Genomic DNA, 576,716 nt, shown 5'->3' with positions numbered 1-576,716 from the left:
CATAGCTAGTTATGGACTAGCTGGTGGAAGAATCGTTAGCAAACATTGAGACATTTCTTGGGGTGGACAGATCATCGATTGGAGGCAGGCTATGCGTGTGTTCAATAGATCGCCAAGGAGAGGCAATTGAAACTGGTAGTCAAATCGTCGAGTTGAGGCAGTTCACGGAAGTGGAAGGAGAGATGTCGTCGAGGAGGACAAACCCTCGGAGGGTAGAGAAGATGATGGAAGACTTCAAGAATTAAGTAAGGAATTAAATTTGAAATGCTTTACCTGGTTTGTGGAGAAACCTTGATTTTGAGGATGAATATGAGGAAGTCGGTGGAGCTTGAGGAAGTTGAAGGACTAGAAGATGAAAGTGGCGAAAGATTCCTGAGAGTAGTGGCATAAGTGAGTAAAGTTCATAAAGTTGAGGTTTCCAACTTTTCCGAAACGCTGAACTCGAAGGATCTGATCGATTGGATCAAAGAGTTGGAGGACTACTTTGAGTTTGAGGATGTCAAGGACCCCCAGAGACTCTGATTGGCACATACCAAGTTGAAAGGGCATGTTGCCTTGTGGTGGAAAGAATCGCAGAAAGACAATGGAGAATGGTGAATTGAAGATCACTCGGTGGAGACAAATGGTTGCAAGATTGAAGGCCAAGTTCATACCAAGAGACTATGAATTGGAATAGTTCAAGAAGTTGCAGAACGTGAAATAGAGAAACATGACTGTGAAGGAATATACTAAGGAATTCTACAAGGTGGTGATTAGATCTAGACATAGAGAGATGGGCAGAGAAAAGGTGGTGAGGTACATCAATGGACTTGCTTTTAACATTCAAGATGAGATGAGTATGTTGAAAGTTTCCACAGTTGAAGAAGCTTACTAGTATGCTTTGAAGGCTGAGGAGAAGGTGAGAAGAAGACAACCGAATAAGGGAAAGGAGAAATTCAAGATGAGTGATAGTATGAAGAAACCGATTGAAGAAGAGGAGTGAAAACCTAAGTGGAGTAAAGAACTGGAATAGAAGACATCGAGGAAAGGTAGCAGCAACACCAGTAGAGAATTTTCTGGCAAATGTTTCAAGTGTGGAGAAACCGAACATAGATTCTATGAATGTAAGTAGGGAATGGCAAGAAGTTGTGTGGCAAGTGAGGAACCGGAAGGTGATGGTACCTGATCTGACTGTGCACCGAAGCAAGGAGAATCCTTTATGTTTAGAAGAAAGGATACTGGATCTACTCAGGGAAGAGTCTTTTCCGGACTGTGTGCAAATCAGGTGGTAAGTGTTGTAAGGTCATTGTAGATAGTGGAAGTACTGATAATTAAGTATCTTAGGAGATGGTTGTGAAGCTTGGGTTGAAGAGGCTTAAGCATCCTTGTCCTTATGAGGTGAGTTGGTTACAAGATGATCAAAGATAGAGATAAAGGAGCAGTGTTTGGTGAGTTTCAATATTGGGCCTTTCAGAGATGAAGTTTTATGTGATGTTGTGTCTATGAGTGTTTGCCATGTCTTGTTGGGAAAACCTTGGCAGTATGATAGAGGAGCTATTTATGACTGTAGAAGAAACCTAGTTACTATTGAAAAGGATGGGCAGAAGTTCACATTGATTTCTTTGAAGGAGAAAGAGAAGGGGGTGAAGAATATGAGTTCTGAGAGAAGTTACAACACTGAGAAACCGATGGCAAAGGTTATACCGGAAGGTTTGATAGAACCGATTGCAGAGGTAATACTGGAGCTTTTGAAGAAAGATCTAATAGAACCAATTGCAAAGGTTATACCGGAGGATGACATGAGTTTGCAGAAGGATCTGACAAATGAACCTAATGGACAAATGGAACCAGTTGATAGAGGGTTGATGAAGTCTTGTGGTAGAACCAAATTAGAGTTGCAAAAATAGACACAATGTGTAGATCTGAAGCAAAAGAAGAGAAACAGAGAGAGTCAGAAGTTAGAGAAGCCGGTTGAGGCATCGAAAGAGCTAAAACAGAGGTTGGCAAATAAGGAAGATGTTTGGATTAGAAATGAGCATGGGATCTTCATTCTGAATCCTTTTAGATGTTCATGAGTTGCCTCTCATGGAACATCTTTTTCAACTTGGGTTGTTTGATGCAGGAGCATCCCCGGTCAATGAGCAATCTTTCATCAACCAAAAATATTTCCTTTCTGTTTTGTTCTTGTTTAGTTCTTTGTGCAGTTTTTTGTATTCTTATCGGTATGTATAGGTAATTGCTTGTTCTTCATGGCAGATCTTATTTTCGATTTCCAGACAGTTTCATGTGCTTGATTCCAAATTTCCAATTCATTTGGGTTCTTTACCGGTCACTTATCGCTTCTGGATGACTGTTTCTGGGTTCCTAGATAGTTCTTGTGCTTACCGGTTGGTTTTCCTTCATTTCCAGTGTGATTCTTGGCATATGGATCTATCTTGGGTCATGTTCGATGTTCTTTGGCATGTGGCCAATCTTTCTGCTAAACCACATCACTTGGTTGTTATTTTCCAGAAAGATTTATCTAATTCTTAGGGCTGACCTAATTACACGTTTCATTGTCCTGCACTGGTGAATGTAGTCTTATGAGGCCGACCCAAATATGTTCAGGTGGGTGTAAATGTGTTATTATGTATTCATTGGTGGAAGCAGAGAAAGTAGAACTTAGAATAAGGATTGAGATTTGCATGTTGTGATCTGGTTGATTCTTAGAGTCCCGATTGGATTGTATCTAACTTGAAGCCTGCATGTAATTGGTTAACTACCGAATGTTCTTTGATGATAATATGATGATTGTCGAAAGTTCTAAGGCTTTAATATGATCTATTTATGTGAACTTGTTATGTTTTCTTGTTGCTTTCGTTGTGTCTCTCTTGATGCATAAGCTGGTTGACTCTTTTGAGCGTTCTTATCGGTTATGGTTGCATAACTTGGTGAGGTTCATAAGTCGGGCATGCAAACTCTCCTCGTCTCCCAACTGATTATCAACAACAATCCGAAGGCTTGGTACGGTGTACTCCGCTGGTACCATTGCCTCCTGGTCGTACATGAGCTGAAACAATGTATGGCCCATGGTCACCTTGTATATGGTATGGTATGCCCATAGTACTACTGGCAGACGTTACTCCCAGTCCTCTTGTTCCACTCCATAGGATTTATAAATGATAGACACAAGCACCTTATTTGTGGCTTCCGCCTAGGCATTTGCTCGGGGGTAGTAGGGGCTTGAGAGATTGTGAAAAATTCTAAACTCGGTCGTCATTGTCCAGATGACCTAGTTAACAAAGTGGACCCCCCTATCACTTGTGATCTGAATTGGGATCCCAAACCTGGTTACAATTTGTTTGTATAGTAACCTTGTTGTAATTATGGCAGTGTTGTCCGGTAGAGCTCGAGCCTCGGCCCACTTTGTCAGGTACTCCATGGCTACCACAATATACCGACATCTATGCATATTGCTCACCTTGAGAGGTCCTATGAAATCCAATCCCCATCTTTCAAATAGTTCCTATGGCTGGGAGGGAAACAAGTGGGTATCTACAATAAATGCCCATGAAACCCATATACAATTAATGTTTAAATGCCCAAAGTGGCATCCATTTGTGCATTAAATGCACCACTTTCATCAAATTCACCCATATGCAATGAACATCCCCCATGCAAAAATCGTCCATGATGCTTTAAATGTTCCACCATCTTTACTCGCAACAACTACATGCAAAGGAATCTGCCATAATGTCATAGATGTGGTGGCTACATGCAAAAGATGCTCCATTAATTCTGCATCCGTTGACCCGACCGCCACTTGGTCAAAACATTCCAACAATAAGTACACCACTATGTCATTCAGTCAAAAGATCCTTGTCCAAAAATGGATGACCACTATCTTGCTCATTTATGGCATACACAATGAATTTGGCGATGACGGCTTCTAATTCTCCTATAGAGACACTTGGCACACTTTCTATCTGAAACTCCATCAAAGTAATTTCTTCTTCACTCTTGGATAGAAAACTTTCCCATTCTTCTACCATTTCCTATGTTCTCTACATAGTGCTGGAAAAGGAAGAAACATTTTCAAAGTGGGCCTTGGAAAACAATCCCACAAAGAACTCATGTAATTGAGTCCTTAGGAAATTCACAGTCACTCCGCCCTCATCCAGCCTTTTTGCAAACAGGGCCTCAACTAGGCTGATGATTTCCTCTGGCACCCTCCTAATTGAGTCTTTTAAAGATAAAGAATCCATGTTGAATTTCTCAAAGGCTTTCCTTCCGGTGTAGATGACACAAAACCACTGCGGGAAATCATAAATTTCATTTTCCTAAATCACCTTCCCATCAATCAGTGTCTACTTTGGAACTTTCATTAGGGCTCTGAGTCGAAGAATGCTCAAATCCTGATAAATGTGAACATCTTCCCATAGACCATTTGTGACTTCTATCCTGTTCATAAGGGCAACAAGTCTGGAATGGAGATGAGCTAAGTCCTCAATAAATTTCTCGGTTGCAGCAAAGACATCTCCCACCCATTCCTTGGCATCTTGGGCTACTTTCTTGATTGTTTCAACATTAGCAATGAACTCTTTAGGGAGAGGAGGAACAAATGATGGATCTACTTCCCTGAGCGGATGTTTGAAGCTTTTGACATACTCGCACAAGGCCCTATTTTCACTTTTTAGCCTTCTACATTTTTCCTTCATTTTTTGCATCTTCTCTCTCATAGCCAAGGAAGATCCCTCGAAATCTTCCACAACCTGCGTTGTGGAAGTGCGCCCCAAATCAATTTCTCTGATCACATAATCACTTGGTGCAATTTCATTCCTATCCTTGTTTGTCACGGGCTCAGCTAAATGTAGAGTCCTAGATCCGGACTCATCTCTCGTGATTCTGGAAAACTTCCGGGCAACTTTCTTCTTTGCTGGCAGATCCATTCTTTTCAGAAGTTCTTCCAATTCCTGTGCTGGATCAATTTCATTTTCTGGTTCCTTCCTCAACCTATCCTTTAGCCAATCAGGAGTGGTAATTGATTGATCTTGAATTTCCATCTGTGCATGCTCATGTAAGATTTCCTCCAACCCTTTAAGGATTGTTTCTATGAAACTATCTTGGCGTGGCTATTCCGAACAGAGAGGAATTTCTTGCCTTTGAACTCTTGGTCGATCGAGCTTCTGTGAAGCGCTCATACTAAGAACATCTTGTGCTAGAGTGCTGTTAGGAAGATTGTCCCATGGCGGATTTGCTGGATTTTCTTGTGTAAACATTTCCACCTCCTGCACACTAGAAGAGCTAGCCAGTGATTGAATCCCTTCCATTCTTGCCCTTTTTTGCAGTGGTTCTTCATGCTGGACTCCCTGCTGAATTTCCAACTGGGTTTCTTTTTTCTTTATTGTTCTTGGCCTCTTCGGAGCACTCTTTCCTTTACTAGGCTCAGCTTCCCCTTCCTCGGTTTGGGCTTGTGAAGATCCCCTTGTGGCCTCACTGTGGGAATCCAGACTTCCCATTAACTGCTAGCTCAAGTGGACATTTTTCTTCTTCAAAGCCTTCATATGTCGATCAACCCACTACTTGGTGAACTTTAGAACTGGCCTGGCTAAAATGTCTAAGTCATCTACCTTGGGTTTTGACTAATCTGGAAACTGGATGGGTTGGTCCTTGACCTTTCCAAACTCCGACTGCACTACGTTTGTATCCTCTTTCACCTAATCTGAAACTTGTATTATTTCACCAATCCTAATTATGTTGAGGGGCAATCTGCAAAACATTTTCTTTCGGACCTCAAGATCGTCCTTGGCACCTACCCAATAATCTTCCAAGTGAAACTTGTGGACATTTTAATCTAGCAACCTTCCCCGATTTTACGATATGGATCATAGTGGGATCTGGAGGTGTAGTATGCCAAGTAGTAGAATGCCAATTCCTCTACTGCTTATTTAGTTTCTCCCAGGTTCAAGCACACTTCCACATAATCATTGAGGACAACAAGAAATTCAATAGACAACTTTCTTTTCTTCTTCTGAATTTAGCCATAGGCCGTCAATTGTCTCATAAGCTCCAGCAACACTAGTTTATCAGATGGATACCTCGGTAATTTATATGGTTGGTATGAGAATCCTTGCCTCCTGATATAAGTGAACTTTTGAAACTATAGGAACATGGCCCCAAATTTATGTACCAAAGCCATGGCTTCTGGTGACACTCTCTTGTGAACATCATTCTACATAAATCTGGTTAGGTACATAGTGAAAGTGTCATTTACCAGTTTGAAAGAACAAGTGTTGTATAGGTGTAGCTGAGGATAGCATTCATAAAATTTCAACTGTGTTGGCCCACATCCCATGGGTCCTTTTCTCGACAAGCCATCAAAGCCACCCATCCTTGCAAGTGAATAAATCATGTAAGAACTCATATAGAAGGATTGGGTCTTCTCCTTCAAATCCTTCAGTTGCTCATGCACATAATGGCTGATTAACCTGGCCCAGTCCACTATTCCATTGGCATTCATGACTTCACTAATGTAGAAAAACATCCATGATTCAAAATTTATGGCATGTGGACACCCCATTATCCTGCTTAACATTATTATCAAATCCACATACTCCTGCTTGAATTCAAAAATGGTGAGCATCTTAGGCATTTTGGAGATGTGAGACCTAGGCTTCTGCAACCAACTCTTGATGATTTCCACACAACTGTCAAGACCTGCATCGTATACTACCTTAGCTCCATTCATAGTCCTATAGGTCATGGAGAATGATGTGATGGAATCCCAAAGATTTCACCAATAGCCTCCAGAGTCTTGGCCAAAAGCTTGCCACTTGTTAAAATAACCCTTCTCTCTAGATTGTAGTGTTTTGCACATTCCAAGATCAACTCCAAACATTGAATAGATGGAGGAAAACCTATTGCCGCAACAATTTCGCTTTTGACAATCCTTGCAGTGGTAGGTGATGGATTATGTCCTGTTGTCCCAAACATCCTGATCCTGACAGTAGCCAAGTTGAATGTCCCTAGATTTGTGTCACTGATTTCTTTCCACCTGGACATCATCTTGGATTTTAGAAGGAATCCCTTCATTTTTGCTTTTATCTGTGCCTGCCTGGTGATAGTTGTTGCTTTGCTTGATTCAGCCATTTCTCTGCGAACTAAGCTTCTTGAAAATATTCTCCAAATCTGACTTTTGCACTTTCTCTGCAACTTAGCACATGAGAAATGAATTATACTTGCACGTTTATATAGAATTTCTCCAACATGCTACTAAGTTGGCAAAGGTCAATTTGGGTAGTTGTTTTAATGATGAGTCATAGTTTCCTTTCCAACACGCCACGCAAATAGGCTCCATCATCGTAGTTGAGTTCCAAAATGGAATTTTTCTCTGACTCAAGTTGTGCACCATAATTTGGAATATTCTTTCTTCTTGTGTCGCCAACTTTCCATTTTTTGAATTTCGGAGGGATTTTTGAAAGATAGACATGATTCTCATTATCCATCCACTTAGCAAAAAACCCTACGAGAGTGAAACTTTGACTCGGGAAGAATTTTGTTGAAGTTTTTGAACTTCCTTGCTCTGGAGAAGATTTTGAATGATTTTTCAACATCTCCTATTTTTAAGGAACTTTCCCAAATTAGGGTTCCAGGTTACAAGAGAGAATTCTCTCACGAATCCAAATCTAAAAGAATTTTGAAACTTGGATGTGATTTGATGCCTAAAATGGATTTTTAAAAACTTTTCACGAGGGGATTTTTCTCGTTCAATTCATCCTTGACCTTGAATTTCCATGCCTTAGAAAAATTTCTCTTATCCTTGACTTGGGCATAGAATTCACCATGTGAAGGAATTTTGATTTCTTGTGGATTTTCCTTGACTCCTTGGAATTAGTGCCCATCTCTTGACTTGGATGCTATTTGCACATCATTGAGGAATTTCAACTTTGGCGAGTTTTCCTTGACCTCTTCAATTTGGCGCTTTCTCCTTGTCCTGAGCGCTATTTTCACATTGTAGAGGAATCTTCCATTCCTTCCATTTTCCACACCTTTCCCATTTTGGCGCCCTCGAGCCATCTTGGGTATTATTTTTCCTTAGAGGAGGAATTCCATCTCTTTTGACTTGTCCATAGCAACATGAATTTGGCGACCTTCTCCTAACTAGGGCGCCATTTTTCTTTGAGGAAGGAATTTTGATGCTTGAGACTTTTCCATGCTTAACTTGTTTTAGCGCCAAACTCTTGACTAGGGCATTGTTTCCACTTGGCCAAGGAATTTTCACTTTTGAGCATTTTCCTTGCCTTATACATTTTGGCGCCCATCTCCTAGCATGGGGGTTGTTTTCACTTCATAAAGGAATTTTGTGATCTTTGAAATTTCCATGGATAACCCATTTTGGCGCCTTGCCTGGCCTTTGGGTGCCAATTCCTCCTTGTTAAGGAATTTGCGCATTTTTCAATTTTCCATGAAGACCTTGATTTGGCGCCCTACTTGGGACATGGGTGCCAAAATCAATTTGTCAAGGAATTTTACCTTTTTCAATCTTCCCTGACTTAGCCAATTTAGAATATTACTAGATTGAAATGCCATTTTGGGGAATTGAAGTGAATTTTGCTAGACTTAGAAGATTTTCACGCTTTACGCTTCTGGAATGGATGCTCACACTTAGCCATTTTTTATCAATTTAGCCTGCTTTTTGACTTTCCAAATTTGGGAGTGTTCAAGAATGCTCAGTCTTCAGTGTTTCCCTGCGAAGAACCTGTCACAAATGGACTTTCCAAAAATAGAAAGTGTTTTATAACTTTAGGACTGGGGCAAAACGGGACATAGGGACACTTACTAAAAATAGACATTACTAAAAATAGTAAGTTTGATTTTTGTCGAAATGAAGACAATCCAGGAGGCAATGGAATCCCTAAAAAATAGGAACTTTGCTAAATTTCACTAGGAGGTTCTTCAAAGGATCTTGATTCCAATGCAATGCTCGGTTTTTCCAAAACTCTAAAGGAAATGCCTCAAATTCAAGTCTGAAGGTCAAAACCCTAAAACAGACCAAACACACTCCAAACTTAGCCAAATTGCTCAAACGAGCTATAGACTTGATCAAATTGACCCCTAAACACTAGCAAACAAAGAGGACCAACGAGACGGTTACAAAAAGACCCAAAAACCAAAACCAAAAGATCGAGAGGGCCTAAAAAGTAGGGGTCCCCATTTGGAATGGGGTGATGTGTGATTAGGTCATAACACTACTCTACTCTAACTATTTTCTACTCTATTCAATATTCACTATTCACTATTAACTATTACTATTGAAGAAATGAGGCCTTATATAGTGCTCTTATTACAATTCAGTGGCTTAGATCAATTTGAGATCAATAGCCAAGATCAAAAGATAGAAACCCTAATTAGGGTTTGTTGAAACCATTACAAAGCATTTAGTGCTTGACCAATGATACAAGTACATTTGATGGGATGCATGTCCTCCTTTGAAAATTTAACCAATAGATGACAGTGGTAGGTACATCGAACTTTGTGCCCATGTGGTAATTATCTTCTTTGTAGATGAGTTAGGTACATTGAATCTAGACGCCTTATCATGAAATGATATGATCGGATGAATGATAACTAGGGGCCACCTCATCTCGCTCTTTGTAACTCATCACAAGTGTAATTGAATGAATGAGGCATATCTCTTGATATTCAACATTATCCAAGCTCGATCAATGAATGGCTTTGCTTGAGTTGATTTTCTAACTTTGATTAACTCTTCTAAAACTATCTCTTGTCTTGATAACTTGCATTTTAGAGCTTTCATCTGACTGTACTGGCAATGATTTTTGGATTTCCAAAGGAAATTCAAGATTGTGAAAATTTCCTCCTTGAACACTTGATGTTGATGCTATCCTTTGCCTTGATTGCTTGCAAGTTGACGATCACATCCGCTGCCTTGTAGAGACTTGCGACTTGAAGCATTGAGGTGTACCAACATGTTCCTTACATTCGCTGCCATCCTTCAGCTGTGTGAGTTCTTTAAGTTAGTTTTGTATAATGGCAATTTGCTTGCAAATACAAATTGATCTCCCAAGGTAAGAAATTCTAATTCTTAAAACCCTAGGCTACCTCTCTAACCCATGATTGAACTTAATTTCTTACAAAGCCCCTAAGATATTCAAAATATAATAAAAAACCCTCTCAATCAAAATCACATAACATGGATGGATAAAGCTAGATCAATTTTGAACACATTATTTTATACAAGCTACCAACTAGACTCCACTTCAAACCTTTGAAAGTGCCTTATGACAAACTAAAGTTTGCTGTGCAGGTCTGAATTTGATCAAATCGCTGCCAAGATAGTGTAATTCACTGTGATGTCCAGATTGCCACCTTGCTTTGAAAGAATTTGCTGTGTCAATTCTAATTTGAATGTAATTCTGATCGATTTTGAAAATAATGATGTTTGCTGAATATCCAAATCCAATAGGTCTTCATCATATCACTGAATATTGCCACATTACCCAAATCGCTTGACAATATCACAGCTAGTAAGTAGTGATACACTGTTCGCTATTCCCTCTAATCTAAAATCGCAATTGTACTCTTGCAATCAGATCTCCAGTTGTCAACTTCAAAGTCATGGCGCCATCATTCTGTTGAATAGATGTGAATTGCTGATCAGAGGTTTGGGATCACTATCTCAAAATACAATCGCCAAAAATGAAGGTATATTCACTGCCAAACAGTGATCCAATATTACTGGAAATGAAGGCAAATTGGAGTCGCAACATATGTAGGAGTGAATTAATCACTATTCAAAAGTGTGAATTAAGGAATTAAGGGATTTCCTTTGATCACTGAAATGTGCAACATAAGCATAGTGTGATTTCCTTTGCTGGGCCAACTCAGCGACACAAGAGATGAGTCGTTTCTTTTGCCAATGGGGAAGAGCAATTTAACATTGTGCCATTTCCTTTGCCTCTTAAAAAGTACGAACTGGCTGGGATTTATTTCCTTTGCCCCATCATATCCGCTAACCATTTTGAATGACTTCCTTTGGGGTCTTAAAAGCCCGATCTTCCTTGATATCATTGCCTTTGCCCATCAAAAAACCCGAACTTCTTTTGTAACACTTCCTTTGACCCCCCAAAAGCCCGATCCACCATTTCCTTTGGGATCCAAAATCCACGATCTGTCTTTGATACATTTCCTTTGCCATGCTAAAAGCCCGATCAGCTTTCACTTCCAGCAAGTGGACTGTCAAAAGTCAAACCTGCTCATTGGCACTGACAATGCCACCTGAGAAGTCCATTCTGCTCATGCTAACTAAGTTACTTCCAAATCTATGATTATTAGCAGATCCCAGACCTGAAACCAGTGAAAATTAAGGCATGTACACGATCTAAAGTCAATAAAATCAGACACAAAAGTGGAGTCTCAGAAATCAGACCTGAGATTGATAAAAAATCAGACATAAAATCAGATCTTGGAGATGATAATCAGAAATCAAACAAAGGGAAAATCATTTATAAATTTAAAGAATGAAATGGTTCTCTTTTATATATTGATTAAGGATTCTGTGTTTTTCAGGTTATCGAGGCTAAGGAAGTATATGCAACGTGAGGATGTGTTGTGATCAAATCACACATCGCTCCATTGCAAATGGGGACTCCCACTTTTTTCTGCTGTCTAGGGTAATTGTTGAGTCTTTTAGCTATCAGCCTTGCATTTTGAAAGAAGTGTAGTATCTCAGGTGGCTAAGATACAATCAGGACAAGTCTCTCTCTCTAGGATGAAGTCAAGCACAACACTTCCTTTGCCCTCCAAGCTGCTGACCTACCTCTCTCAGCCTTGCGAGAGGGTGCCTGTTGGTGTACATTTTATCATATACCAAACATTAGAATAAAATATCCAAGGATACTCTATCCTCTCCTGAACAAAATCACTACTTGTGCCAAGATTGTGAGAAAGACCACAAGGCGACTCCAAGATCTATATGTGCAAACGAGCGACTTTATGTGGATAGCTTATTGGGTAGTTGTTGTGACGTATTCACACATCGCCCCATTGCAAATGGGGACCCCTACTTTTTTTTTCTTTCTGGGGTTTGCTTTCTAGGTGTTTAGGGTTTGTCTGTTAGCCTTTGCATTTTGAGTGTCGCCAGAGGATCAATAGGATGGTAGGCTGTGCTTGAGCCAGGGGAGTCAGCAGGTGCTCCAGGTTAGGGTTTCTTTGAGAGTCTTCCTTAGGGCCTGGTTTTGCTCTTGTTGCTAATTGTGTCTTGCTTTGTGAGTGGGTATCATTCTTGAAGGTCCGAGCTAGGTCAAGTTGGTGAGTGACGAAGTCTGGAATGTCATCCTGATCTTCAAATGCCCTGAAATTTGGCTATCTGGAGTGTCCTGATCCTGAAATTTGGTTGTCTGGAATGTCCTGATCCTGAAATTTGACTAAGTCTGGAAAATTGAAGAATCCTCCAAAAACTAGATTTTGCAATATAACCCCTGGAGGTCCGAAACCACTCTCAAACATCCTGGAAGTATGGTGACATTTCTCTTATACTTAAATGTTATATTCCATAAAATGATCCTGATGGAGAGACCAAAATGTCAAATTTCGCTCCTGACCCTTCCAAAGGGTCCAAAGCGAATTTCGCTCCTGACCCTTCCAAAGGGTCCAGAGCGAAATTCTCCATAAGACATTCTCCTTTGACCAAAACCTAGAACTAACGCATTCCCAGGCTTGAATGAAGGTAAAAACGCTTGTTTGAATGAAGAAATGTGAAAATGAAGTCAGGATCTTGGCCAAGAATAGGGATTTCGCTCCTGACCCTTCCAAAGGGTCCAGAGCGAAAATCCTTGAAGACCTCAAATTATCACTTATCAAGGACAAATTTCTAGTTCCTAAGGCATGTTTGAAGGTATTTTTGAATGTTCTAGCCTTGTCAAGATTGAAAGATGAAGGATTTTAGTCAAGAAGATGAATTTCACTCTTGACCCTTCCAAAGGGTCCAGAGCGAAATTCATCATAAACTTCATTTGCCACCTTGTTTGAGCTTGAAACCTTGTCCCTTAGGTGGAAAATGATCTAAGTTTGCTTCTTGAGATGGTTTGAAGTTGGAAAAGTGAGTGATCAAGCCTAGAATGAGATTTTCGCTCTTGACCCTTCCAAAGGGTCCAGAGCGAAAATCTTCCTAAAGCTCATTTCCTCCCTAGTTTGACCAAATTTTGATTTGCAGAGCATCTTGAAAGGAAGGATGGACGTGTTTGGACTTTGGAAATGTGTGAAAGCTTTGAAAAAATGAAGGATTCTAGCCAAGAAGGTGAATTTTGCTCCTGACCCTTCCAAAGGGTCCAGAGTGAAATTCCTTGCAAGCCTATTCTTTTGACCTTGTTTTGGCTTAAGACCTTATCCCTTGGGTGAAGAATGATGTCTAGTTTCTTCTAGAGTGGATTGGAGTTGAAGAAATGGAGAATCAAGCCAAGAATGAGATTTTCACTCCTGACCCTTCCAAAGGGTCCAGAGCGAAAATCCTCCTAGACCTCATTTCCTTCCCTATTTGACCAAATTGTGATGTCCAAAGCATGTTCAAAGGGAAAATGGACATGATCTTGCCTTTGAGAGTGCTTGATAGCATTGAGGAATGAGGGTTTTAGCTAAGAAAGGAATTTTCGCTCCTAACCCTTCCAAAGGGTCCAGGGCGAAATTCCTTACAAGTCTACTTTTTGACCTTTCTTAGGCTTAAAACCTTGTTCCTAGGGCGAAGAGAGATGAGATTTTACCTTGCAATGAAGTTTCAAGTTGAAAGAATGATGATTTTTGGTCAAGAATGAGATTTTCGCTCTTGATACTTCCAAAGGGTCCAGAGCGAATTTTCTCAAAACCTATCTTTTCCCTCAAATTTATGCCAAGTTTAGTGTGGGTCAAGATTAGAGGTGTCTTTAGGCATGTCCTTGAATGGTCAATAATTATCAAGTTTGAAGGAATCAAACCAAATGATGAAAATCGCTCCTGACCCTTCCAAAGGGTCAAGGGTGAAAATTCTTCAAACACCTATTTTCCCTTGCAAAATCAAGTGAAACTTGGGTTGGACGTGAGAGGAGAAGTGTTTTCTAGGCTTTTGAGGTGAATGCAACTTGAAATGATGGAGGAATAAGCCTAAATTAAGAAATTCGCTCTTGACCCTTCCAAAGGGTCCAGAGCGAATTTTCTCTAAATCACCTTTTTTCCCAATTTTGTGCCAAGCCAAGTGTTTACTAGGGCGAGTTTTGATGGGAGAGGCCCTTAGAAATAACTTTGACTTCTCAATGATTATCAAATGTGAAGGAATTGAGCCTAAAAAGTGATTTTCGCTCCTAACCCTTCCAAAGGGTCCAGGGCGAAATCCTTTGAAACTACTATTTTTCACCTTGTTTGGGCCAGGCGAGGAGTTGGTTGTGAGGTAACGTTGAAAAGAGGTCCAAGTTGGCTAGGAATGCTAATTTCCCTCCTGACCCTTCCAGAGGGTCCGGGGTGAAATTCTTATAGGGCCTGTCCTTGGAAAGAGTCTTGAACTAACTTCATTTTAATATCTTTTGTTGATGATTTAAGGTGTGAAATACTATGTTGAAATGAATTTATTATGTCCTTAATCATCTTTTGATTTGTTTTTGTAGATGAAAGAAGATCAAGGATGACCTTCTCTAGTCCAGCATCAACAAGGATAACCTTCTCCAGTCCAGCATCAACAAGGACGGCCTTTTCCGGTCCAGCATCATCAGGGACGACCTCTTCCAGTCCAGCATTTGAAGGAAAGGTACACCATCCATCCTGCACATCAAAGACAAAAGAGGTTAAAGCAAGGGTTCATTGAAGAAGCAGACAGTTCCAGAAGAGTTAACTAAAGTTAGCTTCTCAGCATCATCAAATTGAATATCTACCAAGTTGCAAGTGTCAGACAAGGTGGCATCCGAGTCATCACTCCTCCAGTCGGATTGGTCCACCTCAGCATGTCCAGATTCAATGCACCTGACTCATCAAAGATGGCACAAACTTTGATGTACCTACCCCAGTTCTCTATTGGTCGAATATTCCAGAGAAGACATGTGTCCAAACAATACAATTGTTTCATTGGCCAGAATTAAGTTTGTTGTAACAAACCCTAATTAGGGTTTTCATTGTAAGATCTCGGCCATTGATTTCAAGTTGATCTGAGCCATTGATTTGTATTGAGGGCGCTATATAAGCCCTGGCTCCTCATTTGTAAAGGCTAATAGTTAGTCATTAATAGTTAGAAGGTGAATAGTTAGTTCATAGAGGTTAGAATAGCTAATGATTAATAGCAAATAGTATAGCAATTAAAGTAGAATAGAAAGAGAAGGCAAAGATTGTTGCCAAGATGTTGTTGTAAAAGGCTTGTAAAACTTCATTGAAGAAATGGTGAAATCTATGGGTCGATTCAACAATTTGCATGGTCTCTATACTTCTCAGATTTGATTTCATGTTATTAGATGAGTGGAAGAAATGTGTTTGATTGATGGTGAAATTTGTATATCCATACTACTAGCAGTTTGTTGATTGCAGACTTGCCTTGTGTAGTCAACTGGAATCATTCAGCTTAAGCTTAACTTCAATTGTCACTTCTTCACTGATATGCATCAGCCTGATGGTGTCTATGCCTGTAGCGATGATCTGAACATCATAAAGCTTTCCTCCGAAGATCACACTAATCTTGTGAAGATGGTCCTGGGATGTCAAAACAAGACTTAGTTAGAATTTCATTAAAGATCATTCATTGCTCCTACATTCTTAGTATCACAATTAGATCCTTCCCTCTCCCTCATCCTTTTTCCTTTTTTCAAAAATCTAGGCTAGTGAAATCCTGTGATTCTAGCAAATCAGACGTTTAGGTCGTCAAGTGTAAGTCCCCTTATGATTCTAGCAAAATCACATCATACCACAAAGAGCTTATCCACACGTAGAGATCCTACATAATAGAACCTTGGAGTTACTCTGACTGATCCTTTAGTGAGATCTTCAGCTGTCAGGAGCTTTATTCAAGAGAGGATAAGGTACCTGTAGCATCGTAAATTGTACGCACTTGCTAAAGCAGTAGAATTTCACACCTAGTTTAGCACCCGCCTTGGCGCAATTTGCATTTTGCATTACATTTCCCCTTTAGCACTTAATTAATCAAATTAATTAGGTCTAAGGTCCTATTTCATCATCCTTCACATCATAAAGTCGGGCCCTTTCATTAAAGTGTGCCCCTTTTCATGTTATTCCTCCAATACATCATCTAATCAAAAACCCTAATTAAGTCCTATTTTGAACTTGGGGGCTTGATTTCGGGGGCCAAAACATCTCGAAATCACCTGTAACTTCGGGATTCTCTCTAAAATCATCATATCTGACGGCCCTGAAAATTTGGTGAAAAGTTGTCGGGACCATGGTGCCCGGAGTGCACACGGTCCCGGACATTTTTCCCAAAATTTTAGGAGCACGATCCAATCATAAAATAAAGCTTAACCCCAAGAAATTGGCGGGAATTCAATCTCTAGGTCGGCCAAAAGGCGAAATTGCGACCTAGGGTTTCATACATAAGAGCTCTCTTTCTTCATTTGAAGGGATCCGAATTTTGTTTTCAGGAACCTCATATGCAGCGAAAGAGCAGATCTTTGAAGACTTCAACAACTTTCAACATCCCTCTATCAAGCATTTATCAAATCCATTCATTCATTTAGGGCTTGGAAGACATTGAAGAACAATAGGAGATTACCGACTGAAGATTGGCTTGTACCTCTCCCTTGGGGGTTGGGTATGATTTCATATTGTTTTCATGTCTTTGCATAAGCTTCAATATCTCATTTATTCATGCTTTAGATCACTTTGCATCTTGATTTAGAGCATTTACATTATCATTGACAAGCAATTAGGGTTTACTTTCTAGGTTGCTCTAGTTCGCTTACTTGCATTTTAGATCTTGCACACACACAAGGTCTGCACACACATTACTTTTACAATACAACTTGGCTATTCGTGGAGGTGGAAATCACCGAAGCGGGGGTTTGACTAAGGCAAAACCCTATATAGCCGCCCAAACACCTTTTTTAGATACAAGTGCAGGTTTCGAGACTCGGACGACGCCGCAGGTTGCAGATCTGGAAAAAGCAAGTCGAGACAGCACCCCACATCAAATTGCAGAGCAGAATACCAGGACAGGGGCATGGGGCGCCCTGGTCCTGCCAGGACAGGGGCACTGGGCACCCTGGTCCCTGGGACAGAGGCGCTGGGCGCCCTGGTCCTCCTGACAGACAGCATTTTAGACAGTTTCCCAGAGTGCAAAACAACAGTTTTAGGTGCAGTTCTGGGACAGAATCAGGACAGTGGTGCCCGCGCCCCCGTCCCGAACATTTTCAGTCAAATTTTGACTTCGGGTATGCATCTGCATTCTTGTTTTATCCTTGTGTTTACAGCTTTCCATTGTTTAAGTTCAATTCTGCAATCTTGTTGTTAGCTCATAGTTGCATTTTAGGGTTAGGAATTGAACTTGCATAATCTTAGCTTTCAAATACAACAAAGGAATAGAAATCCTTGTAGGTAGCTCGTGGCTCTCTCTTTCACAAAAATAAGTAGCCAATTGTGTGATACCTCTAGGCTCTTTCGTATTTCGTAATGTGTGTCAAAAGGTAGGATTAGGGCATGATAACCTAGTCTCGCTTTTTCTCCCACACATTTTGGTGAACCCGACGTGAATCTATCATTGCTTCTTCTTGCATTGCATTTGTTAGATCTAGATCTAGATTTAGTGTGTTTTCATTTCATTTTCATTAAAAAAAAAAAAAAAAAAAAGATTGTGTTTCTTTGCATTGTGTGTTTAATTTTCATGCAACTTTCATTTCAAAATGTCAGACTTTTATTTGCAAAATGTTCATGCTTATGATGATTATTATGAGTATAGCCAAGATGAATTAGATGAAGCTTTATATGAGTTTTTGAACCCTAAAGATGCCAAACCTTCATTTTACCAAAAACTCATAAACCTTGTTACTATGCCATTTCGTTGTGATGAGAAAGATAAGTTGAATGATTCCTCTCAAGGGTACATTCCTATCAACTCTTCCACTAAATCTAGTAACATGGTTGTTTTCAACAATCCCCTCTATGAAGAGATATCTCCTTTCGAACCAAAAGATAAACCTTTTGATGATCATACTTTGTTGGATGATGCTCTTGATGACTTTGTGGCTTTATCAAAATCTTTAAACAAGAACAAGACTTCTAAATTGGTTAACATGATAAACTTGAATGAGCATAAAAAGCCTCTCTTTGAAGTCCAAGGTGCTTATCCTTCTCCCACCTTTCAAGTTCCTAAATCACCTCTCCTTACTGTCCAAGGAGGGTATGCTCATGATTCCTTTCGTACTCCGAATAAACCAATCATCACTGTGCAAGGAAGAAAACCTATAAGTCCTTATAGTTATGCCAAGCAAATAACTAGAGAGAGTTATCATGCGGTTGCCCATACTTATCATACCAGAAATAATAGGAAGCCTAGTCCTCCTCCTGTTATTCCAGTTTCTCTTCCGAATCCTCAACCAATTCTTCCGCAAGCTCCACGTATTTCACAAGTTCTTAGTAAGGAATATGATCTCATAGAACAACTTAAAGTTACCCCTGCTAAGATATCCCTTTGGGATTTGATTCAAACTTCTTCCGCTCATCATGGAATGTTACAAGATGCCTTGAAAGATTTGAATGTTCCTCCACCGAATACATCTAGTAATATAGCATCTTTGGTTAACTCTGTGATGAATCCTAAAGCTCAAATTGTGTTTACCCAAGATGAGTTGCCTACTAGTGAAATTCAACATCAATATGATCCCTTGATGATTGTGGTTATCATGAAAGACACTGCTATAAGACGAACACTAGTAGATAATGGCTCTGGTCTTAATGTGTGTAGCATTAATCTTTTGCATAAGATGAATGTGGATACATCCCTAATTGAGCCAGTCTCTCGTCCTATTCGAGGCTTTGATAATGTGGCTAAAACTTCATTAGGTACTATTACCTTACCCATCACAGTGGGGCCTGTTACTTTGCCTACTCCTATCCATGTTATGTCGGGAAATCTAACATACAACTTGTTATTAGGGAGACCTTGGATTCACAGTATGCAAGTTGTCCCCTCTACATTGCACAGACAAGTTAAGTTTATCTACAACAATAAGACATATACCTTGATAGGTGATACTAATTTCCAAGCTTGTTTACAAACATCTACTTCCAAAGGGGGTTCTTCTAAGCCGTCTTCATCTAGTGATGACTCTTTAAACAAGATACCTATCGATGAATCCTCGCTCTCTGATGATCAAAATTCTTTGGATGAGTCTGGAGCTCCTGAAGAAGACTCTTCTCGACCTAAAACCTCACATAAGAAGGATTTTGATCCTGAGAAGGTTCTCGCAGACGACGATTGGGGATCCCTTGATTTTAATCCCACCTTTGTAGGTGAATATAAGGTTCCTTCTAGAGAGCTTAAAATTGAAAAGAAGGAAGAAGCTAAAAATCAATCAACATTACCTGAGCCTATGAGTAATAATTTTGTGGCCGCTTCTCAAACTTCTTCTCCTCACACCTCTAATTCTGAAGAGTTTGATTCTTTGTCTTATGAAAAACCGCCTTCTCTTTCTGAAATGGCTGATCGTTATGGTCGTGATTTTCGCATTTTTGCTAAGCATGGGTATCATGGAAATGGTTGTGGCACTCACGAACAAGGGATAAAAGTTCCTCTAGAGAATAATCTTCACAATTATGCCTTTGGACTTGGCTATAATCCCTGCAAGCGTACTAAAGCTTCTAAGAGACCATGTATTAGTGTTAATGCTATTTCTACATCTCTATCAATGCAACACCCTGAGTACATTGATGAGGATCCTTCGTGTGCTTGTGATTTTGATGTTTTCCCTACCGATGATGCTTTAGTTGAGTTTTTAGGAGCATATGATACTCTTCCTCGTTATCATCACAATAGGGGACTCCCTTATTGTTTGAACACTGAAGCCTATTTTGGAAAAGAGATTGATAATGATGAGATTGTGAAAGAATTCCCTCAGTTAAAGGATACTCCTCAACAAAGTAATCTTCTCATAAGTGACACCACTAATGTTAAGATGGATCCTTGCAATGAAGAAAAAGTTATTAAAATTGGAAAATGTTTGGATGAAGAGGAGCAAAAACAATATGAAGATTTATTGCATGAATTCCCCGAGATCTTTGCTTGGACATATTCTGACATGCCTGGTATAGATCCTAAGATTGTCACTCATAATATTATCTTAGTTCCTGATGCTAAGCCTGTGAAACAAAAGATTCAAAAAATGAATCCTAAGGTGGCTCTGCTTGTTAAGGCTGAGATTGAAAAATTATTGGAGGCTGGATTTATCCGCCCTATTGATTATTCCCCGTGGATTTCAAATATTGTCGCTGTGGCTAAACCAGATAATAAAATAAGAATGTGTACTGATTTCCGAGATTTAAATAAGGCTTCTTTAAAAGATGATTTCCCTCTTCCAAACATTTACATGATAGTTGATTCTACGACAGGACATGCCTTGTTATCCTTCATGGATGGTTTTTCAGGATACAATCAAATTTACATTAACCCTCAAGATCAATTCAAAACTACTTTCACCACTCCTTGGGGTACGTTTTGTTGGATAATGATTCCTTTTGGACTTAAAAATGCCGGTGCAACTTATCAACGAGCGATGACCGTTATCTTTCATGATTACATGCATAAGATTTTAGAAGATTATGTTGATGATATTTTGCCCAAATCCATTCTCCGCATAGATCATGTTAAAATCCTTCATCAAATCTTTGAAAGAATTCGTAAATATCACATGCGGTTGAATCCCCGAAAATGTGTTTTTGGTGTGGATAGTGGAAAACTATTAGGATTCATAGTTTTGCACCATGGGATTGAGGTGGATACTAAGAAAATAGATTCTATTGTCAACATGCCACCTCCTAGAAATGTGTCTCAACTCAAAAGCTTACAAGGAAAGATTCAAGCTATTCGTAGGTTTGTATCTCAACTTGCGGATCGCACTTTTCCTTTTACTCAGCTTCTCAAAAAGAATATCACTTTTCAATGGAATGAAGATTGTCAGCAAGCATTTGAAGATTTAAAAATGTATCTGGCTAATCCTCCTATCCTTCGACTGGCTGAACCTTCTCAACCCTTCCTTCTTTATACAGCTGCTTCCACTCATGCTCTTGCAGCATTATTGGCACAACATGATAAAGACAGTAAGGAGTGTCCGGTTTATTATATAAGTCATACCTTACTCGATTATGAGACCCAATATTCTGTGATAGAAAGACAATGCTTGGCCTTGGTGTTTGCGACTCAGAAATTGAGACATTATCTCTTAAATTCAGAAGTCCACATCATGGTAAAGTTTGATCCTTTGAAGCATCTTTTCTCTAAAACTGATTTATCAGGACGCCTAGCTAAGTGGGTTATGATGTTAACTGAATTTGACCTTAAATTTGTTTCACAAAGAGCAATTAAAGGGCAAGGGTTGATCGATCACCTAGCTGAGGCCCCTTCACCTTTCTCCTTCCCTAACTCTGAGTCTTTTCCTGACGACTTCATCCTTTGTATAGAGAAAGATGAAACTTGGGAGTTATACTTTGATGGCTCTAAGTGTCGTACAGGATCGGGGGCAGGTGTTGTTCTGATTTCTCCTACAAAGAAGTCTATTCCCTTATCTTATCGTCTCAATTTCCTATGTACCAATAACATTGCTGAGTATGAGGCTCTTATAGCAGGAATAAAGGCAGCCTTAGCTTTGAATATAAAACACGTACATATTTTTGGAGATTCTCAACTGATTATAAGACAAGTAACAGGACTATATCAAGCGAAACAAGACAAATTATCACAATATAAAGACCTTGCTATCTCTTTGTTACAAAAATTTGATTCTTACACCATGGAACCTGTTCCTTGAAAAGATAATTGACATGCAGACGCAATGGCATGTGTGGCTTCTTTGGTATCTTTAGAGGACCCTATGGTTGATCTTAAATTTGTTATTCACAAGCTTATTTCTCCAGCTATTGTAGATGATTCTAGCTTGGTGACATGTTGTGACTTTGTAGATTCAGATGAATGGTATTCACATATCGTAAGATACTTGACTGATGGTACCTTTCTTGATTCCGCTAATAGGAACACTAGGGCTAGAGTTCGCAAGCTGTCCGCTAGATATATCATTCTTTCTAATATTCTATACCGAAGGGGTTATAACGGTCTTCTCCTTCGTTGTCTTAATAAATCGGAAATCCCTATTGCTCTTGAAGAGGCACACTCAGGTGCCTGTGGGGGGCATTTTGGAGGCAAATCCTTGGTTCAAAGGTTGCTTCGTATGGGATATTATTGGCAAACTATGCAGCAGGATTCTTTTTCATTTGTTAAGAAATGTCATCAATGTCAACAACACAATAATTTGATTCATGCTCCTGCCCAAGAACTTCGTTCTCATGTAGCTACTTGGCCTTTCTCCGCATGGGGACTGGATCTTATTGGTAAAATCTCTCCTCCTTCATCTCAAGGACATACTTTCATTATAACCGCAACAGATTACTTTACAAAGTGGGTAGAAGCCGTTCCCCTTCGCTCTACTACTACTGAAGTGATTTGTCGATTTCTTCTAGAAAACATTATTTCTCGATTTGGGATACCTTCCACTATAATCTTTGATAATGAGACATCATTTAAGAACAAGGACATGAAGAAATTCCTCGAGAAGTATCATATCAAACATCGATTTTCTACACCATACAATCCTCAATCAAATGGTCAAGCCGAATCATCGAATAAGGTAATTGAACAAATTCTTCGTAAAACCATGAATAAGCATGGTAAGGATTGGAGTACTCAGCTAATCTATGCTCTTTGGGCCTACCGAACGAGTGTACGAATTGCTACCGGAACTACACCTTATAATCCTTTTTATGGTGCTGATGCTATTATGCCTTTAGAATTAGAGATTCCGTCACTCAGAGTTTCTCTCAGAGGTATAGTAGATGATGACGCTTATAGAGAACAAAGACTTCAACAGCTTCAGATGCTTGATGAACAACGTATAAATGCTCTTGAGCATATTCAAGCGTATCACAAAACTCTACAACGAAGCTATAATGATAGGGTTATTCAACGTTCCTTCTCAGTGGGTGACTTAGTGCTCTATGAGAATCAGCGCAATGTGAATGCCTTACCTGAAGAAAAGGGAAAATTTAGTCCTAATTGGCTTGGACCGTACATTGTTATTGAAGATTATGGATCAGGTGCTTACAAAATAGCGGGTGTAGACGGTACGTCTCTTAAGGACCCTATAAACGCTATGCACTTGCGTAGATACTACGCTTAATTCCTCATTCCTTATCATTCATCTATTTCCTTTCTCACTTCTTCAAAATTGGATAATATGTTAGCATATCTTTGTTAGAGCAATTAGATGATGTTTTGTTTAATCTATATTGCTTCGTTCTTGACAAGCGTGCTTCTTTACTTTATGGTTTGTCTTGAATTCATTTTATGTAAAGTGCAAAAGATTTACATTTTTTATGTTGACATATTATACAATATCTTTATGTGTTAAGTTGAATCATGTCATGTTGTGTTTAAATTCAAATTAAATCACATTAGTTATATGATTCCCAGGCTTAACACATATTTTTCTTCCCTATCATCAATGAAGTACTTGATTAAATATTTTAATTAAGTCACACATGTATCAATTTAATCATGGAGCATTGAGAAATCAATCACATGGAAATTAAATTCAGAACATACATGTACATCTACCAAATGTATTAACTTTAATCAAAATACACATTGTTTTTAGACATTAAAGATAACACGTTTGAGACAAAGAAGCATGCATATATATATATGTGTGGATCAATATACAAAGGTAGGTCACTACACATCCAAAATGTGACCTACCCTACATCATAAGATCATCTCCTATCCCTAGGGCTGGTGGCTGGAGAGTGACGACTAGAAGCTCCCTCCTGATCCGGCCGTGCAGGTGGACCCATAGGGGTATACAGTGATATAGATCGTGAATGGCTCCGAGAGGAACTCCTACGATCCCTATCCATAAGGATCACGCGATACGAGGTAGCCTCGGCCTGAGCTGCTGCTAGATCACGCTGTGCCCGCTGAAGGTCCTCTGATAGAGCTCGCTCTCTCTCCCTCCATATCTCTACCTGTACTCGGAATGGAGAAAACAAATCATCATGCCGACCCGCGTTCCCTTGAGGTCTATAAGCAACCTGTGAGGAACTAGGGATCTGCACCGTCGTGGAGATATCTGTCACTGCTTGCTGGATCAGAGAATGCCACTCCTGCACATTAGCTGTAGTAGTAGAACAGATCATGTATTAGTACCATTTTTATATCATCAAACATCAATCAATCAATTTAAGCCTACTATACCTGGATCTCCCTCATGCCAGTAGGGATCGTGATATGGTAGCATCTGTGACTAGGAACTACTAGGCTCCCCATGCTCGAACAATCTGTGCACAATGGATGTAGGCTGGCCCGTACTAGAAACAAGTCTCCATATCGCCTCATGTTCCCCCTTTTGGGGAATAAGAGGAGGATCCAGGGCTATAGTATCATCTCCTGAATGGTGGGGAGCGGCATCTGACCCCTCCTCATAATCTCTATCCTCATCCTCATCCTCATCCTCGTCCGCATCCTCACCTGCATCCTCGTTCTCCTCATCTATATCTGTGTCATCATCCTCCTCCTCCTCGGCACTAGGCTGATCCTCTGTGGGTGGATCAGGATCTCCTGCCTCCTCATGACCCTCTCCCTCCTCCGACCTGGATCCCTGATCCTCATCTCGATCTCCAAGTCTCCATGGGCCTGGATGGCCTGTCGGATGATCTGGTGGAAAGATAGGCCCTGGGTATGATCTCATAAACCATGAGAGATACCTGCGTTGTGCCCCGAGATCTGTAGCATAATCAGTGACCACATCCTGGTCGGACCCCTCTATATCTATGATCTCGATATCATCTAGCATAGGTCTCGCTACTGCTCTGGGTTTGGGAAGGACTCGTGAGTGTCGAGTGTAGATGGGCACATCGGCTGGAACACACTGCTCTAGTCCAAACTGCCTCCATACTCGGTCAAAGTAGAATGGGACTATGATGTGTGGATATCGCCCTCTCAGTAGGCGGTTCCTCTGTAAACATGCTAACTGTCTCTCCATCCCATCCCATCTGTGCATCCGCAGATATGGTCTCCACACAGTCACCTCAGCTGTCAATCTGTCAAATGTCACTCTCCAATACAATAGATCTCTAAATCTCCACTCGCTGGTAAATGGATAAGCAAATACCCTAGGTCGCTCGCTAGCTGCACTCATCGGATAGTCGACAAGCCTGGTGCATGTAAAGTGCTCAAATATCCACACTTGCAGAAGTGTGCATGTCATCAAACTGCAACCCTGACCGAAAACATACTCCTCGAGGTCGTGGTAGAGATGTGCAAGCATACTCCGACCCCAAGCATATACTCTCCTATGTCTCTCCATAGCCCTGATGCACCATGTGAGACCCCCATGCATGTGCATACCTCGCCCATTAGGGCAGACAGCTAGTGCAATGATGGCTATCATAAGACGTCTCATGAGGGGCACCTCTCCTGTAGGATGTAAGAGCCAGCTGACCATGATACGACCTCTCATCTCACTCGGCATGACTCTCCCTATGCAATATACCTGCTCCCTCTAATGATCCTCTACTGACCGATCGGTCGCATATGTCACGGTAGCTCCTCTGATCGGTAAGCGAAGAATGTGGTACACATCCTCAAGTGTCACCGTCATCTCCCCTACTGGAAGCTGGAATGTGCATGTGTCAGGATCCCATTGTTCCATGAGGGCCATCAACATCGTGGGATGAAATTGAATGGCCGACATAAGAATCATAGACCACAAACCTACTATAGACAATGTATCTCTCTCTGCCTGAGTAAGCCGGGGAATCTGATCTCGCAAACTACGAAGAATCTGCCCCACCGTATGCTCTCTCATATATGGGAGACCCTGCAACACAAAAAAATAACTGTAATATGTACTCAATCATCAAAATCATTCAGGCAAACTGTCGAACATCGTATGCTAACCCTGGTATCTCTCGCCAAGTCCTGATTGGGACCATGGCGCCCTGTTAGGGACCATGGCGCCCTGAAGGGACCATGGCGCCCCGTCAGGGACCATGGCGCCCTGAAGGGACCATGGCGCCCTATGTGGGACCCACGATCAGATTCCAGGGCCCGCAAATGATCATAGAAAGTCAAATGCAGAAAATCAAAAGTCAACGTTCAGTCAACTCACCTCGTCCAGTGGCTCATCGTCGATCACGGCCTGTCGCAGGATCTCAATCCTCGTGGGACGCTCCAGTCATCGTGAAGGCATGATGATGGCTATGTGGGCTCCACTGCAATAGACAATACTCAGAATCAACAAAGTGACAAATGCAAATGTCACTTTCAAAGGTATATACTTTCATTCTTTTACATTTACTTTCAAAACCCTAATTTTCCTCTATCACTCATTTCATCATAACTTGAGTTTGGGAGATGCGATTTTCAAACCGTTTGTTGCGTGGGAATCGTATTTTCATTCCCCTACTCTCGGGATGTTCCAAAAAGTGCTTTGATGAAGCCTTTTTAGTGAACACCCCTCATCAATACTCTATTACACAATTTGTCGTAAGTAAACATGCTACCTTGTTTCACCTCCCTAATAAGCAAGTGGAAACAGGGGGGGCATATAGCTACTCACAAATTTCATCACCTTCCTTAGTAAGCATTAGGTGATTTTGTGATCTAATGTGTGTTTTGTAGGGTGCGGTTCCTAACTGTGTACTGCAGATACCGTTGGGGGCTTCGTCCGACAACTTATGGATATATCATTTTTCAAATGATGTTTACTTTCTGTACTTTAGCTTGCATATGCACGTAGTACTCATATGACCGCTAAAGTGGGGGCTAAATGTAGCGTCGTAAATTGTACGCACTTGCTAAAGCAGTACAATTTCACACCTAGTTTAGCACCCGCCTTGGCGCAATTTGCATTTTGCATTACATTTCCCCTTTAGCACTTAATTAATCAAATTAATTAGGTCTAAGGTCCTATTTCATCATCCTTTGCATCATAAAGTCGGGCCCTTTCATTAAAGTGTGCCCCTTTTCATGTTATTCCTCCAATACATCATCTAATCAAAAACCCTAATTAAGTCCTATTTTGAACTTGGGGGCTTGATTTCGGGGGCCAAAACATCTCGAAATCACCTGTAACTTCGAGATTCTCTCTAAAATCATCATATCTGACGGCCTTGAAAATTTGGTGAAAAGTTGCTGGGACCATGGCGCCCGAAGTGAACATGGTCCCGGACATTTTTCCCAAAATTTTAGGAGCACGATCCAATCATAAAATAAAGCTTAACCCCAAGAAATTGGCGGGATATTCAATCTCTAGGTCGGCCAAAAGACGAAATTGCGACCTAGGGTTTCATACATAAGAGCTCTCTTTCTTCATTTGAAGGGATCCGAATTTTGTTTTCAGGAACCTCATATGCAGCGAAAGAGCAGATCTTTGAAGACTTCAACAACTTTCAACATCCCTCTATCAAGCATTTATCAAATCCATTCATTCATTTAGGGCTTGGAAGACATTGAAGAACAATAGGAGATTACAGACTGAAGATTGGCTTGTACCTCTCCCTTGGGGGTTGGGTATGATTTCATATTATTTTCATGTCTTTGCATAAGCTTCAATATCTCATTTATTCATGCTTTAGATCACTTTGCATCTTGATTTAGAGCATTTACATTATCATTGACAAGCAATTAGGGTTTACTTTCTAGGTTGCTCTAGTTTGCTTACTTGCATTTTAGATCTTGCACACACACAAGGTCTGCACACACATTACTTTTACAATACAACTTGGCTATTCGTGGAGGTGGAAATCACCGAAGCGGGGGTTTGACTAAGGCAAAACCCTATATAGCCGCCCAAACACCTTTTTTAGATACAAGTGCAGGTTTCGAGACTCGGACGACGCCATAGGTTGCAGATCCGGAAAAAGCAGGTCAAGACAGCACCCCACATCAAATTGCAGATCAGAATACCAGGACAGGGGCGTGGGGCACCCTGGTCCTGCCAGGACAGGGGCACTGGGTGCCCTGGTCCCTGGGACAGAGGCGCTGGGCGCCCTGGTCCTCCTGACAGACAACATTTCAGACAGTTTCCTAGAGTGCAAAACAACAGTTTCAGGTGCAGTTCCAGGACAGAATCAGGACAGTGGTGCCCGCGCCCCCGTCCCGAACATTTTCAGTCAAATTTTGACTCCGGGTACGCATCTGCATTCTTGTTTTATCCTTGTGTTTACAGCTTTCCATTGTTTAAGTTCAATTCTGCAATCTTGTTGTTAGCTCATACTTGCATTTTAGGGTTAGGAATTGAACTTGCATAATCTTACCTTTCAAATACAACAAAGGAATAGAAATCCTAATAGGTAGCCCGTGGTTCTCTCTTTCACAAAAAGAAGTAGCCAATTGTGTGATACCTCTAGGCTCTTTCGTATTCTGTAATGTGTGTCAAAAGGTAGGATTAGGGCATGATAACCTAGTCTCTCTTTTTCTCCCACACAGTACCTTTATGTATTTTATTCTGTGTTTGGTTGTGTACAAAAGACACCTCAATAGTAGTGTGTGCTGAAATACAAGGGTGACTTATGTTTGACATCTGGTATCATTCACAAGCTAGACTTAGGCAAATTTATCAATAAATGCTCTTTGTTTTTGGATTTTCTAATTTGGGTTTTCAAAAAAAAGGATAAAAAGAATAAGGGTTTAGGAATCTAACTGCTTCTAAGCTATTCCTATGAACTCAAGAGATGGTGTAGACTGTGTGAAACTGGTAACGAGACTTTGTTTCGCCACAATTGGACAACTATGCAAAGTGGGTGCAATCTTCTAGGACTGTGCTTAAGATTTTCACACTTATGAATACTACCAACAATTGAACAATATTACTCAAAGTAGAAGTTAAGCATCCGCATCAAAAGCTCACATTGAATGAAAATCAACCATCCAACAAAAGTATGAGCAAAATTTCACTAATCTAAACTATCAATCCTTCATTCATCTAACAAGTTCAAAGCAAATTACTTAAAGCGAATCTATTCTAAGCGTTGAAGAAAATATGCAACTATGCAACCACTTGACAACAAAAAAGACTTCAAAACAATATTGATAATGAACTTTCTATTATCCAAGTAGCTCTACGCAACAATTTCATAAATCTCTCCACATTGAAATGAAATGAGAGAATGAGTTTATATAGAGTTTTTGAAAGCAGAATGAACAATCGAGATCAATCTAATATCAACAATTGAGATTAAGACAACCTAACCCTAATTAGTGTTTCCCAAAATAAAATCAATATCCAATGCACGCAAGACAAATGTCACAAGGTGCTATTTTTTAGGATTGCACCCCCTTCTCCTATTGAGAGGTAGAAAGTTCAATGAACTTCGACACACTTTGATCAACCTCTTCCATTGTGACATGTGGCAACTTGTTGACCCTGAATTCAAGTCCTCCCAAATTATCTGCACACATAGCGAAGGTGATCTCCCAATCTAGCTCCTACTTCTGGAAAGCATCTCTGATTGACAGGAGGTTCGATGCCTTAGCTAGATTCTTCTTCAGGACTGGTCCAGTAGAGAAGATTTCTTGTGTCTTGGTCTTTAGATTTTCCAACTTCACATCCTTGTCTCGGATAGTTTCTTTCTCAAGCACCTCTAAAGCTACAAGGTAAACCTTGTCTTGAATCTCCTTTATATACTTCTCAACTCTGTCAGCATCTTCCTTCACTTTCTCCAACAGTTCACTACACGCAATCAATGTCCAATGCCAACTGTTGAAATCATATGCTACTCCTGCTTCAATTATGTTTCCATCAAGCAATTCCTATTTTGAAACTCCTCTCAATGTTCTTAGGTAGGGGATAATTCTTTCTTGGATATCCTAAAGATCAGCCCATGCTTCTATCATGTCTGCAATCCTGGAGACTAAAGAGGAGGTTTGTCCATATGTCAATGATAACCCTTCCACAAATGTGGCTGCCTCTTTACTTATGTTTTCCATCCATTCTTTAGTTTCTCTGGTTGTCACTACTTCTTCTTCGAAACCTCTGACTACCTACTGCGAAGTCAAAAGTGAAAGAGCCTCTAGATTGGCTTGATTTAGCGTGTTGAATGTATGCCCTCAAGAGGCGCTCAACTTCTTTCTTATATTCCTTCTTCTTTTCTACTTCCTTGTCCACTCTTGCCTTCATAGAAGCAACTGAATTATCCAAGTCTTCAGCTTCTTGCTTCTTAGTGGTTGGTGCTAAACTGATCGTAGTGACTACGTATTCATGCAGACCAATATCTCCCTTTGCCTTATCTACTTTTGGTACGACAATCTGTACTGTCCTGCATCCTGTTTCATCTCTTTGGATGGTGAACTTTTTGGCTGGCTTCTTCATAGAAGTTTGCTCTAAGCTGGCCAAGAAATCAGCCATGTCATCTTCTTCTTGTTCTTCTACTACTTGTCTTTATTTTCAACCTCTCTTTCAGCCAATCAAGAACTGTGGGCTGCTCAATGCCTTCTACTTTTTGGTTGCCTTCTTCACATGCAATACCCCGAAGAGAGGAAATCATTCCTTCTTGAAATTCACCTTCTTCAACATCCATTTCATTATCCGACTCTAGTATTTTTGTGTTAGTAGGAGATGAGGGCTGCTCATCCTCTTGATGTACTGACTCTGCATTTTCTTCATGAACCGGGGAAGGAATTTCCATCTCTGCCAATATATCTATGTTTGTTGATGCAGCGGAATGAGATGGTTCCAACCTTTGCTTCTTCTGAGCAGGTCCTTCAATCACAATTGCCTTCCCTTTTGCTTTTGTACTTTCAATTGGTTTGGCACTCTAGGATGCCTCAACATTTGAAGAACATTCTTCTGTCTTACCCATCATGTTATATGTCAACGTTAAGTTTCTCCTTCTTAGCTTATGAACTTGTTGATCAACCCACCAACGGGAATAGTTCTCAACTGGCCACATCAAGGTGGTCAAGTCAGCATGCTCTGGCTCTGACCACTTGATAAGGAGGAAGAGGTGCATCTTTGTCAAAGCGTGGCTGAGTGTATTCTTCATTTTCTTCCACTTGATCGAGCACAAGGAAAGTTCAGTTATCCTGATCAAGCATACCGACAGTCTAGACCACATTCTCTTCTTGATGGCAAATTCATCTGCAACATTTGCCCAATGATCTTCTATGTCCATTCTGTGTCTGAATCTTTCTCCATTCACTAATCCAATATTACCATGAGGGTCATAGTTAGTTCTGGCCTGATAGAATGTGAAAGGATACAACTGCATCTCCAGCCTGGCACTTTTAGCTGCCTGTGTTGTCAGACAAGACTCCTCCATGTTTCCAATAAAGAATGGGAAAGTGATTGCCAACTTTTGTCTTATTCTTTTGAAGCTCTGGTATGTCTCTAGCTATCTAAGAACTTCAAGTAGGATCATCTTGTTGGTTGGGTAGTTCAGAAGTTGATAAGGACGACCGTCAAAACCTTGAATTCTAATGTACGTGAATTTTGGAAATTGGATGAACCACGATCCATACTTGCTAACTAAACTTTTGGATTCAAATGACAGTCTCTAATGAGTTCCTCTTTGTAATGTTCTTGTGATGTACACTAGGAATGCATCATTCACCCATTTAAAATGGCTTTTCTCTTTGAGCTGTAGCTGAGGGTAACAGTCATAAGACCGGAATTAATTCTCACTACTTCCAACTGTGCCTCTGTAGATCAGTCTGGAATATCTATAACTTTCTGCCAACAGGTAGATAATGTAGGAGCTCATGTAGAATGACTATCTTCTCCAAATTTGTCAATTGCTCATGAAGGTTATCACTGATCATGCGGGACCAATTGAACATCTTGACTCCCGAGGGGATTTCATCAATTAAGTAATACATCCATGTCTTGAATGGTGCACCTTGAGGGCTGCCCATCATTTTATTCAGTAGTAGGATGATATCACCATATTCTTCCTTGAAGTATGGGCGCACCAAAATCTTTGGCACTTTCCCTTGGGGTCTTTTCTTTTCCAACCAAGACTTGTTAATATTCGCTACATAGAGTTCAGACTGGCTGCCATAAACCCTTTTGGTTTGTTCTTTAGTCTTATGGGAGGTTTTATTGTAGTTTGGAATTCCAAACGTCTCTAGAATGGACAACTCTGAAAGATTAGCTAAAACCCTTCTGTCTAGTGCGATGATTTCTCTTGACTGTGCACTGTAGTGTAAAGCACACTCAACTATCAGATTGACACACTCCTTAGCTGGTGGAAATCCAGCTATCTGGACAATGCCATTTCGCATCATCTTGCGAGCAATGGGTGTTGGTATGTGTCCATTGTGCTCGTACATTCTCTTTCTGAATTCTTCCATATCTACATGTCCAAGATCAATGTTTGTGATATTTTTCCATTTGGATTTGATCTTGGATTTTGGCTATACTCCTTTGTTGGCGAACTTTATTGATTCTTTTCTGGAAGGTGTTGCCTTGGTGGTCATCAACCAGCAAAACACATGAAAACTTAATATTATTTTCAAGATTTTAAGTCTGATTTTATACCCTTTTATCTGAAAATTCACTTTCAGCTTGTTTAAAGGTTAAACTTCTGTGAAAAAGCAGACTGAAAGTGAAGGGTTTGGCCAAGAAATTGATAAAATTGAGAGAAATAAGACAAAATAATAGAAGCACTTAGTCAAAAATTGGATTTTGAGTCTTAAAAATTGATCTTTGTGACTGAAATTCACCTTCAATTCTGAAAATCTATCTTGAAATTAGAAAAAGCACTCAATTTCTTGACTTCTAACACTTAGAAGAATTTCACTTCTTGAAAATCAACTTTTATAAGATTTTGAGAGAAAACTTCTTCTCAACTGCTCTCCAAATTCTCAACCTGAATGATGAATTGTGAAAGTGGCTTGGTTGAAAATATAGAGTCTAGGAATTTTAAACTTAGAAGTTTTAATTTGTTTTAATTTGTTTTTTAATTTTTTTATTAGTTTTTTGTGTTTTTATGTTTTAAATCTTTCCAAAATGGAAAGTTTTATTTTTCTCTCAAAAGCAAAGAATCTTATAGAATCTTCCAAGATTCTTGAATTTCTTGAATTTTCTGAAAATTTTCTAAGTGTCGAAAATAATCTTAATTTTTTTTTGGAAAATAATTAAAAATTTATTTCATGTGTCAAATTAATCTTACAACTTGTTTGACTGATTTCATGTGCAATTTATCAAAATTTGTCTTCTTTTGGTATGGCAAATTGATTGTCTTCATGTTTAATCAATGGGTAAATTTTATGTCCTTGGTCAGGCATCTTCACATATTCCATTTATGCCTGGATAAATCAATTTGTGTTCGTGTTTGATCAAACTTTTTCATGTCTTGATTATGGATATGTCTTGGGTTTTATTTGCCAATTCATGTTTTGGATCGGAGTTGGAAGGTGTTTGGACATCTTTCTTTATGTCTTGGCGGGGTTGGAAGGAGTTTGGACAAGTTTGTTTCAATCCTTATGCCTTGCTTTGTTTATCATATCAAGTCTTGAAGAGGGTGAACTTTATGTCTTTCAATCTTTGCTTTATTTGTTTTGCTTCCTTCTTTGACCCTAATTGTACGTTGGAGTTTAATTAACTCTTTCCACACACTTTGAAACTGCAGGTAGGAGTTTGCAATTGGTTGGACATCCTTCCTTGATGCATCTTGTGCCATGTCAAGTAATCTCTTGCAACCTTGCTGTCTTTGTCTTCATGGATCTGATTTGGAAATCTGATCGCCATGTTCTAATCATACTTCTCTTTATGCTGGCGGAATGTGATGTTCATTTTGCCAAAAAAAAAAAATCTTTCTCCTCTTGCAACTTTGGCGAAGTTGGACAACCTCTCTCCAAATTTTATCTTGCTTTATCATCAAGGGCGGATTTGATAATCTCTTGGGTAGGACGAAGTTGGCTGAAGGCTTTGCTAATTTATGCTTCTCTTCCTTGGACAAGGCTTTGGCTTGAGAGGGCGGAGTTGGAAGACTCTTTGCCATCTTTGTTTTTGCTTGCAACTTTCATGCCTTGTTGAATTCATATGTGCTTAGGGGCTGCTTGCTTTATACTCTCTTTGGAAAGTTTCGCTCTAATCTTTGCTGCTGACTTAAACCCTAGGTGCAAATTTCACTAACCCATGCCACCTTCATTAACTGCAGATCGGAGTTTATCAGTGTTTGGACAATCCTTGACATGGCTTAGGTGGAGTTTGAAGTTTGATTGCCTTCCTTGATCTAGCATAGGCAGACTTGGAATGTGGTTTATCATCCTTTCTCAAAGCTTGGCGGACTTGAAATACCATGTGTCGTGATTTTTTCTTGGCTTTCATCTTAAGCGAATTTGGATTGCCTTCTTGACATTGTTTCCTTCATCTCTTTGAACCTTCAGTTTGCCATCTTCTAACTTGCTTTGATTGATGTTTGCTCTATATCCTCACATGTTTGCTTTGCTTGATTTATCTCTTCTTTATCTCCTTTACCTTAGCTTTATTTGCTTTCTTGGCGGATGTGGAAGCTTCCATGCTCCATTTCTTTGTTTTCTTTATCAAGACTTCAGCTTTGCAAGCTTTATTCATTTTCTTAACCTCCTTGTATCTTTGGTGAACTTTGGCATGCTTTATGCCTACTTGATTTAGGCGAAGTTGGAAACTAAGTTGCTTTATTTCTTTGTTTGCTTTATTAGCCTTGCAATTTTAGCGAACTTGATCTCTTTCATCTTTGCTTTCAAGTGCCATGTCATCATACCTTAATCCCAACTTGCTTTACATGTCATTGCCAACTTGGTAATTCTCACGCCATCTTTACCTTATGTCATGCTTTAATGTTAACCTTTGCTAGGCTGATTTTGCTTTCCTCTAGACAAGGCGAAATTGACTCTTGCCATGTCTTGGCAGACTTGGCAAAGGCCTTGCCAACCTTGACATATGCTAGGTGAACTTTGGAACTTCCTGTGCCAGTTTTCTCTTTCTTTACTTCCCACGCCTAAGTTTATTTCTCTCCTTCCATCTTGGTCTAACCTCAAGTAGGAGTTTGAGTGACTCTTGCCATGAGTTGGTTAATTGATGGTAGGAGTTTAACAAGTGTTTGCCAATTTTGCTTGGTCATGAGGCAGACTTGGAAAATCATTAGCCATTTTTCCTTAACATACTTGGGCGGACTTGAAACTTCCTATGCCAATTTCACTTGTCTTCACCATGGCGGACTTGGAAGAAGTCATGCCATGTCTTTGAGGTTCCATGTTTGACTCCAATTTGAGCGAACTTCTCGCCTGAACAGCCATGTGCCACTTCCATGCTTGACTTTATACTTGATCAATCATGTTCATGTCATATTGATTCTTCTGGAATGAAACCCTAATTAGGGTTTCAACCTTTCTTTTTGCACTTGGAGACCTAATTTTCAAATCCCTGAGAACATGGGCATTGATCATATGACTGATCTTCTGGAACAAAACCCTAATTAGGGTTTCTATCTTGCTTTTTACCCTTGGAAATTTAATTTTCAAATTCTGAGAACATGGGTAGCAATGATATGGCCTGAATATCAAAACCCCAATTCAAGAAAAAAGTGAGAAAAACAAAGCCCTTCTTTTTATACTTAGAGACAAGATTTTCAAATTCTGACAACATGAGCACTGACCAAATGATTTGAGGGACAAAACCCAAGTTTTACTTTCAAAAAAACAAAAAGCAAAAATTCCTAAAAATAGAAAGTTATCAAAAATGACCCAAAGCAATTGCATTCCTTGTACTCCAAACCTTCTAAGCACTTTGACAACATTCAAATGCAACAAGACTTCTCAACTTGGCTCAGGATGACTTCAGAAACTCTTACTCAAAACTCTCCAAAAAAAAACTTATGAAATTGCAGAGCGAGGACAAAACCCTAAAAAGAAAAAATAGAGGGTCGGCATCTGTGATGGGGCGATGTGTGAAATAGGTCACAATAGTGCCCAAGCCCGATCGCTTCCCATCCATCTCCGCTTTTCATTCCACCTCACTTTTTCCCATTCTCCATCCATCCTACATTTCATACTTTCCATTCCTACATCTTCTACCCCTTCTTTCATATAACCTCTTCCATTTCCTTCCTACCCTTCTCTACCTTCACTTATCATTATCATCCTACCTACCTATCCTCTATTCACCCTACCTTCCCTTTAGCCTACTTCTCATATCATCTCATATCTCACACCTTTTTCTCCTTAACCTTCTTATCCTCCATCTACATCCACCCTACCTTCTACCTCTATCATATCCTAATTGACCTTCCTTGCTAACCTATCATAACCCCTATCCTATCCTATCCTATCCTATCCTACCCATCCATTACCCACACCCCCTTACTCCCCTAAGCTTACCTATCCTAACCCCATCCTAACCTATCCATCACCCCTTTAACCACTTCCCCTGCCTTTCTACCAGTCACTATCACCCTTTCCTCACTCCTTATAACTACCATCACAACACTTCTTATAACTCCCTCCTACCTATTTTACCCCCATAGCTTTTCCTAACCCTTTACCACCCTCCTTACCTCTCTCACTCCCTGTGGCTTTCCCTTAAACTCCCCTTTCTTCACCTTATCTTCCCCTACCTTTCTACCAGTCACTATCACCCTTTCCTTACTCCTTATAACTACCATCGCAACACTTCTTATAACTCCCTCCTACCTATTTTACCCCCGTAGCTTTTCCTAACCCCTTTACCACCCTCCTTACCTCTCTCACTCCCTATGGCTTTCCCTTAAACTCCCCTTTCTTCACCATATCTCCCCCCCTAACTCATTACCTTAACTCCCCATTCTCCTCATTACCACGTAGCATACTTGGGCCCCATCTTGGACTTTAAACATGGAGAGTTAAAAAGTTTTTTTTAAGAAATTTTTTTGCTGGCCCACCAAACTTTAAAGCTAGAAATTGAAATGTTTGTTTTAAGGCAAACTCATTGCCTTTGACCCCTTCCTCACCACCGTAGCATGCTGGCCCCACAAGGTATTCTGGAAGAAATTGAAAATATTTTTTAAGGAATTGATAATGCCACGTCAACATAGAGTAAGAGTAATTTTAAAAATTCAAAATTCAAAAAAAACTCAAAAATTAAAAAATCCAAAAATTTGGCTAAGGCATGGAAAATTTGAGGCAATCTAAAGCCAAGGACTTCGTCCTTTGAATGGACCCTTCACCCTTTGAACGGAAGCCTTGTCCTTTAGATGGAAGCCTCATCCTTTGAACAAACCCCTCATCCTCTGAACACGAGCCTCATCCTTTGAACATGACCCTTGTCCTTCAAACAAGAACTCCGTCCTTTGACCAAGAAGCCAGTCCTTTGACTTTGATGTTGTTACTAATAAATTTTCATGAGCGAGTACAAGTTCAAACTGATGAGTAGAAGGGTGTGATGCCTTGATCAACATGATGAATGCCATTCAATGAACGTGGCAAATGAGCAAAAAAGTACGTGCAATGCTTAGACAATTGACGATGATATCTCAAGATTGGGAGTTTCACAATATTGCATTCAAAGATAAATTTAATAAAAAAACTCAAGGAAGAGCATCAAGTGCAAAATTCAAATACGAATACAAGGCATTCAATTAAATGGTTTTGAGTTTGATGTCAAATTGTAAATGGATGATTGCAACACATTTAGTGATGAACATTGGCTTTCATGAGATAATTGCAAGGCAATTATAATTGGACAACTAGGAGCAAACTCGATACCTTTTACTAATGGTTAAGGCAGCACCAAGTTATAAGACTCGAAGGTTTGCATTGATATTATTGAATTGCATTTGATAAGAAGCATTCACTTATGAAATGATTGCAAAGTGTTTGAGATTCAGAAGGCAAAGTTCGAAGCTTTGATATAATGCATTTAATAGATGTGATCTTGCCTCAAAAATGGAGAAGAAACTTTGAATTTCCAAAGCACCATGATTTGGAGTATCAAGGTTGTCATTTAAAATTCATGAGGGTGGTCGAAGTGTTTGTCATTGCTTTTGGCTTATGTGATCGATTATTTATTTGCAAAGAAAATGCCATTTCTTGAAACTAATTTGAACAACTCTTACAGGATGAAGGAGACGACATCCATCCAAGACAAGAACGAGATCCAACTAAGACAAGGACTAAGGAAGACATTGCATCATGTCAAGTCATTGCATCATGTCAAGTCTCAAGCTCATACAAGGCAAGGATATGAGTCATACATGTCAAGAGGAGTACAAGAAGACTCCAGGCATCCAAGAACAAGGTGTCCTAGCCAATGACATGGTCTGATGCAAACAATCATCATGAGAAGTGATGGAAAAGCAACATCAAGGCAAAGGATAGCATCAACATCAAGCACTCCAAGCATAAATTTTACAATCTTGAATTTCCTTCGGAAGCCCAAGAATCATTGCCAGTATAGCCAGATGAAAGCTCAAGCATGCAAGCAATCAAGACAAGAGATAGTTTCAGAAGAGTCAATCAAAGTTAGAAGATCAATTTGAGCAAAGTCATCATCACATCAAAAGGCTTGGACATGTTGAGTATCAAGCGATATGCCTCATTCATTCACAACTTGTGATGAGAACCAAAGTCAAGCAAGTTAAGGTGGTGCCTTCTAAGTCATCATTTATCCAATCACACATCTCATGATAAGGCATCCAGATTCAATGAACTTGACTCATCTTGCAAAGAGATAACTACCACATGGGCACAAAGTTCAATGTACCTACTATCACCATCTATTGGTCAAATTTTCAAGGAGGACACGTGTCCCATCAAATGTAATTATATCATTGGTCAAACATTAAATGTTTTGCAATGGGTGTAACAAACCCTAATTAGGGTTTCTATCTTTCAATCTTGGCCATTGATTGTGAATCGATCTGAGCCACTGAATTGTAATTAGAGCACTTTATAAGACCTCACTTCTTCATTTGTAAATTTAATAGTGAATAGACATTAGAAAGTAAGCAATTAGAGTACAGTAGGAAGAGAAGGCAAAGATTGTTGCCAAGATATTGTTGTAAAGACATGTAAACTTCATTGAAGATATGGTGAATTCTATATGTTGATTCAACAATTTGCATGGTCTCTACTTCTCAATTTGATTTTCATGCTATTTAGATGAATGGAAGACTTTGTGCATGATCAATGGTGAAATTCGTATATCCATACTACTAACACCTTGCCGATGGTAAAGTGCCCTACGTAGTCAACTGGAATCATTCAGCTAAATCTTAGCTTCGATTATCCCTTCTTCATTGATATGCATCAACTTGATGGTGTCTATGCTTGTGGTGGTGATTTGAAAATCATAAAGCTATCCTTAGAAGATCGCACTAGCCTTGTGGAGATGTTCATAGCATGTCAAAGCAAGACTTAGTTTGAATTTCACCAAAGATTGTAGATTGTGGAGTTCAGTATAAGAGTTTACTTAGTTGGGCAATGTGCTCTTGCGTGGAGTTTGTTTTCTTGCTATCGCCATGTTTTTGGGACAAGTCATCTTCTAGTTGCACTATCTCTGGACATTTGTGTTCTGTGTCTCATGTTTTTGTCTCTCCTGTAGAAGACTTCATTTCTGCTGTTGTCTCTGAAGTGCATTATCTCTGTAGATTCTGAGATTCTTCTATTGTGGTGTCATTCTATGCCTCAGGTCATTTTTCTTTATGTAGCGAAATCTACAAACCTGAAGGATGTTATCTGTACATTCTTTAGAGTCACAAGTAAACAGTTTTTGAAATATATGATGCATCTTTTTAAAGAAAAATTACAATTCGCAGAGGCTTAATGTAAGAATAATATTCTTTTGCTTGGGGCAGTTGGTAGCAAAAAGGATATACACATTTTCGTATATGTGTGGTATTGGGTGAAGATCCATATTTGTTGGAAGAAGCATAACTGAATTTTATGTTTGATGCATTCTTTTTTGTTCTCTTCTAACGTCAGAGATGGTATCTTTCAGTCCATTCTCAAATTAGTTTTTTTTTGGTTTAGCAAAAATGCAATATATGGGAGTTTTAAAAAATTATTGAAGTGTGTGTTATGGCTGCATTGGAGGATATATAAGTTTTTTTTAAAAAAGTGAATATAAGGTTGGAGCAATTTTCCTAATGAGAAGTAACCTCTGCTTCTATGGTGAATGTATTCCAAGTCTAGATATTGCTAAGTTTTCTTGTTGATTATCACAATCGAGCTGTGAGACTTTTTTAGCATTTTTCAAGCTAAATGGGTGTGTGTTGACGTGTATTTTGTACACAGCCAAACACAAAATAAAATACCCAAATGGTACCTTATCCTCTCTTGATTAAAGCCTTTGAATGCTGAAGATATCATGAAAAGGATCAATCAGGATGACTTCAAGGTTCTTCGTTCTAGGATCTCTACGTGTGGATAAGCACCAGTGGTCGTTGTAAATGGTGTTTTTTCAAGGGGTCTTACGTACTTTCTGAGAAAGCTTGTCCATGTCACTCTCTTTTGATTGCAGGAACATGATTTTCCTAATACTAACAGATTCTCAAAAATAGAAAAAGACAAGGGTTTCAAAAGATGAATTCTAATCTAATCCTAAGAACGACTTAATGTAGGCTAGACTTGGTAAGATTCTACCAATTTCAGTATTGCCAAGAAATTACAACTCTACTAGAATTGATGCGATCTTCTAAGGTGATTCAGTGATTTTCAAATCATCAAGGATATAGATACTATCATAAAGATACATATCAATATTTCAACAATGATTGAATGTTTAAGCAATCTCAATATCTCCAGTTGACCACACAAGGCATCCTTACAACCAGTAAGAAGCTAGTGGTTTAGAACATGAATCTCACCAAAGATCAGGCACAACACTTAGTCCTTCAAACTTAAACTTAAATACTACTCTGACTGAGAATGATTCAAGAAAATAAACAACCATGAAGATAGCCACAATTATTGCAATAAAACACCATAACTTCAATATTTTATTGATCTCAAAGCCAAATAGACAACAATTGTTCAAAATTCTTTCTTCACTACTCAATCTTGCTACATAATAACTTTCTTCTCTCTAAGCTCTCTCTCTTCTCTAACTTCTAACTATTATCTATCATCTATTATTAAAATTAAAATGAGTGAGGGTATATATAGCATCCTCAAATACAATGAATGGCCCAGATCGAAAGAAGATCAAATGGCTGAGATTCTGACACCTAAACCCTAATTAGGGTTTGTTACAAAAAAAATCCCTATTTAGATAAACATTATTAAATGCATAGCTAATATTCAATTGGCACAAATGTCGAGGAAACATAGACCAATAGGAATTAAGCTGCCACATCATCCTTTAACAACTTTTCATCTAGAATTTTGTTCCCTTTCCTATGCTCTTTCTTAGCATATCCAGTGAATCTGGACACAATTCCTTCAATCTTAGCAATGAGAATCTTAGGAAGATTCTTCATTCATTCTTCCAAGTGAATGACCTGATCAAAAGCAGTGAGAAGAGCCGTTTCCCATCTAGGTTCAAGTTCTTTGATCTTCTCAATCAGGAGCATGGTAGTGAACATCAGATCTCGTTGCTCATCTGTGATGACATTCTCCTCTTTGCAAAATATGACCTTGACTCTCTCCTCCAACTCTTAGATGTCCACATTTGTCTTAATCTTGATCTGCCTGCCAAGAATGGTACACAATACTTCAAACACTCTATCTTGAATTGGATGGATGATACCTTCAACTTGACTGCATTTGGTGCTGATGTCTTCAAAAAGGCCCTCTTTCATCTGGAGTAGAGCTGACCACTGCAGGAAGTTATGAGTTCCTCCATCCATTACCTTTTCTTATGCCAGGATCCATCTTGGTGTTTTCTTCTTTACTTGTAGGACAGGAATGATAACATCTCTAGTGTGAGTGAAAGTGGCTACAATTATCATTAGATTATGGATAATCTCAAGGACCTGGATAGCTCAATGAATTGTCTTCATCATTCTTGTTTCAAATTCAATGGCTACCGAGTGGGATTTATCAATCCAAGAGCTCATAAGCTGAACCAAGCTCTTGACCCTTTCTGCTTCACCAACTGATTCAAGAGGAAGTGCTTGTAAAGGAGATACTGTTGGATCTTGACGTCTCAAGGGCTGATTGAGATGACTAAAATAGCCTCTCCAAGCACCTCTCTCTCTCTCAAGTTTCCTATTCTTTTCTATTTCTTCCTTAAGTTTGTCTTTAAGTGCTCCAAATGAATCGGTTTCTTCTTCCATTGCTTGTTTGGTAGTGAGTGGACCAAGCTCAAATGTTTCTAAGTCATACTCATCTGCAAGAATCTCACCTTCATACTTGTCTACTACTAGTGTAGCTATTTGCAATTTCTTGGATCCTGTCTCATCCCTTATCACCTTGGACATCTTTGTGGCCTTCTTCTTTTCCATTACCTCTTGATAATTTCCTATAAGGCTTTCTAAATCAAATACATCTTCTTCCTCTTCAACCACAATCACCCTTGTCAGTCTCTCTTTGAACCAATCTGGGATAGCAGATCTTGTTTCTCTTACTTGTATTTCTTTAGGTAGTGGTTCATCTTCTCGGAGAGGAGATGCCACTTCATCATCATTCTTCTCTTCATTTAGCTCATTAGCATCAACTTGGGGAGATTTACTTGATGAATGTTGAGGCGTCTGTCCCTTCTCTGGCTTGTCATTTTGTACCATAGATTCCATAGATTCATCAGCTTTAGGTACCATCTTCTCTTGACCTTCCCCTTGGCTTGCCTTCTTTTCATGTCGAGAAGATGTGCTTGATGGGTGATCTCAATTGTCCTCTTACTTCTTCTTGGAAGATTCCCTTTTCTCAGGTCTTCCTTTCCTCTTTGCACCTCTAGGATGAGAAGTGTTCTCACTCATGCTTGCTTCTCCTTCTTCTGGTCTTGCCTCTAGAGTAAAAGTCATTGATACATTCTGCTCCCTCAACTTCTGATGTTGTACATCCACCCATCTGCGAGTACATGATAAAATAGGAGCCATCAAAGCTCTCAAGTCTAAAACCTCGGGCTCATTCCAATCTATCTTCACTCTTTTATCTTCTTTGTCATAGGACACATGGAGGTATCTGCCATTATCTTGGGCTTGATCAGCTACTCTATAAACTTTGCATTTCCTGATGAAATCTAAAGGTAGCCTGGAATGCATCTTTCTTTTAACCTCTAAATTACTTGAGAGATTCATCCAAAAGTCCTCCACCTGAAACTCATGTTTGTACTTCTTACCGACTGTCTCCTCCATATAACCGTAAGGATCAAAACTCTCCCGCAAGGCAAAGGATGTGAATGAATATAAAGATAATTCCTTCTCTACATCTTCTGAGGCTTGAGTGTTAGGACATACCTCAACTGAATTCCCCAATATGATGGGCCCGAGAATTCCATTTCCATGCTTGTGTCTGGATGCCTTCGCATAAGCTGCCAACTATCTGGTCACCTCAAGTAGCACTATCCTGTCTATCGGATACCTCGGCAACATGTAGGGAGGTGAAGGACAGCCTTGAACTCTGATGTATATAAACTTTTGGAACTGGATGAACCATGCACCATACTTCTTCACAAGTTCTTGTGCATCTAGAGATAGTTGATTATGAATCCCACCTTGCAATATCCTGGTAATGTTCATCATGAAGGTATCATTGACTAAATTGTAGTCACTTCTAGGCGGATGATGCAAATGAACATAAGAGTCACAAACTCTCACTTCTCTAGGTCCTCTTTCGATCACTCCTCTGTGAGGTAGCCCTGCATACTCGAAACTCCTGATCAAGGCATATATAACATATGAGCTCATGTGGAATGATTTGGCAGGTCTCAGCCTTCTCAACTGCACATCCATACTATTGCTAATAATTCTGGCCCAATGAAGTATTCCTTTTCCTTGGACTATCACTTGAATGAAGAACATCCACTTTTCGAAGTAGAAGGCTTGAGGAGCCCCTGTAACTCGATTGAGAAAAGTTATCAAATCTCTGTACTCCTCCTGGAAGTCGATCCTATGCGGTGTGTTGGGAATCTTGTTCAGACGAGGTCGACTTTTGAGCAACCAATTCTTATTGATGAGATTCAGACAAGTGTCAGGATCATCTTCCTACATTGACTTGGCTCCTTCTAAGATTTTGTAAATCATATCTTTATGCTCTGGAAGATGAAGAGCTTCACTTATAGCTTCCTTTGAAAGGTAAGCTAAGGTGTTCCCTTCCTTGGATATGATCGACCTTGATTGTGAGTCATAGTGGCGGGCACACTCGATCATCAGCTCATGACACTTGACTGTTGGAGGGAAACCTATAGCCTTGATGATGCCACTTTCAATTATCTTCTTCACAATAGGTGATGGCTTGCCAATGTAGGGGACCTCTCAAAACTTATTCACATTGAACTTTCCCAAGTTGGTGTCTCCGATATTACTCTATTTGGACACGATCCTGGTCTCCAATTTGTCATTCTTCTGATCTTCCTTGATGTGAGCCGAGCGACTAGTAGATGTTCCTGCCTTTGGAGTCACCATCTTGACACATACACAACATTTCAAAATTAGTCCTTGAGCATTAAAGGGTAGAAAATAAGACTCAAAAGGAAGATTCAAGATATTTATTAGGAAACTTCATGATAAATCTAGAGTTATCATTTCCTAATTAACTAGTCAACACTTAGACTTTAAAAAAAAGTGTCCAAAAATCAAGTCTTGAACAAGGATGTTAGGACTATTTCGCCATACCTCCTCTTGAGTACTAAACTCTAAGACCTTTGAAAATGATGCAAGAAAAATGGATTTTGCTAGGCAAGGTTTAAATCATAGCCCTCTCTGGGATGAATTACGCCTCCTTAATCTTCAAAAAAGAATAAGTTCCACCCTCCTTAGTATCCACACTTAGAAGAAATTTGCTCCAAACAAGCCATATTTCGCTCCTCCGATTTGCTCTTCAATTTCACACTTAGAAGGGATGATTGAATGATTTGAAATGTGAAGCAACACTCCTCCAATATATAGAGCACTCACCCTACTCCCTTCAAGGCCGAGTTGGCAAAAAAAAGGGGTAAAAATAAATAAAATCTCCAAAAAAGGGTGGCCGACTTGCAAAATAAAGGCAAAATAATGCCTTGAGTGCTTTATTAATAAATTTTAAATTAATTTTAGATGCCTCCAAGGTAAAATTTTGAATTTTTTTTTTAAGGCTTAAAATTAATTTATTAAATGCAAAATGCTTTTAAATTAATGCGAATTTAATTTTAATTTTCCAAATGTCTCAAATTTAGCAATTTGGTTGCTTAGTGCGAATTGGAGAACATCAATTTTTAAATTAAGGTCTTAATGAAGCTTGCAAATAATTTCGCCCTGGACCCTCTCCAAGGGTCAGGAGCGATTTTCCAAATTTAGCCTTGAATATTTCATACCTTGACTCTAAAATCTCCTGGAGGGTGAATTCATATCCAGTTAAGGTCTTGTATTTCAAATTTTGACATTCTGCAGGAGGAATTTAGGTGGAAGTGTGGATTTCGCCCTGGACCCTCTCCAAGGGTCAGGAGCAATTTTTTCATTTTAGGTTGTAATCCACCTTAGCTTCGATTGTTGAACTCTCAATGCAATTTCCAAGATCCATTTCCTTGCGCCACAAGTTACTTCATAAAAAATCTTGAAGGAAATAATGCTTTTAGAGGAATTTTGCCCTGGACCCTCTCTAAGGGTCAGGAGCGATTTTCATAATTTGGCTCAAAATTGGCATTTTTCAAAGTTCAAAATCTCTTCAAGACATCTCAAATAGGTCTTCTCACTAGAATCCAGACTTAGCTCTATCCAACTTAGGAGAAAAAGTGTATTTTTGGTGTTTTTCGCCCTAGACCCTCAGCAAGGGTTAGGAGCGATTTTTTCAATTTTGACTAAAAATCCTCATTTCCTTATCAAAAAACTTCTTCACCAAGCAAGATTATGTTTATGCTTCCAAACCAAGCAAGAAAATCTTCTTTCCAAGTTTTTTGCCCTGGACCCTCTCCAAGGGTCAGGAGCGATTTTGCAAATTAAGACCCAATCCATCATCATTTTTCGTTGAAACTTCATTCACCACTAGGTAACGTCTTCCCTTATCCACTCCATCCAAATTTGTCTTGTTTCTGCAAGGTAAAATAAGAGGTTTTCAAATTTTCGCCCTGGACCCTTTCCAAGGGTCAGGAGCGACTTTTGAATTTTAGGCATATTCCTTCGGTCTTTAGGCTTCAAATCACCTCTAAGGCATAACACATCATGTCCTTCACCTATCCAAGCAAGATTTTGTCTTAATTCCACAAAAAAAAGGAGAGATCTTTGGAAATTTGCTCTGGACCCTCTCCAAGGGTCAGGAGCGATTTTGATAATTGCCTTCAAAACTTTCACTCTCAACAATCCTTCTTCACTTCAAGGCAATTCAAACATCATTTCAAACTCATGCCTAGGCTTTGCTTTGTTCAAACTTGGAGGAAAAGGTCCAACTTTAAGTTTTTTGCCCTGGGCCCTCTCGAAGGGTCAGGAGCAATTTTCCCTATTTATCTTGATTGTCTCTTTGTTGGTCATCCAAATTATCTTCAATGGGTAAACCATGCTTTTTCACATCCATTCCAACCATAAAAATCATTTTGACTTTTGCAAGAAAATGTGTTTTTGAGAATTTCGCTCTGGGCCTTCAGAGAGGGTCAGGAGCGAATTTTGCAATTGTGACCAAAATGCTTCACTTTTCATCCTAAAGCCTCTTTGCCAAGGAAGATGTCATCTTGTATTGTGCTATGAATAGGTTCTCATGCTCCAGAAAGGTCAAAAAATGTGTTTATAAAGCATTTTGCTATGGACCCTCAGCAAGGGTCAGGAGCGATTTTCTCTTTCCTGGGCAAAACTCCTTCATCTCTTCATCTTCAAACAAGTTTGGAGGCTTCATCATGCTCACTTCACCGTTTATCATGCCTTTGATATCTCAATTTGACCAAACAAGGCCAGAAATGACTCCAATAGGATTTTTCGCCCTGGACCCTCAGCAAGGGTCAGGAGCGAAATTTAGGTTTTCAATGAAGTCCTCCATCATTTCAAGTTAAAACTTTTTCAGGCGGGTAAAGGGAGATGCTCATTTACCATTCATGTTCAAAACTTGGTCCTTTTTCACTGCAAAATGAGGAAAAATTAAAATTTCGCCCTGGGCCTTCAGAGAAGGTTAGGAGCGATTTTACCTTTGTTGCCCAAAATTCATCATTTTTCATGCTTTCAAACCTTCAAATGCATCAAGTGACATCCAATCTTCCTCCCAGGAGACCTTGCACAAAACAAGTTAGCCAAAATTAGTACCAAATAAGCTTAAACAACATTTTCGCCCTGGGCCCTCAACAAGGGTCAGGAGCGAAATCCTCATTTTAGGCTAAACTACTCAAAATTTAAGTTCAAAACCTCTTCACAAGGCAAAGTCAAGTCATTTTCAAGGCCAAGAACCAGTTAGCAAGTCCTCTCAAAACAAGAAATTGTGTTTAGAATGAAGTTCACCCTGGACCCTCAGTAAGGGTCAGGAGCGATTTTGATATTTCAGGCATCATCTTGCTCTCAAAAAATAGATCAAAACCTCTCCAGGCAAGAACACACAAATTCCTCTTCAAACATGTTAACACTTAGTCAAAATTGCGAAGGAAATCCAGTCTACAAGGAATTTTGCCTTGGACCCTCAGCAAGGGTCAGGAGCGAATTTGACGTTATTAGGCTCTTGATCCATTTTGTTCCCTATTTAACTTAGCCCACTAGACTCACTTTCTTCACTGACCTTGCCTAACTAACCCAGATTTGGAAATAAACTGGACTTTGCCCTAAAAACCTTCATTCAATCAAGAGCTAACCTGAGACCCATTTGACTCCTCTGAAAGGTATACCTTATTCTGACAATCTCAATTCCTCAGGGAGACATTTAACAATTTTCCAAAATTTGACTGGACTTAGCCTGAATGATACCAAAAAAGAACCCTTAAGGTTTAGCCCTAGCCCAGACAGACAACCACTCACTCAAAACCCTAAAGGCAGAGAGAAAAAACAAGCAGAGAGAAAGCAAAACAAAAGTGAAAAGAGGGGGTCCCCATTCTAATGGGGTGATGTGTGAAATGGTCACAACAGTGTGGCACGTTGAAGAACAATTAGTTAGTGCAGACTATAATTTCATAAAATGAGAGATGCTTGAAATATAACATGATGCCGTAATTTTTAATACAGTGAGGAGTTGTAAATCTTCAAGATTATGTTGACTTTTGAAGGTGTATACAGAGAAGAGACTCTCGATTCCAGAAAAGTATGCTAGATGTAACACAGATAGTAATATCTCTGTATTATGTCTTAAGAGTTTTACTTCAGTCAGAGTAAAAGATAGAGCTTACAATTTCTATCAAATCTTTAAATTTGATATCAGTAGTCTGTGAGTGGGTGCTCAGTAAATTTTTGTATGACTGTAATGAGTTGGTGCTCATAAAGTGAGTTGGAGCTCACTCTTGTAAAAGGGGTTGTTGCCCATTTCTTATGATGATATTGTTGTTATGCACTGTGGTTTTTTACCCAGTTGGGTTTTCCATGAGATATATCTTGTGTTCCTTTTTGTCTATGGTTTCAACTCTTTTATAATTTCTTTTTAAAAAATTTGTGTTTCTAAAAGTTTGTGAAATACTGATTCACCTCCCCCTCTCAGTATTTCCGTTTTGGGTTTCGGATTAGATCCCTCTCTGTGAAAATCAGATTCACAGGTAAAATATCTTAGTTCATATTAACTGGTAAAGATTACAATTTATAGAAATACAAAACACTGTATAAATTAATGATATTACCTACCTCTATCTACCTAATACTATAGATACATTAATGAAATCTAACAACCTAAGTTGACCATTAACAATATAAGAAATTATTATTCTAACACCCTCCCTTAATGGTCAATCTATCAAAAACACCAAGTTGCCCCCTGAATTTTACAAACTTATCCAGGCTCAAGACTTGGTGAGAATATCCGTTGTCAGAACATATTGCAACCGAACTAATCCGTCTTCTACTAGCTGGCGGATGTAGTGACAATGAAGTTCGACATGCTTGGTACGATCATGGAAGATTGGATTTTTGGCCAGTTTGAGCACCCCTTATTATCAATATACAGGGGAGAAGGACTTACTTGCAGCATCTGCATGTCAGAAAGCATCCTTCCAAGCCAAACTACCTCACATGCGGCCTTGACTATTCCCCGGTATTCAGCTTCGGTCGAGGAAAGAGCCACAACCTGTTGCTTCTTGCTGCTCCAAGTGACGACACCAGTACCCAAACTGAATATGTACCTAGAAGTGGATTTTCTGTCATCCACTGATCCTCCCCAATCTGAGTTACTATAACCAATCAGCTTTGGATCGTTCCACCTACTATATCAAATGCCATAGTTGAAAGTGCCTTTAACATATCACAGCACTCGCTTCGCTGCAATCCAATGATCAGCTTTTGGAGCTGTCATGAAGCGAGAGATGTAGTTGACAGCGAAATTGATGTCAAGTCTAGTGGCAGTGAGATAGATGAGGCTACCTACTAGTTGTCTAAATTTTGTTTCATCTACTACAGGTGAATCAGACTTGGCTGATAACTTCAACCTTTTCTCCAAAGGTGTGGAAGCAAGTTTACAATCTTGCATTCGAAACTTATCCAGCAAACTGCGGGCATACTTGGACTGTGAAATAAAGATACTATAATTAGTCTGCCACACTTCAACACCTAAGCAATAATGGAGAAGCCCCAAATCTGTCATGTCAAAAGCTTGGCACAAGTCCTGTTTGATTGCGGCAATCAAATGTGTTGAATTTCCAGTAATGATCAAGTCATCCACATAGACAACAAGAAAAAGGATCTCATCACCAGAAAGTTTGACGTATAGATTAGTGTCAGAGGGACTGCGTTGAAAACCATGTTCAACCAAATACTAATCAATCTTGAAGTACCAAGCCCGAGGGGCTTGCTTCAGGCCAAAGAGGGCTTTTACCAATCTGCAAACCTGATGTTCCTTACCAGGAACCTTGAAGCCAGGGGGTTGAGTCATATAAACTTCTTCCCGCAACTCACCATTGAGGAATGCACTCTTAAAATCCATTTGGTGAAGTTTCCATCCAAACTGAGCTGCAATGACGAGAAGAAGACGAATGGTACTCATCTTGACAATAGGAGCAAAATTCTCCTTGTAGTCAATGCCCTCCCACTGTGTAAAACCCTCAGCAACCAATTTAGCCTTGTACTTATCTAAAGTACCATCTGCATGATACTTAACTTTGTAAACCCATTTACAGCTGATAGGTTTCTTCCCAGGAGGCAAATTAGAAAGAACCCAAGTGTTATTCTTCAGAAGACTATGGTATTTTGTCTGCATAGCCTTTTCCCACTCAGGAATGCCTTTAGCCTCAGAATACATTTGGGGCTCATGGATGTTGTGGATGTTGGCCATAAGTGCAAAGTTGACTGTATTTTGTTGATTTCTCTTTCTGCGAGCAGATCTGCCCTCAATAAGCTCATCATCATGAAGATCTTTGATAGTCTTGGCCCACCATTTAGGTCAGAGGGTAGAAGTACCAACATCTAGCATTGGAGGAATAACATCCCCTGGAGTTTCTGGAACAAAGTCATCTGGATGCAAATCCTTTGAAAAAACAGGTGGTGTTGGATCAGTAGATTCCTCATCTTCAGAGTCAACATGCTCTAAAACCCTCCCATCTTGGGAACCAAGAGAAGACGAACACCAACATCAGGAGTCTACATAGACAGAGTCGTAGGACTAGGACTAGTAGGAGGCATGAATGGACCAATAGTCTCATCAACCAAAACATCATGACTGAAAATGAGATGATCTATCTCCACATCAATCAACTTGTAAGCCTTGTGGTTGTCGCTGTAACTAGTAAACATAAGTGTTTGGGTCTTTGAATCCAGCTTAGCATGTTTGGCATCTAGAATCCATACATGAACGATAAATCGAAGACTTTCAAATGGCCCACTTTAGGCTTGCGTCCTAACCAGGCTTCTTCAGGAGTCATCTTCTTGACGACATGTGTAGCTGAGCGTTTTAGAAGGTAGACTACAATGTAAACTGCTTTAGCCCAGTATTTCTTACAAAGATTTTGATGCTCTATCATAGAACGAGCCATTTCAGTAATGGTGTGATTCCTACATTCAACGACACCATTCTGTTGAGGGGTGCATGGTGTGGTGGGTTGGCGCTTAATGCCATGTGTAGCACAAAATGTAGAGAAGTCATTGGAACAAAACTCCCCCCCCCCCATTATCTAACCTTAGAGTGACAATCTGAGAACCGGATTCTTTATCGACTAAGGCCTTAAATTGCTGAAATGTACTGAACACATCTGATTTATTTTTTAGAAAATACACCCACATTTTACAACTAAAATCGTCAACAAATAACAAGAAGTACCTGCAACCAGTAACAGATGGAGTGTTCATTGGCGCACATACATCAGCGTGAACCAATTGAAGGACCTTGGAGGCTCACCAAGAATCACCATCCGAGAATGGTGTCCAATGTTGCTTACCAGCTTGACAGGCTCCACAAACTCCATGATTTTGGGGTTGGATCTCAGGTAGACCAGTAACCAAACCCTCCCAATATTGCTAAGAGAGATAGTGCACATTTAAGTGCCCATAACGTTGATGCCAAAGTGTTCTGATGGATGTACTCCTAGCAACCAAAGCGTGATCCTAAGAATCACCGGAATCAACAAGTCTATACAAACCATGATCTTCAAGTCCCATAGCGATTGTAGTACGAGTCTCCCTATCAATGATGTTGCAGATGGACGAACTGAAAACAACATCTAATTGAGGATAATGCCTCATGATTTGACTGACGAAGAGGAGTTTATGTTCCATGCCTGGAAGATAGTAGACATCAAGAAAAATTAAATTTCTACCTCCTGAGTGAATCTGGATAGTGCCCTTACTAGCAACTGTGTACTCTTCTCCTCCGAAGATCATTGAATTCAAAAATGGTTCAAATTTCGTGAACCAATCTCGACGATGAGTAAAATGCCACGAAGCTCCTGAATCAATATACCAGGCATAAGAGTGTACTAGATTTGTTGTTCTCTTGGCCATAAAAGCATAGAAAACAGATTCTTTCTACTCAAAGTGTTCGACGACATTTGCTTTTTGTTGAGACCCTCCCTGCTTCTTTTGTTCAGAAGCCAATCGAATTCGACACTCGACCTTCATGTGACCAAACTTGTGACAATAATTGCACTGAACGTTCTTCTTCTTGCTATCCTGTGAAGAACCAGAGCCTTTCGGCTGAGAAGATTGAGCCTTCCCTTTGTTCTTAGCAGAAGATTTTGCAGAGAATCCTTCCTCAGTGGAGGGAGAACTGGTACTACTTCCAAACTGTTGTCGCCACTGATCTTGTTGTAAAAGCTTGTTACAAAGATCGGAAAACTTCAAATTGACGTCAATGGAAGTGATATTGAGTATCTCGATGAAATGCTCATACGAGCATGGGAGACTCTTCAAAGTAATGACCACCATATCTTCTTCCTCCATTTTTTGACCAATAGCTTCTAGTTGGTCGCAAATATCCTTGATTTTTGTTAGATGCTCCTGAAGAGATGTTTTCTCATCCACCATGATCGTGAAGAGCATATTCTTAAGAAAGAATGCTTTGATCTTGTCAGAGGTTTCATGAAGACTCTTCAAATGATCCCATATTTCCTTCGCAATTTTGTCGAACAGTACCTGAGGTAGCTGCTCATCGGTAATAGAGAGTTTGATGAGCATGACGGCTTCTCGGTTGTGGTCATCCCATTTGTCCTGATCTTTTCCGGTAGTGTCTGGACGTTGAGACGTGCCTAGAACAATTGCATCAAGACATCGGTACTCAAAAATCATCAACATACACTGCTTCCAAGTGTTGTTGCGGCCATTGAACTTCTGGCTATTTTCCAGCATAATGTTCGTCAACGATGCCATCACGTACCACAAGGTCGAACTAGTGAGGACACGAATGCACGAAAATTAGAGGATGAAAACAAAGGGTTTTTAGAAACAAATTCTGCAATTCGGATTCAGAAGCAAAAACTGAAACCTTGACACAATTTTTGAGGCAATAATTTTTTAGAAGACCCAGAAAAATCAGATGACAACCTAAATCAAATATCAAAAAACCCATAAATATTCTGCAAATAAAAAAATTTCTAACTTGAAATGAAGGAGATAATCTCAAAACCCTAGCACAATTTTCAAGGTAAAATTTTCAACTGACCCAGAAAAATCTGACAAAGACCCAGAAATCCTTGCGAAAAACCCAAAAAGAATCTGCAATCAGAATATTTTTGCTAAAAATGAAGGGTCAAATCTGCGGGCTCAAAAAATGAGGCACGAAAAACAATGCACCCAAAAAAATCCGATGACAACCCAATTGAGCTCTCGAAAGACCCACAACAATTCTACATCCGGGAAAAAATTCTGCTTTGAAACAGAGGGTCAAAACCCTAAGTGAAGTTGTAGAAACCTTAGGCGAAAAAAAATCTACAGACCCAAAAAAATCTGATGGTGACCCAATTGAGGTTTTGAAAAACCCACCAAGAATCTGCAATCAGAATAAAATTTTGACTTGAACTGAAGGGTCAAAACCCTAGTCGAATGTGCAGAAACCCTAAGCAAAAAAAATCTGCAGACCCAGAAAAATCAAACCCTAGTCAAATGTACAGAACCCTAAGCAAAAAAAAATTTGCAGACCCAAAAAAATCTGACAGTGACCTAATTGAGGTTTTGAAAAACCCACCAAGAATTTGCGATCGAAAAAAAAAATAGCCTTGAAATAGAGGGTCAAAACCCTAGGCGAAGTTGCAGAAACCCCAGGTTGTTAAAAAATGTGCAGATTTTATGAGAAAAACAGGTTTCGTGCCCTAGCTCTGATACCATGTGAAAATTAGATTCACTGGATAAATATCTTAGTTCATATTAACTAATAAAGATTACAATTTATAGAAATACAAAACACTGTAGAAATTAATGATATTACCTACTTCTATCTACCTAATACTGTAGATACATTAATGAAATCGAACAACCTAAGTTGACCATTAACAATATAAGAAATTATTATTCTAACACTCTTAACCCTTATCCTTTTTCCTTTTTTTGATCAAGCAAAATCCCACGTTCCAGCATCATTCGAGCATTCAAGTATTCAACGTAAATCCACCTTGTGATACCAACAAAATTACACCATACACCATTGAAGCTATCCAACAAGTCAAGACCTAGCATAAAAGAACCTTAAAGTCATCTCAAGTGATCCTTATGTGAATCTTCAGCATTTGAGAGTCTTTACTCAAGAGAGGATAGAGTATTCAATACTTTATTCTATGGTCAATAGTGCCTCATGAAGAAAGAGATTTCACCACACAAAATTTTCACAATCTTGAATTTCCTCCGGAAATCCAAGAATCAATGCCAAGTACATCAAGCCAGGAGATAATTTTAGAAGAGTTAAACAAAATTAGAAGATAATTCAAATTGGGAATATCTCCTACCTTCATCTCATTCACAATTGAGCTTGGATAATGTTGAGTATCAAGAGTTATGCCTCATTTATCCACACACCTATGATGAATTACAAAAATCAAGCAAGATGAGGTGGCGCCTTGTCATCACTTATCCAATCATATTATTTCAAGCTAAGGCATCCAAATTCAATGTACCTAATTCATCCATCAAGGAGGATAACTACCATGAGGGCACAAAGTCCGTTGCACCTACCGTCATCATCTATTGGTCAATTATTCAAGGAAGGACATGTGTCTATGTATTTGTAAATTTATCATTGGTCAAGCATTAAATGCTTTGCAATGGGTGTAACAAACCCTAATTAGGGTTTCTATCTTTCGATCTTGGCCATTGATTCTGATTCAATCCTGGCCCTTCATTGTAACAAGAGCACTATATAAGGCTCCACTCTTTCATTTGTAAAGGTTAATAGTTGATAGTTAGATAGCAAGCAATTAGAGTAGAGTAGGAGGAGAAGGCAAAAATTGTTGCCAAGTTTGTAAATAAACATCATTTTCATTGAAGATATGGTGGAGAGTGTTGTTTCTTCTACAATTGCACGATTTCTTGTTGGATCCTCATGTTAGATAATGATATTAGATGAATGAAAGAACTTTGTGCATGATCAATGGTGAAATTCGTATATCCATACTACTAGCAGTTTGCGGGTTGTAGACTTGCCTTGCATAGACAATTGGATCCATCTAAGCCAAGCTTCACTTCAGTTGCTATTTCCTCATTGATATGCATCGTCTTGATGGTGTCTATGTAGTTGGTAGTGATTTGAACATCTTATGCTTACCTTAGGAGATTGCACTAGCTTCGTGCAGATGTTGCTTGCATGTCAAAGCCTAGCTTATTTGAGTTTCACCAAAGATCATCCATAGTTTTGTACATTCCTAGGATTAGATTAACTGTCTCAACCCTTCATCCTTTTTCTCTTTTTTATTCAAATCAAGTAGAATTCCAAATTCCACATTCAACATTCAACGTAAGTCCCCTTGTGATTCCAGCAATATCACATCAAACAACTATGTCTATCCAAGAGAACGTCAAGACCCAACATTCAAAACCTTGGAGTCATCCCATTTGATCACATAGTTTAGCACTTGGGAAGATTTTGTTCAAGAGAGGATAGAATACTTAGTGATGCTCTACAAAAAGGATTAGAAAATCTGTTTGATGGCAACACACACACAAGAGCACAAGAAACAAACGTTAGTGTTAGCAACAAAAGATTATCCTAAACAGGCATATCAAGAGAGATATTAAGCATGAAATAGAAAGCATATAAACATAAAATGAAATAGCTAATCAAGATGCTCATAGTTGCTCCTCCCTTGTTCCTCTCCTCTCCAAGTCCCAAATGAATGTAGCTCTCAGCTTTTAGCACTAGCCATGGATGCCATATGGAGATTCAAGATGGTTGAATATGATAAGCAAATACTATGCAAGAGTAGATAGTGATGCTATGAAAAAGCTCTATGCTAATGCCAGTATAACAACAATACTCTAAAATGCTTCCTCTTTTGCTTGAGGAGAAGGGTTCTATTTATAGAAGAAATAGGGAAATGAAGGGTTAAGATTGAGCAATCTTAACAAGGGTTAGGATTGAAAGTTGGGGATCCATGTGCACAATTGGCACCAATAAAATGGTGACAAGTGTCAACATAGGATTGGGTTGAGAGAAGAGGTTGGAGGCATTAAAGGCCTGAGAAGACCTCATGGTTATCTAGAAGGTAAGGGTCAAGTCTAAATTAAGATTACCCATTGGATTAGGAGTTAATGCAAGGATAAACCTTTGTGCAAATGATTAAGAGATAATCATGGTCAAAGCATTAAAGGCTTGATGAGACCCTTGGGTTGGGTAGAGGTTGAGTCAAAACAAATGTTTTAACCATGTGGGAGGGTTGAATTAACCATTAATGGTTATTGGAGACTTTGGGGATTAAGTGGTTGAAGGTTGGAAGCCTTCAATGGTTTTCAAAGACTTTGAGCCATTTAGTGGTTGAAGGTTGAAAGCTTTCAAAGGTTATCCAAGACTTTGAGGGTTAATTTGTTGAACACACAAAGCATTAATTGCTTTTCAAAGACTTTGGAGTCTTTGAGAAGTGACTCCAATTTGCTTAGGAATGTGACAATATTTAGGGGATGGATTAGGCTAATTAGGAAGGGTTTAGAAGAATCTAGAAGGGGTTTAGGCATACAAGTGGATTTTGTAGGAAAATGCAAGTGGGAGAAATTTTGGTATTTTCAATTAAAATAAAATCATTTATTTCAATTAAATGGTGTAATTTGCATTTGGATAAATATTCAAATAAATATTAATTTATTTAAATGAGAAAAATGAAGATAAAGCATTAAAATGCTTGAAGACTTTGAGGGAAACCATTAAAGGCTTGAAGACTTTAAGGAAAACCATTAAAGTCTTAAGAAGACTATAGAAGGAAGCCATCAAGTTTGAAGACTTTAAAGCCATCAAGTTTGACTACTTTAAGGGAAACCATTAAAGGTTTCAAGTGGGTGAGGATAAATAGGATTTTAAATAAATAATTTATTTAAAATAGTTGTGCAACTTGCTTTTGTAGGAAAATACAAGTGGGTGGAGGATAAAGGTGATTTAAATAAATTATTTATTTAAAATAATTGTGCAACTTGTATTTGTAGGAAAATGCAAGTGGGTGGAGGATAAAGGTGATTTAAATAAATGTTAATTTATTTAAATGTGAGAGGTGGGATTTTGGGGGATTTAAATAAATATTAATTTATTTAAATGTGAGAGGTGGGATTTTGGGGGATTTAAATAAATATTAATTTATTTAAATGTGAGAGAAGATTTAATTAAACAAATATGATTTATTTATTTAATTAATGGTCTGAATTTGGTTAAGTGAATTAAATCAAATAAATTGAATAATTTATTTAATTAATAGGAGAATAGGGTTAAGATGAATTAATTAAATATTAATTTAATTAATTATTAATTGATGGTTAAATAATCAAATAAATACTAAGTATTCATTTAATTAAGTGGACAAATTTATGTGACTACATTTGCCCCTCTTTGAGACGGTGCGGTTTATCGCGTCGTTTCAAAGACAGAAAAATAGGTGTGAAGAAATGCCCCATAAAATGTAAATTTAATGGGTGGTATGCCCCCTCGAGAGATGGGCCGAATGTTTTTTTTTTTTTTTTTTTTTAAAATCGGGCGATCTCTCGAAAAAGAATGAAAAGTGGAGGGGAGGTAGAATAGAAGAAATTAGAACTAATGATGAAAGAATGGGAGAAAATGGAGTGAATATGAAGAAACAACAAGCCAGCGAGTACCCTGAGGTCATGCAAGAGATACATAGCAGATGTAGTGTGGGGTTTTGATTGATGCTATACAATTGATCAAAATTGGTTGGACAATCTGGTGCAATCGGTTGAATTGCCCCGGTCAAGTCAAAGCGTGACAGTTGATGTCAGTTGGTCACTTGGACATGATAAAGTCTGAGTAAGTGAATCAAAGTGACTTGATGGTGACTTAGACAATTGATGTAATTGCCCGATGAAGTCAAGGTATATGAAGCAAAATACTCATTGAGACGTAGACAATTGATGTAATTGTCCATTGGATTGTGTTTGATTGGTTGATCAATTGATAGTGTGTGCGTGTGATGGATGGTTGTGGGGGAATCATGGCAGCCCCGTTGAGACTAGGTCATTATGATAAATGCCTGATGTAGTCTAGGATTACCATAATCGATTACCTGTTGAGACCCGAAGATACTTGATCAGAGTATCTGTTGATAGTCTAGGTGTGTGTGAGTCGATGTATCTGTGCAGATAGAGTAACTTGTTTGGCTTATTGGATGACTTAGCATAGGAAACACAATCCCTCCTATTTAGAGATGGATGGTGATGAACATGGCTTGATTAAGTTGATTAGGACACGATGTAGGGTATGTGATGGTGATGATCAAGATAAGGAGGGTGAGGGGGGATTTGATGTTAGATAGAAGAAATGGAGGACTAGGACCGAGTCCTATGGAAGAAGATGAGTAAAATAGAGTATGCATTATTATGACTATGTATGCATGATATGCAGCTATTATGAATGTATGGATGGGTGGAATGCAACGAAATGCAATATATACTTACCCAAGGTTTTACGAGTGGCGCCTGTTTGCCAGGTTTTCACCATCGCACTTACCCAAGGTGCCACCGGAGTGGTTGTTCACCGTTTGGATGCATGATTTTTCTTTACTTTTTTGAATGTTTTTGTATTTTCTTCAGGACATTTTCTGAATGTTTTTGATTATTGAGATGGGGAGGGTGGGGGGGGGTTCAATGTTAAATAGAAGAAATGGAGGACCTATTACATTCCTATGGAAGAAGAGGAAAATAGAGTATCCATTGTCATTACTATGTATGAATGATATGCAGCTATTTATGAATGTATGGATGGATGGAATGCAACGAAATGCAATATATATAGATGAGATGGAATGACGATCCATGGTACTTTATTTTTCATCATTGAGCTTTAAAATGTTGTAAGAAAATACAAGCAACTTGACATAAAGATTCAAGATGACCAGAGTATTTCTTACATGGATTGTGATATAGCAAGTTAATACAAGCAACTTGATATAATGGATCAAGTTGACCTGAGTATTGCTTGCAGAATAGACAAGGATTATCTCCGTTCATGCATGACTTGGATCGTCCTCCTTGATCTTAGGCTGATCATATCCTGAGACAAGTGCATACCGTACTAAGAAATAAAAACCTTTATCCAAATTGGATGAGGAGGAACCAAAGAATGAGCATTGTACCTGTAAACAAATAGTATATACATAAAGAATAAAAGAATATGAATCCTTGGTAATGGTTCATGCTCATATGGTCGAGGTATACGCTGTAGTCAGCAAGCCGTAGTGATCTATGATTGCATTTGGCATAAGATCACGTAGCCTAGTGAACTTCCCACGTAGACACCATTAGCACATGCCCCAGAAATTCATCGGAAATAATGCACAAACGATACAAAACAATGTTGAAAAGATCCCGATACAGATAAACAAATGAATTACTCACAAATCAACCAAGTATTTGACAGCCTAACAGAATTTTCTTGTCAAAGAAAACATCATCTTGTCTTTGTTTTGGTAAGGAAGGATGCATCCTTGTTTTAAAGACAGTTTTGGATTGTTGATGTGGATTGTGTGGTTGTTTGGTAAATGGTCATTGTGTGAGTAGTTTGTCGCAATGTTTGTTTTGGTATCTGCATGGATGAGTATGTACAAGGTGTTGCCATGTTTTTGTGTGATTTTTCAATGGTTTTGTCGATGTTTTTGGATTTTGAATTGTTTTGAATGTTTTTGGTATTTTTGCGAGATATTTTTGAATGTTTTTGGATTTTTGATGATTGTTTGAATGAAGAACTTAATGAATCATAAGACAATGTAGAATCCACTTCCATCAATAGGTTAAAGGCATTGCCCCCAGTTTTAGACATGACTATGAAAAAGCGGGATGCAAGATGTATGGAGTACTATCATAATTGCAGAGGAATAACAAGCCATGGTTGATGGATGGATGGATGTATGTATGAAGTAGATGTGATCGCCACAAGTCTGAAAGATAATGGAGCCATAGCCTTTACGAGTGGCGCCTGTTTGCCAGGTTTTCACCATCGTTCTTACCCAAGGTGCCACCGGAGTGGTTGTTCACCGTTTGGATGCATGATTTTTCTTTACTTTTTTGAATGTTTTTATATTTTCTTCAGGACATTTTTCTGAATGTTTTTTTGGTATTTTCTGATAGGCAGGGGAGCCTGATGCTCTGTACAGCTTATGTGTAAAACCGTTTGAGGTGCATGCTATTGATTGGATCTGCGAGCGGTTCTCCGTCTGATGTAGCCAACTGATATGCCCCGGACCTGAATACAGCAGTGACAACATATGGGCCCAACCAGTTTGATTCAAACTTGCCTTGATGTTCTCTGTTTGGTTGGTTGCGAGGATTCTCTCGAAGAACAAGATCACCTACCTCAAATGTACGAGGTCTAACTCGGTGATTGTAGCTTCTACTCATGCGCTGCTGATAGGCTTTGAGATGGTTGTATGCAGCTTGTCGCTTCTCATCAAGTAGCTCCAAGTCCTGAAGGCGTGAGACTCTGTATGCGTCATCATCAATGAGATTGTGCAAGGAAACCCTTAATGATGGTATCTCGACCTCAATAGGCAAGATAGCTTCTGCACCATAGACCAATGAATAAGGAGTTGCACCTGTAGGGGTTCGAATGCTAGTTCGATATGCCCATAGCGCTGGATTCAATTGAACATGCCAATCACGACCGGCATCATTGACTGTCTTCTTTAGGATTCTCAATATGTTTTTATTGGATGCTTCGGCCTGACCATTGCCTTGTGGGTAATAGGGAGTGGAAAAGCGGTGTTGGATATGAAATTTCTCACAAAGTTCATGGACATCCTGATTTTTGAAAGGAAGACCGTTATCTGTGACAATGGACATGGGCACACCATACCGACAGATGATGTAATTGAGGATGAATGAGGCGATCTGCTTGCCGGTGACTTGGGTAAGTGGAACAGCTTCAATCCACTTGGTGAAATATTCGGTGGCGGTAATAATGAATTTATGGCCATTGGATGAAGATGGATGGATTTTACCCACAAGGTCAAGGCCCCATTGACAAAAAGGCCATGGTGTTGTGATTGGTTGCAGTTCTTGAGCTGGTGCATGTATTAGGTCGCCATGAACTTGACATTTTTTGCACTTCCTGACAAAGTAGTAGGAATCCTTTTCCATAGATGGCCAATAGTATCCAGCTCGCATGATCTTCTTGGCTAGTGATGGACCACTTGAGTGAGTCCCGCAAATTCCTTCATGTACCTCTTCCAAAGCCTTTGTTATCTCACCTTGTTCTAGACATCGAAGGAGAGTACCATCAAGACTGCGTCGGTATAGGGTTTCGGCAATAATGGTATATCGAGCAGTTTGGCGAATGAAGGTTTTACGTTGGTTATTTGATTGGTTGGGAGGAAGGGTGTGATCGCGGAGATAGGTGTAGAACTCACCGTACCATGGGGATTCAGAACCAACAAGGCAACATATCATTTCAGATTCAGGGATATCATAAGCGGGGATCCAAAGCTGTTCTACCAAGAACTCGTAGCGTGTTGAATTCTGTGGAAGATCTAGTAGAGATGCGATGGTAGCCATGGCATCAGCAGCTCGATTCTGATCTCTTGGTATCTGCTCAAAAGTGATAGTAGTAAATGATGTCTTTAGAGTGTCCACCATTTGCTTATATGGCATGAGTTTATCATCTTTGGTCTGATATTCATCTGTTGCTTGTCGAATGACTAGTTGGGAATCGCCATATACTTGTAGTTCTTGTAATTTCCATTGTACGGCTAACCTGAGTCCTGTGATCAAGGCCTCATACTCTGCTATGTTGTTTGTGCATGGAAATGTGAGCCTGTAAGACTTCGGGATGCTATCACCTTGAGGTGTGATAAACAGAATGCCTGCCCCCGAGCTGTGCCTAGTGTATGAACCATCAAAATATAGTTTCCATGGTTGTACTTCTGTGATCATAAATATCTCTTCATCTGGAAAATTGGAAATGAGGGGATGATCACCTATGAGTGGTGCATCGGCCAACTGATCTGCAATGACCTGCCCTTTGATAGCTTTACGGTCCACATACTCAATGTCAAATTCACTTAGAATCATTACCCATTTGGCCAAGCGACCTGTCAATGCTGCTTTGCTGAGTAAGTACTTGAGTGGATCAATCTTTGCGATGAGTTGCACCTTGTGTGTTAACAGATAGTGCCTCAGTTTAGTGGCTGCCAAGATTACTGCTAGGCAAGCTTGCTCAATAGGTGTGTAATTGAGTTCATAGCCCACCAGTGTGCGAGAGATGTAGTAAATAGCACACTCTTTTCCTTTTGCATTATGTTGTGCCAATAGTACACCCAATGCTGTACTTGTTGCTGAGATATAAAGTAACAACGGTCTACTTGGATCTGGTGGCATCAACAATGGTGGATTTATGAGATAGTCTTTAAGTGCCTGAAATGCTTGCTGGCATCTATCATCCCATTGAAAGCGTATGTTCTTGTGTAGCAGGTGTGTGAAGGGGTGACACTTATCAGCCAATTGTGCAATGAATCTGCGGATGGATTGAAGCCGTCCTTGTAGTGTCCTTAGCTGACTGATATTCCTTGGAGGTGGCATGTCCATGATTGCCTTAACCTTTGCTGGATCGACCTCAATACCTTTGCTTGAGACAATGTATCCTAGAAGCTTCCCGGAGGTCACTCCGAAGACACATTTCTTTGGGTTGAGTCGAACATGGTATTGTTCCAGTCTATCAAAGATTTTATCTAAGATGTGAAGATGTCCTTCTCTAGTAAGTGATTTTGCTAGTAAATCATCCACATAATCTTCCATCATAGTATGCATCATGTCATGGAAGATGGTGGTCATTGCTCTTTGATAGGTCGCTCCTGCATTCTTTAGATCAAAAGGCATTACATTCCAGCAGTATGTGCCCCATGGACATGTGAAGGCTGTCTTATGTTGGTCCTCTGGTGCGATCTTTATTTGATTGTATCCTGAAAAGCCATCCATGAGTGAAAGCATGGCATGTCCTGCTGTCAAATCTACTATGATGTCAATATTTGGTAGAGGGAAGTCATCCTTAGGACATGCTTTATTTAGATCTCTGAAGTCTGTACAAATGCGGATGCCCCCTTTTGGTTTGCCAACTGGCACAATATTGGAGATCCATTCTGCATAATCAATTGGTCTAATGAAACCAACATCCAGGAGTTTCTTGAGTTCTGTTTTGACTAGCACGGCAATCTGAGGATGCATCTTACGAAGCTTCTGCTTGACAGGTTTGGCTCCTTTTGCTACTGTGAGATGATGCATGACTAAATCAGGATCAAGCCCAGGCATGTCTGCATATGACCATGCAAAGTTGATCTGACGCTGTTGGAAGAACTCTATAAATTGAGGTTGTTCCTCTGGAGTGAGAAGAGATGCCGGATGTATGATATGAGGGTTTTCAGGAGTCCCCACATTGTATTCTTTAGTCTCCTCAATGAGAATCGTCGATCGTTCCTGTTGTGTACTAGCAGGGAGAATGTCAAACCCTTCATCCTCCGGCGCCTCAGAGAGGTTTTCACCGTTGGATACGCTCTTTCTTTTTACTTTTGTTGGATCAAACAGTGCCACAGTGTGGTTTTCACTGGAAGATCCATGTTTTAATGTTATATTTTTGCAGCTGAAGGGTTTGGCATCCACTCCGAAGTATGCTGTGCTATTAAGTTCAATGGCGAATCCAGCTTTGTGATCCCCGCTTGGTAGATTATCCCTTAATTCCAAAAAGTCAATGATAGCCTCATCGTTTTGGAAGAGGTCAAGACATGGGGGATTTGGTTGGTTCCATTCAATGAGTTCAGGGTGGACAATGGGCATTACGTCATCGATTAGGTTAAGTGCGGGAGATGTATCAGTGAGGGTTAAGACAGTGTGGTGAAGGTAGTTGATGGTACTTTCCCTGTCAGAATCAGGCGTAGGATGAGACGTAGGGTCTGTGGAAGATGTTTCCAGCTCAGGTACCCAAGTGGTCTTTATCTGTGCTTCTCTGTAAACAGGAATGTCTTTGCGTGGCGGAGGTGGTGATGTGTCTTCCTCATCTGAAGTGTTAAGTTGCACTGAATCGAATTCCCACTCATGTGAGTCGGTCTCTGAATCACTTTCCAGCATCCGATTGCTATACCATACTGGGATGTCTTTGGAGTTAAATACTGCAGGCGTGATTGGTTTATGTACTTTTGTGGTGATCAATGCTGCAGGAACCGTGATGGGGTTTAAAGGATTTGTTACTGGAAGTATTGGTAATGGTGACTCAGTGGCTTCTGCTAGAACTACTGGCGCCATAGATGTTGCTGCAGGTTCTGATACAGTTGCTGCTGCTATTGGTGTTATTGACGGGATTACTGGTTCGATTGGTGGTATGTTTGGCACTGGTGATGGTGGAGTTGTGAGCCTTGAGGGGGCAGTGGGGATAGTGCTTGATGGTGCTTTGATTATGAAAGGTGTCCTCTTTACAGTAGGTGGGCAAAATGGTTTGCTGGGTTTTCCTTTGAATCTGAGTTTAGGAAGGATCTCTTTTTCAAAACCTAGGCCTGTATTACCTTTGGGCTTGAATTCTGGCAGCAGAGGTTCGTGTCGTCCTTGTTTGCAGTATCCCAAAGCACTCTGACCATCATATCCCATTCTTTGCATAATGAGGAGGCCTTTGCCATATTGTTCCGTAGGAAGTGTAACTTGCGGTTTGTCAGTGGTGATGGGATCTTTGTAGATCCAGTCCGCTAGGTCCTCATCTTGTGTCTCTTCCTCTTGACTCTTTCCAAGGATGAAAGGCGTGAAGGCACATGCAGGCATGTTTAGTGGTTGCTGGAGTAACTGCTGTGGTTTACCATGTGTTCTAGGAGAAGTAGGCATTTGTCCCACACAAAAGAGCTGACTCAAGTTGTATTCTCCAGGACCTTCCTCTGCGACTTTCATCTTAAGCTTTTCTTGCTTGGGTATAGGAGTGTTTGAACTGGCAAGAGAGGCGGGATTTACATATGATGTGGAGGAAATGGCTTCCCTATTATTAGGAACAGTAATCTCTGGTTGATGGCTGATATTATGGCAAAATGCAAAGGGATTTGCGTCGCCCAGGATTGTGATCTCTGCACCGTTATGTGGGAACTTGATACATTGATGGTAGGTAGATGGAACGGCTTGCATGGCATGTATCCAAGGTCTCCCTAATAATAGATTATATGGCAGAGGAAGGTCCAGAACCTGACAAATTATGTGTTTTACCACAGGGCCCACTCGGATTGGTAGTACCACAGCTCCTTTGGATGAACGCTCTGCATCATCATAGGCTTTGATGGTGATCTTCTTACGAGGATCCACTGATTCTATTGCATATCCCAATGCTGTGACCAACTGTAGTGTACAAATGTTTAGGCCTGCTCCATTATCGATCAAGACTCGCTTGATCCTGTGTTGGTTGACAAAGCCTTCAATGTGGAGTGAGGCGTTATGAGGTTGTTGGAACGAAGAGTTGTCACTTTCGGAAAAAGTGAGACAAGGTGATGACTTTAGATTTCCAACCATGGCTTGAAATTGGTCTGTATTCAAGTTTGCAGGGACTGACGCCTCTTGGAGTGCTTGATCCAAGATAGTTTTATGAGATGGTGACAGGCGTAATAGCTCTAAAATGGATATAAGCACAGGCGTTTTGTCTAATTGTTCCACAAGATTGTACTGCTTTGGGATGGAGGTGGTGCCTTGTGGAGCTGCCTTGATGGTAACTTTGCCGCGACGCGTAACAACATTGCAATTTGAGGTGGGATTTTTGAAGGTGATAGTTGCAATTTGTTCACTGGCATCATACAGGTGATTGACAGTGTAATTATACGCAGCCTGCGTATAATCAGTGGTATCAGGACCTCGTCTGGAAGTGGAAGGACCCCTTTGATCTTGTGATGGAAGTGGATTCTTGAACATCTGATGATCATTATTGGTTGTTTTTGGGTCATGTCCTTCAATTTCAATTTCTCCTCGGTCAATAAGATCCTGAATGAGATCTTTCAATCGATGACAATTACTTGTCTTATGTCCTCTTCCTTGATGGAACTCACAATGTTCAGTATCTCTCCACCATGCCGGTTTGACTTGAGGCTCATAATTTGATAACTTAGGTAAAGTGATCAAATTCTGAGAAATGAGTTGTCGCATCACTGTTTCAATGGGTTCCCCTAAGGGAGTGTATGTGCGTTTTTGTTTTTTGTGGACGAGGTCTTGGTTCATCATGAGATGTGATGCGACCTTGATTAAGAGGAACATTTGTGTTATTTTGAGGTGGAGGATTTTGTCCTGCAAACCGAACCACAGGTTGTGCATTTTGGACAGTCCGAGCATCCACAACTCTATCGTTAACGATATTCTTATTCTTGTTCCAGAAGTTCGGTTTATCGCTATTGAAGCGCGGGCGAGGACCATCTTTGGGTTCATTAAAGATTTTGATGAGTCCTTTTTTGATGAGTGCCCTTTCACATTTTATACCTTTGGTGATCATATCGTTAAAAGAATCTGTGTCTTTGACATCCAGGTGAAATTCCATTTCTTCTTTTAAGTTGGAAATGAAAATTTCCACTAGTTCTCGTTCAGGTAACTGAAGAGAACGTCTGCTAGACATTTGGCGCCATCGTTGCAGGAATACTGAGAATAATTCACCTGGTTTTTGTTTGGTGTTGCATAGATCAGCCATGGTGATGTCGCGTTCAATATTATAAGAGTAATGAGATAGGAACTTCTGGATGAGTTCCTCAAATGTTCTTATGCCACCTGGTAGTCGGGAAAACCATGATGTGGTTGTTCCTCCCAAGCTTTGGGGAAAAAGGCGCATTAGGTATGTGTCCTCATAAGCTACTTCAAGACAAGCAGAATGAAATTCGCGGACATGATCACGGGGATCCCCCTTTCCTCTATATTTTTCAAATTTGGGTGTTTCAAACCCGCGTGGAAAGGGTGGCATATAAAGATTCCTATCAAACGGATAGGGACAGATGTCGTTAAGTGAAAATTGATTGGTCTTAACACCACTATGAAGTTGTTGGGCGAGATTCTCGACCTGTTGCCGCAACATCTCCATTTCATTAGGAGGAGGAGGTGGTGGGTTACCTCGAGGGATGTTATATCTGATGGGATCTCTACGCCTTTCTTCCTCATGGCGACTTTGTCTTTCTGATGCTTGTCTTAATTGGGCAAGATCAAAGTCTGAGGGGAGTTTGGCTCCTTCTTGAGCGAGTTTTAAGAAGTGAGCATCTGCGTTGCTCCTTAGTATTTCATCAAATAATCTGTTAAAATGAGGATTATGCTGAACCCTTTCGATTGTTGAAGGAGTGGGTGTACCTGGGTTTTCATCATTCCCATTTCCTCCAAGTGCTTCTTGAAATTCATTGAGGTTGTCCTCTTCTTCCTCAATTTCTATTTCTCGTTGCCTTGATCGCGATCGGGTTTGAGCCATTTTGTTTGCAAGTTTGTTTTGAAGTTGATTGAAGATGATGATGAGTGGTGATGAAATGAAAGATTGATTGGTTGGTGATTTGTGTTGTATGGGGATCTCTAGCACTTTAAGATAGATGTAACCGAAATTCCTTTTTTGAATTGCTTGCTTGTTTTGATAAGTTTTGATGTGATAAGGTGCAGAGAAATCTGAGATGTGTTACAGATTTAACTACCTAGCAATGAGAGGATTCACTCATGAACTAGTTTTAACCTGCGTAGATGTGTCTCTTAGGATGAGCTTATCCTAGATGTAGAAACAATCTAAAAAGTGATGTGATGTGTTTTGATTTCAAGCAATATCTAAAAGGGAATCTTGGGACAAGAACCTCTTAATGTTTTGAGAGTTTTGGGATGGATTGATGATGGAGTGATGATGTATGAGTGAGATGATGGATGAAAATGTTTTTCAACTTCAATAAAAACTTTGTGTTACAAATGGGACAAACTCTATCTCTTCCCTTTCAGGCGTTGGTGGCACTTCTCGAGCTGTGTTGTAGGTGATACAGATGTTTGGGAAGAAGTTGGGATCTATCTTTCCTCCTTGATTTTTATGATAACTCAGAGCTCTATATTGCATAAAAGCTCTGCGGTTCAATGATTCTGAATCAAACTCGTTTGTTTTACCTTGAAGGTATAGACGCATGCGATGTAGAAAGACTCTATGGGAGACAAAGATTTGTCGATTGATATAGAAGAATTTCCTCCTTTTGATTAAAGCCTTTGAGCTTAGTGGTCTCCTTTTCAAGGTGATACTCTGATGACACTTCTTCTTTCGCAAGATGTGAAGAATGGTCATAAAAGTTGTGACTTTGTGTTGTTTGCACTTTGTTTTTGGTATTTTTGGTTGTGTTGACAGATGGTGGATGAATACTTTGTTTTTGGGATTGATTTTCTGATTTTTCTTTGACAAGAAAACAAAGCAAGCACACAAACACAAGAATGTCGCCTCAAAGGCACAAATGAGTATGGGTCTAGATCAACCCAATCCTTGGACTTGTTTTTGACCCTTCCTTTAGATGTATTTTAAGGTGTATTTCCAAAGCTTGAAGTCGGCTCAATTTGCACTTGGTCTTTAAAACGAACACACTTCAAACACTTTTTATCCCTAAGGTCAAATGGCCAGTTGTGATAAATTTAGCCCACATCTTGATATTTCTTCGACTTTGGTACTACATACCTTATGAATCCCGCCTTGGCAGGTAAGGATGTGATATACTAAGTCTTGCACGAGCATAACAAATAGATGATCCCTATGATGGGGGAGTCACCACTTTTATCAAGCCACAAGTGACTTTTCAAAAAGCTATGTTTCTACTCAAGGAAATATGTATGGTGAGTATCTTGGGAGCAAAACCATCTATGCTCTTGCACTAAATTATATCGCAAATATCCTCAATCAATAGAACGGGTGGGCTACTACTTAAAGGTGTTTAGTCATGTTCGATGTTTTTGGACATAAGTTCATTCTGCAGTGACTCACTTAAGAGCCTTGTAACTGGTGGTGGGGCCCATTTGTCCTTTCGGCCAGCTACACTGTAGGAACAGCTATACCCAAGGCTACAGCTTTCGCTCACACCTGATTTCTATAGCGGCTCGAAGGATTTACCGCTCAAGGTTGTTCCCAAGAGTGATGTGTCTCTTGGCAGGCCTCTCTTAAAAAGATAAAATTTTGAGTGTTACTAACACTTTTCTCTTGCACCTAGGACCACGAAAGCCAAGGGAGAGGATAGTGTGTGTTAGAAGTAGGACCACTCGACCAACTCTTTGCACAAGTGTGCCAAGCACGAAAAACACTTGTTCTTTTTAATCTATCATTGCAATGTGATCTAACTATTTGGAGATGTTGCTCCAACAATCATGGTGTTCTTTTTAATTTTCAAAGGCAATTGTTTGAGTAAACTAGAATTTGAAATCCTGGTCAACTTAATGAAAAACACGTTTGCATGAAGTAAAATTGCTTTGAAAATGAGACAAGTTGATTGTGAATTTTATTTGCACCAAAAATGGAAGTGTGGATTGTGAGTTTTATCTTGATGCAAGAAATAAAATTTGCCTTGTTGATTTTAAGCACCAAAACGAAGTTTGTTTCCTAACTTGCAAAAAAAATAAAGTTGTTTTTGTATAAGTTTGTGGTTCTTTTTACCTTTGAACAATGAAATTCTTTTTAAGAGCCCCAAACAAATGTGTGATTCTTTTTTAAAAGCCCAAACTTGAAATGTGAAGTTAATTTTAAACCGAAATAAAAAGTGAATTCATTTTTAAAACCAACTTCAAAAACAAGTTAGTAAAAAATATAAATCTACTCTTTAATCTAATTTAAATCTGCACAAAAGAGAAAAATAGTTAGTAAAATCCGCCTATTTGGTGGGCTTCTACAAGCTTAAATTTTTTTATTTTTTTTTTGGTTTTTTTATTTTTTTTGGTTACAAAGTGATTTGTACAACGTTTTGTTACAATAGCGCTAGTCTGCGTTTGAACAGAGGCACTATTTAACACAAACGTATTAAAAGAAAGGGAAAGACAGAGAAGGGAAAAGCACTGAAACAGGGGGAATAGCGCCAAAATAATGCCAAACGCACCAAAACAGTGTCAAAATCGCAACCTGTGTGACATTTTCAACATTCAAACATGTTATTGGTTAAAAAAAAAAATTGATCTTTTTGGTGTTTGGATTCACGTCGGGTTCACCAAATGATGTCATGGAAATGGGGACAAGGCAACAACAAAGTTCAATGTTAATAAGTTAGTTTCAACCATAAAAAAAAAACAAAGAACTAAAAACCATTCCAAACATATCAAGAGAGATATCAAAAAGCATGAAAGAAGTTTAACAAAATAAAAGAAAGGAGAAGAGCCTCCCTAAGATGCTTCCATGATGCCTTTTGATGCTTCTCCCTTGTTTCTCTCCTCTCCAAGTCCCAAATGAGTGTAGCTCTCAGCTTTTAGCACTATGGATGCTTATGGAGGATTGAGATTTAATACTAAGCTTCAAATATGAAATGAAAAGCTAAATACTATGCTAGAGTAGATAGTGATGCTATGAAAAAGCTCTATGCTAATGCCAGTATAACAACAATACTCTAAAATGCTTCCTCTTTTGCTTGAGGAGAAGGGTTCTATTTATAGAAGAAATAGGGAAATGAAGGGTTAAGATTGAGCAATCTTAACAAGGGTTAGGATTGAAAGTTGGGGATCCATGTGCACAATTGGCACCAATAAAATGGTGACAAGTGTCAACATAGGATTGGGTTGAGAGAAGAGGTTGGAGGCATTAAAGGCCTGAGAAGACCTCATGGTTATCTAGAAGGTAAGGGTCAAGTCTAAATTAAGATTACCCATTGGATTAGGAGTTAATGCAAGGATAAACCTTTGTGCAAATGATTAAGAGATAATCATGGTCAAAGCATTAAAGGCTTGATGAGACCCTTGGGTTGGGTAGAGGTTGAGTCAAAACAAATGTTTTAACCATGTGGGAGGGTTGAATTAACCATTAATGGTTATTGGAGACTTTGGGGATTAAGTGGTTGAAGGTTGGAAGCCTTCAATGGTTTTCAAAGACTTTGAGCCATTTAGTGGTTGAAGGTTGAAAGCTTTCAAAGGTTATCCAAGACTTTGAGGGTTAATTTGTTGAACACACAAAGCATTAATTGCTTTTCAAAGACTTTGGAGTCTTTGAGAAGTGACTCCAATTTGCTTAGGAATGTGACAATATTTAGGGGATGGATTAGGCTAATTAGGAAGGGTTTAGAAGAATCTAGAAGGGGTTTAGGCATACAAGTGGATTTTGTAGGAAAATGCAAGTGGGAGAAATTTTGGTATTTTCAATTAAAATAAAATCATTTATTTCAATTAAATGGTGTAATTTGCATTTGGATAAATATTCAAATAAATATTAATTTATTTAAATGAGAAAAATGAAGATAAAGCATTAAAATGCTTGAAGACTTTGAGGGAAACCATTAAAGGCTTGAAGACTTTAAGGAAAACCATTAAAGTCTTAAGAAGACTATAGAAGGAAGCCATCAAGTTTGAAGACTTTAAAGCCATCAAGTTTGACTACTTTAAGGGAAACCATTAAAGGTTTCAAGTGGGTGAGGATAAATAGGATTTTAAATAAATAATTTATTTAAAATAGTTGTGCAACTTGCTTTTGTAGGAAAATACAAGTGGGTGGAGGATAAAGGTGATTTAAATAAATTATTTATTTAAAATAATTGTGCAACTTGTATTTGTAGGAAAATGCAAGTGGGTGGAGGATAAAGGTGATTTAAATAAATGTTAATTTATTTAAATGTGAGAGGTGGGATTTTGGGGGATTTAAATAAATATTAATTTATTTAAATGTGAGAGGTGGGATTTTGGGGGATTTAAATAAATATTAATTTATTTAAATGTGAGAGAAGATTTAATTAAACAAATATGATTTATTTATTTAATTAATGGTCTGAATTTGGTTAAGTGAATTAAATCAAATAAATTGAATAATTTATTTAATTAATAGGAGAATAGGGTTAAGATGAATTAATTAAATATTAATTTAATTAATTATTAATTGATGGTTAAATAATCAAATAAATACTAAGTATTCATTTAATTAAGTGGACAAATTTATGTGACTACACTTAGTATTTTATTATGCGTTGCATAGTGCATAAAAACACCATCAACAATACCTTGCAATGAGGATGTTTACCAAAACTAAGGCCAAACTCTGAAATTGTTATCTCTGCATACAAGAAACATTTCAATACAAATCAAGTCATCTATTATTCTGAATAACAAAATTGGACAATATTGCATTGGGGATATTACACAAGCCTTTGTTGAGTGGTCATCTAATCATCTTCTCAAGGGTATCCACTCAAGTCAAGGGAGGAATTCACTAGCAATGACTTATCCACATATCCAAAAGAATATGGATAAAACAACTAACCATTGCATGTATGCCTAAACAAAATGGTGTTGAAAAGAAGCACCATCATAGCATCAAGGAAATAGTGTGGTGTAGGCCAAAGAATATAGATTTGGTTCCTATACTATAGGCAAAAGCAATTCATACAACAGTGTATCTATCAAACAAAGCACACAAATGTGCTTGATGACATCACTTCTAAAGAAGCATGGACCAAGAAAGTCCTTCAATCTCACATTTAAAGGTGTTTGGATATACAACTTTCATGCACATCCTCAAGGTGAAAATGTTCTTGAAATGCATTTTCTTGGATAAAATTTAAAGTCAAAAGGATGTCGGCTTCCAAATAGAGCTACAAAAAAATTGCACATCAGGAGAATTGCAGTACATCTTCCTCACCATCTACTCCACAAATCAAACACCAAAAATATTTGAGAGGAAAGAAGATGAATTTGAGGACATTCCACATGAAGAAGTAGGTGATGAAGGTTTTTTTCCAACAAAACAACCTCCACCTTCATTCTCATCTACTATGCACAAAATATCTAAGTGGTATTTTATCACCATGAAGGATGCTAAGTTAGATATAATGTCTAATGCATCTATTCAGGACCCAGAACTTGTTGGCTTGATGATGATTGTAATGAATGATTTCATATGTTGTCATTGACGGAACATGTACACACACACATATGTTTGTCTACCGATATTACTTCTAAAGAAAACTTGTATTCAAACCGGTATTGAAAGCTTATGATGGTGTCAAACCGGTACATGGAGACAACTAGTATATATAGGAATGACCCGACACCAACTTGAAGATCCAGCAGAGATTATCATAGAAGCAATGGAGGACAATCGGTTTATATGTTGACAAAGGTTAACTCTAACCAGCATAGGTGTTCCAACTGGTATTCATTGATTGTGTGATGAGTTATCACTGGTCGTGATGAGTTACCCTAACTGACAAGTTTTGGCTGTAATTTGTGATGAGTTATGTTTGATTGTCCATATACACTACACCTAGGAAATTGTGATATAATTTCTAAGGCCGACATGAAATCTAAATGTCTATATAATGACATTATGATGAACTATTTTATATATGATGAGACATGATATGAGATGATTTGATGCGAAGTTAAGTTGTTGAAGACATTGAAAAATATGTTGGTGATGCAGTTTTGAGTGCATAGAAGAGGATCTATTCAAGCAAGTTGTTCTACTTCTAGATCACACCACCTATTATTTTCTAATCACTACAATGGTCAAATTCCCTAATCGGGTAAGCTCTAACAAGATTTATTGTACAAATCCTTTAACAAGGTGATCCATTAGTTTGGATTCAAAAATCCTCTACCGAGGTTACTCCTAACAGGGTACTACCTTTAACAGGGTATAGCTCCTAACAGAGCTTTGGGATCTTTAACAAGATTCGCTCCTAGCAAAGCACTTTTGTAGATCTTAACTGGTCAGTTACCTATTACTATAGATAGTTAGCTTGTGAGTCTCATCTCACTGTGGTTTTTCCCATTTGGGTTTTCCATGTATAAACACTTGTGTTATGGTGGATGTTTTACTTATTGTGGATGCTCTAATATCATTTTGGATTGCATGCATAGTGTTTAACAAACTTGATAAGTATATTTACTGGTCAATGTTTAAAGTAGTATTATTTTTGGTGTCACTGATTCACCCCCCTCCCTCTCAGTGCTTTATAAGTCTATCAAAACTTGCAACAAGGCTCGTGAGGATGTAAAGCTCGATCTAATGTGTACAACATTATGAGCCAAGAACAATGAAGTCAGCATTTGAGTCACAATCTTGGAAGAATGCCATAAGTGGAAAGTATCATGCATTGATGAAAATCCATACTTGGGAACTTTTGATATTTTATTAGGGAAGAAGTCTATACGATGCAAATGGGTGTTTAAAATCAAATACAATGCAAATGATAGCATTGACAAGTACATGATCCTACTTGTGGCTAAGGAGGGCATTGACTACAAGGAAACCTTTTCCCCCACTACAAAGATCAAGACCATCAAGATAATTTTAGCAATAACAACACAGTTTGGGTGGCAAGTTCATTAAATGGATGTTAAAAATGCTTTCTTGAATGTACATCTCAAGGAAGAAATCTATATGACTCAACCCTAGGGATAGACTACACCTAATCAAGAGCAAAAAGCATACGCACTTGTGAAATCTCTTTTTGGTCTAAAACAAGCTCCTAGAGCATGGCATATCAAGACCAATGAGCATCTTCTGAGTCATAGATTCACTAGGAATCCATGTGATCCCAATCTCCAACTCAAAGAGAAAGGAGGGGGTGATTGTGATTTTGAATAGTGTATGTTGACAATCTAGTTATCACTATGAGTTCTCAAAATATGACTAAAGCAATGAAAAACGATCTTAAACAATCATTTGACATGATAGACCTCCAACTAATGCATTATTGTCTTGGAGTAAAAATATTGCAAAGAAACAAAAAAAATCTTAACTCAAATGAAATATGCCAAGACATTCTTCGTGAAATTCCTATTGGAAGATTACAACTTTCACAAAATGATCCGTCACCATAGGCCAATGCAACTATTTCCAATGCAACTATTTTACATCAATTAATTGAGAATAGGCCAAATACCAGCTATGTTGTTAGTTGTCTTTTGAGATTCATAAAGGAACTTAAGATATGTCTTTGTGAAGTAGCAGAGCAAGTGTTGAAATATGTTCGTGGTATAGTGGAACATGGCCTAGAATATAAGACAAATAATCAACTTGTTTTGATTGGATACATGAATGCAAACTATGGACGATCCTTATATGTTTTTGGGATTTCATTTAATGTATTGGGGGACTAAATAGTAAACCAATATTGCTTGCTCTTCTACAAGAGAAAAATATAGTACCACAAGTGGAGCTACTTGTAAAGCAATACAGTTGTGCCACATCTTGACAAGATTGGGCATACTAGGGTCACAACCTATGGTCCTAGTTTGCAACGGTCATGGTATGTTGAAGCTTGTTCATGATTCTATCTTTCATCATGCACTATACAAAATGAGGTTCAATGACACTACATTTAAGAACAAGTTCAACAACATAGTATTCAACTCCTATATTATCCAACTTAGGAGCAATGTGCAACCATTTTTACCAAATCTTTTTCAACAATGGAGTTTGAAGTTTTTCAACACTTCCTAACTTATGCTCTTGAGAAATGATGTAATTAGAGGGAGATGATTAGAATAAAAATTATAATCTGACATCATAATAACACTCCTTTTGTAATAACCACCTTTGGTTACAACCAGTTTCATTTTAAACCAATTTCTTTACACTCTTAGTACCATCTTAGTTGACCAAGCAACTTCCATCCATTTTATAAGACCTAGTTTGATGACCTTACCAAACCACAACAAGGTAGTAGCTCTATATGGCATAAATACTATCTTGGACTACAAAGGAAAAAACTCATACCACAACCAATCCCTAGACCTCAAACCTATTCCTTGAGGGTTTATTCTAACTCCAAATGGACCTGCCTACCTATTTATTTCTAGAAATCAGAGGCATCATAGTTTACATACCAAAAAAGAAGACTTTCCAGTCATAGCCATTATTTGATCTTATGTTTCCAGAAGTCCATATATAGTAGTATGATAGCAAATGCATTTCAATCAAATGTTAGTTCATTGCCAACATCAGTGTACAAACAAACACACAAACCACAAAGTGATCAACTTGTACATACCTTACATGTATACACTAGTGATTAACTCATGCATAGAGCACATCTACACAATGTGACTAGCCGGGACATACATCACTACATGCAACGCGACTACTGCATGCATACATCACATATACACAATGTGATTAACTCGTGCATACACCTCTTATATAGAATGTGAATAACTTAAACAACCTCACATGTACGCTCAATGACTAGTTGGCAAAAAGGAAGTGGTTGCAACTTTATTGCAAGTATATTCCCCTTTATCTAGTTCACTTACACTTAAGTCCTTAAGCACATCTCGAGAAGAGGAATGCCAATGCATCCCATACTAAATTGTGGGTCTTGCCCTTTTTCCCAATTCACTTGCAAGTTGTGATGACAAAAAAAGTATCCCATTGCTGCAAGTTGTGATTACAAGACAAGCATCCCATACTACTTGTGTCATCATTGACAAGAGCATAAGGGTAACAACATACAACATGAACAGTTATTAATAATATTTCCATAGCCTACTAAGCAACTGAGTCATCTTAGAACCAAATAAGTTACATAATCAAGATGTCTTATGGTTTTACCCCACCTAAGAATAGTGCATGTACTATCTATTAGAACAAATTAATTAATTAATTATACAAGCAGGTCTGTCAGCACAGACCAGTCACCTAATGCCACCTACAAGCATCCACACCATTCATTGCCACCCATCCATAATAAACTTCTGAATTAACTGTATGCTACAGTGTTTGTAGAATTTATGATATATTTGTTGATAAATTATAAGTTATCAGTTTGGGTTTCGTCAAATTTAATGGGGGGGTTGGGTTTGTTTTGGGTTCGTCGATACAAAAACATATAAAAATCAGAAATATATACATATTTGCAGTAGTAATTAAGTTTGAAATACACCACCATATTAACAGTCAAATATTAGTCAAACTCGAATGCCATGATATATATTAAACTTTAAAGATAAAAATAATAATGTCAAGTGTCAACAATCAGCCATCATTGATCAAATATCATATAGGTCATCAAAAATATCATCATCACCATCCATATTAGATGACTATCTTCCTGTAGGTCATTTAACTTGGGTTTACTTGACATGACAATTCGTTTGTGATTATGAGCTCTATACTCTATAGACTGTAGTCTCAATAGACTATGAATGACATTTCCTAGATAACAACTTGATGACTATCATATCCATGGCTCTTCATAGAACATTGTGATACATAGGATACATTTCATATAACACTATGATCTCTCTTTTGATACCATTGTCATTTAAAATTTACTATTGTATATGGTGAAAATGGATAACAACAACAACGATATTGAAAGGCTAAATGAATTCAACCACAAAACCCTAACCTAACAACACCAAAGATCCACCATAACATATGAAGATTACCTAAGACAATGCAAATCAAATAAAATCACAAAGATTATACCATCACATGTCCAATAGGGTTTGGATCTCCATTCTTCCTATCTCCATTGATCTTGCTTGATATATTTGCTCTCAGATTTTATGTGCACAAGAGCTCAACAAAGAACGGAATGTGGTTGCAAGTAGGATCTTAGTGTAGTCCAGTCATTAAGATCATTGATTAGAATGATTGATTAGGGTTTGATAATGAAGGAAGCATCTCCTTATATAGAATACACTATAAGAAATGGAGGGATAAGATTGAGAGGTGTAAAAGGAGGTCGGCTAAGATAAGAGGGTAGGTAAAAGAAATAATAAAATAATGAAAGAGGTAGGTAGTGTATGAATTAAGAGATGAATGACATGTGTCATGGGTAGAAAAGGTTAATGAATTAATTAAATAAATAAAGATTTATTTAATTAATAGAAGAAGTGGGATCAATTAAATAAATAAGATATTTATTTAATTTAGGAAAAAGATAATTTAAATAAATAAATGTATTTATTTAAATGAGAAATAAGGCTAGAAGAGGATAAATGAATTAATTAAATAAATAAAGATTTATTTAATTAATAGAAGAATTAAGCTTAGATAATTAAATAAATAAAATATTTATTTAATTAGACTGGACAATTTTGGGTGTCTACATTTTGCCCCTCTTTGAGACAATGCGGCTTGTCACGTTGTTTCAAAGAAGATAAGATGAACTGATACAGAGTTGCCCCAAGATGGGAATGATATGCCCGCTCAAGAGATTGGATGAAAATGTCTGAAAAGATTGCAGACAATCTCTCGATAAGAAAGAGAGACTAGAATGGACTGATCGGAGAAAGTGACAGAGTCACGGGATAATACATCCTCATTGTCATCTACACATCCATGAGAGCAGAGTGCAGAGTGAAAATAGAGCAGCAGTAGTCAGCAGCGATGGCCTTCGTTCATAGATTCGACTGCGTTCGCCAATTTCAGAGACCAGTAGAGGTAGGAGAGGCAGTAAGTACCGCGAAACCTCCTCGTACTTTGATGCATTTATTATTGTCATTAATGCATGGTAGATAGGGCAATAAATGTGCTTAGAATAGGGTCCAAAAAATGTCCAAAACGTCTAGGCGCATCTGCGTTGGTGCCAGGCGCGTCTATGCTCACAAGGTGCGTCTATGTTTAAAACCGCGTTTGTGTCAAATGCGGCCGCGTTTGTGATGTGTAGACGTGTCTGTACTAAGAAGGCATGTTTATGTCGCCCAGGCACGTCTATGCAGAGCATAGGCACGTCTGTGTTGGTCAGGCGCGTTTGTGTTTTTCAGGCACATCTGTGCAGTCTTTAAGTGCGTTTATGTCAGGTAAGCACTTTTATGTCAGGTAAGTGCGTTTGTGTCAAAAAAATATGAATTTTTGTCTTTTAGGTCAAATCGACAGTTCTGTGATGAACATACGCTGTCGATTGGATAAGCTGCTGAGAGGATACACTCAAGCAGGTCCTCTAGGGAAGACTAGGATAGATCAAGGCACTTTGTGATAAACAGTGAGTACCAAGATATAGTACTTTGTGATGAACAGGGAGTACTAAAATATGAGCAGCACTTTGTGATGAATAGTGAGTGCAAATGTGAGTAACACTTTGTGATGAACAGGGAGTGCCACACACGTAGTAGTTTGTGATGATCAGGGGGTACCACTAGGATAGAAGCAACACTTTGTGATGAAGTGAGTGTCACTAGGATAGAATACCATATGCACTTTATATAAACAATAGCATTTTGTGATGAACAGTGAATGCCACTATGACTGACATGATTGATTTGCTTGACTGCAGGAGTATTTGCCTATGCTGGAGTCACAGGAGAGATTCCCATCAACTCAGAGATTGCGACCTGAGCTGACAGCCAAGGAGCGAGCTACTATCGAGGCTATGGGATTGAGACATGTTCTATATGTGCCTGAGTTTCGGGTGAACATGAGACTGTTGACTGCGCTGGCAGAGAGATGGCACTTCGAGACATGTACGTTTCATTTGCTGATGGGTGAGATGACAGTCACCCTCAAGGATGTATACAAGATTCTATGGATACTGATCGATGGGGAGCTGATCCCATATGATCGAGATGGAGATAGGGAGGCCCTGAGACGAGTGTTCTAGGACCCAGGACTAGAGATGAGGGCTGTACATGTGGCATGGGACACGATGACAGCTACAGGGCTAGCACTGCCAGCAGTGGTAGGAGGAGCGATCAATGGGTTCCTGTGTCTGGATAGGGCAACATGGGGGTTGGCTGTAGGCTGGGGAGGAGCACTGGAGACACAACACACCAGATATGCTTGGGGACCATGTGTGCTGACACACCTCTACTATGAGCTGCATCAGTTTGTATATCACGAATCAGTGGGATTGGGCTACCGGGTGACATTGCTATAGGTGTGGGCTGATGAGCATCTGCCAGTGACGAGGCTGATACACTTCAGAGGCAGAGGTGATGGACGCAGTTTTGTGCACTTATATGACATGATCACGTCATAGCCACGGATTGGCAGGTTAGAGCATTGGCGGTGAGTGATTGATGACATTGACATGGTCATATGGAGACCATACCTAGGATGCGAGAAGTGGGAGGATGATGCAGTTGAGCTTCCCTACACCTTCCGGAGCAAGTATCTAATTGGGCGGACACCCTATGTGCTGGAGAGGCAGCTAGTGGACAGGGTTGGTAGGCAGTTTGGTAGGATCCAGAGGATGCCACGGGGCTCAGGCATCTATGCACGAACTGTGAGAGATCAGGCACAGTTTGGGCCCCTGTTATCATATGATCAGGCGGTTACGCAGCTGGTAGAGATGATGCCCCTACCCTAGGACATGTGGCTAGAGATTGAGGATGCTGACATGGATGCCGAGTACACAACATACTAGGCGGAGCATCCATTCCCACACCTGACGGATCCGGGAGAGCCATTAGATGGAGATGGTGGTGGGGATGATGATGATGGTGGAGGTGATGGGGGCAGAGGCCGACAGAGGAGGAGGGGAGCAGTTGGAGAGAGGAGGGTTGCACCACAGAGGGAGGGTGGAGAGGAGAGGTAGGCTCGGGTGGTGAGGGGTCACGGTGGATTGCCGCTATAGGTGCCAGCAGCACAGGGTCCCAGATAGGTATAGGTACAGGGACATGGATAGATATAGGGATAGGTACTAGTATAGGCACCTATATAGGTACAGGCACGGGCACAGGGGTAGGCACCCATACAGGGGGAGCCACAGGCAGATGAGATCCAGGAGTTGGAGAGGGAGAGGGATCAGCTCAGGAGGAGGCTCAGAGATACTGAGCGGGAGCAGGATCAGGATATTTAGCGTTATACAGAGGCTGAGACAGCACTGAGGGCTAGGAGATAGGCAGTGGAGGACACAGGGGCCGAATATGCCTATGTCCAGTGGGCAGGGGAGGAGATTGCCTACTGGCGGGATCTCTATTATGGTGCAGTGCCAGTGGATCAGCGGGCGAGGAGCTTCCATAGACCATCGCGTACAATGATAGCTACGAGAGGGAGCCAAAGGAGACAGGCATCGAGTGGTGGGGTTATGGGTCCTCCACCACCACTAGATAGAGGGGGCAGGAGGGATGATCCTGGGGTGGGTCCTTCAGGGGCTCAGATTCCATCAAGGGTAGGCGGCTTCGAGGGACGGAGTTCATCATAGCCATAGAGGGCTCCCTATGTATCAGTATTGTACCTTTTTTGTATGATGATGTAGACACCCGCGGGTGCTTTGTAGCCATATGATTTTGACATCATTGTATCATGACACTTTAGGATTATATATATGAGATGATTCATCTTTGCGACAGCTATATGCATGTGTACTTATATGATGAGATGTTCTTATGTGATGTTTGTTTTATGTTATGGATGCAAATATTTATATGATGTAATGCAATATTTTTGTTCTTTTATGTTTTTATATGTGTATGTATGATGCAAATGTGAATGTATGTAATGTAGATGAATATGATAATGCAAATGTAAAATGTGCTAATATGTGTTGTGTGCAAGATGTGATGCAATTGTGATATCTATATGTATGTATGAAATGCTTATATGTGGTAATGCAGGTGCAACTATATGAAATGCAAATATTTTTGGTGTGTCATTATACTCAGTCATGTGATAGTAGGCTATGCAGACTCGAGAAGGACGATGGAAGTCAATCAAGAAAGGGGATGGAAGATAGAAGATATGAAAGTGAAAGAGCTTCTTGTGCATTATCATCATTGAGCTTTTTTATGGCAAGGAGGTTATGACAATCGAGGCATATGTTCGACCCAGAAAGTCATTGTACATGTTTACATGGAGATAAGACAGTCACAAACAAGGAATGCCCCAGTTCATACTAGACTCACAATGTCCTCATATCCTTGGACAAGTCATAGCATTACTAAGAGACAATCCACAGACAACAAATACAAATAGGTGATGATACCCCATCCTCGCCTTTCTAGTCAAAGACATCCTGGAGATAGAATCTCTAGTCAAAGACATCCCGGAAAAATTAAAAGACATGTCACCAAAAGATAAAATCAAAAGAAAACCAAGACTCGACACCAACATCCACTATAGTCCTCAAGTTTAGTGTCTCTTGTCACTTGTATAAAGTCGTATTTGATTATGGTCACAATGTTTACTTTCACAAAGAGGATAGATAGCATTGAACCATAATGTTGTTCAAGTCTGTTGAAAGATTTGATTTGTTGAAGCCCATTGTTGCTATTGTGTCTCATCTGAAATTGACTGAATCCATGAAACTGATACTTTATTACGGAGAAGATGGAACTTTATTGTGGATTGGCGATGCAAATGTTGCTTTATTGCATATTGTGCGCGGATAGACTGAAGGAAGCTGGAAGAAACTGTACTCCTCGAAACATGTGATGTTCTCAGTTCCACACCCATCACTAGACGTAGGATTTGCCTTAGCCACAGATAGGATTTGATTTATTATGGATGGAAAGGGAGGGAAAAGGGAGGTTTATTATGAATAGCTAACCAATCTTAGGTAGATCAATAACAAGCCATGATGGGAATGGGTAAGTTTATTATGAACGAATAGGTTGTGAGTGTGTACAAAGTGAAAGGATGAAAGTGAATCTTGAAGGAGGGAGGAGCAATGTCTCTACGCATGGCACTAGTGACCTAGTTTTCACCATGGTACTTGCCCAGGGCGCCACTGAAGTGGTTTTCACCGTTGGACGAAATTATTTCTCTTTACTTTTTTTTTTTTTTCGATTTTTCAATGTTTTTTGTGTCACAAGGCACCTGTTTACCAGGTTTTCACCAAGTAATGATTTTTTTTGTTCTATGATTTTTTTGTATTTTTGAATTTTTTTGTATTTTTTAAATTTTTGATTTTTTTTTGTATTTTTTAATTAGGATATTCTGAAGAGCTATGTGTAAAACCTGTGAAGGTGCATGTTGTTGATAGGATCCTCCAAAGGTTCACCTTCTGTAGTTGAGAGCTGATATGCCCCAGATCCATATGCTGCTGTAATGATGTAAGGACCAAGCCAATTTGGTTCAAACTTTCCCTTCTTCTCTCTGTCTTGCTGATTTTTGGGATTTTCTCTAAGGACCAAATCACCTACCTCAAATGTACGAGGCTTGACCTTATGATTGTAGCTGCGACTCATTCGTTGTTGGTAAGCTTTGAGATGATTAAAAGTAGTTTGTCTTCGTTCATCCAATAGTTCCAGTTCTTGTAAGCGAGAAACCCTATAGTCTTCATCACTGATGATGTTTTGCAAAGAGACCCATAAAGAGGGTAGCTCGACCTCAATAGGAAAGATGGCTTCAGCACCGTAGACAAGTGAATAGGGTGTAGCTCCTATAGGTGTGCGGACACTCGTGCGGTAAGCCCAAAGTGCAGGATTAAGTTGGATATGCCAATTACAGCCAGCGTCGTTGACTATCTTCTTTAGGATTTTAAGGATTGTTTTATTAGACGCCTCAGCTTGACCATTACCTTGGGGATAATATGGCATGGAGAAATGATGGGAAATATGGAAGCGGTCACAGAGTTCACGAACAGCCTAAGTTTTGAAAGGACGCCCGTTATCAGTGATAATGGAAACAGGAATACTGTATCGACAAATGATATAGTTGAGGATGAACATAGAAATTTGTTTTCCAGTGACTTGTGTGAGAGGCACAACTTCAATCCATTTTGTAAAATACTCTGTGGTAGTGATAATGAATTTGTGACCATTGGATGAAGGAGGGTGAATCTTGCCTATGAGATCGAGTCCCCACTGACAAAAGGGCCAAGGAGATGCAATTGGTTGAAGTTCCTGTGCTGGTGCATGTATGAGGTCTCCATGAATTTGGCATTGCTTACATTTCTTGACAAACTAATATGAGTCTTTTTCCATATTGGGCCAGTAATATCCAGTCCTAATGAGTTTCTTGGCCAAGGTAGGACCACTAGCATGTGGACCACATATCCCTTCATGCACTTCACGTAACGCAATCTGAGCCTCAACGCTTTCTAAACATCTAAGAAGAGTGCCATCTAGACCTTGTCGGTATAGAATATCAGCTAAAATGACATATCGAGAGGATTGGCGAATGAAAGTGCGACGTTGGTTATTTGATAGATTAGGAGGTAGGATATTGTCACGAAGGTATGTGAAAATGGAACCATATAATTGGGACTCAGGACCGACGACACATATTATCTCAGTAGGCATGATCTCATATGAAGGAACCAAAAGGTTATCCACCAAGAACTCAAACCTGTCTCATTTGGAGGTAAATCAATCAGTGAAGCAATTGTAGCCATGGCATCCATGGCGCGATTCTGCTCTCTTGGTATCTGCTCAAAGTCTATCTTTGTGAAGTGTTGTTTCAGGTCATCCACCATTTTTTTATAAGGCATTAATTTTTCATCTTTTGTTTGGTAATCATCAGTTGCTTGACGGATGACAAGTTAGGAGTCCCCAAAAACACGAAGTTCCTGGATCTTCCATTGAATTGCAATTCGTAATCCTATTGTTAATGCCTCATATTCCGCTATATTGTTAGTACAAGGAAATGATAAGCAGTATGATTTTGGTATAGAATCCCCTTGAGGATTTATAAAGAGGATGCCGGCCCCTGCCCCATGCTGTGTGTATGAGCCGTCGAAGTACAGTTGCCATGGCTTTGCATGTGACATTGTCAAAATAAATTCATTTGGAAATTTTGAACTTAGAGGAACATCATCTATCATGGGAGCATCTGCTAATAAATCTGTGATGGCTTGTCCTTTTATTGCTTTTCTATCCACATACTCGACGTCGAATTCACTCAGGATCATTACCCATTTGGATAGTCGCCCAGTAAGTGTTGCTTTATTGAGAAGGTATTTCAATGGGTCTATCCTTGCAACCAACTTGGTCTTATGAGTGAGCATGTAATGTCATAATTTTTGCGAAGCAAAGACCACGGCGAGACATGCACGCTCAATTGGTGTGTAATTTAGCTCATATCCTACCAATGTGCGATTGATATAGTATATTGCTTTTTCTTTGCCCTCAGCAATTTGTTGTGCTAAGAGTGCCCCCAATGCTATTGAAGTAGTTGAGATGTATAGTAACAGAGGTTGATCAGGAACTGGTGGCATCAAAACTGGTGGATTTAGAAGATAATCTTTGAGCGTCTGGAAAGCCTGTTGACAGTTATCATCCCATTTGAATTTGATGTTTTTATGTAGTAGGTGCTGAAAATGATTACACTTATCTGCATGTTGCGCTATGAATCTTCGTATGGACTGGAGTCTGCCTTGTAAAGACCAAAGTTGACTGATATTTCTTGGTGGTTGCATCTCCAAGATGGCCTTGACTTTTGCTGGATCATCTTCAATTCCTCTTTTGGATACGATGAATCCTAGGAGCTTCCCAGAGGTTACTCCAAAGACACATTTCTTGGGGTTTAATCTTACTTTGTATTTTTCCAACCGATCAAAGATGACTGAAAGTATGTCCAAATGTGTATTTCTGTCTATTGATTTTCCCAAGAGGTCATTGACATAATCTTCCATAGTTACGTGCATGAGATCATGAAAGATAGTAGTCAGGGCTCTTTGATATGTAGCACCTACATTCTTTAGCCCGAAGGGCATGACATTCTAGCAGAAAGTTCCCCACGAACAAGTGAATGATGTTTTGTGTTGATCCTCGGGCCCAATCCTTATTTGATTATAACCAGAGAATCCATCCATTAATGATAACATTTCATGACCTGCTATGAGATCAACAATCAAGTCAATATTTGGTAATGGGAAGTCATCCTTTGGACAAGCTTTGTTGATGTCTCTGAAATCTGTACATATTTTGATGCTACGATCTGGTTTACTGACAGGCACTAAGTTGGAGATCCATTCAGGAGAATCAATTAGGCGTATGAATCCAACGTCCAATAATTTCTCAAGTTCTTCTTTGACCAGTAATGCCACTTGTGGATGCATTTTTCTTAATTTCTATTTCACTGGTTTTGCCCTCGGTTTAATTGTCAAATGATGCATTACCAAATCTGGATCTAATCCAGGCATATCAGCGTATGACCAGACAAAGTTGATTTGTCGTTCTTTGATGAAACTTATGAATTTTGACCTTTCGGACTCTGTCAATGATTGAGCCAAGAATATGTTGTGTGGAACCTCTTCTGTACCAATGTTTGTTTTAATAGTCTCCTCTACCAACATGGATGACTTTTCCTCATATGATGCTAGGAGAATGTCGAGCCTTCCATCTTCGGGTGCCTCAGAGAGGTTTTCGCCCTCAGATACATCCTTTCTTTTTACTTTTTTGGGGTCAGACAACGCCACAGTGTGGTTTTCGCCATAAGGCCCTTGATTTGTTCTTATTTTCACATTTTTGCGACTCGAAGGTCCGACACCCTCACCAAAATATGCTACGCTGTTGAGTTCTATAGTGTATCCCGCCTTATGGTCCCCAGGAGGAAGATCATCTTGTATGCCCAGATAGTCAATAAAAGCTTCATCATTTTGGAATGTGTCAAACTATGCAGGTCCTTCATGATCCCAGTCAATGAGTTGGTGGTGAACAAGGGGAAGGCTGTTAATGTCTTCAAAGTTAGCGGGGCTAAGAGTGAAGATGCAGTTATATTTGGGTATGTCAAGGTAATTATCGAGGTCATCGATGGAACTCTCCTCATCAATCTCGATCGCGAACGAATCCAAATTATCATCACTAGTAGCGCATTTTGGGACAGGCGTTCTCATCCTATGTGATTTCAACCTAGAACCTTGAGACAAGGACTGTGTGGAATCCTCATGGGTTGTTTCTTGACCAACTCTGAACTTGTTATAAAATTCCTCTTCTTCTGTGGGTTCTTCTGGCTCTCTGAATATCTCGGTGAGGTCATAGTCACTGGAAGACTTGTCTGAACCCCATTCCCATTTGGGAATCTGTGGAATAGCAATCCTCTTGTTGAATTTTGGCAGCTTTGATTTGTAAGGCTTCTTCTATCTTTTGGGTGTGGACCTTGGAAGTTAAGAAACCAAGTCCTTTCGAGCATTCCTTTTTGAAAGTCAATTCAGGTTGTAAAGGTTCAATGATGCCTTCCTTTCGTAACCCAAGAGGGCTTTTTCCATCATATCCGAATTTTTGTAGGATTTTGAAGCCTTTGCCATATTTCTCACATGGTAGACTAATGTGATCTTGTGTGTCATCTTCAATGTCTTTGTAGAGCATTTTCTATAGATCTTCCTCTTCCAGTTCACCCCATCTCTGAAAGGTAGTAGGGTCCCATTTGAGTATCATGATGGATACTTGTTTGTTAGGATGTGGTCTTCCATATTCTTTTGGGGAACTCATGACTTGTCGTAAGTACACGGTCTGATTTAAAGTGTATTCCCCCATGCCTTTGTCTTGAAACTTTCCTTTAAGCTCACCTTGTTTTGATGTTGAGGGTTTTAATGACTCAGGATCAATGTATGCTGAAGAAGGAACAACTTCACGATTACTGGGAATGATGGTCTCAGTCTTTGATCTCAGGTTATTGCAGTATATGAATGGATTAGGATCGCTGTTAACTGTTACTTCCAGTCCATTATGAGGAAACTTAATGCATTGGTGATATGTGGATGGGACTGCCCTCATTTCATGAATCCAAGGACGTCCTAGTAATATGTTATAAGTGAGATCTAGATCCAAGACTTGACAAACCACATCCTTTGTAATTGGCCCAACTCTGAGAGGTAAGGTGACTATGCCCTTGGATGAACGCTCTTCATCATCATATGCCTTAATGGTAATTTGATTTGTAGAATTCACAACTTTATCAGAATATCCCAATTGTTTAATAGTGCTCAATGTGCAAATGTTTAGACCTGCTCCTCCATCTATTAGGACTCTTTTTATTCGATGTTTGTGTATGAAGGCTTCAACATGTAACGGTGCATTATGTGGTTGACTTATGGAGGCGTCATTGGCTTCCATGAAAGTAAGGGAATGTGGAACGGAAAGGTATCCCACCATGGCTTGAAACTGGTCCACGTTCAGATCAGTAGCAACGACAGTGTCTCTCAAGATTTTGTCAAGAATGGCTTTATGTGCAGGGGATATGCGTAAGAGCTCAAGAATAGAGATGAGTGTGGGTGTCTTCCCTAACTTTTCTACAAGGTCATACTCAGGTTTGGTTGATGAGGAAGCAGTGTTCTTGGCTGGAGCACCTTGCAAAGTGATTTTACCTCGACGGGTTGTAACATGACATTCAGAGGTAGGTTCGGAAGAAGATCCAACACCTTTTAGGACAATCCTGGGTCTCCGGGTAGAATTCTCAGACGTTTTGTCCTTGATGATAATGGTAGAGACATAATTGTCCATCGAGATGTGATTGATAGTTGAATCATAGTTGTAGGATGCTCTGGTATAATTGGTTTGGTCCTCTGTGGCTTTAGCTTTTCCCTTGTCATGCTTTGGGAATGGTTCCTTAAACATCTCATGTTCTTGATTGGATGAGTGTCCCTCAATCTCAATATCACCCCTATCAATGAGATCTTGTATGATGTTCTTCAGTTGATGACAATTTCCTGTCTTATGACCTTTGCTCTTATGAAATTCACAATACTCATCATCATTCCACCAATTTGGTTTGACCTTTGGTTCATATGGAGTAAAATCTGGAACTGTGATTACCTTGTTTGCCACTAGCTTTTTGAAGACTGAATCAAGTGGTTCTCCCAATGGGGTGTACTTCCTTCGTGATCTGGAAGTTGCTTGAGTATTCACTTGATTGTTTGTAGAACTTGATCTTGAAAAGATGAATTTGGGTCGCACTGTGTTGGCGTCAACAACACCATCATTGACTGTGTTCTTGTTTTTATTCCAAAATCTCAGCTTGTCTTTTCCTTTAAAGTCATCTTTGTTTTCCTTGAATATCTTAATGACTCCTTGTTCAATTAGGACCTTCTTTGTTGCTAAGCCTTTTTCAATGACATCCTTGAAGGTGGACAAACAAGCTTTCCTTAAGTCATAACCAATCTCTTTGTTAACATTTTGGGTGAACATTTCTACCATTTGTTTTTGTGGAATTTCACAAGAGCATCTACTGGCTAGATTTCTCCATCTTTGTAAAAATGATGCAAAAGACTCTCCCTCTTTTTGCTTAGTATTGCACAAAGTAGTGATTGATATGTCTGTCTCTATGTTGTAGGAGAAATGTTGGATAAATGCCTCTACTAGATCACCCCATGACTTAATACTAGGTGGGAGTTGGGAGAACCATTCCATAGCTTGATCACCTAGGCTTTGTGGGAATAATCTCATCAAATATGTCTCTTCTACTGCTACCTCAATGCAAGCTGTGAAAAACTATCTTATGTGTGCCTTAGGATCCCCTTTTCCTCTATACTTATCAAATTTAGGCGTCACAAAGTGTGTAGGAAATGGAGGCATTGGAATGATCTTGTCAAATGGATAAGGACATATGTCTCTCATTGTGTATGTTGGCTTTGGTATATTTATGTCCTCCATTTTCTTTTGTAAGTCCCTGATTTGTTGCTCCAAATTGCTCTTAGGTGGAGACCGACTTCTTGGACCATATCCCATGATTGAGGCACCAATTGGAGGAGAAGCATGTTGCATATATGGATGATATTGATCATACACATGCTCATATGGAGGAGGTCTATAGTGATGCTGCGTATATGGACCACTTGGTATAGATTCATGTTGAGGAACACCATATCTATTTTGTGCATGTATACCATACTCTACAGGCATGTCATGTTCTAATGTGTTGCCCCCAAATTTGACACGGGGTTTCCTTGTGTCCAAATTTTGAGCATGCCTTTGAATATCCAATTGCTTTGGTGGTTGATCCTTAGCATTGGTATGTGATTGAGCATATCTTTTTGCATAAGACTTCCATAATGGTCTGTGAAGGTGAGTATCATATGCTTGACCATGTGTATGTGGGACCTTTGGTTTTTGAAATAGAGATGATGGTGATTCAGGTACCATATGTGGTCCTCTATTACCTCCACTATTAGGCCTTCCTTGATCCATGTTAGAGTGAGTTTGTTGCAAAGGTCGATTTTCCATTATTTGAGACATGTCAAAATCATGAGGTATCTTGGCCCCACTTTGTGCCATCATTTGTAAGAAGTATTGTCTATCCCTCCTCATTATTTCCTCAAACAATCGATTGAAATAGGGATTCATAATGGATTCTTCCACATCTGCTGAATGTACTGAAAATTTGTCCACATCATCATTGTTGTTTGTAGTGTCCATGTTCTCAACATTTGGAATGTTTCTATAGGCATCCATGTTAGGTAATGTAGTATGATCAGAATTGAAAAAGATATCATTATCATACTCATAAGAACTCATGTTTGCGGACTCTTGAGCCTCTTTAGTTTCTCTCCTAGATTTTTGAAGACGGGTTTCAACCATGAACTAGGTATTGACCGAGATGTGTTAGACTAGATGAAAATGGAAAAAGTATGGAAGACCAAGGGTTGGATGGAATGCAAATGAATCTGAGGTGTACTTGCAATGTCGAAAGTGTAAGACCAAGTATGTATGTAGTAGAGTAGGCGTGACTTCCAAAGAGAGGATAGTTTCTCTTGATGAGGTAAGTTGACCTTGACTCTAAGTAAGACCAAATGTGACCCAAAGGTAAGAAACCTTGATGAGGGACCACTTAGCAAAGTGTTGTTGTATGTAGTGTGTTGAGAAAGTATGATGAGGACAAGCAAGTGACCTTTTGACTCAAGTTTAGACAAATGTGAATGAAATGTAAGGTGTAAAGCAATGATAGACTTTGTGAGACCCCAAGACAGGTTGAATGCTAAATAAAACCTTGGAGAAATGACCTAGGAAGCTCAAGAATTCTGAAACTGACTGTGTTTGTTTGCTGGATTGTAACAGTTTTTTTTTTCAATTCTGAACACAAACACGGTTTCCTGACACAGACGTGGCTCTGTTCAACACAGATGCGTCTCTGAGATTTTGTGCAAAGTGTAATGTTGATTCTGCGAACACAGACGCGTTTCTGCCCTTCACAGACGTGGTTATACAACATAGACACTGTTATGTCAGACATAGACACTGTTATGTCAGACACAGACGCGTTTCTGTAAAATTTGTGCAAATTTTTTTTTCCAATCTGTGAAGTTGTTTTGTTGTGACCAAATCTGACTGTTTGACTATTTTTCATGACAAGAGGACACAGTGTTGATGAAGACCCAATGTTTGCAAGTGTCTAGACTCAAAATGATTCCAAGAAAAGTGTGTTGTTTGATGTAAAAACATTTTGCATACACTTGAAGACAGAAAAGACACAATGTTTTGCTGTTTGGTCTTGAATGTTTAAAATAAGTCAAGCACAATTCTTATGGTTGGCCAAGACAATAGTTGTTGATCCCACATGGGCTTTTGCCCCCGAGGCTACGCTATTCAGAGCGGATACTTAGATCCTTGACCTCACTGGCTCCACCCTCGGCACTCACTTCTCAGGTCAGCCAAGCATCAGTCCCCATGAAAACTCCTCGTGGTAAACTTTGTATCTCTACTAAGAACCATATGTGTGTGGGCCGCTACTAGAGGTCCGACCTCCTGCCCCAACAACTAGAAGGATTTGGGCTTCTAAAACAAAAAGGTGCTAGTAAGGGCATCCGCTCGTGTGGCCATACATGCGGCACTTTCAGCTCTATAAATACAGAAGGCTCCCAGCCGGTAGGGGTTACGCCCTACAACTGATCAAATAAATTTGATCAAATGGGTTTATGGGGAGACATAGTGTCGGTATGAACTAATCAGCACATGTTATCCATAGTTTTCACCATGAATACAGTTGTTTATAGTGGTTCGGAAGAGGTGGGTTTTCCTCGCTACCACTTGGGTCATTCTCTTCTCACTAGTAGTCCTAATGACCACACGGGAAGACAAGCCCTCTAAAGATTAAACAAAAAGAGCCTATTGCTCAAGACACAAAAGACAATGATTCAATTTTAGTGCACCAATTGAAGTGTTTGCTAGTCTATGAAAACAAGGCACACAATAAAAATCCAAAAACCCTTGCCAAGGACCTGCAACAAAGAGTTGTTAGTAGTTTGGATTGTTTCAAATAATCACCCCTTCCTGCAAGCACACAAGTTAGGTAGATTTTAAACCAAATGATTTTGCTTTCAAGACAAGCTGCACCAATTTCGTTAGCTAGATCTAAAAATGTTAGCTCAAAATAAACCAGATCTGAAACCCTAAATGCAAAATCCCAAAACTGAATCAATAAACCCAAAATTTGAAACTAGTGAACACAAACGCGATTACCTTCAACACAGATGCGACTTCGTGACACAGACGTGGTTCTGTGAGACACAGACACGGCTACAGAATGCAGACGCGACTTCTGGACACAAATGCGGCTAAAAACACCACAGACGCGACTTAATAACACAAACGCGCTTTCTCGGAACCAATAAAATACTGCCAGTAACACAGACGCAATTCCAGATGTCGCAGACACGCCAGAAAAACAAAAACGTGATCTGAAAGTGCGCAGACGCAGGAATATCAAAATGCTGCCGAAAACGTTAGATCTGCAACTTCAAAACACAAAATCTGCAACAAGGATGTTAAATGCAAAAGGGACAAGAGTCCCACCGGGCGTGCCAAAATGTATATGGTGAAAATGGATAACAACAACAACGATATTGAAAGGCTAAATGAATTCAACCACAAAACCCTAACCTAATAACAACAAAGATCCACCATAACATATGAAGATTACCTAAGACAATGCAAATCAAATGAAATCACAAAGATTATACCATCACATGTCCAATAGGGTTTGGATCTCCATTCTTCCTATCTCCATTGATCTTGCTTGATATATTTGCTCTCAGATTTTATGTGCACAAGAGCTCAACAAAGAATGGAATGTGGTTGCAAGTAGGATCTTAGTGTAGTCCAGTCATTAAGATCATTGATTAGAATGATTGATTAGGGTTTGATAATGAAGGAAGCATCTCCTTATATAGAAGAGACTATAAGAAATGGAGGGATAAGATTGAGAGGTGTAAAAGGAGGTCGGCTAAGATTAGAGGGTAGGTAAAAGAAATAATAAAATAATGAAAGAGGTAGGTAGTGTATGAATTAAGAGATGAATGACATGTGTCATGGGTAGAAAAGGTTAATGAATTAATTAAATAAATAAAGATTTATTTAATTAATAGAAGAAGTGGGATCAATTAAATAAATAAGATATTTATTTAATTTAGGAAAAGGATAATTTAAATAAATAAATGTATTTATTTAAATGAGAAATAAGGCTAGAAGAGGATAAATGAATGAATTAAATAAATAAAGATTTATTTAATTAATAGAAGAATTAAGCTTAGATAAATAAATAAATAAAATATTTATTTAATTAGACTGGACAATTTTGGGTGTCTACAACTATCACTCTCATGATGGCTTCCCTGTACACTATCTTTGTTTGGTGTTGCATCACAAGGTCTTTACACACATTAATATTGCTTCTTTTTGAGTTTATAGGACCTTGAAGTGTGTAACGAATTTGTATAAGGCTTAAGGTATCCTTAAAGTAATGAACTGGCCCTAAGGTTTTAACATGGTTCTAAGCCTTGCTCACTATTATCTACAGATCACTGCCCCTACACACTTCATAGAGTGTTGAAGGTAATCATTTGATACTCTTGATGACACAATCCATTGTCCTTAACAATAATAAACATGATTCATCCATTGTTATAAATTTGATACCATTAGAGATTGAGAATTGAATATGCAAAGGTTTATGATTTATCAGAAGATTTGTAAAAGAGTCCAAACTTAATGATGTACAATTTTGAATAAAACTTGAGTATAAGAAATACTATATCTGAAATCTAGTATTGCCAAACTAAGAACCTCATGCTTAGGCAGAATAAAGAAATGGAACCTTGTGCTTAGAAAGATTGGCAAGGCTTGATTTGTCACAAACTTTGTGGCAGAGTTAAAGAGCCGTGAACTTAAAAAAAATTGTGTATGCTAAAATTGGAACTTGATGCTTAGAAAATTGTCAAGTGTTCATTCATCAAAAGCTTTCTCCAAGGATCAAATATAAATACGGTATAAATTTGAACATTATTTATAAAGTTCCCTTTTCTCCAACAAGGAGGTTTCATCTGACCTAAAGATTGGCCGGGCTAAAAATTACTTATCTTACTCCACAAAGTGACATCTAAGCCAAAGAACGGATTTCATGACAAACTTTGTCAAGGGCTTGAAACCTAAAGAATTTGGACAATATAAATAAACAGAGTTAATATTATGTTCTCTTGCTCTCAAGGAGCGAGCATCATACACGAAGACATGCTCGCTATGTTATAACCTAAAAGTTCATTTTGTGCCTATAGTGACACCTAATTCAAGGGCTTAATTATCAAAAGCTCTGTCAAAGCATCAAAACCAAAAGAGATACAAATTTGAATAATGGTAATGAATAGAGTTACCTTGGCCCGGCAAGGAGTTTAATAAGCGCGCGCGGAGTAAATGTTTTCCCTACATCGTGTTATCCCTATCTTGGCATCCAAATTACCTAACATCATGTTATCCCCTATAGTGACATCTAAGTGGAAAGTTCCTTAAAAATTAATAATCGAAAACAAAATACCAGTCACATTCCTTGATTTGTCATATGAAGGCTCGAAAGGCGGTCAAACAAAGAAATTGTTCATGTAAAATAAACTATGAAATAGCTCCATAGAACGAAGAAATAATTAGAATTAAACTAACAGGCCAGACAAATATATTTAAATGCTTTCATTCTTCAGCTTTTGCGAAACCTAAGTAAAGCCCTAAAAGCTCCACTTAAGTTAAAAAAGATAGGCATAAAAAAAATTCAAATACAAGAAGAGTGTAAAAGGCGATGTGAACTGTACAAAATAACATCATTAGAAGGCCAAACAGACACATGAAAATGTTTTCCTTTTATCAGCTTCAGTAAATCCAATGTAAAACCCTACACTCTGGAGAAATTACTAAAACTTGAACTAAATAAATCAATAGATAGAGTGTAAAAAGAAATTTGAATTGTACCAGTACGGGATTTAATAATTTCACGGATCTTCAGAGGCAACACGATGACACTCATTTGGTGCATCATGTCACCAGAGAGCCTGAATATATTCATTGTGTATACGCTTTATCTGATATTAGCTGTGAGTGTATGGGAAAACAAAAATTGCCAGAAGTATAGCCGTATCAACGAAGAAAGTCCACGGCAATAATCTTGAGTCGTTATAAGATGCTGATGAAAAAATTGAAAAAAACATTAATATAGGTAGATATTCAAATTCATTTGCAACGGTTACGCAGGAACTGTGTTATTTATTATGTTTTTAAGGTATCTATAATCACATCAAAATGTTCATAAACAAAATTTATTTTTGAAAAAATTAGATATGCAAATAACAGGTAAATGCATGAAATATGTCATGTATCAGCTTTTGTGGAGGTGTTATTTTATTAGAACCCTCACCACTTGTCTCTAGCTAGATTCATAGCTAGCTTTTTGCATGCAGGATTTCAATGGCGGGCAACCTTGCCTATCATATGCATTTTTTTATGACGGTTTAGTCATTTTAATGTCTTTCATTTTACGTTTTAAGAAAAATATGAATTGTCAATTTTTTTTAAATTTGTGAATAGTTTAATATAAATTCTTTTATATTTAAACATTTTTATCAATTTGATCAATAATACATATCGAATATGAAAAATATATTTTATTATTAATAAATTAATTTGGGAATCTAAAGAGCAAAATGGATTGGAAAATGGCTATGAGCTCTACATATCGGCATTCGCTCCTCGGCGATCATCATTCTCACCAGGGCAAGGGTTGCAACATTGTTGGTAGGCCTCCATCCGGCAGGGAACCGTCTTCACAAAACCATCAGTGGCAAGTGGTAAAGGGCAGAAGAGTTGCTAGGGCAGAAAAGAGGGAGGCTAGAGTTCCTCTGGAATGGTCAAATGTGTGGGCAATCCCCATCACCTCGCGAATCCCTGGTTGCCCCGCTAATGCAAATCGCATACCATTGGGATTTTGAGCATATGCTCCTGGTCCTGGCCATCCCCTTCAAAAGCCACAACATATATCTTACCCACATACCTATCGTGCGGAGGGTTATAGAGGACCTGCCATGGATGGAGGAAGGGCAACGCCATATCATGGCCCTAATTTAGTTAATTCAAAGCCGGATTTGAAGTTGGGGAACTCGCTCCACCATGAAAGCAAGAATGTTATCAAAGCGACAAGGAGCGAGGGTGCCCTAGCATTGATAAATCTTGACCCGGATTGCATCAAGATTTCGAATCCCAGGGAAGCCACGGAATTAAGTAACTACTGCAGAGGTCACGGGTTCTTTGCAAAATGGGGAGGGAATAATCAACCTTTTGCTGGAATAGTTGAATGGTGGAAAACAACATTCCACGGGCAGGTAAGTATCACTACCCTAGCTAATAATTTTATGTACATTGAATGCTACAAAAAGTCTTTGAAAGCCAAACTATTGCATGAAGAATATGTGTTTTTACAAAGGTGCAAATTTCAATTTTATTGAATGGCAACCTAAATTCGATGCTAATAGATATGAATTCAAAACAGTATCAAAATGGGTAGTGTATGCGGGAAAAGCGGGTCAATAGAACTCAATATGTGAAAAATGGAGTTCTATAGAGCCTTGCTCACACACTCACAGGACTTCTTGGTGCAAGCTATGGAGTAATGAAGTATCACTCAGCTTTCCAAGGTTGGTCCCATGGTTCTCTATCTTACACGGTCCCTCAAACCAATGTTTTTTCTCTCAGATCACTGAGCAAAATAGTTTAGGGATGGCAAATGCAAGAACAAGGGATGTTTTTGTTGATTTTAATATGAGATGCATCCTAAGCTATGCATGATTCTAGAAATGCAATAAACTAACTATAAGATGACAAGGTTAGTAAACAAACTATCCTAGCATACTATATTAGTTCAATGATTTAAACTAAATGATAAGGAACATACTCTAAAATTGCATATTTAGATTAATTCCTATTTAAAAGAGAGGCTAAATGATGAGCATAAAATGAGATATGAAAGCTTGAATGTATTTGAGCATAAGTATGATACTACAAACTTGGATCCTTAAAATGGAGGGATGAGAGCTCTATTTATAGCAAAAATAGGGCAATGGATGGTCAGGATTGAAAGAGTTAATCAAGGGTTGAGTTTGAAAGTTGGGAATCCATGTTTGCAATTTGCACCAATGAAATGGTGACAAATGTCAACATTAGACTGATTGAGAAAAGGGGTTGGAGACATTAAATGCCTGAGAAGACCTCATGGTTATCTAGAGGGTAAGGGTCAAGCTTAAGTTAAGATTACCCATTGGATTAAGTTTTAATCCAAGGATAAACTCTTGTGCAAATGATTAAGGGATAACCATGGTCAAAGCAATGAATGCTTGATGAGTCCCTTGGGTTACATGGAGGTTGAGTTTAGAGAAAGTCTCTAATCATGCTAGAGGGTTGAGTTAACCATTAATGGTTTGGGAGACTTTTGAAAATTAAGTGGTTGAAGACTTGAAGCCTTTAATGGTTATCAAAGACTTTAAGGGTTTGAGAAGTGACTTCCCTTTGTTTAGGGATGTGACAAAGTTTAGAAGATGGGTTAGGTTAATTTAGAAGTGATTAGAAGGGTCTAGAAGAAATTAGGAATAGGTTTTAGAATGCAAGTGGGAGATGTAGGAAAATGCAAGTGGATGGAGGGATAATAGGATTTAATTGAAATAAAGTTAATTTAATTCAATTTGGTTGCAATCAAATAAATTAGATTTATTCAATTTAGGATAAACTTTTTAATTAAATTTGAATTTAATTAAAAGTGAATAGAAGGGATTTAATTGAATAAAATGATTTATTCATTAAATGGTAAAAAGAAGTCTAGTGAATTTAATTTAAATAAATTGAGTAATTTACTTAATTTAAACAAAAGAATGTGGGTAATTTAATTAAATTGGATTTAATTAAATAAAGAAATGAACATAAAATATTCATTTAGGAATATGGTCATTTGTATACGTCTACATTTTGCACCTCTTTGAAGTGACGTGTGTGCACATGTTATTTCAAAGAAAATGATGTGTTATCGTGATTTATGATCAAATGAAATTTTTTGTTTTCAAGTCGTGCCCGAGATTTGATTTGATGTGTGATGCCCCAGATTCGATATTTGATGGTGATGCCCCCTTGGGAGATGAATCAATATTTTGAAAATTTTGATTTGATTTGGTGATTTGTGTTTGGTGTGTATGATTTTGTCTATGTCAAATGTTTAAATTGATTCATCTCTCGATAATTTATAGATTTTAGGGTATAAGGGAGACCGCGAGCAAATTACATGGCCAGTTCCCTAACCCTAATTTTCATTTTTCTCCTATAAAAGGGGAAAAGTGCTTTGATTTGATTCATTTGTGCATAGTTGACTTTGGAGAAAGAGAATTTGGAGAGAAGTCAAAATGCCTATTCCGTATTCCAGGCATCGTTTTGAGCACGTTCGGAGGTATCGGAGACCTGCCACGTATGGACCACCAGTAAGTCAACACTTTTGACCCTTTTTTGATTTTTGATTTTGTCGTTTTTGGTCAGTTTTTTATTTTTGAAATTCGGTTTTATCGGTTTAGTGCGTCAAAGCCATAATTTAGCACATACGAAAATTTAGGTAACGCATAAAGTTTGATTTTAGGGCTGCGTCCGAAACAAATAGTGTAGCGCATAGAAGTTCTAGGTTAGCGCATGGCGGGAAAGTAGTGCATGTTGAACATAGGATAGCGCATCAAGTTAATAGGGTAGTGCGTGAGCAAGACCTAGCATAGGGGTCACAGGGGTTCGCATGGGTAAGGGGTTTTAGCGCGTAAGGTAGACCTAGCGCATAGGGTCAAATAGGTAGCGTTAGCAAGGTATAGGTTAGCGCATTAATAGATTTTAGGGCGTAGGGTAGGTTGGGTGGCGCATTGGGGAAAAATGATAGCGCATAGAGGCAGTCTAGCGCATAGGGTAAATGGATTAGCATGTGGGGAAAATAGCTTAGCGCATGGGTGTATTCTAGCGCGGGGAGAATCTATTTTAGCGCATCAAGAAAAATGTTGTGAGATGGGGTGATGTGTGAATTTGTTGTGTTTTGTTGTCATAGTTTTTTTATTGATTTGTCCAATATGAGTGTTGATATAACTTGTATTGATTTGCGATATTTCAAGTTATGCATAGATATTAATGTGTTGTTTTGATCAAAGCATGATTTATGTTTGCACTTTGTTTCAAGTTCAATGTGTGAAGCCTAATTTGTGTTACAAGCTGATATGGGTTGGAAACTTGAGTTGTTTTACAAGCTGATATGGGTGGGAAACTTGAGTTGTTTTACAAGTTTATGTGATTTGGAGACTTGAGTTGTTTTACAAGTTTTCATATGATTTTTGATAAGTTGAGTTGTGTTACAAGTTGATATGAAATGATAGGATGTTGAACTTGATGTAGATGAGCAAATTGTTTCATGTTGTTGATGTGAGTTTGATTTTGATATCTTTGTTTTGAGTGGGAAACTGATATTGGACTTGTTTTGCTGGTTGACAGGAGCAATTGGGCGTGGTTCAATCGTGTGAGCGATTTCCTAGTTCTTGGAATTTGATACCACAATTGACACAGACCGACCTGGATATTATCGAGAGATGCGGTCTGACGTCCCTTTTGGATATGTCTCGGTTCACTGTGAATCGGGGGTTACTTACAGCGCTCGCAGAGAGGTGGCACAATGACACAAACACCTTCCACTTTGCCACGGGTGAGATGACAGTCACGCCAGAGGACTGTTACAGGATCTTATGCATACCAGTAGTAGGTTCACTACTACCTTATGAGAAGTCGGAGGAGGGTGGCACAGAGGCACTTCGCCGTATATTTCATGATGAGACAGTATGCGGATATGAGATTCCTTGGCAGGAGTTCCTGGACTTGGATTATGCACCGCTTCCTTCAGTACTGGTAGGGTTTATAGGTGGCTTTCTATGTCCCAACCGCAGGTCAAAGGGACTATCTGTGGGATGGGGGCTGGTGTTAGAGGACATGGTTACACAGGGCTGCAGGTTTGCATGGGGATCGACTATGCTAGCCCATCTGTACAGGGACTTGCACGAGGTGGTATACCTAGGTTACAACAGTTTGTCAGCTGGCGTGACGCTCTTACAGGTATGGTGCTAGGAGCACATTCCGGCCGCCAAGCCATTAGCAGACAAAGATAGGCCCGTTGGACGTGCCCATGCCTATGGGTACAGGGTTCTAGTTGTCCAACGGAAGCTGGGCAAACTAGAGCATTGGAGGAGAGTGTTGGATGACATTGATATGGTCACTTGGCGACCGTATACAGGGTGCGAGGTATGGGCGGAGGACGGGCTGGAGATGCCCTATGTTTTTATGACAAGATACCTGATCGGGAGAACCCCATTCGTGATTGAGAGATTTGTGGTCACCCGAGTTTTGTGACAGTTTGGTCGACAACAGGGGATGCCTCAGGGGGGCTGCTTGTATGCATGACAAAGGTAGGACATACCAGATTGGGGTCCGATAATTGATAGTGTGATGGCCATGGAGGAGTTTGTCGGTTTGGCAAGCCAGATATGGGATTATGCCCCGAAGATTTTGGATGCGGGCATGACAGATGAGTTTGCCAGATTGTTTGCCACGCGGGCAGTGGCGAGGATATCGGATCCAGAGGAGATGCGGTCATCATTTGATGATGATGATGATGATGATGATGATGAGGGAGGTGGAGACGATGAGGATGATGGAGATGGTGGGGGAGGACGACGAGGGAGAGGAGATCAAGGGAGGAGGGGAGATAGAGGTTTGGAGAGAGTAGTGAGATGGGTGGTGAGAGATAGAGGGAGAGGGGGGTTGGCCCTTGGAGCAGGTGGAGAGGGGAGGGTGGGAGAGGTATTAGCTGTAGTGGGGGGGACGGATGAGGCGACACGACCAGTGCAGAGGAGGAGGACAGATGTGCTACCACCTCCTGCACCGAGGATAGGCAAAGTTAGAGGAGATGCCCCAGCACAGGTATCGCTACGAGTTCGGATCCCCACTCATGTTGAGGATGCACAGATTAGGACCCTACAGGTGACTATACAGCAGCTACAGGCACAAGTATTGACATATCAGCGGCAGATTGCGCAGTTGACCACTGAGCGAGACACGGAGATAGAGTGGTGGGGTCGAGCGGAGGAGCTTGCAGCGAGCGTGCAGAGGGAAGCGGCGGGTGGTCCGATGAGAGACACCCTGAGAGAGCTATCTTTGAGAGCTCAGGAGGTGGAGTACTACCGTCGGCATTATGAGGCTGCGGTACCCAGGGATCACCAAGTACAGAGCTTTACATAGTCGAGATCTAGTTGATCTCGAGATACTAGGTCACGGTCAGAGAGCCGAGGGGTGACAGGGCCATCGAGACATGATCCCCCTGGAGATCCAGGGGTGGGGACATCTAGAGCCAGACCATCTCCGTCAGGGGATAGCCATACTTGAGAGATGTGGTCTCTATTGTATTTTTTATCATTGTATTCTTTGTACTGGACACAGAGATGATAGATTTTGTACATTTTGATCATTTTTGAGATATATATAGATGGCATCATTGTCTTTGATCATGTTGTGTGTTATATGGATGTATGTGTTTATGTGTTCTTTGCTTTACTTTATGATGATGCAATGCTTAAATATATGATATAATGTATGATGCAGGATGTGTGCGTTGATATGTTTGTGAGATGTATCTTGAAAATGAGATGTATGATAATGATATGCTGTGAGATGTATCTTGAAAATGAGATGTATGATAATGATATGCTATGAGATGTATCTTGAAAATGAGATGTATGATAATGATATGCTGTGAGATGTATCTTGAAAATGAGATGTATGATAATGATATGTAACTAATTGTAAAATGAGATGCAGCTAATTGTAAAATGAGATGCAACTAATTGTTTTTTGGTAGCATCCTCATTCTGTATTTGCCATCCTGATACAACCATATGTTGTTTGCTTTCTTTGTAGGTATCATCATTGAGCATTGATTTGTTTAGGATATGTTGAAAATTTATACAAGCACAATGGTATAATTGAACCATAATGACTTGAGAAAAATTTACATGATATTTGATTTTGCAAGATAGCACAAGTGTCAAGGTATAATTGAACCAGGACGACCTGAGTGTGGATTGCGTAAATAGACAAGATTAAATCATTTGTATGCATGAAGTGGAATCATGCCTTCAGTGATATTTGATGTATCACGTCCCGAGGCAAGTATTCATATAGTACAAATGATCGCCTCCCAGACAGAAGACTAAGAAAATATTGGAGGTTCCCCATGATCTCTAGCTTTGGAGCATTTAGTGAGAAAATGGAGAGAATCAAATAATTTTAAAAAGTTCAAAATGCAAAAATAGTCAAGATTTTTATGTGATAATGCAACATTCAGTACTTCAGAAAATCATCCATCCTTGGTATTTCTGTGATTCTGTGTTTTGTTTTGCGATGAAGCATAGTTTTGGTTGTTGGATGCAAATGCTTCTGAGTTTTGTAAATAGTTTTGATGTCTTGAATGTTTGCAAGTTTTGACGATTTATTGCCCCTAGCTGAGTGTGCCTCTTGATGTGAATATGTACAGTGATTTCCAAGCCATGGTGGAATGTGGTAAGAGGATATATATGGATAAACCAGGATAGCGACTATGCTAAGTATGTCTTGAATGGATATGTGCTAAGTGTCGGGCGATGGCCAATAGTGTTTGATAAAATGGTATGGATATAGATAAAGGAGTCATTCTTTCAATAGCGCCTGTTACCAGGTTTTCACTAGTTGCTTTTATTGTACCTTGTTATTTGCTTTTTCTGGATTTTTTTTTTTTTTTTTGGCTTTTTCCGTGCATTAGGCTACTTAAGTGTAGTACTTCTTCAGATGGATGCTGTTAGTTGGTTCTTTGAGCACATCTCCTTCTGAAGTTGTTAGCTGATAGGCACCTGATCCATAGACTGATATGATGACATAGGGACCCAACCAGTTAGGTTCAAACTTCCCTTTCTTTTCTCGATCTTGCTGATTTCTTGGATTTTCTTTGAGGACTAGGTCACCAACTTTGAAGTTGCGAGGGATGAACTTGTGATTGTAGCTCCTGTACATGCGTTGTTGATATACTTTGAGATGAGTGTAAGCATGCTGACGCCATTCATCTAATAGTTCAAGTTCTTGCAGTCGGTTAACTCGATACTCTTCATCTAGGATTAAACCTTTCAAAGAGACTCTGAGAGATGGGATTTCTACCTCCAGGGGTAAAATGGCTTCTGATCCATATACCAATGAGTATGGTGTTGCTCCTGTAGGTGTATGGATGCTGATTCAGTATGCCCAAAGTGCTGGATTGAGTTGGACATGCCAATCTTTGCCTGCATCATTCACTATTTTCTTTAGGATCTTTAGTATTGTCTTGTTAGATGCTTCTGCTTGGCCATTCCCCTGTGGGTAGTATGGTGTAGAGAAACGATATTGGATTTTGATTTTTTCACATAATTCTTTGACATCTTGGTTTTTGAAAGGTCGTCCATTATCTGTGATGATTGAACTTGGAATACCATATCTGCATATCAGATAATAAAAGAGGTAATTTGTTTCCCAGTTACTGTGGTCATGGGAACTGCTTCTATCCACTTGGTAAAGTATTCTGTTGCAGTTATAATGAACTTGTGTCCATTTGAAGATGAGGGATGAATTTTGCCAACTAAGTCTAGTCCCCACTGACAAAAGGGCCAGGATGTTGTAAATGGCTATAGTTCCTGTGCCGGTGCATGTATCAGATTGCCATGGATCTGGCATTTAGGACATTTCTTGGCGAAGTGATATGAATCTTTCTCCATTGTAGGCCAGTAGTATCCCATCCTTAGAAGATTTTTAGCAAGAGTAGTCCCACTTGAATGTGTTCCACAAATACCTTCGTGAAGCTCATGTAAAGTGGAATCAAAATCATTACGATCAAGGCAATGAAGAAGAGTACCATCTAGACCTCAACGATACAAAGTATCAGCGGTAAGGGTATAATGGGCAGCTTGCCAGATAAAATTACATTTCTAGTTATGGGATTGGTCAATGGGTAAGATATTGTTCTTGAGGTAGTCGTATATTGGTTCATATAACGGAGAATCTGAACCAGTCAAGGCATAGATAACATGGGATTTAGAGTGGTCATAAGTTGGGGAGAACAGTTGCTCTACCAGGAACTCGTAACAACTCTGTTGCTCTAGAATTTGTAGTAATGAAGTGATAGTAGCCATTGCATCGGCTGCTTTGTTGTTCAACCTTGGTATTTGCTCGAAGGTGATGTGCACAAAATACTATTTGAAGTCATCCACCATTCGCTTGTAGGGTAGCAGCTTGTCATCTTTTGTCTGATAGTCATTGTTGATTTTATTGGCGACTAGTTGTGAGTCGCCGTAGACCTTTAACTCTGTGATTTTCCATTCGACAGCCATTTTGATGCCTATAACCAATGCCTCATATTCAGCCACATTATTTGTGCATGGGAACATAAGCCTATATGATCTTGGTATAGTGTGTCCTTCAGGAGTGATGAATAAAATGCCAACACCTGAACCATGTTATGTGTAGGATCCGTCAAAGTATAGGGTCCATTGTTTGGTAGAAATAGCAAGAACGTCCCTGTCCGAAAATTCAATCTCCATAGTTTGTTTTCCTGGTAGCGGTGCTTCAGCCAGCTGATCTGCAATTGCTTGTCCTTTGATGGTTCATCTTTCTATGTATTGGATGTCGAATTCACTGAGAATCATGACCCATTTAGCCAATCTACCTGTAAGAGCTGCCTTGTTGAGTAGATATTTGAGAGGATCAATTTTTTCCACTAGCTTAATTGTGTGTGCTAGCATATAATGTTAGAACTTATGAGATGCGAAGACCACTGTTAGGCAAGCCTTTTCAATGAATGTATAGTTGAGCTCATAGCCATTCAATGTCCTACTGATATAGTATATGGCTCGTTCCTTTCCTTGTGGATCTTCTTGTGCCAATAGTGCCCCTAGCGATATATCTGTTGTTGAGATATATAGGATAAGTGGCTTTCCTGCGACTGGTGGTACCAGAACTGGTGGATTCATCAGGTACTGTTTGATTTGGTAAAAACATTTGGCACACTTGGTCTCCCATCTGAATGGTACATTTTTATGTAACAAATGGTTAAATGGTAGACTTTTATCAGCTAATTGAGCGATGAATCACCTGATTGATTGAAGTCATCCTTGTAGAGATATGAGCTGACTGATATTCTTTGGTGGTGGCATTTCCATAATGGCTTGTACCTTTGCTGGATCTACTTCAATACCTTTAGCTGAGACTATGTAGCCTAGTAACTTGCCTGATGTAACTCCGAAGACACACTTCTTAGGGTTGAGCCTGACTTGGAATTTCTCCAATCAATCAAAGATCTTTGTTAGGATGCTGAGATGTTCCGCTCTAGTGAAGGATTTAGCTATTAAATCATCCACGTAATCTTCCATAAATGTGTGCATCATGTCATGAAAGATTGTTGTCATTGCTCTTTGATAAGTGGCCCCTGCATTCTTTAAGCCAAAAGGCATAACATTCCAACAGTACGTTCCCCAAGGACAGGTGAACGTTGTTTTATCTTGATCTTCTGGAGCTATTTTGATTTGATTATACCCTGAGAAACCGTCCATTAGTGAGAGCATTGCATGTTTTGCTGTGAGGTCTACAATTATGTCGATACTGGGCAGAGGAAAGTCATCTTTTGGACAAGATTTGTTGACATCTCTGAAGTCAGTGCATATTCTAATACTACCATCTGGTTTTGATACTGGAACGATGTTGGAAATTCATTATGCATAGTCAATGGGTCAGATGAATCTGACATCTAATAGTTTTTTAGTTCAGTTTTGACCATGAGTGCCACCTGTGGATTCATCTTTCGTAGTTTTTGCTTGACTGGTTTAACTCCTGAAGAGATGGACAAGTGATGCATGATCAAGTGTGGATCTACTCCGGACATATCAGCATATGACCAAGCAAAGTTAATTTGCTGTTCTTTAAAGAAAATGATGAATGTTAATCTTTCCTCCTTTGTCAGAGATTCTGCAAGGTGTATGTTTTTTACTGCTTTTATGGTACCAATGTTGATTGATTGAGTGGGCTCAATCAATATGGGTGATCACTCATGAAAGTGCTCAGGAAGAGTGTCAAGTCTCCCATCGTTAGGTGCCTTAAAAAGGTTTTCACCCTCAGATGCGTCCTTTATTTTTACTTTTTTGTGATCTAGAGCTACCATTGACTGGTTTTCAACATCAGATCTTTTATTTGGTTTATTTTTGCGACTGAGAGACTTGGTACTCCCTGATTGGCAGACATTGTTACTTTGTTCACTGGTAGAGCCTGTTTCTGGATTTACGGTACATAGGTAGTGGATAATAGATTCATCATATGGGAAAATTGGTATATCATGGATTTCAGGTTCATCCCAATCGATGAGGTTAGGAAAGACAAGCGGTAAGGAATCATTTGGTGGATTAAGGTCTGCTACTGTAAGTGTTAAGATAGAGTTTTCATCGTGATTGTTCTTGGTTGTAAAGAAGTTCAGGATTTCATCGAGGTCTTCGATGGTATTATCTTCCATATAGACTTGTTCATAATGCTTATGTTCGCTTTCCTTGGCGTCATAGATGTTCTGTGGTCCAAATTCAAGAGGTCTATCTTCTGCGTTATGCTTTTCTTGAGAAAGGGGTATGGTGTCAGTATCATTAGGGATGTCTGCAGTAGCATTTGAGCAGGTACCCAATTCATATTCATTGGAATCAGTCTCTAAGGCATCATCCTAGATTCTATCAGTGCTGTAAACAGGTATGTTGTATGGTGAAAACAAATTTTTGATGATGGATACCATTTTGATAGTTTTTGTTGACTAGGTATCAGATCCTGCTTCTACATTATGTATTTGTTCATAGACTGTGCCTCCTTGGGGAGAAATAATGGTATCCTGAGATGATCTTATTTGTTCTTGACATAGTGGATTTTGAATATGGGCTACTGCTGCAGATATGGCCTTCTTGTGGCTTAGAAGCTTTTCCTGATGTAGCTTCTGTTCTTGACGTTCTCGTGCCTTGCGGATTGTCTCTGCTGACTCAAATAGTGCTTCTTGCTAGGATTCTTCTTTGTACTTTTTCTTTACTTTCCATTGAGGTTTTGTAGTTATGCGTGGTGGCTTTTTTAATAGGAAAGTGAGCTTACAACCCAATCCTGTTTTATCTCTACTGGGCTATAAAGGAAGATCTATGGGTTCAGTGACTCCTTCTTTGCATTTCCCAATAGGTCCTTTACCATCATATCCCATTTGCTGCATGATTAAGTATCCTTTTCCGTATAGGTGTGTAGGCAGAACAATGTCCAGAGCAGCTGCTTTGTTATCTTCTTCCTCATCTTTGTATAACCAACTAAGAATATCCTTGTCTTCTCATTCATGTGCTAGAGTGCCCAATTGGATGAAGGTACCATCAAATTTGGTGATGGGCTGAGTTATCAGATGCGTTGATGTAGTAGGTAACCCATGAGATTTGGGTGATGTCGGTAATTTTGCCAAACATAGGGACTCCAAAGAGTATTCTCCCATACCTTGGTCTTTGATCTGTATTTGCTGCTTGAAATCTCTAGATAATGAGTTGGGCTTCGCTGTTTGTAGATCTGATGTTGAAGATCGCTGCTTTTCTCTATTATGAGGAACCAAACTGTCCTGGGCTGCCCCCATTGCGTTGCAATGTTGAAATGGATTGTGATCAACAGATATGGAGATTTCTTGTACGTCATAAAGAAATTTGACACATTGGTAATATGTAGAGGGCACTGCTTGCATTTCATGTATCCAGGGTTGCCCTAACAAAATATTGTAGGTGAGATCTATGTCTAAGACCTAACACATAGTATCCTTTTGCACTGGTCCCACTTGAATAGGTAACATCATGGTTCTTTTAGAGGACTTTTCCTCATCATCATATGCCTTTATGGTAATCTTTTTGCAGGGATCAATAGACTCTTCTGAGAAGCCTAATGCATGGATAAGCTTTAAAGTACATATATTAAGTCCGGCTCCTCCATCTATTAAGACTCTTTTTAATTGGTGTTTGCAAACAGTGACTTCGATATGGAGAGGAGTGTTATGTGGATGACTCAAGGAAGCATTGTCATTCTCTAAGAAGGTGAGGTTATGAGGTCTTGTCATATGGGTGACCATGGCTTGAAATCTACCCGTATTCAGATTTTGAGGTACATTGGTTTCCAATAGCGCTTGTTCCAATATGTCTTTGTGCTTAGGTGATAGTTTCAACAATTCTAGTATAGATATGTGAGCTGAAGTTTTGTGTAGCTGGTTAACCAAGTCATATTGGATTTTTGGTGTAGTAGTTGTAGGTGCAGTATGTCCTTTTAAGACATATTTCTGAGTTCGGGTTGTTACATTGATAGATTCATGGTCACACTGATCTCGGATGGTGATGACATTTACTTGATGTTCTTCAGCTGATATGTGATTTATGGTGTTGTTGTAGATATGGTTGATACGAGCTCCACATGTATCACTTGAGGTTGAAGCTCCATCTTTGTTGTAATTTGGAAGAGGATTTTTAAAGGCTCCGTGATCACCATTTGTTTTGAGACCATCTACCGTTAAGTCACCTCGATCAATCATGTCTTGCACAATGTTTTTCAATCTCATGCAGTCGTTCATTCGATGACCCTTGTTACGATGGAAATCACAATAGTGTGAATCATTCCACCAAGGTGGTTTGATTTGGGGTTCAAAGTTGTTGATTGCAGGCAAGGAAAGAATTTTGTTTGCCAGAAGTTCTCTGAATGCCGATTCTAGTGATTGCCCCAGTGGTGTGAAGACACGCTTTTGGAAATTGTTCGTGCTGTTGCATGAATTGTTGTTAGGTCCTGGATTCATGTTTTTTCTTTGAGTATCGTTGGTGTTGTTTGTGTTGAGTTGTCCTTGATCTGTGTTTGGTGCATATGTGTTAGCATTTGGATTAACATTTTTAGGGTTTTTCGTATTTTGAGGATTCCCAGATAATGCAAGCACTGGTTGCTTAGATTTGGGATCATGTGATTCATTGTTGCCTTCATTTTTGTTTCGAGTCCAAAATTGAGATTTGTCTAAGTGGTTGTTGTTCTGGTTATTGTAGTTTGATGAGTTTGTTCCTTCCTTGTAGAATTTGAGTGTTCCCTTTTTGACACACGCTTCCTCTACTTGAATGCCATTTTCAATCAATTTAGCGAAAGATGGTATGCATTGGAGTTTTAGCCTGTAACTCATTTCACCATTCAAATTGTTAATGAAGATTTCCATTTTCTTCTTTTCAGGAATATCTCGAGGATATCGTGATACCATACGTTGCCAGCGTTGAAGGAATATCATGAATGTTTCGTTGTTCTTTTGTTTGGTGTTGCAGATGTCCAACATGGTTATGGTGTGTTGAATGTTATAGGAGTATTGGGTTATGAACTTGTTAACCAATTCATCAAACGATCTGACAGGTGGTGTAATTTTGGATGACCATTCCATTGTTTGTCCTCCCAAGCTTCTTGGGAATAACCTCATTAGATGTCATCATGAGCAAACTCAAGACTCATGGTACAGAATTCTCTGACATGATCACGGGGATCACTTTTTCCATCATACTTGTCAAATTTAGGAACGTCTGAGTTTGGAGGAAAAGGGATCATGTGCAATCTTCTGTCAAAAGGATAAGGATAGATCTCGTTTAAAGAGTACCGTACTGTTGTCCCTTGTTGCATATCCTGCATTTGCCTTTGTAACATTTGCATTTGTTGAGTAAGGGCAGCCAAAGGTACATTGTTTTGCTGAGGGAAAAGTTCTTCCCTTGTATTGATCCTGGGTTGAAACGGTGTTTGGAACGGTATATTTTGCCCGGGAAGGTATTGTCTTGGTGTATGTTGTTCCGGTATGTCTTGATCCAGGATGTTTTGCATTGGTGTATGTTGTTCTGGTATGTTCGGATCCGGGATGTTTTGTTCAGGGTCTTGGATTTCCCTTTCTCGTTGTCGTTCTTGATATTCGTACTGCTGAGGTTGTGTCCTAAACATGTCTGCGTCAAGGTTGTCAGGGATTTTTACTCCTTTACTTGTGAGCATGAGCAAATATTTTTCTTTGTCATTTTCCATAAGCCTTTCTACAAGTTTTTGGAATGAAGCGTTTTCCTGACATTCCTGAAGAAGCGCTTCAGAAATTTTAGTCTCCTCTAGGTGTGGACCTTCAAAAGGATTTGACAACCTTCGATTCATACTAGACTCTGTGTGTGTCTCGCTTTGTTGGTTTCTTTGAGAGCGAGTAATAAGCATTTTAGTAGAAACTTTCAGTGATGAAGGGGACAAAATCCTCGTTGATATGTTTCTCAGGGGTGGGTGGTTCTGGTCGAGGTGTGTTATAAGTGATACACTCATCGGGCAAGAATGTCGGATTGATCCTTCCTCCACGGTTTATGATTTGATTAAAAGCGGACTTTTGACAATATGCTCTTGTTTTTAAAGGCTCTTTGTCAAATTCATTGGATTTGTTTTGGATATAACGTTTGACATGATGAAGGAATACCCGATGAGATTTGAAGAGTTGACGATTGATGTATAAAAACTTATTTCTCTTGATGAATTTGGAAAAACTAGGTTGTTGTTTCTTCAACGTGATGTTACGATAAAGGTTATTTCTTCTTAGAATATGGGGATTAGTCATGCATGAGTGATCAATGGTTTCCTTTGATTTGTTTGGATTCAGTTGATCTTGTTTTGAAAATTTCAAGTCTTACTTTATCAAAATGAAGATTTAGATGCCCCTTCATGACAAAGTGCGTCAAATGATATGGGATAAAAGCCTCCCGATATGGAGACTTGATTTGACAACCTGAAATTGTTTTAAACAAGTGCTTTTGAGATGAAATCCGTGAGATGGTAAAGGATTTTGTTGATACTTATGATGAGGTTTCCGGATTATGATAAGATAGACATGTTTTATCATGCAATCAGTTTCGGATTTTTACAATGTTTGTTTTGGTACAAACTTAGCTCAAGAAATAGCTTTTAATGGTTCATTTTCGCTACTCCGCTTTGATGAAAAATGTTGTTGATGAAAAGAGGCTTCTGAAAATGTTTTCAAAAATTTTCAAATTCCTCACTGTTTTGCCTCCTGTCTATATGTTTTTGGTCATGCACTAAAACAGAGACAAAATGCGCTACCAAAATTACTCCACGCGTTAAAAGAATGACCACACATGCTAGGCTGCACCCAGACACACGCTAAAGATTTGACTATTCAAAAATTTGTTTTCTGTCTATTTAAAAAGCTACACGCTAACCTGGGTCTGTGACACGCTAACTTTTAAACCTGATGCGTTAATGTTTGGTTGCTACGCGCTAAGCTGATGCTTCCACGTGCTAGACTGTTTTTGTGATGCGCTAAATGTTTTAACACTGGTTTGATTTTGGGATAAAACGCTACTGTTTGGAACAAACGCGCTAACTGGATGGTTTGATGCACTAACTGAAGTACTCTACACGCTAAGGAGTTGTCCCGACGCGCTAATCTGCCTTGCTTTTTTTTTTCTTTAGTTGGTTTTTCTGCAAATTTTTGGTTTTGATCGCGAGTTTTTCAGTCTAGATGGATGATTTTCTGAAGTAATAAATGTAAGCATAGCACAAAAAGTACAACCATTTTGCCTAATCTAACAAAAAGTGTATGTTCTGCGAGGATGTCTTCAAATCCCCAATGTTTCAATAGGTTTGGATATGAATAATACACTTCAGAAAGACTCTTTATTCAAAGGTCATAAATAACATCATAGCCCACTAGTCTTGATACTCTATCAACTCAAACAATCGTGTCACCCCCTAGAGGGCACCCATTTTTTTGCCTTTTGCCAGAAATTAACTCAAAGTGAATCGCTTCACAGTTGAGTAGTTATCTTGGGAGATATATGGTGAGTAATCTTGGGGGCGGATTCTTCCCCACCCTTGCACTATGATGTTATAAATGTTTGGTTACTGACTCGGTTCAAAGTTTCTATTTCTATGGCTCATAATCAGGCTTCCTATTCGACTATCAGTGATAAACTCCCTTAGGAGGCATCCCAACCTTTAGAACAAAGGCTTTACGTATCTCAAGGAAATTGGGGGAAGGCTAATCGTTGTGTGCAACCGTTGAAAAGGACTTTCATCACTTTTCACTTTTGATTATAGTGGGTTGGAATACTTGGCATCAAAGTCGTTCCCTACTTAGGCCATTCCCTTCGCACCGGCCATAAAAAGCTTTAAGAGTTGATTTAAACTCCTCAGGAAGGTAGGCCTGCTAAAGGATGTAAATGCTTTTGAAGGAAAAAAAGCTTTTTAAGAGAGGTCTGGTTTTTTGGATCACCCAGTTAAGGGGAGAGCATATACCTTCCTCTTTCGATTCAAGGCAATCAAAAATTCCTTTTAAACCTTCAATTCAGTGATTTTCTAACCTCTTTTGGGAGATGTTGCTCCAAGAAAAGCATGGTGTTCCTTTTAGTTCCTCAAAGAAATGATTTTTTTAATCTAGTGAAATAACCGAGTCAACAAAGCAAAAGGTTTGATTTGGTCAACAAAGAAAAATCGGTAAACAAAAGGAGAATAATTTCCCTCTTTAATTGCAACAAAGCTTTTGAGGTGAGGTTCTTTCATTTGTACCAAAATTGAAGATGAATCCTTTTATACACCAAAGGATGGTGAGGTTCTTTTTATAGCTCTATTTTTGCAAAAAAAGAAATTTTTGTTTTGTTCTTTTTAGAGCCCAAAAAATAGGTTTTCTCCTATGAAAGCAAGAAATGTTCGGTTTAGTGATTCTTTTTATAGCCCAAAGGAAATAAGTGAGTTCAATTCTTTTAAGAATAGAAGAAGTTTAAAAATTTAAACTTAACTAAGTTAGTGAAAATCCTAACTATCTTAAATTTTTAAAGTTTAAGCTCCCATCTGCAACAAATTTTGTTAGAATCCTGCAAGAAGACAAGTTGAAAAAATGTTAGATGGATGGTGGACTTTAACAAGTCTATTTTCTTATTCCCAGTTACAGATTTTGGAATTTTTATTTTTGCCTATTTTTTATGCGCTACAGAACAAACTATGCACACTTCATAATATCCATAATGCACTAAAAGAAGTCTTCAACGCACTACACTGTTTTCAGGATGCGCTACTCTATGTGCCGAAAGCGCTACTCTGTTTTTCTCCCGCGCCGAAACTTATAGGAAAAATTAGTAATCTTATAAGCTGATAAATGGACTTTACGTGCTAGATGATGGAACCCACGCGCTGAACAGTGAACCGAATGCGCTAGGCTATTAACCGGATGCACTAAACAGTTAACTCAACGCACTAATTCATTTTTCCCGCGTGTCTGCAAAAGTGGATATATTTCAAAACCGATTAGATATATGGGGTAATGCCCCACGGTGGGCACCAAAAATGTATGCGAGAAAAGCGGGTCGATAGAACTCAATATGTGAAAAATGGAGTTCTATGGAGCCTTGCTCACACACTCACATGACTTCTTGGTGCAAGCTATGGAGTAATGAAGTATCACTCAGCTTCTCAAGGTTGGTCCCATGGTTCTCTATCTTACACAGTCCCTCAAACCAATGCTTTTTCTCTCAGATCACTGAGCAAAATAGTTTAGGGATGGCAAATGCAAGAACGAGGGATGCTTTTGTTGATTTTAATATGAGATGCATCCTAAGCTATGCATGATTCTAGAAATGCAATAAACTAACTATAAGATGACAAGGTTAGTAAACAAACTATCCTAGCATACTATATTAGTTCAATGATTTAAACTAAATGATAAGGAACATACTCTAAAATTGCATATTTAGATTAATTCCTATTTAAAAGAGAGGCTAAATGATGAGCATAAAATGAGATATGAAAGCTTGAATGTATTTGAGCATAAGTATGATACTACAAACTTGGATCCTTAAAATGGAGGGATGAGAGCTCTATTTATAGCAAAAATAGGGCAATGGATGGTCAGGATTGAAAGAGTTAATCAAGGGTTGAGTTTGAAAGTTGGGAATCCATGTTTGCAATTTGCACCGATGAAATGGTGACAAATGTCAACATAAGACTGGTTGAGAAAAGGGGTTGGAGACATTAAATGCCTGAGAAGACCTCATGGTTATCTAGAGGGTAAGGGTCAAGCTTAAGCTAAGATTACCCATTGGATTAAGTTTTAATCCAAGGATAAACTCTTGTGCAAATGATTAAGGGATAACCATGGTCAAAGAAATGAATTCTTGATGAGACCCTTGGGTTACATGGAGGTTGAGTTTAGAGAAAGTCTCTAATCATGATAGAGGGTTGAGTTAACCATTAATGGTTTGGGAGACTTTTGAAAATTAAGTGGTTGAAGACTTGAAGCCTTTAATGGTTATCAAAGACTTTAAGGGTTTGAGAAGTGACTTCCCTTTGTTTAGGGATGTGACAAAGTTTAGAAGATGGGTTAGGTTAATTTAGAAGTGATTAGAAGGGTCTAGAAGAAATTAGGAATAGGTTTTAGAATGCAAGTGGGAGATGTAGGAGAATGCAAGTGGATGGAGGGATAATATGATTTAATTGAAATAAAGTTAATTTAATTCAATTTGGTTGCAATCAAATAAATTAGATTTATTCAATTTAGGATAAAAATTTTAATTAAATTTGAATTTAATTAAAAGTGAATAGAAGGGATTTAATTGAATAAAATGATTTATTCATTAAATGGTAAAAAGAAGTCTAGTGAATTTAATTTAAATAAATTGAGTAATTTACTTAATTTAAATAGAAGAATGTGGGTAATTTAATTAAATTGGATTTAATTAAATAGAGAAATGAACATAAAATATTCATTTAGGAATATGGTCATTTTTATACGTCTATAGGTAGAAATTCATAATGTTCCCGTTGAATTAATGCATGCCAGAATTCTTATAGAAATTGGGGATAAATTGGACAAATTCATAGCCGTAGAAAAAAACTGGTTGGATAAATTTGATATAAAACTATTAATAGAAGTAAATAAGGGCATGGAAAATCTAAAAAACATAACCCTAGAGATAGTAGATGGTAATTACACCCTAAAACTGGTATGGTATATTGGCCCGGTATTTGAAGATTTAGCATTCTGCAAAAGGTCGAACCCTAATTTACAGAAGTCTCAAGTAAAGGCAAGAGATAACCACAATTTAACAATGACAGGGGCAGCTTTATTATAAACACTGGTCAGCAAGAGACTGTTAATATCCCAACCCCACCTCCTTCCCTGGTCTTGTGTAACAGTTCAAACAGAGCTGAAAATAACAATGAAACTCCTCATGATAATGAGGATCGAATCCAAGCAAAACTGAACAATGTCATAGAAAACTTAATGGGGAAACTGGCTGAAGAATTTGTCGAGGAGGTACTCACTGATACTCCGACAAATAGGGCAAATAATGTCATCATCTCCACTCTAGAATATGTTCAAACCCCCTCATTAAATACCAACTCGACTGAGGTTGCTCAAGACGAAAACATCACAGTTTCTCCCACTTTGGAGGAATCCCCTGTTGTGGAAGGATTGAATGAAAATGAGGAAAGAGAATTCATTATTAATGAACTGATCAGTATGCAGGAAGGGGAAAATAGCATATTATTAGATAATAACTCAATCAACTCACAAAACATAGGTATCCTCCAGATGGGAGGTGAGAAACTAACTCTAGACTGTGGAAAAACCATGAGCATCAAAAGAGGCTGGAAGTATTTTTTAGACAAAAGAAAGATGGACGAGGATGTGGAGGGGCAGGCCAAAATCACAACCCTGTTGGGGCAAGGAAAATCTCCCGTTCCCCTCGTAAAGGAATAAATATACTAACATGGAATGTTGGGGGTATGGGGGGGCCTAACAAACAAAGATTAATTAAGCGAAGCATATTGAAATCTACTATGGACCTAGTTATGCTACAAGAAACAAAACTGAGTAAGACTGATATGAACAATTTTAGCAGAAAATTCACCCAATGGCAGATGGAAATGGTGGAGTCTATAGGGGCATCAGGTGGACTGGGTATAATGTGGAAAAAGAACTCAATTGCATTTACATACCATACCAAGATGCAAAATTGGATGGTTGGTAAAGTAAGAGCTCTTAGCCTAAATCTTGAGTTTATCATCATTAATGTATATGTCCCAATTCCAACAGATAAAAAGAGATTATTTTGGTAGGAAATTGAACACTTCTTAAACAATCAGGATGAGAAACACATCATCATAGGTGGTGACTTCAACACCATTTTGTACTCAATTGATAAAAGCGGTGGGATAAAAACCATAAGGCATCCACAAAGAGACTTCGCAAACTGGATAAATAACAACAAACTTCTAGAAATCGAGACTGAGATAGGTTTTCACACATGGAATAATAGAAGAAAAGGTTTTTCCAACATTGCAGAAACACTTGACAGATTTTTCCTCAAAGGAGACCTAATCGACTGCAAAACGGAATTACAAACTACCATATTGCCATGGTCGGGCTCTGATCATTACCCGGTGCTATTAGAACTTATGGGGGAAGCAAAAAAGATTGGGTATCCCTTCAAGTTCGAAATTATGTGGTTTACACATGAAGACTTCCTCTCGAACATACAAAAATGGTGGAAGGATAGTGTCTTTGAAGGATCTAAAATGTATTGTCTTGTCTCTAAGATGAAAGAGATTAAACACAAACTGTTAGATTGGAACAAAAAGAAATTCAAAAACATCTTCGAGGAGAAGTCAAGAATTAAGAAAGAGTTGAAAACAATAAATAATGTTGTTATGCAAAACAGGATGACCTATGAAACATACGAGGCTGAAAAAATGCTTTTATGTGAATATGAAGGCATTCTGGCCAGAGAAGAGATATACTAGAAACATAAATCTCGAGAGACATGGTTAGAAGATGGAGATAGAAACACTAATTTTTTTCACAATAGTGTCAAAATGAAAAGGGCAGCATATAAGATTACTCAGATCATCAATGACAGTGATCAGATCATTACAGATCAAGATCTGATTGCAAAAGATGCTACCAAGTACATTGAAAATATTCTCAATAACTGGGAGCACTCAGACCTCCCTAACAATAGAACCTTATTGAATAACATACCCGAACTGATAACAGAGGGTGATAATCAAATGTTAAAGTCCAAAATCACCCATGAAGAATTCAAAACAGCTCTGGCACAATTTCAAGGAGATAAAGCCCCTGGACCAGATGACTTCCCTATTGGTTTTTTTCAGAAATGTTGGCACATCTTAGGGGATGAGGTTACTAATGCCTTGGAATCTGCCTATAATGTAGGGAAGTTCCTAAAAGAGATCAATAATACCTTTTTGGCCTTAATTCCAAAGAAGGAGAATCCCTGAAAGTGGGAAGAATTTAGGCCCATTTCTTTATGCAACATGACTTATAAACTACTAGCTAAAGTCATGGCCAATAAACTAAAAAATTTACTGCTTGCCATAATATCATAAGAACAAACTATCTTTGTACCCAATAGATCAATTTTGGATGGGATTATTATAGTCCAGGAAGCCATCCACTCCTATCAGTTCCAAGGACAACCTAATAAGCTGATAAATTAGATATCAAAAAGGCTTATGACAAAGTGGATTTGTATTTCCTTTGTAGCTGCATGAAGGCCTTTGGCTTTAACAAACAATGGGCTAATTGGGTCTATTTCTGCATATCAAACCCTAGGTTCTCTATCTTACTAAATGGGAAATCAGAAGGCTTCTTTGGAGTATCTAGGGGGCTCAGACAGGGAAATCCCTTATCCCCATTCTTATTTATCATTATGTCTGAAGCCTTAGGAAGAAGCCTGGATGCATCACGAAGAGCCGGTAGACTAGAAGGGATTCAAATCACCAGGAGGGGCAGATCCATGTACTCATCAACAGTTTGTTGATGACACAATGATTTTGGGGAAAGGGCAGTTGAATGAAGCTAAGGAAATTAAGAAAATATTACAATATTATGGGTTGGCATCCAGAGAAATGGTAAACAAGGAGAAATCCGAGATATTCTTTTTCAATATGGAAGCACAGGAGGAATTCAGAATAGCTTCGTGTCTAGGGTACAAAATAGGTCATCTACCGTTCTCGTATTTAGGAATGCCTCTGGACAAAGGTATTGGGACCAACAAACTCTGGGATCCCTTGATTGAAAGGGTTAGCAAGAAGTTGTCATCTTGGAAAGCCTTATGGATGATAGGGGCAAGAAGATTAACCCTCATAAAAATAGTCTTAGCAGAAATGCCTATCTATCTTCTATCATGCATACCACTTCCAAAAGGGGCCTATAAGAAATTAACTCAAACAATCGGAGATTTCTATTGGAATGGTACAGAGGACAAGAACAAAATAAAACTGATATCATGGGACAAGATATGTCGAGAAAAGAGTGATGGAGGCATGGGAATAAGAAAATTACTATGGCAAAATAAGGCCTTTGGGGCAAAACTAGCATGGAGAATGTACACATCCTCAGAAGCCAAATGGGCTAGAATCCTTAGGAGAAAATATATATCACAAAATCAGAGAGAGGCAGTATCTAGGGACACAGACCCACCCAAGGGATCTAGAATTTGGAATTTTATAAAATAGAGTCAAATGCTCATATCGAATCATCTATCCTAGGATATTCACGACGATAAATCCGCCCTGTTCTAGGAAGATTCCTAGGAGGGATACCCCCCAGTAGAAAGTCTAATGGATATGATCGGTATAAAGGACCAAATGAAATCTTTATGGGGTAATCATGTAAGGGATTATAAAACAATGGTACTGGAATCGACAATGGGATGGAAATGGAAAAACATGCTCCCATTCTTGGTGGATATTAAAGTCTAAGAACTGTTGCAAATTCTTGGATGCAAAATAATAATATTTAGACCTGGGCTAGATGAGCTTATATGGTCTAGATCAAAGGATGGACAATACAACTGTAAAGATGGTTTCAGAACCATATATGATGAAGCAAACACTGTCAAGGACAACATCCCTAATACACTAAGCTTCTTTGCCTGGGTAGAAATTCAAGGGAAGGTCCTAACTGCTGAACAATTTAAACTTAGGGGCTATTAAGGGCCTTCAATATGTCTCTTATGCAAAGGAGATGAGGAGACAAATGACCATATCTTCACAGCCTGCAACTACACACAGAAATGCTGGTATTAGTTGATGGCCCAACTAGGTTGGTCAGGCGCCCTCATCCCTTCCCTAAGGGAATGACTCAGAGGCTGGCCAATCATCAAAAGGAATAGCATCTTCCACAATTTATGGATATGCATCTCAACAATAGTAATCTGGGAAGTTTGGAAGGAGAGGAACAAGAGAATTTTTCAGGAAGCAAAAATGAAGGTAGAGAATCTTATAGCAAAAATAAAAGCCTCCATCATAGAAATATCCAACAAAAAGAATGCGACCATCCCCCAACATGATAAGACATTTACAGATTGGGATAACTTCATTAGAAAGTAGTGGAAAGGGATTAAAATCCCTTCTGTTCACTAGGAAGGGTGGCATAGACAAAACCGAAGCAAGGAAAGCTTGCAAATGGGTGCCCCCGGAGGTTGGATGGTGCAAACTCAACTTCGATGGAGCATCTAGAGGTAATCTAGGGGAGGTAGGGGTAGGCTCTATAATTCACTCAGATGAGGGGACTTGTATTGGATCTAGATCTAGATATCTAGGTCAATGCACTAGCAATAAGGCATAACTGTTGAGCCTAATAGAGGGTTTAAACCGGTGCAAACAATTAAAAATATCCAAATTGGAAATAGAAGGGGACACTACCATTATAGTTAATGTATTGAGGACCATAACAATGTCAAACTAGGAACTTAGAAGCTTATTGGACAGAGCCCTATCTCTAATGGAAAACTTCTCTGATTACACGATCAATCACATTTATAGGGAGGCTAATACATTGGCAAATAATCTAGCCAATATAGGGGCAAATGGAACAAACAAAACCACATCATTAATATCTAGGCAATCAGACCAAGTAACTTATAGGTAGGCAGGGGTTTAGCTATAATCCTAAACAACACATTCACACACACATTGGAAGGCATATATATGTATATGCACATATAGCGGTATATATGTACGTATATATTTATATTTATATACTTATATGTGCATACGTGCATATATATGGAAAAAGGAGGGGTTATGATGAACTATGCTCTAAGATTATTATTGGTAGGTATATATATGAATATATATGCATATATCTATATGTGTGAGTATGTATCTATATATATAGTTATATATGTATACGTGTGTATATACATATATATATGTGTATTAACTATATATATAGATACATACTCACACATATACAAATATATGCATATATATTCATATATATATATATATATATACCTACCAATAATAATCTTAGAGCAGAGTTCATCATAACCCCTCCTTTTTCCTAATAGATTTTTCAATATAGTAGATGTATACGCTCATTTGTATACACAAAATATGTTTGTATGCCTATATGTTTATATACATACATATATATGCATATATATATAAACATATAAATATGTATATCTATACATGCATACAGTTATATATGGATATACATACATAGACATATACTCATTTAAACATATATATATTTACATATATATGTGTGTGTCTGTGTGTGTAGACATCATCATATGTCAAGACCTTATCATTTAGGTATTGTTTGACTGCTTAAGCAATCATACATTGGAGATGCTAGGGTGTAAGGCTTCTTAAGCAATCATACATTGGAGATGCTAGGGTGTAAGGCTAACAAAGAATCATGGAAAAGCAATCAACATCCCTATAATTGATATAGCAAGCCACTATGGGGATGGAAATCTCGTAGATTTGTCAGAGATACATATGCTCATTTCTATACACAAGACATGTTTATATGCCTATATATATATATGCATACAGTTATATATGTATATACATACATAGACATAAATACAATTATATATATATATATATATATATATATATATATATATATATATTCACACACACACACACACACACACACACATATATATATAACATATGCATATTCTTATACATCATATGTTAGACATCATCATATGGGCACTACTCGACTGCTTAAAGCAATCATACATTGGAGATGCTAGGGAGTAAGGCTAATAGATAATCATGAAAAACCAATCAACATTCCTATAGTCGATACAACAGGGCAATATGGGGATGGAAATCTGTCAGATTTATCAAAGAATAATCAGATTACTTACTATGAGGTGTATGGGAAACCATCATGAGAAAAGCCTGTCACAACCGGGGTTATCACTCGATTTACCGATAATACCGGTTAACAAAACCAGTATATCTAAGTGGAGGCACCCACCATTTATCTTTGTAAAAAAGATGGACTCTGGTATTTGTCTGTAACCTAAGAAGCGTGAGATGTCCTTTGTTGGAGAGATATCTAGCAAACGCTGGTCAGTTATTCTAAGATCGGAAGATGATCTGGTCATTCATGCGACCAAGAGGATTCTAGGCAATGAGATTATATACATAGAGCATAGGAAATGAGTCAATAGTGACATCCCTACAGGGTTTGCAACAATGTTAATCACAATGGGAGAAGATAAGGCAGTCACAATCTCACTATGCAGGCTAATATTCAAAAAAGAATATCTGGTTAACCTGGAAATGGCTATCAAATGCGTGGATGATAAACTATATATGCCTTATCCGAAAGGTTACATCAAATCTGCGGAAGCCATAGATAAGGAAGAAGCACTCAATATAGAGTTTAAGAGGCCTATTCTTAGCAGCAAAGATCAGAAACTATGTCGACAACGACAATCAAAGATAAAAAGGAGTATTGCATTCCTTAAACAATGGCTTGGTGTGGTAGAAGAGCCAAAAGGTGATTGGTGGGTAAGTTATATGGTAGAGGAGGGTTGGACCCCATTCCAAGCTGGTAATCCCAGTGACATGGAGGTTGAGGAAACACAGGCCTCTTGCATGGAAGTCGTAGATGATAAGGATGAATAATAAATTTTCATAACATAGTTTTGTTTGCAATATACTGATATAACTACTCTAATACATAGGGATGTAGGATCTATAGATAGTATAAGGCACATATAGTGTTAGTATTATGGATGACTTCGTCATGTGTTGCATTGGTTTTGTCATTGATGTCAACACTTATCCTTTTGGAGCTCTACATTGTTGATTTGGCACTCTGGTTATATTGGTTTATTGTTGAACCGACACATTGTGGTCCCGACATGGTTATTGACTTGTGCACAGTCACCGATATATGCTTCACCAATAGGATATATTGTTCACCGGCAGTGATGATAACCTGTTATCATCTAGAGATCATTTGGTTATGTCGAAGACATGGATTGGATGTTTGGATTTGGCGTTTTGCTTATTTGTCTGGTTGGGTTCACATATTTGCCTTTATCAGCAGATAGGTCCAGGTTATGCACCGATACAAGATATCATGTTCCAGATCAACACGACACATTTTGGAAATGGTTTATTGATTGGATAATATGTAAATGTATTGAGGCCAACATAATGTATCGCATCAAGACTTATTTTGTAATTGTAATATCTTTAGTGAGCCGACCTAATGATTAGGTCTTAGGGTTTTGTATATAATTGTAAGATCTTATTGAAGATCATATTATGAGTATGTGTGAATATTGAAGATCAAATAAGCAGATCCTTGTGCGAATCTCACAGACATTATCTAGAGGTTGAAGGAAGGTTATGAAGGTGTTTGGCACTCATGTTCAAAGCTTAAACCGGTACTGAATTCAACATTGCATATGCTATTCTGAAGTAATACATTCTTATTGGATTTAATCATCCAAATGTAGTCAGTGTGACTCCCATTTTGTGATTGAGCAGTGAGCTCTAGGCAGTTGGCCTTTCTGCATGTGCAGACCCCATTTGTATACACTTACTATCTATAGTAGTATCATCTGATTGTGGGTAAGGTTTCCCACCGTGGTTTTTCCCCTTATAGGGTTTCCACATCAAAGTCTATGTGTCATGTGTTGTGAATGTTGTTTTCCTTTCTGTTTCATGCATTAAGTTATACCGGTACTGCTATAATAGTTAATCTATTTTACCAACATTAAAGTTTGTTTTACTGGCACTGAGTTTTTAATTAGATTAATTTATTTTGGGTTATAATTTATTGACAATTGGTTCACAACTGATTCACCCCCCCCCCTCTCAGTTGTCCTTCCCGGTTCCTAACAATTGGTATATGGAATATCAAAATGGAAAATGCAAAATCATAAACAGAACTGGATTGGAGATTGCAATTAGTAATTAGACTAAAGGTAATATCTTTCACTTGAATACCAATGATAAGACATGTTTGATTGCTCACATTGATGAAATTTGGTTATGGCATAAAAGACTTTGTCATGTGAATTTTGATTGCATTGTAAAGATCAGTTCAACTAAGGCAGTAAGGGATTTACCTAAGATTGTGAAACCTCATAATCCGATATGTAAGGAATGTCAAATGGGAAAGCAAGTTAGAACAACATTTAAGAGCATTACTGAGAAATCCAATAATATTCTTGATTTAATTCACACTGATTTATGTGGTTCGGCAAGAACAAGAAGTCTTCAGGGTGATAGATACTTTATGCTAATAATTGATGATTATTCTAGAATGTGTTGGGTTACTTTTCTCAGGGAGAAATCAGAAGCTTTTGGAAGATTCAAGATATACAAGGCAATGGTAGAGAATGAAATCGACAAGAAAATCAAATGTTTGAGATCTGATCAAGGAGGAGAATTTACATCTAGGGAATTTAATACATTCTGTGAGGAGAATGGAATCAAAATACAACTATCAACACCTCGGAAACCCCAATAGATTGGAGTTGTGGAAAGGAAGAACATAACTATACTGGATTCAACTAGAACCATGATGATGGAAGAAAATCTACCTCATGTGTACTGGAGAGAAGCTGTGAATACAACGGTTTACACTTTCAACAAAGTTCACATTAAAGGTGAAACCGGTAAGACCCCTTATGAACTATGGTTTGGTCATACTCCTACTCTTAAATACTTTAGAATATTTGGAAGTAAATGTTATATTAGGAGAGATGAGTCTATTGGAAAATTTGATCCTAGAAGTGATGAAGGAATATTTCTTGGTTATTCATCTAGAAGCAAGGCATATAGATGTTATAATAAAAGATTGCAAAAAATCACTGAAAGTACTAATGTGAAGATAGATGAACATTTTAGAGGTGAATCAAGGTATGTAGATTCTAAACCAGCATTTAAAATGATTATAAATGAACCGAGACAGATTGCACCAGTACATAATGTAGATCCAGTCACACCGACATCATCAGAAAACTCAACTGTGACTGAAGAACAACAACATGTGAATAAACCCAGGTATGTAAGATTGAATCATCCAGAGAATCAGATAATTGGAAACAAAAATCATGGTGTTATGACAAGAGAAAGATTGGCAAATGAAGAGGTAAGTTTAATTTCTCAAGTTGAACCAACATCAATTGTTGAAGCATGTCAACATAAATATTGGATAAAAGCAATGGAAGATGAATTAGAACAGATTGAAAAGAATAATACTTGGACATTAGTTCCCTAGCCTAAAAACAAAAATGTAATTGGAACTAAATGGGTATTTAGAAATAAACTTAATGAATATGGTGAGGTAATCAGAAACAAAGAAAGATTAGTTTGTAAAGGTTATTCTCAGAAAGAAGGAATTGATTATAATGAAACTTTTGCACCAGTAGCCAAAATTGAGGCAGTTAGACTATTTCTTGCATTTGCAGCTCATAAGAACTATAAAGTTTATCAGATGGATGTAAAATGTGCATTTTTGAATGGAGATCTTGAAGAAGAATTTTACATTAAACAGCCTAATGGATTTTCATTGACAGGTGATAAGGATATGGTTTGCAAGTTAAGGAAAGCTTTATATGGATTGAAGCAAGCTCCCAAATCTTGGTATACTAGATTGGATAAATATCTTCTAAAGCTTGGATACACAAAAGGTAATGCTAACAGTAATTTGTATTACAAAATTACCAATGATGACATATTGGTTATTGAAGTATTTGTGGATGATATCATTTTTGGAGGTGAAGAGGAATTATGTAAAGACTTTGCTAACAAGATGCAGGAAGAATTTGAAATGTCTATGATTGGAGAGATAAAATTTTTTTCTAGGTTTTCAAATTTCACAAATAGATAAAGGTATATTCATATGTCAAACAAAATACTTGAAAGAACTTTTGAAGAAATTTGGTATGGAAAACTCCAAACCAGTAAGTACTCCTATGACTACAACTGATAAATTGACATTGAAGGATGATTCAACTCCTATTAATTTGACAAGGAACAAATCTATGATTGGAGGATTACTATATTTGACACAGACCAGACCTGATATAATGAATGCAGTGTGTATTGTATCAAGATTTCAAAGCAATCCTAAAGAAAATCATGAATCAATAGTAAAAAGGATTTTCCAGTACCTACAAGGCACACCAAATCCTGGTTTATGGTATCCTAAGAATGACAATTTTGAGTTATGTGCATATACAGATGCAAATTGGGTAGGAGATGTAGATGACAGAAAGAGTACCACTAGCGGTGCATTCTTTCATGGCAGAAGATTGATTTCATGGATCAACAAGAAGCAGAGTTGTACATCATTATCTACAACAGAAGCATAATATGTTGCAGCAGCAGCTAATTGTACTCAAGTATTATGGATCAAGCAAATGTTGAAGGATATAAAGGTAAAATGCAAAGAACCGGTAATTATTTATTGTGATAATTCAACAGTAATTGATATATCAAAGAATCTGGTATTTCACTCTAAGACAAAGCATGTTTCTATTAAGTACAATTTTCTGAAAGAGAATGTTGAAGCAAATGAAGTAAGATTAGTTTATGTGAATACTAAAGAGAAAATTGCAGATATCTTTACAAAGCCTTTGCCTAAGGAAACATTTGAATATCTCAGAGAGCAGCTTGGGGTAATTTCCCCACCGACAGAGACTTAGATGTTGAAGATTGGCATCAAACTGATAGGGACTAACAGAAAAATCTTTTTTTGACTTTGATGAAGGAGAGCTACTTCTCAAGGGGAGTAGTTAGTTGTATGTTATGTTTGATTCTTAACTACTTTGGCATTTGATGTCAAAGGGGGAGAGATATCTATGGAAAAACCTTGTACTTTGGGGAGAGATGAACATTGTACTTGGAGAGATGTATTTTGGTTTTGATTTCTAGTATTGATCTATTTTGGGAGATTATTGGTTTGCTGGTTTTTGGCACTTAGATGTTTTTCCATCTAGTGTTGCCATCAATGCCAAAGGGGGTGATTGTTGGTATTATGGATGACTTCGTCATGTGTTGCATTGGTTTTGTCATTGATGTCAACACTTATCCTTCTGGAGGTCTACATTGTTGATTTGGCACTCTAGTTATATTGGTTTATTGTTGAACCAACACATTGTGGTCTCGACATGGTTATTGTCTTGTGCACAGTCACTGATATATGCTTCACCGATAGGATATATTGTTTACCAACAGTGATGATAACCTGGTATCATCTGGAGATCATTTGGTTATGTCGAAGACATGGATTGGATTTTTGGATTTGACATTTTGCTTATTGGTCTGATCGGGTTCACATATTTGCCTTTATCGACAGATAGGTCTAGGTTATGCACCAATACAAGATATAATGTTCCAGGTCAGCACGACACATTTTGGAAATGGTTTATTGATTGGATAATATGTAAATGTATTGAGGCCGACATATTGTATCACATCAAGACTTATTTTGTAATTGTAATATCTTTAGTGAGCTGACCTAATGATTAGGTCTTAGGGTTTTGTATATAATTGTAAGATCTTATTGAAGATCATATTATGAGTATGTGTGAATATTGAAGATCAAATAAGCAGATCCTTGTGCGAATCACATAGACATTATCTAGAGGTTGAAGGAAGGTTATGAAGGTGTTTGGCACTCATGTTTAGAGCTTAAACCGGTACTGAATCCAACATTGCAGATGCTATTCTAAAGTAGTACATTGTTATTGTTTTTAACCATCCAACTGTAGTCAGTGTGACTCTTATTTTGTGATTGAGCAGTGAGCTCTAGGCGGTTGGCCTTTCTGCATGTACAAATCCCATTTGTATACACTTACTATCTGCAGTAGTATCATCTGATTGTGGGTAAGATTTCCCACCGTGTTTTTTCCCCTTACAGGGTTTCCATGTCAAAATCTCTGTGTCATGTGTTGTGGATGTTGTTTTCCTTCATGTTTCATGCATTAAGTTATACCGGTACTGTGATAACAGTTAATCTATTTTACCAGCATTAAAGTTTGTTTTACCAGCACTGAGTTTTAAGTTGGAATAATTTGTTTTGGGTTATAATTTATTGACAACTGGTTCACAACTGATTCACCCCCCCTCTTAGTTGTCCTTCTCGGTTCCTAACATATAGAATTGTTTATGAAAGCACTTTGATATTAGGATGGCTTAGAAATATATGACTCTATTATAGCATAGATAGTGAAGGGTAAGGATACTTACTTGATGGTATTTACAAGACATATATATACTAAAATAAGTGAAGTTTAGAATCTAGATTGTTATTTGAGTCAGGCATATACTCTTGTGTTGGCTCTCTATTATTAGCTTCTCAGACATGAATGAACGGGCTCAACTTGAGGACACCCACATTCATTCATCTGCAAAATGCAGTAGCATGAAGTACTCTCGAAACTCTTGCATATTGGTTTAATTCAGCATTTGCATTTAGACATCTCTAAGATCAAAATATTAAGGTAATATCATGAACTACATGACAAATGGGTTGTGTTATTATCAATCTCTTGATGACCAGTGTTTATGTCTCTATTATTATTGTAGCCTAGGTAATCTTTCATATTATAGCCAACAATATGATCCTGATGCTGACTTAATATGAAAGAAGCCTAGGCTATAATAACAATGGAAAGTATAACAAAAGTATGCAGAGATAATACTAGTTCTTCTTCTTTTGCACTAACACCTCATGAAGTAGTTTGCAACAGGATTGTCTTGTGAATCTATTTTGCAGGTAAAATAGAAGGCATAAAATATGGTAAAAGTGGCAACCATTCACAAGGAAGTTTGGTGAAAGAAAGTTAGCAAATGGAAAATTACAAATACTACCTGTGAAGGGCTTTTTGTATGCCCAAAATGAAGAGATTGTAAAGGAATATACGTAACTCAATAAATGATGTAGAATTTTAAATACTAGCTACTGACTAGACCTATGGTCCCGGGCAAGGCCGAATGTTTTCTTCTCTCCGCTCTTTCCTACCTGCGCCCGCACTGAGCAGAGGTTGTAATTTTATTTATTAATGAAATAGGGCTTCGACCTTTTACCGAGAAAAAAAAATTAAAAAATTTGGAATTTAAAGGATATTATTATATATTACTGAAATTATCTAATTATTTTTTAATAGAGATTATAATAATAAAAAAAAATATAATAACATATTATAAGTAAAACATATAATAATCAAAAACAAAAATCTAAACACATATTAAGTAATATATATTAATTATGTATAAAATATATTTTTTGGATTGGTAATGGGCCAAAGCCGATAAGGTGTACATACCCTACCCCCTTGTGAGATTTAAACTTGTGACCTCTTTTTCAAGAGCACAAATTCTCCACCACTAAACCAACTCAAGCTATACTAATTATGTATAAAATATTATTTTGCAATGAGATATTGAATTAAAACAAGAAGGGAGACATAGAAGAGTAAAAACTTCTATTTTAAGCTTCACAAATTTAGTTTCTTGAAAAAAATTGTATACGGTGAAAATGGATAACAACAATAATATTGAAAGATTAAATGAATTCAACCACAAAACCCTAGCCTAACAACAACAAAGATCCACCATAACATATGAAGATTACCTAAGACAATGCAAATCAAATGAAATCACAAAGATTATACCATCACATGTCCAATAGGGTTTGAATCTCCATTCTTCCTATCTCCATTGATCTTGCTTGATATATTTGCTCTCAGATTTTATGTGCACAAGAGCTCAACAAAGAATGGAAATGTGGTTGCAAGTATGATTGCATGTAAAAGGCGTAGTGTCGTCAATTGATCAAGTAGTTAGGTTTGATAATGAAGGAAGCATCTCCTTATATAGAAGACACTATATGAAATAGAGGGATAAGATTGAGAGGTGTAAAAGATAAATGGTCGGCTATGATTAAAGGGTAGGTAAAGAAAATAAGAAAATAATGAGAGGGTAGGTAGTATATGAATTAAGAGATGAATGACATGTGTCATGGGTAGAAAAGGTTAATGAATTAATTAATTAAATAAAGATTTATTTAATTAATAGAAGAAGTGGGATCAATTAAATAAATAAGATATTTATTTAATTTAGGAAAAGGATAATTTAAATAAATAAAGGTATTTATTTAAATGAGAAATAAGGCTAGAAGAGGATAAATGAATTAATTAAATAAATAAAGATTTATTTAATTAATAGAAGAATTAAGCTAAAGATAATTAAATAAATAAAGATATTTATTTAATTAGGCAGGACAATTTTAGGTGTCTACATTTTGCCCCTCTTTGAGACAATGCAGCTTGTCGCGTTGTTTCAAAGAAGATAAGATAAATTGATACGAAGTTGCCCCAAGATGGGAATGATATGCCCCCTTAAGAGATTGGATGAAAATGTCTGAAAAGGTCATAGATAATCTCTCGATAAGAAAAAAAGGCTAGAATGGACTGACCAGATAGGATAGAGTGACAAAGTCACGGGATAAAGAAGACTGGCTCGGGAGACGAGGGCTAGGGCTAGGGTAGTCTATAAGATAGACCATGAGGGGAATACATCCTCATTGTCATCCACACATCCAATAGATCAAAGTGCAGAGAGAGAATAGAGTAGCAACAGTCAGTAGCGATGGCATTGGTGCATAGATTTGATTGCGTTCGCCGATTTCAGAGGCCAGTAGATGCAGGAGAGCCGGTAAGTACCTCAAAAACCTCCTTGTACTTTGTCGCATTAATTGTTGTCATAAATGCATGCTAGGTAGTGCAATAAATGTGCTTTAGGATAATGTCAAAAATGTGTAGGTGTGTCTGCGTTGGTGCCAGGTGCGTCTAGGTTGGCTAGGCGCGTCTGCGTTTATGCCAGGCGCGTCTATACAGGAAAAAGCGTTTGTGCAAAATGTGAGCGCGTCTGCGTTGTGCAGGCGCGTTTGTGAAATGTGGGCATGTCTGTGCAGGACAGGCACATTTGTGCAAAGCATAGACATTTCTGTGTATTTCAGGGGTGTTTGTGTAGAGCAGGCACGTTTATGTCATGAAGGCGCATTTATGTCTTCAAGGTCAAATCGACAATTCTGTGATGAACATACGCTGTCGATTGGATAAGTTGCTGAGAGGATACACTCAAGCAGGTCCTTTAGGGAAGACTAGGATAGATCAAGGCACTTTGTGATGAACAGTGAGTACCAAGACATAGTACTTTGTGATGAACACGGAGTACTAATATGAGTAGCACTTTGTGATGAACAGGGAGTGCAAATATGAGCAGCACTTTGTGATGAACAGGGAGTGCAAAAACACGTAGTACTTTGTGATGAACAAGGAGTACCAATAGGATAGAAGCAACACTTTGTGATGAACAGTGAGTGTCACTAGGATAGAAGCAACACTTTGTGATGAACAGTGAGTGTCACTAGGATAGTTAGCAACACTTTGTGATGAACAGTGAGTGTCACTTTACTGACATGATTGATTTGCTTGACTGCAGGAGTATTTGCCTATGCTGGAGTCACGAGAGAGATTCTCATCAATGTAAAGATTACAACCAGAGCTGACATTCGAGGATAGAGCTGCTATTGAGGGTATGGGTCTACGATACATTTTGTATGTGCCTAAGTTTTGGGCTAACATGGGTTTGCTGACTACACTTACTGAGAGGTGGCACTCTGAGACATGCACATTTCATTTGCCGATGGGTGAGATGATAGTCACCTTAGAGGATGTTTACAGGATTCTGAGCATACCGATCGATGGGGAGCTGATACCCTACGATCGAGATGCAGATATGGAGGCCCTGAGATGAGTGTTTTAGGATTCGGGACTGGAGATGAGGGCTGGACATGTGGCATGGGACACGATGACAGCGACAGGACTAGCACTACCAATAGTGTTAGGAGGAGTGATCAGTGGGTTTCTATGTCTAGACAGGGTGACACAAGGGTTGGCTGTAGGCTGGAGGAGCACCTTGGAGACACTAGTTACATAGCATACCAGATATGCCTGGGGACCATACGTGCTGGCACACTTATACTATGAGCTGCATTAGTTTGTTTATCATGGATCCGTAGGATTGGGATGTGAAGTTACATTGTTGTAGGTTTGGGCATATGAGCATCTGTCCCAACCGATACACTTCAGGGGCAGGGGTCATGGATGCAGCTTTGTTCATTTGTACGATATGATTACATCACAACCACAGATTGGCAGGTTGGAGCATTGGCATCAAGTCCTTGATGAGATCAACACTATGATATGGAGGCCATACCGTGAGTGTGAGCAGTGGGAGGAGGATGCAGTGGATCTACCCTATACTTTCTGGAGCAGATATCTGATTGGGCAGATGCCCTATGTATTAGAGAGACAACTGGTTGACAGGTTATGCAGGCAGTTTAGCCGGATTCAGTGGATGCCATGGGCTTTCGGGATGTATGCTCGGACAGTGATCAGGCATACTTTGGGCCGCTATTGTCATATGATCAGGCCGTGATGCAGCTAGTAGAGATGGTGCCTATGCCATGGGATATGTGGCCAAAGATTGAGGATGTAGGCATGGATGCAAAGTACACTGCATATTGGGCTGAGCATCCCTTTCCATGACTAACAGACCCAAGGGAGCCTCTAGATGGAGATGGTGGTGGGGATGGGGATGATGATGGAGATGGTGGGGGGAGAGGCCGACGAAGGAGGTAGGGTGTAGTTGGAGAGAGGGGAGTGGCTCCATGGAGAGAGGGTGGGGAGGAGAGACAGGCTCGGGTGGTGAGGGGTCGCGGTGGATTGCCACTATAGGTGCCAACAACACAGGGTCCTAGACAGGTGTAGGGATAGGGGTAGAGGCAGGTACATGTAGAGGTATAGGTACCAGTATAGGGGGAGCCATAGGCAGAGGCACAGGGGGTCGAGGAGGAGGAGGATGAGTTGTTTAAGCTAAGGGAGATCTACCAGGAACAGGCAGATGAGATCCAGGACCTGGAGAGGGAGACAGCTAGGCTCAGGAGACAACTGAGGGATATAGAGCGGGAGCAAGACCAGGCCATCTAGCGTTATACTGAGGCTAAGACAATACTGAGGGCTGGGAGACAGGTGAAAAAGGACACAGGGGTTGGATATGCCTATGTTCTATGGGCAGGAGAGGAGATAGGTTATTAGCGAAACCTATACTACGGGGTAGTGCCACCAGAGCAGCGGGCGAGGAGCTTCCATAGACCATCATGGACAGTGATGGCCACAGGAGGGAGTCAGAGGAGACAGGCATCCAGTGGTGGGGTTATGGGTCCTCCACCATCACTAGATAGAGGGGGTAGGAGAGATGATCCTGGGGCAGGTCCTTCCAGGGCTCAGACTCCATCGAGGCCAGGTGGCTCCGAGGGAGGGAGTTCATCATAGCCTTAGAGGGCTCCCTATGTATCAATTTTGTACCATTTTGTATTATGATGTCAACACCTTCGGGTGATTTTGTAGCCATATGTATTTTGACATCATTGTATAATGACACTTATGATTTTGATATATATATGAGATGATTCTTTGTGGCAGCTATATGCATGTGTACCTATGTGATGAGATGTTTCCTGATGTATGCTTATGATATGGATGCAAATATGTACATAAGGAAATGCAATATTTTTGTTCTTTTATGTTTTTAATATGTTATGCAAATGTGAATGTATGAAATGCCGATGAATATGTTAATGCAAATAACTATTTTCATGATGAGAATGTAAGATGTGCTAACATGTGTTGTGTGCAGGATGTGATGTAATTGTGATATGTGGTAATGCAGGTGCAACTACATGAAATGTAGATATTTTTGGTGTGTCATTATACTCAGTCATGTGATAGCAGGCTACATGTACTCAAGAAGGATGATGGAGGTCAATCAAGAAAGGGGGATGGAAGATAGAAGATATGAAAGTGAAAGAGCTTCTTGTGCTTTATCATCATTGAGCTTTATTATGGTAAGTAGGTTATGACAATCAAGGCATATGTTCGACCCAGAAAGTCATTGTACCTGTTTTCATGGAGATAAGACAGTCACAAACAAGGAATGCCCCAGTTCACACTAGACTCTCAGTGTCCTCATATCCTTGGACAAGTCATAACATTACTAAGAGACAATCCATAGACAACAAATACAAATAGGTGACGATACCCCGTCCTCGCCTTTCTAGTCAAAGACATCCTGGAGATAGAATCTCTAGTCAAAGACATCCCAGAAAAGCTAAAAGACATGTCACCAAAATATAAAAATCAAAAGAAAACCAAGACTTGACACCAACATTCACTGTAGTCCTCAAGTTTAGTGTCTCTTGTTACTTGTATAAGTCTTATTTGATTGTGGTCACAATGTTTACTTTCACAAAAAGGATAGATAGCACTGAACCATATGTTGTCTGAGTCTGCTGAAAGATTTGATTTTGTTGAAGTCCATTGTTGCTGCTGTGTCTCATCTGAAACTGGCTGAATCCATGAAACCGATACTTTATTTCAGAGAAGATGAAACTTTATTGTGGATTGGCGATGTAAATGCTATTTTATTGTGGATTGTGCACGAATAGACTGAAGAAAACTGGAAGAAATTGTACTCCTCAGAACAGGCGATGCTATTAGTTCCACACCCATTACTAGATGTAGGATTTGCCTTAGCCATAGATAGGAGCTGATTTATTAGGGATGGAAAGGGATGGAAAGGGATGAAAAGGAAAGGATTATTATGAATGGCTAACCAATCTTGGGTAGATCAATAACAAGCCATGATGGGAATGGGTAAGTTTATTATGAATGAAGAGGTTGTGAGTGTGTGTAAAGTGAAAGGATGAAAATGGAATCCTGAAGGAGGGAGGAGCAATGTCTCTACACATGGTGCTGGTGACCCAGTTTTCACCATGGTACTTGCCCAGGGTGCCACCAAAGTGGTTTTCACCGTTGGATGAAATGTTTTTCTTTACTTTTTTGATTTTTTTGATTTTTTTTGTTTGCACAAGGCGCCTGTTTGCCAGGTTTTCACCAAGTAACGATTTTTTATGTTTTATGATTTTTTTGTATTTTTGAATTTTTTTGATTTTTTTGTATTTTTGATTTTTTTGATTTTTTTGTATTTTTGAATTAGGATACTCTGAAGAGCTATGTGTAAAACCTGCGAAGATGCATGCTGTTGATAGGATCCTCCAAAGGTTCTCCATCTGGAGTTGAAAGCTGATATGTATCGAATCCATACGCTGTCGTGATGATGTAAGGACTAAGCCAATTTGGTTTGAACTTTGCCTTCTCTTTGTCTTGCTGATTTTTAGGTTTCTCCTTGAGAGCTAAGGCACCCACCTAAAATATATGAGGCTTAACCTTATGATTGTAGTTGCATTGTTCCTTGACTGAATGATGTGTAGCTCGAGTGACTATCTTCCTTGATAAAGGAACTGAGATAGAATTACTAATGTGTGGACTACGTAGGCCCATATGCGTGTCACCTAAAGAAGTTTGGGCATCCTTGACAACAAAGTCCCTCGAGGAAGCTCTATTAAAGGTCCATGATGTATCACCAGAAGGGAAATGATGTGTGGAACAAATGGATGAGTTATGAAGGTTTATGATTATGAAAAGAAGTGAAAGCAGGATAGCATGATGGAGACTTAGGATCAACAAGTGTGCTTTTTGACTTAAAATTTTAGAACTTTTGCTCCCATTGATTTTGATTTGGACTAAAGGACTTTTCTTTAGTTTTGACTCTTATTTTTTTCTGTTAATAGCTTGATTTTTCATCCCCAATGAGTAAGGGCTTTTGTAATTCTTGTTGATCCAAGTCTGGAAGTGGAGTGGAAATGGAATGAGTGGATGAAATGTAAAGGCTATATGAGTTCTCAAGAGGGTTGGCGATATGCTCAATAGATTCTTTGTTGGAACCACTCTTAGGATTATCGATATCAAGAGTTGCTTGCACCACTAGAGGAGATTTGCATTTAGACTTAGTAGCCACAACACTAGGTGGTTCACACCCAATTCCTTGCAATTTATTTGAAGATTGTTCATGTTGACTGAATACCTTAGGAGATAGTGGGAGTTGATCAACATGAAAGATATACTCACCACATCCCAGGTCTTTAACCTTGAATTTTTCTTTGATCTCTGCTTGCTTTGATGTAGAAGGTTTCAAGGATTCTGGATCCACATATGCTGAAGATGGAATGACTTCTCGATTGACTGGGATTGTTATTTCTAATCTTGACTTTAGATTGTTGCAATATATGAATGGGTCTGGGTCAGCTTTGATGGTCACTTCAACTCCATTGTGTGGAAACTTGATACATCAATGATATGTAGATGGTACTGCGCTCATCTCATGAATCCATGGACGTCCTAGAAATATGTTGTATGTGAGATCTAGATCAAGGACATGACAAACCACATCCTTTGTAACTGGCCCAACTCTGAGAGGTAAGGTGACTGTGCCTTTGGATGAATGCTCTTCATCATCATATGCTTTGATGGTAATTTTGTTTGTAGAATTCACAACTTTATCTGAATATCCCAATTATTTAATAGTGCTCAATGTACAAATATTTAGACCTGCTCCTCCATCTATCAGGACTCATTTTATTCGATGTTTGTGTATGAAGGCTTCAATATGTAATGGTGCATTATGTGGCTGACTTACGGAGGTGTCATCTGCTTCTGTGAATGTAAGTGAGTGTGGAATGGAAAGGTATCCCACCATGGCTTGAAACTAGTCCACGTTCAGATCAGTAGGGACAGAAGTGTCTCTCAAGATTTTGTCAAGAATAGCTTTATGTGCAGGGGATATGCATAAGAGCTCAAGGATGGAGATGAGCATGGGTGTCTTCCCTAACTATTCTACAAGGTCATACTTAGGTTTAGTTGATGACGAAGTGGTGTTTTTAGCTAGAGCACCTTGCAAAGTGAATTTACCCCGATGAGTTGTGACATTACATTCAGGGGTAGGTTCGGAAGAAGATCCAATGCCTTTTAGGACAATCTTGGGTCTTTGGGTAGAATTCTTAGGCATTTTGTCCTTGATGATAATGGTAGAGACATAATTGTCCATCGAAATGTGATTGATAGATGAATCATAGTTATAAGATGCTCTGGTATAGTTGGTTTGGTCATCTGTGGCTTTAGCTTTTAGCTTGTCATGTTTTGGGAATGGTTCCTTAAACATTTCATGTTCTTGATTGGATGAGTGTCCCTCTATCTCAATGTCACCTCTATCAATAAGATCTTGTATAATGTTCTTCAGTCAATGACAATTTCCTGTCTTATGACCCTTGCTCTTATGAAATTCGCAATACTCATCATCATTCCACCAATTTGGAACTGTGATTACTTTGTTTGCCACTAGCTTCTTGAAGACTGATTCAAGTGGTTCTCCCAATGGGGTATACTTCCTTCATGATCTGGAAGTTGTTTGAGTATTCACTTGATTGTTTGTAGAGCTTGATCTAGAAAAAATGATTTTGGGTCGCACTGTATTGGCATCAACAACACCATCATTGACTGTGTTCTTGTTTTTATTCCAAAATCTTGGCTTATCTTTTCCTTTAAAGTCATCTTTGTTTTCCTTGAATATCTTAATGACTCCTTGTTCAATTAGGACCTTCTTTGTTGCTAAGCCTTTTTCAATGACGTCCTTAAAAGTGGACAAACAAGCTTTTCTTAGGTCATAACCAATGTCTTTGTTAACATTTTTGGTGAACATTTCTACCATTTGTTTTTGTGGAATTTCACAAGAGCATCTATTGGCTAGATTCCTCCATCTTTGTAAAAATGATGAAAAAGATTCTCCATCTTTTTGCTTGGTGTTGCACAAAGTGGTGACTGATATGTCTATGTCTATGTTGTATAAATGCCTCTGCTAGATCACCCCATGACTTAATACCAGGTGGAAGTTGGGAGAACCATTCCATAGCTTGATCACCTAAGCTTTGTGGGAATAATCTCATCAAATATGTCTCTTTTGCTGCTACTTCAATGCAAGGCATGAAAAACTGTCTTATGTGTGCCTTAGGATCTCCTTTGCCTCTATACTTATCAAACTTAGGCATCACAAAGTGTGTAGGAAATGGAGGCATTGGAATGCTCGTGTCAAATGGATAAGGACATATGTCTCTCATTGTGTAAGTTGGCTTTGGTGTATTTATGTACTCCATTTTCTTTTGTAAATCCTTGATTTGCTGCTCCAAATTGCTCTTAGGTGGAGATCGACTTCTTGGACCATACCCCATGCCCGAGGCACCAATTGGAGGAGCATGTTGCATATATGGATGATATTGATCATACACATGTTCATATGAAGGAGGTCTATAATGATGTTGTGTATATGGACCACTTGGTATAGAGTCATGATGAGGAATGGAATATCTGCTTTGTCCATGTATACCATACTCTATAGGCATGTCATGAGTTTGTTCTAGTGTGTTGCCCCTAAATTTGACACAGGGTTTCCTTGTGTCCAAATTTTGAGCATGCCTTTGAATATCCAATTGCTTTGGTGGTTGATCCTTAGCATTGGTATGTGATTGAGCATATTTTTCTGCATAAGACTTCCATAATGGTCTGTGAAGGTGAGTATCATATGCTTGACCATGTGTGTATGAGACCTTTGGTTTTTGAAACAAAGATGATGGTGATTCAGGCACCATATGTGGTCCTCTAGTGCCTCCACTATTAGGCCTCCTTTGATCCATTTTGGAGTGAGTTTGTTGCAAAGGTCGATTTTCCATTATTTGAGACATGTCGAAATCATGAGGGATTTTGGCTCCACTTTGTGCCATCACTTGTAGAAAGTATTGTCTATCTCTCCTCATTATTTCCTCAACCAATCGATTGAAATGGGGATTCATAATGGTGTCTTCCACTTCTGTTGAATGTATGGAGAAGTTGTCCATATTGTCATTGTGTGTATCATTGTTGTTTGTAGTGTCCATGTTCTCAACATTTGGAATGTTTCTATAGGCATCCATGTCAGGTAATGTAGTATGATCAGAATTGAAAAAGATATCATTGTCATATTCATAGGAACTCATGTTTGCGGACTCTTGAGCCTCTTTAGTTTCTCTCCTAGATTTTTGGGAACGGATTTCAACCATGAACTAGGTATTGACCAAGATGTGTGAGACTAGATGAAAATGGAAAAGAGTATGAAAGACCAAGAGTTGGATGGAATGTAAATGAATTTGAGGTTTACTTGCAATGTCCAAAGTGTAAGACCAAGTATGTATGTAGTAGAGTAGGTGTGACTTCCAAAGAGATGATAGTTTCTCTTGATGAGGTAAGTTGACCTTGACTCTAAGTAAGACCAAATGAGACCCAAAGGTGATAGACCTTGATGAGGGACCACTTAGCAAAATGTTGTTGTATGTAGTGTGTTGACAAAATAAGATGAGGACAAGTAAGTGACCTTTTGACTCAAGTTTAGACAAATGTGAATGTAATGTAAGGTGTGAAGCAATGATGGACTTTGTGAGACCTAAAGACAGGTTGAATGCTAGATGAAAACCCCAAAGAGATAACCTAGGAAGCTCAATAAGTCTGAAACTGAATGTTCTTGTTTGCTGAATTATGAAAGTTTTCAATCTTGAACACAAATGTGCCTGTATACTTCACAGACATGCTTAAAGGACACAAACTCTATTCTGTCAGACACAGACGCATTTATGAGATTTTGTAAATGCAATGTTGCTCAAAAGACATAGACGTGTTTAGATGACACAAACGCGAGTCTGTCAGACATAGACACGTTTCTGCAAACTGTGTGCAATTTTTCCAATCTATGAAGTTGTTTTGTTGTGACCAAATCTGAATGTTTGACTATTTTTCGTGACAAGAGGACACAGTGTTGATGAGGACTCAATGTTTGCAAGTGTTTAGACTCCAAAATGACTCAAAGACAAGTGTGTTGTTTGATGTAAAATTGTTTTGCATACACTTGAAGACACAAAAGACACAATGTTTTAATGTTTGGTCTTGAATGTTTGATTGTTCAAAATAAGTCAAGCACAATTCTTATGGCTAGCCAAGACAATAGTTGTTGATCCCACATGGAGTTTCCCTTGAGGCTATGCTATTCAGAGCGGATACTTAGATGCTTGACCCCACTGGCTCCACCCTCGACACTCACTTCTCGGGGCAGCCAAGCATCAATCCCCATGAAAACTCCTCGTGGTGAACTTTGTATCTCTACTAAGAATCGTATGTGTGTGGGCTGCTACCAGAGGTCCGACCTCTTGCCCCAACAACTAGAAGGATTTTGGCTTCTAAAACAAAAAGGCGCTAGTAAGGGCATCCGCTCGTGTAGCCATACATGAGGCACTTTCAACTTTGTAAATACAGAAGTCTCCTATTTGGTAGGGGTTATGCCCTACAAATGATCAAATAAATTTGTTCAAATGGGTTTATGGGGAGACATAGTGTCGGTATGAACTAATCAGCGCATGTTATCCATAGTTTTCACCATGGATATAGTTATTTATAGTGGTTTGGAAGAAGATGGCTTTTCTTTTGCTACCACTTGGGTCGTTCTCTCCTCACTAGTAGTCCTAATGACCACATAGGGAGACATGCCCTCTAAAGATTAAACAAAAAGAGCCTATTTCTCAAGACACAAAAGATAATGGTTCAATTTTAGTGCACCAATTGAAGTGTTTGCTAATCTATGAAAACAAGGCACACAATAAAAATCAGAAACCCTTGCCAAGGACCTGCAACAAAAATCTATTAGTAGTTTGGATTATTTGAAATAATCACCCCTTCCTGCAAGCACACAAGTTAGGTAAATTTTAGATCCAAAAGACTTTGTGAAATAGGGGCCTTCAACAAAATGATTTTGCTTCCAAGACAAGCTGCACCACTTTTGTTAGCTAGATCTGAAAATGTTAGCCCAAAATAAACCAGATTTGAAATCCGAATGACGAAAAACTGAATCAATGAAATAAAAAATGCAACAACCGAACACAAACACATTTATCACAGATACAGATGCTACTAGAATACACAAACACGCCTAGATCTGACATAGACATGGCTCCCGAACACAGACACGCCTGAAGACTTCACAGACGCGACTATGGAATACAAATGCGTTTCCTAAAATCTGCAAAAAAAATAAAATATTGTCCAAGATGTAGACGTGGCTCCAGATGTCACAAACGTGACATAAAATCGAAAACACGATCCGAAAGTGCGCAGACGTGAAATATCAAAATATTGTCGGAAATGTCAGATCTGCAACTTTAAAACAAAAAAAATATGCAACAAAAGATGTTAAATGCAAAAGGGACAAGAGTCCCACCGGGCGTGCCAAAATGTATACAGTGAAAATGGATAACAACAATAATATTGAAAGACTAAATGAATTCAACCACAAAACCCTAGCCTAACAACAACAAAGATCCACCATAACATATGAAGATTACCTAAGACAATGCAAATCAAATGAAATCACAAAGATTATACCATCACATGTCCAATAGGGTTTGAATCTCCATTCTTCCTATCTCCATTGATCTTGCTTGATATATTTGCTCTCAGATTTTATGTGCACAAGAGCTCAACAAAGAATGGAAATGTGGTTGCAAGTAGGATCACATGTAAAAGGCGTAGTGTCATCAATTGATCAAGTAGTTAGGTTTGATAATGAAGGAAGCGTCTCCTTATATAGAAGACACTATATGAAATAGAGGGATAAGATTGAGAGGTGTAAAAGATAAATGGTCGGCTATGATTAAAGGGTAGGTAAAGAAAATAAGAAAATAATGAGAGGGTAGGTAGTGTATGAATTAAGAGATGAATGACATGTGTCATGGGTAGAAAAGGTTAATGAATTAATTAAATAAATAAAGATTTATTTAATTAATAGAAGAAGTGGGATCAATTAAATAAATAAGATATTTATTTAATTTAGGAAAAGGATAATTTAAATAAATAAAGGTATTTATTTAAATGAGAAATAAGGCTAGAAGATGATAAATGAATTAATTAAATAAATAAAGATTTATTTAATTAATAGAAGAATTAAGCTAAAGATAATTAAATAAATAAAGATATTTATTTAATTAGGCAGGACAATTTTAGGTGTCTACAGAAATTAATACTTTTATGCTTCTACTTTAAGCTTCACAGATTTAGTTTCTTGAAAAAAATAAAAATCCACCTAGCTACAGTAAAATAAATACTTTAAGTTTCATGAAGTGCAGTAAAATAAATATTTTAGGCATCATGAATTATAGTAAAATAAATATTTTAAGTTTCACATTAAAATAAATACTTTAAGTTTCATGAAGTACACTAAAATAAATATTTTAAGCTTCATGAATTGAAGCTAAGTAAAATAAATACTTTAAGCTTCACGAATTGAAGTTGAATTGAAGGTTTCACAAAACAAATACTTTAAGCTTCCTAAAATTGAAGGTATAGTAAAATTCAATTGCCCTAAATGAAATAAAAATCCATGCATATATAAAGAATGTAAAAATTTAAAAAACAATGATAAATTAGTAATGCACTCAAAAATCTTAAATTTAATTGTAAGTATCTAAATTCACACAAAAAAATTCTTGCTTATAATTAAAATAGAAACTATTCTATTTTTTTTTATTAAATTATTTTAAAAAATTAGAAATGATTATATCTTATCATTTCAATTATGAGAAGTTTCTAAATTGATATTTAAAACAATCTTATAAAAAATATTAAAAAAATAAATTTTATAAAGTTTCTAAATTTATATAAGAAAAACATACTAAAAATTCATATAAAAATAATATAAAATTAAAAACAGTTATATCATAATCCTATCATTTTAAAATATTCTAAATAAATTTATATATTTATAATAAACTTTGTAAAATAATATATATCAATATTATAAATTATAATAATATATAATATATATTACCTATTATGATTTTTGACAGTTTATTAATAATTTTAAATGTCATATATATGATTTTTGGAAAAAGTAGCATGTCAATACATACGGTCTACAAATTTTATTAGTTGTCATATATGGTCTAAAAGTGCAAAAATGATCATATAGACCATCAGAAGGTTTCACCTAATGCCTTATGCCACAAAAAGGTGTTAGTTTACATACTATTTTAATGAGTTCTATTTTATATTTTTAATTAGTTATTAAATAATCTAATCAAATTAATTATAAGTTTCATTCTTTTCTTTTCTTTCCTAGATGTCTATTTTTTTAAGTTTAACATTTAAAAAAAAAATCTAGATGTCTATTTTTTAAGTTTAACAATTATGAAATATATTTTTCTTAACTATGCCTGGATAATAAATTTGGGGTCTTATGCTTGATTTTTTTAATTTATTTTTTATTGGTAAGAGGTCATAGCCAAAAATTTTATTAATCAAAATTAATTTTTTACATCACTCCACTCGTGCGGGTGCTGGTAGGAAAGAGTGGAGGTGAGAAAACCTCAGCCCTTGCCTGGGACCGTAGTCCAGATAATTTCTACATCTAATTACAATAAGCATAGATTCAGAATAATACAATAACACCCCGGGCTAGGGTGAGCAAGTGGGAAGATAATTTCTTTCCCTTACAGACCCATATTACTATTTTTCAATTGTCACTGTTCTCCTTGTGCTTTGTTTAAGAGTTTGAGCCTTGATTGCATGTAGTCTTTTGTCATATTAGCAGCTTTCATCATGTCATTTGTTCAAGATGGCCCTGTACCTCCTGCAAGGTTAGTTTTCAAAACACTTGCCCAGATTGTTAGTCACATGTAGTATTCCAACGTGATTTGACATCCTTCTCTGATGTTTCTAAAATCTTAACCTCGTATATCTGAAATTATAAAGTCATCAATATGACATATTCATAAACAAAGTTTCTAGATAATTTCCATTTTGAGAAGCGATCATCCATAGTTATGAATCACCTGTTTACCACCTTTTGCTTATGTACCTGGATGCTATCCCTGAAAATGGATGATATCCAGGATACAATAACAAAAGGGCTTATGCATGATTTTTTTAGGATCCATTAATAATATGTAATATTTCAAACATTTTTTAAGTTATTTTTAAGAAATGTGTTTATAAATTACAAGCAATGAATTGTGTACATTTTTTCTTACCAGTCATATTTATTCATTTAGTTTTTGACTCATCTATTTTTAAAAACATACCTAATAGTGTTAAATACAATAAATAGTGGCATCAAAAGAGGAATTTACATGTGTTTGTATCTACCACCACGTGAACTATTCTTTGTGCATACTAGTTGGACTAATGTTATATAATGTTTGATCCAATGATTGTTAAAATCTTTGAAGTTTTCATTTTAATTTTATATTTTTTGGTTTAATTTATATTAAAATTTTTTTCTTAGAGTCTTTATTATCTCTAGTAATATATGTTATATCTCATTATAATTAATGGAATTGATTCTAACATTAAATCTAAAATTGCTAATAATGAATAAATATTTTCTTTTCTTTGTTGGAGTATGTTTATATAATGTCAAATTAAACTAGAACTAGTACTTGCACCTATAGGAGGGAGGTTCAAAGGTTAAGCTGATAGGAAATTATAAGTAAATTTTAATTGAAGATCTACTATGAAAATGAAGTTAAAAGAAACACAAAAATTTATACTTATTAAAATAAGGTAGTAATGGTTTATAATTGCAATGCAAATGTCCTAATTCCACAAGCAATCTAACCCAAGGTATAGCACCTTAATTAGCATATCCAATGAACACACATGTCAACCATATACATTCAACCCAAAATACAAGTTCTACATAAAATGACTCACTCAGAAAAAGAGTTGAACTAGTTACATATGAATGGCAATACTAATTTGAAAGTTAATGTGAGTAGAGCTCTAGCAAATCACTAAAATAAATTGTTGCTACTTCTAAGTCAACTATTTTCTCAATTGGTACAAGAATAAAGGGATTTATCTAAAAATACTTTGAAGAACTCAAGGATCAATTTAATTCAAGACTGAACAAAAAAACATTGAATCACAAACATTTCCATGCAACTTGGGGAGATTTAGAATATGTCCTCTCCTAGTGCAATCAAACCTTCCCCGCTTCTAGATCGAGACAAAGATTTTGAAAGGTCCTTAGACTTTAAGAACTATTGCATCTGTGTGGCACCCAAAAGGCCATGGTTTATTGGAGCCACTATTTACAATTCAAGCATAAGCATCAAATAACTTTTCTTCATTGTACAAATCAATGATTATTTCCTAGTTACTTGCAATGCTATTTCTATCGTACTTTATAAGTTTATTGCAATACCTTTTTTTTACATGGAGAGGTACCTATAAGTCAATGCTCCAATTAGTAACTAGGATATATATATACACACACATACACATACACATACACATACACATACACATACACATACACATACACATACACATACACATATAAACTAGGATATATATATACACACACATACACATACACATACACATATATATGTGTGTGTGTGTACATGTATGTGTATGTGTATGTGTATGTGTACACACATACACACATGCACACATACATATACACACACACATACATATACATGTATACATATATAGACACACACACATACAATATATATGTACACACACACACACACACACATACACACACACACACACAAACATATATACATATCTATGTGCGTGTGTATATGTATACACACACACATACATGTGTGTGTATGCATATGTATATGTATATATATGCATATTGTAGCGTCCTAAAATTGTGACACTTGCAATTTCGACTGCATTTCGGTCTTCACGATGGCGACGCAACACGCAACCTGAATGGAGACCCTGAAACTTGCTCACGACACTGAAAACTGCATTTTTCAAGCACCATTGGCCTGAACCTCCTTGCACCCCGCTGTCCTGGAGGTGGGACCAGGGCGCCCTCAGGACTAGGGCGCCCAGCGCCCTGGTCCCTGGGTCCTATTTTGGGCCCGGTTTCCTAAGTGATATCGGGTCTTTTTTATTGCAATTTGGAAATATACTTCCCTGGTCGGCCTAAGGTCGGGAAAATCAGTCTATCAGCCCTAATTGAAAAGTATATAAACTACATTTTTCTCTCTCATTTGGCATGAAGAGGATATGTGTACAAAGTGTGGAAATTATACTCAAGCATTCAAGCATTCAAGCATTCTTTCAAGCAATTGATCATTTCAAGTCTCCATTCAAGGCTAAGTGTTGCATTCAAGACAAGGATTCAACCATTGAAGAGGAGATCACATACAACATATTACTACAACATACAACATACAACATCTAAACCTTCGCACATAAGGATACCAACATCCTTAGAACAAGGTATTAGTACTTGTTTTACATTACAGTCATTTACATTTACAGCACTTGCTCATTTCTTGGTTAATTCCAAAACCGGGGTTTGACCTAAAGGCAAACCCCTAATCCCTAACCCCCCAATCGTCTTCACTTTTCTGTGTGTAGGTTACAGGTACGCGGCTGAGATTGAAGATCTGGAATCCTTGTGCAGAGACGAACAGATCCCCCTTCGTTTCGCGGATTTTTCGGAGGACCGTGGTGCCGGGAGCCATCGTCCCGACAACTTTTGCTCAAATTTGCAAGACAGTGCCGTATTGACATTCTACTACTAATTCCAAGTCCGCAGCTTCATCCTATAACCCGAACTCAGTTTATAAGTGAATCTTTATCACTTTCTATGCATCCTTAGCTTAATTTCCTTAATCAACATTCTTTACAAAAGAGGGTAGCTTTGCTTTCCAAACCCTTGAAATTCATTTAGCATCCAATCTTACATTGTGTGGGATTGAATCTTATGAGTTTCAACCCCTCTTTTGAATGTAAAGTCTTCCCCCTAAGTGAAAACCCATCGAATCCTAGCAAACCTCCCTTCTCTCTCCTCGGAGTTAGAAGAGGGGAGACCAACTAGGGTTCGACAGCGATTTTCCGCTTTACATTTTGGTGAACCCGACGTGAACATCCTTTCTGATTATTCATGATTAGATCTGAAAATTGATTCCTTGATTACATTTCCATGTTTGATCTTTTGCAAAATTTTAGAGGTGATTGCATAAAAACCCTAAATTTTCTTTTTTTTTTTGAACATTGAACTTGCGAAATGTTTAATTATTAATGCTTGCTTCAGATCTGCTTTTCTATTATAAATTATCAATTCATATCTGTACTTTAATTTTGAAAATTAAGTGGTTAAATGTCAAAACCCTAATTTTTGAAACCCTCTTAATTCAACCTTTATTTGACAAGTTGACCGATCAAAACATCTCCAAATCAGCTGTAACTTTGGATTCTGCAATAAAATCACAATATCTTTCATCCCTGAAAATTTGGAAAAAAGTTGCGAGGACCGTGTTGCACTCCGAGCGCCATCGTCCCCGACATTTTTTTCAAAATTTCGGGAGCGAGATCTTGCTGTATTTTCCTGCTAAAATCTAGAATTTTGGCTGATTTTGTCAATTATAACACTTTCAAAATTACGGTCAAAGTTGGTCTTGTGATTGCTTGGTTTAAGGCTCCTAATCATTCAAAAAATTGTTGAAATTGAAATTTTGTGTCAAAATTGTGTTCTTACTATCCTAAATCTGAAAATTGTGTTTGCATTCATTCAAAATTTCAGTGCTTTATTCAAATTCTTGCATTTTGTGACTTTTGAAATTAAGTGCCTAATTACAACAACTTTGATTTCCGCTTTCAAAATTGAATTTAGCGTGAAATTGAGTCAATTTTTGAATTTCAAAATTTGCATTGCTTTTGACATTCCCTCTAAAATCATAAAATTCAAAATTTCAGTTTCCCTCTCTTTTTCAAAATTCAAATTTTGCATTTTTCGACAATCTTGATAGGGTTCAATTTTGAGATTGCAACTTTAATTTGGCCTATCTACAGATCGTAAAATCCCTCAATTTTTTTAGATTAGCTCTAAAATCATCATACCTTTCATCCCTGCAAATTTCGAAAAAAGTTGCAGGGACCGTGTTGCACTCCGGGCGCCACGGTCCCGGACATTTTTTCTGAAATTTTGGGAGACTGTTGTGATTGCATTTAACAGCTTAAATCCAAAAAATTGGTTGATCTTACTGAAAATTGCTACCTCTAAAATCAAAATCTTCTCTCTCTCTCTAGTGCATGAGTTTTACAACAACAAGCCCTACTTACACTATTCCCGTTAGACGAAGCTGTAGAATTAAGTCTTCCCGAGGTTCAATTACCGAGGAGATGGAACCTAATTTGAATAGCCTTTTTAACGAGGACATGGGAAATTCCTCTAATCCTCCTAATGATGAAGAAGCTCTCCATGAGGTTTCTGTTGAACAACTTTCGAAATTGGATAACCAATTTGACGATTTTCACCAATGGATGTCTCATGAGTATCCCGATAGTCAAGCTCTTCCTTTAATTGAGGGTCTAAAACGTATGCTTCAAAGTGATAAGAATGGAATTGATGTTTTGCGTGGTATTTCACACATTGTGAATTCGAATGTGATGCCTATGAAGAGTTGTGCTGAATCTTTAGGTTATACACAACCTCCTACACAAGTCAATCATTCTATTCCTTTGACCACTTCTATTGCTAGTTTACCTACCTTTACATCAAACATCATGGCTACCTCTATACAAGACATTCCTCCTGTGATCACTAGTCATGGGGGCAATCCTCTTTCTTCAATTAACCCTATTCCTTCATTCAATCCGATTTCTTCATTCAATCCTTCAATAAGTGTTCCTATTACATCTTCACAAATGAACATGACGCAAGGGGGCAATTCATTTAACCATTCCATTCCTCCTTGTAGTGTTCCTCCTATCCAATCATCCCCTATGGTTGACTATCATAGGGTCCCACCACCTTACTCTTTACCTTCTTTCAATAACATAACACCTCCATCTCAATCTAACACATCTAATATGAACTCTTCGACTGAAGCGACCATTAACAATCTTGCACAAACTGTCTCTTCTTTACAGCAACAAATTGCCTCTATGAATCAATCTAAGTTTAGTGTGCCCACATTTGATGTTGCGAGCCCACTTTCTCTTGACATTGTTCGAGCTATTCCTCCTAAACATGTTGAAATCCCGCATTTGGAGCTTTATAATGGTAAAGGAGATCCTCTAACACATGTTAAGACTTTTCAAACAATATGTACTGATTTTGCTTATGACCAAAGGTTGCTTGCAAAACTATTCACCAGAACATTAAGAGACAAAGCCCTACAATGGTATTGCTCGTTGCCTTCTTATTCTATTACTTCTTTCGAACAACTTGTAAATGCTTTCATTCAACAATTTCAAAACAATATAAGTCCTAAAGTTACTTTGATTGATTTAATGCATTGTAAACAAGGTGTTAAAGAAAAAGTGACTGATTTCATTGGTAGATATAAGCATTTGTATGCTCAAATTTCTTTTCCAGTGCCTGATAATGATATTCAAAGAATCTTTATTTCTAATTTGCAAAAAGATATTCGAGACAAACTTCTGTTTTCTGAGTTTACTTCTTTCCAACAGTTGTGCGCCACTCTTCACAATTATCAACTGACTGTGAGTCAAATGGAATAATCACATCCTATGGCTCTGAGTGATAAGGGTGATAGCAGTCAACAACCATTTGGGAAGTTTAAACCGAACAGAGATTCCATCAAATTCAATGAAAACATCATCAACAACAATGTGAATGCAGCATCAGGTGTGCCTCCTATTTCTAAATTTTTCAGGAAAGAAAGAAAGTATACTCCTTTGAATGAATCATTGCATGATATTATGAATAAGTTATTGGAACAAAATGTGCTTACTCTTCCTCCTATAAGACAAATTGATCCTGCAAAGATTACTTCACCTTATTTTGATCACAAATCTTTTTGTCACTTTCATCGTCAGCCTGGGCATGATACTGAAAAATGTTTTTCTTTAAAGGGTAAAATTCAAGATTTGATTGATAATAATACTATTTCTGTTTCTGGAGTGAATGATAAAGGCAACACATCTGTAGCTCCTCCTAACCAAAATCTTCAGATTTTTACTGATCCATTACCTTCTTATACCTCTCATACCTCTAATGCGATTGAGGCTAATGATTCCTCTTTCTCATCTGATGGTCTTGTGTCTATGACTCCGAATGTGATTAACTTTGTAGAGCAGCAAGAAATCCCTAAAGAACCTTCCATCACATTTGATTCTAGTGAAACCATTAGAGCACCTGATGGTCCTTTATATGTAGTTGCAAAAGTTAAAAATACACCTTGCTGTGGAGTGCTTATTGATCCTTCGTGCATGATTAATGTTATTACTGAAGAATTTCTTTTTACTTTGCAATTGAATCAAGTGATCTATGACAAAACAGATGTGATTGTGAAACTATTTGATGCATTTTCTTCTCCTGCAATTGGTTCTATTACATTGCCTATTGAGGTCCATAATAAATCTCTTGATGTGAACTTTGCTATTATTCCTTCTTCCGAACAATTTCGTGTGAAGCTTGGCTATCCTTGGCTATCTTCCATGAAAGATATTGCTTCTCCTATTCATAAGTGTTTAAAATTTCCCCATAATGGTGAAGTTGTTACTGTCAATCATAGTCTCTTTAAACCAGCCGAAAGAACCTCTAGTGTTCCTATTGATTACTTTTGGCCCAAACAATTCCAATCTCTTCCTTCGCGAAGTGATCATCTTTTTAAATCTTATCAAAAGTGGAAAACAGATATGATCCTATCTCTAAGTGAACCTAGAGCACCTAAACTTGACATTCCTATCATTCTTGAGAAGGAAGTTCTTCCTTTGAAAGATAAAACTAATGTCTTTCCCCAAGAAGATTCCCAACCCGTCCCCGTGGATGTGACTATGTCTATGCCTAATAAATCTTCTAAAAATAGACCTATACCTCCTCGTCATGATGGACTTGGTCTTCTTCCTAAACCAAAAATTCCTCCTTTATATGGAGCAGTTCCTCCTCCTTCTTTTTATAGAGAGAAGAGACCTTCTTCTTCTCCTATTATCCAGCCTAAGAGACCACAACCTAAACATCCAAGTGATAAGGATGAGAACATTCCTCCTCCTCTATCTTCTACACTTCCTACTAAGACTAGACGTAATCGTTCTGCACGGGAACGCCGACGAAAATGTCATCTTAGGGCTCAAGCAGCTGCTTCTCAAACTTTACAATCTCCAAAAACACCTTCAACAAGCATTATTCCATTTTCTCCTCAGCCGAATATTGAGCCTAAATCTCCTAAACATAAGATGCATGATGGTCTTGATCCTGTGCGAGTTAAAGATCCTATTTTTATAAATCTTGATGATGATATAGATGAAAATGTTATGCATGATGAAAATGTTACTCCTCTTGCTTCTGATAGCGAATATGAACTTGTTGATGTTGATAACCATTTATCTAATGAATTTTCTAAAGCACTTATCCTAGCTCCTAGACAAGAACAATGTGGCTTGGAACATGAACATAGCCCTTGTTTGGATCTTGTGATAGCTCCATCTGTTGTGTTGAATGTTCCTCCTCTAGCGTGTTCCCTGCCTTCCCAAAACATTGATCAGCAAGATCGGGGGGTAGATGACGTGCTAGACTAGTTACATTAGCATGGTAGATTCTCTCCCCCTCCCTTTTGTTACTTCTTCTATATGTTATTCTCATTCTTCTATTTGTCGTCCTTAGTGTTGTCTACTTGAGGACGATGCAAAGCATTGAGATCTCTTTGGTCTCTCTCATGTTGACTCAAAAGACACATGTGTTCCCTTCTTCTAGGTGACCTTCCTTGATTGGGGAATGAAGAACAATTATGTATACATAAATATGATATATATACATGACTTATCATACAGCATACTGATCCCAAGGAAAGCGAAGTCACCTCGTGCTTTGTGTTTTGTGTCTATTATCCTTGGGTTTATCTCACACTTGGGGGCTAAATCTTTGCGATAACGTGCTCCTTTTCCTTTCTCATTTCTTATGTGTATCACTACGTTAAAACAATCACCCCCGTTGAGGCGTGTGCGATCGCTTTAACGTAGGGGGGCATACACCCTGTCTATCCTTTCAAAGATACTTGAAAATTTCTTGGCAAACTTAGCTTTGTCTTGAAGATTTTTGGTATTTCTTTTGCATGACTCATAGTGAGGGAACCTTACTACTGACAGTCATGGTTCTTCCTCATGATCTTCCCTTTTACTTTGTCAATTGAAGTTGTAAGATCCTTAGTCCACTGGGGGCTTGGTGTATCTTGCCTCCTTGACATGGTGAAAGTCTTTCAATGTTGTTTCCTTGTACTTTACCGGAAGTATGAGCATACATACTCCCGCTAAAGTGGGGGCTAAATGTAGCATCCTAAAATTGCGACACTTGCAATTTCGACTGCATTTCGGTCTTCACGATGGCGACGCAACACGCAACCTGAATGGAGACCCTGAAACTTGCTCACGACACTGAAAACTGCATTTTTCAAGCACCATTGGCCTGAACCTCCTTGCACCCCGCTGTCCTGGAGGTGGGACCAGAGCGCCCAGCGCCCTGGTCCCTCAGGACCAGGGCACCCAGTGCCCTGGTCCTCCAGGACCATGGCGCCCAGCGCCCTGGTCCCTGGGTCCTATTTTGGGCCCGGTTTCCTAAGTGATATCGGGTCTTTTTTATTGCAATTTGGAAATATACTTCCCTGGTCGGCCTAAGGTCGGGAAAATCAGTCTATCAGCCCTAATTGAAAAGTATATAAACTACATTTTTCTCTCTCATTTGGCATGAAGAGGATATGTGTACAAAGCGTGGAAATTATACTCAAGCATTCAAGCATTCAAGCATTCTTTCAAGCAATTGATCATTTCAAGTCTCCATTCAAGGCTAAGTGTTGCATTCAAGACAAGGATTCAACCATTGAAGAGGAGATCACATACAACATATTACTACAACATACAACATACAACATCTAAACCTTCGCACATAAGGATACCAACATCCTTAGAACAAGGTATTAGTACTTGTTTTACATTACAGTCATTTACATTTACAGCACTTGCTCATTTCTTGGTTAATTCCAAAACTGGGGTTTGACCTAAAGGCAAACCCCTAATCCCTAACCCCCCACTCATCTTCGCTTTTCTGTGTGTAGGTTGCAGGTACGTGGCTGAGATTGAAGATCTGGAATCCTTGTGCAGAGACGAACAGATCCCCTTCATTTCGCGGATTTTTCGGAGGACCGTGGCGCCGGGCGCCATCGTCCTGACAACTTTTGCTCAAATTTGTAGGACAGCGCCGTATCGACATTCTACTACTAATTCCAGGTCCGCAGCTTCATCCTATAACCCGAACTCAGTTTATAAGCGAATCTTTATCACTTTCTATGCATCCTTAGCTTAATTTCCTTAATCAACATTCTTTACAAAAGAGGGTAGCTTTGCTTTCCAAACCCTTGAAATTCATTTAGCATCCAATCTTACATTGTGTGGGATTGAATCTTATGAGTTTCAACCCCTCTTTTGAATGTAAAGTCTTCCCCCTAAGTGAAAACCCATCGAATCCTAGCAAACCTCCCTTCTCTCTCCTTGGAGTTAGAAGAGGGGAGACCAACTAGGGTTCGACAACGATTTTCCACTTTACACATATTTATATGTATATGTATTTATATAAATTTATATATACATATGTGTGTATACATACAAACACACACACACACACATATATGTACATATATATACATATATACACATATATATACACATATATATACATATATTATATATGTATATATGTATATGTATATGTATATATACATGTAGCGTCGTAAATTGTACGCACTCGCTAGGGTGGTACAATTTCACACCTAGTTTAGCACCCGCCTTAGTGCATTTTACATTCTGCATTGCATTTCTCCTTAAGCACTTAATTAATCAAATTAATTAGGTCTAAGGTTCCTATTTCATCATTCTCTACATCATAAAGTTGGGCCCTTTCACTAAAGCGCGCCCTTCGCATTTTATTCCTCCAATACATCACTTAATCAAAAACCCTAATTAAGTCCTATTCCGAACTTGGGGGCTTGGTTTCGGGGTCAAAACATCTCGAAATCACCTGTAACTTCGGGATTCTCTCTAAAATCATCATATCCGATGGCCCTGAAAATTTGGTGAAAAGTTGTTGGGACCGTGGCGCCCGGTGCACATGGTCCCGGACATTTTTCCCAAAATTTTGGGAGCACGATCCAATCATAAAATAAAGCTTAACCCCAAGAAATTGGCGGGATATTCAATCTCTAGGTCGGCCAAAATATGAATTTACAACCTAGGGTTTCATACATAAGGGCTCTCTTTCTTCATTTGAAGGGATCGGATTTTTATTTCCAGGAACTTCATATGCAGTGAAAGAGCAGATCTTTGAGGACTTCAACAACATTCAACATCATTCTATCAAGCATCTATCAAATTCATTCATCTACTTAGGGCTTGGAAGACATTGAAGAACAATAGGAGATTACCGACTGAAGATTGGCTTGTACTCCTCCCTTGAGGGTTGGGTATGATTTCGTATTGTTTTCATGTCTTTGCATAAGCTTTGATACATCATCTATTCATGCTTTAGATCACATTGCATCTTGATTTAGAGCATTTACATTATCATTTGCAAGCAATTAGGGTTTACTTTCTAGGTTGCTCTAGTTTGCTTTCTTGCATTTTGGACCTTGCACACACAATACATTTTACAAAACAACTTGGCTATTCGTGGAGGTGGAAATCACCGAAGCGGGGGTTTGACTAAGGCAAAACCCTATATAGCCGCTCCTCCCCCTTTTCAGATATTATTGCAGGTTTCGAGATTCGGACGACGCCGCGGGATACAGATCCAGAGAGAGAAAGTTGGGACAGCACTCTATGTGAAATTGCAGTGCAGAAGACCGGGACAGGGGCGCTGGGCGCCCTGGTCCCTGAGACAGAGGTGCTGGGCGCCCTAGTCCTCCAGACAGACAGTTTACAGACAGTTTCCAGACAGTGTTTCAGAGTGCAGAACAGTGGTTTCCGGTGCAGTTTTCAGGACAGTGGCGCCCGCGCCCCCGTCCCGAACATTTTCAGTCCGATTTTGACTCTGGGTACACATCTGCATTCTTATTTCATCCTTGTACTTACAACTGTTCATTGTTTAATCTCAATTCTGCAATCTTGTTATTAGTTCATACTTGCATTTTGAGATTAGGGTTTGAGCTTGCATTACTTGATCTTACAATTTCAACAAGGGAATAGAAATCCTAATAGATATCCCGTGGCTCTCTCTTTCACCAAAAGAAGTAGCCAATTGTGCGATATCTCTAGGCTCTTTCATATTCCGTAATGTGTGTCAAAAGGTAGGATTAGGGCATGATTAACCTAGTCTCGCTTTTTTCCCCTACACAATACATATGTATATATATATATACATACACATATACATATATGTATATATGTGTATATTTACATATACATATACATATATATGTATATGTATATATATACACATATATACATATATAATATATGTATATGTATATGTGTGTATATATGTGTATATATGTATATATATGTGTATATATATATACATATATGTGTGTGTGTATGTATATATATATATATACATATATACATATACACATATACATGTATGTATATATATACATATACATATTGTAGCATCCTAAAATTGTGACACTTGCAATTTTGACTGCATTTGGGTCTTCACGATGGCGGCGCAACGTTGAACTTGAATGGAGACCCCGAAACCTATTTGCGACATCAAAAACTGCATATTTCTACACCTTGGCCTGATCCTCCTTGCACCCTGCTGTCCCGGGAGGTGGGACCATGGCGCCCAGCGCCCTGGTCCTTCAGGACCATGGTGCCTAGCGCTCTGGTCCCTCAGGACCATGGCGCCCAGCACCCTGGTCCCTGGCCCTATTTTGGGCCCGGTCTCTTGTTGGGCACCGGGTCTTTAAGTTTGCAATTTAGAAAATAATGTTCCTAGGTCAGCCTAAGGTTGGAAAAATCAGTCTCCTAACCCTAATTGACAAGTATATAAACTACATTTCTCCTCCCAGAAAAGGGTAGAGGAGTGATAGAAAAGTACAAGAGGTGGAAGCGATATTCAAACATTCAAACATTCAAGCATTCAAACATTCCTTCAAGCAATTGAGCATTCTAAGTCTCCATTCGAGGCTAGGTGTTGCATTCAAGACAAGGATTCAACCATTGAAGAGGAGATCACCTACAACATACAACATATAACATCATTACACCTTCACATGTAAGAATACAAACATTCTTACAACAAGGTATCAGTACTTGATTACATTACAAACATTTACATTTACAGCATTCTCATTTCTTGGTTAATTCCAAAACCGGGGTTTGACCTAAAGGAAAACCCCTAATCCCTAACCCCCCAATCGTCCTCTCTTTTTTGTGTGTAGGTTGTAGGTACGCGGCTGTAATTGAAGATCTGGAATCCTTCTGCAAAGACGAACAGATCCCCCTTCGTTTTGCGGATTTTTCGGAGGACCGTGTGCACTCCGGGTGCCATCGTCCCGTCAACTTTCGCTCAAATTTGCAAGACGGCATCATCTCGACATTTTACTGCTAATTTCAGGTCCGCAGTTTCATCCCGTGTCCCTATCTCTATTTATAAGCGAATCTTTCTTACTTTACATGCACTTCTAGTTCAACCCTTCTATCTACATTCCTTACAAAAGAGGGTATCCTTGCTATCTCAACCCTTGAAACTCATTTAGAATTCAATCTTGCATTGTGTGGGATTGGATCTTGTGAGTTTCAACCCCTCTTTTGAATGTAAAGTCCCTCCTAAGTGAAAACCGTCAACCCTAGTGACCCCCCCTTTCTCTCTCCTTGGAGTGGGGGAACACCTAGGGTTCGATTTTCTGCTTTACACATATACATATACATATGAATGTAAAGTCCCTCCTAAGTGAAAACCGTCAACCCTAGTGACCCCCCCTTTCTCTCTCCTTGGAGTGGGGGAACACCTAGGGTTTGATTTTCTGCTTTACACATATACATATACATATACATATATGTAGATGTATATGTATGTATATGTATATGTATATGTATATGTATATATGTATATATATGTATATGTATATACATATACACATATACATATACATATATATACATATATACATATATACATATACACATATACATATACATATATATACATATACATATATATATATATATACATATACATGTATATATGTATATATGTATATATGTATATATGCGTAGACACCTAAAACTGGCCCAACTAATTAAATGGATTTTATTCATTTAATCATCGTTAAATTGTTCCAATATTTAATTAATATCCCTATTTTTCTCATCGCCTATTAATTAAATTATGATTTAATTAATATACCCTTCTTCTATCTAAGCCATTTAATTAAAATCACATTTAATTAAAAATGTCAATGTATTCCCTTTCTCATTTTAATTAAATCTACATTTAATTAAGATCTCCTTTGCATCTAAATAAATCAAAATTTATTTGTAAATCTTCCCCCCACTTGCCAAATCCTACATTTCCCACTTGCCCTCCTAATTTCTTCTAGAATCTCTCTAATCCTCCATTAATTAGCCTAATTATCCTTATCATGTCCAATCCCTAAATTTGGGGAGTCACTTCCCCAAATTTGGAGAAAGTCTTCAAAATGCATTTAAGACCTTCTCCTTTCAACAAGATAACTTGTTGAATACCCCCGAATTTGTAAGGCTCTTACAAAGTTGTCCCCTAGACCACTAGTGGTTTTCCTCTTGGAGCAAGTTAGCCTATGAAGTCTTCAAAAGACATTTAATGCCTCTTACAAGCTCACACCCCTAACCCATGATGGTTATCCACTTGACCATCCTTTATCCTTGCACAAGAGTTTACCTTTTGGACAATAGCTTGCTTCCTTGGATAAAAGCATTATCCAATGATGTCACCCCTTGAAGCCTTCCCTAATGGTCAATTAGAATCTAATGCTTTCTTATCATCTCTCAAGCCCTCTCAAGATGACATTTGTCAACTTGGGATTGGATTGAATCCCTCACATGGATTGATAAATTTCAATCCTAGCCCTTGATGATATTGCTCAATCTCAACCATCCATTTCTCTATTTTCTCTATAAATAGAGCCCATTTCTTCAATCTAAGGATCCATTCACTTCTATTGCATCCAATCTATAGTCTAAATGTGTTGTGCAGGTTATCAAGGACCTCAATCCCCTTCACCAAGCATTTAGGCCATCTTAGTTGCATTATAGCTTAGTTTTTTTAATGCATGTTAGAATATCTTGCTAGCTTAATTCATCTCATTTTCATAGAATTCTCATATCTCATCCTCATATTAGCCTAATTAGTTCACTTAATCTTTCAATTTGGAACTCATTTTATATCTTCATCTTGCATCTTGCATCTCCATCCACCATCTCATCTTAACTAGGATCTTAGTTGTATGCATTTTGATCCTAGAATCATAATTCAAAGCTCGTTCTCTAGGTTGTCATCTTGAGGATCAAGTGCTCTTCCACGTGAGGGCCACCTTGAATCTTAGAGATCTTTAGAGATAGAGGAGAATGGGACGGGCTTAGCAATCTTGAGATTTCTTGGACTAACAATTAGATTAGTTTGCATTTTCAATGTCTTCACTTCACTAACATAATGTCTCGTGTGTGTGTGTAATTTGTGTTTTCTTCCAGGTGCATGCATCCCCCACATTTTATCCATACATTAATTGGCGCCCACCATGGGGCAAGACCCCTAAAATCCACATTTTTCTAACTATTTTTCCGCAGGATTCACGCAAGTTCGTACGAGCATTAAATGAGTGTCATATGGGAACCTACTATTTGTTGTATGGGCCTATGAATAAACTCATACGAGTTTATGGTGAAGACAGAGAGTTGTTTTTTGTGTTATTCTATTTTCTATCGTTTTTCTAAGCTCGTATGAGATAGTATTTGAACTAAGATGAGTAAACTGTTTTCTCATATGAGTAAACTGTTTTCTCATATGAGAAAACTATTTTGTCGTATGGGCATATGAGAATTGTCGTACGAGTGGGTGAGAAACCTCGTACAAGTTTCTGCTTTAACAGAGGAGTTATGGGTAAGGAATATGATCTCATAGAACAACTCAAAGTTACCCCTGCTAAGATATCCCTTTGGGATTTGATTCAAACTTCTTCCGCTTATCATGGAATGTTACAAGATGCCTTGAAAGATTTGAATGTTCCTCCACCAAATACATCTAGTAATATAGCATCTTTTGTTAACTCTGTGATGAATCCTAAAGCTCAAATTGTGTTTACCCAAGATGAGTTGCCTACTAGTGAAATTCAACAACAATATGATCCCTTGATGATTGTGGTTGTCATGAAAGACACTGCTATAAGACGAACACTAGTAGATAATGGCTCTAGCCTTAATGTGTGTAGCATTAATTTATTGCATAAGATGAATGTGGATACATCTCTTATGGAGCCTGACTCTCGTCCCATTCATGGCTTTGACAATGTGGCTAAGACTTCATTAGGTATCATCACCTTACCTCTCACAGTGGGACCTGTTACTTTGCCTACTCCTATCCATGTTATGCCTGGAAATTTAACATATAACTTGTTATTAGGGAGGCCTTGGATTCACAACATGCAAGCTGTCCCCTCTACATTGCATAGACAAGTTAAATTCTTTTATAACAATAAGACATACACCTTGATGGGTGATACTAATTTTCAAGCTTGTCTACAAACATCTAATTCCAAAGGAGATTCTTCTAAGCCATCCTCGTCTAGTGATGACTCTCTAAACAAGAAAATTATCGATGAGTCTTCGCTCTCCGATGATCAAAATCCTTCGGATGAGTCTGGAACTCCTGGAGAAGATCCTTCTCAACTTGAAAATACACATGAAAAGGATTTTGATCCTGAGAAGGTTCTCGCAGAAGATGATTGGGGATCTCTTGATTTTAACCCTACCTTTGTAGGTGAATATAAGGTTCCTTCTAGAGAAATTAAAGTTGAAAAGAAGGAAGAAGCTGAAAATCATAAAGTTGAAAAGAAAGAAGAAGCTAAAAATCAATCAACCTTACCTGAATCTATGAGTAATAATTTTGTGGCCGCTTCTCAAACTTCTTCTCCTCACATCTATAATTATGAAGAGTTTGATTCTTTTTCTTATGAAAAACCACCTTCTCTTCCTGAAATGGCTGATCGTTATGCTCGTGGTTTTTGCATTTTCGCTAAGCATGGGTATCATGGAAAAGGTTGTGGTGCTAATGAACAAGGGATAAGAGTTCCTCTAGAGACTAATTTTCACAATTATGCCTTTGGACTTGGCAATAATCCCTGCAGACATACTAAAGCTTGTAAAAGACCATGCATTAGTGTTAATGCTATTTCTACATCTCTATCAATACAACACCCTGAGTATATTGACGAGGATTCTTTGGGTGATTGTGCTTTGGATATCTTCCCTACCGACGATGCTTTAGCTGAGTTCTTGGGAGCCTATGACACTCTTCCTCGTTATCATCACAATAGGGGACTCCCTTATTGTTTGAACACCGAAGCCTATTTTGGAAAAGAGTTTGATAACGATAAGATTGTGAAAGAATTCCCTCAGTTAAAGGATACTCCTCAACAAAGTAATCTTCTCATAAGTGACACCACTGATGTTAATATGGATCCTTGCAATAAAGAGAAAGTCATTAAAATTGGGAAATGCTTGGATGAAGAAGAACAAAAACAATATGAAGAACTATTGCATGAATTCCCTGAGATCTTTGCTTGGGCATATTCTGACATGCCTGGTATAGATCCTAAGATCGTTACTCATAATATTGTCTTAGTTCCCGACGCTAAGCCCGTGAAACAAAAGATTCGAAAAATGAATCCTAAGGTGGCTCTGCTTGTTAAGGCTGAGATTGAAAAATTATTGGAGGCTGGATTTATCCGCCCTATTGACTATTCCCCATGGATTTCAAATATTGTCACTGTGGCTAAACCAGACAACAAAATAAGAATGTGTACTGACTTTTGAGATTTGAATAAAGCTTCCTTGAAAGATGATTTCCCTCTTCCAAACATTGACATGATAGTTGATTCTACGGCAGGACATGCCTTGTTATCCTTCATGGATGGTTTTTCAGGTTACAATCAAATTTTTATTAACCCTCCAGATCAATTCAAAACTGCTTTCACCACTCCTTGGGGTACGTTTTGTTGGATAATGATGCCTTTTGGACTTAAAAATGCCGGTGCAACTTATCAACGAGCGATGACCCTTATCTTTCATGATTATATGCATAAGATTTTAGAGGATTATGTTGATGATATTTTGGCCAAATCTTTTCTTCGCATGGATCATGTTAAAATCCTCCGACAAATTTTTGAAAGAATTCGTAAATATCACATGCACTTGAATCCCCGAAAATGTGTTTTTGGTGTGGATAGTGGAAAACTATTAGGATTCATAGTTTCGCATCGTGGGATTGAGGTGGATACTAAGAAAATAGATGCTATTGTCAACATGCCACCTCCTAGAAATGTGTCTCAACTTAAAAGCTTACAAGGAAAGATTCAAGCTATTCGTAGGTTCGTGTCTTAGCTTGCGGATCGTACCTTTCCTTTTACTCAACTTCTTAAAAAGGATATCACTTTTCAATGGAATGAGGATTGTCAGCAAGCATTTGAAGATTTAAAAGTGTATTTGGCTAGTCCTCCTATTCTTCAACCTGCTGAACCTTCTAAATCCTTCCTTCTATATACAGCTGCTTCCTCTCATGCTCTCGCAACATTGTTGGCACAACATGATAAAGATGGTAAGGAATGTCCGGTTTATTACATAAGTCGTACCTTACTCGATTATGAGACCCGATATTCTGCGATAGAAAGACAATGCTTGGCCTTGGTATTTGCGACTCAGAAATTGAGACATTATCTTTTAAATTCAGAAGTCCATGTCGTGGTTAAGTTTGATCCTTTGAAGCATCTTTTCTCTAAAACTGATTTATCAGGACATCTAGCTAAGTGGGTTATGATGTTAACTGAATTTGACCTTAAATTTGTTTCACAAAGAGCAATTAAAGGACAAGCATTGACCGATCACTTAGTTGAGGCCCCTTCACCTTTCTCCTTCCCTAACCCTGAATCCTTTCCTGACGACTTCATTCTTTCTATAGAGAAAGATGAAACTTGGGAGTTGTACTTTGATGGCTCTAAGTGTCGTATGGGATCGGGGGCAGGGGTTGTTCTGATTTCTCCTACAAAGAAACCAATAACATTGCTGAGTATGAGGCTCTTATAGCGGGAATAAAAGCAGCCTTGGCTCTGAATATAAAACACATACATATCTATGGAGATTCGCAATTAATTATAAGACAAGTAACAGGAATATATCAAGCAAAACAAGACAAACTATCACAATATAAAGATCTTGTTATCTCTTTATTACAAAATTTCGATTCTTATACCATGGAACCCGTTCCTCGAAAAGATAATCGATATGCAGATGCAATGGCATGTGTGGCTTCTTTAGTATCTTTAGAGGACCCTATGGTTGATCTTAATTTTGTTATTGACAACTTTATTTCTCCGGTTATTGAGGATGATTCTAGCTTGATAACATGTTGTGACTTTGTAGACTCAGATGAATGGTTCTCGCATATCGTAAGATATTTGACCGATGGTACCTTTCCTGATTCCGCTAATAGGAACACTAGGGCTAGAATCCGCAAGCTATCTGCTAGATATATCATCCTTTCTAATGTCCTTTATCGAAGGGGTTATGATGGTCTTCTCCTCCGTTGTCCTAACAAGTCGGAAATCCCTGTTGCTCTTGAAGAGGCACATTCAGGTGCCTGTGGGGGGCATTTTGGGGGCAAATCCCTGGTTCATAGGTTGCTTCGTATGGGATACTATTGGCAAACTATGCAGAAGGATTCCTTTTCATTTGTTAAAAAATGTCATCAATGTCAACAACACAATAATCTGATTCATGCTCCTGCCCAAGAACTTCATTCTCAAGTAGCTTCTTGGCCTTTCTCCGCATGGGGTTTGGATCTTATTGGAAAAATTTCTCCTCCTTCATCTCAAGGACACACCTTCATTATAACTGCAACAGATTACTTTACGAAGTGGGTAGAAGCTATTCCTCTTCGCTCTACTACTGCTGAAGTGATTTGTCAATTTCTTCTAGAAAACATCATTTCTCGATTTGGGATACCTTCCACTATTATCTCAGATAATGGGACATCGTTTAAAAACAAGGATGTGAATAAATTCCTCGAGAAGTATCATATCAAACATCGATTTTCTACACCATATTATCCTCAATCAAATGGCCAAGCCGAATCATCCAATAAGATAATTGAACAAATTCTTCGTAAAATCGTGAATAAGCATGGTAAGGATTGGAGTAACCAGCTGATCTATGCTCTTTGGGCCTATCGAACGAGTGTACAAATTGCTACAGGAACTACTCCTTATAATCTTGTTTATGGTGCTGATGCTATTATGCCCTTAGAGTTAGAAATTCCATCACTTAGGGTTTCTCTCAAAGGTATAGTAGATGATGACTCTTATAGGGAACAACGATTTCAACAGCTTGAGATGCTTGACGAACAGCACATAAACGCTCTTGAGCATAGTCAAGCGTATCACAAAAATCTACAACGAAGCTATAATGACAAGGTTATTCAACGTTCCTTCTCAGTAGGTGACTAAGTCCTTTATGAGAATCAGCGTAATGTGAATGCCTTACCTGCAGAAAAGGGAAAATTTAGTCCTAATTGGCTTGGACCATATATCGTTATTGAGGATTATGGATCAGGTGCTTACAAAATAGCGGATGTAGACGATACGCCTCTTAAAGAACCTATTAATGCTATGCACTTGCGTAGATATTACGTTTAATTCTTCATTTTTCATGTATCTTCTTTTTCAATTCTTCAACATTGGATAATATGTTAGTATTTCTTAATTAAAGCAAAATAGAATTAAATGTTATGTTAATCTATATTGCTTCGTTCCTGACAAGCATGTCTTCTTACTTTATAGTTTGTCTTGAATTCATTTATGTAAATTGTAAAAGATTTACATTTTTCATTATGCTAGCATATTATACAATGTCTTTATGTGTTAAGTAGAATCGTATCATGTTGTGTTTAAGTTCAAAATTAAATCACATTAGTTATATGATTCTTAGACTTAATGCATATTTCTTCCTTATCATCAATGTCGTACTTGATTAAATATTTTAATTAAGTCACACATGTATCAATTTAATCATGGAGCATTGAGAAATCAATCACATGGAAATTAAATTCTGAACATACATGTACATTTACCAAATGTATTATATTTAATCAAAACAAAATATACATTGTTTTAGGCATTAAAGATAACACATTCGAGACAAAAGAGAAGCATGTATATATACATATATATGTGTGAATCGTATACAAACATAGGTCACTGTATATCCAAAATGTGACCTCTCCTACATCATACAATCATCTCCTATCCCTAGGGCTAGTGGCTGGAGAGTGTCGACTGGATGCTCCCTCCTGATCTGGCCGTGGAGGTGGACCCATGGGTGTGTAGCGCGATACAGATCGTGAGTGACTCCGAGAGGAACTCCTACGATCCCTATCCATAAGGATCGCACGATAGGTGGTAGCCTCGGTCTGGGCCGCTACTAGATCTCGCCGCACCTGCTGGAGGTCCTCTGATAGGACTCTCTCTCTCTGTCGTGCCTGCTGGAGGTCCTCTGATAGGACTCTCTCTCTCTGCCGCGCCTGCTAGAGGTCCTCTGATAGGACTCTCTCTCTCTCCCTCCATATATCTACCTGTACTCGGAATGGGAAAAACAAATCCTCATGCCGACCCGCGTTCCCTTGAGGCCTATAGGCAATCTGTGAGGAACTGGGGATCTGTGCTATCATGGAAATGTCTGTCATTGCCTGCTGAATCAAGGAACGCCATTCCTGCACATTAGCTGTGGCAGTAGAACAGATTTTTGTTAGTACCATTCTTTATCATCAAAACATTAATCAATCAATATAAACCTACTATACCTGGATCTCCCTCGCGCTAGTAGGGATCATGATATGGTAGTATCTGTGACTGAGAACCGCTAGGCTCCCCTCGCTCATATACTCTATCCACGATGGGTGTAGGCTGGACGGTACTGGTGGCAGGTCTCCGTATCGCCTCCTATTCCCCCTGTTGGAGAATAGGGGGTGGATCTAGAGCTATGGTATCGTCTCCTGAATGAAGGGGAGCTGCATCTGACTCCTCCTCATCATCTCTATCCTCCTCCTCGTCGTCCTCCTCGTCATCATCATCCTTGTCCTCATCCACATCATCACCTGCATCCTCCTCGTCCTCCTCTCTATCTGCATCCTCATCCTCCTCCTCCTCGTCACTGGGCTGATCGCCTGTAGGTGGATCAGGATCTTCCACCTCCTCATGATCCTCTCCCTCCTCTGGCTCCTTTGACCTGGATCCCTCATCCTCGTCTCGGTCTCCATGTCTCCATGGGCCTGGATAGCCTGTCGGATGATCTGGTGGAAAGATAGGACCTGGATATGATCTCATGAACCATGAAACATATCTACGCTGTGCTCCAGGATCTGTAGAATAGTCAGTGACTACATCCTGATCAGATCCCTCTAAATCTGTCATCTCAATATCATCTACCATCGGTCTCGCTACTGCTCCAGGTCTGGGAAGGACCCGTGAGTGTCGAGTATAGATGGGCACATCGGCTGGAACACACTGGTCTAGTCTGAACTACCTCCGTACTCGGTCAAAGTAGAAAGGGACTATGATGTGTGCATATCGTCCTCACAGTAGGTGGTTCCTCTGTAGACATGCTAACTGTCTCTCCATACCATCCCATCTGTGCATCAGTAGGTAAGGTCTCCACACTATCACCTCGGATGTCAGTCTGTCAACAATCACTCTCCAATACAACAAATCTCCAAATCTCCACTCGCTGGTAAGTGGATAAGCGAACACCCTAGGTCGCTCGCTCGCTGTACTCAGTGGAAAGCCGACGGGCCTGGTGCATGTGAAGAGCTCTAAAATCCACACCTGTAGAAGTGTGCATGTCATCAAACTACAACCCTGTCCGAATACATACTCCCCAAGGTCGTGATAGAGATGCGCAAGCATACTCCGACCCCAAGCATATACTCTCCTGTGTCTCTCCATCTCTCTGATACACCATGTGAGGCCCCCATGCATGTGTGTCCCTCGCCCATTAGGGCAGACAACTAGTGCTATGATGGCTATCATAAGGCGTCTCAGAAGTGGTACCTCCCCTGTAGGATGTAAGAGCCAGCTGACCATGATGCGACCTCTCGTCTCGCTCGGCATGACTCTCCCTATGCAATACACTTGCTCTCTCTGATGATCCTCCGCTGACCGATCAGTCGCGTATGTAACTGTCGCTCCTCTGATAGGAAGATGAAATATACGGTACACATCCTCGAGTGTGACCGTCAGCTCTCCTACTGGAAGGTGAAAGGTGCATGTGTCAGGATCCCATCGCTCCATCAAGGCCATCAGCATCGCAGGATGAAATCGAATGGCCGGCATCAAAATCATGTACCACAATCCTACAATCGATAGTGTGTCTCTCTCTGACTGAGTCAGCCATGGAATTTGATCTCACAAATTGCAAAGAATATGTCCCGTTGTGTGCTCTCTCATGTACGGGAGACCCTGCAACACGAAAACATGACGATAATTAGTACTCGATCATCGAAATCACAAATGCAAACTGTCGCACATCGTATGCTAGCCCCAGAACCTCTCACCAGGCCTTGATTGGGGACCATGGCGCCTTGTCAGGGACCATGGCGCCCTGAGGAGACCATGGCCCCCTGCAGGGACCATGGCGCCCCTGCAGGGACCATGGCGCCTCTGTCAGGGACCATGGCACCCTGGGGGGACCAGGGTGACCCTCAGGGACCATGGCGCCCTGGGTGGGCCCCGGTCAGCCTTCGAGGCCCGCATACGATCACGAAAAAGTCAAACATGCGAAAAATCAAAAGTCAAACATTCAGTCAACTCACCTCGTCCAGTGGCTCGTCGTCGATCACGGCCTGGCGTAGGATCTCGATCCTCGTGGGATGCTCTGGTTGTCGTGAAGGCATGGTGATGGATAGGTGGGCTCCACTACACTGAATAGTATCCTGAAATTGACAAAGTGATGAATACAAGTGTCACTTTTGAGGTATATACTCTCGTTTGCTTGTTCTTACTTTTTGAAACCCTAATTTTTCCTCTGTCATTCAACTTATCATAACTTGAGTTTGGGAGATGCAATTTTCAAGCCGTTTGTTGCGTTGGAATTGTACTTTCCTTCCCCTACTCTCGGGATGTTCCAAAAAGTGCTCTGATGAAGCCTATTTAGTGAACACCCCTCATCAATACTCTCTTACATAATTTGTCGCAAGTAAACATGCTACCCTGTTTCACCTCCCTAATAAGCAAGTCAAAACAGGGGGGGCATACAGCTACTCACAGATTTCATCACTTTCCCTAGTAAGCATTAGGTGATTTTGTGATCTAACGTTTGTTTGTAGGGTGCGGTTCCTAACTGTGTACTGCAGATATCGCTAGGGGCTTCGTCCGACAACTTATGGATATATCCTTTTTTCAAATGATGTTTACTTTTCTGTACTTTAGCTTGCATATGCACGTAGTACTCATATGACCACTAAAGTGGGGGCTAAATGTAGCATCGTAAATTGTACACACTCCCTAGGGTGGTACAATTTCACACCTAGTTTAGCACCTGCCTTAGTGCATTTTACATTCTGCATTGCATTTCTCCTTAAGCACTTAATTAATCAAATTAATTAGGTCTAAGGTTCCTATTTCATCATTCTCTACATCATAAAGTTGGGCCCTTTCACTAAAGTGCGCCCTTTGCATTTTATTCCTCCAATACATCACTTAATCAAAAACCCTAATTAAGTCCTATTCCGAACTTGGGGGCTTGGTTTCGGGGTCAAGCTCAATCCTAGCCCTTGATGATATTGCTCAATCTCAACCATCCATTTCTCTATTTTCTCTATAAATAGAGCCCATTTCTTCAATCTAAGGATCCATTCACTTCTATTGCATCCAATCTATAGTCTAAATGTGTTGTGCAGGTTATCAAGGACCTCAATCCCCTTCACCAAGCATTTAGGCCATCTTAGTTGCATTATAGATTAGTTTTTTTAATGCATGTTAGAATATCTTGCTAGCTTAATTCATCTCATTTTCATAGAATTCTCATATCTCATCCTCATATTAGCCTAATTAGTTCACTTAATCTTTCAATTTGGAACTCATTTTATATCTTCATCTTGCATCTTGCATCTCCATCCACCATCTCATCTTAGCTAGGATCTTAGTTGTATGCATTTTGATCCTAGAATCATAATTCAAAGCTCATTCTCTAGGTTGTCATCTTGAGGATCAAGTGCTCTTCCAAGTGAGGGCCACCTTGAATCTTAGAGATCTTTAGAGATAGAGGAGAATGGGACGGGCTTAGCAATCTTGAGATTTCTTGGACTAACAATTAGATTAGTTTGCATTTTCAATGTCTTGACTTCACTAACATAATGTCTCATGTGTGTGTGTGTAATTTGTGTTTTCTTCCAGGTGCATGCATCCCCCACATTTTATCCATACATTAATTGGCACCCACCATGGGGCAAGACCCCTAAAATCCACATTTTTCTAACTATTTTTCCGCAGGATTCACGCAAGTTCGTACGAGCATTAAATGAGTGTCATATGGGAACCTACTATTTGTTGTATGGGCCTATGAATAAACTCATATGAGTTTATGGTGAAGACAGAGAGTTGTTTTTTGTGTTATTCTATCCTCTATCATTTTTCTAAGCTCGTATGAGATAGTATTTGAACTCAGATGAGTAAACTGTTTTCTCATATGAGAAAACTATTTTGTCGTATGGGCATATGAGAATTGTCGTACGAGTGGGTGAGAAACCTCGTACAAGTTTCTTCTTTAACAGAAGAGTTTTGTAACTGAGATTTGAAATTAGGCTTGGAGAAGCACACCATATGATGTTTGATCTTTCTAACTAGTGTTCTCTTGCAGGTCTAACAGTTTGATGCAGGATTGAAGAAGTTAAAGTAGGATTTGCATTTAATTTTTCTAGCTTTTTCAAAGTTGGCTAAAATTAACTCATTTTCTTTTCAAGCTAAAAAGAACCTCATTAAGTTTAAATTGGTGAAAGAATCTCACATTTCAATTTGGGGGTTTAAAAAGAATCAACTTTGCAAGGTTAAAAAGAACAACAACTTCACATTTTCCTTCTTGCAAGTTAGGTTCGCACTTCAAATTTCGGGGTTATTAAAACAACAACAACAATCTTTTATTTTCTTGCAAAGGTTAAAATTCACAATCAATACTTGTTTGCAAGATTAAAAAGTACAATCCACATTTCGTTTTGCAAAGCAATTTCCATCTCAAAGCAATGTTCATTATTTTAAGTTGACCAGGATTTCATTTCCTAGATTAAACAAATAAATTTCTTTTTTGGGACTAAAAATAACACCATGTTTGTTGGAGCAACATCTCCAAATATGTCTTAGTAAATCACTGCTTTGGAAAGATAAAAAGAACATTGTTTGCCTTGTCTCAAAAGTGGTAGGTATATGCTCTCCCCTTAATTGGGTGACCAAAAAACCAAACCACTCTTTCATGTTTTCTTTTACTTCAAGCACTTAAATCCTTTAGAAGGCATGCCCTCCCGAGTTTCCCTTAGGTTGCCATTAAGGCTGGTGAGAGGGGAACCACCTAAGTGGGAAAAAAATTTATCACCAAGTGTTCCAACCCACTATAATCAAATGTGGAGGCTGACAAAAGTCCCCTCCAATGGTTTTATTCAGTGATTAGCCTTCCTCGAGTATATTTAAGATACATAATGCCTTTGTTCTAAAGGTTGGGAAGCCTCTCGAGGGAGTTTATCACTGAAGACCGAATGAAATTGGTGCAGGAGCACCTAGGACTTAGGCTCATATTCCTTTCAAAAATTTGGCTTGTACTGACCTTAGCCAAGTCAGGTTCCTAATAAGGACTTCTAGAGGGCCCTAGGAGTGAGTGTGATGTTTGATTTGAGTCAGGTGTAGGCCTAGTTGAGTTGGTTTTCTTCCTAGGTTTGCACTTTGTGAATAGGTAGTAGTTTGAGTAGTTGAGATTGGCCTTCTTGATGGTCAAAAGTGGCATAACTTGGTATGAGAATTAGAAAGGTATAGAATGGTATTAGGAATGCTTAAAAAGTCACTAGTAATGAATTTAAATAGGTTGCATAGGTTGGCAAAGCAAAAAGTGGAAAGTTGTCATGACAACTTTTGTCCTAAAGGAGCTTAGTGGTGGAGTTAGGGATAGAACAACACCCTAGAATGCCTCCACATGTGAGGAAGACTATTTAAACCTCATCTTGCATGGTTAACAAGGTTGGAAGTTTGATTTTGTAAGATTAACAATTTGAAACTACTCATTTTTGAACTATTATCACAATTTTGGTCTTATTTTGCATAAAATGTGAATGATAATGGATTGAGTCCATTGATCCAGTTATGGATTGAAGTTCTTTGGTGTGTTATTATGTCATTTGATTCAACTCAAGCTTTTTAGTTAGTGTGTGTTGGTGTTTTCATTGTTTTGTTTTCAATCAACCAGTTTTGGCTTGTAAATAGCAACTCATGTAAAATGGTTGCCCCATAGAATCCCTCTGTGCTACCATCATGACCTATTGGGAAATGGAAGGAAACCCCTTGTATAGTGTATATATGTAGGTAGGAGTTTTAGAAGTGGTGTTTGACATGGATACCACCTTGTTCTAGGCAAGTCCAGGAGCAACTCGGCTAGAGAAGACAGGGTGAAATTTGAGTGCATAATGCAGAGGTGAACACAAAACAATAGGAAAATAATTTGGAGAGGTTCATGAGGCCCATAAAGAATTTCTACAATAGGGAGAAGCCTTGACAAGACCTGCAGATACCCATTTCACTAAATTGATCAGTCACTGCCGGTTAAGAGGACTAAAAACCTTAATAAACTCTCATTTTTGGGTTAGGGCACTGTATGAAAAGTTGGGAAACCAAAACCACCAAAATATCTTGGGGATAGGTGAATGATTGAATAAAAGTAAAACTCTTTGCAAGGTTTTTTGGACCATTTTCCTCTAAACCCTCAAAAACCGGATTTCAGAGGCCTAATAGGGGCTCATTCCTTGTAGCCCTATTTCTAGGCAAAATGGTGAAATTAGTAGGAAAGATAATGAATGCAAACCAAAAATGGACCCAAATGAATTCATTCCATGTTAATTTCTACCTCCACACCTCTGCAATGACTCACAACTGTATGGGGGTGAATTTGACAAGTTGCTGTCAAGATAGCACAATTGAGCATATGGAAGTTACTTGGTAATGGCTGGGTTCCTAGTTAAATACTTGTTGAAAACACCTTGAGATTGGCAATGAGAAATCCCTAGAAGAGATTGAGAAGGAATTGGAGGTCTTGGAGCATAGCTAGACCTAGAGAGGTTGGTGGAATTGAGCAACACCAACTAGGTGAAGTGTGAGCAAGCTAGGTTAACCCCATCAGAAATCCTGATTACAAACCATAGCAATAGAGACTTTGAGCCGAGTCAGTTGCCAAACATTAGCAATATCATAGTGCAAGGTTGGGGAAGAATCCACCCCCAAGATAACTACCCAACTGTGAAGTAATTCACTTTGGGTTAATTTATGGAAAAAGGCAAAAAAATGGGGGCCCCCTAGGGGGTGACAAGGTTGTTTGAGCTGACGGAGTATCGAGACTAGTGGGCTATGATATTGTCAATGACCTTTCAATAAAGAGTCTATTTGATGTGTCTTTTGCTGTAAATAAAACCAGTGCGAACAACGGGGATTTGAAAACATCCTCACAGAAACATACATTCAATGTTTAGCATAGGGATAATCATTGTTTTCATCTGTGTTGTGTCTTCTTGTCACAAATGTTAAAACATCTTGCAAATCAACCAATATAACAATCAATTCAAAACAAAGAGAAAAGATCAACCTTAGAGAAAAGAGAATTTCCAACTCTAATTAAACACCTTTAGAAAGAGGTATCAAATCATCAACTATCTTGAGATAAGATTTCATTCAACAAAATTAAGGAGTATCTAATAGAGTGATCAAGAGTTCCATCATCCAACAATATTATCAACATCAATACCTAGTTAGGTCCTCAAGTTGTCAAATTAAGTTCCTACATCAGGAAACTTGATTCATATCATCTGACACACTTTGTCGTAGAGGTGAATCAAACTAAACCTCTACTTGATAAGTGAACTTGAGTTTCCAAAATAAAGTATTCATATCCAACATCAACATCAACATCAACATTTGATCATTTTGTATGACCACTCCCCATATTTTGAGAAGAATAAGTCTTCATCAAAAGAATACGTTGAAGAAGAGACAACCTAGTTCTAAGGCACTTATCAAGAGGAATAAATTTCTCTATATCAATCATCAACTCTTTACATCACATCGCACATTCTTGCATCATATGCGGTTGTATATCCAAAGAAAAACCAACGAATTTGACAAAGAGCCTTTGAGAAGTAGGGCTTACATTCAGAAAGCAACATTCAACCAATGCCTTAATAGTGGAGGACCCCGCTTTGTTTCCAAAGTTTCTTATCACTTACAATGAGGCTCAACTTGAGCCACCAACTCCACCAAGAACCCCAATAGAAGAAGAAGAATTCACTATAGTAGAGATATATTAATGCCCGCTGTCACTCGATCTCAGAGAAACAAGAAGAAGGAATCACAACTAGAGTCAAGTATGATTCGTAGACTATCCAATCCTTTTGAAGAGTATGCAAATATGGGAGAAATATAGATCATCAATGAACTTCTCCAAGAATGTCAAGAGAACGCGTCTTTCCAAAAACTCGTAGAAATACTTATAGAAGCGGATAAGGAAAAATATCTACTAATGCTAACTACAAAAGGAGTCAATATTCGTGAGGATTTCGACATGGAAAACTTAAGGAATATAGATGAGAGAATTTCAAGAACAAGAGCGAGAAACTATGCTTATCAAGAACAATGGAGAGAAGAAGAGGCACATGATCAAGAAAACATACACAACCAAGATCACACCCATGAACAAGACAACACTCACGAACAAGACCATGCCCACAATCGGGACAATATTAATGAACGAGGGGAAGCTCCCCATCGAAGGACAAATGCGCCCCTAGTTGCTCTTACACAACAACTCCAAACACTTCAAAGACAAATGCGGGACATGCAACAATGGACCACAGTACGATATTCATTAGATGACATTCGTCCTTATCCTTTTGATAGGAGATTGAACATGGTACCTTTTCCCCCAAATTTAGATATACCAAAGTACAATAAATACGATGGTAAGAATGATCCATGTGGTCAAGTTCGGGAATTTTTTACCATGACCTTAGAGTTTTCTTATGATGACACATACTTAATGAGATTATTCCCAAGAAGTTTGGGAGGGAAAACAATGGAGTGGTTGTCAAAACTCACACCTCCCATCATATCATTTGATGATTTGGTGAACACATTCATAACATAATACTCATATAACATCCAACACGCAATCACCATTCTGGATGTGTGTAACACAGAACAAAACAACAATGAAACATTTATCGGTGTTTCTACAACGATGGAGGTGCATGGTCTCAAGATATCCACAAGATGTGCCTGAAAAGAAAAAGATGGAAATCTTCATAGACAATCTAAATAGTGAGATGAGCTATCAACTCAAACTACAATGTATACCATCTTTTGCAAAATTAATAGAAAAAGGTATCCAAGTAGAGGAAGCTTCCATCAAGAAAGGACCATTGAAGTTCTTTAAGGAAGGTGTTAATTCATCAAACAATAACACCTTTAACAATCAAAACAATAACAATAATTCAGACAAGTCCAGATTTTGGACAAGGAACAAAAACATTGTTAATGATGGGGAAATCGATGCCAACATTGTAAAGTCTAAACAACCAGTGTTGACTTTATCAGGCATCCCACCATCCAATAATGATAAAAAAAGTGCTAATCAAGGCACTAACACTTATCAACGAAATACCAACCAAGGAGCTTCAATGTCAAACAACAACAAGAATCACCAAGGCAACAACAACAACAATCAGGGGAACAACACAAACCAAAGAGGCAACACTAATGTTTTCCTGTATCGATGAATATACATGCCATTAGGAAAAACCTTATAATAAACATTTTGGGAGCTATTGGAAAATAAGATCATCACATTGCCAGCTACAAGTAACTTTGAACCCCAAAGCAAACCACCATGGTGGAATGACTCACATTATTGTGATTATCATCAAAACAAAGGGCATAACACAAATGATTGCATGAGGCTGAAGAACATAGTTCAAGACATGATAGACAAGGGTGAATTAACGATCGATGGTCATAAAACCAATAGTGACCATGAAGCTTTCAAAAATCATCTTCCAAATTATGACAAAGGAGGAGCGTCAACGTCCAACAATACCAAAGGAGCCCGTATTAATCACATATACGAAAACACCATAAATCACATATCGGCATATGACAATCAAGTGAATGTCATAAAAATCAAAGACAAACAAGAACATGCACCGATAAATGTGACAACAAGAGCGCAAAAATATGTCTTGAAAGGGAACACATCAACATCAACAAATCTCCCCAAGACAATATAACTTGGTCGACCAACTACGAAGAACACCCGCTCAGATATCTATACTTGAGTTTCTCAAACTTTCACTAAAGCACAAGGATATCTTGTAGCAATCTCTTATCATCACAATTTTTCCAAATGATCTGGATATTGATCGATTCCAAGCCATGGTAGCCCATATGATGATGTCACCTTGAATCATCTACATAGTACCCCACTACATATCGAGGTCTTAGTCTATAAACATCAGGTAAAAAGAGTATTAATAGATGGAGGAGTTGGTCTCAATATATGTACTCTAAAGCTTATCCGTGCATTGGGCTTCTCTGAGCAGTCTATTGATCCCAAAAGAAAATCACTATCAAAGACTATGATGATGAAGAGAGGTCATCCAAAGGAACTGTAATACTACCCATTTAGGTAGGTCTTGTACAAAGAGACACCATGTACCAAGTCTTGGATATAGACTTGACATACAATATACTATTGGGTCATCCATGGATCCATGAAATGCAAGCGGTGCCTTCCACACACCATCAAGAACCCCCTACAATGGACAAGAAATTTCAATATTTGCAGATAATAACCCTTTTCAATATTGCAATGCTATGGGGGCAACTCAAGATAGCCTGGTTCCACACAACAGGGAGGCCCAAGCTTCCTCAACATCCAACCATCCATAAGAACTCAAGTCTCTATCCATAGACTTCAAGCAAAAGATGAAAATAAAGGACCAAGGCATGGGAGGCTACTCTTTTGAACCCTTATGTCTATCTACATTTCCAACTTCACCAAGGTCTCATGGACAACCTTTCACATCAAGACATCAAGAAACCCAACCCATCACCAAGTTTGATGGTAAATTTATCCAAATGGGTACACTGGTGGAAGGATCAGAAGATAAAGACATCCTTAGTTGGTTGTACAAAGATGAAGAAGAAATCAGAGCTGCTACCATAGAAGTGGTTGTACCAACAAAACAGTATGGAAATGGGTTTCGGATCATGCAACAAATGGGATACAAAGGAAAAGGACCTATTGGCAAGTGCCAAGAAGGCATCATAGAACCCCTACAACTTTGTTCACAATTTGCAAAAGATAAAACAAGACTTGGGTATGGGCAACATGTTCCGCTTGTGCAAAAGCAAAATCATCATCAAAAACATCAATGGAAAGAAAAGAAAAAACACAGTGAAGACTCATGGAAAGAAGCATTGAACCAAGCAACATAAAAGATAAGGAAGGAGAAAAAACATGAAGAAGATGAGAAATGACAAGAAGATCTCACTATTCAAAAGGAGGAAGCTTCTTATCAAAAAGTACATCATGTACAAGAATTTGATCAAACCAAGGTGGAGCCACAACCTAAAGAAATTGATACTCACAAAAAAGAAATAGTGTACAAATAAATTCAAAGAGTATAAGCAAGCACCGATCCTAAATCAGAACAAGCTACTAAACTTGTGTCAATTATCAGTGATCTTTTCTCACCATACAATATACCTATCAAATACAGCGAGGTAACTTGGGATAGTGATTCTGAAACCAATTCCAATGAATATGAGTGGGATAGTTGCTCTGATGTTACAAAAGATATTGAGGTGGATACAATCCACACATACACACCCCTTTCTCAGAAGGGATGAGGCTCAAGATATCGATCATTTGAATTCAGGCCACAACATATCTACGAAGATAGTGAGAACGAGCAGCGATAATATAAACAAGGCAATATTGAGGAAAGTACCATTGAAGATCTCGAGAATATCATAGACCTCGCCGATATCTCGAATGACTATAACGATGACTCCATCATGACACTTGCAACAGCTGATCTTAACCCACCAAATGACTCCTTACCACTCATATATCCTGATCTCATAGATTGGGAAGAACTTGAACATCACAATATACCAATATTATTAAATGTTTAATCCATTGTCCAATACCCATGCTCAGTTAATCGAGAAACGTGCTCCACCAGTAAACAACATAACAATATCTGCAATCAGGAGAGTGATGAGTTTCTCAATCGCAAAAATAAAATAAACAATGGATCTAATGGTGAAAACCTGTCAATGGCAGTATTAGATCACAAAAAAGTAAAAATAAATGACATATTTGAAGGTGAAAACCTTTTTGAGGCACCTAAAGATGAGAGATTTGACACTCTTCTTGAACATTATCAAGAAAGGTCACCAATCTTGATTGAGCCAACTCAATCAATAAATATCGGTACTGAAGCAATAGTCAAAACCATACGTCTAGTAGAATCACTCACAGAAAAAGAAGGACCAAATTTTATCAAATTCTTCAAGGAGAAGAAAATCAAATTTTCTTGGTCTTATGCTGACATGTCAGGGGTAGATCCAAATCTAATCATACATCACTTATCCATTGATCCGGGAGCTAAACTTGTCAAGCATAAATTAAGAAAGATGAATCCACATGTGGCATTATTGGTCAAAGAAGAGCTAAAGAAGTTATTAAATGTCAAATTCATCTGACCTATAGACTATGTTGAATGGATCTCAAACATTGTACTAGTTTCTAAACCTGACAAAAGTATCAAAATATGCATAGACTTTAGGGATATTAACAAAGCATGTTTGAAGGATGACTTTCCTTTGCCAAGCATCGACACTATTGTGGATCTAATAGTAGGGCACACAATGTTATCATTAATGGATGGCTTAGCTAGCTATAACCAAATCAAGATAGCCTGAGTAGATCAAGATAAAACTACATTCGCATGTATGTGGGGAACATATTGTTGGAACATCATGCCTTTTTGATGGGGTTCACCTAGCTTGCTCACACTTCACCTAGCTGGTGTTGCTCAATTCCACCAAATCTCCAGGCCTAGCTACACTCTAAGACCTCAAATTCCTTCTCAATCTCTTCTAGGGCTTTCTTCTTGTCAATTTCAAGGTGTTTGCTTCAAGTGTTTTCACTAGGAATCCTACCAATTCACAATGCTTCCCATGTGCTCATTATGGCTGTCTTGGCTTCAACTTGTCAAATTGATCTCCTATTGTTGTGAGTTGATGAAAAGGTGTGGAGGTGGCTTCTAACATTATTTGAATACCTTTTGGACCCAACTGAGATTTTCTTTCATTTCCTTCCTTACCGATTTCACCATTTTGCCTAGAAAAGGGCTACAAGGAAATTAGCCCTATTAGGCCTCCAAGATCCAGTTTTCTAGGGATTGATAGAAAATGGTCCAAAAGACCCCATAGAAAGTATGGATTTTCTTCAAATATTCACCCAAAATCAAGTGATTTTTTTGGTTTTGATTCCTTATCCCACTGTATAATGCCCTAACCCAAAAATGAGGGTTTTCAAGGGTTTCTAGGCCTTCTAACCGGCAACGATTGGTCTAGTTTGTGTTTAGGAAACAAATGGCCTTGTCAAGGATTCTCCTTGCATAGGAATATTTTTATGGACACCTTGGACCCCTCAAAAATGTTAGTTTGTGATCTTGCATCTACCCCTGCACTTTACACTCCAAATTCACCCTGTCTCCTCTAGCCGGGTTGCTCCTGGACTCGCCTAGAACAAGGTAACAGTCATATTAAATTTCATCTCCAGAACTTTTCCTTGCATATGTAAACTATACAAGTGGTTTCCTTACATTTCCCAATAGGCCATGATGGTATCATGGAGGGAATTCATGGTGCAACCATTTTACATAAAACCACTATATACAAGCCAAAACTGGCTGTTTGCAAACAAAACCAAGTAAACACTAACACAACTTATCTACAAAGCTTGAAATAAAAAAAATGCTCTAAAACACTCCAAAGATACTCAATCCATTACTGGATCAATGGATTCAATCCATTTGTATTCACAAAATGAGCAAAACAAGCCAAAATGATATCAACAAGTCTGAAAATGAGTAGTTTCAGATTGTTGAACTTACAAGAAAAAGACTCTAACCTTGGTAACCATGCAAGAGAGGGTTTTTATAGTATTACCCATGTGTGGAGTCATTATAAGGTGTTGGGAAATCCCTAACTCCATCACTAATCAATTTAGGACAAAAGTTGTCATGACAACTTTCAAAAGTTGTCATGACAACTTTCAAAAGTTGTCATGACAACTTTTTGCAACTTTGCACTTTTTGCACTTTTTTCTCTTCTAACCTATGAGACCTATTCTAAGTCATTACTCATGAATTTTAAAAAATTTCTAAGACTAATTTAACCCTCCCTAATTCTTATACCAATTTTTGACACTTTTGACCATCAAGATGGTCAACTACCTACTCAAACCACTACTTATGCACAAAATGCAAACCTAGGAAGAAACTAACCCTACTAGGCCTACATTGACTCATCACACTCACTCTTGGACCCTCCTGGAGTCCTTATTCACTACCTGACTTGGCTAGGGTCAGTACAAGCCAAAATTGAGAAAAGACTACTAGCCTAAGTCCTAGGTGCTCCTGCACCATTCTCCCAAACAAAAGAAAATCATGTCACCTCCTTGGGAATTAGATTTTTGTCAATGCCTAGCTTCTTAAACTCTTTCTCAAGCACCCATGTAGCTTGAGAATCATTCATACCCTACCACTTGATTAGGTTCTCCCAATATATTTGATGCCTTGTCTTCATGGCGATCCTTGAACTCAACACCTTCTCAGCCTTTGGATTTGGTTTGGATGGTAGTTGAAGGTTGTTCACATCATCTAATACCTCTGAGTGACTACAATCCAAACCTTGAATTGGTCCTTTTTAGGCAACTAAGTCTGCTATGTTGAAAACCGGTGACAATCCTATGTCACTAGGTAGGTCCACCTTGTATGCATTTTCTCCATACATGGCTAGAATGGTACATGGACCCAACTTTCTCATTTGCAAATTGTTAGGAACTCCTTGTTGTAGCCTTTCTTTGTGTTAGGTGCACCATGAAAAGATCTCCCACTTGAAATTATATTTTCTTCCTTCTTTCATCAACTTTTTGTTTGATTTTGCTTGTGTTCTCCATCAATGCTTGCTTGACTGATTCATGGACTTCCTTCATTGATTGAGCAAAGACTTTTGCACAGCCACTTCTTGCTGCTATACTACCTAAGTCTCTCAACTCCAAAATACCTCTTGGGTGCACATCATAGACCACTTCAAAAGGGCTCTTGCCGGTAGTCCTATTTATGGTGTCATTGTATGCATATTCATCTTGTGAAAGTACTTGATCCCATGTCTGACCATACTCTTTGGTAAGGCACCTTAATAAGTTCCTGAAGCTCCTATTCACCACTTTGGTTTGCCCATCTATTTGTGGATGGTAGGCTGATCCAAAAGATAGGTTGGTGCCAAGATTTTTCCAAAGTGTCTTCCAAAAATGACTCATGAACTTTGAGTCCGTATCTGAAACAATTCTCATGGGTAAACCATGTATCCTTACTACTTCTTTGAAGAAGAAATGAGCTATTTGGCATGCATCATGAGTAGTCTTGCAAGGCACAAAGTGGTCCATCTTACTAAATCTGTCCACAATGAAATAAATGCTAACAAATCCCTGCTTTGTCCTTGGTAAACCTACTACAAATTCCATACTAATGCACTCCCAAGGTCTATTTGGTATGGGAAGAGGTTGGTATAAACCGCACCATTTGAAGAAGTACCTTTAGCCTTTTGGCAAACTGTGCAAGTCTCCACATTCTTTTTCACATCTTGATTCATCCTTGGCTAATAGTAGTACCTTTGAACCAACTCTTGAGTCTTATTGACTCCAAAATGTCCACTAAGGCTTCCATTATGCTTCTCTTGAATAAGGTTTTCTCTCATTGAGCCTCTAAGCACACACAGTTGCCCACCTCTAAACAATAGTCCATTTTGCAAAGTAAAATCAGAATACTCACTATGGAAGTGATTTTGACACTCCTTACACACCTTGTAGGCATTTGAGAAGTCTTCATCCTCCGGGTATAGGTCTCTAAAACTGTCAACTCCTATGCTTCTCAATTGGATTTCTTGGACTGTCAAAAGTCTCATGCTTAATGCATCAGCAACCCAGTTTAACTGTCCTTTCTTGTGCTTGATTGTGAATGTGTAGGATTGCATTTACTCCACCCATTTCATGTGTTTATGACTCATTTTCTCTTTTTAGTTTAGAAACCTCAATGCTTGGTTGTCCGTATAGACTACAAATTCCTTAGGAAGGAGATAGTGTCTCCACTTCCTTAAAGCCTGCACTAAAGCATATAGTTCCAAGTCATAAGATGATTACTTCCTCTTTGCATCACTTAGATTCTCACTATGGAAAGCTACTGATCTTTCTTCTTGGCTTAGGACAACACCTACTGCAACATTGCTTGCATCACATTCTACTAGGAAAAGTTTCTCAAAACTAGGCAACACTAGCACCGATTGAGTAGCTATCTTCTCCTTCAAGGTTTCAAAACCTTTGTTTGCTTGTTCACCCCATTGAAACTTTTCCTTCATTCCACCCCTAATGGTGTCTAACATTGGTGCACATATAGCACTGAATTGCCAATGAAATTCCTGAAGTACTTAGCTAGTCCATGGAAGCTTCTCACCTCTGTTGTTGACTTAGGAGTAGGCCAATTTACTATGGCTTCAACCTTACTAGGATCCATCTTGAGGTTTCCTTGAGACAACAAAAACACAAGGTAAACCAAATCCTTCTTAACAAATTCACACTTATCCAAGTTCATGATTAGCTTTTCATCATACAATCTTTGTAGTACATCTTGCAAACGATTAATATGATCTGCCCTATCCTTACTAAAAATGAGAATATCATCTAGATATACCACCACAAATTTACCTATGAAGTCCTTCATCGCCTCATTCATGAGTCTCATGAAGGTGCTTGGAGCATTGGATAAGCCAAATGGCATTACAAGCCATTCATAAAGACCCTCTGTAGTCTTAAATGCAGTTTTCCACTCATCACCCTCCTTAATCTTAATTTGGTGGTATCCACTTTTAAGGTCAATCTTGGTAAAGTACTTGGCTTCCCCTAAACAATCCATTAGGTCTTTTAATCTAGGAATTGGAAACCTATATCTGATGGTGATCCTATTTATAGCTCTAGAATCAGTACACAATCTCCAAGTACCACCTTTCTTTGGGGCTAACACGGTAGGGACAACACAAGGGCTAATGCTTTTCCTAATTAGGCCTTGGTCTAAGAGCTCTTGGATTTGCTTGGAAATCTCAACATTTTGTTGGGGAGTCATTTTATAAGCTGCATTGTTAGGTAAGGATGCTCCAGGAATGAAGTCTATTTGATGGCTTATGGTTCTTTTAGGAGGCTAGGTGGCTAGTTGTCCATCACTCACTATGCCTTTGAACTTCTTCAACAAGTCTTGAACCTCTATTGGCAATTCTGGCTGCTCTTTCTTGTCTTCCTCTTTAGGCTTCACTACTAGTTCAAACCCTATACCTTCACCTTCCTCAAGTGTCTTCAAGAATTGCTTTTCACTCACCAAAAGAACATTAGGACCTGCTGCCCTCTTTTCACCTTCCTCAAGGATAGACTGGATCTTGAATGTGACTTCATCTTTCTTGAATGAGTATGCATTCTTGGCTCCATCATGAACAGCTTGTCTATAACATTTCCATGGTCTTCCCAATAGAAGATGGTGTGCATCCATGGGTAGGACATCACATAACACCTTGTCCTTATATCTCCCAATGGTAAAATCCACCCATGCTTGCTCATTGACTAGGACATGTTGGCCTTTGTTCAACCAAGTGACTCTATAAGGGTTGTTGTGAGGTATCCTTTGCAATTTGAGCTTACTCACTACCTCTTTTGACACAATATTCTCTGTTGACCTTGAATCAATGATCACTTTGCAAACTTTGTCCATAATCTTGCATTTGATCCTAAATAAGGACCTTCTTTGGCTTGGCTCTTCTCTGACCGGTTCTTTGATCAAAGTTCTCCTTATCATCAAGTTGTCACCTACCTTTGATTCTAAGGCAACCTCTGAATTCTTGCTGCTTGAAGACTCTTCTTGAAAATAGTTCACTCTTCTTTCACCACCATGTGATGATGATCCCTTCTCTGGACACCTATATGCTGGATGACCAAGTTGGTTGCAATGGTAACACTTCATTGTTGCAAAATATGAGAACCTCTACCTTGTCCACTAGATCTTCCTCTAAAACCACTATTTGACCCCCTTCCTCTATTGAATCCTCCTTTATTAGTGCCACTCTCTTGCTGCTCAGTGAGTTTAGACTCACCTTGTGTCCTTTGTTCAGAACGTCTTCCTCCAAAGCCTCCCTTATGGCCTCTATTGTTTTTTCCTCTACCTCTGCCCCTATTGCTGCTTGAGTCATGTCTTCTTTTTCAGTTTTTCCTCCACCTTAAGGGCAATTTGATAGGTTTGATGGACTGTTTTTGGGCTCATTAGACTGATTTCTTCTTGGATGTTCCACCGTAGACCATTTAGGTACCTAGCAACCTTGAGACTCTCTTCTTCTACTGCATGAGATCTAAGGCTAAGTTTGTGAAAATCCTCCATATAACTACTGACATCAAGGTCTTTTTGTCTTAAGTTTTGTCTTTTTCTATGAATTTGCACTTCATAGTCATCAGGGAGATAGACTTCTTTGATTTTGACTAACATCCCTTTCCAAGAAGAGATGGGTGCTTTGCCCATTTTCTTCCTCTCATCTTGCACAAATTTCCAACCATGTGAGAGAAGCTCCTCTCATCCTTGACTTGGCTACCTTGACTCTTTGGGCTTCAGTTATGCCTTCACATTCAAAATGGTTCTCCATGCCTTCTATCCATTCTAGGACCACTTCTGCCTCCATCTTACCACTGAACAATGACAATCCTTCTAGTGATTTACCACTTAAGGCCTTCAATGCCTTCAAGAAAGGTTCTTGTTCTAGGATAGGGTTAGGTTAAGGTACTTTGTCAATCTTTGACACTTCTTTACCCTTCCCTTCTGCTCCTTCGACCTTTACCAAAACTTCATTTGCCTTGGTTTCAATCTCACCAAGCTTACTCTCCAATTCAATCAACTTCTCCTTCAGGAGTCTATTCTCTTCCTCCTGATCATCCACTTTCTTTTCCAAATTTGCATTGGCCAACATGTTGTTGTCTCCTATATATTCCACTGAGGACATCTACTAACCTAGCACAAATCTTATAGGCTTTGATACCAATTTGATGGGGTTCACCTAGCTTGCTCACACTACACCTAGCTGGTGTTTCTCAATTCCACCAACTCTCTAGGCCTAGCTACACTCTAAGACCTCCAAGTCATTCTCAATCTCTTCTAGGGCTTGCTTCTTTTCAATTTCAAGGTGTTTTCCTCAAGTGTTTTCACTAGGAACCCTACCAATTCACAATGCTTTCCATGTGCTCATTATGGTTGTCTTGGCTTCAACTTGTCAAATTGATCTCTTACTATTGTGATTTGATGCAAAGGTGTGGAGGTGGCTTCTAACATGATTTTAATACCTTTTGGACCCAATTGAGGTTTTCTTTCATTTCCTTCCTTACCGATTCCACCATTTTCCCTAGAAAAGGGCTACAAGGATATTAGCCCTATTAGGCCTCCAAAATCCGGTTTTCTAGGGCTTGATAGAAAATGGTCCAAAAGACCCCATAGAAATTTTGGATTTTCTTCAAATATTCACCTAAAATCAAGTGATTTTTTTGGTTTTGGTTCCTTATCCCACTGTACAATGCCCTAACCCAAAAATGAGGGTTTTCAAGGGTTTCTAGGCCTTCTAACCGGCAGCAACTGGTCTAGTTTGTGTTTGGGAAACAAATGGCCTTGTAAAGGATTATCCTTGCATAGGAAGCTTTGTATGGACACCTTGGACCCCTCCAAAATTTTATTTTGTGATCTTGCATCCACCCCTACACTTTACACTCCAAATTCACCCTGTCTCCTCTAGCCGGGTTGCTCCTGGACTCGCCTAGAACAAGGTGACAGTCATATTAAATTTCATCTCCAAAAATTTTCCTTGCATATGTAAACTATACAAGTGGTTTCATTCCATTTACCAATAGGCCATGATGGTATCATGGAGGGAATTCATGGGGCAACCATTTTACATAAAACCGCTATATACAAGCCAAAACTGGTTGTTTGCAAACAAAACCAAGTAAACACTATCACAACTTATCTAAAAAGATTGAAATGAAAAAAAATATTCTAAAACACTCCAAAGATACTCAATCCATTACTGGATCAATGGATTCAATCCATTTGTATTCACAAAATGAGCAAAACAAGCCAAAATGATATCAACAAGTCTGAAAATGAGTAGTTTCAGATTGTTGAACTTACAAGAAAAAGACTCTAACCTTGGTAACCATGAAAGAGAGGGTTTTTATAGTATTCCCCATGTGTGGAGTCATTATAGGGCATTGGGAAATCCCTAACTCTATCGCTAATCAATTTAGGACAAAAGTTGTCATGACAACTTTTTGCAACTTTGCACTTTTTGCACTTTTTGCTCTTCTAACCCATGAGACCTATTCTAAGTCATTACTCATGAATTTTAAAACATTTCTAAGACTAATTTAACCCTCCCTAATTATTATACCAATTGTTGACACTTTTGACCATCAAGATGGTCAACTACCTACTCAAACCACTACTTATGCACAAAATGCAAACCTAGGAAGAAACTAACTCTACTAGGCCTACATTGACTCATCACACTCACTCTTGGACCCTCCTGGAGTCCTTATTCAATACCTGACTTGGCTAGGGTCAGTGCAAGCCAAAATTGAGAAAAGACTACTAGCCCAATTCCTAGGTGCTCCTGCACCACTTTTGGCTTGAAAAATGTTGGTGCAACTTATCAAAGGGCCATGATAACAACCTTCCACGACATGATGCATACTTTCATGGAGGATTATGTGGATGATTTTATAGCTAAATCATTCACTAGAGCAAAACACTTGGGTATCCTAGATAAATTCTTTCAATGATTGGAACAATTCAAAGTCAGATTAAACCCTGAGAAGTGTGTCTCTGGAATCACATCTGGCAAACTGTTGGGCTACATTATATCAGAAAAGGGCATCAAAGTATATCTAGTGAAGGTACATGCTATCATGGAGATGCCACCTCCTAAAAACATTAGCCAGCTACGATCTCTGCAAGGTCAGTTACAATCCATTCAAAGATTCATAACTCAATTGGCAGACAAATGTCTTCCATTCAATCATCTACTTCATAAGAATATACCTTTTAGATGGGAAGACAAGTGTACAGAATCATTCCACCAGCTCAAACAATATCCGATAAATCCACCAGTTTTGGTACCACCAATAGTAGGCAAGCCACTCATTCTCTATGTATCAACAACATAAGTATCATTGGGGAAACTGCTAGCACAAGAAGATCCAACAAGCAAAGAAAGGGCTATCTATTACATCAACAAGACTTTGAATGGATATGAACCCAATTATACATTCATCGAAAAGGATTTCTTAGCAATGGTGTTTGCCTCTCAAAAGTTCCATCACTATATGTTAGCCAACATAATCAAGTTGGTAGCAAAAATCGATCCTCTCAAGTATCTACTCAGCAAGGCAACTCTCACAGGAAGATTAGCTAAATGGGTCATGATTCTAAGTGAGTTTGATATTTAGTACATAGAATGTTAGGCTATCAAAGGAAGGGTAATTGCAGATCAACTCGCAGAAGCACCATTACCAGACCAACAACCACTACAGGTGGAATTTCCAAACATGGATGTACTCACTATCACTCCCAAGAAATGGATCCTATACACAACAAGGATCGGGTGCCAACATCTTGTTTGTCACTCCAGAGGGGCACACAATTCCAAGATCTTATAGACTAATGTTTCAATGCACAACAACATTGTTGAATATGAAGCCCTAGTAATCGGAATCAAAGTGGCTATATAATGGAGAATCACAGAATTGAGAGTCTATGGGGATTCTCAATTAGTTATCAACCAGATCAACGATGACTATTAGATGAAAGATGATAAGCTAATGCCTTACAAAATAATGGTGGATGACTTCAAAAAATACTTTGTGCACATCACCTTTGAGCAGATTCCAAGATTGGACAACAAAGTTGCCGATGCAATGGCCAATATTTCCTCACTTCTACAAATTCCAGATAAACAGAATCGTTACGAATTCCTGGTGAAGCAATTGTTTTCCCCATCCTATGACAATTTTGCATCCCAAGTCATATGTGCCCTAATTGATTTGGATTCCCCTCTATACGGGAAGACCTATGACTATCTCAAAAACAATAATCTCCCACTTGACCTATCTTATAACAAAAAATGAAGCTTCATTCGACAAGCCACCTGCTATACCTTAACCGTTGACACACTTTACTGTTGAGGTCTATATGGTACTCTTCTTTGATTCCTTGATCGTAACGAATCTGAATCCGCCTTACATGAGCTTCACGAAGGTATTTGTGGTACGCATTCAAGTGGTCCTACTCTCTCCAAGAAACTTATGAGAATGGGATATTACTGGTCGATAGTGGAAAGAGAGTCTTATCAATTTGCTAAGAAATATCCTAAATGTCCAATTCATGGTAGCCTCATACATGCACCAACATAGGAGTTGAAACCATTCACCACATCTTGGCCTTTTTGTCAATGGGGACTTGATCTAGTAGGAAAGATTCATGCTTCCTCTTCAAAAGGGCATAAGTTCATTATCACTGCCACATAGTACTTCACCAAGTGGATTGAAGCAGTCCTGATGACCACTGTGACTAGAAATAAGGTCTCATCATTCATCCTCAACTATCTCATTTGCAGATATGGCATTACCAGTTCCATCATCACAGATAATAGACCTTCTTTCAAGAATTAAGATGTGTGAGAGCTATGCGAACAATTCAAAATCCAACATCGCTTCTCCACACCATACTACCCACAGGGGAATGGCCAAGTAGAAGCATCAAACAAAACAATCCTAAAAATCCTCAAGAAAACAATAAATGATGCTGGAAAGGATTGGCATGTACAATTCAATCCGGCACTTTGGGCCTACAGAACGAGTATCCACACACCTATAGGGGCTACACCATATTCATTGGTGTATGGTTCATAAGCAATTCTACCTCTTGAGGTAGAAATCCCATCTCTTCGAGTATCTTTGAGGGGCCTCATACTAGATGAGGAATATCAAGTAAACAGGTTGCAGGAACTAGAGCTTCTTGATGAAAAATGACAACATGCCTATGACCATCTCAAGGCATATCAACAACGAATGTGTAGAAGCTATAATCACAAAGTCATCCGAAGGGTTTTCAAAGTCGGTGATCTCATCCTAAAAGAAAATCCTAAAAATCAACAAGATCGAGAAAAGAAGGGGAAGTTTGAACCTAACTGGTTGGGACCCTTTGTCATCATATCAGCCTATGGATCAGGGGCATATCAGTTGTCAACTTCAGAAGGGGATGGGCTTGATGAGCCAACCAACAACATCCATCTGAAGAAATTCTACACTTGATTCCTCCAATGCCAGATCAAACAAAAAGCAAAAAAATAAAAAAAAGTATCAAAAAATGTCACTAGGGTGAAAACCTGGCAAACAGGCACCTTGTGACAAAAAAATAAAAAAAATCAGAAAAATACAAAAAAAATGAAAAATGAAAAACAAATCAAAAGGTTCAATAAAAAAAAATGGTGAAAACTTGGCAACAAGCAACACTTGTGAGAGAACAACTCTTCTATCTATTAATACGCGCATCCTATCTTTGATCCATATAGCCATCGCATAACACTTATACACATAGTATCAATCCTAAACATACTTAGCGTAGTCACTCTCCTTGATTATCTAATCAGTTGTCTGCATCATATCCCACCATGGCTTGGTGATTAATTGTACATATTCATATTGAGTAGTATCTAGAGTGGGGGCAAGTTTGTGAACTCGCTAGGGCATTTCGCCTTTAGGTTTCAACATCAAAACAAATACATAGCATGACAACAAGGATTAGAACAACCAAGAAATGATAACGATAGTGCAAAAAGACTAGATATCATGGAATTAAACTGATTGGAATTGAACAAAAGATCTATTTGCAAGATGTTTTACTTGACAAGAATACATTTCCAATAGCATGCATTCTTACTTATGGTTGTTAATTTTTGCTTATCATATCTCCTAAGTGACTCAAGGATGTCTCAACGACTAGAGAAGTAAGGATGAAATGTGATGTTTTATTTGTCTGTTATATGTGAGTGAAGTTTTTTACCATGTAAATTTGTCCTACAAAGCAATCAGGTGGCATATTGTTGAGTACATTTAGGATTTGTATGGGCAAAGGTTAACTCTTGTATGTTTATGCAAGCAACACTTAGGTCATCTTGGTTCAATTATAGCTTGACGCTTGTGCCATCTTGCAATATCAAAACTTATGTAATTTATACTCATGCATTATGGTTCAATTATACCATGATGCTTGTATCAACTTTCAACAAATCAAGGCCCAATGATGAAAACAAAGGAAGCACTAGCACTTTGATCACAATAGATGGCAACATTGAGAATGAGAATGCATATTAAGCTTTGCATTAGCTGCACATCATTATCATCTTAATCTTGCATTAAGTTTCATATCATTTTAATCTTGCATTAGCTGCACATAATTATTATCTTAATCTTGCATTAGGTTGCATATCATTTTAATCTTGCAGTAGTATCATTTCATTATCATTTGCACATCATTTTCAAGATACATCTCATTTTCAAGATATATCTCATATCATACATCTCATTTTCAAGATACATCTCATCATCATCATCTAGTAACATTCATCATTGCATCCATCACATGCATATCTATCACATCATAATGGAATATTTTTTCTCTTTCATATCTTCATCATTCTTCCAAATGTCATCTATCATGTCTTATACAAGATGCATCTTTCCTGAAACCAGACATTTTGATCATGTCTTATACAAGATATATTGTTCCTGAAACCAGATGCTTTGATCATCTTTGTCTTATACAGGAGGTGTCATTCCTGAAACTAGACTTGATCTCAATCCTATCAATTATATCAATCCAATCAATCTTATCAATTCTGTCAATCCAATCAATCTTATCAATTCTATAAACCCATTTCATCTGATCTATTCTATCATATCTTATTTAGGATGTATCTTTCCTGAAAGCAATCATTTTGATCATGTCTTACACAGGATATATCATTCCTGAAAACAAACACTTTGGTCATCTTTGTCTTATACAGGCAGTGTCATTCCTGAAACCAGACTTGACTTCAATCTTATCAATCTGATCCATATGGTTAATCATATCATTTTTCCCCACAACCACAAAACATGTTGGAAACATCTACATTCATCAAATCCAACCATCATCTTCATATCACCTTCTAAACATATAGTATCATTACAAACATCATATAAACATGTAAATCATAAAAACACACACACACACACATACATCACATCATCTGCAAAAGTCATATAGATTAAAAGCATATCATATAGCTCATCAAAATCAAAATCGCTACATCCATATCATATCATCATGCACATGTGTGACCACATGCCGATCCAAAGAAAAATCAATGATACAAGTCAGAACCAAATGTCAGTTAGAACAAATAAATGACCAAAGTCCCTAGATATCATATTACCTATCAAAAATCAATCAATCCCAGTTCAGTATCATATCGAGAATCAATCACTCCAAGTTCCATATTGAAAATCAATCAATCAGGACCCATATCGACAATCAAGACCCATATCGAATCAAGACCCATATCGACAATCAAGACCCATATCGAATCAGGACCCTTATCGAATGAGGATCCATATTGAATCAAGACCCATATCGAATCAGGACTCATATCGACAATCAAGTTTGACCCATATCAACTTCTTGACCCATATCGACTTTTGGAACATATCAACACTTGAACCAAATTGAAAATCATGATTCCTTCCAATGCAACCTCAATGGACGTGTGGGGCATGTACGCGCTATGCCCACATTAGTCTTCCTCATTTCTTCAATATTCTTTTTAAATAAAATTTATTGGCAGATAAATATCGAAAAATTTAACAATTCAAATCATCCAACTTTCGAAAGTCATACTATATCGCGTCACTGCCCCAGAAATTATAAATTTTCTCAATTTATCTCTCGAGAGGGCATATCGACATCAGTTTCATATCAGTCTCATATCAACACCAGCTTCATATCTACTTTTCATATCATGCCAATTCTTCATCTCTGGGGCATCACATCGACAATTCTGGCACCAACATCATATTGAAAAATCTTGACAACAAATTAAACGTTTTCTTTGAATCAACATGTGGTCACATGTTCACTCAAAGAGGGGAAAAATGTAGATACCTAAAAATGGAACAACTAATTAAATGGATTTTATTCATTTAATCGTTATTAAATTCTTCCTATTAATTAAATACCTCCCCTTTAATCCATTTAATTAAATTAACATTTAATTAAAAATATCAATTTATTCCCTTTCCCATTTTAATTAAATCTAAATTTATTTGAGATCTCCTTTGCATCTAAATAAATCAAAATTTATCCATAAATCTCTCCCCAACTTGCCAAATCCCACATTTCCCACTTGCCCTCCTAATTTCTTCTAGAATCCCTCTAATCCTTCATTAATTAGCCTAATTCTCCTTATCATGTCCAATTCCTAAATTTGGGGAGTCACTTCCCCAAATTTGGAGAAAGTCTTCAAAATGCATTTAAGACCTTCTCCTTTCAACAAGATAACTTGTTTAATACCCCCAAATTTTTAAGGCTCTTGCAAAGTTGTCCCCTAGACCACTAGTGGTTTTCCTCTTGGAGCAAGTTAGCCTCCAAAGTCTTCAAAATACATTTAATGCCTCTTACAATCCCACACCCCTAACCCATGATGGTTGTCCACTTGACCATCCTTTATCGTTGCACAAGAGTTTACCTCTTGGACAATAGCATGCTTCCTTGGATAAAAGCATTATTCAATGATGTCACCCCTTGAAACCTTCCCTAATGCTCAATTAGCATCTAATGCTTTCTTAGAATCTGTCAAGCCCTCTCAAGATGAAATTTTTTAACTTGGGATTGGATTGAATCCTGCATATGGATTGATAACTTTCAATCCTAGCCCTTGTTGAGATTGCTCAATCTCAACCATCCATTTCTCTATTTTCTCTATAAATAGAGCCCATTTCTTCAATCTAAGGATCCATTCACTTTTATTGCATCCAATCTATAGTCTAATTGTGTTGTGCAGGTTATCAAGGAGCTCAATCCCCATCACCAAGCATTTAGGCCATCTTAGTTGCATTATAGCTTAGTTTTCTTAATACATGTTAGAATATATTGCTAGCTTAATTCATCTCATTTTCATAGAATTCTCATATCTCATCCTCATATTAGCCTAATTAGTTCACTTAATCTTTCAATTTGGAACTCATTTTATATCTTCATCTTGCATCTTGCATCTCCATCCATCATCTCATCTTAGCTAGGATCTTAGTTGTATGCATTTTGATCCTAGAATCATCATTCATAACTCGTTCTCTAGGTTGTCATCTTGAGGATCAAGTTCTCTTCCAAGTGAGGGCCACCTTGAATCTTAGAGGTCTTTAGAGATAGAGGAGAATGAGACGGGCTTATCAATCTTGAGATTTATTAGACTAACAATTATATTAGTTGACATTTTCAATCTCTTGATTTCACTAACGTAATGTCTCATGTGTGCGTGTGATTTGTGTTTTATTGCAGGTGCAGGCATCCCCCACATTTTAAACACACAATATGTATATATATTTGTGTGTGTGTGTATATAGACAGACACACATATATACATATATATACATGCATATATACATATATAAATATATATACATATACATATATAAATATATATACATATGTATGTACATACATACATACATACATACATACATACATACATATATATAGTAGACACCCAAAATTGTCCAGTCTAATTAAATAAATATTTATTTAATTATCTAAGCTTAATTCTTCTATTAATTAAATAAATCTCTATTTATTTAATTAATTCATTTATCCTCTTCTAGCCTTATTTCTCATTTAAATAAATATATTTATTTATTTAAATTACCCTTTTTCTAAATTAAATAAATATCTTATTTATTTAATTGATCTCACTCCTTCTATTAATTAAATAAATCTTTATTTATTTAATTAATTCATTAACCTTTTCTACCCATGACACATGTCATTCATCTCTTAATTCATACACTGCCTACCCCTTTCATTATTTTATTATTTCTTTTACCTACCCTCTAATCATAGCCGACCTCCTTTTACACCTCTCAATCTTATCCCTCCATTTCATATAGTGTCTTCTATATAAGGAGATGCTTCCTTCATTATCAGACCCCCCGTTGACTACTTGACTACACTATGCTTTTGAACATAGGTGATCCCATTTGCAACCACATTCCGTTCTTTATTGAGCTCTTGTGCACATAAAATCTGAGAGCAAATATATGAAACAAGATCAATGGAGATAGGAAGAATGGAGATTCAAACCCTATTGGACATGTGATGGTATAATCTTTGTGATTTCATTTGATTTGCATTGTCTTAGGTAATCTTCATATGTTATGGTGGATCTTTGTTGTTGTTATGCTAGGGTTTTGTGGTTGAATTCATTTAGCCTTTCAATATCGTTATTATTGTATCCATTTTCACCATAAACATTTTGGCACGCCCGGTGGGACTTTTGTCCCTTTTGCATTTAACATTTTTGTTGTAGATTTTGTGTTTGAAGTTGCAGGTTTGACATTTTTGATGACATTTTGACATTTTCGCGTTTGTGACATCTGGAACCGCGTCTGCATCATTGACAGTATTTTTTTTTTTTTGCAGATTTCGAAAACCACATCTGTGTTCCTTAGTCGCGTTTGCGGTGTTTTTAGGCGCGTCTGTGTCCAAAAGTCGCGTTTGGGTTTTGGAACCACGTCTGTGTCTCGCAGAAGCGCATCTGCCTCAGAGAGTCACATCTGTGTTTGGGGTAACTGCGTTTGTGTGCGTTGATTTCTTCTTTTTTTTTTTTTGGAGTTTTATTGATTCAGTTTTTGGTCATTTAATATTTCAGATCCGATTTATTTTGAGCTAACATCTTCAGATCTAGCTAACGAAATTGGTGTAGCTTGTCTTGAAAGCAAAATCGTTTGGTTGAAGGCCCCTATTTTCACAGTGTCTTTTGGATTTAAAATTTACGTAACTTGTGTGCTTGCAGGAAGGGGTGATTATTTCAAACAATCCAAACTACTAATAAATCTTTGTTGCAAGTCCTTGGCAAGGGTTTTTGGATTTTTATTGTGTGCTTTGTTTTTAGTAGATTAGCAAACACTTCAATTGGTGCACTAAAATTGAATCATTGTCTTTTGTGTCTTGAGCAATAGGCTCTTTTTGTTTAATCTTTAGAGGGCCTGTCTTCCCGTGTGGTCATTAGGACTACTAGTGAGAAGAGAACGACCCAAGTGGTAGCAAAAGAAAAGCCATCTTCTTCCAAACCACTATAAATAATTGTATTCATGGTGAAAACTATGAATAATGTGTGCTGATTAGTTCATACCGACACTATGTCTCCCCATAAACCCGTTTGATCAAATTTATTTGATCAGTTGTAGGGCGTAACCCCTACCGGCTGGGAGCCTTCTGTATTTACAGAGCTAAAAGTGCCACATGTATGGCCACACGAGCGGATGCCCTTACTAGCACCTTTTTTTTTTAGAAGCCCAAATCCTTCTAGTTGTTGGGGCAGGAGGTCGGACCTTTGGTAGCGGCCCACACACATACGGTTCTTAGTAGAGATACAAATTTCACCATGAGGAGTTTTCATGGGGACTAATGCTTGGCTGACCCAAGAAGTGAGTGCCAAGGGTGGAGCCAGTGAGGTCAAGCATCTAAGTATCCGCTCTGAATAGCGTAGCCTTGGGGGTAAAACCCCATGTGGGATCAACAACTATTTTCTTGGCCAGCCATAAGAATTGTGCTTGACTTATTTTAAACATTCAAACATTCAAGACCAAACAACAAAACATTGTGTCTTTTGTGTCTTCAAGTGTATGCAAAACAATTTTACATCAAACAACACACTTTTCTTGGAGTCATTTTGAGTCTAAACACTTGCAAACATTGAGTCTTCATCAACACTGTGTCCTCTTGTCATGAAAAACAGTTAAACAATCAGATTTGGTCACAACTACACAACTTCACAGATTGGAAAAAATTGCACAAATTTTGCAGAAACGCGTTTGTGTCTGACATAATAGCGTCTATGTTGTATAACCGCGTCTGTGAAGGGCAGAAACACATTTGTGTTTCTAGAATCAACATTGCAATTTACAAAAAATCTCAGAAATGCGTCTGTGTTAAACAGAAACACGTCTATGTCAGGAAATTGTGTCTGTGCAGTATACAGGCACGTCTGTGTTCAGAATTGAAAAACTTTTATAGTCCAGCAAACAAACACAGTCAGTTTCAGAATTCTTGAGCTTCCTAGGTTGTTTCTCCAAGTTTTCATCTAGCATTCAACCTATCTTTGGGTCTCACAAAGTCCATCATCATACTTTGTCAACACACTACATACAACAACATTTTGCTAAGTGGTCCCTCATCAAGGTCTATCACCTTTGGGTCTCATTTGGTCTTACTTAGAGTCAAGGTCAACTTACCTTATCAAGAGAAACTATCCTCTCTTTGGAAGTCACACCTACTCTACTACATACATACTTGGTCTTACACTTTGGACATTGCAAGTACACTTCAGATTCATTTACATTCCATCCAACTCTTGGTCTTCCATACTCTTTCCATTTTCATCTAGTCTCACGCATCTCAGTCAATACCTAGTTCATGCTTGAAACCCGTCTTCAAAAATCTAGGAGAGAAACTAAAGAGGCTCAAGAGTCCGCAAACATGAGTTCTTATGAGTTTGACAATGATATCTTTTTCAATTCTGATCATACTACATTACTTGACATGGATGCCTATAGAAACATTCCAAATGTTGAGAACATGGACACTACAAACAACAATGATACACACAATGATGATATGGACAAATTTTTAGTACATTCAATAGATGTGGAAGAATCCATTATGGATCCCCATTTCAATCGATTGGTTGAGGAAATAATGAGGAGGGATAGACAATACTTCTTACAAATGATGGCACAAAGTGGAGCCAAGATCCCTCATGATTTTGACATGTCCCAAATAATGGAACATAGACCTTTTCAACAAACTCACTCCAACATGGATAAAAGGAGGCCTAATAGTGGAGGCAATAGAGGACCACATATGGTACTTGAATCACCATCATCTTTGTTTCAAAAACCAGAGGTCCCACATACACATGGTCAATCATATGATACTCACCTTCGCAGACCATTATGGAAGTCTTATGCAGAGAAATATGCTCAATCACATATCAATGCTAAGGATCAACCACCAAAGCAATTGGATATTCAAAGGCATGCTCAAAATTTGGACACAAGGAAACCCCATGTCAAATTTGGGGGCAACACATTAGAACATGACATGCCTGTAGAGTATGGTATACATGGACAAAACAGATACTTTGTTCCTCAACATGAATCTATACCAAGTGGTCCATATATGCAACATCAGTATAGACCTCCTCCATATGAACATGTGTATGATCAATATCATCCATATATGCAACATGCTCCTCCTCCAATTGGTGCCTCAAGCATAGGGTATGGTCCAAGAAGTCGATCTCCACCTAAGAACAATTTGGAGCAACAAATCAGGGACTTACAAAAGAAAATGGAGGACATAAATACACCAAAGCCAACATACACAATGAGAGACATATGTCCTTATCCATTTGACAAGAGCATTCCAATGCCTCCTTTTCCTACACACTTTGTGACGCCTAAATTTGATAAGTATAGAGGAAAAGGGGATCCTAAGGCACACATAAGACAATTTTTCACAGCTTGCATTGAGATAGCAGTAGAAGAGACATATTTGATGAGATTATTCCCACAGAGCCTAGGCGATCAAGCTATGGAATGGTTCTCCCAACTTCCACCTGGAATTAAGTCATGGGGTGACTTAGCAAAGGCGTTTATTCAACATTTCTCCTACAACATAGAGACAGACATATCAGTCACTACTTTGTGCAACACCAAGCAAAAAGAGGGAGAGGCTTAGTGACAGAAAAAGGTCCTAATTGAACAAGGAGTCATTAAGATATTCAAGGAAAACAAAGATGACTTTAAAGGAAAAGATAAGCCAAGATTTTGGAATAAAAACAAGAACACAGTCAATGATGGTGTTGTTGATGCCAATACAGTACGACCCAAATTCATTTTTTTGGGATCAAGCTCTACAAACAATCAGGTGAACACTCAAACAACTTCAAAATCATGAAGGAAGTATACTTCATTGGGAGAACCACTTGAGTCAGTTTTCAAGAAGCTAGTGGCAAACAAGGTAATCACTATTCTAGATTTTCCTCCATATGAACCAAAGGTTAAACCAAATTGGTAGAATGATGATGAATATTGTGAATTTCATAAGAGAAAGGGTCATAAGATAGGAAATTGTCATCGAATAAAGAACATCATACAAGATCTCATTGATAGAGGTGACATTGAGATTGAAGGGCACTCATCCAATCAAGAACATGAAATGTTTAAGGAACCATTCCCAAAGCATGACAAGGGAAAAGCGACAGAAACAGATGATCAAACCAACTATACCAGAGCAAACTATAACTATGATTCAACTATCAATCACATTTAGATGGACAATTACATCTATACCATTATCATCAAGGATAAAAACCCTGAGAATTCTACCCAGAGATCCAAGATTGTCTTAAAGGCGTTGGATCTTCTTCCAAACCTACCTCTGAATGTCATGTCACAACTCATCAAGGTAAAATCACTTTGCAAGGTGCTCCAACTAAAAACACCACTTCCTCATCAACCAAGCCTAAGTATGACCTTGTAGAACAGTTAGGGAAGACACCCGCACTCATATCCATCCTTGAGCTTTTACGCATATCCCCTGCACATAAAGCAATTCTTGACAAAACTTTGAGAGACACTGTCATTCCTACTGATCTGAACGTGGACCAGTTTCAAGCCATGGTGGGATACCTTTCCATTCCACACTCTCTTACATTCACAGAAGCCGACGATGCCTCTGTGAGCCAACCACATAATGCACCACTACACATTGAAGCCTTCATACACAAACATCAAATAAAATGAGTCCTGATAGATGGAGGAGCTGGTCTAAACATTTGTACATTGAGCACAATTAAACAATTGGGATATTCTGATAAAGCTATGAATTCTACAAACAAAATCATTATCAAGGCATATGATGATGAAGAGCGTTCATCCAAGGGCACAGTCACCTTACCTCTCAGAGTTGGGCCAGTTACGAAGGATGTGTTTTGTCAAGTCCTAGACCTAGATCTCACTTACAACATATTGCTAGGGTATCCTTGGATTCATGAAATGAGTGCAGTCCCATCTACATATCATCGATGCATCAAGTTTCCACACAATGGAGTTGAAGTGACCATCAAAGGTGATCCAAATCCATTCATATATTGCAACAATCTATGACCTAGATCAGAAATAACAATCCCAGTCAATCGACAAGCTATTCCTTCTTCAGCATATGTGGATCCAGAATCCTTGAAAGCTTCTACATCAAAACAAGCAAAGCTAAAAGAAAAGTTCAAGATTAAAGACCTAGGATGTGGTGAGTATATCTTTCATGTTGATAAACTCCTACTATCTCTTAACACATTCAGTCGACAGGAACAATCTATAAATAATTTGCAATGCCAAGGAATTGGGTATGAACCACCTAGTGTTGTGGCTACTAAGTCTGAATGCGAATCTCCTCTAGTGGTGCAAGCACCTCTTGATATCAATAGTCTTAAGAGTGGTTCTAACAAAGAATCTATTGAGCATATCTCCAGCCCTCTTGATAACTCATATAGCTTTACCATTTCATCCACTCGTTCCATTTCCACTTCTCTCCCAAACTTGGATCAACAAGAATTACAAAAGCCCTTACTCATTGGGGATAAAAAATCAAGCTTTGAAAAGAAAACTCTAAAAGTTAAAAATAAAGAAAAATCCTTCAATCCAAATCAAAATCAAAAGCTACTGGACTCTACAAAAATCAAAGTCAAGGATAAAAATCCTATGAAGCAAAAAGAGCAAGAGTTGATCTCCCCTAATACCAAAATAACTGGGGGCAAAACTTCTAGAATTTTAAGTCAAAAAACATACTTGTTGATCCTAAGTCTTCATCATGCTATCCTACTTTCACTTCTTTTCGCAATCATAAGCCTTCATCACTCATCCACTTGTTCCACACGTCCTTTCCCTTCTAGCGATATATCATGGACCTTTAGTGGAGCTTCCTCGAAGGACTTTGTTATCAAGGAGGCCCAAACTTCTTTAGGTGACACGCATACGGGCCTGTGTAGTCCACACACTAGTAATTCTATCTCAGTTCCTTTGTCAAGGAAGACAACCACTCAAGCTACACATCATTCAGTCAAGGAACGACGCAACTACAATCATAAGGTAAAGCCTCGCACATTTGAGGTGGGTGACTTAGTTCTCAAAGAAAATCCTAAAAATCAGCAAGACAGAGAAAAGAAGGGCAAGTTTGAACCAAATTGGCTTGGTCCTTACATCATTATAGCAGCATATGGATCTGAGGCATATCAACTCTCAACTATAGAAGGTGAACCTTTGGAGGATCCTATTAATGGCATACACCTTCACAGGTTCTACACATAGCTCTTTGGAATATCCTAATTCAAAAAAATACAAAAAAAATAAAAAATTTCAAAAAAATATAAAAAAAAATCAAAAAATTCAAAAATACAAAAAATATTATAAAACAAAAAAATCATTACTTGGTGAAAAACTGGCAAATAGGCACCTTGTGACACAAAAAATAATGAAAAATCAAAAAAAGTAAAGAGAAATAATTTCGTCCAACGGTGAAAACCACTTCGGTGGCACCCTGGACAAGTACCATGGTGAAAACTGGGTCACCACCGCCATGTGTAGAGACATTGCTCCTCCCTCCTTCAGGATTATCTTGCATCCTTTCACTCTACAGACACTCACAGCCTATTCATTCATAATAAACTTGCACATTCCCATCATGGCTTGTTATTGATCTACCCAAGATTGGTTAGCCATTCATAATAAACATCCCTTTTCATCCCTTTCCATCCATAATAAATCAGATCCTATCTGTGGCTAAGGAAAATCCTATGTCTAGTGATGGGTGTGGAACTGAGAACATCGCATGTTTTGAGGAGTACATTTTCTTCCAGCTTCCTTCAATCTATCCGTGCACAATTCGCAATAAAGCAACATTTGCATCACAGATCCGCAATAAAGTTTCATCTTCTCCGTAATAAAGTATTAGTTTTATGGATTTAGTCAGTTTCAGATGAGACACAGCAGCAATAATGGGCTTCAACAAATCAAATCTTTCAACAGACTCAGACAACATATGGTTCAATGCTATCTATCCTTTCTGTGAAAGTAAACATTGTGACCACAATCAAATAAGACTTATACAAGTGACAAGAGACACTAAATTTGAGGACTACAGTGGATGTTGGTGTCGAGTCTTGGTTTTCTTTTGATTTTATCTTTGTGGTGACATGTCTTTTAGCTTTTCTGGGATGTCTTTGACTAGAAAGGCGAGGATGGGGTATCGTCACCTATTTTTCTTTTGTTGTCTGTGGATTGTCTTTTAGTAATGCTATGACTTGTCCAAGGATATGAGGACACTGAAGTCTAGTGTGAACTGGGGTATTCTTTGTTTGTGACTGTCTTATCTCCATGCAAACGGGTACAATGACTTTCTGGGTCAAACATATGCCTCAATTGTCATAACCTACTTTCCATAATAAAGCTCAATGATGATAACCCACAAGAAGCTCTTTCACTTTCATATCTTCTGTCTTCCATCCCCCTTTCTTGATTGACTTCCATCGTCCTTCACGAGTCCGCATAGCCTGCTATCACATGACAGTATAATGACACACCAAAAACATTTGCATTTCATGTAGTTGCACCTGCATTACCACATATAAGCATTTCATACATACATATAGATATCAAAACTGCATCACATCCTGCACACAACACCTGTTAGCACAATTTACATTTGCATTATCATATTCATCTGCATTACATACATTCACATTTGCATCATGCATACACATATAAAACATAAAAGAACAAAAAAAAAATATATTGCATTGCATCATATACATATTTGCATCCATATCATAACCATCACATAGAAACATACATCACATAGGTACGCATGCATATAGCTTCCGCAAAGATGAATCATCTCATATATATATATAAAGTGTCATGATACAATGATGTCAAAATCATATGGCTACAATCACCTGAAGGTGTCTACATCATCATACAAAAATGATACAATACTGATACATAGGGAGCCCTCTACGACTATGATGAACTCCCTCCCTCAAAGCCGCCTGGCCTCGATGGAATCTGAGCCCTCAAAGGACCCACCTTAGGATCATCCCTCCTGTCCCCCCTATCTGGTGGTGGTGGAGGACCCATAACCCCACCACTGGATGCCTGTCACCTCTGGCTCCCTCCCGTCGTCGTCGTTATCCGCGATGGCCTACAGAAGCTCCTTGCCCGCTGATTAGCTGGCACTACACCATAATAGAGATCCCGGCAGTAAGCGATCTCCTCCCCTGCCCACAGGACATAGGCATATCCGGCTCCTATGTCCTCTGCCGCCTACCTCCCAGCCCTCAATGCTATCTCAACCTCTATGTCGCGCTGAATAGCCTGGTCTCGCTCCCACTCAGTATCTCTGAGCTGCCTCATGAGTCTATCTCTCTCCCTCTCCAGGTCCTAAATCTCATCTACCTATCCCTGGTAGATCTCCCTCAGCTCAACCAGCTCATCCTCCTCCACCTCAGCCCCCTATGCCTCTACCTATGGCTCCCCCTGTACGGGTGCCTACCCCTGTGCCTGTGCCTATACCGGTGGCTGTACCTATACCTACCTTTGTCCCTATCCCTGCACCTGTCTGGGACCCTGTGCTGTTGGCACCTGTAGCGGTAATCCACCGCGACCCCTCACAATTTGAACCTGTCTGTCCTCTCCACCCTCCCTTCACGGCACCACCCTCCTCTCTCCAACTACACCCCGCCTCCTCCATTGGCCTCTATCCCCATCATCCCCATCATCATCACCATCCCCACCACCATATCCATCTAGTGGCTCTCCTAGATCTGTCAGGCGTGGGAATGGATGCTCGGCCCAATACGCTGTATACTCTGCATCCATGCCAGCATCCTCGATCTCTGGCCATATATCCTAGGGTAGGGGCATCATCTCCACTAGCTGTGTAACAGCCTGATCATATGATAGCAACGACCTGAACTGCACCTGATCCCTGACTGTTCACGCATACATGCTTGAACCTCGAGGCATCCGCTGGATCCTGCCAAACTGCCTGCCCACCCTGTCAACTAGCTGCCTCTCCAGTACATAGGGCATCCACCCAATCAGATACCTACTCTGGAAGGTGTAGAGTAGCTCTACTGCATCATCCTCCCACTGCTCGCATCCCAGGTACGACCTCCATATAACCATATCAATCTCATCTATAGCCCACCGCCAGTACTCCAACCTGCTAATCCGTGGCTGTGAGGTGATCATATCATACAAATGCACGAAATTGCATCCATGACCTCTGCCCCTGAAATGTATAGGTCGTGTCACCGGTAGATGCTCATAGGCCCACACCTGTAACAATGTGACCTCGTAGCCCAATCCCACTAATCCATGGTACACAAACTGATGAAGCTCATAATATAGGTGTGCCAGCACGCATGGTCCCCAAGCATATTTGGTGTGCTGTGTCAGTAGTGTCTCCAATGTGCTCCCCCAGCCCACAGCCAACCCTCGTGTCGCTCTATCGGGACACAACAACCCACTGATAACTCCTGCCAACACTATTGGTAGTGCTAATCTTGTCCATGTCATGGTATCCCATGCCACATGTCCCACCCTCATCTCCAGTCCCGGATCCTAGAACACTCATCTAAGGGCATCCCTGTCTTCGTCTCGATCATACAGAATCAGCTCCCCATCGATTAATATCCGCAGAATCTTATATACATCCTCCAAGGTGATTGTCATCTCCCCCATCGGCAAATGAAAAGTGCAAGTCTCAGAGTGCCATCTCTCTGCCAGCGCAGTCAGCAAACCCATGTTCACCCGAAACTCAGGCACATACATAATATGTCTCAATCCCATAGCCTTAATCGCAGCTCGGTCCTCGGCTGTCAACTCAAGTGCAACCTTTGAGTCGATGGGAATCTCTCCTGTGACTCCAACATAGGCAAATACTCCTACAGTCACACAAATCAATCATCTCAGTCCTAGTGACACTCACTATTCATCACAAAGTGTTGCTTCTATCCTAGTGGTACTCCCTGTTCATCACAAAGTACTATGTGTTTGGCACTCCCTGTTCATCACAAGGTGCTCCTCACATTTGCACTCACTGTTCATCACAAAGTCCTACTCATATTTTGGTACTCACTGTTCATCACAAAGTACTATGTCTTGGTACTCACTGTTCATCACAAAGTGCCTTGATCTATCCTATCCTAGGGCCTCTGCTTGAGTGAATCCTCTTGAGTAGTTTCCTAATTGGCAATGTATGTTCTATCACAGAATTGTCAATCCTAGCCCTATTTGTTATCCTAGTCTTCCCTAGAGGACCTGCTTGAGTGTATCCTCTCAACAACTTATCCAATCAACAGCGTATGTTCATCACAGAACTGTCGATTTGACCTAGAAGACACAAATTCACATTTTTGGACACAAACATGCTTTCATGACATAAACGCTCTTTTAAACTGCATAAACGCGCCTAGCACCAACGCACCAACGCACCAACGCACTGAACGTTTTTGATATTTTTTGGACCCTAACCTAGAGCACATTTATTGCTCTATCTAGCATGCATTAATGACAACAATAAGTGCAAGAAAGTACAAGGAGGTTTTGTGGTACTTACCGGCTCTCCTGCCTCTGCTGGCCTCTAATATCGGCGAACACAATCGAATCTATGAACCAATTCCATCGCTACTGACTGCTACTGCTCTATTTCGCTCTACACTCTGATCTCATGGATGTGTGGATGACAATGAGGATGTATTTTCCCTCGTGGTCTATTTTATAGACTACCCTAGCCCTAGCCCTCGTCTCCCGAGTCAGTCTTCTTTATCTCGTGACTCTGTCACTTTATCCGGTCGGTCCATTGTATCCCGTCTTTCTTATCGAGAGATTGTCTATGATTTTTTCAAACATTTTCATCCAATCTCTTGAGGGGGCATATCATTCCCATCTTGGGGCAACTCTGTATCAGTTCATCTTATCTTCTTTGAAACAACGCAACAAGCTGCATTGTCTCAAAGAGGGGCAAAATGTAGACACCGAAAATTGTCCAGTCTAATTAAATAAATATTTTATTTATTTAATTATCTAAGCTTAATTCTTCTATTAATTAAATAAATCTCTATTTATTTAATTAATTCATTTATCCTCTTCTAGCCTTATTTTTCATTTAAATAAATACATTTATTTATTTAAATTACCCTTTTTCTAAATTAAATAAATATCTTATTTATTTAATTGATCTCACTCCTTCTATTAATTAAATAAATCTTTATTTATTTAATTAATTCATTAACCTTTTCTACCCATGACACATGTCATTCATCTCTTAATTCATACACTTCCTACCCCTTTCATTATTTTATTATTTCTTTTACCTACCCTCTAATCATAGCTGACCTCCTTTTACACCTCTCAATCTTATCCTTCCATTTCATATAGTGTCTTCTATATAAGGAGATGCTTCCTTCATTATTAGATGACTACTTGACTACACTACGCTTTTGAACATAGACGATCCTACTTGCAACCACATTCCATTCTTTATTGAGCTCTTGTGCACATAAAATCTGAGAACAAATATATCAAATAAGATCAATGGAGATAGGAAGAATGGAGATTCAAACCCTATTGGACATGTGATGGTATAATCTTTGTGATTTCATTTGATTTGCATTGTCTTAGGTAATCTTCATATGTTATGGTGGATCTTTGTTGTTGTTATGCTAGGGTTTTGTGGTTGAATTCATTTAGTCTTTCAATATCGTTATTATTGTATCCATTTTCACCATATATATATATATATATAAATGTATGTATGTATAAAGATATACATATATATAGATATTTATATATGTATGTATATCTTTATACATACATACATATATGTATATAAATATATATACATATATACATATACACACACACACACATATATACATATGTATATGTATACATACATATGTATACATGTGTATATTTATACATACATATATATATGTACACACACACACACACACACACACATATACACATACATATGCATGTATACATATATATACATATATATATACATACATATGTATGTATATGTATATATGTATGTATATGTGTGTGTGTATATATACATGTATACATGTATACATGTATATACATGTATATACATGTATATATATATATACATGTATATATATGTATATACATTTTTGTGTGTGTGTGTATACATGTATATATATATATATGTATACGTGTGTGTGTATACATGTATATATGTATATATATACACACACACACGGATATATATATATATATATATATATGTGAAAATAGGATCGAGTAAACTAGGACCTAATCCCACTTTCATCCATACAATGGAATACAAAATAGCCTAAGGAAGTGATTCACTTTCACTTCCTCTTGTGAAAGAGATTCAAGGAATACCTTTAGGGTTTCTATTCCTTCACTAATATGAAAGGGAAATGAGTCAAATGTAAAGTAATAGCAAACTAAGCTAGTGAAATGTATGAAAGCAAACAAAATAATTGCACTAACAGACTGATACAACGATGATACTGAGATACAAAAAGAAAATTTGAGAGGGGAATTCTAATGTGCACCTATCACTATAATTTGATCCTGATTAAGTAGGACTGGGGTGTTGGATGCTCTGGTTCTTGTTACTGAACTGAGCCAGAAATTGGAAATCTATAAGTTGAAGTATTTATGATCAGAACTGCCAAAATCTGTAACCAACTATGGAGGACTGGGGTGTTGGACTCTCTAGTCCTAGGACTAGGACATTGGGTGCCCTAGTCTTAGGGGTCTAAGGCCAAATTCTACAAATGAACCCGTGCCTTCTCACTGAGATCTCCCAGAAGTTGCCCACTCCAACAGAAACCTATAACTACACTTGCAAGTTGAAAATGGTGTGTTTGTGGCTATATAGGGTTTTGTCTTAGTTAAACCAATTTTTTTGGTGATTTACACCTCCACAAATAGCCAATAAAGTATTGTAAAGTGTGTGTGCCCTATAATCTCATGTATTTGTAAGATTCCTATGAGCTAAAATATGAAACTAGAGTTCTACCCTATGTTTGAAGTAAAAACCCTAAACGAACATAATGTAAATGCTTTAAATCACAAATGCAACATGGATCTAAAGCAATAATGTAAATCTGAAAAAGAATGATATGTAGATCTGAAAACTCACGTAGAGATATGAAAATAAGATTAAACCATACCAAACCCTAAGAAAAAGGTACAAGCCAATCAACAGTTGGTGATCTCCTTATTATTGTTCAATATCTCCTAAGCTTTCGTGGATGTTGAAAAATATTGATGAAGACTTGATGAATGATGATTTTTCTGATTGAAGACTTCACATAAAACCTGCACTTTTACTTCATAAGAGACTCCTTCAATTGCTTGATTGTTTAATCCTTAAAATGAGGAAATAAAATGTTATAAATATGAAACCCTAACTTTAATTTTGATCATAGACTAACCTATAATTGATACTATTTCACACAAAGCAGGATTTGAACATTATAATACCGCCAAATTAAGCTCCCAAAATTTTGAGAGAAAAAGTTGAGACTAGGATGGGGGTAAGTGCACCGAGATGGTGTCAAAAAAGTGGACACCCTCTCAAGAAAACGTCTAAAAACTACTAACGCGAATGGGTTATTTTTGAATTTAAATAACCTGTTCGTGTTAAGGCTCGTATTACTGAGCCTAAATCCAAGTGAAAATGTGTTCGCATTTTTAGAAGTAAAAAACACATACTAGTTTAAAAAACAAAATGCGTACGTGTTATGTTTAGTAAGAAAAAAAACGTATGTGTTTTGATTACATAGAGTTAGATTAGTAACATGGACTTATATATGCAATTCATTTAGCATTCTCTTAGTTTTTTCAACATGATATATACATAATATATAACATTTAAGTATAAGTTATATAAGTATGTATGTATGTATGTCTTTTATCTTTCTTATACTTTAAGATATATTTTATGTATATATTGTCAGGATGTTTGAGAGTGGTTTCAGATCTCTAGGAGTCATAATGTCGATTCTAGATTATAAGAGATCTTATAATTTTTCAAACTTAGTCAAATTTCAGTAATCAGTGGGCTTATATCATCATTCACTTGATATGTCTCTATCTCAGGCTCTTTGTATCCCCTAAGCTCTAGACCTATCTATTTTCCTATCTCTCTCCTCCTCCCTTCATCTCTGTCTATCTCACTCTCTCCTCTCTCTCCCCAAGCTCTAGATCTTATAATTTCTCAGACAATCAAATTTAATAATCACTAAGATTTAATTATTACCCTCTCTCTCTCTCTATTTCACTCACTTTATCTTCCTCCATCTTTAGACCTATCTCTCTTCCTATCACTCCCCCTTTCCCCTTCTTTCCCTTATCTCTCTATCTCACTCTCTCCTCTCCTTCAAGAATTAAACCAATCTCTCTCACCCTTCTTTGTATCTCCCATTTGTTCTCTAAATACGTGACACACATTCTCTCCCTCTCTCTCTCTCTACATATATACATATATGTATATATATACATATACATATATGTATATATGTACAGATACACACACACATATATACTGTAGTGTCCTAAAATCGTGACCCCTACAATTTTGACCATATTTTAGGTCCTCACCTAAGTGACTGCATCTCTCTCTCGACTGAGACCCCTCTCTGTGCTTTCATCCCGAGTCTCCCCTTGTTTTAACCCTTAAGCTTGCTCATGACTCTATCCAGGACCCAAGATAGGGCAGGATAGGGGCATGGTTCCCTTGTCCCCCCTCTTAGGGAGGCCCTAAGATGGGTCCATCCGGCCCCTTTTGCTTAATTTTCTCTTTGGGTATTTCGATCTCCCTTTTTTCGGCCTTTGATGGATGAATATTAATCCTCTTAGGCATGTATAAAAGGAGATTCAATTCCCTCATTCAATATAGATGCGATACATAGGCAAGATAATGATAATAAGCAAAATTCAAGTGAAGGGTCTTCATCAAACATTCAAGTCTTCAAGCATCCACCAAGTTCTCTTCTTCATTCATCCATTGGAGCAACATTACAACATTCATTTGCAAGCATGTATGTGTGTTAGGGTTTTGTCATGTTACATGCCATTTCATATAACATTTGTGATTACATTTAAGAAGCAAAGCAATCATCATCATCAATTATAGATCTACAAGGTATACATTTCCTACATTTACATTTTACAATTAATTTCTTACAAGGTTGATTCCTCAACCGGGGTTTGACTGATTCTTCCCTTCTTTTTTGTGTGTAGGTTGTAGGTGCGCAGCTGTAATTGTAGGATTAGACTCCATTTAGAGAGACGAAAAAACCCTTTTCGGCATGTGGATTTTTTCAGAGGACCCTATGCACTTTCAACACAGTCCCGACAACTTTTCTCCAAATTCGCAGGGTAGATCTATATCAATCTAAATATCTTAGATCTGAAGTTACAGCGCGATCCCGAACTGGTAGCTCTTTGTTTCATCCATTTTACCTCCCTTTTTTGCATAGTCAACAAGTCAACATATCTATTTACAAAAAAGGGCAAATTACTCTCCAACCCTTGCAATCCACTTGGAATTCATAGCTTTGTTCCCCTTGGAATTGGCTCTAGTGGATTCAAGTCCCTCTTTTGAGTGTAAAGTTTCTCCCAAATAAAAATCATCCTAGTGACTTCCTTTCTCTCTCTTAGGTGGGGAGTCACTAGGGTTCAATTTTCCACTTTACATGTACATATATATGTTGGCAATTGACACTAAATTGGTTGGTTTCACTATGTTGTCATTGATGATAAAATGGTAATCTATTCCGACTTCATATTTGGGTTAGTTGTATACCAATAGGCACTTCATAGACACTTCACCAACACTGGCAATTTGGATAGAATTCTTTGGTCACCGACAATGCAAGCCGACATGGTTTAGAATTAGGTTATTAGTATTGGAGGCCAACACCTTTTGGATCCGGCATCGGCAATTATTTTTGATATTCATGTATTTATGTTATCTAGTCGACATGTATATTGGTATTGTAATTATCTTTGTAAGCTGACATAAGGCATGATGAATTGTAAAAGGTATATAGGTTAGATGATAAAATAAGATATTAAACATGTATAAGGAAGGAAATAATGAGAAGATGTGAAATATATGAGAGAGATTATGTATGTGAGGATATTTTTGTAAAGGGTTATTCCGATAAGGGTTTAGGTTTTCAGATCGGAACAAATAGAGCTTAACCAAAATTGTATTCAGATATAGAAGATACTATCTTTGCAGTTCAATCATTTCTCCAGATTGTAATCTGGATTTGTATGTAGTCAGTGAGGCTCCTTTTGTGATTGAGCAGTGTGCTCTAGGCTGTAAGCCCCTATATTTTGTAATATCTCTTTATATGGCTAGTGGATTGATATTATGGGTCACAAACCCCACCGTGGTTTTTCCTCTTTGAGGTTTTCCACGTATAATTCTGTGTGTTATGGTATTCATTTATGTGATTGGCTTATTGGTTGGTTTACTTCTTTCAATTCTATATGTATTGGTATATCAGTTGGTGTATGCATGTTTTAATGAGGTTAAAATTGTTTATTCTAGTAGAACACTGATTCACCCCACCCTCTCAGTGTTCTTGGATTCCAACAATTGGTATCAGAGCCTTGTGCCTTGGAGGAAGTTTAATAGCTTGAGGAAGATCCTGAATCCAAAATCCATGTATATAAGTTTGGAGAAGCAACTTGAAGTGGAACTTGAAGATTATGATGCTGAAATGATAAAGAACTTGAATATACAAAATGAATGGAATTATGCTTAGGAATTCATTCTTGTGCCACAGGAGAGGCTATCATCTGTTCAGGCTAGGAGGAAGGAACTTTTGCAAAATAAGGATGATGAAGAGAAAGATGCACTTAAGGAACAGTGTCAGAAGTTGAGTCAGGAGAACATGGTCGTGAGAAATGAAATGCAAGCTATAACTATGAGAATGTCTAAAGAGATTGAGGACCAAAAGAAAAAGAAAGAGAATCTTGTTGTATCTCTAAAGAACAAATTTGAAGAATGTGGTAGGTTGGTTCATGAGAATGATATGTTGAGAGCTGATTTAGTACAATCCGAGAGTAATGAACAAGAGCTTGAGAGACAAATGATAATTCTGAGAGATGATCTGACTATTGCAAGTGAGTATAAAGAAAAATTCAAGATTAGTTCAAGAGAACTAGATGAGTTATTGAAGAGACAAAGGTGGAATGGAGATTCTAGTGGACTTGGATTTGAACAAGGATAGAGTTCCGGTACTACAAATGAAGATCAAAACCATAAGGCACCGATAAGGTAGTTTTGTTGGGTGAATATTTTGTCACCAACGTACTAATGACAAAACATAAAATTCACACAATGCTATGCTAAGATATTAATCTCTCCTCTCATCAAGGGGAGGTTCCCTATGAAATTTCTCCTCTAATTAACAAGAAATTAAATTGGTGGGTTGGCATTGGGCATATAACTCTCTTTTTTCAGAGTTTATGTATTCTCCCTTCGCCTAGTTACAGTTTCTCTACCTCTTCAGATATTCAAAGAACAGAACTATTAATCTAATAAACTATACTAAGAGTTACTTTTAAGCAGCACAAAGTCTCCTTTATGGTAACACTGATTTACACTAATCATTACAAATTAAACAAGTAGAAACTTAGCTTAAAGCTCAAAGTCTTTAAGTGTAAATTTCTAATCAATTAAACTACTAATAACCATAGCAATACAAAGCTTACTACAAGTTACTTCCTTTATCAACAGATTTCTCAAGCATCCTAAGAGCACAAAGTCTATTGGCAAGATTTGAGAGCTCTTTAACCATGCAGCAATATCTTAAGATCAAATACGTAAAGATAATATGTATTCAATGGACATAGGAACATTAAATAATATGAACAAATTTATTGATACAACACAAAGTTTGCAATCAACAAAACCGTTTTCTTTATTCGTTTGATTGAATTCTTATCACAAAAGCTCAAAGTCTAAATTGGGATAAAAATCCAGCAGAGTTTTGCTAAGCATGAAAAAGATGAAAATATTTACAAAAAGGTCCTCCTTATATAGGAAAAGAAGTTGAGAAAAAGGTGGGCATAGTTGACTTATTCAACCGCACAGTCCCATTTTACTACAACTACTACATAAAGAAAATGTGCAGCTGCATAAAAATTTACAACATCTATTGGTGTAGCTGCATGAAGGAAGAGTGTCAAAAGGGGGAACTTCATTCTTGATTCTCTTCTTCATTGGATTTCTGAAAACCTTCGAACTTGGTGAGGATAGCCTTGAACTCTGCTTCGTTTGGCATCAAGGTAGAACTTGTGATGATTTGAACACGAGATATCACATCTTGGATCTTCACTTGCTTCTTCTTAGCATCCTTTAGCATGGATGCGAGTACTTCAAAGCTGACTTGAATTTCTAACAATTTATCAAATGTATCAAGGGAGAAGTCTTGTCCCATGCACTGGTCCATCAAGGAAAGAAATTCTTGGGTGACAACCTCAGTAGTGACGAGATTTTGATCACCATCATACAAATAGCAAGGGAGACCACCTACTTTAGCAAAAATAAGGTCAACCTCATCATCACCTTCTTTCTTTTCACTATCTAGTTCTGCAATCATTAATTTCATTGTCTCTTGTTTATGAGACAATAATGAGAAGATCTGAATATACTTCTCTCTTGTGGGAATTACCTTGTTTTCAACCAGGACATCTATCCTGAAATCCTCCATTTTGCTCCAAAGGGTAGTGCTTTTCACAACTTCCTCAATTTCCTGGGATAAAGAGGTTTTGAGTCCTTGCATCTGACTTTGGATCACTTCATAATCAGACAATAACTCCACTGTTGAACTCAGGACATGAGAGCCTTCTGACCTTAGCCGCGAGATCCATTCATACATTACTCGGCCCTTAGCTCCTACTTGCTCAATCTTCTTGATAGCTCCAGTGTCTATTGATGATCATATAGGTTCAACCTCTTGAGAAGATTGTGTTACCTTTAGGAGGACGTTGGTCAACTGCTCACACTTCTACTTCAGGATATTTTTCTCATCCCTCTCTTGATCCAGTCTTCTTAACAAAGAATTAAGGGCTGTCCGAGAATCTAATTTCACACTTTCATGTGTCTCCACTCTGAGCTCCACAACTTGCATGGTATAATCTTCTGATCATATGTTGCCTTTTTCCTTATCTGATGATGGCACCATAACTTCAGCGTATTTTCTTTTGGAAGCCAGGTCTACTACCACTCGAGATATTGTCTTTGGCTTCTTTGTTCCATTAGGCTTTGGAGGAACCAAAAGTTCAAAGTCAAATTCATCAGGAGATATTACCTGTTTCTTCCTTTTAGGGGCCACTACTTCCATCCAAGGGGGTAGTTCTGGATTGGATGATGGAGTAGTGGCTTCTTGCTGACTTGGGATCGAAGATTCTGGAATAGGTTGACTGGAACTTGGAGCAGTTGCAAGTGTAACTGATGGTGTTGATATTGAAGCATCTAATGGAACATCTATTGTTGGTACCTCTTCAATTATTGGTGGAAGAGTTGAGGGTGCCATCAGTGTAACTTCAGAGCTTACCAATGAAGGGATGGTTGTGATAGTGGTAGTAATGACTGGTAAATCTACCGACACTTGTTCTGCAAGTGCATCTTTCAAAGTTTCATTAAAGTCCATCATGGTAGATTCAAAAGTAGATGAAGGGATATCATCTAAAGTAGAGAAGTTGGTTATTGTAAAAAATTGACCAGTAGTCTCTAATTGCGGCATGCCCATACTTAGATCTCCATCTTCATGAACATCTTCATCTTCTTGATCAGAATCGGAGTCAGAATCAATAGAGTGAACAACTACTTGTGAAGTGGTTGTCGTATCAACTTCAACTGAATGTGGCACTTCTTCTGTCAGTACTTCCTCTTGTTGAGGAATTTCACCTTCTTCGACCTCTTTACCCTTTCCAGCTTCACTGACAGGTGGTTGTTCTGGCTCTTTTGCTGCTGCCTCATGTGACACTAATGATGATTCCCCTTGTTTTGACCCTTTAACTATAAATTTGATTTTAGGCCCTTTACCTTTTAATTGTACCACTGGAGCTAAAGATAGTGCTTGTGAGTCTGCCCTGTTCTTGGTTCTAGTTTCAGTTGTCGCTGTCTTGCCCAATGGACCATCACTATTGTCATCATCTCTCGAACTAGTGGGAAACTATTTCATCCTGAGATTCTTCTTTAGCAACCAAGCATTGGTGTTTGCTATGATAGGAGAGATCCTTTGAGTGATGGACTTGCTTTCCTTCTTCGACCATTGCACAAGTGGGAGTGGGGAGTCAGCAATCTTCTTCTCATAGTAAATAGGATCCACTATGTCATCTGTGTCTTCCATAGTCATGGGGATCTTAGCTAGATCCAGATTTTCAATTTGTTCCAGAGTAAGGCGGCTGAAGTCCATCCTCCTTATATCCTCCTCATCCTGACAGTGCGCCCAAACATCTTCAAACCTATAGACATGAGTGTATGTCCTTTTGAGCTTGCTCTTTATACCCCGAAAATCACAATCGGTTCGGGCCTTGAATCTTCTCATGGTATTCCACTGCATCTCCTCCATATTTTTAGCTTTGGGATTAGTTAGCATGGAATACTTACCAATTGACTCTGGGAATTTCAACCCAGTCTTGTGTGCTTGTGATTGTTTCTCATGCACACTAATCAGTTGTCTGCACAACTCCATAAGGATAATTTTATCTAAAGGAAACTTTGGAAGGATAAAGGGCTCACTTGAGAAGCATCCAATCTGGATATAGGTAAATGTGGGGAATTGAAGGAAGACACACCCAAAGTGGGAAACCCTACTGTAAGTGGCCTCTGATATTCTTCTCTTATACAGGCCTTTATAAAAAATGCACTTCCAAACAATAAAGAAAGCATCATTAACCCTCCTGTAATGATTACCTTGATTTTTGATAGTGAGTTGATCATAGTATTCCCAAACAGGCACTATTCTTTTGTCACACTTAGTTGACAAGCCTGGATATTGCCTCATAGAGGTAGTTGCGTAAACCAGGTATGAGGTCATATAAAACTTTAGTGTTACCTTGACCTCTTTTAGTTGGGTGCAAAGCACATCACTGATTTGTTCTCCCCAATCAATTCTTGTAGCTCCCTTTCTGATTGTATTCATATAGTAAATCATCCAGCTTTGGAAATAATGAGTCTTTTAATCCTCTCACTCTGGATAACATGGTGACCATGTCATTATATTCTTCATTAAAATCACTCATGTGGAAAGACTTAGGCCATCAAGAGGTGAGGGAGGATCTAGCAGTTGAGAGATAAACAGTATTGATCACCTTTTTGCATTTATCCTCGTGTTTCTCATAGTACTCTTGAGCACTCTCTTGAGAAATATCAGCCACTTCTTCTGCCAATGAGCCTTTGAAAATACTATTGAAGAATACACTGTCTAGAGTCATTATGACCTTCTGATCATCATCCTTTACCTGTCTTGTGCTTGGATCAAAGTGATCAGCCACTGCTAGTACAAATTCAGGATCATGAGCCGGAACTGGGAAAGATGCATACTTATGCAACTCAGATTTGATTAAACTGGTCAGGTGTGCTTCTTAGGGGAAGGATAGTCGATTGGCATGTCGGGTTTTGAAACCTGACATGCTAACCTATACCTCTCTGCATATCAGACTTTAAGGTCCGATATGCGAAGGTTAATAGGTCGCATATCGGACTTTAAAGTCCGATATGCGGAGGATACAAATTTTCAGCTATATACTGGAGTTTAAACTCCAATATGCAGCTTAAGATAGGAGAGGTTTTGGAGGATGATCGGGTTTTGAAATCCAATTGTTTCTCCAAAGCAAAGGAGGCAATCGGACTTCAAAACCTAATCGTCCTCCAAAAGGGAAAACCGAAAACAAGAAAATCAAACAAAAAGGAAAAAAGAAAGCAAAAACACTTAATCAATAAAAACCTGAAAACAAGAAACCTACCTATTCCACTGTGGTGTTTGCAAAATCTGGATATTGAGTGATTCAATCGAGCAACGAAGGAAAACGGAGGTGGAGGCGCACGATAAAAACTAGGGATGAAGATTAAAACACAAAGATTAACCTTTTTTTTAAAATTTTTTTAAGAAAAACCCTAATTAGCAATAAATTCTAATTAATATAACTCGCAGTTGCATGTCGGGTTTTAAAGTCTGACATGCAACCTAGGGGTACTTGCATGTTGGACTTTAAAACTCGACACGCAACTGACACAAAAAACCTCATGCAGTTGGGACTTTAAAGTCTGAACTGCAATCCAAAACAAACTGCAGTTCGGACTTTAAAGTCCGAACTGCAATCTTAAGCAAATAGCAATTCGGACTTTAAAGTCCAAACTGCAGTCAAAACCATATGCAGTTCGGACTTTAAAGTCTGAACTGCTGACTACAACAAAACTCAAATACACTTTGGACTTTAAAGTCTGAAGTGTATTTTATTTACAAAGACCCCTGCAGTTCAAACTTTAAAGTCTGAACTGTAGGTTAAACTGCAAACTTAAGAAGCAAAGAAAATAATAAAAACGAAAAGCGAAGAACGAAACGAACTAACCGACCTAGTCAATTAAGCTCTCCCGGAGACCATAAGGTATGAAACGAACCAGTTTCGTAGGGTTGCCTCATGATTTTGGCCAAACTGAAATCGAGGACAACAAGTTTAATGCTTATAAATTTAATGGTAGGTGCTTTGTTTGTAATAAATTTGGTCACATGGCTAGGCAATGTAGAAATAGTGCAAATCAAAACCCCGATTCTGCTCCCAATCAATGTTCTAAATGTAATAAGTATGGTCATAAGACAAAATATTGTAGAATGAATATTAAGTGTTATGCATTGGAAAATTTGGACATATGGCTAATCAGTGCAGGTCAAGCAATTATACCGGTTTTAGCAAAGCAATTCAAAAGAACAATGTTACATGTTATGCATGTAATGAAGTTGGACATATTGCTAAATTATTTAGAAGCAAAAATCCACCAGTTGGTAATGGAGGATCAAATGAGAAAGGGAAAGAAAAGGTTAATGAAATACAACAAGATCATACCTAGAGATGGGTCAAGAAGACTAAAGAACAATCAACAAATGGGAATGTATCGGTTACTTATTCGACAGGGGAGGTTGCTCCAGCATCGGTAGGAAGCTCATCCGGTAACTAAGGCAAATGCCTTAGGGGTAGGAAAAATTCATGAAGATTCTGCATGTGCCCTGGGAAGAGGTTTTGGAAGATGCTTATCCGACATGGAAATGTTCTATCGAGATCCGATATCATCCACCGGAAGTCATTTATATCAATGAAATATTAGGGTTTCTTGAAGGATAAAAGGTTGAATTCACTTCATTTTTGGTCACTTTGCATTCAGAGTGATTTAGAGTGATTCAAATGAAGTCTAAGGCAAATCAGAGTGATCGATATCACCTTGAGTGATTTCACCAATGATTGGAAGAGGTCTTTAGGGTCTTTCACCGACAATGATTCACAAATATTTATCTTCAATCATGGAAGAAGGATCATCATTTGTACCTATCTTTGTTGCAAATTCGACTGTTGTTGAGGTCAAGGATTGTCTCAGGCCGATTTTCAAGTGATATCCGCATGTTGCTACCTTGGACGATTTGGTTGGAGCTTTTTCCTGTGTCCCAGAAGGAGTCGTGTATGTTGACGATGGAAGAGCCTACATTAACTCTCATATTGAGGATTTGGGAATGACTGATATCAAGAGCATGTACATGAATGAGCTAAGGGGAGATTTTGGAAAGATTAAGCCCGAATACCAGCATATTGTTGATCTAGGGTTTACCGACATTCTGGATATTCTAGAATTTGAAGATGAAATCTTTAGGTATGTTTTGAGCAGAGTGCATGAAGATTTTATCTGGTTGGATAGACCATATAAGATTATGAAGGAGGCCATGAGGGCAATCACTAGTTTACCACAAGTTGGACAACGTCCGGAGAGGAAAATTTTAAATGATCAGGTTAATAGGATTACCAACACAACATCAGATAGATGATCAATGAGAATCAATACTATCATCAACACATACATCAGATTCAATAGCTTGGTCATTGGTTACAAGGTAACACAATCAAATTGACTAAATTTTGTTTATAGCTCCTGCATTTATGCAACTTACAAAATGATGAGGGAGAATGAGAAGATAGATCTATGTGGTTGGATGTTGGATGAATTATTAATTAACCTAGGAAAGATTAAAGGAGAAAAGAAAGGGACATTCCGATATGGTAACCTAATTGTCTGTTTAATGCTATTTTTCATCAATGAGACTCGATTTTGGGAAGAGAAAACAGGAATTTGATATCCTGGTAGGGAGGCAACTAAAATAGTCAATTGCCACATTAGGTAGTCAGAGAGATGACAAAGTATGGGGATATTTTAAAGCATTTCAAAAGGCTATGAGTTATAGGATGAGGGTTTCTAAGCACATTGTTGAGAAGTACTCAACCGACATATGCTTCATGGTCAAGAAAGATGAAACTTTGATGGAAACTATTAGGCCCCGAAAGATTTGGATTGAGGAAATGGGTTATGAAGTTGATGCTCAAATTCTTGATGCTTATGCACAAATGCTAATTGATGCACTGGTAGATGAAACTGTAAAAACCTTTGGCAGTGCTAAGTAGAAGACACAAGGTGTTGAAACTGAGTTCAACCAGAAGAAGAGAGAGAAGCAAGAAGGAAAGGCAAGTAAGTATGTTGAAAATGTTTCACAGGACATCAAAGCATTGGTTGATGTTGTCCCAAAGAAAGGCAAGAAGATAAAAGAAATAGAAATATTCATTGAACATATTGCAACTGAATTTGCATCTTATGATGACACACCCCTGGCATTCAAAAGGGTAATAAGGAAGAAAACTGAACAAATCAAGGTAGAGGCTAAGAAGCAACCGATTAGGAAAGTTACTATTAGGGTACCAACACAGAGAAGAGAACCTAAAGAAACACCTTCAGCCCCATCCGATACTGGAAGGAGAAAGAAGAAGGATGACATTGATATGGCAATTGAATCTGGTAATGTAACTATTATTCCATCAAAGACTTGTGCAAAGTTAGTAGATGAGATTACTAAATATGGTATGTTAAAGAATGTACAATTTTATTATGAACATTTAGAGAATGATGAACAAAGAGAAGTAGAGGAAGCAAGCTTGTTATATTTGGATATTTATAAGAAAGCCTTGATAGAAATTGAAAACCAAATACCAACAGAGTTGTATGATATGTTAGATGCTAGAAGACTATCAACAATGCAAGAGGACAAGCATATAAAGATACAAGAGTTGTTATATGTTTGTGTTTCTATTTCTCCAGAGGAGATGGATAAGACACTTGAAATTGCAGATAGGAAAATCTTTAACAACAAGCATAGAATAATTAGTCTTATGTTAGGAAGGGTGAATGAGATAATAAAGGAGACCCACAAGGCATGGGTTAAGTTCTTTGAAGAGAACCGTGATTTTTATACTTCACCAAAATCTAAGATAGATACTACAGACATCCCGGTTGAAGGAAAAGGAAAAGGTATTATGGATATTTCACCCTCAATTTTGAAAAACATTAAGATAGTGGAAATTGAGCCCCCGATAGATACAAATGTATAGAAAAATGTTGAGATGCCAACAAACACAAAGAGTGTAAAGGTTGATAATGTACAGGTTATTGATGTTGAGGACAACAGTCCTCTGGATATAGATGTATAGGATGAGGTTACAGTTCCTAGGGAGGAATCGACAATTACTGAGACTGCACCAAGTGGCAAAGCCATCAATGCAAGTGAGGAAGCTATAAAGGTTAAACATTAGAGGAGAAGAAAGGGGAATCCAACAGGAAACTAATAGTGAGTCCATCATTGTTGTTAATTGACACCTCGCAGGTTGAAAAAAAAAGCATAACCGAGATGAGTTCTACTGAACTCAAGATGATGGTTGCACAGAAAATGTTGAAGGAGGGATCTATGGATAAAGGGGTTATTGATCAATCTATCACTTTTTTGCATAGACTAGTCTCGGTGTGCAAGTTTGACAGAGAAGAGAGCCCATCCAAAAAGCTTAAGACAATCACAAAGCACATTTCAAAGAATTTTCAATCCTTGTAGCAGATATCAAACCGGCAAGCACTGGAGAGGTTCACATAGGCAAAAAGAGCTACATTTGATCAAGTGATTGAGTCTGAAAGGAAGAAGATTAATGATAAGTTGAAATTGATAGATAATGCATTGAGGCAGTGTACTAATATCTATAGAGTATGTTGTAATACAGGTTTTCTTACAGCTGAGATAGATAAAAAGATTAAGGATATTCAGGAGGAGATTGCAGGTATAGCAAATTTTTTTGATGGATTGAATTCATTGAATACATCCATTGATGGTCAGATTTTGGTTTTGGAAGCCCAAGTTCTTTCTCTTGAGAGGGAAAAAGACAAAATCATAAGAAGAGCCAGAAGTCTTAGAGGTTTGGTGAGTCCCCGGTTGGATTCACTTAGTGTACATAAGAAGGAGTGTATAGATTTGGTTGGTAAGACCACACCAACAAATCTTAATGGGAAAGAGTCATTTGACCATATGTTAAATGGACTTGTATCTATTTCTGATAATTTCAAATTAGGTTGGGATACCTATCTTGACCTATTGGAGAAGGCCTGTCTGGATATTTTCAAATACATTTAGCTCCGGTAAAGTATTTTGGGACATATTCATTGTGTAGTCTTTCATTCTTCAACCCAGTTTTTGGCTTTTTGGTATTTTTTATGGCATTGATGTCAAAGGGGGAGTGATATAGATGTGAAAAAGAAAAAGGGAATTGTATACATTAGGGGGAAAACTATGGAAGTATGGAGTATTTTGTATTGATGGATATTCAACTCAGGGGGAGCAAGTTCAGGATGAAACTGATAGTTGGAAACCATGACCATTTTTCACATGAGTGTTGCCATGAATGCCAAAGGGGGAGATTGTTGGTAGTTGACACTCAATTGGTTGGTTTCACTATGTTGTCATTGATGGCAACATGGTAATCTATTTCAACTTCATATTTAAGTTAGTTGTGTACCGACACCAACACCGGCATCAGCACCAACAGGTTTGATAGAATTGTTTGGTCACCAACAATGCAGACTGACATGGTTTAGAATCAAGTTATCGGTATTGGAGGCCGACATCTTTTGGATCCAGCATCAGCAATTATTTTTTTTATTCATGTATTTATGTTATCTAGTCGTCATGTATATTGGTATTGTAATTATCTTTGTAAGCCGACATAAGGCATGATGAATTTTAAAGGGTATATAGGTTAGATGATAAAATAGGATATGAAACATGTATAAGGAAGGAAATAATGAAGGAGATGAGAAATATATGAGAGAGATTATGTATGTGAGGATATTTTGTAAAGGGTTATTTCGGTAAGGGTTTAGGGTTTCAGACCAGAACAAACATAGATTAACTGAAACTGTATTCAGGCATAGAAGATGTTATCTTTGCAGTTCAATCATTTCTCTAGATTGTAATCTGGATTTGTATGTAGTCAGTGGGGCTCCTTTTGTGATTGAGTAGTGTGCTCTAGGCTGTAAGCCTTCTTGCAAGTGCAGGCCCCTATATTTTGTAATATCTCTTCATATGGCTAGTGGATTGATATTGTGGGTCACAAATCCCACTGTGGTTTTTCCTCTTTGAGGTTTTCCATGTATAATTCTATGTGTTATGGTATTCATTTATGTGATTGGCTTATTGGTTGCTTTACTTCTTTCAATTCTATATGTACCGGTATATCGATTAGTGTATGCATATTTTAATGAGGTTAAATTTTTTTATTCCAGTAGAACATTGATTCACCCCACCCTCTCAGTGTTCTTGGATTCCAACAATGTGTGTGTGTGTGTGTGTGTGTGTGTGTGTGTGTGTGTGTGTGTGTGTGTGTGTGTGTGTGTGTGTGTGTGTGTGTGTGTGTGTGTGTGTGTGTGTGTGTATGTATATGTATATGTATATGTATGTATATATACATATATGTATTTATATATGTACATATATACATATATGTATGCATATATACATATACATATATATGTATATATATGGGTATGTGCAAGATCATGAAAGGCCAAAAAGTGGCAATGGAGAAAAAAATGCGTTTTAAACCTTTCCAAACACGCCAAAATCCACTTTGACTTTTTGTTTGGGTCGGCCAAAATTTGAATTTGGTTTGGTAATACAAAACTAAATTGGATATCTATTAATATCGGATATAATTGGATATCGGTTAATATCGAATATCCGATATTAACGGATATCCAATTTGTGATGTCACCATTGTGATGCCATACTTTTTCAAATTGGATATCCGTTTAAATCGGATATCCGTTTTTCTCAACATAAAAAGTATAGTTTAGTAAAATAGGCATAGCTATTGCATTTCTATTGTCACTATTGTGATGTCATACTTTTTCAAATCGGATATCCATTTAAATCGAATATCCTTTTTTTCTCAACATAAAAAGTATAGTTTAGTAAAATGGGCATAACTATTGCGTTTCTTATCAAAATTTTGATTTTTAATAGGCATTGGAAAGTTAATTCAGAGACCTATCAGATGGATAAGGTAGTTTTATGATATTATAGACCAAAAATTAATTATAATCATTTTAAGTTAGTCCTTCAATTTTAAAACTTTAAATACTCACAAATTTTGCATACAAAGTCTCATTTTTTTTCCTATAACCTCCTTTATCTATCACTTGTCTATCTATACTTATATAAATATATTTTATCTATCTCTTTCTTTCTACTTAAGTAACTTATTTTCTCATCCCATCTAGATAAATAAATTCCCAAGTTACATGCATCTCTGCATATATCTCCATCTTTATATTCCTATCTCTCCCTCTCCCACTCCATCATTGTCACTCCTTATTTATATATTTATCTCTAATAATCTCTCTTCTCTCTATTTATCTCCCTCCTCTACCTTATCCTACCTATACTTATATATTACTTGTCTCTATCACCTCCTTTCTCTCCCTATCTTGTCCCCTCTAGCTCTATATCCCTATAGATCTATCTTCATGTATATTTATATCTCATTATCTCTCCCTCCATTTGTCGTACTCTCTCTATCACTTTCTATCCATATCTATCTCTATCTCCATCTTCACATATCCATATTTTCCCTATCAATCTCTCTTTCTATATGTTCCTGTATATTTATATATCTTCCTCTATACATGATTAATCTACCTCTCTGTCTCTTCCTCTATCACCCTCTTGAAGTATCTTTCCCTTTCTCTACCTTTATCTCTTTATTACTCCCTCTTTATATATCTTTGGCTCTCTCCCCCCATCCTTCTCTATAGTGCCTTTATATATCTCTATATCTCTCTCTCTCTCTCTCTCTCTCTCTCTCTCTCTCTCTCTCTCTCTCTCTCCCTCTCTATCTATCCCTATCTATAATCTCTATCTCTTTCTCACTCTCTTGCACTATCTATATCTCTCTATCTATCGATATTTCTCTTTGTTTATATCTCTCTATCTCTTCCTTTTTTTTTATCTCTCTCTTTACCCCTCTCTATCCATTTTTCTCCATCTCTTTATATATTTATCTTTGTCTTTACCTCTCTCTTTCTCTATATCCATTCATTTCCCTCTCCCTTTATCTTCATTTTTTTATGTCTATCTTCCTCTCTCCTTTTCAATATCTAGATATGTCTACCTCTTTCTATCCATATGTGTTCTTTAATTTTTCCCTCCCACTTCATACTCCTTAATATCAATATCTCTATTTATGTCCTTGTCCTTTAGTTCTTCTCCCTCTCTTTAGCTCTTCATCTCTCTTCACCCTTATATCTCTCCTTATTTGAAACTTAGTACATATGGTCTCCTAAGGGGTTATATGGTGTCTTAAGGGGTCATAGAACACCATATGACCCCTTAGGACACAATATGACCCCTAACGACACCATATGGTCTCCTAAGGGGACATATGGTGTCCTAAGGGGTCATAAAACACCATATGACCCCTTAAGACACAATAAGACCCCTAATGACACCATATGGTGACCTAAGGGGTCATAAGACACCATATGACCCCTTAGGACACCATAGACCCCTAATGACACAATGTGGCATCCTAGAGGGTCATATGGTGTCCTAAGGGGTCATAGGACACCATACGACCCATAGCACCATATAGTGTCCCAAGGGGTCATATGGTGTCCTAAGGGGTAATAGGACATCATATGACCCATTAGGACACAATATGACCCATGACAACACCTAAGGGGTCATAGGACACCATATGACCCCTTAGGGCACTATACAACCCCTTAAGACACCATATGGTGTCCTAAGGGGTAATATGGTATCTTAAGGGGTCATATAACACCATATGACCTCTTAGATCATAAGAAGACCCACAATGACACGATATGGTGTCCTAAGGGGTCATATGGTGTCATGAGACACCATATGACCCCTTAGGACACAATATGACCCCTAACGATACCTAAGGGGTCATATGGTGTCCTAAGGGGTTATATGATGTCCTAGGAACCTTTAGGACACAATATGACCCCTTAGAACACCATACAACCCCTAACGACATCATATGGTGTCCTAAGGGGTTGTAAGATACCATATGACCTGTTAGGACATAATATGACCCCTAACAACACCTAAGGGGTCATATTGTGATATAAGGGGTCATAGGACACCATATGACCCCTAACGTGTCCTAAGGGATCATAGGACACCTTATGACCCCTAATGATACAAAATGATGCCTAACCATACCTAAGGGGTCATATGGTGTTCTAAGGGGTCATAGGACACCATATGACCCCTTAGCACACCATACGACCTCTAATGACACCATATGGTGTCCTAAGGGATCATATGGTGTCCTGAGGGGTCATAGAACACCATATGACCCCTTAGGACACCATACAATGCATAATGACACCATATGGTGTCCTAAGGGGTCATATTGTGTCCTAAAGGGTCATATGACACCATATGACCCCTTAGGAGACCATACAACCCATAAAAACATAATATGGTGTTCTAATGGGTCATAGAACACCACATGACCCCTTAGAACACCATACGACCCATAACGACACCATGTGGTGTCCTAAGGGGTCATAAGACACCATATGACCCCTAACAATGTCATATAGTGTCCTATGGGGTCATAGGACACCATATGACCCCTTAGGACACAATAAGACCCCTTAGACCACATAATAAACCCTAACGACACCTAAGAGGTCATATAGTTTCCTAAGGGGTCATAGGACACCATATGACTCCTTAGCACACTATACGACACCATATGATGTCCTAAGGGGTCATAGAACACCATATTACACATAACAACACCAAATGGGGTCTTAAGGGGTCATATGGTGTCCTAAGGGGTCATAGGACACTATATGACCCCTTAGGACACCATATGACCCTTAACGACACAATATTGTGTCCTAAGGGATCATAAGACACCATATGACCCCTTAGAACACAATATGACCCCTAATGACATCATATAGTGTCCTAAGGGGTCATAGGACACCATATGACCCCTTATGACACAATATGACCCCTAATAGTGTCATATAGTGTCCTAAGGGGTCATATGGTGTCCTAAGGGGTTATAGAACACCATATGACCCCTTAGGACACCATAAGACCCATAACGACACTATATGATGTCCTAAGGGGTCATATGGTGTCCTAAAGGGTCATGAGACACCATATGACCTCTTAGGACATAGTATGACCCCTAACAAAACCTAATGGATCATATGGTGTCTAAGGGGTCATACGATGTCCTATGACCCCTTAGGACACAATATGACCCCTTATCACACCATACAACCCCCAATGACACCATATGGTGTCCTAAGGGGTCATAGGGCACCATATGACCCGTTAGGACACAATATGACCCCTAACAATACCTAAGGGGTCATATGATGTCCTAAGGGGTCATAGGATACCATATGACCCCTTAAAACACCATACAACCCCTAATGACACCATATGGTGTCCTAAAGGCTCATAGAACACCATATGATCCCTTAGGACATCATAAGACCCATAACAACATCATACAGTGTCCTAAGGTGTCATATAGTGTCCTAAAGGTTCATGAGACACCATATGACCCTTTAGGACACAATATGACCCCTAATGACACCTGAGGTGTCATATGGTGTCCTAATGAGTCATATGATGTCCTATGGCCCTTTAAGATAAAATATGACCCCTTAGCACACTATATAACCCCTAATGATGCCATATGGTATCCTAAGGGGTTATAAGACACCATATGGTGTCCTAAGATGTTATAAGACACCATATGACCTGTTAGGACACAATATGACCCCTAACAACACCTAAGGGATCATAAAGCACCATATGAACCCTTAGGACACAATATAACCCCTAATGACACCTAATGGGTCATATGGTGTCCTAAGTGGTCATATGACATCCTATGACCCCTTAAGACACAATATGACCCCTTAGCACACCATACAACCCCCAACAATACCATATGGTGCCTTAAGGGGTCCTAGGACACCATATGATCCGTTAGGACACATATGACCCCAAACGACACCATATGACCCCTTAGGACACCATACGATCCATGATGACACCATATGGTGTCCTAAGGGGTCATAGGATACTATATGACCCCTTAGGACACAATATGACCCCTCACGACACCTTAGGGGTCATATGGTATCCTCAGTGGTCATATGATATCTTATGACCCCTTAGCACACCATACGAATCCTAACGACACCATATCATATCCTAAGGGGTCATATGATACCATATGGTGTCTTAGGACACCATACTACCCATAACAAAACCATATAGTGTTTTAAGGAGTCATATGGTGTCCTAAGAGGTCATAGGACACCATATGACCCTTTAAGACACAATATGACCCCTTAGCACACCATATGACCCCTAATGATATCATATGGTGTCCTAAGGGTTCATAGGACACCATACGACTCATTAGGACATAATATGACCCATAACAAAACCTAAGGGGTAATATGGTAAAGTTAGAGGTGAGGATAGGTATGACAGAGAGATGGTATTTAGGGAAGAAAGAATTAGAGAGAGTTGGGGGTAATTAGGGGTTGGGAGGAGAGGGGGGATGGGAAAGTATCAATAGAGGGAGAGAGGGAGAGATGAGGAGAGAGGTTCAAAGAGAGAGGTCTAGAGAGAAGGTAATTAGGGGAAGGAGAGGGGGGAGAGAGAGGGAGGGAGTATCAACAAAGGAAGAGGGGGGAGAGATGGGGAGAGAGTCCCCCGATTACCCTCTCTCTAGTCCATCTCTTTGTTAATACTTCCCTCTTCCCCTCCACTCCCCCTAATTATCCTCTCTCTATCACTCTCTTCACCTCTCTCCACATCTCTCCCTCTCTTCTTATCCGATAATTACACCCAACTCTCTCTCACATTATTTCTTTCCCTCAATTACCCTCGATCACCTCCCTCCTCCTATGGGTTTATAGATACTTCCCTCTCCCCCTCTCCCCACCCCCTAATTACTCTCTATGTCTCTCTTCACCTATGTCCCCATTTCTCTTCTCTCTTTGTTGATACTTTCCCCTCTCCCCCTCTCCTCCTACCCCCTAATAATCTCAAACTCTCCCTCTCATTCTCTCTTCACCCCAATCACCCCCTCCCTCTCTCTCTTTGCCTACTACCTAATTACCTCTAGCTCTCTCTTTCACACTCTCTCTTCCCCCCAATTGATCTCTCCTTCTCACCTCTCTCCCCCTCTCCTTTTTTTGATGCTTCCCTACGCCTCTCCTTGTCCCCTCTGAATTTTGTTGCTAGAGATGAGAAGGAAATGCAGAGAGACTAGTCTAGATCTTAGGGAAGAGAGAGTGACATAAAGGAGGAAATTATGAAGAGGTAGAAATATAAGCACCTTATAGAGCTTGAGAGAATGAATGAGGTATTCAATGATAGTTAGAGATATAGGTCTAGAGAGAGATGTATAAATATGGACAAAAGAGAGGGAGGAAGAAAAAAACAGGTGGAGTGATAGGTTTAGGAGAGAGAGGTGGAGAAAGGAACAAACATAGATAACATGGTTTAACAAAATTAATCGAACTCGATAAAATTATTGAATTTTCTATTATTAATTACTTATTTAGTTTATTTTGAGATGATTGTTACAAAAATTCACGCAATAGGGAAATCATATGAAAAAGCCATGAGTTTTTTATGTTTCAAAAATGAAGGATAAATTTAAATGAATTATAATTATTTTTTAAAACAAATAATTGAAAATATACCTATTCCATATCATAGAGCTCTGAATTACCTTTCCAACACCTATAAAAAATTAAAATTTTGATATAAAACGCAAAAGTTATGCCCAATTTACTAGAATATATTTTATTATTTTTTCAAAACGGATATCCGATATCCGATTTTAAAACATAAATTTTTCCCTCCATTTTTTCATTCGGGTTTTCTTTGGGATTTGGCTTGGAAGTGACAAGCTTGGAAAGTCAATTGAAAAAACACATTTTTCAGTATTCCTTGATTTTCCAGACTTTACAGTAGTGGCTGATGACTTTTTTTATAGCCAAAATTGATAAAATGAAAAGGGTTTTTTAAGGACATTCTCAGCTTTCCAACAATATAAGGCTTGTCTTATTTCAACTTTAATAAATAATTATTATTTATTTTCTAATTGAATTCTAACAAAAGTCCTGATTGATAGACTGATTGAAAAACACTCATAACTTTCAAACCGTATAATGTGTTTTGAATTCGAAACATGCGTCACATCCTATGCTTTGTCTACTATAGGGAAAAATTTTAAAAAATTGAATTTCATAAGGTTTTGACCAAGTTAAGGTGGTCATACGTAGGAGTTTCTGAATTTATGAAAAATTGTAGTAAAAAAATCATAAATAATTATTTGCTTTATAAAAAATTATAAAAGAATGTGTCACATCCGGACATGAGTTTAATACTTATATTATAAATCTTATAAAAAATAATTATGATTTGATTATGATTAGGGTGGTTAGACATACACCTACTTCTTATCTTTTTCCTGAAATTTTAGTACCACTGCATTGAAATTTGAAATTTCCATCAAATAGGATTTAAAAAAACAAAAACAAAAACTAGTAGCTTAGAAACTACATTCAATTTTCTATAGATTCTCTTCTAACATATTTTAAAAATAAAGTTCATAACTTATTCAATTTTTCATGTCAAGTTGCATAACTCTGATTTTTTGAAATTTCATTGCCACTTAAGGGCCTGTATTGGCACACCATGATTCTGCACATACCCATATACATACATACATATATGTATATATATACACACACACACACACACATATATATATACATATATGTATGTATATATATACATATATATACATATATATATACATACATATATATATACATATATGTATGTATACATACATATATGTATATATATATGTGTGTGTGTATATATATATATATATCACCTCGGTGTATCCCTACATACATCCTCTCTCTCTCTCTCTCTCTCTCTCTCTCTCTCTCTCTCTCTCTCTCCCTTTCTCTTTGTCCCACCCTCCCATGCTTTGTCCCTGCTTCCCATCTCCCCTCTCCCTCTCTCCACATGCCTCTACCTCCCCACCTCTATTCATCTTCATAAGTCTCTCTCTCTCTCTCTCTCTCTCTCTCTCTCTATTGTTCTTTATCTCCCCTCTCCTTCTCTCTACCTATGTCTCTTTTCATCACTCTCTACTTTTAACTCCCCTAACTCTCTATCTCCTCCCCTTCATACTATTCTCTCTCTCTAGCTCTCCATCCCTTTTTCTACCTTTCTTCCTCTTTCCCTCTTTGTACTCTCTCTCTAAATACTTGTGTCTATCTACCCTCCCTCTCTTGGAATACCATATGAGGTCATATGGGGTCCTAAGGGTCCACACACGTGTTAGAACACCATATGATCCCTTAGGACACCATATGACCCATTAGGACATCATATTGTCCTAAGAGGTCATATGGTGTCCTAAGGGGTCATATGGGGTCCTAAGGGGCCACACATGTGTTAGAAAACCATATGACTCCTTAGGACACCATATGACCCATAAGGACATCATATGGTCCTAAAGAGTCATATGGTGTCGTTAGGGGTCATATGGGGTTCTAAGGGGCTAGACATGTGTTAGAACACCATATGACCCCTTTAGACACCATATGACCCATTAGGACATCATATTGTCCTAAAGGGTCATATTGTGTCCTAAGGGGTCATAGGGTGTCTTAAGGGGTCATGACATGTACTAGGATGTTAAAAGGGGTCATATGGTATCTTGAGGGGTAAGTAGAGACACCATATGACCCCTCATGACACTATATGACCCCTTTTAACATATGAGTACATGAGATGACCCCTTAGGACACCATATGACCCCTTATGACAATATGATGTCCTAAGGGATCATATGGTGTTCTAACACATGTGTGGCCCTTTAGGACCCCTATGACCCCTAATGATACCATATGACCTGTCAGGTTACCATATGATCTCTAACGACACCATATGACCCCTTGGAACACTATATGACCCCTCAGTACACCATATCACCCATTAGGACACCAAATCACCCCTTTTATCATCCTAGTACATGACATGACCTCTTAGGACACCATATGATGTCCTAAGGGGTCATATGGTGTTCTAACAAACTTATGGCCCCTTAGGACCCCATATGACCCCTAACGACACCATAGGACACCTTACGACACCATATGACCCCTTAGGACCATATGATTTCCTAAGGGGTCATATGGTGTTCTGACACATGTGTGGCCCTTTAGGACCCCATATGACCCCTAACAACACAATATGACCCCTTAGGACACCATATGACCCCTTAGGACAATATGATATCCTAAGGGGTCATATGGTCTCCAAAGGGGTCATATGGTGTTCTAACACATGTGTGGCCCCTTAGGACACCATATGACCCCTCAAGACACCATATGACCCCTCAAGAAACCATATGATCCCTAACAACATCAAATTACCCCTTAGGACACTATATGACCCCTCAAGACACCATATGACCCCTTAGGATACCATATGACTGTTGGCATTTGATGAACCGGTATGATGATTTGATGATAATGTATGTTGTCATTGATGTCAATAAGTGCAAGTGAACTGGTATGAAGAGTTATCGTAAACCACTGTCTGGGTTTCACTAATTGTGACTACCGGTTGGTAGTCTCAGCTCTAGGGTTTTTGATTTGGCGATCCAGCTTGTGCGATGCCACTGGTGACATTCTATGATGAGTTAGCTAAGAGATAAAGATGAGATCGAGATGCCACATTAGTTTTGTGCATGTGAAGGATTTCCTTGAGGATCTTACATGTGAATATCGACTGCATTAAATGTCTACCTCGGGAATGAACATTCTTATTAGCAGTATGAGAAGAAAGCATGATGGGGTACTGATTTCTATGTGCGGTGAAGAATGGATGATGCAGAATGACTTGTGATCTATTTGAGATTGCTTCACTCTATGGAAAGTGTTTGGACGGTCAAGATTTGACTGCCTGTAATTGTAAACCTAAATGCTTAGGGTTTAGGGTTTATGCTACCGACCTAATTGTTGTCTATAAGGTCGATGATGTTTGTTATTATAAGGTGTTGGCAAAAGTTGTGTGTGTATCCGAGTGATGAGATATTCGCCAGGCCAATGAGAGAAAACTGCAGAGTGTGATTTTAGAGTAGAGGAACTGAAATAGATCTGCCTTAGCATATAGTGCTATTATCAGATCAAAGTTTTACTTGTTGTCTTCTAACCATTTCAACATAAGGAAAATCCCTTTGCCGAGTAGCTTTAACAGGCTTACTATAAATCCTCTAACCAGGTGACTCAAGATCATTGAGTTCTTTAAATCCTCTAGCAAGGTAACCTTTGATAGGGTTTCAACCTTTAATAGGGTATATAGCCATCCCCTAACCGGGTGATCTTTAACAGGATCGGTTCCTAGCAGAACCTTATTGTAAAGTCTTTAACCGGACTAGGCTCTTAACAGAGCGAGCTTCAAAAGAGTTCAAAACAAGCTTGTGGGTATTCATCCCCACCATGGTTTTTCCCATTTGGGTTTCCAGGCGAAAAATCTGTGTGTCATGAGTTGTGCATTTTTCATGTGATGATTAAGTATTCTTTGTTTGAGTGATTATGCATTCAGAGCTAATGGTTATGGTATTGCTGATATACCACATGCATATGTTCATGGGTGAAGTGGTTATCAAGTATTGAATGTATTTGAAGGGTTCAGTTTTACTGGTTTATGTTGTCTAAAGTCTTACTGTGTTTAACCTATATTGCCATGGTTAAGTTCAGTAATGAAGACAAACGGTTAGTATTGTTTTAACTTGATAAGTTGATAATAAGTTTTTGTATGTACCGATTCACCCACCCCTCTCAGTACCAGTTAGGGTATCTGTTGTTCATCATTATTCATCAATTGGTATAAGAGCAACTCTAGGTCCTTTGTGATATAAGCTTAACTGCTTGAGGAAAAAGATCCTACCTTAATGATGAAGAGGGAAGGTCCTAAGTTCAATAGAGATAACTTCAAAATATTGAAGGATAGAATGAAGATCTATATCAAGAGTTTGGGTGCTCAACATTGGAGCTATGTTGAGAATGTCTATGTAATCCCCACTAGCACTCTAACCGATGATCATAAAAGAGAGATTCAAGAAAATGGGCAAGTCATGGAAGCCCTTATTAGCAGTTTGTCCGATATTGAGTTTATTGATGGACAAGATAAGGACACTCCTAAATATGTATGGGACACATTGGAAACTATTTATGGCGGTGATGAGCATGTAAAGCAAGCTAAGGAAGAGAGCCTTAGAGGAAAATTTGAAGACATGAGGATGGTTGAAGGTGAGACCATTCAACAATATGGCATAAGAATCAAGACTATTGTTGGAGCTATCAAGAGCACTGGTGGAACAATCAATGATGTCAGCGTTGTTAGTAAAGTCTTGAGATCATTGTTACCAGTCTATGCAATTAGAGTTGGTGCTATTCAGGAACTAAGGTCTATTGACAAAACCAAGGTATCCTTACTCTATCATTGCAAATTTAACTGCATATGAGTTGAATAGCTATGATGGTAGTGTTTAGAAGACTGAACCAGCTTTTAGAGCATCTGTTACACCATCCAGAAAAGGAAAAGAAGTAAGTACTAGTTATGAATCCATGCAAATTAGAGGTATGGATGATGAAGAGATTCTGATGGAGTTTGAAGCTCTTCTTGCCAAGAGACTTCCAAAAGGCACTGGAAAATATAGAGGTAAGCTTCCTTTAAAATGTTTTTCCTGCAACAAGATAGGACATATAGCTATTAACTATCCTAACAATGACAATATGGATAAATTGGAGAGGTTTAGAAAGTATAAAGGAGGAAATAGAAGAAATTGTCTTGTTGCAGTGGATGAAGGTGTTGCTGATGAAAAATATGAGGATGAAGAGAATGAGGATATAGTGTTTGTAGTTGTAAAGGAAGAAGTGTCTGACAAGAAAGCACTTGTCTCTCGCATTGACAACTCTAATGAGTGGATTATTGAAAGTGGTTGTTCTCACCACATGACTGGTGATCAAAGAAAGTTTCTATCTCTAGAAGAATATAATGGAGGTGTTGTCAGATTTGGCAATGATGCACCATGTTTGGTAAAAGGAAAAGGATCCATCTCACTGAATGGAAGGAGCAGTGTGGATGATGTCTATTGGGTAGAAGGTCTTAAGCATAACTTGTTGAGTGTTGCTCAGCTAAATGATAAAGAACTCATTCTGGAGTTCAAAGGTGGAGTCTACAGTATAATTGGAAAGAGTGGTGAACTTATTGCCACCGGCAAGAAGACCAGAGGTAACTTGTTTCAGTTAAATGCCAAGATAAGTCAGTGTCTGATGGAAATTTTTGATGATAGTTGGATATGGCATAGGAGAATTTGTCATATGAACTTTGATAAGATTGTAAAGGCTACTAAGATCAAGGCAGTAAGAGGATTGCCTTTGCTAAACAAACCAGAGAATTCTTTGTGCAGAGAATGTCAACTTGGGAAGATGTCTTCCTCAACTTTCAAAGGTAAGTATTTTTCAGTAGAAAAATTACTTGATCTTGTGCATACTGATTTGTGTGGTCCTATGAAAACTAGAAGTATTTAGGGAGATAGGTATTTCATGATTCTTACTGATGACTGCTCAAGAATGATGTGAGTCACATTCTTGAAAGACAAGTCTGAGGCGTTTGGAAAGCTCAAAGCCTTTAGAGCATTAGTAGAGAAGGAAAGTGGTCAAAAGATAAAATGCTTAAGAACTGATCAAGGAGGTGAATTCACTTCTAATGAATTCAACAAATACTATGAATATAGCGATATCAAGAGGCAATTGTCTGCCCCAAGGACACCACAACAAAATGGCATAGCAGAAAGGAATAACAAGACTGTAGTTGAAGCAGCTAGAACAATGCAGAGCTAAGGAAAGGTTTCTCACACTTTTTGGAGAGAAGCGGTGAGCACTGCAGTCTATACTATGAACCGAGTACCCATCAAGAAAGGTAAAGTTAAAACCCCTTATGAGTATTTGACCAAGAAAACTCCCACTGCGAGTTATTTTAAAGTGTTAGGTAGTAAGTGTTACATCAAGAGAGGTGAGCATCTGAGCAAGTTTGATGCTAAATGTGATGAAGGAATATTTCTAGGATATTCCACTAAGAGCAAATCTCTCAAGTGCTACAACAATAGAACACATAAAGTTGTTGAGAGTATCAATGTCAAGGTTGATGAATCCCCTGAGGAACCTGAGGAAACCTACTACGAGGAAGTGGAAGATGAACCAGGTATAGCCTTCTAGGAACTAGTTAAGAAAGAAACAAGTAAAGATCTCGGTGTTCCTATACTGGTAGAAGCTCCAGTAGGTGAAGAAGAAGAAGTAAGTGAAGAAGAGGAAAAACTACCAGAACCAGCTAGAGTCATTCCTAGGTATGTGAAACTACATCATGACCCGAAGCAAATCATAGGAGATAAATGTGCAGGGATACTCACAAGAAGAAAGGTGAAAGAAAACTCTTGCATGATTTCTAAATTGGAGCCCAAGACTTCTAGAGAAGCACTTACAGATGAAGACTGGATTAAGGTAATGGAAGAGGAGATAGACCAGATAGAAAAGAATGCAACATGGTCCCTGGTACCTAGACGAGAACATAAGAATGTTATAGGTACCAAATGGGTTTTCAGGAATAAGCTAAATGAAGAAGGCACAATTGTGAGGAACAAGGCAAGACGTGTATGCAAAGGATATGCTCAGGAAGAGGGAGAAGACTATGGAGAAACCTTTTCTTCTATGGATAGACTAGAAGGTGTCTAAATTCTACTTGCATTTGCAACATTCAAGGGATTTAAGGTTTATCAGATGGATGTGAAGTCTGCATTCTTGAATGGAATCCTAGAAGAGGAAGTGTATATTGAGAAACCAGATGGGTTTGCCTTATCAGAAGATAGTAACATGGTGTGTAGATTACACAAAGCCCTATATGGATTGAAACAAGCACCTAGGACATGGTATAAATGGTTACACTCTCATCTTGTGTAGATAGGATTTCAGAGAACAAGTAAGGATAACAACATCTACCTAAAATATGAAGGTGATTAGATTCTAATCTATGAAGTATTTGTAGATGACATAATCTTTGGAGGAGATGATGAAATGAGTCATGCTTTTGTAGATGAAATGAAGAAAGAGTTTGAGATGTCTCTGATTGGAGAGATAATGTTCTTCATTGGTTTAAAGATTCATCAAATGAAAGAGGGTATCTTTATTACCCAGTCCAAGTATGTCAAAGAGGTATTGAAGACCTTTGGCATGGAGGAGAGCAAACCGGTTGGTACACCGATGGTGATCGACTGTAAACTGACTAAGGAAGATGATTCGACATTGGTGAATGAGAAGGAGTACCGATCAATGATCGATAAGATGCATTATGTGGTGCACAACAGACCAGATATTGCTCATGTAGTGGGCATAGTAGCTCATTTTTAGAAAAGTCTAAGAGAATCCCACTTGGTAGCAGTCAAGAGGATTCTTAGATACCTGAAAGGGACTGTTGACTATGGATTGTGGTATCCATATAATGGTGATTTTAATCTCAAGGTATTTACCGATGCAGATTGGGCAGGTAATGTGGACGACCGAAAGAGCACAACCGGTGGAGCATTATTTCTTGGTGGAAGATTAGTCTCCTGGACAAGCAAGAAGCAGAGCTGTACTTCTCAGTCTACAGCTGAAGTGGAGTATGTGGCAACATTTATGAACCGCACTCAGGCAATTTGGATGAAACATGTATTGGACGGTTTCAAAGTACCTATATCTGAACCGGTAGTATATTTTGTGACAATACTAGTGCAATCAATATTTCCAAGAATCAGGTATTGCATGCTAGAACTAAGCACATTGAGCTCAAGTATCATTTCTTGAGAGAGAAGGTTCAAAATAGAGAGGTTGTATTACAACATGTTTCCAGTAATGAGCAACTAGCAAACATATTCACTAATCCCTTACTGAAGACTACATTTACCTATTTAAGAAGTGAATTAGGGGCTTTGATCCTTCATGAAGTAAACCAAAGATGTGTGCTCCACATCAGTCAGGTATTATAGTGTCAAATCTCTTAGGATTGATGTGTTGAAGGATGCTACTCCATAGGGGGAGCAACATAGTGGAGTATGGAAGATTGTGCCTCCACTTTGGCATTATTGTCAAAGGGGGAGAAGATATATGAGATAGGGGAGAAGATATTTTAGATGCACTAGTCTATGATGTTTTTAGTTGCAATGCTACACTGAGTATTTCCATCAATGCCAAAGGGGGAGATTGTTGGCATTTGATGAACCGATATGATGATAATGTATGTTGTCATTGATGTCAATAAGTGCAAGTGAACCAATATGAAGAGTTGTAGTAAACTGATGTCTGGGTTTCACTAAGTGTGACTACCAGTTGGTAGTCTTAGCTCTAGGGTTTCTGGTTTGGCAATCCAGCTTGTGTGATGCAACCAGTGACATTCTATGATGATTTAGCTAAGAGATGAAGATTAGATCGAGATGCCACATCAGTTTTGTGCATGTGAAAGATTTCCTTGAGGATCTTGCATGTGAAGATTGACTGCATTAAATGTCTACCTCGGGAATGAATATTATTATTAGCGATATGAGAAGAAAGCATGATGGGGTACCGATTTCTATGTGCAGTGAAGAATGGACGATGCAAAATGACTTGTGATCTGTTTGAGATTGCTTCACTCTATGGAAAGTATTTGGATGGTCAAGATTTGACCACCTGTAATTGTAAACCTAAATGCTTAGGGTTTAGGGTTTATGCTACCGAACTAATTGTTGTCTATAAGGTTGATGATGTTTGTTATTGTAAGGTGTTGGTAAAAGTTGTCTGTGTATCCGAGTGATGAGATACTTGCTAGACCAGTGAGAGAAAACTGCAGAGTGTGATTGCAAAGTAGAGGAATTGAAAAGGATCTGCCTTAGCATATAGTGCTGTTATCGGATCAACGTTTTACCTATTGTCTTCTAACCATTTCAACAAAAGGAAGATCCCTTTGCCGGGTAGCTTTAACAAGCGTACTGTAAATCCTCTAACCAGGTGACTCAAGATCATTGAATTCTTTAAATCCTCTAGCAAGGTAACCTTTGACAGGGTTTCAACCTTTAACAGGGTATATAGCCATCCCTTAATTGGGTGATCTTTAACAGGATCGGTTCCTAGCAGAACCTTATTGTAAAGTCTTTAACCGGACTAGGATCTTAATAGAGCAAGCTTCAAAAGAGTTCTAAACAAGCTTGTGGTTATTCATCCCCACCGTGGTTTTTCCCATTTGGGTTTCCAGGTGAAAAATCTGTGTGTCATGAGTTGTGCATTTTTCATGTGATGATTCAGTATTCTTTGTTTGAGTGATTATGCATGTAAAGCTAATGGTTATGGTATTGCTGATATACCACATGCATATGTTCATGGGTGAAGCAGTTATCAAGTATTGAATGTATTTGAAGGGTTCATTTTTACTGGTTTATGTTGCCCGAAGTCTTACTGTGTTTAATCGGTATTGCCATGGTTAAGTTTAGTAATGAAGACAACCGGTTAGTATTGTTTTAACTTGATAAGTTGATAAGAAGTTTTTGTATGTGCTGATTCACCCCCCCTCTCAGACCAGTTAGGGTATTTGTTGTTCATCATTATTCATCAATGACCCCTAATGACACCATATCACCCCTTTTAACATCTTAGTACATGACATGACCCCTTAAGATAGCATATGATTCCTTAGGACGCCATATGCCATCCTAAGGGGTCATGTGGTGTCCTAAGGGGTCATATGGTGTTTTAACACATGTGTGGCCCCTTAGGGCCCTATATGACCCCTAACTATACTATATGACCCCTTAGGACCATATGATGTCCTAATGTGTCATATTGTGTCCTAGGGGATCATATGGTGTCTTAAGGGTCATATGGTGTCCTAAGGGGTCATATGGTATCTTAAGAGGTCATATGGTGTTCTAACTCATGTATGGTCCCTTAGGACTCCATATGACCTATAATGACACAATATGACCCCTTAGGACACCATATGAGCCCTTAGGACACCATATGACCCCTTAGGACATCATTATGACCCCTTAGGACACCATATGACACCTTAGGACACCATATGAGCCCTTAGGACAATATGATGTCCTAAGGGGTCATATGGTGTCCAAAGGGATCATACAATTCTCTAAGACATGCGTGGCCCTTTAGGACCCCATATGAGCCCTAACGACACCATATGACCCTTTAGGACCCCATATGACCCTTAACGACACCATGTGACCCCTTAGGATGACCTATTTTAACATCCTAGTACACAACATGACCCCTTAAGACACCATATATATTACAAGCTAGGGTTGTCGTTGCACCAAAAGATTGACCTTTCAATGCTTGATACAACCACTATACTTATAGAATCCACAAGAGGCTATTAAACCATGTTGTGAATCCCCATGAGGGACGTTGGCCCATTGCCAACAATCCCCCTCCCAACATCACTTGCTACGGCCTGCATGATTTGAACCTGTGACCAAGATTTGATACCACTTGTTACAAGCTAGGGTTGTCGTTGCACCAAAAGATCGACCTGTCAATGCCCGGTACAACCACTAGACTTATAGAATCCACAAGAAGATGTTAAACCATTTCATGAATCCCCTCGAGGGATGCTGGCCTGTTGCCAATAATATAAGCCCTAAGGACACCATATGATATCCTAAGGGGTCATATGTGTGTGTGTGAAAAGTGGATCAAGAACCTATATCTGCAATACACAACACTTCAATTAAGTCATTACATGCATGGTTAGACAGATATAATCAATGAATAATAAAAACCATAACAAAGCGACCCATTGCCTTCTAAAAGATGTGAGTATAAGATTGCTCTCAGATTATTTAGCAATATCAGTGACTAGACAACATCAAGACGAAGGTTTTTATCTATATGAGTATGATGAATGCTAAATGGATGCAATATTAATCTAACAAGATTTAAGCAATATTAAGCTAAATGATTTAATCAAAATGAAATAATAAATATGCAATATATCTCAATGAGTCTAGAGCAAAAACAGTATAATAACAATATATTCTCCAGCCTCTGAATGAAAGATGAGCCTGAATTTATAAAAAATTCAGAAAGAAACCAACGGCTAAGATCAAATGATGATGAGCGGTCAAGATTTTCCAAGAGGAAGCACAATCCAAGTGAATTGATGTGATTGGATGCTTTTCTCAGTTTTAAAGGAAATTGAACTAAAATTAAGATTAAAATCAGAAAAAACTGATTTATTCTCTATTTCATTCAATTTTAATATTTAATTGTTTTAATTGCTTTCTTCGAGATTATTTATCAGTTTTTAATTTGTTTTTCAAGATTATCTCCAATTGATTTCTTTTCTCAAATTTTAATTCTTTCTTGGTCAATTAATTTCTTTTTTTGATTTATTTCCATTTTTGAAGATTTGTGCTCAATTGATTCATTTAATTAAATTAATTCCTCTTTTTGATGATTTAATGGCAAATTGATTTATTTAATTAAATATGCAAGGATATTCAATTAAAATAAATAAGATAATTGTTTTAAAATGATTTACTTGGAATGATTTAATTAATAAATAAATATTTAATTAATATTGGGTGATTAATTTGCCATGTGACATTTGATAATTAAAGGATTAATTGTGTGCTCAAGATTTATTTAATTGCCTTTGGTTAGGACCTTGTGATGTTGTCGAGATTAGGGGCCCATGGTTTAGATGACCATTTTTAGGGTATTACATTTGCCCCTCTTTGAATTAATGTGCGAGCAATGCATTGGTTCAAAGAAAATTTGATGTCTAGGAGATACCAGTTCTGAACTTGATTGATCACGAACTAGATGAAAAGTGAGGTATTTAGCTTGATTCGAAGCGACAAAGCTGAATGAAGTCTGATTAAAGCGATACTGATCCTGAACTTGATTGAACTAGGAACGATAGAAAACAAAGATATCGAACTTGAACTTGATTGATAAAGAAGCAGATCTTACTGATCTAGAACTTGATTGATCTAGACACAGTGAGTGATGATAAAAATCGATCTTGAACTTGATTGATCAAGATACGATAAATAAAGATAAACTATCCAACTTGATCCAAAGCGACGAATACTGAACACCTGCTTAGATTGAGTGTGATCAAAGATACTCTTTAAACCCTTAATTGAGTTTAAACGAATAATTAGCTTGATGAAAAGCGATGAAACTGATTAACGTTAAAAGATTGATTCAGATAAAAGACAAATATCAGCTTGATATGAAGCAATGAAACTGATATGCCCCTAGAGATTGATTCGATTCAGATGGTTGAGAAATCTCAACTCGATATAAAGCGATGAAGTTGAGATACCCCTAGCGATGAGGTCTTATTTGATTGATTTTCTTTAGTTGAAAAAGATTTTTGCTCGACTTTTGATGAAGATTTAAAAATTTTCTTGACATTGAAGAATGTGAGGTCATAAGGTCACGAGTATGCCCCCTCGGGAGAGAAATCGAAAGATAGCGAGGGTACATGATGATAGACAATTTTGAGCGATGATAATGATTTGAGCACAAATTGAATCAGAAGAATTTTTAGAATTTTTGCATTGATTGATAAGAAATTGAGCACAAATTTGATCGTAAAGTTGATGTGTAGAATGAAATTGAACTAAGATTCAACGTTGAAATTGAGCGCAATTTGAAGAAAGAATAAGCTTTTGATGAAAAGAGCGCTAAGTGGTCCAAATTCTGAAATTGACTAGCAAAATGATCTCGAATTTCAATTTTGATCCCGAAAATGGACTCAGGGCAGCCGATTTACGAGCTCTTGATTTGATTTCATCATACTTGTGTTGATTGGTTATGAGATGTCTTTATATGCTTTATTCTATATGTATGCATTTCTTTTCAGTATAGATGTATGAATGCAAATGAATATGGATGTCTTATTTTTCTTTCTTTTCATATGCAAATAAATGAATGTGAATGAGTAATGAGTAATGCAAATGTTTCATTTTTCTGTGCAGTAAGATGAATGCAAATAAGTGATAATGAATGTATGAATCTATATAAGATGCTCATGTATGCAGCTAACATCTCAAAACACAAGTACTCGATCGGAGAAATAATGAAAGGAGACCACTTAGCGAAGAAATGATGAAGCTCCAACTCTCATTTAGAAGATAAAGAGATCATTGTTATTATGCCAAAATCACTGTAAATTCACAAAATGTAGAATGAAATGTAAGATGAGATGCAAAATGAGATGCAACCTAAACCTAGTCACTGGACTTTGAAAAGCTTAATTTTCATCATTGAGCATTTTACAATTATAGCAGACAGATTAAAGTTCCTTGTTGTTCATGTGAAATATTAATTATCTTGTCCGCAATGAACTTTTTTTCGTTCATATCCTTGGACAGATTACGCATGGACCCGAATTGCACAATAAAGAAATTCCCTCAAAATAGACAAAGAAATGATGGGAACCTCCCTTTAGCATTCAAATAAGCAGAGTTGAGGTATGTGAGGTGATTTCACCTTGATGTGAAGGCTCTTATCATAGACACCCGGCTAATTTAGATGATTCCAGATCATTGGAATCATTCCTACAACTAGAAAACAAGAAAATATTATGCCCCCAATCCTTACTCCTCTTAGTCAAGATAGACTTCCTTGAGTTACTCAGAGGGATAATAATCGAAAACCAATATAAAAGACAACACACAAATAAAATTTTCATTCATAGCTCAAATTGTTTAGTGATTGTTTTCCGTTAAGTTGTTTTGCTTGTTAACTCAGTGATAAAACTCTTCAGTAGTCAGGAGGCAGGTAACTGACTCGGAGTGGACGACCAGGTTTCACTGACGTAAAGATGACTTGGTTAACACTGCTTAGGACATGTAAATTGCTTTGTCGATTAACCTAAGACTAGGACAATGATTGGTTTCAAGCCATGAGGGTTCCAACGAACTAGGATGTCACAAAAGTGACCAAAAGATATGTACAAGCGAAAGCAAAGATGCATGAAAGCGGGAATGCCAATGTTGCGTTGATAGATGGAGCATTGGAGTACAAGAGGTGCCTGTTTACCAGGTTTTCACTTGCTTGGCAGAGATTCACTATTCTCTTTTTTTTACCAAGGTGCCTATTTACCAAGTTTTCACTAGGGCATTTTCTCTCTTTTTTCCCTTTTTTTTTTTTCAGGACTTTTTTCTGATTTTTAGGATTTTTTCAAGAATTTTTTCTGATTTTTTTGGATTTTTTTAGGACTTTTTCTGATTTTTTTGGATTTTTTTAGGACTTTTTCTGATTTTTAGGATTTGTTCAGGACCTTTTCTAATTTTTTTGGATTTCTTCAAGACTTTTTCGCTGTATAAGCTGTTGGAGCAGAGAATATTTAGGTGAAGAATTTCTTCATATGGATGGTGTTGATCGGTTCGCAGAGCTGTTCTCCTTCCAATGTTGAGAGTTGATGGGCACCAGAGCCAAAAGCTGCAGTAACAATATAGCGACCCAGCCAGTTGGGTTCAAACTTCCCTTTGTTTTCTCAAAACTGTTGATTTTTAGGATTTTCTCTCAGGACTAGGTCACCAACCTGAAATTCTCAATGTCGAACCTTCTTGTTATATCCTTTGGACATTCTCTTTTGATATACTCTAGGATGATCAAACACCACTTGCCGACGCTCATCCAACAATTCGAGCTCTTGCAATCTAGATATTCTATATTCTTCATCAGTAACGGGACCTTGCAAAGAAACTCTTAGAGATGGTATTTCCACCTCAATAGGTAATACTGCTTCAGACCCATACACCAAAGAAAAAGGTGTAGCCCCAATAGGTGTTCTAATACTTGTTCTATAAGCCCATAGTGCAGGATTGAGCTGCAGATGCCAATCCTTCCCGGATTTGTTCACTATTCTATGCAAGATAGTCAGTAGGTTTTTATTAGATGCCTCTACTTGTCCATTACCTTGAGGGTAATATACTGAGGACCAGTGTTGTTTGATTTTAAATTTCTCATAGAGTCCATCTAGATCTTTGTTCTTGAACTGTCCTCCATTGTCTGTTATAATTGATGAAGGTATACCATACCTGTAGATGATATAGTTAAGAATAAATAGAGCTACTTGTTTGTCGGTTGCCTTGATGAGTAGAACCACTTCTACCCACTTAGTGAAGTACTCAGTGGCAGTGATAATAAATTTGTGTCTGTTAGATGATGCAGGATATATTTGGCCAATTAAATCAAACGCCCATTATTGAAAGGGCCAATGTGTCACAAAGGGTATAAGATCCCTTGCTGGAGCGTGTATAAGGTGCCCATGCAACTAACACTTTTCATAGGTTTTAGCAAATTTTAAAGCTTCTTTCTCCATGTTTGGCCAGTAGTAGCCAACCCTTAGTAGTTTTCATGCTAAAGTTAGACCGTTCGAATGGGATCCACAAACACCTTCATGAACCTCAGATAATGTGCATTGGGACTCCTCAGTTTCTAGACATCTAAGCAAAGTATTGTCTAAACCTCGCCTGAATAGGTTGTTAGCAATGATGAAATACCGTGATGCATTTCGGATTAGGTTCCATTTTTCATTTTGGGAAAGATTGGCAAGGACAACTTGGTCATGCAGGTAAGAGTAAATGTGGCTATAACAAGATGAGTCATGTCCAATAATAGAACATACTACCTGTGACTCGGGAGAATCATAGGCAGGGAAATGTAACTCTTCCACTAGGAATTCAAAGTGAAAATTAGACTCCTGTAGCTATGGTATAGATGCCAAAGTAGCCATTGCATCTGCTGCTCTATTTGTTGTTCTGGGGGTCTACTGAAATGATATGGAGGTAAAATATTTCTTGAGATCATCCACCATTCTCTTGTAAGGCATCAGTTTCTCATCTCTTGTCTGATATAGATCATTGATTTGGTTGATAATGAGTTGAGAATCTCCATAGATGTGTAATTCAACAATCTTCCACTCGATGGCCAGCTTGATGCCATTTACCAAAGCTTCACATTCAACAATGTTGTTTGTGCAAGGGAAGAGAATCTTATAAGATTTTGGAATTGAGTATTTCTGAGGAGTAATAAAAATTATTCCGACACCAGAACCATGTTGAGTGAAAGACCCATCAAAGAGAATCTTCCATGATTGTTCAGTAAGATGCATGATTGATTCATCTAGGAATTCTATTTGTAAAGGTTGATTGTCTTCAAGTGGAGCTTCAACAAGCTGGTCTACAATAACTCATCCTTTGACGGCTATACGTTCCACATATTCAATGTCAAATTCTGTAAGGACCATGACCCATTTGGCCAGTCTTCCTGTAAGCGTAGCTTTACTAAGAAGATATGTGAGTTGATCAATATTAGCTACCAGCTTAATAGAGTGTACCAACATATAGTGCCTTAATTTTTCTGATGCAAAGACCAATGCTAAGCATGCCTTCTCTATTATAGTATAGTTCATTTCATATGACACCAATGTTCTACTGATGTAATAAATATCTCGTTCTTTTTTATTGTCATCCTGTTATGCCAGAAGTGCCCCCAGTCAAGTATCTGTAGCTGATATGTACAGGATCAATGGCTTACCTTGAATCAGTGGCATTAATATGGGTGGATTAGAAAGATATTCTTTGATTTGTTGTAAATGTCATTCACAATATTTATCCCAATTGTATTGAATCCCTTTCCTTAATACCTTCATAAAGGGTTGACCTTTGTCTGCTAGCTAAGATATGAAATGCCTTATTGACTGAAGGCGACCTTGTAAACTTCTCATCTGACTGATATTCTTGGGTGGAGGCATTTCCATTATAGCTTGGACCTTTTCAGGGTCAACCTCAATTCCTTTTCTTGATATTATGTACCCAAGCAATTTTCCTGATGTTACTCCAAATGCACATTTTTTTGGATTTAAGCGAAGCTTGAATCTTTCCATTCTATCTAGTATGAGGCCTGGCTCTTGAATATGTGTAGATCTCTTCATAGTTTTTACCAGGCTATCATCAACATAATCTTCCATGTTTTTATGCATCATATCATGGAAGATAGTGGTTACTACTCTTTGATAAGTTGCTCCTACTTTCTTTAGACCAAATGACATAACATTCCAACAGAAGGTTCCCCACGCACATGTGAAAGCTGTCTTCTCTTGATCTTCAGGTGGTATCTTGATCTGATTGTAACCAGAGAATCCATCCATTAATGAATACATCTCATATCCAACAGTCATATCTACTATCATGTCAATGTTGGGCAATGGAAAATCATCTTTTGGACATGCCTTGTTGAGATCCTTGAAGTCTGTGCAAACTCTAATAGATTTGTCTGCCTTTGATATAGGTACTATATTTGATATCCATTCTACGTAGCCTATAGCTCTGATAAATCCAACTTTTAGCAATTTCTCCAGTTCAGCCTTGACTAGCAGTGCCACATGAGGATGCATCTTTTAGAGTTTTTGTTTGACTGGTTTTACTCCAGGTATAATAGAGAGATGATGCATGATGAGATCAGGATCTAGTCCTGGCATATCTAAGTATGTCCATGCAAAGTTGATCTTCTTTTCTAGAAAAAGGTTGCTGAAATATTTTAACTCTTCTGCTGATAGTGATTGAGCTAAATGAATGATGTGTGGTGTCTCTTGACTCCCAATATTTACTGGTTGAGTTGGCTAGATCAATATGGAAGATCTCTCCTGGAAGTGACTTGGCAGTATATCAAGTATCTCACCTTCAGGTGCCTCAGAGAGGTTTACACCTTTAGGTATGTCCTTTATTTTCTCTTTTTTAGAGTCTGACACCGCCACAATGTGGTTTCCGCCATCAGATCTTTTATTCTTATTTTTCTTGTTTTTGCAACTAAGATACCTGATATTTGCTTCAGCCATGTTTTCATTCTATTCACTAGTGGAAGAGTACACGGGTTCAACTACATTGAGGTAGTAGGCTAGTGTATAGTCATTGGCAAAGGTAGGTACATTCAAGGGTTGGTTATAAAGAGTATTATCAATCAGTTTCAGATGCATTAAGGATAAGGCTAGAATAGGCTCAAGGGAGTTCATGGTACTATCATCATGGCTTTGGACTGACCAGTCAAGTTCCAGAAGACTACCTTGCATATGTGTCTCAAGACCAGGAAGAGTTACAACACAATTATTGAAATTCATGTTACTATTTATTGGACCTAACCCAACCGACCTACTTGTAGCATCATCACCTACTTCAAACTAGACTACATACTATGGTGTAACAATAGACAATATCTCATCATTCATGACAGAGTAGTCATAATGCATTGTTGAATAGTTGTTGTCTTAAATAGATCTCCTGTCTGAGTCATCAGAGTCATAGGATGAAGTTGATGACTCATCTTCAAGTGGCTTAGTAAAGGTATATATAGTATCAACACCTACATCTTTGATGCTGCAAGTTCCTTCATGATTTGGTTCATTAACTGCTTGTACTTGACACACTTGTGGACATGACTTTGATGGTTCTGTTAATCCCTGTTGTCTATTCCATTCAGCGTCTTCTAGACTGATGATTGGTTCTTTTTCTGTAGCTTCTAGTTCTTCTTGTGTAGTTCCCTACCCGTTTTGTCCTATCTCATTAGAAGGGTTGGTAGGTGAAGGAATTGCTTGTGTTCTTTCACTCTTCAGCTATCGTTCATAGTCTTCTTGTTTTTTTAGTCTGGTTTCTTCTATTTCCTTTTGCATTCTGGCGTATTAGCTCTTGTGCATCATCTATAATATCCTTGGACTCTTCAAGGGTTTTTGTATCTGAGATGTGATCTAGACCCCATTCATACTCATTTGAATCAGTTTCTGAGTCATCTACTTGTTGTCTATCAGTATATGTGACTGGACCATTGAGTGGTACAAACAATTCTCTGATCCTGTATACTTCGTCTCTCATATCCTCTGGAACTTCTACTTCTTGTGGTATTATAGCTGATATAATTGGAACTTGGTTACCATTTGTTTCCTCTCTGTGGGTGGGCAATTCTTGTTGTTTAGTGTCACACTCTTCCTGAGTTTGGTGAGTACTAATCTCTTGTATTGTTAAAGGTAGTACCATCTTCTTCCACTTACGTTGATGGTGAGATATGTGCTTCTGATCCGATTGCTTTCTTGGATCACATCCTAGTCCAACTTTGTCATTGACAGATTTAGTTTGTAATTGAATAGGTTCAACAATACCTTTTTGATGTTTGCCAAGAGGACCAATACCTGAATATCCCATGCATTGAAGCATCTTATAGCTTGGACCATATTGTGTTGGATAAATCTCACAATGTCGTATTTCTTTATCTGCACTGTCTTCTTTGAAGAGTGATTTGAGGACATCATCCCCTTCTATTTCACCTTCAAGAGAAGTAGAGGATTGTATAAAGGTGCCATCATAAATGACCTTTGGAGTTGAAGTTTGTGGCCTCATACCCTCTGATGGTTTTCTTGACTATCTTGGTGATGGAGGAAGAGACATTAGTGAGAGTATAGGCTCTATCTTGTAACCATCCATGCCAGTGTTTGTGATTCTCAATTTCTTTTCCAAATCTTTGAGCAAAGATTCTGAATTTTTAGCTGTAGAAGCTACTCTATTATTAGGAACAAAAGCATCAACACCTTGTGTTAATGCATTGCAGGTATAGCTTGTATCAGCCAGAATACCAACTTCTATTCCATTATAGGGAAATTTTAGGCATTGATGATACATAGATGGTACTGCTTTCATTTCATGAATCCATGGCCTACCTAGTAAGATGTTGTATGAAAGATGAAGATCCAAGACTTGAAAAATGACATCTCTTTCCATGGGTCCTACTCTAATTGGTAATGATACCAGTCCCTTAGAAGTTCTTTCCTCTTCATCATAAGCCTTGATTGTTATCTTCTTTGTTGGATCAATGACATTCTCAGAAAAACCCAGCTGTGTCAATAGATTGTAGGTACAAATATTCAACCCAGCACCTCCATCTATCAAAACACATTTAACGTGGTGTTTATGAGTCATGGCTTCAATGTGTAATGGCTGGTTATGTGGGTGACTTAGTGAATTATCATCTTCTTCAGAGAATGTGAGATAATGAGGTGAAGTCAGGTGACCCACCATAGATTGAAACCGATCTATGTCTAAGTCTTTAGGGACACTAGTAGTAAGTAGAGCCTTGTCTAGGACCTCTTTATGAGTAGAAGAGATCTTAAGCAGTTCTAAAATGGAGATTTGAGCATTGGTTTTCTTCAATTGTTCGACAATACTATAACTAGGAGAAGATGATGAAGCTGGTTGTTTTGATTTAGCCATGATTGTGTCTATTTGTCTATTTGGCGGTTTTGATGTCATTTGATCAAAAGTTGGGGGACTAGTTCTTGGGAGAGAAATCTTCCTTTGAGTGCGAGTCATGGCATTAGCAGTCTGTGTTTGACTTTGATGATCCTGGACTATAATCACATTGCAATATTTAGGTTGAATGGATTCAATCATGTTGATCACATTATCATGATTTGTGTAAGTATAATTGACTCTAGCTCCTCCCTTGGATTTTGAGGATTCTCCTTGTTCATAATTGGGTAAGGGATCTTTAAAAGCCTTATGATCAGCATTATCTGTGTGACTTCCAAAAATGATCTTGCCTGCATCAATGAGATCTTGGATTTCATGTTTGAGTTTCATGCAGTGGTTTATGTTATGTCCCTTGTTTTGATGGTAGTCACAGTATTTGTTTTCTCTCCACCATTTGGGTCTAATTTCTGGGTCATATAGTCTAGAATTGTCTGGTAATGTTATTAGATTATTTGCCAATAAAGTTTTAAAAGCCAATTCATATGATTCATCCAGAGGGTAAAATCACGTTTAGGTTTTGAGACCCAAGGTGTGTCTTTAAACCACTCCCTTGTTTTCTTTGGAGGATTTTTCGTTGCAGTTTCAGCTATCTTGAGTGCTTGTGTGCCATTGGCCAAGTTAAATATTGTAGATTTTGTTTTTTCTTGGACAATATCTACCACTCCACCACTAACGACATTCTTGTTGCTATCTTTGCCATATTTCTAGTATTTGCTCTTTTCTTTAGAGCTAGAACCTTGCGATGTTTCTTTCCAATGTGATATATATCCCTTTTTGATAAGCACATCTTCCATTCTGAGGGTGTTATCTACCATTTTGTTGAATGAAGGGTGTACTTGCATCTGGACACTGTACTTCAATTCAGGGACTAAGTTGTTGACAAAGATATCCATTTTCTCAAGTTCTGGGATGGTCTGTGAATATCTAGAGAATATCTTTCTCCATCATTGGAGGAAGGTGAGAAAGGGTTCTCCTATCTTTTGTCTGGTATTGCAAAGCTCTATCATAGTGACTGGGTGACGAATGTTGTATGAGTATTGTTGTAAAAATAGTTGGATTAGTTCTTCAAACATTTTTATCCCTTTGGGTAGGCTTGCGAACCATTCCATTGCTTAACCCCCTAAACTCCTTGGGAAAAGGCGCATGAGGTACATTTGATCATGCATAAACTCCATACAAGCGGCACAAAACTCTCTAACATGATCTTGAGGATCTAAGGTACCATCATATTTGTCAAATTTTGGGATCTCAACTCATGAAGGAAATGGAGACATGTAAAGATTTTTGTCAAATGGGAATGGGCATATTATGTCTAGAGAATATTGTTTTGGTGTTTTATCTTTGTTTTCTATTCTTGTGACCACAGTTTTTAATGCTTGCATTTGTTTGCTCATTTTTCCCCATGGTGTCTCTTCCTCTTTAGCAATGAGGGCCTCCACATTATAACTAGTAGGGAGTTTGGCACCTTGTTTTGCTAATTCTAGGAAATAGTCTTCTTTTTCCCTAGCCATGATGACCTTCATCATTTTATGGAATTCTTTATCATTCTGACATCTATGTACTTCATCTTTAGGAGGTTCAAGAAGCTCAGGTTCAGTTGATGAGGAATCGCTGTCAGTGGCATGATTTCTGAAATCTTCGTGAGTGTTTCGTTTACTAGCTTCTCTTTCTTGTATTTCCCCAGACATGGTGGGAGATAAGGGCTGACCAAAGATTGGTATATTGTAAACTGGTATCTGTGATGAGGACGGTTTATTGTACAAGGAGTTTTCTTTGAAGAATGGATTGTCTTTTGAAAAAAAGGTGTTTCTTTTTCTTTGTCTCTTTTGCTGTGAGAATTTCTAGTTTGAACAGGCATTTGTAACTGACAAGACCAAGAGCCAAATGTTTTACAAAAGTCAAGATCAAATTGTAGCTAGTAGTTTGTTTAACGTAGTGATTGAGAGAAGTAACTAATATCTGGTCTGGTTTCAAGAATGATCTATCATGTGTAAGACGTTATCTAAGTTAACATAGGTTTGATAAGATGTTTGTTTGGACTAGCTTAAAAGATGATTGACAAAATCATGCAACACAATGACAGAGGTACACTATCAAGGTTGTTTATGCTCAGGAGGGTGATAACTAGTTTTAGGCTCACTGTAAACTATTTTGGACAGGTTTGACTATTCTTGGACTGGTAAAATCAGAGACTCGTACAATTGTATTTCTGAGACTGTACGACAGTATAACAGTTTTAGGATGACAACAGTTTTGTTTCGTACGAGTTTCTACCTAGTATCATACGACAAATGGGTAGGTCTCGGATGACAAATGATTATGTTCAGTTCTATTTCGTACGACATAGGATTTGGCTTAAAATGATGGACTGTTGGGTTTTGTACGATAGAGGATTGACCTTAGGACAACAATTTAGTAGACTCATATAACACAGGATATGGTGCAGGAAGACAATTCAATAGACTCGTACGACTGTTCATAGAGCAAAGACAAAAAATTCTGAGTTTTCCAATGGCTGAGTATGGCAACTGAGTATAACCAATTCTGAGATGGACTGTTTCTTGACTAGGATAGACTATTTTTGACATGGGCAAAGTTTTTGATCACCAAGTTGTTTCTTGTTTTCTCCAATTTTGGTATTCCAGTTTTAGTTTCAGGAATGAAAACATAGAAAACATGCAAGGTATATAATAATTCAATCACAGCATGCTAACCCTATGGAAGTTGGCGTATAGAAGAAAACCTTTGCTTGCTGACTTAGGTACACACCCAATAGCTAATCAGAATATGGCCGCTGAGTCTCATGCAATGGATTCTCAACGTCATATTAGCCGACTGCAAACACTAATGGGGGCACGATATGGCAAATGTCTTGGGAGAGTTACTATCTCTCTTGCACAAAGATTATCAACCTTTCGGAGGTGAATCGGGTAGCTTTTATCTTATAGTTCTTAGTCATGAATTCCATTTGAAATTACCCCTTGAAGTCACGCAAGCATGATTGAGGCCTATAGCCTGACAAGGTACCGAAACAAGCTGTAGTCATGTAAATGTGATTGAGACCGTGAGGCCCTACAAAATGCTCGATATGAGAGATCTCAAAGAGAAAACTCAAATAATCCCATTCTCTGAGACTTTAATCACTAGAGACCTATTTATTATAGTGATTTAGAATGCTTAGGTCTAGCTGTACTCACTTGGGTCATTCTCATAGGGTGATTACTTTTTCCCACTGTGACAGGCCCGCTAAAGGTACACAAATCTCAAAAATTAGAAAAAGCTTCAAGGGTCTAGATTTCTGATTGTCTGTAAAAGACAAGAGAATACTCTCCTACCTCTTAGATTTTTCTGAAAACATGAAAGATAGATTTGTTCATTAACCAGATAGCAATTTAAGTGCCTAAAAATGAATTTAAAGAATACACGATATTTGGTTGATTCTCTTTAGGCAACCTGCAAAAACAATGTATCACTAGTCATGTTGTTTTCATTCTTTGACAGGCGTATGTTTGATTGATAAATTCTTTGACAAGCATCCTACAAGAAATTGGTTAGGCTGTAAAAATATTAGGCAGACAAAAGACAATTTAGGGTCAATGTTGGTGACCTAGTCGTGAGAGAAAATCCTAAAAATCAATAGTTTCGAGACAACAAAGGGAACTTTGAACCCAACTGGCTGGGTCCCTATATCATTACTACAGCTTTTGGCTCTGGTGCCTATCAACTCTCAACATTGGAAGGCGAACAGCTCCACGAACTGATGAACACCATCAATCTGAAGAAATTCTTCACCTAAATATTCTTTGCTCCAACAACTTATACAATGAAAAAGTCCTGAAGAAATCCAAAAAAATCAGAAAAAGTCTCGAAAAAATCCTAAAAATCAGAAAAAGTCCTAAAAAATCCAAAAAAATCCGAAAAAGTCTTAAAAAAATCTAAAAAAATCAGAAAAAGTCCTAAAAAAATCCTAAAAATCAGAAAAAGTCCTAAAAAAAAAAAAAAAAGGAAAAAAGAGATAAAATGCCCTAGTGAAAACCTAGTAAACATGCACCTTGGTAAAAAAAAGAGAAAAGTGAATCTTTGCCAAGCAGGTGAAAACCTGGTAAACATGCGCCTCTTGTACTTCAACGCTCCATCTATCAATGCAACGTTGGCATTCCCGCTTTCATGCATCTTTGCTTTCGCTTGTACATATCTTTTGGTCACTTTTGTGACATCCTAGTTTGTTGGAACCCTCATGGCTTGAAACCGATCATTGTCCTAGTCTTAGGTTAATCGACAGAGCAATTTACATGTCCTAAGCAGTGTTGACCAAGTCATCTTTACGTCAGTGAAACCTGGTCATCCACTCCGAGTCAGTTACATATCTCCTGACTACTGAAGAGTTTTATCACTGAGTTAACAAGCAAAACAACTTAACAAAAAACAATCACTAAACAGTTTGAGCTATGAATGAAAATTTTATTTGTGTGCTATCTTTTATATTGGTTTTTGATTATTATCCCTTTGAGTAACTCGAGGAAGTCTATCTTGACTAAGAGGAGAAAGGATTGGGGGCATAATATTTTCTTGTTTTCTGCTTGTAGGAATGATTCCAATGATCTGGAAACATCTAAATTAGTTGGGTGTTTGTGATAAGAGCCTTCACATCAAGGTGAAACATACCTCGACTCTACTTATTTGAATGCTACAGGGAGGTTCCCATCATTTCTTTGTCTATTTTGAGGGAATTTCTTTATTGTGCAATCTGGGTCCATGCGTAATCTATCCAAGGATATGAACAAAAAAGGGTCATTGCGGACAAGATAATTAATATTGCACATGAACAACAAGGAACTTTAATCTGCCTACTATAATTGTAAAACACTCAATGATGAAAATCAAGCTTTTCAAAGTCCAGTAACTAGGTTAAGGTTGCATCTCATTTTGCATCTCATCTTGCATTTCATTCTGTATTTTGTGAATTTAGAGTGATTTCGGCATAATAACAATGATCTCTTTATCTTCTAAATGAGAGTTGGAGCTTCATCATTTCTTCGCTAAGTGGTCTCTTTTCATCATTTCTCCGATCGAGTACTTGTGTTTTGAGATGTTAGCTGCATACATGAGCATCTTATATAGATTCATACATTCATTATCACTTATTTGCATTCATCTTATTGCAAAGAAAAATGAAACATTTGCATTACTCATTACTCATTCACATTCATTTATTTGCATATGAAAAGAAAGAAAAATAAGACATCCATATTCATTTGCATTCATACATCTATACTGAAAAGAAATGCATACATATAGAATAAAGCATATAAAGATATCTCAGAAACGAATCAACACAAGTACGATGAAGTCCAATCGGATCTCATATATATATATCATGTCAAGTATAAGAGTACAAAATGATGTCAAATGACATATACAAACTCCCATCGGAGCAAGAATCATATAGGCTACAAAAAATGGGTGTGTCTACAAAAAATAATCTAACTCGCACCCTCTCCCTCATCACCTAGTGGAGGAGGAGGAGCCTGATGAGGTGCCCGCACTCCCTCTGATTGTGTCATATACTGTGAATAGAGTATCACCTGCTGTGCAATAGGAACTGCAACACGATATGTTGCAACATAGTAGGCTGCCCTACTACTCTGGTGAAGGACCTTCTGTCGCAAGGGATCTATCTCTGCTCTCATTGTTGTGATCTGGCGATCATGATCCACACTCACCTCGACAAGCTACCGGTCCCACTTTGCCATCTGAGTCTGAGCCACTATCAACTGTGACTGCAGCTCTGCAAGACGTGCCCTCATTGACCATCCAACATCCGTCCCCTACTCTCTCGCAGGCTCCTCACCTCCACCTCCACCTCTAGCTCCACCCTGCTCATCCCTCTGCTGCCAGACCTGTCTTAGAGTTGCTCGCTCCTCCTTAGTCACACCCACTCCTCCTAGGGATCCATCCTCACCCCTCTGCTGTCCACCGTTAGTCAGCACCCTACTGCTGCTAGCACCAAGATCACCACCTATTTACCGTGGAGCCTCAGCTCTCTGTGCCTATGACCCTGCCAGTGGCCCTGTCCCTATCCTTGTGCTAGTGTGGGGGCATCATCCTCAACATCCCCAATATGAGGAGCCTACTCACTCGGATCTGTAAATCGTGGGAACGGATGCCACTGAAAATGATCTCTATACTGGAGCAATACCCCTGCATCTGCTACATCGTCCAAGTAATCCCACCTTAGGTGGTGTAAACCTGTTAGCTCCTATATCACTAAAGCATATGAAAAAACATGGAGACCATCCCTATCTCTCCTCATCTGCATACTGAGCATAAGCTGTATACTCCTGCGAGATCCCCTGAGGCCAGCCATACTGCCTCATCACTCGAGAAATGATGAATCGCTCCACAATGGTCTGTGATCTCTCGATCAGTGGGTGTGTAACAAATAGGTCCCTGCGAACTAGCCACCAGTCATCCCACGGCTCTAAACCTTTGTATGGTCTCCATACGACGGCTATCAGGTCATTGAGCTGCCGCCTCCAAAAATATGTCTTGCCCAGATGGGGCTGTGTAATATATCTAGCATACCTATAAATGATCAGCTGCCCAAGATCTCTGTTGTCAGCTACTATCGGCCGACAAATGGGAAGGTGCTCCCAAGCCCACACCTACAAAATATATACCTCGGCGGCCATGCTCCACCCATCTCTGTATACGATCTCATGCATCACCCAATACATGTGGGCCAATAAACAAGAGCCCCAGCCAAGTCTCTGAGGGATCTCCATCAACCTCTCTAACATTCGACCCCATCCGCATTGGAAGCCTTGCTGCCATCTGTCTAGCATAAGAAAACAGCCTATGAATCCTACTAGGACGCATGCCAGAGGATACTCCTCACTGTACCTGCTCATAAGAATATCCCAACTCATGGACCGCGTCAAAATGTCAGGATCACCAAAGACATGCCTGACTGCCTGCAATCCTAGAAGGTGCCGTAAATCATAATCCACCTTATCCCTAGAAAAAGGGATATAGAGGATCCTATATACATCCCCAGGAGTGATCGTCAACTCCCCCATCGGCAAATGAAATGTATTATGCTCTGAATGAAAACACTCTACCAATGCCATGAGCATTCCGTGATTCACATGGATATCAGGTAATCCCAACAGATGAGTCAAGCAACACAAGTCAATATGAGCCTTCTCAACCTCAGATAAATGTCACACTAATGCCATGGTAGGAGGATACACACATCTGAATAGCACAAGAGGTAATCAAACCTGCAAAAAACCCAACAATGAAGCATCAGAAAACATTCCAAATGAGCCTACAAGAGAAGCAAAACATCATGCAAATCCAACTAAGTCAAATCCAAAATCAAAATTTCATGTTTACACGTTCAAAAATGCTCACTTCTTCTCAAACGACAAAACACAGAAAAGAAGAATCTCGTACGAGCAAGGAATAGCTCTAGTATGACAAAACAAGCTCAAATGACAAACTTTTAGACCCCGCATGACAAAATGGTCTTTTTATAGACCTGTTGTATGACACAAGGGTGCATCCCGCATGACAATTCTAATGGGTTTAAACGACAAAAGAAATTTTGCCAGTTACTAGTACGAGACAGAATCCTGTCTCGCATGATAAACCATGACCCCTGACCCCAAACATGTGAAAAACTTGCAAAATGAACAAAAAAAATCAAAATTGAAAACATAAAGAGGCTTAAGATCAATCAATTACCGCTGGCTCATAGTTTCGGGGTCGATTATGTCTTCTCCGGCGCTCGAATTGATGCTGACGAGTAGGGACCACCATTTTCTTCGCAAAAGGCTTTTTGAATTTTCAAACTTGGAGGGTTAAAATGAATTGAAAATGACACTTTTGTCCCATATATAGCCAAAAACCTAATTTTTCAACTTGCTCCGATGGACACAAAAATTGTACCCTTAGCTAATTTGACTGTTCTGATTCTATTTTCGGGATTGAAATCGAAATTCAAGATCATTTTGCTAGTCAATTTCAGAATTTGGACCACTTAGCGCTCTCTTCATCAAATGATAATTCTTTCTTCAATTTGCACTCAATTTCTCGTTAATCAACGCTGAATCTCAATTTAATTTGTACAAATCAACTTTGCGCTTAATTTCTCGCAAAATTTTCAAAAATTCCTTTGAATCAATTTGTGCTCAAAACAACTTATCATCGCTAAAAAAATTGCCTATAATCATGAACCCTTGCTATCTTTCAATTTTGCTCCCGAGGGGGCATACTCGTGACCTTATGACCTCACATTCTTCAAACGTTGAGAAAAATTTCAAATCTTCATCAAAAGTCAAGCAAAATCTTTTCAACTAAAGAAAATCAATCAAATTCTTATCTCTAGGGGCATCTCAACTTCATTGCTTTATATTAAGTTGAGATTTCTCGACCATCTGAATCGAATCAATCACTAGGGGCATATCAGTTTCATCGCTTCATATCAAGCTGATATTTGTCTTCGTCTGAATCAATCTCTTAATGGTAATCAGTTTCATTGCTTTTCATCAAGCTGATTATTTGTTTAAACTCAATCAAGGGTTTAAAGAGTATCTTCGATCACACTCAATCTAAGCATGTGTTTAGTATTCGTTTCTTTGGATCAAGTTGAACAGTTTATCCTCATCGTGTCTTGATCAATCAAGTTCAAGATCAATTTTTTTTTTATCATCACTCTTTGTGTCTAGATCAATCAAATTCTAGATCAGTAAGATCCGCTTCTTGATCAATCAAGTTCAAGTTTGGTATCTTTTGTTTTCTATCATTCCTAGTTCAATCAAGTTCAGGATCGGTATCGCTTTAATCAAACTTCATTCAGCTTTGTCGCTTCGAATCAAGCTAAACACCTCGCTTTTAATCTAGTTCGTGATCAATCAAGTTCAGAACTGGTATCTCCTAGACATCAAATTTTCTTTGAACCAACGCGCTGCTCGCACATTAATTCAAAGAGGGGCAAATATAATACCCTAAAAATGGTCATCTAAACCATGGGCCCCTAATCTCGACAACATCACCAAGGTCCTAACCAAAGGCAATTAAATAAATCTTGAGCACACAATTAATCCTTTAATTATCAAATGTCACATGGCAAACTAATCACCCAATATTAATTAAATATTTAATTAATTAAATCATTCCAAGTAAATCATTTTAAACAATTATCTTATTTATTTTAATTAAATATCTTTTGCATATTTAATTAAATAAATCAATTTGCCATTAAATCATTAAAAAGAGGAATTTAATTAAATAAATCAATTGAGCACAAATCTTCAAAAAAGGAAATAAATCAAAAAAAGGAATTAATTTACAAAAAGAGATTTATCACAAAAAGAGGAATTAATTTGAAAAATAAATAATTTTTTTTCATAAATCTTCAAAAAAGGAAACAAATCAAGAAAGAGGAATTGGAAATTATGAGCACAAATCTTCAAAAAAGGAAACAAATCAAGAAAGACGAATTGGAAATTATGAGCACAAATCTTCAAAAATGGAAATAAATCAAAAAAAGAATTAATTGACCAAGAAAGAATTAAAAATTGAGAAAAGAAATCAATTGGAGATAATCTTGAAAAATAAATTATAAATTGATAAATAATCTCAAAGAAAGCAATTAAAATAATTAAATCTCAAATTGAATGAAATAGAGAATAAATCAATTTTTTCCTGATTTTATATTAATTTTAGTTCAATTTCCTTTAAAATTGAGAAAAGCATCCAATCACATCAATTCACCTAGATTGTGCTTCCTCTTGGAAAATCTTGACCGCTCTTCATCGCTTGATCTCAGCCATTGGTTTCTTTCTGAATTTTCTATAAATTCAGGCTCATCTCTCATTCAAAAGAGGTTGGAGAATATATTGTTATTATATTGTTTAGTACGATAGACTGCTGGGTTTCATACGACAGAGGATTGACCTTAGAATGACAATTTAGTAGACTCGTATGACATAGGATATGGTGTAGGATGACAATTCAGCAGACTCGTACGACTGTTCATAGAGCATAGACTAAATTTTTTTTGAGTTTTCCAATGGCTGAGTATGACAACTGAGTATAACCAATTTTGAGATGGACTGATTCTTGACTAGGATAGACTATTTTTGACACGGGCAGAGTTTTTGATCATTGAGTTGTTTCTTGTTTTCTCCAATTTTGGTATTCCAGTTTTAGTTTCAAGGATGAAAACATAGAAAACACGCAAGGTATATAATAATTCAATCACAACATGCTAACCCTATGGAAGTTGGCTTAGAGAAGAAAACCTTTGCTTGCTGACTTAGGTACACACCCAATAGCTAATCAAAATATGACCATTGAGTCTCACGCAATGGATTCTCAACACCGTATTAGCCAACTCCAAATGCTAATGGGGGCACGATATGGCAAGTGTCTTGGGAGAGTTACTATCTCTCTTGCACAAAGATTATCAACCTTTCGGAGGTGAATCGGGTAGCTTCTATCTTATAGTTCTTAGTCAGGAATTCTATTTGAAATTACCCCTTGAAGTCACGCAAGCATGATTGACGCCTATAGACCGACAAGGTACCAAAACAAACTGTAGTCATGTAAACGTGATTGAGACCGTGAGGCCCTACAAAATGCTCAATATGAGAGATCTCAAAGAGCAAACTCAAATAATCCCATCCTTTGAGACTTTAATCACCAAAGACCTATTTATTATAGTGAGTTGGAATGCTCAGGTCCAGCTATACTCACTTGGGTCGTTCTCACAGGGTGATTACTTTTTCCCACTGTGACAGGCCCGCTAAAGGTACACAAATCTCAAACCTTAGAAAAAGCTTCAAGGGTCTAGATTTCTGATTGTCTGTAAAAGACAAGAGCATACTCTCCTACCTCTTAGATTTTTTTGAAAACATGAAAGACAGATTTGTTCATTAACCAGATAGCAATTTAAGTGCCTAAAAATGAATTTAAAGAATACACGATATTTGGTTTATTCTCTTTAGGCAACCTGCAAAAACAATGTATCAGTAGTCATGTTGTTTTCATTCTTTGACAGGCGTATGTTTGATTGATAAATTCTTTGACAAGCATCCTGCAAGAAATTGGTTAGGCTGTAAAAATCTCAGGCAGACATAAGACAATTTAGGGTCAGTACTGGCTTAGTAATAACAATATATTCTCCAGCCTCCTTTGAATGAGAGATGAGCTTGAATTTATAGAAAATTCAGAAAGAAACCAATGGCTAAGATTGAATGATGATGAGCGGTCAAGATTTTCCAAGAGGAAGCACAATCCAAGTGAATTGATGTGATTGGATGCTTTTCTTAGTTTTAAAGGAAATTGAACTAAAATTAAGATTAAAATCAGAAAAAATTGATTTATTCTCTATTTCAATCAATTTTAATATTTAACTGTTTTAATTGCTTTCTTTGAGATTATTTATCAAATTTTAATTTGTTTTTCAAGATTATCTCCAATTGATTTCTTTTCTCAATTTTTAATTCTTTCTTGGTCAATTAATTCCTTTTTTTGATTTATTTCCATTTTTGAATATTTGTGCTCAATTGATTCATTTAATTAAATTAATTCCTCTTTTTGATGATTTAATGGCAAATTAATTTATTTAATTAAATATGCAAGGATATTCAATTAAAATAAATAAGGTAATTGTTTTAAAATGATTTACTTGGAATGATTTAATTAATTAAACAAATATTTAATTAATATTGGGTGATTAATTTGCCATGTGACATTTAATAATTAAAGGATTAATTGTGTGCTCAAGACTGATTTAATTGCGTTTGGTTAGGACCTTGGTGATGTTGTCGAGATTGGGCGCCCATGGTTTAGATGACCATTTTTAGGGTATTACAATATGATTTTCTAACACATGTGTAGCCCCTTAGGACCCTATATGACCCCTAACGACACCATATGACCCCTTACGACACCGTATGACCCCTTAAGACCCTTAACTACACCATATGACCCCTTAGGACACTGTATGACCCCTTAGGACACCATATGATGTCCTAATGGGTGATATGGTGTCTTGAGGGGACATATAGTGTCCTAAGGGGTAATATGGTTTCATTATGGGTCATATGGTGTCTTGAGGGGTCATATGGTGTCGTTAGGGGTCATATGGGGTCATAAGGGGCCACACAAGTGTTAGAACACCATATGACCCCTTAGGATATCATATTGTGTCCTAAGGGGTCATATCATATTGTTAGAGGTCATATGGGGTCCTAAGTGGCCACACATGTGTTAGAACACCATATGACCCGTTAGGACACTATATGACCCATTAGGATATCATATTCTCCTAAGGGGTAATATGGTGTCTTAAGGGGTCAAATGGTGTCGCAAGGGATCATATGGTGTCGTTGGGGGTCATAATGGGCCACACATGTGTTAGAACACCATATGACCCCTTAGGACACCATATGACCCATTAGGACATCATATGATGTCCTAAGGGGTCATATGGTGTCGTTAGGGGTCATATGGGGTCCTAAGGGGCCACACGTGTTAGAACACCATATAATCCCTTAGGAAACCATATGCCTCCTTAGGACATCATATTGTCATATGATGTTCTAAGGGGTCATGTTGTGTACTAGGATGTTAAAAGGGGTCATATGGTATCCTGAGGGGTCATATGGTGTCCAAAGGGGTCATATGGCATTGTGAGGGGTCATATGGTGTCATTAGGGGTCATACGGGGTCCTAAGGGGCCACATTTGTGTTAGAACACCATATGACCCCTTAGGACATCATATTGTCCTAAGGGGTCATATGGTCATAATATTGTCCTAAGGGATCATGTCATGTTCTAGGATGCTATAATGGGTCATATGGTGTTCTGAGGGGTCATATGTTGTCCTTAGAGGTCATATGGTGCCGTTAGGGGTCATAATGGTAACTAAGGGTCCACACATGTGTTAGAACACCATATGACCCCTTGGTACATCATATTGTCCTAAGGGGTCATGTCGTGTACTAGGATGTTAAAAGGGGTCATATGGTGTCCCAAGGGGTCATATGGTGTCGTTAGGGGTCATATGGGGTTCTAAAAGTATATATGGTGTCATTAGGGTTCATATGGGGTGCTAACGGGCCACACATGTGTTAGAACACCATATGACCCCTTTGGACACCATATGACCCCTTAGGACATCATATTGTCCTAAGGGGTCATATGGTATCCTAAAGGGTCATATTGTGCCCTAAGGGGTCATATGATGTCCTAAGGGGTCATGTCATGTACTAAGATGTTAAAAGGGGTCATGTGGTGTCCTAAGGGGTCATGTGGTGTCCTAAGGGGTCATATAGTGTCCTAAGGGGTTATATAGTGTTGTTAGGGGTCATATGGGGCTCTAAGGGGTCACACATGTGTTAGAACACCATATGACCCCTTAGGACGCCATATGACCCATTAGGACATCATATTGTCCTAAGGGGTCATGTCATGTATTAGGATGTTAAAAGGAGTCATATGGTTTTATAAGGGGTCATATGGTGTTGTTAGGGGTCATATGGGGTCCTATGGGGCCACATATGTGTTAGAACACCATATGACCCCTTAGGACACCATATGACCCATTAGGATCCATCATATTGTCCTAAGGGGTCATATGGTGTCCTAAGGGGTCATGTCATGTACTAGGATGTTAAAAGGGGTCATATGGTGTCGTTAGGGGTCATATGGGGTCCTAAAAGTTTATATGGTGTCATTAGGATTCATATGGGGTGCTAATGGGCCACATGTGTTAGAACACCATATGACCCCTTAGGACATCATATTGTCCTAAGGGGTCATATGGTGTCCTAAAGGGTCATATTGTGTCCTAAAGGGCCATTTTGTGCACTAGGATGTTAAAAGGGGTCATATGATGTCCTAAAGGGTCATGTCATGTACTAAGATGTTAAAAGGGGTCATGTGGTGTCCTAAGGGGTCATATGGTATCCTGAGGGGTCATATGGTATCCTAAGGGGTCATATCGTATTCTGAGGGGTCATATAGTGTCCTAAGGGGTTATATAGTGTTGTTAGGGGTCATATGAGGTTCTAAGGGGTCACACATGTGTTAGAACACCATATGACCCCTTAGGATGCCATATGACCCATTAGGACATCATATTGTCCTAAGGGGTCATGTCGTGTATTGGGATGTTAAAAGGGGTCATATGGTTTTCTAAGGGGTCATATGGGGTCCTATGGGGCCACATATGTGTTAGATCACCATATGACCCCTTAGGACATCATATGACCCATTAGGATCCATCATATTGTCCTAAGGGGTCATGTCATGTACTAGGATGTTAAAAGGGGTCATATGGTGTCATTAGGGGTCATATGGGGTCCTAAGGGGTGACACATGTGCTAGAACACCATATGACTCATTAGGACATCATATTGTCCTAAGGGGTCATATGATGTCCTAAGGGATCATGTCATGTACTAGGATGTTAAAAGGGTTCATATGGTGTCCTAAGGGGTCATGTCATGTACTAGGATGTTAAAAGGGGTCATATGGTGTCTTGAGAGATCATATGGTGTCCTAAGGGGTCATATGATTCTGTTAGGAGTCATATGGGTTCCTAAGGGGCCACACATGTGTTAGAACAACATATGAGCCCTTAGAACATCATAAGAGAGATAGAGAGGGTATTAAAAAGGCTAAAAGGGGACAAAGGCATAGAGGTCCTAAAAAGACTTAAGGAGGGAGAGAGAGAGAGAGAGAGAGAGAGAGAGGTCCTAAAAAGACTTAAGGAGAGGGACACTATATGACCCCTTGGGACAATATGATATACTAAGGGGTCATATAGTGTTCTAACACGTGTGGCCCCTTAGGATCCCATATGACCCCTAACGACACCATATGACCTCTTAGGACCCCATATGAACCCTTAGGGGAGGGAGAGAGAGAGAGAGAGAGAGAGAGAGAGAGAGAGAGAGAGAGAGAGAGAGAGAGAGAGAGAGAGAGAGAGAGAGAGAGAGAGAGAGAGAGAGAGGTGAACAAAGGAGGACAAACATAGGAAAATATATAGGTCTAGAGCTTAGGGGAGACAAAGAGCATGAGATAGAGAGATAGCAAGTGAATGATGATATAAGCCCAATGATTACTAAAATTTGACTAAGTCTGAAAAATTATAAGATCTCTTAAAATCTAGAATATGCATTATGACTCCTAGAGATCTGAAACCACTCTCAAACATCCTCACAATATATACATAAAATAAAATATAACTTAAAGTATAAGAAAGATAAAAGACTTATACTTAAATGTTATATTTTATGTATATATCCTAATGAAAAAACTAAGGGAATGCTAAAGGAAGTGCCATCTATATTCATGTTCCTTATCTAGCTTAATGTAAGCATAACGTGTATGTGCTTCTCTTCCTAAACATAACTCGTACGTGATTTATTTTTAAAATCACGATCGTGTTTTTATTTTTTTTAAAACACGATCACATTTTTGTTTTAAAAAACCTGTACACATATTTAATTTAAAAAACCCGTACGCGTTTTACCTTGTATTTAGGCTTGGATAGCAAGGCCAAGGCTTGGGAGCCTTTTTTCCCTCCTTTTTACGTGTTTTCTTCTTCCAATTTGGTTTCTCAACTTCATCGTCATCAAGTTTACACGTTATCAAGTGGGTATTTCTAAAATTGCCACCATAATTTCACCCATCTTCTAAGATTTCTAACCATATAATGTTTTTAAAATTTCAACATTAACATATTAATCTTGAATTTCTTTTACCAGTGTCTCCATATTTCTCAGAGACGTGTGTACCATTTTTTTAATAAATTTTGATCTACTTATCTAAATTTTTTAAAAAATTATATATTATTGTAGTGCACTTGATTATTTACACTTAAAAAAAAAAATTCAATTATTTTACTGCAAGTTATGCTTTGCGCATAAACATGTACCTAATTTTCAAGATGTGCTCGTTTTGAAAAATCATTAGAAAAAATACTCAACAGAAAATTACAAAAAAATACACAACTTCTAGTTCTCACTCTTAACTATCTTTCTACCAAAGGATTTGTCAAAATACTAAAGCTAACTATGACTTTTTTGATGTGCACGCCAGACAATATGAACTATGTTTTTCAGAAAAAATCAAAACTATTTTTTCATGCGCGAAGGATTTGACCCGCTTAATTTTATCCAATTTTGAAAAAAAATAGTAGTTTGGAAACTAGATTTAGAGTACTACAATCTTTGTTCTTTGAGTATCTTCATATTTTGAGTGGTCTAGTCTCAAATTGCTCCTCCAAGTTCAGGTTTAGCTAATTTCAAAGAAAAGGTGTCCACTTATACCCCCTTTTTGCACACCATCTTGGTGCACTTACCCATGGTACCATTCTGGTCCAGTCGACTTTTTTCCAAATTTCTAGGGTTGCAAGGTATCATGATTATAAAGTCAAATCTTGCTTGGTGCGTCAATCCAAGGTGTTTAGATATGTGAAAATACGCTTTGAAGGTTGGAATAAGGACTTTACCAAGATTAATTAAAATAAAAATAAAAAGGGACACACTTAGGGTTAAGTGCCCAATTTTATAACATGTGAATTGATGAGAGAGAACTTTAGAGTTAATTAAATTAATAATTAAATGCTTATAGGAACCTTGAAAACACAAAATGCATTGACACACACTAAGGCGGGTGCCAACTAATTAGGGGTGTATAATTTACGACGCTATGTATGTGTATGTGTATGTGTACACACACACACACATACACACACATATACATACATGTGTGTGTGTGTGTGTGTGTACACATATATATACACACACATACATACATATATACATACATATATGTATGTATATACATGGAGAGGTAACTCTAAGTCAATGCTCCAAATCTTCAACTAGACCTCATATTAGTAACTACAAGTATGTTTTAAAACCTTCATATAATTTAGAGGTACCTCAATTTACACGATAGAAATATAATGATTTTGATTATATATATATATATATATATATATATATATATTGTGATGGTGGGAAAATGATGAGTGATAGATCAAGAGGAAAACTAACCCTTTCCCTTAAAGAGAGATGAGAGTTTCACTATTGATTATCATTCAACCACTTTTCACCATTACATTAGGGAGATAAGGGGTAATTCACTAGATCCAATCTCCACACAAAGATGATAGGTTAAATTTTGAATGAATTAAGGATGTTATGATGATCCCCTTATTCCCTTTTGTTTGATTTGGAAAGGAAATTGATCGAAATATGTAGTGCAAAAGTGACAAAGAATCGATTATAACTTGAGATCTAAAAATGGGATGAAGCTGTGCACCTGGATTTGGCAATAAAATGTCGAGATGTAGTCGCCCTGCAAATTTGACGGAAAGTTGTCCGAACCATGGTGGGAATGTACACGGTCCTCCAAAAAATCTGCGAAATGAAAAGGGTTTTTCCGCCTTTGCAAATGAAGCCCGAATTTGAAAGTACAGTTGCACACCTACAACCTACACACAAAAAAGAGAGGGAAATGTGTTGGGATTGGGGGTTTGCCTTTAGGTCAAACCCCAGTTTTGGAATTAACCAATTAATGAAAGAAAGTACTTGCAAGTAGATGTAAATGGAAGACTGAATTGTAAATTACCTCAAGGGAGGTTGTAGTAGCAATGCTGATAGAAATGCTTGTGTGGAATTGAATGTTGAAAGGGATCTCATCTTCAATGGTAGAATCCTTGACTTGAATGCAACACCTAGCCTTGAAGGGAGACTTGAGAATGCTCAATGCTAGAAAAGAATACTTGAATTCTTTAATGCTTGATTGCTTATGCAAATTGAATCTGATGTAGAGGTATGCAACAATAGGGTGATAAACCCACCTACACACCTTGGTCTTCTTTACCTTGAGTCTCTCTCAAGGCTATAATCACTCCTCAATAGTGAAATCAGACTCTTACCCCTAACAAAGGATGGCAGAACACTTCTACCCACTTCCTAAGACCTATTAAGATCTTCCACATCAATACTTTGGAGTATAAGGAAAATATTGACTTTTGAGGCTTAGACAGGCCTACCGACACAGGTCTACTGGTTAGTAGCCCTACTTCACTGTCTTTTTGGATTTTTCTCCAGATAATACCAAACAACACCCTAAACAAATTTATCTTTCAGACACCCTTTTGGGATTACTATTAGATTCCAAAAGATTGGAATTCCTCCCTATTCCTGCACTCTTCATCACCTACTTGGGTCACATGCCTAATTGATCAAGTTAGACTGGTTTTACAAAGGAGGTATACAAGAATGGGATCACAAGAAGGTTCCAACTCTTCAGGAGGTTTCTTCTATGTCCAAATGCTTCAATTCCATCAATTCAACTCATCATCTCATCATTGTTCATTGTGTGCTCAATGAAACTCATCTAATCTAATCTAAACCCTCAACTGGTTTAGACTAGGACTCGGTGGTAAGGTACTAACCAACTCCTCTAACCTTGCCCCTATGGAATCTTAAAATAAATTCCCCTAAATTTCATTCTACGCATGGCCATCAGATCCCAATGAGTAGATTGTAAGTTAGGGTCCCATTTGCATTGTAACCCTTGAAAATGGAGGGTTTTAGACTTGCAGAGGGTAAAATGCTTATAACTTCCACTAAAATTTACTTCGAGGGGTAAGACAAAATACATTTGAAGGGTATTTTAGGGATCTTTCTAATCAAATAAAAAATTCATTAGTATATCACACACCCTGTACGGACAATACAAAAAAATATCGCTGTTATGGAAAAATCAGACTTGTTCTATTCACTTTCTCCACCAAACTTTTACAAAACTTTCTACTCTCTTTCCCATAATTTTACAAGAATATATCAACCTTTTCCAACATCCATAACCAACTTTTGAATAGTTAGGACCATTGGAAAAGTAGTTGGCATCCTACCAGCAACTTTGAAAAGTTGCTTGACAACAAATGCAACATTTTGCAACTTAGGACAACATTGGTTATTAACCACTTAGACCTTATGGAAACACATCCAAGATGATTATTTTTCATTTATAGACTCCAAACACCTAAGACAACATCCTAGACACACTAACATTGGAAATCCAAATTTCAAGCCTTCATGGCCTAATAGACCTCTAGGTTTATATGCTCACTTAAGAGATTATTGACCATACAAATAGGCATTCAATTACATCAAGGGTGATCATTTATCTAGACCATTATTACATCACAAATGAACATGTAGACACCACCATGTGCTTGAAGTAGAGGTGTAGTGGAAGGTGCTCTGCACCATACTCCTGGGCCCAAAAGAAACTCAAGTCCCTTGAGTTGGGATGTCTGCAAATCAAGTTCTGGTCTTCTTAATGGCTTTAGAAGTCATCCATGTAGCATCCTCTAAAGGTTGATTCTTCCATTTTACTAGGTACTCCAAGTCTTTCTCCTTGTTTTCTTTCTAACCCTTTGATCTAAAATGCACTCAATCTCAGGTTTGAGAGGGGGAGGAAGTCCTTCCAACAAAGCTGGACTAGAAGAATCAGATGGACCTGCAACACAAACATCATCCATAGAACCTTTATATGCATATATCAGATACATTGAATATAAGAGATAGACCAACATCAACGGGTAGATCTATCTTGTATGCATTTGTTCCACATCTTTGTAGGACCTTGAAAGGACCTATCTTTTTCATGAGTAGCTTGGTGTACTTATCCTTAGGGAGTCTTTCTTTTTTGAGATGAATCATCACCATGTCTCCCACCTTGAACTGAACATCTCTCCTTGTGACATCTACTGCTTACTTATAATTTTTAGTGGTTTGTACCAATCTATCCCAGAATTGTTGATGTATGTCCCTCATGACTTCAACAAAATCATCCGCTCGAGCACTCCTCCTTTCAACATTCTACACTTCTCTGAGTTCAAGAACACCTCTAGGATGGGTCCCATATACAATTTGAAAAGGACTTAGTCCTGTACTTCTGTTCATAGAGTCATTATATGAGAATTCTGCTTGTGGAAGAATAGTATCCCAAGTGGTCCCATGGTCCTTGGTCAAACACCTCAAAAAATTACCAAGGGATCTATTAATCACCTCTATCTGTCCATCAGATTGAGGGTGATAAGCAGAAGAGAAGGACAAGTTTGTTCCTAACCTACGCCACAAAGTCCTCCAAAAATGTCCTACAAACTTAGGATCTCGGTGATATAATGCTTAAGGGTAACCCATGAAGTCTAACAACCTCCTTGAAGAACAAACCTACAATATTGGAAGCATCATGTGTAACTTTGCATGGCAAAAAGTGTGCCATTTTTGAAAACCTGTCCACGGCAACATATATACTGTCATATCCCAATTTAGTCCTAGGAAGACCTAAGACAAAGTCCATGCTAACTGAATCTCGAGGTTTAGTAGGGATTGGTAATGGAATATATAGACATGCATTTGAACTTGTCCCTTTTGCCCTTTGGCATACACGACACTCTGTCACATACTTTCTCACATCTGACTGCATCCTAGGCCAAAAGTAGAATATCCTAACCAATTCAAGTGTCTTATCAAGTCCAAAGTGTCCTAACAAACCCCCATAATGTTTTTCCTTTACAATATTTTTCCTCATGGAGTAATTAGGAATACAAAGCTGACTGCCTTTGAAAAGTAAGCCTTCTTGAAGAATAAAATTAGAAAAACTAGTCAAAAAACTTAGAGCATGGTTGTCAGTATATGCAATAAAATCCGTAGGTAAGAGATAATGTCTCCACTTCCTAAGAGATTGCACCATAGAATACATCTCTAGGTCATATGTAGAATAATTTTGCTTTGTCTCATTTAGTTTATCACTGAAAAATGCCACTGGCCTACCTTCCTGACTCAAGACTCCTCCTATGGCCTTCTTTGATGCATCACACTCAATAGTGAAAACCTTATGAAAGTCGGGGAGTATCATAATAGGTTGCTCTGAAATCTTAGTTTTCAGAAACTCAAAAGATCTATCAGCCTCCTTAGTCCACACAAATTGACATTTCCTTCCACCTTTTATGGTTTCTATCATTGGTGCACTAACCCCACTGAAATTCTTAATAAATTTTCTATAAAAACTTGCTAACCCATGGAAACCTTTTACCTCACTTGTTGGTTGAGGGGTTGGCCAGTTTAGGATTGCCTCCACCTTAGATGGATCCATTTAAAAATTTCCTTGATAAATCACAAATCCAAGGAACACTAGTTCTTCCTGCAAGAAGACACATTTATCCAAATTGATCTTCAACTTCTCCTCATGTAACCTTTACAACACCAAATCCAAGTGTGTTAGATGTTCATTCCCGTCTTTAATAAAAATCAATATATCATCTAGACACACTACTACAAAATGATTAATGAAGGGCTTGAGAACCTCATTCATGAGTCTCACGAATGTACTAGGGGCATTGGAAAGTCCAAATGGCATTACCATACACTCAAATAGGCCTTGACTAGTCTTAAAAGTTGTCTTCCATTAGTCTCCATCTTTGATCCTTATTTGATGATAACCACTTTTCAAATCCATTTTGGAATAATACTTGGCCCCTCCTAGTCAATCCATCAAGTCCTCCATTCTTGGCATTGGGAATCTATATCTAATTGTTATCTTATTGATGGCCCTAGAGTCAATACACAACCTCCATGTTCCTTTTTTTTGGGAGCTAGTACTGTAGAGACTACATAGGGACTTGTGCTCTTCCTAATGAACCCTTTCTCAAGCAATTCTTGGATCTGTCTTGCAACTTCTGCATTTTGTCCAGGGGTAAGCTTATATGCTGCCTTATTGGGTAGTGTAGCATGTGGTATGAGGTCAGTACAATGAATGATTTCCCTTTGAGGGGGTAAGGAATTTTTGGTATTGTCCACAACTATCCCCTTATACCAGTCTAACAAATTTTGAACTTCTTTAGGACCTACTCTCCTTTCTATCTCTTGGTCCTTAGGCTACTTTTTACGTTCAATTTTAGGCTTGACAACTATTGCAAAACAAGGAGTATCCTTCTCCTTCAAACCCTTCATGAAATCCCTCTCATCCACTAGCATGACACTAGTCACAATGTGCTTATCCTTACTATCATCTGGAAGAGGTGTCATAGTGAAGTTCACCCCATTCTTGGTGATGGTGTAAACATTCTTCCTTCCCTCATGCCTAGCATCTAAATCATATTGCCAAGGCCTACCTAGTAGTAGATGACAAGCATCCATTTCTAGTACATCACACAACACCCTATCTTTGTATTCACATATTGAAAATTCTATCGAAACCTATTCACTACTAAGGGCTTGTTGAGCTTTGTTCAACCAAGACACTTTATAAGGACGGGGATGAGGTATTCTTTGCAAGTTAAGCTTATTAACCATTTCAATAGAAGCTATGTTATCTGTGGACCCTGATTCCACAATGACTTTTCATACCTTGCCTCGTACCTTGTAGGAGGTTCTGAAAAGAGATTTCCTCTAAGGTGGTTCTTTGACGGTTGGCACTTTCAAGAGTGTCCTATTGATCATCAAGAGTTCTCCTTGCTCTAGATCTGTAGACTTTGAAGTTGATGTGTGGTAGGAGGTCATGCTTTGACTATCTTCTTCTTGTATTAGATGTTCTCTCCTATCACCTCCTTGGCTACCATTGCTTAGCTTCTCATGATATCTAAATGACTGATGCCCAACTTGGTTGCATGAAAAACACCTATTGGTAAAGACACTAGGTCCCCTTCCACCGAATCTTCCTCTACCATTTCCCCTCCTTCCTCTAACGTTACCTCTTTTCCTTGACTCTCCTTCTTGTTCCTGATGGCTAGACTCTCCTTGGGGTTTGGGAGATGATCCTCTTCCATTGAATCTACCTTTGCCTCTGAAACATGCACCCTTTCCTCTATTATTGTGTTCTCCTCTCATTTTTTTCTTCTCCTCAATCCTAAGTGCCATCTGAAAACACTTGTACACTGATTCAGGTTTAAACAAACTCAGTTCATCTTAAATACTAAACTTAAGACCATTCATGTACCTTGCTAGCTTTTGCGTCTCATTCTCTGGCATCTTTGCTTTGAGGGTCATCCTGTGGAACTCCTCAGTGTAAGTACTGACATCCAAATCTCTTTTCCTTAGATTTTGTAATCTCTTGTGTAAGATTATATCATAGTTCTCAAGCATAAAATGCCTTTTGATCTCTATCTCCATCTTCTTCCATGAGGTTATAGTTCTCTTTCCTTCTTCATCTCTTTCATTTTGTAGAAAATTCCACCAACTAAGAGCTGACCTTTCATTTTGGATTTAGCCACCTTTTCACCCTTTGGTTTTTAGGTAGCTCTTCAAATTTAAAATAATTGATCATTGCTTCTATCGAATCCATACACTCTTTTGGATTCATCTTTCTAGAGAATGTAGGTAGTTCTGCTCTAATGTCTCTTCTCCCTACCCTATTGAGGGCTTCAACAAATTGCCTTTGATCTGCCGACATCAATAGTCTCCCTTCTTCTTCTTCTCCTTCTCCATTATATGCTGATGCAACTCCCTTGCCTACTTGGTCTTTCTTCAACCTTTCTATCTCCTCCTCTATCTTTTTATTCTTGGCTGCCTGCTCCCTCACTATCTTGGCCAGCTCTATGTTTGTCATGGGTCTAGAGGGAATCTCCTCACTATTCTTTGTTGCATCTTCCATTTCTTTATTCTTCCCCAAGGTTCTTTTGAGCTCTGATACCACCTGATGTAGAGGTATGAAGCAATATGGTGATAAACCCACCTATGTACCTTGGTCTTCTTTACCTTGAGTCTCTCTCAAGGCTATAATCACTCCTCAATAGTGAAATCGAACTCTTTCCCCTAACAAGGGATGGCACAAAACTTCTACCCACTTCCTAAGACCTATTAAGGTCTTCCACATCAATACTTTGGAGCACAAGGAAAATATTGGCTTTTGAGGCTTAGACAGGCCTACCGACACAGGTCTACTGGTTAGTAGCCCTACTTCACTATCATTTTGGATTTTTCTCTAGATAATACCAAATAACACCCTAAAGAAATTTAGGTTTCAGACACCCTTTTGGGATTACTATTAGATTCCAAAAGATTGGAATTCCACCCTATTCTTGCACTCTTCAACACCTACTTGGGTCACAGGCCTAATTGATCAAGTTAGACCTGTTTTACAAAGGAGGTATACAAGAATGGGATCACAAGAAGGTTCCAACTCTTCTGGAGGTTTCTTCTATGTCCAAATACTCCAATTCCATCAATTCAACTCATCATGTCATCATTGTTCATTGTGTGCTCAATGAAACTCATCTAATCTAATCTAAACCCTCAACCGGTTTAGACTAGGGCTTGATGGTAAGGTACCAACCAACTCCTCTGACCTCACCCCTCTGCAATATCAAAATACATGCCCCTAACTTGCATTCTACCTGTAGACACCTAAAATTGTCATGTCTAATTAAATAAATATCTTTATTTATTTAATTACTTTAGCCTAATTCTTCTATTAATTAAATAAATCTTTATTTATTTAATTAATTCATTTATCCTCTTCTAGCCTTATTTCTCACTTAAATAAATACATTTATTTATTTAAATTATCCTTTTCCTAAATTAAATAAATATCTTATTTATTTAATTGATCCCACTTCTTCTATTAATTAAATAAATCTTTATTTATTTAATTAATTCATTAACCTTTTCTACCTATGACACATGTCATTCATCTCTTAATTCATACACTACCTACCCCTTTCATTATTTTATTATTTCTTTTACCTACCCTCTAATCATAGCCGACCTCCTTTTACACCTCTCAATCTTATCCCTCCATTTCATATTGTGTCTTCTATATAAGGAGATGCTTCCTTCATTATCAAACCCTAATCAATCATTTTTAATGACTTGACTACACTACGATCCTACTTGCAACCACATTCCATTATTTGTTGAGCTCTTATGCACATAAAATCTGAGAGCAAATATATCAAACAAGATCAATGGAGATAGGAAGAATGGAGATTCAAACCCTATTGGACATGTGATGGTATAATCTTTGTGATTTCATTTGATTTGCATTGTCTTAGGTAATCTTCATATGTTATGGTGGATCTTTGTTGTTGTTATGCTAGGGTTTTGTGGTTGAATTCATTTAGCCTTTCAATATCGCTATTATTGTTATCCATTTTCACCATAAACATTTTGGCACGCCCAGTGGGACTCTTGTCCCTTTTTGCATTTAACATCTTTGTTGCAGATTTTGTGTTTTTGAAGTTGCAGATCTGACGTTTTCGACAACATTTTGATATTCTTGCGTCTGCGTACTTTCAGATCACATTTTTGATTTACTGGCGCATCTGTGACATCTGGAATCGCGTCTATGTTATTGAGAGTATTTTATTTTTTAGGTTCTGGTAATCGCATTTGTGTTATGAAGTCGCGTCTGCGGTGTTTTTAGACGCGTCTGTGTCCAGAAATCACATCTACGTTTTGGAGCCACGTCTGTGTCTCACAAAACCACGTCTGCGTTAGGAAGTCACGTCTGTGTCGAAGGTAATCACATCTGTGTACACTGATTTCAAATTTTGAGTTGCTGATTTAGTTTTGGGGTTTTTTGCTTTTAAAGTTTTAGATCCGATTTATTTCGAGCTAACATTTTCAGATCTAGCTAACGAAATTGGTGCAGCTTGTCTTGAAAGAAAAATCGTTTGGTTGAAGGCCCCTATTTTCACAAAGTCTTTTGGATTTAAAATTTACCTAACTTGTGTGCTTGCAAGAAGGGGTGATTATTTGAAACAATCCAAACTACTAACAACTCTTTGTTGTAGGTCCTTGGCAAGAGTTTTTTGATTTTTATTATGTGCCTTGTTTTCATAGACTAGCAAACACTTCAATTGGTGCACTAAAATTGAATCATTGTCTTTTTTGTCTTGAGCAATAGACTCTTTTTGTTTAATCTTTAGAGGGCCTGTCTTCCCGTGTGGTCATTAGGACTCCTAGTGAGAAGAGAACGACCCAAGTGGTAGCGAGGAAAACCCACCTCTTCCGAACCACTATAAATAACTGTATTCATGGTGAAAACTATGAATAACATGTGCTGATTAGTTCATACTGACACTATGTCTCCCCATAAACCCATTTGATCAAATTTATTTGATCAGTTGTAGGGTGTAACCCCTACCGGCTGGGAGCCTTCTGTATTTACAGAGCTAAAAGTGCCACATGTATGGCCACATGAGCGGATGCCCTTACTAGCACCTTTTTGTTTTAGAAGCCCAAATCCTTCTAGTTGTTGGGGTAGGAGGTCGGACCTCTGGTAGCGGCCCACACACATACGGTTCTTAGTAGAGATACAAAGTTCGCCACAGGGATTTTTCGTGGGGACTGATGCTTGGCTGACCTGAGAAGTGAGTGCCGAGGGTGGAGCCAATGAGGTCAAGCATCTAAGTATCTGCTTTGAATAGCATAGCCTCGGGGGTAAAACCCCATGTGGGATCAACAACTATTGTCTTGGCCAGCCATAAGAATTGTGCTTGACTTATTTTAAACATTCAAAAACATTCAAGACCAAACAACAAAACATTGTGTCTTCAAGTGTATGCAAAACATTTTTACATCAAACAACACACTTTTTATTGGAGTCATTTTGGAGTCTAGACACTTGCAAACATTGGGTCTTCATCAACACTATGTCCTCTTGTCACGAAAAATAGTCAAACAGTCAGATTTGGTCACAACAAAAACGACTTTACAGATTGGAAAAAATTGCACAAATTTTGCAGAAACGCGTCTGTGTCTGACATAATAGCGTCTGTGTTGTATAACCTCGTCTGTGAAGGGCAAAAACGTGTCTGTGTTTCCAGAATCAATAGTGCATTTTACAAAAATATCAGAAGCCCATCTGTGTTAAACAGAACCACGTCTGTGTCAGGGAATCGCGTCTGTGAAATATACAGGCGCGTCTGTGTTCAGAATTGAAAAACTTTTACAGTCCAGCAAGAAAACACAGTCAGTTTCAGAATTCTTGAGCTTCCTAGGTCATTTCTCCAGGGTTTCATTTAGCATTCAACCTGTCCTTGGGTCTCACATAGTCCATCATTGCTTCACATCTCACATTACATTCACATTTGTCTAAACTTGAGTCAAAAGGTTACTTGCTTGTCCTCATCATACTTTGTCAACACACTACATACAACAACACTTTGCTAAGTGGTCCCTCATCAAGGTCTATCACCTTTGGGTCTCATTTGGTCTTACTTAGAGTCAAGGTCAACTTACCTCATCAAGAGAAACTATCCTTTCTTTGGAAGTCACACCTACTCTACTACATACATACTTGGTCTTACATTTTGGACATTGCAAGTACACTTCAAATTCATTTACATTCCATCCAACCCTTGGTTTTCCACACTTTTTCCATTTTCATCTAGTCTCACACATCTCGATCAATACCTAGTTCATGGTTGAAACCCGTTCCCAAAAATCTAGGAGAGAAACTAAAGAGGCTCAAGAATCCGCAACCATGAGTGTCTATGAGTAAGACAATGATGTCTTTTTCAATACTGATCATAACACATTACCTGACATGGATGCCTATAGAAACATTCCAAATGTTGAGAACATGGACACTACAAACAACAATGATACACACAATGACAATATGGACAACTTTTCTGTACATTCAGCAGATGTGGAAGAATCCATTATGAATCCCCATTTCAATCGAATGGTTGAGGAAATAATGAGGAGGGATAGACAATACTTCTTACAAATGATGGCACAAAGTGGAGCCAAAATACCTCATGATTTTGACATGTCTCAAATAATGGAAAATCGACCTTTGCAACAAACTCACTCCAACATGGATCAAAGGAGGCCTAATAGCGGAGGCAATAGAGGACCACATATGGTACCTGAATCACCATCATCTTTGTTTCAAAAACCAAAGGTCCCATACACACATGGTCAAGCATATGATACTCCCCTTCGCAAACCATTATGGAAGTCTTATGTAGAGAAATGTGCTCAATCACATATGAATGCTAAGGATCAACCACCAAAGCAATTGGATATTCAAAGGCATGCTCAAAATTTGGACACAAGGAAACCCCGTGTCAAATTTGGGGGCAACACATTAGAACATGACATGCCTATAGAGTATGGTATACATGCACAAAATAGATATGGTGTTCCTCAACATGAATCTTTACCAAGTGGTCCATATATGCAACATCACTATAGACCTCCTCCATATGAACATGTGTATGATCAATATCATCCATATATGCAACATGTTCCTCCTCCAATTGGTGCCTCAAGCATGGGGTATGGTCCAAGAAGTTGATCTCCACCTAAGAGCAATTTGGAGCAACAAATCAAGGACTTACAAAAAAAAATGGAGGACATAAATACACCGAAGCCAACATACACAATGAGAGACATATGTCCTTATCCATTTGACAAGAGCATCCCAATGCCTCCTTTTCCTACACACTTTGTGATGCCTAAGTTTGATAAGTATAGAGGAAAAGGGGATCCTAAGGCACACATAAGACAATTTTTCATAGCTTGCATTGAGGTTGCAGCAGAAGAGACATATTTGATGAGATTATTCCCACAAAGACTAGGTGATCAAGCTATGGAATGGTTCTCCCAACTTCCACCTGGAATTAAGTCATGGGGTGACTTAGCAGAGGTATTTATTCAAAATTTCTCCTACAATATAGAGACAGACATATCAGTCACTACTTTGTGCAACACCAAGAAAAAAGAGGGAGAGTCTTTTGCATCATTTTTACAAAGATGGAGGAATCTAGCCAGCATATGCTCTTGTGAAATTCCACAAAAACAAATGGTAGAGATGTTCACCCAGAATGTTAATAAAGACATTGGTTATGATTTAAGAAAAGCTTGTTTGTCCACCTTTAAGGATGTCATTGAAAAAGGCTTAGCGACAAAAAAGGTCCTAATTGAACAAGGAGTCATTAAGATATTCAAGAAAAACAAAGATGACTTTAAGGGAAAAGACAAGCCGAGATTTTGGAACAGAGACAAGAACACAGTCAATGATGGTGTTGTTGATGCCAACACAGTGCGACCCAAATTCATTTTTTCTGGATCAAGCTCTAGAAACAATCAAGTGAATACTCAAACAACTTCCAAATCACGAAGGAAGTACACTCCATTGGGAGAACCACTTGAGTCAATTTTCAAAAAGCTAGTGGCAAACAAAATAATCACTATTCCAGATTTTCCTCCATATGAGCCAAAGTTCAAACCAAATTGGTGGAATGATGATGAATATTGTGAATTTCATAAGAGCAAAGGTCATAAAATAGGAAATTGTCATCGACTGAAGAACATCATACAATATCTCATTGATAGAGGTGACATTGAGATTGAAGGGCACTCATCCAATCAAGAACATGAGATGTTTAAGGAACCATTCCCAAAACATGACAAAGGAAAAGCTAAAGCCACAGATGACCAAACCAACTATACCAGAGCATCTTATAACTATGATTCAACCATCAATCACATCTCGATGGACAATTATGTCTCTACCATTATCATCAAGGACAAAACGCCTAAGAATTCTACCCAAAGACCCAAAATTGTCCTAAAAGGCATCAGATCTTCTTCTAAACCTACCTTTGAATGTCATGTTACAACCCGCCGAGGTAAATTCACTTTGCAAGGTGCTCCAGCTAAAAACACTGCTTCCTCATAAACCAAGCCTGAGTATGACCTTGTAGAACAGTTAGGGAAGACACCCGTGCTTATCTCAATCCTTGAGCTCTTATGCATATCCCCCGCACATAAAGCTATTCTTGAAAAAATATTGAGAGAAACTGCTTTTCCTACTGATCTGAACGTGGACCAGTTTCAAGCCATGGTGGGATATCTTTCCATTCCACACTCCCTTACATTCACAGAAGCCGATGACGCCTCCGTTAGCCAACCACATAATGCACCTTTACACATTGAAGCCTTCATACACAAACATCGAATAAAATGAGTCCTGATAGATGGAGGAGCAGGTCTAAACATTTGTACATTGAGCACTATTAAACAATTGGGATATTCTGATAAAGCTGTGAATTCTACAAACAAAATTTCTATCAAAGCATATGATGATGAAGAGTGTTCATCCAAGGGTACAGTCACCTTACCTCTCAAAGTTGGGCCAGTTACAAAGGACGTGGTTTGTCAAGTACTTGATCTTGATCTCACATACAATATATTACTAGGACGTCCTTGGATTCATGAAATGAGGGCAGTACCATCAACATATCATCAATGTATCAAGTTTCCACACAATGGAGTTGAAGTGACCATCAAAGGCGATCCAAATCCATTCATATATTGCAACAATCTGCGACCTAGATCAGAAATAACAATTCCAGTTAATAGAGAAGCTATTCCTTCATTAGCATATGTGGATCCAGAACCATTGAAAGCTTCTACATCAAAACAAGCAGAGATCAAAGAAAAGTTCAATATTAAAGACATGGGATGTGGTGAGTATATCTTTCATGTTGATCAACTCCCACTATCTCCTAGGGTATTCAATAGACATGAACAATCTATAAACAATTTGAAAGGAATTGGGTGTGAACCACCTAGTGTTGTGGCTACTAAGTCTGAATGCAAATCTCCTCTAGTGGTGTAAGCATATCTTGATATCAATAGTCCTAAGAGTGGTTCCAATGAAAAATCTATTGAGCATATTGCCAACCCTCTTGAGAACTCACATAGCTTTACCATATCATCCTCTCATTCCATTTCCACTCCACTTCCAGACTTGGATCAACAAGAATTACAAAAGCCCTTATTCATTGGGGATCAAAAATCAAGCTATGAAAATAAAAATCTAAAAGTCAAAAATAAAGAAAATTCCTTTAGTACAATTCAAAGTCAAAAGCTATTGGACTCTACAAAAATCAAGGTCAAGGATAAAAATCCTATAGACAAAAAAGAGAAAGAGATGATCTCCCCTAATATCAAAATAACTGGGGGCAAAATTTTTAAAATTTCAAGTCAAAAAGAATACTTGTTGATCCTAAGTCTCCATCATGCTATCCTACTTTCACTTCTTTTCACAATCATAAGGCTTCATAACTCATCCACTTGTTCCACACATCCTTGCCCTTTTGGCGATACATCATGGACCTTTAATGGAACTTCCTCGAAGGCTTTGTTATCAGGGATGCCCAAACTTCTTCAGGTGACACGCATATGGGCTTGTGTAGTCCACACACTAGTAATTCTATCGCAATTCCTTCATCAAGGAAGACAGACACATAAGCTACACATCATTCAGTCAAGGAACAATGTAGCTACAATCACAAAGTCAAGCCTCACACATTTGAGGTAGGTGATTTGGTTCTCAGAGAAAACCCCAAAAATCAGCAAGACAGAGAGAAGAAGGGCAAGTTCGAACCAAATTGGCTTGGTCCTTACATCATTACAACAGCATATGGATCTGGGGCATATCAGCTCTCAACTACAGAAGGTGAACCTTTGGAGGATCCTATCAACAACATTCACCTTCACAGGTTTTACACATAGCTCCTCAGAGTATCCTAATTCAAAAATACAAAAAAAAAAATCAAAAAATTCAAAAATACAAAAAAAATTATAAAACAAAAAAATCGTTACTTGGTGAAAACCTGGCAAACAGGCGCCTTGTGACACAAAAAACATTGAAAAATTAAAAAAAGTAAAGAGAAAACATTTCGTCCAACGGTGAAAACCACTTTAGTGGTGCCCTGGGCAAGTACCATGGTGAAAACTGGGTCACCGGCGCCATGCGTAGAGACATTGCTCCTCCCTCCTTCAGGATTCACTTTCATCCTTTCACTTTGCACACACTCACAACCTATTCGTTCATAATTAAGTTACCCATAACCCCACCACTAGATGCTTGTCTCCTCTGGCTCCCTCCCATAGCTATCGCTATTTGCGATGGTCTATGGAAGCTCCTCGCCCATTGATCAGCTGGCACCGCACCATAATAGAGATCTCGCCAGTAACCGATCTCCTCCCCTGCCCGCAGGACATAGGCATATCTGACCCCTGTATCCTCTGCTGCCTGCATCCCAGCCCTTAGTGCTATCTTAGCCTTTGTGTAGCACTGAATGGCCTGATCCCGCTCCCGCTTAGTATCTCTGAGCCACCTCCTAAGCCTATCCCTCTCTCTCTTTAGCTCCTGGATCTCATCTGCCTGTCCCTGGCAGATCTCCCTCAGCTCCGTCAGCTCATCCTCCTTTGCCTTAGCCCCTTGTGGCTCTGCCTGTGGCTCCCCTTGTATGGGTGCCTACCCCTGTGCCTGTGCCTATACTGGTGCCTGTACTGGTGCATGTCCCTGTATCTGTCCCTGTACCTGTCCCTGTACCTGCACCTGTCTGGGACCCTGTGCTGCTGGCACCTGTAGCGGTAATCCACCGCAACCTCTCACCACCCGAGCCTGCCTATCCTCTCCACCCTCCCTTTGCGGTGCAACCCTCCTCTCTCCAACTGCCCCCCTCCTCCTTCGTCAGCCTTTGCCCCCATCATCTCCATCATCATCACCATCCCCACCACCATCTCCATCTAGTAGCTCCCCTGGATCTGTTAGGTGTGGGAATGGATGCTCCACCCAGTATGCTGTGTACTCGACATCCATGCCGGCATCCTCGATCTTTGGCCACATGTCCCAGGGTAGGGGCATCATCTCTACTAGCTGCATAACAGCCTGATCATATGATAGCAATGGCCCAAACTACACCTGATCCCTGACAGTCCGTGCATAGATGCCTAAACCCCGTGGCATCCGTTGGATCCTGCCGAACTGCTTGCCCACCCTGTCCACTAACTGTCTCTCCAGCACATAGGGCATCTGCCCAATCAGATACCTACTCCAGAAGGTGTAGGGAAGCTCTACCGCATCGTCCTCCCACTGCTCACATCCAAGGTATGGCCTCCATATGATCATATCAATGTCATCAATCACTTGCCGCCAGTGCTCTAGCCTGCCAATGCATGGCTGCGATGTGATCATGTCGTACAAGTGTATGAAACTGCATCCATGACCTCTACCCCTAAAATGTATCGATCTTGTCACTGGCAGATGCTCATAGGCCCAAACCTGTAACAATGTGACCCCGCAGTCCAATCCCACTGACCCGTGGTACACAAACTGATGCAGCTCATAATACAGGTGTGCTAGCACACACGGTCCCTAGGCATATCTAGTGTGCTATGTCACCAGTGTCTCCAATGCTCCTCCCCAACCCACAGCCAACCCTCATGTCGCTCTATCAGGGCACAAGAACCCACTGATCGCTCCTCCTATCACTACTGGTAGTGCTAATCCTGTAGCTATCATGGTGTCCCAAGCCACATGTCCAGCCCTCATCTCCAGTCCTAGGTCTTGGAACACTCGTCTCAGGGCCTCCTCGTCTCCATCCCGATCGTAAGGAATCAGCTCCCCGTCGATCGGTATCCTCAGGATCCTGTATACATCCTCTAGGGTGACTATCATCTCACCCATCGACAAATGAAATGTACATGTCTCGGAGTGCCACCTCTCCGCCAGTGCAGTCAGCAGTCCCATGTTCACCTGAAACTCAGGCACATACAGAATATGTCTCAGACCCATAGCCTCAATCGCAGCTTGCTCCTTGGCTATCAACTCAGGTCGCAACCTCTGAGTCGATGGGAATCTCTCCCGTGACTCCAACATAGGAAAATACTCCTATAGTCAAACAAATCAATCATGTTAGTCATCGTGGCATTCACTGTTCATCACAAAATGCTACTTTTTATCTAAGTGCATATGACTATCTATCCTAGTGACACTCACTGTTCATCACAAAGTGTTGCTATTTATCCTAGTAGTACTCCCTGTTCATCACAAAGTACTACATGTGTTGCACTCCCTGTTCATCACAAAGTGCTGCTCATATTTGCACTCATTGTTCATCACAGAGTGCTGCTCATATTTTAGTACTCCCTGTTCATCACAAAGTACTATATCTTGGTACTCACTATTCATCACAAAGTGCCTTGATCTATCCTATCCTAGGGCCTCTACTTGAGTGAATCCTCTTGAGTAGTTTCCTAATTGGCAACGTATGTTCTATCATAGAATTATCAATCCTAGCCCTATTTGCAATCCTAGTCTTCCCTAGAGGACCTGCTTGAGTGTATCCTCTTAGCAGCTTATCCAATCGACATCGTATGTTCATCACAGAACTGTCGATTTGACCTAGAAGACACAAATTCACAATTTTTTGACACAAACATGCTTTCCTGACATAAATGCACTTGAAGACTGCATAAACGCACCTGTTTTACACAGACGTGCCTGAAAGACACAGATGTGCCTATGCTCTGCATAGATGCGCCTGGGTGACACAGACGTTCCTTTTTGGCATAGATGCGCCTACATATCACAAACGTGACCGCATTTGGCACAGATGCATTTTCCAGCACAGACGCGCCTGGCACAAACACAGACGCACCTAGCAAGCATAGACGCGCCTGGCACCAACGCAGACGTGCCTACACATTTTTGACATATTTTGGACCCTATTCTAAGCGTATTTATTTCCCTATCTACCATGCATTAATGACAATAATAAATGCATCAAAGTATGAGGAGGTTTTACTATACTTACCGGCTCTCCTGCCTCTGCTAGCCTCTGGAATCGGCGAACACAATCGAATCTGTGAACAAAGGCCATAGCTACTAACTGCTGCTGCTCTATTTTCACTCTTCACTCTGCTCTTGTGGATGTGTGGATGACAATGAGGATGTTTTCCCCCGTGGTCTATCTTATAGACTGCCCTAGCCCTCGTTTCCTGAGTCAATCTTCATTATCCCGTGACTCTGTCACTCTATCCGGTCAGTCCATTCTATCCCATCTTTCTTATTGAGAGATTGTCTGCAATCTTTTCAGACATTTTCATCCAATCTCTCGAGGGGGCATATCATTCCCATCTTGGGGCAACTCTGTATCAGTTCATCTTATCTTCTTTGAAACAACGCAACAAGCCGCATTGTCTCAAAGAGGGGCAAAATGTAGACACCTAAAATTGTCATGTCTAATTAAATAAATATCTTTATTTATTTAATTACTTTAGCCTAATTCTTCTATTAATTAAATAAATCTTTATTTATTTAATTAATTCATTTATCCTCTTCTAGCCTTATTTCTCATTTAAATAAATACATTTATTTATTTAAATTATCCTTTTCCTAAATTAAATAAATATCTTATTTATTTAATTGATCCCACTTCTTCTATTAATTAAATAAATCTTTATTTATTTAATTAATTCATTAACCTTTTCTACCCATGACACATGTCATTCATCTCTTAATTCATACACTACCTACCCCTTTCATTATTTTATTATTTCTTTTACCTACCCTCTAATCATAGCCGACCTCCTTTTACACCTCTCAATCTTATCCCTCCATTTCATATTGTGTCTTCTATATAAGGAGATGCTTCCTTCATTATCAAACACTAATCAATCATTTTTAATGACTTGACTACACTACGATCCTACTTGCAACCACATTCCGTTCTTTGTTGAGCTCTTGTGCACATAAAATCTGAGAGAAAATATATCAAACAAGATCAATGGAGATAGGAAGAATGGAGATTCAAACCCTATTGGACATGTGATGGTATAATCTTTGTGATTTCATTTGATTTGCATTGTCTTAGGTAATCTTCATATGTTATGGTGGATCTTTGTTGTTGTTAGGCTAGGGTTTTGTGGTTGAATTCATTTAGCTTTTCAATATCGTTATTATTGTTATCCATTTTCACCATAAACACTACCCATGGCCATCAGATCCCAATGAGTAGATTGTAAGTTAGGGTCCCATTTGCATTGTAACCCTTGAAAATGGAGGGTTTCAGACCTGCAGAGGGTAAAACGCTTATAAATTCCACTAAAATTTACTTAGAGGGGTCATACCAAATGCATTGGAAGGGTATTTAAGGAATATTTCTAATCAAATAAAAAATTCAGCAGTAGATCACACACCATGTACGGACAGTACAGAAAATTGTCATTGTTATGGCAAAATCAGACTTGTTCCATTCACTTTCTCCACCAAAATTTTACAAAAATTTCTACTCTCTTTCCCATGGTTTTCCAAGCATATATCAACCTTTTTCAACGTCCATAACCAACTTTTGAATAGTTAGGACCATTGGAGAAGTAGTTGGCATCCTACCAGCAACTTTGAAAAGTTGCTTGACAATAAATGCAACATTTTGCAACTTAGGATAACATTGGTTATCAACCACTTAGACCTTATGGAAACACATCCAATATCATTATTTGTCATTTTTAGACTCCAAACACCTAAGACAACATCCTAGACACACTAATATTGGGAATCCAGCTTCCAAGCCTTCATGGCCTAATAGACCTCTAGGTTTATATGCTCACCTAAGAGATTATTGACCATACAAATAGGAATTCAATTACATCAAGGGTGATCATTGATCCAACCCATTATTACATCACAAATGAACATGTAGACACCACCATGTGCTTGAAGTAGAGGTGTAGTGGAAAGTGCTCTACACCAGAATCTCTCCCACTTATTGAAATTATGCAAATGAGAGGACAAATGCCCCTTAAATACATGTTTGATGGATTTGAATTTCGTCACGAGCCGACATTGAGGAGATTCCCCGCTCGCTACACAACCCACAATGCTTGCACTAGAAAGGTTCTACCCCAAAATAGGGTAGGGACAGGGGTGTGGTGCCCCTGTCCTACCCCTATCTCTAGGGCAGAGTGTGGATAGAGTGATGCGAAGGCCAAGGAAAAAGCAGTTTTTACAAGCCGAGAACTCTTCGGTCTCTGATCAGACTAGAGGATTCAAGTTTGCAAGTGTGAGGACCCTAATGCAATCATAAATTGCCAGGGTCACAATTTTGAGTTTGCATGCGTGAGGACCCTAATGCAATCATAAATTTCTAGGGTCGCAATTTTATGGCACTACATTTAGCCCCCACTTTAGAGAGAATATAAGTGTATGCCGATACTGCCAGTAAAGTACAAGGAAACAAGATTGAAAGACTTTTACCACGTCAAGGAGGCAAGATGTGCCAAGCCCCTAGTGGACTTAAGATCTTATGACTTTGATTGACAAAGTACAAGGGAAGATCGAGAAGTGGAGAACCATGACTACAAGTAGAAAAGTTCCCTTCACTATGAGTCATGAAAACAAGGATACAAAAGATTACAAAGCAAAGAGAAGTTCACTAAGTAATTCTAAGTATCACAAGAAGGAAAGAATGAGCGGAGTGTATGCCCCACGTTAAAGCAATTGCACGCACCTTATCGGGAGTGATTGATTTAAGGTAGGATACACCCAAGAAAAAGAGAAGAGAGGGAGCATGTTATCACAAGGATTTATCCCCCAATCGAGGTATAAACCCAAGGATAATGAACACAAAACATGAGGTAGTGTCGCTTTACTAGGGGTCAGTATGATGTATGATAACTAATGTATATCATGTATTTATATGCATATAATAATCTTCATTCCCCAAAGAAGGATACTACCTTAGAAGAAAAGGAAGAGAGGATGTATTTTGAGTCAACATGAAAGAGACCTAGAAAAGATCTCAATGCCTTGCATCGTCCCCATGTAGACATTGAGGGAACAATAGAAGAACAGGGATACACATAGAAGAATGGTCACAAAAGAGAAAGAAAGAGAGAGAGAGAAAGATCTACAGTGCTAATATTGCTAATCTAGAACAACATCCACCTCCCAATCTTGCTGATCACTATTTCAGGAAGGAGAGAAACACACCAGAGGAGTGATATTGAGCATAGTAGATGGAGCTATCAAAAGATCCAAACAAGGACTATGCTCATGTTTTAAGTTCAAGTCTAGGAGCTAGGATTAAAGTTTGTGAAAAATAATTGAATAAATATTTATCCACATCAATATATTCATGCTCACTATCAGAAGCATTAGGAGTTGTATTACCATTATGAATAACATTTTCACTCATTTCTGCATCAAAGTTTAAAGCAAGAGGAGCAAGAACATGAATAGGAGTAAAACCATCACATATTTTATGAAGCTTATGATTTGGAGATGATGTTTTAATATCTTTCTTAGGAGAAAAGGGAATCATGTCAACTTTTGGAATTTGAGGAGTTAAGTATTTTGAGGGATAACTTCACGAGCTCGAACACGACGTCTTCATCAGCATTCTCTTGCACAATGATTTCATTGAGTCTTAGTGGAAGGATGAGAAGGAGGAGGAATACTTGAAGGAGAAGGAATGAATTTCTCCTTTATAGTGGAAGGCTTAGGTTGAACAATAGGAGAAGCAGGCCTCTTTTGTCGATAAGAGGAAGGAGGTGGAATTACGCCATAGAAAGGAGGAATATTAGGTGTAGGGAGGAGATCAAGTCCATCATGAGGAGGAGTTATAGGTCTAACCTTAGGAAGAATATTGTGTTTCTCCTTAAGAGAAGGTAAAGTCACATCCATAGGAGTAGGTGGACAATTTTCCTTCGGAGGGAGATTAGTTCTATCAGAGAGAGGAAGAACCTCATCTTAAAGAATAATAGGAATGTCAAGTGTTGGTGATATAGGTTGAATTAAGGATAAGATCATATCATTCTTTAATTTTTGATAGGATTGAAAAAGAGCATCGCTCCTTGATGGAAGAGATTGAAATTGTTTAGGCCAAAAGAGATCAATAGGAACACAAGGGCTTCTTTTGGATGAATGAAATAGGATATGGTTCACAATTATGATTTCTCCATTGTGAATAAATTTAAGACACTTGTGGATTGGAGAAGCAATATCCTTCATGGAAGATAGCCAATGATATCCCAACTTCACACGGAATTGCTCAGAGGAACGTATGATAACAAAGTCAACATCCATGGATTTAGCATGGACTTCAATAGGAAGGGTGATAGAACCAATGGTAGGAAAAGAGAAGCCATCAAAATAACTTCACAACTACATTAGAAGCATCATATAATGGTTTATGAAATTGTAAAGTAAAAAGATACTCTTCAGCTATGATATTAACCATGTAAGAGGGATCAATCAGGGCACCACGGCAAGGGATATCCTTAACCTTTGCAACTATGTATACAGGGCCATTGGGTGCTCTAATGGTCTCACTAGGGTCAAATGTAATATAGGGATCCTTAGGTGTATCTTGTGTTTCTACCATATTAATGAAGTTTGAAGCCATACAAATGAGTGTTTCAGAAGATAGAGAACTAGGTGAAATATCAATAACTTTAGAGGTATGAGATGGCAAGGGATCAATGAAAAAATTAAGATTTTGATTAGGAGGAGAAATTGATTTATTCCCTTTATCATTCACACCTACCACCAATATAGTATTATTATCAATCAAGTCCTAAACCTTATGTTTCAATGCAAAACATTTCTCAGTATCATGACCAGGTTGATGATGAAACTGGCAAAAAGATTTTTTATCAAAATGAGGAGATGCAAGTTTGAAAGGATCAACTTGTTTTATAGGAGGAAGTTTGATAACATTTCTATGCAATAACTGAGACATAATACTATGCAAAGATTCATTCAAAGGTGTAAACTGTCTTTCTCTTTGGAAAAAATTAGAAATAGGAGGTACACCTGTTGTAGCATTCACATGGTTGTTGTTGATTGGATCATTGAACTTGATGAAGATTTTTGTTGGTTTGAACTTCGCAAATGGTTGTTGAACACTCTCCCACTTATCACTCAGAGCCATAGGAGTGGATTGCTCCATTTGACTCATAGCTAGTTGATAATTGTGAAGTGTTTCACACAACTATGGAAAGGAAGTAAACTCAGACAAAATAAGCTTTTCCCTTATATCATTTTGTAAATTAGAAATGAAAATTCTTTGAATATCATTATCAGGCACATGAAAAGAAATTTGAGGACACAAATGCTTATATCTACCAATTAAATCAGTCACTTTTTCTTTAACACCTTGTTTATAATGCATTAAATCAATGAAAGTGATTTGAGGACCAATATCATTTTGAAATTGTTGGATGAAAGCATTTGCTAGTTGTTGAAAGGAAGTGATAGAATAAGAAGGAAAATAGCAATACCATTGTAAGGCCTTATCTCTAAATTTTCTTGTAAACAGTTTTGCAAGCAATTGTTGATCATAAGCAAAATTAGTACACAAGGTTTGAAATGTTTTGACATGCGTAAGAGGATCACCTTTTCCATTATAGAGTTCCAATTGAGGGATCTTAACATGTTTAGGTGGCACAACTTTAACAATATCAAGAGAAAGTGGGCTCGCAACATCAAAGGTGGGCACACTAAACTTGGATTGACTCATGGAAGAAATTTGTTGTTGTAAGGAAGACACAGTTTGGGCAAGATTATTGATTGTCATTTCGGTAGAAGAATTGATGTTAGACATAGGTGATTGAGAAGGAGGTGTGATGTTGTTGAAAGAAGGCATGGAATGAGAATAAAGTGGTGGGACACTAGGATAAGTGGGCATTGGTGATGATTGGGTAGGAAAAGGGACACTTAAAGGAGGAATAAAGTTGTTGAAGGAATTGCCCCCTTGTGTCACACTGATTTATTGAGGAATAGTAGGAACACCTATGGAAGACATAAGTAACAATGGAGGATTAAATGAAGAAGAGGGATTTCCCCCATGACCTATGGTTGTAGGAATGACATTTTGAGTTGAAGTAGCCATGATGTTAGATGTGAAAGTACAAATACTAGTCATAGGATTGGTGAAAGGAATAGAGGAATTGACTTATGTTGAAGGTTGTGAGTAACCTAGGGTTTCAGCAATACTCTTGATAGGCATGCCATTAGAATCAACAATATGTGCAATGCCATGCAATATATCAATTCCATTCTTATCACTTTGAAGCATGTGCTTAAGACCTTCAATTAATGGAAGAGATTAACTATTAGGGTATTCTTGGGACATCCATTGTTGAAAGATATCAAATTGATTGTCCAATGTGGAAAGTTGATCTAAAGAAACCCTATTTAAAGCCTCTTCTTCATCATGAGATCCACAAATGGGCACATGATTAGGATGGGAAGAATTTGAATGATCCTCATTAAAGAAGTCACCTAAATTAGGCTCCATCTCCTCGGCAATTAAACCTTGGGAAACCTTAATTCTAATGCTTCATCTAATGGGGATAGAATAAGTAGGACTAATAGTGGTAAAACTCATGCACTAGAGGAAAAATTTGAATTTTGAATTGTAGGACAAAGCTTGCAAAAATTGAGAAATGAAAAATGTAAGGAAGTAACGATTGTTGAATTTTGAAGGCATTTCCGATTCTAGAGGGTTCAAAAATTGATAAAATCAACCAATCTTTTGGATTTAGGCTAATAAATATAGTCATAACAGTCTCCTGAAATTTCGGGAAAAAAGACGAGGACCGTGACGGGAACGCATATGGTCTAACCAAATTTTTTTTAAATTTTCACGGATGGATATTATGATGTTTTAAAGCTAACCCCAAATAATTAGTGAGTTTTATGATCCCTAGATGGGAAAAATGAAGGCACAAAGGTGAAAATAGGACCCTATTAGGGTTTTGAAGAAAAAGAGGAATTGAAGTGCAATTTTGAAAAGGCTCAAACCTAATGGATAGGGACACCTTGGAAAATGTTTAAGAATCTAAATGTAACTGAAATTGATTTTAAATTCACACAAAATCCAATTAATTTTAAAAATTAGGGTTTGATGACCTAACCACTTAATTTTGAAATTTTAAGTTTGGGAAAAAGGGGGAAAATTGGAAATTTGAATTATGGGATTGAAGACAAATATGAGAATAATCAGAAATCTGAAAATTAAGTTTAAATCCAACTTTTGCACAAGTTCAATATGGTTTTTGAAAATTAGGGTTTTAACAAGTAACCTCTTAATTCTACAAATTTTAATTGCAAATTGAACAAGACAATGAGGAAATTGAATTTGACAAACACAACAATTTTCAGATCTAAGACAAACACAAGCAATTTTTAAAAATCACAAGTTCAATTTTAAATTTAAAAACTAGGGCTTTTAATGAATTAACCACTAAGTTTGCAGAAAGCTGAAACTTGTAAATGAAAAATATGCAATTTTGGTTAAAAGATAGCATGCAAGACGTCGGGTTCACAAAAATGTGATGGTGGGAAAATGATGAGTGATAGATCAAGAGGAAAACTAACCCTTTCCCTCAAAGAGAGATGAGAGTTTCACTATTGATTATCCTTCAAGAACTTTTCACCATTACATTAGGGAGATAAGGGGTAATTCACTAGATCCAATCTCCACACAAAGATGATAGATTAAATTTTGAATGAATTAAGGATGTTATGATGATCCCCCTTATTCCCTTTTGTTTGATTTGGAAAGGAAATTGATTGAATTATGTAGTGCAAAAGTGACAAAGAATCGATTATAACTTGAGATCTGAATATGGGATGAAGTTGTGCACTTGGATTTGGCAATAAAATGTCGAGACAAAGTCGTCCTACAAATTTGATGAAAAGTTGCCTGGACCGTGGCGGGAATGTACATGGTCCTCCGAAAAATCCCGGAAACGAAAAGGGTTTTTCTGCCTATGCAATTGAAGCTCAAATCTGAAAGTACAGCTACGCACTTGCAACCTACACATAGAAAAGAGAGGGAAATATGTTGGGATTGGGGGTTTGCCTAAAGGCAAACACTAGTTTTGGAAATAACCAAGTAATGAAAGAAAGTACTTGCAAGTAGATGTAAATGGAAGACTGAATTGTAAATTACCTCAAGGGAGGTTGTAGTAGCAATGTTGATAGAAATGCTTGTGTGGAATTGAATTTTGAAAGGGATCTCCTCTTCAATGGTTGAATCCTTGACTTGAATGCAACACCTAGCCTTGAAGGGAGACTTGAGAATGTTCAATGCTGGAAAAGAATACTTGAATGCTTGAATACTTGATCGCTTATGCAACTTGATTCTCTCCCACTTATTGAACTTATGCAAATGAGAGGAGGAATGCCCCTTAAATATATGTTTGAAGGATTTTAATTTCATCATGGGCCGACATTGGGGAGATTTCCTGCTCACTCCACAACCTGCAATGCTTGCACTAGAAAGGTCTTGCTCCAAAATAGGGCAGGGACAGGGGCGCCATGCCCCTATCTTGGGAGGACAAGGGTGCCACACCCTTGTCCAAGGGGGGAAAGGGGCACCACACCCCTATCCTACCCCTATCTCTAGGGCAGAGTGTGGACAGAGTGATGCGGAGGCCAAGGAAGTAGTTTTCACAAGCCAAGCACTCTCTGGTCTCCGATCAGGCTAGAGGATTAGAGTTTGCATGCATGAGGACCCTAATGTTGTTGTAAATTGCTAGGGTTGCAATTTTATGACACTACACACACACACACACACACATATATATATTGAGGTACCTCTAAATCAGATATATGTTTTTTCTAAATGTAAAATTTTATTGCAATATATATTTTTTTTCATATTTTTTTACATGGAGAGGTACCTCTATAAGTTTGTCTATAGCACCAATTAGTTTTTGAAAGTTTTTGAAGGTTAATGCTATTTCTTAGTACCTCTCCTAATTTAGTCAAACCTTCCCCCCTTCCAGATCAAGACATAGATGTTGAAGGTCCTTAGCCTTTAAGAACTACTGCATTTGTGTGGAAACCAAAACAACATAGTTTATTAGAGCCACTATTTTAAACAATTCAAGCATACCATCACAATCATGACTTTCAAAATGAGAATTCAATAGAAATACTTGAAAGGCAAAACTCAATGAAATTAGTTCAAAATCCTTTAGGGAGTCCAAACTTACCTACAAATATTGTTGTGTTACTTCTTTGACATCTATGATAAAGAAATGTATATTGCAATAAACTTATATAGTACGATAGAAATAACATTGCAAGTAACTAGGAAATAATAATTGATTTGTACAATATGACAACACATGAACAAGAATTTGATTATCATATAACAAAAACTTGTTTTCATCAAGTAATACATGGTAATGTGTAGGCTTGGATCTTCCCTATGATAAAATCATCAAAAGAGGAATTAGAGAAGCAAATAGATATTCCTTGCATCTTGAGAAACACTTTAACATTTTGTTATTAGTATGTGATAGCATGTCGTACACATAATTGGCACATTTTGTGGGTACGAAAATAAATTAAAATTTCTTGGATGGTGTATTTGTGTATCCATGATAGTTCTTGCAGGAAAGGGCATACACAACAAAAAATTACATTTTAAACCAAAAATTCCAATATAGCCTAATGAGGTCTTTTCTTCATTTACTATTTAATTTATTAGCTATTTATATAAATAAATTAGGCTTTTCATTTCCAAGTCATAACAAATAGATCTATTTTTGCTACCTATACCTTGCTCTATTTTGAGGAACAAAATAATTAGAGAGAAATGCACTAAATTAGTTGAACATTGTTGAGTCCATTTATGTGGTAGAGCTTAGTATGATTATTCTTTTAGGAAATTATTAATGACAAATAACTAAATCACATCCTTAAAGAGAACCAACCATTTCCTTTTAGTTTAAAATTCATTTGACTCATTTTCCACTTATGTTTTAAACCAATAACATAAAGTTAAACCAATAATACAAATCATTCTTGTTTCTTTATCAATTAGAAGAAATACCTAATCTCGTCATAATTATAAAAGTAGAAAAAAATGCAACAAATATAATTGCATCAAAACCTTTAATTAGATTTGTCTTTCTAATTTCAAGCACACAATACTAAATCACATCCTTAAAGAGAACCAATCATTTATTTTTAGTTTGAAATCCATTTGACTCATTTGCCACTTATGTGAGCCAATAAGAAAAAGTATAATGGTTGCTTCATGAATGATAAGACTTGATATTATATCAATTAGAAAAGTGGAAAATAAAGGGTAAGTGCACAAAGATGGGGGATCAAAAAGGGCTCTTAAGATGCCACTTTTTCTCAAATCAGCAAAGTCTGAACTTCAACAAGAAATTAAAGATAGGTACACTCAAAATTTGAAGATGCAACAAAAACAAAAGTTGAAGTACTCTGAATCTACTTCTAAACTAATAATTTAGTTTGAAAATGGCAGAGATTAAGGGTTTCAAAAAGGGGCACCACATTTATTGGTCTTATTTTTATTAGAAAAACCATATCATAGTGCCAAATATGGTGCCCCTAAAATGTTTACCTTTTTTTCACAATTTTGAAAATCGCTCTAGTGAGAAACTAGCTAACACCATGTAGTTTATGCCAAAATTGTCAGCTAATTTTTTTATGAATATATATTTTTTTACAAATTTTTGAAGTTGACACATCCTAAAAAATAGAATTTTGAGCATGCTCCCCCATAGAATTTGTGAAAACTAATCGAAAATCAAATTTTTCATTTTTTTCAAAATTGTGTAGAAGGGAGTCTAGTTTCTAAAAATGTATTTTGTTTCAAAATTTGATGAACAAGTAAAAATCTATGCTCAAAATACAACATGTTGGTTTTGACAAAAAAAGGGACACATTAACAAAAGAAATTAGAGATGAAGATCTTAACATAATCAAAATGTGAAAATAATTATATGGTTGGATAGATAAGAGAGAGCTTAATGATTCCATGGTGTTTATTTTTGTTTACATTAAAACATGTGCAAACCTGATAGAGAGCATGGACACAAATGTGAGAAAATTTTGCATATTTGCAAAAAACCATGTCTCAGGCCTAAGAAGGACATCCAAGACTTTGGGTTGGATTCCCAAGGAAAATCCAAGGCTAAGCATAGGTGTTTCCCAACCAAATTCAAAATACAAATTTTGCATTTGCTATGTGCCAAATATGTCACACGCCAGAGGTTTCACATAGAAAATATATCTTCGTATTTCTCTCTTTCTCCCCCAAACTATAGACAGAATTGTCACTCTCTCTCTCATTACATATCCCTACAAACCTCTTTCTCCTCGTATATAGATCTCTATCTCACTCTCTCTTTACCTCACTACCTCTCCCTCATCTAATTTACTACATTCTCTCTCTCCCCTATATCTTTGCCCATAGGTCTCTCCCTCACTTTCTTCCCCTTCCCCTCTATCTCCCCATCCTTCCTTACCCCTCTCTCTATCTATCTTATATTCTCCCTATCTCCCTTCTGTAGGTATTCCTCTCCTTTCCTCTCCTTATCTATCTCCTCATCCCTCCCCCCTCTCTCTCTCTCTCTATCTATCTATCTTATATTCTCCCTATCTCCCTTATGTAGGTAGTCCTCTCCTTTCCTCTCCTTATCTATCTCCTCATCCCTCCTTACCCTCATCTCTCTCTCTCTCTCTCTCTCTCTCTCTCTCTCTCTCTCTCTCTCTCTCTCTCTCTCTCTCTCTCTCTCTCTCCATTTGACTCATATTATCCATCCCTCCCCTCTTTAGGTCTCTGCCTCCCTTCCTCTCCATTTATCTCTCCTCTTCTTTGTCCCTCCCCTATGTAGTTCCCTCCCTCCCCCCCTCTCTCTCTCTCTCTCTATCTTATATTCTCCCTATCTCCCTTCTGTAGGTATTCCTCTCCTTTCCTCTCCTTATCTATCTCCTCATCCCTCCTTACCCTCATCTCTCTCTCTCTCTCTCTCTCTCTCTCTCTCTCTCTCTCTCTCTCTCTCTCTCTCTCTCTCTCTCTCTCTCTCTCTCTCTCTCCATTTGACTCTCATATTATCCATCCCTCCCCTCTTTAGGTCTCTGCCTCCCTTCCTCTCCATTTATCTCTCCTCTTCTTTGTCCCTCCCCTATGTAGTTCCCTCCCTCCCTCCCTCCCTCCCTCTCTCTCTCTCTCCCTCTCTCTCCCTCTCTCTCTCTCTATCTCCCTTATGTAGGTATTCCTCTCCTTTCCTCTCCTTATCTATCTCCTCATCCCTCCTTACCCTCATCTCTATCTCTCTCTCTCTCTCTCTCTCTCTATTTGACTCTCATATTATCCATCCCTCCCCTCTTTAGGTCTTTGCCTCCCTTCCTCTCCATTTATCTCTCCTCTTCTTTGTCCCTCCCTCTCTCTCTCTCTCTCTCTCTCTCTCTCTCTCTCTCTCTCTCTCTCTCTCTCTCTCTCTCTCTCTCTCTCTCTCTCTCTCTCTCTCTCTCGTGTGATGCCCCTCTTCAAAAACTTCTCTCAAATTTTGAATACTCAACTCCATTTTCTTGTGTCGACACTTTTTTGTTGCAACAAAAAGTGTCAAAAACATTCAATGAATAGTCGATACCCTAACTTTCATTATGTTCATCATGGTAATAAATTTTCAATGCGAGTGTGCCTAGGAGTTTGATTTTATGCTAAACATGCCCCTATTTCATTCATCGAGTTGCCTGATCATTTTAGGCCATACCCTAGCCACGCGTTCTCTTAAGTTCCCTAAGTGTGAAAATTATCAAATTTTGATGACACATTTCTCAAAGTCTATGGCACATACAAACAAGTCATTTGAACCTATGGGGTCATGTGATGCCCCTCTCCAAAGCCCTCTTTCAGATTTTAAATACTTAACTCCATTTGCTTGTGCTAACACTTTTTCAATTGCAACAAAAAATATCAAATGCATTCAATGAAAAGTTACAATATACCCTAACTTTCATTTTAGTCATCATGAGAGAAAACCATTAGTTTGAGAACATTAGGAAGGTTGGATTTATGCTAGACATGCCCCTATTTCACTCGCCAATTCACCCGATCATTCTAGGCCATACCCTCGCCACTCATTCTCTTAAGTGTGAAAATTGTCAAACTTTGACGACATGTTTCTCAAAATCTATGGCATATATGAATGAGATATATAAACCTACAAGGTCATGTGATGTCCCTCTCAAAAAACCTCTCTTAGATTTTGAATACTCAACTCCATTTGCCCATGCCGACACTTATTTTGTTGCAACAAAAAACATCAAATGCAGTAAATGAAAAGTTGCAATATACCCTAAATTTCATTCAATTTGTCATGGGCACAAATCGTCAATGTGAGCATATTGGGTAGTCTAGGTTTACACTAGGAATGCCCCTATTTCATTTGCCAAGATGCCCGATCACTCTGGGCCATACCCTAGCCACACATTCTCTTAAGTACCCTAAGTGTGAAAAGTGTCAAAATTTGATGACGCATTTCTCGAAATCTATGCAACATACAAATGAGCCATTTGAACCTATAAGGTCATGTGATGCCCCTTTTCAATAGCCTTTCTCAAATTTCAAATAATCAAATTTATTTGCTCATGGGCTGACATTTTTTTGTTACAACAAAAAGCGTTAGATGCATTCAATGAAAAGCTGCAATATACCCTAACTTTAATTCTATTTGTCATGGAAACAAACCATTAGTGTGAGCACATCCCGAAGGCCAGGTTTATGCTAGGAATGCCCCTATTTCTCTCACCAAGCTGTCCAATATTTTTGAGCCATACCCTAACCAAGTTCTCTTAAGTGCCCTAAGTGTGAAAATTGTCAAACTTTGATGATGCGTTTCTCAGAATCTATGACACATGATATGAACAAGCCATCTAAACCTTTCAAATAGTAAAATCCATTTTCTTGTGCCAACACTTTTTTTGTTACAACAAAAAGCGTTAGATGCATTCAATAAAAAGTTGCAATATACCCTAGCTTTATTTTTGTTCATCATGGGCATAAAATGTAAGTACGAGCACATCTAGGAGGTTGATTTTATGCTAGGCATGCCCCTATTTCACTCACCAAGTTTCCCAACCATTCCAAGTCATACGCTAGCCATGTGTTCTCAAGTGCCTTAAGTGTGAAAATTGTCAAACTTTGATGACACATTTCTCAGAATATATGACACATACAAATGAGCCATCTAAACCTACAAGGTCATGTGGTTCCCCTCTACAATAGCCTCTCTCAAATTTCAAATACTCAATTGCTCATGTTGACACTTTTTCTGCTACAAAAAAAACATCATATGCATTCAATGAAAAGTTGCAATATACCCTAACTTTAATTTTGTTCATCATGGGCACAAACCGTCAGCATGAGCATGTCTAGGAGGTTGGTTTTATGCTAGGAATACCCCTATTTTACTCACCAAGCCACCTGATTGTTTTGAGCCATACCCTAGTCGCACATTCTCTTTAATGCATAAAACTAACCTTTTTTTGCCATAACTTCCTTCATGCACCTAATAATCAAGATTTGACACTCATTTAAGATACCCTTTTAACCCTTATTAAACATATTTTAAAATTAGATAGAGTTGTTTTGTACGAAATTGATGAAAAATTGTTGTTTGCAGTTAAATTAGACTTGTTTTTAGGACTATTTTAGGATACCAGGGAGTAAATGGATTGATCAGCCCCTAAGATTGATAAGGAAGGTGTAAATAGACATATATAACATTTATAAACACTATTCTAATAGAAAAAACTCATTCAAGCACTCAAATTCACAAAAATAAAGTTTGCGGATGTGGGATAAGTATGAAACTTGGCACACTTTTTTGTAAGACTGCAAGCATCAAGAATATTTGTCTTTTTTAATTCCTTGAGGAGGAATTTTGTGAGGTTCTTCATGTCTCCATGAACTATGAAAAGCTTCAAATGGTATTGTTCATATTAGAGAACCTACTTACAACCTAGGTATTCAAGAGGGTACATATTGTAATTTGCATTCTTATATTTGGTCATTTCATTGGAATGATAATGATTTCTACATGTATACATAAATAAGACATTGAAATTAGTTCATAAAAATTGAGGACTATCTTAACTTCATTACGACTATCTTATCTTCATTGTTAAGATTGTCACAACTTTCTTAGGACAATCATAGGTTCATTAGTACTGTATGTTACATTCTTAGGATAACGATGGAATCCAAGAACATTGAGAGGGGGGGGGGTGAATCTGTGTTCTGCCGGTTAGAATATTTTTAGCCTTATTAACAAATCCACTTATTAACCAGTATGCATAAAAGAAAGTAACAACAAGTAATATTAATGCAAACCACATGAATCAACACCATAACACAAAGATTTATATGTGGAAAACCTCAAAGAGGAAAAACCACGATGAGATTGGAGACCCACAATATCTATCCACTGGCCAACTGAATAAATATTATAATAGGGGTCTGCACATGCAGGAAGACACACTACTCATCACAAAAGGAGCCTCAATGACTGCAGATCCAAAGTACTAGATTACAAACAAAAAATAAACTCAGAATGTGCATCTGCTATGCTAGATGAGTTCCAGTTTAAGCACTGTCTATACTGGTTATACTATAACCTCCCTTACTAGTAACTTAGATCGCTTCCCAAACCTCTAGACAAATAATCAAGACCAATTACAGATCTTTACATTCGCATTTTATCGATCAAGATCTCGATCACATACCATCAGATAACCTACCGCATCTCTTATCTGTCCTATCCACAAATTGACCTAACCTAGACCAACTTAAATACCCATTTACATGAATAAACACAAATGCCTTATGTCGACTTACAACCATATTACAAATGATAAGACATATGTCGAACCAAACAAAATATAAACATGAAAAAATATCACCGTTTCCACTTCCACGCTTGTCGGATCAATCTCCTATGTCATCCTTAGAATATCAGTTCCAAGTTTACCGATTATATGCATGCCAGTTCCCTTAATGCCAGTAAAGTGAATGTCGGTTACCTTGATTTCTAGATATCCCATGAAGTGTGTTTCCAACAATGACAACACCTATAACCCGGATGAGTGTCAATTGCCAACAGTCTCCCCCTTTGCATTGATGGCAACACTCATGTGAAAAATGGATCATTGAAGTGTTGTACCGGTTCCTATCCAAAAATGATCTCAGAAGGCTACTCCCCCTGAGCTATACATTACTTCTTATGACCCTTGACATTTTTCACATCCACCTCTCCCCCTTTGACAACAATGCCAAAGGCTGGGACAAAAAAAAGAAATGAATGAAATTATGTACAAAGCAAAATTGTGAATACTAGATCTTAATGTACTTGAAAATATCCGAATAAGCACCCTTCAAAAATGCCAAATAAGTATCCTAGCCAGATTTTAGAGCTCCCAAAATTCATACAAACCCGTTCATATTGTAAGCGTGTAGTTCTTCTTAAGGGTGTAGTTCTTCTTCTATTAGGGTTGCCGATGTGGGCATATTCATTTGGTCCATAAATTCCCGCTTATGAAGTAACAAAGTATTAAGCTGGGGACTTACCTAACCTCTCAATTCTTTGGCCCACCAGATTAATTTGTCCTTTTCCTTCTCCAGGACTGAAATTTCTGACTCTAAAACGTAAAATTGACCATCAACAAAGTTGGTCAATGATTTAGTACCATCAAAAGTGACTACAAGTTGTTCCAACTTGTCCTTATCCGCCTTAACTTTATTAGCCAAGTCTGCTGTAAGTTTTGTTGTGTTAGTGCAAGTCTGGTATATGTGACTACATTGATGAAGAGCTTCATTAATCCTTGTCATCTCTTCTGTCAACTTAGCTTTATCGGATGTGATCATATTATCACAGGTGACCTTTTTAGCTATATTATACCTTTCCACCAACTGTCAGTTTGACACTTGTTGAAGAGTTTAATACTATTTTGCAATGTGCTCAGTCAAACCTTTCAACTTACCAGATGGACTTGCAACCTGATCTATCTTGCATTACAGTACAAGCTATTGCAAAATTGGAATAGCCTGCTCAATAACCTGTTTATCCTCTGATTCTTCCATCCTTAATTTCTGAGCCACAACAAACATCAATTCAAAACTACTTAGTTGCTCAATATTCTTATTCCCAAAATGAACAAAATCTTCTTGACTGGATGAGTCAAGTGCCAACAATGAGGGACCAACAACCGGTGAAGGTGTCGGTACCTTGACTTTAGTCTACTCATCCTGACCTTTCTCCTCTACCTTTTATTCAACTGCATCCTTTATCTTCTCCTCAACACCGGTGGCTTCGCCACTTGGTGCAATTATTTATGCAACCTCTACCTCATGAATTTCAATTGTGTCAACATCACTTACTAGAGGAGGATTGTCTTCTACCAGTATGTTGATCTCTACATCTTGTACATGTGTTACTGTTGGAGGAATGTCCTCAGTTATTTTCTATTCCAAAACTAATGGATCTCCACTTAATATACCTTTACCCTTAGCATCAATTGAGATGTTTGGAATGTCAGACTTAGGCGGTCTATTCGGTGATGTAAAGAAACCTAGTGTATCAACAAAGAATTTAACCCAAGCCTCATGAGTTTCCTTGACTATCTCATTTACTTTGCCCACCATAAGACTTATATGCTGGTGTCTACTTCGGAAAATTATTTTGTTAGCAAAATCTAGACACTGGTGCATCTCATCTCCAGTTATAGCACCACAAATAGTTAATAATTCTTGAACCTTTATATGTTTATCTTTCTTAATAGTAGATAACCTCCTAGCATCTAACTTATTATACAAATCTATCGGTATTTGCTTCTCAATCTCAAGTAAATCTTTCTTATATATATCTAAGTATAACAAAACTGATTCTTCTATTTCCTTTTGCTCTTTATCATTCATATCACCATAATAATGATGTATGTTACTCAAGATTCCATCCTTTGTAATTTGATCAATTAATTCAACAACAGAAAGAGGACCAATGACCTTAACACTTTTACCAGATTCAAGAGTTTTATCTAGGTCTGGTTTCTTCTTCTTACCGAGGGTGGGAGAAGACTCCTTGGCTGGTTTCCTTTTCTCAGTAGGCTTCCTCTCCTTCAAAATTTTCTTCTGTGCTGACAGAGGAGCGACTTTGGTTTTCTGCAGCTTCCCTTCCTCGAGCTTCTTCCTTTGAATCCTCATGTAGATCCTAGGAATATTCAGGGTTTCTTCCTCAGTCTCAGAACTAGATTCAATAGGAGCAATAAAGGTCTCCAATTTCTTCCTCTTTGATATATCCTTGCCAGTTTTTGCTTCCAGAGAAGCCCATATAGTTGTCAGGGGAGATGTCTCTGCCAAAACAATGATTTGTTTGATCTCAGAAGACATCTTCTCAATAGCCTATCCAACCTTCTTTATTTGTCCTTCCCTTTTCTTCTTACTGAAACCTATCTTCACTTTAGATTCCTTCTACTTTGTAGTACCAAAAGTTTTCTCCTTCTCATCAACTGAGGCACATATAAGCATCTTGGCATAAAGATCCAAGATCTGTTCATTAACCTCATAGCCCATTTTAGTAAACCAGATGGTTCTAGGTTGCATTGCCTCCATTAAGGTTTCATCCTTCTTCAACATGAAGCATATGTCGGTAGAGTATTTTTCAACTATATGCTTAGGTATCCTTTCCCTCTTCTTCATTGCTTTCTAAAATGCTTTGAAATAACCCCACATAATGGAGTCTCTATCCGGTTGAAAATTCCTCAAGACATCCTTAATCTATTTTCATACCGGTATATCAAAGGCCCAATTCCTCTTACCAGATCCCGGTATCTCATTTAAAAAGAAAAGCATTAAACAGACAATGACATTTCCATACCAGAATGTACCTTTCTTTTCTTCCTTAATCTTTCCCAAATTTGAAATCAATTCATCGCACATCCACTGACATAGATCATATTTCACATTTTCCTTTACGATCTTGTGTGCATAGTAGATACAAGAGCTAGAAACAGAGTTCATCCGATTGGATTGGGTTACCATGTATCCAATCACCATGCTTGCAAATTGAACATCTTTATCCCTGATGGTGCTAATCCGCATCAACCAGTTGTCAGAGGTGGCACTGATTAGCTTGTTCACTTTATTGTTCAAAATCTTTCTCCTACCCGGTGTTTGTTCGACCTGGGGTAAACTGGTGATAGTATGAATCGCATCCTTGGTGATTTTGTAGGGTTGGTCAAGCCATATGAACTTGCCATGGACTTGACTCAACATGTACTGAATCATCTCATCCTCGAACTCAGGCATCTCCAGAATATCAGTGAAACCCTGATCCTTCAAAATTTGAAATTTTAGTTTGATCAATCCATCCTTGTTCAGAAAAGTGGACAAGTACATTGATTTAATCTTTGATGATCCCAGATCATCCAGAGTATAGTGAATCTCTTACATCTTCCACATAAAGAACTCCATCAAGAACCCTAGAAAATGCACCAATTGAGTCATCTACCTTTGCAATTTGAGGGAATTTCTTAAATTTTGGACATGGAGGATCCTTAATATCCACCACAACAGGAGTAGCCACATCTAATAGAGCGGGAGTAGATCCAGAAGCCATCACGATTTCAAAAAAGTAGTGTGAAAAACATAGAAAGTACCTCTCAACCTAAGTCGGTGAAAACCTTTGAAAATCCTCATAGAAAATACTGGAAATCGCTGGAAAATGAGCTTAATCACCTTAAACTTGCTTTGCTTCACTCTGAGTGTTGTGTGATCAGAAACGAAGTAACTTATCCCTTTTTAATCTGTGAAACCCTAATTCCTTTTTGACATCAATGCATGCCGACATATCATACCAGATTCAAAATCCATTATCTTAGCACCGGTTATCCTCTAAACTGACTTCACCAAGATCCAAAACAAGATTTTAGACCTCTACTAGGGGTAATGCAGAATCTATCATTAAAGTGCCTCCCTTAAGGATAATGCCTTAGTTACTAGATGTGTTTCCTGTCGATGTAGGAACATTCTGCTCTGTCGATTGAGTAATTGGTGAATTTGCCTCTACTGATTGATCATCAGACTTCCTAACCCATTGTTTAGCTTGAGCTTTCTTGATTTTATCAACCTTTTTCTTTCCCTTCTCATTTGATGTGTCATTCCCTTCCACTGTATTCTTGCTTCTGCAATATTTAGCAATGTGTCCTATTTTGTTGCATGCGTAGCAAGTAATATTGTTCTTCTGAATTGCCTTGTTGAGTCCTTGACCATTCTTTGACCTACATTGATTAGCCATATGTCAAAAATTTCCACATGCATGACATCTCACATTCATTCTACAATCTTCTGTCCTATGGCCATACTTTTTACAATTTGAACACTGGCCAAGAACTGCATGATTATTCTGATTTTCTCTATTCCTGCATTGATTTTCTTTATGACTAAACTTATTACAAACAAAGCATCTACCATGAAATTTGTGTGCATTAGGTTGCCTTACCGGTGATCTCTTACTCTAGTTGTCTGGTAGATTCCCCTGATTTGTAGTACCAGAGCTTTCTCCATGCTCAAATCCAAGACCTATAGTATCTTCAATGTCTCTTTGATCCTTTAGCAATTCATCAAGCTTTGCAGAACTAACCTTGAACTTTTCTTTGTATTCATTTACAACATCCAGATCACTTCTTAGGACTGTCACCATTCTTTCCAACTCTTGCTCATTGTTTTGTGATTGCACCAATTCAATTCTCAACACATCATTGTCATGCACTGACCTAATGCATTCCTCAAATGTATCTTTCAGAGATATAGCAAGATTCTATTCATTCTTCTTCTAGTCTTCAATCTCCTTGGACATCCTCATGGTCATGTCTTGCATCTCATTCTTCATGACATTATTCTCCCAACTTAGCTTTTGACATAATTCCTTAAGGGAATTCTTCTCTTCATCATCCATATTTTGTAAAAGTTCCTTCCGTTTACCTTGAGTAGATGATAACCTCTCCTATAGGGTAAGGATGAATTCCTTTGCAAAATTCAACTCATCTTCCAGCTTCAATTTCTTCAACCTTTCAGCATCATAGTCTTCAAGTGTTACTTCAAGTTCTTTATGTAGACTTATCTCCATGGATTCTGGATACATGATCTTCCTCAAGCTATTAGACTTATTCTAAGGTGCCAAGCTTTGATACCAATTGTTGGAATCCAAGAAAACTGAGAGGGGGGCGGGGGGGTGAATCAGTGTTTTGCCAGTTAGAATATTTTTAGCCTTATTAACAAATCCACTTATTAACCAATATGCATAAAAGAAAGTAACAACAAGTAATATTAATGCAACCACACGAATCAACACCATAACACATAGATTTATACATAGAAAACCTCAAAGAGGAAAAACCATGATGGGATTGGAGACCCACAATATATATCCACTAGCCAACTGAATAAATATTACAATAGGGGCTTGCACATGCAGGAAGGCACACTACCTAGAGCACACTGCTCATCACAAAAGGAGCCTCACTAACTATAGATCCAAAGTATTGGATTACAAAAAAAAACTAAACTCAGAATGTGCATCTCCTATGCTAGATGAGTTCTAGTTTAAGCACTGTCTGTACCGGTTATACTGTAACCTTCCTTACCGATAAGTTAGATCACTTCCCAAACATCTAGATAAATAATCAAGACCAATTATAGATCTTTACATTCACATTCTATCGATCAAGATCTTGCTCATATACCATCACATAACCTATCACATCTCTTATCTGTCATATCCACAAAATGACCTAACCTAGACTGACTTAAATACCCATTTACATGAATAAACACAAATACCTTATGTCAGCTTACAACCATATTACAAATGATAAGACACATGTCAGCCCAAACAAAATAAAAACATGAAACAATATGATCGTTGCCGCTTCCATGCTTGTTAGATCAATCTCCTATGTAGGCCTTAGAATACCGGTTCCAAGTTTGCCGATTACATGCCTGCCAGTTTCCTAAATGCCGGTGAAGTGAATGCTGGTTACCTTGATTGCTGGGTCTCCCATGAAGTGTGTTTCCAACAATGACAACACTTATAACTCGGATGAGTATCAATTGCCAACAAATGATAGGTTCATTTGGACAACTATAGGCTATTTATGAATCTCAGAGTTTCATTACACATATCATAACCTTGTTAAGATAAGATTTAACTTCATTAGGATGTTCATAACTTTTGAACAAGTAAAATTTTCCATGCCCTTGTCATTTCCTAGTTGTTCCTATTTTCTAGATAATTAATCAAGATCATATATTGTACCTAATTTTCACTCTTAATTAGAATACAAGCTACAATCTTCATGTCTCCATGGACTATGAAAAACTTGAAATTCTAGGCATGAAAATACAAAATATTTACTAGTTACCAACTTATGAACTTGAATTGTGGAACAAAAATTGAGTTCAATTAAGAGTGTAATAAGAATTGTAGACAAAATAGATAGAATATATAATATCTCACATAGAAAAATGTTTATACAATTAGAGAATCTTGATTTCAATCATCAAATGTATATGCAATTATGGATACAAGTTGTAGAAATGATTTGCATTAACCAAAAAGTCATAAAGTCATACAACATTTCATATCAATAAGAGTATAACATATATATCCAATACATTGATACACGCTTCCCAAATGCCATATGGACATAAAATGTGACATATCCATAATACAAAACATATGCTCAAGAATGAAATATAGGCATACAACAATGGCCCCTAGTCTATTGATTTGCTACTAGCACGAGGAAATAGACCATGAGCTTCTTTGATTATTAAGGGGATGGAGATGTATGTGATACTAGCATCTTTTGAATGTGTTGGTGCCCAAAACCATAGATTGGAAAACCCAAAGACTTGCCAAATCCTCAAGCAGTCCAATCAACCTTGGCCAATGAACAGGGATAGTCAAAGACTAAATCCCTCTGCACTTTAGGCTCCACTAAACCTAGGCGGGTGTACCTCACACTCTCAAGCACAAAAGAGATTATTTAAAGTAGATTTAAGCCTTTTAGCAAATTACAAACTAGCAAATTATTGTCTGCAATTATGCTTTATTATGTGCTTTAAATAAATTCCCTTGAAAAGAAATGATTGTGAATGTATATTGAAAATGAGATTGCTTTCAGGGCCTAAAAGACATATGCATAGATTAGTTCATATAGGATTTGGAAGAATGATTTTCTATCAAGGACCTTGAATGCATACAGATCAAAACCTTAAAAAATCAATAACAAACTTGTGCCTCTATCTAGGGATATATATGGCACTTTATGGACAAAATATCTTATCGACTCAAGAGACAATTTCTCATCAACTATGAAGGTTCAGTATGTGTTACACAAACAATAAGAACTCAATCTTTCACTTAATGCAACAACATGCAATTCACATCATAGCAAATCTATACACAGATTTATCAAGAGGACAAAGATAATCATCAACACAAAAGTGTGCACAATATTTGGAAAAGAAACAATGAACATTGTATATTAACCTTAAGGAAATGATTGCATACATAAGCTGAACTTGTAGATACTTCATTACAAATTGCTTGCACAAAATGGCACTTCTTCTTCCTATAGACTTCCCTAGTACAAATGACTTTCAGTCCTTATAGCAACATGATGTTCTATGAAAATCTCCCTCCCCTTTGTAAAAATAACTCCCTTTAAATATATGAATCAAAAGGCACATATGAAAGGACACACCCTTTCATAAACAGGAGGGAGTTGCAGACAGTTGCATTCCCAAAGGACACACCCTTTGGTTTGAAAAACATTTACAAATGAATCCCTAAAATACAACACTAAGACATTAATAATGCAGATTTAATATTTTGTTTCCGCTTGAGTTCCTAATTTCCAAGCTTTGATAAAAGTTTCCTGCTCATAAATTAAACCAATCAGGTTCCTCAAATGGAAAGTAAATCATGATTTTCCTTTGGTTAAGTTTTGCATTAAAAATTAGATCTTTTCAGATACATAAATAATAATTCTCCTTAATCAAAGTTTTTACAACTTTTCTGGAAAATACTTTTACAAAAATTCACACTTTGATTCGGCATAAAAAATTAACCCTAATACACATGTTCCACTTTATTCACTTAGGGTGAAAATATCATCCAATTGACTAATCCAATATTATTCATGAATACTATTGAATATATTTCATCCATTGAGGAAGTTTTTCCAAGATAATGATTTAATGTATTTTTCACAAATAATAAAATCATTACATCTACTAGTATTATATTAATTTATTAAAGTAAGAAATACTTCATGTCCCATGGAAGAAATAATATGTTTTCTTTGCACATGAAATGACACTATTTAGATATTGCAATAAATCAAACATTTATCCTTCTAGGGCTAAAATAATATCTTGAATAACATTAGAAACATTTTGCGAGATCAAATTTGACCTAAAAGGAAATATACCATATATACTTTGGAAAAAAATAACTCAAAATACTGTGCCATATAGTCACAAGATTTACCAAAATAAAAAATTTAAAAAGAATAATACTCCCTAGGAATAATAATATTGTATTAATAACATTCTGGGAATACATTGCACTTGAATTAAAACTTTCCAAAACCTAAAAAAAAAATACTTAATGAGCCGCTTTGGAAAAATTAAAAATACTTTACCCTAAAGAGATATATAATCTTTACACATAATTAGAATAAACATATTTCTTAAAAATATGATATAAGGCTCCAAAAGTAAATGAAATCTCCTTGAGTAAATATTCCAATGAGAGTGATTCACTTTCACTTGAATAATTTCCAAAGTAAAAAGAAATTTGCTATAATAACCTCTTTTGGTACGGAAATTTAACTTTTGGAAAACTAATAATCATTAGTCTTTGAAATAATAACATTTCCCTACAATAATACTTTTAAGAATAATAAGAGATTATTATCTTGAAATAAGGAAGTATCAAGAATCGTGTTTAATCTTTTGAGTAAGAAATACTCCCTCCTAATGTTCGCCCAAAAAACAAATATAATTTTCTCCACACAAAATACCATAATGAGATATTGCAATAAACTCAATACTTTTCCTTTGATATGGTTATCTTGAAATATAATGCCATTAGAAATATTTCGTAAAAATTAATTTGCCCTAAAAGGAAATTAACTTTACATGACACAACCATAAGGGAAAAATATCTAATGAGATATTCCTTAAATTACAATAATCAAAGATTAAAGAAAATAAATCTATAATAGTCACTTCATACATTATTTAAAAAATCTCAAAATGTAAATATATTATATAGAATACACATGAGATTATTTACTTTCAAGAAAAAATAAATTTAAAGGTAAAATGTTAATTAATAACCTCTTAGAATCAATTTTACCTTTTAAAAATAAATCAGAAGCAAAAATTAAAATACATTACCTCTTTGCAAATAAAAACTAAAATTCAATACCTTCACACTTTGTCCATCGGGGTAACACTTTTTTAGCTACCCCGATGCCCAATGGGTTTCACCCACTGGGCCCCACTTTGTGCAAATGCCACTTTTACTTATAAAGTTTTCTAAAATAAAAATGATTTACCTTTTGGAAAAACTTTTATTCTTTTGGCAATATATTAAATCTTTTATTTAAAAGATTTACAAAATAGGCTCTCCATAGAGCTTGATATATATTTTGTAAAAGCATTCATATTTTACCCTTGAAAATAACATTTTATTTATTTTTATAGTAACCCTGCATATAACACATCAATGCCAATTAAAATTTGTGTTAATAAAAAAAATCATTTGAAATCTTATAACACAAATAAATGAATATGTTATAACAATATCTAAATCAATATATCAAAATTAATAATTTTATGCAAGAAAATTTAAAATAAGGTGTGAATAAAATGACTCTCATATGACATGAACACATATGGTTCCAAAATTCTGCATTAGGTTGAATAAATCATAATCATTTCAAGGAAATGGTTGGCTTAGTGTAATGATCATGTAAGAAAGAGAACCGTTAATATCCAAATGCCATTATTTAAAGAAAATTCAAAATGATACATAATGGACTTTTTTAAATTTACTTAAAAATGATATAGTAAATAATATCATAAGGCTCTAAAATTTGACATGGTAATGCTTGAATGTACACTAAATGCAAAGAAATCAATAACTTGACATAATTACACTCAAATGAAATGAATTTTGGTCCAGAAGGGCGTACTTGAAAATTCAAGTTTTGAATACATATACATACTTGGAAATTGATCTCTTAACGTGTTCATAGGTTTTCAAGAGCTGGTCATAGGTAGTGCATACAATTGCATTGAGAAATCCTCTTTTTGGCATGAATCTATAACTCTAATATTTTTCAAATTTTAGGGTTCCAACAGAATGTGCTCACTAGTCCTCCTTTCTAGAATTCTCTGGAGCTCCAACTGATACAATCAAAACTATAGACATCAATGTATAATATATATAAAAAATAAATTATAGAATGACATATAATAGAATAATTACATATCGCAATCATATAATCATGATGTTCATTTACAACAAGGGCACATGTTCAGGATTAAGATGACAATTAAATTACATACAAGTATCATTACAATTTTCAATATTAGACCATTAAAAGAAAAAGTGAAATTTACTAATCTGTCTCATACCTCTATCAAAGCTTCAAAATTTGTTATTTCTATAGCAACACCAGGGTCCAATGTAGCACCAACATTAGGAGGAGTATCTAATGTCAACAACTGAAAATGAAACAATAACTATTGTTCAATTATCATAACTACCTAAAATTAGTTTACAACACCATCAATGAATAAAGGTTACCTCCCTATAAATGCCTCGTTGAAATTCAACTACGAGGTGTTGATGTCGAAGGTCCAAAACCAAACTATTCGACATCCAAAGTGACTTATGAGAAAACTATTCATATAATGTTTACTATTCACATGTAATAATTGAATTATTTACTGGATACATACTTGATCACTCGATGGTGTCGTGTAAAACGTGGCTAGGGGAATGTCACGGGCAGTATAAATACTTTGACCTTCTATTTTATCACAATCATTGTACTAATTTAGTTATTCTAACACTTCATAATAAAATTTAATAAACAAAATTAAATTAACTTGCAAAAATTTACTTGGGTATCAATGTCGAATGTCTCATTCAGTAGAGAATTTGTCATGACCATATTCTTTGTAGCATATGGTTGCTCTGTAGTTACATGTTGACTACTATAAGGGTCATAAGTGCAAAGAGACCTGCATGACTAATAGTAGTGAGCTGGAACTCAAGGCCTACAAGATTCACCCCCATCAACATGTATTAGAGGCTCGACATACTATATGAGGGTCTGAGTCGACAAGCTAATGGACTCTAAGGTATCCACCTCAACACTCTCCTTCACAATGGAAGGAATGGTCACATGCTCCATAATAGGCCTACCCAAGGGTTTCAGTGCCATGTTTGGGTCAGGTTGTTTCCCTGCTCTATCATGTGAGGATCCCCACCCCTACCTTGAAAATTTAGATAGTCAAAATAGTTAGGGATCTCAACACCATGATCTAATGTAACACGAACATCAGGAGGAGTATCCGATGTAAAAATATTGCAAATGCAACAACAACTATTGTTAAATTATCAAAACTACCTAAAATTGTTTTACAACACCATTAATGAATAAAGGTTACCTCGGTGTAAGTGCCTCGATGAAATTCACTATGAGGTGTCGATGTTGAAAGTCCAACACCAAACTATTTGACATCCAAAGTGACTTATAAGAAAACCATTCATATAATATTTGAATATTCACATGTAATAATTAAATTATTAATTAGATACATACTTGATCACTTGATGGTGTTGCGTAAAACATGGCTAGGGGAATGTCATAGGTAGTATAAACACTCTGACCCTAGATTTTTATTACAATCATTGTACTAATTTAGTTAATTCAAACACTTCAAAATAAAAATTAATAAACAAAATTAAATGAACTTGCAAAAATTTACCTAGGTATTAGTGTTGACTATCTCATTTAGCAGAGACTCTGCATGACCATATTATTTGTAGCAAATGGTTACTCTGTAGATACATGCTGACTACTATCCTGGTCATAAGTGCAAAGAGACTTGCATGACTGGCAATAGTGAGTTGGAACTCAGGGCCTGCAAGATTCATCCCCATGAACATGTATTAGAGGCTTGACATACTATATGAGGGTCTGAGTTGGCGAGCTAATGGATTCTAAGATATCCACCTCAACACTCTCCTTCACAATGGAAGGAACGGTCACATGCTCCACAATAGGTCTACCCAAGGGTCTTAGTGCTAGGTTTAGGTCAGGTTGTACCATTGCTCTATCATGTGAGGATCCCCCACCCCTACCTTGGAAATTTAGATAATCAAAATAGTTAGGGATCTCAACACCACCATCTAATGTAACATGAACATCAAGAGGAGTATCTGATGTCAACTGCAAATGAAACAACAACTATTGTTAAATTATCAAAACTACCTAAATATGTTTTACATCATTAATGAATAAAGGTTACCTCAGTGTAAGTGCCTTGATGAATTTCACTATGAAGTGTCGATGTCAAAGGTCTAAGACCAAACTATTAGACATCTAAAGTGACTCATGAGAAAACCATTCATATGATATTGACTATTCACATGTAACAGTTGAATAATTTATTGGATACATATTTGATCACTCAATGGTCTCGCCTAAAATATGGCTAGGGGAATGTCATTGGTAGTATAAACACTTTGAACCTATTATTTATCACAATCATTGTACTAATTTAGCTACTCTAACACTTCAAAATAAAAATTAATAAACAAAATTAAATGAAATTGCAAAAATTTACTTGGGTATTAGTGTTGAATGTCTCATTGATGCAACCATGGTCCAGTGGGTCCTCAAAGAGAACTGACCAGATCATGCAGCACTAGTAACACATCATAAGCAACAAGAACACATAGAAATGTAACAAAATCAGATATTCACATCATCATATTATCATCATAGAACATCCGGTAATCAACCGGTTACATGTAGACTAACATGCCAGATTACAATCCATCCATAACTCTCAGAGTTATCTAGATCTCTAATCATGAATCTAGAACTTCATACTAATCGATATCCCTCTAATGACTACAAAAAACAATATATATCCTCCGAAACATATCTGGGTCAGCCACAAAAGATTACATTAACCAAGGAAGGAAAATGAAACGTGTAAGATAGGTCAGCCCCAAAATGCAAAGATCTCATTTGCCAAGAACAATTCGGAAGTGTGGACCACAAAGGAAGGTCGGCCAAGGGCCTAAGAATATTGAGTATGGTTCCAAACTGATCCGCAATCCAAGAAATTGCTCTAGAAAAGAAGAAACCTCCAACTTAGATGATAAACTCAAAACTACTCTGGAACCCAGAAACAGTTACTCCGGAAGGAACAACTCATTGGAAAAGAACCCAAATAAAATGGAAATCTGCAATAATGCATAATAACATGCCTAAAACCCAAAAATTTGATCTGCAACTAAAAAACTACCTAAATACACTGAAAGAAACATAGAAAAATGCTACATGAATTGAATAAGAACAAAACTAAGGAAATATTTTTTTGGTTGATGCAAGATTGCTCGTAGAACGGGATGCTCCTACATCACTCATTTAGAAAAGACTATGCATGACCATATTCTCTATAGTTGATGGTTGCTCTATAAGTACATGCTGATTAGTATGAGGGTCATAAGTGTAAAGAGACCCGCATGACTGACAATAGTAAGCTAGAACTCGGGGCCTATAAGATTCATCCCCATCAACATGTATTAGAGGCTCAACATACTGTATGAGGGTCTGAGTCAATGTGCTAATGGACTCTAAGGTATCCACCTCAATACTCTCCTTCACAATGGAAGGAACAATCACATGCTCTACCATAGGTCTACCCAAGGGTCTCATTGCCACGTTTGGGTCATGTTTTTCCCTTGCTATGTCATGTGAGGATGCCCCATCCCTACCTTAGAAATTTAGATAGTCAAAATAGTTAGGGATCTCATTGAGGACAAAATCACAATAGAGTTTCCTCAAAAAATATTGAGGCACCTCATGATAATTTCATGGTGGATGATTGAAAACCATCCACCACCTATCCCAAAAGTTAATCTTTATCCCTTTTTGGTGGTACCAATGGATAAGAAACCTCTTCCATCTAGGTTGTAAGGGTTGATTGGTTCGAGGGTCCGTGAAAAGTGCACACAAGTAATTTTTTTATTTTTTATTTTTTTTACTTCAACATTTGATAACTTGTTTGAATAAAATTATTTTTGTTCTTCTCTTTTGTTGGACCACATATTAATTTGATCTCTCACCGAACCTACATGGACTACGATAGATTGCAGTGAGACCACAAGGCTTGTCCTATGAGAGGTTGTTGAAGGAGGATCTTTAAGTCTATTGATCAACTCCTCAAGTTGTTTTTTTTGGTTTTTAATTTACCCTAATATGTTTTCTCGTGTTCCTAGGGGATGTCTAGGAATTGAAGGAGGGTTTGGTTGTGCCTCTTCTTCAAAAGGCTCTTGACAAGGACGTGATAATGGGTTTTCAATATTCTCACATGGATTCTTAATTCCTAAAATTAAAGATAAATTTTAATTTAAAAACCTAATTTAATCTACAATTTAAACAAAATTTGAGAGTAAAAAATTAGAAATACATACTTCTTTGAGCCCCTAGACATCATTGTGCCATTTTGATGATCTCACAACTCTGGGAGCAAAAACATGGTCTTCCCTTGGCATGCACAATCTGGAGATCCAAGAAATCAGACAAAACCCATGACTATGGTAAAAAAATGAATAATGAAAGGCCAAGTTTTTTGTTTTTATAACAATTTTCAATTTTGGTGCACGTCAAATAGGGCGCATGCGCAAAAATTCTAGATGGGGGCGAAAAAAATTTTTGGAAACTTTTTGGTCCCCCATCTTGGTGCACTCACCCTAAATGAAACAAATATAATTACATTAATATATTCAATTATATTTGTCTTTTTGTGTTACATAGTCTTAATATTGGACATACTTTTCTTTCAAGCAATACAATAAGGTCCAAAATTTAGTTCTTAATTGCATAATGTAAGAATTGGCTATGAAGGTAGTGTTGTGACGTTTTCACACATCGCCCCATTGCAAATGGGGACCCATGTTTTTTTTGCTCGTTTTGCTCGTTTTCGCTTTGTTTTTTTAGGGTTTTGTTAGTTTGTTAGTTGTCTGGATTTAGGGTCAAGCCTTAGGGTTTTAATTATCGTCTTTTCGGACCAAAATCCAGTCAGTTTTGGGAGCTTTTTGAATTTCCTTTTCTAGAATGCAAATTTTGAATGAAATGAATTCGCCAGAATGGTCTAATTTTCAATTGGAATGTTGATGCAGAGCTTAAATTTGTCTAAGTGTTGAAGATGAAATGCGAATTTTTGTCCAATTGAATATTTTGACCAAATTTTGACATTTTTGATTTTTGATCCTAAGCATTTCAAATGATTTGTTTTCGCCTTGTGAAGTGTTAAAATGTGTAAAATCATGTTATTTTGGCCTGTAGGAGCAAAATCGCTCCTGTCCCTTAGTGAAGGACGGGAGCTCGTTTTCAAATATTTTACTATTCCTGCAGGGTCAAGATGAATTACGAATTGGAAGTGATGAAGAAAGGCGAGATCTTTCCATTGAATATAAATTGAAGATTTTCATGAGCACAGAAATGCCTCCAGGGGAAAGATCGCTCCTGTCCCTCAGTGAAGGACCGGAGCTACAAATTCAATTTCGCCTTGTCCTTGCAAGATTTTGATGACTTAATGATTTGAGGACGTCCAAAGGAAGATGCTTTGCCAAATGAATATAATTTGAGATGCAAAAACGAAGGAGAATGACCTATATTGACCAAATCGCTCCTGTCCCTCTCCAAGGGACCAGGGCGAGGTACCTTGTAGCTCTCGTCCCTCTCCCAGGGACCAGAGCGATTTCCTTCATTATGCAAAATCCAGACAAAGGTCAAGGCAAGTTTACGTTCAAAAACAAGGAAAAAACATGAGATAAATGCGTTGAATATAAATTGAAGATTTTTGGGACGTCCATAACAGTGCTAATTGCCTAAATCGCTCCTGTCCCTCAGTGAAGGACCGGAGCTACAAATTCAATTTTGCTTTGTCCTTGCAAGATTTTAACGTCTTGACGATGTGAGAAGGTCCAAAGAGGTACATTTTATCAAATGAATATAACTTGAAGTGCTGTCGGGGAGATCAACAGGGTAGCAAGTCCGGCTTGAGTGAGGTCCTGATCCTGAAATTTGGCTAAGTCTGGAATGTCCTGATCCTGAAATTTGACTAAGTCTGGAAACTGAAAAACCTCCAAAAACTAGATTTTGCAATATAACTCCTGGAGGTCTGAAACCACTCTCAAACATCCTGAAAGTATATATGGAATATAACTTAAAGTATAAGAAAGAAGAAACATAGAAGGAAATGTCACTTATACTTAAATGTTATATTCCATTAAAATTGTCCTGATCGAGAGTGCGAAAAGTCAAATTTCGCTCGTGTCCTTCTCCAAGGGTCCAGAGCGAAATGCGCTCGTGTCCCTCTCCAAGGGACCAAGGCGAATCGCTCGTGTCCCTCACCAAGGGACCAGAGCGAAAATGCTTAGTTGAGCCATTCCTGACCTTGTTTGGACGAATCGAGACATCAAAGGCATGGTGAAGGACGAAATGAGCATGATAGAGCATCCAGACTTGATCAAAAACAATGAGATGATGAAGTTTTGCCTAGAGGGTCAAATTCGCTCCTGTCCCTCACTGAAGGACCAGAGCGAAATTCTTCATAAGGTACGATCTGGGCAAAGATCAAGCAAATTTTATGTTCGAAGGCAAGAAAGGAGGTCAATCGAACCCGTTGAAGACAAATTGAAGATTATCAAACGTCAACAAAGGACCAAAATGCTTAAGTTCGCTCCTGTCCCTCAAGAAGGGACCAGAGCGATTTTTGTTGTAGATGATTTTCTCGCCAAATTTCAACCGATCTCAAGGCATGAATGAATGAAAGGAGGTATTGCGAATCCGTTGAATATAATTTTCGAAGGTGATGAAGTGAAATGAGGCCCACAAGAGCAAAATCGCTCCTGTCCCTCAGTCAGGGACCAGGGCGATGAGGTACGTATCTTCCCACTTTTTCATTTTTGGGCGCTAAACAAACATTTTTTAAATTTATTTAAATGCTAGAAAAAAATCGATATTTAATTAAAAGCATTTAAATAGCGCATGGTATGTATTTATTAATTATTTTTTGCCTTTGTAAAAAATCAAAATTTATTAATTAAAAATAAAGGCATTTAATAATTAATTATTAATTTAATAAAAATCAAAAGGGAGCGCTTGGGTTTATTTTGTCAAGGTCGGCCTTTATTTATTTAAAAATCGTTTTAATTGCTATATTTTGCAAAAAGTCGGCCTAAGGTCAATATGAAGGTGAGCGCCTATAAAGGAAGGTGTTTATTTCATTTTCACATCATCATTTATCATCTCTCATATGCAACTTGGAGAAGGCAAAAGAGGAGCGAATTTCATACAAAGGAAGGGCGAAATTATCATTCAAGAAGAGGAGCGAATTCAATCAAAAGTGGTGCGAAACTACTATCCAAAGGAGAGGCGAACTTGAAGTTTCCATTTGAGCGAAGTTGCCTAGGACGTCAAAGACATATTAAAGATGGCGAAATTGCTAACTTGAAGAGGAAATCACGTCCAAGACTTGAAGGGTGGCGAAGTTGATAAGAGGAACGTTCTTTTGAAGATCACATCAAGACTATCGAATTTCAAATTTTGCCTAGGCGAATTCCTTTATTTTGCATTTTAGAGTTAAGCTCTCAAAGAGGTATGACGATATGGATTTATTGTTTTGATTTTGAACATTGATCGTCATTTCCTTAATTTTAAATTTTGAAATTTTGAATTCCTAGCTCAAGAGTCGTTTTTAGGAAATGATTAATAAAGGACTTATCATTAAGTTTCCTAAAAAATTGCTCTCTAATTTATGTTATGTATTGCAAAATCATGGTACTAATTTTGAAATGTTGTGTAGGCATCAAATGGAGGTCTCTTCAAGGAAAATCAAGCCGGATCAAGGACGGTCTTCGCCAGGACGGTCTTCGCCTGGACGATCAAGCCAAGACATGGGCGACCTCTTTCAATCCAGCGTTCCAAGGCGAGGTACATCATCCTGCACATCAAGGACAAAAGGAGTTAGAACAAGAGTTAATTAAAGATAGCCTCTCAACGACATCAAGTTGAATATCTACCAAGTTCCAAGTGTCAAATGAGGTGGCGTCCTAGTCATCATTTCTCCAATCAGTGAAGTCCATCTCAGCATGTCCAGATTCAATGTACTTAACTCATGGAAGGTGGCACAAACTCCGATGTACCTACCCCGGCTATCCATTGGTCGATTTTTCTAAAAGGGACATGTGTCCAAGCAATACAATTTTATCATTGGTCAAGCATTAAATGTTATGTAATGGTTGTAACAAACCCTAATTAGGGTTTTCATTGTAAAATCTTGGCCATTGATCTTGAATTGATCTAAGCCATCAAATTGTATTGTGGGCACTATATAAGCCCAGGCATTTCATTTTGTAAAGGGGGAATTTTAGATGATTAGAGAGAGTTGTAAATAGTGAGATAGTTAGAAATAGTTGAAAGTAGTTAGTAGATAGAGAGTAGAATAGGAGGACAAGGCAAGAAATTGTTGCCATTGATTGTAAACAAACTCCATTTTCATTGAAGTAATGGTGAAATATGTCGTTTTCTTGCAATTTGCATGGTTTCTTGTTGAAGTCTTCAATCTTAGATGGTAGATAATTAGATGAATGGAGGAAATGTGATTGATTGATGGTGGAATTCGTACATCCATACTACTAGCAGTTTGTTGATTGCAAATTTGCCTTGTGTAGTCGACTGGAATCGTTCAGCTTAAGCTCAATTTCAATTTGTCACCTCTTCATTGATATGCATCAACTTGGATGGTATCTATGCCTGCGGTGATGATTTGAACATCATAAAGCTCCCTTAGAAGATCGCACTAGTCTTGTGTAGATGTTCCATTGATGTCAAAACAAGATCTAGTTAGAGTTTCACCAAAAATCAAGTCATTGCTCCTACATTCTTCGTATTAGGATTAGATCCTCTCTTCGCCCTTATCCTTTTTCTATTTTTTTTAATCTAAGTTAGTCAGAGCCTGTGTCCAGCAAAGCAGATCGGAAGTTCAATGTAAGTCCCCTTGTGATTCCAGCAAATCACATCATACCACTGGAGCTTGTCCACACGTGGAGACCCCACTAAAAGAACCTTGGAGTCTACCTAACTGATCCTTTACACGAATCTTCAGCAGTTAGAGACTATTTTCTCAAGAGAGGATAAGATACCCTTAGGTATTTTATTCTGTGTATGATTGTGTACAAAATACACGTCAACAGGTAGCCACCCAAGATCTAGAGGCCTTATGTAAATCACTATAACAAGAGAGAAATAATATGAAAAGAATAAATTACATACCTATCAATTATGCAATACAAATGGATCAACTAGATGATTATTTCATAGGAGACCCCTTGGTTAAATAGGCCAAGGTGAGAACATAGGAGTGCATAAGATTATGACAAGTGTTGTAATCTTACGATATGAAAAAAAAATGAAAAGCTATCATCCCACATAAAGTGGAAAATTGATAGTATGATAACACCACAAAATGTGGACCACCCACCAAAGGTGGAAAAGTGCAACCATGAAAGGTGTTCATATAATAATGTGATAAAAGCACTAAAGGTGGAGACATCACATAAAGTGGAAAAAATAAACATGATAATGCCACCTAAAGTGGAAATGCTCCAACAAATCCTATCTGGTTCCCTAAGTAAGTTAAGTAAAGTGTAATTAGGACCTAGTTGAGAAACAACCAAGAAAAATATCTTAATTACACCAACACATAGGAACATATAAACTCAATATTTAGAGGAAACAAATATGTTGTCATTTTAGTTTGGAAGATAAATGATTGTCTTCATTACAAGAAAAAGTATACATCTACTAAACTTGAACACAAAGTTTTCCAAAGAACAAAAATACTACTAAAAGCTTCTTGCACTAAGGTGTGTGAAAGGAGCTTCAAAACCTGAATTTTCTTAACTTCCATAATGGTCCACTCTTATCTAAATGATAAGGAGTAATGACAAAATTTGGAGGAATTGTAAGCCTTTTTTCTTCAATCTTAAACTTTGGACACAATACAACATTTAGAAAATTACCTGTTACCTCCCTCCCATGTTTACAACAAAGTGCTCTTCATCGAAGTCATGATATAGTAAAAGAGAGATTTTCAAAGTTTGAAGAAAAACATGATTCCAAGCCTAGAGCTATAAATTTTAGAGCTACAAACCCATGGGCATAGAAGTGGAGACAAGTTAAATATTTCCCATCCCATTCAATAATGATTTTGTATGCAACATTCAACCATGCCTCGTGTGAAGGTTCTCATAAAAACATGAACAAATCACTTCATTCTATTCCTATTGAACTCTGAAGTAAACTTTTTAGTAGTCCAAAATGAAAGTGCAAAGAAGAGAATATTTTTCCTTAATGTTTCATACGTGCGATATAATATACTCTAGAATTTAAAGTTTGAGTTAGTGTTCAAATAATCAATCTTGATCTTAAAGCAAGATTTGTATCAACATGAGATTCCTTATAATGTATTGACACTTTTCCACCAAATACCACACAATAGGGTTCATCTAGGGGTAATCCCACAATACTGGGTTACACTTTTTGGTACATCTTGATTTTTGCTGAAATCATACAATTTTTTTAAAAATATAATGATTTAAGCTTTAAGAGGTCCCATTTGAAGTAATTAATTGAAGATAGTTATACCAAAGGCTCTTAGATCAAAATTTCTTGGATATAATTTCTCTACTTCTAAATCATACCTGCGATGGAGTCTCCTTTGCACCTATCAAAATGTTGATAAAAAAATGCTTTTACATTAACTTTTGGGGGATCAAATGAATTCATTTATGAGTTTTATTTGTTTAAGTATTTAGTCCTTATTATAAGCTTTTCAAATAGTATAATTTTTAATATATTTAATTTCATCAATATATTTATGTTTTATTTCTTATGAATGTAGGTTTTTCATTGAACATTAAGGATTGTGTTTCACACGTGAAAATTTTAAAAAATAGAGATTTTTTTTTTGTAAAAAATATATTTTCCCTAGGTATTTATATCCTCATTTCAACACAAAAATAAGTTAATTCAAATGCATACAAAAAAATTATGCATTACGAAATACACTTTTGTCCAAATTACAATTACTCTTTCAAAAATTAATTTAAAAAATATATGTAACAAAAAATTATGAAAAAACATCCACCCACTATATATTGGTGTGACAATTCTATATTTTAAAATTTAGAATTTCCTTCTTGCTATAAAAAATGTTATGCATTACAAAATAAATGTCACTTCTGAAAAGTGATGATTACTATAAATATTGAGTTATTAAAAGTTACATAACAATATGGATAATTAATTTCTAATTATTTAAAGAAAATATATTGAGAATCTATATAAAAAATATCACAAATTAGTAGTTTGTACTTTATCTTCTAATTCTCAATGGTTTAGTTTTAGAAAGTATAGATCTGATGCAAAATGTTGATTTCAGTGTCAAGTTTGGCCAAAAAGTGTAACCCGGTAATATGGGATCACCCCTAGAGGTATTAACATTATCCCCTTAAATGCAACATACATGTATCCAACCAAATCTCGCAGTTTCTATTATTCTCTCTTAATAGGCACGCATACAAATAGGGAAACACAAGGTACCTATTTTTTGTGACAAAATGCATAATCAAAATGGACCCTTATGGGATAGAGGTTGAACAATTTTCATAAGATGAAGTTCTTGAGAATGCTTCAAGGACTTCTAAATGTTTTCTTTCATTGGTATTTGGTTCTATGGAATAGAAACCAAGGTATGCATTCACTTGTTTCATGTGCATATTTTGTGGCAAGGGTAGAGCTAGGATCACCAACCATGGCAATATTCACTCATTTGTGCCAAGCCAAATTCAAATTTTATGTGTATTATTTAGACTTGTCTACTATATGAAATGTAGATATACCAACAAGCTATTGTAACCCCCCCTAAAAAAAAGTTCTAACCCTACAAATTAAAGTAGTAGAATTTTATGCTAGCTTGGGCCAAGGAATGTTTCAGCACCCCAAAAATCATTTTTATTGGTGTGAGAAAATAAAATTAGATAATTTTCATAAATAATCTAGGTGTATCCCAATGTTTGAAGACAAAAAAAAAAATTGAACCATAGCAATATTGGTGTGTTAAGTAACCTACCTTGACAAAAAAATGACAATTTTCAAGTCTTGATAGCAGCAAATTATAGCCCCATAAATTGTATCCCTATATAATTTCATCCTTGCCTAGCCCTCACCTTGGCATTCTGGTCTCCAGTGCTCAATGCCTGCTTTGATGCTACTCCTACCCTCTTGAAATTTGTATTTTCAACTCATGATCTAGCCTTTGTCCCATTTCAAGTCCTCATTGATAGGACTAGGGTGCCCTGATCACCCTAGTTCTCCTAATTAGGACCCAAAATAGGACCTCACAATGGTCACTAGATGTGGGCAACAAATTTGGCTCTATGTTGACCTGCTCAAAAAATTAAAAAATTCAATGCATGACTAGGTATAAAGGGAATCCTACCCCCCTCATTTGGTAACTAGGAAATCATAAGTGAGCTCTCAATTGCACTCTAGCAAAATCAATTCAAGTCTATATGAGAAAGTATTCATCAAGCATTTAAGGAGAAGGTCAAGTCAAGATCAAGCATTTATGTTCAAGAATCCATGATCAACCTTCTATGAAGACATTCTACATTACATCATAAACCTTTAAATGAGGATTCAAGAAAACTTCATCAAGGTATCAAGTTTAAGAAATTTTAGATCAAATCTAGCCTTTCCCTCAAAAGGAAAGCATTCTATTTTAGTTTACTTGGATTTCAATAAAAAGGTTAATTCCTAAACCACGGTTTGACTTAAGGCAAACCCCCATCAAAACCTATTTCCTTCTTTCTATGTGTAGGAAATTATCTTAGGAGTTGTGAACGAAGAATCTGATAGAGTAGATGAGGACAAGCAAATTCAACTTTTGAAGGCGCAAAAAGTGGAGGACTTGGGTTACCGTCTCCCCTCGGTCCCGAGAATTTTTGATGATCTTTTGATAGTGGATTTTGTGCACCATTTTGATTTGGAAAACATCCAGTCTGTATATCATTAATATTCAGAGGACTAGGGTGACTTGCTCCCCTTGGTCTCGAAAATTGGCTTGAACTTTCTATCATAGGTACTAATCTATTTACCATCCTCAAATCTAGGTTTACAACTCTATATGATATCTAGAAAATTTTGTTACTATCATTTTATGTCAATTTCTCATTGTTTGTCTCAAATCTAGCATTGCAAGTCAACCCTAATTTAAATTCAGTTTTGAACTCTAACAAGGAAGAATTAACCTAATCTAAATTCAATCATTTTAGGATTGGATCAATCAAGTTCAATTCCCTTTCCTTAATGTAAGATGGTCAAGAAAAAATAGTGGCTTTATCAACCCAAATGGTGAAGCCCTTATTTTTATTATCTTACATTTTTGTGAACCCAAAGTGAATGCTAATTTCTGATTTTTTATTTTCAGATCTGATTTTTAGGCATTTAAATCAATTTACCTTTTATTCATTCCACTTAAACCACATCAATTTAAAGGTTAAATTGACAAAACCCTAGATAATATGTTAAAATCGATTTATGGGTTACATAATTTTCAAATTTCATGCTTAGATTTGATTTTTATTGCATATCATTTTCAAATTTAGAAGCATATTGTCTTCAAATTCATAATTCACATTGCTTAATTCATTTGTTAATCAATCATTTTATAAAAAACTTGCATTGTTTAATCATACATATAACTTCCATTATTAAAAACCTTATGATTTCAAATCTTTGCATTCAATATTTATTTCTTTATGCATGAGTTTTGCTACCCTTAGTCCTACACCCAGTATTCCAATGAAAAAGTTATAGACTTAGAGCTTCCAAAAGTTTAAATACCAAGGGTATGGAGCCCGAGTTAAATAATCCATTCCATGTGACTATTGGTAATTCTTCTAATCTAACACATGACATACCTAATATCATGGACCCCCATTCATCTCACACTTCTCATGATGAAGATGATGACTCACTAACTAGGGTTACTAGTTCTCAATTGGGGAATCTTGACATATGGTTTGACAATATTCAACAATGGATGGGCCAAGAACACTTGAATAGTGAGGCAAATCTCCTTGATTGAAGGGTTGAAGAGAGTGGTTCAAAGTAATAAGTTAGGTGTAGAATTGTTACATGGATTTTCTTATATTGTTGATACCAATATTATGCCTATCAAAAGTTATGTCAAAACTCTTGGTTATTCTCAGATCCTACTAGTCAAGTTGAGCATTCCATTCTTGTGACTACATCCTTGCCTAGTGTGCCTACATATAAATCATCTATCATGAATACCTCTACACAAAATGTTAATCCTACACATATTAGTCATGGGGGGAATCCTATTAATTTATACTCTTACATACCTCCTTGAATGAGTCTTCCATTTGTTTCCCAACCATCTCCTATACCAACATATTATTATATTGCACCTCCTTGTTCTCAACCTCCAACTACCTATAATAAAATTACTCCTCCATCACAATCCAATATGTCCAATTGAATCCATCCATTGAAGTCGCTATCAATAAACTATCTCAAAGTGTTTCATCCTTACAACAACACTTGGCTTCATTAACCCAATCCAAGTTCAATGTTCTCACTTATGATGTATCAAGCCTACTATTTGATGAGATTTTCTATGGAATTTCTCCTAAGAATATGCAAATAACTCAATCAAATTTATACAATGGAAAAAGGTGACCCCTTGACTCATGTGAAGACATTTCAAACCTTTTGTAGTGATTTCTCTCATGATCAAAGAATCATAGAAAAATTATTTCCCCGAACTTTTAGAGATAAAGCTTTGCGATGGTATTGATCATCGCCTCCTTATTCCATCACTTATTTTCAATAATTATTTGATGCTTTCATTCAATAATTTCAAAATAGCATTGGTCCTAAGATTACTTTGACTTATTTGATTCATTGTACGCTAGAAGTTAGAGAAAAAATGACTAATTTTATTGGTAGATATAAACATTTGCATTCATAAATTTCTTATCTTGTGCCTCATCATGATGTTAAAAGAATTTTAATTACTAATTTGAAAAAGGATACTAGATATAAGCTTCTATTTTCTGAGTTTACCTCTTTTACACAATTGTGTGCAGTGTTTCATAAGTATCGCTTCAACTTAGCCTATTTGAATCATCTCTTTCAATGCATCTTGTTGATAATAATGAGAGTGCTCAACAATCATTGAAAAAATTCAAGAAACACAACAAAAGGTTTCATCAAGATAAATGATAACTCTTCCAACAACATCATCACTCAAGTGACAACCACAACACTAGGTGTGGCCCCTTTATCCAACTACTTTAGAAAATAATTAACTCCTCTTTCTGAGTCTTTTCATAGTATAATGTCGAGGTTGATTAATTATAATATGTTTCAACTTTCTCCCATCAAGCTTATAGATACCTCTAAGCCTCTAGCACCTTCCTTTGATAATAAAACCTTTTGCCAATACCATTTCCAAGTACGTCATCATACCGAGAAGTGTTATAAGTTGACGTATAAAACTCAAGACCTTATTGATAACAATGTTATATCTATAGTTGGTGTGAATGATAAAGGGAACAAATTCGTAGCACCTCCTAATCAAATTATCCAAATATTCACCAATTCTTTGCCTTCTCATTCTACCAATGTTTTTGAGTCTTAGCCACTTCAATTATTTCCTAATGAATTTGGTGTAGAGTCTAATAATATTGTGAACCTCACTGAAAAAAATAAACCTAAACCTAAAGCATGCATCACCTTTGATCCTAGTGAGACTATTGTTGCACTTCATGGACCATTATACATTACTACAAAGATTGAAGACAAACTCTCACGAGGGGTGCTCATTGATCCAATATGTATGGTGAATGTTATTACTGATGAGTATATTTCTAATCATCAATTGCTTCAAGTTACATATAATAAATTAGATGTTATGATTAAGATATATGATGGTTTCTCTTCCCCTACTATTTCTTCTATTACTCTTAATGTTGAGGTTGGTACTAAGTGCTTAGATGTTATCTTTGCTATTATTCCTACATCAGATCAATTTTGTGTGAAGTTGGGACATCCTTGGTTCTCTTTCATTGAAAGTTATTCCTTCTACAATCCATAAATGTTTTAAGCTCCCTCATAATGGCCATATTATCATGATTAATCACATCCTTTACCAACCCACAACAAAGCATGAAAATTTCACCCTTGATTACTTTTTGCCTAAACAACCCAAACCTTTAAAGCCTAAAGATGATATTATTTTTCTCTTTTATAAAAAATGGAAAACTGATATGATATTGGCCTTATGTAAACCTAGAGACCCTTCACCCATGTATATTCCTCCTCATCCTACACCTGATCTTCCTCCTACACCTTCTATTCCTCTTATATATGTTGCATTCCCACCTCCCATGTCTTATAAAGGAAAACACCCTGCATTCAGTATCTCTTAACTTAGTCAGGCCCCTTCTGATCCTCCCCCTAAAAGGGAATAAAAGAAGCCTATGTTGATTGATCCTCAACATTCACAAGTCTTGAGTAAAACTTAAATAAATGATTGTGTGAGAAAACATCGATGAAGACGTCATGCCAAGGCTCTTGAAATTTCTTCCCTATCCATTTCCTCCTCGAAGACACCAAATGTTGACTGAGTCCCATTTATCCAACCTTCACCTAACCCTTGGGAGGAAGTTCAACTCAAATCACTAAGGTAAAAGATGCTTAAGAGAAATGATGGTTTAATTTATGTTTCGTGTTAAAGATCCTATTATGATTAATTTAAATGATGATAATAATATTGTTCATGCTAATGCTGATGATCCTAATGATTTTGATGGTATGTATTAGCTTGTTGAGATTAATCATGAGCTATCTTAACACTTTTCAAAACCATTAATCCTAGCTCCTAGTGGCAAAAAAAGTGACACATCATTAGAACATGGTCCTTGTTTGGAACATGTAGTAGCTCCATCTACCATGCTCACTGTTGCTCCTCTTGCATCTTATCCACCATCCCTAAATGATGTTAAGAAAGATTGGGAGGTGGATGATTTTATTGATTAGCTTCATTTGTGTCATAGATTCTTACATGTGTTTGTGCATAATGTGCTTCCCCCATGATATGTTGCTTGTTATGTCTTTATGTTATGTTAGGTTCTATTTGGATGACCCTTGTTAATCTATTGGTGCAAGGTAATAAAGAGGCTAAATTTGTTGTGACATTCCTCTATTTGTATCTCAATTCTTCTATATTTCGTATCAATGTTATGTCATATATGTGCTATTGTTCATAAATGTGGCTTTGTATTGTCTATTTGGGAACGATGCAAAGTGTTGAGATCTATTTTTGGTCTCTTCCATGTTGACTCAAAAATACATTTGTTTGTTCATCCTATGTTCTCTTCTTCTATTGTGTTTGTAGCTCCACTAACTTTGGGGGATGAGGTCAATTTAATGCAATTATTTTTGATATACATCATTTATCAAAATTGCATATTGACCCCAACTAGTGGATCTCTTGTGTACTTTTTTTTCTATAAGTTTTATAACCATTACCCTTTGTTTCATCCTTTCTTGGGGGTATCTAATTGTGGCAATGTGCTTCTCTTTTGTATGAGTGTAAGATACCTTAAAACTATTACTTTTAGTAAGGTGTGTGCAATCGCTTTAACGTGGGGGCATACACTCTGCTCAATGTCACACTTTGTGCACACAACATATGACTTGGTTTTTACACTTTGATCACATACCATGACATGTTGGTACATGTTGCAATACCTATCTTGCAAATAGTTCAATTTAATGTTTAGGTTACTTTGCAAACTGAGCCTTTTGCTTTGCAATCTTTTTCAAAAAATTTAATCCTAACTGTAGCATAGGAAATAGGAAATCATCACAAACAAGATAAACGTAATAGCTCAATCACAAAAGCATTCATTGCAATGATCTATCCTAAACAACACTCAATAGAGACATAAAGACAAAACATGTAAAAAGATTATGCAAACCAGATGTTCCCTTCATGCGGCTCCATTGTTCTTCTTTCTTCTCCAAATATTTTTGTTGTAGATCTCACCTTCAAGTGCATAAACCTAATTTAGAAAGCAAGATTGACATTGACACAAGAATACTAGAAGCGTGATTTGACAAAGTGATTAGAAATTCAATAATCTGATTACCAATTAGCCTTGATTGATGAAGATCATCCAATTTATAGAAAAATTGGAGAAAAGACAAATTAGCATGAAATGGATATTGGAAGCAATTAATTTCAAAAATGGCACAATTGAGTGGAAAGAAGAAGGTTATGACACCTTCTATGTCATGAATTATGACATATTGCCAATGCAAAGACTAGAGAACTAGAACCTTATGACATCTTGCTATGCCAAGAGTATGACACATGAAGCACAAAAATAGGGAGAACTAGAGACAAGTTAATTAGGTGGAAATTGCAATTAGGAAAATTAGAAAATAGGTGGAAATTAAAAATTTAGAAATGATGAAAATTAGGAAATTAGGTAAATTAATTAATAATGTGTCATTTATTAATTAATTCACAAAAGAGGAATAATTAGCCAATTAAATGAACACTTAATTGCAATGAGAAGAAGACTTAGGATAAATAAATAAATTATTTAACCTAGAGGAAGAAATGACAAATTAGGTTAAATGAATAAATCATAAAACCCTAGAAGATGAATTAGGTCTTGATGAAAGACAATTAGGTCTTGACAAAAGATAATTAATGCCGATTCGATTTGATCATAATTTTGAATTGATAAATGATTTGATTGATAAATGCGCCGAGGAACAATGACAAATTGATCCAAATTGACATGATTGAAGAGAACAAGGATTGATGACAAATCAATCATAAAACGACGAGATTGACAAGTTGATAAGAGATTGACAAGATCAACCAAAATCATGATTAAAGATTGTTATCGACAAGACCAAATTCGAAAGTGAGACAAATGAAGAATGCAGAAGAAAGACTCGATGCTCGCAAATGATAAAGATCAAGTGCGTGACATAGGAGAAATGTTAATGCTATGCAAAAACCTAAAATAAGGCAATGCGCAAATGTTAAAGTACGATTCCGCAAGCGTTGACCATTTTTAGGTGTCTACATTTTGCCCCTCTTTGAGACAATGCGATTTTAAGCGTTGTTTCAAAGAACAATAATGAAAATGCCCCGGACGCTGACAATGACATATGAAAATGCCCCAAACAATAACAATGACATATGCATGCCCCCTCGAGGAATTGGCCGGAAACATGCATAAAAGAGGCCAATTGATCGATAAGAATGATATAAAATGATAGGATCAAACGGACTGCCAAGATGGACCGAAGAAATGTTAGTAAGCAGAAATTAGACAAAGGATAGGTAGAGATGAAGAAAAACTTACTTTCACCAATGCATAGAAGTAGGTGAGAACCTTTATTTGATATGGCAAAATGGATGTGGCGCTACATGGCAATGAAGGCCAGAGCAATAATGCAATCCCTTTGCATAAGACAGACACATCGCAGACAAACAACAATCACAACCAAAAGAAAAGGACCATGAACCATCCCGGTCACTCTAAATCACTCAGTGACATCATCGAGCAACATAGGAACATGATTGAAGATAAATCAATAAAAAGATAAGATGCACAAATTCCAACAAATCAAACAAACATCTTGATCTTCATTGTCAAAAGTTGAAAGCGTTGATACGACGATCATGCTGTCTGGTTTCAAGACATGCGGTACCCCGTCTAAGATAGGACACAGTCTGGTTTCGAGTATACCACACCCTGTATAAGACCCATGATAGTAGAGACAAGACAAAATGATTTTGAGGGTGATTGATATGACAATTTTGATTAGTTGGAATATTTGGTTTAATGGAAAAGTTCATCTGTTAACGCATGATTTCATTAAAGCATAGCATTTGATTGCGTGTTATTGGAGGGATGCTCAGTGATCTGTCTATGCACATAAGGGGATCATTTATTTTTTGTTTTTCGAGTTTTAATGTTTTGAAATTTTTTTTATTTTTTTTGTGTTCATTTTTTCAGGACTTTATTTGATTTTTTTTATTGATATTTTTTTCAGGACGTTTTTTGATTGTTTTTAGGGATTATTTCAGGACGTTATTTGATTTTTTTAGATTTTTTCAGGACATTTTGAAATTTTTATGATCTTTTTTCAAGACATTTTTCAATTTTTTTGTTTTTTTCAAGACATTTTCAATTTTTTTTTAATTTATTTCAGGACATTTTTGGATTTTTATGATTTTTTTACTTTGCCCCCAGTGTCTAGCAAGGTAAGGAATATGACAGGTGAATAAATAAGCACTGAAATGATGGTGGATAGGGGGAAGACAAAGGCCTTTTATTATGGAGACAATACGGATGCGATTTTCAAGGGCTATGGCGTGATGGGACAAGAGACTGGATATGACAATGTAAAGCAGGAACATGGCATGAGGGACATGTCAAGAGGTGTTTGAAAAATATGTTTTGCATTTCACGTCCTTATGTCAGATCAAGATCAAGGGATGAAAAAGAGTGTATGGATAGTGATAAGATATGGATAGGATAAGCAAGACCAAGAATGGATAAGGGACATGGACTGAAGGTCAGGATAGGCTATGGGATAGTGGCAGAAAGTTGCAATAAGCTAGGGAATATGGATGAAAGGTTATAATAAGCAAACGGATAAAGACCAAAAGCTATGATAGACTGAAAGCTGCAAACAAGATGCATGATGCTCATGAAGATCGTCAGCCTTGTCAAGATCAAAGGTGGAAAGAGGAAATGGACCTGAGGGACAATAGGATAATGGAGGAGTATGACATAGTATGATAGGATAATGAAGGGCAATAAGATATGAAGGAGGAAACCTGCCCCCAAGTGTGGTGTGCAAGAAGTTCATAGATTACACATGACGCCTGTTTGCCAGGTTTTCATCATGGTACTTTCCCAAAGCACTTGTTTGCCACGTTTTCACCAGTGGATGAATTATTTTTCTTTCTTTCTTTTTTTTCTTTTGATTTTTTGACTTTTTTTTGTATTTTGACTTTTTCAATAGAAGATGGACACATGATAGGGGATGGAAGAAGGACTCAAGCGTCTTTTTGTTTGGATAGTAGCCTTGAAAAAAATGGACCATGACCTTTAAAAGTATGCTCAAAGATGTTGGTAGGATAAGGACATGGAAAAAGAGATGAAACTAAGGCAAGGATTTATGCAAAGGATCAGATCAAAGGGATGGAAGGATGGAAAATATGCATTGGATAATAGGTAGGGTATTGGAAGAATTGGGCTTCAGTGGATGGAAATGAAGGCAAGATCGACATTGGCACACACCTTGAGGGGTGATGGACTGATTGAGGAAAGACGTATTTTGGATATTGAGATTTTGACGGAGGAAAGGCTTGGGATTTTGGGACATAAGGGCCCAAAATGGATGAAGAAGGTGATGGAGGAACAAATTTGAGATGGTTGGATGGAGGAATAGCAACTTTGGATGCCAAGTTGGATGTTTCTTTAGGCTTTTGTGCTTCAAGGAGCCGCTTAGGGATCCACATGGTTTTTTATTTTTCATGCTTTTGTGGTTCCTTGGAGTGCTTTGCTTGCACAAGGGATTTAGGAACCCATATAGATTTGGTCTTTTGTTTTTGAGCAATGGGCCTTTGTGACCTTTTGGATATTTCTTTTTCTTTATAGATCATATTGTTCTTTGCTTTGACATGTCGATTAGATTGGACATGTTGATCCTTGAATACATGTGGATTGCTAGACTTATGACTTTTATACTTGGCATCCAAATTGCTTGGAGGGAGAAAGGAATGCATGGATGGATATGAATGAAATGGACTTATTTTGGATTGATGAAATTTACTCAAGGATGTGCGCCTTTGCTGACCTTGCATAGAGGACGAAGGGATATAAGGACCTAAGATGGATGGAAGGGATGATGGGGAAGGTGTATGTTTTGATTTTGATGGAGGGATACCAACATCTTGAGAGTGAGTTGTGTAGACATGACCCTTAAGATCTTCTTTGATATGGAGGGGTTCTTTCTTATGGAGATATACTCCTTTGCCTTTATGAATATCTTGACTTGTAGGATACTCTTTTCTTTGAGAAGAAGACGCGAGTCCATTATGAGGTGGATATGATATGAGAGAAATAATGAGATCTTGAAGTGGATCAGATTGCACCAAAGTGGAAGAACCCATTATGCACGTCGAGGGTTCATGAACATCTTGCACTGACACGTTAGAATCATGAGGGGGATTAAGATCATGAGGGGGACTAGGATTGTGTTGTGGACATGGTTCAATGACAGGCTCTTCAAGAGATGGAATGGGAGAAATAATGGGATCATCAAAAGAAATGCGATCTTGGAGTGTATATGGAGCATTAAGACGTGGAGATGGAGGAACAAAAGGATCTTGTGGAGGATTTAAAGGAATAATTTGATCTTGACAAGGAGGAAGATCATTGGAATCCTCTTCAAAGGTGCTTTGCTCTTGACTTTCAATGGGATCATAGGAAAGGATGGAAAGGATATCTTGATCTTTCTCAGGAAGTGGAATGTCAATGGGATTTAAAAGGACATTGTGTTCATGAAGTGGAAGGGGATCGTTTGGGATTGGATGAATTGGGATATCTTGATCTTGCTCAGGGAATGGAGTGTCAATAGGACTTTGGATAGGATGGACAAGAATAGGGAAATCATCGTGAGTGTCTGGGAAGATGGGGTCTTGGTCAACAATTGGATGGGATGATAAGGTTTCAGGATCTTGATCTTGATCTATTTCAAGACACGTTTCTTCATGCTCTAAACTATCCTCTTGACATGAGGTTGAACTTTGGATATGCATGGGGGATTCTAACAAGGAATCAATGTTTTGGCATGAAGGAGATGCACTTTGAACATTTGTGATGGATTCTGGCAAGGAATCAATGCTTGAACATGAGGAAGAAGGACTTCGAATGAGGTCCTCTAAAATAGGTAATGGCAATAAAGTGCATGGTGGCATTGGGTCTTGTATTTCTGAAACATGACAAGGATGTGCATCATGAATTGGATTATCTTGGCAATCAATTATGGATAGCTCTTGGATAATTGGATCCTTGGGTTTATTATTTGATGAGGACAATATGGAAGGTTCCTGTGAAACTTCTAAAGGTGTAGGGATAGATGCCACTAGAGAGTCAATTTGTTTATGGGGGGATGAGGCATTGCTAGACAGAATTGTATTATCTTGATCTTCTTCAAAGAATTCACTTGGTAGTTTCCTTAAGAGCATTGCAATAAAGCCACCTTTCTTTCGAGGTTTTGACATGATTGGACCTGGAATTTGAACTTGTTTGGCAAGGAGTTGGTCTTGGTTTGATGTCATGTTTTGATATTGGACTTGGTTCAATTGTTCTGACATGTTTGAAACTTGGGTTGGTGTGTGCTGCAACCTTTGTTTTTGAATGTTTGGTTGGTGTTGTTGATATTGATATGTTGATTGAACTTGTTGATATTCCACCATTGGTTGAACTATTTGTTGACATTGTATAGTTGGTCGGACATATTGTTGAAATTGGACCATTGGTTGTGTCATTGGTTGAAAATCTGATTGATAGTAAACACCTTCTTGTTCTTGTTGTGGAGGCACATAATGTTGAAATTGATGTTGTCTTTTTTCTTGAAATTGTTTCATCATCTCTATTTGGGAGAGGAGAGCTGGTATGTCTGATTGTTCAAGAAGAGATCTTACATCAATTGGCTCAATCTTTGGATTTTGACTTGGAAATTTTCGAAACACTTTGGACATTTGTGATCTATTCTTCTCAATGTTTTTCACTCTTTGTTCCAATATCTCCTCTTCTTGAGATAGCTACTCCTCTAGTTTTTGTAATTGGACATTTACATCATCATGATAAGTTTGATCCAAGTTCTGAGACATGTAGAGATTGGATTGACATGATTGATTGCTCAATTGTGATGACATGGCTTCGTAAGAAGGTTGAGACCTCATTTCAACAAACATGTCACTATGCAAATGCAATATTTTTGGAATTTTGTTTTCTTTTTCAAGGATGATGTATGATATGCAACTAAATGCAAACTAAACAGTCGGAAATGCAATCTATGGCAAGAATGCAACCTATGTTTTTGTTCTTTTTTCAAGATTTTGACAAACTTATGAATGCAATTCTAAAAATAAGACCCTTAGGAAATTGAAATGATGTCTAGACCTCAAAGGACAAAAGGACTAAGTGACAAAGGACAAGATGACAATGTCTCCCCTATATGCTTGGATACTAAGCTAGGTTTGACGAAATGACATTGATGACAAAAGGACAAAAGGTTTGATAAGGTCTAGACTTCTTAACAATGACTTAGGGTTTATCAAAGATTTGGATTACTCAAGGATGACAAAACCTAGTTTTGACACTATATGATAAGGGACAATTACTATGCAAGTGACCCTAATATGATATGATAATGACCTAAGCCTAATAAAGAGACCTAGGGTATGCAAATATGAATGTATGACAATGGTATGACTTTAATGCAAGAGGACACATGCAAATGGGTGACTCTTATTGATATGCAAAGGAGTATGACTTAGGTGAAACCTAACCTTGGTACTTGACAACGAATTTTGCAAAATGCAACCTACGATGAACCTAAATCTAAGTGACATGAATGTTAAGACAAGATTTTGAATAATGTTTGATAATCATGTTGGAAGATGTGTTTTGAACCTTGTTGAACTTTTGTTGGATGAATGTCTCTTGTGTTTAACCTTGTTTTGAATCAATTTGCCTTCTTCTTGAAATGAGATACAATTCAACTTTTGACAAGCAAAGAATACAAGATATTTCAACTTAGACTCAAGACAATCATGCTCATTCCCACATTTCTTATGGTAGGCAAGGACATTAGGTACTTTAGAGGTAGACTTGTTATGAGATTCAAGGAGAATATATAGATGCTTGACCCCACGGGCTCCCCTCCACGGCACTCACTTCTCAAGGAAGCCAAACATCAATCCCCATGGAAATCTCCCCATGGTGAACTTAGTATCTCTTCCAAGTATCCAAACTTGTCCTTCTTAAGCAACTAGAAGGGTTTTTGGCCTCTAAAAACAAGGTGTTTATTAAGGATTTCTGTTAAGCGTTACTCCTTGATGTCACGCAAGTGTGATTGAGACATTAAGCCCATCAAGATACCAAACAAATGTAGTCGTGCAAGCACGATTAAGACCAAGAGGCCCTACTTAGATGTTGATATGAGAAAGAGTTCAAGGGTCATCACTTCCCAAGTAACTGCAATTCCCACGTAACCCTTCCTTCAAAGCTTTCGCCCATCAGGCATTTGTTTATAGTGAGTTAGAATGCCAAGGTATTCTAACCGTACTCACTTTGGGTCATTCCCTTCTCACGATTGTCACTTGCTTGCAAAAGAAAGCAAATGGTCGGGAAGGAAGGCCCTCTAAAGGTGACACACAATAAAAAACATGAGCATGGTATTGAAGATTTGGATTTCTGATCACCCTAAGAAGGATGAGAGCATACTCTCCTACTCTAATGTCAAACTCAACAATCAAAGCAAACATATATTGATTCCATCCTATTTAGAAATCATACTAGGTGCCTAAATATTAATTACAAACACAAAGTTTAGTTGTAGTCCAAGGCAACCTACAAAACCACCAAGTTAGAAGTTTGATATGTTTGGTCTTTGACTAGCGAACCTGCAAACAATTCATTAGTAGTTTGTGAAATAATTCTTTGTCAAGCGTTTCGCCACAAAGCTACCAATAATGTTAGAGAATCAAGAAAAATGAATCACCATCAAAATTAATCCATAAAAGTTGTGATTCTTTGTCCTCTTAGATTAATCTATGTGAAATTTATCAAATTTACCACCCTAGATTAATCTAGATAAAATTTGCATGAATGCATGATTAATTTGCCAAGCTAAATTAATCTAGATGAAGGTTGCATGATTTTGTTTTTGAAAATTTTGACCATTTACAGAAGCATAATTAAAAATGTCATAACTTCCTCAATATTTATCCAAATCACAAACCGTAAGATGATCTGGAAAGGTAAAAACGTGATCTAATATACCCAAAAATCGTTTATTTTAATTCTGCACGAAATATTTTACGTGATCAATTGATTATGACTATTTTTTAAGAAGAAAAATCTGCAATTTCTCCACAAAAAAATCTGCAACTTCACAAAACATTCAAAAAAAAAAATTAGATCCAAGCATGTTCACGTTGGGTTCACCAATTAATGTAGCATAGGAAATAGGAAATCATCACAAACAAGATAAACGTAATAGCTCAATCACAAAAGCATTCATTGCAATGATCTATCCTAAACAACACTCAATAGAGACATAAAGACAAAACATGTAAAAAGATTATGCAAACCAGATGTTCCCTTCATGCGGCTCCATTGTTCTTCTTTCTTCTCCAAATATTTTTGTTGTAGATCTCACCTTCAAGTGCATAAACCTAATTGAGAAAGCAAGATTGACATTGACACAAGAATACTAGAAGCGTGATTTGACAAAGTGATTAGAAATTCAATAATCTGATTACCAATTAGCCTTGATTGATGAAGATCATCCAATTTATAGAAAAATTGGAGAAAAGACAAATTAGCATGAAATGGATATTGGAAGCAATTAATTTCAAAAATGGCACAATTGAGTGGAAAGAAGAAGGTTATGACACCTTCTATGTCATGAATTATGACATATTGCCAATGCAAAGACTAGAGAACTAGAACCTTATGACATCTTGCTATGCCAAGAGTATGACGCATGAAGCACAAAAATAGGGAGAACTAGAGACAAGTTAATTAGGTGGAAATTGCAATTAAGAAAATTAGAAAATAGGTGGAAATTAAAAATTTAGAAATGATGAAAATTAGGAAATTAGGTAAATTAATTAATAATGTGTCATTTATTAATTAATTCACAAAAGAGGAATAATTAGCCAATTAAATGAACACTTAATTGCAATGAGAAGAAGACTTAGGATAAATAAATAAATTATTTAACCTAGAGGAAGAAATGACAAATTAGGTTAAATGAATAAATCATAAAACCCTAGAAGATGAATTAGGTCTTGATGAAAGACAATTAGGTCTTGACAAAAGATAATTAATGCCGATTCAATTTGATCATAATTTTGAATTGATAAATGATTTGATTGATAAATGCACCGAGGAACAATGACAAATTGATCCAAATTGACATGATTGAAGAGAACAAGGATCGATGACAAATCGATCATAAAACGACGAGATTGACAAGTTGATAAGAGATTGACAAGATTGACCAAAATCATGATTAAAGATTGTTATCGACAAGACCAAATTCGAAAGCGAGACAAATGAAGAATGCAGAAGAAAGACTCGATGCTCGCAAATGATAAAGACCAAGTGCATGACATAGGAGAAATGTTAATGCTATGCAGAAACCTAAAATAAGGCAATGCGCAAATGTTAAAGTACGATTCCGCAAGCGTTGACCATTTTTAGGTGTCTACACTAACATGACTCAGAGTAAGAACAAGCCTTACTAGGCCAAGTATATTCATGCTCTTTTCTATCATCTTCATGTGTTCCTCCTTTTATCTCAATATTATATGGATAAGATCCCAAGTCCCTGGGGGCTTGGTGTGTCTTGTCTCTTTGGTATCTTGGTGAAAGTTTTTCATTGCTACTTTGTACTTTATCATGAGTATGGACATAGGTTCATACTCTTAATAAACTGGGGGCTAAATGTAGCGTCGTAAATTGTATCCATATACAATTTCATCCTCACCTTGGTGTTTTTCTCTCCACTTCTCAATGCTTGATTTGATGTTTCTCACACCCTCTTGAAATATTCATTTTCAACTCATGATCCTACCTTTGTCCCATTCTAAGTCCTAATTGACTGGACCAGGGCCCCTGATTGCCCTAGTCCTCCCAATTGAGACCCAAAATAGGACTTCACAACAATCACTTGATGTGGGTGTTAAATTTGGCTCCATGTTGACCTACTCTAAATATTCAAACATTTAATGCATGATTAGGTATAAAAGGAAGCCTACCCCCTCATTTGGTAACTAAGAAATCATAAGTGATCTCTCAATTGCATGTTAGAAAAATCAATTCACGTCTATGTGAGAAAAAATTCAAGTATTCATCAAGCATTGAAGAAGAAGGTTAAGTCAAGATCAAGTATTTATGTTCAAGCATCCATGATCAACCTTCTATGAAGACATTATACATTACATCATAAACCTTTGCATGAAGATTCAAGAAAACTTCATCAAGGTATCAAGTTAAAGCATTTTGAGATCTGATCTAGCATTTCCCTCAAAAGTAAAGCATTCGATTTCAGTTCAATTCTATTTGAATTATCATTTGAATTTCATGGTAAATTCCTACACTAGGGTTTGACCTAAGGCAAACCCCCATTAACCCAACCTATTTTCTTCTTTCTATGTGCAGGAAATTGTCTTAGGAGCTACAAGTGAGGAATCTAATAGAGTAGACGACAATAATCAAACTTAGCTTTTGAAGGCATGAAAAGTGAAGGACTGGGGCGACCAACTCCCCTTGGTCTTGAGAATTTCTGATGACCTTTTGATAGTGGATTCTCTGAATCATCCCGATCTAAAAAATATCCAGTCTATCTACCCTCAATATTCAGAGGACCAAGGTGACTTGATACCTTCGATCCCAACAAATTGTCCTAAATTTTTTGTTGTAGCATCTGATCTATTTACCATCCCCAGATCTATGTTTATAGCTTTGTATGATATCTAGAACATTATGTTACTATCATTTTATGCCAATTTCTCATTGTTTATCCTAAATCTAGCATTGCAAGTCAACCCTAATTCAAATTTAGTTTTCAACTCTAATAAGGGAAGAATCAACCTGATCTGAATTCAATCCTTTTAGGATTGGATCAATCAAGTTCAATTCCCTTCCCTTAATGTAAGGTGGTCAAGAAAAAATAGTGGCTTTATCAACTCAAACGGTGAAGCCCTAATTTTCATCATCTTACACAAATGTAATTTGTTCTCTATTTTGGTTGCAAGGATTGAATTTCTTGGCATGTGAATGCATGCACTATTGTTGGAAGATTGCACTGGCTACATGATTTACGTGTAACAAGGGGGAAACGGAATCTCATTGTGAAGGTTTGTGTGGTGAATTTTGGTTATGTTTGGATGTTGTAGCAATGTGGTGCAGTTGTAATTGAGAGAGGAGATGAAATGTTTTGAGGGGCTAGTTAAGGCTTGATTGAAGGGAATTTGGTCCATGTTTTATGGGTTGGGAATAGATGGTATTGGGCATTGTATGCAAGCTTCAGTTTCCATATTTCTTCATAAAGCTTGTAAAAATATTTGGAGGATTTGATCTATGAAGGTTGGTTTCTTAGATGTAGTTTTCACTATTACGTGGGTTTGTTTTAATGGGTTTTTGTTGGTTTTTGTAGTACTAAGAATTTGGAGTTGATTTAGCCTATTAGCCCCATAGATTGGAGAGTTTTCTATATTCATTTTTAACAATGTGAGAAAATAACATCAAATATAATTTTTGTAATGCAAGTGAATTACTTTAAGATTCTTAGGATTGTGTAAATTGGGTCTTCTGTCAACATTGTTGATGATGAAAATGGGCAAAGTTTGCAAGAAAAGTTATGAAACCCTATGATAATATATTTTTATTTAAATGAAATAGACCAAAATAAAATTTCCTACAATTTTTGTTTGATTCGAGATGTAATGCAAAAACAATTGTAGCCTTTTGAATAAGGTATGACAGTATAGACTTGTTTTCCTACAAGAAGAGTTTTGTAAGTTGTTTCCGGGGAAAGCATTTCAATTTTTGTGGTAGTGATAAAATTATTTCTCAACAGTCGTTGAGTTGTTTCACAGTGCAGGACAACTTTGCTAACACATTGCGGACTTGCAAGTGTCTACTTATAAGTCTATCAACTAATAATTAAGGTTATAACTAGTTAGTGTTGGCAAATGCACACTCCAATGAGATATTGTAGGTGATTGAAGGTTTTGTCATTTATGGCAACCTTGCAATCATATGATACTGACAAGACAATTTACCAGCACCAGCAACAATAGACTCTACACCGACACACAGGACACCGACACTAAAAGGAAGTATACTGGCACCCAGGCCGACAAGAATTTTGTTTATAATATATTTTGTAATTAATTGTAAAATAATTGTAAGCTGACTTGGAAAATTGTAAAATGAATCATATATGTATGAGATCATTATAGAACATTTTGTAAGGAAGTAGATAGGAAAAATAAGATAGACCTAATATGCGAATTATAGGTTAAGGGTTTATGTATGAAGCAAAGATAAAATAGGTACTAGATCTGGCATAGTAGATGCTATTTTGAAGTAGTACAAGACATTGGATTTGCATAATCCATTTTGTAAGTCAGTGAGACTTCCCATTTTGTAATTGAGCAGTGAGCTCTAGGCACTTGGCCTTCCTGCATGTGCATGCCCCTATTGTAGCAGTAATATTCTCTTATTGGCTAGTAAGCAAATATTGTGGGTCACAAATCCCACCGAGGTTTTTCCCACATCGGGTTTCCTCGTTAAACTATTGTGTTATGGTGTGCTTTTCATGTGGTTGTTGTTATCTATGTTTACTGCATTACTTTTTGTTTACCAGTATACAGTATTGATATGCTTTACATGTTTTAAGTTAAGAAAATTCTATAACTAATTAGATATTGATTCACCCCCCCCCTCAGTATCTTTGGGAATCCTAACAATTGGTATCAGAGCCCGGTTCTCTATTTTCAGAAGCCTAACAGCTTGAGGAAGATCTTGACACCGGTAGAGATGGAAAACTTGATGAAGCAATTAGAAGCAGCTCTCTCAGACTATGATATAGAAAAGTTGAAAAATATCAAACTTGAAGATGATCTAAAGGCTGCACAGGATATTTTTCAAGCACTTCAAGAAAATCTTACCATTGCAAGAAACAAGAGAAGATAACTTTATGAAAATATGCAAAATGAGAATGATGAAAAGGAAGCTCTTAGTGATCTGATGAATAAGCTGAAACAAGAAAACATGACAACAAAGAATGAGATGTAGGATATGACTATGAGATTTTGTAAAGAAATTGAAGATAGAAAGAAGAATGAATAAGATTTGACTAGAAGATTGAATGATGCTACAAATGAAAACACAAGACTTAGTTATGAAAATGATATGTTGAAGACAGATCTGATGCACACACAAAATGACTAAAATGAACTTATGAGATAGAAAGGTATCTTGGAAAGAGAATTGGCTACTGCAAATCAACACAAGAAAAAATTCAAGAAAATCTCAAAAGAACTTGGTGACTTGCTGAAAAATCAGAAACCAAATCGTGACACTAATGGCCTTGGCTTTGAAGCTAGTGAAAGCTCTGGTACTGCAAACACACATGATCATAGCAAACTGGTAAGCCAACCTACTGCTTATAAATTTAATGGCAAATGCTTTAACTGTAACAAGTATGGTCATAGAGAAAATCAGTGTAGATCTAGAAATTATCAGAGCACTAATACACTCACCGGTCAATGCTCCAAATGCAACAAAGTTGTTCATAATTCAGAAAATTGCATAATGAATGTAAGATGTTATGTTTGTGGAAGATTTGGACACTTATCTAATTAGTGTAGAACACAAACTAGTATAGGATATGGGAAAGCTATTCAGAAAAACAATGTGACATGTTATGCTTGCAATATATTGCAAAATTCTACAGAAGTAAGGCATCACCAACAAGTAATAATGGTGCTAGTTTGAAAGGTAAAGAAAAGGTTGAAGAGGTAAAGTAAGAATTCTCAAAACAATGGATTAGAAAGTCAAATCTAAATGTTGATAGAAATAATCCTCCACCGACATAAAAGAGTAACACTCCACCGACAGAACAGAGTAACACTCCACCGGCAGGAGACTCTTCATCTAACTGAAGAAACTTCCTTTGAGGGTTTAGCAACCAAATGTAAAACATGCTATTATTCCCTCGGTTGATGATGAGAAGTTGAAATTACTTCTATATTGGCAGATAAGTTAAGTCATTACTTAACCAGCAAACATTAAATGTGGTGGTTGGCAAAATTAACATTATAAAACAAGTGTTTTGGCTCCATTTTCATTTCATCGAGCATTCAAATCTTTGAGAGCACGAAAATTCCCGAGCAAAGGCATTCCAAGCAAAGAAGTGAAGAAATTCATCAAGCAATAATTCCTTAGGGTAGATAAAGGTATTTATAACCATGGCTTCTTCATCTACTCCTGAATTCATTGCAAACCCTACTATTGTCAAAGTTATTAAACACCCTAGACCCGTATTCCAGTTAGCTCCTGAAATTGCCAAGAAAGATGATAACATTGGTGCATTTTCTAAAATTCCTAAGGGAGTAGTTTTTGTTGAAGACCCTAGAATGTATATACATTGTCATATAGAGGAATTAGGTGATGAGCAAATTAAGAATTTGTATAAATCTGTAATTTGTGATGAATCCAGAAATATCAAACCTGAACACAAGATAGTTGAAACCCTAGGTTTCACTAAAATTCTCAATATCCCAGATTTTCCCAAGGATGTTATAAGGATAGTACTAAGCAGGGTACATAGTGAATTCTTCTGGTTGGACTCAGTTCACAAAATCACAAAAGAAGCAGTAAAGGTTGTGATAGGGTTACCCTCCACCGGTAACAGACTTGATAAAACAAAGAAGGTCTCAAATGACCTAGTGATAAACCTAACCGGTGCAACATCTAATAAGAGATCTTTAAGGGTAAATGATGTAATAGATATCAATGTCAAATTCATCAGTATGATCTTAGGCTACAAAACTACACATGCAAATAGGTTAAAATCAATCTCTAGCCTATGCATTAAAAGTGCCTATGATATGATTAATGATAATGCAAGAATAGATGTGTGCGAATGGCTTAAAGATGAACTGATTGACAATTTGGGAAAGATAAAGAAAGACAAAAAGGGAACATTCATATTTGGAAACCTACTTGTTTGTCTAATGCTGCACATAACCAAACAAGTACCTGGTATTGGTATTAGAAATTTTGGTTTTGATATACTGGTAGGCAAATATTTGTTAGATTTACTGAACAACATGGGAGAGAACAGAGAAAAGAACATAAATGAGTATTTTCAGGCATTGAAGGCCCGAATGAAGACCAAAGTTAGATTGTCACAAGCAATTGTGGACAAGTATAAGGATGAAATCTATTTTGTAATAAAGAAGGATGAAATTTGGATGGAGGTAGTTATCCCAAGAACCATCTGGGTTACTGAAATAGGGTATGAAACTGATGACCACATAATAGAAACATATGCAAAAGCCCTCCTAGAAGCACCTAAGGAACCTAAAGAAGAGGTATTTGGCAGTGCTGAGACTATTGAAAAACAAATTCAATCCAAGAAAAATGTTAAAAAGGTTGAGGCAACAGTTAGAAAAGGATCCAAGCAAGCAAAAGCTATTAAGGAAGATGTACTTAAACAAACTGGTATCACTCAAGATGAGTTAGAAGCACTTCAACTGGAAACTCACCTTTCACCGGTTAGAACTTCTTTAGAAAGTGACATACCAACTGCATTCAAAAGAGTTGTGAGAAAAAGGAAATCTTCACCGGTATCTTCACCTTCTCCTAGAAGAACAAGACAAAAACAACAGGCAGTAAGGCCCCCAACAAAGAAATTAACTCCGAAGAAGAAAAAGGTGACTCTTAAAAAGAAGTCTATAGCTCCTATTGATAAATTACTAGATGAAATTACTAAGGATGGTAAATTGAAAAATATCAGCAAAATGTATAACACATTGTCAGATGATGACAAGGAGAAAGTAGAAAATAGTGTAATCCTAGACTTAGATATCTACAAGAAATTTTTGATGCAAGTTGTTGATGAAATATCGACAGATCTCTACAATAGACTTGAAGCTAGGAGAGTAGGTATTATTGAGCTTGATAAGAAAATAAAAATTGAAAAATTACTTGCTGTACATCCTGTCAACTCACCTGATGAGATAGATAAATTGATCTCAGAAGCTAACCGGTCAGTATTTTCAACTGCTCACTAACATGTAGCACTAATGGTAGGGAGAGTGAATGAGGTAACAAAAGAAACAGCTAATGCATGGGACATATTCCTTGTAGAGAAGGAAAAGAAGGAAGAGTATCGAAGCCCTAAACCCATCAAGGTATATCAAAAGGATAAGGGAAAAGGAAAGGTTGGTGGACCACCCAGCATAAAAATAATAGACAATTTATCCCCACCACCTCTAGATACTCCACCAGTGGTTACTACTGACAATCAATCGACTAGTGAGAGTATGTACATACCACATGAGGACACAAATCTTGATTCTGAGGTGTTATATACAATGAACATTGACACTCAGAAAGTCAATATTGTGGTAGATAAGGAATCAATAGGGATAACAGATGTGGCAACTAGGCCATCGAGAACAGGTAGCACAGAAGAAAAACTGGCAGTGGACAACACTGAGAAAGAAGCTCCCTCACAGGAACAGGTTCATGTAGAGACAGTACCACTGACAATAGCTGAGCAACCCAAACCTTTGCTTAGAGAAATGCAAACACAAACTGACCTACCAGAGGTCACTGCAAGCAAAGAAATTACTCACATCGACAGAATACAGATTGTTGGTTCTTCCATTGCAGAAATTAGACCAACAAATGTGACAAAAGTTCTTTTGGATTCTATCAAGAAAATAACAGAGTGTAGCTCCCAAGCATATAAAGCTATCGATGATACAATCCCAATTTTCAAAATGAAAGCACCCAAATGTAATGTGGCTAGTAAAGATTATTTGAATCAACTTGACACATTGTCTAAGTATATTACTGAAAACATTGTGACAGTTGAACAAATAAACAAGGAAGCATTCAAAGAGAAACTAGAGAAAGATACTCTTTTACCGGCACTATGTAATACACTAAAAGAGTTTAACACTTTGTACATAGATACATGCAAAACAAACTTCTTAACAGTAGATATAGACAAGAAGATCAACAAGGTACAAGAAGAAATAAATAAATTAGCTAACAACTTCATTAATTCATCTAAACCATTATCAGTTTTTGAGCAAAAAACAACAGGTTTTGAGGAGGAACTTCTAAAATTGGAAAGAGAGAAGGAAAGTATAAAAGGAAAGGAAAAAGATCTAAAATGGAAACTTAGTCCAAGATTGGACTACCTCACCTCCTTGAGAAAAGAGATATTTGAGGCTCTAGTTCAAGGATAGAAAACAATAGAACAACAAATGCAACACCTCACCAGTACAATTCAGAGGATAGAGGTTGCATTAAAGGATAGTGAACGGTTCACTCAGAGCCTGAATTTGGTATTGGCAGACCTTTTTCAGATTGTAACCAACCGGTTACAAGGATGAAGCTGGACACCACACTTAATTGACACTTTGACAACCTTTGTCATTGATGCCAAAGGGGGAGTAGTGGTAATGAGAAAAATAATCAGCAAATGGCTCATCAACTCAAGGGGAGCACATATTTTTTTGTTACACAATTTTTGGTAAGACAATTCTAGCAAATTCTTTTTGGATGACACTTTTTGGATTTTTCTCATGAGTGTTGTCATCAATGCCAAAGGGGGAGATTGTTGGCAAATGCACACTCCAATGAGATATTGTAGGTGATTGAAGGTTTTATCATTGATGGCAACCTTGCAATCATATGATACCGACAAGACAATTTACCAGCACCAGCAACAATAGACTCTACACCGGCAGACAGGACACCGACACTAAAAGGAAGTATACTGGCACCCAGACCGACAAGAATTTTGTTTATAATATATTTTGTAATTAATTGTAAAATCATTGTAAGCTGACTTGGCAAATTGTAAAATGACTCACATATGTATGAGATCATTATAAAACATTTTGTAAGGAAGTAGATAGGCGAAATAAGGCAGACCTAATATGTGAATTATAGGTTAAGGGTTTATGTATGAAGCAGAGCTAAAACCGGTACTGGATCTGGCATAGTAGATGCCATTTTGAAGCAGTACAAGACATTGGATTTGCATAATCCATTTTGTAAGTCAGTGAGACTTCCCATTTTGTAATTGAGTAGTGAGCTCTAGGGACTTGGCCTTCCTACATGTGCAGGCCCCTATTGTAGCAGTAATATTCTCTTATTGGCCAGTAAGCGAATATTGTGGGTCACAAATCCCACTGAGGTTTTTCCCACACCGGGTTTCCTTGTTAAACTACTGTGTTATGGTGTGCTTTTCATGTGGTTGTTGTTATCTCTGTTTACTGCATTACTTTTTGTTTATTGGTATACAGTATTGATATGCTTTACATGTTTTAAGTTAAAAAAATTCTATAATCAGTTAGATACTGATTCACCCCCCCTTTCAGAATCTTTGGGAATCCTAACAGTTAGAATATATTTAATTAATTTAAATAAGATTTAATTTTTAAAATTATGATTAATTTTAAGTTAAAATACTTAATTCTAAGATAAAAATGGAATTGGAATTATATAGATTATTGCAATTTTATAATTATATAATTTTCAAATTAGAACATTAATTATTATTTTCAAATTTAATTTAATTATATAATAACTATAAATGTTTTCATCAATTATATTATAACTATAATGCTAATCAATAATTATTTTAAATATTTTAACTATATAGTTATTAATTAAGATTACTAATTTTAAGGTTATAATTAAAATAAACGATAATGACTTACTTTATAATTATTAATTAGATTATAACTCTACTATTAATGATTTTAACTATTATAATTCTAAAATAATTATAATTAAGATTAGGATTAAAATTAGCTTTATAACAAGAGTTTAATGTTAGATTTAGGGTTAGAACTAGGTTAAGAATTAGGGCTAGGGTGCAAATTAATATTAAGGTTAGAATTAGGGTTATGGTTACAACTAGAATTTGAATTGGGCTAGACATAATGTTAAGATTAAGGTTAGCATTAACCTAAGATTAAGGGTTAAGGTTAGCATGAGGGTTATTGTTAAGGTTTGAATTAGTTAAGAGATTATTATAATTTTATAACTATAATTTTTAAAAGTTGAAATATATTATTTATTATTTTAAAATTTAAAATAATTACACAATAACTATAAATGTTATGACTCATCTATCAACTAGAAAAAATATATTATTGCAATACTAAAAAGGTAAGTACTCACCACTACATGGCACATGTTTTAAATATAATAAGTGTCATGCAGTGATAAATATTTGTCTTTATAGTATTACAATGATAGTATTTGTTGGCTAGTTAATAGCCGAGTCATGGTATTCGTGGTATAATTATTGTAATATTTAGATAATTTTTAAAATATTATATTAATTTTAAAATTATCAGAATGTAATTCCCTCGTTAATGGGGCTAGGAAGGATAATCTTTCTTCCAATCCATGAGATGATGTTGAATGGAGAAAGTTGGAAGATGGATAGATTAAAGTGAAATTTGATGGAGCCTCAAGAGAAAATCCAAGACTAAGTGGAGTTAGATGCATTGCTAGAGATCAGGATGCCAAAATCCTCAGTGAGAAGATTGAACACTGGGGAGTGTTAACTGTTAGACAACTCAGATAACCGATGGACAACTGAGAGGGGGGGTGAATCAGTTATCAACATATTATAGAACTTTAAGAATTAAAACCTTATTACCAGAATACATAAACCAAATACCAGAATAGAAGATATAACAATTAAGCACAAATATAAGCCACATAACATTTACCAACCATCCACAAAAGATAACACCAAGATTTGTATGTGGAAAACCTAGTAAAGGGAAAAACCACAGTGGGAAGCCTACCCATAGTCAGATAATACTTCTGCAGTAAGTATGTGATTACAAAAGGAGGGGCATGTACATGCAGGAAGGCCAACAACCTAGAGCACACTACTCATCACAAAAGAAGCCTCACTGACTACAAATAAATCCAGACTACAATCCGGAAAGAAGAGTGAACTGCAAGAATATCATCTCCTATGCTTGAGTATAGTTCTGGTTAATCTTAGTACTAGAGGTCTTAAACCTCTTTCACCAATCTAATTCGATCACCTATGACCAACCAAAACCTCTGCATATGATTACAATGTTATTCACACATAGATAATTGCATAACCCCTAAAACCATAAACCCATAACCATAACCTGATCTATAAAGAGATCTTACATCATATTTATACCAACCGGGGACCTAAACAATTAGGTCGACATCCTAAAAGATAATACAATAAATTCATAACATAAACCCACAATCCAATGATCAACCAAGTCGCCCTAAGATCGAAACAACATAATCCAATCAATAGATCCAACCGATAATGCATCAGGATCAACCACCAACACATTACATAAATCGGTCCATAACCTAGCAGAATAAGATAGCATTAGTTTCGGTCCTAAATGCAACACCACCGATAAAAAAGAACACGAACAAGATAACCAACAAAATCCTAAAAGCCATCTAGAAGCTGCACCAACACCACTTATCAAGTGCATCAAAAGATCTTCAACAAAGCTCTGCTGGTAAAACTCTTTACCGGTGACCAAAGGCTTACTAGAACAAATGATAGCTCATGAGTGATCAAATCCCAAACTAACTAATCGTGATACACATCTGAATAGTATGAATGACATATCCAAACCAATTCCACAAACCATAGCATACTAGAGCATACCAGATCAATATCATAATCCAACCGCTTTACCGGAACCTATCAAAAACTGGTAAACAACCAAAACATCCGGTGTTGCCATCAATGACACAACATCAATGCAACACATAATCAATTCGTCCAATTTTCCAACAATCTCCACCTTTGGCATTGATGGTAATACTAGATGTAAAAAACATCCAAGTGCCAAGAGATGCCAAACAAGTCTCCCCCAAAGGAAGACAACCAACAATCTCCCATAAAATGATATTACAATGAAGTTAACAAACTCCCCCTATGAATGATATCCCTATTAAGCTCTGATCTCTCCCCTTTGACTGATATTCTATTAAGCTCTATTTTTCACATATATCTCTCCCACTTTGACATCAATATCAAAAATATGACATAAACATAAAAGAAAAATCATAAATCCACTTAACCACATAGCTGACTACTCCCCCCAAGTAGTAGCACCATCACATCAATCATGAACGAATAGTAGCTCTATAAATGCATACCAGACTAATGCCAATCAACATCACTCAGGTCTCTATCAGAGGGGTAGAAACCCCCAATTTATCTTTGAAGTACTCAAATGATTCCTTAGGCAAGGATTTAGTGAAGATATCTGCAATTTTCTCTTTAGTGTTCACATAATCCAGTATGACTTCATTTTCTTCCACCTTTTCTTTCAAAAAGTTGTACTTGATAGATATGTGCTTTGTCTTAGAATGAAATACTAGATTCTTTGATATGTCAATAGCAGCAAAGTTATCACAGTGAATAGCTACCAGTTCATTACAATCCACCCTTATATCCTTCAACCATAGAACTTGTCTATAGTTAGCAGCAATAGCAACATGCTCAACTTCAACAGTAGATAAAGAGGTACATGATTGTTTCTTGCTGATCCATGAAACAAGTTTCTTTCCAAGAAAGAAAGCTCTACCAGATGTGCTCTTTCGGTCATCAACATCTCCTTCAGCCCAATCTGCATCTGTATATGCACATAGTATAAAACCATCATCTTTAGGATACCACAAACCATATTCAGTTGTTCCTTGGAAATACCTAAAAATCCTTTTCACCACGCACTCATGATTCTCACTAGGATCACTTTGATATCTTGATACAATACAAACTGCATTCATTATATCCAATCTAGTCTGAGTCAAATATAACAAACCTCCAATCATAGACTCTTACCTTGTAGGATTTACCGGTGTTGATGCATCTATCTTAGTCAATTTCTCACTTGTAACCATAGGAGTACCAACCGGTTTAGAATTTCCATACCAAATTTCTTCAACAACTCCCTAGCATACATAGCTTGATAGATGAAAATACCTTTATCAGTTTGAGTAATCTCCAAACCTAAGAGAAATTTCATCTCCCCAATCATAGACATCTCAAATTCATTCTCCATATTATCAGAGAATTCCATACATAACTTATCCTCACCTCCAAAAATGATATCATTAACAAAAAATTCAACAATCAATATGTCATCATCAGTGATCTTATAATATAAATTATTGTTAGTATTACCTTTAGTGAAACCAAGCTTCAAAAGATATTTATACAATCTTGCATACCAAGCTCTAGGGGCTTGTTTCAATCCATATAAAGCTTTCCTTAACCAGCAAACCATTCTTTTGTCATTTGAAAGTGGAAATCCATCAGGCTGCTCAATGTAAACATCCTCTTCAAGATCTCCATTCAGAAATGCACACTTAGCATCCATCTGATAAATCTTGTAGTTCTTATGGGCATCATAAGAAAGAAATAATCTCACAGCTTCAATCCTAGCTACCGGAGCAAAAGTCTCATCATAATCAATTCCTTCCTTTTGAGAATATCCTTTACAAACCAATCTAGACTTATTCTTCACAGCTTATCCATCTTCATTCAATTTATTCCTAAAAACCCATTTAGGTCCAATAAGATTCCTTTTTTAGGACGGGGAATTAAAGTCCATGTATTATACTTTTCTATTTGATCTAATTCCTCTTCCATAGCTTTCATCCAACATTCATCTTTGCATGCTTCAATTACTAATACCGGTTCAATTTGAGAAATTAAACATGTTGGCCATTTGGTGGAATTGATTATGTGTTGCATTGATGTTTTGTCATTGATGCCAACACTAGCTGTTTGGATGCTTTACTGGCACCCTTTTGGTCCTTGTAGGTTGAGTGGTTTCTAGTTAACTTGGATCCGATATGATCTGATAGGCTCCAATATAGTTTGGTGATGGAATTTTCTTATTCATAATACTCATGCTCATATTTGGTCGGTTGGTTTTGGTCTGGTGATTGGATGCTATCCTGCTTGCCTAGAAGCTTGGTTTCCAGTTCCGACAAGGTTTCATTGGCAGAGAATTTGGTGGAGATCTTTGATGAATTACGTAAGTGGTGTTGGTGCAGCTTCTGGTGGAGTTTCAAGATGTTGTTGGTGATCATGTTCGAGACTTGGTGGATGGAGATCATTGTTGTAGCGTATGGACCTATACTTGGTCCCGATTGATCTAGGTTATGGACCGACTTTAATGTAAAGTGTGGATAGGACCTATTGATGTATTTATGAGATGTCTTGTGTGTTGATATTATTTGTTTGGTCTTAGGCCGACATGGTTTGTAATTACATAATTGGTTTATTGTCTGGTGGCTGACTTGATTGTTTATGGTCAAGGGTTTGTATATATAGATGTAAGATCTCATTGTAGATCATCATGGTTATTTTAGAGGTCATGGTCAAGGAATGTAATGTGTGAATAATGTAATATCATTTAGGTAGAGGAGTTGGTTGATCATTGGAGATCGAATTGGGTTTATGTAAGAGGATTTAGTCCTCCAGTATTGAACTTAACTAGAAATGTACTCAGGCATAGTAGATGCTATCTTTTGTAGTTCAACACTTCTCCGGATTGTAGTCTAGATTTCTATGTAGTCAGTGAGGCTCCTTTTGTGATGAGCAGTGTGCTCTGGGTTGTTGGCCTTCTTGCAAGTGCAAGCCCTCAATTGTAATTCACATACTTACTACAAAAGTGTTATCTGACTGTGGGTAGCCTTCCCACCATGGTTTTCCCCTTTACCGAGTTTTCCATGTACAAATCTTGGTGTTATGTGGGTGGTATTTATTATGTGATTATTGTTTATGCTTAATTGGTTTAACTACTATTCCAGTATTAATGTTTTGGGTTATGATATTAAAGTTTAAATTGCTGGTGGTTCCGGTAATTTGTGACAACTGATTCACCCCCCGCCCTCTCAGTTGTCTTCAATTTATTTGAACTATCTAACAATTGGTATAAGAGATTTGGTCCTCTCTGTAGAAACCTTAACCACTTGAGGAAGATCCTATGGTGACTAACAATTCAAGTTCATGCGGTTCTTCTGGAGCTATCTTTCGAAGTGATATTCTGAGGCTTGATGGAACAAATTACATAGTATGGAAGATTCAGATGGAGACTCATCTGAGATGTCTTGGCAAGGAGATTTGGGAAACCACACACAATGGTGTCACACCCTATAATCCAGGATCTAGCAATCGTCCTCAGAAAACCTGGACAAGGAGCTTGAGAATGATTGTAGAGAAAGAGAAGCCCTCTTGTGTGCACTTCCTGATCAACAAATAATGGGATTAACCAACAAATAATTTGGAAAGGCTATATGGGATAAGTTGGAGACTCTTAATGAAGGTGACCCTACATTAAAGATTACTAAACTTGATGGTTACTGAGTGAGATATGAAAACCTGAAGATGGAAGAAGATGAAAGGATTACTGCATTCATGGAAAGGGTAAATGAGATTGTTATGGGAATTCAATGTTGTGGTGGAACTCTGAGCAAAGATGAAATTGTTTCTAAAATCCTAAGAGCCCTACCACCAACTTACAAAATGAAGGCTACTTCTATTAATGAGTTGAGAATAATGACTAATACGTCTGTCAACAAATATACTTTGGTTGGGAAACTATCTACTTTTGAGCTTGAAGAATTTGGACCTTTTGGAGTTGTGAAGTTTGAACCTACTTTTCTTGCATATACATCTACAACCGGTAAGAAAGACTGGAAAGCTTTGTATGCAAAGGAATTAGAAGATATGAAGAGAGAAGATGATGAGTTTGAGAAACTTGAAGCACTATTTGCTAGAAGAGTACCTAAAGGACCGGTAGGAAGTAAGTATGAAGGAAAAACACCATTTCAATGTTTTGCATGTAATAAGATTGGTCATTTTGCATCTAGATGTCCTAAAAGAAATTCAAGATTCGAAGAAAGAGTTAGAAGATCATTTAAGCCTAACCTTGGAAATCAGAACAAGTATAAATACAAGAAAAACAGAGACAAATCATGCTACATAGCGGATGAGGAAGGCACTAATTCTGATGATGAACCAACATAAGACTTTGCTAGTGGATCTGACAATGGGAAGAAATGAGTGTTCCTAGCTGTCAAGGACGATGATCCGACACTAGAAAAGAATGTACCTAAAGAGAAGGCACTTGCTGCTAAAATTGAAGACAAGGATGAATGGGTAATTGGCAGTGGTTGTTCACATCATATGACTGGAGATAAAGGGAAGTTTCTGTCTTTGCAAAAATTTGATGGTGGTCTAGTTAGATTTGGAGATGACAAAGCATGTATGATCAAAGGAAAAGGAACTATATCATTGGATGGTAAGAAAAATGCTGACAATGCTTATTATGTTGAAGGTTTGAGGCATAATCTTTTGAGTGTAGGACAATTGGTAGATAAGGGATTTCAATTACAGTTCAAGGATGGAAAATGAAAAATCATTAATAGATCTGGTTTGGAGATTGCAATCCATACACAGACAAAAGGTAATATATTTCATTTGAACTCCAGTGAGAAGACATGTTTGATTACACAGATTGATGATAGCTGGCTATGACATAAAAGGTTGTGTCATGTGAATTTTGATTGCAATGTGAAGATTAGTTCGAATAAGGCAGTTAGGGATACACCTAAGATTATGATGCCCTATAATCTGGTATGTAAAGAATGTCAAATGGGTAAACATGTCAGAACCTCTTTTAGGAGTATACAAGATAAATCAAATGATGTTCTTGATCTTATTCATACTAATTTGTGTGGCCCTGCTAGAGTTAATTTTTTTTCAGATGATAGATATTTCATGCTAATCATTGATGATTATTCTAGAATGATGTGGGTTACTTTTCTGAAAGAAAAATACGAAGCATTTGAACTATTTAAAATCTTTAAGGCTAAAGTGGAAACTGAGACAGGATTGAAGATTAAATGTTTGAGATCAGATCATGGTGGTGAATTCACATCCGGTGAGTTTAATAACTTTTGTGACAAGCATGGTATAAGAAGACAATTTTTTTCTCCCCGAACACCTCAGCAAAATGGAGTTGTGGAAAGGAAGAATAAAACTATCTTGGATGTTTCTAGAAAAATGATGATGGAAGATAGTCTACCTCATATCTACTGGAGAGAAGCAGTGAGTACAATGGTTTATACATTAATAGATTGCATATCAAAGGAGAAACCGATAAGACACCTTATGAATTATGGTTTGGCAATACCCCTACAGTACGTATTTAAGAATTTTTGGTAGTAAATGTTATATCAGGAGAGATGATATCATTAGCAAATTTGATCCTAGAAATTTGATCGTAGATGTCAAATCAGATGAGTTGAACATAATTCAAATCAAATTTTAAGAGAAAGAATCAGTAGTGGAAATGATTATGTTTGAACCGGTAGTACCTTTACTGGAACAAACTGTAAAGAATACACGATGTTTGAGTGATTCTCTTTAGGCAACCTGCAAAAACAACATATCGGTAGTCATGTTATTTTTATTCTTTGACAAGTGTATGTTTGATTGATAAATTCTTTGACAAGTGTCCTGCAAGAAATTGGTTAGGCTATGAAAATCTCAGGCAAACAGAGGACAATCCAGGGTTAGCGTCAGTGTAATCAACATTGGACAGAAAACCTAAAAAGTGAAATTTGTTTTAACCCAACAGAATACAACATCGTACGACAACTAACATAGAATGAAACGACAAAAAACTTTTATCGTACGAGTCAAAACTGAGCATAGGACGACAGAAGATAAAATTAGATAATCAAAACAGTGTGTCATACGACACCATTTTCTGATTCGTACGACAAATAAAGGGCTTCAATATGATGTCGTATGATGAATAACAGGCTTCAATATAATGTCATATGATGCAATGATACTTCTCATGCAATATTTCACAGAGATTGTACGGATGAAACCTGCAGGATAAAAAAATGATTTGAGGCTGAAAAATTAGTTTTCTGCCCCACGGTGGGCGCCCAAAATGTGTGTGTGAAAAGTGGACTAAGGATCTGTATCTGGAATACAAAACACTTCATTTAAGTCATTAGATGCATGGTTAGTAAACCAATAATCAATAAATAATAAACCATAACAAAGCGACCCATTGTCTTCTAGTAGATGCGAGTTTAGATTGCTCTCAGATTGCTAAGTTATCCAGTGACTAGACAACACCTAAATGAAGGATTTTTAATCTATATGAGCATGGATTAAGCTAGATGAATGCAAGATTAATCTAACATGATTTAAGCAATATATGAATATTTAAGTTAAATGATTTAAGCAATATGAAATAACTAATATGCAATATCTCAATGCAAATTCTTAATGAACCTAGAGCAAAAAACAACATAATAACAATATATTCTCCAGGAGCTTTGAATGAGAGATGAGAGCCTGAATTTATAGAAAATTCAAAAAGAAATCAAAGGCTGAGATCAAATGATGATGAGCAGTCAAGATTTTCCAAGACGAAGCACAATCCAGGTGAATTGATGTGATTGAATGCTTTTCTCAGTTTTAAAGGAAATTGAACTAAAATTAAGATAAAATCATAAAAAACTGATTTATTCTCTATTTCATTCAATTTTAATATTTAATTGTTTTAATTGCTTTCTTTGAGATTATTCATCAATTTTTAATTTGTTTTTCAAGATTATCTCCAATTGATTTCTTTTCTCAATTTTTAATTCTTTCTTGGTCAATTAATTCCTTTTTTGATTTATTTCCTTTTTTGAAGATTTAATGGCCAATTGATTTATTTAATTAAATATGCTAGGATATTCAATTAAAATAAATAAGATAATTGTTTTAAAATGATTTACTCGGAATGATCAATTAATTCAATAAACATTTAATTAATATTGGTTGATTAATTTGCCATGTGACATTTGATGATTGAAGGATTAATTGTGTGCTCAAGATTTATTTAATTGCCCTTGGTTAGGACCTTGGTGATGTTGTCAAGATTAGGGGCTCATGGTTTAGATGACCATTTTTAGGGTATTACATTTGCCCCTCTTTGAATTAATGTGCGAGCAGTGTGTTGGTTCAAAGAAAATTTGACGTCTAGGAGATACCAGTTCTGAACTTGATTGATCACGAACTAGATGAAAGTGAGGTGTTTAGCTTGATTCGAAGTGACAAAGCTGAATGAAGTTTGATTAAAGCGATACCGATCCTGAATTTGATTGAACTTAGGAATGATAGAAAACAAAAGATACTGAACTTGAACTTGATTGATCAAGAAGTGGATCTTACTGATTTAGAACTTGATTGATCTAGACATAGTTAGTGAAGATAAAAATCGATCTTGAACTTGATTTATCAAGATACGATGAGCGAAGATAAACTATCTAGCTTGATTCGATGTGATGAAAATGAACACCTGCTTAGATTTAGCGTGTGATCAAAGAAACTCTTTAAACCCTTGATTGAATTTAAATGAATAATCAGCTTGATGAAAAGAGATGAAACTAATTAGCGTCAAGAGATTGATTCAGATGAAGATAATATCAGCTTGATTTGAAGCGATAAAAATGATATGCCCCTAGCGATTAATTCGATTAAGATGATTGAGAGATCTCAACTTGATATAAAGCAATGAAGATGAGATTCCCCTTAGCAATAAGGATTTGATTGATTTTCTTTAGTTGAAAAAGATTTTTTGCTCGACTTTCGATGAAGATTTGAAAATTTTCTTGACATTTGAAGATGTAAGGTCATAAGGTCACGAGTATGCCCCCTCGGGAGCGAAATCGAAAGATAGCGAGGGTACATGATTATAAGCAATATTGAGCGATGATAAGTTGTTTTGAGCACAAATTGATTCAGAGGAATTTTTGAAAATTTTGTATTGATTGATAAGAAATTGAGCGCAAAGTTGATTTGTAGAAATTAAATTGAGATTCAATGTTGATTCATGAGAAATTGGGTGCAATTAGAAGAGAGAATGAGCTTTTGATGAAAAGCGCTAAGTGGTCCAAATTTTGTGAAATTGACTAGCAAAACGATCTCGAATTTTGATTTCGATCCCAAGAATGGAGTCAGAACGAGCGAATTAGCTAAGGGTACAATTTTCATGTTCATTGGAGCAAGTTGAAAAATTAGGGTTTTGGCTATATAAGGGGTAAAAGTGTCATTTTCAATTCATTTTAACCCTCCAAGTTTGAAAATTCAAAAAGCATTCTGTGAAGAAAATGTTGGTCCCTCCTCGTGAGCATCGATTCGAGCACCAGAGATGACATAATCGACCGTGACACTATGAGCCATCAGTAAGTGATCTATCTTAAGCCTGTTATTCATTCCAAATGTGATTTTTTTTGTTGATTTTTTCAAGTTTTTTGGTATGTTGAGTTGGGTTTTATCATTTTGTCGTGCGAGACAGGATCCTGTCTTGTACGACAAACTCCTAAATTTTATTTTGTCATTTAAATCCATAAGTTTTGTCGTTCGGGACTCACCCTTGTGTTGTACGACAACCTTCATAAAAGCCCATTTTTTTCGTGCGAAGTCTAATATTTTGTCATTTGGGAGTCTTTTGTCGTATGGGGCTCAATCCCAACTCGTACAAGTTTATGCTCTTCTATGTTTTGTCATTTGGAAAACAATGAGCATTTTTGAAGTTCTAAACTTGAAAATTTGTTTTTGCAATTGACGTAGTTGGATTTGCATGATGTTTTACTTCTTTTGTAGGCTAATTTGGAATGTTTTTTGATGCTTCATTGTTGGGATTTTGCAAGTTTGATTGCCTCATGTGCTCTTCAGGTGTGTTTATCCACCTACCATGAGTTTAGTTCGACAACTATTAGAGGTTGAGCAGGCTCATATTAACTTGTGCGGCTTGACACATCTGTTGAGATTACCCGATATCCTTGTGAATCACGGTATGCTCACAACATTGGTAGAGAGATTCCATTCTGAGCATAATACCTTTCACTTACCAGTTGGGGAGATGACTATTACTCCCGAGGATGTATATAGGATCCTCCATGTCCCTTTTGCTAGGGATGAGGTGGATTACGATTCAGGACACCTTCCTAGATTACAGGTAGTGAGGCATGTCTTCAAGGATCCTGATATCCTAACACGTTCCATCAGTTGGGACATCATGATGAGTAGATACAGTGAGGACTTTCCTCTAGCTTGTGTTTTAGTAGGGTTTATTAGTTGTTTTGTGATGCCGGATAGAGGACAACAGGGATTCCAGTGTGGATGGGGCAGGATGCTAGAGAGATTGATGGAGACCCCTCAGAGGCTTGGCTGGGGTTCTTCCATATTAGCCCACATGTTTTGCGAGATGCATGAGATTGTGTATAGGGAGGGCAAGAGCATGGTTGCAGGTGTGTTGATTTTACAGGTTTGGGCTTGGGAGCACCTCCTAGTTTGTCAGCCTATTGTTGATGATAGTAGAGAGCATGGGCAACTAGTTGTGTATAGGTATGTTGGTTACGTTACACAGCTCCATCTAGGCAAGACATATTTTTGGCAGTGACAGTTGGATGACCTGATAGCCATGGTATGGAGGCCTTACATGGGCTTAGAGCCATGGGATGACTAGTGGTTGGTACGTCGGGATATTTTTGTTACACGCCCACTTATTGGCAGATCGCAGACTGTAGTGGAGTGATTTGTAGTATCATGGGTGATGAGGTAGTATGGATGATCTCAGGGGGTATCACAAGAGTTTACAACATATGCCTGATATGCTGATGAGAAGAGAAAGGGATGGTCACCGAGGTTGTCCTATGCCTTGGCTATGCAGGAGTTGACTGGTCTATAGAGACTGAGATGGGATTACTTGGGTGATATTGCAGATGTAGGGGTATTGCCCTAGTATAGAGATTTTTTCCAGCAGCATCCATTCCCTCGGTTGACAGATCTAGCTGAGCAAGCTCCTTGCATTGAGGAGGTTGAGGATGATGTCCCCACGCAGGGACAAGGATAGGGTCAAAGGCAGGGCTAGAGATAGGGACAAAGAGCTGAGGCTCTGAGGCAGACAGGTGGTGATCCTGGTGCTAGTAGTAGTAGCAGGGTTCTAGCCGATGTCAGATAATAGAGAGGTGAGGGTGGATCTCTTGGGGGTATAGGTGTGAGATTGGGTGGAGCTGAGGAGGAGCGAGCAACTCTGAGATAGGTCTGTTAGCGGCAAGAGGAGCAGGGTGGAGTTGGAGGTGGAGATGGGGGTGGAGAGCCTGTGAGAGAGCAGGGGACGGATGCTGGATGGTTGATGAGGGCACGTTTAGTGAAGCTATAGTCACAATTGACAATGGCTCAGACTTAGCTAGCAGAGCGAGACCGACAGCTTACAGAGATGAGGGCTGAGCGAGATCATCATCTTACGAAGATTAGGGCTAAGAGAGATCGTCAGCTGGTTGAGAGTAGAGCGCGATTGTCAGGTCACAGTGATGAGAGCAAAGCAAGACACCCTTCAGCAGGAGGTTTTGCATCAGACTAATAGGGCAACCTACTATGTTGTGGCATATAGCGTGGCAGTTCCAGTTGCACAACAGGTTGTCCCTTATTCGTAGTATATGGCACAGTCTGAGGGAGCGCGAGCACCTCGCTAGGATCCCGATCATCAGGCTCCTCCTCCTCCACCTTGCGAAGAGGGAGAGGGTGCCAGCTAGATATTTCTTTTTGTAGAAGTGATATTTTTTTGTAGACACACCCATTTTTTGTAGCCTATACAATTCTTGCTCCGATGGGAGTTTGTACATGTCATGGGACATCATTTTGTACTCTTATACTTGATATTATATATATATATATATATATATATATATATACAAGATCCGATTTGACTTCATTATACTTGTGTTGATTCAATTTTTGAGATGCTTTCTATATGCTTTATTCTACATGTATGCATTTCTTTCCAATAGGGATGTATGTAATGCAAATGATCATGGATGTCTATTTTTTTTTCTTTTATATGCAAATAAATGAATGTGAATGAGTAGTGCAAATTTTTCATTTTTTCTATGCAATAAGATGAACGTAAAATGAATGATAATGAAATGTATGAATCTAAATAAGATGCTTATGTATGCAGCTAACATCTCAAAACACATGTACTCGATTAGAGAAATGATGAAAAGAGACCACTTAGCTAAGAAATGATGATGCTTCCAACTCTCATGCAGAAGATAAATAGATCATTGTTATCATACCGAAATCACTCTAAATTCACAAAATGTAGAATGAAATGCAAAATGATATGCAAAATGCAACCTAAACTTAGTCATTGGATTTTGAAAAGCTTAATTTTCATCATTGAGCGTTTTACAACCATAACAGGCAGATTTAGAGTTCCTTGCTTTTCATGTGCAATATTAATTATCTTGTCTGCAATGACCCTTTTTTTGTTCATATCCTTGGATAGATTACGCATGGACCTGGATTGCATAATAAAGAAATTCCCTCAAAATAGACAAAGAAATGATGGGAACCTCCCTGTAGCATTCAAATAAGCAGAGTCGAGGTATGTGTGGCGATTTCACCTTAATGTGAAGGCACTTATCACAGACACCCAACTAATTAGATGTTTTCAGATCATCAGAATTATTCCTACAAGTAGAAAACAAAGAAGATATTATACCCCCAATACTTGCTCCTCTTAGTCAAGATAGACTTCCTCGAGTTACTCAGAGAGATAATATTCGAAATTCAATAAAAGACAACACACAAAGAAAATTTTCATGCATAGCTCAAACTGTTCAGTGATTGTTTTCAGTTATGTTGTTTTGCTTGTTTACATAGTGATAAAACTCTTCAGTAGTCAGGTGACAGGTGACTGAATCGGAGTGGACGACCAGGTATCATTGACGTAAAGATGACTTGGTTGATACTACTTAGGACATGTAAAGTGCTTTATCGATTAATCCCAAGACTAGGACAATGATCGGTTTCAAGTCATGAGGGTTCCAATGAACTAGGATGTCACAAAAGTGACTAAAATATGTACAGGCAAAAACAAAGATGCATGAAAGTGGGGATGACAACGTTGCGTTGATAGATGGAATGCTTGAGTACAAGAGGTGCCTGTTTGCCAGGTTTTCACCTACTTGGCAGAGAATTTTTTTTTTTACCAAGGTGCTTGTTTACCAGGTTTTCACCAAGGCATTTTCTCTCTTTTTTCCTTTTATTTTTCTTTTTCTTCTTTTTTTTTTTTTTTTGAATTTCTTCAGGACTTTTTTTGATTTTTAGGATTTTTTTCAGGTCTTTTTTCTGATTTTTAGGATTTCTTCAGGAATTTTTAGCTATATAGGCTACTGGAGCAGAGAATATTTAGGTGAAGAATTTCTTCAGATGGATGGTGTTGATCAGTTCGTGGAGCTATTCTCCTTCTGATGTTGAGAGTTGATAGGCACCAGAGCCAAAAGCTATAGTAACGATATAGGGGCCCAGCCAGTTGGGTTCAAACTTCCCTTTGTTGCCTCAAAACTATTGATTTTTAGGATTTTCTCTTAGAACTAGGTCACCAACCTAAAATTCTCTTTGTCGAAACTTCTTGTTATATCCTCTCGACATTCGCTTTTGATACACTTTGAGATGATCAAATGCCACTTGTCGACACTCATCCAACAATTCGAGCTCTTGTAATCTAGATATTCTATAGTCTTCATCTAGAGATGGTATTTCCACCTCAATAGTTAATACTGCTTCGGATGCATACACCAAAGAGAAAGGTGTAGCCCCAATAGGTGCTCTGATACTTGTTCTATAAGCCCACAATGCATGATTGAGCTGCAGATGCCAATCCTTCCCAGATTTTTTCACTATTTTGTGCAAGATAGTCAATAGGTTTTTGTTAGATGCCTCGGCTTGTCCATTACCTTGAGGGTAATATACTGATGACCAGTGTTGTTTTATTTTGAATTTCTCACAAATTTCATTTAGATCTTTGTTCTTGAACTGTCCTCCATTGTCAGTTATAATGGATGAAGGTATGCCATACCTACAGATGATATAATTAAGAATAAATAGAGCTACTTGTTTGCCGGTTTCTTTGATGAGCGGAACCGCTTCTACCCACTTAGTGAAGTACTCAGTAGCAGTGATAATAAATTTATGTCCGTTAGATGATGCAGGATATATTTGGCCAATTAGATCAAATGCCCATTGTTGAAAGGACCAGTGTGTCACAAAGGGTATGAAATCCCTTGCTGGAGCATGGATAAGGTGCCCATGCAGTTGGCACTTTTCATAGGTTTTAGAAAATTTTATAGCTTCTTTCTCCATGTCTGGCCAGTAGTAGCCAACCCTTAGTAGTTTTCGTGCTAAAGTTAGATCATTTGAATAGTATCCACAGACACCTTCATGAACCTCAGATAATGCATGTTAGGACTCCTTAGTTTCTAGACATCTAAGCAAAGTATTATCTAAACCTCGTCTGAATAGGTCGTTAGCAATGATGACATACCGTGACGCATTTCGGATTAGGTTCCTTTTTTCATTGAGGGAAAGATTAGCAGGGACAACTTGGTCACACAGGTAAGAATAAATGTGGCTATAACGAGATGAGTGATATCTAATAATAGAACAAACCATCTAGGACTCGGAAGAATCATAGGTAGGATAATGTAACTCTTCCACCAGGAACTCAAAGTGAAAATTAGATTCTTGTAGCTGCGGTATAGATGCCAAGGTGGTCATTGCATCCGCTACTCTATTTTCTATTCTGGGGATCTGCTGAAATGATACAGAGGTAAAGTATTTCTTTAGATCATCCACCATTCTCTTATAAGGCATTATTTTCTCATCTCTTGTCTGATACAGGTCATTGATTTGGTTGATGATGAGTTGAGAATCGCCATAGATCTATAATTCAACAATCTTCCACTTGATGGCCAGCTTGATCCCATTTACCAAAGCTTCATATTCTACAATATTGTTTGTGCAAGGGAAGAGAATCTTGTAAGCTTTCATAATTGAATATTTTTAAGGAGTAATAAAAAGTATTCTGGCACTATAACCATGTTGAGTGAAATACCCATCAAAGAACATCTTCCATGATTGTTCAGTAAGGTGCATGATTGATTCATCTAGGAATTCTATATGCAAAGGTTGACTGTCTACAAGTGGAGCATCAACATTGTGCTAACATATAGTGCCTTAAATTTTGTGACGTAAAGACCAGTGCCAAGCATGCTTTCTCTATTATAGTGTAGTTCATTTTATACGACAGCAATGTTCTACTGATGTAATAAATAGCTCATTCCTTTTTATTGTCATCTTGTTGTGCCAGAAGTGCCCCCAGTGAAGTATTTGTAGCTGATATGTATAGAATCGGTGGCTTACCTTGAATCGGTGGCATTAATATGGGTGGATTAGAAAGATATTCTTTCATGTGTTGTAAATGTTTCTCACAATCTTTATCCTAGTTGTATTGAATTCCTTTCCTTAATACCTTTGTGAAGGGCTGAGCTTTGTCTACTAGCTGAGATATAAAATGCCTTATTGATTGAAGACGACCCTGTAAACTTCTCATTTGACTGATATTCTTGGGCGGAGGCATTTCCATTATAGCTTGGACCTTTTCAGGGTCAACCTCAATTCCTTTTTTTGAAATTATGTAACCAAGCAATTTTCCTCATGTCACCCCAAATGCACACTTTTTAGGATTTAATCAAAGCTTGAATCTTTCCATTCTATCGAGTATAAGGCCTAGTTCTTGAATATGCGTAGATCTCTTCATGGTTTTTACTAGGGTGTCATCAACATAATCTTCTATGTTTTTATAAATCATATCATGGAAGATAGTGGTTACTGCTCTTTGGTAAGTTGCTCCTGCATTCTTTAGCCCAAATGACATAACATTCCAGCAGAAGGTTCCCCATGCACACGTGAAAGTTGTCTTTTCTTGATCTTCAAGCGCTATCTTGATCTAATTGTAACTAGAGAATCCATCCATTAATGAATACATCTTATATCCAGCAGTCATATCTACTATCATGTCAATGTTGGGCAATGGAAAATCGTCTTTCAGACATGCTTTGTTGAGATCCCTGAAGTCTGTGCAAACTCTAATAGATTTGTCTTCCTTTGATATAGGTACTATGTTTGATATCCATTCTATGTAGTCTATAGCTCTGATAAATCTAGCTTTTAGCATATCTGAGTATGTCCATGCAAAGTTGATCTTATTTTCTAAAAAAAGGTTGCTGAAATCTTTTAACTCTTTTGCTAATAGTGATTGAGCTAAATGAATGATATGTGGCATTTCTTGACTCCCAGTGTTCACTGGTTGAGTTGGCTTGATCAATATGGAAGATCTCTCCTAGAAATGACTTGGCAGTATATCAAGTATCTTACCTTCAGGCACCTCGGAGAGGTTTTCACCTTTAGGTACGTCCTTTATTTTCTCTTTTTTAGATTCTGACATCGCCATAATGTGGTTTTCGTCATCAGGTCTTTTATTTTTTATTTTTCTTATTTTTGCGACTAAGATAATTGATATCTATTTCAGTCCTATTTTCACTCTATTCACTAGTGGAAGAGTTCATGGGTTCAACTGCATTGAGATAATAGGCTAACATATAGTCATTGGCAAAAGTAGGTACATTCAAGGGTTGGTTATAAAGAGTACAATCAATCAGTTCAGGATGTATTAAGGATAAGGTTGGAATAGGCTCAAGGGAGTTCATGGTACTATCATCATGGCTTCAGACTGACCAGTTGAGTTCTAGAAGACTACCTTGCATATGTGTCTCGAGACAAGGAAGAGTCATGACACGATTATCGAAATTCATGTTAGTATTTATTGGACTTAACCCAATTGACCTACTTCTAGCATCATCACCTACTTCAGACTGGACTACATACTATGGTGTGATAGTAACAGCGTCAGCAGACATCATCTCAACATTCATGACAGAGTAGTCATAATGTGTTGTTGAATAATTGTTGTTATAAATAGAGCTCCTGTCTGAGTTATCAAAGTCATAAGATGAAGTTTTTGACTCATTTTCAAGTGGCTTAGTAAATGTATATATAGTATTTGTAGGTTAGGAAATAGGAAATCATCAAAGCAATAGATCAAAACGCACTCATTGCAAATGAACCTAATCCTAAGCACACTCAATAGAGATATGAAAACAAAGCATTCAAAATGAAAGATTATGCAAACCAAATGCAGAATTGAATGCTACTTCCATGCGGCTCCATTGTTCTTTTTTCCTCTTCAATGGATTTGTGGATCTCACCTACAAGTGCACATACAATTGAAAGCAAGATTGATGAAAAGCTCAAGAGTACTAGAAGCGTAAGTTCATTAGTCTGATAGGAATTCGGATTAAGGGATTGATTGAAGAAATTCATCCAATTTATAGATAAACTGGAGAAATGAACAAATTAGCATGATAGTGATTCGAATGGAAATTCAAATCAAGAATAGCAAAATTATGACATGTCTATGACAAATTGCTATGCAAGGATTTATGACAATTTATGACAAATTCTATGACAAATTGCTATGCAAAGATTTATGACAAGAATTTGAAATAGAAATAGACATTTAGGAATTTAGGAGAATTTAGACAATTAGGAATTAGAAATTAGGAAATTAATGAAAATTAGAAATTAGTGAATTAATCAATAATTTTTTCATTTATTAATTAATTCACAAAAAGAGGAATAATTGATGAAAGATTAGGAAATTAGGTGAATCAATTAATAATTTTTCATTTATTAATTAATTCACAAAGAGAGGAATAATTAATTAGCCAATTAAATGAAACATTTAATTGCGACACGAAGACCTAGGATAAATAAATAAATTATTTAATCCTAGATGAAGAAATGACACACAAGGTTAAATGATTAAATCAAAAACCTTGGAAGACGAATTAGGTCTTGAAAGATAATTGACTCGATTTGATTTGATTTTGGATTGATAAATGACCAATGTTGATAAATGATTTGACTGAGATTGGTTGACAAAAATCAATGACAAATTGACCAAATTGATATGATTGAAAAGGACAAGGATCGATGACGAATCGATCGCAATATGACAAGATTGACAAGGACAAAGATCGACCAAAATCATGACTGAAGATTGTTGTCGACAAGACCTAATTCGAGAGCGAGATGAATGAAGAATGTAGAAGAATGACTCGATGCTCGCAAATGATAAAAACCAAGTGCGTGACATAGGAGAAATGTTAATGCGACGCAAAAACCTAAAATGAGGCAATGCACAAATGTTAAAGTATGACTTCCGCAAGCGTTGACCATTTTTAGGTGTCTACATTTTGCCCCTCTTTGAGACAATGCAATTTTAAGCGTTGTTTCAAAGAACTTAAATGAAAATGCCCCAGACAATGATAATGACATATGCATGCCCCCTCGAGGAATTGGCCGGAAACATGCGGAAAAGAGGCCAATTGATCGATAAAAATGATAGGATCGAATAGACTGACAATCAGATATCAGATGCATGAAGGACAAGCAATGTAAGGTGCACAAGACCATGACCAACATAAGATGGAGAGGATGCACGTCCATCTATGCAATGACAAAGAGCTATAAATGGGACCAAGAGGGTGAAAATTGCTCATTTGCACTAGCTAAAAAGGAGAATTTGTTGCTCTGGACAAGGACACTTGCAGACAGATGGCGAACATTCCAACGGTGGATCACCTTGGGGAACGTGTACACACATTCAGATGACCAGAGGACGCAGGAGCAGCGGTAGGTATCTCGAAAACCCATGTTTTGAATTTCATGAATTTTGATGGCTTACGGGACATTGCGGGGCCCATAGGGGATGCAAAAATGGACTCCTGCGCTTGTGTCATCTAGTTTTGCGCTTGTGTAAGAAGACACAGGCGCAAGAGTCAAGACACAAGCGCAGGTTCTCTAACACAGGCGCAATTGTGCACTAAAAACCCTAGTTTTGGTCAAAATGTCATGCAAATGATCGGAAAAGGGGGGATAAGGGTAGGATAGGTCAATGTAGATGAAAAACACCCTGATTTGAACATGAAAATGAGGAAATGCAACCCGTAGGAGCAAACCCTAAAACTAACAAAATGATGCCCTGATTGTGATGCAAAGTCGACAGTATCCGTTGATCACACGGGAGAATCAACCAGACTGTTTCATGCGACGACACAGACTCAGGAGCACAGAGAGAGACACATTAGCTGGACTGGGGATATATTACATCACATACATGCTCGAGATTAGGGCAAACACAGGATTGCTTACCGCATTGGCAGAGCGATGGCATTCGAAGACTTCCTCATTCCATTTGGCGACTGGCGAGGCGACAATGACTCTAGAGGATGTATGGCGCATCCTCCGCATTCCGATACATGGGGAGATGATAGAGTACAACCCAATGACAGGGAGAGACGCGTTATGCAGACTGTTTGAGTGTGACGCAGATGATCTGGACATTGTTGAGAGGGAGATTCGTTGGGAGAGCATGGCTTCCGAGTATGATCCACGATATGTGGTGATAGCATGTCTACTAGCAGGTGACAGACGAGGACATGGATTCCCTATTGGATGGGGAAGAGTGCTAGAGCGGATGGCGACAGAGGGGATAGTGTATGCATGGGGGCCATGTGTGCTTGCTATACTGTATTTCCAGCTGCATCAGATAGCATATCAGGGGGTTTAGACTCTGATATGTCATCAAAGCAATAGATCAAAACACTAGACATGATAACTCAATCATGAGAGCACTCATTGCAAATGAACCTAATCCTAAGAACACTCAATAGAGATATGAAAACAAAGCATTCAAAATGAAAGATTATGCAAACCAAATGCAGAATTGAATGCTCCTTCCATGCGGCTCCATTGTTCTTCTTTCCTCTTCAATGGATTTGTGGATCTCACCTACAAGTGCACATACAATTGAAAGCAAGATTGATGAAAAGCTCAAGAGTACTAGAAGCGTAAGTTCATTAGTCTGATAGGAATTCGGATTAGCTTTGATTGAAAATCATCCAATTTATAGAAGAATTGGATAAATGACAAGATTAGCATGATAGTGATTCAAATGGAAATTCAAATCAAGAATAGCAAAATTATGACATATCTATGACAAATTGCTATGCAAGGCTTATGACAATTCATGACAAATTTCTATGTCAAGAATTTATGAGAATTTATGACAAATTCTATGACAAATTTCTATGTCAAGAATTTATGACAATTTATGACAAATTCTATGACAAATTTCTATGTCATTTCCATAAATTTAGGAGAGAAATAGGAGGAAATTGAAATTAAGAATTAAGAAATTAGAAAAATTAGAAAATAGGAGGAATTAGGAAAATTAGGAATTAATAAATGATGAAATTAGAAATTAGTGAATTAATCAATAATTTTTCATTTATTAATTAATTCACTCACAAAGAGGAATAATTAGCCAATTAAATGAATATTTAATTGTAATAAGAAAACTTAGGATAAATAAGTAATTTATTAATCCTAAAGGAAGAAATGACGCACAAGGTTAAATGATTAAATCATGAAACCCTAGAAGGTGAATTAACAATGTGAGGATGACAATTAGATCCTGATTGAAGATAATTAATGTCGATCATGATTTTGGATTGATAAATGACCAATGCGATAAACAATTTGATTGAGAAATGCGCCAATTGGCGAGGAACAATGACAAATTGATCCAAATTGACATAATTGAGACAGACAACGATCGATGACAAATCGATCGCAAAATGACAAGATTGACAAAAGGACAAGAATCAACGACAAAATAAATTGCAAGACGACAAGATTGAAAATGACCATGATCAATGACAAATTGATCGCAAAATGACAAGATCAAACAATGACAACGATCGATGACAAATTGATCGTAAAACGACAAGATTGATAAACCGATCGCCAGATGATAAGATTGAAAAGAGGCAGAAACCCTAATTAGGATTGACGATGTCCAAAATGATAAGATTGATGATAAGATTGATAAGATTGATAAAAGAGCCACTATTGATGACAAATCAATCGCAAGATTGACAGGAGGACAATGATCGATGACAAATCGATCGCAAGATTGACAGGATTGATAAGAGGACAAAACCCTAATTAGGATTGACGATGTCCAAAATGATGACAAATTAGCACGCACATTGATGCAACAAGATAAGATCGATCAAAATCATGACTAGATAGTGTTGTCGACAAGACCAAATTCGAGGACGAGATGAATGAAGAATATAGAAGAATGACTCGATGTTTGCAAATGATAAAGACCAAGTGCGTGACATAGGAGAAATGTTAATGCGATGCAAAAACCTAAAATGAGGCAATGCGCAAATGTTAAAGTATGATTCCGCAAGCGTTGACCATTTTTGGGTGTCTACAGTATCAATGCCCACATCTTTTATGCTGCAAGTTCCTTCATGATTTGGTTCATTGATTGCTTGTATTTGACACACTTGTGGACATAACCTTGATGTTTCTGTTAATCCCTGTCGTCTGTTTCATTCAGCTTCCTCTGGACTGATAACTGGTTATGTTTCTGTAGCTTCTAATTCTTCTTTTGTACTTCCATACCTGATTTGTCTTATCTCATTAGAGGGGGAGTTGGTAGGTGAAGAAATTGCTTGTGTCTGCTCTTCCTCCAGCTATTGTTCATAGTCTTCTTGTCTTTTTAGTCTGATTTCTTCCATTTCTCTTTGCATTCTTAGGTGTATTAGCTCTTGTGCATCATCTGTGATATTATTGGATTCTTCAGGGGTTTCTGTAGTAGATGTATCTGAGAGATGGTCAGGACCCCATTCATACTCATTTGAATTAGTTTCTGAATCATCTACTTATTGTTTGCCAGAATATGTGACTGGAATGTTCAGTGGGGAAAATAATTCTCTGATTTTTTATACTTCGTCTCTCATATCCTCTGGGACTTCTACTTCCTGTGGTATTATAGCTAATATAATTGGAACTTGATTACCATCTGTTTCCTCTCTCTAGGTGGGTAATTCTTTTTGTTCATTGTCACACTCTTCCTGAGTTTATTGAGTATTAATTTCCTGTGTTGTTAAAGGTAGTACCTTTTTCTTCCACTTAAGTTGATAGTGGGATGCATGCTTCTGATCTGATGTCTTTCTTGGATTATATCCTAGTCCAGCTTTATCATTGGTAGACTTGGTTTGTAACTAAATAGGTTCAACAATACCTTCTTGACGTTTGCCTAGAGGACCGGTACCGGAATATCCCATATGTTGAAGCATTTTATAGCCTGGACCATATTGTGTTGGGGAAATCTCACAATATCGCATTTCTTTATTTGCACTATCTTCTTTGAAAAGCAATTTGAGAACATCATCCTCTTCTATTTCACTTGCAAGAGAAGTAGAGGATTGTATAAAGAGACCATCATAAATGAATTTTGGAGTTGAAGTTTGTGGCTTCATAACCTTTGATGGTTTTCCCGATTGTCTTGGTGATGGAGGAAGAGACAATAGTGAGAGTATAAGCTCTATTTTGTAGCTATCTATGCCAGTGTTTGTGATTTTCAATTTGTTTTCTAAATCTTTCAGCAAAGATTCCAAACTTTCTACTATAGAGCCTGCTCTATTATGAGGAACAAAAGTATCAGCACTCTTCATTAATGCATTGCAGGTATAGCTTGTATCAGCAGGAATACTAACTTCAACTCCATTATAAGTAAATTTCAGGCATTGATGATACATAGATGGTATCGCTTTCATTTCATGAATCCATGGCCTGCCCAGCAAGATGTTGTATGAAAGATTAAGATCCAAGACTTGAAAAATGACATCTCTTTCTACAGATGAAGATCCAAGACTTGAAAAATGGCATCTCTTTCTACAGGTCCTACCCTGATTGGTAATCGCACCAGACCCTTAGAGGTTCTTTCTTCTTCATCATAAGCCTTGATTATTATTTTCTTTGTTGGATCAATAATGTTTGTAGAAAATCCCAGCTATGTCATTAGATTGTAGGTACAAATATTCAACCCTGTGCCTCCATCTATAAAAACACATTTAACTCGGTGTTTGTGGACCATGGCTTCAATGTGTAATGGCTGGCTATGTGGGTGACTCAGTGAGTTATCATCTTGTTCAGAGAAAGTGAGGTAATGAGGTGAAGTCAGGTGACCCACCATAGATTGAAACCGATCTACGTCTAAATCTTTAGGGATACTGGTGGTAAGTAGAGCCTTGTCTAGGACCTCTCTATGAGAAGAAGAGATCTCAAGCGGTTCCAAAATAGAGATTTGAGCATTGGTTCTCTTCATTTGTTCGACAATACTATAACCGGAAGAAGATGATAAAGCCAGCTATTTTGATTTGGCTGTGATTGTATCTGTTTGTCTATTTGGTAGATTTGAAGTTGTTTGATTGAAAGTTGAGGAACTAGCTCCTTGGAGAGTAACCTTCTTTTGAGAGCGAGTCACAACATTAGTAGTTTGTGTTGGATTTTGCTGATCCTGGATTATGATCACATTGCAATATTCAGGTTGAGCAGATTCAATCATGTTGATCACATTATCATTCTTAGTGTAGGTATAATTGACTCTAGCTTCTCCCTTGGATTTGAGGAATCTCCTTGTTCATAAGCCGGTAAGGGATCTTTAAAGGCCTTATGATCAAGATTAGTCACGTGATTTCCAACAACGATCTTGCTTGCATCAATGAGATTTTGGATTTCATGTCGGAGTTTCATGTAGCTATTTATGTTATGTCCCTTGTTCTGATGGTAGTCATAGTATTCATTTTCTATCCACCATTTAGGTCTAATTTTTGGGTCATATGGTCTAGAATTGTCTGGCAATGTTATCGGATTACTTGCCAATAAAGTTTTAAAAGCCGATCATATGATTCATCTAGAGGAGTAAAATCATTCTTAGGTTTCGAAAGCCAAGGATTTTCTTTAAACCATTCTCTTGCTTTCTTTGGAGGATTTTTTGCCGCATTTTCAGCTGCCTTGAGTGCTTACATGCCACTAGCCAAGTTAAATATTGTGGATTTTGTTTTTGTTTGGACAATATCTACCACTCCATCACTAACAACGTTCCTGTTGTTATCTTTGTCATATTTCCAGTATTTTCTCTTTTCTTTAGCACTAGAACCTTGCGATGTTTCTTTCCAAAGTGATATATCTCCCTTTTTTATAAGCACAACTTCCATTCTGAGGGCGTTATCTACCATTTTGTTGAATGAAGGATGTACTTGCATCTGGACATTGTACTTCAATTCAAAGATTAAGTTGTTGACAAAGATATCCATTTTATCAAGGTCTGGGATAGTCTGTGAATATCTAGAGAACATCTTTCTCCATTGTTGGAGAAAAGTGAGAAAGGGTTCTCCTATTTTTTGTTTGGTATTGCAAAGTTCTATCATAGTGACTGGGTGATGAATGTTGTAGGAGTATTGCTGTAGGAATAGTTGGATTAATTCTTTGAAAGTTTTTATTCCCATGGGTAGACTTGAGAACCATTCCATAGCTTGCCCCCCTAAACTTCTTGAGAAAAGGTACATGAGATACGTTTGGTTATGCATGAACTCCATACATAAAGCACATAATTCTCTAATATGATCTTGGGGGTCCGTATTCCCCTCATATTTGTCAAAATTAGGCATTTCTACTCTTGAGGGAAATGGAGGCATGTAAAGGTTTTTGTCAAATGGGAATGGGCATATTGTGTCCAAAGAATATTGTTTTGGTGTTTTATCTTTGTTTTTTAGTTTTGTGACCTTAGTTTGTATTGTTTGCATTGGTTTGTTTATCTTTCCCCATGGTGTCTCTTCCTCTTTAGTGACGAGGGTCTCCACATTATAACTAGTAGGGAGTTTGGTGCCTTGCTTTGCTAATTCTAAGAAATAGTCTTCTTTTTCCCTACCCATGATGACCTTCATCATTTTTTGAAATTCTTTATCATTCTGAAATTTATGTATTTCGGCCTTAGGAGGCTCAGGAAGCTCAGAGTCAGTCGATGATAAATCACTATCAGTGGCATGATTTCTGAAGTTATCGTGAGTGTCTCATTTACTAGCTTCTCTTTCTTGTCTTTCCCCAAACATGGTGGGAGAGAGGGGCTGACCAAAGATTGGTAGATCGTAAACTAGTATTTGTGACAAGGATGGTTTATTTTGAAAGAGGTTTTCTACAAAGAATGGATTGTCGTTTGACGAAAAGGGTGTTTCTTTTTCTTTGTCTATTTTGTTGCGAGAGTTTTTGGTTTGAACATGCATTTGTAACCGACGGGACCAAGAGCTAAATGTGTTGCAGAAGTCAAGATCAAGTTGTAGTTAGTAGTTCATTTAATGTAGTGATTGAGAGAAGTTACTAAGATCTGGTCTGGTTTCAGGATTGATCTATCCTGTGTAAGACATTATCTAAGTTAACTTAGGTTTGATAAGATGTTGTATGAACTAGCTTAGAGATTATTGACAAAATCATGCAATGCAACGACAAGGGTACACTATCAAGGTTGTTTATGCTCAGGAGGATGATAACTAGTTTTAGGCTCACTGTAGACTGTTTTAGACAGGTTTGATTATTCTGGACTGGCAAATTCAGAGACTTGTACGACATGATTTCCAAGATCGTACGACAGTATAACAACTTCAGGATAATAACAGTTCTATTTCGTACGAGTTGCTGCGTAGTACCGTACGACAAATGGGCATGTCTTGAACGATAAAGGATTCAGTGCAGTTTTGTCTCGTACGACACAAGATTTAGCTTTAAATGACAAACTGCTGGGTCTCATATGACAGAGGATTAAGCTCAGATGACAAATTAGAAGACTTGTAAGACACAGGATATCGTGCAGGATGACAAATGATCAGGTTCGTACAATTGTTAACAGGACAAAGACAAAAATTCTGAATTTTTCAATAGCTGAGTATGACAACTGAGTATGACCAATTCTGAGGTGGACTGACTTTTGACCAAGATAGACTTGACAACTGAGTATGACCAATTCTGAGGTGGATTGACTTTTGACCGAGATAGACTAGTTTTGACATAGATAGAGCTTATCACTGAATTGTTTGATTTGTTTTCTCCAGTTTTAGTATTTCAGTTTTAGTTTGAGGGATGAAAACACAGAAAACACGCAGTATGAATAGTAACTCCAATCACAACATGCAAACCCTATGGAAGTTGGCTTAGAGAAGAAAACCTTTGGTTGCTGACTTAGGTACACACCCAATAGCTAATTAGAATATGACCGCTGAGTCTCACACAATGGATTCTCAACGTTGTATCAACCGACTCCAAATGCTAATGGGGCCACGATATGGCAAGTGTCTTGGGAGAGTTACTATCTCTCTTGCACAAAGATTCTCAACCTTTCGGAGGTGAATCGGGTAGCTTATAATTTTAATTGGATCTAGTAAGGGGTCCATTCGGCGCGTCGAGGTATAAACTCAATTAAGAGGTCTCCCAGCCTTGAAAACCAAGGTTCAATATACCCGAAGGTACTGAGGAGAGCTATTCCCGAGCATTGCCGTTGACTTGATTTCTCATCAAATCATGTTTATTTTATAGTGGGTTGGAGTACTTGGCGTTTAGCCATTCCCACTTAGGTAGTTCCCCTCACACCAACCTTAAAGGCTTTAAGAGTTTTTAAGCTCCTCAAGAGGGCAAGCCTGCTAAAGATGTACAAATCTCAAACAAAGAAAATGCCTTAAGGGTCTGGATTTCTGATTGTCTAAAAAAAGACAAGAACATACTCTCCTACCTCTCAAAATTTTCTAAAAACATGAAAGACATATTTGTTCATTAGCGAGATAGCAAGTTAGGTGCCTAAAAAAGAATTTAAAGAATACACGATGTTTGATTGGTTCTCTTTAGGCAACCTGCAAAAACAACGTATCAGTAGTCATGTTGTTTTTATTCTTTGACAGGAGTATTTTTGATTGATAAATTCTTTGACAAGCGTCCTGCAAGAAATTGGTTAGGCTGTGAAAATATCAGGTAGACAAGACAATTCAGGGTTAGCGTTAGTGTAAGCAACATTGGATAGAAAACCTAAAAAGTGAAATTTGTTTCAAACCAACAAAATATAGTATCGTATGACAATTAAAATAGGATGAAACGACAAAATACTTTTATCATACGAGTCAGAACTAAGCATAGGACGACAAAAGATAAAATCATATAATCAGAACAGTGTGTCGTACGACACCATTTTCTGATTCGTACAACAAATAATGGGCTTCAATATGATGTCGTATGATGAATAACAGGCTTCAATATAATGTCGTACGATGCAATGATACTGCTCCTACAATATTTCACAGAGATTGTATGGACGAAACCTGCAGGATAAAAAATATGATTTTGAGGCCGAAAAATTAGTTTTCTACCCCACAGTGGGCGCCAAAAATGTGTGTGTGAAAAGTGGACTAAGGATCTATATCTGGAATACACAACACTTCAATTAAGTCATTTGATGCATGGTTAGTAAATCAATAATCAATGAATAATAAACCATAACAAAGTGACCCATTGCCTTCTAGTAGATGTGAGTTTAGATTGCTCTTAGATTGCTAAGTTATCCAGTGACTAGACAACACCTAAACGAAGGATTTTTAATCTATATGAGGATGGATTAAGCTAGATGAATGCAAGATTAATCTAACATTATTTAAGCAATATATGAATATTTAAGCTAAAGGATTTAAGCAATATGAAATAACTAATATGCAATATCTCAATGCAAATTCGCAATGAACCTAGAGCAATAAATATCATAATAATAATATATTCTCCAGGAGCTTTGAATGAGAGATGAGAGCCTAAATTTATAGAAAATTCAAAAAGAAACCAAAGGCTGAGATCAAATGATGATGAGCGGTCAAGATTTTCCAAGAGGAAGCACAATCTAGGTGAATTGATGTGATTGAATGCTTTTCTCAGTTTTAAAGGAAATTGAACTAAAATTAAGATAAAATCAGAAAAAACTGATTTATTCTCTACTTCATTCAATTTTAATATTTAATTGTTTTAATTGCTTTCTTTAAGATTATTCATCAATTTTTAATTTGTTTTTCAAGATTATCTCCAATTGATTTCTTTTCTCAATTTTTAATTCTTTCTTGGTCAATTAATTCCTTTTTTGAAGATTTGATGGCAAATTGATTTATTTAATTAAATATGCTAGGATATTCAATTAAAGTAAATAATATAATTGTTTTAAAATGATTTACTTGGAATGATCAATTAATTAAATAAATATTTAATTAATATTAGTTGATTAATTTGCCATGTGCCATTTGATGATTGAAGGATTAATTGTGTGCTCAAGATTTATTTAATTGCCTTTGGTTAGGACCTTGGTGATGTTGTCGAGATTAGGGGATCATGGTTTAGATGACCATTTTTAGGGTATTACATGAATAAGATCAAGAAAATCATTAGATTTGTCCTGTATATTCTTAAAAGAAGTTCTGATTTGCTTTCCCATTTGGCATTCCTTACATTCTAGATTACGGGGATTCACAATCTTAGGTATATCTCTAACTGCTTTAGTAGAACTAATCTTTACAATGCAATCAAAATTCACATGACACATCCTCTTATGCCATAGCCAACTTTCATCAATTTGTGCAATCAAACATGTCTTCTCACCGAAGTTCAAATGAAAGATGTTATCTTTAGTTTGAGTACCGGTTGCAATCTCCAATCTAGATCTGTTGATAATCTTGCATTTTCCATCCTTGAACAGTAACTGAAATCCCTTATCCACCAACTATCCTACACTCAAAAGATTATGCCTTAAAACTTCAATATAATAAACATTATTAGTATCATTCTTACCATCCAATGATATAGTTCCTCTTTCCTTGATCATGCATGCTTTGACATCTCCAAATCTAACCAGACCGCCATCAAATTCTTGCAAAGATAGAAACTTCCTTTTATCTCTAGTCATCTGATGTGAATATCCATTGACTATCACCCATTCATCCTTGTCTTCAATTTTCGCAGCAAGGGCCTTTTCTTTAGGTACCAAATTATCTTCCTTGATAGCCAAGAATACCCATTCCTTTCCATTGTCGGATCCACTAGTTGAATCTTGTGCAGGTTCATCATCAGAATCAGTCACACCTTCCTCATCCACATAGTAGCATGATTTGTCTTTGTTCCTCCTATACTTATGCTTGTTCTGATAATCATGGTTAGGCCTAAAAGATCTTCTATCTCTTTCCTCAAATCTTGAATTCCTTTTAGGACATCTAGATGCAAAATGACCTAGCTTATTACATGCGAAACATTTAAATGGTGATTTTCCTTCATACTTACTTCTTGTTGGACCTTTAGGTACTCTTCTAGTAAATAGGGCTTCAAGTTGCTCAAACTCTTCATCTTATTTCTTCATTTCCTCTAGTTCCTTAGCATATAAGGTTTTCCAATCACTCTTTCTGGTAGGTGATGTAGATGCATGAAAAGCAGGTTCATATTTTGCAACTCTAGAACGACCAAATTCCTCAAGCTCAAAAGCAGATAAATTCCCAACCAAGGTATCCCTATTAACAGAGGTATTTGCCATTGTTCTCAACTCATTAATTGTAGTAGCCTTCATCTTGTAAGACAATAGAGAATCTCTCAATACTTTAGAAACTATTTCATCTTTGCTCAGAGATCTACCACAACATTGAATTCACAGAACAATTTCATTAACTCTCTCCATAAAAGTAGTAATCCTTTCATCTTCTTCCACCTTCAGTTTCTCATACCTCATCTGGTAACCATCAAGTTTAGAAATTTTAATAGTAGGGTCACCTTCATTCAGAGTCTCCAATTTATCCCATATAACCTTTGCAGTTGATTTGTCAGTTAGTCCCATTGCTTGTTGATCAGAAAGTGCACACAAAAGGGCTTCTCTAGCTCTAAAATAATTTTCAATGTCCATATCCAAGCCTGCCAGATTATGAGGTGTATATCCTTTCTCAGTGATCTCCCAAATCTCCTTGCCAAGACATCTTAGATGAGTCTCCATCCGAATCTTCCATACTCTGTAATTTGTTCCATCAAGTCTAGTAATTTCTCTCCAGAAAACAACAGCAAATGAACTTGATGAACTTGAACTATTAGATGCCATAGGATCTTCCTCAAGCAGTTAAGCTTCTGTAGAGAGGACCAGGCTCTGATACCAATTGTTAGACAACTTAGATAACTGGTGGATAGCTGAGAGGGGGGTGAATCAATTGTCAACAGATTATAGAAGTTTAAGCATTAAAACCTTATTATCGAAATACATAAACCAAATACCAAAATAACAGATATAACAGTTAATCACAAATATAAGCCACAAGACATTTACCAACCATCCACAAAAGATAACACCAAGATTTGTATGTGGAAAACTCGGTAAAGGGAAAAACCACGGTGTGAAGCCTACCCACAGTTAGATAATACTTTTGTAGTAAGTATGTGATTACAAAAGGAGGGGCCTACACATGCAAGAAGGCCAACAACCTAGAGCGCAATGCTCATCACAAAAGGAGCCTCACTAACTACAAAATAAATCCAGACTATAATCTGGAAAGAAGAGTGAACTGCAAGAATAACATCTCCTATGCCTGAGTACAGTTTTGGTTAAGCTTAGTACCAGAGGTCTTAAACCTCTTTCACCAATCCAATTCGATCACCTATGATTGACCAAAACCTCTGCATATGATTACAACCTTATTCTCACATAAATAATTGCATAACCCCTAAAACCATAAACCCATAACCATAACCTGATCTACAAAGAGATCTTACATTATATTTATACCAACTCGAGACCTAAACAATTAGGTCAACCTCCTAAAGGATAATACAGTAAATTCATAACATAAACCTGCAATCCAATGATCAACCAAGTCATCCTAAGACTGAAACAACATAATCCAATTAATATATCCAACCGGTAACGCATCAGGATCATCCACCAACATGTTACATAAATTGGTCCATAACCTAGCAGAATAAGATAGTATTAGGTCTGGTCCTAATTACAACACCACCGATCAATAGGAACACAAACAAGATAACCAACAACATCCCAAAAGCCATCTAGAAGCCGCACGAACACCACTTATCAAGTGCATCAAAAGATCTTCAACAAAGCTCTTTGGATAAAACCCTTTAACGGTGACCAAAAGGCTTACTAGAACAAATGATAGCTCCCGAGTCATCAAATACCGAACCAACTGATCATGATACACATCTAAATAGCATGAATGACAGATCCAAACCAATTCCACAAACCAAAGAATACCGGAGCATACCAGATCAATATCATAATCCAATTGCTCTATTGGAACCTACCAAAAACTAGTAAACAACTAAAACAGTTGGTGTTGCCATCAATGACAAAATATCTATGCAACACATATTCAATTCCTCCAATTTGCCAATAATAAACAATGAAGCATAATTTACAACAACATTATTGGGCTTGAAATGCGGGTTAGAAATTGATGCTTTTAAGATTCACACAGAAGGACACTCCTTAATAACGACAACTGATAACATAGAGAAACCAACAAAGAAACCAATAGAGAAACCGATAGAAGCACAAGTACATGTTGAGATAGCAAAACCGATAATCACTGAGAAACCAAAACCACTATAGGTTGAAACACAATCTCAGACTGATCCACCAGAGGTTGAGACAAGCAAATTGGTACTAACAGTGGAAGCATTGAAATAATAAAGGTAGTTGGTCAGACATCTGAATTCAGACCTACTAATGTGACAGAGGTACTTCTGGACTCAATTAAGAAGATAATTGATTGTAATGCATTGGCCTACAAGGCAATTGATGATACCATACCTATTCTTAAAATCATTGCACCAAAATGCAATGTAGATCATGTAAAGGATTCTGTAGGACAGTTAAACACATTGTCTAAATTTATTGCTGCAAATGTAATAACATTGGATAAGGTAAATGAGGATACATTCAAAGAGAAAATGGAAAAAGAAAAAGAAAAATTCTTTGAGGAGATAGTAAAGAAGTGCATTGAGCATATTAACACACTTTTACCAGCACTGAATACAACAATTTTGGAGTATAAGGAATTGTATAGAGAAAAATGCAAGCCACATCTGTTGACCCAGGACATTGAAAAAGAAATAAGCAGAGTACAAAAGGAAATTGATGATATAGCTGATAACATCATTGGTTCATCCGAACCTATATCAGTTATTGAGCAAGAAATAGCAGGATTTGAGGAAAAGTTGGAGAAATTTGAGAAGGAAAAAGCAAGGATCAAGGCAAATGCCAGAGAGATGAAGTATAAACTTAGTCCTAAACTGGATAACCTTATCTCTCTGAGAAATGAGATCTCTAAGGAATTTATTCAAGGGGAAAGATCACCAGAGGAGAATATGCATCATCTCACCGGCACGATCCAACAAACTGGGGCAACCATGAATGATAGCAATGGATTCATGCAGAGTTTAAACTTGGTTTTGGCTGATATATTTCAGATTGCAACCAACCAGTTACAAACCTTAAGGTAAAATTTTGCACTCGTTTGACAATTTTTGACAACCTTTGCCATTGATGTCAAAGGGGGAGTAGTGGACAGAGAAAAATGGCTATTCAGAGGAGATCATCTACTCAGGGGGAGCACATACTTTTTCGTAAATTTTTGGACTTCACTTTTTGGAAACAGTTTTGGATTTTTCTCATGAGTGTTGCCATCAATGCCAAAGGGGGAGATTGTTGGCATTCTACACTCTAGTGAGAAATGATGGTGTTACCATTGATGGCAACCTACCTGCAACCTACCAGAAACCTACTGGTAATCTTGTGGCATTCATCTGGTAAACCACCGACAGGCATCGACATCGGCAGACACTTCACCGGTAGCGGCAACAATGCATACCGACACTCCAACCAACAAGAACAAACTTTTGTTTATTGTATTTAATTGTAAATATTTTTTGTAAAGCCGACATGGCATATTGTAATAGACTCATATATGTATGAGATCTTGTAAATCATTTTGATATAGATGGTAGATATAGAAAAATGGAGATGAGATAGGAATGAGCGAATATTAAGGGTAGATCTTGTTTAGGGTTTATGGTTATAGTATGAGCTTAAACCGATACTGAACCTGGCATAGTTGATGCTGATTTGAAGCAGTACATTGTATTGGATTTTCATAATCCATTTTGTAAGTCATTGAGACTTCTATTTTGTAGATTGAGCAGTGAGCTCTAGGCAGTTGGCCTTCCTGCATGTGCAGGCCCCTCATTGTAAGTAATATTTATTCATTAGCTAGTGAGTGAATATTGTGGGTCACAAATCCCATCGAGGTTTTTTCCACATTGGGTTTCCTCGTTAAACATCTTTTGTTATGGTGTGTTTTCTATGCTATCTTTATTGTTCTTGTTTAGTGCATTAATTCTTATTAACCGGTACACTATTTTGGAATGCAAAATACTTAATAAGGTTAAATATTCTGTTAACTGGTTAGATACTGATTCACCCCCCCCTCTCTCAGTATCTTTGGGACTATCATTAATCCTAACACTTAATAATGGTCAATGCGATCACATAAAATTTCATTCCAAACTAGAAATTGAATAAATGGTTGAGACTAATTAAAGAGATTATTAATATGCTTGATGACTTCAAAATTACCCAAGTTTATAGGGAATGTAATCAAGAAGCAGACAAGCTTTCCAAGATTGTCATTGAGGTGGATGGTGGGTCCAAATAAGAAGTGATGTGGCAAATGATGGGGTGGATTGGGTGGGGCTTGTGACGTTTGTGTTAGGTCCCAAAGACAACTGAGAGGGGGGGGGGGGGTGAATCAGTTGTCAAATAAATTCAAACCAAAAACAACTTAATGCTTAATACCAGTAAACCAGTCTTTATACCCGTTGACAGTTTTATCAGTTAATTGCAATACCGGTAAAGATTAATGCATGAAACAAAAAGACAAAGTCATCCACAATACATAACACCAATATTTGTACATGGAAACCCTGTAAGGGGAAAAACAATGGTGGGAAACCTTACCCACAATTAGATGATACTACTGTAGATAGTAAGTGTATACAAATGGGGTCTGCACATGCAGAAAGGCCAAGCGCCTAGAGCTCACTGCTCAAACACAAAATAGGAGTCACAATGACTACAATTAGATGGTTAAATCTAATAAGGATGTATTGCTCAAAATATCATCTTCATATGCTGGATTCAGTACCAGTATAGTTCTGATATGGTTTCACAAAAACCTTGCTTCACCTTCAAATGATGTCTGCGTGTATAGCTCTGCTTATTCTCACATATACTTTCACACAATTCTTTTTTGCACTACACATTCGATCTTACAAATAAGATTTTACATTTATATCATAACCTAGGACCAATTTTAGTAGGTCGGCTCTAAAGGATATTACAATAAAATCAATTTACAATTAAAACAATATCCGATGCAATAAACGATACAACATGTCGGCTTGATGCATTTACAACAATAATAAAACATCTCCATAGTGTGTCGTGCTAATTTGGAAAAGATAGTCCTGTCGGTGTATAACCTGGACCTATTTGCCGATAACAACAAATATGCTAATACGAATATGCCAATAAACAAATCTTAAAGACAAAGTGTCCAACTAATGTCTTCGACATAACCAAGTGTTTTCCATGTCATTCCAAGTGTTGGTGATCATTATATCCTGTCGGTGTACCAAAAACCGGTGACTGTGCATGAGTCATTTTCTTGCTGGTGAATGTTGTTGATTCTCCAAAGTGTAGAATGAGGAATTGTGGCCAATTTTCTGGCTGAAATGGATGATGATTTCCTCTGTTACATATACAATTCATAATAGATCTTCTGAGGTATCAGGACTTCAAAGACAACACCATAAATTTTAATTTTCTTTTTCCATTCCAAATTCCTCTCTATCTAGTCTTTGCCTAAGAACATGACAGTGTTCTGGCATAAAAATGTAGAGGGTACTAGAGGGACGATTTAATTTTCATCTCCTAGATTGTTTTGCTGCTATTTTTCTAAAAACATGCATCTCATATCACACCCAAAAGTATGTGACTTCAGCTAAGCATCAAAGTTAAGATAGAAACAAAAGTATAAGAGCTCATACATACATACATACATATATATATATATACACATTTTTTTTGGTCAGTACAGTCACCATTGTTTCACCTTTCAACCCATCAAAAAACAAAAACAAAGCTACTCCATTAATAGAGTCCATTGTCATGTGTTCTGCAACTCAAAACCCTACTTACATCTGTTGAGTATATATTGCCCTTCGTTACCATATACATAGTATTTCAGTCTAAAACATATATCATACTACTTCGAATCTACACAAAATACAGATTTTGAACAAAATTTACAAAATTCTATCATCAATCATTTTTTCCTCGTCGCTTTTATCGATCCATTCATCCAGTGGTCCTTCAACTCAAACCCTTTATCTGGCTCATCAATCGTCTCAGCCTTCCTTTTACCCTTTGCTCGCTCTCATTCCTTTTCTTGCAGAAAATGCTTCAGCAAATCCCACCCAATGTATGCCTCTGCCCACCGCTCATCTTTGTCTATCTCAATTGCCCATCGTATGAACAACATCAACTATTAGGGTGAAGAATAATGGAATGCTTTATTCATGAATATACAACATATATATAGAGAATGTAATGTTTCCTAATTAGTTACACTTTAATTTAACTTAAATTTGGCCAATTTTTTAACAGAGTAATTGGGTTTTATAGGCGTACCTTTGTATACTGTTTTCTTGCAACAAAATTAGAGAACGCATATGAAATAATACTTAAAACTGAAATATGAATTATGTTAAATGATATCAAATCTGCTATATTAATGACTATTAGAATTATAATTGTTGGATATAATCAAATTATTATATTTCCTAGATGAGATCAGATTATCATATAAACTCACTTTGTAAGTCAGTTACTAATCAATTCCTTTAGTCCATTAGTTGGATAGGGTGTCCAAAAAACCATCCCTCCTAGGCCCAAGAGTAGAATACCATATCCCCCTTGGCTCCATATGGCAGGCATCCATCATGGAGTGGTATACCCAGCGAGGTGTTCTATTGTCGTTCCCCCTCATCACAACCCTTCTCTCTTAAGCCCAAGAGCAGATGCTTCACCCCTCTTGGCTCCATGTGGCAGGTGTTAGGCATCCACTATGGAGTGGCATAATTAAGAGAGTCCCTCATTTACAATGAATCATTTATTATATTTATTCAATTCATCACATTATGATAATCTATTATATCTGATATAATTATCACATTCCATTGCATTAGTCTCTTGTATTGTGTTATCACCAATATTTTCTATTAGTATCTTTGTATTAGTATTAACCATTTATTACCATTATTCCATTTTACTAAATTTTTTATTCCTTATATTATTCGCATCATATGGAGTTACAACATTGCAATATTTTGTGCAGCCTGAATTTAATTGTATTAACTATTATGTATTCTTGAATTAATGTGCAAATATATATTTATATGTCCAGTCTAACACTATTATCATTTTAATATTATTTATCTAATTTGTCTCTCAAATTAATATCATATTAATGCCCTCTATTTGATTAACATTATACACAACAGTTACCATTAATGATATATCAATAAGATTTAATATAATTATAATTTGTGGACTGCTATACTTTAATATTCTAACAAAAATTGGTCTTCTACATACTTGTTGCTGTCTGCTCCCATTTTCCTATTCTAGTAGACCTAAAGATTCTTCCCGTGCTCCTTTCGTACTCTTACTGGCAGACTCAGGTCAATAGTCCATGCTTATTCCCCATGCATACCACCAAGAACAAAGATGCTACTGCCTGAAGCTTAATAACAGTTTTGATCTGATCTAATCCATGGTGATGTTGCTGTATGCTTTGATTCCTTTCCTTTATATCTCTCAATGTGAGGGAGAGGTCACACCTCTTCATCAAGCATGCCCTTTGGCAAGAGACACATCCTTTCACCATTAGCACCTTTTGAAAGAGTGCAACTCTTCATTATTTCTGCCCTTTGAAAGGGACATAACCTTTCATAATCAGGTCTACACTTCTTATTTAAATCAAGATGTGCACTTCTCATTTCCAAATTCTCCCCCCCCAATAAGGTTCTCTTCTCCCTTTTATATCTTATTGTTGAGGGAGTCACAACTTTTCCTTCCAAGTCTTTGGACCATTCATTAACTTAACTAAATTTTAATTAATTATATTCTTTTATATTTTAATTTAATTTTTAATATTTTAATATTTTTATTACTATTTATTATTAAATAATAAATTCTATTTCAAAATGGGGACATTACAGAGAATTACAAGACGGTGTTCTAAAAAGAAAGAACCGTTCAACAAAAGCTTAACCTGAAGGTAAAAAAGCTAAAAATGCTTAAAAATCTAGAAAGCTAAAAAAATTCAAAGCTAACTACGTGTTCTAATAAAAGAAGCAATAGTTAAACTAAACAAACCAAAAAGCTAAATGACCATTAATAAAAAACTAAAGACAACTGACTAAAATATAATAGAAGATTCTAATATGGGGATTCTCCTCTTCTGCATCCTTCGTCACCTCTATGGTCATAAACGCTGCCCCTAGAATTGCTTGTCCTAGCACTATCTGTAAACCATACAACCATTCATTGTCGATGCATCCCCTTAGGACAATCTCTATCTCTTCTTTCCAACTAACTTCCAGACCCCATGCCACCACCATTGACACAATGTTAATGTTGGTCCTATATTTGTGTTCCGTCAATAAAATTCCTTGCCCAATAGAATTTCCATTATTTGCACAAAGGTATCCTTATCAAACTTGAAGAGAGTTTTAAGAAGAACTTGTTTCTTATTCATTCTTGTCCCATCCTCTAAATTCAAAAGAATAATAATTAATGTCTCACAATCACACATCATAATCTAACAAAGAGCTTTCAGTGGTTTATATTATCTCTAAGTAGGAAAAAGCATCTTGACAACACCAACAATCATAGTAAAAAATGATTATAGATGATGTAATATGATTAGAAACATCACTGGTCTTTTTAGGATTGCAGGTATTAACAAAGACATTTCTTATATAAATGAATAATAATCCATTAGATTAGAAAACCACAGCTGCAATCTGATGTAAAATGCAAGAAATAGCCCAAATGTTATTGTGTATTAATTTACCACAAACTTTCTTGGACATAATATTGGAGAGAATGAGCTCCAATAACAAGTAATCAATGAAAACAATGACAAAGCATAGAAAAAGCTCAAATTATATTGCTATATAAAGTTCTTATTTCTCATCCATTCTTTGCCTGAACTAAAACAAAATTATAAAAATAATTAGTGTGCCTCAGCTTGTAATCTAATAAAGAGATTTTTAAGGTTTCTGTAGTTTATAACTAGCATACCTATATTTTAAAAAATCTTATGTAAAATAAGCCAAGAGATGTTGAGTTTCAAAATATTTAGCATTCATAAATTAATTTAGATTTCAGTTTGGAGACAATGATGGTACAAAAAGGATGCATGTATAAATTTCAGTTTGGAGCATATTCATATATGCTTGAAATGCTATTAGTATCTCAATAAGGTGTAACTTCAGTAGCTGCATTAAAAAATCTTAAATTAATTTCATAATGCATTGACTACAATGTCCCCTTTTGGAATTACCCTAGATTTTGCCCTCAAATTGATTTTTTACAATAACTTACTAAAGTAAGTTCATTTTAATCATTAATAAACTTAAGAAACAATGAACAAAATCAAGTATATTATATGGAATGATAACATTATTACTATCTATCTACCTTATAATGAATCATAGTTTAGTTTGAGAGGAAAACCTTGAAAGAGCACTGGTAAATTGTTTAGCCTAACTAAGCCCAAAAGCCAGTTGCGTCCCACTAAGGCAACTTACCTCTTGGCCCACAAGTGGCAGGAACGTCACACTAATACAACTCCATCCCTTGGGGTGATCTACTTAGCTTGGGTGAACTGGTAAACTGCATCTCCCTTGCTTATTTCCTCCAACTTTACATCTGATTGGTTATGGGATAATTATATACATGATTTATACAAATAAAGGAATATGATACAATATTAATCTTATTAGGATCAATGTCTAAAAGATAGCCATAAAATAACTAATGCACAATACACCATATCTCACACCAAATTACTTGTAGATTGCTGAATCAGGCCTCTGGCCTGAATATCATTTACTCAGATCAGATCTCCTTGATTGACGAGTTTTGAATTCCCTTCCTTGATCTCTTTACTTCCTTATTTTCTAACATCATTTATATCCTTCAAAATGAGGGAGGGTCATACCTTTTTGTCCTAAAAGGTTACACCTATTTGCAATTGTTGTCCCTTGTAAAGAGTCACATCACTTCTATATACACCAACTGCCCCCATAATGGGTCATATCCTTAAGAGGTCCACCATGAAGACAAAATGTACCTCCTCATAAAGAATTTTGTTCGTTGATATTAAATTTTGAGGAAACGCACCCTTGGAGGAAAATTCTATTAATGAAAACAATTTAAATGTCACCCTTTGAGGAGGTGTTTCTTTAACAAAACATCGTACTGTTAATTCTAAGAAGTCATAGTCTAACATTTCTAGCAGCATATTAACTTGTGTGGTTGCCAACTAATCACATAATACACACATAATCCACTTGAATCGTGTAAATCATGCAAGTCCTATGGGTATTGGGTTAAGTCCCTAGTTTCTAAAAGGGGACATGATAGTCTGCTCTTCCCCAAAATTACTTGTCATCAAGCAATGATCATGGGGGAGTGTTCAAGATGACTCCTATTATGAAAGGCTTGAGTTTTGAAACTTGTAACTTTCCTTTGTATGAAAACCTCTCACACAATTGACTTCTGCAGTGCTACTCTGATATTTTTAAGTTGTTAATTTTGTTAAATTTGTGCCCTAGTTCAGTAATTAGATTTGTAACATTTAATTATTTGTTGTCATTTAGTAAACCATAATCAAGTAAATTCAAGAATGAACCAAGAAAGCAAGAGACAAACACAAATACCTTGGGAAAACCTCCAAGGAGGAAAAACCCAACATTAAAGACCCACATGTCAGATTATGTATTCAATCTTAATTTCACAAATACGATACTTAGCTTGCTTCTCCAGATCTGATCCTTTTTGTATATCAGATCTTCTTTTCTAAATACTTCAAGTCTGCACCAAAATGCCTTATATCCTCTTGGACAAGTTCACACAGTCCTCTTTAGTAATTTCATACCTTTAGTTGCAAAGCTAGTTCACTGACTGCATGAGAGATGAAGTGATTAATTGTGTTTGCAATTTACCTTTATTTTTATGAGACTTTAACCCATATATCCTAGGTCAGCCTTAATCCTTTTTGGTGCCAATTTACTTTATTGAGGCATGGTGATTTTAGTGTGGTGTGGAGGATGGGGCCAGACTTGTCTTGGGGGCACACTACCCCTTTAAGATAGGACCCAGTCCTATATGGGTTTGGATGTTTCCTTAAGGCAATCCGAACCCATCTTACCTAGTTATAAACAACACTCCCTCTTAACTAGGGAAGAAGAGAATACATAATCTGAACCTTTAGAGTTCCATCTAGCACACAAGCATAGAATGGATCTAGCACACAAACATATAATTACATCTTCCACCAAGCACACAAGCATAGAATGGATCTAGCATACAAGCATAGAATTACATCTTCCACCTAGAACGCAAGCATAGGATGGTTCTAGCACACAAGCATAGAAAGTGTAATACACAAGTGGATCTTTACATAATTACAATTTTCCATCTAGCACACAAGCATAGATTGGATACTTTTCATTCTTGCACACAAGCAAAGAATGATCAAAGCGCATCAGATAGAGTCACTGAGATTGGAGCTCCCTCTCAATCAGGGTTTCATTTTCCACAATACCAAGTCTGTTTGTGAAGTATTCAAACTTCACTCTGGATAAGGGTTTGGTAAGGATATTTGCAACCTGTTCATCTATGTTAATATACTTTAGTTGAATGGGGCCTCTTTGCACCATATCCCGAATGAAGTGATAGTATGTTTCCACATGTTTGGATCGGTCATGGAACACATGATTTATTCACATCTTTATACAACTTTGATTATCACAATGAATGGTGTTAGGACCACTAGCTTGACCAAATAGTCCAACAAGGAGTTTGCGAAGCCACACCGCTTCTCTGGATGCAACAGATGTTGCAATGTGCTCAGCTTCTGCAGTGCTTAATGCTACTGAAGATTACTTTTTACATGCCCAAGAGATCACCGCAGAGCCCAAACTGAAGCAGATCCCCAAAGTACTTTTCCTATCCTTGACACTTCCTGCCCAATCTGAATCTAAATAGCCTTCCAAGAAGATTGAGGTATTAAGTGAATACTTCAGCCCATAACCAATAGTGCCACGCAAGTATCTTAGAATGTGCTTGGCAGCCACTAGGTGAACAAGTTTAGGAAAGCTCATGAACTGACTGAGGGAATTCACAGTATAACAGATATTTGGCCTTGTATTGACTAGATACATCAAGGATCCAATCAACTGCCTGTACTCAGATGGATCTACAAAATCAAAGTTAGCTACAGAAACACTCAACTTCTTTAAGTTAGATTCCATAGGAGTATGCATGGGTTTACAATCCATCATTCTAAATCTTTTCAGAATATCAATAGTATATTTTCCTTGACTTAGAAATTTTTCATTGGATTTTTGCCATACTTCTAACCCTAGGAAGTAATGCATTAGTCCTAAATCCTTCATTTCAAATTCTGAGGCTAATTCTTTCTTACATCTTATGATTAATTTATTTTCACCAGTGAGAAATAAATCATCCACATACAAAACCAAAATAAGCATATCATCATTATAAATCTTTAAGTAAATGTTAGCATCAACATCATTCTTAAGAAATCCTAAGCTTAGTAAGTACTTATCAATTCTTTCATACCAAACAGGAGGAGCCTATTTGAGCACATATAAGGCTTTCTTCAACCTGCAAACATGAGAATCTCTTTTATGGATTACATAACCTTCTGGTTGCTCAATATAGACTTCCTCCTCATTGAAACCATTAAGCAAGGTTGTCTTAACATCCATTTGATGCAGCTCCCAACCCTTGGCTGCAACAATAGCTATTATAGATCTAATAGAAGTATATCTAGCAACAGGAGCAAAAGTTTCTTCATAATCTATTCCTTCCTTTTGAGAATAACCACAAGCTACAAACCTAGCTTTGTATTTTTCAATACTACCATCAACATTATGCTTAATTTTAAACAATCATTTAGAAGAAACAACAGACTTACCTTTGGGTCTGGGTACAATGTCCCAGACATCATTCTTGATGATAGACCCATACTCTTCATCCATGGCTGATTTCCAAGCATGATGGGACATAGCTTCTTCGACACTGTGAGGTTCAGACTCAATGATATTACACATCACAGAAATGTAGTTGGTGTGATTTTGGAATCTCTTGCTATCTCTAAAGGTTCCTCTGGGAGCAGCAAATCCTTCAGCATCTTGAATCGTGTTTCTAACCCAAAGTGATCTCTTCTTGTAGATCACAATATCTTGAGGTATATCGGTAGAGTCCATGGGTTCTGTTGGGTCATTTTGAACTTCTTGATCTGGAAGGTTAGTGGACTCCTTTTGTATCTCAGGGTTAGCATCAACTATTGAATCTTGATTTTCAATCACCATATCATTATTGTCAGATAATGAACCTTTAGATATTTTGAAAGCAATATCTTCTTCAAAGGTTACATCTCTACTTACCTCAACATACCTTTGACCTGAAATGTAGATCCTGAAGGCTTTGGAAGATTCACTGTATCCCACTAAAATGCCTTTCTTTCCAGAGGGATCCAACTTGGTTCATTTTTCTTTAGGCACATGAACATACACCGGGCTCCAAAATATCCTTAGGTGACTGATGTTAGGTTTGATTCCTGAAAAGGCTTCTTCAAGAGTTACATCCTTTAGAGCACGATGAGGACATCTATTATGAATGTAAACTGCTGTTTTGGATGCTTCTGCCCATAGAAAAGGTTGCAGGTCTTGATCATGAATCATGGCTCTTGCAGCTTCAACAATGGTCCTAGTCTTTCTTTCAACAACTCCATTTTGCTGAGGATTATAGGGAACATAGAACTCCCTCTTAATTCCCGCCTTAACACAAAAATCATAGAAACTACTTGAGGTGTACTCACCTCCATTGTTAGACCTTAAACATTTAATTCAATTTCTTGTAGTGTTTTCAACTAAGGCTTTGAATTCTTTAAATCTGTTTAGGACTTCTTCAAACTCTTTAGATTTAAGAAAGTAAATCCATGTTTTCCTAGAGAAATCATCTATGAAGATAACATAATAAAGGAATCTGCTAGGAGATGCTACAGACATAGGACCACATAAATCTGAATGAATAAGTTCTAATTTTTCTTCAGCCCTACTATCGCTTTTATGAAAAGGGTTCTCTACATTCTTACCCATTGCACAACCTTTACAAGCATCATCATGAGATAAACTAAGTTTAGGCATACCTTTAACCATTTTACCGAGAGTGGGAAGAGCTTGAAAGTGTAGATGTCCAAGTCTTCTATGCCATAACTTGCATGATTCAGGGGCCTCATGGATGAAAGCTTGAATTGGATTAGCTGCAAGCTTATATAAACTATCACATCTATTTCCAATAACACGAGCAGTTTTGAAATTAGATTTCTTAGACCAAGCAAGTAATTTCCCTTCAGAAAATGCTATTTGAAATCTTCTAAGGCAAAAATGGAAATAAGATTTATTTTAATACCAAGTACAAAAAGGATATCATAGAGTTGTAAGGAAATAGTAGAATCTAGTTTTAAAGAGGTAGTACCAGAACCTTTTACTGAGTATCGAGCATCATCACCGATTACCACATGAAGGTTGGTGTCCTTTTTAATCAGATCTAAAAGATGCTCACGAAAACCTAAGATGTGTCTGGAGGCACCACTGTCAATTATCCAAGTATTACCATCCGTAGGAACATTGCTGGATAGAGCAGAGACAAGAAGATAATCCTCACTTTGTTCAGCAACTTCCTGTAAATTGACTTCCCTTTCCTTGGGATCATTCTGACAATCTTTGGCATAGTGACCATACTTATCACATCTGAAGCAATGAATGTGAGAGGAGTCTCTTGACTTCTTCCTTGGGTCATAGGAGGAGGATCTAAAATCTTTGCTTCTCTTTTCTTTCTTCCAATGTACACCTTTCCTAGATTTAGCTAAGAGAATCATTTGTGAGAGTTCTTGAGTTTTCCTCTTACCTCAATTCAAGATTCCTCTTCAATGCAATCAGATTGAAGATGCTCAAAGTTGGGATGATCGGCTCTTCCACCAATGCTACGAATGAATCGTTCCCATTCATTAGGTAGACCATTTAATGCAATCATAACAAGATCTTTATCCAAAATTTGGCAATCAAGAGTACTTAGCTTGTCCTTTAGTTCATTGATCTTCATGAAGTAGGCTATGATTGAGTCTTCTTCTTTCATTTTCATGTGAAGAAGCTGCTGCCTTAGAGCAAGAGCCCTGCTGAGGTTGTTGACTTCATACATCCCTTCCAAGTGTTTGATCATTTCCCTAGCAGACACAAATTTTGATATGACAATGACAAGATGATTCTTGATGGATTCAATTATGATCTTCCTAGCCTTGAGGGAGTCTTTCTTGAACTACTTCAGCTCTTCAGCATCTTTTGGAGGGGACAACCTTTCTTCTTCTATGAATTTTAGTAGATTATTCTCTTCAAGGATCAATAGAATATGAACTTTCCAAGCAGCAAAATCAAGGGCTCCATCAAGTCTATCTTCAACCCTCAAACCTGACATTTTAATCTGAAAACAAACAACAACTATATGCAGCAAATGATTTACTAAAATCTAAAGTTAGTGACACCTTAGCTCTGATACCATGTTAAATTTGTGCCCTAGTTTAGTAATTAGATTTGTAACATTTAATTATTTGTTGTCATTTAGTAAACCATAATCAAGTAAATTCAAGAATGAACCAAGAAAGCAAGAGACAAACACAAATACCTTGGGAAAACCTCCAAGGAGGAAAAACCCAACATTAAAGACCCACAGGTCAGATTATGTATTCAATCTTAATTTAACAAATACAATACTTGGCTTGCTTCTCCAGATCTGATCCCTTTTTTATATCAGATCTACTTTTCTAAATACTTCAAGTCTGCACCAAAATGCCTTATATCCTCTTGGACAAGTTCGCACAATCCTCTTTAGTAATTTCACACCTTTAGTTGCAGAGCTAGTTCACTGATTGCATGAGAGATGAAGTGATTAATTGTTTTTGCAATTTACCTTTATTTATATGAGACTTTAACCCATATATCCTAGGTTGGCCTTAATCCTTTTTTGGCACCAATTTACTTTACTGTGGCATGGAGGATGGGGCCGGACTTGTCTTTGGGGCACGCTACCCCTTTGAGATAGGACCCAGTCCTATATGGGTTCAGATGTTGCCTTAAGGCAATCCAAACCCATCTTACCTAGTTATAAACAACCAATTTGAACAACTTAACCAAGGCATTTAAAATGTGCAAGGTTTATAATTTTAAGACAAGTTTTCTCTCATCTTTTTTTCTTATCACTTGAAAGTGTAAAGGATTGATTTGGATCTACCCAATGTATGCACAATATCTTGGGTACCTCTTTGTGTTAACACAAGAACTTAACATATATTAAGGTGAGGATTAGAAGCATGATACACATCTATGACCTTAAATAAATTCATATTTTTGGTTCACTCTCATTATTCTCATATTCTAGATCAGCCAAAGATAGAAATCTCATGATGCTAGGATGATTAAGTAGATATGCTGGAAACACATTAGATATGAGCCAAACATGGAGCATGCACATAAAAAAAGAAGCATAAACATAAATATATGCAGACACAAAGTATACACATATTGTCATATTTAACAATCTCTCATATTGTCTTGTCATTGTCATTTAGACATTTTCATATTTTTGGACTGAGTTAATAGATCCTTTTTCATTGACTAGAAAGCGTCCATGGATTAATCTTTGCCCTGGAGGCTGGTAGGATCAAGGCTTTGATGCTAATTGCATGTCCCCTTTTGGGATCACCCTAGATTTTTCCCTAAAATTGATTCTTAACAATACAATACTAAAGTAAATTCATTTTAATCATTAATAAACTTAAGAAACAATGAATGAAATCAAGTATATTATATGGAATGATTACATTATTACTAGCTAACTACCCTATAACCAATCATTGTTTAGTTCGATAGGAAAAAGGGTGCCGGTAAACTAATTAGCCCAACTAAGCCCAAGAATGCGCAATGTCACACTAAGACAACTTGGCTCTTGGCCCACAAGTGGCAAGAACGTCTCACTAAAACAATTTGATCCCTTGGGGTGGCCTACTTATCTCAGGTGAATCGGTAAACTACATCACCCTAGCTTATTTCCTCCAAATTTACATCTACTTAATCATGGGATAAATATATACATGATTTAGAAATTTAACGGAATATAATACCATATTAATCTTAGTAGTATCAATGTCTAAAAGATATCAATATAATAACTAATGCCCAATATACCATGTCTCATTTCAAATTACTTGTAGATTGCTTAATTAGGTGTATGGCCTGAATATCATTTACTCGGATCCCTTGATTGACACTTATTGAACTCCCTTCCTTGATCCCTTTACTTCCTTATCCTTTTGCTTCCTTATCTTCTTCCATCATTTATATCCTTCAAAATGAGGAAAGGGTCATATCTTTTTATCCTGAAAGGTTACACCTATTTGCAATTGCTGCCCCTTGTAAAGAGTCACAACTCTTCCATATATACCTGCAGCCCCTAGAATGGGTCATATCTGTAAAAGGACCACCATGAAGACAAAACACACCTCCTTGGAAGGAATATTGTTCATGCATATTAACTTTTGAGGAAATTCATGCTTTGAGGAATATTCTCTTAACGAAAACATCTCAAATCGCACCCTTTGAGGAGGTGTTTCTTTAACAAAATAGCCTACTATTAATTCTAACAAGTTGAAACTCTACCATTTTTGCTAGCACGTTAATCGGTGTGCTTGCCAGGTAATCATAGAATAAACATGCAATAAGAATCGCACCTCTGAGTCTTAACAAGGATTAGTTTGTTTCTTTTTGCATCTGAGGAAGATACTTTTTAAGCATACCTGCATAATACACTTGAATCGTGTAAATTATGCAACTCCTATGGGTATTGGGTTAAGTCCTTTATTTCAAAGAGGGGACATGATATTAGAATATTGTCATGTTTCTTTAATGGTTATCTTAGTCATTTTAGTCGTCTTTAGTTAGTTTCTATTTTCAACTTTAGTTTACGATTGTTTCTTTTAGAAACATCGTCTCTTGTCAATTCTTTATATAGAGCTCTCGCTCTATTGTTTAATAATATCAAATATTTTAATATGGTATTAGAGCCAGAACAAATTTGTCAAAAAAATTTTAAAAATTTTTGAAAGGAGTTTTTTTTTAGATTTTTTGTGAGTCTAATTTTTGTTTCTCTGGCTTTAGTTTGTTTAAGTTCGAAGATTTCTCAATTTGCTCGCGTGTCCTTTTTCTAGGTCATCATCTGTATTTTTTTCGAAGGTCCAAAATTCATGTACATACCCATTTATCGGCGACAGTATTTCACGATTTTCGTATTTGTCTTTTAGTGCCTCTGCAAAAACGACTCGACAAGATTTTCTTTTTAACAATTTCATTCACGATTTGTTTTACCCACGAGAATGTCAAAATCGTGATTTCTTTTTTTTCCAGCTCACATTTTTCCTTCCTCTGCATTTTTCGCAATCTGTATTCCCACCTGCGACCTTAGGATTTTTCGGCTTTGCGCTACAACCTTTTTTTTTTTTTTAAATTGGGTTTTATTTTCCAGTGGCAACTCATTTTTTTGTGGTTTTCTTCTGCTCGCGAATGCTATTTTTTGTGTGATTTGCTTATGTCGTGAATTCTGTCTTCCACTTCTGCGTCCTAGGGTTATTTTCAGTGACAAAAAACAAAATCCTTTTCCAATGACAACTTTTGATTTTCGGGCAAATTTTCACGATTTGGGTTATGTTCCTGCTGACTAGGGTTTTTATTTAACCCTCTGTGCTTTCAACGGCTTGGGTTGTTTTTCAAAATTCCTTCTCTGGAAAATTATTATCTGGGTTTTTTGAACTCTTTTGGGTCTGACAAAATTTTTCTGGGTCATTCGAAATCTATACATTTGGATCCGTGCCTAGAAAATTTCAATTTTGCCTCAAAATCAGTGCTAGTTTTTTGCCTCCATTTTATGCATGCATCATGTTTATGCAATTTCACCCTTTGACTATCTCTTGCCTCGATATTCATGCCATCATTTGGTCAACAAACTTTGACCTTAGTTTTTAGTGATGGCATCTTTGACAAATATTTTGCTTGAGGGGAGTCAGAAATTCAATGGTAGAAACTATAATACTTGGAAGCAACAGATGCTCACAATATTTGAGTATTGTGTCATCGATTAGTTGGTCCTTGGTAAGGTCTCCCATCCCTCTGTAGCCAATCCTTATTAGACAAAGTTTGATGAACAAAATCATGAAGCTGTCATGCTCATCAGGCTCTTAGTGACCAACGATTAGCTTCCTCAGATACCTTTCGGCAAAACAACTACCGAGATATGGGAGCATCTCAAGACACTGCATGAGACGTCCGATAATTGTAGAGCCTTCTTTCTAAAAAATATGCTCTTCTCTATTGTCATGGATGAGCACAAATCCCTTCAGGAGCATCTCGATTGGATCAAGGACATCCATGACCAGTTAGAAGCCATTGGGCGGAATATGGAGGAAGAGGACATGGTCATCATCACCTTGAAAAGTTTGCCAAAGTCCTACGAGCATTTTGTCGAAACACTCAACGTCACCTCAACTGGTGTTGATCTGAAGTTCGTTGATCTCTACACTAGATTTTTTGAAGCAAGATCGGTGGAAGTAGCAATACGAGCTCATCCTTTACAGAACAAGCATTCACAGCCAAATCCTTTCATAAGGATAAAGGCAAATCTCAGTCTTCTCAGTAGAAGAACTTTGCTCTGTCATAAGAAGGCTCAAAGAAGAAAAGTGTTTAGTGCAATTACTGCCATAAGTTTGGTCATATGAAACTTGAGTACCATAAATGCTTGGCTACATAGGCCAAGCAAAGTGGTTCACAACCGAAAGCAAATGTAGCAGAGCACACTGAGTAGAGAGAGTCTGCCTTTTATGCCTTCATGGCTAAAATACCTGCAGATTATGTAAAATCCTCTACTTGGTATATAGATTCAAGTGCCTCATGCCACTTCACTCATCATCGAGATTGGTTCACTGATATTTAGCCTTACTTAGATTCAGTTATTTTTGGAGGAGGGGAAGAGTACACCGTTGTCAGAAAGGGCAATGTGCAAATTCAGTCTGGAGGGAGGAAATAGATTTCCTTCAATGTGTACTATGTTTGAGGAATGGAACTCAACCTTCTGTCATTCAGTCAAATTTTGAGACATTCTCCTTTGGCTCGACGTGACCTTTAGTTCACATTAGTGCATTATAATTGATCGGGAGACTCAGTCTACTATTGTTGTGGGTCTTGAGGATCATGGTCTATTCAGACTAGTTGATTCGGGGAATCAACATTAGACTCCATTTTCGGATGGTGACTCCTGGAGAGCCTCTAAGGTATTACAGCTAGTCCATGCTGATATCTGTGGACCTATGGCTACTCCTTCTGTTATTGGGTCCAGCTAGGTTTTACTTTTTGTCGATGATTTCAGTCGAAAAATGTGGATGTATTTTCTTCATTAGAAATCAGAGGTGTTTTTTTCTTTCAAAAGTTCAAAGCATTAGTAGAAAAAGAGTCCGTTCAACACATTGTTACTCATCGGTTTGATAATGGGGGAGAATTCTGTTCTTTTGCATTCTCCCATTTTTGTGAACATGGCATCAAGCACCAACTCACTACACCTTACACCCCTCAGCGAAACAGTGTTGAGTGAAGAAACTACATGATTACCAAAATGGCTCGGTCTATGCTTGAACACAAGAGTGTTCCCAAGAAGTTTTGGGCTGAAGTAGTTAACGTTGCAGTCTATCTTCTGAATCGGTCTCCTACTGTGGCTGTGAAGAAGAAGACTCTGAAAGAGGCCTGGTTAGGCCACAAGCCTAGAATTAGTCACCTAAAAGTTTTTGGCTCCATTGCTTTTGTTTGGATCCCTGATGCTAAGTGCACCAAGTTAAAGGCCAAGAGCCAAAAGCTCATGCTCACCGGCTATAGTGATACTCACAAGGCCTATCAACTGGCTAACATCGAGATAGATTGTCTCATCTTTAGTCGTGATGTGGTTTTTTGATGAGGAACGAGGGCCATTTCAGCTCTCTCCTCTAGTTATGGATTCAAAGGATCAGCCATTGAAGGCTTCAGACTTGGGTGTCCATCTTCCATTAGGTACACCTGATGGGAGGGCTTCAGTTGTTCCTGTTCTTGCACCTACACCAATTCCTTCTCCTGCAAGATCACCTAGACATGCAACTACACCACCTAATTTTCCTCAGGATACATCTGATCTTCTATTTGATGACCTTGATCCTGTTGCACCTCCTACATCTGATGTTTTCACTTCTACTCTTCGGCCCAAATGGTGGGCTAAGACAATTGCTGATCTTCATGATGATGAGCTCATCAAGGGTAGAATTGCTTGGAAGACGAGCAAACATCCTAATTATGTCAAATTTGCTCTCATGGCCAACATTCACAGTGTGTATGAGCCTCAAACATACATAGAGGCAAAAGGGATACATGAGTGGGAACAAGCTATGGCAATTGAGCACCAGAGCTTGCTGAAAAATAATACTTGGGCTCTGTCAGATCTTCCTCCATGGAAGAAACCAATTGGATGAATGGGTCTATAAGGTTAAATACAAGGCTGATGTACTTTGGATAAGTACAAGGCTTGTCTCATTGCCAAGGGCTTCTCTCAGCGTGAAGGGATTGATTATGAGGAGACCTTTGCTCCAACAACAAAGATGAGCACCATTAGATTACTCCTAGCCATGGCAGCTTAGTGTGGTTGGAAGGTCCATTAAATGGATGTCAAGAGTGCCTTCCTGAATGGTGAGTTACAGGAAGAGGTCTACATGACACAACCTTCTAGATTCAAGGTTGTCGAAAAAGAACACCGGGTACTCAAACTGGTGAAAGCACTCTATGGCCTGAAATAGGCTCCTCAGGCATGGTACATGAAAATTGATAAGTACCTCACAGATCAGGGTTTCCAGAGGAGTCCTCACTCAAATTTGTATGTCAAGACTACTGGTAGTTGTAGACACCTAAAATTGTCATGTCTAATTAAATAAATATTTTATTTATTTAATTATTTAAGCCTAATTCTTCTATTAATTAAATAAATCTTTATTTATTTAATTAATTCATTTATCCTCTTCTAGCCTTATTTCTCATTTAAATAAATACATTTATTTATTTAAATTATCCTTTTCCTAAATTAAATAAATATTTTATTTATTTAATTGATCCCACTTCTGCTATTAATTAAATAAATCTTTATTTATTTAATTAATTCATTAGCTTTTTCTACTTATGACACATGTCATTCATCTCTTAATTCATACACTACCTACCCCTTTCATTATTTTATTATTTCTTTTACCTACCCTCTAATCATAGCTGACCTCCTTTTACACCTCTCAATCTTATCCCTCCATTTCATATAGTGTCTTTTATATAAGGAGATGCTTCCTTCATTGTCAAACCCTAATGACTGAACCTAAGGAATCAATTTATGCAATTGACTACACTACGATCCTACTTGCAACCACATTCCGTTCTTTGTTGAGCTCTTGTGCACATAAAATCTAAGAGCAAATATATCAAGCAAGATCAGTGGAGATAGGAAGAATGGAGATCAAAACCCTATTGGACATGTGATGGTATAATCTTTGTGATTTCGTTTGATTTGCATTGTCTTAGGTAATCTTCATATGTTATGGTGGATCTTTGTTGTTGTTAGGCTAGAGTTTTGTGGTTGAATTCATTTAGCCTTTCAATATTGTTATTATTGTTATCCATTTTCACCATATACATTTTGGCATGCCCGGTGGGACCCTTGTCCCTTTTTGCATTTAACATCTTGTTGCAGATTTTGTATTTTGAAGTTGCAGATATGACGTTTTCGACAACATTTTTTGACCTTTTCGCATCTGCGCACTTTCGGATCGCGTTTTTGATTTTCTGGTCTTATTTTGCAGGTTCCAAGAAAGCGCATCTATGTTGTAAAGTCGCGTCTGTGCTATTTTTATCTGCGTCTGTGTCCAGGAAGCGCGTCTGAGTTCTGTTGTCGCGTCTATGTCACCCAGTCACGTCTGTGTTGAGGGTAATCGCGTCTGTGTTTACCAGTTTTAAATTTTGGATTTTTATTGATTCAATTTTTGGATTTTGCATTTAGGGTTTCAGATCTGGTTTATTTTGAGCTAACATTTTCAGATCTAGCTAACAAAATTGGTGCAGCTTGCCTTGGAAGCTAAATCGTTTGGTTGAAGGCCACTATTTTCACAAAGTCTTTTGGGTTTAAAATTTACCTAACTTCTGTACTTGCAGGAAGGGGTGATCATTTGAAACAATCCAAACTACTAACAACTTTTTGTTGCAGGTCCTTGGCAAGGGTTTTTGGAATTTTTATTGTGTGCCTTTTTTTCATAGACTAGCAAACACTTCAATTGGTGCACTAAAATTGAATCATTGTCTTTTGTGTCTTGAGCAATAGGCTCTTTTTGTTTAATCTTTAGAGGGTCTGTCTTCCCGTGTGGTCATTAGGACTACTAGTGAGAAGAGAACGACCCAAGTGGTAGCGAGGAAAACCCACCTCTTTTGAACCACTATAAACAACTGTATTCATGGTGAAAACTATGGATAACGTGTGCTGATTAGTTCATACTGACACTATGTCTCCCCATAAACCCGTTTGATCAAATTTATTTGATCAGTTGTAGGGCATAACCCCTACCGGCTGGGAGCCTTCTGTATTTACAGAGCTGAAAGTGTCGCATGTATGGCCACACGAGCGGATGCCCTTACTAGCACCTTTTTGTTTTAGAAGCCCAAATCCTTCTAGTTGTTGGGGCAGGAGGTCAGACCTCTGGTAGCGGCCCACACACATACGGTTCTTAGTAGAGATACAAAGTTGGCCATGGGGAGTTTTCGTGGGGACTGATGCTTGGCTGACCCGAGAAGTGAGTGCCGAGGGTGGAGCCAGTGAGGTCAAGCATCTAAGTATCCGCTCTGAATAGTGTAGCCTCAGGGGTAAAACCCCATGTGGGATCAACAACTATTGTCTTGGCCAGCCATAAGAATTGTGCTTGACTTATGTTAAACATTCAAGACCAAACAACAAAACATTGTGTCTTTTGTGTCTTCAAGTGTATGCAAAACATTTTTACATCAAACAACACACTTTTCTTAGAGTCACTTTGGGTCTAGACACTTACAAACATTGGGTCTTCATCAACACTGTGTCCTCTTGTCACGAAAAAATAGTCAAATAGTCAGATTTGGTCACAACAAAACAACTTCACAAATTGGAAAAAATTGAACAAATTTTATAGAAACGCGTCTGTGTCCGACATAATAGCATCTGTGTTGTATAACCGCGTTTGTGAAGGGCAAAATCGCATCTGTGTTCCAACAGTCAACATTACATTTGGCAGAAAAATCTCAGAAGCGCGTCTGTGTTAAACAGAGCAGTGTATGTGTCGGGAAACCGCGTCTATGAAGTATACAGGAGCGTCTTTGTTCAGAATTGAAAAAATTTTACAGTCCAGCAAACAAACACAGTCAGTTTCAAAATTCTTGAGCTTCCTAGGTCATTTCTCCAGGGTTTCATTTAGTAGTCAACCTGTCTTTGGGTCTCACAAAATCCATCATTGCTTCACATCTCACTTTACAGTCACACTTGTCTAAACTTGAGTCAAAAAGTCACTTGCTTGTCCTCATCATACTTTGTCAACACACTACATACAACAACACTTTGCTAAGTGGTCCCTCATCAAGGTTTCTTACCTTTGGGTCTCATTTGGTCTTACTTAGAGTCAAGGTCAACTTACCTCATCAAGAGAAACTATCCTCTCTTTGGAAGTCACCCCTACTCTACTACATACATACTTGGTCTCACACTTTGGACATTGCAAGTACGCTTCAGATTCATTTACATACCATTCAACTCTTGGTCTTCCATACTTTTTCCATTTTCATCTAGTCTCACACATATTGGTCAATACCTAGTTCATGGTTGAAACCTGTCTTCAAAAATCTAGGAGAGAAACTAAAGAGGCTCAAGAATCCGCAAACATGAGTTCTTATGAGTATGACAATGATATCTTTTTCAATTCTGATCATACTACATTACCTGACATGGATGCCTATAGAAACATTCCAAATGTTGAGAACATGGACACTATAAACAACAATGCTACACATAATGACAATATGGACAACTTTTCAGGACATTCAGCAGATGTGGAAGAATCCATTATGAATCCTCATTTCAATCGATTGGTTGAGGAAATAATGAGAAGGGATAGACAATAATTTTTACAAATGATGGCACAAAGTGGAGCCAAGATACCTCATGATTTTGACATGTCTCAAATAATGGAAAATCGACCTTTGCAACAACCTCACTCCAACATGGATCAAAGGAGACCTAATAGTGGAGGAAATAGAGGACCACATATGGTACCTGAATCACCATCAGCTTTGCTTCAAAAACCAGAGGTCCCACATACACATGGTCAAACATATGATACTCACCTTCGTAGACCATTATGGAAATCTTATGGAGAGAAATATGCTCAATCACATACTAATGCTAAGGATCAACCACCAAAGCAATGGGATATTCAAAGGCATCCTCAAAATTTGGACACAAAGAAACCCCGTGTCAAATTTGGGGGCAATACAATAGAACATGACATGCCTGTAGAGTATGGTATACATGCGCAAAATAGATATGGTGTTCCTCAACATGAGTCTATACCAAGTGGTTCATATACGCAGCATCATTACAAACCTCCTCCATATGAACATGTGTATGATCAATATCATCCATATATGCAACATGCTCCCCCTCCAATGGGTACCTCAAACATAGGATATGGTCCAAGAAGTTGATCTCCACCTAAGAGCAGTTTGGAACAACAAATCAAGGACTTACAAAAGAAAATGGAGGACATAAATACGCCAAAAACAACATACACAATGAGAGACATATGTCTTTATCCATTTGACAAGAGCATTCCAATGCCTCTTTTTCCTACACATTTTGTGATGCCTAAATTTGATAAGTATAGAGGAAAAGGGGATCCTAAGGCACACATAAGACAGTTTTTCACAGCTTGCATTGAGGTAGCTTCAGAAGAGACATATTTGATGAGGTTATTCCCACAAAGATTAGGTGATCAAGCTATGGAATGGTTCTCCCAACTTCCACCTGGTATTAAGTCATGGGGTGACTTAGCAGAGGCATTTATTCAACATTTCTCCTACAACATAGAGACAGACATATCAATCACTACTTTGTGCAACACCAAACAAAAAGATGGAGAGTCTTTTTCATCATTTTTACAAAGATGGAGAAATCTAGCCAGCAAATGCTCTTGTGAAATTCCACAAAAACAAATGGTAGAGATGTTCACACAAAATGTTAACAAAGACATTGGCTATGACCTAAGGAAAGCTTGTTTGTCCACCTTCAAGGACGTTATTGAAAAAGGCTTAGCGACAAAAAAGGTCCTAATTGAACAAGGAGTCATTAAGATATTCAAGGAAAACAAAGATGACTTTAAAGGAAAGGACAAGCCAAGATTTTGGAATAAAAACAAGAACACAGTCAATGATGGTGTTGTTGATGCCAACACAGTGCGACCCAAAGTCATCTTTTTTGTATCAAGTTCTACAAACAATCAGGTGAATACTCAAACAACTTCCAGATCATGAAGGAAGTACACTCCATTGGGAGAATCACTTGAGTCAGTTTTCAAAAAGCTAGTGGCAAACAAGGTAATCACTATTCCAGATTTTCCTCCATATGAACCAAAGGTTAAACCAAATTGGTGGAATGATGATGAATATTGTGAATTTCATAAGAGCAAGGGTCATAAGACAGGAAATTGTCATCGACTGAAGAACATCATACAAGATCTCATTGATAGAGGTGACATTGAGATTGAGGGACATTCGTCTAATCAAGAACATGAAATGTTTAAGGAACCATTCCCAAAACATGACAAGGGAAAAGCTAAAGCCACAGAGGATCAAACCAATTATACCAGAGCATCTTACAATTATGATTCAACCATAAATCACATCTCACTGGACAATTATGTCTCTACCATTATCATCAAGGACAAAGCGTCTGAGGATTCTACTCGGAGACCCAGGATTGTCTTGAAAGGTGTTGGATCTTCTTCCGAACCTACCTTTGAATGTCATGTTACAACCCGTCGGGGTAAAATCACTTTGCAAGGTGCTCCAACCAAGAACACTGCCTCCTCATCAACCAAACTTGAGTATGACCTTGTAGAACAGCTAGGGAAGACACTCGCGCTCATCTCCATCCTTGAGCTATTACGCATGTCTCCCACACATAAAGCCATTCTTGACAAAATCTTGAGAGATACTGCTGTTCCTACTGATTTGAACATGGACCAGTTTCAAGCCATGGTGGGATACCTTTCCATTCCACATTCACTTACTTTCACAGAAACCGATGACGCTTTCGTAAGTCACCCACATAATGCACCATTACACATTGAAGCCTTCATACACAAACATCGAATAAAAAGAGTCCTGATAGATGGAGGAGCAGGTCTAAATATTTGCACATTAAGCACTATTACACAATTGGGATATTCTGATAAAGCTATGAATTCTACAAACAAAATCACCATCAAGGCATATGACGATGAAAAGCGTTCATCCAAGGGCACAATCACCTTACCTCTCAGAGTTGGGCCAATTACAAAGGATGTGGTTTGTCAAGTCCTAGATTTAAATCTCACTTATAACATATTGCTAGGACGCCCTTGGATTCATGAAATGAGGGCAGTCCCATCCACATATCACCAATGCATTAAGTTTCCTCATAATGGAGTGGAAGTAACAGTTAACGGTGATCCTAATCCATTCATATACTGCAATAACCTGAAATCAAAGACTGAGACCATCATTCCCAGTAATCGTGAGGCTGTTCCTTCGTCAGCATATATTGATCCCGAGTCATTAAAACCTTCGACATCAAAACAAGGTGAGCTTAAAGGTAAGTTTCAGGACAAAGGCATGGGGGAATATAATTTAAATCAGACCATGTACTTGTGACAAGTCATGAGTTCCCCAAAAGAATATGGAAGACCACATCCTAACAAACAAATCTCCATCATGATGCTCAAATGGGACCCTACTACCTTTCAAAGATGGGGTGAACTAGAAGAGGAGGATTTATACCAAATGCTTTTCAAGGACAATGAAGAGGAAACACAAGACCACATCAATCTACCATGTGAGAAATATGGCAAAGGCTTCAAAATTCTACAAAAATTCGAGTATGATGGAAAAAGCCCTCTAGGGTTACGAAAGGAAGGCATCATTGAACCTTTACAACCTGAATTGACTTTCAAGAAGGAACGCTCGAAAGGACTTGGTTTCTTAACTTCCAAGGTCCACACCAAAAGGACAGAAGAAGCCTTACAAATCAAAGCTGCCAAAATGCAACAAGAGGATCACTATTCCATAGATTCTAACGAATGGGAATGGGGTTCAGACAAGTCTTCCAGTGACTACGAGCTCACCGAGACATTCAAAGAGCCAGATGAACCCATAGAAGAAGAGGAATTTTATAACAAGTTTAGAGTTGGTCAAGAAACAACCCATGAGGATTCCACACACTCCTTGTCTCAAGGTTCTAGGTTGAAATCACATAGGATGAGAACACTTGTCCCGAAATGCGCTACTAGTGATGATAATTTGGATTCGCTCGTGATCGAGACTGATGAGAAGAGTACCATCGATGACCTCGATAATTACCTTGACATACCCAAATATAACCACATCTTCACTCTTAGCCCCGCTAACTTCGAAGACATTAACGACCTTCCCCTTGTTCACCACCAACTCATTGACTGGGATCATGAAGGACCTGCGTAGTTTGACACATTCCAAAATGATGAAGCTTTTATTGACTATCTTGGCATACGGGAGGATCTTCCCCCTGGAGACCATAAAGCGGGATACACTATAGAACTCAATAGCGTGGCATATTTTGGTGAGGGTGTCAGACCTTCCAGTCACAAAAATGTGAAAATAAGAACAAGTCAAAGGTCTTATGGCGAAAACCACACTGTGGTGCTGTCTGACCCCAAAAAAGTAAAAAGAAAGGACGTATCTGAGGGCGAAAACCTCTTTGAGGCACCCGAAGATGGAAGGCTCGACATTCTCCCAGCATCATATGAGGAAAAGTCATCCATGTTGGTAGAGGAGACTATCAAAACAAACATTGGTACAGAGGAGGTTCCACACAACATATTCCTAGCTCAATCATCGACAGAGTCCAAAAGGTCAAAATTCATAAGTTTCTTCAAAGAGAGACAAATCAACTTCGCCTGGTCATACGCAGATATGCCTGGATTAGATCTAGATTTGGTAATGCATCATTTGACAGTCAAACAGGGGGAAAAACCAATGAAACAGAAATTAAGAAAAATGCATCCACAAGTGGCATTACTAGTCAAAGTAGAACTTGAGAAGTTATTGGATGTCGGATTCATACGCCCAATCGATTATCCCGAATGGATCTCCAACTTAGTGCCTGTCAGTAAACCAGATCGCAACATCAGAATATGTACAGATTTCAGAAACATCAACAAAGCTTGTCCAAAAGATGACTTCCCATTGCCAAATATTGACTTGATTGTTGATCTCACAGCAGGTCATGATGTGTTATCATTGATGGATGGATTCTCTGGTTATAATCAAATAAGGATCGCGCCCGAGGATCAACACAAAACATCATTAACTTGTCTGTGGGGAACTTTTTGCTGGAATGTCATGCCTTTTGGGCTAAAAAATGCAGGTGCTACATATCAAAGAGCCATGACTACTATATTTCATGATCTCATGCACGTAACCGTGGAAGATTATGTTGACGACCTCTTGGGCAAATCAATAGACAAAAATACACATTTGGACATACTTTCAGTCGTCTTTGATTGGTTGGAAAAATACAAAGTAAGATTAAACCCCAAGAAATGTGTCTTTGGAGTAACCTCTGGGAAGCTCCTAGGATTCATTGTGTCCAAAAGAGGAATTGAAGCCGATCCAGCAAAAGTCAAAGCCATCTTGGAAATGCAACCACCAAGAAATATCAGTCAACTTCAATCCTTACAAGGCAGACTCCAGTCCATCCGAAGATTCATAGCACAACTGGCAGATAAGTGTAATCCTTTTCAGCACCTGCTACATAAAAACATCAAATTCAAATGGGATGACAACTGTCAACAGGCTTTCCAGACACTCAAAGATTATCTTCTGAATCCACCAGTTCTAATGCCACCAGTTCCAGATCAGCCTCTATTACTATACATATCAGCTACTCCAACAGCACTGGGGGCACTCTTAGCACAACAAATTGTTGAGGGCAAGGAAAAAGTAGTATACTATATCAGTCGCACATTGGTGGGATACGAGCTAAACTACACACCAATTGAGGGTGCATGTCTTGCCGTGGTCTTTGCTTTGCAGAAATTACGACATTACATGCTCACTCATAAGACTAAGTTAGTTGCAAGGATCCATTGAAATATCTTCTCAATAAAGCAACACTTACGGGGCAACTAGCCAAATGGGTAATGATCCTGAGCGAATTTGATATCGAGTATGTGGACAAAAAAGAAATAAAAGGACAAGCCATCGTAGATCAATTAGCAGATGCTCCCATGATAGATGATGTACCTCTAAGTTCAGAATTTCCAGATGAATCCATTTTAACAATGTCACATGCAAAGCCATGGCAACTGTACTTCGACGGCTCATACACACAGCATGGGGCAGGAGCTGGCATCCTCTTTATAACTCCTCAAGGAGACTCCATACCAAAATCATACCGCTTATCATTTCCTTGCACTAACAATATAGCGGAATATGAGGCATTAATAACAGGATTACGAATTGCAGTTCAATGGAAGATCCAGGAGCTTCATGTTTTTGGGGACTCCCAACTTGTCATCCGTCAAGCAACTGATGATTACCAAACAAAAAATGAAAATTTAATGCCTTATAAACAAATGGTGGAGGACCTGAAACAACACTTTACAAAGATAGACTTTGAGCAGATACCAAGAGAGCAGAATCGCGTTGCAGATGCCATGGCTACAATTGCTTCACTGATCGATCTACCTCCAAACGAGACCCGCTATGAGTTCTTGGTGGATAACCTTTTGGTTCCTTCATATGAGATCATGCCTACTGAGATGCTATGTGTTGTCGGTCCCGAATCCCAGTTATATGGTTCCATTTTCACATACCTACGTGACAATACTTTACCTCCTGATCTATCAAATAACCAACGTCGCACTTTCATTCGCCAATCCTCTCGATATGTCATTTTAGCTGATATACTATACCAGCGAGGTCTAGATGGCACTCTTCTTAGATGTTTAGAAAGCAATGAAGCTCAGATTGCATTACGGGAAGTGCATGAAGGGATATGTGGTCCACATGCTAGTGGTCCTACCTTGGCCAAGAAACTCATCAAGACTGGATATTACTGGCCCAATATGGAGAAAGACTCATATCAGTTTGTCAAGAAATGTAAGCAATGCCAAATTCATGGAGACCTCATACATGCGCCAGCACAAGAACTTCAACCACTTGCGTCTCCTTGGCCCTTTGGTCAGTGGGGACTCGATCTCATAGGCAAGATTCACCCTCCTTCTTCCAATGGTCATAAATTCATTATCACTACTACAGAGTATTTTACAAAATGGATTGAAGTCGTGCCTCTCACACAAGTTACTGGAAAATAGATTACTACATTCATCCTTAACTATATCATTTGCCGATACGGTATTCCTGTTTCCATTATCACTGATAACGGGCGTCCCTTCAAAAATCAGGATGTTCGTGAACTCTGTGATCACTTCCATATCTCCCATCATTTCTCCACACCATATTACCCCCAAGGTAATGGCCAAGCTGAGGTGTCTAACAAAACAATCCTTAAAATCCTAAAGAAGACAGTCGACGATGCTGGTCGTAATTGGCATATCCAACTTAATCCTGCACTTTGGGCCTACCGCACAAGTGTCCGCACACCTACAGGAGCTACACCCTATTCACTTGTCTATGGTATTGAAGCCATCTTGCTTATTGAGGTAGAGCTACCCTCTTTATGGGTTTCTTTGCAAAACATCATCTGTGATGAAGACTATAGGGTCTCTCGCTTGCAAGAGCTAGAACTACTGGATGAACGAAGACAAACTGCTTTTAATCATCTCAAGGCTTACCAACAATGAATGAGTCACAGCTACAATCACAAGGTCAAGCCTCGCACATTTGAGGTAGGTGACTTAGTTCTCAGAGAAAATCCTAAAAATCGGCAAGACAGAGAGAAGAAGGGAAAATTTGAACCAAACTGGCTTGGTCCCTACATTATTCTAGCAGCATATGGATCTGGTGCATATCAGCTCTCAACTATAGAAGGTGAACCTTTGGAGGATCCTATCAACAGCATGCACCTTCGCAGGTTCTACACATAGCTCTTTAGAATATCCTAATTCAAAAAATACAAAAAAATTCAAAAATACAAATTTTTTTTATAAAAACATAAAAAATTGTTACTTGGTGAAAACCTGGCAAACAGGGGCCTTGTGACACAAAAAACATTAAAAAATCAAAAAAGTAAAGAAAAACATTTTCGTCTGACGGTGAAAACCACTTCGGTGGCGCCCTGGGCAAGTACCATGGTGAAAACTGGGTCACCAGCACCATGCGTAGAGACATTGCTCCTCCCTCCTTCAGGATTCCCTTTCATCACTTCACTTTGCACACACTCACAACCTATTCATTCATAATAAACTTACCCATTCCCATCATGGCTTGTTATTGATCTCCCTAAGATTGGTTAGCCATTCATAATAAACCTCCCTTTTCATCCCTTTCCATCCAGAATAAATCAGATCCTATCTGTGGCTAAGGCAAATCCTACGTCTAGTGATGGGTGTGGAACTGAGAATATCACATGTTTCGAGGAGTACAGTTTCTTCCAGCTTTCTTCATTCTATCCATGCACAATCCACAATAAAGAAACATTTTCATCACGGATCCGTAATAAAGTTTCATCTTCTCCATAATAAAGTATTAGTTTCATGGATTCAGTCAGTTTCAGATGAGACACAACAGGAACAATGGGCTTCAACAAATCAAATCTTTCAACAGACTCAGACAACATTATGGTTCAGTGCTATCTATCCTTTCTGTGAAAGTAAACATTGTGACCACAATCAAATAAGACTTATACAAGTGACAAGAGACACTAAACTTGAGGACTACAGTGGATGTTGGTGTCGAGTCTTGGTTTTCTTTTGATTTTATCTTTTGGTGACATGTCTTTTAGCTTTTCCAGGATGTCTTTGACTAGAGATTCTATCTCCAGGATGTCTTTGACTAGAAAGGCGAGGATGGGGTATCGTCACTTATTTGTATTTGCTGTCTGTGGATTGTCTCTTAGTAATGCTATGACTTGTCCAAGGATATGAGGACACTGTGAGTCTAGTATGAACTGGGGCATTCCTTGTTTGTGAGTGTCTCATCTCTATGCAAACAGGTACAATGACTTTCTGGGTCGAACATATGCCTCGATTGTCATAACCTACGTGCCATAATAAAGCTCAATGATGATAACGCACAAGAAGCTCTTTCACTTTCATATCTTCTGTCTTCCATCCCCCTTTCTTGATTGACTTCCATCATCCTTCTCGAGTCCGTGTAGCCTACGATCATATGATTGAGTATAATGACATGCCAAAAACATTTGCATTTCATGTAGTTACATTTGCATTACCACATATAAGCATTTCATACATACATATAGATATCACATCTTGCACACAACACCTGTTAGCACAATTTACATTTGCATTATCATATTCATCTGCATTACATACATTCACATTTGCATCATGCATACACATATAAAAACATAAAAGAACAAAAATATTGCATTGCATCATATACATATTTGCATCCATAGCATAAAACAAACATCACATAAGAACATCTCATCACATAGGTACGCATGCATATAGCTACCACAAAAATGAATCATTTCATATATATAATCATAAAGTGTCATGATACAATGATGTCAAAATCATATGGCTACAAAAAGCACCCGCAGGTGTCTACAATACAAAAACGGTACAGTACTGATACAAAGGGAGCCCTCTATGGCTATGATGAACTCCCTCCCTCGAAGCCGCCTAGCCTCAATGGAATCTGAGCCCTTGAAGGACCTGCCCCAGGATCATCCTGCCTGTCCCCTCTATCTGGTGGTGGTGGAGGACCTGACCCCACCACTCGATGCCTGTCTCCTCCGGCTCCCTCCCATAGCTGTCGCTGTACGCGACGGTCTATGGAAGCTCCTCGCCCGCTAATCTGCTGGCACTGCACCATAGTAGAGGTCTCACCAATAGGCAATCTCCTCTCCTACCCGCAGGACATAAGCATATCCTGCCCCTGTATCCTCCACCTCTTCCTGTGGCTCCCCCTGTACAGGTGCCTGCCCCTGTGCCTGTACCTGTACCTGTACTGGTACCTATCCCTATCCCTGTCCCTGTACCTATCTAGGACCCTGTGCTACTGGCACTTGTAGCGGAAATCCACTGCGACCCCTCAACACCCAAGCCTACCTCTCCTCTCCACCCTCCCTCCGAGGTGCAACCCGCCTCTCTCCAACTACTCCCCTCCTCCTCCGTCGGCCTCTGCCCCCATCACCTCCACCATCATCATCATCACCACCCCCATCTCCCTCCAATGGCTCTCCAGGATCTGTCAATCGTGGGAATGGATGCTCTGCTTAGTATGTTGTGTACTCGACATCCATCCCGACGTCCTCAATGTCCGGCCACATATCCCAGGGTGCTGGCATCATCTCTACAAGTTGTGTCACTGCCTGATCGTATGACAGCAAAGGCCCAAACTGTGTCTGATCCCTAACTATCTGTGCATACATACCTGAGCCTCGTGGCATCCTCTGGATCCGGCCAAACTGCCTACAAACCCTATCCACAAGCTGTCTCTCTAGCACATAGGGCATCCGCCCAATCAGGTACCTGCTCCGAAAGGTGTAGGGAATCTCAACCGCGTCATCCTCCCATTGCTCGCAGCCTAGGTATGGTCTCCATATGACCACATTAATATCGTCCATCACTTGCCGCCAGTGCTCCAACCTGCCAATCCGTGGCTGTGATGTGATCATATCATACAAATGAACAAAACTGCGTCCATGACCCCTACCCCAGAAGTGTATTGGTCGGGTAACTGGCAGATGCTCATAGGCCCATATTTGCAGTAGTGTCACTCCAGAGCCCAATCCCACGGATCCATGATAAACGAACTAATGAAGCTCATAGTACAAGTGTGCCAGCACACACGGTACCCATGCATATCTGGTGTGTTGCGTCACTAGTGTCTCCAATGCTCCTCCCTAGCCCACAGCCAACCCCCGTGTCGCCCTATTCGGACACAGGAACCCACTGATAGCTCCTCCTATCACTACCGGCAATGCTAACCTAGTGGCTGTCATGGTGTCCCATGCTACATGTCCTACCCTCATCTCCAGTCCTGGGTCCTGGAACACTCGTCTCAGGGCCTCTCTGTCTCCATCTCGATCGTATGGGATCAGCTCCCCATCGATCGGTACCCGCAAAATCCTGTATACATCCTCTAGGGTGACTGTCATCTCACCCATCGGTAAATGGAACGTGCACGTCTTAGAGTGCCATCTCTCAGCTAATGCAGTCAGCAAACCCATGTTTGCCTGAAACTCAGGCACATACAACACATGTCTCAATCCCATCTCCTCGATGGCAGCTCTATCCTCGAAAGACAACTCAAGTCACAACCTCTGAGTCGACAGGAATCTCTCTCGTGACTCCAGCATAAGCAAATAGTCCTCCAGTCAAGCAAATCAATCATGTCAGTCATCGTGGCATTCATTGTTCATCACAAAATGCTACTTTTTATCCAAATGCATATTGCTATCTACCCTAGTGACACTCATTGTTCATCACAAAGTGTTGCTTCTACCCTAGTAGTACTCCCTGTTCATCACAAAGTACTACATGTGTGACACTCCCTGTTCATCACAAAGTGTTACTCACATTTGCACTCCCTGTTCATCACAAAGTGCTACTCATACTCTAGTACTCCCTGTTCATCACAAAGTACTCTATCTTGGTACTCACTATTCATCACAAAGTGCCTTGATCTATCCTAGTCTTCCTAAAGGACCTGCTTGAGTGTATCCTCTCAGCAGCTTATCCAATCGATAGCGTATGTTCATCACAGAACTGCCGATTTGACCTAGAAGACACAAATTCACATTTTCTAAACACAAACGCGCTTATCTGACATAAACACGCTTGCAGACTGCATAAACGCTCCTGAAAAACACAGACGCGCCTGATTGACATAGACGTGTCTATGCTCTGCACAGACACACCTGGGAGACACAGACGTGCCTTCTTGGCACAAACGCGCCTGTACATCACAGACGCGGCCGCATTTGACACAGACGCGGGTTCAAACACAGACGCGCCTGGCACCAACGCAGACACGCCTGGATGTTTTTTGATATTTTTTGGACCCTAGTCTAAGCGCATTTATGACCCTATCTAGCATGCATTAATGCCAAAAATTAAATGCGTCAAAGTACGAGGAGGTTTGGTGGTACTTACCGGCTCTCCTGCCTCTGCTGGCCTCTGAAATCGGCGAACGCGGTCGAATCTGTGAATCAAGGCCATTGCTGCTGACTGCTGCTACTCTATTTTCACTCTGCAATATGCTCTCGTGGATGTGGAGATGAAAATGAGGATGTATTTTCCCCCATGGTCTATCTTATAGGCCACCCTGGCCCTCGCCTTCGTTTCCTGAGTCAGTCTTCATTATCCCATGACTGTCACTTTATCCGGTCAGTCCATTCTATCTCATCTTTTTTATCGAGGGATTGTCTGCAATCTTTTCAAACATTTTCATCCAATCTCTTGAGGGGGCATATCATTCCCATCTTGGGGCAACTCTGTATCAGTTCATGTTATCTTCTTTGAAACAACGCGACAAGCCACATTGTCTCAAAGAGGGGCAAAATGTAGACACCTAAAATTGTCATGTCTAATTAAATAAATATTTTATTTATTTAATTATTTAAGCTTGATTCTTCTATTAATTAAATAAATCTTTATTTATTTAATTGATTCATTTATCCTCTTCTAGCCTTATTTCTCATTTAAATAAATACATTTATTTATTTAAATTATCCTTTTCCTAAATTAAATAAATATTTTATTTATTTAATTGATCCCACTTCTGCTATTAATTAAATAAATCTTTACTTATTTAATTAATTCATTAGCTTTTTCTACTTATGACACGTCATTCATCTCTTAATTCATACACTACCTACCCCTTTCATTATTTTATTATTTCTTTTACCTACCCTCTAATCATAGCTGACCTCCTTTTACACCTCTCAATCTTATCCCTCCATTTCATATAGTGTCTTCTATATAAGGAGATGCTTCCTTCATTATCAAACCCTAATGACTGAACCTAAGGAATCAATTTATGCAATTGACTACACTACGATCCTACTTGCAACCACATTCCGTTCTTTGTTGAGCTCTTGTGCACATAAAATCTGAGAGCAAATATATCAAGCAAGATCAATGGAGATAGGAAGAATGGAGATCAAAACCCTATTGGACATGTGATGGTATAATCTTTGTGATTTCGTTTGATTTGCATTGTCTTAGGTAATCTTCATATGTTATGGTGGATCTTTGTTGTTGTTAGGCTAGGGTTTTGTGGTTGAATTCATTTAGCCTTTCAATATTGTTATTATTGTTATCCATTTTCACCATATACAACAGTGATATCATCTTTTTGGTTATATGTGTTGATAATCTGATCATCACTAGAGTTTGACATCTGTGATTCAGGGAATTAAGCAGAATTTATGCCAGTCATTTGACATGAGTGACCTTGGGCTTCTGCACTACTACCTAGGTGTTAAGGTTTGGCAGCAGTCTCATGGCATCTTCATCTCTCAGTTCAAATATGCCAGGGCTTTGCTAAACAAGTTCTGAATGTAGGACTCTGTAATATCCCTTGCCAATTCTAATAAAAAATTTCTGAGTTTTGGCCTTTGGAAATTTCGTCAAACACTTGGCATATGACTGAAATAAAACTTCAAACTTTCTTTAATAGTACTAACTTCAATTAGCAATGATATTAAAACTACTAAAACATCAAGACAACCTCCTAGGATGAATATGCAATTGTTTTTGTGTTTTTCTAATGCAAATACATGAATTAAATGCAAGAAATGCACACTTACAGCAGACTGGTTTTTTACAAATAATTGGCATGCAACTAGATGATTGAAGCAACAACATATGGACTAAATGCAACCTTATTCCTCCTTATTATTGAAAGCAATAGACTGATTACAAAATGTCTAAGCAATGGCCAAGACTCTTGGCTTACAAATGGAGTATGACTCAGAATATCTGAGTACTAATGGCAGCCATTAACTCATGCATACATAACTGGAAACTCAATGAAAACAAAGCCAAAGAGAACCTGGATGAAGCGCCTTGGTGTATAGATGAAGAAGCAAGCAATATCGAGACTCTTTATGCTTTCCTTGTGCCAAATCGACCCCTTCACCAAAATTGCCCCTGTTCTGATGTTAATGACAATAATAAATAAATATCAGCTCCTATGCCTCCTTTCAAGCATCTAACATCATCAATGACCTCCTCCAAAGTGGGTGCCCCAATCAAGGAATGAAATCGATGCACCGAGATGGCTTTATGAGCAAAATCATGGGACTGGTAGGACTGGTGGACTTTATCTCAGACTTGAAATGTGACTGAAACCTCCACAAATTCACCTCCAATATGCTCCTAAGGAATCACCCTTCCTTCCTTAATATGTAGATGCAAGCATAGATATCAATTCTCCAATGAGCTGAAGTCTTCTTCAAAATCGTCTACCATGAATGTTGATGCCAAACCTCAATAAACTCAATATGAAGGACTGAAGTATCCTTCACTCACAAATGCAACCCTTCAGAGGATCTTTCACCACCTCGGTTATGCCAATCAAAGAGAGTTCTCGTTCTCAATGATTGATTGATTTGCAGAAACCCTTGGCTCCACAAGTTCATAACACAAGAAGATGTCAAATATTCAATGATCAACAATGAACCAACCCCCTCTATTTATTCTTTTTCTCCAATGGATTGGTTCCCTTCTAGAAGATCTCTAATGAACTAATATTATTTAATTGCACTTTATTATTTAATTATACATTATTTATTTAATTGCACTTCAGATATTATTAAAATAACATTATATTATAAAGTGCAATTATGACATCATACGTGTGAACACCTTATCTCACCAAAAAATCATATAAGGATAGAACGTGAAGCCACAAGCAATTGATGTACAACCCCCTTATTAACCCCTTGGCCTATGAGGGCCAGGCAATAGCTCAAATTCCATGAAAGTCTACAAACTAGGGAGAAAGGGACATTACAGACTGCAAACCTGCATTTACACCTATGGAGAAAGGCTTGAAGTTGTCAACCAAATCCGACTCTTCAATTGAGAATGAATCCGATTCTAGGAAACTAGTGGGTAGTTTAATATATCGCACCTCCACTAGACTTCATTTGAGTTATGCAGTGTGTTACATATCCCACTTCATGACAACTCCTACATCAAATCATTGGGCTGTAGTGAGGTGGATCCTGTGCTATGTCAAGGGAAATTTAGACTTTGGTATCCTTTATGCATGGACCAAAGATCCCAGACTCATCGGTTTCACAAATTTGGATTGAGCAGGCTCTATTGATGACAAAAAGTTCACATCTGGGTATGTCTTTAGTTTGGGCAGAGGTGTTATCATTTGGACCAGTAAGAAGCAGTAGGCCGTAGCTCTTTCTTCAATTGAAGCTAAAGATCGAGGAATAGTCAAAGCAGCTTGTGAGGTGGTTTGGCTTCAAAGGATGCTTTCAGACATCTAGATGTCTCAAGTAGGCCCTACACCCCTCTTCTGTGCCAATCAAGGGGTGCTCAAACTCGCCACAAATCCAGTCTTCCATGAGCGAACCAAGCATGTTGAGCTTCATTGTCACTTCATCTACAAGTTGGCGGAAAATGGATCCATGGATTTGTAGTATGTTCCTACTGAGGATTAGATTGTAGATATTCTCACCAAGTCCCTACATCTGGATAAGTTTGTTGAAATCCAACGGGAACCCATCACGCGAGTTGTAGAGATCCTTTGTCGCACCGCTTGACTGAGGAAAATCACGATTAGAGAAGCCACAACCAAAAGAATGGTGCCAAACAGAGAAAAAATAGAAAACAATGCTCAGGTTTAAACAAAAAACGTGAAGGAGTCATGTTAGAAACAACAAACCAGTAGGGTATGAGTTTTTAAAATGGAAAACATGAAAAAAAAAGTTGCGTTTAAAAACCCACGACACAAACAACAAAAAATCCATAGTCGGAACTAAACACAGATCTGCCACAAAGAACAACCTAGCAAATGGGTAAAAACCCTTCACTGGTTTGAACACAAAAACTTGCCTTTCTTTCACACAAATCGCATTGAAACCCTAGAAAAATGGCTCTCCCAAAATCCTGAGCCCTCCCGTGAGGGAGACAAGCTCAAACTCACTTTGATACCATATTACATAGGTAATTGGTAAAAATTGAATGTATTAAATGAATGATCAAAAGATCATTTATAGAGTTACAAGAGATCGATGTTTCTAATAAGAAAAAAATGATAATAGAAACAAGATTAGAAACGTCTAATATTTACAATATTGACCATTAATAATTAATAACTAAGATATTATTCTAATACATGACATTGACCAATCATCAGATAATACATGATCAGCAAGTACTGCTATATAAGCATGTTTGTCTTTCCAGAGTGAGATGTTGGAGATGACGTTGATGGTACTGTTTCCAGTTTTGGACATTTCGACACTATATGCCCTGTTAGAGAAGATATTGTTTCCAATTTGGGACACCATACATGTCAAGAGTTTTGAGACTCTCTTAAAAAAAAAGAGTATTCAATCTCTAGCTGTTCTAAGTGCACTTTTTTTAGATTCTCCATGCGTCCAACTTTCAATGGTCGAAGTCTGGGACAATTCTCTCCACTAATTGGCAACTTCAATATTTTATGTAAATTGCGAAAGTCTATGGTTTCAAGGCTATCCATGCGGTTGCTTGTAGAAGAATCCAAATTAGTTGAATCTCTACCTTTGCTCAGATTTGTCATGTCTCTGTTTCAGTTTGATATGTTTTTGATAATAATAATGTGTTGATTAATAATAATATTTAACTGTATTTGATCCATGATGATTGTTTACCTATTTAATCAAGATATTAATAATATTTAATTACATTTGATCAACGACACTTGTTATTTATTTAATAAAAAAAAAATATTATCTGATCGGTTAGAAACTAGAAGTGGTTAGCATTAACAAATGTGACAAGGGAAGGGGTGTGTTTGACCTTAGTCATTAGTAAAGACAAATCGCTGCCCCTGCTTACTATTCCTTTACGAATCACTGCTAACAATGGACACGTCTCCCTAAATATGCGTGGTCTTTGGAGGGATCATGTCTTTACATTGATTGTGGAAGACTATAAAGAGACGTTCCCAGTATGGAACTGGAAAGGAGGAAAAAAAGGAATGAAAAGGTATGCAAAAAATAAACTGAAAAAAGGAAGAGATCGATTAGAGCTCAAAGAGCAGATTGATCAAGGATCAGAATTATTATTAATTGCAATCTGCATTAATTAGGGTATGCATTATGGTTCATAAATATAAGTTGCTAATTTAAGTGATAGAAATAGATGAATAAATCCACGTCAAGTACATATGGAATATGAAGAACAATCTGCAGAGATAGAGTTCTTTAACTGTAAGCTTGAATGAAAAGAATCAACTCTCACCACATATGAACAACTATGATAATTTTGTTGGGTCCTAGACAAAAGTCACAACTCCTTGATAATTTGAAGTTTGAACATTGTTGCAAATCTTCTATCAACTATCTTTAGTGACTGCCTCAGCTGCAATACATTACTCAAGAACATTACAGTACAGCTAAGTTGCTTGGAAGCTAGGTCATACAAGATGAGTTCAAATAGTAATTAAGCACATGGACCACAATGATTATGATCTCATCGAGAATCTAGATGAGAACACACTCTAGAAAATGGGGTGAAGTTGTGAAAATTCAGTTAGGATCCATGCATGAAATGATGAGCTGCCTATTGGCCAGCATGTGGGTGAGGATGGCAGTTTTATCTGTAGCAAATGGTTTTACTTAAAGACTCTCATCTCTACTTGTTCATGTACCACCACTGCCACTATTAAATAGCAGGCCTCATGCATTTTTCCTCATAAGTTGAAGAAAGGATTGCTAATATTGCAATGGTGTTTTTCTAAAAATTATTTTCACTTCTGTCTTTACAACATTAAAATTTCATTGTTCAATTTAATTGGTATAAGATCAATAGCATTGCTTTACTTTTTGTCATCAACACAGATGCAAAGGCAAAAACTTCAATGATGATTAGTTTTTCTTTGCATTACATCTGCATACAACTCAAATCATACTCCATACTTTCTATCTTTTCAAACTTATAAACAATATTTTTTAAATCGTTTGTCTTAAATATGCATGTGGGGTGATTAAATCTTTACTTAAACAATTCCATTTGCAAGTTCAACATCAAATTAGATTTGCGAAAAAGAATAGGTGAAAGAAACACATTCACCACAACATTCCACACAAGAGCACCAATATTTTTATGTGGAAAACCTAATAAGGGTAAAACCATGGTGAGAGTAATCACAATATATGAACAAGTATTACAATATTATTTTTAGGATTAGTGCCTAGGGAAGCACATTGCTTCTTGAAGGACTTGCTAAAGAGGTCCACTACCTCATAGCAAGATACAAGGACCTATTGAAGAGATTCAATATCTCAGAGTAGGATACATTAAAGTTACAATGAATGAGAAAGATGATCTTGAACTGTTATAGAGATTCATCTCTCATATGCAAATATTGCAGTTCCTTTTTGCACACTTAATCCATATGACTTGATTGTTACTCATCATGAAATGATTCGACCTTATATATATATCCTCTACAACATCTAAAAACTCTGACAAGGTCATTCCCATGATAGTTTTTAATCAAAAGCATATAACACTTTACTAGTCGACCTCAAACACATGCATCATGAAATAAAATGAATTGTCGATCAACCCAAAGACTAATCGGGCCCAAAAACCTTACAATACATCCTCCAAAGAAAATATAGTTGATCAAGATTAACCCGTAAGTAAGGAGACAAGATTGTCAGCCTAAGAACAACAACTTCACAAAAGTTGTCAATTGTATGCCTTTGTGCCACCAGGGAGGAACCAAGAACACCATGTGGATCAAGATATGAGCATTGTAGTCAATGCATAGTATCCCTACGGCCTTATTTTGAAGTATTTGATCATTATGCGCTAGCATAAGTAGAGAAACACATTGAATTGACGAAAATAGAGCATCTCAGACTGAGTGTAACACTTAAATACTTGGGATAATGCATTGTGGTAGTGTTGATGGTGTTTTTACGCACTATGCAACACAAAATAAAATACCAAAGGCACTCTATCCTCTCCTGAACAAATGCTCCCAAATGCTAAGCTACGTGATCAAGTGGGATGACTCCAAGGTTCTCAAATGTCAGGTCTTGACGTGCTGTTGGATAGACTCAATTGTTTGATGTGATATTGCTAGAATCACAAGGTGGACTTACATTAAATGCTTGAATGCTTTGAATATTGCTTGAATGTGAGATTAACTTGATTTGAAGAAAGGAAAAAGGATAGGGTTTAGGAAGCTAATCTAACTCTAAGAATGTAAGAGCAATGATCAATCTTCGATGGAACTCAATTAAGTCTTGCTTCAACATGCAACGAACATCTCCACAAGGCTAGTGCGATCTTTTAAGGATAGCTTTATGATTTTCAAATCACCACTACAAGCATAGACACCATCAAGTCGATGCATATCAATGAAGAAGTGATAATTGAAGTTAAGCTTTGCTAAGATGGATCCAGTTGACTATGCAAGGCACTTTACCATCGACAAGGTGTTAGTAGTATGGATATACAAATTTCACCATTGATCATACACAAAGTTCTTCCATTCAACTAAATAACATGAAAATAAATGAGAAGTAGAGACCATGCAAATTGTTGAATCAACATATCAATTTCAACATATCTTCATTGAAGTTTGCATGCCTTTTGCAACAATCTTTGTCTCCTCTTCCCACTCTACTCTAATTATTTGCTTGCTATTCTTAAACTACTAACTATTCTCTCTCTTCGCTATTAACTTTTACAAATGAAGAAGTGGAGCCTTATATAGTGCTCTTTATACAATTGAATGGCTCAGATTGATTGACAATCGATGGTTAAGATTGAAACATAGAAACCCTAATTAGGGTTTGTTACACCCTTTTCAAAGCATTTAATGCTTGACCAATGATAAATTTAAATTTGAGGGGACACATGTCCTTTCTTGAAAAATCAACCAATAAATAACAGGGATAGGTGCATCGAACTTTGTGCCCACATGTGGTAGTTATCTCTTTGATGTATGAGTTTAGGTACATTGAATCTAGATGCCTTATCTTAGAATAATATGATTGGATAAATGATGGCTAGGTGCCACCTAAGCTTGTTTTTTGTAACTCATCACAAGCGTGCGAATGTAAATGATTGAGGCATATCTCTTGATACTTAACATTATCAAGCTCCTGATGTGATGATGATTTTGCTCAAGTTGAACCTCTAAGTTTGATTAACTCTTCTGAAACTATCTCTTGTCTTGATCGCTTGCATTCTTGAGCTTTCATGTGGCTATACTGACAATGATTCTTTGATTTCCGAAGTAAATTCAAGATTGTGAAAATTCTTTCCTTGAGTGCTAGATGAGGGTCAAGCGTGCTCCTACCATGGTCTACCTACAAGAGTTTGTCTAAATTAGTTTTTATGATATGACCATTTTGTTCGCAAGTAAGAACTAGTTGTCTAAGATAAGCATTCTATACTAGATTGCAATTCTTTCAAAACCTAAGCCCTAAATCAAATGCTTGCAATTCTGATTTTTAACAAAATTCCTTTATATACCTTATAAGCGATTAGAGCACATCAAAACAAAACCTTCAAGATGTCATTGAGCAAGATCCTGATGTTATCGAGCAAGACCCTGCTGACACCATTCAAATAGATGAAGATGTCATGGATATAGAGGCACTGGAACAGGAAATGATAGAAGGTAATGCATATGCAAAACTTGTATCTAGTGAATCAGTCTTGGAACAAGTTTAGCCTTATCCACCGGTCAAACAACCTGTCTCAATCGAAACCCCTCATGACACGGAGCAAGGCACCGAAGGCCACAAGTCTACAACAGGAGAAGGTACTACTCAAGAACAGACATCTCAAGCACCTTCTAGGACTGAGAATGTTGCAATTGAGACACCAAGTACCAAGACACTGAAGGACTTTACAGAGGCTAAAGAAACCAACCAAAGTGTTGCCTCTACCGAGCAACCTACCGAGGGTCATCAAGCCTCACAAGCCATTGTCTTAGTTCCATCGGTAAAAGGTAAAGAAAAGAAGATTAAAAAGCATAGTTTTAAAGTTGATTTGTCAAAACCAATAGTATTGCCCAATATAGATATATCAAAATTAAAGGGGCAAGCACTCATTGATTTCGGTGAGCTATGCAAAGCAAAGGCTGAACAAGAGAAACAAATGGTGATTCAAAAGAAAAATAAGGTACTTCAAAAGGTGAAAGCACTCTTAATAGACATGCTACCTAAAGCTATAGTATCAACAGATGCAGCCATCCACATTCAACTGGATGAACTCCTAACAAAGATAGAGACATCTGGAGTAGATGCATCAGAGTATTTGAGCAAGCTAAAAGAAAAAGAGCTCACTGCAAAAATGATAGAAGAGGTACAAAAAGCTATAGCTATTGGCAAAGTTAAACTTGTCAAATTTACTGCTGAGTTGACTCCTCAACTCAAGCACATTCTTTATTTATTTCAGAAACTCTGCACATTTTCTTTATTCATTAGAGACATTAAAAAAAAAACGGAGGCAATTGAGAAAGAGATCACCGATCTCTCAAACAAGTTGACCACAGAGCCAAATTCAGTTCAAAATTTCTATACAAGGTTACAACAGCTCATGGCTCAATAATTGGACCTAAGAAATGAAGAACACAAGATCAGGATGGACATAATGACACTTCAGACATTATTCCTTCCTCATCTTTCATCCGTCCAAGAATAGATCAACCGAGCCACCTCCTTATCAACTACACAAGAGGGAAGCACTCTAGATGGCTTAATATCGTTATTGGCTGATATTCAAGCACAAAATTCTTTAATGGACAGTGTAAAGAATGCTCTCTCTATCGCTCTCACCGAAGCATGGACCAAGTACAAATCCATTTTTGACCAGTTACCACCCCCGAATGGTAATTGAGTTTTGATGTTTGTCAAAAAGGGGGAGTGATACAGTATTGGGAGAGTGTAGTATTCGAAGTATGAAACAAAAAGAGTATAGTATACGGGGGGAGTATATCGAGCAGAGCATGCAGAGTATCCAAGAGCAGTGAACAAGACAGTAAGCAAAGATCACGAGCAGCACACAGAACATTGATCATCAATCATGCAAAATCAAATTTTTGTACAGTATATCGATAAGGGGAGTATATCTAGATATATTATTTCATTGACTATTATATATATTGTTAGTTTAGTCAAATTTTGCAAGTATATAGATTATTGAGTTATAACTTTGAAAGTAGTTTTCGTCAAACATCTCAACTAATGTAAAAAGGGGAGATTGTAACTACTTATCAAGTTGCCATTAGTTTTATGTCAAAGTTATTCTATATACTCTAGTCAATTATTTCTACCGAGATATTCAGTTGGTATGCACAGTCTAGTTGGTTATTGAAGAAAGTAGTCTTAGAATGTAGCTTACACCAAGCTATCTACTGAGTATCATTTCATGTCTACCGAGCAGCAAAGATGACACTCCGATTTGTTACACACCGAGTGAAACGTGTTACTAGATTCATTGAACCTGGACATTCATATGAAAACGTGTTACAAGATCAAGGAACATATCACCGTTATCACATTAGAAATTGCACTTAAAGATTGTGTATGATTTTGAGGTCATCTAACCAATGAAATATTTTGCATGGTTATTCATTCGATAAAACATGTTTGTAAGATTGAAGCAATGAATGGATCACTGACATAAGAGATCTATTTATACAGCATGAGTTAAGAATTAAAAAGTGTCTGTGCATGAGTGTAAGAAGACTGTTATAGAGACACAGAGGTCACCGAGAAGGTTTTCAGAGAACAGTCGAAGAACAAAGTAAACAGAAGGGTTTGCCGAGTTACTATATGGGTTACCGAGGTATGCTATAAGAAAGGTAATCTATTCTGAGCACATAGAATCTGCTATAACATTCCAGATGTAAAGTTGTAGATATTTGTAATGATTTATTGTAATATTTTGAAGTTGTAAGAGAAACCTTTAACAGGGTAGAAGACTCTAAACAAGTCTATAAATTGTAAAGCCTCTAACTAGGTACAACATTTAGTTTAAGTGTTGTAAAATCCTTTAGCAAGGTAGATCTAATAGATCTTATTACTCCTAACAGGGTAAGCTATCAGAAATAGCTAAACATGTAGCTCTAATCGAGCATTCTTTATTAATGCAGTAGTGAAGTTGTGGGTGCCATCCCCACCGCAGTTTTTCTCTCTAACCAAGAGTTTTTGTGTAACCAAAATATATGTGTTATGGAGTGAATCATGTATGATTGTTATCTATTTGTTTTAGCTTTATATTATGTTACTACACTATTCGGTTTATGCATAATAGTAAAGTTATTATTGAAGAAAAGTTTTGAAGTACTGATTCACCCCTCCCCTCTCAGTACATTAGCTTTCCATATTGGGCCTAACAGGTTTGCGTCTGATAACATACTTCTTGCTGCATCCAAGATAGTTATGTTTTTCCTTTCAACAACTCCATTCTACTATGGTGTCCGAGGTGCTGATAGTTGTCTTCTAATTCCATTCACTTCACAGAATGTATTAAATTCCTTAGATGTAAATTCTCCTCCTTGATCTGATCTCAGACATTTGATTTTCTTACCGGTTTCATTCTCTACCATTTCTTTGAACAATTATAACTTTCCAAGTGCTTTTGATTTTTCTCTAAGAAAAGTGACCCAACACATTCTAGAGTAGTCATCAATGATTAGCATGAAATATCTATCACCTTGCAAACTTTTAGTTCTAGCTGGACCACATAAACTAGTATGGATTAAGTCAAGAGCATTATTTGATTTTTCTGGAATACTTTTAAAAGTAGCTCTAAGTTGTTTTCCAAATTGACATTCCTTACATACTGTATTGTGAGGTTTGACAATTTTAGGTAAATCTCTAACTGCCTTAGTAGTACTGATTTTTACCATGCAATCAAAGTTTACATGATAGAGTCTCTTATGCCATAGCCAACTTTCATCAATGTGTGCAATCAAGCATGTCTTTTCACTGCTATTCAAATGAAATATATTACCTCTAGTTTGATTGCCGGTTGCAATTTCCAAAACAGTTCTATTCATGATTTTGCATTTTCCATTTTTGAATTGTAACTGAAATCCTTTTTCAACTAATTGACCAACACTCAAAAGATTATGCTTTAAACCTTCAACATAGTAAACATTGTCAGTATTATGCTTACCATAAAGAGATATTGTACCTTTACCTTTGATCAGACAAGCTTTATCATCTCCAAATCTCACTAAACCTCCATTATATTCTTGAAAGTTCAAGAATTTACTTTTATCTCCAGTCATATGATGTGAGCATCCTGAATCAATGATCCATTCATCCTTTTCTTCAACTTTAGCTGCCAAGGCCTGCTCTATCGGTTGAATAGTAGGTGCCAGTTGATCTTCTGTTATAGCAACAAAAACCCATCCATTGTCTATCAAATCCTCATCAGAATCATCAGTCACTCCTCCATCAACAAGATAACAAGATTTGTCTATATTCTTCTTAAATTTGTATCTCTAATATTCAGGGTTAGGCTTGTATGTCCTTCTACCTTCTTCTCTTAGTCTAGCATGTCTATCAAGGCATCTAGAAGCCATATGACCAATCTTATTGTAGTTAAAGCATTTAAAGGGTGCTTTACCTTCATACTTACTTCCAACTGGACCTTTAGGCATTTTCCTTGCAAATAGTGCTCAAGTTCTTCAAGTTCTTCATTTTCTCTCCTGCTTTCCTCAAGTTCTCTTGCATAAAAGGCTTTCCAATCAAACTTTTCAAATGATGGTGTAGATGATGTTGATGCCTTAAAAGAAAAATCTATCTTTATAGTAGCAATAGGACCAAATTCCTCAATTTCAAAAGCTGAGAGTTTTCCAATCAATGTATCCCTAGTTACTGATGTATTAGACATTGTTCTTTACTCATTTATAGCAGTAACCTTCATTTTATATGCTGGTGGCAATCCTCTTAAAATTTTTGAAACAATGTCATCTTCACTTAAGGTTCCTCCACAACATTTAATACCCAAAATAATTTCATTAACTCTTTCTATAAAAGCAAAAATCCTTTCATCTTCTTCCATTTTCAGATTTTCATACCTGACCCGGAAGCTTTCAAGTTTTGCAATTTTGACTGTGGAATCTCCTTCATTAAGTGTTTCCAAATGATCCCAAATAGCTTTATCAGTTGATCTATCTGATAATCCCGTTATTTGTTGATCTGTTAATGCGCTCAAAAGTGCTTCTCTTGCTTTGCAATCATTTTCTTCATCTTTTCCCAAGGTAGGTGGATTGGGCTGACCAGGAGTAGGAGCAGTATAGCCATTCTTTGTAACTTCCCAGATTTCCTTTCCAATGCAATTCAAATGTGTCTCCATTCTGATCTTCCATATGCCATAGTTGGTTCCATAAAGTTTAGGACTATCCTTCCTGAAATATTTAGTAGACATTGGATCTCCTCAAGCTATTAAGCTTCTGCAAAAGAGGACTAAGCTCTGATACCAATTGTTAGGTCCTAGAGACAACTGAGAGGGGGGGGTGAATCAGTTGTCAAATAAATTCAAACCAAAAATAACTTAATGCTTAATACCGGTAAACTAGTCTTTTATACCGGTTGACAGTTTTATCAGTTAATTGCAATATCGGTAAAGATTAATGCATGAAACAAAAAGACAAAGTCATCCACAACAAATATATATGGAATATAACATTTAAGTATAAGTGATATTTCCTCTTCTCTTCTCTCTTTCTTATACTTTAAGTTATATTCCATATATATTGTCAGGATGCTTGAGAGGGGTTTCAGACCTCTAGGAGTTATAATGCAAAATATAGTTTTTGGAGGATCCTCCAAATTTCAGACAGTCAAATTTTAGGGCATTTCAGCATTAGGAGTGAAAAATTTGTAACCATGATTTGAAATTAGGCTTGTGTAAGCTCACCAAGAGATTTGATATTTCACTAACTTTTTCTTCTTGCAAGTTTCTAACAATTTCTTGCAGGTTGGAGGAGTTAGATTAGGATTTGTTGAAAAACAAATTACTTTTCAGGGTTTTTCTTGAATTAAATTTTGATGATACCGACGCTAACCCTGAATCGTCTTCTATCTGCTTGATATTTTCACACCCTAACCAGTTCCTTGTAGGATGCTTGCCAAAGAATTTATCAATCAAACACACGTTTGTCGAAGAATGAAAACAATATGACTACTGATGCATTGTTTTTGTAGGTTGCCTAAAGAGAATCAACCAAACGTCGTGTATTCTTTAAATTCATTTTTTTTAGGCACCTAACTTGCTATCTGGTTAAAGAACAAATCTGTCTTTCGTGTTTTCAGAAAAATCTAAGAGGCAGGAGAGTATGCTCTTGTCTTTTATAGACAATCAAAAATCTAAACCCTCAAAGCTTTTTTTTCTAAGTTTTGAGATTTGTGTACCTTTAGCGGGCCTGTCACAGTGGGAAAAAGTAATCACCCTGTGAGAATGACCTATGTGAGTACAGCAAGACCTGAGCATTCCAACTCACTCTAATAAATAGGCCTCTAGTGATTAAAGTCTCAGAAGATGGAATTATTTGAGTTTTCTCTTTGATATCTCTCATATCGAGCATTTTGTAGGGCCTCGTGGTCTCAATCACGTTTACGTGACTACGGCTTGTTTTGGTACCTTGTCAGGCTATAGGCCTCAATCATGCTTGTGTGATTTCAAGGGGTATTTACAAACGGAATTCTTGACTAAGAACTATAAGATTAGAAGCTACCCGGTTCACCTCCGAAAGGTTGATAATCTTTGTGCAAGAGAGATAGTAACTCTCCCAAGACACTTGCCATATCATGCCCCCATTAGTGTTTGGAGTCAGCTAATACAGCATTGAGAATCCATTACATGAGACTCAGTGGTCGTATTCTGATTAGCTATTGGGTGTGTACCTAAGTCAGCAAGAAAAGGTTTTCTTCTCTAAGCCAACTTCCATAGGGTTAGCATGCTGTGATTGGAATTATTATATATCTTGCGTGTTTTCAATGTTTTCATCCCTAAAATTGAAAATGAAATATTGAAACTGGAGAAAACAAATCAAACAATATCAAATAATTCAGTGATAAACTTTGTCTGTGTCACAAACTAGTCTATCCTGGTAAAAAATTAGTCCATTTTAGAATTGGTCATACTCAGTTGTCATACCCAGCCATTGAAAAACTTAGAATTTTGTCTCTATCCTTTAAACAGTCAGACAAACCCGATCATTTGTCATCCTGCACCATATTCTGTGTCGTACAAGTCTGCTAATTTATCGCATGAAGCTAATCCTCTGTCGTACGAGATCTAGAAGTCTGTCGTTCTAAGTTAAATCCTGTGTCATACGAGACATAATTGCACATAATCATTTATCGTTCGAGACCTACCCATTTGTTGTATGGTACTAGGCAGCAACTCATATGAAATAGAGCTATTGTCATCCTAAAGATGTTATACTGTCGTACGGTCTCAAAAATTCTATTGTATGAGTCTCTGATTTTTCCAATCCAGAATAGTCAAACCTATCCAAAACAGTCTACGGCGAGCCTAAAACTGGTTATCATCCTCCTGAGCATAAACAACCTTGATAGTGTACCTCTACCATTGAGTTGCACGATTTTGTTGATCATCTTTAAGCTAGTTCAAACAAACATCTTATCAAACCTAAGTTAACTTAGATAAAGTCTTACACATGATAGATAATTCTTGAAACTAGACCAGATCTTAGTTACTTCTCCTAAATCACTACGTTAAACGAACTACTAGCTACAATTTGATCTTGATTTCTACAACACATCTAACTCTCGGTCCTATTGGTTGTAAATGCCTGTTCAAACCAGAAGCTCTTCTAAATTTTTTTGACAAAAGTAAGAATCCCATGGATACCTTAGCTTCAATTCCCATGGCTACCTTTGCTCAAATATTTCAAGATATCAAGAAATAAATATATGACATGGAAATCCAACAAAATAAATCAATGACTCCATTTGAAAAATAAATGCATGATATCAAGAGTGAGAAACTTCAAGGAATGCTAAAACAATTATATGATTTGACAATCAAATACCAACAAATAATTGACAATCAAAGACCAAATCTCAAACAAGCTCACAAGACACCTTCACCAAGACATAAAGACATTTCCTCCAAATATTCCCTAGATAGACAGTTTACACCTTTGGGGCAATCTATTGAGTCAGCTTTGGAAGAGCTTCTTAAGAACAATCTTATCATATTACCTAAATAGACCACATGGGGATGGGAATTTTTGAGTAAGTATTGTGCATACCATAGACAAAATGAACATAAGACTTCGCATTGCATAGAATTAAAACATAAGATTCAAGATCTCATTGATAATGGTGTCATTGAAATTGAAGATCCTAATGACTCACCTAAAGAAAAAGAAGGAACTATTTCTAAGCATGATCAAAATCGTGAACCTATGTCTAGCAAGGCTCCATATGTAGCCTCCATCCCTTCCATGATGCCTTCATCTCCTAAGACTTCTCAGCAACAATCCATACCATCTCCTTCAAACAATGAAACTTCTCATGTTTACCTTCAAGGGTTATCTCCTATGGAAATCCATATTGATACAAGTTCCTCTAAAGATTTAAAAATCATAGATCCTATGCCATTATGCACTCCAATTCCAAATGTACCCACTCCAGAGAGTCCCACTCAAAATGCTTCCCCATCATACCAAGATATGAACACCTTCCAAGAATCCTCCATCCATATGAAAAATCCTAACCCTTCCTTAGAAGTGGCTCCATGTCAAGAGGATAATCTGAAAAATGAAGAAACAAGTCCTATCATAAATCAAGATCAAGACACCAAAACTCTCCAATCCCATCTAATGATTGAAAAAGATCCCACCTCCCTAGAATCCCATGATGATCCCCTTGTACCTTTTCATTTATTCCAGGATGACCCCCTTCCATCTCAAGAACAAAGCATCCTTCCAAATCTCATTCCTAATCCACTTCCTAAGCAAGATCATGATGCCTCTTCCACCTTTTCAAATGATCCTATTCAAAATAAAGAGTCAAACACCCTTCCCACTCTATCGAATGGTCCTCATCCATGTCAAGATCAAAGTATCCCTTAATCTCCTTGTCATAATCCTCCATCTTTAGCTCAAGGATCCATCATTCCTACAAATCCCTCTCATGATCCTATCATTCCCTACATTCAACCTCCATCTCATAATGGACTCGCACCTTCTTTCCAAAGAAAAGTGTATCCTACAAGTCAAAATATTTATAAAGGCAAAGGGGTAGATCTCAACAAGCAAGAACCCCTCCATATTAAAGAAAAAGTTAAAGGTCATGGCCTCAGGGACATTTCTCAAGATGTTGGTATCTCTCATAAATCCTACATTTCTTCGATTAAATCCAAATATACGCTTTCCCCATCACCGCTTCCATCCATTCTAGGTCCCTATATCCCTCTATCCCTTATGTAGGATCAAAAAGGCACACATCTACGAGTACCTTCCATCCATCTAAAAGACCTTCATGTCATTCCTATCTATCCATGCATCTCTCTCCAAGCAATTTGGATGCCAAGCATAAAAGTCATAAGGCAAGCAATCCACATGTATTCAAGGATCAACATGTCCCATCTAATCGACATGTCAAAACAAAGAAAAATGTGATCCAAAAAGAAAAAGAAAAATACAAAATGCCACAAAAGCCCACAAAGAAAGAAGAAAAGTCAAAATTTATATGGGTTCCTAAGGCACTTGTACAAGAAATACGTTCTACGAAACTACAAAAACATGAAAAATCAAAAAACATGTGGATCCCTAAGCGGCTACTTGAAGCACAAAAGTCTCAAGAAAAATCAAAATTGGCATCCAAAATTGTTGTTCCTCCATCCAAACCTTCTGAGTCTATTCCTCCATCACCTCCTTCATCCATTTTGGGTTCTTATGCCCCAAAATATGTAACCTTTCCTCCATCCAAATCTCAAAATCTAAGATTCACTTCTCCTCCATATGTCCACCATCCCTCAAGGCGAGTGCCAATGTTGATCTTTCCAACATTTCCATCTAGCCATAGACAATTCTTCCAACATCCCATCCATTATCCAACACCTCTTTTTCACCCTTCCATCCCTCTTATCCAATCCTTTGCATAAATTCTTGGCCTAGTTTCATTTCATTATCCTACCAACATCTTTGAGCATACATTCATAGCCATGGTCTATTGCAACTCATATTCTAAAGGGTACCATCCAAATAAGTGAGACATTGGGGTCCTTCTTCCATCCCCTATCATGCCTCCATTATCTTCCAAAAGAAAAAAAATGATGATTAAAAAAAAAACATTAGAAAAAAAAAAAAGTAAAGAGAAATAATTTCGTCCATGAGTGAAAACCACTTCTTATGGCACCTTGGGCAAGTACCATGATGAAAACCTGGCAAATAGGCGTAATGCATAACCCATTATTCTTTTGCACTTTACACTAGGGGCAAGTTCCATCCATGTACATCCATCTATTATCCTTCTTCCTCTTTTATCCTTCATCCTTCATTATCCCTCATTCGCTCTAGCTACCTTCATATCCCTTTTCCACCTTTGATCTTGACAAGGTTAAGGATCTTTGCAAGTTTTGTATGTCCTATATTTTACACTTGATCCAGACCATTTATCTCCTCTCTATTGCTCGCCTACATCCTTCATTACAACCTTTGATCTTGCTTATCATATATGCCTCCTATCCAAATCTATCCCTTGATCTTGATCAACACTATGGACAAAATGCAAAAACATGCTTTCCACAAACCTCTTGACATCGCCACTTATTTGGAACATATGGATTCATTACACTATATCCTTTCTTCGCTGCGTTATATCCTTGCTTAACATCGCTAAAATCCTTGGTTTACATTGTTATATCTAGACCCTATGCTTGGATTAATATTGTGAGATAGTCCTTGAAAGCGTCTACCATCATTCGCTTATCCATTCATGCACTCAAAATCCCTTTTGCCTTTCTAGACACTAGGAAAAAATCATAAAATGTCCTCAACAAACTCCTAAAAAATCCTAAAAAGTCTTGAAAAAAAACCCTAAAAATCAATAAAAATCTTGAAAAAAATTTTAAAAATCATAAAATGTCCTAAAGAAATCCTAAGAATCAGAAAATGTTATGAAGAAATCCTAAAAATCATAAAATAACCTGAAGAAATTCAAAAAAAAAAAAAGAAAAAGAGAGAAAAAAAAAAAAAGAGAGAGAAAATGCCTTGGTGAAAACCTAGTAAACAGGCACCTTGATAAAATATATATATATAAATATCTTTGCCAAGCAGGTGAAAACCTGGCAAACATGCGCCTCTTGTACTCAAGCACTCCATCTATCAATGCAACGTTGTCATTCCCACTTTCATGCATCTTTGCTTTCGCTTGTATATATTTCAGTCACTTTTGTGACATCCTGGTTCTTTGGAACCCTCATGGCTTGAACTAATCAGCGTCTTAGTCTTAGGTTACTCGACAAAGCAATTCACATGTCCTAAGCAGTATCAACCAAGTCATCTTTTCGTCAGTGATTCCTGGTCGTCCACTCCGAGTCAGTCACCTGTCCCCTGAATACTGAAGAGTTTTATCACTGAGTAAACAAGCAAAACAACAAAACGGAAAACAATTGCTAAACAGTTTGAGCTATGCATGAAAATTTTCTTTGTGTGATGTCTTTTATATTGGTTTTTGATTATTATCCCTCTGAGTAACTCGAGGAAGTCTATCTTGACTAAGAGGAGCAAGGATTGGGGGCATAATATGTTCTTTATTTTCTGCTTGTAGGAATGATTCCAATGATCTGAAAACATCTAATCAGCTGGGTGTCTATGATAAGTTCCTTCACATTAAGGTGAAATCACCACACATACCTTGACTCCACTTATTTTTATGCTATAGGGAGGTTCCCATCATTTCTTTGTTTGTTTTGAGGGAATTTATTTATCATGCAATCCAGGTCCCTGCAAAATCTGTCCAAGGATAAGAATGAAAAAAGGGTCATTGAGGAGAAGATAATTAATATTGCACATGAAAAGAAAGGAACTCTAATTTGCCTGCTATGTTTGTAAAATGCTCAATGATGAAAATTAAACTTTTCAAATCCAGTGACTAGGTTTCGGTTGCATCTCATTTTGCATCTCATTTTGCATTTCATTTTGCATTTTTTGAATTTAGAGTGATTTCGGTATAATAACAATGCTCTCTTTATCTTCTGAATGAGAGTTGGAAGCTTCATCATTTCTCAACTAAGTGGTCTCTTTTTCATCATCGTTTCTCCGATCAAGTACTTGTGTATTGAGATGTTAGCTGCATACATGAGCATCATATATAGATCCATACATTTCATTTTATACTTATTTGCATTCATATTATTGCATGAAGAAAAATAAACATTTGCATTACTAGTTACTCATTCTCCTCATTTATTTGCATAAAAAGAAACAAAAATAAACACCCATATTTCATTTGCATTCATTCATCTATACTGAAAAGAAATCCATACATATAGAATAAATCATATAGAACAACATCTCATAATCAATCAACACAAGTATGATGAAATCAAAATTACGAGCTTGTAAATCGGCTGTCCTGAGTCCATTTTCAGGATCGAAATCAAAATTCGAGATCATCTTGCTATTCAATATCACAGAGTTTTGACCACTTAGAGCTTTTCATCAAAAGCTCGTTCTCTCTTCTAATTGCGCTCAATTTCTCATGAATCAATGCTGAATCTCAATTTAATTTCTACAAATCAACTTTGTGCTCAATTTCTTATCAATCAACGCAAAATTTTCAAAAATTCCTTTGAATCAACTTGTGTTATCATCCCTCAAAATTTCCTATCATCATGTACCCTTGCTATCTTTCAATTTCGCTCCCGAGGGGGCATATTCGTGACCTTATGACCTCACATTCTTCAATGTTGAGAAAATTTTCAAATCTTCATAAAAAATTGAGCAAAAAAACTTTTTCAACTAAAAAAAATTCAATCAGATAAGACCACATCGCTTTATATCAAGTTGAGATTTCTGAATCAAATCAATTGCTAGGGGCATATCAGTTTCATCACTTCAAATCAAACTGATATTTGTCTTTTATCTGAGTCAATCTCTTAACGTTAATTAGTTTCATCGCTTTTCATCAAGCTGATTATTTGTTTAAACTCAATCAAGGGTTTAAAGAGTATCTTCGATCACACTCAATCTAAGCAGGTGCTCAATATTCATCGCTTTGGATCAAGCAGGACAGTTTATCTTCACTCATCGTGTCTTGATCAATCAAGTTCAAGATCGATTTTTATCATCACTCACTGTGTCTAGATCAATCAAGTTTGAGATCAGTAAGATCCACTTCTTGATCAATCAAGTTCAAGTTCGGTATCTTTTGTTTTCTATCATTCCTAAGTTCAATCAAGTTCAAGAATGGTATCGCTTTAATTAGACTTCATTCAACTTTGTCGCTTTAATCAAGCTAAACACCTCCCTTTTCATCTAGTTCGTGATCAATCAAGTTTAGAACTGGTGTCTCCTAGACATCAACTATTCTTTGAACCAATGTGTTGCTCGCACATTAATTCAAAGAGGGGAAAATGTAATACCCTAAAAATGGTCATCTAAACCATGAGCCCCTAATCTCGACAACGTCACCAAGGTCCTAACCAAAGGCAATTAAATCAATCTTGAGCACACAATTAATTTCTAAAATCATCAAATGTCACATGGCAAATTAATCAATCAGTATTAATTAAATATTTATTTAATTAATTGATCATTCTAAGTAAATCATTTTTAAACAATTATCTTATTTATTTTATTAAATATCCTAGCATATTTAATTAAATAAATCAATTTACCATCAAATCTTCAAAAAAGGAAATAAATCATCAAAAAGGAATTAATTGACCAAGAAAGAATTAAAAATTTGAGAAAAAGAAATCAATTGGAGATAATCTTGAAAAACAAATTAAAAATTGATAAATAATCTCAAAGAAAGCAATTAAAACAATTAAATATTAAAATTGAATGAAATAGAGAATAAATTAGTTTTTTCTGATTTTATCTTAATTTTAGTTCAATTTCCTTTAAAACTGAGAAAAGCATCCAGTCACATCAATTCACCCGGATTGTGCTTCCTCTTGGAAAATCTTGACCACTCATCATCAGTTGATCTCAACTTTTGGTTTTTTTCTGAATTTTCTATAAATTCAGGCTCTCATCTCTCATTAAAAAAATCCTGGAGAATATATTGTTATTATGTTGATTTTGCTCTAGGTTCATTGAGAATATTGCATACATATTTAGATCATTTATCTCATTTATTGCATAAATCTTGTTAGATTAATCTTGCATCCATCTAGCATTAATATCATGCTCATATAGATTAAATCCTTCGTCTTGGTGTTGTCTAGTCACTGGATTGCTTATACAAATCTGAGAGCAATCTTATACTCGCATCTTTTAGAAGGCAATGGGTCGATTTGTTATGGTTTTCATATTCATGTTTATATCTATCTAACCATGCATGTAATGACTTGATTGAAGTGTTGTGTATTGCAGATACATATACAGGACCACTTTTCACACACACATTTCTGGCATCCACCGTGGGCACCAGAAATGTGTGTGTGAAAAGTGGACCTGTATCTATATCTTCAATACACAACACTTCAATCAAGTCATTACATGTATGGTTAGACATATATAAACATGAATATGAAAATCATAACAAATCGACCCATTGCCTTCTAAAAGATGCAAGTATAAGATTGCTCTCAGATTTGTATAAGCAATCCAGTGACTAGACAACACCAAGACGAAGGATTTTAATCTATATGAACATGATATTAATGCTAGATGAATGCAAGATTAATCTAACAAGATTTAAGCAATAAATGAGATAAATGATCTAAATATGTATGCAATATTCTCAATGAACTTAGAGCAAAAACAGTATAATAACAATATATTCTCCAGGATTTTTTTTCTGATTTTTATGATTTCTTCAGGAATCTTTCTGATTTTTAGGATTTCTTTAGGACTTTTTTGCTGTATAAGCTGCTGGAGCAGAGAATATTTAGGTGAAGAATTTCTTCAAATGGATGTTGTTGGTCGGTTCGTGGAGCTGTTTTCCTTCTGATGTTGAGAGTTGATACACACTAGAGCCAAAAGCTGCAGTAACGATATAGGGACCCAACTAGTTGAGTTCAAATTTCCCTTTGTTGTCTCGAAACTGTTGATTTTTAGGATTTTCTCTCAAAACTAGGTCACCAACCTGAAATTCTCAATGTCGAACCTTCTTGTTATATCCTCTGGACATTCTCTTTTGATACACTGTAAGATGATCAAATGCCACTTGTTGATGCTCATCCAGCAATTTGAGCTCTTGCAATCTAGATATTCTATAGTCTTCATCAATAGCAAGACTTTGCAAGGAAACTCTTAGAGATGGTATTTATACTTCAATAGGTAATACTGCTTCGGAACCATACACCAAAGAGAAAGGTGTAGCCCTAGTAGGTGTTCTGATACTTGTTCTATAAGCCCACAGTGCAGGATTGAGTTGCAGATGCCAATCCTTCTCGGATTTGTTCACTGTTCTGTGCAAGATAGTCAGTAGGTTTTTGTTAGATGCCTCTGCTTGTCCATTACCTTGAGGGTAATATACTGAGGACCAGTGTTGTTTGATTTTAAATTTCTCACAGAGTTCATCTAGATCTTTGTTCTTGAACTGTCCTCCATTGTCAGTTATAATGGATGAAGGTATACCATACCCGCAGATGATATAATTAAGAATAAAAAGAGATACTTGTTTTTCGGTTGCCTTGATGAGCGGAACCGCTTCTACCCACTTAGTGAAGTACTCAGTGGCAGTGATAATAAATTTGTGTCCATTAGATGATGTAGGATATATTTGGCCAATTAGATCAAACGCCCAGTGTTGAAACGGCTAGTGTGTCACAAAGGGTATGAGATCCCTTGTTGGAACGTGTATAAGGTGCCCATGCAACTGACACTTTTCACATGTTTTAGCAAATTTTATAGCTTCTTTTTCCATGTCTGGCCAGTAGTAGCCAACCCTTAGTAGTTTTCATGCTAAAGTTAGTCTGTTCGAATGGGATCCACAAACACCTTCATGAACCTCAGATAATGCGCGTTGGGACTCCTCAGTTTCTAGACATCTAAGCAAAGTATTATCTAAACCTCGTCTTAATAGGTTGTTAGTAATGATGACATACTGTGATGCATTTCGGATTAGGTTCCATTTTTCATTGCAGGAAAGATTCACAGGGACAACTTGGTCACGCAGGTAAGAATAAATGTGGCTATAACGAGATGAGTCATGTCCAACAATAGAACATACCATCTGGGACTCAGGAGAATCATAGGCAGGGTAATGTAACTCTTCCACCAGGAATTCAAAGCGAAAATTAGACTCCTATAGCTATGGTATAGATGCCAAAGTGGCCATTGCATCTACTGCTCTATTTGTTGTTCTGGGGATCTGCTAAAATGATACAAAGGTAAAGTATTTCTTGAGATCATCCACCATTCTCTTATAAGGCATTAGTTTCTCATCTCTTGTCTAATATAGGTCATTGATTTGGTTGATGATGAGTTGCGAATCTCCATAGATGTGTAATTCAACAATTTTCCACTCAATGGCCAGCTTGATCCCGTTTACCAAAGCTTCATAATCTGCAATGTTGTTTGTGCAAGGGAAGAGAATCTTGTAAGCTTTCATAATTGAGTATTTTTGGGGAGTAATAAAATATAATCTTTTAGAAAGTACTGGGTCGGTTTGTTATGATTTTTATATTCATGTTTATATCTGTCTAACCATACATGTAATGACTTAATTGAAGTGTTGTGTATTCGTGTGTGTGAAAAGTTGACCTGTATCTGTATTCGGAATACACAACACTTCAATTAAGTCATTACATGTATGGTTAGACAGATATAAACATGAATATGAAAACCATAACAAATCAACCCATTGCCTTCTAAAAGATGCGAGCATAAGATTGCTCTCAGATTTGTATAAGCAATCCAGTGACTAGACAACACCAAGATGAAGGATTTTAATCTATATGAGCATGATATTAATGCTAGATGGATGCAAGATTAATCTAACAAGATTTAAGCAATAAATGAGATAAATAATCTAAATATATATGCAATATTCTCAATAAACCTAGAGCAAAAACAATATAATAACAATATATTCTCCAGGATCTTTGAATGAGAGATGAGAGCCTGAATTTATAGAAAATTCAAAAAGAAACCAAAGGCTAAGATCAAATGATGATGAGCGGTCAAGATTTTCCAAGAGGAAGCACAATCCAGGTGAATTGATGTGATTGGATGCTTTTCTCAGTTTTAAAAGAAATTGAACTAAAATTAAGATAAAATCAAGAAAAACTGATTTATTCTCTATTTCATTCAATTTTAATATTTAATTGTTTTAATTGCTTTCTTTGAGATTATTTATCAATTTTTAATTTGTTTTTCAAGATTATCTCCAATTGATTTCTTTTCTCAATTTTTAATTCTTTCTTGGTTAATTAATTCCATTTTTGATTTATTTCCATTTTTGAAGATTTCTGCTCATAATTTCCAATTCCTCTTTCTTGATTTGTTTCCCTTTTTGAAGATTTATGACAATTTTTATTTATTTTTCAAATTAATTCCTCTTTTTGATGATTTAATAGCAGATTGATTTATTTAATTAAATATGCAAAATATATTTAATTAAAATAAATAAGATAATTGTTTAAAATTATTTACTTGGAATGGTTTAATTAATTAAATAAATATTTAATTAATATTGGTTGATTAATTTTGCCATGTGACATTTGATGATTTTAGAATTAATTGTGTGCTCAAGATTTATTTAATTGCCTTTGGTTAGGACCTTGGGATTAGGGGCTCATAGTTTAGATGACCATTTTTAAGGTATTACATTTGCTCCTCTTTGAATTAATGTGCGAGCAGCGCGTTGGTTCAAAGAATAGTTGATGTCTAGGAGATACCAGTTCTGAACTTGATTGATCACGAACTAGATGAAAAGCAAGGTGTTTAGCTTGATTCGAAGCGACGAAGCTTAATGAAGTCTGATTAAAGCGATACCAATCCTGAACTTGATTGAACTTAGGAATGATAAAAAATAAAAGATATTGAACTTGAACTTGATTGATCAAGAAGCGGATCTTACTGATCTAGAACTTGATTGATCTAGACATAGTGAGTGATGATAAAAAATGATCTTGAACTTGATTGATCAAAACATGATGAGCGAAGATAAACTGTCCACCTTGATCCAAAGCGACGAATACTAAACACCTGCTTAGATTGAGTGTGATCAAAGAAACTCTTTAAACCCTTGATCGAGTTTAAATGAATAATTAGCTTGATGAAAAGTGATGAAACTGATTAATGTTAAGAGATTGATTCAGATGAAGACAAATATCAACTTGATTTGAAGTGATGAAACTGATATGCCCCTAGTGATTGATTCAATTCAGATGATTGAGAAATCTCAACTTGATATAAAGTGATGAAGTTGAGATGCCCCTAGCGATGCAGTCTTATTTGATTGATTTTCTTTAGTTGAAAAACATTTTTTTTCTCGACTTTCGATGAAGATTTGAAAATTTTCTCAACATTGAAGAATGTGAGGTCATAAGGTCACGAGTATGCCCCCTTGGGAGCAAAATCGAAAAATAGCAAGGGTACATGATGATAGACAATTTCTTTAGCGATGATAAGTTGTTTTGAGCACAAATTGATTAAGGGGTATTTTTCAAAATTTTGCGTTGATTGATAAGAAATTGAGCGCAAAGTTGATTTGTAGAATTAAAATTGAGATTCAGCATTGAAATTGAGCGCAAAGTTAAAGAAAGAGCAACTTTTGATGAAAAGAGTGCTAAGTGGTCCAAATTCCAAAATTGACTAGCAAAATGATCTTGAATTTCGATTTCGATCCCAAAAATGGAATCAGAACGGTCAAATTAGCTAAGGGTACAATTTTCGTGTCCATCAGAGCAAGTTGAAAAATTAGGTTTTTGGCTATATATGGGACAAAAGTGTCATTTTCAATTCATTTTAACCCTCCAAGTTTGAAAATTCAAAAAGCCTTCTATGAAGAAAATTGTGGTCCCTACTCGTCAGCATCAATTCGAGCGCTAGAGAGGACATAATCGATCCTGAAACTATGAGCAAGCGGTAAGTGATCGATCTTAACCCTGTTTATGTTTTCAATTTTGAATTTTTTTGTTCATTTTGCAAGTGTTTCGCATGTTTGGGGTTGGGTGTTACGGTTTATCATGCGAGAGAGGATCCTATCTCATACGAGTAACTAGCATAATGTCTTTTGTCATTTAAGGTCATTAGTTTTGTCGTTCGGGATGCACCCTCGTGTCTACGACAGGTCTGTAAAAAGAACATTTTGTCGTGCGAGGTCTAAAAGTTTGTCATTTGAGGTTGTTTTGTCATGTGAGAGCTAATCCTGGCTCGTACAAGGTTCTGCTTCTTTGTGTTTTGTCATTTGAGAGACAGTGATCATTTTTGAAGATTTAAACGTAAAAATTTGATTTTGCATTTGACTTAGTTGGATTTGCTTGATGTTTTACTTCCCTTGTAGGCTCATTTGGAATATTTTCTGATGCTTCATTGTTGGGTTTTTGTAGGTTCGATTACCTCCTATGCTGTTTAGATGCGTTTATCCTCCTACTATGGCATTAGTGCGACATTTATCTGAGGTTGAGTAGGCTCATATTGACTTGTGCGGCTTGACTCATCTATTGAGATTGCTTGATATCCATGTGAATCATGGAATGCTCACGGTATTGGTAGAGCGTTTTCATTCGGAGCATAACACGTTTCATCTGCTGGTGGGGGAGTTGACTATCACTCCTGAGGATGTATATAGGATCCTCCATATCCCTTTTGTTGGGGATAAGGTGGATTATGATTCAGGGCACCTTCCAGGATTATAGGCAGTGAGGCATGTCTTCGGTGATCCTGACATTTTGACTCGTTCCATGAGTTGGGATATACTTATGAGCAGGTATAGTGAGGAGTATCCTCTGGCATGCATTCTAGCAGGGTTTATAGGCTATTTTCTGATGCCAGACAGAGGCCAGCAAGGCTTCCAGTGCAGATGGGGTTGGATGATAGAGAGGTTGATAGAGACCCCTCAGTGACTTGGTTGAGGTTTGTGTTTATTGGCCCACATGTATCGAGAGATGCATGAGATCGTGTATAGAGATGGGTGGAGCATGGCCGCCGGTGTATATATTTTGCAAGTGTGGGCTTGGGAGCACCTTCCCATTTGTCATCCCATAGTAGATGACAGTAGAGAGCTCGAGCAACCAATCATATATAGGTATGCCAGATATATTACATAGCCCCATCTGGGCAAGACAAATTTTTGGAGACGACAACTCGATGACCTAATAGCCATTGTATGGAGACCGTAGAGAGGCTTGGAGCCATGGGATGACTGGCAGCTAGTTCATAGGGACCTTTTTATTACATGCCCACTGATCGAGAGATCATAGACTATTGTGGAGCGATTCATTTTTTCTCGAGTGATGAGGCAGTATGGTCGGCCTTAGGGGATCTCGCAGGAGTACATAGCTTATGTGCGGTATGCAGATGAGGAGAGACAGGGATGGTCTCCACAGTTTTTTTATGCTTTGGCAATGCAAGAGCTGACTGGTTTACACCACCTAAGATTGGATTACATGGATGACATAGCAGATGCGGGGGTATTGCCCAAGTATAGAGATTATTTTTAGTAGCATCCATTCCTGTGATTCACAGATCTGGGTGAGCAAGCTCCTCATATTGAGGATGTTGAGGATGATGCCCCCACACCAGCATAGGGATAGGGACAGGGCCAGAGGCAGGGACAAAGAGTTGAGGCTCCGAGGCGGATAGGTGGTGATCCTGGTGCTAGCAGCAGCAGGGTGCCAGTTGAGGGTGGACAACAGGGGGTGAGGGTGGATCCCTACAAGGAGTAGGAGTGAGATCGAGTGGGACTAAGGAGGAGCAAGTAGCTCTGAGATAGGTCCGATAGCAGAGAGATGAGTAGGGTAGAGCTAGAGGTGGAGTTGGAGGTGGAGATGAGGAGCCTGCAAGAGAGCAGGGGACAGATGCTAGACAGTCGATGAGGGCATGTCTTGTAGAGCTGCAGTCACAGTTGATAGTGTCTCAGACTTAGCTGACGGAGCAAGACTGGCAGCTAGTTGAGGTGAGGGCTGAGCGAGATCGCCAGCTTGCCGAGGTGAGGACCGAGTGTGATCGCTAGATCGTAGCGCTGAGAGCAGAGATAGAGACCTTGCGACAAGAAGTCCTCCACCAGAGTAGTAGGGTAGCTTATTACGTAGCCCTATATAGTGTCGCAGTTCCTACTGCTCAGCAGGTGATACCCTACTCACTGTATATGGCACGGTCAGAGGGAGCTCGGGCGCCTCGATAGGATCCCGGGCATCAGGCTCCTCCTCCTCCACCAGGCAATGAGGGAGAGGGTGCTAGTTAGATTATTTCTTGTTGTAGTTTGGATGTTTTTTGTAGACACACCCATTTTTTGTAGCCTATACGATTCTTGCTTCGATGGGAGTTTGTATATGTCATTCGACATCATTTTGTACTCTAATACTTGACATGATATGTATATATATATACGAGATCCGATTGGACTTCATCGTACTTGTGTTGATTGATTATGAGATATCTTTATATGCTTTATTCTATATGTATGCATTTCTTTTTAGCATATATGTATGAATGCAAATGAATATGGATGTCTATTTTTGTTTCTTTTCATATGCAAATAAATGAATGTGAATGAGTAATGAGTAATGCAAATGTTTCATTTTTCTATGCAATAAGATGAATGCAAATGAATGATAGTGAATGTATGAATCTATATAAGATGTTCATGTATGCAGCTAACATCTCAAAACACAAGTACTTGATCGGAGAAATGATGAAAAGAGATCACTTAGCGAAGAAAAGATGAAGCTCCAACTCTCATTTAGAAGATAAAGAGATCATTGTTATTATGCCGAAATCACTCTAAATTCACAAAATGCAAAATGAAATGCAAGATGAGATGCAAAATGAGATGCAACCCAAACCTAGTCACTGGACTTTGAAAAGCTTAATTTTCATCATTAAGCGTTTTACAATTATAGTAGGCAGATTAAAGTTCCTTGCTGTTCATGTGCAATATTAATTATCTTGTCCACAATGACCCTTTTTTCATTCATATCCTTGGACAAATTACGCATGGACCCGAATTGCACAATAAAGAAATTCCCTCAAAACAGACAAAGAAATGATGGGAACCTCCCTGTAGCATTCAAATAAACAGAGTCAAGGTATGTGAGGCGATTTCACCTTGATGTTGTTGAGAAAAATGGTGTCTCAACCTTGCATTTATGCGAGGTTACTATTTATAGTAAGTTTTCATTTGAGCACGAAATGGTGCGAAACTCTCCCTGAAGCTTCTGGTTGGCTAGATAAGCATTCCGGTAAAGTTTCGTCGCAAGGTCACAGCTAGTTTTGAAGATATTAAAGTTTTCGTCTTAGAGGGGTGCAATAAAATATTTAAACTTAATTTTGGGGACTTTAGAGGCTCTGAAATGCCCTAAAAAGTGGCCATAACTGGTGAATCAGGTTACGAGGTGATAGAGCACTTCACGAGCTTTCTGGCGCTTCAAACGGTTCGTCAATCGGACACCCGGTTCTCAAGTTATGGCCTCCGGAAGTTTGTACTCCTGAAATAGGAAAAATAATTTGTATCGAATACATAAATGAGCTGTAAAAGGGAGCGACACGTGTTGATGTGTGCTTTAACATGTCATAGGGCATCTAGAAGGGAGATAAAGTTGGCTACACCTTATTGGGTGGTTTTAGCCCATGGTTTTGTAATACCGTTTAACGGTTTCTTATATTGTATCTCCTATTTATGAGGTGTGTGAGATAGAGGTTGTGTGTAAGAGTCTTATGGCTATTGAGTTGCCTCTGAATCTCTGATTAGTGGTACTCCTGCGAAGAGCTTGCTCTGCAAGTATTTTGTAATCTATTTTTGATTGCTGAATAAAATATTGAGCTGCTTTTGGAGGGTGGGGTTTTTCTCCTGAAAGGGTTTTCCCCACGTAAATCATTGTGTTGTGGTATGAATGCTATTATATCTATTTCCATTTTCTGTAACTGTTGTAATGATCTGAAAAAATTTTGCATTACCCTCCTCTCAAGGTTAGTGTAGGAAGTTGTTTCTGCTACTTAACTTCCTTACAAGTGGTATCAGAGCCTGATCACCTTTGGTTTCAATTGTGGGCAGTTGGGTTTTTTGAACTAATCCAGATTTGAGTGGGAGCTTGTGCAGAAGACACTTTTTGATCTTGTTGCAGGAATATTCAGATGGCGAGTTCGTTAGGGAGAATAGAGGTGGAGAAATTTAATGGAAGTAATTTTGAGATGTGGAAGCTAAAGATGGAAGATCTGCTAATAGATTGAGATCTTTGGGATGCTGTTGATGCGAATGTCCAAAGACCCTCAGATCCTACTGCAGCAGCTCAGTATGATGTTATGGATTGAAAAGCCAAGGGTCTAATCAGACTGTGCCTGACAGACTCTGTTCTAATCAATGTCCATGAAGAAAACTCTGCAAAGAAGCTATGGACTAAGCTTGGTGAGATGTATCAAGTGAAATCTTTATTAAATCAAATTTTCTTAAGAAAGAAATTATATTCCTTGAAGATGGAAGAGGGTGGATGAATTGCAAACCACCTAGAAGTATTCAATATGATTGTGGCTCAATTAGTATCCGTCGGTGTTAAGATGGATGAGGAGGAGAAATGTCAAATCTTGCTTTGTTCTTTGCCTGATTCGTGGGATTCTCTTGTTATGGCTATCGGTAGTACTTCTATTGTTTTGAAATTTGAAGACGTGGTGGGTGCCCTACTCGGTGAAGAGATGCGAAGGAAGGTATCCATCAGTTCAAAGGAAGCCCTAACCGTTCGTGGAAGACCTAAGGAGAAAGGCAAGAAGAATGAGAAGCGCGGCAAGTCCAAATCCAAAGGGAGATCGAAATCTCCTGGAAAGTCCAAAGTCATTTGCTGGAATTGCGGTAAACCGGGTCACATCCGTAAGGACTGCAAAGAAGAAAAGAAGAAGAAAAAGAAAAAGTTCGATTCTGATTCTGAGTCCGACAAGGAAGATGGCGATGCATTTATTGCGGCTTTGGTGACTCATGCTGGTAATGATGCCTGGCTAATTGACTCAGGTGCATCTTTTCATATGACTTCCAATAGAGATTGGTTTTCTGAATATGAAGGATTTAATGGAGGTAAGGTGTACTTGGGTGATGATTCACATCTAAACATTGTTGGTCGAAGTAAAGTTAGAATTAGGTTTTCTGATGGTAGAATAAAAAAAATTAATGGTGTGCTGCATATCGCTGGATTAAAACGAAACCTGTTATCTGTGAGCAAACTGATAGATGCAGGTGTGCAGGTAGTCTTTTCTGAAGCAGGATGTAAGATGATTAAGGGTGCTATGGTAGTTGCTAGAGGTGTCAGGTTTGGCACTTTGTATAAGCTTGAAGCATACACTGTTGAGTGTAATAGCACTTCTGTAAAAAGTAAATCTGCGGATACTTCACTGGAAGATTTGAAGGTTTCACCTTCAGCAGATGGTAATGGTTTTTGGGTACCTAAAGGTTCTCTTTCGTCTGAAGCAAAGTTACCTGCAGAGAAGACTATGTTATGGCACCAGAGACTTGGCCACATTGGAGAAAAGGGTCTAAGGACCTTGAAAAATAAAAATCTTGTTGAAGGTTTGAATGATTGTAATCTTGACTTTGATTTCTGTGAGCATTGCATTTATGGAAAACAAAACCGCGTTCAGTTTTACTCGAGTTCTCATAAAACTTGTAGTGTTTTGGATCTTATCCATTCTGATGTGTTTGGTCTAGTAGATGTCTCTTCGATTGGAAAATCCACATATTATGTTTCATTTATTGATGATTTTAGTAGAAGGACATGGGTATATTTTCTAAAGAGTAAATCTGAAGTTTTTAGTCGTTTTAAAGAATTTAAAGCAATGGTTGAGTTGCAGACTGGAAAGAAAATAAAATGTTTGAGAACTGATAATGGCGGTGAGTTTTGCTCTAATGATTTTGATAGATTTTGTAAAGACTGTGGAATTAACAAGCAGAAGACAACTCCGTATTCTCCACAGCAGAATGGAGTTGCAGAAAGAATGAACAGGACACTGATGGAGAAGGCTAGGAGTATGTTGAGTGGTGCTGGTCTCGAACAAAAGTTTTGGGCTGAAGCTGTTGCCACTGCTTGCTACCTGATTAACAGGTCTCCTACATCAGCTCTTGTTGATAAAACGCCTATGGAAGCATGGTCAGGTCACAAGCCTTCATTGAGACATCTTAGAGTTTTTGGTTGCGAGGCATATGCACATGTGCCAAAGGAGAAGCGAACAAAGTTGGAGAACAAGGCTGTGAAATGTATCTTCATCGGGTATAGTTATGGTGTGAAAGGATACAAGCTTTGGGACCCTATTGCACAAAAGGTAATTCACAGTAGAAGTGTTATTTTTAGAGAAATTAAGTCTCCTTCTGTTACATTGCAGCCAGAACAGACTAAAAAAGAAGATGTGATTCAACTTCCTTCTACACCTGAAAGAGTTGAATCGAGACCCCTAGATAGGCAAGAATTTGAGGAGAGCTCATCTAGCTCTGAATCTTCAGAAGAGGAGGAAGAACCTCCAACTCAGCTTGTTCGAAGGTCTACAAGACATAGACAACCACCTGAAAGGTATTCACCTGATGATTGGAGATGTATTTTTGCTCTGAATACTAGTGTGGATGAACCAAAATTTGTAGAAGAGGCATTAGGTATGAATGATGCAGAATCCTGGAAGATTGCTATGGAGGAAGAAATGGCAGCTTTGAAAAAGAATGATACATGGGATCTTGTACCATTGCCTGAAGGACAAAAACCTATTGGTTGTAAATGGGTGTTCAAGAAAAAGATTGGTTCAGATGGAAGCATTGAGAAGTATAAAGCAAGGTTGGTTGCAAAAGGCTACTCTCAGGTTGAGGGTGTTGATTACGGTGAGATATTTTCTCCTGTTGCAAAAATGATGTCCATTAGATTTTTGCTTTCTATTGCTACTGCTTATGATTTAGAGGTTGAGCAAATGGATGTGAAAACTGCTTTCCTTCATGGTGATTTGGAAGAAGATATTTATATGACACAGCCGGAGCACTATGTGGTGAAAGGCAAAAGTAATTTGGTCTGTAAATTAAAAAAATCTTTGTATGGCCTCAAACAAAGTCTTAGGATGTGGTACCAGAAATTTGATACATATGTGTTGAGTTTGGGATTTGAATGTTCTAAATCAGATCACTGTGTTTATTATAAATCTTATGGTGATCATTTCTTATTCATTGCATTGTATGTTGATGATATGTTATTCATTGGTAAAGGGAAAGGTATGATTTCAGAACTGAAGTCTCAGCTTGCTGCTAAATTTGAAATGAAAGATCTTGGTGCAGCAAAGCACATTCTTGGGATGGAAATTAGAAGAGATAGGGTGAACAGAAAGCTATGGCTAGGCCAGAGTAAGTATGTGAATTCAGTGTTACAGAGGTTCAACATGCAGAATTGTAGACCATTGAATGTTCCTTTTACAGTTGGAACGAAACTATCTGTTTCAGATTGTCCTACATCCCCATTGGAGATGGAAGACATGAGCAGAGTGCCTTACCAGAGTGCGATTGGAAGCTTGATGTATGCTATGGTCTCTACTAGACCAGACATTGCCCAAATAGTGGGAGTACTTTCTAGATATATGTCTAATCCTGGTAGAGTTCATTGGGATGCAGTCAAAAGAGTCTTCAGATATTTGAAGGGCACTTCAGAGTATTCTTTGTGTTATCATGGTAATTCAGTTGGAGACATGACTTCCCTTGATATTCATGGTTATGTGGATTCAGATTGGGCAGGTGATATTGATAGCAGAAGATCCACCAGTGCTTATGTGTTTACTTTGTTTGGTGGTGCAATTAGTTGGATGAGTAAGCGACAGGCTGTGGTTGCTTTATCCACTACTGAAGCAGAGTATATGGCAGCTACTCATGCTTGTAAAGAGGCCATTTGGCTTAAGAGACTGTGTTCAGCTATTGGAATAAAACAAGGTACAGTGACAGTTTACTGTGACAGTCAGAGTGCAATTAGCCTAGCTAAGAACCCGACATTTCATGCCCACACCAAACATATTGATATTCAGTATCATTTTGTTAGAGATATGGTCGAAGATGGTAGGGTGAAGCTGGTTAAGGTGGAAACTTTGATGAATGTTGCAGATGCTTTAACTAAGGCTGTGAGCACAGAGAAGTTCAGATGGTGTTTAGAGTCTATGGGCCTTATGGCCCCTAGCAATTGATTCTTTGTGTTGACATTCCCTTCGGCTCTTGCAAGGTGTTCGACAAGTGGGAGATTTGTTGAGAAAAATGGTGTCTCAATCTTGCATTTATGCGAGGTTACTATTTATAGTAAGTTTTCATTTGAGCATGAAATGGTGCGAAACTCTCCCTGAAGCTTCTGGTTGGCTAGATAAGCATTCTGGTAAAGTTTCGTCGCAAGGTCACAGCTAGTTTTGAAGATATTAAAGTTTTCGTCTTGGAGGGGTGCAATAAAATATTTAAACTTAATTTTGGGGACTTTAGGGGCTCCGAAACGCCCTGAAAAGTGGCCGTAACTGGCAAAGCGGGTTACGAGGTGATAGAGCACTTCGCGAGCTTTCTGGTGCTTCAAACGGTTTGTCAATCGGACACTCGGTTCTCAAGTTATGGCCTCCGGAAGTTTGTACTCCTGAAATAGGAAAAATAATTTGTATCGAATACATAAATGAGCTGTAAAAGGGAGCGACACATGTTGATGTGTGCTTTAACATGTCATAGGGCATCTAGAAGGGAGATAAAGTCGGCTACACCTTATTGGGTGGTTTTAGCCCATGGTTTTGTAATACCGTTTGATGGTTTCTTGTATTGTATCTCCTATTTATGAGGTGTGTGAGATAGAGGTTGTGTGTAAGAGTCTTATGGCTATTGAGTTGCCTCTGAATCTCTGATTAGTGGTACTCCTACGAAGAGCTTTCTCTGCAAGTATTTTGTAATCTATTTTTGATTGCTGAATAAAATATTGAGCTGCTTTTGGAGGGTGGGGTTTTTCTCCCGAAAGGGTTTTCCCCACGTAAATCATTGTGTTGTGGTATGAATGCTATTATATCTATTTCCATTTTCTATAACTGTTGTAATGATCTGAAAAAGTTTTGCATTACCCTCCTCTCAAGGTTAGTGTAGGAAGTTGTTTCCGCTACTTAACTTCCTTACAGATGTGAAGGCTCTTATCACAGACACCCAACTAATTTGGATGTTTCCAGATCATTGGGATCATTCCTTCAAGCAAAAAACAAAGAAGATATTATGCCCCCAATCCTTGCTCCTCTTAGTCAAGATAGACTTCCTCGAGTTACTTAGAGGGATAATAATTGAAAACCAATATAAAAGACAACACACGAAGAAAATTTTCATTCATAGCTCAAACTATTTAGTGATTGTTTTCCGTTATGTTGTTTTTCTTGTTTACTCAGTGATAAAAATCTTCAGTAGTCAGGAGACAGGTAACTGACTCGGAGTGGACGACCAGGTTTCACTGACGTAAGGTTGACTTGGTTGTACTGCTTAGGACATGTAATGTGCTTGGTTGATTACCCTAAGACTAGGACATTGATCAGTTTTAAGCCATGAGGGTTTCAACAAACCAGGATGTCACGAAAGTGACCAAAAGATATGTACAAGCGAAAGCAAAGATGCATGAAACCGGGAATGCCAATGTTGTGCTGATAGATGGAGCACTTGAGTACAAGAGGCGCTTGTTTGCCAGGTTTTCACCTACTTGGCAGAGATGCATATATATATATATATATTTTTTTTTATTTTTTATTTTTTTTTACCAAGGTGCCTGTTTACTAGGTTTTCACCAGGGCATTTTCTCTCTTTTTCCCCTTTTTTTTTCTTCTATTTTTCTTTTTCTTTTTTCTTTTTTTGAATTTCTTTAGGACTTTTTCTGATTTTTATGATTTCTTGAGGACTTTTTCTGATTTTTAGGAATTCTTGAGGACTTTTTCTGATTTTTAGGATTTCTTCAGGACTCTTTCTGATTTTTAGGATTTCTTCAGGACTTTTTCGTTGTATAAGTTGCTGGAGCAGAGAATATTTAGGTGAAGAATTTCTTCAAATGGATGGTGTTGATCGATTTGCGAAGCTGTTCTCCTTCCAATGTTGAGAGTTGATAGGCACTAGAGCCAAAAGCTGCAATAACGATATAGGGACCCAACTAGTTGGGTTCAAATTTCCCTTTGTTGTCTCGAAACTATTGATTTTTAGGATTTTATCTCAGAACTAGGTCACCAACTTGAAATTCTCGATGTCGAACCTTCTTGTTATATCCTCTGGACATTCTCTTTTGATAAACTCTAAGATGATCAAATGCCACTTGCCGACGCTCATCCAACAATTTGAGCTCTTGTAATCTAGATATTCTATAAACTTCATCAATAACAAGAATTTGCAAGGAAACTCTTAGAGATGGTATTTATACTTTAATAGTTAATACTGCTTCAGACCCATACACCAAAGAGAAAGGTGTAGCCCCAATAAGTATTTTGATACTTGTTCTATAAGCCCATAGTGCAGGATTGAACTGTAGATGTCAATCCTTCTCGGATTTGTTCACTGTTCTATGCAGGATAGTCAGTAGGTTTTTGTTAGATGCCTCTACTTGTCCATTACCTTGAGGGTAATATACTAAGGACCAGTGTTGTTTGATTTTAAATTTCTCACAGAGTTCATCTAGATCTTTGTTCTTGAACTGTCCTCCATTGTCAGTTATAATGGATGAAGGTATACCATACCTGCAGATGATATAATTAAGAATAAAGAGAGCTACTTGTTTGTTGGTTGCCTTGATGAGCGGAACCGCTTCTACCCACTTAGTGAAGTACTCAGTGGCAATGATAATAAATTTGTGTCCATTAGATGATGTAGGATATATTTGGCCAATTAGATCAAATGCCCACTGTTGAAAGGGCTAGTGTGTCACAAAGGGTATGAGATCCCTTGCTGGAGCATGTATAAGGTTCCCATGCATCTGACACTTTTCACAGGTTTTAGAAAAATTTATAGCTTCTTTCTCCATGTCTGGCCAGTAGTAGCCAGCCCTTAGTAGTTTTTGTGCTAAAGTCAAACCGTTCAAATGGGGTCCACAAACACCTTCATGAACCTCATATAATGCACGTTGGGACTCCTCAGTTTCTAGACATCTAAGTAAAGTATTATCTAAACCTCATCTGAATAGGTCATTAGCAATGATGACATACCATGATGCATTTCGGATTAGGTTCCTTTTTTCATTACGGGAAAGATTAGCAGGGACAACTTGGTCATGCAGGTAAGAATAAATGTGGCTATAACGAGATGAGTCATGTCCAACAATAGAACATACCATCTGGGACTCAGGAGAATCATAGGAAGGGTAATTTAACTCTTCCACCAGGAATTCAAAGCAAAAATTAGACTCCTGTAGCTGTGGTATAGATGCCAAACTATCCATTGCATCTGCTGCTCTATTTGTTGTTCTAGGGATCTACTGAAATGATACGGAGGTAAATTATTTCTTGAGATCATCCACCATTCTCTTATAAGGCATTAGTTTCTCATCTCTTGCTTGATCCTGTTTACCAAAGCTTCATATTCTGCAATGTTGTTTGTGTAAGGGAAGAGAATCTTGTAAGCTTTCAGAATTAAATATTGCTAAGGAGTATTAAAAAGTATTCTGGCCCCAGAACCATGTTGAGTGAAAGACCCATCAAAGAACATCTTCCATGATTGTTTAGTAAGGTGCATGATTGATTCATCTAGGAATTCTATATGCAGAGGTTGACTATCTTCAAGTGCAACATCAACAAGTTGGTCTTCAATAACCTGTCTTTTGATGGCCTTACATTCCACATATTCAATATCCAATTCTATAAGAACCATGACCCATTTGGTTGGTCTTCCTGTAAGCATTGCTTTACTGAGAAGATATTGAGCGGATCAATCTTGGCTACCAGCTTAATGGAGTGTGCTATCATATAGTACCTTAATTTTTGTGATGCAAAGACCAATGCTAAGCATGCCTTCTCTATTATAGTGTAGTTCATTTCATATGACACCAATGTTCTGTTGATGTAATAGATATCTCGTTCCTTTTTATTGTCATCCTGTTGTGCCAGAAGTGCCCCCAGTGAAGTATTTATAGTTGATATGTACAGGATCAGTGGCTTACCTTGAATTGGTGGCATTAATATGGGTGGATTAGAAAGATATTCTTTGATTTGTTGTAAATGTTGTTCACAATCTTTATCCCAGTTGTATTGAATCCCTTTCCTTAATACCTTCGTGAAGGGTTGAGCTTTGTCGGCTAGCTGAGATATAAAATGCCTTATTGACTGAAGACGACCTTGTAAACTTTGCATCTGACTGATATTCTTGGGTGGAGGCATTTCCATTATAGCTTGGACCTTTTCAGGGTCAACCTCAATTCCTTTTTTTGAAATTATGTAACCAAGCAATTTTCCTGATGTTACTCCAAATGCACACTTTTTAGGATTTAAAAGAAGCTTGAATCTTTCCATTCTATCTAGTATGAGGCCTATCTCTTGAATATGCGTAGATCTCTTCATAGTCTTTACCAGGGTGTCATCAACATAATCTTCCATGTTTTTATGCATCATATCATGGAAGATAGTGATTATTGCTCTTTGGTAAGTTGCTCTTGCATTCTTTAGACCAAACAGCATAACATTCCAGCAGAAGGTTCCCCATGCACATGTGAAAGCTGTCTTTTCTTGATCTTTAGGTGCTATCTTGATCTGATTGTAACCAGAAAATCCATCCATTAATGAATACATCTTATATCCAGTAGTCATATCTACTATCATGTCAATGTTGGGCAATGGAAAATCATCTTTCGGACATGCTTTGTTGAGATCCCTGAAGTCTGTGAAAACTCTAATAGATTTGTCTGCCTTTGATACAGGTACTATATTTGATATCCATTCTGCATAGTCTATAGCTTTGATAAATCTAGCTTTTAGCAATTCTTCTAGTTCGGCCTTGACTAGTAGTGCCACATGGGAATGCATCTTATGGAGTTTTTTGCTTGACTGGTTTAACTCTCGATGTAATAGAGAGGTGATGCATGATGATATCAGGATCTATTCCTGGCATATCTAAGTATTGTGAATAAGATGAGAGGGGGGGGGTGAATCATACAAACTTAATCTTCAATATATTCAACAGATTCAACCTTGTTAGCTTTAACATATATATGTAACCAAAAGTGTAAAACATGTAAACTCATAAATAGATAACACCACAAAACATATAACTCCAAATTTAACATGGAAACCCAAATAGGGAAAAATCACTGTAGGATTTCGGACCCACTGAGAAATATACTCTTCTAGAGTATGCTCGGTTAAAAGAAAATCCTATTGGAGATTACAAACACATTTCTAGATGTGACCCAGTTAAGGGATTTCCCTCAGATCTGTTAGGATCTTCACCTTGTTAGAAGTGACCTTGTTAAAGGGTTTCAAACACTCAATCATAATGTCACCTTGCTAGAGGATTTTCAAATAAGACTGTTAAGTCCACTCGGTTAAGAGATTTTTTGTCACTTACGAATAAATAATAGTAATAAAATCTATCTGCAACTTCACATCTAAAATGCTAAAGCAGATTCTTATTTGCTCAATACAATCTAGTCATAGGACTTATCTTGTCCCTCTGCTGGGCTCCTTTCTCTATTATTCAAATAGGTCTTCAAGCTTCTATGCTCGGTAATCACTATATAGCATCCATGTGCTTACACTTGCCTGCATACATTGTTTATCAACAGTTCCTTATTTATAAACAATTTGCTCACTGCTTAATCTCCTTGATCACATTTCCCATGATCAATCATAGCCATTAGATCTTCAATCTTGATCAGGTTCACTGTATCCTTCGATCTGAAAATGTTTTACCTCACCTTGGAACTTGCAAACATTTCTTGGAACTTGTGCTAGGGTATTGCAGTTCAATCTGAGTTGTAGATCATCCTGCCGATCTTCCATTGTCATAGATCCTTAATAAACTTCATACACGTTGTATCAATCATTTAATCATATCCAGCTCATCAGCTTCCATCATTAAATAACGCATGTATTCATCCAATGCATTCTGTTATTACTTGGTTGCAACTCGGTAAATACTAAACTTCACTCGGTAGACATTCTGCCTTCATTAACCGATAGCGATAACCTTAGGGTTTACCGACTAGGTTCCTTGCTCGGTAACATAGTATAGTATTTAACCTTACAAACAATAGCATATGTAAGATATCAAAACAATCTAAACATCATGATCTCATCATTGTCTAACTCAGTAATAGTTGTCCATTGAATAACTTATTCCTCCCCTTATTCATCACATTCTTTCTGTGTCTTTTACCAACATCTTAATTCTCTTCAAAACATACTTCTTAAGATATGGCAACATCATACTAAATCAGAAAATCAATTTCTTGACATCAATGACAAAATAATATTGTTAAGACAGTAAACATCCTTAATTAGTTATATCCATAATCATCAACAACCTTCTCAATATCCTTATTGAAATGCCAACAATCTCCCCCTTTGGCATTGATGGCAAAATCAATTGATTTGACCTAAAAGATTCGAATTCATATTGTTGTGATTGTTGAAATGCTCTCCCCCTTTCATTAGTCTTCTCCCACTTTGACAACAATGCCAAAAGAAAACTAATACATAATTTCTTCCTGTATGAAGTAATTCCTTTGTTGTTCGGTATCAACTCAGTCTCGGTCAGAGCATTTTGTCTTCAATTCCTATTTCCTGTTATTGTTTCCTGCATACCTTTAGAAAACCTCCTAAAGTGTGTAAATCAGCATCAACTCCTAAAAGGTATTCTTTAGAGTCATCGAATTGATGCTTTCACCGAACTCGGTCAATGAGTAGAAGATAGGGGTAGGACCCCTAACTTACTTCTGAGATACTCAAAAGTGTCCCTTGGTGGTGGCTTGGTGAAAATATCTGCTATTTGTTCCTTTGAGCTAACATATTCCAACGCCACTTTCTTCTCTTGAACTTCTTCTCTAAGATAATGATATTTGATAGAGATGTGCTTTGTCTTAGAGTGCATTACAGGATTCTTTGAAATGTTAATGGCATTAGTATTATCATAGAATATAGTTACTGGCTTGGTAACTTTCTCATTTATGCCTTCAAACAGTTGTTTGATCCATGCTATATTGGTACAATTCAATGTTGCAACAACATATTCAGCTTCTACTATTGACTGTGAAATACATCCTTGTTTCTTGCTAAGCCAGCTTACTAGTCTTTCTCCTAAAAAGAAAGCTCCTCCACTTGTGCTTTTCTTGTCATCAATGTTGCTTGCCCAATCAGCATCAGTATAAACTTTTAAATCAGAATTATTCCTCTTTTCATATACCAAGCCATAATCCTCAGTGCCTTTCAAGTATTTGAAAATTCTCTTGATTGTTGTCATATGTGTTTCCTTGGGATATGCAGAAAATCTTGCAACTATACCTACTACATGTGCTATATCTGGCTTGCTGTGAACAACATATTGCAACTTTCCAATCATAGATTAGTAAAGTGTCTCATCAACAGATGCAAATTCATCATTCTTTGATAGTTTACAGTTGGTAGTCATAGGAGTACTTACTGGTTTTGAGTCCTCCATTCCAAATTTCTTCAAGATTTCCTTTATGTACTTGGATTGAGTAATAAAAATCTCATCTTTCATTTGCAGTATCTGTATACCTATAAAATACTTTATTTCACTGATTAATGACATCTCAAATTCTTTGCACATTTCATTTCCAAAGTTCTTGCATAAAGAGTCATTTCCACAAAATATAATGTCATCAACAAATATGGCTGAGATCAATATTCCATTATCCTCATCTTTCTTCTTGTACATGTTGTTGTTTTCACTTGTCCTTATAAAACCAATCTTGATTAAATAAGAGTGCAATATTTCATACCATGCTCTAGGTGCTTGCTTTAGACCATATAAAGCTTTGTTCAATTTACATACCTGATCTTTTTTCTCTCCTTCAACAAATTCTTCAGGTTGTTCAATAAAAACTTCTTCTTCTAATATACCATTCAGAAATGCAGATTTGACATCCATTTGATATACTTTGAAATTCTTGTAAGCAGCATATGCCAACAATGTTCTTACTCCTTTAAGTCTTGCCACAGGTGCAAAAGTCTCACCATAATCAATTCCTTCTTCTTGAGCATAACCTTTGCAAACTAGTCTTGCTTTATTTCAAATGACCTCACCTTTTTCATTCAATTTGTTTCTGAAAATCCATTTTGTACCGATTACATTTTTGTCCTTCAGTCTTGGGACCAGTGTCCATGTGTCATTCTTCTTGATTTGATCAATCTATTATGTCATAGCATTTATCCAATCTTCACTGTTAAATGCCTCTTTCACTATTCTTGGTTCAAATTCAGATATCAAACATGTGTTCTGTCTCAGTTTGTTCCTTGTCATCACTGGATCATTCTTATCTCCTATAATTTGACTTGATGCATGATTCCTTCTAACATATTTGGCTAATATAGGCCCGGTAGGTTTTGTATGATCTTCTTCATCACTCGGTAACTGGATATTCTCTTCATTTTCTTCAGCAGTTTTCTCGATAGGACTTCTCGGTTGAACATATACAAATCCTTCATAATCTTCTGGTTCTTTGGAGTTTCCTTCATCATTTCTTTTTGCAAATTCATAAATTTTTACATTTGCACTTTCTACTATTTTGTTAGATGATTTGATCAGACATTTAAATGCTTTGCTTCTAGAAGAATAACCAAGAAATGTTCCTTCTTCACTTTTCTAATCAAACTTACCATTTCTATCATCTTTGTGAACATAGCATCTGCTTCCAAATATTTTGAAGTAACTTACATTAGGTTTCTTGTCATACTAGATTTCATATGGTGTCTTCAAAGTTCCTTTCTTCAATTGTACTCAGTTCAGGGTGTAAACTGTTGTGCTTATAGCTTCTCTCCAAAATGTTTGTGGCACTTTCTTTTCAATCATCAAGGTTCTGGCACAATCCACAATAGATCTTTTTCTTCTCTCAACAATTCCATTTTGTTGTGGAGTTCTCGGTGCAGAGACTTGTCTTTTTATACCATGATCATTGCAGAATAAGTTGAACTCATCAGAGGTGAACTCTCCTCCTCTATCAGATCTAAGACATTTCAGTTGTCTTCTTGTTTCATTTTCAACTCTTGCCTTGTACCATTTAAACATTTGAAAAGCTTCTGATTTTTCTTTTAAAAACATTACTGACATCATCCTTGAGTAATCATCCACAAATAATATGAAATACTTATCACCATAATAACTCTAAACTTTCATAGGACCACAAAGATCAGTATGCACAAGATCTAAAATTCCCTTAGAAGTGTAGGACTTACTTGTAAAGCTTGATCTTGTCATCTTACCCATCTAGCATCCTCGGCACATAGCATTCTCAGGTTTCTCAAGACTTGGTAGACCTCTTACTCGATGCTTCTTGCTTATTTTGACCAGATTATCAAAATTTACATGACAAAACATTTTATGCCATAACCAAGTATCATTTATCTTTGCATAAAGACACTTGTTCCGAGTTGAGTCAAGATGAAATGTATTACCTTTTGTTTGTGTCCCGGCAGCTACTAAAGTTCCATGCTTGTCATGAAATTTGACAATTCCTTTCTGAAACTCTATTCGGTATCATATAATGTTTAGCTATGCTACACTCAACAAATTGTATTTCAAACCTTCAACCCAATAAATATTATTACATTTAGCATTGTCAAGAAGTGTTATAGATCCTTTACCTCTTACTGGACATGGTGCATCATTACCAAATCTTACATAACCTCCATTATAATCTTCTAATATAACAAACTTGTGTTTATCACCTGTCATGTGATGTGAGCATCCACTATCTATGATCCAAGAATCATTAGTATTTATGTGAGATATTAAAGCTTTTTCTTCATACCTTTCTTCATCTGATCCATCTTTGATAGACACATAAACAACTTCCTCTGTATCAGTTTCATCTGATTTATCATCATTAGATTCCTCATCAGCTATTAGACATATCTTTTTATCTCTTCTTCTGAAGTCTCTGTGACCTCTGTAATGATTATCTTTTTGTCTATCATCTTGGTAATCTCTCTTTTCACTAGATTCTTCGTCAGGACAATTAGAAGCCATATGTCCTATTCTATCACAGTTAAAAAATTTCGAAGGAAACTTTCCTTTGTACTTACCTTTTCCTCTTGGTAGCCTTCTGGCTAATAGTGCTTCAAACTCTTCTTCCTTTCTGATTTCTTCATAATGTTTGTGTACCTCCTCCATGTTTTTGTGAAATCTTTCACTTGCTCCACTGTGTTTCCCTTCAGAATACTTATACTTTCTATAATTGTAATTATCAGATTCATCAAGATGAAAATGTTGGCATTTTTGATGTTTATGTTGTGATTGTCATTGATGGACACACACTTGCATTAAGATCTCCTTTATATGAATATGGTAAAGCACAACCGGTATTTGTTCCAACCGGTACGTTGCACTATAGTCTTTTAGACTATTGATGTTTTGCAGAATGTGTTTCACGGTCTAAAGCGGCATGTTGACCCCAAGCGGTTCATAGATACCAAGCGGTATGAGGAATTAAAGCAGCATAACACATTTTTACCAGTCTTCATTTTTGTCAAACCGGCAACCGGCATTTTGTATGAACCGATAATACTCTATGATGAGTTACCAACAGGCATTTTGTGATGAAATACCAATCCATCGATTGTTTGACAGTGCCGACACACTGGCGGTGCTTTTTGTGTCATGTTACTGAGTATGTCTAGATTCATTGAACCTAGGAAATTGAAATGTAATCCTATTGGACCGACATGAAATCAGATTCCTTTATAAGGACATCATGTCTAGGGTTTTAGGTTGTTGATGAGGTCGCAACAAAGAGTTTATGTTGTTGCTAGGGTTTAAGGTGGTTGAAGAGTTGGAAAGAATATGAATGTGTAGGAGATTGAAGTAATGCAAGAGTGCATTAAGAATGAGCCATCAAGGATCTAACCGAGAAGTCTGTGCTATTAGCTAGATCAAACACTTGTTGATTACTCACATCTTTGACAAGTTTGTAGCCCTTAACCAGGTAGGCCCGAAAACCTCTTGAAAATCCTCTAACAAGGTGGTTCACATCTGTGAGTCTAAAATCCTCTAGAAAGGTAGTCTTTAATTGGACTTATCTCCTAACAGAGATTGAGATTCCTAACAGGATCTGTTCTGGTAAAGAACATTGTAAGACATTAATCGGTCTGGTTCCTATTCTGTAGATAGTGACTTGTGAGTTCCATCTCACCATGGTTTTTCCCATTTGGGTTTCCACGTCAAAATATCTTGTGTTATGGTGTTTGTCCTTCTGTGGGTAAATGTATTATTAGTTATTTGGTTTGCATGTTGGTTAACTGGTTTGTCTGTTAAACTATTTTACCAGTTTACTGCTAGTGTTGTAAAGTGTTTTAGTGCGAAGATTTTTGGCATACTAATTCATCCCCCCCCCCTCTTAGTATTCATCAATTGGTATCGGAGCCTACCTTTCTATAAGTTTAACCACTTGGAAAGAGATATGGGGGAATACACCTTGAGGGAACTTACTCAACGGCTCACTCAGTCTGAGCAAGCCTATGATGATCTTATGGTCAAATACAAGGCATCTGAAGCAAAAAGGAGAGAACATGCAGAAAAGCTGATGGAGCTATCTGAAAATAGTTCTGCAGATGAAGTAGATATGGAAGCCCTAATTGCAGAAGTAAATAAGCTAAATAAATCAAACTCCAACCTGAGAAAGGAGTTGGAAGGACTGACTATCCGGATGTGTCAAGAGCTTGAGAATAGAAGAAAAGCTGAAGACCTAGTGAAAGAAAGAGATTTTGAGATCTCCAAGTTGAAACAAGAGATGAGTGCCCTAAATGTTCAACTCCTGCAAGCAAGGTGGAAAAAGAAGGATTACAAGGTGAACTGAACATATCCATCTCTGAGAATGTAAGCCTAATGGAGTCAAATGCTGCTATTTTCAAAGAACTTTTTGAGTCAAAGGAAATACTTGCTAAGTTCAACAAGAGCACTGTTAAGCTAGAGCAAAAGCTTGAGTCAGCTAGATCGGTAAAGAATACCAATGGACTTAGTTTCTCTGGACATGAGGAAGGAGAATCCTCAAGAACAAATGCTAAAGCATCAAAGAAGCAACTGCCATTCAAAGGAAAAGGTAAGAAAAAATTCACACCTGTTTGCTTTAACTGTCTTAAAGGACACACTGCCAATGTATGTAGGAGAAAAACCTACAATAATTTTCCTTACTTTATTAATAATGTACTTAGATCAAATAAGTTCAATGGTCATTGTTATGCATGCAAAAATTTTGGGCAGAGAGCATCTGAATGCAGGTCTATCATGAACAACACCAGAGGATATCCTCAGAGGACCCAAGGAGCTGGTCCGGAATCTTTAATGAACTGGAACCCCAACCGGTTTAATGCTTATAACCACCAGTCAGGTAACAGTGGCTATCAACTGGCAATTGGATGGAGAGCAAACTGTTGGATTTGTCATGGTCACAGTCACACTGCTGCTACATGCAAAAGGAAGAATGGAAACATGAACAATGGACCTTGGAGAGCACCTGGAATGATTTGCTATCATTGCAACAAATCGGGTCATGTGGAAAGATTATGCAGAAGTAGAAAGAGTATGTATGATGATATACCAGTCACTCTAGAAGGAGGAATTGATGTTGAAACAGTTCAAGCGGACATGAAAAAAACTTGGAAGAGGAAACCAATAATGTTGGAAGAGGAACTGGTTTCTGCACCTAGTGTGGAAATATCAGAACCCGCAAACTAAGCTTCAAAAGGCTTAGGGGGAGCAAACGGCAAAATGTTTTTGAACCCCCAGTTTATACCGGCAAAAGACCTTAACTAGTATGTGATACCTGTCATTTGGCAGAAGACTAGAAATGGTAAAAAAAGAAAAATTAGGGTTTATGCCCTAATGGAGGAGCATTAATGACGCTAGGTGAGGAATATTTTTAAAATCATTTTTCAAATCATTTCTTACTATCAGTTTTCGAGTGAAGAAAAGTTTTTCAAAGAGCAGAGCGACGAAAAGGCGATTTGAGCTGAGATTTTGAGAAATTGAAAAACCACGAAGGAGATTCAAATTCAAATAGCAAATGGTCAAGTGGAGAACACAAAGTGGTGATTCAGCTACCGATGAAGTGAGGAGTGAAGGAGAATCGGAAAGCCCTAAATTTGCATGTTTTAAAAGGTATTTCTTGAGTTCTTAAAATTTCTACAATGGCTTCCACATCTCATACCAGTTCTAGTGCATCTATTGACTCTGAAAGTTTTATTCAATGGAAGTCAAAGTATAATGCCCTATCACAAGTTCTGGCTAGAGTGATAGTAGAAGAGGGAATTTCTGACTACATAGATTGCAAGATTGAAGACCTAGGGTCTCTAGCCATCCACTCCCAACTAGGTCTGTTTTGTGGAATGGATAAGAAAATCAAACCGGAGTATAGTATCTTGGAGAAGAAGAAACTCCATAATGTTGTATACTTCTTGGAAGACTTTATAGAGGATCATATAAGGATCATTTTGAGCAGAGTCCATGGTGACAAAATGTACCTGGAGAGGACGCATGATATCACGCCATAGGCAATTCATGCAGTCACCGGTTTCCATAATACAGGGGAAGTACCAGCCCTAAGGACAGCTAACAAGTCTGAAATGTCCAGGCTCACCGGTTAAGTGAACGACTCATGAGGCATGATAGTAAATCCTATCAAGGATGATCTAGTGAAGTATGCGTGCATGGTGATTGGATAACACACATTCTCAGCCAGCAGAATTAACTCTATATCTACTGCAGCGGTAAATTCCGCTTACCGGATGATAAAGGAGGATGCATCATTTGATCTGTGCACTAGTATGCAAAGACAATTCTTGTTGAATCTGAAGGCAATCAAATAGGACAATGCACTTAGGTTCAAGTTTGGACAACTACTGGTAGGGTTGTTCTTCTATTTCCAAGGCTACTTCCCAGGAGTGGGAGACATTCAGTGGTCTGCGGACCAACCAATTACCAAATAGATAAAGGAAAGTTTGCAAGCAGTGGGAATCGGTTATCCTGAAGTTCTGAACAAGTATTTCGATGAGTTCAGACGAAAAATGAGCCAAAGGATGAGGATATCAGGCGACATCATCAAGAAATATGAAGACGGTATCTGTTTCACCATCAAGGTGGACCAATGCATAATGGAGGTTGTGGAGCCTAGACATGAAGAAGTGGAGCCAATGGGCTATGAGGTGATGTACAACATGCTAGAAGGGTATGCCTCTACCCTTATTGCCTCACCGCTTGATCCTAAGGCAAAGAGAACCGACACCTACCTAGAGAGGATAGCACCGGTTGAGGAACCACCAGCAATGAAAGAAAAGGAACCGGCAAAGAAGAAGGCAAAGGCAGTGCTAGCAGCATCCGCACCGGTTACTACTGGAACTTCAAAAGTGACCAAGCGGTCACCAGCCAAGAAGAAACCAGAAGCTGCACTGGCTAAAGTGTTCCAGAGAAAGAGGAAGACAAGGAACACCTCTCCAGACTCAAAAAAGAAACCTTGTCTAAGGAAAAGCCAAAGAAAACACGTCAAGCAAAGAGGAAGACAAAGAATAAACTGACATCTTTAGCACCGGTAAATATAGATATCTCCTCCTATAAACCTTTGACACATTGTCAAAGAACAATAAAGAATATTAGGAGAAAAGTGTTAAATGATTTACTTGAGTGTTTTGATGACTTCAATGAGGATGAAAAGGAAGAAATTGAAAAGGAAATAATTCAGTATCTGTGTAGTAATGACTGGTCACCCTTAAAGATTAAGTATCAGACACCAGATTCTTTATATATGGCATTAGATAATAGATGGCACATTGCCATAGAGAAAGAAAAGGAAATTAGAGAGAAGGTTTTTGCACAATACTTTCCCAACCTATCAAATTTTGAATTATATGATGTTATTGATCTAAATAAAGGACTCTTCTTCACTAGAAAAAGAAGACTTTGGCTGTTAGAAGGTAGAGTTGCTGATGTCGAAAAAGACACCCATTTGTTTATGTAAACTGTTGTCCAGACTCACAAAGCACGTCTGGCCAAACAGTAAGTAGAAGAAGAACTGGCTATATCCAAACCAGACAAAGTATTTGATGATGAAGGCAATCCAGTTGTTGAACCAATTGACACCATTGATGTCAATTCTCTAGACGTTGAGGATGATACTCAGGAAACACCATTTGAGGCAACAGGATAGAAGCAACAGGCTAAACAGGCTGATAAGCAAGTCGAGGATAGACAGGAAGCGGCAAAGGAAGAGGCAGAGTAGAGGAAAAAGGATGAAGAAGAGAAGCAGAAGAAGAAGGAAGAAGAGAAAAAGAAGAAAGATGAGGAGGAAAAGAAGAAGAAAGATGAAGAAGAGAAGAAGAAGAAAGATGAGGATGAGAAGAAGAAGAAAGATGAAGAGGAGAAGCAGAAGAAGGATGAAGAGGAGAAAAAGAAGCAAGAAGATGAAAAGAAAAAGAAAGAAGAGGAGGATAAGGAACAGGAGAAAAAGAAGGAAGTAGAGAGGAAGAAGAAGGAAAAAGAAGATAAGGAATAGGAGAAGAAGAAGGAAGTAGAAAAGAAAAAGGCTGAGGAGGACAAGGAAGCAGAAAAGAGGAGAGAAGCGGAGAAGAAGAAAGCGGAAGAGGACAAGGTAGGAGAAGCGGTGAAGAGCACCTAGATGGAGACTTCGAAGGCAACCGGGAGTCAAGCCAAACCAGCTGACCTCTCCAGTCCTATAGATCTCTAGTATGCAAGTGAAACGGAGCTAATGCAGAATATCAAGGTAGCTCAAGAGCACCTTGAAATCATTCGATGGAAGAAGGAGTGGGATGTAATCCAAGCAGTTGTGGATACGCTTACCGGTTTGATACCTGGTAGAAATCTTCCAAACATCAATTCATCACTGGCTAGACTAAATCTCCTATGCACAGTAGTAGACGATCAGGTGCAGAGCCTTGAAGAGGCAGCAGAGGCTAATGTCAAGAAGGAGCATCAAAAGGCTCTTAATATAGCTTTGGTAAAAAAGTTGAATGAGCTCTAGACTGAACTGAAGAAAGAACAAAATCATATAAGGGACGCTCTAGATGAGGGGAATATGCTACTGAGCAAAATCTGTCAACCCCATCTATTCTATGATGATGTGCTAGCTCAGAAGAAAAAACTTGAACAAGACTTGTAGTCATACTTGAGCACATTCAAGTCGCCTTATGATTCCTTCACAACTTATGGGCAAACCGTTCACCGGTTTTACATCCAGTCAGTAAAAATGGAGCAAGAGATCAGAACACGGTCTAGAGATTTGCAAGAGCTTCAACTAGTTTTACTTCCACATCTGCAAATTCTTCAGAAGTGTTATCTGAACCTAGATGCCTTGATAGTTACACAGGAGATGACCACAGTTGATGCCATGGAAGAACAGGTCTCCCAGATGCAAACATAGAAACAAGTGGCCACCTCCCTTCTTGAGTCCTGGTCTCTATCGATGAAACAATTCTTGCAGGACTTTAAATCTATTTTTGACAAGTACTATTCCTTATTGTCATAAACTTTTATTATTTTTATATATCAAATGGACACAGGATTGTTTAGCGGTACTTTGTCATTGTTGGCAAAGAAGGAGAAGTATTCTATTTTGGAGAAGTATCTGGTACTTAAAATTTTGATTATATGCTCTGATATCTCAATGTTTATGCTCTGTATGCAAAATTGCTATACATTGTATTGATAAAGGGATAGTGTATATGCTTAGGGGGAGCAATTTTGCTAATGGCATGTTTTTGTTGTAAAACACTTAGATGTCAAAATTTTATTTTCCTAAGTGTTGCCATCAATGCCAAAGGGGGAGATTGTTGGCATTTTTGATGTTTATGTTGTGATTGTCATTGATGGACACACACTTGCATTAAGATCATATGTATATTGTAAAGTACAACTGGTATTTGTTCCAACCGGTATGTTGTACTATAGTCTTTTAGACTATTGATGTTTTACAGAATGTGTTTCCTAGTCTGAAGCGGCATGTTGACCCCAAGTGGTTCATAGATACCAAGAGGTATGAGGGATTGAAGCGGCATAACACATTTTTACCAGTCTTCATTTTTGTCAAACCGGCAACCGACATTTTGTATGAACCGGTAATACTCTGTGATGAGTTACCAACCAGCATTTTGTGATGAGTTACCAATCCACCGATTGTTTGATGATGCTGACACACTAGCGGTGCTTTTTGTGTCATGTTACTGAGTATGTCTAGATTCATTGAACCTAGGAAATTGAAATGTAATCCTATTGGACCGACATGAAATCAAATTCCTTTATAAGGACATCATGTCTAGGGTTTTAGGTTGTTGATGAGGTCGCAACAAAGAGTTTATGTTGTTGCTAGGGTTTAAGGTGGTTGAGGAGTTGGAAAGAATATGAATGTGTAGGAGACTGAAGTAATGCAGGAGTGCATTAAGAACGAGCCATCAAGGATCTAACCGAGCATTATGTGCTATTAGCTAGATCAAACACTTGTTGATTACTCACATCTTTGACAAGTTTGTAGCCCTTAACCAAGTAGGCCCAAAAGCCTCTTGAAAATCCTCTAACAAGGTGGTTCACATCTGTGAGTCTAAAATCCTCTAGCAAGGTAGTCTTTAATCGGACTTATCTCCTAACAGAGATCAAGATTTCTAACAACATTTGTTCTAGTAAACAACATTGTAAGACCTTAACCGGTCTGGTTCCTATTCTGTAGATAGTGACTTGTGAGTTCCATCTCACCGTGGTTTTTCCCATTTGGGTTTCCACATCAAAATATCTTGTGTTATGGTGTTTGTCCTTCTATGGGTAAATGTATTATTAGCTATTTGGTTTGCATGTTTGTTAACTGGTTTGTCTGTTAAACTGTTTTACCGTTTTACTGCTAGTGTTGTAAAGTGTTTTAGTGCAAAGATTTTTGGCATACTAATTCACCCCCCCCTCTTAGTATTCATCAAAAAAGAACTAAATGCAGACTCAGCTTTAGTTACCGAAGACCCACTATTATCAAAGTTACTTAGCTCAAATGCATGTAGCTTACCAATAGTAGCATCCAAAGAAACTGGCATATTAGGTACAGACCTCAATTCATTGATTATAGAGACTTGGATTGCATAAGCAGGTAGAAGGGTTCTTAATAACTTACTTGTGACATCCTTCTTTTCAATGGTTCCTCTTGCTCCTTTTATTTGATTGACAATCTCCTTTAACCTTGTACTGTACTGGGTTATGTTCTCACCTTCATTCATTCTCATAGATTCAAGTTGTCCTCTTAGACTGTCCACTTTTTCTCTTTGAACATGTTCATCACCACCATACACAGATATGAGCTTGTCCCACATTGCCCTGGCATCATTGCAGCCTTCTAGATCATTAAACTCAGAGTTGGTCAATGCAGATGTTATTTCAATCATTGCTTGAATATGTTCTTGCTTTGCCTTTATCTCTTCCATTGTCAATGGATAGGTGCTAGGTGTAATGAAATCATTCTCCAGATAATATACAACATATTCTCCAATTCTCGATAGGTGCAACTTCATCCTTTTCTGCAATGTAGATAATCTTGACTTGTTCAGCTTCGGTGCATCCCTCTTATACATCTTTGGATCTTTACCTCAAGTACCTTTAAACTTTTCTTCCAAAGTCCAAAGCTCTGATACCAATTGTTAATAAGATGAGAGGGGGGCTGAATCATACAAACTTAATCTTCAATATATTCAATAGATTCAACCTCGGTAGCTTTAATAGATATATGTAACCAAAACTGTAAAACAAGTAAACTCATAAACAGATAACACCACAAAACATATAACACCGGATTTAATGTGGAAACCCAAATAGGGAAAAACCACTATGGGATTTCAGACCCACTAAGAAATATACTCTTCTAGAGTATGCTCAGTTAAAAGAAAATCCTGTTAAAGATTACAAACACATTGCTAGATGTGACCCGGTTAAGGGATTTCCCTCAGATCTATTAGGATCTTCACCTTGTTAGAAGTGACCTTGTTAAAGGGTTTCAAACACTCAATCAGAATGTCACCTTGCTAGAGGATTTTCAAATAAGACTGTTAAGTCCACTCAGTTAAGAGATTTTCTATCACTTACAAATAAATAACAGTAATAAAATCTATCTGCAACTTCACATCTAAAATGCTAAAGTAGATTCTTATTTGCTCAATACAATCTAGTCATAGGACTTATCTTGTCCCTCTGCTGGGCTCCTTACTCTATTATTCAAACAGGTCTTCAAGCTTCTATGCTCGGTAATCACTATGTAGCATCCCTGTGCTTACACTTGCCCGCATACATTGTTTATCAATAGTTCCTTATTTATAAACAATTTGCTAACTGCTTAATCTCCTTGATCACATTTCCCATGATCAATCATAGCCATCAGATCTTCAATATTGACCAGGTTCAATGTATCCTTCGATCTAAAAACGTTTTACCTCACCTTGGAACTTGCATACATTTCTTGGAACTTATGCTAGGGTATTGCAGCTCAATCTGAACTGTAGATCTTCCTGCCGATCTTCCATTGCCATAGATCCTTAACAAACTTCATACATGTTGTATCAATCATTTAATCATATCCAGCTCATCAGCTTCCATCATTAAATAATGCATGTATTCATCCAATGAATTCTGTTATTACTCAGTTGCAACTCGGTAAATATTAAAGTTCACTTGGTAGACATTCTGCCTTCATTAACCGATAGCGATAACCTTAGGGTTTACCGACTAGGTTCCTTGCTTGGTAACATAGTATAGTATTTAACCTTACAAACAATAGCATATGTAGGATATCAAAACAATCTAAACATCATGATCTCATCATTTTCTAAATGTGTAATAGTTGTCCATTGAATAAATTATTCCTCCCCTTATTCATCACATTCTTTCTGTGTCTTTTACTGACATCTTAATTCTCTTCAAAACATACTTCTTAAGATATGGCAACATCATACTAAATCAAAAAATCAATTTCTTGACATCAATGACAAAATAATATTGTTAAGACAGTAAACATCCTTAATCAATTATATCCATAATCATCAACAAACTTCTCAATATCCTTATTGAAATGCCAACAATCTTCTCTTGTTTGTTATAATGCCAATAAGTATGTCCATGCAAAGTTGATCTTCTTTTCTAAAAAAAGGTTGTTGAAATATTTTAACTCTTCTGCTGATAGTGATTGAGCTAAATGAATGATGTGTGGTGTCTCTTGACTCCCAATGTTCATTGGCTGAGTTGGCTTGATCAATATAGAAGATCTCTCCTAGAATTGACTTGGCAGTATATCAATTATCTCACCTTCAGGTGCCTCAGAGAGGTTTTCACCTTTAGGTACATCCTTTATTTCTCTTTTTTAGATGCCAACACCACCACAATGTGGTTTTCACCATCAGATCTTTTATTTTTATTTTTCTTGTTTTTGTGACTAAGATACTTGATATCTGCTTCAGTCATCTTTTCATTCTGTTCACTAGTGGAAGAGTACATGGGTTCAACTGCATTGAGATAATAGGCTAATGTATAGTCATTGGCAAAATTAGGTACATTCAAGGGTTGGTTATAAAGAGTACAATCAATCAGTTTTGGATGCATTAAGGATAAGGTTGGAACAGGCTCAATGGAGTTCACGGTACTATCATCATGGCTTCGAACCAACCAGTCGAGTTCCAGAAGACTACCTTGCATATGTGTCTCGAGACCAGGAAGAGGTATGACACGATTATCAAAATTCATGTTAGTATTTATTGGACCTAACCCAACTAACCTACTTCTAGCATCATTTCCTACTGCAGACTGGACTACATACCATGGTGTGACAGTAGACAGTATCTCATCATTCATGACAGAGTAGTCATAATGCATTGTTGAATAGTTGTTGTTAAAAATAGAGCTCCTGTCTGAGTCATCAAAGTCATAGGATGAAGTTGTTGACTCATCTTCAAGTGGCCTAGTAAAGGTATATAGAGTATCAACACCCACATGTTTGATGCTGCAAGTTCCTTCATGATTTGGTTCATTGATTGCTTGTATTTGACACACTTCTGGACATGACTTTGACGGTTCTGTTAATCCCTATCGTCTATTCCATTCAGCTTCCTTTGGACTGATGTCTGGTTCTATTTTTGCAGCTTCTAGTTCTTCTTTTGTAGTTTCGTACCTGATTTGTCCTATCTCATTAGAAATAGAGTTAGTAGGTGAAGAAATTTCTTGTGTTCTTTCTTCCTCCATCTATCATTCATAGTCTTCTTGTCTTTTTAGTCTAATTTTTTCTATTTCCTTTTGCATTCTGAGGCGTATCACCTCTTGTGCATCATCTATGATATCACTGGATTCTTCAAGGGTTTCTGTAGTAGATGTATCTGAGATGTGATCTGGACCCCATTCATACTCATTTGAATCAGTTTCTGAATCGTCTACTTGTTGTCTGCCAGTATATGTGACTGGAACTTTTAGTGGTGCAAACGATTCTCTGATTCTGTATACTTCGTCCCTCATATCCTCTGGTACTTCTACTTCCTATTGTATTATAACTAATATAACTAGAACTTTATTACCATCTGTTTCCTCTCTCTGGGTGGGAAATTCTTTTTGTTCATCATCACACTCTTCCTAAGTTTGTTGAGTGTTAAGTTCTTGTGTTGTTAAATGTAGTACCTTTTTCTTCCACTTACGTTGATGGTGGGACGTGTGCTTCTGATCTAATTGCTTTCTTGGATCATATCCCAGTCCAACTTTATCATTGGCAAACTTAGTTTGTAACTGAATAGGTTCAACAATACCTTTTTGACATTTTCCTAGAGGACCAGTACCTGAATATCCCATGCATTGAAGCATCTTATAGCCTGGACCATATTGTGTCGGGGAAATCTCACAATGTCGTATTTCTTTGTTTGCACTATCCTCTTTGAAAAGTGATTTGATAACATCATCTCCTTCTATTTCACCTACAAGAGAAGTAGAGGACTGTATAAAGGTGCCATCATAAATGACTTTTGGAGTTAAAATTTGTGGCTTCATAACCTCTGACGGTTTTCCCGACTGTCTTGGTGATGGAGGAAGAGACATTAGTGAGAGTATAGGCTCTATCTTGTATCCATCCATGCCAGTGTTTGTGATTTTCAATTTCTTTTGTAAATCTTTCAGCAAATATTTCGAATTTTCAGCTATGGAGGCTGCTCTATTATGAGGAAAAAAAGCATCAACACTCTATGTTAATGCATTGCAGGTATAGCTGGTATCCGCCGGGATACTGACTTCAACTCCATTATAAGGAAATTTCAGGCATTGATGATACGTAGATGGTATTGCTTTCATTTCATGAATCCATGGCCTGCCCAATAAGATGTTGTATGAAAGATGAAGATCTAGGACTTGAAAAATGACATCTCTTTCTACAGGTCCTACTCTGATTGGTAATAGTACCAGACCCTTAGAAGTTATTTCTTCTTCATCATAAGCCTTGATTTTTATCTTCTTTTTTGGATCAATAAAATTTTCAGAAAATCCCAGCTGTGTCAGTAGATTGTAGGTACAAATATTCAACCTAGCGCCTCCATCTATCAAAACACGTTTAACACGGTGTTTATGGATCATGGCTTCAGTGTGTAATGATTGGTTATGTGGGTGGCTTAGTGAGTTATCATCTTCTTCAGAGAAAGTGAGGTAATGAGGTGAGGTCAGGTGACCCACCATAGATTGAAACCGATCTATGTCTAAATCTTTAGGGACACTGGTGGTAAGTAGAGCCTTGTCCAGGACCTCTCTATGAGCAGAAGAGATCTTAAGCAGTTCCAAAATGGAGATTTGAGCATTGGTTCTCTTCAATTGTTCGACAATACTATAACCAGGAGAAGACGATGAAGCCAGTTGTTTTGATTTAGCCATGATTGTGTCTCTTTGTCTATTTGGTAGATTTGATGATCAAATGATGAAGCCAGTTGTTTTGATTTAGCCATGATTGTGTCTATTTGTCTATTTGGTAGATTTGATGTTGTTTGATCGAAAGTTGAGGAACTAGTTCCTGGGAGAGTAATCTTCCTTTGAGTGCAAGTCATGGAATTAGCAGCTTGTGCTTGATTTTGGTGATCTGGGACTATGATGACATTGCAATATTCATCTTGAGTAGATTCAATCATGTTGATCACATTATCATTGTTAGTGTAAGTATAATTGACTCTAGCTCCTCTCTTGGATTTTGAGGAATCTCCTTGTTCATAAGTGGGTAAGGGATCTTTAAAGGCCTTATGATCAGCATTAGTCATGTGATTTCCAACAACAATCTTTCCTGCGTCAATGAGATCTTGGATTTCATCTCAGAGTTTCATGCAGTTGTTTATGTTATGTCCCTTGTTCCGATGGTAGTCATAGTATTCATTTTCTCTCCACCATTTGGGTCTAATTCCTGGGTCATATGGTCTAGAATTGTCTGGCAATGTTATCAGATTATTTGCCAATAAAGTTTTAAAGCCGATTCGTATGATTCATCTAGAGGAGTAAAATCATGCTTAGGCTTTGAAAGCCAAGGTTTTTTTTTAAGCCATTCTCTTGTTTTCTTTGGGGGATTCTCTGTTGTAGTTTTAGCTGCCTTGAGTGCTTGCATGCCACTGGCCAAGTTAAATATTGTGGATTTTGTTTTTGCTTGGATAGTATCTACCACTCCATCATTAACGACGTTCTTGTTGCTATCTTTTCCATATTTCTAGTATTTACTCTTTTCTTTAGAGCTAGAACCTTGTGATGTTTCTTTCCAAAGTGATATATCTCCCTTTTTGATAAGCACGTCTTCCATTCTAAGGGCGTTATCTACCATTTTGTTGAATGAAGGGTGTACTTGCATCTAGACACTGTACTTCAATTCAGGGACTAAGTTGTTGACAAAGATATCCATTTTCTCAAGATCTGGGATAGTCTGTGAATATCTAGAGAACATCTTTCTCCATTGTTGGAGGAAAGTGAGAAAGGGTTCTCCTATCTTTTGTCTAGTATTGCAAAGCTCTATCATAGTGACTGGGTGATGAATGTTGTATGAGTATCTTTGTAAAAATAGTTGGATTAGTTCTTCAAACATTTTTATCCCTTTGAATAGGCTTGTGAACCATTCCATTGCTTGACCCCCTAAAATCCTTGGGAAAAGGCACATGAGGTACGTTTGATCATGCATGAACTCCATACAAGCGGCACAAAATTCTTTGACATGATCTTGAGGATCTGAGGTACCATCATATTTGTCAAATTTTGGGATCTCAACTCGTGAAGGAAATGGAGACATGTAAAGGTTTTTGTCAAATGGGAATGGGCATATTGTGTCCAAAGAATATTGTTTTGGCGTTTTATCTTTGTCTTCTATTCTTGTGACCATAGTTTGTAATGCTTGCATTTATTTGCTCATTTTTCCCCATGGTGTCTCTTCCTCTTTAGCGATGAGGGCCTCCACATTATAACCAGTAGGGAGTTTGGCGCCTTGTTTTGCTAATTCTAGGAAATAGTCTTCTTTTTCCCTAGCCATGATGACCTTCATCATTTTTTGGAATTCTTTATCATTTTGACATCTATGTACTTTGTCTTTAGGAGGTTCAGGAAGCTCAGATTCAGTTGATGAGGAATCGCTATCAGTGGCATGATTGCTGAAATCTTTGTGAGTGTTTCGTTTACTAGCTTCTCTTTCTTGTCTTTCCCCAGACATGGTGGGAGATAAGGGCTGATTAAATATTGGTATGTTGTAAACTGGTATCTGTGATGAGGACAGTTTATTGTAAAAGGGGTTTTCTTTGAAGAATGGATTGTCTTTTGAAAAAAAGGGCATTTCTTTTTCTTTGTCTCTTTTTCTGCGAGAGTTTCTTGTTTGAACAGGCATTTGTAACCAACAGGACCGAGAGCCAAATGTTTTGTAGAAGTCAAGATCAAATTGTAGCTACTAGTTCGTTTAACATAGTGATTGAGAGAAGTAACTAAGATCTGGTTGGTTTCAGGAATGATCTATCCTGTGTAAGACGTTATCTAAGTTAACTTAGGTTTGATAAGATGTTTGTTTGAACTAGCTTAAAGATGATCGACAAAATCATGCAACGCAACGATAGAGGTACACTATCAAGGTTGTTTATGCTTAGGAGCATGGTAACCAATTTTAGGCTCGCTGTAGACTGTTTTGGATAGGTTTGACTATTCTGGACTGGCAAAACCAGAGACTCGTATGACTATATTTTTGAGACTGTATGACAGTATAACAGGTTTAGGATGACAACAGTTATGTTTCATATGAGTTGCTGCCTAGTACTATATGACAATTGGGTAGGTCCTGAATGACAAATGATTTTGTTTAGTTCTGTCTCGTATGATATAGGATTTGGCTTGAAATGATAGACTACTGGGTTTTGTACGATAGAGGATTGACCTTAGGACAACAATTTAGTAGACTCATATGACATAAGATATGGTGCAGGACGATAATTTACCAGACTCATATGATTGTTCACAGAGCAGGGACTTAAGTGATATTTCCTCTTCTCTTCTCTCTTTCTTATACTTTATCACCAGCCTATGCCTACTGGTGTGATGATACATGCTCAGTGGTATAGAGATAGGCGAGATTGGGGAACTTCTTTGTCATTTGAGGTTTCTCGTGCAGAGTTTGTTGCTACTCTAAGAGTGGCTTATGATATGAGATTGCACATTCTTGATCCTAGGGTTACTATAAATTATGCTCAGTACATATTAGCCCATCCATTTCCTCACATTATTGATCTAGCAGATCCCCCTCCCAACTTAGGAGATGAGGATGATGATTTAGATGATCCAGTTGTTAGGAGATGGAGATAGAGACAAGAGCTCAGAGCTGCTCATGAGGTTGCGAGAGGTGATGATGAGAGTGGAGATGGAGGTGGTGGTGGTAGGAGACCTAGACAAAGGGGAGGTCGACTGAGAGTCCGTGGAGGACCATTTGGACCGGCTGGCAGGATTGAGAGAGCACGTCCTATGGGTGGGAGGGATATTGGATGGATTGGGAGGGAGAATGTTAGGGCAGGTATGAGATCACCGAGAGGGTTGCCATTGCTAGGAGGCAGGGTGATTGGACTGGATGGGGGTTGCGGGAGAGGCATTGATTTTGGACAGATTCAGCTAGACCCTAGGGTTATTGCAGCGCATGGTGGAGATGATGAGGATCCTAAGGATCATATTCCCCTAATTAGGTGACAAGTTCGGAGAGTTACTCGGATCGAGATTCCAGCAGTTGGACAAGGTGGTGGTGAGGGGATTGGGTTTCATGCACCACAACAGGATTTACCAAAGCAGGATGTACCAGAGCATGATGTGCCAAGGTAGGATACCATAGACAATCTGAGAGCATAGATTGATCAGCTTCGAGAATAGGTGCAGACTCTTATGACTGAGCAGGATAGAGCTGTTAGGAGACAACAGGATACTCAGGGCCTTCTTGATCACATTTAGCAGGTTGGATCAAGTACTCTCTTAGCTAACACTATTAGAGCATTAGTTTGGGCTAGGAAGGAGACTTCCCACTGGCGATGACAATATGAGGAGGTAGTTGCAGAGAGCCAGAGAGAAGATAGTTATCATACTACCATGTTGATGGATACTAGTAGTGGTGGGGTCATGGGACCTCAGAGGAGGAGTGGTGAGCATGGGAGACAGGCATCTAGAGGATCTTCTCACACACAGCCACAAAGACGAACAAAGTCAGGTGGTAGTGGTACAAGACAGTCATGACTTGATTTGTATTTGATGAGGCATTTGTATTGTTTATCTGATATCATTGTATACTTGGAATTTTATTGTTTTATGATGATCTATATGTAGACATGGACTCTATATGATGAAGATGATTTATATGCATGTTACTCTATATGATGATGATGATGCTTATATGCTTTGATTATATGGATGCAGTGATTAGATGGATGATGATATGATCTTTTCTTTTCATTATGATGATGCAATGATAAATGCTTTTGTTGATTTTTGGTTTTTGATGATCTTGGATGCAAATGAAAATGATTACTAACTTAAATGATATGCAAATGATGCAAAAATGTAATTATATATATGGAAATGCAAACGAATGATTGATTTGTTTTTAATGATGATGCAAATGATCTATATGAAATGTTTTTTATTTTTATATGTAATGTTTTATGAATCTAAGTGCAAAGATGCAACTAAATGATCGGTAATGGAATGATAATGCAAATAATAATTATGATACACTACATGATGAATGAAATGCACTTAATTGAATGCTAACTAATGCAAATGATTTATATACAACTAAATGAAATGGAAAATGATTTAAAATGATTCTAAAATGAATGCACCTATAATGATTAAATACAAATTGTTTTTGTTTGTCCAAGTATACTCAATCTTTATTTATGACCGTTGATCTGTTAATGAAATGAAATTCTTATAATGCAACTGACAAATGAATGCTTATAATGCAGACAAATAATGAGCTAATCTAAAATGGTCTAACTAAAAATTGTACTGCCATTCTTCATATGTTATCTTGTAACAGTGCTTTGATTTCATCATTGAGCTTTAAAATGTTGTAAGAAAATACAAGCAACTTGACATAATGATTCAAGATGACTTGAGTATTCCTTACATGGATTTTGATATAGTAAGTTAATACAAGCAACTTGATATAATGGATCAAGTTGACCTGAGTATTGCTTGCAAAATAGACAAGGATTATCTCCTTTCATGCATGACTTGGAACGTCCTCCTTGATATTTTATCGATCATATCCTTAGACAAGTTCATACTGTAGTAAGAGATAAACCACAGACATCAATCAAAGAAAATAATCACGCCTCATCAAAGCTTCTCTAGTCATGGACATCCTTGAGTTGCATAGAGTACATGATTAGCAATAAAATCAAGATATAAACACTAAATCTTGTATGTCATTCACATGTTCTTATGGTCATTAACTGATAAAATCATTTTGATGAATGATCTTTGATAATCCTTTATTACTTGTTGATTGATTCTTCAGTGTTTTTTGAGTTTCATGATTTAGTTTGTTGATGAAATGCCTTGATTTTTGTTGCTTTGTTTGCTCATTATCTGTTTCAAAATCCTAGGTGTTTTTGGTTTTTCTAAGTTTTTCGAATGTTTTGGATTTTCAAAGATTCAAAAGATCACCTTAGGAAAAGGAATTTGGATTTTGCCCCCAGCGGAAACAAAAATTTATTATGGATGTATGAATTGATCAACATCCAAACCATGGAGGGATACAAATGTAGATTGATTGATTCTGATAAGGTCTAAGACAGTGACTATGACAAGTATGTCAAAGATTGATAATTATTGGTAAGCTGCATATTTCTTGCTAAATGGTTCAGAGCAATGGACGCGGAAGATGGAATGGATAAGCTAAAATATATGGAAGTGATAGATGTAATATGATGGAGTAGATAGGTGCACAAAGCGATCTCATAGATGGCATAGCTTACTTCTTAGATAGCGCCTGTTTACCAGGTTTTCACCATCTAAATTTATTGCATTTTGTTGGATTTTATATGCTTTTTATTGATTTTTTCAAGACTGTATATGCTTTTTATTGATTTTTTCAGGACTATATATCTCAAGCATAAAATTTCTTGAGATGGATAGAATTAATAGGTTCATCAAACCAATCACCTTCAGGGGTAGATAACTTGTATGCTCCTGATCCATATGTTGCTACTATGACAAAAGGTCCTAGCCAATTCAGTTCAAATTTTCCCTTCTTTTCTTGGTCTTGCTGATTTCTTAGATTCTCCCTTAGAACTATATCTCCAATTTGGAAAATACGTGGCTTGACTCTACGGTTATAGCTTCTTTCCATTCTTTGTTGGTATACTTTCAAATGTTCTGTTGCATTTTGGCAATGTTCCTGAATCAATTCTAGTTCCTGGAGTCAAGAGACTCGTTGTTCTTCTTCTGGTATAAGACCATGCAAGGATACTCGTAGAGAAGGTATCTCTACTTCTATAGGTAATATATCTTCTTATCCATAGACCAAACAATATGGAGTTGCCCCTGTTGGAGTGCAGATGCTAGTTTGATATGCCCAAAGAGCAGGGTTTAGCTAAATGTGCCACTCTTTTCCAGCTTCATTGACTGTTTTCTTCAAGATTTTCAAGATAGTTTTGTTTGATGCCTCAGCTTGACCATTACCTTGTGGATAATATGGAGTAGAGAACCTATGTTGGATATGAAACTATTCACATAGCTCTTTCACATCTTGATTTTTGAATGGTCTTCCATTATTAGTGATAATGGTCATAGGAACTCCATAGCGATAGATTATGTAAATCAAAATGAATGATGACATTTGTTTTCATGTCACTATCATTAAAGGCACTGCTTCAATCCACTTAGTAAAATATTCAGTAGCAATCAGAATGAACTTATGTCCATTAGAAGATGAAGGATTGATCTTTCCTACCAAATCAGGGCCCCATTGTGAAAATGGCCATGATCCTGTCATAGGATATAACTCTTGTGTTGGTGTATGAATGAGATTTCCATGGATCTCACATTGTTTACATTTTCTAGCATAGGTGAATGAATCTCTTTCCATAGTAGGCCAAAAGTAACCCATACAAAGAAGTTTCTTAGCCAATGTTAAACCACTTGAGTGTGTACCACAAATACCTGCATGAATGTCATTAAGAACTCTCTCAGATTCATCTTTTCAAGACATCTCAACAAAGTACCATCTAGACCATGCCTATGTAGGATATCATAAATTATAGTATAGCGAGAGGGCTGACGAATAAAATTTCATTTTTGATTACGAGATAATTCAAGAGGAAGGATATGATCTTTCAAATATTGGTAGGTTTGACCGTATAAGGATTGACTGGTTCCTGATATATGGAAAATTTGATAGGTATGCTGGGATTGGATGCTAGGGGTTAAGATATCTTCCATTAGAAACTTGTAACACTGTTGATTCTCCTTATTTTGCAAGAGAGATTCTATTGCAGCCATTGCATCTGCTGCTTTATTCTCATTTCTGGGAATCTGGGTGAATGTGATTTCTTTAAAGTGTTCTTTAAATTTCTCCACCAGCTGTTTGTATGGCATAAGCTTATCATCCTTTGTTTGATATTCATCATTTACTTGATTGATGATAAGTTGTGAATCACCATAGACATGTAGTTCTTTGACATCCCACTCAATAGCCATTTTAAGCCCTATAGCTAATGCTTCATACTCTGCAGTGTTATTTGTGCATGGAAATCGTAGTCTATATGATGTTGGAATTGTGCGTCCTTGAGGTGTGATGAAAAAGATTCCTGCACCTGATCCATATTGGGTATAAGAACCATCAAAGTACAATTCTCAAAACTTTGTACTTACTGTTAGGATATCTACATCAGGAAATTCGATGTGCAAAGGCCTGTCAATTTGTAAAGGTGCATCAACCAATTGATCAACAATGACTTGTCCCTTGATAGCTTTCCGGTCAACACATTCTATGTCAAATTCACTCAGTATCATAACCCATTTTCTTAGTCTCCTAGTCAACATTGACTTGCTCAACAAATATTTGAGAGGATCTATCTTTGCTATTAGTTTCACAGAATGAATCAACATATAATGTCATAGCTTCTGAGTTGCAAATAAAACTACTAGACATATCTTTTCAATTGAGGAATAATTTAATTCGTAGCCAACAAGCGTTCTATTGATATAGTAAACTGCTCTTTCTTCTCATTCATCATCATGTTGAGATAAGAGAGCACCTAATCATACACTTGTTGCAGAGATATAGAGTAACAATGGTTTCCCTTTGGCTGCTGATATCAGTACTGGAGAATGTTGGGACTCATTAAAATTGAGTCAAGTTTAGAGGCCCATTTCAAAAAAATTCTCTGCATGTCAGAAAAGTACCTAAATGAGTCAGTTTGAATGGCCTAGTCAGAGAGAGGGTAAAGTGGAGCCAGATGATTTTCAAGGAGTAAGGCTTGGGATTCATGTCCTACACCTTTCATTTGGCCTATGCAGTGATGTGCAACTTTCATGATTCAATTTGGATAAGTTTACTAGGTACCCATTTCGAGGGGTGAACTGAAAGGGCATTTTAGGCACAAATGCAGATTTTATTGAGTAGCCTACTTTGAGTGATTATATCTTTTTCCTTGTTGATTTTCATGGAGAAATTCAAAATAGATTCAATTTTATGCATAAATGTGAGTTATCTTGCAAAATTTCAAGTCCTAATGAATCCATCTGCTTAGTTTTTGAAGATCAATCCATTTGCAGTTTGTATGTTTTGACAAGTCCTTGTTTCAGTGCCTAGTCGGAGCCCTATTTCGCATAAGTGTAAAAGTTGCCTCAGTGAGTGTTATGCCAGAATGTTTGTTCCAGGCTATTATTGGTATAAATGATGAGTCATGTTTCAAATTGCAAGCCTCTGCCAATCCGTTTGATCGGTTTTCAAAAGGGTTCATTTAGCTATCATTTTCAGTCTTCTGCACTTTCAGTGTTATATTAGTTAATGTAGCCATTTTCATGAGCGCGCCATTTGCATCTAGTCAGACTTTTGGTCGAACTGAGAATTCAAAGATTTAATATGTACTTCAAGGTACTTGTATTCCAAATTTGGGGGTCTACGGAGGTCGTTTGATATTTTTGAGAAGGGCATCATGTGTTGCCAGATCATTGAATTCATCAGGTCCGCAGTGTCGACAAAGCCAGTTGGCCATTTTTGCCAATTAATATCTCTTCACTCGGGACTCATCTTGAGAAACCGTTTGGTAGATTTCATGCTTGCATATCAGAGTACACGCCTGTCAGATGGCGAGCTCCAGAAAGGTTTTTTGAACACTTTGAAAAATATGTCTTCGCAATTAAATGCAAAAATGTGGCGTAATTGCCTGAAGGTTGCAAAATTCATTCTGATGATCCAAAAATGATGCCGATCATTTCCAGAGGTTTGTTTGAGGTCTGTGAGTCTTTTTAGAGGTCAGTTGCATGAAAACGAAAAAAAATTTAGTCGGACCCACTTTGGGGCCCGACCTGGCTCATGCCTGTGAAATTAATTTTATGATGGAATGTTCTTATTTCATGGAGAGGCATATCAATATTGGCTCAGTTGTAATTTTCCAGTTGGACAGTGAGAGAGACTCCAACACCAAATGTGAATTTGAATGTGGCAAATTAGAAAATTTTAACATCAAGGATGCTGCTGGAGGCTCACACAAGATGAGTGATTAGATGTTTTATTGGAAATTTGAAGTACATGCAAATTGGCAAGCAATCCTTGTTTCCTCCTTGTTGCCATGGGTTTTGGTGTAAGCATTTAAAATTCAACAAGTGCAATCTCTAGGTGTGAAGCCCACTTTCCACAAACTTTGTCAGTCTTCCCTGCCGTGGGCTATGAATGGAGGAAGGAAATAAAAAGAAACTTTAAAGAAAATGCTCACATGGTGGCTGAAGAAGCCTTCACAAATGCTTTTTCTGGGCAAAGCGTTAATCCGACATTCGTTGGGAAGTGGGGTCTTTTGGTATTTATAAGCAAAAGCCCACACATCTAATATGTCAAAGCCATCAAGGCTTTTGACAGACGGTGCCCGTTGGGCACCCAAGGCGAACCACACGCACATGGGCATGGATCCCAAGGTGACTGGAGGAGGTGATAGATGATGACAGGTGGACCCCATATAGGCATGCTTCCCGAGGCAAATGGGCAAATTTTGCAGTGAAGGGTCGAATTAACCAGTGAGCAGGTCTGAGATGATCTGACAAAGTGCGTTGATTCACAGGCCGAAGGTTTTCACTAGTTAGAGGCCACGAAATGGTGAAAAGCATTTCTGAAAATGCAGTGAGGTAAAGATCATGTAGGTTTCAGAAGATCGGACGGCTCGCGCTGCTTCGCGAAGGCAAGGTGCTCACCTATTAGAGGTCATGAAATGGCGAAAGGCGAAATGCAAAATGGCGAAAGCCAGGTGGCGATGACGTGGTAGGTACAGTCAGATGTCCAGCAGGTAGGTCCCGTCTAGGTGGCGATGACATGGCGCAGAGGTGGCACCTAGGTGGACGACAAGCAAGCGGGCACGTGGCAGTGATGAGGTGTCAGTTGAGGTGGTGCCCAGTAGACCCTACAAACCAATTGGAGGCCACCACGTGGCAAGGCGTGAGGGCACAATCAGAGCAAAAATCAAAGTTAAATGCATGTTAATTATATAGTTCAGACTATATGAATAAATGATAAATTTAAATGATGTGCACACATAAATGATTAATTCGCCTAGGGTTGTATTTTTGGCCAAAGTATGAAGTATTATATGTTTCCGGAAAGCTCTTTGAGTGAGGAATCCGACCAAGTAGTTAATTTTAACAAATTTGGGATATTTCGAGAGCAGTTTCCATGGGAAAGAAGAAGGTAAAGAAATTCAGTTAGAGAAAATAGACACTTGGCAACTTCGATTGCAGATCTGATCTTTCCCTCCTCTTCTTATTCCTAATTCTTCTCATTTGTAAGGGTTCCATAAATTTGGAGAAATATTCCAGATTTGATGGTTTCCAATTCTGATTTCTCTTCAATATTGTATAGGGCAGGGTTTTTCTCTTGAGTAATAGAGTTCTTTCTTGTTGTAGATGTTTTGCTGCAAGTTCTTGTGTATGTAAGGCATGCATAACTTCACATAGAATTTTTCTCTGGATGAATTTCTTGTTGTTACAAATTGAAGGCCTTGAGGAGGTTTGAAGTTTGTCAATTTCAAGGAGGTTGTAGTGATTGTTGCAAGTATTCTTCAAGTAGGAATTTAAATTCTGTAATACATCATAGATAATGGGATATACATTTTTGCAGATCTGATGGTTTTGTGAATGAGCTGGGTAATGCATTTTTGTAAGGCATTAATGCAGGGATATTAATAATGAAGATAGGTTTGCAATATATGCTATCATTTACAGTTTGATATATGACTCTGTTGCCCTTAAATAAGGCACTGGTCTCACAAGTTTTGGGGATGTTCTCAGAGCAATATACAAATTAAAAGATAAATCTATTTCCCTTTATGTTTAGGGGTTTGTGTTCCATTCTTTCCAAACTCTATTTCATCTTATTGTTTGTACAAATCTAGCCAATCTGTAGTGTTTCCTAACCTGTTGAGTTTGTGAAATGATCTATCTACTTAGAGTTGATGCAGTTGTGTGTTTGTAATTGTTGTATTCAAAGCATAAAAGGGTGTCCCCCCTAGGTCTAGCAGAACCTGAAGTGCAGGAGGATCAATTAGGGTCCTATGTTATGTTTTCCAAGCCCTGATGTGTTTTGTAGATTGAAATTGGCCATTTCATAGAAGGATTGCAGGTGTTCTTGGGTTATCACTTTTGGTGAACAACAGAGGACTCATAAGATATTATTTTATTTGCAAGAAAGCTTCTTCACATTTTATATCCCATTTGAATGGAACCTTTTTATGTAGAAGATGGGTAAATGGAAGACATCTATCGGCCAACTGAGAAACAAATCTCCTGATTGATTGCAACCTTCCTTGTAAAGATCGCAATTGACTTATGTTCTTGGGTGACTCCATCTCCATGATAGCTTTGACTTTTTTAGGATCTACTTCAATGGCACGAGTTGATATAATGTACCCAAGGAGATTTCCAGAGGTTACCCCAAATGCACATTTCTTTGGATTTAATATTAATTGATACCTTTCCAGCTTGTCAAAAATACTGCTTAAAATGTTCAAATGTTCTTTTCTTGTGTGAGATTTTGCAAGTATGTCATCAACATAATCTTCCATAAATGTGTGCATCATATCATGGAAAATTGTCGTCATAGCCATTTGATAAGTTGCTCCTGCATTCTTGAGCCCAAATGGCATAACATTCCAACAATATGTTCCTCATGCACAGGCGAAAGTTGTTTTCTCTTGATCTTTAGGTGCCATTCATATTTGATTATATCCTAAGAATCCATCCATTAATGAAAACATCTTGTGTCTTGTTGACAAGTCCACTATGATATCAATGTTTGGTAGCAGGAAATCATCTTTTGGACATGCCTTATTCAGGTCTCTGAAATCTATACAGACTCTTATGCTCTTGTCTGGTTTTGATACTAGTATAATACTTGAAACCCATTCTAGATAAGCAACTAGTCTTATGAAACCAGCTTCTAATAGTTTCTTCAGCTCGGTCTTTACAAGAAGAGCAATGTACGGATGCATTTTTCTTAGCTTCTGCTTAATGGGTTTTGCTTTTAAATCCACATTAAGATGATGCATGATAAGATCAGGATTAAGTCCTGGCATATCGGCATAAGACCAAGCAAAATTTATTTGTCTTTGCTTAAAGAATTCCATGTATTCTTTCCACTCTTTTTCTGATAATGAGGCAGCAAAATGAAGTATTTTAAGATCCTTTGATGTATCAATGTTTACTACTTCTATTGGTTCTATCAGGATAGCAGATCTCTCTTGAAAATATGTAGGAAGAATGTCAAACTTTCCATCTTCTGGCGCCTCAAGGAGGTTTTCACCATCAGATATGTCCTTTGTTTTCTCTTTTGATTGATCTAATGTTGCCATGAAATGGTTTTCCACAATAGGTCTCTTTCCTTGTTTTATTTCGCTTTCCTGACTAGAAAATTTGGCATTCTCTTGACTATGAGAAACATCACTTGATTCTGCAATGGAAGATATCTTAGTTGGGATGGGTTCAATAGTGTTAAGGTACATGGCTAAGTCATGATCATTAGAAAAGACATTCAATTTGGGGTTGTCTAAATTATCCCAATCAATTAATTCAGGATGAAGAAGGGGTAAAGCACAATCACTGTCATCATTAGGTGTTTCAAAATTCATGAAATAATGATCATAGTTTGGCATAGAATAGGTATTGCTTAAATGTTTTTGAGAATTGTCTTTCCCAATAGTTTCCAAATTAGTCTTAACAAAATTAATATTAGCATTGTGTAGTTCACGCTCAAGTGGTTCTTCAACTGACATTTGTCCCTTAAATGAATGGATTATGTCCACACGCACATCTTTAACACTAAAAATTCCTTCTTGATTGACCTCATCTGTATTTTGGAGTTGACATACTTGTGTATGTGATAAAGAGGATTCTTTTGCTAGATTTTGTCTTCTTTCAAATTCAACTTCTTCTAGACTAATAGTCAATCCAACTTGACTATCTCTTCATTCTTCTATGGTTCTTGCATATCTGATATTTGTTTGCGCTTCTTGTGGCATTGCTTCTCTGTCTTTGTCATTCCCTTTTCTTTTTGCATATTCCTCTTTTCTTTGAATTCTGATTCTCTCTTGTCTTCTTTCTAACTTCATCTTTTGTTCTGCAATAGAATAGTCTTTTTTCATGATAGCTACTTGATCTTCATTGTTTTCCTTACTTGATGTAGTAGATAAGACATTTGGACCCCATTCATATTCATTGGAATCTGTCTCTAAATCTTGATCTAAGATTACTCCACTATACCATACTGGAATGTCGTATGGTGCAAAAAGTTCTCTGATTTTTGTCATCTCTATTTTTACTGCTTCTGGAATATCTTGTTTAGATTTTGCCTTTGTTTGTATTTTCAAAACTTGTTGATAAGATTTTTTGTCACCTTTGATGATAATCTCCTCTTCTTTCTTTTTATGTTCTTCTTTCTCTTTTTGTTTATTGGTTATTGTTTCGGCCGCTTGATGTAGCTTTTCTTGCCAATTTTCTTCTTTAGAAACTGATTTCTTTCTCCATTTTTGCTATTGATGATTATGTTGCTTTTGATTAGACTTTAGATATCCCAGCCCAAATTTATCTTCTGTGGACTGTGAGTGCGGACAAATAGGTTCTGAAATACCTCTATGTTGCTTACCAATTGGTCATTTTCCTTCATATCCCATTGTTTGCATGATTTCATATCCTTTGCCATATTGTTTTATGGGAATATTGACTTCTGCTGCTATTGCTATAGTTTTGTCTTCATCCTTGTACAACCAACCAAGAATGTCTTTGTCTTCATTTTATTCTTCAAGAGTTCTAGCACTAACAAATGTTCCTTTAAACATACGTTTTGGCTTTGATTTAATATTTGTAGGCTTACCATATGACTTAGGGGAAAGTGGAAATTTATGCAAAGAGTATTTTCCCATTCCTTCATCATTTAACTTGAGTTTTTCTTCAAAAGTTTCCCATAACTTTGCTTGAATTTCCTTGGTAGGATATACTGATTCTATGTTATGTGGAACTCTTGTATCTTGTGTTGGCTTCAAATTATTGCAATATTGATTGGAATCTGCAATTATAGTGACCTCTTTTTCTTCATGAGGAAATTTCACACATTGATGATACGTAGAAGGAACTGCTACATCTTGTGAATCCATGGTCTTCCTACAAGAATGTTGTAAGATAGGTTCAAATCTAAGACTTGACACAATGTATCCCTTTCCACATGTCTTATCCTTATTGGTAGTACAACAGTTCCTTTAGAAGAACGTTTTGCTTCATCATAAGCCTTGATGCTTATTTTCTTTTTCGGGTCCACTGCATTCTCTGAATATCCCAATGCTTTTATCAGACTTAATGTACAAATGTTTAAGCTAGCTCCTCCATCTATGAGCACACATTTGACATGAGTTTTATAATGGAGACTTCAACATGTAAGGGAGCATTGTGAGGATGTTGTAAGGATGCGTCATCATTTTCAGAAAATGATAAGCAATGAGGAGCTATAAGGTGTCCTACCATGTTTTGGAACTGATCTACATCCAAATCTTTTGAAACTGTTGTTTCCACTAAAGCTTTCTCCTTATGCATAGGTGAAACCTTGAGAAGTTCTAGAATTGATATTTGAGAGAGTATTCGTTGTAATTGCTCTACTAAATTGTATTGTTGTGATTTGGATGTTGGGTCTTTTGCTATACTTGGAAAGGTAACCTTTTCTTTGCTTCTCGTGATAACATTGATTGGTTCTCAAGATGGATTTTTTTTAACAATGATCACATTTACCACATCATCATATGTATAAGTATAATTAACTTTGTCTTTTCCTTTGTCATCTTTTAATTGGGATGATTCACCTTTGTCATAATTCGGAAGTGGATTTTTCAAAGCCAAGTGTGATTCATTTGTCTTATGGCTATCCACAGTGATGGTTCCATTATCAATTAGATCTTGGATAAGGTGTTTCAATATCTGATAATCATTTGTTAGGTGTCCTTTATTCCGATGATAATTGCAAAAATGATTGTCATTCCACCAATTGGGCTTGACTGGTGGTTCATAACTTCTTGCTTCTGGTAAAACAATCCATTTGTTGGCAAGCAAAGTTTTTAGGGTTGATTCCAAGGATTCTCCCATGTTTGTGAATTTCTTCCGAGGATTGGAGAAAAAGGACTTGGCTTTATTGTTTTCTGGATTGTTATTGCTTGGGATTTGACTTGATAGATTAAAAATTGGTTGTTGTTGTTTTGTAGTACTATTATCATCATTCCCTTCATTGCTGACATTCCTATTCTTTGACCAGAACTTGGGTTTGTCATTGTTGTTGTCGTCATTGTTGTTGTTGTTGTATGGATTATTGTAAAGTTTTAGTTCTCCTTTTTTTACCATTGTGTTCTCTATTTTCAAACCATTCTCGATCATTTTGGCAAAAGAGGGAGGACATTGCATCCTAAGTCGATAACTCATTTCACTGATAAGATTATCAATGGATATGTCCATTTTTTCTTGATCAAGTACATCTCGGGGATACCTATTAAACATATGTTTCCATCGTTATAATAAAATCATGAAGGATTCACCATTTTTTTGTTTAACATTGCAGAGATCCAGCATTGTTATTTCATTCCTTATATTGTAAGAGTATTGTGAAATAAATCTATTCACAAGTTCTTCAAAGGATTTGATTCTGGATGGTAATCTTGAAAACCACTCCATTGATTGTACATTTAAAGTCCTAGGAAAAAGATGCATAAGGTAAGTTTCATCATGAGAAACTTCCATGCTCATAGTACAAAACTCCCTAATGTGATCTTGAGGATCAGATTTTCCATCGTATTTGTCATATTTAGGAATCTCGCAATGTTGCGGAAATGGCATCATATTCAGATTTTTATCAAACAGATATGGGCATATATCTTCTAGTGAATACTTCTTGGAGCTTGTCCCATTTTGCATGTCTTGCATCTATTGTTGTAGAGTTTGTATTTGTTGAGTAAGATTTGACAATGGATTATCCACATAGTTTCTCCTTATTTCTTTGTGAGTTCTCTTATCACTATGCTCTTTTCTTGTGTCATCCTTTTCTTTCCTTGTTTCTTCATGACTTTCTTTGTTCATGTCCTCGTTATTTGGATCATCTATGTTTTGGGTGTTACTTGCCTCTGCATCTTGTTTCAAGCTTTCTATGTTAAAGTCTTGTGGTAGTTTAGCTCTAGATTTTGCCAACATCAAGAGATATTTTTCTTTTTGTTTTGCTAACAATTTTTCCATTAGCCTATCAAATTTGAAATCTTGCTCAAAGTCTCTAATGGTGCTATTGACTACTTCTTTGTCAACAATGGTAAATCCAAAAGTGTGGAATACAGGAGTATCTTCTTCCTCCATTTGTTGTTGTTTTCTAAGTTGTTCATGTTGGGCTCTAGTCCAAACTGGCATGTGATTATTTCAAAGTTTGTTTGAAAGTTTCAAAGGACAAAATCAATAGGTGATTATTGGTTTAGGAAGATATGCCTTGTTGATTTTACCACTATTGTTTGTTCATTGGGATAAAGCATCTCTTTATTCAAAAGCAGGTCTTTGCAAAATTTCACCATCAAATTCTATACCGCAGCCAGGTAGGTAGTGACAAAAACAGTGTAGGAATGTCCTATGTTTCAATAAGATCTTGCAATTGATATACAAGAATCTTATCCTTTTCTGAGTAGCTTTATAACTGGGTTTTCTTTTCTTAAGGTGATACTTAAAAGTCATATAAGCATTTGGCAATTCACAAGTTTGTTTGATTCCAATGTTGGCACGATTCTAGTTTTGATATAACCTAGGTTCAAAATAGGATATGACCTCTAAAAGTGAGGACCGATTTTTTCATATTTGATTGCCTTTACGAATGACTGCTTTCAAGGCTACAATGAAAAAAATACCAACTCTCCTATTTCAAATGTTTCATCCATATGATCGCAATCAACACACATATTTTTTTTTATTTAATGGTTGTCGGAGATTATTTTTGAGTGACTTCGAAATGTATTAGCCTTGTAGGATCAAGTCACTTTCTCCTTGGAACCTATTATCAAAATAAACAGGGTCAACAAAAATTAGAATCTTCATACCCATATAATATCATGAAGGGGTTGAACTCAATGACAATATGATGAGTTGTATTATAGTGGTACTTCTCCAAGGGGAGCCATTTTATCCATATATTTTGCTAGTCCATTGAATAGTTTTTTATTGCATGCAGACCTAAACAATAGCATAAATCTCTGTCATATTTCAGGTGCCTAGTCTCACTATGGTAAGCAACTAGATGCTAATGCTAGCCAAGATTGCTCTCCATACATGCTCTAAGGAATCTATTTTGATCTCAAAATATTTCTACAAATCAGACAAAACAAAGAGTGGTACTTCCCCTTATTTAGTATAAAATCTCACATAATACAACCACACTGTCCTAGGATCATCCCTAATAAAATTGGAAAGGCACCAGTAAAACATCCTTCACCAATTACAATTTCATGTATATCGGGATAGCTAACCCTATCTAGTAAAGCCAATATTGAAGGAGGTAATCGGAATAGCTATACTGAACGCCGATATTGAGAAGCTTACCGGAATAACGAACAAGGGTGAAATAGCAACATTTCACAATAGCGATGAGGTGAAGTTGTCCCGATAAAGAAAGTATATGAGTAAGTATCATTTGAGCTTATCAGGATAACTTGTGAAATTGGAATAACATATTAGAGACATTCCAACTAGTGAGAAGTATCCCGATGACATGTAAACAAGGCGGTATCAGGGAAACTATCCTGACTATACACCTGCGGTTGGAAGATGGATATTAGTGGAATCTATGGTGATATAGAGAATGATACGCTTATTGGTGAAACTGATAAAAAATAGAGTAATAGGATCATCAAAAGGTCGATAGAACATCCTATCTGAATAATGAATATATCTAATAACATCGAAATAAGACACTCCGATAATGCATCCTCTTCTAAGTACCTATATCGGTATAACTTATAAAGACGGGATAGCATCTTTCTGCTTCGTTGATGGTAAAGGTAATTCCGATAAAGAACTGCTTAAGAGGTATTTGGGATAATTTACATAAGTGGAATAACACATAAAAGTCACTCCAATCAATGAAGTTATCCTAATGCTTTACAAATGAAACAACATCGGGAAAGTTATCCCGTTTTGACATTCACAAAACAAAAAACCCAATAGCAGATGGGAGAAGGATAAAACCCTTATCGAGATAACTTGTAGTGTCAAGAAAATGAACTTTGGGTATGCCGATAGTTAAAACAATGTCGATGGACACCGATCGAGACATTATAGGTGTGGTTGTTAGGCCCAATATGGAAAGCTAATGTACTGAGAGGGGAGGGGTGAATTAGTACTCCAAAACTTTTCTTTAATAATAACTTTACTGTTATGCATAAACCAAATAGTGCAGTAACATAATATAAAGCTAAAACAAATAGATAACAATCATACATGATTCACTCCATAACACATATATTTTGGTTACGCAGAAACTCTTGGTTAGAGAGAAAAACTATGGTGGGGATGGCACCCACAACTTCACTACTGCAATAATAAATAGTGCTCGATTAGAGCTACATGTTTAGCTATTTCTGATAGCTTACCCTGTTAGGAGTAACAAGATCTGTTAGATCTACCTTGCTAAAGGATTTTACAACACTTAAACTAAATGTTGCACCTGGTTAGAGGCTTTACAATTTATAGACTTGATTAGAGTCTTTTACCCTGTTAAAGGTTTCTCTTACAACTTCAAAATATTACAATAAATCATTACAAATATCTGCAACTTTACATCTAGAATGTTATAGCAGATTCTATGTGCTCAAAATAGATTACCTTGCTTATAGCATACCTTGGTAACCCATATAGTAACTTGGTAAACCCTTCTGTTTACTCTGTTCTTTGACTGTTCTCTAAAATCCTTCTCGGTGACCTTTGTGTCTCTATAACAGTCATAACACTTAGTGCTTTCACATGTCTTGCTTCATATATTTCTATATCTTCCTTTCTGTCATGCTACATGTATATTTCTAATCTTAATCCATGTTGTATAAATAGATCTCTTATGATGGTGATCCTTTCATTGCTTCAATCTTACAAACATGTTTTATCGAATGAATAAACATGCAAAATATTTCATTGGTTAGATGACCTCAAAATCATACACAATCTTTAAGTGCAATTTCCAATGTGATAACGGTTAGATGTTCCTTGATCTTGTAACAAGTTTTTATATGTATGTCTAGGTTCAATGAATCTGGTAACACATTTCACTCGGTTTATATCAACTCGGTGTGTCATCTTTGCTACTTGGTAGACATGGAATGATACTCGATAGACAGCTCGGTGTATACTACGTTCTGAGACTACTTTCTTCAATAACCGACTAGACTGTGCATACCGACTAAATATTTTGGTAGTAGTAACTGACTAGAGTATATAGAATAACTTTGAATATAAAACTAATGGCAACTTGATAAGTAGTAACAACGGATAGATAAAAAATAAAACAACTCGAAGATTACTTGTCGGGATAGCTCAAGCCAAAATGACACAAGAGGTAGATGGTTGCTAATATAACCATATTTATCTATGGTGACTAATTTGTTAGAAAAGCGCCAAATTTGGAGCAGTGATGGAAGGAGTTAAGCCAATGTCCTACATCATCAGAAAATTCAAATTTCTAAAAGATGGCACATTGATTCACAGAGTAAAGGTATATTTATTGTTGCACGAAAGATGCTTTTTGAGAAGTGTATTCAGGAGAATGTTGCATTCAAAATTACATGGACTTGAGATGATATTGAGGCAAGTTGAAGGCACATTGGACAGGGGTGAGTAAGTGCTTTGATCGATTCCGCTATTATTGTTTCGAATAATCTGTTAAATTGCTTGTGAAATGGAAAACCCTAGTGGTGTTGCAAAGAGGCAGAGAGGGGAAACAAGCCAGGGTAAGGGAAAGAAAAAAAAATGGGTGAGACAAGTCCTAAAACTAAGGATGAAGATAGAAAACTAAATCAGGACTTGCTAGATCAACTTCCAGGTTCCACCCCGAAGCCTAAGAGATCTTTAGAGTGGAAATTAGAGGATAATTATACTGATGTGGGAGACATGTACACAACCATCAGGGGATATGAATTGTTTTTGTTTCACTATCACAGATGAGAGAAAATAGAACCCATCTGCAATCCATGGTGATTAAGTCTAGTAAAACTTGTAGTCCCAAATGTCTTTGTTAATATTGATCTCCTAGAATTGTTAGCACTGAATTTTAATCCAAACCAAAGACCAATATGTGACCGAGATGGAAATCCTTGTTTCTTCGTGTCATGAGAAGCAGTTTATGAGGTTTTTGATTTGCCTGGAGTTTATGACCGTCCCATAATTCTTGAAAATTTGTTGGAGGAATATAGAATATTGGATATCACTTATGTTGGGTGGAGATTACCATTTCATTTGTTGAATCTTGAGGTCCCGTGGAAATAGAGGAAAGTCTGACATTTCATGTAAATATATTCAAGGACTACTTCAAATACACATATTATTCAGTAGGACAAGTACTGGGGCTAAATACTCCAGATTTCATGAGAATTGAATCTGTGGTCATTGCAGTAGACATTCAATTGTAGAAAGCTAGGGAATTTGACTATGCAACATTCATGGTAGAACAATTCGTCCTTGGAATCACAACCATCTAGAGGGACTCTGCAAAATTTACTTCTCGCACTATTCCCTACTTATGCATATGGTTCTATTCTATGGGCATGAGATGGGTCTATGGCCCGAAGATATGAAGATAAGAAGACATGATGATAACAACCATTCTCTACCAATCCAATTATGGACTTCAATATGGGATTGCAAATTTGTCAGATCTAATTACATTCATTTTGAAGAATATTTTGTTTAAACACTTTACAGGTTTTATACTTATCCTTACCACTCTGCACTTTTAGAAGATGTAAAGAGATTCTTGAGGTGTGTAGACTTTGGGAGACTAGAAACTATCAAACACAACTGGGGAGATTGGTACTGCTTCTTCGATGTAACCATGATAAGGGTTTATGGATTCGAAGATGCCCCACTATTGTTTCCTAAAAAAGTTCCCAACAAGATAGCTTATCTAGAGATCATAAGGCAATTGGGCGATTCAAATTCTATGCATCTGGCTTCACATGATAAGCAATCATTTCTACCTGGGACTCTATGCATAGGAGAATTTGTTGTAAATGGAAGAGAAGGGCAAGAGATTGCATGGAAAAAATTGTTCCATTACAACATGAAATTGGGAGCACCAAGAAAAGGCTTTGATGCAAAGGGGTATATTCATTCAATGAGAAAAAGATAGAAACAAGGTGCCTATGAACACATCCCGTATCTAAGAGATGACTTGATAAGAAATATGGATGAAAATGATGTTGAAGTGGCTATAGATGATCACAATAGAGATGTTTAACAAAAGGCTAAGGAGAAGAAGACTATAAACATATCATCTTTAGAGGATAAGGAATCATCAGAGCAGGAAGAGCTCTCATTTGAGCAATTCTCTAAAATACTGATTGAGGAACACATGCCGCATGTAAGAGATACTAATGAAGGAGCCCTAATGGAAGATGATCCAAGGCAATTGGCATGTGACACTCTGATATTTGATGATGATTTCATAGCATCTCCTGAGTTCATGTCATTTTTATATAGGATAAAAGGGAAAGAAATCACAAAAAAATGTCGATGAGGTCAATACCTCCAATGAAAGGAAATTATCAGTCACTTTAGAAAATGAAGTAGCACAATAAATGGCTCTGATGACTCCTGAAAAGGGGAGGAAGCTTCTAAAGGATGCTGGTGTTTTGATTTTTCATGGGTGGGATATGAATTCGGCCCTGATCTTTGACAGTTTTCTCCATGATATTGGTGCCAAGCACAAATTATCTCCTGAGGGTGTGACCCAAGTGTACATGGGATCATATACAACCCTGACAAGCATGCCATGCAAATATGGTCACTATATCCTCCGACCAAAAATCCTATGGTTATTGATACTCAGAAGGCCTTCAGGCACATTATGACCTTACAGGTTTGAGAGGCAGACCCCAAGATAACAACAGGTTTAGGGGTAAACATAGCCAAACTGAACAAAGCATAGATTCAATTCTTGGTGAAAGAAAACCAATCAAATAAGCTTGGAATTGTAAAAATGAGAACAAAGTTTGATCGACTTAGAGAAATGATGAAACAAGGGGAGCCACAAAGATTTTTAATATGGGGTGAATCTTCCCAACCCTAAACCAAGGCTAATCAATTGAAGGAAGAAAACTACCAACTGCAAGCCCAGTTGAAGACAACGAAAAGTGAAACCATGTTAGCCCTGATTGAGAAAAGATTCACTAATATGATGACATGGATGGATAAATACTGAGATATATACAACAAGAACCACACTGTCATAGAAGAACATGAGCAATTGGATAAGCAGCTACATGAGAAAACCCTAGAACTGCAAAATAGAGATGAGAGACACCCTAGTGATATACAAAACTATGAAGATTTGATAAAGGCTCACAAAGAATACCTAGAGGAGTTGAGAGGAGAAGGAGAAACCTTCCTTGATGGAAAAATGAACAATATTCCTTCATTTCTCAGCAATAATGGAGAACAAAAGGAAAAGGTGTCTGAGACTTGTGATTGCCAACATATACTCTGGAGTGCATTGAAAGCAATAGAAGACTAGGATGTTTAAAAGGTAGCGGACTTCGTAGAGAGCATGGTTTTGATGGAAGTAGAAGCCTAAGACATCATCCACGATTGTGATACCAAATACAATGAGTAGTATCTAGCACATCTAACTAGTGTGCATTTGTGTTTAACTAAGTGATTAGTTGTTAGCTCTCTTTTGTTTTCAAAAGACTTGGATCAAAAGGCATGACCTTTTGATATATTATATAATATTCATTGTAATCATTTGATAGGGGAGTTTTTTGGTAGGAGAAAATAGATTAAAAAGAAAGTGAAAAATAGATTTTCTTTCTGTACTAAAGAACAATACATTATTTTCAGATTAATACAAGGCCAATTCCTTTATTTGCAAATGCTGTTATAGATTCTTTCATTTTGAAAATCAGTTCTCTGTTATAATCGTCTATAATTGATGATTGCTACTCTAGATCTCTATGCAAAAAGGTTGTGTGTTATACTATTTTGGTGGTGGAAAAATAGTGATTCATTTGCAAAGTTGCATGCACTTTAAAGGTTTCAAGTAATAGAAAAATCCATTAAAGGATGTGAGTTATGATACACTTGAAAATCCAAGATGCATAAAAAAAGTATATAGAACTAAAGAAAAAGACAATAAGTTCTTGAATGAATAGTTCAAAACATGAAGCAAAAAAGAACAAATGAATAGTTTAAACCATGAAGAAAAAAAGAAATATAGAACCAGTAGTAATATTATATCACTCGGTACTAATTTGAATACTTGGTTCCTCCCCCTATTACTTAAAAGATAATACTATGCTCTAGATGTCGAAGGAAATTTGGTCATGTGCATTGACCGCTACAATTTGGAATGCAAAAGAGGGAATGTACCTGACAGTCCACTATAATTTTAAGAACAAAGAGATTCTATGGCACTGACAGGTTGCAATCGTAGCCTATGATGGGCATAATCCCTATTGCAGCAATAATGAGATGTGAGGTAGCAATTATAAAATTTGGATGAACTCAAAGAGACATTTACAAATACAACCTACCCTTTATAATACCTAATTGAAAAAATCGATGCAATGCAAGTCCTTATATCGATAATGTCTAGCAGATAGTAAAAAATAGAACAATAAATTCCATATAAACGTGGTTAGAATTAAAATGATAAGGAAAGTTTAAAAATGCTAAAGAAAATGTCAACTAATAAAAAAACTTACAAGGATGAGGCATACTCATAACTTTTGCAGTCCCGCCATGGATATCAACACTAGAAGCAACTCATATTGTTAGTGTACATACACGACAATATGGGAGTTCATTATACCCAACAACTTGTGGTGTTGTTGTTCATGTTGGCTCTATTGGACCCTACAATTCCTCCTCTTCAATTGTTCTACCCTTTGCTTGTGATCTCTATGTATGCCTAGTCCTATACTTAGGACGAGGACACTAAAGCGAAGAGGGGTCCTTTGCAATAACAATAAAATGGGTTAATTCAAAACATTTTTTATTATTGTTACAAGTATTTCATTAATTTAAAGAACATAATTGTGGTGCTCTTTACCTGATGGGGCCACATCATTTTGTCTAGCCTCAACCTCAACATGATGAACACCCTCTAGATACAATGGAGTTGAAATACTAAAGGTTACATTAATATTGAACACCAATTGAAATTAAATTTGTTTAAAGGAATAATAGTGGCCCTCTTTACCTAATTGGGGAACATCACATTCCTAATGTTGTGTACCCGGATCATGCTCACTTGGTCACCACCGACTACATGCTCTAAAATAGTAACAAAAAAGGTTACATTAATTACTAGACTAATTACAATTTAAGATGTTTAATTGTATTAATAATTACAAAAATAAAAATTGAATAGCAACTGAATACCTCCACTATTGGGATGCACATTTGAACCTTCATGTGCAGGTCGTGTTTCACGATCAACAGGCTGCATTCCAATGTCATGCGCATTGTTATCATTGCTTGCTTATTTAAAATAGATATAGTCACTTTATGTTGGAACTCTGTTGGCAAATGCACACTCCAATGAGAAATTGTAGGTGATTGAAGGTATTGTCATTGATGGAAACCTTACAATCCTATGGCATTGACAGACAGCGGCACAGGCACAGAGAGCGGTAGTGGTAGCGACAGCAGCAAAGATGTTTATTGGCACCATGGTCAACAAGATTTTGTTTATTGTATTTTGTATTTAATTGTAAAATATTTTTGTAAGATGACAAGGAAAATTGTATTAGCACTCATATACAAGTATGAGATCTTATAGGACATCTATAATAGGAATATGCAAGATGGATAATATGTGCAAATATTAAGGTAGATTGTGGAATAAGGTTTATGATTATAGAAAGAGCTTAAACTGATACTGAACCTGGCATAGAAAATGCTGAACCAAAGCAGTACATAAAATTGGATTTACATAATCCACTTTTGTAAGTCAGTGAGACTTCCCTTTTTGTACTTAAGCAGTGAGCTTTAGGCAGTTGGCCTTCCTGCATGTGCAGGCCCCTATTGTATCAGTAATATTCACTTATTGGCTAGTGAGGGAATATTGTGGGTCACAAATCCCACCAAGGTTTTTCCCACACCTGGTTTCCTCATTAAAAATATTGTGTTATGGTGTGCTTTCTATGTTGTGGTTATTGTTCTTATTTACTGCATTAATTTTGGTTTATCGTTACACTATTTTGAGATACAATTAATTTAATAAGATAAGAAAATCCATTAACTAGTTAGATACTAATTTACCCCCCCTCTCAGTATCTTTGGGAATCCTAACAATTGGTATCAGATCTCGGTCCTCTATTTTCAAAAGTCTAACAACTTGAGGAAGATTCTGACACTGATACAAATGGATAATCTGAGAAAGAAACTGGAAACATCTCTTGTAGATTATGATGCAGAAAAGTTGAAAAATATAAAACTTGAAGATGATCTGAAGGCTGCATAGGAAATCATTCAAGGACTTCAGGAGAATCAATGCAGAACACATACCGGCATAGGATATGGAAAAGCAATTTAGAAAAACAATGTGACTTGTTATGCTTGTAACAAGATTGGACATATTGCAAAATTTTGTAGAAGGCATCACCAACAAATAACAAAGGACCCAGTTTGAAAGGTAAAGAAAAGGTTGAAGAAGTAAAGCAAGAATTTTTAAAACAATGGATCAAAAAGTCAAATATGAATGTTAATGAAGCTATCCCTTCACCGGTAGAATAGAGTATCACTCCATTAGCAAGAGATTCTTCATCTAACTGAAAAGAAACCTTTTGGGGGTATGGCAACAAATGTAAAACATGCTAGTTTACCCTTGGTTGATGGTGAGAAGTTGAAATACTTCTTTACCGGCACATGAGTTAAGTTTTCACTTAACCGACAAACATTAAATGTGGCAGTTGAAGGAAATGACACTATAAAGCAATTGTTTTGGCTCTTTTTTCATTCACCGAGCATTCAAATTTCCTGAGAGCATGAAAAAATCCTGAGCGATGACATCCACAATGATAAGTGAAGCAAATCATTCAAGCACTCATACCTAAAGGTAGATTAAGGTATTTATAACAATGGCTTCCTCCTCTACACCTGAATTCATTGCAAACCCTACTATAATTGAAGTTGTTAAGCACCCTAGGCCCATATTTAAAATCATTCCCGAAATTGCGAAGAAAGATGATACCCTAGGAACATTCTCACAAATACCCAAAGGAGTTGTATATGCCAAGGATCCTAGAATCTACATACATTGTCATATAGATGAACTAGGAGATGATGAGATTAAGAACATGTACAAGACTGTTATATGTGATGAAATTGGAAATGTTAAACCGGAACACAAGATAATTGTGTATACACATAAAAATTGGCTATGAGCAATTAAATAAATATTTTATATTTATTTAATAATTATTCTTCTATTAAATAGTTAATTTAAAAGATTAATTATTTAATTCATTTTCGTGTCTTTCTATTAATTAATTCATTTATCATATTGTTCTAATTAATTAAATATCTAATATTTAATTATCCTCTTCAAACAAATAAATATCCAATATTTATTACTTATTCTCCTATCCTATAGTCTCAAATATTAAATGAGTTCTTAAATTATTTAATCTTTGTTTTCCAACTCACCTTCCATCTCCACTTCATCTTCCCTTTGCCAACTCATCCAACATGTGGCTAAGGAAATTAATATTTCTTAAATATTAATTTATCATTTATCTCCAACCTCCAAACTTAATGAATATTGTGTACGTACACATATTTCATAACCATTTCCTATATTCTCTCCAACATCCCTACATCTTAGGAAGGACTTGAGTCCACTTGTCCTATCATGCCTAAATCTTCTCTAACCATCCCTAGATTCCCTCAGTTAGCAACCCAGTCAAGGTGAGATGAGTGACACTTGTCTTCTCCTTCCCCCTTTCTCTCAACCTTCACCTTTGCTCACAGTCATCCAAATCTGTAGATCTAATCATTACCGTTGATCTAAGCCACATCAACTAATCCTCTCAAGGTCTATAAAATCAAGAGCTTCAGTTGAGAGAGAGTTAGTCTTCAAATCAATCATATGCATCCATGAGTTTTTGAAGAAAATAGCAAATAGCAATTATCATATAATATCATTTAGCATAATCATTTTAGCAAAATCATGTAGTATTGCATATCATAGTATCAGTTAACTACAAGTTATCAGTTCATTCTTCATATGCCATCTTGGAAGCCATCAGTGCATTGTCTGAGAGCACACCATCTGCAACCAGGAACAGTGGAGTTAGGACACAATGAGACATAAGTCATGAAGGTAATATTAATATTTTATTTCATATGTATTTCATGTAGTTTCATTGGTTGAGTTTGGATTTCCTATAGCATTTCCATTAGTATTTTGTGAAACTAACTTATTGCAGTTAACATTCCGAGGATGAAATTCAAGTCGACATATTTTGGTGCCCATCGTGGGGCTCATAGACCTTGCATATACCTTTAAAAATCTTGCAAAAAGTTAAATTAACGCATTTGTAATGCAGATTCACGCATGTGTGAATTCTGATAGCGCTTTTGTTTAGCAGGTTAGCGCATTTTCCTTCTAAGTTAGTGCATTTGCACTATAGGTTAGTGCATGAACATTTTAGGTTAGCATTTTTGTCTTAAAGTCTGCACATATGCATTACAAGTTCGCGTATTTGTGTCCTAGGTTAGTGCATTTGCCAAAGAAATCACGCTTTTGTATCCACAGAGCAACACTTTTGCAGCCTAGGTTAGCGCTTTTGAGCAAAAAGATAGCGCATGTGTTAGATTAGTGCTTCTGTTTACAAACTGACAAAAATTTCTTGCAGGTTCAAATGCCCAAGAAATCAAATTTTTCATACTACTAACATGCATGTGCAAGATGGTGTTTAAGGCAAATTTTATGCATTTCCTCATCTAGTTAATTAAAAGTCTTTATTTGGGAAGTAATATATCATATCTTGTTCATCTAGTTTAACTAAGAGGATGAATTGACAGCATGCAACTTGCATTTTTAGTATTTTCTCTAAAATAGCTGCACATAGACTTTTAAAAGGGCTAAAATGAACACCATGCTTGTTAGAGCAACATCTCCAAATAGGACTTAGCCAACAATTGCTTTGAAAAGGTTAAAAAGAACACTTGTATTTCGTGTCTCGAAAGTGGTAGGTATATGCTCTCCCCTTAATTGGGTGACCAAAAATCCAAACCCACTCTTTTACGCTTCCTTTACTTTCAAGCAATTAAATCCTTTAGAGGGCATGCCTTCCCGAGCTTCCTTGAGGGGGCCAGTGAGAGGGGACTGACCTAAAGTGGAAACCGGCTAATACCGAGTCCTTCCAATCCACTATAAATAAATCGTGTTTGTGACGAAAGTCCCAAACAACACGTGCCGATAAGTTCATACTGACACTATGTTTCCCCGTAAACCCTATGGAGCGTAACCTCTATAGGTTGGGAACCTTCTGTATTTACAGAGTTGAAAGTGCCGCATGTATGGCCACATGACTGGAAGCCTTTACTAAAAACCACATGTACTAGTTGCCAAAATACTTCTAGTTGTTGGCGCAGGAGGTTGGACGTCTGAAGCGGCTCACATACATACGGTTCCTAGTAGAGATATAAAGTTTTCTGTGAGGAGTTTTCATGGGAACTGGTGCTTGGCTTCCCCAAAGAAGTGAGTGCCGAGGGTGGAGCTAGTGGGGTCAAGCATCTAAATATTTTCTTTGAATAGCGTAGCCTCAGGGGAAACCCCATGTGAGATTCAACAACTATTGTCTCAACCTGCCATAAGGATTGTACTTGCTTGTGCATTTTGTTTATTAAACATTGTGTCTTCTATGTCTGTAACATGTTTTGAATGGTCAAAGAATGAAGAAAATTATCATCTACAAGAAAGCAAAAATCCAACAAATTACTGAAAAAGTGTGATCAAAGAAGGCATTGTAAGACTTAGGTTGATGTCCACAATAAGTGTGATAAATTAAGCTTGTGCCTTTTTCATAGTGATTTTTTAATGTTTCCATAATAATTTTACTTTCATCACCACATGAATATTTATTTTAAATAAAAAATGATTTGTTTGCATCTACTCATAATAATAATAACTATAAAAATAGCAAGTCCTAATAAAATATTGAGTGATGATTATGGAAATTTAATTTTAAAATATTAAATTATAAAAATCATAATCACAAAAGATTATATCTACCATATTATGTATAGAAAACACAATATTAAAAATTAATATAAATAATTCTTATAATCTAAAGGCATATTATCATATTATACAGAAGAAACTTAAATAATAATAATTAATGATATTTTTATTAAATTAAAATATTATATTATTATAATAATATTATAAAATTAATATATAATATGAAAAATTATTTGTGATAGAAAAAACTTAAACTATCGAGGGAATGATGAATGGAAGAAAAATTATGACACTTGAAGAAACTATAAGCATAACAAAGGTGATAAATTTAATCCAAGGAAAGGTAATCAAGATCTGTGATATGAGAGGCAAGGGAAACACATGCATGATGTAAATATTTGAGCCCATAGTGGTTAGATATAACACACAATATAGAAAATGAGATCATGGAAATTCTTAAAGAAAGTGGAACCCAAACCCAATGAATCTGTGTTTCGATCATAGAGTACTAGCACACCAAGAAAAATCCTAAAGGCGGACAAGCATCAATAGGTGCAAATAAATTTCCTTTTATCCTAAGTTGATGGGACAATGCATTCCCTTTCGTCTAAAAAATAAAAATAATAGATAGAACTTTCTCTAAATTAAAATAAATAGCTTTTTTTGTTAAATGGGGAGGAGACTGGCCAACCCTTACCAAGTTATGGCAGTGGTGAGATATGAAATATGCAAGGATGTTGTTTGAAATATGAGTTTGTATGGTTGTCAATGATGTCAAACTTGGTTGTCTGTATATATTCTAGTCCAAATCTGTTCCTATTTATTCTTGTGTTTGGTGTTATAGTTGAGTTTGATGTTTTGGTGTTGGTTGTGGCAATATGCAGGAAAAAGTTTTTAATGTCTCACATGAACTGGTTTCTGGTTCATGGATTGCATAATTTAGTTGTTACTATTATTTAATAGTAAGGGTGTCTATCAGTCTAATCTAGAAAGTCTTTAGTGGCCTCTAAATATGTTGAAGTTTATGTTGCAGTGTAGTGGACATGATTATGTGCTCGGTGCAGTATTTTAAGTATGCTTCTTTGTTATAAATTAGGATCTAAGGATACTAATCATTATAAACGAGATTATAAAGTAAATGAAATATGAAACATACATGCAAAATATACACATTACACAAGATATACATGGGGAAATCCCTTTCGAGTAAAAAACCCCATAAAGCATCATTTAATTAAAACACTTACAAATATAGTCTATAATAAAATAGACATGAACCTGGGGACACTCCTCCAATACTTCCACATGGCCAATAATACCTCATATGCATAGTGATACAACTCACCATAAAGCTCCAAATTCACACCCTCTCAAATGAGAGAGAACCTCCTTAAATATAGGAGGAAGGGTGACTTCACTAGTCACACCTTTTCAAAACCCCCACTCATAAATAATTAATAATCTAATAGTTATTAGATTATAATTATTTCAAATGGGATATGCTTATAAAGCATATAATATATAAGGTTTTATAACCTTATATTAGAACATTATATATAAATGTTATAAGGATGTGATCCCTAATAACATTATGTTCTAACATTCCCCCTTAATGTTAATAGGGGATCACATGTCAATTTCCATAGAAGAAAAAATGAAGCACCCCAGTAACGTAGGTCTTCTTTGGCAGTGATAAATAGGGACACAAATATATTCCAACATGAAGATCATGCATTCTGGACTACATGAAAGTCATCTTGTCATAATTTATAATCCCAATGTTTTAAAAATGATGCTGTGAGGTCTTAAAAAATTATATTGGAGCCACGGTCCCCTCAAATTAGCCTCTCTCCAAGTTCATTACATAGTGCCCGTAGGTCTTAATACAATGCTTTTACAAGTGGAAGTTTTACAAGGAGAAGAATTTACAATATTCCCATAGGACTTAAAAAAATCTGCCCATAGGTCCTACGATACTATGCCCGTAGGACTTTAAAAAAATCTATCCATAGGTCTTACGATAGTGTGCCCGTAGGACTTAAAAAATAAAGGATTTAGCCACTAGGTGGTGTCATTGACATGCACACTCCCCCTCAATGGCATCACCTAAGGCCAAGCATTATTTGAATTTGGAGCATATAATGCCTAAAGGTCTTATGCCTATTAGGTCTTAAATCTAGGATTTAGCCACTAGGTGGTGTCATGTACACTCCCCCTTAATGGCATCACCTCAAAGCCAATCACTGCATAGAGAATTTCAAAGTGATGGCTAAAATTATAATATATAGTATTTTCTCATGATCTTCAAAGTGTCTTTATTATAGAATGATCTCACTTGAGTGAGGTGCCCATGATCTACAAGGTGCCTTTATTATATAATGCTTTCACTTGAGTGAGGTGCCCATGATCTTCAAGGTGCCTTTATTATAGAATGCTTTCACTTGAGTGAGGTGCCCATGATCTTCAAGGTGCCTTTATTATAGAATGCTTTCACTTGAGTGAGGTGCCCATGATCTTCAAGGTGCCTTTATTATAGAATGCTTTCACTTGAGTGAGGTGCCCATGATCTTGAATGTTTATTTTGATCTTTAGAAATGATATTCTCTAGAATGAGTAAAGTAACTTCAAGTAATATGGTACTTTCATATGTATCCAAATGGAACTCTTCCATAAATCTTCAAGGCAATATTGATTCTTTAAGAGCTACATTCATATTTTGTCCATTTGATTCAAAGACACATAGAAGATAGTCTTCTTATTAAAGTATTGCCGCATCCATGTAATAGCACTTGCACCATATGTTTTGAAGGTATAACCTCACCATAGAAGAAACAATATAGTTAGTAACATAGTAATCAACTTCATTTTTGGTGCAAAGAAAGAACATAATATTATTTTTGTCATTTGCCAAAGATCATATAATATTCCTTATAAAAATATAGTCCAATGATTGGTAGAAAGGAGAACAACATATATTTTCATGAGAATAGGAATGAATAATTTGTTGTCTTGTTTAAAATACAAAAATAGACATGCTACTACATATAGTAATGATCCATAAAAAATTTTAGGCAATGGGTGAGCTATCCTTTCTAGGTTTGCTCCCTAGACAATTTATAAGGGCGATAGCCACCCATTATAAATAGATGCTTAACACGTAATAAATGTAGAGGATACTCGAAATTAAAAAATCTTAGCTGAAGTAACACTCAAGAAAGAAAATAAAATAAAATAAAATAATGTATTAGCAAAAGATTCTTTGAAAGGTTTATGTAATGCTCTTTGTGTATGGATGTGCAAAAGTTTGAAACTTTTTTCCTTACTTTTTATATTCACTTTTTCATCCTTATATCTTAGTGAAAAAAGAATTAATTTGTCAAATTTAATATAACAAGAGTTTTGAGTTCTTGAGAGAAATAGTGACCTCCTTAGATGGTTGTGTAGACAACCTATGTTCTTAAGGGTCCAATTTGTTTCAAAAGATTATATCAACTTTGGTACATATAAATTATCAATATCTAGTTATAAGTATGAGGATAAAAAAAATTTACTCTTTTAACATACATTCTCAATAAATGTATTTAAACCTTGTTACTATGAGTCACTTAGTTGTTTACCAATTTCTATATAAACCTCTTTGCATTGGTTCATTAATAATTAAGAATTACTCAAATGTGTCACCAAGTGTCTCTTTTATTTTATGAATTATAATTGAACTTAGAGGGTTTTGTTAATACAAAATTTTATGATCTATTTACTCAAAGATCATATAATGCTTAATGGCATATATAATTGTATATAATGTGGCCAGGATAAAAGATTCACCCCATAACATTTATGAAAAAATATATTTGTTCTCAAAAAAAAAATTGATCCACTTTATATAAATACAAAAAAAATAGAAGAAATCTCAAAAAAAATGATTCTACTCTATATTCCCTTTTCCATATTCAATTGTGAAATAAGAATATGAATGCAAATTTTTCTGCTATAAGAAGAATATTGTGCACAAACACAAAGAAGATGTTGATATGACAATGAGTGCCTTTGAATTGCAAGAGTAAAAATCTGTACGAATTGAATCAATTTCAGTTGTCTAGATGGTTGTTTGTTTCAAATAGACAATGTTTGAAAGAATTTAGTGAACTGTTTGAAAGAATTCAGGTCATACACATTAAGACTACAATGATAGCTAGTTATGCACAAAATAGATGAATTTGATTTCCCTATATGGGGGAGCGGATTGGACGAATGCTTTAAAAGAATCCAACACTTTGTATTTAACAAAGCTTGTTGATTACTCATGATATCTTTGCAATGAGATTTCCCAACGTAGGTGAGCTCACATAGGGGGGTATGAGTGATGGGTCACTCGCTCCCCACACAACTAGAGACACTCCCCTCGCTCTCAAGTGAGGTGTGAAACAGAATGCCAAATGCAATGGGTGGTGAGCCAGTGTGAACGTTGTTGCCTATTGAAGTGAGCCCATGAGCCCAGTGGGCATTAGGAAGACATGAATGCAGAGTGTGAAAGCATAGCATCTTCACAAAACACCATAAATGTCAGATAAAGGAGCGCAAGAAAAGAGATGTCGGATGGGAAGATAGCCATTTGATAAAATAAATGAATTAGATAGCCATATTTAAGGAAAGTTACCCTTTCAAAAACAATGCATCATTTAGATTTTGTATAGGATTTTGATCTATTAAAGAGAGCACATTTCTCAAAAATATATAAAATCAATAAAATTGATTGATATAATTTAGAAAGCTATTTGATATATGGTGAATTTAAAATGGTTGTATTTATGTATTTGTTTTGAGATGGTGTAACTCATTGTATGAGAATTTTCTTAATTGATTTAATCTGAAATTCAATCAAGTGAGGATATGTTTACAAGATAAGTAGTTGTGGGATAGATTTTTCTGAAATAGGAAGAAAAAAAATATCATGAAGATATACTTAAATACATTATTAAATTATATATATGTACTTGAGATCTTCTAGTCTTTTTTAAAAGAGTTATGATTAGCTAATATCACTTAAGTACCTAAGAAGGTGAAAAATGCATTCTAATATTTCAAATGAATATATACCTTTCGTAGGTCTTTAAAAGTATATGTTAAATTAATATAATGATACATGTAATTCAAAAAATTAATTCCATTTTTTTATATTATACAGGATGCACATAAATTTTTCATATTCAATATTTCCAAAATTGATAGAGGAAAGTAATAATTTTAAAAAAATTGTCTAATTTTCTCAAAGCAAAAATTTCTTGAAAAATAAAAATAAAAAAATATTTACCTCTTGAAGTGCAATCCCAAATGCTAGCCCTTTATTTTTGGAAAAGGTGTCCTTATAATCACACTACTCAACTAATGTAATATATCATGCATTTTCCTCAAAAAATAGCAATGAACAATTATGTCACTTACTCATATTTGTGGCATAGATTGTAGGAATTTTCATAAAGAGATTTTTCATCAAGTTCAATGTATTTTTTAATATAACCTGTAAAAATGATTAGTATAGCCTAACCTGCTCTGATACCATGTTAGAAATTAGGATCTAAGGATACGAATCATTATAAACAAGATTATAAAGTAAATGAAATATGAAACATACATGCAAAATGTACACATTACACAAGATATACATGGGGAAAACCCTTTCGGGTAAAAAACCCCATAAAGCATCATTTAATTAAAACACTTACAAATATGGTCTATAATAAAATAGACATGAACCTGGGGACACTCCTCCAATACTTCCACATGGCCAATAATACCTCATATGCATAGTGATACAACTCACCATAAAGCTCCAAATTCGCACCCTCTCAAATGAGAGAGAACCTCCTTAAATATAGGAGGAAGGGTGACTTCACTAGTCACACCTTTTCAATAACCCCCACTCATAAATAATTAATAATCTAATAGTTATTAGATTATAATTATTTCAAATGGGATATGCTTATAAAGCATATAATATATAAGGTTTTATAACCTTATATTAGAACATTATATATATATGTTATAAGGATGTGATCCCTAATAACATTATGTTCTAACATTCTTTGATGGTGTTTTTGTTTAGCAAGTGAGCTATGTTGATTTGTGTTCGGTACATTTAGTTGTGTTATGGTTCGATGTATTCAGTTGGATTATCTTGTTTGGATCATGCTCTTTAGTTTTGATATGCATTGGAGAATAAGTTAGAATGTTTCTATGGGTCTCACCATGGTGTGTAGAGATCCACATGGAATAATTTTCATTGGAAGATGTTTTTTGGCTGACTAATTGATGAGTTCTATTTCCTATCTACATGTTACATTTTGTAACAACTTTGGGGGGCGTGCAGATCATTGGATTCATCTTAGAAGGATGTATCATGATTTATTTTGGTTCCTCTTTTTCTCAGAGTGGACTGCCTTGAGTATTTTTGGTTCGGGTGGCTTATTTGGTACAATATTGTTTATTCTAATTGTGGTTGACCCGTAATTAGGTTTTTGATGAGCTATGTTATATTTAAGGAGTGTGAATTGATGAGAATCGAATTTGAGTGATATTACATATGTTTGGCTACAAGGTTGGATAGTCCATTCTAGACACTCTAACCTTGATTGTGTCAAGTTGTATCAAAGTGAGATCCAAACTTGAGGTGAGAGTTTCATAGGAGCCTTTGTGTGAATAGATCAACGATTGGAGGCAAGTTGTGGGTGTTGTCAATTGATCATTGAAGTGAGGCAATTGCAACCTTGAACTAGATTGTCCAATTGACGAAGTCACACCTAGATCAGAATGAAATATATCACCAAGGAGGATACAAGAAATGGCCAATGTCACTGCAAGAGTGGAGGAGACGATGGACATGATGAGAGACATGAACAACTAAATGGATGTCATTGAGGAAGACCAGAGGAAAGTTATAAACATGAGACTAGAAGAGGAAAGTGTCAATGAAGAGTCAAGGATGTAATAGAGATTTGAGGAGAGTTGGGAGGAGGAGGAGTCAGATCAGATCAAGATAATGAAGGCAATTTTAAAGATTGGAAGGCAACCTAGGATCAAGATCCCTAGTTATGTCAAAAGATTTAATTTGAAAGAATTGATTGATTAGATAAATGAGATGAAGGAATACTTTGAATTTGAGGAGATAGAAGAATCATAGCAAGTAAGGTTCACCAAGACCAAGCTGAAAGGACACGCTACCATTTGGTGGAAAGAGGTGTAGTTGGATCGAGACTAGAGAGGGAGGGAGTGGATCATGAAGTAGGATATGATGGTGTATGAATTGGCAATAAAGATAGCCACCCAAGATCTAGAGGCCAAATGGAAAGCACATAAACATGAGAGAAAGAATGTGACAAGAATAAATGTTATTCCTATCAATGATGCAATATAATAAAATCAACCGAATTTCATGAGATGCAATGAATTCATTACCACATACGAGACCCATTGGTTATATATCTAAAGTGAGAACATAGAAGTGCATAAGATTATGGAAAGTGTCATAATATTATGACATGAGACAAAATGTGACAACCTATCATCCTACCTAAAGTGGAAAAGAGATCACATGATAACACCACTAAAAATGGATCACCCACCAAAGGTGGAAAAGTGCAACCATGAAAGGTGGATATGATAATCTAATAAAGTAACATGTCCACCTAAACTAGAGATGCTCCAACTACTCCTATGCAATTCCCTAAGTGAGCTTAAGTGATGTGTAATTAGGACCTAAGTGAGAAGTAACCAAGGTAAAATAGCTTAATTACACCAACATCCATCATTAAGGGCAGATTAGGGAGATGTGCACAAAAGCTACAAATTCAAGATGGGTCCCAACAACTAGGCCATGTTAGGTACTGATATAGGAGCATCCCTGGATCTTGGCATTCTTGCATCAACCAAAAATATTTTCTTTCAATTTATTTTTTGTTTTTCAGTTTCAGCATTTCATTTTGCATTTCTTTGTATTTGATCACTAGATCTTGTAGAGTTGGACCTTGATTATGATCATGTTCATTTTTCATATCCTAATTCCATGAGATATTTGGATCTTTTCCCAACAACTTATCACTTGCGGAATCCGAGACAAATATCTAGCTTAGAACACTAGAACTACTTGGACCTATTTTGCTACTGGTGAATCTTGCGGATCATTTCCATAGTTTGCAGAGCTTCAGTTCATTATTCCCAACATTCCTTAGCATGTGGTCGACCTTCCCTTAGGTTTTCACTTCATCTTATGTATTTCCCAGATGGATCTCTTTGGCAGAGGCCGACCTTATTGTTTGACACGTTTCATTTTATTCATCGGCGATTGTTTCACCTTGGGTCGACGCAGATCACCCTTGATCATATAAATGAATGTAATTAAGAAATTAGAATCAAGTTTTAGAGGATAGAAGAGGTTTTAAGGTTAGGAGTTGGCTTGCATTCTTGCTCGAGATGAATGTTGCATAACACACATGTTTTATACTCAGACTTGTGAGCTGAATCTTGGAGCCCGCATGTTGCCGATAGTTTGTAACTAATTTTAATGATATAATATAGTTTGTTTCTACGTTGCCTCCATCATTTTGAGTTGTTTCTGTTGTGTAACTCTTGCTGCATGATCCAGACTATTCTCTTTGAGGACCCTCTCACCGTGACTGCACTCGGTACCCATGAACAAATGCAATCTCTCATAAATGGAGAAAAGGAGAAAACTCAGTGGGGAAAAACTCCTCCCCAAAAGAAAGATGCAAAAACACAATGCTTTTAAATGATGAATGAAAAGAACAAAATTTCATGTGGGGAAAAAGTCCCCGCATAAGAGAGAAGATTAGGGACCATGAAGCCCCCCCCAAATGTAGAGTCTCCTGCAAAGATAGTCCAATATGTTAACTAAAATTTGTCCCCATTAGAAAGAAATAGAGCCAATGTTGCACCAAGAAAGTCAAAGTGTGAGAAAACCAGGCACCATAAAGTTGATGAAGAATGACCAATGAATCACTCACTACAACATGATGAAGATCAAACATGGAGATGACCTGTATGAGCATCATCTAGATACTCAAACTAAATACATTTTCAACTAGAGACATGTACCAAGTCTCACAAGATAGTTCCTAATCTACTAAGTACAAGAGGATTAAATCAAATATGTCATCAATGACAAAGTACAAATAGGTGGGACACTTTATATTAGTTCAAGTACAACATAGCTCATGCAAAAGAATACAACATGACATGAAAAAGATGCAATTCTAGAAATTGAATGAAGATGCCACCAAAGAAGCTCTATAAAAGACTGCAGATAAAGATGCCTCTAATTGGTATGTCACTAAGAAAAATGCAGGACAACTGGCCCCCTTCTACCAGTTGGAGGATAGATCATTGCAACAAGTATGATTATGTGGACTAAAAACCATCTTTCCCAAATTTTTTTGTTTATTGTGCAAATTTGTTTCTATAAAAACTTTATCAAAGTTCAAATAAAAATATTATTAAAAAATTAAGCCTTCGTAGGACACTTGCGGTACCCATAAGTACCTTGCGGGGTTGCAGGTGCTTGAGATGATAATGACCACTTGCTAAATAAAAGAAAAGTGGATTTTATTGATTAAAATTCCCACAATTAGGCTATATTAGACTCAAATCATTTATGCAAAAGACCAAACTAAGATCTAAGTGTTACAATTGCCAAAATAGGCAAAAGAAACCAAGTGTTGAAAGTGAAAATTTTGATCAGAGTGACTAAAAAATGATAGCATCACTGTAAAATATAGAAAAACTTATGCACTTTGAAAAAAATGCACCTGAAAAGGAGTCCATATGAGCCCAAAGTATTCCCAAAAAGTTGCAAAGTTAAGGCTTTAACAGTTTTTAGAAAAATCCTTATATAAAAATTAGAAAACACATGTACCTCTATGCAGAGCATGTAAATGTACCCCAACTCAAAAGAAATTGCTTGAAAAAAAGAGTCTAGATGACTGAGATATTGCTTTTGAAAATCGTTTGCATAATTATAACACCTAAATTGTTGCCACACCTCCAAAATTCAAATGGCTCTAGATTTGGCCTCCATAGTCAAATTTGGATGAAACAAAAGACAATTATAACTTTCTCAAGCCTCTTGAATCCAATGTTGGCCTTAGATCTAACCCAACAAGGTCCAATTTTGAATTGCAACAAAAAACCATGAATCCAAAACTCTAAAATTGCTAAAAAAGAATCTCCAATGGCCAACCAATGACACTCTATTAGCTTTGATATCATGTAAGAATTATATATGAAGGTAGCCACCCAAGATCTAGAGGCCAAACGAAAATCACATAAACAAGAGAGAAAGAATGCGACACGAATAAAATTTATTCCTATCAATGATGCAATAGAATAGAATCAACTGAATTCCGTGAGATGCAATGAATTAGTTATTACATAGGAGACTTCTTGGTTATATAGCAAAAGTGAGATCTGGGGGTGTATAATATTATGACAAGTATCATAATCTTATGAAATGAGACAAAATGTGACAACCTATCATCCCACCTAAAGTGAAAAAGAGATCACATGATAACACCACTAAAGGTGGATCACCCACCAAAGGTGGATAAGTGCAACCATGAAAGGTGGATATGATAATGTGATATGTCCACCTAAAGTGGATATGCTCCAAATACTCTTATGAAATTCCCTAAGTAAGCTTAAGTGATGTGTAATTAGGACCTAAGTGAAGAGTAACCAACATAAAATACCTTAATTACACCAACAAATGGTAATGAATTGAAGGGCCATTTCATACCTGCAAACTATGAATTTGAATAGATGAAGAAGCTTAACAAATTATGGCAAAGGGAGAAGACATTGAAGGAGTACACCAATGAATTTCATAAAATAATCATTAGGATTGGACACAGTGAATCTAAAGGAGAGGTGGTGTGATACATCAATGACCTTAGAACCAACATTCAAGTGGAATTAAGCCTACTTCAGATGACCATAATGGAGGAATCCTACTAGTTTTCATTAAGGATTCAAGAAAAGGTAGCCAAAAGGGTAGACTGGATGCCTAGGAACAAGAACCAGAGGGATCTAAAACTAGATGCAACGAACTAAGAAGAGGCCTTATGTAGAATGAGCTAGAGGAAGATGCCCATTCCGGAGGGAAGAAAGGAGGCCCAAGGAGGATTCATTTTGTGATCGGAGAGAAAAGGATGACCATCATCAAGATAAAGAGTATGGGAGGAATAAGAGAAGATTTGATTGAGGAACATTCTAGGGAACATGTTTCCAGTGTAGAGAAGTTGGGCACCATGCCTTTAAATTCTAACAACAGAGTGTCGTGAAGTCAAGAGAATTTGGAGATAGGAATGCCTATACTGAGGAGTAAAGAGATAGATTGTTTGGGTCCAAAATAGATCTAGAAAGGGGTGAATCATTGGTCATGAGGAGAGCCCTATTGAAGACGAAAGCTAGAGATGAACCAACAAAGAGGAGAAGACTATTTCAGAACACATGCAAGTTGGGAGGCAAGTGTTGCAAGGTTATCATCAACAATGACAACACATACAATTTGGTCTCTAAGGAGATGGTACAAAAGATAAACCTAAAGAGGATCAAACACCTAGATCCATATCAAATTCCTTGGATACAAGATGATAACCAAATTTTGGTGAGTGAACAATATCTTGTCAATTTCCATATTGGTTCATATAGGGATGAATTGTTGTGCGATATCATGCCAATCGATGACCATCACCTATTGTTGGTGAGGCCTTGGCAATATGATAGAAGGGCCATACATGAGGGGAGGAAGAATACCTACACCACAACCAAGGAGGGAAATAAAAACACCCTAATTCCTTTAGAGGAAGAACAAGAGGAGGTGATATGTGGTGGTGTAAGGATCTGTTTAGTAGATGGAAGGAAGTTCCTTCATGGATTGAAGCATGAGAGCACTTTATTCGCACTGATTTTGAGGAATCACAATAGTAGGAATGTTGGAGATGCTAGCATAAATGAAAAGGAGATACCAAAAGAAGTAGCATAGTTGCTCGAGGAGTTTCAAGACATTATGTCAGATAATGTTCTAGAGGGACTAAAATTGATCTAGAGTATTAGCCATCATATAGGCCTGATACCGAGAAAGCTTGCCCAATAAAGTGGCACACTAAATGACACTTTTAGAGAATTCCAAGTTGAGCAGACAAGTTCATGAGTTGTTGGAGAAGGGATTGATCCGAGAAAGTCTAAGCCCGTGTGTTGTGCTTGCTATCTTGGCACCAAAGAAAGATTGATAATGGAGGATGTGTATTGACTCAAGAGCCATCAATAGGAGACAATAGGAGGAAAAGACTAAGTCATAACTCTAGAAGAACCTTCCAATGAAGGTAAATATAATCTTGATGTTTCTAGGTGGCTGCAATTCAATTTTGAGAGGAAAAAGAAGACTCCATTGAAAAAGATAAGTTTACAAGAAATTATCATTGAAGTTGAAGCTCTGAGGAAATCAAAGAAGGCAAGGAAACTTTATTCTACCTTGAAGAATGCACAAGCATAAATAGTTACATATATTGCCACCCCAATGATGGATAAGAATGACCTTGAGATGAATCCTCTAGATTATCAAGTGTCTTGAGTAGAGTTGAGGAAATAGACTAAGTGGGGAGAAGTGGAAACTATAGATGTAGCCAAAAAGACAATTAAAGTAAGAATACAAGAAGAACACCAGTCTAAGTAGGAATTGAAGACTTGAGTGGAATAGTTTGAATAATTTTTAAATACCTTGTTGCTCCCTTATCTTCCCAAGTCGCAAGAGTATAGATACCTCCCTCAACTACACAAGCAGAGATAGACTCATTGTATGCCATGAGGAGTAAGGATACAACGATGGACATATGGGTCATCCAATAGTTACGTAAGATCAAATTGTTTCTAATAAATACATATAATGTGTATGATGAGGCCTATGAATTAGAATTGGTGATGATAGCATTTGTTAATCAATGGGAACACATGTGATGCTCAAAGGTTGTAAGAACAAATTGACTTGATGAATGAAATTAAAAGGGTAAGTGAAGAAGACATCAAGGAAGCTGATATCTTGTGTGGTGAAGAGTATGGTTTGATATAGAGAAGCTTAGATAAACTAGAGTTCAAGTTAGATGTTACAAAGAGGTATATGGTTGTTATGGTGAATTGCCACTACCCCATGTTGAATGAATATAAAGCATATAAATATTTCATAACATTTAATGTGGGCACTCATCTCTTCAGGTCAAATATGGACCATTTGGATTTCATAGAAGTTACACTCTCTCAATGGGATATGATGGAGAAAGAAAAACTCGACCCAAGTAGGAATTTTGATGAGCAAGTCTTGAGTAATTACATGGAGCTGATTATTGCAATAGAGCAAGTCATGAAGTTCATAGAGGATTTGTAGGATACCATTGGTTAATAAAAGGAGGCAACTCAAGTGACCAAATTTTGGAGTGAATGGATAGATGTCCCCAAGGAAAGGCCTCTAACCCCATGCTTGGATAACTATAAGGAGTACAAAGAAAGGCCCAGGCAAGCTCCTCCTTCATGAAATTCATAAACTATAGGAGGAGACCTAATTTTTGATAGATTTAATTTTGCTTTAAAGTTACTTAGTGTTGCTTAGAAAAAAACATTTTGTGAAGATTGTGAACCTAATTACTAGTCCTTTGCTACTATTTTTTTCAAGATAATATCATTGCTATTTGTGGATTTCAATATCTTGGAATGTCTCTTGTGAATGCCTAATAATTTTCTTTATTAAACATCTTCCTTTAATAAAGAATGATTTATATGGTCCCAAGCTCTTTGATTTTATAAATCAATCTACATGTGTAAGTGGTGTCTAAGGATAAAGTGATTGTGTGAATCCATTGGTTATGTTGTGCTCTATGTCTTTATTTGCATGATTAAATTGATGGATTAATATGTTAAGTGAATCTAAATGCTTAATGTTTTATTGAGTTTTGTCGTTAATGTTTAATTAAATAGTTTCAGTTGTTTATCTTTCTAGTTCCACCTTCTATCTTTTGTTATTTATTTTTGTAGTTAAGTTTAGGATCTACTTAGGAAAGTATGTTTCCACTCAATATGCCCCTTGTTAGGGTTAGCCACATCAACACTTACCTATCCCTGCATAGTTGTGACCCAACTTAGGAGACCTTGGGAAGTTACAATTTCTCATCCTTACTTCTTTTAGGAGAAGTCCAGTATAGATACTAGGCTTCTGTTAATTGTGTCAAAAGGACCATCAACATGTAGCTTAGGTGGGTGGAAAGAAGGGTACCAATAGATGATGCCATGTTATGTACCCATGTACATAGAAACCCCGCCATAAGAGGAATAGCCCCCCTAAATAGAGAGAGAATGAAGCTATGAGAAGCCCATCTTGATGTAGACACCTATCACATCCCAAGAAAATCTCACAAATGAAGGAACTTGCTTTTGGTGAAGGGTTTCATTAAGATGTACACAATCTAATCCAATGTAGAACAATACTTAAGATCAATGATGCCTTCCCGAATCTAATCCTGAATGCAGTGCATATGTATCTCAATGTGTTTTGTCCTCTGGTGATGAGTTTGATTTCCCAAGATTTGTGTAGCACTCTAATTATCACAAAAGACGATTGTAGGATTTTTGACCGGAATAGAAAAATCAATGAGAATATTTTTAAGCCAAATAGCCTTAGTGGTGGAATTAACTTCCCCTTGATACTTAGCCTTTGTTGATGAAAGAGAAATTATCGACCACTTCTTGCTTGACTAGCAAATTGGACCATAACTAAGTGAGAAGAGATACCTTGAAGTAGACTTGTGATCCTAAGAATCATCTGCACTCAATATGAATCTATATATCTCGCTGTCAATATCCACAACTGCTACATACTAAATTCCATAATTATGAATACCTTGAATGTAGTGGAGTATCCTCTTAGTTGCATTCCAATGCAATTCATGTAGCTCTTACATAAATCAGGAGACTATGCTTATAACAGGTGGGTCTTGCGTGAGTCAAGTAGATGAGGCTCCCAACAAGCTATTAGTATAAAGTGATATCAACCAAGGGTGAATAGAACTTCGCCTCAAGTTTAAGCCCTAGAAAAAATAGATCTAATGCAAGCTTATAGTTAGCCTTGAAAATTTGAGAGAGCATATCAAGTGAATAATTGTGTTGCCCAAGGAAGATACCTGAAGATTACTAAGTGATATCAATCCCCAATAATTAATGCAAAATACCTAATTCTAACATCATAAATCTATCATGTAGAGTAGTTTTCACTACCTTGATGGTAGATGAGTGACTCCTTGTGATCATCAAGTCATCAACATAGAGAACTAGAAATGTGAGAGTGTCATCCTACTACAAAATATATACGTTTTGACTAGAATGGTATTGAGTGAAACCAACTATTAGAAGGACTGAGTCCATCTTGGCATACCAAGCTCAAGGAGCTCAATTGAGGCCATAGAGAAACTTTTGAAGTCAACACACAAGTGAGGGCTCTTGAACATGTTATTTGGGAGGAACCAATTACTACTAAGGTGGGGTGAATCAGTAATAACAATAAAATTTAAAACTTAAACAACCACCAAGGACTTCTTTCAAAACAACTCATAAACAATACTAGTAACAACTGAAATCATACTGCTAATCATATTTATCAAACTGCTCATTCTAAGTGTTCATCAATATGCATGCAATAGAAAGATATCAACTCAACACACAAGAAATCAAGCAACACATGAACACTAGGATTTTCACGTGGAAACCCAAATGGGAAATGCCATGGTGGGAATCGGTACCCACAAGATTTTTGGACTCTTTCAGAATGCACCCTGTTAGAAGCCTAGCCCGGTTAGGAGCTTACAAATATGCCCGGTTAGGAGAAGACCATGTTAGGAGTCCCTTGGTTAAGGGATTTACCTCAGCCTTGTTAGGAGCTTTACTCTGTTAGGAGTAACCTTGTGAAAGGATTTAGAATCCAAGATAATGAGTCACCCAGTGAAGGGGTTTATACAATCAGCCCTGTTACGACCTACTCGATTAAGGGATTTTGAGTCTGTTGCAACTATTAGGGAACAACAGATGTATGATCTAAAAATAGAACTTTTGCTTGTACAAATCCTTTTATATTCCAATCTGCTTCTCTCTTGCAGACACACACACTGGTTCGGCCACACACTCTTCTTTTGATCATCGACACAATAAATCATCACAGACTTACCCTAAATAGACTTTACAACTTAGTTGATTACTAAACCCTAATATTTACATCATAGATCATCACAGATCTTTACAACTCATTACAAATCATCAGATGGATCATTACAATCAATTACAACCATTGAATGATCACCACACATCGATCTGATACACTTTCAAACCCTTAGCTCATTCTACCAAGAACTTCGCACATTCCCAAGAAATTCGCTCTTTGATCACGCCAAAACATCATTTAAACACTTCACGCGGATTCAACCATGTCATCACCATCTTACAAACATAATGAAATACACCGTCAAACTCAAAATCATTACCGGTTATAAGATTTGAATACCGATTCTTAAACCCTACTAAAACCCTACAGACAATACATCAGTCAATTACAAACATGACTTCCAGTAGCCAAAACATGATACGGTTCGGTCATAACCTCATTACAATTTTACCAACACATATTCCAAACCGCAACACCAAAATCTTCATCAATCTCAAGATCCAATTACTTAAGCATAACATAGTTTCACATTTACTAGCTAAAGTCCTATTTGCCAATTAACTATCAAATCCATTCCAAAGCTTTCCAGTCAATCATAGACGACTTAGATAACATAGAATAATATAACCATAGTTACCATCAATGACAACAAACTAATCATCAAGTCATCAAATAACATCTCAACTATATCATCACCAACAGTCCTTATACCGGTTCATCAATATCATCAACAATTATGCCAATATGCCAACAGAACATACCCCTGTGGCTTCTCCATGTTGATTTTCTTTTGATGGTTAGCATGAAGAAAGGTACTCTTCACATTCATCTGATGAACTTCCAAATGATAGGATCCATCTATAGCAAGGAAAATTTGAATGGAATTCATCTTACCAATTGGTGCACAAGTCTCAAAGTAGTCAATCCTAGGAACCTAGGAGAATCCTTTTGTTACCAAGCAAGCCTTATGCTTATCAACCAACCCATATACTATAAATTTCATTTTATAGATCTCCACTTGCACTGAATATGTTTCCTTCCCTTAGGAAGATGGACTAAATCCCTTGTGTGATTCCTTTCCAAGGAATTGAACTCTTTTTGCATAGAAGCATCACACTTGGGAATACTTGAAGCTTCTCAAAAGGATTGTGGATCAAAAGTTGAAGCAACAAAGAGATGTGGAGCCTACTAAAATGATGACCTTTCTATTCTATTATTTGATGGATTACCATTCCAATCACTTATTGACTCAAATGTTTGTTGATCCCAAATAGGTGTTGAGGCTAGAGAGTCAAGGGGAGAATTACCAACCTCTAAGCGATGAGTAGGAGATGGATTTGAATCCTCATCATCACTATCACCATTTGAAGTGGAGGAAGAAGATTCCTCATCAAAATTAGGAGGATTAAGATCCTCTGAAGAAATATCATAATGATGCCATAAGCAACTCACCTCATTTGCATGAGTGAGTAAGACTATCAAAGGAGAGTGTTGGTGTAAATAATTATTCATCATAGATATTATTAAACTTACTTAAGTTTACTTAGGATAATGCATTTCATAGTAGTTTGGATATGAGACACTTGGGTGTTTGTGCCACATTGGGATAGTGTGTGTAGGAGAAATTCCACCTCTTATGGTGTTGATCTTGTTATTACACTATCATATCCACTTATAGTGGAGTGATAATTCCACCTTCGGTGGGTGATCCACCTCATGTGGAATATTGTATTATTTCTCCTACCTACCCACACCTATTTCCTACCTACCCTTGTTTCTTATTGAGCCACATGTCATATTTGTGTGCTCATACATATCCCTAGCCTTGCCTATATAAGCAGGCTCATCTACATTGTATGTAATAACGAATAATCCAGTTGATTGTTGATCATTTTTCTATTGATGAGAATACAGTTTATTCTTGTCCCATATTATGTCTCTATCTTGTACATTTCATTGACCTCTTGATCTTGGCAAAATCCAACATGGTATCAGAGCTATTTGGGGCTTCATTGATTCATCTTGAAGAGGCATTATTGTGACGTCAAGAGGCAGATCTGAGGAGCAGCATCATTTGGAGGCGTCCTAGACCAGATCCGACCTCTCCATTGCGTCCGGAAGGCCATTTCCATGAATTTTGGTTATAAAGTTGGCCTATTTTGGTGAGGAAAAAAAATTTCCCCAATTTTGCTAATCGTACGGATTTTTCGAATATTCATATATTTTTCAAAAAAAAAAAATTCATTTTTGCTGAAAATTGTTTGAAAAATTGAAAAATCAAAAATAAAAAAAAATTGAAAAAATTGAAAAAGATTCAAAAAAATCCCCAAAAAAAAAAAAAAAAAAATTATTTTTTTGGGGGGTCCGCAGACCCCCCCCCGTGCTGTACCCGTACCTGTCTTTTCGCAGGTCGCAGTGTACTCGTGGCAGAGATCGTACCTGGCGCGAACCGTATCCTCGTCGCCGCAGCCCAAGCGACTCCTCCCCGAACTCCGGCGCCACCTCTGCTTCCTGGCAGACTCCGCTGCGCCGTCTCCAGGAACCTTCGCCTCGGCCTCTGCTTCGGGCTCCACTCTCAACGCCTCGTCCGCCGCTCCGAGCACGAAGCCTCCCGCAGCCGCTCCGAGCACGAAGCCTCCCGCAGCTGCTGCGCCTCCCACGTCCGTCCGAGCGGCGCTTCCCGCCGCCTGTCTGCGCAGACTCCGAAAAGACTCCACGCAGCGCCCGTCCGTGCAGGTGCCAACACACCGCCACGTGCACCCTCCGTATGCCCTGTCATCTTTTCCGTACTGCCACGTCAACCGTACGGATGCCACATCAGCCTGCCATGTCAGTGATTCCGTACAGTATGGCTTGTACAGTCAGCACGCCATGTCGATATTCCGTACAGCGACACGCAGCATTCCATACAGTACGGAATACCCAGTCAGCTTGCCACATAACCCGTCCGTACAGTACGGACGCCCAGTCAGCCAGGGAGGCGAAGTTTTCACGACGGTCATACGGCCGTCAAATTTAACATAGTGTTTTGCTGACATCAGCACCACATCAGCAAGGTTTGAAAATTTTTGGACCCCCTCTCATTTGCATTTTTGATTTTGCAGTTCAACTTCAAATGGCCATAACTTGCTCATTTTTGCTCCTTTTTGGGTGCAATTTTTTTTGAAATGGGCTATAATTTTGTGCTCTCCGCAGTGGTGAAAGAAGTTTTTGATTTTGATGCACTAATTTTTCAGAAAATGCAGTTTTTGGTGACTGTCCCTGAGTAATCCCAGTTTTTGCAACTTCAGAGGCTTCGTTTGGGGTCATCCGACCTCCTTTTTAGGTGCCCTTTTTTTTGAAAGTGCGTATTTTTTCGTCTAATTTCACATGATGCTATCAGATTGATGTCATTGTAAGTAAAAATTGTACTTTCATATTTAGGCCATTTTTGGCTCTCTTGGTACTTGTATATTTGCTTGAATCTCAGTTAGATTCATTGCACTATCGATTGAAGTCTCTTATATCTCATTTGAGAAGTTGTAAAATTTGCATCATAAGCCCACTTTGCCTTGTTTTGCAAGTGGCTCATTGTAATCACACTACGTATAAAGTGCCAAAATCATCACTTTTGGGGGGGTACTTTGATTGATTGAATTTGGGGGGGTGTCTCTTGTGCTCTTGTGCTCTTGTGTTCTTTCCTTTTTGCTGCTATGGGTTCTTCTAAGTTTCCTCTCTTAACTCCACATAATTATGCTACTTGGAAAATTGATGCATGGAGTAAACTTATGGAAAAAGGACTCACTCATTACATTGATGGAACTATTGTTGCTCCAGCTGATCCTAAGGCTGATCCAGTTGGTCACTTAGATTGGCTCACTAAAAATATCATGGCAATTGGTACCTTAAGAAAGTATGTATCAAAGGATCTCATATTTCATATTGAGAAATGCACTCTAATCAAGGATGCTTGGCAAAAGTTTCAAGACTTGTATGGTCAAGTTGATGAGATTAGGGGATATCAAATTGATAGTGATCTCACCATGTTAGATCCCAAGAACTTTGATACTATACAAGATTATGTCACTAAGGCAAATGAGTTGAGGGCACAACTCAAAGATTGTGGCATTGATAAAAAGGATACTCAATTGATATTCAACTTGATAGGGAAGCTTCCACAAGAATATGCAACATTTGTTTCTAGTTTCCAAACTCATAGGATGACAATGGGTTCAAGCTACAAAATGCCTACATTTGATGCTTTCAATGAAATGTTGATGATGGAAGAAACTAAGTTGATAAGCATGGGCATTCTTAAGGCTTCTTCTAAGTCTCAAGCATTAGTGGCAAATCAAGGAAACAAAGGAAATCAAGGAAAGGACAACTCAAACAAGAAGAAATGGCAATCAAAGCCTAAGGAAAAAGCACCATCTTCTCCACAACAAGGAGATTCATCTTCTTCCAAGAAAGATAATTCACCAAAGAGAGAGAGACCTACTTGTGCTTATTGTAAAAAGATTGGTCATGAGGAACATCGTTGCCATACTAAGAAGATTGATGAGCTCACACATATCATCAAAAAGCATAACATTGATTTGCCTAAAGTCTACAAGAAGGATGATTCATCAACTTCCACTTCCTCACATTCAAAAGGAAAAGGGCAAGCATTCATGGCTTCTACAAGTGGAAAAACTCACTCTTTTGGAACAAGAAAAGGAAAAGCTCTATGTGCTACTATCAGTCATGATTCAGAGAGATGGCTTCTAGATTCAGGGGCTTCTCATCATATGGCATCTTCACAATCTATGTTCTCTACATTTGAGCCTTGTACCATGCCACATATTTTGATGGGCAATCATACATACATGGATGTGATTGGGAAAGGATCTATTGACATTGGGGATAACTCCTTCAATGATGTGTTGTGTGTACCCCACTTGACAAACAATCTCCTTTCTATCTATCAAATCACACATGGCACAACTAAGAGAGTTGTGGAGTTCACACCTGACTCAGTTTTTATTAGAGACATGGAGACTAGAGCTATCATTGCGACTGGGGTGGTTGATCATGCATCTCAGTTATACTCCTTTTCAGATTTTGTTGATGATGATGATTTCACATTTGATGATTCTACACATGATGATCACACTTATTGTGATGGTTCAGATTTTGAGGAGAACTTTGGACACTTGAACATGGGGATTCTCACATATAACCCCATTCTTGAGTCTTGTATTTCATCTTCTCATATTGATATCACATCACCTATTGTACCTGATGATGCAGATAGTGCGACAGTTTTGCCTTCATGTCATTCAGTGCAGCAGGATATACATTATCTTCCAGCTTCAGATTCATGGGATGATTACATGACAGATATTGCAGGTTTGTTTGTGGAATCCTACATTGCAGATTTGGGAGACATCATTGATGACATTCATCTTCTCTTTGATGAAGATGATCCTTCTTCGATTGTTGCGAGGGCACACTCTGACCCTCTTGTTCATTCTCTACAAGATCATTCTTTCAAGGTTGACATGATTGTGGATACTTATGTATAGCAGTTGGAGGAGGTCTCTTTATGCTTTGAGGAGACACATGAGTCTTTGGATATTGTTCTACATTCATCTTCACTAGATGTTGGAGTTCCTTTTTCAGTAGTGTGGAGCAGTTCACCACCTTTGGAAGGGGTATCTTTTAGCATCGACACGGGGACACTTGAGCAGTTTTCAGAGATTCCTTTCATCATGAGTTTTCTTCATACATCTTCCCTTCATGATTGGGGAGACTTCATGGATACACCTTTGGTTTTGTTTCTTCCTAAGGGGAGGAATGTTGTTCGACATTCGTGGAGCAGTTTCTTCATACATCGAGCTTCTATCATTGGTGCAGATTCTTAATTGAGGGAGGATCACAGTTTGACTTCTCTTCTTCTCTCATATGGGGGGGACTTTTTCCTCACATGGGGTTTTGTTCCTCACATACTTCTATGAGAGTTCTCTTGTATAGCTTTCATCTCTCTTTTGGGGGAGGGTTTTTTCCCATTGGGTTTTTCTCTCTTTCCCCACTTTGTGAGAGATTTCATTGCATTGGTTTGCATGCATTTGCATTTGTGCATGGGTACCTAACATGGCCTCGTAGCCGGGACCCATCTTGCATTGCTTAGTTGCATTGTAGACTTAAGTGCATTCCCCTAAGTTGCACTTAAAGGGGGGTGTTGGTGTAAATAATTATTCATCATGGATATTATTACACTTACTTAAGTTTACTTAGGATAATGCATTTCATAGTAGTTTGGATATGAGACACTTGGGTGTTTGTGCCACATTGGGATAGTGTGTGTAGGATAAATTCCACCTCTTATGGTGTTGATCTTGTTATTACACTATCATATCCACTTATAGTGGAGTGATAATTCCACCTTCGGTGGGTGATCCACCTCATGTGGAATATTGTATTATTTCTCCTACCTACCCACACCTATTTCCTACCTACCCTTGTTTCTTATTGAGCCACATGTCATATTTGTGTGCTCATACATATCCCTAGCCTTGCCTATATAAGCAGGCTCATCTACATTGTATGTAATATCGAATAATCCAGTTGATTGTTGATCATTTTTCTATTGATGAGAATACAGTTTATTCTTGTCCCATATTATGTCTCTATCTTGTACATTTCATTGACCTCTTGATCTTGGCAAAATCCAACAGAGAGTCAGAAACAAAATGAGAAAACCAATTATATAATTTGGATTGATGGTATGCTTTTTTTATAGCAACAATAGACCCATTATGCATTTCACTAATTACCAATGCATTTGGTGTGAACTTAACTCACTTGCTAGAATTAGTACGAGCGATCTGATAAATAGATAGGAGATTAGTTGATAATGATGGAACACAAAGGACATCCTCAAATATTCGTTTACCTACATCAACATACCCTCTCCTATGCACTTCAACAATCCAGTTCCATCACCCATTAGTATGGTAGGCATAGAACATGGCTCTAAATAGGTGAAATAATCTTCTCAAGAAGCCATGTAGTGCAAAGCACCCAAGTCAATGATCCAATAATTTGGTTGTGAAGAGACAACAACTGGGGCCTTACCCTTTCCTTTCCCCTTAATTTTGTCAGTGTCCTTAGAAGATCCTTCTGATGAACTCTGTTTGATTGAATCAAGCACCTTGATATTGTTCTTTTCTAGAAGATGTGAAAGGTGATTTATTTGTTCCTTTAAACACTTATATTCATCATGGCTAGGCCTCTTACAGTAAGAACACTTGACCTTCTCCTTCTTATGTTGTTCACCTTTTGATGAAGAGGTCAGGTTATTTGCTTTTGCAGTATTAGATGTTGATCTTTCTTCTTTTCTCCTTGGTTATTTTGTTTCTTATCTTGCTTACTAGACTCTTTCTATTCTTTTGTGCCTTGATTTACAGTTAAGGCATGTGACTTAGAGGGGTTGATTACCCATTAGAACCAATTTGTCCTTCTCCCTAGTGAGTTCTCCAATAAATTCATCTATGGAAGATTTTGTATGTGGAACCTATGGCACATTTTGTAACATATAATGTAGAAACAAACGCTGAATAGTCAGGGCCAAGCTTAGAAAGAATGCTCAAGATCAGTTTCTTATCATCTTTCTTGATTCCACACTATTCCAACTTCTTACAAATTTGAGTTTTGTGAAGAAGTCTTGTATAGTGTCAAAATTGGTTGTACTTAACCCTATGAGTTCATTCTCCAAATGATGACCTCTTAACTCATTCTTCTTACCAAAGAGGGCTTCCATAGTGGTCCACACTCCATTTGGTGCAGTGGTAGATTCAATGTGAATAAGAAGGTTAGGGGAGATTGACATGCACATAGTACTAAAGGCGTCATAACACTTGTTAAACCATTTTATCTTTTCTACATCATCCTAAGGTTTAGTTTCAAGTCTCATTATAACATGATATGATTGAGTAGAATTTAGATGGAACATCTTCATTTAAATAGACCGTGTTCTATATTTATTTCTACTAGGTTCTAGATCTTCACACTCTTTAGGTATAGGAATTCCAATGACATCATTCAACATTGATATGGGGACACTTGAGTAAAATTTAGAAACACCATATATATTTTTTGTTTTATTTGTTATATTCCTTTTAGGAATACAAGACATCCTACATATATATATATATATATATATATATATATAGACATTCTTGAACTTCTTCATCATCATTTATTAAGAATTCACTAGATCACTAGAGGGGATTTTACATTGAGGAGGGTTGCATGGTCTTTCTACTCTTGTATGAGGATACTGTTTTTTCATGTGGGGTTTTATCATTCTCAATTCATATACCTAAAGTAGTAAATATTTTCTTATAGAGAGATCTTGATGAGTATGGTTTAGGATGTGGATCTATATTATAGTTGGATTAGTCTCATGATGAGTATAACTAGGTTTCTCACTATTGTTGTAGAATACCATATCTTGTGTGGTGATTTCCTCCTGTAATGAGTGTCGATCTTGTATGAAGGCTTAGAGCATGATATTCAACAATTATAACTTGTCACTAATACACATCAATTTCAATATTTGGAGGCTAGGTTTTTTCAAAAAGGTAAATTCCTAGGAAACATTAGTTTGTCTCTCTCATGTTATTGCTCCACTCTTATTATTTCTTTAATATGTAACAATGAAAGAATATTGCTAAAATTTGTTTAGAGAAGATAACTTATAACATATTTACTCATACTAGGAGCAAATACAAGGTTATTTCATATTTCTATTTAATGGTGTAGGATGTGTGGATCTCTAAGACAATTGGATTGATCTCACGAGAAGTATATATAGGTTTCTCATTTATATTAAAGAATGTCATATCTTGCATGATGATTTCCTCCTAGATTGATAGTGTTGATCTCTTGTGGAGGCTAAGACTTGATATTATATTCTAACTATTTGGTTACTAAAACATATCGGTTTTAGTGTTGTTGATGGTTCATTTTCTCCAAAAGGGTTTTTCTACGGTATATTGAAATCTCTCTCTTATGTGGTCATTCTATTATTTCTTTTATTATTGTTATTTCTTTAGAATTATTGCTATGTTAAAATGTAGCTAGAATTTATATACATCATATAACTTGTAACATCTATCCTCATAGAATTAAGTAGGACATTGTTTCATATTTCCTTTCACTATGGATCACTCAAACCAAGGAGAGGAACACATTAAGAAATCAAGATGAGTCCATTACTTTACATGAAACCCGCATCCTTTTATGTTTAAATATTTACTTTTCATGCATCACTAATAATGTCCATATTCTTTGAAAAATAAACTCATCTTGGAATTCATATGTTCCATGAAGTGAGGGCAAAATGTAACAGTAAAATTTGCATGTACCCATGTCAATTTACATTTAGTTTTGGGTCCATTTTGATATAATAATTTAACACGATTACATCTAGTGACAAGTGGTACACTCTTTTGCTAAGTTTGGCTCTCTTTTTTAACCCCATCAACCCCCATTTATTGATAACTTATCTATTTCTATTTATTTGACATTATTGTAGCTCTATTTAAACTTATTCCCACACATTTGCCTCCTTATTAGCACATATTTCCATATATCCACTCTTATTCCTAGATTTTACATTCCTTGCTTTGGGTCAATCTTTTAGTGCTCAATATTGACCCCAAAATAAAAACTTAAAAATATCAATTGTTAACTCCCCATCTTTTACATTATTCATTGAGAGTTGATTTTGCATATTCTTGTACCAGTACTCTATATATCTTGGTATTTAAACAATTTTAATGTCATTAAATTCATATTAATTATCATCTAAACCAAGCAATTACAAGGACAATCATCCTACAAACACATCAATTTGGAGCACTAAAATGAACAAATTTGCATCTATATGTGGATATAGGCCATTATTATGCATTGCTAGATAGTAGAGATCACAATGAAATAAATTATAGAAGTCTATAGACTATCAAATCAAATCTATACCTCCATGGTCACTTTTACACTATCTAAGATCGCTCTTGAGTCACTCAAATTAGACCCACACAAGATTACAAGTTTGTTACTATTCCAAGATAAGCAACACATCAAAAACATTAATTTATAAGCATTAACAAATCGATTCTACACAATATTAATATTATTCTTCATTATTGTTCCAACAATTAAATGCCCTAACCCCTTTTCATTTATTTTCAAAAATAACATTATCAATTATCAATTTCCGTCTCTAAATAATTCATATCAATGATGCTTTTATTATAACAATTATTTAATTAACTTAAATAAATCATTATATTTTCTCACAATCATATAATCAGAGGGGATTGATTGTTAAAATACATTCGACAATAATAAAAAGTAGTCAGGCTCCTTAAACATCGAAATCCTTTTCAGTGTTTTTTAATTGATACCTAAGTTGAGGCAAGCTTTTAACCTTTTTGTAGTGAAGGTCTCTGATTCAAAATTTTCCCATTTAAGATGATCATTAAAAAACCCATCGAAATCATTGGTTTTAGTGTCTTCTTTGGATTGAAAAAACCAAAGAAATGCATTGACAGCGACAAAACAAGAGAGTATAATTATAAAATTGCAGATATTAGCCTTCATGTCGTAGAAAGTTTCCACAAAATTTTGAATTTGCGTACATGATTGCTCCAACAAGGAGGAGAATTCATATCTGCCATTCATAAATATCAGGAATAACAAGTACAACAGCAAAGAGGAGTTAAGGAAAACAACACAGTTGTCCAGCAGCATGACCAAGCAAATATTAAATTCGGTACATGGGTACACATTTTACAATACCCAAAACAACAAGCATATCACGTGCAGTCTAAAAAACAACTCTGCGACTCCACAAAAAAACAACCACGAATTATTAGGGTTAGGGTAATGATGTAGATGTCTTAAATGTAGTCAACAAAGGATACAATACAATATGAATATAGCTTCCTTCCTTTACGTCTGCATGATGATGATATGTTCTGCATGCATTTATCATATTCTCAGAGCCAATTTACAACACAACAGTATGAAAAATAATATAGTATTCAAGGTACAACAATTATTTTTACCTTACTTGCAGATATCATGATAGCTCAGTAAGCAATTAGATCAAGTATTTTGTCTCATTAAGTATTTTTAGTCAGAATGAATAATGACTTATGACTGCTTAATTTTTGTTTTGTAAGAATTCTATGGAGAATAGGTACCTAGAAGAGCACAAAATTGTAATGAGTTGGATTTGCAGATAAATGTTCATACTCTTACAAAATATTAAATGCTTCTTACCTATATTTAGTGATCATCTGATTTGTTCCTGCATATTCCCTTTGTCAATGCGGAAAAATAGCTGATATACTTTAATTGAGTTTCTGATGTCTTAATTAAGCCATGACCAAACAAGTCATACTAGTCCTCCATCTGAAGAAATGTCGGTGGCTGTTATCCCTTTTCTTCATGAAAATTTAAAGCTCAAGGAACTATAAGATAGGGATATTGTATATACCGACAACATGGTTTTAGTGCATTGTTGTTTTCCTGTTCATTGGTCTTCTATTTGATACTGTATGTGTTTTCTGATCAGTTTGATGTTTTTTTGAGGTTGTAGCTCCAAATCTCTAGGTGTTAGTACATTTTGAAATACCCACAATACTTTTGTTTTCTTTCCTAACAATTACCATCATCTCCATTCATGGTGGTAAATCGAATATATATGTGTATATATTGTGGCCAGGAAGGTTTCTGAAGTGAAAGGGGATGACCCAGAAAACTTCAAATGCTTGGCGTCAATCACTGAAATCAAGAGAACTTCTGTTATTATTGGTTCATGTGTTATATATTCACCATATAAAGTGTCCGCCAGTAATAGCGGTATATTGAATATATATATATATGTTTTGTGGTCAATGTGATGTTGTTCAAGTTTCAGTCCTTCCTAGGACTTTAACAAACGAGACATAACCACAAAGTTTCAGTCCTCAGTGGTGTTTATTGTATTCTTGAAATCAAGAGAGGTGTTTTCTGTTTTTGTTTATTTTTTTATTAGGGGTCCTGATATTCATTCCCTGTAATGTGGGAATATCACTCAAATCGAGATAACAAAGTGTCTTGTTATTATTGATGATGATATTTCTATGTGATTGTTGATAAGACATTCATGGTGACCTATTGGATAAGTATATATTCTATGATGGGTCTCATGCTTTTGATGTTGCAGTCACAACACTATAAATAAGAGGGCATACAATACTTTTAGTGTTTGCGGCGTTTACTGCATCATTCTAATCAAGAGAGCAGCTTCTGTTAGGGATACCCAGAAAACTTTCATAATTGAATCAACATAGTTACACTCTGCTGTTATTTCTTCGATGTATGCTGACCACATGTCCACTGGTGATATATTCAATGTGTATTTACATCTCTGATGCTTTTCAAGTTGCAGCCATAGCACTGTAAGAAAGAAAATATACCCACAATCGAAATCCAGAGAACAACTTTGTTGATGATATTTCTGTGTATTGTGCTTATCACGTACACCATGAAGTGTGATATATTCAGCATATGTGTGCTTTGTGAGCAGTGCGATGATGGTGACCACTTTTGTTTATACAATTGGTGTGGATTAGAATAAAGATGGCAAAGGCGTTATCCTTCCTGAGCTTTGAAGCAAGAGTCGCAAGGAAGCTCCGGGAGTTTTCTTGACCTTGCAAGTCCGGTATGCTGTGGTTTTGTTGCAGGACTGCAGTGTGGACTGTTTCAGTTTTGACTTTCTCATAGAAGATCCATGTAAATTTATCCCTACTGAGTTATGTTTTTAGCAGTATAATTTGTTTTCCACACGAAATTTTGTAATAGGAAGATGATAATGAAATTCCTCTACAAAATACTTTTAATGTTGAAAATATGAATACATATATACTGTTTTAACACTTACCCATTGTCTTATAAATGTTTCTAATCCATGAAGGATTTTTTTTTCAATTTAGTGTATTTGAAGATGAAATATACATATAGAATTGTGATTGATCTTCTCTGTCTCTCTCTTCTATAATTTATTTGGCCACATAAACTTTTTCAACGAGAAAAGCCAAAGAAATCCCTCCCAAAACGGTACTTCAAATATAAATTTATCTTTGTAGACGGGAGTAGTATTGTGATCTTTTGACATTTATCTTGGAGATTCTCTGTTGATGTTCATAAATCAGGAAGATCTTTGCCAATTTAGTGTTTGAAGATTGAAATATAAATAGTCATTTTCTGTCAATCTTCTCTATTTTTCTCTTCAATGTCTGCATGCTTATCAACCTCGAAAATAATTATTAATATGTGTTAGAGATAAAATTTATATATGATGTTCCATCCATCAGACTTACTTTTTCTGTCTGATATCATCTAACTCTGTCTAAACATCTATAAAAATTAACGGATGATGCAATATTGATCTCTCAATGCTCAGTGCGATCTTCTGAATGTTTTATATAGGTTCAGTATGATCCTTAAGTTGAGAAAAATGAACAGACTACTTACTTTTTTTTCTTGATATTATGATGTTCCCTATTATGATATAGGTTGTTCTTTATAGGGAAAAAATTCCTCTAATGCGAATGATGAAACCATAAAAAACATTGAACCATAAAGAAATTCGTGGAAAGTATTGTGTTTTTTTCAAGGAAAAAATGATGAGAATGCAGATATCACGGTGATAATAATGTGAAGAAATTAGATTCATGGAAAAGTTACGGTCACCATGTTCTATAACCTAATATAAGAGAGTAGAACTTCGTTTTCATGAAGGAAAATACAAGACCAAAGGGCCACAAAATTTGTAGTCACCATGTTCTGTGAACCTTAAGAAATGGAATGGAGTAGGGTCCCTTTCAGTCAAAGAAAAGGACTGCAGGTTTCACTGAAGGGGCCACATTCATCTTGAACTTTCACACAACTTTCTGATTTGGATTGGCAAGAGTTATTGTTTACTGATTGTAAGTGTAGTAATCTAATTTTATTTTACAACAATTACCAATGTGAACTAATCCATATCCAATATAATTTAGTCTTTCTTTTGCTTTATCATTTTATATGTTTAATTCTTGACGATTTATCACTTCACATGTTTGTTCTACTCCATATCCAGCACTTTGTTAAGGTTTGTCTTCAATTTGTCACTCTGTTTTTTCTCCTACAACCTCTCGCCTTCTATGTCTTGGGGACTATTCCATACCAGTTTCTCGCTTCATATTATTTTACCCCATTCATATGTTTTTCCAATAATTTCTCACTTCACATTATTTTTAACCATGTTCTTTTGTATGTTTGAAGACCAGGGAAATATTTATTTAGTCTTTAACTATAATGTAGATGTGTTTATGGATCCATGGAACTCATTTCTGATTTTTTCACTCTTATCCTTGCATCTTTAGAAACCATGAAAATATTTTTTCTTCATATTCTATGGAAATGTAATAGCAAATAACAATATGTTGTCCAATCAAAATTCATTTCTGTTTTATTTTTCTTTGATCTCCACATGTTTGAAGTTCAGATCTTTGTTACAAAGCTTCAAATAGATGGAATTAAAAGCACTCAATGGCTGGATAACAGCACAACTACAACAAAGATGCCACAACAAACAACAACAAGAAAGGATGGATCTTAGTTGATTTAGTCTTTGATGAAATATAAATATATTCCTATAACATTTTAGTTTTTAAATTCGTTTTATTATGTTTTCTTAGAGATCATGAATATCTTTAAAATCTGAAAGATGAAATATAAACATGATTTTTTTTTTCATAAATTGCACTTGTGTACTTTCTCACTTCTTTTTCTTTTCAATTGAAGTCACATCCCATTTTTTTTCCCTAGATCTTTTCATATATTAAAGCCACCAACATCTATATGTATGAGCTAGGGTTGTAAATTTATGGTATCTCACTACCGTTGTATGTTTATAGTTTCTCTAAAAACTGAAGACCGGGAATACTTTCGAAGGCAATGCTTCAAACTTTATTTTTCTTGCAAAGTTTGAACTCTTCTGAATGAGGCAAGAAACCTTTGTTTATATGTTTTTATAGAGATACTCTGGGAGTTAACAATTTAGTTATTATTTTCCTGATATTATGTTCTTTGTAGTCTACGTTATTCCAAACAAAAGATGTAAGGGACTGGATTTGGATTCATTTTACATCGAAGAATTTTAGAAATCAGCAAGTAGTCACATTCTGTACATGGTAAATAGCTCTGCGTTATTTCTGTGAATATTTATTATTTAAAAAAATATTTATGAAAGTATGAAAGGCCACTGTAAGTTCTAGAAGCCTAGAAGCTTTAATATATGATTTCCTTGCACCAAAAAGGTGCTGCTTTAATGCACTAGATGGATTTCGTTATTCACTCAGCGTATGGTTGAGTTGAATGTACAGACAGGTTGTTCTTCGAGAGTATTTATGCATAGAATGTCTGTTGCGATCTACTTTCAAGTCGTAGAAGTTGTAGTTCTACCACTATGAGGAAGGGTTTATGCATCATCCATCACTTTTAGTCCTTTTAGGTGTTTTGGTTACTCAGTAATTTGAGGGTAATCATTAATTTGTATAACTTAGGGTAATCATTAATCTGTATAATTTAGTTGATTGAATAATGATGGATTAGTTGATTGAATGATGATGGAATAGATTTTTAATAACTTTCATGAGGTCAAATAGTCTATGGGACCATTAGATAAGCATCTACATTGTTAGAAGAAGGCCATCCACAGCACCTAGTTGATCTCGATGACATACATTGTGTGTGGACAACTGAGCAGGGTTAGCAACAAAAGATGCTATAGGTAATAGAGGAAGGAAAACAACAGATCTACTGTTGAACTTGTGAAATGCCGTAGGCCTTGACAAATACAAATCACTTGGCAGCAACACACACATGACAATAGACAAACATTACACAGTATAGGACATGCCCTTTCACAGAGTTGCTGCAAGTACTTTCATCATCACAAGTACAGATTTTTACGGTTACTACTAGTGAAGGCCATATGACAAGAACAAGCCTGACAATTCCTACAAGGGGTCACTCATTGAAATCTCCTTTCACACAAGTGTGCCTGCCTGCAAGTGGGGTCAATATGAAAGGGCACACGTTCTTACATTTGCTGCTAGTAAAATCAACACTGAACCGAGCCCTTTCTACCATTCACATACACGTAGCAACAATACAATTATTCTTTCATTAATGTAGCTCAAACGAGTCCTTTCTACCATTCACATACACATTGCAACAATATAATTATTCTTTCATTAATGTATGTAGCTCAGAGTATAAATTTCAGAATATTTACATTAACCATATACGGTATGGAAGGAGGGAGAGCTAAAGCTCTCTTGTTCCAAACTTGGACTCCCGAATGTTGTCCTTTTGCATGGAATGCCTCGCCAGCTTGTGGCTGTAAGAACAAATTAATGTTAGATTGGTTGGCACAGACAACCTGCACACTTCTTAAATAATGTTCAAGTAACTTCTATGCATGATAGAATATGGAATGGAAATCGATTTTTTTACTGGATGGTCTGCATTGGATCTATAAATGGCTCATAGTATAAAGACATTAACTGCATTAGAATTGAAACATACTATCCTACCCTGCAGAATTTGAACTTGAATCAATAAATTTTATCTTCCTGTATATGACTTTCATTCTTCAGCTCAAGGCAGTCAACCCTAATTTTTTATGTAAACATCTGCCTATACCCCGTGGTTTTCTCATCAACGTCTCACAGCCAGGTTGAAGCATGGCTACAATTGGTGGGTTTCATCGTGTAAGAGTAGGAGTCGTCTGAAAAATTTTGTGGTTTGTCTTGTGTCAGCTGTGTACAGAATGATGAATGAAGTGTGACACGTGAGTGAAGTGAGGAAAAAGAGCAATCATATCCCCCTTTCTTGTTTGAAGCAATGAACTTGGCAATCGGTCAAGGCGCGGAGAGTGAAGCAAATCATGTAGAAGAAGGATACGATTCTCCAGTCCTTCCTTGCGTGGTTATTGGCGCCATTAACGGGCATGCCGTAGTGGGAATAATAAATTGGGCCTAAATTTTGAATTTCACTTAATAAATATGGTAGATCGAAAATGCTGGATAAAGGTTGCTGGAAGACAGCATTTACAATTGAATCTAATAAAATTTGTACTTTAGCAATGGAATCTAATAAAGCTTTGAATTCATATGAATAATCAAAATTTTTTAGACAATACACTTAACTTTTTATTTATCATTATAAGTCTCTTTTTTCATTTAAAGTTTAACTATGTATTTATTGAAAATGATTTCTTGTATAATGTCTTCAAACTTGACATCGTCTTGTTCTTCATGTTTTAACATATTTAATTCCTTTGTCATAACATTCATAATTTCTTCTTTCATTTGTAATCTAAATGAAACCAGTATGGTGTTACACTTTGCATTGAATTATATATACAATCACATTCAAGGAAACTCTTATCACATCTTTCAAAATACCAATTACTATTTCAATTATTGTTCACGTTTATGAAAGATAAGGTAGCTTTTTCTGATAAGGTTTATTAGATTTACCAAGTCCTCCACCCTTAATTTGTGCCATGATCTTCAACATTCTAGCTTGTCTAACGAAATTGATTTCCATTGTAATAGAATGAGAAGTGAGATTCTTCCCTTCTGTATCAAAATAGAAATTTAATCACCATGATTCCGAAAAATCTAGATTTATAAGAAGTTGGGTTGTGGTGATTGTTCCCTTAGATTTTCCACCAAAACCACTGATTCGTATAATAGAGATTGAGACTTGCATTCTGGGATTGAAGATATAATATAAGGATGATGTTGCTAGTCCAATTATGTGTGTTATGATTTTTTCTTTATGAATGTTGATGAGTGAATGGTTTATTGTCCTTAGTTACTTTTACATCTACTAATTTCCCTTGTTGTGACCTCTAAGGGGAGATGACTAAATTTATTAGCCAGTTGACTAGATTGATTGAGGAGAATACTAAATTGATTGATTAGTCAGAAAAGGTGATTTGGAGTGAAAAGGGGAGATTGGAGAGTTAACTGAGTTAACTGATTTGATCAATCAGTCTTGGTTTTCAACATGTGCTATAGGAGATTGAATTGAAATTTTTTTATGTTGATTTGAATTTGAATTTTGATTTTCGAATGATGAAATGCACATGAGATTAACTGAAATTTATTGAAATTTAGATTTGGTGAAATGTGAATTTGGGAGAAACAAAATTAGACGAAATTCAAATTTGGGGATTTGGAAGAATAAGTTAATTAATTAAATAATTTAAATGAAATTATTCAATCATTAGAAATAAGATAAATTAAATAATAAAGATTATTTAATAAGGAAATTAATCGTAATTAATTAAATAATTAATATTTGAAAAGGGGGGTTAATAATGAATTGATTAAAGGATAGAAATTAATTAATTAATGAGATGGATGATGGTTTGAATTAGTTAGAAGAATAAATTAGCTTAATTAAATAATTAAATAATTATTTAACTAATAAGACAATAAATTGGTATGCGATCAATGAGACATTTTTAGGTGTCTACATTTGCCCCTCTTTGATACAATGTCAAAACGACACTGTTTCAAAGAAAACGAAAAAATTATGCCCCAGTATGCCCCAATGACACTTTTAGGTGTAAATATGTCCTCTCGAGAAAAGTGGTCAGAAAATAATGGAATTCAGACCGTTTTTAAGATACAATGCTAGTGAGCAATCGTTTCAAGTTCCACGCGATTTTGATTTTGTTTGATCTACCTACAAGTGTGTTGAAGTTCAGGGGGACCACAACCGTCAGAGTGGTAAAAACCCTAATTTTGAGCTATAAATAATGATTTTGACCTTTCATTTGCTCATTTGCATTCATTTAAGTTCTTGGAGTTCTTAATGAGTTTCGAGCTTTCCTACGACTTTGTGAGCATCATGGTCGGCTTCCGAGCATGATTGCAATTATCCAATCGAGTCCGATCATACTAGAGACCACTCAGGACTAGAGGCATGGTACTATTCCAAAAAATTTACTCATTTTTGCCTGTTTGGGCTAGATTTTCAAAAAAATTCTTAGAGCTAAAAAATTTATGCAATGCGCAATTATATATCATTTAATTCGCATTTGTACTTAGTGATACACAATCGCTTTAATCGATGCACAATTTTCTTTTTAATTCACATTTGTGTTTAATGATGCACATTTTCTCTTTCTGATGCACATTTGTGTTGGGAAAATGGTGTCTCAACCTTGCATTTGCATGAGGTTACTATTTATAGTTAGTTTTCATTTGAGCATGAAATGGTGTGAAATTCTCCCCAAAGCTTCTGGTTGGCTAGATAAGTATTCTGGTAAAGTTACGTCACGAGATCACAACTAGTTTTGAAGAGATTAAAGTTAATGTTTTGGAGGGGTCCATTGAAAGGTTTAAATATGATTTTGAGGACTTTAGAGGCTCCGAAACACCCTAAAAAGTGGGTGTAAATGATGTAGTGGTTTACGCGGCAATAGAACATTTCTCAAGCTTTCCGACACTTCAAACAGTTCGTCAATCGAACACACGGTTCGCAAGTTATGGCCTCTGGAAGTTTCTACTTCTGAAATAGGAAATATAATTTGTATCAGACACATAAATGAGTTGTAAAAGAGAGGGACACATGTTGATGTGTGTTTTAACATGTCATAGGGCATCTATAAGGGAGATAAGATCATCTACACCTTATTGGGTGGCTTTAGCCCATGGTTTTGTAATACCGTTTGACGGTTTCTTGTATTGTATCTCCTATATATGAGGTGTGTGAGATAGAGGTTGTGTGTAAGAGTTTTATAGCTATTGAGTTACCTCTGAATCTCTAATTAGTGGTAATCCTGCAAAGATTTTTCTCTGCAAGTATATTGTAATCTATTTTGATTGTTGAATAATATATTGGGCGGCTTTTGGAGTATGGGATTTTTCTCCTGAAAGGGTTTTCCCCACGTAAATCACTGTGTTATGGTTTGAATGTTATTATATCTATTTCTATTTTCTGTAACTATTGTGACAATCTATAAAAGTTTTTGCATTACCCTCCTCTCAAGGTTAGTGTAGGAAGTTGTTCTACTACTTAACTTCCTTACAAGTGGTATTAGAGCTTGATCACCTTTGGATTCAGTTGTGGGTTGTTGGGTTTTTTGAACTAATCCACATTTGAGTGGGAGCTTGTGCAGAAGACACTTTTTGATCTTATTGCAGGAATTTTTCAGATGGCAAGTTTGTCAAGGAAAATAGAGGTGGAGAAATTTAATGGAACAAATTTTGAGTTGTGGAAGTTGAAGGTGGAAGATTTACTAATAGATTGAGATCTATGGGATGTTGTTGATGCAAATGTCCAAAGGCCCTCAAATCCTACTACGTCGGCTCAATATGATATTATGGACCAAAATGTCAAGGGTCTAATTAGACTGTGCTTGACAGACTCTATTATGATCAATGTCCACGAAGAAAACACTACAAAGAAGCTATGGACTAAGCTTGGTGAAATGTATCAAGCGAAATCTTTATTAAATCAGATTTTCTTGAGGAAGAAATTGTATTCCTTGAAGATGGAAGAGGGTGGATGAATTGCAGACCACCTGGAAGCATTCAATATATTGGTGGCTCAATTAGTATATGTCGGTGTTAAGATGAATGAAGAGAAATGTCAGATCTTGCTTTGTTCTTTGCCTTATTCGTGGGATTCTCTTGTTATGGCTATCGGTAGTACTTCCATTGTTTTGAAGTCTGAAGATGTTGTGGGTGCCCTACTTGGTGAAGAGATGTGGAGGAAGGTATCCCCCATTTTAAAGGAAGCCCTAACTACTCATGGAAGACCTAAGGAGAAAGGCAAGAAGAATGAGAAGAGTGATAAGTCCAAATCGAGAGGGAGATAGAAATCTCCTGGAAAGTCCAAAGTCATTTGTTGGAATTGCGATAAACTAGGTCACATTCGTAAGGACTGCAAACAAGAGAAGAAGAAGAAGAAAAAGAAGAAGATTGATTCAGATTCTGAGTCTAAGAAGGAATATTGGGATGTATTTATTGTAGCTTTGGTGACTCATGCAGGTAATGATGCCTGGTTAATTGACTCAATTGCATCTTTTCATATGACTGCCAATTGAGATTGGTTTTTTGAATATGAAGAATTTAATGGAGGTAAGGTGTACTTGGGTGATCATTCACATGTAGACATTGTTGGTCGAGATAAAGCTAGAATCTAGTTTTCTGATGGTAGAATAAAAAGGACTAATGGTGTGTTGCATATCCCTGGATTAAAATGAAATATGTTATCTATGAGAAAACTGATAGATGCGAGTGTGCAAGTAGTCTTTTCTGAAGCAGGATGTAAGATGATTAAGGGTGCTATGGTAATTGCTAGAGGTGTCAGGTTTGACACTTTGTATAAGCTAGACGCATACACTGTTGAGTGTAATAGCACTTCTGTAAAAAGTAAATCTATGGAAGATTTGAGGGTTTCACCTTCAGCAGATGGAAATGGATTTTGGGTACCTAAGGGTGCTCTTTCTTCTGAAGCAAAGTTACTTGCATAGAAGACTATGTTATGGCACTAGAGGCTTGGCCACATTTGAGAAAAGGGTCTAAGCACTTTGAAAAATAAAAACCTTGTTGAAGGTTTGAATGATTGTAATCTTGACTTTGATTTATGTGAGCATTGCATTTATGGAAAACAAAACCGCATTCAATTTTACTCGAGTTCTCATAAAACTTGTGGTGTTTTGGATCTTAATCATTCTTATGTGTTTGGTACTATAGATGTTCCCTCGATTGGAAAATCCACATATTATGTTTCATTTATTGATGATTTTAATAGGACATGGGTATATTTTCTAAAGAGTAAATCTAAAGTTTTTAGTCGATTTAAAGAATTTAAAGCAATGGTTGAGTTGGAGACTGGGAATAAAATTAAAAGTTTGAGGACTGATAATGACGGAGATTTTTGCTCTAATGATTTTGATAGATTTTGTAAGGACTGTGGCATTAACAGAAAAAAGACAACTCCATTTTTTCTATAGAAGAATGGAGTTGCCGAAAGAATGAACAAGACACTGATGGAGAATTCTAGGAGTATGTTGAGTGGTGCTAGTCTAGAACAAAAATTTTGGGCTAAAGTTGTTGCCATTGCTTGCTACCTGATTAACAGGTCTCCTACATTAGCTCTTGTTGATAAAACACCTATGGAAGCATGGTCGGGTCACAAGCCTTCATTGAGACATCTTAGAGTTTTTGGTTGTGGGGCATATGCACATGTGCCAAAGGAGAAGCGGACAAAGTTGGAGAACAAGGTTGTGAACTGTATCTTCATTGGGTAAAGTTATGGTGTGAAAGGATACAAGCTTTGGGACCCTGTTGCACAAAAGGTAATTCATAGTAGAAGTTTTATTTTTAGAGAAATTAAGTCTTCTTTTGTTACATTGCAGCCATAAAAGACTAAAAGGGAAGATGTGATTCAATTCCCTTCTACACCTGAAAGAGTTGAATCGATACCCCTAGATAGGCAAGAAGTTGAGGAGAGCTCACCTAGCTCTGAATCTTCAGAAGAGGAGGAAGAACTTCCAACTCATCTTGTTCAAAGGTCTACAAGACATAGACAGCCACCTAAAAGGTATTCATCTAATGATTGGAGATGTATTTTTGCTTTGAATACTAATGTGGATGAACCGAAATCTATAGAAGAGGTATTATGTATGAATGATGCAAAATCCTAGAAGATTTCTATGAAAGAAGAAATGACAGCTTTGAAAAAGAATGATACATGGGATCTTGTACCATTGCCTGAAGGATGAAAGCTTGTTGGTTGCAAATGGGTGTTCAAGAAAAATATTGGTTCAGATGGAAGCATTGAAAATTATAAAGCAAGGTTGGTTGCAAAAGGCTACTCTTAGGTTGAAGGTGTTGATTATGGTGAGATTTTTTCTCCTATTGCCACAATGACATCCATTAGATTTTTGTTTTCTATTGCTGCTGGTTATGATTTAGAGGTTGAGAAAATGGATGTGAAAACTGCTTTCCTTCAAGGTGATTTGGAGGAGTATATTTATATGACACAACTGGAGCACTATGTGGTGAAAGGTAAAAGTAATCTAGTTTGTAAATTAAAGAAATCCATGTATGGCCTCAAATAGAGTCCTAGGATGTGGTACCATAAATTTGATACACATGTGTTGAGTTTGGTATTTGAGTGTTCAACATCAAATCACTGTGTTTATTATAAATATGATGGTGATCATTTCCTATACATTGCATTGTATGTTGATGATATGTTATTCATTGGTAAAGGGAAAGGTATAATTTGACAACTAAAGTCTTAGCTCGCTACTAAATTTGAAATGAAAGATCTTGGTACAACGAAACACATTCTTGGGATGAAAATTAGATCAGGAGATAGAGTGAACAAAAATTTATGGCTAGGCTAGAGTAAGTATGTGAATTCAGTGTTACAGAGGTTCAACATACAAGAGTGTAGACCATTGTGTGTTTCTTTTATAGTTGGAATGAAATTATCTGTTGCAGATTGTCCTACATCCCCATCAGAGATGGAAGACATGAGCATAGTGCCTTACCAAAGTGCAATTGGAAGTTTGATGTATGCTATGGTCTGTACTAGACCAGACATTGCCCAAGCAGTGGGAGTTTTGTCCAGATATATGTCTAATCCTGGTAGAGTTCATTGGGATGCAGTCAAAAGAGTCTTCAGATATTTGAAAGGTACCTCAAAGTATTATTTATGTTATCATGGTAATTCAGTTGGAGACATGTTTTCCCTTGATATTCATGGTTATGTGGATTCAGATTGGGCAGGTGATATTGATAGAAGAAGATCCACCAGTGTTTATGTGTTTACTTTATTTGGTGGTGCAATTAGTTGGATTAGTAAGCAACAAGTTGTTGTTTCTTTGTCCACTACTGAAGAAGAGTATATGGAAGTTACTCATGCTTGTAAAGAGGTCATTTGTCTTAAGAGACCACGATCAGATATTGGAATAAAACCAGGAGCAGTGACAATATATTGTGACAATCAGGTGCGAACTACCTAGCTAAGAACCTGACATTTCATGCCCGGACCAAGAACATTGATGTTGAGTATCATTTTGTCAGAGATATGATCGAAAATGGCAGGGTGAAGCTAGTTGAGGTAGAAACTTTGATGAATGTTGCAGATTATTTATCTAAGGCTGTGAGCACAAAGAAGTTCAGATGGTGCTCAGAGTCTATGGGCTTCATGGCCCCTAGCAATTGATTTATTGTGTTGATACTCCCTTTGCTCTTGCAAGATGTTAGACGAGTGGGATAATGTTGAGAAAATGGTGTCTCAACATTGCATTTGCACGAGGTTACTATTTATAGTAAGTTTTCATTTGAGCACGAAATAGTGCAAAATTCTCCCCGGAGCTTTTGGTTGGCTAGATAAGTATTCCGGTAAAGTTACGTTGCGAGATCACAACTAGTTTTGAAGATATCAAAGTTTTTGTTTTGGAGGGGTCCAATGAAAGGTTTAAATTTAATTTTGAGGACTTTAGAGGCCCCGAAACACCCTGAAAAGTGGGCACAACTGGCGTAATGGTTTACGAGGCAATAGAGAACTTCAAGATATTTTCGGCACTTCAAATGGTTCGTCAATTAGACACACGGTTTGCAAGTTATGGCCTCTGAAAGTTTGTACTCCTGAAATAGGAAATATAATTTGTATCAAACACACAAATGAGCTATAAAAGGGAGGGACACATGTTGATGTGTGTTTTAACATGTCATAGGGCATCTAGAAGGGAGATAAGATCGACTACACCTTATTGGGTGGCTTTAGCCCATAGTTTTGTAATACCGTTTGACGGTTTCTTGTATTGTATCTCCTATATATGAGGTGCATGAGATAGAGGTTGTGTGTAAGAGTCTTATGGCTATTGAGTTACCTCTGAATCTCTTATTAGTGGTACTCCTGCAAAGAGTTTTCTCTGCAAGAATATTGTAATCTATTTTGATTGCTAAATAATATATTGGGCAGCTTTTGGAGTGTGGGATTTTTCTCCCGAAAGGGTTTTCCCCACATAAATCACTATGTTATGGTTTGAATGTTATTATATCTATTTCTGTTTTCTATAGCTGTGGTGACAATCTGTAAACTTTTTTGCATTACCCTCCTCTCAAGGTTAGTGTAGGAAGTTGTTCCACTACTTAACTTACAATTTATTCCTGATAATTCACAATTGTCTCAAATGTTGAGAATTTTCTATTAATGTTGTGCATTTGTTTTTAATCAAAAAAGAAGCGATAACTAGGGCGCTAACCCTTAACATAGATAGAGACTATCAAAAAAGAAAATCTCGCAAGCAGGAAAAACAACACATCGGAGCAAGCCTGGGACCAACAAGGTCAAACAAAGGGAACTTGTCTAACCTTCAACAACTCAAACCCAATTCAGGGAGGGGTGTAGACACCCAATCCATGGGGGGGCGGGGAGGACTTCCCCTTCCGCTTGCGACAAACAACAATCTAGGTGATACTACTCTCAGGGCCATCAAGGGGATGACCAAGCGGAAAGGATCCCGCTTGTAAGCAATCAGTAAAGTCACTGTCATTAGGAATATTCAAAAAACAATCAAGAGAGGAAGACCCCACAGAGACACTGCTAGACATCTGTTGCAGAACAACAACAGAATGTTGTTGCAGAACAACAACAGAATGTTGTTGCAGAACAACAACAGAATGTTGTTGTAGAACAGCAACAAGAGCAAAATTGCCAGGACAAGAGCGAAGTAGAGGCACAGGAGCAATTACACATTTATTGTTAATGATACACATTTGTTTATTAGGTTGGTTTTTTTGACATGTATGATAGAAATTTAGCATGTGAATACTCTGTCTGACTTTATCATGTTTTCACTTGCTAGAGAACTTGAGTGTACTGGTATGCAGATAGACAAGGCTTGATGGTCTCTATCTTTGATCCGAGTTGAGTGTCAAGGATGTTGCCTTGGTTCAACATGTTGGTTTGTATCATATATTTCACTTGCCTGAGGTTATGGCCAACAAGGCCATGATCACAACTTTAGTTGAGTGTTGGCATTCAGAGACATGTTCTTTCAAATTACCTACTGGAGAGGCGTCCATCACTTTGGAGGATGTATGGTGCATCTTGCACATTCCTATTCATGGTGTGAGGGTGATGTATGATCTTTGAGTTGGTATAGTTGGCATGTGGGAGATTCATGAGTGTACAAATGAGGAGATCCAAAATCAAAGGTCGATATGAGATCCCTTGGGAGGTGATGGATTATGATGACCTCACCATTGTGCTATGTAGTATAGTAGCAAGTTTATTAATTCTTGATAGGAGGACACATGGGTTCCTAGTTGGTGGGGGCAGAGTTATACATGACATGATTGTGCACAAATGGGTGTTCGCATGGGGTCCTTGCCTGCTTGCCACTTTGTATCATCAAATGCACGACATTGGGTATCTTAGACAATGATATATTGGATGAAGGGTTACACTTCTTCAGGTTTGGATATGGGAGCATATAACTATTGCTCAACTGACTGTTCATGTATATCTTCAGGATGAGCATCCATATGCCTACAAATTTACAACAGGTATTAGGCACAGGGGTGTAAGGAACACCCTATATTGGAGGCATCACTTTGATATATTGCAATACTTTACATGGAGGCCTTACCTTGGTTGCCCCGACTGAGTTGATGATGCGCAACACTTTCCTTATTGTAAACATCAAAGATATTTGCTTGGGCATGACGTGGGTCCGTTTAGGATCATTGATATTCATCTTCCAAATCGTGTAGTCCATCAGTTTGGAAAGATACTAGGCATACTTGATGTGACAACCTATTTTGCTCGAATATGTCAGGAGGTTGGATATTGGGGGGCATGTGTTCAGCTATACGTTGTAATTGTTGAGTTTGATGCACTCCTTCCTATGCAGTGGGGTTGGGGAGTCTTTTCTACGATAGTTGCTTAGTATGATGGTTGGTGGTTGCCACGCAGACCTATCCCTTTGATAGATCCTACCATTCGTATCTTGCCACAAAAGATTCGGTACCAAAGACCGCAAGGACGGAGGGGGAGAGAAGGATGAAATGGAGGAGGAGGATGAGATGGAGGAGGACGGGTTGCAATCATTGTTGCAACAGGTGTGGAGGAGGAGATAGAGGATGTAGACATCGATGGATACACCAAGTCTGGTAGCGAGGATGATGGTTCATCTAGCAACGAGGGAGATGAGGGAGAGATCTCACATGACAGTGAAATGCTTGAGCTAGAGGATTCTCTTGTTGTAGAGGCAGGTGCATAGGGAGGAGATGATGATGACGATGATTCACAAGTTTTGAGAGTGTGGATATAGAGATTAGAGGATGCCTTGGTGAGGGAGAGGCAAGGGAAACAAGATGATAGGGCCTTATTTTGATGAGAGTATGTTGTTGTTGTTTCAGAGAGAGATCAAGCCGGATTTGAGTGAGATGATGCACGTCGACGTGCACAGCTAGTTCGAGATACATATGATCAACAGTTCACTCTGGGTACAGATATACAGACACAGTCTGATAGACTTTACTATGCTGCTCAGGAGGCATTATACTATAGACGTAGACTTGCTAGAGCCTGATCAACCTCTAAACTCACTAAAAATAGGAACCCTCTACCCTAATAGAGTTGTGCGGAGGACCAATAGCAGGGGTGTTATGGGTCCACCTTGGGCATCGTCAGGACATCCTGGAGCAGGATCTAGTAGGCAGGATCCTCCTGGTGATAGAGACAATGTCGGTTGACACTATTTATGATGTTACTTGAGCCATTGGGCCTTTGTTGTATACTCTAACACATTATCATTTTTGAGTTTTATATGATATGCAGTTTTTGCGGCAGGTTATATGCTTGTGTTTTATTGATGATGTATGCTTCTATTATGCAATCTATATGATTTTACTTATGCTTTCTATGCGATTCATGATTCTAGGTGATGATCTTATATGATGTTTATATGTGATAACCTTAGATGTTGTTTATATGATGTAAGATTAAAAATAAATGCAATGTTATGTGATTAAATGCAATGCAATTATGAATGAATGCAACTATAAAAGTTGTTAAAATGATAACACACTTAAATGAAATGCAACTAATATGATAATGCAAATAAAAGGAATTAAATTTTAATGAACTAAATAAATGAACGAACTAAATGAGTGATATTAAATGATTCATATAAATGAATGCAATTAATTCTTTTTGTTTCAAATGTGTCAGAAAATTGTTTTATCCTTTTGACTCAATTAAAGTAGAAGAAATGTTAGTAGGATGAAAGAGAGAAAACATTTAGGAGAGAGATGATATTAAATGATGGAATGATGAGAAAAAATAATTAAGTCAATCCACGAAAAATGATGATCTTGATTGATACAATCAACATGATGAGATTAGAAAAATGAAATGATATGATTGATGATTAATGATACTTTGTGTCTTTATTCATAGTGCAACACATTTTCATCACTGAGCCTTATTTTGTAACAATGAAGTTGTGTACATCAGGGTATAAGGAAGCAAGAACAAACACGTAGCAGACAAGGAGTGAACCCTCCATTCTGGGAATGATGCTAGGAGTTGAGGTATGTGTGGCATTCAAATATTGAACGCTCTATCGCAGACACCCATAACACCATTACCCCAGAACTTCATCAGTTCACACCACAAACAACAAACAAAGAAAAGGATCATGCTCATCATAGCTCCTCTAGTCACTTTTGGACATCCTTGAGTAGCATAGAAACATGATCTTAACCAAAAAGATACAAACCAAATTAGACAAAACTAAGCAACTATATTGACTATGCCTTTGCTTTGATTTGTTTGATGTGATGGTTGATAATGTCTGATCTCAGAAAGTTGCGGACCTTGTTTAAGACTGATCTGTCTGATTTCGAGTGTATCCTCTTTTGTTTAAGACAAGATAATGATCATGTTGATATGGATATTGATACGATTGATAAGACAATTTGATCAGTTTGGTTGCAAATTTTTGATAAGATAGTTATATATTTTGTTGAACTTCATGCGAAGTGTTTGTTGGATATCTGCTAGGGTATTTGTTTCTCACGAGATATTTTATTGCAAGTTTTTGATTAATTGATTTTTTGATGTTTTTGAATTTTGTGGATCATTTTTGAATGTTTTTGGTTGATTTTTTATTTTTCGATGTTTTTGTTCTTTTTTCAAGATCATTTTTCGAATTTTTTTGTTTGATTTTCTTGGTTTTCTAATGTTTAAGTTTTTCAGGACTTTTTTCAAATGTTTTTGGTGTTTTTCTTTTTATAATTTTTAGGAGTTTTTTCAGGACATTATCTGATTTTTAGGATTTTTTAGGACTTTATCTGATTTTTACGGGTTTTTCAGGACATTTTACTATTTTTAGGGTTTTTCAGGACATTATCTAAGTTTTAGGATTTTTCAGGACATTATCTAATTTTTAGGATTTTTCAGTTATGCTCCCAATATGCAAATCTATGATGACATGATGATCTACAACATGCATATGGAGACAATGAATTTAAGCATGAACTTATGCTAATACAATATGCAAGATGAAGATGTATTTTCTATTTAAACAAGGATGACTATGTTTGTTTAGCATTTTGTAATACACTAGTTGAATTGGAGGTGCAAAACATTCCATAGATAAGTGGGCAATTGATCTTCAAAATCCCTTGGAACATACAAATTGACACGCTTAGTGACTAGTATTTGCAAATGGAGACGCGGAAAAATTCCCCATTGATTCTTGAAACTTTGATCTTCTTTTGCCCATGTGTGTGCAGGTGAGTTAATTCCCGCTCTTATGTTCACGAAAGATCCTTGGCATCCTATATGACTAGCTACATGGATTATTCTAACTTCAAAAGCATCCTAGATAGAGCCTCGCTACCAACAAGCTTTAAGGGCTCCAATAAGGTTATACACCGTAATCTCTCAAATATTGCTCCATTGCCAGCAAGCATCCATATCCATAATGGAGTTATTTGTATGTTCCCATAGTCAAGCTTTTTTGTCACACTTGTATGCGTGATATTTCAGTTATATATCATTGCTCTTTTTCCTTGAGATGGATATTAACGCAGCACTTTGCTTTTATTTTATTGCCTTCACTTCTAAGTAATGAAACTGTTAGCATGTTTGGCATAACTGATGAGGTTGAGATGATGATGGATGACTGTACTGGTAGAGAAAAGATGACATGATCAACTATTTGTGTTATCATTGATGGCAACCCGGGTCAATCGATGTTTAATGATGTTTACAATTAGTTTTCAATGATTGGCTTATTGGCTAAGTGATTTGGTCTATTGGAGTAAGAGTTTGACAATTTGATAGAGTTTGCCAGCAAGACTACGAATTAGGACCTTAACTGGTAAAGCAGATAAGTTTTGATTGAATTAGGTGATTGGTGATGTTTCGTGACTTTTGGTTTGAAACATAAGCTTTTATGATAGATTTGAGTATGTAACCGGAACCACATCCTAGGATGGTTACTGGAAGGCATGTTTTGAATTTCTGATGAAGTTTTGCCAAGGTTTAAGAAGGATTTAAGGACCGATAAAGAATTATCTTAACCAGTAATGATATTTGGTTTGGTGGTGATCTACATCAAGTTCACGTGTTGATGATAACGCGACACAAACCGTGTGATGTGTTTGAAAGATGTTTTGGCACATTTGGAAAACGAGTTTCTTGGGAATGTGCGAAGTGCTTAGCAGAATGTGTTAAGGGATTGACTTTGTACCAGATCAACTTCTTGTGATGATTTATGATCATTCAACGGGCAATATTTATTTGTAATTGATTGTAATGATCCCTATGATGATTTTTAATGAGTTTTAAAGATCTGTGATGATCTATGTAGTAAGTCTTAGGGTTTTGATGTCGACCTAGTTATAAAAGTTATTTATGTCGGTAAGATAGATGTTTTGAAGTGTCAATGATTTTGAGAAGTATGAGAAGCCGAACCAGTGTGTGTGAGAAGATCTTCTAGAGAGATTCAGACTTAGAACTTAATTGGATCTGATCAAGCAAGCAGTTGAGTGCTATACACAGATCATTCACTGTTGTTCTCTAATAATTACAACTGTATGCCTGGAATGTGGTATCAACCTGTAAGAGGAGAAAACAATTCAAACACAGACATGAAACATTGCATTAGATGTTAGAAATTCAAACAAAGCAAGTTAAATGAATCCAAACTCTTTAAAATCGTTCCATGTTCCTCTATCTCTAAGGATCTTTAAGATTCAAGGTGGTCCTCAGCTTGGAAGATCACTTGATTCTTTAAGATGACAACCTAAAGAATGAGATTTAAATGATTCTAAGATCTAAATGAATGCAACCAATATCCTAGTGATGATTTAGATATGAAACTAGATGATAAAAGGACGCGAGATATTGAAATGAAGCTTAAACTAGTATTAAAATGATAATAAGATGAAGCTAACATTATATGAGATTAACATGATATATCTAAAATTATAATGCTATCAAAATGATCTAAAATGCTATTCTATACTAGCCCACTAGTCTCGATACTCCATCAACTCAAACAGCCTTGTCACCCCCTAAGGGGCGCCCATTTTTTTGTCTTTTGCCAGAAATTAACCCAAAGTGAATTGATTCACAATTGAGTAGTTATCTTGGGAGATATATGGTGAGTGATCTTGGGGGTGGATTCTTCCCCACCCTTGCACTATGATATTGCCAATGTTTGGCAACTGACTCAGTTCAAAGTCTCTAATGCTAAGGTTCTTAATTAGGCTTCCATTCGGTCTTCCGTGATAAACTCCCTTAGGAGGCTTCCCAACCTTTAGAAAAAAGGCTTTACGTATCTTAAAGATACTAGGGGAAGGCTAATCACTGAGCAAAACCGTTGAAGGTACTTTCAACAACCTCCACTTTTTTTATAGTTGGCTGGAACACTTGGTGATAAAGTCATTTCCCACTTAGGTCATTCCCCTCTCACTGACCATTTAAATGGTGCTCTAAGAGAAACTCGGGAGGGTAGGCCTACTAAAGGATTTAAAATGCTTGAAGTAAAGAAATATTTAAAGAGTGGTTTGGCTTTTTGGTCACCCAGTTAAGGGGAGAGCATATACCTTCCACTTTCGAGACAAAGCAAACAAAGTTCTTTTTATCCTTAAAAGCAATGATTTGCTAACTTCTATTTGGAGATGTTGCTCCAAAAAGCATGGTGTTCTTTTTAACTCTTTATAGAAAAGTGTGTATTTCCAAAACCTTTGAAAAACAAACCTGGTCAACAAAGTAAATCGTGATGTTGGTCAACAAAAGGAAAATCGTGAAGTCAATCCTTAATGAAAACTCTTTTTGCTTTGCACAAAACAATGAAAGTGAGATTCTTTTTATCCTTTTGCAAAAATGAAGTGAGTTTGTTTTATGCACCAAAGGAAAATGTGATTCTTTTTACCCTTTGCAAACTGAAAAGTAAGTTTGTTGTTCTTTTTAAGCCCAAATTGAAATGTTTTCCCTGATCTTGCAAGAAAGCAAAGTGTTTGATTTGTTGTTCTTTTTACCTTGCAATGAGATTCTTTTTAAGCCTGAAGGAAAATGTAGTTTATTTTAAGCCCAAAAGAAAGATGATGTTTTTTTTAGTCCAAAAGAAAAATGAGTTCTTTTTATCCAACTTTAAAAAGCTAGAAATAAATCACAAATCCTAATTCTAACTCCTCCAACCTACAAGAAACTGTTAAAACCTGCAAAGAAAGAAGTTAGTAAAAAATTAAAACCTTTGGTGGGCTTCCACAAGCCTAATTTCAAATCCTGGTTACAAATTTTACATTCTTGATCCTAAAATGCCCTGAAATTTGACTATCTGAAATTTGGAGGATCTCCAAAAACTAGATTTTGCATTATAACTCCTAGAGGTCTTAAACCCCTCTCAAACATCCTGATAATATATATGGAATATAGCTTAAAGTATAAGAGGAAATGTCACTTATACTTAAATCTTATATTCCATATATATTGTCCTTCCACAAGCCTAATGTTTTTTACTTCTACTACAAATTTTTGCCTCGGTCAGCTCTATGCGCTAAACTATATCACAGATGCACTAAAGAATGGTTCAAATGTGCTAAGAAAAAGCACCTGTGCGCTATTATGTGGCCCGAATGCGCTAAAATAGTGCTCCTGTGCGTTTGACAAGTAGAAAAGGGTATGCACTAGAAAGGTTACATAATGCGCTAAAGAATGGTCTATAAGCGCTAAAAAATGCCACATATGCGCTACAGAAATTTTCGGATGCGCTATTCTAGTATTTTGGCGTGATTGTTGTCTTCTACGTGCATGAAAAATAATGTTATTTTTGGGGACGTGTCCCATGGTGGGCACCATAAATGTATGCTTGGAATGTGGTATCAACCTGGAAGAGGAGAAAACAATTCAAACACACACATGAAACATTGCATTAGAGGTTAGAAATCTAAACAAAGTTAAATGAATCCAAACTCTTTATAATCGTTCCATGTTCCTCTATCTCCAAGGATCTTTAAGATTTAAGGTGACTCTCAGCTTGGAAGAGCACTTGATTCTTTAAGATGACAACCTAAAGAACGAGATTTAAATGATTCTAAGATCTAAATGGAATGGAACCAAGATCCTAGTGATGATTTAGATATGAAACTAGATGATAATAAGATGCAAGATATTGATATGAAGCTTAAACTAGTATTAAAATGATACCAAGATGAAGCTAACATGATATGAGATTAATATGATATATCTAAAATTATAATGCTATCAAAGTGATCTAAAATGCTATTCTATCAAAGAGAGATAATATGCTTAATGTTATGAGACTATAAGTTTTATGCACAAAGACTTGATTGTTTTGAAGAAGGAATGGGCTCTATTTATAGGGAAAATAGGGAAATGGATGGTCAAGATTGGATAATCTTATCAAGGGCCAGGATTGAAAGTTAATCAATCCATGTTTACAATTCTCACCAATGAAATGGTGACAATTGTCAACATAAGACTGCTTGAGAGGAGATGTAAGAAGCACTAAATGCTTGAGAAGACATGAAGGTTACCTTAGGAGGTAAGGGTTAAGGTTAGGTTAGAGTCATCCATTGGATAAAGCTTTTATCAAAGGGGTAAACTCTTGTGCAAGGGTTAAGGAGATAAGCATGGTCAAAGCAATGAATGCTTGATGAGACCCTTGGGTTAGATGAAGGTTGAGTTAGGCAAAAAGTCTCTAACCATGCCACAAGGGTTAGTTAACCATTAATGGTTTGGAAGACTTTGGAGACAAATTTGCAAAAGTCCTTCCAAATTTGGGGGAACTCAACAAGTTAGCTTGTTGAAGACATAAAGGCTTTATTGCTTTTGGAAGACTTTCCTCCAAATTTGAGAAGTGACATCCTCAAATCTAGGGAAAGGGGATGATTGAAGGGTTTAGACTAATTGATTAGGATTAGATGGGTTCTAAAAGAATTTAGAAGGGGGGTTTAGGAGGCAAGTGGGAGATGTAGGAAAATGCAAGTGGGGGGATTTTTAAATACATTTAGATTTATTTAAATGCAAATGAGATTTTAATTAAATGTAGATTTAATTAAAATGGGAAAGGGGATAAATTGATATTTTTAATTAAATGTGAATTTAATTAAAATGGCTAGAGGGGGGGTATTTAATTAAAATGTGAATTTAATTAAATGGCTTAGATAGAAGAAGGGTATATTAATTAAATCTTAATTTAATTAATAGGCGATTAGAAGAATATGGATATTAATTAAATCTTAATTTAACTAATTGGAAGAATTAAGAATAATTAAATGAATAAAATTCACTTAATTCATTGCGCAACTTTTAGGTGTCTACAACAACAACTAAAATCCCTTAACCAAGTAGGTCCTTATAGGCCACATATTGTAAAATCCCCTAATAGGGTGACTCAATATTTGAGTTCTAAATCCTCTTGCGAGGCTTATCCTAACAGATCAAAGCTTCTAATAGGGCTGAGGTAAATCCCTTAACCAGGTGACTCCTAACAGGGCATCATTGTAAGCTTCTAACCGGGCTTAGCTCCTAACAAGGCACATTCTGAAAGAGTGCAAAATATTTGTAGGTACCAATTCCCACCGTGGTTTTTCCCTATTTGGGTTTCCACGTGAAAAACATGGTGTTCATGTGTGGAATGCTTTTCTTGTGATGTTCATGTTTTATTTCTGATAACCGGTTAAGACAATTTATGTTTGTTTATCAGAGATCTTAAAGTGGTTACCGGTATTGATGATTATATGATTAATGAAGCATTCTGATCAGTTAATAAGCTAGTAACAAGTGTTTGTTGATCTGATATTGAATTGGTGGCTAGTCTGATGTATAAGAGGGTATGATTATCTAGATCTGATAAGGAAATTTGTTATGAAGAATTGGTTTAAGTGTTGAATGTTTTTAGATCTAAGATAAGTCTATTTTGGCGTTGAAAGTTTAAGTTTTTGTTATACCGATTGACCCCCCTCTCGGTATTAATCAGATCCTTTAGGATTAACATAAGCCTACTTGGGTATGACGATTACAGTGGTGTTGAAGCAAAATATTAGATTTTTCACTAGTCATATGATCAACTAGGTGTCTAGAATGAATTAGGGATTTTGTTAATGTGTGAGATATAACAGTTGATAGATTTTGGGTTAACAAGGCAGAAATAGTGAAATATCCACCCAACCAAAGACAAAGTGTTATCACAGGGTGATGTTGAAAATGAATGAGTTGTGAATCCCCATAGACTTGTAATTCTTTGATCTTCCGTTGCACAACAGTCTGAAGTCCTATTACTAATGCTTCATATTCAACTATGTTATTAGTGCATGGGAAGCTTATTCTAAATGATTTGGGAATAGAATCACCTTGAGGGTGATAAATAGGATTCCTGCTCTTGCTCCATGGTTGGTATGTGATCCATCAAAGTATAATTTCCATGTGCTCGATGTTGTGATTGTGAAGACAAATTCATCTGGGAAGTCTATCAGCATTGGATGATGGTCTTGCATTGGAGCCTCTGCCAATTGATCTGCAATTATCTGCCCTTTGATTGCCTTCTTGTCAACATAATCATTGTCTAATTCTCTTAGGATCATCACCCATTTATCTAATCTTTCAGTTAATGTAGCTTTGCTTAATAGATACTTAAGTGGGTCAAACTTTGCAATGAGTTGAATATTATGACTGATCATATAATGTCTCAACTTTTGTTAAGCAAAAATCACTGCTAAGCATGCACGCTCAATAGGGGTGTAATTCAATTCATAGCCTACAAGGGATCTACTGATATAGTAGATTGCTCTTTCTTTCCCTTGATCATCATGCTATGCTAAGAGAGCACCCAAAGCGGAGTTTGTGGCAGATATATATAACAATAGTGGTTTTTCATGAATTGGTGGGATTAACACTGGTGTGGTAAGTGGATAGTCTTTCAAAGCTTGGAATGTCTCTTGACATTAATTTGACCACTTGAATGTTACACCTTTATTTAAAAGGTGTTGGAAAGGGTGGCACTTATCTACCAATTGTGCTATTAAGCATCTTACATATTGGAGTCTCCCTTGTAGACTTCTCAATTGCTTGAGTGTTGTTGGTGCTGGCATTTCTAAGATGGCTTTTACTTTTTCTAGATCTACTTCAATGCCTTTGTTGACACAACGAAGCCCAAGAGCTTTCCAACAATAACACCAAATACACACTTCTTAGGATTAAGCTTTACTTTGTACTATTCTAACCTATCAAATATTTTGGTAAGAACTTCCTGGTGATCTTCTCTGGTTCATGACTTGGCTAAGATGTCATCAACATAATCCTCCATGATATCATGTATCATGTCATGAAACAATGTTGTCATAGCTCGTTGATATGTTGCACCTGTATTCTTTAAACCAAATGGCATGGCGTTCCAACAGTATGTTCCCCAAGGACATGTGAATGTTGACTTTTCTTGGTCTTATAAATGTAATCCTAATTTGATTATAACCAGAGAAACCGTCCATGAGTGAAATAATTTCATTTCCCAATGCAAGATACACAATCATATCAATATTTGGAAGAGAAAAATCATCATTTAGACAAGCCTTGTTCAGATCTCTGAAGTCAGTGTAGATTCTGATGCCCCCAGTGTGCTTGGTTACTAGGAATAGATTGGAGATCCACTATGCATAGTCTATGGGTCTTATGAAACCCACATCTAACAATTTCTGCAATTCAATTTTAACTAATAAGGCTATCTGTGGATGCATCTTTCTTAACTTTTGCTTATAAGGCTTTGTTCCTGGTAATAGCGGTAGATGGTGTAAAACCAATTTAAGATCCAACCCTGGCATATCTGCATAGGACCATGCATATATGATAGGCCTTTGCTTGAAAAGTTGAATAATTTTCTCTTTTTCCAAAGGATTTAGTGTTTGTGCTAGATGAATTTTGTGTACATTCTCAACATCTCCTATGTTGATCTCTTCAATTTCTTCCATTAGGAGTGTTGATTGTTCTTGATCTATTGGGAGATCATTAAGTCTACCTCTAGTCATACTTTCTGCTTCTTTTGAATCATCTAGATTGGAGAAAGAACTTGCCTCTCCAAAATATGTTGTTCTATCCATATCTATGGCAAGTCCTACCTTGTGGTCATCAAACGGGAATCCATCTCTGGCACTCAAGAACTCTGTTATAGCCTCGTCATTCTCAAACCAATCTAGCTTTGGTTCTTTTTGCCCCCAATCTATTAAATGTTGGTACACAAGGCATATATATTTTTATTATCAAATTTTGGGCTCGTTTTTATCATGCAAACTTGATTATCAAATTGGCTTGTGAAGGAATTTGGGTCTATTCCTATATCTTCATAAACAATCCCATCATCTACAGGTCATAGGTGATCATAATATCTATCCACATGTTCTGTGCTACTGCTATGGAGAGATAGAAATTCATAGTCATGTGAATCAGTGATTGTCTCAGCATAGGTGTATATATCTGATCTATCATCATATGGTTCTTCTTCAATTGGAGTTAGAGGGAACTCTGTAGTATTGATGATGTGTGCAATACTCTCATGACTTGATGATGTATCTTCATTTATTGACATGTTTCTTATTCCTTGGATGACTGATTTTGGCCCTATTATTATGACATTTGTTGGTGCTATGTCATTATCTTTTGATGCACTTGAAGATAAGGATGAGAACAACCAGGTGTTGATCTCATTTGGTTGTCTTATGTTTGAAGAAGCAATCCATGTGTTGTTGCCATTGGCAGGTGAAATGCATGTTTCTATTACTGCATTGGCATGCGAAGATGGTGGACATACAGTTGTTGACAAGTTTCCCAGTGTAACATTACCAGGAACTCTAATTTCACTGGTTGACTATTGTGGTATTGCTGGTGGCATGTTCACAATTACTGGAGTAGCTGATTTTTTAGAATTTTTTGTTGTGTGGCTATATCCCAACCCTTGGTGTTTTGGGTTGTCTATAAGTAAGATGGGTTCTATGATGCCTTGAGCATTTAGTCGCAATCTTTTTGTTCTTTGTAACATTGTGAATCCATTCCCATATAGGACTAAGGGAAGTTTGATAACATAGTAGTCTTCTTCGTCCTTGTATAGCCAAGCATTCATGTCTTCTTTTAGGGCTTCATCTTATATGTCTATCCATCTAACAAATGAGCATTAGTCTTAATATATGACAATATATTTTACTTCATCTTGCTTGGTGACAGTAGATGAGGGTCTCCCAAAAGTTCTAGGAGATAGAGATAAGGGTCTTGTTGATGATGATCCAACAATAGAGTATTCCCCACACCCTTCATCCTTGATTTGCAGTGGAGGTGCATTAGGAATGTATGGTGTAGAATTTCGTGCCTTTGATGGTGCTATAGATCCCAACTATGGAATGATTGTAGATTCTTGATTTTCTGTACTTTCTCTCAAGTAGTTATAGTGTTGAAAAGGATCTGGGTCTCCATGTACTATTATTTCAATTCCATTAAATAGAAACTTGATGCATTGATGGAATGTGGAAGGTACGCCCTGCATGGCATGTATCCATGGACAATCCAATAACATATTGTATCCCAGTTCTTTGTCTAATACTTGAAACATAACATTAGTATTAATAGGTCCAACTTGTACTGGCAACGTGACCACCACTTTTGAAGGACATTCTTCATCATCATTTGCCTTTATGTTGATCTTCTTTGTAGGGTCTATGTGAAACTGAGAATAGCCTAATGTTTGAAGCAATTTGAGGCTGCATATGTTCAACCCTTCTCCTCCATCAACCAACACTCTTCTGATCCTTTTCTTATGAATGTATGCTACTAGATGTAAAGGATCATTGTTCATGATTCTATCTATGGAGAAATCTTGTTCTGTGAAAGAAACTTGAGATGAAATGACTATATTTCCCATCATTGCTTGAAATGTAGTCTCATCTATCTCTTGAGACAACTGAATCTTGGAGTTCCTTTTCTAAGATTTTGCTATGAATTGGCGATATAAGAAGCAATTCAAAGAGTGATATTTGTGCTGGAGTCTTCTTTAATTGATCTACAATATTGAAGTTGCTTGTTTGAGTAGGTGCATGAGAAGGTACTCCTTGTAGTGTAACATTTGATCTGAGGGTCACAATGACACAATCTTTGTTTCTAGGATTTATAATGATAGTGGCCACTACTGCATCACCTTCACTGAGTGTATTGATGGTGTAGTCATAATCAACCTTTGTGTAGTTGGTTGTGTTATCTTGCATTCTTGAACCAGAAGCTTGACCTTGATTGTTCTTAACAAATGGATCTTTGTAGATGGTGTGTGCTTGATTTGTAGATCCTTTATTGGCATCCATTGTGACATCTGCTTGATCTATTAAATCTTGAATGAGGTTCTTTAGCTTATACCAACTAGATGTCTTGTGGCATTTTGCTCGATGGTACTCACAAAAATCATTGTCATTCCACCATGCTAGTTTGAACAGACCTAGTTCATATTGTTGCACCTCAGGCAATGCTATTACATTGGTTTGCACCTATTTCTTCAATGCAAAATCTATCGGCTTTCCCAAGGGTGTAAAATTTCTTTTTGGTGCTTTATTCCTTAGAGGTTTGAAGGTGTTGAATTGCAATGCATTTTTACTAGTAGTTGTTGTATTGTTAAATTGTGATTGATTCACATTTGGTGAAGAAGAACTTGTTGGCCCTTGCAATGATACTAGTGGTTGAACTCTATTTACCACACGAGCATATACCACTCCATTATTTGTCACATTCTTTTTTCTTGGCCAGAATTTAGGCTTATTTGTACCCGTTGTGTTGGATGTACCATTGTCTTTTCTACTCTTAAGGATGCCTTGTTCTAGCAATCCTTTCTCACATTTTAATCCCTTTTCAGTGATATCTTTAAAGGTACTCAAACATTGCATTTGTAAAGGATAATTCACTAGAGGTATGAGGTTTTCAATAAAAATATCCACTTGTTTTGTCTCTGGTATGTGGCTTGGATATTGATAGTATAGAGATCTCCATCTTTGCAAAAATGTAGCAAAGGTTTCACTTTCCTTTTGCTTTGTAGAACACAAGTCTATGAGAGTTACTGGATTGTCAATAGTGTGAGAGAAGTTTGTAATGAACAACTATGCCAACTCTCCCCATGAATTAATCCTTGGTGGTAGATGTGAAAACCACTCTAGTGCAGATCCTCCAAGACTTTTGGGAAAAATTCGTAAAAGGTATGTATCCTCATGGGCTACTTCAATGCATTATGTAAAGAACTCTTTGATGTGATCTCTTGGATCACCCTTTCCTCTATACTTGTCAAACTTTGGTGTTTCAAAATGAGGAGGAAAGAGTGGCATGTATAATGACCTATCAAAAGGATAAGGTCAAAGATCTTCCATATTGTAATTATTTATCTCTTTGCTAGACTGCATTGTCACCATTTGCCTTTGTAGATTCTGAACTTGTTGAGCTAAAACCTCTGTTTGTGTCAAGGGTACACTAGATGTGTATGTATTAAACATATATGGTGGAGTTGTTGTATAGACAGGTATTGTTGAAGACATTACTTGATTGTGTGAGTTTAAACCTCCACTAGGTGTTGTAAAGTAGGCAAATTGTGATCTTGTATTAGATTGATTAGATCCAAAGGGATTGGTAGAGCCTTGTTGTGTCCCTTGACCACTAAGAGTAGATCTTGCAGATACTATCATCGCCACTTGTGAAGTATTCACCAATTGTGAATTGACCATGGGTGTTGTTTGGAACATATCAGACGTGGTTCCTAATATTTGTGTTGAAGCCATGGTAGCTTGTATTGAATTTGATTGTGTTGTCATAGTTTGAGCAACACTTTGCGTCGAATTTGTTGTTGTTGTTGGTATCTGAGTTGTGTTTTGGTTTAGAGTTGCCCTGAGTGGCAAGATTGCAGAAATGTCAACATTCGGGGGTAACTTTTCTCCATTTTGGATCAAAACAGAGAGATATCTACATTTGTCATTATTCATAAGAGCATTGAGGATTGTTAGTACTTGAGGGTCTTGTTGAGAAGCCTCAATTTATTCTTGTGTTAATCCGGTTTGTAGCTCCTTAGTTGTGGGTAGTTGATTTGTGTTTGTAGGTAGAGTAGCTCCCCTTCTTGGTTGTGAACTTGAGCTCATATGTGGGCTCATATTCCAAGTAGGATTGTAATAGGGGTCTCTATTTGGATCAATTTTTGTGGGGTCACTATTTGGATCCATTTGGTGTTTTTCCTTTTGAGATCACAGTAATGGCATGAATGTAACCTCAAAGTGACTTGACTCTCTATAATGCACCTAAAAGGAGAATGAAAGACTTGGGTAACTGATATGCAAGACTTTGATCTATGGATTGTGAGGTTATGTATGCAAACTCAAACTACTATGAGGACTCTCTTCTGCTAAGGAGTTTGTTCTTCAATGGTGAGTCTTACAAGTTGTTGAATAACTTCTTTCTCTCTTTGTTTCTTGATTTCTTGCTTAGCTTGCCTTTGCATTTAGACTGACTTACGAACTTTGTTATATAAGACACCTTCAATATATTCATACTGTGGGAGGTCAGTTCTTAATTCCCAAGCAAGATTGTCTAAGACATCAATTATTTCTAATTGGTCGTCATCTAGTCTAAGGTTGTGTTGCTCAAATGGAAATTCTCCATCCCCTGGTAGACCCATGAAAATGAAATGCTCTTAAGACTTCTAAGGGTGATGGACTATGACTGACACAAATGATGACTATGCAATATTTAACATGATGAACTTGATGGCAACCTATTGAAGTATGCAAGACAGGTTCTATCCTAGGATGGATGTAAATGATGATTTTGCAAAGACTATTTGGATGTGAATAATTGACCTTAATTCCTAAGTATGTGGTGAGGACTTGTGTAAAATAAGGATGCAAAATTGGACTAAGCATGACCTAAATACATGAAACCTATGATCACAAAGGGTGTCATTTTCTACATATATTTGAATGTGGCAACTTTGTTGATCTTGTTGATTGTGGATACTTGGAGTTTTCGTTGCACTTTGAGATTTTTGTTGATGGTTTTATAAAAATTGGTTGATATTCCACTTTGTTTTTGGTAGTGTTTGATCTTGTAGCAAAGACACAACAACAAAGCAAGAAAACCAATTTGACATCAAGAGAGCAATGCTCAAAGGATATTTTTTTTCAAACCCCTATGAATGTTGGAATCTTTTTCAAGACCTCATTTTGTTTTCGATAAATCTTGATCATTCGATCATACAATAGTCACTCTACTAAGGTCAAAAGGTCACGAATAGTACCCCAACCCACACCTTGATAATCTATCAGCTCAAACAACCCTATCACACCTAGGGTGCACCCGTGTTTTTGCCTTTTTCTAGAAATTAAACCAAAGAGGATTTCTCCTCAATTGGCTTGTTATCCTGGGAGATATATGGTGAGTGTATTGGGGGTGGATTCTTCCCCACCCTTTCACTGTGATACTATGTGTTTGGTTACTAACTCATATTAGCCTCTAATTTTCTAAAGATATTAGTCAAGGTTTTGTTCGAGTGGTCATAATCAGTAGCGTTTTCCACTCCATTAAGGAGGTCTTCTAGTATGTAGAGGTTACACTCTACAGATTTTCTCATACCATATAGGCACTGAGGGAGGCATGACACCGTTATGACAACATGTAACACTTGTTACTTAAAATTTTCATTGCAAACACATTTAGTTATAATGTCTTGGATTACTTGGTGTTAGTCGCTGCTACTTAGGTCATTCCCTCTCACTTGGCCTTATGGGCTACTTGGGAGGTGGGCCTTCTAAGGGTTTTATCCTATTGCAAAAATTGAGAGAAAGCATGAAAGGTGGGTCTGGCTTTTTGGTCACCCAATTAAGAGGAGAGCATATGCCTATTGTTGGCAATTTGGAGGAATTGATTATGTGTTGCATTGATGTTTGTCATTACTGTCAACACTAGCTGTTTTGTTGTCTATTGGCTTCTGATATAGTGGTTGGTCTTTGATGTTGATTTGGAGATTTGTCTTTGGTTTTAGTCTAGCTGTTGGAATTGGTTTGGATCAGTTATTCATGTGTTCCTAATGCGTATCACATTCAGTTGGTTTAGGATTTGATGATCTGGATGCTATCATATGTTCTAGTAAGCCTTTTCATTACTAGTAAGGGCTTTACTGATAGCGCTCTGATGAATATCTTTTGATGAATCTGATAAGTGGTGTTGGTGCGGCTTCTAGAAGGTTATCAGGATGCTGATGGTTATCATGTTCATGTTCCAGTTGTTCATGGTTTTTCATTTGGCTTATGGTGACGTATTTTAGGTCTGGTGGTTATTCTATTAGGTTATGGACCAGTTTATGTAACATATTGGTTGATGCTCCTAATGCGTTACCGGTTGGATTTATTGTTTGGTTTATGTTGTTTTGGTCTTAGGCGGACTTGGTTTATCATTGGTTTGTAGGATTATGTAACGAATTTATTGTACTATCTTTTGGTGGCCAACCTAATTGTTTAGATCCCGGGTTGGTATAAATATGATGTAATATCTCTTTGTAGATCATGGTGTAGGTCAAGGTTATGGGACTATTTGTGTGCGAATAAATTTGTAATCATATGCAGAGGTTTTGGTTGGTCATTGGTGATGGAATTGGGTTTGTGTAAGAGGTTTAACACCTCCAGTATTAAGCTTAATCAGAACTGTACTCAGGCATAGGAGATGCTATTCTTGCAATTCATTCATCCTTTTGGATTGTAGTCTGGATTTCTTTGTAGTCAGTGAGGCTCCTTTTGTGATGAGCAGTGCGCTCTAAGCTATTGGCCTTCCTGCATGTGCAGGCCCCTCTTATTGTAATCACATACTTGCTGCATAAGTATTATTTGACTGTGGGTAGGCTTCCCACCATGGTTTTTCCCTTTATCGAGTTTTCCACATACAAATCTCGGTGTTATGTGTTATGGATGGTTGGTAATTGTTCTATGATTTATGTTTGTGCTTAATTTTTATATCTTCTATTTTGGTATTTGGTTTATGCATTTTGGTAAAAGGTTTTTTTTTCTCAAACTTTTATAATTTGTTGACAACTGATTCACCCCCCCCCCTCTCAGTTGTCCACTGATTATCCTAACAATTGGTATCAGAGCTTGGTCCTCTCTGCAAAAGCTTAACCGCTTGAGGAAGATCCTATGGCAACTAATAGTTTAACTACATCTATTTTCTGGAGAGAAACCCCTAAGCTTGGTTTGACAAATTACAGGGTATGAAAGATTCAGATGGAGACTCATTTGAGATGTATTGGGAAAGAGATTTTGGAGATCACAGAGAAAAGCTATACTCCTCATAATGAGGCATCTAGAAATCCTCCTCCAGTAACCTTGGATAAGGACATTGAGAATGATTGTAGAGCTAGAGAAGCACTCTTAAGTGCACTTTATGATCAGAAAATTATGGGATTAACTGACCAATCATCTGCGAAGGCTGGAGGCTCTGAATGAAGGTGACCCTATTGTTAAAATTGCTAAACTTGATGTTTACCAGGTGAGGTATGTTTAATTTCTCAAGTTGAACTAGCATCAGTTATTGAAGCTTGTAAAGATAAATGTTGGATGAAAGCTATGGAAGAGGAATTAGATCAGATTGAGAAAAACAACACATGGATTTTAGTTCTCTGACCTAAAAATAATAATGTTATTGGAACTAAATGGGTTTTTTGGAATAAAATGAATGAGGATGGACAAGTTGTGAGGAATAAGGTTAGATTGGTATGTTAAGGATATTCTCAGAAGGAAGGAATTGATTATGATGATAATTTTGCTCAGGTAGCTAGGATTGAAGCTATGAGATTATTTCTTGCTTATGTTGCCCATAAGAAATACAAGGTTTATTAGATGGATATTAAGTGTGCATTTTTTAATGGAGATCTTGAAGAGGAATTTTACATTGAGCAACTTGATGGATTTTCACTTTCAGATGTCAAAAACATGGTTTGCATGTTAAGGAAAGATTTATATGGATTGAAACAAGCCCCTAGAGCTTGGTATGCTAGATTGGACATGTAGACACTTAAAAATAATTACTTTTAATTATTTTTAATTCGTCACATAATTAATTAATTAATTATGTTAATTCAAATTCTCCTCAATATTAATTACATATAATTAATATTGTCACTATGGTATGTGACTGATTTATTCAATAAATCAATCCCTTTCTTTATTCTTCTAAATATTAAATCCTCACAAATCTCCCTCTTAGCTAATTAATTTCAATTAATTAGTTAACCCACATGATTCCTACAAACCATCTTCTTAATTCATCATTAACCTAATAAAGTCTTCTAGAAACTCCCTAAACTCACTTAACCTTATTCTTCTAATTTTTAATTCCCTCCACTCATTCTCTATCCTAGTCAAATCCTCCTGCAAATCCTAATCCCACCTAACATTTCCTCTATTCCCCCTCCTAATGAGTTGCTAATGGCTAATCATCATGACTAGCCACAAAGTCAACTCCTTGTCCCTTCCATCCAACCACTAGCTTTTAATGCTCTTTTCCTAGGTGAATGTGAGATTTTCAAAAACTCACAATCCTCTAGGCATCTCCTCTCCCAAGGAATTTTTAATTCCTTCTTATTCCTCCAATCCCCATGATTATCCCTTTTTGGAGAATTTTAAATTCCTCCTCCCCATTCTTCAAAGAATGTCACATCCTTGCTCCTCTCAAGGCACATTGGGAAGCCTTCCCAATGCACCTTGCTCCTCTCAAGGCACATTGGGAAGCCTTCCCAATGCACCTTGCTCCTCTCAAGGCACATTGGGAAATCTTCCCAATGCACCTTGAGGAGTGTGGAGACAAGAAATGCCTTTAAGGCATATCTCTTGGTCTCCACACCCTCTCTTGGACCTTGTGCGAGCTCACAAGCAATCCTAGCCCTTCATCTTAGACCCATCCCAACCATACATTCTTCCTCTCTTCTTCCTATAAATTGAGGGCTCCATCCCTTCATTGATCATCTCCAAGTTTAGTAATCTTATGTTGTCCTTTTGAGCCTAGGAAATCATTTTGGCAACCTTATCATGTTCAAATCATATCTCATCCACACTTGGTCATCTCATCCTTATCATCTTCCAAATCCATTCCATTTGTGCACAACGTTGGAGAGCCATACACATCAAGCAAGCAAGAGGAGCACATCAAGTGGAGCATCACCAAGGGGCCCCTTCACTTCATCAAGCTCAATCTGAGGGAGAGTTATAAGGTTTTGTGAGGTATATGCATCTTATTCATGTTTTCATGTGTTTTGGAGTTATGTCTTTGATTTCATATGATTATATGTTTGATTTGCATGTTTTCTAACTAAATCCACTTCACAAGTCTTTTCCCCTCTTCAGGACAAATATCTTTTGAAGCTTGGTTTCACTAAAGGTAATGTTGACAGTAACTTATATTATAAGATCACTGATGATGACATATTGATTGTTGAAGTCTTTGTTGATGATATCATTTTTGGAGGTGAGGATAAGTTATGTATGGAATTCTCTAAAAATATGAAGAATGAATTTGACATATCTATGATTGAGGAGATGAAATTTTTCTTAGGTTTGCAGATTACTCAGAATGATAAAGGTATTTTCATCTGTCAAACTAAGTATGCTAGAGAGTTGTTGAAGAAATTTGGTATGAAAAATTCCAAACCGATTAGTACCCCTATGGTTACAAGTGAGAAATTGACAAAGAATGATGCATCAGCTCCGATAAATGCTACAAGGTATAAATTGATGATTGGAGTTTTTTTATATCTGACTCAAACTCAACTGGATATAATGAATGCAGTTTGTATTGTATCAAGATATCAAAGTGATCCTAGAGAGAATCCTGAGAGTGCGGTGAAAAGGATTTTCAGGTATTTGCAAGGAACAACTGAGTATGGTTTGTGGTATCCTAAAAATGATGACTTTACACTATGTGCATATACAGATGCTAATTGGACTGGATATGTTGATGAATGGAAGAGCACATCCGGTAGATCTTTCTTTCTTGGAAAGAAACTTGTTTCAATGATCAACAAGAAACAGTCATGTACTTCTTTATATACTACCAAAACTGAGTATGTTGTTGTTGCTACTAACTGTACACAAGTTCTATGGATGAAGAAAATGTTGAAGGATATAAGGGTAGATTGCAATGACGGATAGTTATTCATTGTGATAACTTTGTTGCTATTGACATATCAAAGAATCTGGTATTTCATTCTAAGACTAAGCACATTTCTATCAAGTATAATTTTCTGAAGGAGAAGGTGGAAGCAAATGAAGTTAGACTGGTTTATGTGAACACTAAAGAACACATTGCAAATATCTTAACTAAACCTTTTCCTAAGGAATCATTTGAGTACTTCAGAGATAGATTGCAAGTTTTTGCCGCTCCAGTAGAAACTTGAATGATGTTGATTGGCATTAGTTCGATATGCATTTATCAGTGCTATTATTCATTTCTGGATTGATGTGGTGGTGCTACTACTCAGGGGGAATAGTCAGTTGTGTGGTTCAGAGGTTTTATGATTTTTCTTTGATGTTTATGTCATATTTTTGGCATTGATGTCAAAGGGGGAGATATGTGTGTGTGTGTGTGTGTGTGTGAAAAACAAAGCTTAACAGGGATATCATTCACAGGGGGAGTTTGGTCTGTTGGTTCATAACTTCATTGTCATATCATTTTTGGGACATTTTTGGATGTCTTCCATTGGGGGAGACTTGTTTTGATAATCATGGTTAGGCCTAAAAGATCTTCTAGCTTTCTCTTCAAATCTTGAATTCCTTTCAGGACATATTGATGCAAAATGACCTATCTTATTACATGCAAAACATTTAAAAGGTGATTTTCCTTCATACTTACTTCCTATCAGACCTTTAGGTACTCTTCTAGCAAAAAGGGCTTCAAGTTGCTCAAACTCATCATCTTCTTTGGTAGTCAATGAGGCTCCTTTTGTGATGAGCAGAGCGCTCTAGGTTGTTGGCCTTCCTGCATGTGCATGCCCCTCTTATTGTAATCACATACTTGTTGCAGAAGTATTATCTGACTGTGGGTAGGCTTCCCACTGTGGTTTTTCCCTTTACTAGGTTTTCCATGTGCAAATCTCGATGTTATGTGTTGTGGATGGTTGGTAATTGTTCTGTGATTTATGTTTGTGCTTAATTGTTATATCTTCTATTCTGGTATTTGGTTTATGCATTCCGATAAAAGGTTTTGTATGCTTAAAGTTTTATAATCTGTTGACAACTAATTCACCCCCCCTCCCTCTCAGTTTTTCACTAGTTTTCCTAACACCTATCACCTTGGAAACATGGAAAACAAGAGTTCTTTTTATCCCTTCATTGCAATTTTATGAACTATTCGGAGATGTTGCTCCAAAAAAGCATGGTGTTCATTTTATCCAACAAAACAATTATGAGATAAAGAAAAGCAGGTTTGATTTTTGTTCTTTTTAAAGAGCACCAAAGTAAGTGTTAGCCAAACTAGTTCTAGCTATCCCTGCAATAACTCATGAAAGTGTTAGCACATTGTGGGCTCACAATCCTAATTCTTCTCTTTCGGTTACATAATTGACTTCACAACCTATTGGAACAGATCATTATAATGACATAGAATCAAGAACAAATAGAACATAAATCCTTTGTTAGGATCTGACAAATGTGAATCGGGATCTAAACAAATGTGAATTAAGATATGCACAATTGCGAATTTCTGTGTAGCCAAATGTGAATTTATGCCTACACAAATGTGAACTCCCCTCTCCACAAATGCGAACTATTATTAGAACAAATGTCAATTAATTAAATAGAAGCAAAAGACAAAAGATAGAAGTTTTTAAATGATGTGAGATTGATCCATTATCATGTTGCCCATGATCTCAATGTCGTCAAATACATCAAATCTCTCCAGGTATCTCTGCACAATATGATAATATTGGGATAAGGCTGCCAATTCTTTGAGATCTTGAAATTTCTTCTTTGCTCTTATTAGCCATTGATGAGCTCTTTTATGCCTTATGTGTTCTTTTCTCTTTCTAGCACCTTAAATTTTGAAGGTCACTTTTCCTGCCATAAGGTTAGACATATTTTATGCATAAAAAATAAAATTTCAAGAATTGAAAAATATATATGGGTTAGTACCGCAAATGAATGAAGAACAGAAACAACAATCAAAATTGAAATTTTGAATTATCCTTGCAAATGCAAATTAGGTTATATAAATGTGAATTATTGTCAATACAATTGTGAATCGTCATGTGAACAAATGCACATTGTTATGAACAAATGCAATTTTTTGCATGCACAATTGCGTAGTGTTGTTTTTTGAGTCTGTACAGAATCTGCAAATCATGAAAAAAGACATCAAAAGGTTAGCTCAAGTCGGGTTCACCATTGTTTCCAGGGTTGAAATTAATCATAAAAAATAATTAGATATGAAGAGCGAATAACAAACTCTAAATTCAATTACAATTTAACTCCTAAATGACAATGAAATAAATATGCAAGAATTGAATGAATAAAGCTTAATCAAACTCCTGATTCTACATCGTGACTTCCATTGCTCTTCTCCAAATCGTGTGGTAGGTGTCTCTCAGGTGTTGCACTGGGATTCTTGTATATGAATGACACAATTATTTTGAAGATAGTGATTCTAGATTGAAATTGGGAAATAAGCCTTGCTTTCATAGATTTTTCAAGTGAGATGGGGTGATAAATTGAACTGAAGTGTTGATTGATAGTTCAACTGATTTTGATTGATCAGTTAAATGAATTGATTGATCTGTTAATAGGATAGATTGATTTGTTAACTCATTTGATCAGTTAGTGGACTGAATTGATTAGAGGGATGGCTGAATTGATTAGCTAGTTGATTAAATTGATTGAGGAGAAGACTGAATTGATTGATTAGTCAAAAAAGGTGATTTGGAGTGAAAAGTAGTGATTGGAGAGTTAAATGATTTGATCAATCAATCCTGATTTTCAACATGTGTTGTAGGAGATTGAATTGAAATTCATTTTCATTTTGATTTGAATTTGAATTTTGATTTTCGAATGATGAAATGCACATGAGATTAACTGAAATTTATTGAAATTCAGATTTGGTGAAATGTGAATTTGGGATAAATGAAATTAGATGGAATGAGTTGAAATTCAAATTTGGGGAATTGGAAGAATAAGTTAATTAATTAAATAATTTAAATTAAATTATTCAATCATTCGAAATAGGATTGATTGAATAATAAAGATTATTTAATTAAAGGAATTAATCGTATTTAATTAAATAATTAATATTTGAAAGGGGGGGTTAATGATGAATTGATTAAAGGATAGAAATTGATTAATTAATGAGACGGATGATGATTTGAATTAGTTAGAAGAATATATTAGCTCAATTAAATAATTAAAGAATTATTTAACCAATAAGACAATAACTTAGTATGCAATCAATGAGAACTTTTTAGGTGTCTACACCTCCAATATTGTACTTTCAATATTGAATCTTTTATTATTATTTGCATTAATACAGAATTCTCTAGTTGTTATACAACATACAATCTTTGCTTCATCTATTTTCTGTGATAGGTGATTTGCTTGCAGATGATTATTGGCTCATGTGGTTGATCATCAATCTACTCTTCTTGCACCAATGTGCCCTCATTGGTAGGACCAAATTTGGGGGAGGGTAAAACAATGTCCATCTCCACTTCTTCTCTAGGAGAGATACCATGTATGGAAGGCAAAGTGACATCAAGGTAGGTGTTTATGATATCATCATCTTCCTCTAAGATACTCTCAAGGGGGAGACCATTTTTAGGAGAAAGATCAACATCAATTTTCAAAACTTCATCCTTAAGAGGAAGAGTTGTAAAAGAAGTGTTAATAATAACTTTTTGCGCCAAATTATCCTTATGAACAAGTGAATGTTAAGGAGAGTAATTATCATGGTTCATTAAGGCCTCATCTCTAGAAGGTAAAGCTTGATAGAGAGGATTGTCAACCACATCAACTTCTTTTATCACAAAAGCTTCTTCATAAATAGTTTTGATAGAAGGTAAAGGTTCATAAAGCATATTTTCATGCATGATAATATCCTTGTAATTTTTTGGAGATTTAGAGGGAAGCATGAAATCATCAAGAGTTTCATCCAACATCTCAAGGTCATCACTATTAAATGGCCTATGCATTATATTGATTATCCTTTGGCAAAAGGATGATTTAGAAGGCTTAGGATAAAGGAAACCATCAAGAGCCTCCTCAAGTTCTTCTCGACTATATACTTCTTCAAAAGGATAGTCATTATAAGAAAATGGATTATCAAAGGCACGATAGTCTTGGAAAGAGTAATCTAACATTTTTGAAAATAAATGCTCAGTATTGCAATGAAAGGATCTAATGTAATAAAGCATGTAAACACACAAAATGCATAAAATAAGAGTTTTTTTCTTTTTGTATTTTTCTTTTAAATAAAACTATGAAATGAATGTATCTAAATCTAAAAATAACATTCCATAACCATTAGATCTGAAAATGTAATTGAAAAATTATGCAACCCGTAAGTCAATTTTAGAGTAATAAATTAGGGTTTTTGTGAATTTAACCTCTAAATTTATGTAATTCAATTTAAAATAGAAACTAAGAGTGCAAATTTGAATTTTAAAATGCATACAACATCAAATCTGAGACAAGAAATCATAATTAAGCATGAAAGATGTTGGATTTGCCAAAATGTAGAGGTGTAATATGGAACTAGGGTTTCACCAAGTAGGATAAGACCATTTACTAAATTAGCCAATACATTGAAAGAGTGGTGAACCTAATAGATATAGCCTCAATCCATATAAGGAAAGGGCTAAAATCCTAATTAGATTTTTTGGTTAGGGTTTGGCTCCCCTTTTCTAAATTGAAATTGGATTTGTAATTGTGAAATTAGGGCAAAACCATGGATAATTGAAGTAAACTGGTAGAAAAAGTAAGCTACAAATGCCCCACAAAGCCACCAACTGAAATCTAGGCAAAAGAAGATGTTTAGAACTTCTAGAAGTTTGGCCTAATTTTTTGAGACCACGTAACACACATCCACCTTGGTCCTCCAAATTTTTCTCTATCAAAAGTTGACATGTTCATCACTATTGACTCTTTCAAAATTCCCGAGTATAGCTCCCACACGGAAATATAGAGAAAGATGTTGGGGTAGGGTTTTACCTTCGGTTGAACCTCAGGGTTGGAATTAACCCTATTTGAAATAAAAATTGAACTTGAACTGAATTGGAAAAGCGTGCAACTTTTGAGGGCAAGGCTGAAATGCTTGAATGTAGATCATTATACCTTCAATATGTGATGCAATGTTCTTGGGATAATTCCTCCATGTGTTGATGCAATAACATGATAAATCACATAAAATCCATCATGAAATCATAATTGAAACATAATGTGAAGATGCCTTGATGTAATTTGTTGATCCCTGAATTAGATATGTTCTTGAGGAAGAAGAATTCCTCTTGAATTGATGATAATCTTAACATAAGATAAGATGAAAGAAAAGAATTGAGAAGGATTCCATTTATAGGGATTTCATAATTAAAATCACCATTAGGATGACTTAGAATTTATCCATAACTTGATGTCTTTTCTTGAAACGACACGTCTCTTATGGATAATCTCTCCTAAGGAAATATGTGGTTCTTCCCTCTAATCTATCCTTGTCCTCTTGCTTGGTGGGCAAGGATGGCATTTTCCCTTTCTCTCTTGCTATCTAAAGTATCACTATTTCCTTTAGGGGATGCATTTTTCATGAATTGATATCCTTTCTTCCATGGAATGGTATGTCTCTTATGACTAATGTCTTTTTGTACAGTAAATATTTATTCACGTGAGTATATTGTGTATTTTTGTATGTCTAAATCACTCCCTAGAGGTTGTGTAATTCTTCTCATTGTCCTTGCACTTTCAAGGCAATGATATCTCTCTCTCTCTCTCTCTCTCTCTCTAAGGATCTACTTTTCCTTTGTTGAGAGGTGTTTTTTTCATGATTTTATGTCATTCCTTGTATGAAGTTGTTGTTTGCTCAAGGATTCTCTCTTATGCAAGAGGTGTATGTCCTTAGCTACAACCTCTTTTTCACTTGGTGATGTACATCTATCATAAACTTACCCCCTCACATTGGTTCAAAAGTGTGTCATCCTTCATCAAGAATCTCTTTCACCTAGAAATAGGAGAAATATATGATATTTTGTTTCCCTTCCTTTCTTTCAATATAAAATGTTATTTTTGTTCGAGAAACTCCTCTTGGAGGTAGATGTCTTTTGAGAGAAGATATCTTCTTCTCCATGGATCTCCTTTACACCTATTGCAAGATATATCGTTTTCAACTATCTTATCCTTGCTTCAAGAGTATTCCCTCTCTAGCTTGGATTTATGACTTTTTTGCCTAAAGGATATCTCCTTGGTGTTGAAGGCGGGTATCCTTGTTTCTATCTTCCTTAAGACATCAACATAGGGCTATTTTGACATCTTAAGGTTGGGGGGGGGAGGGGAGGGACACCCATATCGCTCCCTTTGTACCATATTGTACTATGGTTTTGCATACCATTTTTGCATGTCTTAAACGAGGTGTTCATTCATGAAAACAAGGAAACAAACTCTTACACGAGATGCTTCACACCCGAAACCAGATGCAACTTTGATATATGTCTTAGACGGGGTTACACATCACCAAAACCAAAGAAAAAATCTTACATGGGATGTCCTTGAAACCAGGCATGTATCTGTCATTCGCCTCTTGCCATTTACACATTCGTATTTTGGAATTCACACACATAGTCACCTCTTGGCATTTGAATTTACATTAAATATCTTAAACAGGTTGACGCACACTCAAAAACAAGGTGCTTCATACTTTAAACCTGACATCACTTGTGCACACGCATGAGGATGAGTGGAACTAGTGGAATAGGGATAGACTATTCCTAATCTCCTCCCCAACATGGATCACCTAGATGCAAACATCTAGGGGTGAGGTATCTATGTTCTCTCTCATCATTCTTCTCATGGATCACCTAGAAAAACACATCTAGTGTGTATTCATGCTCTCTCTTCTTCCTCTCATGAACTCGTAGATTTTCTATTAATAGTTCATGGATGATGCTTTCTTTTCTCTTTTATGTGATCATGTGTGTTCGTGAGATGGAATTTTTTTTCAAGAATGATATTATTTGTTGAGACATTTTTTATATCGAGATATCTTCAGCTAGCTAACTTGAGGTCTTGTTTTGGTCTCTAGCTTTTGTTGTGTCTTTTTGTCTTCGTTTGGTCTTATTATTTTTGTCTTGTTTTGTGTGCCCTTGCATATGTTTGAGTGAGTTAAGATAGTAAGATTGGGGGCTTGGTTCTTCGAGATTAGTGATGTCATATACTCCTTGTGATTTTGCTATGCGTTCTTCATCTCTCTTCTATCTACTCTACTATGAGTATTTGTATAAGCTCATACTCCCGCTAAAGTGGGGGCTAAATGTAGCATCCTAAATTGTACTCCCATAAAAATTATACCACATTTTGGGCCCTCACCTAGTGTGCATCTCACGATGCCTAATTAAGGCCTGATTATTCCTTTAGCATGCAAATTTGGCCTTGCCTTCATTCAATAGATTGCATAACCCCTTGTCCCAGCCCCAAATTAGGGTAGGACCAAGGCATTGCACTCTCATCCTCATTAAGACCAGGGAGCCATGCTTTGGTTCCCCTTAATTGGACCCCTCTTTGAACCCCTCTTGCATCTTCAAAAATGAGCGGGAAATCTCTCCCCGTGTAAGCCTATGTCAGAAAATTAATACATTTTTAAAAGGGCAATTATATATGGAGGCTTTCCCCTCTCATTTTCATATATAAGATAATGCATACATCATAAGAGAAGGGATAAATTATCATCATCAAGCATTAAAGCATTCAAGCATTAGGGTTTTGTCACGTTCATGCCATTTCATGCAACATATGTGATTACTGATGCTCTACAAAAAGGATTAGAAAATCTGTTTGACCGCAACACACACAAGAGCACAAGAAACAAATGTAAGTGTTAGCAACAAAACATTATCCTAACAGGCATATCAAGAGAGATATTAAGCATGAAATAGAAAGCATACAAACATAGAATAGATAAACTATACTCCTCCAAATGCTAATCAAGATGCTCATAGTTGCTCCTCCCTTGTTCCTCTCCTCTTCAAGTTCCACATGAGTGTAGCTCTCAGCTTTTAGCACTAGCCATGGATGCCATATGGAGATTCAAGATGGTTGGATGTGATAAACAAATTCTATGCAAGTGTAGATAGGGATGCTATGAAAAAGCTCTATGCTAATACCAATATAGCAACAATACTCTAATGCTTCCTTCTTTGCTTGAGGAAAAGGGTTATATTTATAGAAGAAATTGGGAAATGAAGGGTTAAGATTGAGAAATCTTAACAAGGGTTAGGATTGAAAGATATTCAATCCATGTGAGACTTTCAACCCAATCCCATGTTTACAAGTGTCACCATGAGGAGGCTTGAGAGGAGAGATAAGGAGCATTAAATGCTTGAGGGGACATGATGGTTACCCTAGGGGGTTGGGTTAGGGTTAGGTTAATGGATATTCCTTTTATCCAAGGGATAAATGAATGTGCAAGGGTTAAATGGTTACCTTAGTAAAAGAAATAAATGCTTTGAAGAGACCCATTAGTCAAAAGGATGGTTAAGTTAGAGGAAAGTTTCTAACCAAAGGTAAAAGGTGAGTTAACCATAAACGGTTATATAAGAGCCTTTAATGGTTTGGAAGACTTTAGAGGTTAACCATTTGAAGACATAAAGCCTTAAATGCCTTTCAAAGACTTTGAGGGCTTTGAGAAGTGACTCCAAGTTGCTTAGGAATGTGACAATATTTAGGGGGTGAATTAGGCTAATTAGAAGGAGTTAGAAGAATCTAGAAGGGATTTAGGCATGCAAGTGGATTTTGTAGGAGAATGCAAGTGGGAGGAATTTTGGGATTTTCAATTAAAATAAAATCATTTATTTTAATTAAATGGTGTAATTTGCATTTGGATAGATATTCAAATAAATATTAATTTATTTAAATGAGAAAAAGGAAGATAAAGCATTAAATGCTTGAAGACTTTAAGGGAAACCTTTAAAGGCTTAAGAAGACTCTAGAAGGAATCCATTAAGTTTGAAGACTTTAAGGGAAACCATTAAAGGCTTGAGAAGACTCTAGAAGGAAGTCATTAAGTTTGAAGACTTTAAGGGAAACCATTAAAGGTTTCAAGTGGGTGAGGATAAATAGGATTTTAAATAAATAATTTATTTAAAATAGTTGTGCAACTTGCATTTGTAGGAAAATGCAAGTGGGTGGAGGATAAAGGTGATTTAAATAAATGATAATTTATTTAAATGTGAGAGATGAGATTTTGGGGATTTAAATAAATATTAATTTATTTAAATGTGAGAGAAGATTTAATTAAACAAATATGATTTATTTATTTAATTAATGGTTTGAATTTGGTTAAGTGAATTAAATCAAATACATTGAATAATTTATTTAATTAATAGGAGAAGAGGGTTAAGATGAATTAATTAAATATTAATTTAATTAATTATTGATTGATGGTTAAATAATCAAATAAATACTAAATATTCATTTAATTAAGTGGACAGATTTATGTGACTACATTTGCCCCTCTTTGAGACGGTGCGGTTTTATCGCGTCGTTTCAAAGAAAGAAAAATAGATGTAAAGAAATATGCCCCATAAATGTTAATTTAGTGGGTGGTATGCCCCCTTGAGAGATGGGTCGAATTTTTTTTGAAGAATCAGGCGATCTCTCGAAAAAGAACGAGAAGTGGAGGGGAGGTAGATTAAAAGAAATTAGCAATAACGGTGAAAGAATGGAAGAAAACAGAGTGAATACAGAGAAATGGCAAGCCAATGAGTACCCGTAGGTTATGCAGGAGATACGGTGCAAATGTGGTGTTGTGCTTTTGATTGATACTATACAATTGATCAAAATTGGTTGGACAATCTGGTGCAATCGGTTTAATTGCCCCGATTGAGTCAAAGCATGACAGTTGATGTCAGTTGTTCGCTTGGATAGGATAAAGTCTAAGTAAGTGATTCAAAGTGACCTGATGGTGACTTAGACAATTGATGTAATTGTCTGATGAAGTCAAGGTATTTGAAGCAAAATACTCGTTGTGACTTAGACAATTGATATAATTGTTTGTTGGATTGTGTTTGATTGGTTGATCAATTGATAGTATGTGCATGTGATGGATGGTTGTGGTGAATCATAGCAGCCCTGTTGAGACTAGGTCATTGTGATAAACACTTGTTGTAGTCTAGGTTTGCCATAATCGATTACATGTTGAGACCTGAAGATACTTGATCAGAGTATCTGTTGATAGTCTAGGTGTGT

The sequence above is a fragment of the Cryptomeria japonica genome, chromosome 3 (genome assembly GCF_030272615.1).
Source record: "Cryptomeria japonica chromosome 3, Sugi_1.0, whole genome shotgun sequence".
In the NCBI taxonomy this organism is placed as follows: domain Eukaryota; kingdom Viridiplantae; phylum Streptophyta; class Pinopsida; order Cupressales; family Cupressaceae; genus Cryptomeria; species Cryptomeria japonica.
Note: the sequence above shows the minus strand (reverse complement) of the source record.